The sequence below is a fragment of the Larus michahellis genome, chromosome 4, assembly GCF_964199755.1.
Source record: "Larus michahellis chromosome 4, bLarMic1.1, whole genome shotgun sequence".
In the NCBI taxonomy this organism is placed as follows: domain Eukaryota; kingdom Metazoa; phylum Chordata; class Aves; order Charadriiformes; family Laridae; genus Larus; species Larus michahellis.
Window position 1 is genome coordinate 84,723,893 of NC_133899.1, and position 506,978 is coordinate 85,230,870.

A 506,978-nucleotide genomic window follows, 5' to 3' on the forward strand; every position below is an offset into this window, starting at 1 on the left:
ATGCTATTGCTTAGCAGCTGTCAAAAATGTTCTATCGCTTCTTTTTGGGGTGGAACGGAGGAAGGAAAAAAAAAATTATTTTAAAATATGAAAAAGATTAAGCACAGAAAGCTTAAGGGGACTGAGCACAAATCTATCCAGAACTGTTAAGATTAGATACTAACCAAGTAACAGCTGTACTAAGTGTGAATGTAGTTGTCCAGAAATATTTGACAAGCTAACCACTTAGGAAGAAGGGGAATTGTTTAGTGTGATACCTAGGGCTATAACAGCAAACAATGGGATGAAATTAGGAGGGAAGATTTAGGCCAGATATCAGCAAAACATCTCAGCGGAGTTATTGTGCTGTGAAATAATCTCCCAAGGGATGGAGCTGAAACCCCATTGTATGGGAAATTGAAAACTAGCTCCAATTAGAGCTAAAAACTTCAATGCAGCAAACAATACTGCCTCAATGGAATGCTGGCCTGGATTGACTTAATAGCCTTTTTTTCCAATTTCTATTATATTCCATTGTGGAATGCACAATGTAAGACAGTTTTAGAGGAAGAATGTTTTTCTCAACAAAAGACATTGTTTTAGCTAAGTATGCTTAACAGTTTAAACATCTATCACTCCACCAGTCATTACTGTAGTATCTGAATATGCCATATGGACAAGGATATTCTTTAAAAAGTGATCCCGGCCTCCAAAATTCTGTTTGATCTCCCACTTTAATAGCTGAAGCAGCATAAGTTGAAATTCCATCTGAAGAGATGATTAGGAACATTCATAATACATAGCAGCTATCAAACACAGAACAATATTACTGCCAGTTTAAAAAAAACGGATGCACTGTTTATCACACAAAGCTAAAAACCCTTTAGAAAGATGTAAACTAATTGTAGCAGTCCTACACAAAATACACTTTTCAAACCTACGTGTGCACACACAGTTTGCACAAAACAGCTTGTATTTTGTTTGTATTTTCTTTCCCGTCGTCTACTTATGTTTTCTGCAATGCCTTGCTTTGTATCTGTGCGGAGGTCCTTGGGTGACACTATGAGTGATAAAGCCGTGTAGAAAACACTCCAGGGGACATGATCCTTCCACACAACACCCGCAAGTCACTGGTATGATTGTTGGATGTGCTTTTCCCTCAACAAGCTAAAACATCTCACTAAGCACGAAATGAGAAGCAGCAATAAGAAGACTCGCTACACATAGAATTTATCCTACATATCTATGTCTTTGTTAATAGAATGTTCTACTACTGTTCACATTTGCCTTCTCTTCGTTCATATTTTCTGCAGCACTGCCTCTGGTCAGACCCTGATGTGACTGCAACACGATGAGATACAGGCAAATTTCAGAAACGACTGATTATTTTACACTACGCACAAGCAACTGAAAAAATAAGAAAGCACACCAATTTCATCAAAATTATATGAACTACCTCACTTCCTTTTGCTTATGGATAACAGGACCTTTAGTCTGATCTACTGACTGATTCTGAGAACTGATAATAGCTGCGATACTAAGGAACTAAACTAAATCTCCCTGAGAACAGAAGACAGTCTCGTATCTTGACAGCTGGCCGTATTCAATAACTGGTATGGTTATCGCTTATAAGCGGTATCACAGAAAAGCTGAGATGGATTAATTTTTTTTTTTTAATAGGCACTTGAATTACTCTAGACACACATCTTCTCTTTTGACAGTACGTAGGGCAGTACGTAAGTGCATTGTGTGCATATTTCCAATTAAAATTCAGTGTAAAAAAATCAACCCTATAACATTTTCCTTTAATTTTAATTGATTTTCCCCTGCTTAAACCGCACATTGACCAGATTTCAAAATCCTTCAAGGGATACACTAACTTGCAAATTTTACACTTAGGGTATGATTTAATAGCTCCCTTATGACCTACAGGGTGCGATACTGTTACAGTGCCAGGGATGAAACTCTAAGCACATTTTCCGTGTGTGGCAGCCATTCAGCCTGGAACAGCATTAGAAGCCACAGAATATTATAACAACATCAAGACCTCAGCTCCCGTTAGCTGCTTGTTGAAAGGCCACAAAAGCTGTGTGGACTTGCACCCCTAGTTTCCTAGGAAACTTCTCTCTGTCACCCCGGCCGTTCCAATTTGTCTTGGAAGTATGCAGCTGCAGAAAGTGTTTTGAGCTGATGAGCTGTGACCGGCACTGTCAGCCTCCCCAGAATCCTCCCCACGTCTGGAAACGTTAGTGATTTCACAGGGCATGTTCATGACGTTCATCCCAAGTAGTTACTGCAGTCTACCAAACGCGTCTAAATTATCTATAGCAGAGCAAATATGTGGCATAATGGCTGGTACAAGGCTAATAGCTATTTCTTGAAATAAATCACTCACTCAGGAAAATCTTGCAGCTCTCTTGGGCTAAAGGTGAGTTTTCACCGTCTCCAGTAGCTATAGTTTGAGGATCCACAAAGAGCTGGCAGCAGCCTTGTAATATGGGAAGATGATGACATTCTCTTTGGCCTCTAGAAAGCGAATCTCATCATCTTCCCAGGAACAGAGGAAAGTTAAATCCATGGAAACTGCTGGCATTTGCAAGAATTTGCAGAGTTGTTTTCTGTTTTAAGTAGAAAACCACATAGGGAGTTTGAATCCAGCAGGTAAACAAAGAGTTTTCAGAGCAATGATGCTTTTGCATGTATGTAGCAGCTTTCACCCAAACAGAGCTCAAATTAACAATGTGTTTGCATAGATTTAACAAAGCTATGGTTTCAGGTGTTATTAACCAGAAACCTAGGAGTAGATTTCTAGTTGTATGAGAAAATTGCCAAGAAATTCTTGATGGGCACAAGCAGGAAGCATCTTGGTTTCACGGAACATCTGAAATGCAGGAACTGGTCCAGCAGAGCGGTCTACCACCACGCTCAAAAGATCCCCCTCACAGATCAAGGCTTCTTGCAGTGGATAGCTCTCAACTATTACTTTGAGCCAACTATTCTTCTGCCCTATCCCTCCTTAATAGGATTTGTGAAGAAAAATAGGACTATTTGTTTTAATTAGAAATTAATTAATTTAGTAGGATTTGAGGTAGTAGTAATGCAGACCAGTTTTGATAGCCATACATATATAAAAATGTGCAGCTTTATGTTGCTAAGACTATATATTTATCACATTTATTCCCAGTAAAGCCTTTGGGTTCCTATAGTAACAGCTGGATACTACCTTAGCACTTCGAAAGTTAATGAGGTACCTCAGTAGGAGCAAACCTCACCCTGCTTTTTCTGTCATTAAAATGTGGGGCCGCTTCAGCACAGGGTCTACATACCTTTATTCACAGAATCACAGGATGGTTGAGGTTGGAAGGGACCCCTGGAGGTCACCTGGTCCCACCCCCTGCTCAAGCAGGGCTACCTAGAGCCAGCTGCTAAGGTCTATGTCCAAATGGCTTTTGAATATCTTGAAGAAGGAAGACCCCACACCCTCTCTGGGCAACCTGTTTCAGCATCTAACCACCCTGACAGTTTGGTTTTTATAGCGCCTCTCATCCCATCACCGGGCACTGCTGGGACAAGTCTGGGTCAATAATTGATTTTTCATGGTTCAGTTCCTTCTGTGCCTCAGTTCTTATGTGAGGTTCACCTAAGACAACACATTGGCAGTGGGCATGAAAGCTAACAAATAAAAACTTGTATCAAATGAAATATTTGCTCTAAAACAAATATGTGCTTCAGTTTGGAGCGGTTTAACCCTTTAGAAAAAAAAAAAGCTAAATCAGAAAACAAAAAGCCTTTTACACAGGGGACCTCAGTGCTAGTTAAAAAAAGGTATCTATGAAAGACAGATACCTTCTCCTGCAACTGAGTGGCTAATGCCATTCCTGTTTGCTTTGTATTTGTTTCTCCCAGCTACGGCTCTGAAAGCCCGGGCCTACCCTGCGTCTTTCCTTTGGTTCCGCTCTCCAAGTCAGACGTGGCGAGTCAAAGAGAAGCTATGGAAGAGCAGGGCAAACAGGGAGTGTGAAAGAAGAGATCGGTTTTCCCATTCAGCGTAAGCCGTGTCTACTGCTAGTTTCATTAGTCTTAAACTCAGGGGTTTGGGCAAATTAATCAATCGCCAAGGTCTACTAAGGCACTTGTGAATAAGAAACTGTGCCCCTTTTTAAAAAATAAAAAAATAAATAAAAAAAAAAAATCATTCTTAATCCTTTCCTACCTTGGGGTTTTCTTTCTTTAAAATGGAGACACCACCACTTGGCCCTACCTGACAAGTGTGTTATGAAAAAGAATGACGTGCTCAAAACCTAATACAATAAAGGCCAGATAAGCACCTTAGAAAGACAATATGGTTTTAACTAATTTATCTAAACTAAATATTACCTTTGCTTCTTCCTTAGGAGAACTTCTCAAAATATAGCAGAAGTTGTAACAGACTGCAATTCTTTAGATACACCTCCACACACAGGAATCCGCATTCTAACCCACGCGAGTGCGAAGTATGCCAGCATACCTGCTCTTAGCATGAGGCCTTTGACACATCTGCTATCAGAGACATTTGATACCAGAAAAAAGAAAGAAGCTTGTCACACAATAGTGTCACAAAGTGATGGAGGGAAAGCATTATCCTGATGTTTGCCATAAGTATTTTTCCATCCCAATTAAACTTCCCTAAATACGCAGGGGAATTTCAAAGCAGTTTGCAGTGATTTAACTGTGCGGCTCGCACTGACATTTCTGGGCGTCAGGATGATAAATCCCTTCACATTGCTCAGAAAGTTCCTCAGCACGTTGGAGGCATGCGTCAAAGTCAGGAGAGTCCTCTTAATGAGCCCTGCTCCCTTTGATGTTTCCACTGGATAGCGTTTCTGGCACCGAATGAATATTTTAGATGTCTTATGCAAAAAAAGTCAAACAGTTTTCACCTTTGATAATCATACATCTTACTTTAAAGGCCTTAACTTCTAAGTGCTAGGGATGAAAGGTGATTCTTTTATGTCCTTTTTGCCATTGAGAAGTAATACTTTTGTTATTAAAAATGAATAATGTTTCACATTTTGTAACCTTAGTATACATTAGCCAACCAATGGCATTGAGGTTAGAAATCAATATGTGAAGTTAAGCAGTGTTAATGTAGTGGATAGCTCATTTCTCAGTCAAAAGTGTTCTAAATCTGAGTGCGTCCATTTTCATATAGTCATTTGAAAAAGTCTATGGAGAAAATATCTGGAATTTTAAAGAGATTCACCTGAAATTTTGCTGAGCCAGATTTCTGAATGCAGAGTTCAATTGACACGTCTGATTTCAGTGTCCTTAAGTACATTGTTTGCAGTTCACAGCAAACAGTAACGTTTAAAGAGAGAGAGAGAAAATCAGTGCCTAAGCGACTTCATCAGGATGAACTTGCAAAGATTAGAGAAGAAAATATTCTGCCTCTTTTATGCAATTAAGGAGACATCAGAAATTCACAGCAAGGGAAAAATGCTGCATATACATAAATTTAAAAGCCCTAAAGAGCAGGAAAATTATTTCTCCTATTGCTGTTTTTGCCCTGTATTTGCAAGCCTTCCCTTAGTTTTAGGAAAACCTTGAGGCTTCGAGATGGTCATTTAAAATCTATTTGCTGGTCTAAAAGGATCTATGATGTCTTTAGTCATTCAAGAAAGTTCCTAACTTGAAGAACTCATCAGATCAGAGTCAGCTTCAGAAAAATCTTAAGCAGCTTATGGGTATGTTCTAATGGGAAAGCAAAATCTAGGAAATGAGAAAGCACACGATAGAGCACGTCTGGGGAAGGTTTTCAGATAGGTTTTCAAAGTACAAAAAGCTGATTTAGCACTCTGATCCTCTCACTCTAAGGGCAAATCTCCTTGCATGGCTACAGAACCAGAGCCTCTGGAGACATGGCCATGCCAACGCCGAGCGGCACAACAGTGTAACAGCATTGGTAGCTTCCAACTTTGCCCAGGTACCTATGTCCTAATTCTACCTAATTCTGAGTCCTATTCAAGAAAGAGACTCTAAGGAAGATTTGATCAAATAGCACATGCAGGATCTGACCTGGTGCTTTGTAGTGGGATCTCCTGTAGACTCTACCAAAATCCCTGTAGCTACGACAGAGGCTGCCTAAGGAAATGGAAACCTATTATGATTTCTTTGCACTTTTTGTGCTGCTCCTGTCTAGGGCAGAGGTCTCAAAGAAGGTTTCTTTGCTCACATTTCATGGGCAGGTGTAAGGATAATCTCACTATGGTACATACATGAGAGTTTTTTTCCAGTCTTACGAATATCTCTCATGAGAGGGCTTCCACAGGTACAGCTGAACACAAGAAAACCTTGAAATCAGAGCTGTCCACGGGGTTTGTTGTTTTCAGCCCTGCTCTGAGCATCATGAGTCTCATCCCACCAGCTCACTGACAAGGGCCAAACTTCCCAAAAGCACTGCTGCAATAACAGTCAAGGACATGATCTGGCCACTGCTGCCCAGTCGCATGGCTCATTAAAAGCTACTGAGGCTCATTCATTCTTCCCGATTTTTATTTCAGATGTTACATTCACACACATACACCAAACACAGACTCTCCACCAAGTCTGGAAAGTACAGTAAAATGTCAGAAGATGATGGTTTTGATTTTCAATTATGAGGTGAATTTTTGAATGTCAAACTATCCACATTACTGAGATATTATGAAAGCTAGATTTCATAATGTGGTGTGCTGTGTATTCTCTGAGTATGTTTTGGGTCATATGCGACAGACAAGAAAATTGTTCTTCTCCATCACTCTGACAGATATTGCTAGACGTACCTTTCAATGTTTTAGGTACCATCTGAACTAGGTGTCGTTGCCTATATAAGCAACCTTCTGCTTTCCATTTTACATCCCTAAGCTCATGTTTCAAAGTGTCCCACTGCATCTGCCTACCTAACGAGGAGGAGGAAATGATCCAGAATGCATTTAACGTCTTCCTCTCATGCAGAACCAAGACTGCTTACAAATACCAACTATAAACTGCATTTACATTTGGCAAGTTCCCAGCGATACACAGTACTGCCAGCAAAGAAGAAAAAAAAAAAAAAAAAGCTGCACTCAGCAGAAACTATAAGGCTGTAAGGGAAAGTTAATGTAAAAACCAACTTAATATTATTATCCAAGCTGGAGTTTCACAAGGACACAGGAGTCCCAACTTAAACAGATTTTAAAAAAATAAAAATCTGTATCATCTGACATTCGAAACAAGAAGCTTTAGCCAGCACCAGTGCAGTTCAATCATGAGACTAAGGCACTGAGTAATAATGAACTTTAGTATTTCTGCAGTAACAAACACTTGAACAAATGTAAACAAACATAAGAGAGGAAGAACATAAAAAAAGAGAGGATACCTTCCCTGCAAGGTATCACAACTATTGCCTCGAATTCCAACACATTTCGGGGCATTAGAAACTGATGAAATTTAAATAGCCATCTTTCCCACGGCCCCATGCAAAGCCACATGTACATATTTGGGCATAATTCTTTGATGACAGATTTAGAAGAAGTTAGCTTTGAAGGAGAGTAACTGGGAATTCTTTACATCACGATAACTATAGCGGGAAGGTCCCCTTACCCTGGATGACCTTTAGTATTGTATCAAAAGCCTTGGCTTTCCTCAGTGTGCTTTATGCATAATACACACAGAAACTGTAAGAACATAAAGCTGGCGCAGCTAAACTCAAGAGCTACAAAATGAAAACACTATGATTTTCAGCGTACATGAAGGGAAAAAAACTATGATTGTCGGCATACATTTTATTTGCCGCTCATTCCCTCCTTTCAGCCATCCATTCTGATCCAGGCTATAAATACATGACCTGCTGTTTTTCCCCACAAGATTTTGATTCATTCAATACACAAACACCTGCTGAAGAAAAAATTCCGCCTGAGCAGTTAACATTTGGCAGCATTTTACACAACTGACAACAGGGTTAAGCTCAAAATAGAGCTGCAGTTCAACCTGAAATCCATTAAAATTATTGCACTTTAATTAGCAGCAAGAAGACAGTAAGCTTTTAAGAACGGTGTGAGACAAAGCTGCATATGCAACAGATAATATACATGAAGTTATACTGCTTATGACAAGGAAGACTTTTTCTACTAAAACCAACAACATTCGTTAAGGTGGCAACTATCATAGTTAAAAAAAGTGTGAGATTAGAAAAAATCTGAGAAACTACAGTAAACAGAAGTTAAACTGTTCTTGTCTGCCACCTGTAATCATTATGTCGGCCTGTGAGCAGACAACCAAGTGGACAGAAAACAAACAAGTCCAAGTTGGTTGTGTGAGTGTGGCTGTTGCTCTTGTGTCTACAGCAAAGGGTTTAGCTCGGTGGGCAAGAGGAGAGAGATGGATGTCGCCGACCAGCGGATCCTCACTGACAAATTGATGATGTACCAGATAAATAGCCATTGAGCTGGACTGGTAACTGGCCGGGGTGCGGGTTCAAAGGGTTATGACCAGGGGCACACAGTCCAGCTGGAGACCAGTCACTACTGGGGTACTCCATGGGATCAATTCTGGGGCTGGGGCTGTTTAACATCTTCATTAAAGACCCAGTCAGTACGTTTTGGCAAGTACTTTGCCCAGGGACAAAGTGGGTTTCTGCTATTCTCTTAAAAAAAAAAAAGAAAACAATAAAATAAAACAAAACAAACAACAACAAAAAAAACCAACACAAACAGACTGAATGGGTAAAAAGACTTTTAGAAGAAGGAAGCTCTGAACTCAGAAATGCTCTACTTACTAAAGCTCAGCTCCGCGTTACAAATTTCCTAACATTTTAAAGACTAAAAACATCTCCTGTCATTATTATATCATTTGCATCATTATTGTTTCCAGCAAAAAGTTTAAAACATCAAACGTATCTAAGTTTTCAGTTCTAGTTTACAGACATGTTTTACTGTAAATGAGTTTCTAAAACACTAGTTTTAGTTTTGCGTAAAAAGGTATAGCTAGATTTAAATTCTTAGTGAAGGCGCTTAGCTCAGGATAAATCACATTTCAACTAAACTCATATTTTTCCACTGGTTTAACTAAACTAATTTAAAAATGTACTATTTCTGAAACTGGAACAATTCTGGAATAATCTAGGTGCCCAAATCTCAGCGAAATCTAAGGGAAGGCAACCCCTAAGTGACTTTGCACCTTTGGCAATTTTATCTGCCCTCAGCTACACTTCCAGTACGTGCTCTCCGGATCAAGGCTGATCAAACGGACATGATACTGCTTGCATAGGCATATCTTTGTAGCCTGGTAAAAACTGTTATGCCTCCTAGACACAGGATTTAATCAGAGTTGTACCTTGGACACTCTTTGCCTCTAGGTAAGAACAGCTTTAAGGAAATAACCAAAACAGTATTTATTAAATCCCTTGCTAAAAGAAGCTATTCTCTTAGTTTACCTTGTTACAGATAAGGACAAGGTCACATGCTTTAGTCCTCAAATGTTTTTTTCACTCTGTTTATTTTGACACGGCACTTGCCAGGTTGGGTTTGGATTACAGGTTAGTTCATCTCTGCTGCACTAGAGCATGGGCTCCTCCCTCCTTCTCACTCCATCCTCCCAAACCCTACAGCAAAACCTTACCCTAGCAGACAGCTAAGTGCCTGCCATAGCGCATAGTGTTGGTCAGCTTCAACAAATCTCTAAAAATGCTAAATTTTAAGGGTTTTTTTAAAATTTAGTTTAATTTTAAATTTTTATTTTTTTTTTAAAATTAATTTGGTCAGCTTCGGCAAACCTGTAAAATTCAGCAGACCTCCCAAAAATTCCTCTTATAAGCCAAATGAAAGAATTTCATCTTTACATCATGTTTCTCTAATGCAGCCTGTTCTCAGTGTTTTCACGAAAGGCCACCTATGCCACTTTAAACAGAGAATATATTTTGGTGTGTGACTTACCTGAAGGGGAGATCTGAGTACAAGGCGTGAATATGCAAGGCATTAGCGGTTGCTCTTCTCAGTTTCTACCTTCTCAGTTTCTGACAGTTATTTTAGTTGTACTTAGAGCTCCTTCGGAAGCTGTCAAGGTCATGCAATTCCCTACTTTTACTGTATCCCATGTCTTCAGCGTTTTCCAAACTAGCATTGCCACATTTGGGGATAACACACACCAAGAGAAGGAAGACTGAAGTCAGGTTCGGAGGAGGACCCCCTAGTGCTACAGGGTGCGTGCTAAAGATATTAACCCTAAACATTCCACTCTGGTATCGCAGCTGATTATCACCTACACCTATTTTAATCAAACACAAAGACCTTTACAGCACCCGTTAGAACTAATGACGTAGGATAAATCTGAAAGAGCATAGTCTCACCGCTATCAAGACAGATGTCAGACACATGTTGAGAGTACCTGAAGGTAATACAAAAGTGGCTATTAGTTGTTATTTCAATAGCAAGACTGCTTTCTTGGCTGTGAAAAGCATGAGTTTGCACAGAATGCAACAATTTCCTATTGTAAATCTGATTTTTAAAAGTACTTTACAGCTCCTGCAGAGATAGATCATTAAGCTACAATGCCTTTAACAGATCGTGTAGTGATTAAAGCTTTAAAAGAACTTCCTTGCCATTTCAAGAAACTTCTTGAAAATTCAGAAACTTTCCTATCACCACTCAGACGAAATGGAGACGGCGTAAAATTTTCATGCACCAAAAAACCCAAAAGCACAAACGAAAACAACTTCCAAACAGAAAAAGATATATTATTCCTTTACAAGCAAAGGATATTTGCATGTGGTTGTGAGTGACCTGGTTCCTGTCCTTCCTGTGCCACTTTCATACATACACAAGAAAAGTGCCTTAGGTGCCAGACTCCACGTTACTTTAGGGATGATCTTCTTCTTCTCTTCTGCCTGTTTCCTTTTTGACTGCAAAATCTGGTCCAGAAATGTCTTTTTTGATTAATTCCGCCCCCCCCCCCCCCCCATAACTGGAACATTCCCAAGAAAAGGTCTGGTTTAGATAATTCAAACAGTTCTGACAAAGGAAGTTTCACAGAAAATAATAATTCCTGAGCAGGTCTAGTAATGTGTGATGTAAAAAGAAATATATAAACAGAGTGAAAACTTAATTACAGAATCTCCCAGAGAAAAAATTATTTCCTTCTTACAATGGGCAGGGGCCACGACTGGAAAACACAGGGGACTGCAGAGACAACTGCTGCCATAACGGATGGGGGTTTACAGGCACACAGAATAGCTACAATATATTTTTAAAACAGAACAAAAACATATGCAAAAAGAAAAAATATAAAAGCAAACTGCCTTAAAAAGGTTCTATTTGAAGTTGTTTCTAAAAAATTGTCAAAACTATGCAAAACCAAGGTTTTCTTAGGTCACTGTACAGGTAAAGAACTTGATTCAGATTAGTCTGTGGTATAAAGAGTGCATCAACCTGGGTCATGATTTGAACATCAGTAAAAGTAATTACTAAAATACGTAAAACCACATCTTTCATCAACTAATTTTTCAATGCTCCCACAGGACCTTTTTGGACTCTAATATTTTCTCCAGGACCTCGTTATGTGTGAGAGTTACCTGACTAGCGCTGGTCACAGGAAGATGCTTCTTCCAGCAGAACACCTGGCAACGCAAGGTCCCCACGATGGCCCCAGTTGCTCTTTGGCTACATCTGTACTAATAAATTAAAAATACTTCGAGCTGTTCTCTATCACTGGGACCAAATCCTCTGGAATGGTCCACTCAGAAATTCATAAATCTCCAGCACTGAGCTGGCCACGTCTAATCAGCCTATTGGGGATGCTCATGTAACTATCAAAATACACTCAGGAATTGTCCAGGAGGGTGTAGCCAAACCTATGCCAGGGACCAAGAGCACAATTTAACAGTACTTTTAAATAGCTGTGTTCCTGTACATGTGCCTGCAAGCTCCAACTGTTTAATTTAATAAATTATATACTATAGGGGCAGCTTTTGCCTATTCTTGAATTATTTGAAGTGCCATGTGAGTGGAGCGGTCTCACAGTTTAATGGGTTGCACACATATAGCGTTTTACAGTTTGACAGACTTCTATGGTTCAGCGTTATCGATAGGTAAAATTTAAATTAATGCATTTACGAAAATAGGACAAAGCTGCAATAGAACCAACATAGAATTAAAATTACTTTTTACATCAAAGATTGACTCCTCTTCTCAAATGGCTCCTAAGGCAGGACAAATATCTTCTACAATATACCCCTGACTATTCTGGGAGTTAAATACCGCTTGATCCTGCTGCGAAACACCCCGTGCTGTGACCTTCAACATCCTTATGCAATGATATATCGCAATCAGTCTACAGTTCCTAAGTATTCTCCAAATTCCCCCCCAAAAGCATCTCCTTTCCCATAACGAAGACACAAACAAGAGAGATAATGGGAAGAAATTGTACTCTTTCTCTTACACCAGATATACTTAACCGTGCTAGCAACGCAGAATTAGGAAACTTCTAACTTCTGCTGTTTCTAATACACCCGTTACATTAGGAAGACTGGATTTGCTCTGATATAACTTGTCTTGATACTTCTGCCCATACTTTTCCATTCCTTGCCTTGAATTATTTTTATATGTGCTCTGAGCTACAGGAAACCTAAATTCCTTTTCCCAGGAGCACCATGAGAGCTTGCAGAACTGTCACTTATTTCACAGAATTTGTTAATTGTTTGTTTAGTCTAGGGGGAAGAAGATTTTTATAACACTTTGGTTTAAAGAAGGCCTCCAGGAGCATGATTCCTTATTATGATAGTGGCTATATCATAGCTTATTGTATTTCTTATCACCTCCTTTGATAAAAGAAAATAGCTTATTTTAGAATAAACTTTCTGTGGCATTGAATAGAATGCCTAATCCCTGCTTCAGGGTTTGCAGGGGCTCTAGAGATCAGCAGGAATATTATTCATTGTCACAAACTGATATTAATACAGCATTTTGAGAATTTCAATGCCCAAAAGACAAAAGACATTCTTCGGTTCCCCAGGGAGGAGAAGGTTATGTGTTGGTGTCTATTCTACATTTAGCACTTCACAGTTTACATGGTTCTGTCAGGCTTGTTCAGAATAAAAGCAATCAAATGAGTACATCAAAACCTATGCTTGTAGTTGTACTTTGCGGTGAGAGAGGAACGAACTTTGCTGCAATATTACATTCATACCAGTTCAAAATATTTGTTCAGATTTTGCCCTGCCTTCATCCATCCTGGACAATGGAAGAGCCTAACTGGTGTCTTCCAGTTAGCGGAGACTTGTTCTTAGAGGAAGGTTTACTGAGCCCACGTACAAAACCAAACCCCAGTGGCAGGACAAAATGAAGAAAAAGTTCTCCACAGGGGAGAAATTCAACATCTGTGAGGATTGCTGCGCCCCTGCTGCTTTAATAACGCTCAGAGCTGACTTCACTGCTCTGCCCAGCCTATAAAAGGAAAATCCTCATTACCTGTTAAAGAGTCATTCTCTTATATAAACAGATTACTCAGGATGCATTTTGATAGCTGTATTTGTCCCTAGTGGAGAAGACAGTATGTTTAAATGTCCAGAAAATATATTCTACCCACCTGCCTTCTTGCAATCGTTAACAAAATAGAAATCACAGTAATTACCAGTGCAAGCGTCTCCACTGTTAGTTACCAATAGGCTTTTCAGACCTGGGGAAAAGTTTTACAACCTGTAAGGCAGGAGACAGCCGAACTCCACCAGTGGCTGAATTCAAAAAGATAATCACTTGCAAAATCCTCACAGTCAAAAAGATCATTCTTCTGTTTTTTCAATAAATTTCTAAGACATCTCTTTATCTACTTAATGCATCAGAAACACACTACTTCATCGCACGAGCAGTCGAATGCACAGGAAGCAGCAGCGCTTCACAACCACCACAAAGAAGAGCCAATGCTATTCCAAAAAAAAACATGGGCTTTGACTTTTATTGAATTCTGAAATCACCTTTATTCATTTTTAATTTTGAAATCGTACCAGGAACACATTAATCTAACTTTGGAAGCCAATAAAATTTGCTTGCGTGAGGGAAAAATCTGTTTAAGGGTTGTTATTTTTTCCTTAGAAAAAAAATAGAAACAAATAACATTGTTACAGACCAATTTAGGGTAGATGGGAATATTGGAATTCCTTGTATCCCCTCCCATGGGTTACATGGACTTCTAGTAAATTACATCATGTTCAGCACAGCCTCAGATCGGGAATTACAAACAATACACCAAAAGCCTCCAGCTATCAGGCTTATAATAGTAAATATGATTTGCAGTAGGTTACATTTTTCCAAAATTATATTATTTTTAGCTAAAGAATGATGGTGCAAAAATCTTTTTTTCATATTCCTTATTTTATAGAGTACGACAAAAGTAAAATAAATGCTTTACTGAACAAATGAAGTATATATAAAATGGCGACAAGTAATTATCTGCAACAGTGTCTTAAAGAAATAACACACTTGCTATTTTTGTCATTTCCTGCTGTATACAAACCGTCTCAATATTTAACTGTGATGTGTCAGCCACATTCACTGACCAGATATTTTCCAGACAGGTCCCTGAAAGGATAATTGTTCTTTTTCTTTTCTGTGGACTGCCAGACTGGAAATAATGTTTACGGGTTTTGACAGACACCTTACAAAATAAAATTAATGACTGCAGGGAATAGATAGAGCACAACTTACAAGTGACTGAGAAGCCTTGTTCTGTATCTGGTCTTCAAATTAGAGCCCAGACACCTAAGGAAGGTAGCTGTTACACGGCAGTTTAAGCAGTAAACTTTGAAAACTGATGAACATATTTACTTCTGTGATTAGGGAAAAATTTAAAAAAAAATATTTAAAAGGAAATTTTTGCCAGTAAAGAGTGTAAGAGTGATAGCATTTTTAATATCCAGAGGAGGTTACTATTTTCAGACACCAAATATTTCCCACCAGGTCCAATGCATCTGTTATAAATAATGAGGATCAAGAAAATAAGGCAAGGGTTGCAGTCCAGAACTAGTGCTTTAGCTGTCTGCTGTAATATTGGAAACGGACATGAAACATCTTCAATATCTTTTTTTAGATGTGATTGACAAGTTTAATTTATTTGATGTACTCCTTAGTCATAGGAATAGCAATAATGGAACGGAAGGATGCTGCACGGCAGAGTTGCCGTGGCAACAAAGCAGTCAAAGTTACGGCATGAAACATGAAGGGACTGGATAGAGGGAGCGAATTCTCTCTTGGCATGGAAGAATGAGAAGTTTTACAACAAAAGGCAAATTGTAGTAATATAACACGACACTTGCCTGTGACACTGGTAATATCTAGAGTACGTGACTTTAAGCATCCAAAGTTACAGTTCCGAACTTGTGAACACTGATAGGCAGTCTGCAAATCATGGCATTCATTTAGGAAAACAGGGAAGTTAACAGCCTACATCAATAGGAAAAACCCGGATAGCAGCGCCCAATCTTGTGTCTTCTTACGGCTACAAAAATGAAACCAGGACGAAAACAGATTTTACTTTTTTCCTGTTACACCTCTTGCTCCCACACTACGTGCTCTGGCACAGGTGAAGTTATCAAACCACCTGCTTGCTGCCAAGCTGCCCTGTATTCTTCCTAAGGTCATGACAGACACACACAATTCTCAATGCTCTCTTTCCGAAGCTAGTAATATCTTTGACAGATGGACGTAACAGCTTCCATTTTCATTAGCTTCATAATCACTGGAGAGCACCGGAAAAACATACTGTATTTGAGCAAGTAAAATTTCATGGCAAGATTTTGCCATGATGAGGGTGGTGAGACACTGGCACAGGTTGCCCAGAGGAGCTGTGGATGCCCCATCCCTGGAAGTGTTCAAGGCCAGGCTGGATGGGGCTTTGAGCAGCCTGGTCTAGTGGGAGGTGTCCCTGCCCATGGCAGGGGGGTTGGAACCAGATGATCTTTAAGGCCCTTTCCACCCCAAACCATTCTATGATTTTTAGGCACTACTTGTATTTCCTCGTAGCAGGCATTTCCTTTGCTTCCTTCGTTGGAAATCAAACGTTAATAAGAAATGCTAAGCTTTGCATACTAATGACTGAGAAATAATTGAAATACGGTACAGTTACAACAGCGTAAACTCTAAAGCACTCAGACAGCCTTCTGAGAATACTGAAACCCCCCCATGTTTCACTAGTTCGACAGTGATGTTGCGCGGCTGCACGGCAGGGACTCAAACCTCCCAGGAGCGCACATCCCGGCCAGGCTTCCCAAGGCACGGTGTCAACCCAGACACGGTGACACTGCGCAGGGGAAAAATGACACCATCTCAGGGAAAGAAAATGACTGACCTTTTCTAGCCCCCAGCGCTGCTCCACAGTGAGGCCAGACGTTGGCAGAGGATGAGAAGAAATGTCACATCAGGTGGCAGCCGCCTGACGCGGACCTTTGTAGGCCAGATGAAAAGGAAAGCAAAAAGGTTTTAATTCAATATTTCTTTTTGAGCTTTGTTATTTCTCATTGCACTTGCAATTTGCAACAGAACAACAGCTTGTTTTTTCTGTTTATGTCTTCTTTGGAAGTTTGGAATTACGTGCACCCAGTATAAAGGAAACAATCACAGCTGTGACTTACAATGTAATTATTTGTGCTGTAGAATTTGTTCTCATTATAAAACAGCTCCCCTGCTTTTAAGCGTAAATGTACCTTTGTTTTTGGAGCACTTTATATAGTTTATGTAATACTAAAGCTTAAGAGAACTGTTCACGTTGCACATGGCTTTACGATGAGCAATAGTAACACAATTAATATTTCCTCCATATATCTTTTTACCAGGACTGGATCAATAGTGTACACTTCAGCCTGCTGCATCTCTCAATTTAATGAGTACAACAAGCTGCATTAATCACTGCATGGTCAAATTGATAGCACCAGGCATCCTTGAAATGTCTCTTGATATTTAGCTACTACCACTTTGGCGAGCCATGGAGTTCATTCTATAGCAACCATGACAAAAAGTGTCTCTGCCAGGAGCCCCCCGAGCACAACAACTCACTAAAATCCAATAAGTCTATTGACTATGAACATTTTATACTCGCTTCCCATTCACGGGCTCTGTAGCAGCTTGGTATCATTAAGCTGAACAACAATTATTTAACTTGACCACTGTATCCTTTCCTGCACGTGAGAAGCTTGGGTACAGCACGCTAGAAATATCTTTACCCCAAAATCACTAAGCAATACACTTAAAACTAAAAATTTCACCTATGTAAAATGATAAGTGGACTACATGTTCTTGTGCACCATCAGAATCAAGAATAGAATCTCAGTACCAAGGTCTCAAACACCCTACCTCAAAGATCAAGCTCCTTAATCTAGCACATATTTAAGCACAAAAAAGTAATGTTCTGGAAACCAGCACCATTCTTAGCCATGACTGGCACACACAAGAGTGAAATGATACAGTATCAGTTTGCAAGAATGATTTTTTTACTTACATTTCATATTACCACACATTTATTCACCATACTAATAATCTGGAGGAAATTCTACGGTTACCATGGGATCATCAAAATATGTGCGTTAGAATTAGTTTTCTCCAATAGCATTATAAATCTGTAACTTTAAAAATATATCACTTATGTAAATAAATATCTTAAGTAAACTTAGAAGTTAAAGTACGTGCTGTTAACTCTACTGATCACCGAGGAAATCTACTTTTCAGTGACTTCAGGTAGGGAAACCATACTGCACTATATGTGCTCAGCCAATGGTTTGGTAAATCAACTTTACAAAACATAATTAGCACGAATCTGCAGCTGAAGACATTTCTGCCTATCGTGCCTTATCATTTTAAATCTCAGTCATGTCATGATGCTCTAGGTTTTGATACCCATTTTGCTATCTGTTCCAGGAGAATTTCTTGATAATTGGAAATTCAACTTCATTCTTTTGGCAATCACCAGTTAAACTACTTTAAAGAAACTAAAAAGTAACGTAGTATTGAAACTAGCTGTGTGCCATACAATGAGTATTTCTTTTTCTATCTTTCTGTTTTCATTAAAAGCTTGAAAAAATAATAGAAGCACGAATATTTGCAGTAAAGGTTTTAAAAAAAGAAAATCTGCTGGAAATTAAACTTGACATTTCAGCAACCGATGAAAAGACCTAAATGTATTAAGTTATGCTAAAATACTTATTAACAAAGCAAATTTATAAAGAATTAAAGGTACTGCTGTATAATTACAAGTAAAACTACAAGGCAAATATCTCTACTCATGTCAACACAACCATTACACGCTTTTCAGTGTTCCATACCTACACATACTGGTTTTCTTCTTTACAATGAAACAAATGTTAAGCTACCTCTTTTTTTTCAGCTGGTGGTAACTAGTTTCACTTGTTTAGAAAGTCTTTCCTTCGTTATGTTTGGTTTCAATTTAGACAGCAGGCGCTAGTATTCATTAAAAGTTAGAAATTCAGTGGGAATGTAAAAAGCAAGATAAATTATTTTTCCTTTCCAATCTATGTAATACAAACCAGGACATACACTTTTTTTAAACTTTGCAGTTTGGGTCAGTTTTTAAGATAATTACACACCTAAAATTAAAATTCACTGTCAAAGCACCTGCTTCTTACTTTGCAAATTTTGAGTGGGAACTTACCTTAAAAAGTAGCTTTAAGCATTGCGGGGACAGTCACCAGGAACATTTCATTCCCTAGCCTTGGTGAATTTCCTTTGTTCACGAAGTTTAAGTGAAAAATAAGTGCCAATTTTTTAAAAAACTGTTTCTATTTAATTAAAACCATTATACGATTAAAATACATTTAAATTGAATTTGCATTGTATGCGCACAGTTGGATGTGTGCAAGTAAATAAAATTGTAGTAAAACCAAAGTTGTCCACCTAATGAAAATACAAAAATGAAGGCTCTGGGTAAATGCACCCAAAGCTACCTAACTCGGCCATTCCCCTAAAACAAAGCATAACTTTGAGTTGAGTATTGGTCACCAATCAATTTTTAAAATTATATGCAGTGAGAAATAACCTTTACTCGGTGGAAAAAGTATAAAGCATATAGTTTTAACTAAGTTTTCCAACAAGCCTTTCAGGGGAGTAATACCTACGGCCTGTGTTCACGTCCGGCAGCGCAGAGCTCTGAAGCCGCGCAGCTACGCAAAGCCAGTGCAGAAAGTCTCTTTTTATCATTGCGATGTAGCAAACGCGGGAGGGTAATATTTTCTTCTCTTTCATTTGGTTTTGACTGAACCCATGACACTCCTGGCTCTGCTACATTTTCTCATTATTACAACGCTTCGGCTGCAGACACACAGGCAGAAGGTTATTCCTTTGAAAATATACAGTATTTTCCTGAAAATAAAACGAAAAAGGGGGGCGGGGAAATGTGGAGGGTGGACACACCATGTGAGGCCTCGGAAAACCTGGCTTTATAGAAAGCTTAAATTACAGCCAAACTGGGACTGAAGACATCGCTTTACCATTCCCACTCTCGGGAAAGTAACGCCAGCTCCCAGAAACGCGAGCTGAAGCATAAAGATAAATGAACTCCATCCTGCCAAGAGAAACCTGCAGCATTGTGTCCCTGCCTGCTGGGGCCAGCCCTGCCATCGCAGCTCCTCCAGCTGCCAAAATTTGCGACGAGCCCATGAGCCGAGCTGCCAGATAATGGAGGGATCCGGTCACGATTCCCCCACCTCGGCTCCACGCGAGAGGCATAATTGCACTGGAGTTGAAGTGTACGCAAGGTCCTTTCGTATCCACCGCTTGCTTAGCTTGGAAATTAAAAGCAGCTATCGATAGCAATTTATATGCACCGGGATGGCTGCGAGAGGAACCTGAGCATGCTAAATGGCAAGTAATAATTCACCGTTCTGTGACAACTGAAGAGAATGTCATCACAAAATTTAAAAAATAAGATTGGGAAAGGTGACAAGAGGACATCAAGTCCTTCTCTCTGCTCTTCTCACAGAGGTTACATTTATAAGCTCTCCAATAAAATCTCTGTTTGGGGAAGGGAATTTAAAAGTGCCTAAGACACTATGGTTACCTGCAACTTCTGCAGGCAGACATGAGCATTAAAAACAAATCTCTCTGCTTGTGTCAGTTTAATCCAAAACGTGTACATAAACCTAACATCCCTCTCATTTCCATACTAGAGAGAAAGCCACTTTGATAGAAATTACATGTACTCAGATGGATGAAAGACTAAATTTTGTTGACTGAACTTCACTTTCCTTATCTTTATGTTAAAGGACTTCTTTGTGCCAGTAAAAAGCCCCCACTTTTCATACATGTCCTTCCTGCAGAATATCAAGAGCTAAATACATATTTCCCGTTTGCTAGTGCTCCAAAAAGCCCATTATCTTAGGAAGGAGGTTTTCCTTCTTATCTTCAATTGCGATTTCAAAATATTTCTTGTTCATTTCTCTTATCTTTTCAGCTTTAAATCAATTTCAGCAGCTTGAGAGAAATGCGGATACTTGGTGCAAAGATGAAGGCATTGGCAAAAGGCTGAAAAATCATACTGGAGAGTCAAGTACCTGAAGAGAGGGAGGAAAAGGAAGGAGACCAAAGGCAGAAAGGAGAGAGGGACAAATGGGCACATACACTACACACAGTTCAGGTAAAGATAAAAACCATACCATATATAATAAGCTCTGTAGTATTTTGTGCTAAATGGAAACATGGCAAGCCGTGTTCAATGGAACAAATCCCCTTTGCAGGAGTAATACTAATCCTAAAACCTCAGACACCTGAAAGACTCCATACATCCCTGTTAAGCTACAACAGCAGAACAAACCGAGGCTTTTTAATTTTGTATGTCTCACCCTCTGTGAATAAACTCATTTAAATTGCTGATTCTCTCCCTCACCAACACATATTCACACACATTATTTATTGTGCTTAAATCATATCCTTCTCAGATGGCAAATTAAGGTTGAAAAGATTTCTCGCATTTGACTTCAATTCATCTCACTTTCCTGCTCAGTTCGTAAAACAAGAGGGAAAGAGACGTTTCACCTACCACCCCTTGCTTATTCCTTTTAAAATGACAAATGAAACAGACTTAAATACATTACGGATTACGGCGCAGAAGAGAATGCTTTTGCCACCAGCGCCCGAATGAGACAGAAAGTATCAACAGCAAATATATTCTTATACGAATTTTGGTATTAACCAGATGCTACCACTAGTCTGTAATTAATTTGAGTGAAATAAACCATATTTTTCCACAATCTTGAGATGGAAGAAATATCAGAGGGTAAAAATCTTATCTGTGGGGATTCTTTATGCTCCTACAGTGAGCAGCCACTATGTGTTTTCCCTCGTATAAAAGAGATTTTACCCACTCACTCTCCTCTGCCTTTATTTCCAACTTTCCTCACATAGCTGCTCCCTCACCTACCGTGATTCCAAGTGGTACCATAAAACAGTCTACCAAAGAACTTATATAGGGAAATTTATTGCCAAGGGCAACAACAACAGATACTTACCAATACTACAAGTGAAACTAATCACATTAACCCTTATAATTACTACTGACACTGAGTACAGCTGTGAGCCAAATTGATCACACAGGGGTGCCCGCAATGGCATTGTCACAGCTGGCACCTTGCGGAGCTCGGGAGGCAGGGGGGAGCGAGTGGCAAGTCACTTTGCATCCAAGTTAGCAAGATGAGGATAAAATACTGTCTCCCGAGTGATGTTTGTACAAATTGAAGGAAAAGCAAATCCTCAGTAAAAACCCTGAGACTTCCAGATCCAGTTGGTAAAGGAAGAGTCTGCCTAGCCTGGCTGCATGGGGTCAATAAACAGCGCTAAGCTCTTTTTCCATATCACTGGTAAGAATCTTGCCCAAAAACATTGTCTGACACAGAAGCCTGTATTTCATCACTTTCAACAGAAGTTGAAAGATACCCTATCTGGAGATGCGCTGTCTTCAGCCTCGACGCAACTGAATAAAACACATTTCTGCAGCAGTTATTCTTTTTTGCAATGGAGATATTGATTTGTGAAATTATCTTCGTGTCTTGCAGAACTGATTTTCCACGGGCTAAAGCTTTGCAGAAAGATTAGCACAGCACAAAGCGGAATTAGAGGGTGGATCTGCATTAGCATTTAATTTGGCTGAGGAGTAGACACTTGAAACGGACCTCCTGATGGCCTCCACTCAGAGCGCTCCGGCTGGCTTTGGAGAGCTGCTCCAGAGCAGAAGATATGAACTAAAATTAAACTAAATGAAACTAAAGTGGGAAGCGCACCCCAGCCATGAATCGGCAGTCAGACCAGAGCCAGCCTGAAGTAAAACCACCAAACAAGTATAGTGAGGATGCTGGATGCTCAGTTTTACTCTACGTCTGAGCCCACACGAGTGTCCACACCCCAGACTGCCTTTAACTGAATTTAATTTAATATAGGACCAGACTCAGTTTTGAGACGGGAGGTTCAGGCTTCCTCAGTAACTAAGCATCCACAGGATGTTCGCATGTTAGGAGCCTTAGTCTTCAATAGGGATAGCCATCGACAATTAACTCCTTAACGACAAAATGACCCCTGAAGGTCAAAGAGCCCTTTGCTAAGTAGTGTGAAAAGGAATGCTGTACTGCAGTCTACGTTACATTTACACTGAGACCAAAGGAAGATTTTCACCATCACAAATTTCAGCATGGCAACTTTCACAAGAAAAACTTTCCCAAGATACAGAGAAATATCGAATCAGAGTAATAATGTATATTTCAAGCCTTCCACATTAAGGGTTCTGGTATATGCTTGTTGCTGTTGCCTTTTTGCAGGTTTTCATTTAAGTAAACTCAGAAATACTAAAAATGACCTGTGAAGGAAGCATGTAATATATTCACTTGAACAAAAGGTCCTCTTCAGGTCAGTATTCCAATGAATTTTATTTTATTTCATTTTATAACTTCTTTACAATGGCACAGAAAGTGCACTGGTGGGTAGAAGAACGAATAATGAAAGAGCAGGTTCTGCAGAATTAATCCTTTCATAATCTTGGAACAGCAGGTCATAATAATATCTTAAGTACATTATAATGTATATTACCTTGTTATAAATTTGAAATGCGCATTTATCAAGGCAAGCTGCTATTTCAGCTGAAATTTTTTAGAAATCTTAATTTTATCAATAAATTGGAATAAAGAGTTCCTACAAAAGACCATTCCAAGGATAATCATTTCCAGTCTTCAAATCATCCCTACAGGAGATAGCTCGGACTGGAGGACACAGACTTCTTGTCTTCTGGAAGAGGTGAAGGGTAATAAGAAGAGAGACCCAAAAATGCAGTCGGGACAGAGGCAGATTATCAGCAGCAAGCTATAGAGGCAGAGGGGGTAACTCTGGAACTGATGAAAGATAACGCACTAGATGTTTTGTACAAGGACAGAAGAATGTGAACATACTTTTGCAGGGCAGAAAGGGTCTCTTTTCAGACTGCTTTTGCCACACTGGAAGTTTCCATGATGGAGAAGAAAATAGCACTGTAGCAGAAAATGATCGTGACCTCCTCAACGAACCTGACCTTTGCTAGAAAATGTGCCAGTGTGATGAGAGAAATGAAGAATCTTAATGAGGTAAGAGGAAAGCCAGTCATCCTAATGCAGTGGGCTCCTCCCAAGAGGTCAGCTAGAAAGCTGCAATCACTGTATTTTGTAACTTTGTTTGAACTCATCCTGGTTTATCTTTTAAAGAAAAAGCAAGAAAATTCAGGTAGTGACATAATCTATTTGTAAACTACTTTTTTCTCCTCACATTTTTCCTCTGAAGAATTAAGACGTACACGGAAATCCTGGCATCTGGAGTACGGTCCTGGGGCAGAGGGGTCTGAGAAGCCTGTGCAAAAGGCTGGGGAGAGGGAGGTGGCCATGAGTTCTGGCTTGCAGGAGGAAGACAGGTCAACAGATGGCTTTGGAAAGCGCCTTGACAGTCCAAGACACAACCGTGTCCCACAGATCCATTTCTGTGCTACAGACAACTCCTGGCAGTCTCACAGCTCTGCTTCCTAATAACCTGGAGAATTAGGTTAGACTGTGCTATAACAGGATCTTCCACCTTTCTCGCTCACCTCACACCACACAGGCCCAAGTGCAAAGCTTATGTCTATAGTACTAAATTCAACAGGCCTGCTCTCTGCCCCTGAGGGCATATGGCTCAGCATAGTTTGCATTCATGCATCTGTGTTGGTTTTATCCCCAAAACAGCTGTTGTCCATCCTGCTATAGGGACCTGTCCCTCTGCATTCACACAATCCCCCAAAATCATCCGTTTACATTGACGGGGAGTTGCAAGGCTCCCAACCCTGCCAGAGAGCACACAAACATTTAAATGTTATAGCCGATCACGTGCCAATTCTCAAACCTGTTCTCTAGCGCTGTTTAATTTATTGGTATAGACATGGCAATGGAAACCACACGGCATGGACATATGCCCCTTCTCAGAAAAATAACCAAAAAATTCCCACATGGACTGATTATCCCATACAGGGCTTGAGGGTGAATACAGACATTCTTGTCAACATTACCATCCATTTCTCTTTTATCTATTGTTTCCTTTTTCTATGTCTCTTTCACCGACAGGGAAGCAAATCTAAAAATAAAGCCCTTTTTTCCTTGAAAAAGTTCCTTGCTGGTAGCCCTTTTTAATCTTCTTTTGTTCCCAGTCAGCTGCTCTTCTAACACAACCTGGATTTGATAAAAGAAAGCTAAAGATGGAGGGAGGATGAAGCTTTGTTGTTTTGAGAAAGCATCTTCCACAGGAAAGCTACAAAAATTATTAGATTTCAGATGTTCCACCCAGTTGAAAAGCTGGAGATGGCTGTCCTGAACAACTGGTGCTTTTTAGGTTCCTGAACTTGCTGGGTTGTTTGGGTTTTTCATGGGTATTTTGTGGTGCTAGGGATTTTCACTTCAAGAAATGACAGTTAATAAAACCAAACGCCGTACCTAACCCTTTTACAAAACATGGTTCTAATCTGAGAATTTATGGTGTATCCGTTACTTAAATGGCATATTCACTTCATTCAGAGCCACATACCCCGACAATCTAGTCAGGCGAGTAATTTTAAAAGATATAAGGAAAGACTCTAGTGGTGTTTATATTAGCAAATTACTGTGCGAAAGTGTTCTTTTTGGTGCAGTTTGACCTCCACCTCTACTTGGAGCCTTGTGGTGTGTGCTGCAGGCAGCCCCGAGTGCTTCCCTGCTTAGTGGAACCTGGGTGGACTCAGCAGCAGATAACACGGGCACACTTCGTATGGTGTGCCAGGTCACACCATTCTGAATCAACTTACCAGGTAAAATACACACCGGGATCCAATGCAGCCTTAAGTGATGAGCCACTTGGAGCATAAACTCCACAGCTGTTTTTTAAGAATATTGGACACAAAGCAACACTGCCAAGCCTTTCCTGAATTCTGTACGCTCATTCCTGTTTTCCACCATTCCTTGCCTTCTTGAGCTTCTAAATATCAGATCAGGTACCAAACAGCACAGTTTAGGAATGGCAATGTCATCCTCAGAGTCTTTGAATACAACTAATCCCAAATCAGAGGGACTTGCCTCCAAACTTTTCAGATAACCAAGGACATCCCTGTCTAAACCCGGCAATCTCCATCGAAATGTTTTGTTTTCTCATTGTTAGTCCCCTTTTCTCCAATCACCAGATCCATGTCTCTGTGTATTAGTGCCAAGGAGCTGTCATCCCATGTGAATATAACATCTCCCCAGGATGACCCGCTCCAATCAACTCCAGCTTCTGCAGAGCCAACAGCTGTGAATGGTGTCGCCACTGCCATCAGCTGTGGAGCGTGGCCAGCCAGAACTGGCCCAGGTTGGGTGGAGAGAGAAGGAGAGTTTTCTGAGTAATCAGGACTCACAGGTGTGTACGGTAGTTGCCGGGGGATGGGTGCAGCACCCTGGCACTGACTAACAGCACATGGTTTCTGACAGATTTGGTCCATGTGGCACATGCTGTCACTGTGCTTGGCCCCGGCGTAGGAGCAGAGCTCCCAGACAGGGGCACCATCTCTGCGTGCTGCTACCATGCCAGTCCAGAGGAGTGCCAGCATTCGGCAGGTGAGGCCACCCCAGGTTCAAGCTCTGGGTCTGTGCGGTACCTGCTAAGCCAAGGCTGTCCTGGGACGCCCCCAATGCAACCCCCTCCCGGCTGGCGTCCTGCTGCTGCTGCTGGGTAACCAGCTCAGCTACACGCAAGGCCGAGCAGCTTCCCTCTATGCTTTTGAAGGAGGATGCTACGCACAGAGCACTAGAGACCTGGAGGAGAGAAGATGGTGCAGGCCATGCTACATGGTCCTGTGCACCATACAGTCACCTCGAGCAGCCACAGGCAGAAACAGACTCAGGTGCCCATGCAACTCAAAAACCTAAAGAGCAGGAACGGAATGAGTCCAAACAATTTTTCTTTAACATGCCAGCAGAGTGTTTTCAGCATCCCTCATCCATTACACCTTCCTAGGTGTGCTCCAAAGCCAACAGAGCGCGGACAGTCAGCAAATCCCATCACTCAGGTGTCACTTACAGCACTTCAACAGGATAGAATAAATCCAACCAACCTACATCAGTCTCGTGCAATTGCCGTTAATGTCAATCATAGCTACATCAGTTATTTGCATAATTGAAACTATGCCAGGGGCTGAAATCCCAAGGGAAACATGATCTGCGTCTCCCATTTACATATTGAAAATTACACCATTCTATTTTAATTCCATGTATCAAATTCTCACATAAGATCTAGAGCACACAATTCAAAGACCAAGAAAGTGGTTGGTGAATAACTGCAGACTACAAAATTTGAAGAAACTCTGTGCAAGAAAAATTTGCAAATATTAAATCCATCTCAGTTATTGAGATTCGCCAAAGTTCAGGTTGTTTTGACAACAGACAGACAGGAAAATCAAAACCATTAACCATAGAAAATAGGTCTTCAGTACAGAAGTCTTTAATCTCGTTGAATGACTTGAATTTCACCTGAAAAGCTCTTACACAAAATACTTCTCCATGATTAATAATTACCATACATTCTTGTCAATCTAGAATGTCTTATGATGCAGGGCATAGATGTATTAAGCTCACAGATAATGGAGTGAATCATTAAGTCCTTCTTTACACTGATTTTATGTGAACTATTGTTCCAGGTTCCTTTCAAAGAAATTGGTCATTCCTAGCATTGTGTTTCTTTTTCTTCCTTTGTTTTAATTGGAGAAAAGAGGCAGGAAAGAAACCATCCTAAAGACTAAAAATCAAATTCAGGTGAATTCATCCATTTGTTGTTTTGTTGTAATGAATTAAATTAGTCACAGTGAAACTACAGTGTCAGGGACATCCGAGTTGAAAAAGAGCCACTAAATTAATTGTCAAGAAACATTTAGTTGTATTAAAATACACAACCCTTACCCGTTCTTTTATTTTTCTCAATAATGCTCTTCTCATACCGTGTATTTAAAGAAATACCCATCACCTTGCAGATCTTCAAATGTGGGGGTTTTTTAGTGATGAAGCAGAACACCAAGAGCTGTGGTCTGCATTTTAATGGCTGCAGGAGGGCAGCCCAGGAACTGCATTCTGCTGGCAAAGTGCTTACTTCTATTTTTTCCACTTTTAAGCAACATCTAAATTATTAATGGCATATTTCTCTGGTGCTTGAATTTAACTACTTTTATTCTTGAGAATGGTGGAATTAGAAACGGGTGGATTCACTCAGTAAAAACCTTGCCTTTTAGTTCCCCAAAGCTTCAGTAATTCCAGAGCTGAATTACAAATCATCATTTTAATAGACAACCTCAGTAGTTCAGCTTAGACATAGCGATTACTGCAGCCAAAGTGAGTAGGTAAGATCAGAAAATCAGTTCTTCAGTCATCTGTAAGGGAAGTAAAAATGCTGTGCTTTAGCTGTGATATTCATGAATTTCCTTACCTTTCTGAGTTTGACTGGCTAGCATTTCCCTACATTTTGTTTTCTTTCAATAATTTATGTATTTCTGAGAACACCAAAAATATCCGGGCCTGTGATCAAGTCAAATCATGTCACACTCAATAAATTATGATTCAGAATTCTTGCCAATTCCTGAAATATCTTTAATTTGCAATTTAAGGTTAACATACAAAGAGAAACTATTGAAAAGGAGTGCTACTAAGAAAAGTATCAACCCCCCAAAGACAGAGATTTATTAGTGTCACACATAACTGATTTTAAAAAAAATCTTCAAAGTTAGATATGTAAGCAATACACAGAAATGTAGGTTTCTGAAAAAGGAGAAAAATAACTTTCAAAGCAAAGCAGAGATAAAGAGGTACTGATGTAGTGCAAACGTCTACCTGTGCAACAGCAGTATGTTACCTTTAAATAATATACAGAAACTGTGTAAATGCACTTTTTTTTTAGTATTTTAGAGGAGACTTTTTTCCTGTGGTTGAAATCACTTGTCATTATGTATTAGCATAATATTTTACAGAATTTTTTTTAAAATCGATGTTTAAATGTGGACATACAATTTTTTTGCATACACAAATATATAAAATAAACAACAGAAAGCTACATATTTTTTATTATGTTCTAAGTAATAAATGTAAAGCAAGTAAAGCAGTGTGTTCTTTCTTGACTTCCCCAAAACCTGCTGTGATCATCTCTACCTCAATTACATAAATACAATTACCTTCCTCTTTAAAGGGAGATACATGAAAAACCCTATCAAATTTTAAAATTCAGGAACAAATCACACTATGCTTACTCACAACAGTATGGTAGTTTACTATTTTGTTTCTTTCCCTGGAAGAAATTAATTACTTGGCACTAGATTGCAGAGTTAGGCCCTTTATTTATTTTGAGAACACTCCCAATTGGTCAAAGTCCTAGTTCACTTTAGGTAGTGCCCTATTGAGTTACTGCTCCATTGTTAATTAGAAATGCTTCTAGTTAAAACAATGCAATTAGAGAAGCATAAGGATGAACTAAGTGAAATCAGATGGAGCCATCCTCTCCAAACCCATCCTGTTAAACTGGGATAGAAATTGTACCAAAAATAGATTCTTTCATGAGAAATTTGCTCTTCTGCTTGTCAGAAGCATTGCTTTTTGGAGACCTCTTTTCCTTTGTTTTAATAGTTCTTTAAAACATGAAAGTAAATGTTGAGCCGTGGGAGTTAAATGAGCAATTCGGATCATAAAAAGGCATCAATCCGTTTTACTCTAGATCATAGGCACTGGACTGTGTTATTTCCCCGTGAGCATACGTACCCCTCTCTCTGTTTTGCCCAAGGCTGGATAAGTGAGGCGTATCACACACTCTTCCTCAGGAGGCGTGAGCTGGTGGGAGGCAAAAGATGAAAGTTTTGCACACAGCTCCCAGTTTCAGCAAATAGTCACAACTATGTGTCATTCCGCACCCAGCTATCGAGGAATTCCAGCATCCCTTATCTCACACGTGTATCAGGTTAATGCAGCCCCCTCGAGCGCTCTGGAGGCCCAAAGCAGAAAAGGACCCCAGCACATCCCACCTCACGGGATACAGCTCCGGAGGAAGATTCCCAGGACTAACCTCTTCCCTGGGTAAAATTACACATTTGAATGAGAGCTCCTTTAATTAGTGCTCAAATTAGAATATTTTTCCTTAATAGTAGTAGCACGGGGAAAACTTCTTGCTGACCCCCCAGCGTGAAGCAACTGGAACACACAGGGTACCCATAGCACAGCGGACAGACACCCAGTGCAAACCATCAACCCAGCGCTACAGACTCTGCCAAAAAGACAAGTGGCTGGAAAAATAATTCCTTGGCCAGAAGAAGTAGGAATGTTTCCTGTCTTTGACAAGGTGGGGGAGAGTAGCACTGAGCAACTTGCTGGCAGGCAGTATATACATGGCATAGATGGTTCAAAAAGGAAGGAGGGGGGGCGGGGGACAGGCATGTGTAAACAATTAATGCATCTGTGGCAAAGTCTCAAGTAAATGGGTTGGTCTGCCTTCTGGTACTTAATTAGTACGCTCTGTTCAGTACATACTGTGTCCCCAGTAAGCAATGCCTCCGAAGCAAATTAAAAAGAGCATAATAAATCTTGCTTTCTCTCCAGTCATACAGATCTCTCTCTACACATATGTACACAAATATTTATAAGTGGAGAGAGAGAGAAGATAAAAAAAATAAAGTTGCAAGAGGAAAAGAGAGCAACAGCCATCATACTCATTTCTTATCTTTCTGAGAAATTAGCTTCGTAGGGCTGTAGAGCTGATGGCAGCCCGCACAAGGACAGAGCTTGGTGAATAATTCAGACCCAGTAATTTTTAGATATATCTCGCAACTTCATCATTTTGCAGATCAGTTAAATGTCTGAGAAGAAAGCAGCAAAATGTAAACCAATTCACATAAAAGTTTGAACGCACATCCATGAAAATAAAGTATGTGGCGATATATCTATTTTCTCATGCCAACAATTTTATAACAAGCGTAACACATTTCACCCCTAAAGGTAAAACTTCTACCTACTAGTGTCTTGGGGTGGGTTTTTTTTCTGCATTCGACTCCATGGGAGCAGGCTGTCACACCTGAGCGCTTTCTCACAAGTCATCAATGCAATAACGAGAGGTTCGGGCTTCTCAGCATTAATAACCTTGTGCTTTTCAAAATGGCCAAGCTGTAAAAGGTGGTGCTCACCCGGCAAGGGGATTAAAAAATGATGCTGTATTAAGGCAGAATAGTTTACAAAAGCAATGAGAGACTTAAACTGATACAACACAGCTTGTGTTTATAAAAATTCATAAGCGCTTCAAGTGCGCTCCTAAAGGAATGGTGTAGATTCCTGCAACAAATTATTATAAAATATAATTAAACACAAAAAACTGCAATAGGAAAATAGCATTAAGGGACAGATTTTCACTGCTGTAGCAGTGGCAGATTGCAAGCAAAGATCCCATTAGAGGTAATGGGAGCTGAAGTTACAATCCACTGTGCACAATGTCAAAAATAATATCCCTGTGGCTTTGGCTTAAACTGGCAGAGTTAAGGCAGCAACCTGATTTCCAATTCTCCCCATGGTGTGCAGACAGCAACCCTCACAGTGCCCCTCTTTCCCTTCTCCCTCCCAAACACATTTTCAAGAAATCCACAGCATTTGAGCACGAGGGAGGGAGGGAGGGAGGGAGGGAGGATCAGGCATGCTATATATAATTGCGCATTTCCTTTCCTTTCGTTGGTTTAAATCCAGCTTTAACTTCGTTTTTTAGCATGCTACATGTTAGAGCAAAGGCTTATCACTAACACCTCCGATGTTTTTCACTTTGTAACCACGGGTAAATCACTTTTGGACTGGTGCAGCCAGGCTGTTAGCAAGGTGCAGTAAGCTGCTCTCCCTCTCTAAAATCACCCTTCACCTCTAACAAGAGCAAATTGCACCTGCTGTGGCCAGTACAAATCACTGGGGACTCCACAGTGCTACAGCTGGTAGCAGTGTTTCTTAAATACTTCCTCTGGAGTCATTTTGTACCCTCCAAGCCCTTGTTACCTGCTGTAACAGGTTTTACTTTGTCCCTTAAGTTCTTTCAGAGGACAGTCAGCTGTAAACAGTCCAGATGATACCCGAGAGCAAATGCTGCAGCCCAGCTCCAACCCAAACCCGTGGGCTGGGGCTGTCTCCCGTCCTTAAATTAGACCTGCCAAAGCGCTGGAATAAAAACAATGCCTGTATGTGCATAGGGGTTTTTTTTATTATTTTTCATAACTTCCAGGTGTTTGGGGTAATGTTTACATTACTGATGGAAAAAAAAAACCTTAGCCATGCCGAGAGAGGAGGTGGGCTTTCACACCTACATGTGGTCGATAGGGTGGACTCTGCTCTCTACAAGCTTGCAAACAACACCAAAGTGGGGGGAGTTGGAGGGCAGGGATACCACTCAGAGGGAACTCAACAAACGGGAGTTAAGACCATCAAAAACTTCATGAAGTCCAAAAAAGACAGATGCAAAGCCCTGAATGGACCAACCCTGGGAATCTCTATAAGAGGGGACTGACTAGCTGGGCAGCAGCTCTGCAGAAAATAACCTCAGGGTCCTGATAGATGAGTGGAAGACCTCTCGCTTGACACCCTCAGCCTAAATTTTTGTATCATTCTGCCTTCCAACAGCTCACAGCAAAGCCATCTCATACATATCATGTGTTATTTGCTCTTCTCCATCCAAACGTGGCAGAGAATTAATCCCAGGTTATGTCAAGGCAAACAGGCACTTACAGACATCTGCAAACTTGTGTCTGGATCAGCAGTAGCTCCGCTGGCAAAACCAGCCACTGAATCAGTGGCAGAAGCAGAATTAGAAAAACAAGAATTACTGGTTCCCATTTCTACCCGTTATCCGTTCAACCATAATGATTTTACATGAAAACCTTGTCATGCCTGGCACTGCTTTCATGATGTGTGTTAACAGCACTGAGCAAACAGCTTTCTGGACTATGACTGATAATTCTTGGCATTACTGTAATGCAGATTATGATAATTATTAATAATGCGCTGGGCTATGAATAAATTATGTGGAATATACAAAATTATTCCGGTGCGGAGCAGTGAGCTTTAACACAACAGAAAAAAATAACTCATGGCAGAGTACGTGTAATGATGTAGTAATTGTCACACAAGTGATAACCACTAGGACAATGGTTTTTTTGGAAAGAACTGGCTTTTTCCTCTATGTTTGCACAGCACTATCCAAAACCAGGCCTGCTACGTACCATTATGGTCCAAATAGTTTGGGGGTTTTTTTGTTTTTTTTTTAAAAAGACAGTAATACAAAATTTGAGACTTATGGAGATCTTGTCTCCAATAAGGAGAGAGGGGAAAGTGAATGAGAATTCATACAGTAGGAGAAAAAGTTTGCTACACCTACATCTTTTCCTCCTTTTTGATTGTCTTGACTGAAAAATTTAATTACTGAGTAATCATAAGAGAAGTTTCTGAACCAATATTCAATAAAACTAGTGAACTCAGTTTTCAATGCAAGGTATTTTTTGAGTTGGCACACTGTTCAAGCCATTTTATACTTCCCTTATCACAAACTAATGGCAAACATCAGTCTGAATTTGACTAGGACAATAAAAGGTTTTGAAAGTATTGTCCTGGCCTTAGCAATTCTGTCATTTCTAAAATTTCATAGACTGACCTTCTTGTCCAGCAGATTCAAAAGCTCACTCAAAACACAGATATCTGTGACCTAGGCTCGTTTCCCAGGGAGAATACTAGGAATCCATCAAACCTGTTAATCCTCTATAGTGAAAGGGTCAAGTACAAAGTAGTATTTTACTTGAAGGTTGTTCCCTCCTGGTAAAAAAAGGTTTTCAAATGGACTGAAAAAAGGAAGAAAAAAACCCCACAGTGTCATGTGTACTAAAGTCAGAGGCAAAGTCTATAAATATCACCCTGAAAGGATGAGAGAATTCTCTGATCTTTTCCAAGATACCTGGGATGATTATTCCACTTTCTGCATTGCTTCTGCCACTAACTGTCTGTTAATTGTTCAATTGTTCTCTGCTGTTGCCTTTTGAAATATCTCTTATTACATTCTCTGCTTAATAATGTAACACACAAACATGAATTACAGATGAAGCAGTAGAAAGAAGAGTTGATGGTGCGAGCTGAACAGAAATAATGTTTTTATAAATAACATTTAATACTTTTCGCAAAATCGAAGGTTCAAATCCTGACTCCAGTAAAGCTAACAGCAGAATGAGGCATTTCATCCCACTTTTTGGTTGGGTTTTGGTTGGACCCACAGGTCCGTCGGCGTGCTTCAGAAATGAGCAAGAAGGCGAGGTAATAAAACAGTATAAATCCAATGATCCTTTGGTTTTCTAGATGGCACCTGCTGAAACAGGTACGATAATTACTTATTACTGGGGCCTAAGTGCTTATGATCGCATGACAACAAGGATGACTCACGTTTCATTTCATATAGACAACTGGAAAGAAAATTATTTTCATCTCAACTCTATTTTAAGCATTTCTAAGGCATTATTCACCATAGTATCAGTGGAGAGGCTAGATTCTAAAATTGAAAGTCTTTATAGACAACCATTAATCCCTTGGGTCATTTATATAGAGGACAACATTTATCATATATCCTTTAGGGCATTCAAACAATATGGGCTCCAATCTCCATATTCAAATGTAGCTCTTAACACATATGAGTGCAGTCCATGCCCAGAAAGACCATTAAACTCTTGGGTCTTTAAAATGAAGAGCACTTTTCTAGCAATGATTTCGAACAGCTAAAGTCATGGAAACATGTTCATAATTGGTTTAAGTAACTAATTTGGGCACCAAATAAAATTGTTGTTTCATCTTTTAATTCAGCAGAGACCTGCTTCAAAATTAATAATTTAGTATCTATTAAACAGAAAGAACCCACATATATTGTACATTTTCATAAAGTCCTAACAATTGTACATCTAGAGCTACATCACTGGTATTGCAACAGTCCACTTGTTATCAAATTTATGTTTCAACAGATATCCACTTGGATATCTGAGAGGAAGTAAAACAGCATCTTTAAATAGAAGTTAAAAATTTGATTCTCATCCGTTATATTCTTGAATACGGTACTACTGTTAGCAATAATAAAGACTAGGGTCCTACTCTGATCTCACAGTCAAGTTGTGCTAGACAAAGCACAAACACACAGACTACAAGAATGGCCAGTCTGAACAGGCAAATTAGCAAATGCAGAAGGAAGTGCATAAGGCGGTTAGCAAAGCCTGCGGCAGACTTGATCTGCAGACTCCATTCAGTGGACCACATTGCCTCTTAAAGAAGACCCGGCACCCTCCGGTGTTGGACTTTTATCGCCTCAATGTAATTAAACTGTGACGCTGGCACTAGCCCATAAAGCAAATCCAGAGTACACTAGTAGTTCTGTGCCCTGAAATGGCAAGCACTTCCATGCAATAATTATCTATGTTACAGCAGCTACTGTGAACACTGTAGGAAAAACACAGACATTTGGTAAACCTCCACATAGAAAGGTTCACATTTACAATTTATTAGCATTTCCACTATCTAGAACCAAAAAAAATTTGAGGGTATGTGCCCTCCTTGACCCGACGTTACTTGAGTTTCAGCTAACAAAAATAAACCTGACAGTAGCAACCAATGCATCTCTAACACAGCCCAGTGCCCACCTTCCGTATATTGCTATTTTGAAAGCATCAAGCAGCAGAGGAAAAGACAAGAATATCAGTAGAGCTCATTGTTCTTAGCATCACCAAAGCAAAGGGAGACAGGCAGTCAGACAATAAATATTAAATAACAGCAGAGATTCATTCTCTACACTCAAAAGAGTTCCTTCTAAAAATGAAACTGTCAGCATTGACTACGTATGTTTGTTTATTATTGATCTTTGGGGACCTGCAGTTGTTAGGAAGTACTAGAGATTGCAAACTCTGTGTTTTGGAAATCAGGCATTGAGCATTTTGATAGAAGACGACAGGGGAAATAATTCATCTCTTAAAAAATATCCTTATTTCATAGCTCTCCTTTCATCAGAGCTTCATTTGAAGTTTTTAGCCTCTCTTGTATTAAAAAAGAGTTCTGATTCTGCAGGAAGCACTCTCAGTGGGAGGTATCTTATAAATTAATACACAAAATTGAAGACACCTCTTACAGTGCAAGAATATAATCTAGAATTAATTTATAGAAACCTAGATTAAAGACCAGGGTAAAAACTCAGTAATTTCTCAAAAGTGAAGAATAAGTTAAACATTGGAACAGGAAATGCTGGTTAAAGAGACTGTAATCATGCAAAACCCTGGTTACAGTCTCAACCCTAGACAGAACACAACCAAGCTGGCTTGCAACCCTCTCACTGAACTAGAACAAAGTATCTTCTTTAATGTTTCCAGAATTAGATCTTCCAAAATTTTTTTCAAGCTTTTGTTGTATAATTTCATCCAATTCCATCCAATTAAGTCTTCTGGCTATGTCTTGTCAGATGGGAAGAGAGGCAATTCCACCACCTTGGGTGCATCTACACTGCACTGGACCTCCCAGTTGGGAGACAGTTTATGCAGTTACTTGTTCCAAAGCACACGGAGGACTTTTAAAAGCCAGTGACGCACTATTCTAACATTACTATCATACATCATGCATGGAAAGTTGGAATGGAAAATTAGGTAGGTGCGTAACTTCATGAGTTCCAGCACAGCTCATAAACCTTACTGTGCTGAGCCGGAGTCAGTTTTTTAGGAGCTTCCTTGGCACCCAAAAGCTCTCCAGGGAAAGATAAACTTTGGCAAGGAGAGACCAGGATAGCACTGCTGGACGGAAACAAAGACTGCAGGGAGATGAGATGGGGTTGCTCTCCATGCTTACCAGAATCTTCCACCATGAATCAGAGACACTCCCTCTGCAAGGGGTGAATCACGCTGCAAAGCAGGCTGAAAACTGAAAACTGTTCTCCCATCACAAAGAGAGACTAGCAGCCCCCTCCTGAAAATGAGCTGGTAAATAAAGGCATGCATCCTCCTTGAATCCAAGGTGATCCTCACAAAATGCAAATGGAGTGGCCTCAGATCCCAGTGAGTCTGTAGAAATGCTGTTTGGGAAGGAAGTCAGACCAAGAGAGGCTGCAGATCATTCCCAACACTGGGACAGCATTTCAGCCTCCAGTGCTACAGATGGACCTGCTACCAGACGTGCAAGGACTTTGTGACCCTGGAGGTCATGCCCTAGGAAAGCACACAAAAGACATCTGTGGTCCACAGTCCGTTGGGTATAATACTCCTCAGGATGTCAATTGGAGCTCAGTTCTCCGCAGGAAGAAACGAGCCATGCTTGAAGGAAAGGAGGATCTTCGATAACAACGGCGGTATTCTGTATTTTGTCATACATTATTTCCATTCATCTGAAACAACAGCGTATGCAAAGGCTGCAGTAGAGTGAAAGGGAGAATATGTAGCACAGGGCAGGAATTTAGTCTCTTTCAGATTTTTTTTCATCTTTTTTTGCAGATTTACATGTAGTCTTTTTCAGACTGGAAGAAGGAGCTGATGAGGTCCCATCTTTTGCTTTTGATTCTTGTAAATTCCTATTAGGTAAAATTCTGATTTAGTAACTTGACGTACTGTGAAATGACTATAGATTCCAGCTCTAGCCAGGCAAGAAGCCAAGGTAACTGCATTGTGAGAGGGATGGGCCTTGGCTCTGCTTTGGAAAATTTAACACATTTTAACAATTGATTTTCTAATGAAATACACTTATGTCACATCTAAACAAAGCAGTATTAGGTTTCCTCCACTCTTTGTGCTGCTGAATTCTACTGCCTCATTTGATCTTAATTGCAGTAAGAAAAGACAAATGGCTGCTCACATTAATAATACTGTAAAAAAGGTAACTGCTTAAATTGCGTCTAGCAACAATCCGAGAGTCAGCACAAGCCCTACAAACTAACTGCGACGTATACAAAGCAACAGAGAGACAGAAATTTGTATCAGTTATCTCTGAAGATTTAAAGTCATCGCTAAGCGTAGTATTCCCAAGCACAACAGAAGTAAAATTTTGCTGGGACAAAGAGCAGCTACAGCGAAACCAGCCCAAGAAGCCTATAACAGCCCACAGTGGCATAAGAGAAAACAGAGCCCCTGCTCATCTCTAGATGTTCAGGAGCATCTCACAATAAAGCAGAACAATGAGCTCCAAATCCAAATCAAAATCCCTATGTTGCAACGCTATTCCTATCATCTCTTACTGCTGTTTTGAAAAAGCAAGACGACTACTTTCTTATCCTGGGCAGCTCTTTCTCATCCAGTCTCTGCCTGAAGGAACAGATCAAGCAGACAGGCCTGTCTCCCATCCACGTACCTTCAAAACACACAGCTCACGCTGCTTCTTCAGTGTTCCTTTAACGTTTTCAAACGTACATGGCTTTTGCCTTTGCCATGGACTGGATATTTCCAGAAAGGAAAACACAACATGTAACTATACACATTTCTTTTTTTCCTGTAAAGACTGAATTACAACTGCTATGTTCTTTCATACAAGAAGCAACAAGCTTAAAATATGTCTCCCTGTAGAATATCTAATTATAACTACAAAAATAACCAGCCTGTTTGCTTTGATCTTCATAATAGCTGTAAATTCTAAGTATTGCATTAATTGCATATTCAAGCACCACGAGCAATTGTGTTTATTTCAATCATTTTTCAATTACCAAATCAATTTTCGTAGTCACCTTAAAAAAAAAATCTTTCTAACAAGGAGCTTTGGGTATTTTAGCCTAAAATCACAAAGAAAGTTCAGATGAATAATTATGAACCTGGATAAACTGTGACTGCAATATATACTTATTACATTTTGCAGAAGGATTAAGGCAATAGTTACTGGAATACAGTCTCACATGAAGTTCATATATACTGACAAAAATCATATTAAAATAATATATTAGCAATAAAATACAGAACGATGAAGGTCAAAGAAATAATGTTCACTTTGGTTCATCTTAATGTGAATGAAACCTTGAATAATGGCACCTGTAGTTTGGAATTTCTTGACTCTTGTTCTTTGTGTACGCTTCTAGTATCATTTATGAATCAGATTATCAAATAATTCAAAGCAAAATTTTAGATACTGCATAAAAGAATTGACAAAATGTTATAAAAATTATTTCTATCTTTCTAATGACATCATTTATATAAAAAATACTAAAAGGCTTTTAAAATTATGCTTATTTTAACTTGATATTTTTCTTCATTGCTAAAATATATTGTGGTCTTAAAAATAATAAAAAAAGAAAGTGTTTATACCCAGATGCATATCTACTTCAACTTCATAAATGAAATAGAAAAAAAGAGTCATATGGTCAAAACCATATGATTTCTAATATCAATCAGTATTCATAACTTAAACTATCTTAAGTAGCTTTTAAAACTGATTTTATTAGACATTTCACATTATATGAAGTCTTTATACTATTTTCCAGCAGGGTTTTTTTTTTTCCTCTGAGAAAAAGGTAATTCTAGAGAAGGATTTATTTTTAAAGAGTGCAATTACATAAAAATTAAGAAAATTTTACTGTGTTTACAGGAAGTGAAAATTTAAAGTCTGACCTAACTCTTATTGCCGCCAATAAAAATATTCTCATTCACTTCAAAAGGTCCGTGTAATAGAATATTTGGACTGATTATCTAAGTTGTTTTTTAATTTTAAACTGTTAACAAATGAAATAGCAAAGGGCCACCAATGTTGCATAACTTGTTTGCACAGCTGTCATCACTAGAAATGGCACAGAAAGTTGCACTGCCTGCTCAGAGCAGGGTGCGGGGAGTAACAAGTGCATGCCTCAGATCAAACCTTTCCTCCAACCAATACCCAATGCCTCAGAAGAGGAAACAAAAGATTTATGTACGGTACCTGTTGTGCAGCACTATATAAAAGCTAAATAATTCCTTTTGCCAATTAAGAGGCAACCAGCAGAGATTCAGAGCGGTATTTGATTAACATTTTCTCCATCTTTGCAAACTGCACTGCTGTTAACAGTCATAAACTAACGGACCATCCATCTTTTAAAGCCCAGACATCACATCCTGCGTCTCAAAATCCACAGCAGTAGTGAACATGTGTTGATCTATATTCCTTCCATTCAGAGAGAGAGAGAAAAAAAAAATGCACTAATTCCAGAGACAGATTACTACTTAAAGTCAAACGACTTGCATTTCACAGTACATGGTGAAAGCAAGAAGTTTCTCCCTGCAGCACTTTCCAGTAAGGAATGATAATTCAGTAAATCAATGCGAATGCTACGATCAGCAATTTAACCAAATTCCTTATCAGCAATTACTTATCCTTTCCTATCAGCAAAGCCCACAGTCGGTATTTCATGCAATATTCGCTATATATGTACAACTGGAGTAAGGTCTGACCAGCTGTGCAGAAATACAGCTGCCAACAAATCAATTTGTGGTAATCTAGAGAGATACGTTCCACGTATACAGAATATACAGAGCAGCAGGATGCAGCAGGACGGCAGCCCTAAGCAGCCTCTCTTAAAGGTTAGATTCCTAAGGAAAACTCCACATCCGACATTTGCAAAGCCAGCCAGGAAAATGGACACCCATTTTACATTCATTTTGAAGATGATCTGCCATCCAGGTATTTTTATTCCTCCTGCATATCCAGAATTCTAGACTCATAAAATTGCAGCTTACAGGCTTGGAAATAAGAGTCTCTTTCCTCTTCTTTGTTGCAAAGTTATCAAGGGCCTCTTTGTTCCTACATTGTGTGGTTCATTAAAAAAGGAGAACTTTCATATCCTTATAATGGAAGTTGTGCCCTCAGAAACTACACATATCCCTGAAACAACCCTACGTGGAATCTGTTGATATCAGATACATATTTCCCACAGAAACACTCTCGCAGTGAAAGAGAAATAGCTTTTCATAAAAGAAACTAAAGGAACTCAAAAAGTAATACAAAACACAATAAAAGAATTTATTTCTAGCAGTGCATTTCTGAAGTGTCTATCATTTTGGAGATGTGTCACGGTTTCCTAAAGGTTTTGTATTAAAAAACATTTTAAAAATACTCAGCAGGTTTCTTTAGGGATTCTATCAGGCTTCATTGCTAACTGATTTTCCAGAAGTGTGTATTTTAACAGAAAAAAATCCTGCTACGCTAAATATTAATGTGAGGTAGCAGACGAGACCCTCCACTCTAGCACTCCACTCGCGTTGCACCTGAAGAGCATTCAGTGGGAAAAATTACTTGGCTTGACTGTTAGACAAATTAATCTCTGCCCTCACAGCCCTCCCCCCTCCACCCCTATCTAGCTCATTGTTAAGCAAGCTACATGTAAAATGTATTTGCACTTCAGTGACATGTATTTTTATATGCATCCTAATGCTGCACACACTTGCTTGGACACATGACCTCCATTTACATTCGGTATGTTAAAATTGGAACCTTTCCATTATCCCATTTTCACTGCTCAACAACCCCTTCTCTTTCTGCATTTTCTTATCCTACTTGTGAACCTTTACCTCAGAAGCAGGCTGAAGCACCAGGCTGTGCTAATAAGGAGAAAGTCCCCAGTGAATCCATGTCTGTTTTAATCCTCATTTTCAGACCACTTCTTCTGCAACATATACTAATTAATTAATTTCCACATTTACTTGCCAACTTCTATTCCATAACAAGTGAACCTCCACTGTGACTTCTCCCTCTTTCTCTGTGGGCTTCCATTGTATGCACCCACTCTTTTTCAGCGTGTCAAAGCTTCTGCTGCCCAACACAGCAGCTGACATTTCAACCACATTACATCTTTGACCTGTCCCTCTACTGATAAAAAGACACCTTAAGCCTTGCGTTCATCTTTTCAACACCTCATAAACACTCAGTTTCCTGCCCCCAAAATTCCACCAGTTTGTTCCCTACAGCAGCAGCTGCCCCTGTAAGACTTTCCCATTACTGTACACTGGACTTACTCTAATTTCACATGTTCGAACTTCTCCTCAAATTCTACCTTCTCATTCAAAATCTTACTTCAGTATTAGTAAGGGTAAAATATAAGAGGTTATACTATCTATTTGCCACCCCTTCTTAGACTACTTTCTTATTTCACCTCAGAACATGGATTGGGGAATAGGATCTAAAATGGCACGTGAGTAATTTCATGATTATACCAAAGACGTTTTCTCTAAACTTTAGGTAAGAGATTTTTTTTTCTGCTAGATTATTCAAGCCTTGTCTGAGCCCTGACTTTTTTGTAATATTCTTCACCAGCAAAATCAAACGAGGTATTTTTCAAATTGTCTTTCCTGCAGTGCATCATTCCATTACTATTTCTCATGGAACTGAAGCACATTTGGATGACATTTATGCATATTCACTCTTGGATACCATTAATTCAACACATTTCTAGACGTCTGTGTGGAAAGCTACCATTGCTGCCCAGAGCGGAAGAGAATTTCAGTTAATTGGGAACGAGCTAGAAAGAGGTACTTAACAGCTGTACGACCTACACATGGACCTTAAAACAGAGTTAAGATTATCAATTGTCATGCTATGCAATATTCAAGAGAGACATCTGCTGGCAATAAAAGGAAAGAGCAACGATCATGAACTATCATGAAAGCACTACACATTTAATTACACGGATATATACTTATCCATGAAAATGAACTATTCAGGGCTAATTAGAAATACCCAATCTGCTGAAATCATACATTTTCTTTCATTACACCATTTTCCTGTGCATCCTGTTCCATTTATGATGCATTTCATCTATTTATGTTGGATATGGTTTGCTACATTACACGGCTTCACAAATGTTGTCAGTGGGATGGACGCAGCTTAACACAAGAGGCATTTATTTTCTAAAAGGATCGTACATCCGGTTTAAAGTTTGAGTACGTGCTCTGAGTGCAAGATACTTTATAGGTATGAGCCCTGAAATTCTAACAAATCGATGACAGGATGCCATCCAATAACTAATTGATATGTATCAATTAATAGTAAATAATCGAGCTTTGATGACACTGTAACTAATGTCATCCGCAGCAATGGCACTGAGGCCAGAGGCAGTACGATCGCCAGCACAGCACCAGCGAGATGACTCCAGCCAGCCTCCCACTGCTGAAGCTATTTCACTATCACCGGGCCAAAGATTATTTTTAGACAACTTTCATGTGGGCTATAAAGGAAAAAACCTCCTTAGTCAACGTCTTAAAATGACGCTTAGCCACCGCCTTATTAGCTTGGTTTGTTTTACCTTATGCTTCAGTACTCATATTTTAAACTTTGTCAAGAGCCAAGGAGGAAAATGTGCCGCAGGTGTCAAAACATTTACGAGTGTCCAGCAGAGGACATTTCAAAGAAAGAGCGAGGCACAGAATTAGCCATTGCAAGTGCAATATTGCTGATGCAGCTGCCTCGTATTTTATTCCACCTACCGTTTAAATTTTCCAGCCTTCCTTTCCCAGCTATGAAGCAATTTCTTTCAGCCCTGCTGAGGAAGGAGCCCATTGTTGCACCACCCCGCTGCAAGATGGGAGAAGGTATCCGTAAACAACAGCCATGCTGTTCCCTCTCCAAGATTTATCCTTGGATGTTAGGAAAACACTTGTGACCAGACTTTCCATTTTCTTTTGGAAATCACAAGATCGCACATACTACTTTATTTTTAAAAAACAACACTCTGGAGGGGTATCTGCCACTCCTAACAGTGCACCCATTCACATGGTCCTCCTCCTTGCGCCCTTCCCCATCTTATTTCTTCATCTAGATCATTTTCAGAGACAATTGCCTCCTCTGATAGTTTTACGACAGGGTGGCAATACCCAGCAAGTCTTCACTGTATTTCCCACTCTTTTTGCATTCTTGCTACAATTTAGTCCTTAAAGTAAGAAAACAGCAGAGGTACCCCAGAATTAATTGAAAACTCGTCTTTCATTGCATGAGGGCATTGAACTATTGTTCAAATGAGTCAACTGAAGAGATGGGAAAACAATTTTCCAAGAGGAAGCGGAAAATGGACAGTAACAGACCTGCCTAAACATAAGAAACCCTAGAAAGAATACTAATGCTTCAGGGAAAATATATTTTAAACAAAGTTAAAGCAAGGGAAAAAAATAATCCCCAATCATTTCCCTTTAGGAGCTTTAAACTGTTTTCAAGTTGTTTTAATAATTTCAGCTACATAATAAAAAGATCACTTCTAAGCCTATGTAGGCTTAAAAGGAATCTAAGCCTAGATTCCTTCTAGGCTTCCTTTCTAATTCAGTCTTCTTATCCTAAAAAGCCCAGTCCTACTTCTCATCCTCTCTCTCCCAGGTTAGGAGATGCTTTAACTCCTAATTGGCTCCACTCTATTGATTTCCACAGCTTTACTCCAGTTCTTTCCATCCACTGTGATCCACGTCATCATCATAACTACAGCAACCAGGCTTATTTAAAAGTTGTCTGTCAGAAGTGACCATTTTACATGACAACAGACTATCCACCAGAATTAGTATTTCTGAGAGGAATACTCATCACTTTACATAATCTGTATTTTTGAGTGTGTCGATGCCTAGAGGCACAAGTATTGTCTGAAATGCACTAAGTTTAAACACATGGATGAGAATCTGCCCACTACTGAGAGACTGAAGCTTCACTCAAGTATATAGGTGGTGCCTGGGGAGCTAATGATTAATATGATCCTATGTCTGCACTTACAGACAGTGGTACTCAGTGATCTTTTCAAATTCTTATGTTTATTATCAGAATTTGCTTGATATGATGATGGATGAGCACTCCTTTAAAAAAAAAAAAGTTATTTTGTTATTGATTTAGTGTACTCTCTTTTCTCCTCCAGATTCTTTATACATAGGGTTAACCTCTCTGCTGGATCATTTGGTTTTTCATGATAAACTACAAAAAGAAATATACAGAAAGAGCTGCCAAAAGCACAGCTGCAGCAACCAGCTAGCCATAAAGTTATCTTCCAGTAGAGGGAATGAGGTCACAGCAGCTGAAGATGGAACTGCACAGAATCCATTTAAACCATGATATACTATCGATACAGTCCATAAGTCTTCCAAATACTTAAACTGATGGATCTTGCAAAGAAAAAAAGAAAGAAATTCAACGACAGATCATGATCCTCCCAAAAGCCTAAGAGATGGCTAAAACATAAGGTCATGATTTTTCCTGAGAAAAATAATGGCATAACTGTAAATCTGTTTACGATTCATCTAGTTTAAGCTGTTTAAAATAAAAGAGGAAAGTTAAACAATCAGTCAACACTCACCAGTTGCTTTCCTATTTATGAAATATGTATCTTGTTTGTACACTTAAACAAGTCAGCCTTAAGTAGCTTCAAAGAAAATGCTACCTTTATCATAAATTCTGTTCATCAATGCATTGCACTAGTAATGGTGAGCAAAGGCACACTGGCCTGAAATACCTGAATAACATCTCTGCTCTGAATCAGCCACGCTGTATGATGAAAATGCCTCTTAATGAAACTCAATGTACCATTATAACACAGTCGCACTGCAATCATTGTACTTTTGTGTTTGGCATGAGCCAGTCTCCATTATTCTAAGTAGTTAATGTAAGTAGCGCAGATTGTACTCGCTGATATGATTTCACGTTCCTTGATAGGATGGGCTGCAGGTCTGAAGAAAATTATTAGTGATTCAGAGACCACTCGCATTCCAATGCTGCTATAATTAGAAACTATCTACATCTCCAAACTGCGGCAGTCCTAATCCCATGGATAACTGGAGCCTATCTTTTACGGTAGCTATTAGCAAGTATGAACAAAAATTCACTTTATATGCCAATAATAGTTACGCAGTTCTGAAAATATAATCTTACACAATGCCAACCCTTAAAGACAGAACAGGATTTTAGCACTGTGCACAGCTCCTAAGTATAGCGTAAACTAATACAGAACAAATCTTCCAGATTCATACAAAGGTTTTCTTCTGTTAATGCCTATTTGAATTAAGTTAGGAGCGTATGCATATTCACAGTAAAATCCATCTGAATTTTAGAGGCTTTGCATAAAACCTCCCAAATGAATTTTGAGATCGACAGAATACATCATCATCTGAAAATGCACAGATTTATGACAGTGTCAACTCCCAACACACAAGGAAAAATATTTGAGTGACATGTAGATTCTCTTCCAACCTCTCCCATTTCAGAACAGGGAAAAAACCAAATATGCAACCCATTCCAGTGCTATTAAATAAACTTTATTATTGTCAAACCTATTAGTGTTTATTGATCTGAGATTAAATGGTTCTGCAACAGGAATTTTAACAGGAGTTTGGAGTACAGCACATGAACAGCCAGGAGCAAGGTGCAAGACTGCCTTCAGGATTATTCATGAGTTCTATTATTTCAAAGCTGGCATGGATTGGGCTCTCTTTAATTTTTTATGTGCTGAACTGCGCCTTTTTTGTGCAACCTCACCTGCCGCGATGACTCATTTCATATATGCATGAAGTAGCAGTGAACCCAGATCTCTAGCCTAATGCTCAGTGGAATTCCGCTTTCCGACTCCACAGGAGGTCTCATTCCTTCCTCTAGATTGCCAAGTACACTCCTAAGACAATATGATTTCCAGAAAATAACGTTTCAGAAATGAGGTCATCCTAGAGATATACTTGGTGGCAAGAAATAGGGTTCGACCAAGATTCATGTTTAAAGAAAAAGCACCCATCATTACCTGTGTTTGCATCTGAGTTAATCAAAGCACTTTGCTGAATTAACATGCAGACATTACTCTGCTCTATCAAAATAAGCTCACTCCTCCTCACCCTACACATACACAAGATACAATGCATAAGTCTGCAGGTAGATTGCTTTTTAATGCTGTTTTCATTCTATTTACACTTCCTTCACCCCTTTATGTCTTGTAAAAATGTAGCATCTAAGCCACTTCTGTAGCCACTGATTTCCCATTCCTGATATTCTATACAACAGGACATAATGGTAAAGAAGAGAAAAACCCCAAAACAGAGAAATGTCCCCCAGTTACCAGACTTGAATGCCTTTAAACAGGCAACTCTAAGTCTTCCAGACAATTGCTATCTTGTTTTTTCTTACCTTGTGTTGTGTTCTTGGAATAAGGCAGGCGTTCTGAACTCAGTAGCGCAGAAACCACCAGAGAGATGCAGAGAGACCTGGTCTCTCTGCCAAAATCTCCAACTTACTGTGGTTGAACACACCATAAACATGTATAAGACTGAAATGTCAACACTGAAACATACAGTTTTATCTATACTTTCTATCCAAAGCAGTGGATCTTCTGATCCTAGAGATTGGCAGAGACTTACCTGAAGAGAAAATTAAAAATTCATTTCTTACACAGCTAGTGCTTTTTGCATTTCTGCTAATCAGTCCAAATTTCCATTTCAGGCACTAAGTCTCTGGCTAATTTCATATTTCAATTGAAAACTCATCTCTTAAAAACTTTTTAATTAGCACTTCTTTCAAGTTGTATAATTGTTAATTAGTTGCTTAATGTTAATTTTAAGTTTGCTGGCACAGTGCTTTAAGACTTTATAAATAGCCCTCTGCATATTGGTTTGTATTGTTGTAACGTGACAAACCTAGCAGACCAGACACACGCGCCAGGGAAGGGAGTGGCATAGTTCGGAAATCAATTGCACTAATAAATCCTCCAGATTATAAACTGAAACCAGTATGAACTCAGTAAAAATAATCATACGTTAATAATAGCAAATAATATAGATTAATTTACTGCTGGGGATTGACCTTGGCTGGCTGCCAGGTGCCCACCAAGCAGCTGCTCTGTCACTCGCCCTCCTCAAGTGGTCAGGAGGTGGGGGGGATGTAACAAAAAGCTCATGGGTCAAGATAAGGAGAGGGAGATCGCTCAGCAATTACCATCACGGTCAAAACAGACTCAGCTTGGGGAAGTTAATTTAATTTATTGCCAATCTGAATCAGACCAGGATAATGAGAAATAAGAACAATCTTAAAACACCTTCCCCCCACCACTCCCTTCTTCCCGGGCTCAGCTTCACTCCCAATTCCTCTATCTCCTTCCCCCCTGAGCCTCGCAGGGGGACACAGAATGAGGGTGTCATGGTTTGGGCCAGGCTGGCCAATGACAAGACAACAAATGCTCTCCCACATCTCTCACTCTACAGAGAGGAAGAAGAAAGATAAAGAGATTTTCTGAGTTTAGAAAAAAACAAACTACCTTAATGAAATATTAATAATAAAATTTTTAAAAAAAGAAATAATGAAATAGATACAATATATACAGATATACACAAAACCGTCTCAAGCTCCCAGGGAGACGTCAGTGGCAGGCACTGGGGAAGTTCCAGATTGGACTCAGTGACAAACGGGAACTGGAACACACTGACCGGGATCAAAAGGCAGATGAGCTGACAGGGTCCTCCTCAGAAAGAGAGCCACTGAAGAAGCAGTCCATTGAAGAACAGCCTGTCAGAAAAGATCTGAAGAAGAAGAGCCCTTAGAAGAGAGCCCCTGGAGAGCAGCCAACCAGAGAGGAACCAACTTGACCTCTTTCATCCCTCAGCTTTTATACTGAGCATGGCAGATGGGATGGAATACCCTATTGGTCAGTTTGTGTCACAGGACCTGTCCCCTCCTCCCCACAGGTGCAACCCCTCCATGGGGTAAACACCCAAGTCAGCTGACCCTGGTGGCCACAGCAACAGGTGTGAGCAAGAGCCTCTCTCACTGAACAGAAGGTTGGCTCTGCTTCACCCCAAACCAGGACAGAGGGTTACAGTCAGTTCATCACACGCTGTCTCTGTTGCTTCTTCCTCCTCAAGGGGAGGACTTCTCACACTCTTGCCCTGCTCCAGCATGGGAGACAGTCCTTCACAAATTTCTCCAGCGTGGGTCCTTCCCACAGGCTGTGGTTCTTCATGAACTGCTCCAGCATGGGTCCCTTCCACAGGGTGCAGTCCTTCAGTAACAGACTGCTCCAGCGTGAGTCCCCCATGGGGTCACAGGTCCTACCAGCAAACCTGCTCCATTGTGTGCTGCTCTCCAGGGGGTGACAGGTCCTGCCAGGAGCCTGCTCCAGCACAGGCCTCCCACAGGGTCACAGCTTCCTTTGGGTGCATCTGCCTGCTCCAGCATGGGGTCCTCCACGGGCTGCAGGTGGATATCTGCTCCACCTTGGACCTCCACGGGTTGCAGAGGGACAGCCTGCCTCACCATGGTCTTCACCACGGGCTGCAGGGGGATCTCTGCTCCAGGGCCTGGCGCACCTCCTTCCCCTCCTTCTTCACTGATCTTGGCGTCTGCGGAGTGGTTCTCCCACATATTCTCACTCCTCTCTCTTAGCTGCTGTTGCACAGCAGTTTTTAACACTTCTTAAATATGCTATCATGGAGGCACTACCAGTGTCACTGTTTGGCTTGGCCTTGGCGGTCCACCTTAGAGCCGGCTGGCATTGGCTCTGTTGAACATCAGAGAAGCTTCTAGCATCTTCTCTCAGAAGCTTCCCCCGTAGCCCCCATTCTATCAAAACCTTACCACGCAAACCGAATACATTTATTCTAATTACTAAAATTTATACTAATACACTGTGGTAGTAGTCACATGTCTAAATCAGGATTGGGTCAAACAGCACCAACGTCTTCTCAAATACAGAGAAGAGAACCTTTCTGAAAGGGACTCCAAAGAAAGAAACAGAAACAAGAGACAAATTAGATGCAGTACAATAGTTCACAAACATAGTGGGACTCTTCTCATTAAGAAACAGCCATACAAAATCCATTGCAAAAGTGGAAGAGCTATAGCTTCTGTGGCTTTTACGGATTCTTAGAGCAATCCGTGTGAAAATATGAATTCACACACATGCCCACTTGACACTTCTGAGGATCAGTATTTAAATTGCTTATGTTGTCGGCAGCTGTAATTTTTCAAACTGTACATATCAAGCCAATAGAAGACACTCTCCTAGGTATCACTGAATGTAAGAATGAATAAATGTGCATAGAAAATGCAAAATAATTCTATATAGCTTATATGGTGACACAAGCAGTTAACAGTACAGTTTACCATTCCTACCATTTCAAATACCGATATTATCACTGACACTGCAGACTGCATTGCCTGCTGTCACTAACATGAGAATATTTTACCTGCCTCAGACTTCATAACTTTAATCAACTATCCTTAATTTCCCTCAACAGAAAAGCCTTTCAAAAAGTTTTTAGTACTGTAGAGGAGTGGTGGCTGGAATACTGTCACTATTGTCTCTGTTGGCTAGATAAGTAAAAGACTTGCTTCTCTAAAATTAACATTTTCATAAGCACTTCAAATATCAACACTTAACTGCACAAAGATGAATGTGCTAAATTTAGCAAATTATAACACGCTGCCAACTGTATGCATATTACTCCCTCTATTGGACCAAATCTGTATAGTTATTGTCCATACTGCAATTGCTGCCCTACAAAGTACACATATGTATTTTTTTATTTCAAAACGCTGATCTTTATATCGTTTCGAATCAGTTTAGCTACACAAAATTTCTGTTTGTATGATGTATTCATCTGCATAACCCCGCACTAAAGGATCCCAACTTTGGAAACAAATTTTGAACAGCAAAGATGAAGGCACATGTGTAACACTATAAATACGGCAAATCAACATGCTTTTCTTAAAAGCGGAGTTTTTCTCACATCTCGCAGCATGATGTCCCTGCCTTCCTGGCAGGTAGACAGGAGTCTTTCCTCTCCCTTCCCTGTCTCTTCCCAGATGTTTCACCTGCTCGCAGGAGGCAGCATCCAACATGCAATCCTGCTTTATCATACACTGGCTTTAGGTAGGAACTTTAGGTGAAACACTGGCACAGGTTGCCCAGAGAAGCTGTGGATGCCCCGTCCCTGGAAGCGTTCAAGGCCAGGCTGGATGGGGCTTTGAGCAGCCTGGTCTATGGCAGGGGGAATGAACTAGATGATCTTTAAGGTCCCTTCCTACTCAAACCATTCCATGATTACCTGTGTAGACATGTGAAAAGGACCTTATTCCTGAGGCCTAGAAAATAATATACTTCTAACTCTGATTAAGCAGAATGACAGTACTTTCTCCCATGGGAAGAATCCTACTGTAACTCATATAATTGATTCTTAAGTCCCGAAGACAGTTAATGTATATAGTGACTATTCTACTATAAAATTTACAAAAATCTTTTTGTTATTTAATGTGATCTTTGGGCTTATATTAATAGTAACACATCATCTCAAGATGCCTGTACAATTACAAAAATAAACTCCAAAATACCTTGACAGCATTCCCCTCAAAAAAGGTTAGACTGTTACTCTTAATTTCAAAATATCATTACCAAGAACATTATTTGCTTCACAGCAGAGAGGCTATCACTAGTTACACATTAAATGAAGGAGAAAACGTTAAGAGTTATGAGAACTGGAAATCTCTGAAACCCATGCTATAAGGATGTGCATTATAATCTGATGAAAACTCCCTGCTGCAGCCTTTGCGCTCCTGCTCATCATCTTTATTTAATCTCTGTATCTCTAATTTCTGATCCTTGAAGCAACCTCTTCTGTGCTCAGCACATACTTAACTGCATGACTAATGCAATCAGAAATAAAAAGCAGGCTGTAAAAACTCCACCAGATGGCACCTGAAGACAACATGACCCACTACTTCAGCATTAGTATCGCACACTTTCATTTGCTGTTAAGGACAAAATAAAGGAACTTTCAGGTTCATGATTTTAGCATCTAGCATATAAAACCATGTATTGCTGTGATTCACTAGTCCACATGTTTTAGGAAAATAGAATGTTTGTAAATTGTATCTTTGACTGATACCAAATGATGAAAGAGAAATGCTAGAAGTGTGAAATTACACCACTGGCAAAAATTCTCCTCTTTAGTGAATGCAGGTATCCTCCACTTACTTTTCAGCACATTTTTTCCCCTTTTTGCCCCCTTTAGCTGAAAATCTCCATTCTCTGTGTTCTGAAAGATTATTTTTCTCTTTTCACTAAGATCTATCTTCAGAAACTCAGAATAGCTGCAACGGATTAGGGCCAAGACCGACCTTGACATCTCTTGGCACCTCATCCCTGCTAGTTACAATAAATGAATAAAACTTCACAATATATATATACGTGTGTTAAGGAATATCCACATTTCTCTCCCAAATTAAGTACATATACTGGCTTTAACTCTGAATAATTGCATTAATAACCCTATCAAAATCTTTATCAATCAATCTTTATCAATCTTTAGCCTTGCTTTCCATACAAACATCCTGTAACAGTTGCATGACAGAAATCTTTGTGCATCGCCTATGTACTAAAACATTATTTAGAGTATTTCTAGGACACTCTGGGACAGTATGAAGCATGCCGCTACCAATGAACAAACAATGGCTAGGACTGTTAACGCCACTTTGCAAAAAATACATATGTCAGTCATAAGAGCTAGTTCATAGAACAGACACTTTTAGTAAAGACCTGATATTTTGTATTTCTCGATTCTTTTGAAAGAATTATTTATTTATTTTTCTTAATTCTTTTGAAAGCATATGCTCTTCCTTATCACACCCTATGGAAGGAATACACTGCACAAATTTAAGATTGGGCTTTAAAGTCATGAGAACCTCACTGGTTTTCTAGCACCCCTTCTCTTCCACCTACATATGTACTTACACACTTCTTGATATACTTACATTTTGGTTTTCCCTACTGAATACTAACTAATAATATTTTACCTGTTCTTTAATAGTTAAGAGATGGGGAAGCAAGGGTGTGCTTGACAGCGCAACAGCAAGACAGTAGTTACTCTGCTGTGGTGATAGAAAAGGCTCAGAGAAAAAAAGTCCAAATCCAGCTATTCAAAGTACTACTAATTAAAAGTATGTGAATATTACCCCAATGACAAAGTGAATTGTATCAATAAAAGGGAAGCTAGATCAGAGCATAAAGACAGATTGAATCAGATTCAAATAAAATAGCAATGTGTCTGTTTGTTTTGCATCTTCACAGATAAACAGATACTTCTTTTAGTAAAGATAAGTGGAAGCACTGGGCCTCCTGCTGGTCTCAAAAGTAGAGCTCCCTGCAAATTCTGCACAAGCACTGTTTTGCTTTCAAAAGAGACTCACGACAACCTTGGTATGGAAGGGTTATTGACTTTACTATATATTCACAAATTATCACAGAGGGGGAAAAAAAAAGGAGACACTTGCAGGTGCTGTGCCCACCTAATGCTTGGACTCTCTCCTCAGTCGTCACGTAGAATCAACTACAATGGTCATTCTTGTCTAATCCACTAAGAACTGGGAGGGGAAAAAAAGACATCTTATTATCAGAGTTCTTATCTGATCAGTGCCCATTTCAAATACATGTGTTCCATTCACAAAATATGCAACCTGTACTGGTATTACACTGGTACTATACTGGTATTTTAATAATGTAAGCACACTACATATACTGCAGTCGGTTTTGACTCTAAGTCAGAGCACGTTCCCTAAACAGTGCACAGGATAATAAAATACTGAAGGACTCCTGCCACTATGTCTCTGCTCCTACTGCTTTTCAGGGCACTGACTGTCGCTCTTGTCACAGTGAATGTATGTAGATCTGCTAAATTTAAAAAAAAAAACAACATTCATATCAGTATGGGCTCCCGGCACAGAGCACTACACCTAAGCACACAGAAGTCCACTCCTAGAAATAGGTAATACTAAACCTCTCATTTTATTCAAGGGAAAGCTTTAAAAATGGAATTTACTCCAGAGCACATAGCAGTCCCTTAGGGGCTGAATATTTTTGAAGTCTGTTCAAGCCTGCATTAGTACTGCAGTGGGCTTTTCACCTCATTTGAAGTGAATTTACTAATCGTAACTAACGTCCACAGCCACTGCAGTCATCAAACCTCCACCAACAGCACTGGTACAGCACCGCTCTAGGGTTGTTCAGAACACCTCAAATCACCTCAAAGCTAGCCTGGGCAGGAAGCCCAGGAGGGTTTTTTTGGCCTGTTTTGAACTCCACAGAAGTTATCAGCCATGGGTTTTTGTCATGTTTAATGGAAACGTGGCTAAAGCTAACCGAATGCTTTCCTACGATATAGCAACCAGTCAGTGTTAATGACAGGTCTCATCCCCAAATCCAAATAAATGATTAAAGGTTTAGGGGGGGGGGGGGGGGGGGAACTCAACAAAAACCCCCACCCTATAATCCTGGACATCAGCTACGCTGAGCGGTAGCTATCTGCGACCAAGCACCCCGAAGATTAATTCTTCCCTGTCACCAGCATCCTTCCATCCTCAATGTCTGGTTCCCTCGTTTCACATGTAGCCTGAGGATGAACTGCTAAAAAACAATGTTTGGACAATGCCGTCCTTGCTTCTTTTAACAAACACTCCTTCTAGAGCCCAACGTAGCCCTGAAACACCACGTCCCCGGCCCAGAAATAAAACCGCTGGGTGAAACGCCTGCCCTCTCGCAGGAAAACTCAGCCACGCTGGAAGCATCACCCACACTTTGGCTCCGCACTGATCCTGTTGGATGTTGGGAGATTCACTATTTATCCTCCGTCCAGCCCCGCGGGGAGGCCGCCGGGCCCGGGCCCGCTGAAGGGAGGCAGCGGCCCGGCCGCAGCCCCGGGGCGAGGTCGGGGCGCGGCGGCAGAAGGGGAGGAAGGGAGGGGGCCGGGCCCCGCCTGGGTTCCCCCGGCGCTGGGAGCGGGCCCGCAACGCCCGGTATGGAGAGCCCCGAGCCCGGCCCGTCTCCGGGACAACCGCCGTTGGCCCCGGGGTCTGGCGGGCGGCGCCATGGCCGAGCAGCGCCCCCCGCGGCCGCTCTACTTCCCTCACTTCCACGAACGCGCCGAGCCCCTCCCAGCCCAGAGCGGCGGCGTGAGGACGCCCTTCACAGCCCTGTGCGGGCCGCGGCAGGCCCCGCCGGCCGCCGCCGAGGCGCCCCGCTGGGCGGCTGCGCTGGCGCCCATCGCCTACGAGCCGCTGCGCTTTTTCTGCCCGGCGGCGGCCGCGGAGGAGGCGGGGTGCGCGGCGCGGCGGCCCGGGGAGCAGCTGGAGGGCGAGATCTGCGAGCTGGGCATCCGCCTGAAGGAGCTGGAGCTGCTGGCGCTCATCGGCGACGGCTTCGACGCCCAGCAGTGTGCGTGTCTTCCCCCGGGGCCAGCTACGGCTCTATCCACTCGCCTCGGGGCCGCCGGAGAGCGGGGTGGTGGCCTCCCTGCCACTTCGAGCACAGCCCGGTCTCAAAGGCAGCAGGTTCCTCCATCAATAACCCACTGAAGCACAATGTGCAGGGGCTGGCTTGTGGATCTCTGCACCCGTAAGCCAGCCTTGGGCACGCAGCAGTGCTCCTGTGGGGTCTGGCATGGGCCTCCCTGGGCTTGGTGGCCAGCATCTAACTGTGCCCCGCAGCAGGTGCTCTGGGAGCACATGGGGTGCGTGGAGCAAAGCCCTTGTTCCCCATCATCTAACCTGGTCACAGGCAACCAGCTAGGGACACAAATTAAAGGAGGCACAAGAATTAGGGATGTGGTTACTTTTGTTACTTTTGCACAAAGGAACGAAACCCCCAAAAGTCATAAAACCCCCATTAAGCACTAGCAAAAAAACCCAATTCAGATGCTCCTCAAATCAGAGGGAGTTTGTACATGCGAGATGTATCCACCACTAATGAGATCCTGCAGTTCTAAGGCAACATTGATGTAAAATAAAGGTCACTGATGGCCACAAACAGTTGGAGGTGTAAAAAAAAAATTAAATTAGTCCGACATTTTAATTTTAAAACCTACTGGCTATGATGGAAATACAGGAAATAAAATAGTTCAGGAGATAGTGGTTACTGAGAGTTCCCGGGGGGAGGCCAACAACCCTAAGGATGGGATGCTCATCATTTCCTTCAAGGCCACAGGCTGCCAGTCAGGAAACTTTCAGGAGTGCAAAGGTTACAAGAACACAGAAAAAACATCTATCAGATATACACATTCAAAGGAAAATCTCAAAGAAATTGTGATAGGTAGTTTGCATTACTTTTCAGAACAGGAAATTAATAGCTTCTTTCCTTTGTCATAGCAATAGATACCTTCTTCCATTTCAATACCTCTTATTTTCATAACGTGAGAAACTTTAGTTTTCAGCTATTGGCTAGACAAATTGCAAGGAATATTACTGGTTTGCTTAACCCATTATTTGATTTACTTTAAAGCATTATAAACTATTAATGACAAAATTAATGACAAATTATGTTTCATTCTGTTTAGATAAACTTCTGAAGGCACTGAAAGAAGAAAAGATGCAAGCCATGAAAGCAAGGCAGAAGCTGAAGAAATAGCCACACCAAAACACTAAGAGATTAACACCGCTGCTATCAGGATTCCTAGCAGTCCATTGACGATGTTCAAGATACAAATAGCAGGGAAACACGCAGTAATTCCAATACAAAATACAGTGGGTTTTTTGTTTTAATTCTCAGTATATTAAGTGCAACTGAGAATAAGTAGATATGGCCAAAAGCCCTATACCTCTAAGCAAGCTTTAGAAAACTACTTTCATGTTAGCATAAAAACTTTTGTTACAAACAATCACAGTGTATTCTTTTATTGTCTTTAGCGTACCACGAAATTACACAAGTTATGGCTTGAATTAGTTTTGAACAGAATAGTCATATGAATTGACTTACAACTAATATTTTACTATTATTTTAGGATTAGCAGCGCTTAGGCTAAAACCTGTGGCAGTTTTTGGAGTGACAACATCCGTATGTTTGGAAGGCATGTCCTTTCATGAGAAACAACGGACAGAAGCAGTGATGACAGATTGAAGACCTGGAGAATATCTGCCATTAAAAAAGCAATGCCATATATGGCACCGAGAATAACCTAACGAAGTAGTAAATAGGCTCATCAAACTGATAACAAGATACCAAGTACTTTTTCCTGTTCTAATTCAAGAGCAGTAGGTGGCAGCATGAAATAATAGTTACCAACCCTGAAGCTATCATATTTTGGCAAGCAGCTTTTTTTTAAAAAAGGTAAAATTTTAATCTGTGGGGTTTTTTTTAACCTGCTATTGAGTTGCTCAACTGCGAAGCATTTTAACACAATACGATATCAAAAATTTATTTCCTATTACAGCTTATTACAGCATTCACTCTTTTACTATCTTAATTTTCCCAGCCAGATTTCGATCTACCCTACACAGAGTTTCTATTAAAAAAATTTTGAGTTTATAACTCCCATTTGTCAATCAGCGAACTTAGTAATCACCTTTTTTCAGAGCAGCTAGGAGATCTTAAACAGGATCCTACCATCCACAACTGCCGTTGTCAGCTGGCTGTCTCCACCAATATGGCAAATCAAGGTCTCATCTGCTAATAAATATGTTTTTTTTTACTGAAACAAAGCCTGAGCAGGGCCGAGGGAAGCATGGTAAGGCCAGGTTTTGTCCAACACCCTGGTGCGCCTCGCAGAGGGCAAGGCCAGGGACCAGGCCCCAGGCCTGTCAAAGGCATTATTTACTCCATAATAAACACCCTCCACCTTCAGCTTTCTTAAATCTACTCTTTAGGCCCACCCTGGCACCACTCCATTGCTGATTAGCTCTTTAGAGCCTAATTAATGACACTGCACTTCTGCCTAAACCGTTGTTTTCACCAGTTAGTATATTTTAGGCTGTTTGAATCCAGACAGCATATCACAAGTAACTTCCAAAGTGGGCTTCTTAAACGAGGTATTTTTCACACCTGCTGGGGAAATTCTTACATTACCATGATGATTTATCTCCCTTTCCAACCACTTCTTAGAGGCTGAGGCAGTAAATACACAAAAGGTAGATCTAAGTGTCTAAAGAACCAAATTTTTACCTAAATACCTTAGAAATCTGGGCCTTGGTGTGTTAAAGCTCATTCTACGGAATGAGGTTAAAAAGTCTCTCACAAAGAGAGACTTTTTGAGGCTAAATCTATGAACAGATACTGTAATGGTTCATTACTGTGAAATTGAGAAATGTATTAGTGTTTAAACTAAATACCACAAGACAAACTTGGACAGGACAAAAAAAGGTCAATATACAGGGGCCTTCGAAGGCATTGTATAGTGTAGAAGTAAGAGCTTTTAAAGCAAGTTAGGTAGCAGAGGAACTATCCTCATTTTCCCAAATCTCCACAATAATTTCACTTCTAAACCACTCAAGTTTTCCATGGTTAATGGAAGAGCCTACACGGTTTTCCAATGCATATGATCGCCACTTCCTAACATACTTCCCCTCACCTTTTACCAACTCTTCCACTTGGCATTCAGTTCTCATCAGACATTGTTCACTCAGGTTTTCTTGGCTTAAACAGAGCTACTTTTCTCAGCACACAGTTTAAATCTTTCCATCTGTTGTTCAGTTTCTGTCATATGGCCTTTATGCTAAAACAACACTTCATGTTTAATTACCAGATGATAACGTGAGCAATAACATCAGTTAATATGTAATCTCAATTAAAGTTGCCTGAGGACACACATCTACTGTCAAAAAATAATTTGATTCATGTGCGAAAACAAGGCAGAATGGCTTCCCTTGGCCAGTGTCAGCCACGGCACTCTGCTATCAGGATGCTTTGGTCAAAGTCCTTTCACTGAAGCATCTCACCGTTCCAAGAAGATCATTAAAGGATGGTGGCTATCTTCACTGGAAAGCAAATTTGGCCTTCTGTGTGTGAAGTAGCACTACAAAAGTACCTTAGAGACTGTAGGGGAAACATGGGACATACACTGAAATATTTCTGCCTGGAAAGAATCACTGTTTGTACTTTCAGTGAGAAAAATTAACATATCCATGTGCATGAATTTGACAAGAGAATAATAAGCTTATATTAATAGCCTGGGGAAACAACCAGTTAAACATAATGCCACATATGTTGGTTCTCCTTTGCCCATGAACATTTTATTTACTTCATTTTTCTTCTCTGTTTCCACCTGACCTTGTTACCTCCAGTAATTTGCTCTGATCTCTGTAGGCTTATGGGTTTTTTTCCTTTCAAATCAGTGCATCTCAAAACTCTTCTGTTCATTGTTTCCTTCTTAAAAATTAAGGATATATTAAACAAAATAGATTGACCATTCTTACTGCATTACTTTTATTCACAAAGCACACATCATCCATTTTTCAATTTTTTCTGCTCTTTTACACTGCTTAGGGAAGGCTAAACCTGACATTTAGATCCTGGCACAGCTCAGATCCCTTTCATATAGCTCTCTTGTGACTCAACAACTCTATCATTCAAGAAGGAAAGATTTGGCTACAATTTTGATTCATGGGCAGAGATCTCAAAACATCAGTGGGTTGCTCCCATTTCCAATTCTTAACAAAGGCGGCTTCCCAAAAAGCCTCATGTCACGTCTTCTCAGCCAGCCTGAGGGCTGAGCAATGACAGCTGTCTCACTGAAAGCCATGTCTACACCTACAGTGATACTCATGTGCTCCCTAAGGATTGCCCTCAGGTCTTTCACTTCTGAAACCTGAAGCGGCCTTGGCTGCTTTATGATGGGAAAAATTAGATACGAAGCCATTTGGAAACAAGAATGCATTTAAGCTTTAAAGTATTTTATACCAAACAGTTGGGTCCATCAAATTTCAGACTGTTTTACTTTAGAGTTTGCTACGTTAAAATTCTCCCAATAGATACTCAGCCTTATTACAATGGATCATTAGAATGTAAATTAATCTTGAAGTAAAGCTGCCTTAATTAGCTCAGGGACAGATTAGAGAGGAAATCCAAATGCAATAACCTATCATAAAATGATTTTTCAGTTTTCAGCAGTGAATGCTACATGATAGATTCACCTGTCCTGAAAATTCAGAGCTAATATCTCAACATCAAGTAAGGAAATTAAGAGCAGCACTTAACTCTAGGAAACTTGTCCTCTTTCGTTTGTTTGGGAGACAGTGTTTTTTAAGATCACTGACATCTAGATACTGAATCAAGGAGGTGCCATAAGAGGTGCTAATCAAGAAACAGTCGATAAGTGGTGCTTTTTGTGGTTGGACTTGATGTTCTTAAAGGTCTTTTCCAACCTAAATGATTCTATGATTTGGCCTTTCTAAGGAAACACGATTATTAATAACACTAGTCAGTTGTTTAATGTTACATGCTAAAAACATACATTTGCAAACTAGGCTGAGATTTTGGTATATCTTGCGAAAAGCCAGGACAACCCCTTGAGACAATTTAAGCACTCACAGTCACAACTTTCTTATATATAACTGTATCTTAAGTATACCATCTGTCCAGAACTTTAGTAGTGATACATACACTAGGAAGCTCATTTATCCTCTATTTTGGGAAGATCCTTTCCTGCCTCTTTTTTTCTCTGAAACTGCAAACAGAGGGAGGAAGGGTTAGACATGTTCCTTGTAGTAAAATTAAATTTTATTCCAAATTTCTTGCATCACAAATTATATAAAAGCAGTACTGTCAAAAGCACGTAACTGCATTTTCCTTTTAATTTCACTTCAGACTGACAGCGGGAAACTTAGGCCTGAGTAAACACCAATAAAAACCACAGTAATTGACTTCAATAGGGGAAGGCATAGAGGACATTAAGGTGAGGAAAAAAAATTCACAAAGGCAACACAGGATCACAAGGTGTCCTCAAAACTCGCGGGCTTGTAGGTAACTGTCCTCACCTCTGCAAGGTAGGCAAACGCCTTTCTTCAGAGGAAACGCCACTGCTGAAAGACACAGTTTTAACTTGTGAAGTTCTTAAAACTCCTTTCCTGTCCTTTGCCAGGTTCCTCCTCAAGAGTATGATCAGCAGGACCCCTACACAGCCCTGGCAGCTCCAAGGGAAAGTCATGCTTATGCTTTAAAGCAGCTGATCTACAGAAAAGGACACAGCAGGAACCACCAATAAGTAGCAACATAGATTTTAAGACATATTTTATTTAATGTGCAAAATTGCCAAGGAAAAACATGTACAACTTCAACTAAGCTATAGCCACTAACAGAAAGAAACTATTCTATGTACTCGTAAGCTTCATTCTAGAATCACCCTATGGTTCAGAGTAAAAACACAGCCATTTGTAATGACCCAGAACATTTTAAATGCCTTCTTTTCAGTGATATGTAAAATTCCACCATTGGTATGGTTTCATGTTTGTAATTGCAAAAGGAACCAGTTCTTGGAGATTTCCCTTCTGATTGCATAGTATAAAATTTTGATTATTTTCTTCCTCTTTCAGTTTAATCCCTAAACTTGGCTTTACAAATCACTCTCAATTTTGCAGCTCTTACTGGCTTCAGAAAACTAATTTTCCCATTTACAGCTGAAACACAAATTTTGAGCAATTTTCAGAGACACGGCCATTACAGTTTAGTTGAGTCAAGCTGTGAACAGCAAAGATACATGGATATTTGTAATCATGCAGAGCTAGTCCTTTCCATAATTCAAAGACGTTAGAAAAGTTAATTTCATCAGAAAGTGAGATCTGTTGCATGGGAAGTGAGACAATTTATTGATATAACAACTCTGTAAAAAAGTGTAGAAGTTGTTATTGGAAAGGCTTCCTAGAACATACTGAAATAGCATCAAGAGGTTTGGTTTTGGGGTTTTTTTCTTGTAAATTTATGTATATTTAAATGCTACCAGAGGAACAGGCAATTTACCGTCTTGAACAATTACAAAGCTCCATGAAATAATAAATAGTGCTTTGTACTAAAGTATCCACTTCCACTCCAGGGTTTCAGTTTTTCTAACATTCTCAATTAGTTCAACTTCTCACCAGGGATGTGAGGAGAGGCGGACCCTTAATCCTGCTTTACGGACACAGGCACTGAGGCATAGTCAGAATAAGCGCCTTGCTCAGGACCAATCCGAAATTATGAAAAAGGGACAACCAACCTCTTATCTAATTTCCAGCTACCTGTAAGTAGACAGCATCCTTCCAATCTTTGCACAATTTAAAGATACTTGTGATAGTTAATTCACTGAGAGAATTCTGGATCAGTCCTGCTCTCCTTGAAGTGAGCAGACGTTTTTCCAATAATTTCAATGGAAGACGTTATCTATATTCACGTCGCCTTAATACTAATGTGACATCTGAAAGTATCACAAAGCAGAACACAGGCCAAAGCCACGCAGTGCCATAGCTAAATAAAAATTATATCACATATGTTGGTTACCGAGCTAAAAGAGCGCACCTCTTTCTGTACACCAATGTAAAAGTCAAATTCAAAATGCACAGCTATGGCAAGACAGATATTAAATGAAAATAAAAAGTCAAAAAACATAGGAATAACTGCACTGTACACATGTCCTTTCTAATGAAACCCAAAGAACTGCCCAGAACAGACCCTTTGTTGGGTCTGAGCTGTTTCTGCTGAGTTGCTAAATCCTAAACCAAAGCTCCAGCCTCAGTAAGATGGGTTCTATCTTATTTTCCAAAATTTTTGGCTTCACTGTCATTTTTTCTATCAAATATGACCTTGAATACAGTTTGAAGAACCCAACACCAACATGAAATGAAAAAAGCTTTCCCATAGAAAGAAATATTAAAATTAATTTGTTGGAGAGTAAAGTGGGTTTTTTTCCTATCTGCAGTGTTGAAAGTACTAGATAAAGGCAAGGGCAAAGAATAAACCTCAAGTTTATTTACATTCAAATCTCCCATGTTTATAACTCTGAAATAGAATACACTGTTAATGTTGCTATTTTCACACACTTTTAACACGTGAAGAAATCAAAAGCTAACCAAATATATGAAATTGATTCCAAGCAGTAAGCTTCAAGACTCTTTGACCTGCCAGAGTAATCAATTAATAATTACTTAGTGTCCATCTACTGCTGAAATAAAAGGTTTACCACCTATTCTTCTATTACAGTCCCTCGTTTTTTAGGTCCTGGTGAATCCCTGGCACAGGCTGCTGTGTTCTGCTGCATCACGTCTCAAAGTATCTATTGGTTAAGTTTGCTGGTGATGCAGGATGTAAAAGCCACTGATTACTTGCAAAAAGCCAGACTTAAGGACCCAGAAATTTCTGGTTTAATAGTTTAAAAAGTTAATCCTATACACAGGCACTCTTTACAAGGTCCCACTGGAAGCTGCAAAAGCCAGTGCTCTTCGCCAGATATTTTACACAAGAGTTTAACTGATGCCAGTGTCTGTTATGGTGTTCAGACACTGGATTACAAAGCATAAAAATGCACTGAGCTGCAGGGAAGAGGGACATACTTTGGAAGAAAAATTGCCTCCTCTCTAAATGTTGTACTCAGTGGAATCAACTTCCTGTGTAAGTTACAATCCTTTGGACCATTATTGCCTAGTATGTAAATATGTATTTATAAAGTTACAAAATTATTTACAGAACATAATATAGTTTCAAGCTGCTCCTTGGGAGTGAATTGAGCATGGACATTTCATGAAAAGTCAGGCACTTCTTAAAATAAGAATTATTTTTAACAAATGCAAAAAAATCAGATTCCTGAAACATCTCTTCAGGGTATTTGTAATTATTTTCCAGACATCTGCTATACATTAGACCACCTAACTATTTAAAACCCATTTCTCATCTTTCACAGAATCACCGAATGATCGGGGTTGGAAAAACCCTAGGAACCGACTCCTCATTACTGCTTCTGTGCACCTTGAGGAACCTGACATGGATGGGGACAAATGGGTGCATCAAAGAACTAGTTTTCAAAAAATATCTTTTACGTACATATATAGGAGTATGATACCAGCCTCCTATTAAAAATGCCTAAGGATTTTCAATGGTATCAAGGTGATTTTAGAAATATGAAATATTATATGATTTTGGGTCATCTCAATAGTTTTAAAAATCCGGACCTAAAACCACCTTTCTGTCATGCCACTTTGGTGGCTGTAGTTGTTACGTCTGTTGGTATCAAGGGCAACCCAAAGGGCAAACATGTTACACAGGGTAGCCTACCTACCTCGGAGCCCCACTGGAATCCCTGTCCTATCTCCCGTGTCTTGTATACAGCCCGTTCCTGGATAACAGGAATCCCCCAATGCAGTTTTCTGATTGCTTTTCACTCATTGGGCACGCCAAAACATTTTTGATGAAGGATGTGTGATGCAGTTATTCTCAGTAGAGATTCTGCAGGATTAACCAGTCTGCCTTTCTGACATGGCTATCTTGAAACTTTCTTTTAAAGAGCAAATCAGTACCCAATTCATTTACTGACCTATGTAAATCTCATTTCCCCAAGTCGAGTTTTACATTATTTATTTACAAGAGAAAGGCAAGAGTTCAAAAAAAGCATTCTAAATGAGTACTCTTATCCTCATTTTGCATGCCTACACTTTAAAATGGAAAAATAGAACTTTGAAATATTTTGATAAGCAAAAACCGTAAATAATCTTATTCAGTCCTAGAGTCATGGCCAAAAAATTAACCCATGAAAAGAAAGTCCAGCAGAGAAAGTGTAATTTACCACTTGGCATTCTGATTCCATATAGCACTGTTACAAAGTCTACAGTGCTATGTCTAAATAACATTATAGTAAACAAGCTTGAGCGGATTCTTTTCTCTTTGAACACACACTGCTTTGAAAAAATCGCTTAACAGACCAGTAATGCATCTGGAATGGTCACAGAGAACTATGTAGATGTTATTGCCCCATATACATATTACCCCATATAATTTATTATTAATTAATGTCTGTCTTACTGAAAAAAGCTGTGTGCTTGTACCCTTTCATGTAGGGGCAGTAAGTGGCGAGAGGAGAGATCTGCTCCATCAGCCACACCATACTGAGCAGTTGCCCTGCACACTTTGACTAGTAAGCAGTCTTGATCTTAGCAGACCACACTTTCCCTTTTTCAAAAAGCCTTTATTTAAAAAAAAAAAAAGGCTAATGGTATTAATACACTAACATACTGTATGATCATGTCTATTTTTTCCCCCCCAATGATGTAGTAAAATATATATAAGGTGCCCTACAACTTGGTGTTTTATGACAAGAGATTACTCTGAGTAAATGGAAACGACTCACGTTAATTATGCCACTGTCATGTGGAGCTATGCAGAGAATGCGTGTGGCTTACAGAAAGGAGTGGAAGTATGAACTGATACACTCTCCTGTGACAGGACCAGGTCTTGATTCATACATTTCGGTCATTGACAATGAAAGGAACGCACCTTGCTGAGGAAGCTGCCAAACACAACCATTTTCTAATAGGTATGAGTTAACCTGCAGCTCGAGATCCACGGCTTCCAGACAGTTAAGGCGGTCCTGACCTGTTAATATCCTTCATATTCTCTCACACTTGTTCTCTCCCTATCCCATTTCATGTCAACGAGGCAAGGGAAGCCACTGAGATTGGTTTATGTGCAAGAGATGCAAGTTCAGGACCGTAACTGATTTACAGCGTCCTTGGACACAGTTCTCGGAGCTGCTCAGACGTATACAGGATGAACAAGGTCAGCAAAACAAAGTGACTTCTCCTGCTAGCTCAGAAAGACTTGCTGCTTTCAAGCTCCCTAGACTTTTACATGGGCTACCGGCGATTCACAATGCAGGACTAAAAATGTGCATTAAAATGTTATTCATTCTTTACAGTCAAACATCTTGAAATACAATAAAACCAGTAGTTAGCTTTGTATGTGTCATCCCTTAAACAAGACAGAGACCTCACGTCAGTTCTGCCACTCAATTCTATGCTGCGTTTTCTACCTGCTTTGCATTTTTATCTTACATTTTCTTTCCTCCATGTCTCACCTTTTCGAAGTTAGTCTGAAAAAGAAATGATCATTACTAATGATAATTTTCACCATTTCTATATAGAGGATTTATGTGCACTTCTATCAAGTTCTATCCATTATATTATTAGATACAAATATTATGTATATTTCTACACTGAGCGATAAAGCTTCTGTCAAATCCAGATAATGTGTTTTTCTCAAAAAATGACTGTCCGAGTACCCTCTTGTCCTCTTAAAGCTACCGTTCTACTCATGTTAATAAATGTCACACATACTGTTCCTACTGAAACTGGTCATTACACACAGACCAAGTAATAATTTTATGTGCATTTCATTAGTAGATGTTTCTACTGATGATTTACAAATCTGAAGACAATATTGGTCAGAACATCAACACTTTTGTACACAGAAAACAATATTTTCACCTAAACATTTAACATCATTTTAAAGAAAATTGGGGCACTTAGTAGAAAAACCTTAATGACTAACTTTTTATCAGTAAAAATGGCATAAATATATTTTGATGAAGTTATAACTTTAAACAGGTATACTTTCTTCTTTCAAATCAATATTGAAAAACTATATTGTAATTGTAGCCATACAAAATGTTTATTATATTACAAATTCTTTGTACACTATATTTTCACTTTATCATTACTTTGTGCTCAGACAGTATAAATATTACAGCATGATTTTTCTTTCCCAGGAATGTCCTTACCATCTTGATATAATCTTACTTTGTACTTAAAAAAAAAAACCAAACCACCAACAACAAAAAAAATGAAAAACATATTACAAACAAGATAGAAAGCCATTATGAATGAAGAATGTAAAATGTCTTTGTGAATAAAGTGCACCACAATGGTTTCAGAGTGACGGTTAAGGGAATATTCAGTAGGCTGCACATCATCGATACAATACCAAACAAAATTAATTTTGAAAGTCTAACAGGTCTTCCTCGGTAGTATGAAGAGTACTTTGTTTAACTTTACTGAAATGGGTTTTCTTTCTAGAAGCCTATTTATATGTTCTTATTTGGTTTTTTTCTATTTGTTCATTTTGTTTTGCACGTAGGCATTCAAACCCTGTACATCTACACAACTCCCAAACTTTTTAATCGGCAAGATATATGCTTCATCATATACAAAGGCTTTACCCTCACATTTTTCAATAGAACTACTGAATTGCTTACATTTAAGAATGGGTACAGATTTACAAAGAGAGCTAGGTGTCCCAAAGATGCTGTTTAAATCTGGTACATCCTACCAGCTCTGACTCTTTCAGGAGTATATTGTAACATTACCCTTCCCAGCTGTTTGGCTTCAGCAATCCCATCCACACCATTGCCGCTGCTTCCATACTGGCAGCTTTAGGATAACTCTGCAAAACTGGAATCTAAGATACAGAAATTTATTTCACAGCACATTTCACTCCCGTTGCATAGAAGGGCCTATCTATCTGCAAAATTTTACTGGGCTTAAATAGAAGAATCATTTAAAGACTGAGGTAATAAAGCTGATGCAAAATGTGTCTGACATAATTTAGTGTAGATTTCACTTACCAAGTTAGCTTAAGCCAGTTACGAACCAGCTTGGTCTGAATAAAAATAATCCACTCTTAAATTATGTCTCCATTTATGTTAGAGGGATTTAAATAGCTGAAGAATAAGCAGAATATTGTTCTAGTGACTCTAGTGAAACTTGCAGGTATAGACGAAACCTACTACATAAGAAACTTATCCTTGCTGTCTGCAAGTAAAGCTCACACTGAAGCCAACCAGAACTAGTCTTTTTATAGCACGTTGAGTTTTGCCCAGTATTTTTAAGTTGTTATTTTTAAGTGTGATATTCTTAGACAGCTATTAATTCAACACAAAAAGACATTTGGATGTATTGTATTACACTGATAAGATCAGTATTATGAGACAGCAGTCTGTTTTTACTAGATTTATATTTATATGAAAGACTGAGTTTCTTTGGTTGTTTAGTATCCAAGTCACCCAAATGTATATTTGTGTACTCCAGACATAGCATGTTTATATTGATTATTAAAATTACTAGGTTGTGGGGTTTTTTCGGGGTTTTTTTTTTGCACTTGGTTTATGGAAATCTTCTGACTGTAGCAGACTAGTCACATATAAATATACAGCACATATATACATAGAAATTACAAAAATACATTTTATTTATATTTTATTTTTAAATAATAAAAATGAAATTTCATATTTGTTTAAAGATTAGCATTCCAAAAGCTTCTGCAATACTTACAGTATTGGAGCAGAAGGTATCTGTATATTCTAGGATAACTATGTATCACAATCTCAGTCAGGGTTTATAATATAATTATTTTGGGGAAAAAATAGCTCTGCTTTAAAATTTTGTGCTTCCTCAATTTCTTCTTCTATCCCCTATTCTAGTCTCCTCTCTCCTTCTCCTCTCATTTTACTGATGGCCAAAAAGCTAAACCAAGTTCCCTTTCTCACCTCAGTAAAGACCAAAGAAACTCAGGGAAATGAAATGATCAGACAAAATAGCACAAGCAATTGAGGAAAACTAAATAACTTACTGAAATGAAGCACATCATTACCTTTAATTCCAGTTGACATCAAACATGCCCCACACAACAAATTTTGCAACAACTTCGGTTCCCAAAGCTAATTGCCAAAGGAACTGAAAACAATTTTTCATGATCTCCAACTGTTTTGTACCACTGCAAAAGATGAACTACTGTCCCATTCAACTGGTTTGATTTTCTTTTGGGATTGGAATCATACGACAATGCAGTTTAACAATTAGTCACCTTTATCTTGCACAATATAAAGTCAGCATAATTTCTGGAAACGTTCTCTTTTTCACAAAACATTAGTATTTTTGTTAATTCATCTAACAGTTTACTTATTTACAGGTTAATATAATAATCAGGTCCTCTACATTCAGAACTTCCTGGGTGTGCATTCATGTTCCAGTGTAATCAAAATCAACTGCAGCTTCAAGTAGCACTTTCTGGCATCACTTTCGTAGATATCATTGTTTAAGAAAGAGAAAAAAGCACTGTGTTAAACAGAGGTTTTCTTGTCCAAGCAGGTATATTCATTATTCCAGGCTGGAAAGACTTGCTGAAAGGTCTCAAGTTTACCAGCTTCACATGCATTCAGAGTGAAAAGCCTGAACATAGAGCAAATGCGAATAACCTTTTTTCATTTCTCCTGGAAGCTTCTAGCACCAATATCCTCTGTTGGCTCTTCGTGCATTATATTCTCTCAAGCTGAAAAAAAACCTCCTCCATAACTCATCAGTGGCATTCAGGGACAAGGTAGCCACCGATTATCAAAATATCATTAACCTTCTTCACAGTCTTCTCTTCTTTCACTTCTTTGTACTGTTAATAGGATGAGGAGAATCGGGGCTATTTACAGGACATTTATTTGTATTACTTACTCATCTCGAATTCTTTTGGTTTGAATATGGTCTTTAGAATGAAAAGGCTGAATGACTCTGCATTGCTGAAATCAACATCCCTTATACAATGCCCTGCAGCAAACAATTAACATGGCCACCGCCACACCTCCCGTGGCCTTTAGCTAACCGTATTCTACTGTATTTTCTTCTTTAATCAAAGTTTTGACATGCAGAAGTTATTTTCAGCAGCTCTACCTTTGGGCCTGCAAATGAAACATCGTGTGGCGCAGACACGTCTAGCAGCATCTCTAGTGATGATGGGTCATAGCACGAGAGCTAAGTGACAAACAGTTGCGTATGATCAACCTTATCCATATTAAACAGTTACCCGGCAGCATTTCCTTAGCTGGCAAGCAGAATTATGTATCTTCAGAGTCCTGTGGCTCTACTTTAAGTCATTTCATAGCGTTGACTTTTCAGACAGAGAAAAATGCCATCACTGTGGCACGATTCACAGCAAGTTTGTAACTGAAAATTAAAGGAGTCGCTTCCTTTGCTACCCCAGGTTGCACGATACAAGTACTGTGCACAAAAGATATTAGACCTGGAACTCAAACATATCTGTTTGCTTCTTGGCCAGTTTAGCAACTTCTTCTCTTATTGCCTTTACGAGGGCAGCTGTAGAAATGTTGGTGAGAGGAGTGTCAGATGGGTCGTTTTCTGTCAGGCTCTGCTGAGAAGCTGCGGTGGACGGCAGAGGAGCTTGTTCCAGGCTGGGATGCATGCTCGCCTGCTGGCTGTATTGGCGAGGAAGTCGCGAAGGAGAATTATGTTGGTAGCGCGGCCTCGGATATGCCTCGATGTATCCAGGTAGTGGTACCTGTAGAGCATTGTAATTATAGAAAATTATGCAGAACAATTGATCCGTAGTGCCACCTGCCAGGAAACACAAACCTCCCTGGGGCAGAATAAGAAGTAACAGATAGGACCACATGAAGAGAACATAAACCTTATACTCCCAAGCATCCATATACAAATGTCTGTCTTGGCACGTGTCATTTATGCACACATGTCAATGTACCAATTCTCAACTCCTCAGACTGTGGCAGCAAAAACACCTTGCAGGGGAAACATTGCATGTCCTAATTTATCATCACTGCAAAAAGTCAAGGGAGAAGGCTTTTCTGGAAGTGTGTCCTCTGCTTACCAGCCCTAAACATTTCGGTTTTAACCAGACAGCACCACCACGTTTCAGGACACTGAAAAGCCTAGAATGGAAAAGTGGAGTTTGCTGATTTGCAGCCACTGTCTAATCCAAGTCATCCAAGTCTCTGGACTTACTGTTCCTAACAAAAACTCACCAGATCCAGACAACAGGCATAAGCTCAGGTATGCCAATCTGGAAACTCAGCACTGATTTCTCAAAAGTATCAGGATTTCTGGCTACATTTAACAGAATTACATGGTGCATTCACAATTTCACTCTGTTATTGTAACTTCACTGATTTCAGCCTCATGTTACACTGGCTAAAACTAAAATAATAACATAGGCCCTTTAGTCACTGTGAGATATTAAATTTCCTTCACAAATCCATGAAACACGATACCGGTCTTTATAGTCCTCAGAAGTTTTTTAATGCATCAAATAAAAATAGTATTAAATAATGTTTTGCAAAAGCCTATAAAACAGGAATCTATAGACCTTCATTTTGCAGAAGGCTTTATGTTGTTACAGAAGGCAACCCACAACATACTACTAGGACAAGACAATTTCTCCTTTAGAAAAAGCTTACCGGCTGATCGATCTCGTCCACGCCAATGACAAGTGAAATTCAGTGATACTTCTTTATGAACTGAGTAACTCAGAAAACTACATTTACCTACACTATACTCAGAATACTACACTTAGAAGTTAACCAATAAGTTTCCAAACTCCAAAAAGTTAACTTTGTAATTCTTTTTGCTTTAAATGGGAAAACCACTTTTTTTTACTTTACAAATACATTGTTGCTATATATATGCATATAATACCGGCGGCCAGGCAGATCTCTCAGCTAATTTTTTGTATTTGTCAGGCTGAGGTGTAAGGTGCATCACCCACCAGGGCTAAGGCTTTGGTGGGTATGCCAGAAGCAAAATTTCAGAATTATAGGTGTCTGCGAGCAGGCTGAAATGTCAATCTGTGAAACATCTGCCAATTTATATACCTTCTGGTAAACATGGGGCCTCAGCATGGACTTCAGAATGATAGTTTTGGAATTTCACTTAAATCCTATTTTGGCTTTGGCCCTGTGAGAGTTTAACAACCCCTTGGGTGCTTTTGAAAAACTTACCACCTCAGGCACCTAAGAACCTATGAAAATCCAACCCCTAGGATATCTTGGATATCCGACAAGCGATCAAGAGAATGTCAAACACATTCAATATGGTGTGATGAGACAAACATAGGAAGCAGGGGTGACATGAAAGTGATCATTAAATGCAGTTGCCTCTGTTTAGTTTACAATAGATTATTCAAAAGACAAACATTACAGTAGTACAAGATGTGAACACACCACTAGGGGCCACCAGGTTCCTACTTTCACTAATCAGCATCTAGCGATTTGGAAAATAAATGCTTTGTCGGACACGATTCCCTTCTGCCACAAAACTTAATGCTTCAATACTTACCATTTAACTGAGAAAAGCATACTTTACAGTAAATTAAGCTTATAAAATAACTCTTTGTTGTCAAATCTCCTGTTTTCTCTGTTCCCTCCTTTACAGTCCAGCCAGTGGAAATGCATGAATAATACAGAATTTCAATTTTCACCTTATAAATAGTAAGCCTCTGCTCTCACTAATTTTCAATAAAATCCTGGAAGCATGACTGAGCTATGATCCTGGGGCTCAGAAACCAGAAAGCATCCAAAAAACTCAAACCCTGAGTATTTAGATCTTTTTTTTTTTGCAGTTCCATTCAGGCTTTCTGATCATATTATGTTGCTAACACTATTACTAGTTTGTCTAGTAATAGTTTTCAAATAAAAACAATTTCTTGAAAGATTTGTAGTCATTGGGAGATAAAAATTCTTTGTAGAAACTGCAGTGGTTTGGGTTTACATTTTTTCATCTTCACCTGCAAGGTCAAAGGAGGGCTGAAAGTCTGAGTAACAAGAAGTTGTTACGGCTCTGTAGTGGGTAAGTCAAGTCAAAAGGAATATTTTTTTCCATTGGATTCCTTATTGTCACGTTTATTTTTCAGACAGCTTCTTGCGTCCCTCTCCATTCCTGTGTACATTCCACTGGCACTAACTGCTCTTCCCACCTCTTTCCCTGCAGACGGGGAAACCCACAGCAGGGTTACAAACTTCCAGAGGAAGGAACTGGTGGCTGGAGACTTGTGTTCCAGTTTTGTCCGGTTTGTTTTCAGTCTCCCCTTTTGACAAGTGATACCTGACTTTTTTTTTTTTTTTCATGGCACTGCAGCCAAGGAGTAGGGATACAAAAGGAAAAAAGAATGGAAGACAAGTAAAATACTTTTCCTGGTTTGTTTTGGGGTTTTTTTCCTCCTTTTTCTTAAAGAAGACATTTTAAGTGATTGCTTCAGACACAACAGGCCTCCTGGATTTAAAATGTCAGCAGGATTAAAAACAACCAACAAAAAACAAAAAAAACCAACCACCCAACAAATAAATAAAACAAGGAAAAGAAAAAGGGTTTCCATGCTTTAAAGGGAAACTCTGGGAAGGAATATGTGCAATGGCATCAAAACATCCAGGTGTCAGGTGCACATCAGCAGATGCGCTCAGCTTACAGCTGAACATACTTCTTTTTTCTTGACAGTTCAGCCTACAAATTCAGACTTGCATCTGACAGTCAAACTGAATTCTTTCCCTCGCAGGCATCAGGAGCAGTAATAAAGATTTGGCAACACATAGCTGCCCCCAGGAACATTTATATGACCGTGTTGTCTCTTACTTAGCTGCTCAAAGCCAACTATTAGACTCCAACTGCAATTCACTAAAATATTCTGTTGATGATATGCGCATGGAAATAGAATCCATCTCCCAGTTTGTTTAGCTGAATTGGTTCTGCATAAATACCAGATGTGAGCTCAAGCAGCAGAATTGATCTCTTTTTTTCCTAGTGGAAAAAAAGCCCTACATTTTAGAAATTGTTTCAAACATGATGAACTACTGCAATTCATTGTAGGATGTCTCAACTTTATTTCTTTGAAATATAGGTATACTTTGGGCTAAAAATTACATCTGTCCCAGACTAGGATTGTGCAATTAATTATTTAATTTATGATCTGTCAGCGCAGCCTGCAGGAAGACGAAACACTGCGCAGCGGGGCTGCGGCAGGGCCAGGAGCTAGGATTTGGGAGCCAGGCTGCCTTGAGAGAAGCCTCCAGGAGGGAAAGATGCTCCCCAGCTTCCAAACAGCACAAGGCCATCTTGAGAGGCAGCATCACCTACTCCTCCCCACAGGCCTATCCAAATATTTAACCTCTGTCTTGGGAGAGAAAAATGGTACCTAACCCACTGACTTTAAATAGGTGCCAGCCCCTAATCTGGTGAATGATTTAACTCTCTAGAAGACCTTACTTACAGTTCGTGGGATGGACAGCTAAAGTATCTATGCCCCCTCTCATAACTTTTCACTGCTAGAGATTATTTCCATACAAGGAAGAATTATCTTGCTCAGATTCTTTGCTGGTTTCCAAGCATTGCTTAAAACCCCTGCTGTGCAAATCACAGAAAATGTATGTAGTGAGAAAAGCAAGGAAGCTTACTGAGTCTGCCCACTGCCCTGGTAATTCATTCTCTCCAGCATAGGGCATCCAGGCTTGGTTCCTGTATGCGGTGGGTGGTGTTGGGATAAAATAGCCTGTGAAGCCAGGTCTGTTTGCTGCTGGTATGGCAAACACTGCTGGTACGGTATTTCCTATTAAGAAAGAGAGTAGATATAATTAATAGCTGACATTTTCAGTTATAAATTAGAAGGTAATGCTTATGAAGTAACTGGCCTCAGTCATTTTTTTAATCTTTTTCTTTTTGGTGCGAATGTGATCACCATTGGTTAGATGTAAGGCTCCCACCATCTGAGTAGAGCATCTCTATAATGCTGGGAAATACTGGAGAAGACAATTTTGCAGTTGTCTGTAATCATGCACAGCCTGCAGATAAAGATATAAGGCTGTAGTCCTTAGGACTTGGTCCTTGTAACAACTGATCTTCATCAAAACTTGGAATCATTAGGAAAAAGGCTTTTTTTCCTCTTACATTTGCTTCCTTGTATTCAATTTTTAGCTGTTTTACCATGGGTTTCAGAGTAGTGCACCTTTCTTTTCAACAGCAGGTTATAGAGCATTCAGTTTACACAGTAAAACTGTCTTAATATCTCTAGGCAGAAAACCTACAAAAATGAGTGAGTGATACATTTAAAAGGCTGTAATCTCAACAACCCCATCATAAAACTTCAGTGCTTCTAATAAAAAATACCAAGGCACTACCTGCTCAATTCCTTTCCCGGGAAGAGTCTATGACTGCAATAAATTATGCAGCTATGACTTAAATAAACATCTCCAAGGAAACTTATTGACACCAAATCTGTTTTATCACTTCTTGATCAAGTTGTATGCATAGGGATGTCCAGGAAGCCTTCCACTAAAATTCCACTATCATACTCCAAGTTGGGTGGGAGAAACCAGCCTTCCTAGTATGAGGTTCAGCCAAATCTCTGGGTATGGTTACATCTGCTCTTTCAGGTAGGGTTTATAACTGGGGCTCACAGAGATGCAGAGAACAACATTGTTCTTGCTGCAATTACTCAGATTATCCACAGGAAATAACTAGGCTGTCTAGAAGACCAGCATCTTCTCACACGCTCCCACTACTTCCCTTCAGAGAAGCCGTCATGACTCCATGTATTCGCCAAGTTTAGAGTAAAATACAAATAACTTTCTTGTCCGGTAAGACTTCCTTCCTCTAGTGTCTATTTACATGCAAAGACAGACACCAGCAGCGTACCACTGATACACTAATGCCCCCAAAACCTCATTCCTAAATCCTGGGTAGGAAAGCTCTGTATTGTATTTATCGGGTAGTAAACAAAGCATGTGGACGGTGTGCTTTGAGTATTCAGTTATAATATATGGATATGTATTTTACTTTTCAGATTCACTGAATATAGCAAAAATAACATCACTTTTCTGAAAGCAGAAGAGCAAGTAAGCCCATAAGACAACAACAAGGACAACTCAAGCATTTTCACTGAGGAATGGACACACCGTAATGTTGCGTAGATGGGCACCGGCTCTATACTATAGTCAATGCAGAGAACACAGAATTCCTCCCCCTTCTACTTGCACATCATTTGAATATTGCCACTAATTGTAGATAGTCGATATGATACCACTGCATAAGAGGTGCTGACAAAGTGACAAGACACGGGCATTCCTCTGAAATTCATACAAAGAATAATTGATAGAAATTAGCATCACTTACTGGCTGCTTCAAATAGCTGCCCCCCCAGGACGTCACTTACAGCCCTGACAAATCCTTGCCCCTGGACACCCTGCAAGAGGGTTATGCTGCCTACTCTGATAGATGCTGGGAATACTGCATGGGCACGTGCACAGAAGTAGAAAGACTCGAAGAGTTACACCCATCCCCAAAGTAGTTTCCACAAAAACAGTGATTTATAGGTTGTCAGTGACCTTCCATGCAGACCTAGGCCAGAAGGGCTATGGATGTAATCAGGGCATGCAAAGAGGATAAAAATATATTTTGTAGTATAATTCTCTCCAGAGCAGAAACATATAATCTGTTTCAACACGGTCCCAAAAGAAAAAAAAAAATCAGAAAAAAAAAAGGAAGAAAACTAAGGGATATGTCATCCAAAATACGGACTAAAAACTTTTATGTTATGCTTGACATTTACAGAATGTTTTCTACTGTTAGGGACTAAGTCCTAGCCTTCACTTTGCCATCAGGTTGTAGGTGAAAAGGCACTATGTCAGGGAGGATGCTGGAGTCACCCAGCCCTCAGAGAAGTAGTCTGTGTGGAATTGCTGTGGACCAGTGGGATCTAACGATGTACACCTGCATGGTAGGTAGCCACAGGATATATCTCACAGGATCCCTACTCCCAGTTGCTTTGGCCCCTTGGTTTGGAAGGAAGTGGGATAAGAGAAGAGGTGTGGGCAATCCTTGTTCTTCCCAGGTCACAGACAGCACAAGATTTGCTATTTTAAATGAGTCAGCAAGACACGTACAGAGAAGAAAGGACTGCTCCTGTAGACGACATATGGCTTCTACACCAAAACACTCTTAATTTAACCAGAGCAAAATAAGCTACCATTCAAAATGAGCACTCAATTAGCCGATGTAGTACCTTATCCCAAATTCTTACTGCAACATCGTTATTTTCGAGCTGATGTTGATGGGCTGCATGAGAGCGACATTAGGCCATTTCATGCCAAATCAGCACCTGCAGCAATGTTTCTTCATGTATTGAGGCAATAAAAATTATTTTCATATCAGAACATTGTGTTACGGTTGCAGGTTTCTCACAACTCTCCTTGTCTTTCCCCGCATTACAGCCTTTTTTCGAATCTATCATATACGAAAGTTTCCTCCAGCTACCCCCAGAATTATTCTGGCAAACTCCACAATGTACACAAAAATCACTTCGTCTCTTCTGAAATGCAGCCACTCTTCAATGGTAACACAACATACCTGTTTTTAACAGACAGCAATAAAATCTCCACATCACTGGAAATGATAAAAAAAGTGTATCACAGAGAACACATTACTGTAGACACAAAGAAAGAACTCTTGGTATTGTGGCATATTTTACAGCTTGAAATGCTTTTAAATGAAAGGGTGAGCATCTGCTCTTTTCAGATTCACATGCACAATTTGCAGAAGGTATGACAAGAAGTGAGAGTAGAATGGGTCCTTTCAAACCTACTATATTTAATTAATTGACAACAGATTTGCATATCCACATTATTATTCTCAGTAGAAGATGTTGAATACAATGGAGATAACTCTCTAGTACTTCTGAGGAAGCTAAGAAAGAAATTTTTCTGTCAGATTCACAGAGAAACGTCTAATAAACCTACTTATTTCAAAACCTTGAACTGACAATGTAAAATTTTTTTAATCATGTAAGCTCTTTTCTATAGCTCTTCAAGAAAGCATTTTTTGCCAATGAGAAGCTATTTCAAATATTTTCCCAGGTAAATGTTATCCAGATACCATCAAAACAATGTATCAGCTTGATCTCGTGATAAAATCAATTCATTCGTAAACAAAATTCATATCAAAAGGACCAGGAACTTACTGGGCCTTTAAAACTGGGACATTTAGACCCAAAACAAGTTCTGCGCTTGAGCAGGAACCACCTTCTCCAAAACAGGAGGGGAGATGAGCTAATGGATTACCTATGACTATGCCGAAAGCACCGCTGCCGAGTGTTTTGAAAGGAAAGGGACACGTGTCTTCAACTTACACCCCTCAGCAGACCACTCTTGTGACAAGACTAGGGCTTAAGTTTCTCAAGAGGAATTAGGGGAATCATAGAACAGTGAGGCTGGAGAATCCCAGTCTCGCACACGCTATTCTTCGTGTCCATTTGTTTTTCCTCCCTTTCCTTACAAACCAAGCAGAGCTGAATGCCATTAAGCTTCCTTCTGCAGTACTACTTATAGCCCCATTGTACATACTCTATTTCCAAGCGCTTGGCCTGATATTCTTGACTGATAAAACAATGGAAGGATCCGCCTCATTTCTCCGTGCCCCTCAGAACCCTGTTACCCATCTCTCCTGCTTTGGTTGTTTCTGTACATGGTGCAACACAACATGCGAGTAAGGCAGCAGTCCCAATACTACAACTTCTGCTTTTGCCAGCCAACACTCTCTGTACCAGCCCTAAAAATTCCACTGGATTTCATGGTACAAATGAACTGTTTTCCTGGGCTTTAATAATTCAGAGTCCTGATCAGTGAGCCAGCAGAATGCCATACTTGAACCATCTGGTACATTACTGCTGGATCTTACCTTCAGAAATTACCATTTCTTGGTGCTTCTGCAGGATAAGTGGTATTTTACAATGCAGCTGATGCTGCATTTACAAAGGAGCAATCCTTTGTAGATCTCCTTCAGTTGCACAGAAAAAAAACCACCTAATACAGTCTTTCTCCAAATAATCATCTGTATTTGCTATATCCCATACATTCATTTATACGCAAAATACATTGTGAGGCTCTCAAAGCTGCAAGTTGGGTCTGCACTATTTTTTCACCTGAGTGAAAAGCTGATTGATCAAGCGGACCAACAGACATCGGAGCTCTCGAACCAGGTGCAAAAGCCGCCTGATCATGATGCTGGGCCTGATCTGCCCCACTGGACTCAGGTATTCTCACTTTGCTGCCAATATCTGATGTAGACCTGTGCATTAAGAAAGGAAAAAATAGAAACTTTTGTCATTCTGACTGACAGATGAGATTCATAGCCACATACACACCTATCAGCTACAGTATGACAAGCCATCTGGGCACAAGCTATCTGATTTTGCTTTGGCATGACAGAAGTTTGAACAGTAAGTCTGGAGAAGTCTGAGAACAACTTCTTTAGCCTGGGCGCTACTTTGCCAAAGCAGGTTATTACCATTGCACAGAGCCTTTGCTTGCTGCTTCAAACAAATGCCTGTGACACGCAACACAAAACCCAGAGCTTTACCACAGCTCATCAACACAAGAGTGCAGACAATACCATATTACTGCAGTATATGTGACATGGTATCGTATAGTAGGAGACTACTATCATCAGTAATATTAACTGCACTTGGGAAGATGAACAAGAATAGGTCAACAGTGTCCGTATCCTGAATGTTTGGACACGGTTACGATATCATTAGCGGCCCCTCAGGAAAGTTTCATTTGGCCCGGGTGCTCCCCAGCAGCTCCCAGCAGGCCTGCAGTGCCCCCAATTGCAGTTTGCACCTGGCAGTACCCAGCAGCACAGCACAGAAGGCTACATGAGTTCATCCACCACAGAAGTGTAAAAATTCCTTGAAATGCATTTTGTAGAGTCCCATACTGCGAGGAAGAGCCAAAATGTATGCACTGGGCTAAGGCAGTCAGGCTTTTGCACGTGTTTGGCTCCAGAAACGCAGGTATGAGATATCCGAAAGCTAGGCAGAAATCCCCGGACCCGGGGTACTGAGAAACATCTTACAGTTCATCCATATCCTGTTGCAAGTCCTTACAATAGAGAAAAGCGGGGAAAACGACAGAGCGAATTACCTACCACCCATCTGCAATGCAATACGGCATTATGCGCGCTGAGGCAAAGCATATTTTGAAAAAAATCGGAGCCTGGATTTCCTAATTTTATTGAAACTGATTAGCTAAAAGAAGAGAAAATTCATTGTTATTCCTTTCCTTTTCATGTTAAAATGAAATAAAAACAACACGTTTCTAACTTCATGTGTGTGTCTCTATAAGTGCCTCGTAAGTGGCTTGTAAGTGCCCCTTCAGGGTTTGCCCCAGTTCTTATTACAACAGTGGGTTTTAGAGATGAAAATAAAATAAAATAACAGATAAATACCTCCTGAGAGAGGCAACAGCCACAGGACCTGTTCTGGGAGGGACTGGGGGAGGAGGAGAACCCATTACCATCTCAGGAAGCTGAGAAAATCTGTAAGCCTGTAAAGGAGAAAAACAAATATTTTCTGAAACACCAGTAGATCTCACTCAAATTAAAAACCAAAAGACCTCAGAAATTAAATACCTGCTTCGCGTGCCTGCCAACAGGAAGTTAGCTTTTTGTGGCATCAATAGTAATTGCATTTTATTTGAGAATTTACAGTGCTAGGGTGATTTTAGGATGTGGAAGAAAACATGAAGAAATTAGTTCAGAGCCAAGATGAAGTCTAATTAAAATAGAACACATTAAACACTATCTCTGAGACATTTGTAACCTTGCTGGCAAAGCAGATCTGTTGTGATTGCGTGAGACTCAACAGCTGCTTTGGACCCACAGGAAAAAGATCTCAGTATTTTCACTTCCACCAGAAAGAAAGTATTTTAAAGATTCAGAAAGCATCCTCAGAGCAGCATCTAGTGAAGTGAAGCTGCCTGTGAGCAATGCATATTTCAACCTCTTCCTTTCAGCCTCGAAGAGATGAAAAGAAAATTTTCACAAAAACCCCAAGCTCTGTAACTTTCTAAAGCAATAAGGAAGGTCTCAAACAGTTCTGAAAAAGCAGAGTGATTTGGAACGCAGGACCAACCCACTAAGTCACAAAATCAAGCATCTTGCCCCCATAGCAATTCTGGATTTCATCACTAATATATGTGAAGGACGACTAAAGATGTGCTTGAAACCCATGGCACCCAAGAAAGGGGTAGGACAAGAAATGGGTAAGACAAAATTTCTCTTCTAAATTCTTTGTACTGCTATGGATTAGAGGTCATAATTTTGCTAAATATACTTCAAGGCAGAGGGATGATATCTCTCCAGCACTTCATTGACACTTTTCTTCAACACACTGTGGTTTGGGCTTTGTTTTTTTTAATTACACTTTTATTAACAATGCTTCAGAGCAATGCACAGAATTTAAGATAAGATCACAGCTATAGCAAATAACAAATTATGGGAAGGCTGCCCAGGATCAAGACATAGGCATTTTGACAAAAACTAGAGTCCAAATTCCAGTGGTGGGGCTTTGGCCCCTTAAAAGAGAGATAACCTGTTTAGCCAGAGAAGCTCCCTCCACAAACAGCAGAGAAAGCTAAAACCAGGCTTCCGTGGGATGAGTCACTCTCTTATCTCCTGCCTGTAGAAAGAGCCTACAGGATTTACGTGATTAGCTCAGACTTAACACCTACATTTAGGTTTGAATTTGGCAATATAAATCCCACGCTAAATATCAGAAATCACTATCTTTCACTAACCTTCTTTAAAAATCAGACATTTAGACGGTGTTCCAATACCTTCTTTCTCAAATAGCTGTAAAACTGGGTTAACACAAAGGAAAGGTAACTTATCAAATACTGACTTTGATGTCAATGTCTCTAAGGGAAAAGCAATACAGACCAAGCATCTTCCTCCCGCCTCTCACTTCCACCCCTTTTAAAGCAGGGTAGAGTCCCTCAAAGGCATGTCTATGAAAATAATTTTTCCTTTCATGCCACCTACAAAGTCTCCTAATATTTACTTTCACCAGGCTACAATGGTATTTAAAGTATTTCTATATTTAGGTAGAAAAAATAATCTAAAAAGGCAATGGTACATTTCCTAGCCAGAGGTTGGAACTACTGATTTTTAATGAAAGAACTGTATAGAAAAAACAAATGCTATTCACATCAAAGAAAACCTCAATTAGATTTCTCCTAATAGCGCTGAACTTGAAATGGTCTGCAATGCCTCTTCTGCATCTGAAAATCTGGCTGTGCTCTCACAGGCTGAACCGAACGCTTCCTTCTGGCTCCACAAGCCTTTCATCCCACATCTTCCTCTCAGCATGCATTTGTACCAAGTATGAAATTCTTTTTTTTTCCCCATTTTAGAGGCACGGTACATGAGCTTATGTTTCAGAGCGGTCAGTGACTCCAGACACTATTTGAGTATAACAGGGTAGACAGAGACACAGAGGTAAATTTGGGGTTTCTCCTGTGTGTTAATGGACGTGCTTTGGCATACAGACAGAAAAGAGGGATCACAAAAAACATTTCACAAATGTGCCGCAACTTGCACTGAAAATTTTTGGGGAAAAAAAGGCAAAATGGAAAATCAAAGCACGTATTTTGCTGCTTACATATGAGATAGATAAACAGTTTTGAGTGAGTGGCAATATTTTGCTAATGGCTGGGCAGAGGGAATCCCGTTAAAGTGATAAATCCTGTTAGATCTGCTATGCCACAAGGAGGAACAGTCCATCCTGGGGTATGGCAGTCAGTCAGTCCTCTGCATGCTGAGTTTCCACAGACACCAAAACCACAATGAGAGGGGACCCCAATAAAATTTCTAGAATTTCTCCCATGGGTTGGGGCATTAGTGTTTTCCTACATGCAACACATAAATGGAAAAAAAACTGTTCAGAGGCTAAATTAAACCAAGGTTTCACTAGAGAGCCCTATCTGTTATAGACTTAGATGAGCCCTTAGCTTCAAGGCTAACTGGAATGATCGTAGAAATAAAGTCACTTCACTGAAATTTGTGCACTGCTGTAAATCCAATCAGAAAAAAAAAACAACCAACAGCTGATTTCACAGAAAATTTGCCTAGTTGTATTCTTCAAAATTAGCTTATCCTTTGAAAAAAAGTGTTGCATCACTTCTGTTGTTCACCAAAAAAACCTACCAAAACCAAAAACCACAACAACTTAAAAAGAGAAACATTCTGCACGGATTCCAATCTCTTATTCTGTTGAAAAACGAGGACTGTATAAAACAAAGGCTGTAACAATCACTGGCAGTAATCAAGTAATCAAATTTGAGGTTCAGGACAGATTGCACAGGTACCAGACCGCCGACCCCACATCACCCTTTCAGGAAGAAATGCCAATGAAGGAGTCTGTTGTGTCTAAAACAAACAATTTAAAAAGCAAACCAGTGAAGAATTTTAAAAAGTAATAAGTGCAGTTTAGCAGAGAAACTTCAGCCTCTGGGCCCAGGAGACATACAACACAACTCTCTGGAAGAAAATTCCAGCCACCAGCAGACACCGACACCAGCATCTTCTACAACCCACAAAAGTCTAAGGTACCACCTGTCCGGATGCAGGAAAGAAAAGTTAAATCGGCACACAATAACTAAAGTCTAAAGGAGAAACTGTGCAGTTAGCTTTAATCTACATTTCCCTCGTTGCAGTATTAAAATATTTTTACCACCTTCAACTTAGAGATGTATTTGTCTTGGGTGAAATTATTCAATGTTGCCTTCTAATTACAGAAGTATCCCATTTCCTTACATCTCACCATGGGAATTATAGGGGCAGCGTCTTTGTTTACTCGTTGAATGATTTAACTAATTTGATTATTACATTGCAATCCAGGAATAATGCAAACTTATTGATTTCAGCTGGGTTTGGTTTTGCTTTGCTAGCTGTCCTGTTTTATACTTAGTTCAGTAACTGTTATTGAAAGTGGCTGAGCTTTGGTAAAATACTCTCACTTTACCTCTGGTTAAATGAAGAGAAGCTCTGAGGACTTGGATACATTACCAGTCTCTCAGCCTGCAAGTCTGTCCATCAGTGCCTGTTGTACGGTGCTAGGTCTCACCTCGGGACCCAGAGCTCTGTTACTCTCACTCCTCTTTCCAGAGCACTGAAGAGGAGAGATGGGAACTGGCCCAGCCCTGTAACAAAGAGGGGTTTTTTATCCCTGGCTGCAGCTCTCTGCTCAACTAAGCTCTGCGAATTTCCAAAGCAGTAACGTGATCTGCGGAGGCCCAATGCTGGCGGTGGGGCTTGTGTTATACACTCGACGCTACAACTCCATCCTCCTGTCTGTAGTACACCAGCTGGATGACAAGGACCCAGCCAAGTGTTCTCATCCCGGTTTTGGAGGCTTCAGAACAACACTAAGAGCTTGCATTTTCCTAGCTTTTCTCTGCCAGGAGAGAGCCCCAAATGTATCACAGGTCATTCATGAGCAGTTTGACAGACAGACATTCCCTCACAAGAGCTACAGATAATTTAGGTATTAATGCTAACATGTAAAAAAAACCCACAGAAGGCTTCAAAATGGAAAAGAAAAAGGAAAAAGAAGAAAGATGGATGTTCTGGAGAGATACACAACTGTTTGATGGTGGGACTAGCCAAGAAGTTGGCTGCAAAAGATCGATGATCCATAACTTGGAGGAGACCTGAAGAAACATAGACCTGAGGAGTGGTTCTGGTCCCCTGAAAGAGTATGGCACAGAGGGAAACACTGAGATGGAGATTTGCATGCAGATTTTCACTGTTTTGCCTCAATCTATTTCAATTTGTGCTTTATAAAGTTAGAGAACATTTGTGCTAGAAATCTTATGCCGCACATGTATCACCTCTGAAATGCTTTTGCAATAATAAAACCTAGAGGTGCACTCAAGGTACTGTAAAGTTTGTGGGATCTTGTGCAAAGTTTCGAGTCTAGTGTAACTGGACTGCGAAGGGCCAGACCTCACACGAGTGACGGGCTGAAGATCTTTATACTTGCATTGTATCTAAAGACCCAACGGAAAAGCCAGTGTCTGCATTTGTTCCATCCAGGCAGGGAAAATGCTCTTGAATACAGATTTCAGAATACAGAAATTGTAATAGCATTGTTAATGTTGACTTTTAATTGCCACTAAGAACTGAATTTTAAGAAGGAGCAAAAATAAATGTTCTTGGTTTGAAGAGGTAACATCCTCCCCCATAAAACAAGCATCCCCGTACTCTCAGCCCCAAAAGCTGCCACAGGCTGCTCCCTCAACCCGGACACCTTCCCGGCCTGTCAGTCAACCCGCTCCTGAGCGCTCCCTTTTGCAGCATCTCCAGCAGAGATGCTCAGCAGGGATATCCCGCGCAGGCAAACCAGTGCTAAGATGCTGAGAGCAGTAATTCTTCCATTTTTTTCCTACCCACAGGTCACTTTCCACACACGTCTCAGCTGGAGATTTTTCAATTCCAGTCCTCCATCCTCATTTAAAAACTTGGTAAATGGCTTACCGTACTGCTCGTATTCGTGAAAATGATACACTGAAAACTATGAATTAACAGCCCTTATCCAAACTGCAGTAGCCTGTGACTATGCTAATCTGTGGCGACCAATTATCTTCAGGGAACTTTTTAACACTATCTTCAAGATGCCAGAAAGATAAGCAAATGCTTAATGGTCCTACACATGCAGATGATTTAGAAGAGTAATGAGTGTTAGAAAGAAAACAGCGAAGCATTCGCCAAAAAAGTGTGGCTATTACATTTTTCCGAAATCTGCCGCCATATAATATTTTAAATTTCATTTTAGAAAGACTCTCTCAAGTGTCAAAGTAATTTGACTACCCATTAGCTGTCTCTTAAGCTTGTAATCGAATTCTAACCATAAAATATGATTATATGCTGCATGAAGTTCATCGGACCGATTTCAAAGTGCCAGAAATAACCTTTAGCATGATTTAAAGAGCCCCAGCCTGAACTTTTGCAGGCAGTGCCATTGGCTTTCAAATATGTTCAGAATAGTTCAGAAGCAGCATCCCTTAATGCATTTTTTTATTGCCATGGAAGGAAGTCACAGCAATAGTTATTTTTGAACTGAGGACATTTTTCTGCATTATTCTCTTATTCTCATCAGAGTAAGGGACTCCATTTGAAGTGCATTCTTTCAAAAAATATTAATTTCCAACAGAAAGAACCCTTAAAATGAACAACTTTTCACACTGATATTGATAGATGAGCTATTTCTCATCTGAAAGCAATCATGTCTGGTTTAGATTTGTAGCTGACATACAAGGAGGAAAAGAATTTGTTAAGTTTCAGAATAGCATGTGTGGGAATTCAGGGGTAGTTTAACATGCCAAGGGTGCACGCAGTACTACTGCAACTCTAGATACCTACAAAATTCCATTCACAATTTCCATCTGTGGGTTTCATTTCTTAATTTATTTATTACTTTTGTGAGGTTAGGACATATTAGCCATGATTTGAGTCTAGAAAATGAGGGATAAGGAGGTCGACCAAGAAACCTGTGGAATGAAACCTAGAGTCCCAAGTCAATCGCTAAAACTGCAAGAGTGTCAATACCAGCCCACATTTCAGGTCACTGTGATTATTACACTTGGTTCCCTCTCTTGCAATCTCAGTGATGGACCTCATGCAGAAGTTTTGAATGCTTCACACCCAGCTGCCTATGTAGCTGTTCTAAAAAAAAGCAGATTGCTTTCTAATGTGCGTCCAGTGAATAGAAGGAGACATGCAAACAACTTCTTGATCTGTTGAACAGCCTGGAGCTTAGTGCAGCCCATTCTTTCAAGCACAATTTAGACAAGACAACCTTGCTGTTAAAATAGATACGAAGAGTCTTCATGCAGGAGACGGTATGGGTAAGCATACATACATACACCCCGCTAGCTGTACTTATTTACTCTTAGCATGACTTTACATCTGGTGTTAAGCATGTAAATGGGGCTCCATCTTTAAAAAATGTGTCCCAGAGTAGAAATATCTTTACGTTATTACTAAAGAGAAGTTTCACTTACTGGTCTCGGTAAACTGTACTGATACATTTCTGGTCTGTATGTGGGTACCCACTGTACGCCCCCTCTAGGTCGGGTCATGGTACCAGGAGCACTGGTCACAACCTCCGAGTAGGGCAAGTGTGGTGCTGAGCTGTACGCCTCCTGCCTGCTCTGTCCTCCGTGGCCCGCAGAGGCCAGGCTGAAAGCCTCTTCCAAGAGCATATGCATCTGCTGTCGAACCTCATCAATGGAGGGCTGAGAACTTAAAGTTGAGGTCTCCGAGTGGCCTTTGGCCTGACGGGACCTGGTGTAATTCCGAGGCTCGTTGACACGGTCAACATTTGTTTCTTCTATAATTTCGGGCTCAGTCTGTTGGATGGAATAAAAGCACGTATACGTAAAAAGCTTTACAAGACAGTATTTGTGCTGCTTCACACAAAACATTCTCAAACACAGATGTAACATTTACAAAGTCAGGAATTGTGACAATATAGACGCATGACAAATATTGGAAAGGAGTGATAAGATGCAGGCGAGTATAATAGCCTTTCATATCCTACATTGTTTGCTGCAAAAACTAGCAGGGACGCTCTGCAGCAGATTAAATTGTTAATGATTCACTTAAAAACAATTTGAATTAATGTGTAAATTCGTTTCTTAGTTGTTAGTATCAATGGGAGTACAACCGTGCCAGGAGGAGTATGGCTCCTTAAATAGTACCATCACCATAAAAGACCCCTTACAAGGGACCACTTGTTACAGCTACAGGGACTGAAATTCTTTTGTCCATTCTCACATGTTAAGATTTCAGAAGAATTAAAGTTTAGGAGTTTTCCTGAACTTTCTTACCCAGTCAGGAATGCTAGCAACAACGCCACAAACTAGGTCTTGTCCCTTGCAGAAAATATCCTGACCCAGCTCAGTCATCTTACCTAGCCGCCAAACAGTAGTTACAGAGAAATTTATCCAAAACTAATGTGGGAAAAGTGAACAAAGCACATACTCTAATGAGCAGACAGTACTTGTGCATCTTAACTTGAAGAGTTACTGCTGGGGTAATTCCTTCTGTACAGATAAGTACCAACAGAAATCACCCCCCCATTTTTTTGCCTGTAAATCCAAAACAGAAAAAAACCATCATATTATATGAAATTGACAGTGAAATACCTAACTTCATCTATCTTCTGTAAGATTAGGTTTCCAGGCTATGGTTTAAAAAATTAACAGGCAATCTGAAAAAGCAACCAATTTCTAATTCTTTAAATATCAGTAAAATGAATTCGAGACACTAGGATAACCGGAATGACGAATAGGATATGTACCTCCTCCTATATATAGCACGCAGTTAGAATTGTGTTAGCATTTAAAATAGCCACAAATGAAAGAATACAACAGGATGTTCTTATTAAAAATTCCAGCACTGCCCTGCTAATGTACTTGAGTGCTCTGCAGCTCCTGCTGTGGCATTTATTTTTTTTCCATGTAACAGTGCAATAACTTTCTATATACCTGCCTAGATAAGCAATTGTGTCCCCAATCTTTTGCAAGCTATGTGTGGTCATATATATCATAGGACTGTCATAGCACATATTTCTTTATCTGCAAAGTCAAGTATCAAACTGACCTTCTTTTATCAGCCATTCAGAGAAGAATTACATGTTTATTCTAAAGACTGACAATACATTTAAATAAAAGATCTTAATTTGTTTTCTCTCTTAGCTGTTATAGCTATATTTTGTACTTAATGAAAATACAGCAATAAAAAAAGGAAAATTAATTATTCAAAGGAATAAGTAATAATTTGAGTATTAGACTTTAACTGTAATTTATGCAGTTATATATATATGGTATATTAGCCAAATTCAAAACCACAAACCCCAGTTTTAGGCTTCCTAAGTGGTACACATATCAGACTCGGGGAGGAACAATGTAATGGCACAAAGTTACCTTAAACTGAAAAGCTTTGTAGGAAACATTCGACTAAAAAATTTCCCTGCATTTTGATTCCATTATCTGTTCATTACAAGGTAAGGTAACCAAAAATCAAGTACATTTTAGAAGCTTGACTATAAAAGTCAGGTAAATTTTAGAACCCTGACTGTAAAATGCAATGGTAGTTTGCACGTATAAGTGCAACCAAAGAGCCTCTGAAATCACACTGCCCCAACTGGATATTCCTAACCGTGGTTCTACTATTTCCTCACCGCTGTAAAACTGTCAGTGAATGGAATCCCGCAAGAGACCTACCAGTACCCAGCGCTGAAATAAATCAAGTCCTCTACTACAACCATGGTGAAGCCATTAGACCTCTATAGAATGTCTAAAATATATCATATGAATAAAGGATGCATATTAGTAGTCAACGTTAAGTCAGCTTTGATTTATCAATATAAAATTTGGCACGAAAAACTTGGAGGGGGCTGGTGAGCATTAGCTTTCCTCAAATTTTAAAATTTATTTCAATTCATCCTATCATTTTCTGATGTATGTCGTTTGATTTCATGCCAATTGAAACATGTAAGTATCATAAATAGATGCCATTATACATTAACTTTACCATTATAAAAATACAGATTTTTTCATACACAGTTATTATGTAATATTATATAATACAGGGAACTGGAATTACATGAAGAAAGAAGAGTCCTGCACTGAGAGTTTATACACTTCTGTTATAACACTGCTGCTGCAACTATATCAGTAAAATTCTTCCTGCAAACATTAACATGTAAGCTTTTTGAGGAGTTACATTAATTTAACTATATAAATAAAATTATGCCAGCAAATTCGTCTGCATATTGGTCTCTTAGATACATATAATAAGGTCGTTTTCTTCCTTTCACACCAAAAAGAGCATAAATATTTTCCGCCGTAGTATAAAGCTCGTTATCAGTCTAAAGGTTCTAGACTCCTTCAGTGTAGCATTCTCTCTACTCACAATGTTCTGTGAACGTGTTGGACATAATAAGCATGTTAATAAAGTCTCCTTAGTCTACTCGCTAGGTGGTGATAATATAACCCTCTTGGGATTATTTAAAATTGAAAGATAGGTACTGTTCAAAGATAATCCATTTATAAAAGATATTATAAAGGCAAATAATATACTCAGAACATCAAACAGTAGAATGTACGCTCAAAAATAATACAAAAAGCTACGTATTCTATATGGACAGGTATGTAACTATTGAACCTCATATCCTGACCAGGTTTTAGCTCTGAGAAACAGAACCATGATTCAGAGAAGTATCACCAAAAAAAAATCATTATAGGAAGGGAAATATTTTTAGAAAACCATAACTGAATGTTAAACCGTATTAAAAAAAAAAAAAAATCAATAGTATAGAATGGCAGATTTCTGAGCTCTTACTTCCCTCTCCTATTTAAAGCACGAGGCAAAATCAGGCAGATCATAAACTCTCAGGATTTGGTTGTGCTTATGAGTCTAGCAGCTCTTAAGGAGTTTTCTTGAAGCGTGTGGGGAATCTTAGTCTCTTTTTCTTGAAAAAAAAAAAATCATGGTTGAGAAGATAAACTCAACAAATAACTGGGCATACTGGTAACAGCTCAAAAAAAAAAAGTTACTTGTTAATTTGTAAAAAGAAAAATATGGGCTATTTGCTTCATTAATTTGATCATTATGAACTGCTTATGAAAGACAAATTTCACCATTCATCGGTAGGACTTGTTGCTAAATAATCTGGGAGGAAGAGGTTAGCAGTAATCTGAGAAAGCTGGAACTTTAGAACGACAAAGCGGGTGTCAAAAAACGGTACAAGAAGTTACTCGATAAAAAAGAAAGGACACAAGATTCGGCATACTAACAAGCCCTTTTTCACCCACTTTCAGAGGTCAGATTTACAAAGGTGTTTAGTTGCACCACTGGCGAGATCCACACAAATTCCATGCATAAATATAGATATAAGTGCCCGCCCGTGGGTATCCTGGGAGACGGAGCCTGTCAGACACGGCACAGCTCTGAGCAACCTCAAACGGGAGTGAGGGAAACCAGCCCACGCTGCACGCTGAGGCTTGGGAACTAAATTTCAACATCCTGTCCCATTTTCCCCCGGCATTCTTCTGCTTTCAGACAGGAAATACATTCAGAGTTAGAAGCGGTGCACTGCAGTGAATCGGCAGCACGTCGGGCACAAGGAATTTTACGTAACTTCTCAGTAAAAGACTGTGCCAGGGACAGCTCGCCCAACCGCAACCTTAAAAGAAAGGTAAAAGCAAACTCATGCGTGATGTGCACACATCTCAGAGTTTAGCATTGCTTTTAGGACCTTTCAGAATCTGCATAAGCTCATTAATCTGCTTTCAAGGTTTTAAACTATTTTTCATTAAAATATATTTTATGTATTGTATACACAGTATATTAAAATATATTTTAAAAATCTTTTGCTAACTACTTACAGCGTATTAATTTTGAACTAATAGCAGGAAGCCATGCCCATTCCCAGAATGTTTTCAACATTCATTTCAGGAAGAGACCACCTATGAAAAACTACCTTATATTAGCATATTAAAAAAAAAATTCTTGCTTTCTTGAAACGTATGTTTTTCAGGATACCGAAGGAGCCTGGCTTAACAATGTTTTTATTATCTAAGAAAACTCCAATAATAAAGGAAATATTTAAGCGGGGTAAAAAATATATATATAGATCTATCTTTTTGCAAAATGTAAAAGCTGTTTTATCAGGTTATACCATTCTTTTTCCAGGCTAGAGCGATGTATTCTAGTGCCTCAGAAAGCAGTGAAGCAGTCATCCCACTTACATGGCACAACATGACTCATGCAATCTGATGGGAAGTGTCCAAATGCAGGAAATCGTTTAAGAAATCTGACACCTACAACATGCCCTGAAGAATTCTTAAAAAGAATTGAGCTTCCCTGAACGCATCCCCTGACCTTGGTACATTCCTTCACCTTGCCAAAAACGCATCCCTGGCAGTTGAGAGAGTTGACAATTAAGTCCCACACAAAATGCTTGTCAACTACAGAGTTTAGAAGATGAACAACCACCGGATGAACTTCCTTATTTTCCAGAACGGATTAGACCTTTTCCAGGGACTGATCTTCAGGAATAGCTGAGCTACAGCATTTTGGCGAATGATTGAAAAATTCTACATAACCCTGGTGTGGGGACTATTTTTATCCTCATTCTGGGTGCACGCAGTGTCAACTGACACCCAGTGTGTGTGCAGACTGCAGAAGACAACTAGCCTTGTGTCTAGTCTAGCCTTGTGTTGGCCGTGCGTGTTCCTTGGACCATAAGCCAACATCTCCTCTGGCTGGTTTTGACATTTACCTATTCAAAACTCTCCCCTTTCCAATGTAGTAAAAGGACAATATCTGTTCCTAGGGGATTTCCACAAAACACTGACATCTGGGTTTAAGTGAAATTCCCAGAAATTGATCGTCCATTCTTCTGAATCAAGAGACCAGCACCAGGGGTACAGAAAAGAGGATTTTAATTGCAATAAAAATAAACTCAGTGTCATTTAAGTGGCTGCGTACTTAGAAGTATCTAAATTCAAAATGTAATACTTTGACAAATAATGAGTTTCAGTGCAAATGTTTTGTTTGCTTTTCAGACCGTGAAATGATGTAGAGCTATGAAGTACGTGAAAGAGTCTGTGCTCTGAGTATCCTGAGCCTTTTTCAGGACGCTGAGTGCACGTAACGTACTGTAACATTAAATACCCAGTGGCCCCCTGGCTTGCAGCTTATCAATAGTTTCCTGGTTTTAGGAGTAAGTTAAGACTTTGTTGAGCCAATTTCACTGCGTGTATCTGATAAACTTACGTCATATCCACTGTTACGGATTCCACGTCTAGGTCTTTCCCGAGTCACAAGAAGATCCATCTCAGTTTCTCCTGGGCTAGGACTGTTCAAAGACTGCCTGCTTCTGTATACAGAGTTCTTCATCGGTTGCCTGGAAAACAGGAAACAAGAAAACAGTAAAACAAAAACAAAACAAAAAAATGACAGGCAGCAGTTTTCAGCACTTACCTTTACTCTAAAATGATGACGTTCATAAAAATGCCACTTTATTATAGGGTATTCTTTTCTATTTCTATTATTCTTTCTATGTATATGAAGTGCTAGAAATCAATAATGTTATTAAGAGATCATTAATTTTATTTACTGTTAAAGAAAATAAAGCTAATAAAAGACACGGACATCATATATGGGAGCTTATCAGATGAAATACGTCCCAAGAAGATATCAGAACCCTTTCAACCTGAGCTGATATGATTCAAATTCATAAAAAAATTAATAGGTGCTATTATCAAAAAATAATACACACTCAGATGGGGAGCAGAGGCTTTGGTTGCTGGTCCTGAGCAACGAGAGGGAAGCGGAGCAACGCTCCACTGAAACAAACACCCAGCAAAGTGAACAGGAAGAGAGGCAGGAGTGGGAGGGAACTGCCTGCAAGATGCTGGTTTTAAATAGCCAGTTTGGTAACCAGCCACAAGTTTATCAGAGAGCTGTTCTCCCTGGGATTAAACCGCTTCCAGCATAGCTCTGAGCAGCACTGGGGCATCCCTAGGCACTGAGCTGTCACCGCGGTGTGCTCGGAGGCAAGGGGACAGCAAATGACCCAATACCCAAAATATCCTGTAATCTTTCCAACGCAACCATTTCTTTCCTTGTTATTGGTTATAGAAAAACAAACATAGCATTTCTCTGTAAGATATAGAACATAGCTGTACTACATAAACCCTTCAGGGGCGGTTGCCAAATCGTGATACAGGAACTTCATGCTTCGTCAAGCTGCATCTTTTAAGAAGGCTACATCTAAAGCAAGAAAGTTTAGGAAATGCTGTTCTCATAATATATCTGGCGGTTAGTCAGCTTGTCGAAGAGCTAAAAGCAGAAATTTGAAAGGGGACTACTGAAGGGAGAAGGCTTCAGTGACTTTTCCATCATTCTCATATGCTTGCCAGGTAAGGCGAGAGAAAACGCAATCCTGTGCTAATATTTGATCAAAGGGCAAAAAATGCTTGCATTAAAGTGAGTCTGTGGCCGAGAGCTCTATTTGAGTTATTAAGTGGGGTAAAAATGAGGACTCCAGAGTTTTAAATGTTTGGGACTGACTGAATTGATTACAAAGAGATCTACTACAATATTTGAGATATTTGAAAAGCCCAGGACCATTTCTGTAAGTGACATAAGAGGAAACTGTGTTAAGTAGCCTGTGTTCTGTTCAGCAATTACAAAGACTTCATGGTTTAACCTCTCAAGAACCACCAATGAAATGAAAAGACAACACAGTCCAAATAAACTCACTGATAAGAAGAACTAATTCTTCAGATGTCACAGATTTGGTTAACAGAACTTTTTACCTCGAGAGATTAGAGCCGCAGAAACCGGTTTGCGGAAATCCAGACAGACAGACATTTACATGATCAGATAGGGTAAAAGGTAGGACAAAAAAAAAATATCAATTTCACACTTCCGATTAAACCAGGTACTCAAGCATGTACTTAATTTTAAGGCAACTTTCAAAAACTTCTGTGTGACTTCTAATCACAAATCTCCATGTGTGTGGTTGAAAGTCCCAAATGCACTGCCAAAGCAGAGGACAAGCAGAGGTTTTGGAATAAATTTCCCCTATAAATATAATATCGAATAAATTAAAGTGCCTTATCTTGTTTCTTCCAAGACTATACGGTCGGTATCACCAGAAAACATGGGGAACTAGGTTATGCTAAGGCTAATCGGATCTGACAATCTTTATGATCCTACATTAAAGGTCTCTAAAATTTCATACGTGTTTTACAATAGGTCCATAAATACTTAGTTGATGCTGCTGTGATATATTTTCTAAGGGATTCAAATATACAGCTCTCTAATACGTGCAGATTCTTGACCTGATTACAAACTATTAAAGAAAACCCCAGAATAGTGCATAGCATCTGTAGGCTCTTAAAAATTGCCTTGAGATTGCCAATCAGCTCATTTAAGAAAGTTTTACTAATGAGAAAGGAGGTATGAATGCGAACAACTGGCATTCAAATGGGTTAGTGGGCGCCTTCTGGGAACACAACTGGAACATTTTGAAACATGAATTTTATGGTACAGAAGACTCAAAAGTACTAAGAACACAAGGCTGTTTGTTCTTGAACAAATCAAATCATTTAGTGGCGACGTTTTGTAAATCACTTTTAAGTGCAATTTAAAACAGATCCAAAATGTAAAGATGATCTTGAATAACGTAATCAACTGCATCTTTATTTTCTGCTATATTTTAGAAATGCTGTAATAATGTGATTTAAGTTAGTGGAATATACACAAAACAGAAAAGAGTGGAATAGACCTTTTCCCTAGAAACTTTGAAATCTTTGACTTACTTCTAAGTGATATTGTTTTTAAAAAAATGTATTATTTTTTTCAATTTTTAATTGCTGGAAATATAATGATACAAAAAATAATGATACAAAGCAGAAAAAGTTAAAAATCAAATCTTTTCAGCTTTATGCTAACCTAGGTTACTTTAAAAGCAATTTTATTTCATTACAGAAATGCAGTTGTATAGATTCACTTATCGATAACCAAAACACACATTGCGTTGCAGTATTATTCAAGGTTTTCCTCCAGGACTATGCCAATTTAGCCATCTTATTTTAGGTAGTAAAATGAAGGCAATAGTGCTGTCATGTGTGTTGCAAAATATCAAGTTCAGTTCCAGGTCTTAGTTTGGAAATTTTAGCATGGACTTTGGAATTGGTTTGTTTGGAAACATCTGCAACACCTGTGAAGTTCCCTAAATGCTTGTGTCCTTACAGAAAGTGCATCAGGAATGGTTCTTCTCTCTTCCTATGTAGGCATAGAGACTATATATTTAAAGAGCAAATCTAGCAGTCAGCCTTTTATGGTTCAGCTACAGAATGAAATCATTCCTCTACAGCAGTATACCTGCCTTCAAGCAGTTTACATCATGCCAGTGATCACTATCTCAAATAGACTATGACAGCTTTACACAACGCATTCGAAAGCACGCAGAAAAAATGCACTACGGGACCTTTCAGCACATTGGCACATGAACAAACAAACACCAGTATATTTAACAAAAAGCAGATGGTTCGCATTAAAGCTTCATGTGTAATGCTTTAAACATTTCCTACATGGCATGTGACACATAGTAAATATCCAAAGTAATGCCTCAGTCCATCACTATATGTACGACACACATATCAATGTTTCTCCTGTTTCATTTATGTCTTCTGGACAGGCTGTGCAGGCAGAGGAGGGCTCCTGGGTGCTGAGGGTTTAGTATCTTACCTTTTCTGTGCACTTGGAGGAATTTATTCCTCCTTCGCTGGAAAACTGCACAAGGAATGATGCCCCAGACCCTCCAGCAAGGACATAACACACAGTTAAGTTCAGCATCTTTTTTCTTCGTTGACCAGTGCAACCCTGGGAAACAGCGCATCAAGGGCAGTATCCCTCAGTCATTTAACTCTAGACCTGTAGAAGTTCATCTGACCACAGTTTTTGCCCAGGTTCGAAGCCAACGCTCCTTTTATAATTCCTATTACAGTCCTTTTCATCTCTGTGCCCCAACGGTAACCGCTAAAGTTGCACTGTGTGCAAAGACTGCGTCACCACCGATGCTTTGATTGCAGTCATGATTTATGCTCATTGGAAAACTTTGGTCTTGAACTTTCCGGGACACAGGATGCAAGACTGCACCTTCAGGCATAAGACCACTTCCAGAGGAACTGTACTTCAGTATCCCTTTTTCTCTCATGGATCAGCTGCTGCTGGTCCCTGATTACAGTAAGAACCAGAGCCCTCGTGGTGCGAGGTGCAATGGCAAACACACTCTCTTATAATCCTTCACACCTCCACCACCCCAAAGGAAGAGGAATCTGCATACTGTGCCATTCCTGGGGTAGGACTGGTTTGATCTCCTCTTTTCGTTTTCTCGACTTGTGCTTCAGAGAGCACCAGCAGCGGAGCAGGTCCACCCACCCACCCACAGCAGGCTCAGGCAGAACCAGCGTGTACGCTCCCCCTTGTTTCTAAAATGGGGAGATGAATACTACTGGTGTGCCAGCTTCAAGAGACAGCGAAGTGTTAATCAAACATTAGTCCTGTTATACAATATGCCAGCTTCACGTCACAGATGAGAAAATTTTTACTTTCTCTGTTAAAGGCACAGGAAGACCACCAGTAACAGGTACGTGCACATCCACACAGATACCAGCCCTGCAGGACTTACTGAAATACATGGACAACGTACTGGTTGTGTTATCTTATGCCTACTGCAATGGTTATATTCAGGTAAAAATAATGACAAAATAATAACACCGCTGAACTTCGGAAAAGAATGAATTCAGATGCTCACTTCCTGGGTTAAGTCCACTCTCAGTAAATTTACTGAGAAAAAAAAAAATTTACTACCACTTTTTCTATTTACCTTACTTGGAAAATGACTCACAAGACCTTGCAACACTCCCTTGCCTTATTTTATTTTTTTTTTGTCTTTCCATTTCTTTCTTTTTAACCACATTGCAGTTTTACCAGATAACATACTTTCATAAATAATCATGGGTTACATGAATTTTCTTCAAGAAGTAGGAGGGGCCAGCTGACCATACAGCAAACAGCTGTATGGCTCATTACGAACGGCCCCGTTGATTCCCTACAACCCCTGGACATCGACTTTCCTCCCAGATGAAGACCGGCATGTAAAAAGTCTCACCTGTTCTTAGGCTCAGCAAATGGAGACGAGACATCTGCATCTGGATCCAAAATGTGGTCAAATTCTTTCTGGTTTTTTTCATACATCCTTTTTCTCTCTGTCAGACCCTTGTTGCTATCAACCTGTGGGAAATCATAGTACCCCTTCCTCTTGGCTTTCAAGCGCAGCTTGTTGCGGTAATGTTCTATATCGGACTTCTGCTTCAAAGCCTTGTTCACCTAAAAGGCAAAAAGATGTTTCAAGGATGGTGCTGGGCTGGCTACTTCCAAACAGTATCGTCGGAGTGTGTTTGATGCGCTGCATGTGTCATTTTACAGAGCACTTTTTCTACCGCACCGTGCCATCTGTAAGCAGCGAGGAACTGCAAGTGAACAGAGTCGCTGCATTTTTATGGCTTGGCAGATGGTTAAATAATTTTAGCCTAAAAACTATGTACCATCACAACAGTGACTCAGATACACCCACTGAAGAAAAACACCGATGATGTTAGCCAATTGTCGTGACCCAACGCCGTGCTTGCTTTTGGGCACCACGGGGAGAACTCACTGATGAAAACTCTTCTAGGGTCCGGTAAATACAGAGACATCGCCCCTCACAAAACCTTCAATAAGTCATCACTGGTGGCTGGGGAAGAATTCTGGTGAAATATCATCATATGTTCCTCTTATTTATAAGCTTCCTTACAAATCTGTTACAGGCCTGTGTCAGAGACAGGATCCTTAAAAAAGTGGGTGTTTGGTCTGACCTGGTACAGCTCAGGTCCCATGGATGCTCCTAAGCATTGAGATAATTTCCCTCCTGCTTCAAATTGTCAGTTACATGGAAATGAGCAATTTACTTGGGTTTTGTTCTTCCGGAGTCAAACTCTAGTCTTCTCACAAATCTCAAGAAATGTATGTACAAGAGAGCACACAGCACCAGGAGTGCCATCCTGTTGACTTACAGGAGATAGATGCTGAAATCTAAGTAAGCCTTTCTCTGGGTTTGGAAACTACGTGGCACGTCAGGGCTTAAAATACAGGTACGAAATGGAGCACGGCAGACTGCTCTAACCCAGGCCCACACGGGAAGCCTGATGACACTGTCTTTTACTGTGTCTCCGGCAGCAGCCCTCCCTGTTGCTTTTAAATAGCATCAGGGAGATTCTGGCTGATCTTTAAATGACTGTTGCAGTGCGAGTCTGAAAACAAGACACCTCTCTGGCTTGTCCCCATCATGTTTAACAACTATATAAAGGCCTAGGTCCTTTCTAAATGGACCGGTCTTGATTAAATCTACATTAAAACATGAATAATCATATAAGTGTTGAAGGCAAAGCATTGTTTTTGGCCAGTGCCTGGATCAGACACTTGTGCCATCCCACTTTGTTCCCAGGAAACAACTGCGTGCTCTGTGCGCAGGCTGGAGCGCAGCCTAAGCAAAGCCACGGTCCTGTTCCACCCCTTCTTGCTCTGAATGAGATGTCTTGCTCATTATAGAAAGCAGCTTGGGACTCAGATGATCTATATGTATTTCCATGTTCAGCCACAGAATTCGCGTAGACAAAGATCTTATTCTGCTCTCTGCCTTCATCGCTCATCTTGTTAAAAGTAATATGACAGGAGAGAAGGATATTGAGAAGGTAGGAATACAGACAGTTTCCTCTTCCAAGGTCACAAGGTGCATTACAAAAAGAGCAGATCTTAAATTCTCACATCTCTGAGCCCACAACACTAATGGGACTTTATATAGCATCAGGGGGAAAAGCACCTACCAGTCCTCAACTCTAACAGGCTTACGATTGTTCCGCCTGTGGATGTAGCCAAGGAAACAGCTGGAGACATTATCAGACAGTCCTTACCTCTCCGTTAATGATGGCAGATTCCTGGCTCCTGTCTGATGGAGCATGAACAGCAGGCAGTGCCACGGGTTTGATAGCTATCAGCTGTACCGATCCAGAAGAGGTGTCGAAGGGGTCGATGGCAGATTTGGCGATGTTATCAAAGAGAATGCCTCCTTCCTCTTCATCACTTACGGGCACTAAAGCACATCAAACTTGTTCAGCATAAAGACACAGATACTTTTACTGCATGTTCAAGGTGAAATTCAGTGAGCACATGCTTCAGATTAATGATGTGCTCGGTACACTCAAGGAGCAGACCGGGGGGACCTTTACACTGGAAAATAATCCCAGTAGATTACAGATAATATCATGTATTCAAAGGATTATCTGGCATTGCCCCGAAGAAGGTTGATTTCCAATATGCACTGATAAGATGGGGAGAAGAAAAAAAGGAGAAAAAGAATGACACAGAAAATTGTATGGAAATGACAATGAAAGCCAAAGTACGTCTTTTCCTAGGTTTCACATGGACACAGCATGTGCGCACACACACACAAGTCTCCACAGGCCAAGGCATCTGTAGTTGCACCTGATCTAACCTGAGTGCTGTATTTTTTGTGTCTTATGCTGCAAGAGCACGGGCATTCTCAAAATCTGAAAAATAAACCTACTGATTCTAGCAAAAGTTATTAATGCTAAAAATGCCATCTGTTAAAATGAAAGCATTACTGTTGTGCGTTAAAACTTGCTTGAGAGACTGGTGGTGTCCAAGTTTATGTTATTTTTTTTTGCTTTGCAAAGCAGTACCTCAGGTGGCTGTAAAGTTAAACTCTTAAAATTTCTTAAGAGACAGGAGAAGGCTTCTGAAAATCTTTAAAATTAAATGGCACGGCGAAGCATCTTTAATTTTAGATTTCTATATCAATGGAAAACTCTTTCACATACAATTGGGCCCTTTCTCCTCCAAATTTTGTTTGTAAACCTGCATCACCTTGTCAGCTGTTGAATCTTAAACCTTTTATCCTCATTTTGGAATAAAAGAATGACTCTAAAGCGTGAGCACACATTCTATAAAGAAATTGTTGCAGACATTTTTGAATAATTATGCTATTAGAGGGAAGAATGTTTGCTCCGTCTCCTAACTGACAGGAGCAGAGATCCTCTGCTAAAGAACAAAGTGGTCTGCTCTAAATTTATTTCCTCTGAAAATACACTTTGTTTTAATATTTAATCACCGCACAAATTACAATGGACTTGTATAAACTCAGCAGTTTAGACAGCCAGTGATTTTGGTAAGAAAATATTTGACAGTGGTAACATAAAATATGAACCCACTGAGTAAGCTTATTATCGTTCTGTCGGTACTCGGCGTGGACGAGTTGACACTACTTGAGCTTTTGAGAAATAGATGGGTTAAATCATTCTGTCATTAAACACTGTCCCTCCGGCTCCACAGTGCTGTCCAAATACAACAGAGGAGTCTTTAGTGGCTCTGAAATCCCCTGGTCCCTCCCGGGGTTGTTCAAACACTCTGAATTTGTATGCTCACCGGAGCGAGCGGATCACAAGCCTGGCTCACTGAAATTAACTGCCGGACTCCCAGTGACGACCACGCCGCCAGGGCATCACACCAGCAAAATCAGATGAACAAAGAGATACTGGCCTGTCACAAACCGCACCTAAACAGGAGGGCATGTACCGTACAGTGAGGATAAAAGCAAAGCATGGACGCTCTTCCCTCGGGGCATTTTGAATCACTTCAGTTTTCATGTAAGTCACCAGACACAGTTCTGGAAGACGGGTCCTCCCTGTAATTCACCGCCAAAACTTCCACGCTACCCTAACAAAGTACCTCCATTGTGATATGACTGTCTCCAAGAGAGAAAAAGTTTGTCTGAACTGTATTTTTCCACCAACAAAGGTGGTCTCTCATGATGATTACAGCTCAGGTGAGCCTGAATAGTATCTCGTCAGAGGTCCAAGTACCAAGAAGTTGTGGAATCCCTTCCCTTGGCTGCCCGTCTCAGCATTTGTCTTAACCAGGCATGCCCGAAAATCCTGGCAAAACATGATTCTTTCTGAACATCCTCTGTGTACCCTACTTCAAGCCGAAAGCACCAAGAAGTGCAGCTGCGTTTCCACCCCAGCGTTTCGGAAGATCTGCTCTTGCTGAGACCTTGGCAGCGATCTCCAGGCACCCACAGAGAGCATGACTAGCTACAGATGCGTCGCTTGTCTCCTCAGACCTCATTTCAGGCTCAGAAACCAAGGGTTTTGCTTAATTAAACAGAATTCCTATGGTTCAAAGGCTCATTAAAGAAAAGAAAAATTAAGGGTAAAGAAACTCAGGAATCACAGATGCAGTTACTTCTGATGCGGTTGGTGCGTTAACACCAAAGAGCACCCTCACAATATCAGCCCTCTCATTGTGAGCACATCTCCCGCATCTACTGCAGTGCTATTGGCATGGAAATAATAGCCAAATGGGACTGGAAATTGGAATCTATTCCACCTTAGCTTAGCATTTGTTCATTAATTGGCATTTATACTACAAGAGTAGTGCCCCTTTTTCACCGATGAGTGATAAAGAGAGCCTGTGATCTGCAGTTAGTGGCACGCCATTATAGTTTGTATTGGCAGTAAACCTGTGGCAGCAAGTACTGTGGGAATTCTAATATTTGCTCCCGTCTGTCCCTTTTCAAGAGAATTTACAGCAAACGTTTGTAACACAATTGAACCACAGCAAGCTCTAAACTTTAAAAAACAAACCAAAAGGAGCTCAGAGAAAAGCGGGAGTCCTGCTGCGTGTCCCTGCCCCGGGCTGGCCCACCCATCCAAACACCTCAGCTGGGCAAGCCGCCGATGGGCACGGAAAACTTCAGAAAACTGCACAGTTGTTCTCTGTAATCAATCACAATAGGCACACCTGCTCATTTTAATTAGCAACACAGATTTAAAACGGTGCTTTTAATTTCTGTTTTTAAACAGATGCATACCAACATTTTTATGGATTCACTGTTCTTCTGCTCTTGCTTGCACTGTCTGCATGCACACATAGAGAGACTTAGAAGTTCAGTGGCAGAAAAGGACAAAAAAATGACTTAATCACCTACTTAACAGTAATTTCACATCTCTGAAACATCTTGTGCTAGATATCTCATGCCACACGATCCATTGAGATTGAATTACTCCTCCTAATCTTCCTGTGACTGAAGTACATGAAGATACATCCAAAGCAATCATTTATTCAGGTTGAGTGCCAATTGCAGTGAAGCATGGGGTTTTGGAAGAGCAGGACCATCGCTGAAGCTTTAGCTCCACGTCACCGCAGCTATTAGTATATCAGCTTTGCTAGAGGAAAGCTGTTTCAGGGGTGCTAGTCTCCAGGGTGGGTGCAGCTCCGCTCCGTTTCCAGCCGGCGATGCCAGCAGGTGGTGCTGCCCACTCGTGCCACTGCTCCTCTAGCCAGTGGAAAAGGGGCTGTGGGAACGTACCTCTGAACGGTTAAGAAACAGTTAGACAGGTGGAATATTCTATTTTTATCTAGTTATTAATTTATATTAAAAAAAAAAAGGAAAGTTATACTTTTGTCAGCCTAAGATTTCGACATGAAGGCCATGCAAGATTTCTTCTCTCCTCTCCCTGCCTCTACTTTGTCTTTCCTCCCCTCTCCCAAATCAAAATATGTTGGAAGAAAGAAAAAAAGGACTGAAACACTCACCTGTAAAAATAAATAAATAATTTTTTTAAAGAGTAAGGAAATCTAAATTACCTGCAGTTCAAGTAACCTTACAGCAAAATACTTGAAACAAGGGCCTGTTTGTTGTGCTGTCCTACTCAGAAGACACCATTTGGCTGATTTTGGAAGTCCTCAGAAAAAGAATGACACAGGTGGAAAAACACAGGTGAAGCCAAAACACGGGAAACACTCGCAAGCAGGTAGATGTGTTCTGCCTTCTCTTAAGTCATTCAACAAAGCATTAAAAATTTTAAAAGATTTATATTTAGTGTACAATGAATTCTCTGAGTAATGGAAGGGCTTAAAATAATAAGAAAGCATATAGATTACGTTAAATGAAAATCACAAGTTTGGCAAAGAGCAAACTAAGCCACAGATCTAAAAGACTGTCTCCTTAGGAAAGAGCCTGAGTGTGAGCATTTCAAACAAAAATCCTGACTCCTGAATGCAAATTAATAATGGGGAAATGATTTTCATTTTAAAGAAAATCTCTGTATATAGAAAAAAATTGGAAAATGTCTACATTATCTAAATCTCTCAATTTGCCAGCTGACTACCTCCAGGAAGGTATGAGCAAGAGCTCCTAGCAATAAAGAACCATATGCTTCTGAAGGAGGTTGTAAGCCTCTAAGTAAAACACAAGTTTCATAACATCAGCATCTGAACCTATTCGGGACTGAAATACCTCTCTGTAAGATACTGCAGTGTAACAGAAATCATACTTGTGTACAGACGCACACTCTTTCCAAAATACACACAACTGTGAGACAGTGCGATTCTAAGTCTTTCATGAACAGCACCAATATTATATTTTCAGAGAAGCAGACGGCTTACAGACTAGTGGAAACAGCTATTCCTCCTGGATAGTATTTTCTCATATGCAAAGTCTGCTAAATGCGAGGTCACCTGCCTGAGGTGTTGCAGTCCTGGGTTTGCCCGGGATCCTGAAATAGGAGTTACCTGAGCAGGTTGTTGGAAATCTCTAAACTGACATTTGCAGGGTTTTCTTATGAAATACACGGGTATTTCATAAAAGCTTGTTCCGTTCACTTTCTATGAAGGTTTCTTGTCCTTGTAAGCAGAAGCAAGGATCTCTCTCCCTCTCTGTGGTTACGTCTTCTCCTCCAACCACACCTGCCTCATCTATTTAAGTATCAAAGTCTTTCAAAAAGAGACCATGTTTTTCATCATGTTTGCAGAGAATGCAACAGCCCCTTCTCTTGGCTGGCACTTCAGTAATACCATCCTAGGCATATTCAATAATTTAAAAAAATTATTTAACTGACAAGGATGATGACTATACAGAGAGGATAGGGAAAGCACGAGAACCTACAACAGAAGCCACTTCTTTAAGAAAATAGTGCTCTGAGTTTTAAAAAGCTTTGCACAAATAGCTTTCTGTTTACACAGTGAAACCATGCATTCGTCGTCTTCAATACTGACACATTAGCGAAAGATGCCGACCATCCAGACTGCCACGGGATCTGACGGCATGAACATCAACACACTCTTCACACTGTTGCTTGGATGAGAACTGCTGTCAGACTCAATTAGTGGCAGAGTAAAGCTCATCCGGAGAGGAAGGCAGACGTGAATTAAGAAATACTTAATTGCAGGACCACCTGCAGATCCCAGTTCCTTCGGAGGTCTGCTGCAATAGGCACCTTAGCAGCATAGGATAAGAGATTTCCTTGCCATGAGAAAAGCAATCAAAAAGACCGTCTCAGAAAGAAAAAAAGACAAGCTGGGTTAGCTATGCTGACCTAAAAGAGGTCAAACAGAAGGTATTTTCCACTTATTTATACATGTTCTACCCCTTCTGTGCATACGGCACCTGGGTGGCCGCAGTCACGCCGTATGGACAACTCGGAGGTGCTGTTTGCTCTCCCACTCTTCCTCTGGGGAAAGAGGCGGTGGAGCAGTGGCACCTTTTGCTTTTGTAGGAGTGTGAAGAGGCTCAGAAACGTGGCTCGGAAGTTCACAGAAGAGGTTATAACCCTTGGCTGCCTCTTGCAAACCAAAACCAAGTGCAGAAAGCAGTGGAAAATGGTATTGGCTACGTCTGAAGAAACAAAGGGTTCACTGTCACCAGCAGGATGCTAGCAGGGTCACAGCACTTTCTATACTTAAGACAAACATACGCCAAAAAAAGAGAGCGGAAGAAATGGAAACAGTATGGGGAAATATTAGGCTAGTCACACAAGCTGAAATCTTTGGAGGGAAAAAAAAAAAGAATCAACGTGTAAAGCTTCTGGGAGGCTCAAGGAGAACAGTAACTGGTGCCAATACGAGGCATTTCAGCTGAACAAGTGGATTTTGTTCATTTTTATTTTTTTTATCTGCCTATGGTTAAATGTCAGGAAATTACTCCAGAAAATCCTCGGAGTTTACTGTGAGGGGGTGAAGAGTTAGATAAAGATCCCCACTAACACTCTTTCTGGGGCAAAATGAAGCTAATGCTTTGGGATGAGGGAATGAATGATGAAAAGAATAGACTTCTCTCTCTCCACCATAAATTCTTCCTAGCACTCTGATTTTTCAGCCTTTCAGAGACACAGGCATCATGAAAGGGAATCATCTCACTTCAAATCTGCACATATGCTCCAACGCGGTTGTCTGGGCTCCTTCCTCACTGGAAAGGGAAAGGTGAGTACCTCCAGAGCAGAGAGATGCGTCCCAATTAGCTGTGACCCTCTGGAGTCACTAGAGAGCCTACCCGGTTAGATTAGATTAGGAAGTCAACTCTAACGGGCCAAAATTTGTCATGATGAAGCCCTTTCCACTCGAACTTGTATTTCACCCCCTGCAGCCCAGAAAAGGCAGATGAAGGGTGCTGGGTGTTTGCAGGGATACACCAGATCCCCCAGAGAAGTCTCAGTCAAAGCAGACTGCTACATCGCTGCTACTGGATTCAATTCCTGTTGCCGTATTTCATTTTAATTTGAGTCACTACAGACAGCTGCTCAGAAATTCAGAAAAGCTGGCTCTGACGCTGAGATGCCACATCAGACAGTGTGAAAACTGGTGGCCCACACTTCTGTCAAATAAAGGAGGCAGTGTATCATAGCTTGGCTGAGTAACATCCAAAAAATCCCTTTGATTTTAGCTAAGCCAATAATACAGCCAAGATTTCCTCCCCAGTACTTTTTTCGTGCAGACACCTGATTTTCAGATATCCCTACAAAGAACAGAAGGAAAAGAGAATTAAAGATTAATATGACAGCTTCTGCCTGGACAGAGAAAATGATAGTCTTAGAGACTGATATTTTAAAAAGGAGTGAGGCTCTTGACTGAATGACTTCTGAAAAGTTACATCTATTTTTAAAGTCAACATCCAAATTCTTGGAAGATGAGAAGCAGCGTTCCAGCTGGGATTCCTAGGAGGAGGGAAGGAAGGTTTCTTACACACGGAAGTTTGGCTCTATGGGAATGCTGCCTGTGCATCTCCACCTGTGATGTCCTTTCCTGATGAGGAGGTTCAACTACAAAACTGGGCTCCACTATACAGTTTCTCAGCCCAAAAGGTACGGAGTCATATGCTTCATTAAGAACTGCTAGCAAACTAAAGCTTTTGTTTTTCTCAAAACAAACAAGCAATCACGCCCTCCCCAAGATACTAATGGGAAGGTTGCAAGATCAAGCACTTAAAGGTTGGAAAAACAACCTCTATAACTTTCACTGGCTTCATTTTGTGAGGAGCCGATGAAAGGTTTTACTGTAGGCTGCTATAGTTCTTTAAGTACATGCGGATTCAGACATTTGCTTCTCCCTGAACGACGTTTGGCCTGATAAAACGATAGGCAAAAGTGCTAATATCCTGTTGTTCTCTTCCACGGTCTCTTACAAACCCATCTCGGAAATTGCCAGTACCTCTGTTGGCTGATTCATTCATCTCTCAGTCCTCTAACATATGCAATTGGGCACTTCTTAAAAAAGGTTTTAATTCTTTTTTTTTTTTTCCTCTTTTTAAGTGCTCAAAGTAAATGAAAGCCCAACTTATCAACTTTTAGAAAGGAAATTTCCTATTAAAATATTAATAAATGTTGTCCAAGAAGAACAAAAGGAAAAATACACTGTTACCCTACCAAAAATTATCACTATTTTAATACAATTAGATATTTTGTATTTTCTGTAGAAATAAGGCTCAGCTAAAGAGTTCTCCTGATCCTCCAAAGCATCAGGTCCTTAAGCCAAGCCTGTCAGTCTGTGGCGGTTTCACATTGTTCACTCTCAGCCTTGACACACTCCATTTGGAGTCAATTTTGATACAAGCCATACAGAGTTTATGTACTGAGGTAACATCCAGTGCTGTCATTTTTCCATGTAACTAAATGTCAGCAAGAAATAGAATCTAAAATTGGTCTGTAACTATGGCAACTAATGAGCCATTCTAACTTGGAGTCCCCAGTTCAAACACGTGACCATCAAGGGATTCATTCCAGTTTTAAGATGCTGCTTTTCAGAGAAGAAAATATGCTGCTGCTCTTGCTGCCATGCGCAGTAGAGGCGTCAGCCTGCAACCAGGGTAGAGAGCTGGAGCAGGTTCGGGCAAACAACTCGGTGAAAAGCAGCTTCTTTCTTCAACTGGAAGGAAAACCAGCCAACACGTTCTACTGATGCTCGTCAGGCTGGATAAAGATAAAACCCCGCAAAAAGAACCAGATATCCGAGATGACAACAGCGTGTGTAATCATAGCACCGGGGAACAAAGCATAAGCTCCGTGATGAAAAGTAACGGGTGCCTTGATTTTTGCTTTTTAATTTCAACTTCAATAGGCGTTTGGGATCTCAAAAGTCAAAACCACATCTGCACATGCATATAAAAACAAATGTGGGGCCAGCTCCCTAATTCTGGTAACAGGGAGGCCATTATCATTTCCCATGGCCGCATCTTCCTTCTCAGAAGCTGTTCTAAAAGGGTTGTGTCAGGAAACTCTCTTAAACATAGCTTAAAAGATATGCCTACAGCTAAAAAATTCCCCATCTCTTTACTAGGGAACTACGTATTTATTCCACTTCATATCTGTGCCTGGAAGCTACCAGGCGACTCTTTACGGGGCCATGGCAATGGAGTGAAGGAAGTTCCTCTAGAAGTAGCTGAAGTCTCTACAGAAAAAGTGTTTCATGCGCAGGTTCCTTCAAAGCCAGAACAGGTCACATGGAAATAGCCTATCTCTCCGTTTCATATTTTGTATATATGCGGTACTATGACTTTTTAAACGGGCAAAGCCATCTTTTCCTTTCTGCCACAGAAGCTCAAGATCTTGCTGCCAGCATGTGGTAGGAACAAACAACAAGTAACCGTACTGTGAATGGATTGTACACTAAAGATGTTTTCCTAGAAATCATTCAGCTCCTTTGCTGCTCCAAACAAGAAGCACCTTTACCTTATTAAATAACAATGTTACTTAGGGTTTCTTTCAGAAGATAGAAGATACAATAAACATGTAAATAAAGCAGTTGTTAGTTTTCCACATAATTTGACAAATGCCTAGTTATTGTTATCAAATAAAGTTGAAGCTGGAATTATAATCAAATTAAGATTTTAAATAAAGGATAATTATTCCCTTTCACTACATTGAAAGGTTTCTTTAAGTAGCACGTGTATGTTCTAGAAACGCAGATCTACAGTGCAGATCAGAAGAGAGGATGTTAGGTGTTAGTCAGTTCTTTAACAAAGAAACTGGAAGTTCTTACCAATTTTCTTTGAAGATTTAAAACCTAACAAAACAAAAAAAATACCTTCACTAAGTTACGTGGCTTACATGTGTAAACATCACCTGACAATGTTTTTTAATTTTGGCTTTCCTGGGTAGGGAAGAGAAAAAATAAAACATCATAAATTACAGCTTTTAACACTGGAAACCATAAATGTTGTTGTCTCGTGAAATGACCTACATTTGAAATAGTGAAAAAATAATTACAGCCCTTGAAACTTAGAACCATGAAATATTGTTATGCTGTCTATGAAAAAAAAAAAAGACTTCTTTGAGAAAAACCAGTCAGAATACCTATTATTACAGGTCTAGAGTAATCAGTAAAGTCACAGAAGAAAGCAGTACAGGTGACAAACTCATAATGAGAAAATTAACAATTTCACTTCTCAGTGTGAACGTGCAAACATGCATAAATCTCAGTGAAGCTGATTTAAAAACAGCGTACAACAGTTACATCAATTATACGGTCCCCACAAGATGCAATGCGCTATCGTACATGAATGGAAAGAACAGAGGACACTGAAAAGGCACAGCACGATTTTGCTGTACAGAACAAAGGCCATCTCTGGTGCTTTGTATCTGTCTCTATATCACCCGGTATTCCTGCTAAAGCAGCAAAGCCTTTGTGTGATACTTTAGTATTAGACATAACGATCACCAAGGGATGATATGATGCGATACCAGGATTGCCATCAGAACGCTCCGCGCAGGTTACTCAGGTGATTTACTGGAGAAAGGAGATCTACACTAAGATTTTCTCTTTATCCAGCTCCTCCTTTACACACTTACACTTTTAACAAAGAAGAATTATGGACTTGTGCTCATGACAGAATCTGATGACACCACATCCAGTTTAATTCCTTCCCTTCAGCGGAAAACAATCAATTGGTTCAGCCACAGTGTTTTCTATTCATATAGAAAATCTAGCTATGGAAGCAAAGCTATAACTTGGGAGAAATAAGCAGAGACAGACAAAAGAAATGCAAGGAAGAACGGGGATCGAATTCCACTCTCATCAGGTGTTCCTGATACATCTCAAGTCACAAGGTCACCACCATCAACCAAGGCCTTGTAAAAAACATCCAGCATAACATCCTAGGTGCATCAGAAACAGCTGTCAGTAAGTGTTAATAACAAAAAGGTGTGATGAGAATGATAAGAGAGGGAAAGTTAAAGCTTTGGACATTTCACACTTTCTCCAATTAATTTTTACCTAATTAATTCATCTTCATCAGATCTGGGCCAGCTCAGCAAAAGCAGTAATGGAAATTAATATCTTAGGGCTCTAACACAGGGGAAAAAAAAAAGCTGTAAACCCTGTCCACCTTCTAAGCAGCATCATGTCTTCATTAGTTCACCGGTATTTTAAAACTAAGAAAATAATAAATAAAGGAAAAGAAAACTTGCAAAGGCACACACATGAAGAGTAAACACCATACTGTTTTGTGTGAGGCTGAGAAACAGTTAGAGCAGTAAAGGGGCGGAAGGGGGAGGAAGGACAAACAAACCAGCTGCAAAAAGAAAATGCCTAAGTACTGCTAAAGGTATGGGAAGATGCTTTTAACATCGCTAGCGCCTGCGTGGGTACCGCAATGGGGGCCACAGCGAGCTGCTTTTCATCAAGAAACACTTCTCACCGTTTCTTTTCCTTCCTTCCTCTTTTGTCACTTTTTGCGGTGCCATTACTTTCTGGAGCGAGCTCCGGCCGGAGCTGGGCTTTCCCGACCCGTTGCTGATGATGGAGCCGTTCTGACTCGGGGACCGGCTGCAAGTAACCATAGCAACAAGGGAGGCTGTGAGTTCTTCCTTGTAAACCTCCTTTCAAGGTTATTTCATTCGCATAGTTTGCATCACTGAGTTTTCAAGTCTGATTTTGTACCAAAAGGAGATAGAATATAAACTGCACACAGAAACACAGCAAAGGCAGGAACAGGGCAACGGTAGGAGAACACGACTTCCCAATTAGCTCACGGCTGACAGGCATCTTAGTGGCATCAAAAGCAAACAATTCTCATGCACAACCCCCCCCCCCAGCCAATGACAGACGCAGCACTGCAGAGGACAAAAAATCCTGTTATCAATTCAGTCTCATTTATACAGCTAAAATAAAGCAGACCTTTGTTTATATATAAATATATATATGCCTAAACTAATTCCTTTATTATTTAGCCTGCATTTACACTCAGCTATTTTATCGTCCACAACGCAAAATTCACTCGCTCGCTTTATGTGTACACACACGCAATGTGATAAGAAAATTCCCCTTTTTTTCCCCCCATGTAGCCAGCACCATTATTTACTGAAACTCCTAAGAAAACGCTGTTTTTTCTCGGCCACTGCATTCCCTTGCCCTGAGACCGGTCCTGGCACAGGGTGAGGAGGGGGGCAGCGCAGAACCACCGCGAGCGTTCAGTCCCGACGAGGAGCAAGAACAGAAACGAGCAGCGTCACCCTGGGAGCCAGCGCTTCTCTTTGGGGTGGGAAAATTACTCAAATCCTACTAACGCACAAGTTGGGAAAAGCAGGCCGAAGTAGAAAATGTTACGTTTGGTGCCATCCCACATCCAAACACGGTGTCGCATTGTTTCTACACGTGAGGCTTGCCACAGGGGGAATGAAAACAATGCACAGGGCCTGGGTGGTTTCTCATGCACCTATCCGCAATTAATCACACGGAATTGTCATGGCCAATGACAGGGTAATGTAAAGAGGTTGCACTGGAGAGAAAAAAATGGACTTATTTACAAGGACTTTCATTTACAGAGGGGAAAAAAAAAAAATCAAATTCTATTGCTGTCACAATGGCTTTATATCCAGAGAATGGCACTAGAGCAAAACAATTGTAAAAACCATCCTGTAAGTTATTGGCGATTCTATATATTGCCAGCTTGAAACATTCATTTACCTCCAGTTCTGACTGCCCTGTCTGGTGTAAGCAGAGAGCATTGACTGTGGTCAGAACAGGAAGGGACAAGTATGAGAAAAGCAATTCTTAGGGACTGTCTTTTGAAAACAGCCTGGGTGGAAATCTATATAATTTGAGACGGGCTCTTTCACAGCTGCGGGGCTGTAGGAGAGCTCAGCATGCAACCCAGCTCAGCTCAGCCCAGCCTGGGGATTTTCTGGTGAAATTCTATTGAGAATAAATACTCTTGAAAAGTAGCATTTCTCCCCTATAAACCTGTCTGGTCACTGCTAATGAATAATCCCAGCCCAGTAAGAAAATTCATCCAGGGACAAGCCAACACCTGAAGAAAATGTTCTCCACTTGGGAACAAGGAAAAGAAGTGAGCATGGATAGCTTGCACGATGATTGCTGCTGCCACTAAATATTCATCCTTTTTAAGTGGCCATCGTATTATTAACTGTGAGGTTTCCTTCAGTGGTACTATCAGAGAAGATACTCTGATCCGTTACCAGCCACTTCATGGCAATCTGATTTAAACTGACCTTTCCAGGCTGAAAAGTAGCCTGGATGAAAGAGCAAATACATAAAGGTCACGAAATATTTCTTCATTCTTCAGAAACCATTAAATTTCTTCCCCAGACACAGCTCCCAGGAACGAAAAAAGACTAAAATTCTGCATGATCTCACTCAAGTAATCACCCTGAAGGAGGCAAAACTCCTAGTTATTTGCTTAGAAAGGCACCAAGGTTCAAAACATTTTATAATGAGAATAACTTTCCCATGAATTCCTGGATCAACTTGCTTATCAACATTTGCTTAAAATTATGCAGATTAAGTAGAGGGGGATTTCTGTGCTCATTCAAAGGACTGTGTGAAGAGCTTAATCACCTTTGTTAGAGGATTAATTAATAAGGCCGGTTTACATTTTTTGTGTGTATTTACACACAGCTTTGGAGAGGCTTCAAAACATTTTAAAGAACAGTTCCTGCAAAGATTGACCTGTGGTGGCCCAGCAGCCACAGCCAGTGTCATGGTCATCTTCCATTTGTCACTTCGTCAGAGGATGGAAGACTTCAAAAGGGACAAATGCTGTTTCTTTCATTCGGACTATAAAACCTGACCCTCGTGGTTTAAGTGATTTATGGTGTGAACAACACATGGTTGACATTAAAGGGCAGAATAACAGTTAACACCCAAACCCAGTGAAGCAGTCGCAGGAACCAGGGGGTTCCTCAGCTGGCTTGCTCTTCTCTATTGGTGCTCCCTGCAGAGAGCTCTCGGTATTCCGGGTGATGCACTATACAACCAGAGGAGTATGCCAAACCAGACACCAGCTCAGGAACCTTCCGTTTCTGTTTTTCTGCAGGGAAAACCTCAGCTCATGACCAACGGAGAGGTCTACCCCCCACGAAGAGCAGCAGCGCCAGGCCCTCCAGCCCCACACCGAGCGTGCTGACGCCTTCCAGCGCGGCACCTGCTGCAACTGCAGGTGGCTCCAGCGTGTCCCTGCCACAGCGTACAGCAATACTGTGCTGAGTTTTTCACGCTTTTCCATTACTCCAAAGGAGCAAATATCATTGTGCCTTGACAAGTAAGAGACGAGGTGACTCAGCTATGAAGATGTGATTTTCTGTAGAATTTCCCTGCAGTAGCCAGGTACTCTTCTTTTATGTTATCAAGTCCTTTCAAGAGGCAAGGACTGCGTAGTGTAATGCCAGTGAACTAGACAACAACTCTTACCTGTATTCAGGTACCTAACAGGTTTATTTTCCCCTGTTCCCTTCAGTATCATTGTTCAGCAATAAAACGTGAATGATCCTCCTCTCTAAATTAATTTCAAGGAGAGAGGGTCAAGGAAAAATGGACTTGAAGCATGCAAAGCAGCTAGCAGGAAGGGATAATCTGCTTTTCTTGCCCAAGATGACCGAAAACAAGAAATAATGACCTTCAGCTATTCTGATGGTGATTGAGGGTAGACATGAGGTAAAACTTCCTAACCGGAAAGGTAATGACGAACAGATTGCTTGCAGAGGCTGTGATCATCCCACCACTCGAAGACTTTAAAAAAAGGTAGCTAAAGTTGAGTTAGGGGTGTATTTGACCCTGCAGCCAGATAGCTTCCTGGAGACCATCTAATCAGTGATCCTACAACCCTGTAGACACACTATGAAGAAACTGCAAACCTGGGACACTTTAGCCTAGACACTGGCATTATCTAGTCTATTCTTACACTCTCGGAAGTTTTGTCTTGCTGTAGGTGCTTTGGATCTAGAGGTTCTCCATAATTTAGTGGATGTTTAGGGTTTGCCCTTCTGCTAATGAAGACATTGGGTCCAATTCTGGAGTGACAGAGTTTCTCAGTGGAGCTACAGCAACTTAGAGTGGCTGAGGTCCTGTCTTTTGGTTCATTTGAGAAATGATTGGTGTTCATGCTCCAGATCCCATGTTTCATTCGGGTTCATCTCTTGTACAACACCAGCACGCACATGAGAGCCACTTCCCATTTACCTCCTCTATGTATGTACAGTCTGTGAAGACTTCACTGTATTTTATCTTGCATCTTGCGGCAATCTTACACATCCAGCACAAACCAGTGTTATGCCAAGAATATATCATGGAGGAACCATCTGCCACATGCAGAGCCTGGGTGCCAAACCTTATAAGTTTTTTCCTAAGCAGCCAGCAGCTTGTACCCCATTCCACCCCTCTGCGGAAACATGCCAGTCCATACCTTTTCCTGGTTTCATTGGATTTGGCAGTTTTGATGGTGCTCCCATCCTGAGTAATTTCTCTCTCCTGGGAGGCAGGAGCATCTCTAACTGGAAGTGGAAGTACGACAGTCTCCTGAGTTACAGGTAAAACCTCATCTTCAGCTCCCTGCTGACCTAAGTGTTGCTTGGCATAGTCAAAGCCTTGTACTGGCTGCAAACAAAAGCGAAAGAAAAAAGACATTTCAAGCCCGTGTCATATGTTAACATAAAATTTGCATTTCAATATAAAATTTTCCACTAACCCTTAACTTCTTTAATCGCATAAGTGACAAGTAAAAATATGTAGATAGCCGCATGAATGCCCGACAACAAAGCAGTTTTCTGATAAGATCTCCATTCCACATATTTTAAACATGGTCAGTTAAGAATAAAATTGATCTTGGCTAACCTTTCTTACCCTGCTGTAACACCCCCAGAAATTCCTTTATCGGACGATGGAAGAATGAACGTACACAAGAAAAAATTAGGAGGGAGAAAAATAAGCCCATACAGAAAAAGGAAAACTTTATGAAAAAAATCTTGTGTTTCTGAAGAGAGTGGGAGTAATTTATTCCAAATCAAGACAAAGTAAAAAAGGCACACATAAAAGTTTCATGGGCAATATTTCCCAGAAAAGGATCTTTTTCAGATCAGTGAAATTATATTTCCCCTGGCTTGCCAGTTGCCTACTGGGAAGGTTGTTATTGACTTCACTTGTTTCTCTCGGGAAGCAGGATTCGCAAGAGCCTTGCAGCAAGGCAGCGGAGGGCCGTGTCCCCAGCCTCTCCTGCCCCGAAGCCCAGCCGGGCTCTTCCCGCTACCTCTGCAAGGAACGAGCAGAACTGACACACGCCTTCTGGTCAAAGCAGCCACCGAAAGGTGGATTCTCTAAATGGAAAAATTAAAGCATTTAAGCAAGACTTAACTTTCCAAACTGCATTTTCTATTGGCGGGGGGGGGGGGCGGGGAGGGGAAGAGAAGGTGGGGAAGAAGAAAAAAAAAAAAAGGCACCCCAACCTGTATTTTCTATTGCAATAAAGAGAAGGAAAAAAGCTATGAGAAATAAATCACGCAAAGAAATTCCTGACCACCTCTGGGAAAATTATGAAACACATAAAAATGTTCTTGCTACAGTAAATTGAATTAATTTACCAAAAACTGGAAGGATGCTCTTCCTGAATTACAAAGACTATTGACAGAATGCTGAAAAAGCACCATAAAACACATCAAAGGTGAGCAATGGTGGTTTTAACCCTCAAACGTACTCTCGGAACCACATCAGAATTAGACAGTTAATAACCGAATAGTTTCTCTCAGGTTCCTGTCATGTTGTCATTGAATATTTTAGTTCTGGAAAAAAATCAGCTAGATGAAAAAAAATTGCTGATGGCACAGAAAAAGGATGAGCTCTGAGAAAACATTTTCTCTTGTTCTGTCCCTTACTAAATCCAGGCTATAGCTATAAATATAGATAAATTTCATAGGTGATCTCAGTCTGAAAAAAAACCAAAACAAACGACCAGGCTGTCTTCTATTTTATTTAAAAAACAAAATAAAACATGCTTTTTGTTTACAGAGATCTACATCACATTCCCAATCTCCTGTTTGAACCGAGGCTGATGATTTCTAATGTGCTTACATACTCCGGTATTCCTCTGATAAGTAGCTCCAGTGCATTAAGGAGACGCTAACTGGGCTACTGCTGATTTGGGAGAGCAGACGTCTCCGCACATTGCCACGATCGAACTTGCAACGTATCAGAGAAACTCCAATTCAGCATCACCACCCCATGGCAAGCCACGATGCTGCCATGACTGATGGAGCCTTCTGCTTGCCCTCCTCTGAAGGCAGGGTACCACAAAAGCAGACCCCAAATTAGCTACAAAGGGAGGAAACGAAGAAAGGGAAGGGGATGAAGAAAGAGGAAGCAGAAGCTGTGTGAAGGACAGCAAGGAAGAACTACTGCACAACATACTAGATAGTAATAATTTTAACTAAAATAATGCTTTCCAATATTGCTATCTATATTAAGTGCTAGTCAAGACCCTCCTAGATATTCTGCAAAAAAAGTAACAGAAGAGAAAAGCTGATTAAATTGGTCATTTCTCCCTCCATGCCTTTGAAAGAGTACAGGAAGTTACAACTTATACTTCATATCTTATTTAAATAAAAAAAATAACAAAACCAAACAAAATCAAACCAGAAGCAGCAGAACATGAGAATTTCTACAGAACTCTGCAGAGTCCCAGCTCAGATGTGCCAAAGGAAGAAAACACAGGATTATTTCAATCTGAGTTCTACTTACCACCATGTCTGGTAACAAACTGAAATAAAGGAAGAGCTGAAAAAGCCATCCTCATCAGCGGACATATTGCGTTAAATAAAATTTGATCTTGGAACCCTGCTCTGTAAAAGCCCACAGGAGCAGATGGCTTTACCACCCCTGAAGGGAACTGGCAAGACTAAATCACGATCAGGCACTGCAGAGATGTCCAATACAGCCATAATACTGAGAAAGACCCAAGGACTGGGATCTGAATATTGCTTTCGAAATATTAAATGAATGATGAGACCATTAAATTACATTGCCTGGCAAAGGGCAGACTGAATATAGGGGGTTGTTTCTGGGACTTTTTTCCATGTAACAATCATGAAAAACACACTGATATTCAAAAAAAAAAGAAAGACAAGAAGAAAAAAAAAAAGAAAAAAGCAAAACAGGATGATCAGCCCCTCCCCTCTACATATATACCCATGTACACAGTCAGTTTCTCTAATCTTTTTTTTTTCCATGCCCTTTATCAAATTGATAGTGCTTGTTTTCTCATGGCCTGCAGTATTTGCTTTTGCTTTCAGGTCTTAGACTGCAGATCTTATCTCTGTTTACCTGCAAGCTTATTCTTTCATGCTCTGAAAGAAAGGAAAGGTGACAAATCAGATTACAGCCTTTAAAAAAACATGACAGGGAAACTGCGAATTAGAAAGCAAGGGAGGTAAAAAACTAACATCTATTCAAAACCTCAAAGTAAAAACAGTTGCTCAAAATAAAAACAACATTAAAAGAACATTAAAAGTATACATTCAAATCAGTGACATTCTGATGGGAATTTATTTTAATTCTACAACTGGAGAGTCAAGTTGAAAATAATGGTGAGAGTCCCTTTTCCCTGCAACTTAGTCCAGACGTCCCTGACTGCTAAGGCAATTCAGAAAAGGAGCAGATTGCAACACAATTCCTAAAGAAGGTACTATAAACTACACTATGTATAAGAGGTCATTTTTTTCAACTTCATTTATTTAGCCTTCAGTCTGCTACAACAAAAAAAGAGCCATTCCTAAATTACCAGGCACAGGCAGCGATCCTGCCGTGATGTCACGTCACCCCCCCTGGCTACAGAAGGATATTTAAAAGGCTAAATGTTCCATTACCCCTCCGTGCTGTGTTGGTGCATCCCATCTCCCACCCTGCTGGCACGGGATGGGGGCTCTGGAGGGAGGTGGCAGCTCTGCTCCACGAGGACCCGCAGCCTCCCGCTGCTCCCAGCAGCGCTAGGACTGCAGCGATGAACAAGCAGCTCCGCTCTGCCCGTCCCCTTGGTACAGGACTTTTGGAATCCGAACACAGAAAATAGCACCACTGAAAGCAAAACCTGCCAAAATCCAAGGGTTTGGGGTATCCCATAATATCCTCTTTTCCTCTCCGTACTGCTTGCTGGGCATTCAAAAGGTATCCAAAAAAAATTGCTCCCGTGATTCAACAGCAAATCTCAGACACACAGAAACAAAATACTAAAGCTGCTTCTTAAACTAGAAATCACTCTGCTGTGACTCCACTTACAGCACGGATTCAGCATTAATCAAGCAGTCTCGGGCACTTTTCTAAGCCATGAAATATAATATATTCTTTTTAAATGTGATATAGATATGTGCTCATCGGCTATTTGTGTTGCCAAACTGCATGAAATGTGGCAATTGCAGTTCAAGTAATTACCACTATTCCTGATATCCCTAATGCTGGAATTAAAATTAAAATTAAAAATAAAACTGCTCTTTTCAAAATGACCTTATTGCATTATCTTCCCAAAATATGTTTCTTAGCCTTATTTTAAGTAAAGATGCTGAAATCAGGAATGACAAAACCAGCCCATTCCCAATCCCGCTGCGGAATCTATCTTCCACAGTCCATATACCGGCGTATACTCTAAACTAGACCCGGCTGAACCTTTTTGATGGAGCCATCACTGTGAAACTAAGGAGAAACCAATTTAGCTTTCATTGGAAATGCATCGCTTTTTATATAATTAATTAAATTAAATTTTATGAAGCCTCAAAATATACCCCAAAAGGGGAAATGCACTCTAGAAGTGGACAACTGCAATCCAGTCGCAAACGTGAGCAAGTCTGCGGGAAAATCTCCCGAGACGAGTGTAGCACGGATGCTGGGAGCTCAGCACCAATTGTTTTGTTCTGCAGATCCAACTCTTGTCTGACTACGTTGGCGATGATACAAACGTGACCTGACTGAAGAGGTTCTAACCTCACCATGTACCTTACAGCCTGTTTGAATCTGATTTCTCAGGAGAAGTAAACATTCAGCTTTCTCTTACTTTTTGGAATGACAACTATGGAATATGAAAATACTCTCAAGATTCTTCTGTGCTGTCGCTTGAACCAGAAGTCTTTTTTTTTTTTAAATAGCAACTTTCTTCAGCTGTAAAGCATCCTCTAATGATGTCCAGCTCAAAAGAAAGTACAAATTCTATGATTCTATGAAATTTAGTCTCACTTTGTCCCTTAGCTGGGACTAAGACTACATATAAGAAGAATCACGTGGTGCACAGTATTTACAACAGCCTCTGATAAAGCGTGATTTACATTTTAGAGGTTCCAATGGGACATGACGTGATATCACTGCAGTGCTATTAATTTGTTGGTTTTGTTTGTGATGTTGTTTGTCTCACTTCTGCAGATCTACTCTTAACACTAGTTTGGTAACACTAGATAAATAGATGAGCATACTGGAACTGAAATGGAAATGTCTTTTTTGTATCATTTTTGATACAAATGTCTTTTTTCCAACTGGCACCAGCTGCACCCATCTGCAACCAACCTAAGATGGGGAGAAAAGAGCTGTCATTTTCATCATGCCTTCCTTCAACTCTCCCCCGGATCTACATTTTTCAGCAGAAGCAACAGAGCTGAAATCACAATAATCCTGCTGTCCGTAGCGTGAAGAAACCAAAGAAAAAAATTATCATTTCAATCCCATGCCAATGGAGAAGAACAAAGCCAGCTAGAAGGGCAAAGGAACAGTATGACTCACACACACGCTTTGTAGGCTAAAAACTCTAAGCTTTGGGTGCCCCTGTTTAAAAGCCATTTAATAGCAGCATTGAGAAGGCAGACTTTTTTCACTACAGATACAAATCAGTATTCTGTGACATGTTTCTCTTGGAGACAGAAAATCAAACTGGAAAGACATTTGATTCTGAAAAAAAACCCATCTTGTAATTGATGCGGGTTAGTAAATTTAAGGAAAGTATTATTGTTTGAACCCACTCAACAACATCCACAAATAAATTAGAAAGTTCAAGAGATCTAGAAGAAAAATAGCAGCGGGAGAAATTTTCTCAAAAAAAAAAAAAAAATAAATTCATTGACTGCCTTTTCTACATTAGCAGTTGGATGGAGAACTTCTGCTCAGGACCGGGTCTGAACTGCTGCCGGAGCCCAGAGCTTCAGCCATTGCCACTCACAGGAGGCAGGAGCAGCCCAGGCCGTGGGTTTGAGAACGAGCTCCTGCGGGAGACGCTGCTAACAAGGCCTCGGGGTGATGGCCCATTTCCTCAACTTCATGAAAGAAGCAACTGCCCTGAGTGAAACCTGCTCGTCCCTAATGGCTGAGTGTCTTACATCAGTGCGCAATGGTTATTCTGTCACTGCTACCTATGGGGCAAGGGACGAGCTGCGAAGGAAGTTGATGAGTCCGGAGTAAAACAGAAGGGTAATTGCTGAGACCAGCTGTATCAAGGACTGAGAAATGCAAAGATCCAACTTATGAATAATGACCGTTACAATTCCAAACATCCTTCAGCTACATCTAGCAGAGAAACACCGTTAACAGCTCAGAAAGCAAACAGACGTCTTGGATGTGGAGATCGGTCACTCACTTTAGCTCTCTGAGGCAGGTTCATCATGGTGTCTGGTTTGAAGTCGTTCTTGTTCTTTCTGCACAGAACCGCTGTGATGATGATGATGATCACCGTAACCACAGCGATGGGAGCCAGCACCGCTGCAATGATCCACAGGTTGTTCGGGGGGTTCTTCACCACAGCTACAGGAAATCGCAAACCGACATTGGTAAGTTTTACTGGGCAAACGCAAGATTTAGTTGCTTCCAACACAGTCTGCAACTCTCTCCATTTAATAACTAGTATAAAAGGTTTGTCAGTAATCTAGCTATACCTTTGTGTTCGTTAAGTTAAAAAAAAAAAAAAAGAAAAAGAAAAAGAATCAGCAACACCGTTCAATGCACAAATCCCTGGGCTCTCTTCTCTTCCTTAGTTATAGCCAGCTGCAAAAGCAGACATCAATTCCCAAGTCAAATTAGGTGCCATGTTAGGTATTATTCCAATGGTTCATTTACAGAATAAACAAAAAAAAAAAAAAAAAAAGTGAGGCTCAGCAAGAGTAACCTGGGAGAGTTTTTTTCAAAAACAATGAAGCTGAGCACACCGATAGTTATTATTAATATCAATAGGGTAATAAGAAAATGCTTCTCTTGCGCTCTAGAAATACTTTATCATAGTTAAGGTCAAAATCAATCCATGATCTCTGAAGGAGGGAAAATAATGAGGTTGGAAAGAGCTGCTTGCAGATATATTAATAATGGCACCAGGAAAAGGGTACATTTCAGAAATGCAGTTGTGCTAAAACCTTTTAATTCCACTTTATCAGAATAAAGTCTCTTAGTATGAGCCTTCAACTTGTACACACATAAGAGATCCTCCTGTGACACATCCCTGGTCCTCTTATTTCATTTCTTTCTGGAAAAACACCAGATAATCTCCTTATGATGCTGAATTTCGGTTTAGTGAAACATCTGGTGGACTTCACCATGCTATCTCTATTTATTTTCCTGTGCCACTGGTTGCTGGCGTGGACAGGCAATTGCGAGAATAGCAGCGTTAACACAGCCTTTCCCATTTCCTAGGGGACCGTTGCTCTCAAATGTCATTGAGCTTATTAGCTGTCAGAGGCACTCAGCATCTTTCAGGATCAGACTTCAAATGCAAACCATCTTGTTCAGCAGCCATTATGAAAGCCAGCTGAAAGTCTGCCTGAAACTCGAGCCTGTCTTCTTTGTACATCTACCACTTTTTGCAAAGCCAATGTGGTTGGCTGGGTGATGTAGGAACTGCGCCATTAGGTACTGTAACAGGAACCACGTGCTTAAAGACTGTCCAAAAAGCCAGGTTGAAGCCTAAGACTGAGCTGCCTTTCGAGGTCCACTTTTCAATGGACTTGCATAATTCTAAATTACTGACTTTGAACATGTAGTGTGGGAGTGAAAGTGCTGTGGGAAAGTGAATCTGAATTTTATCAGATAACGGTAATTTTAATTAAAGACTGCTGTTGTGGAAGCAGCAAACAATTTTTGAAAAGTTATAATTATTCTTTCTAGGGAACAAAGAGGAAATGATGACCTTATGGCTAATAGGACAAACATTTAGGAATTCGGGTTTAAAACTTCAATTCAGTTATCAGCTTCCAATGTGACCTTGAGTAAGTCAATCCACGGTTTGTTCAACTCAATAAGACTGCAGTGGATTTTGAAGCAAGCCTTTCATTTTGCTATAACTCAGTCCTTCACTTATAAAACAGGAACATCCTTATTTTTTGTTATTATTCGTCTGTCTTGTCTAAGCAGACTGTGAGCTCCTGAGGGTAGATGTCTTTTCTTACTGCATTTTGGTACAGAACTTTTCATTCTGCTATAACAGAAATGAGTAAAAATGAAGTGCACACAAAGTATTTTCTTTGGGAATACAAAGACAGACTACAAATACCATGTCCAAAATGAAAGAAATGGATTTTTTTCGATAATAAGGTATAAAGATAGAACTCCCTCGTACATTTCAAATGCTTTTGCTACAGAATCTCAGTTACCTGGGGTCATAATTTCAATTTCTGTATATTCTCTTCCTGCGATATTCTGTGCATATTTAACTTGTATGAAAATCTACAGATGAACGAGGCTGCCTTACCAGATCATGGAAGTAAGAAGTTAAATCATGAGCAGTGGATGTCATATAATTACCGAAATACCCATACAAATCACAAAACTGCACAAAGAGCTAGGAAATTGCTATGTATTATTTATAGCTGCTTTAGTAAAAATTACATTATAGAAATATTCTCATGGAAAAAAAAAAAAGTCATTCAGAATTTAAATGCTAGACTGTATGGAAGCAGGAATGGAGATCCCCGGTTCCAGTCCAATTAAACTCAGTAAGAGACCATGATCAAATCAAGGATCAGGTACGGTATATAGTGCAGTCTCTGGAAATTATATCATACTTTAGTCTTTTAACTCAATCGTATGTTTATGGATGATACATCAATTATTTATTGCAGTGGTTCCTTCTTTTCCTATCACCATTACATGTAATTATTTCAATATCCTGGCTCCTTCAGGCAGAAATAATGTCGGCAGAAATAACGTCCCATTTTATATGCTGTTTAGCCAGTAAGGAGATCCAGTAGAGAAGTCCACTGTATAATTTTAATTCCATCTGGATAAATACCTTGGCAAAGTGAGGAGATTCAGTTAGCTAAAGGCATGATTGATTCATTAAGCTGTTATTGCACAAAAAACACTCCAAGCTCCACCACAGGTTTATGACTGTGGGTCAACAGTACAGGAATACCAAGACAAATTTTTTTTTAAGAAAAGACGTGTGCCCACAATCACTCAGTAATTGATGCAAGTCGTAAAAGAGAAATTTGAAAACACTTTGTTTTTCAAGAAGGGTTTACTTTTTTGGCCACGTTATTCTGAGTGATGCTAAGGTATCTTGAATCTGAAAGTCACACGTATACACAAGAAGCTCTGCTCAATTTCACTTTTCTAATTTGTGTCTAAACAACATCTTTTGCAATCATGTGGCGGACTTTAGAAAGTTCTTGATGAAAAAAATTATTTAAAAAAAAATATCACTTTCAGGTAGAAATAATCTACATTACTCTGAACAAGTAAAAAATAAGGGACATCTTGATAGCCCCCACATACAATTTCATTTTACTTTACGTCAAATTACTTCAACAGTAATTTAGCCCCAGCAGTCATTAGCCTATGGCATCATGGTTTTGTTAGCATCAAAATGAATTCTGACTTTACAGTTCCATAAAGCTCATGTAACTGTATATGTGTAAAATTAGTTGTACAGGAGAGTTTACAGTGATTGGCTAATTAACAGTCGGTATATAGCTTTGATTTACTACCACAAAAGATGCGCCTGCCTTACATATGAAAAAGAGCCACCTGACTTAAGCAGCTACTCAGAAGGGTGCAGCTGAAATTTCTCTCTCCCCACACCTACACTGGTGTTTTCACAAAGAAAGAAAGAAGATTAAAAAAAAAAAAAGAAGAAAAAAATGGACTAAAGCAGAGAATTTTTAAAAGAACTCTTACGATCAGCTTGAACTTGAATAACATAACCCAGTGTCAAGGCCATCCGCTGGGAGTCAACAGTACTCAAAATTTTGGCAGCTGCAGTGCCCAGCAAAGGTTTCCCGTTGTATAAAGTATAGTACGTCAGTTCAGCCGGCTCCTTGGGTCCTGGAATACGTTGGATTTTTACCATCTTTCAGGGGAAAAAAAAAGAAAACGAGAGAAAGAAATAAACTGCGTTTGTATTATACCATTGCAAAACCTGCCAGGAGCTACTCAAAGGCAATGCACAGAGGGAACTCCTTCAAGACCCCATATAAGCATAAGCTCCGTGCAAATATTCTCACAGGATCAGGGCTTCTCCCCTTCACAGCCGAGGCTATTAAGATTAGTGAGGACTGACTGCCGCCTTCAAATTTTTTAAACATAATCCCAAGGCAAAACCCTACACTAAGGAAATCATGTAGAAAAAGGAGGAAAGGATCAAATATTTGAACACTACGGTCCTCTGTAATGAGGGAATTCTTAAAATCTATGCTAATTTTAAAAATTATACTTTACTGACATGCTGCAGTTGAAAATTTCCCTCACATTTTACTTCTGTACTCATCATTTTTGGTCCCAGGCTGACAAAAAAGAGAACCATGCTTTTTCCATTTTATTCTGCAGAACGCCGGCAGAATTTTTACACTATACCTCTATCTTTCCTGCAAGTAGAAGTGTCAAACGCCTCTAATGATGAGAGGAAAAAGGAGTTTTGAGACTCTTCTCCGTCATGCTATTGACTAAAATATGTCACGTGTTCATGGAAAATTTTAAAAAGGCTCACACTTTTGGCAAGCAAAAGCGTGTTCCTTCTTTTAAATTCTTTCAATGGGAAAACACACAGAATTGTGGGCAAAGTAGTAATTTGGTTTTATATCTCACAAAAAGTAATTCTTGAAAATCATCATGTAATTAAAAAAAAAGCAATAACTTGTCATGCAATTTTTGAAGATAGATCCTCTTTGAATCTCCCACAACTAGCATAATTTGGCTAAATTAGTGAGAAATCAAAATATGATCATTTCAAAAAAAAATGAATGGGATTTGTTGCTGAATAAGAGAAAGATGATTAATAAATTACTCAGGACTGAAATCTGTACTTCATAATGTGATCTGCAGCCACATGATTTGATGACTAACCCTGTATAAAGACTGCTTCATACATATTTTTTAATGTTTTTCAACAAAAAGAAAGAAGTTGTTCTAGCTTTATTGAGTTACCGAGGAAAGGAAGACTTAAGAAACTTTTGTTAATTTAAGAACAAAAGCCTGGAACTCTTCATTATGCTAAATACAAGACTTCATGCTAAAGTAGGTACTTTGTACCAATCCTCGTAGCAACCAGAGAGAAAACATTTATTGACACTGATTAACTAATGACGATTTTGAGATGAGAGGCATGCAAACATGGCTGACTACAGAAAAAGAACCCCATTAGTAATGCCATGCGTTTTGCACTCTCTGCTTTGGTGTTCATGAAAAAAGACGGGAAATCTCAGCCTAGTTAAGCAGGGTGGGTTTTTTCACACAAATTGAGACAGGACACATGCAAACAAAGCTCTTTTTTTCCAACACATATCCAGGCGCAACCGATACCGCGTTGACCACCTGCACAGTGTAGCTGCCCACAGTAGTGGCACGTTTGAATCGTCTTCCTTGCTGATGGGACATCATAAACAGCGGGGCCAAACGCTGCTCCATTAATCTTGCGAAGCTCTGATTGTTCAGTCCCAGTAATGCAATATCAACCCCTTGAATAACTGTGGGAATGGAGAAAAATCACGTATCAGCATATTTTAGAGGGGCAGATAAAGTAACGGGTGGTCTGCAGGGCAATTTGGGACAGGGATGTGCTAACTAGCTTAGAAGAAAAATAACTGGACAGTTACACCCCCTCAGTAATTCCCAATGGGGATATAATGTGCTTCCATTTCAGCCCTTGCACTTTTCTTCTCAAATAATCGATGTTTCAGAGAATAAAATCCTTCAAAAACTTTCTTTGGCCTTCCGTTAACAAAATGGCTCCGGGAAGCACCTAATCTATGATCTTCAGGGTAAAAAGTAAGTGAAAACCTGTTTGAGAGCTACCTGGTTTTATGCTTGTCGCCAGTTGCTCCTGTTAACTAAACGACAGGGTTTTTTGTCCAGCAGTTCTGAAATCGTTAGAATTTTGTACAACTTGGTTTGAAACAAAACACTATATGCTTGAGAGCACTGAAAACGGAATAAACATTTCCTAAATAAAAATTAATGTAAAATTAAAAGACACTGAATTTACATAAAGTTCAAATAAGTGATATTGCATGCTAATTTAATTCATACAAATGTATGGGTTTTCGATATTATTTAAAAAAATCTTTTGGGACCTCCATGAGTTCTTTGAAAACACTGTTTCCATTGTAATATCAATCATACTCCACTACAGCACGGGCACAAAGGCAAGAAGTGGCATATTGGGTTCATGGGGTCCAAAGGGGGAGGAGCCATACCACTCCCTTCAGAGGATCGTAATCTCCGCATAAACTTATTTTTAATCTCAAAATCTCTCTCGCAGGTACCAAATCACACCGGCTTTTGGAAGCCGAATGTAGAATTTAATCTGTTTCATGTCAGGCTCCTTTTCTCTTGCTCTCCTGAGCATTAAACGATTCCAGGTACAGACACATCGATTAGAAAGGCTTTGGTATCTGCTCAAAGATGTCTGGGGAAAAGGGTCTCTTTCTTGCCGTTATCACTTATAAAGTCAAAATGATTGTGAATGAGAATGTGATACCAATGAAATGACTGTGGTAAAACCAGTATTTTGAAGCCCAATAGCACTGTCTGCACCTTCTTTTCCACCAAGAGAAGGTTATGTGCTTTATGCTTCAAGTGAAAGATGCAAAAATTCCTGGACCCAGCCAAAGTCAGCAAATCATAACAAACTTCCTCGGTTTAATAGATCACTTTTCTTCCCGGGTTATGTCTACAAGGCTCTTTGGATTTCAGATTTAAATCAAAGTCTCGGGGGGGGGGATGGGGGGGGTGGGGTGGGAATATGTGAAAGCAAGCCTATTTGTCTTTTAAAACTCTGAGAGGATAATGCAGCGCTCAGAAGTGCTTAAACCAAAGTAGCATAAATTCTGAGGTGAGTGTTGGCTGCAGGACACGTCTCTGCTTGGCAGGGCGAACCACAGTTATGCCCCAGAGTAACTTTAAATACATTTGCCCAGTTGAATGCGACAGGAAGGTTCAGTGGGCAGCCGCTTATTTTTGTGTAAAATTACCACACCAATGCGTTCATATAATGGAGCACTAAAAACTATCTGACATCCGTGGCGGAGAGAACGAGATTAAGAAGTACCTGTTATCACCCAGTAGTCTCTAGTTGACTCTGAGACATCAAGGTTTGGATACTCCAAAGCTTTAAAATAAAAGTTGAAATTATGTCATAACATTCCAACATCCTACACTTTATTTGTCCCAAAGCTATTTGGTTAACCAGACACTGATAAATAAAATTGAACCCTGGCCCAGGAGGAGATCTAGAGGCACACTTTTCAGGATTACAATTTCTCTTCAGTCTGAAAAAGGACATCAAGTGTAAACAGTGCAGGCGCTGACAAAGTAGAACATATATCTTCTGTTGCCAAAATATTGGCTGATACATCGCCTGGGGCAAAGCCAAGGATTGCCCATTACTAAAAATGATACGTAATACGCATGTGTCTGTTATATACGTTTCTGCTGCTTTCTCTCTGTGAATAATCCCCTGAGGGAAACAAAATGACATTGTATGGTGACTCTGTGATTCAATACTTACTTAGCCCAGACCACCATTTTAACCTGAAATAATACTAAAATAAACCAGGGTCGGATTCCAGCAATCACAGAGTGCAGTTCCACATGAATTACAAATGAGACTAACAAATCTGTGAGCACACCTTAGAGTGTGGCACTCTCACTCGGCACCATTTCAGGTATTACTACCATATGTGTTTACATCTGCGAGAAACTGATGTTTGCTGTTTTGATGCCTTTTGTTAGTTTTTCCATCTCCAAAGTGCATTAGGCTGTAAAGTTCAACATGCTGCTAATTCATTATACAGCTCAGCATTTTTACCAATAGATTTATGCAATGCGGAAAGCATTAATACTTGGAACTTAATTCAGAAAATGTCCATGCCTTGCATGTTGATATGCTGCTATTGAGTTACCTTGATTTTTTAAACCCCAAAGTGGCTTGAAATAGTAAACGTTGTAAAGCGCCTGATTACAGGCAGTAACTGCTTTTGAGGAGGGATTTCACGGCGTGTCCTGAGCTGTGCATTTCCATGACAGACTGCGAAGGCTCTGAAGGAGCCGCCGGAGTCTACAGGGAAATAATGCGCTCTGAAAACAGCAGCGGTATTTGAAACAACTGCGCTGCCACATGAATAAGCATCAAACACTTTTCAAAGTAAACATTTTCACAAGACACGCTACCAGTCTGAAGCCATAAATACTACGCGCACATTAAGTTCATGAGTTTGCAGTCTACCTGCTGCACTGGGAATAAAACCAAGAACTCCAAAATGAAATATAAGCTATTAGTTGTTAAAGGAGCACTAGCTACAGACTTTATCGGGTCAGTTCATCATGTGCGGGGATCAGCAGAGAATTGCAATACCACACGAGACTCTTACTGTGTGACAAATGTCTTCTACAGCTACTGACTACCAAGCGTACGCCTCTGTTGCCTTTGCAAGAAGCACCATAACCCTCTTCCTATGCAACAGGCCTATTTTGGAGGCTAAAAGCTTGAACCGAGCAAAACCATCATTAAAAGCACTTTCTCGGGGTTTCTCCTTGTGCTCCTGGATGCCTTGTGAAGGCAAGTCCTGCACACGGGGCACTCTTGTGACAGGCTCACCCGCCAGCCACGACCCTTCCTAGGTCCCCAAGCACACCCTGCGTCAACAGCCCCCCTCCACTTCCCCTTGCCTGCGGAAAGGCCTGATGAAAGCTGGAGCTCATCTTTGGGCAGTTTCACCCATTTGTTTGCAGATATCTGATTTAGATAGGTAGTGCCTCAAGAATAATATACCCTCCTCCCTTTTCAAGGATTTGCAGAATCCCCAGAGTTAGTTGTGATTCCTGACTGCCTTGCACCAGAGGGTGGCCACTTATCCCCCAGACAGTTCGTTGTGCAAGTAACTGATGAAGAATTGCATGAGATAATTACGCTGCTGTTGGGCTGTTTGCAAATAAAATGGACTGACAAAAAAGGTAACTTGGTGTTTTCCCCAGTGCTCACTTCCCACCAGCCTGGTTCTGCTTTTTCTTAGAATCGAAAAATGAACAAGCACCTTAATAATTTTACCTAAAGCTACGAATCCGCTCAGTTCAGTGTTCTGATCATAAAGGTATATTTGGCTCTGTCCTTACGTGCCCTATTATTTTGATACTTGCGAAATGAAAAAATTACAAACTACTCCATCACTGGTTTAGCCTTACCAGTGAGTTTGATAGCCACCAGAAGCTTAACCAGATCTTCACTGGTATTTGAGCACAGTATTTCAAATCTAATAAGCATCTCGGAAAGATTTATGCATGGTGAGATCAGCTGAAACCTGCCCTTCCTTGACCAGAGTCCATCACCACGCACTGACGTACCCAGCGTGTCCCTGTCTCCTCTCACTCCCAGTGACCGCTCATCTCCTCCAGTGAACGGATGACGCAGCTCTACAGCGACCTTAATTTCACATACCAAGTTTAACAAGCAGGTTAAACAGAAAACCCCATAATCAAACGTCTCATCCCTTTATTCATTTTAGAGAAATTAGCACGCAGAGTCAGAGAGCGTATCTGCCACACAGGCTGCCCAGACACACACCTGCCTCCCGCTCTCTGTAGTTCTGACGCTTCACAACAACTGAAACGCCAGCACCTTATTGATGCTAAAGTGCTTAGACCACGTTTTAAACTGAGGATGAAGTTCAGCAAATACACCACTGATTTTTTTTAACCAGAAAAGCGCAGATAGAGCTCACCCCGCACCCAAACACCCACTCAAAGCCTGCTACCCAGCCCTGCCGCTGGAGCAAGCGCTGGCGCTGAGCCTTCACTGCCGTAAAGGGCTATGCTGAACATGAACTTCATGTGCTGCGCTAAGTTTTCCTGAAATGGAGACTTGGGGAAATTCTGTGGTTTGTTTTATATAAAACTATAATTTTATTTTGTTTGGAACCTGGCACAAGCAATTCTTACTAATGACAGCATGTATGTGTTTTTCTTAATTATCTACCGGTGTTTCTAGTAGCTGAAGTAAACAATGAACCCAGAAAAACCCCACACAATCCCCCTCTTTTTTTTTTTTTCCCCCTTTTTTTTTTTTTAAGTTTAAAAAGCAGTCAGAAAAACTGGGCTTGACAACAAAGCTTATGGTACTTGCAAAGCAACAGCCCGACACTGGCTAATCTTAAGGAGCTGTGTGCCGGGAAGCACATACTTACATTCTGCAATGGTGAGAGGCGGGTAGGTTAGATAGAAACCCACCAGCTCAGCTGACAGCTGATTAAGAAGGTTGCTGGAAATAGTGCCATTTAGAGTTGTGCTTTGATTGTTCACTACATAAAACAGAGTGACAGCTTGGGAGACATTGGAGGTGTTCAAAATCTGAAACAGAGGTAAAGAAATAATGTGTATTTGTGTTTCAGCTCAGTTGAAAAAATAAAAAAACAACCAACATTCAACAAAAAACAAAACCCACACAACCAAAAAACCAAACCCCAAACTAGTGCAAATAAACTGGGAAGAAGTTAACTTGAACAATGGATTAGATACAGCTCGCTCAACATGGTTGTGTACACCAGTTTGTGGTACTTTAATTCCTGCTCCAGCACAGGCAGAGTTGCCGGAGGACAGCAGCAGGCAGAAAAGGTGTAGTCAGGACTGAAAATATTTTTCCCCATTTTTTACCAGGAAACGTAGGATGAGGTAAAGGATGCTTACCAGAAAATATGTTCATTATTTGATGCAGAGGAATTAGGCCTGTATGTCTTGCTCTCTCTGCTGCCTTCCTAGCACAGTTATCTAGACCTACACCTTTTCCGTATGAAATAAAGGGATATCATGTCTCTTCTGTTCCTAGCATCACGCAATTACTGGCTCTCCTCCCCACTTTAGCTCTGTGCCGCTCTTCCTGAGCCCAAATCTGATGACTGCGTTTAAGGACCAATTCTATTTAGTGAGTACTGGATCAGATCCTCAAACACCAGTTTTATGCAGGAAGCAGAGAGGCGAAGGCAGGGCAGGAATGGAAAAAACATTTTTTTTCAGAAAGATCATGCTGTAGGAAAAGAGGGATGATTTTTGGCTACTGGTATTGTAGGTAGGGCCGACAGCATTCAGCATTCATTAATATTATTTAAATACCCCATTTTTATGATTTGGATCACTAAGTAAAACATAAAACATGGTATAATAAAAGCACCAGAAGACGAGTTCGAGGTCAGGCCAGAGGTCTGCCCAGTCGACGTCCTCTTACAAATGGACGGGAGCAGATGGTTGGAGAATGAGCACAGGGCAAGAAGAGAGGGCTCTTTTTCGCAGTGTAAGGTTAGCCCACAGCTATAGTCTGCGCCATAAATCGTATGCTTGGGCTTAAAAAGGGTTGATGACTTCTTGTTCTGTAAGTTTGGCCAATTGCTTTTTGTAACTTCCATAGATTTTTCCAGTTACATCCAGCCATCTTGGGGAAGTGTGGCTGGAGAGCTGCCTGGCAGAAAAGGACCTGGGGGTTCTAATTGACAAGCGGCTGAACATGAGCCAGCAGTGTGCCCAGGTGGCCAAGAGGGCCAATGCCATCCTGGCTTGTATTAGAAATAGTGTGACCAGCAGAAGGAGGGAGGTGATTGTCCCCCTGTACTCAGCACTGGTGAGGCCACACCTTGAGCATTGTGTCCAGTTTTGGGCACCTCAAAACGAGAGAGATATTGAGGTGCTGGAGCGAGTGCAGAGGAGGGCAACGAAGCTGGTGAAGGGCCTGGAGAATAAATCTTATGAAGAGCGATTGAAGGAGCTGGGACTGTTTAGTTTGAGGAAGAGGAGGCTGAGGGGAGACCTCATCGCTCTCTACAACTACTTGAAAAGACATTGTAGAGAGGTTGGTGCTGGTCTCTTCTCACAGGTAATTAGCGATAGAACAAGAGGGAATGGGTTCAAGCTGCAGCAGGGTAGGTTTAGACTGGACATTAGGAAAAAATTCTTCACAGAAAGAGTGGTCAGACACTGGAATAGGCTGCCCAGGGAGGTGGTGGAGTCACCATCCCTGAATGTGTTTAAGACTCATTTAGATGCAGTGTTAAGGGATATGGTGTAAGGGAGAACTTTGTGGAGTGGAGTTGGTGGTTGGACTCGATGATCCCAAGGGTCTTTTCCAACCTAAATGATTCTATGATTCTATGATCTTCAGGAACTTATTACCCACTGTATTAAAGGATTCTTCTTTTTATTTAAACCTGAGTAATTCTGTTATGAAAAACTCCAAACGATCACTCTTGATTCACTACAGCACTCATGGTTGGAGAACCACGGGCGATTTCATTTCTCCTTGCATGGAAGTTGTTTCATGCCTTTTACGCATCTTGCTGCCCTTCCTTCTACCTTTGTAATGCAGTAAGGCCTTTTCTGAATCAGCCCTGTTCGCTCCAGAACTGCTCCTCAGTTTGTAATTAATCTAAAACCCTTGTTCTATTTTCTGTTGCACTGATTTAGTCCTTTGCATGGTACTGGAGTAATTTCAGACAAAGTTATCATGAAGGTCACACCCTTGAGCCTCTTACTTCCCAGTTTATATCTTGCCTCCGAGACCTGCATCCTACGACTTCCTAAATTTGCAATACCCACAAAACCCACAACTACTACCTTCTTCTAGGGCTCTTTACTAAATTGCCGAGGTGCTTTGTGAGATCTACCACTTCTGCTGCGAGCAAATTAGCCACTGCGAAGCCCCCCTCAGCACCACAGACCCAGCTATTGAAAACCTTGACAATGCCTTTACCTACTGCAGTAGGTCAGCTCTTGCCATGCACTTTTCTGCCTCTCTGAGCAACTCCAGTTTGAACACAAGCCCACAAGAGACAGTACCAAAGTAACTAAGCAGAGCTCTAATGACCAATTTTCTCCTTCTGGTAAGCTACATGCAAACTATTCCAAGGAGCACAAGTCCATACACAGAGTTTTATCTTAAGTCAAATACATGTCATAATATCACCCAGAGGATAATTTCTTTATGCCTGAAGTACAGCACATAGCATAAGGGTGATGGCTCACTATACATATAAAGGCCTGCAAAAATCAAGCCCTTAATAACGAATTTGGGTCTGCGAGTATTGAACTGGAATGCACACAGAAAAAGAAAGAAATATATTCCATCAGCTTAGACCTTACAAACAGCCACGCATGACATTATCTTTATACCTAAATAGCCTCACTAAAAGCAACTAAAATGTCAGAATAACATATTCGGTAAAAAAAATAAATTTGGAATAACATTTTTATATATTTGTTTTTATTTGAATTCCACTAAAATGATTTAACTGCAAACATTATAATTCAAATTCATGAAAATAACAGTAACCGTCTTCTATAAATCATGCATTTCTAAGTTTTCCTGCAATAAACAGAACAATCTTGTTTCAGAGGAAAGCATAAACCTACTTCCATCGTGGCTATCAAAGACATTCTGTTGAAATGCAAGCACACACAGAGGGAAGAATAACGCAGAGAGTCTGGCAACAGCCACTGGCAAAGCACGCAACGGTGTACCTGAACTGTTAAGTTGTTGCTGGTGTTTAAGACCTTTCTTTCAGCATCCTGAAACGCTCTCTGTAACCGTTGCTCCATGGTCTGAACAAATTTGCATGACTGTATGTTGTCTGTCTGACCCACAAACTGCAGCTCTGGAAAAGGAACAACGTATTTGTACGTGGACAAAATATTCTGGGTGGCATAATTCCTGTAATGTCTGACATCAGTTTACAAATGAAGCAGGTGAAAACAATGCCATATAAGATCAGTTTATGTCAATTCAAGCACTGCACTAAACTAGCCTCAATTAAGACAAATTGTAAGAATTAAATTGCACTATTAGAGCTGATACTCCGCACAAACAAATGGAGATTGTTTCTGCAGTGATACATAAGATGGCAGACCAGTTCACTGTACTTACTCAGAGCCAGGCAGTAAGAGAAATCATTCTAAAATGCAACTTATACTCTTAAATCTTGCAGGTCATTGGCTTTTACAAGACATAATCAATCATAATACTGATTCTCATTCTGTTTGTGCTAGGAAAAATACATTTAACTGGGTAATTGCAATAAGTATGTGTACATAAACATGTAAGCACACACATAAGAAATCTTTTTACAATCGAATACTTTTTTTCACACTATTCTCTGCCCTCTCGTAGCTTATACTGTTCTGCTGCAACTGCTCTGCACCGATGCTTGCTACAGTACAGAGCGGTTTAGCAATAGCAATGACCCTGGGTTAGACTGCCAGGGACTAGGTCAAATCCAATGGGTCCAGCCAGAACAATATATCAATAGACAGACAGATAGACAGACAGACAGGCAGGTAGGTAGGTAGGTAGGTAGGTAGATTTATATCTCTCATATAGTCATGTTTCTCATCTGATTGTCCTCAAAAGAAACACACAGGTTGTGGCACAACCCATCAATTAAAGTCCATTTTAATCAAACGCCAAGTCTTAGTCAAGGACATTGGCGCGACCCATCCCTAATGCGATGCCACTTCACTTCACAGCAGCGCCACCAGAGCACCACGCAGGAGGGGGATGCACACACCAGCTGTCCTGCTTGCCCCAGGAACATCAACACATGGAACCAAAGCAGAGCTTGTCCTGCTGCCGCACCGGAGAGCTGGGGTGGAGGCAGGACAGCAAAGGGGACCAGGAGCATTGTCCCCATGCACTGACCCATCAACACACACACTACCCCGGGCACGGGCGGGCAGGACCTCGCTCACCTGTTTTCAGCTGGAAGTGGTACGCGGGAAGGGGCTTCCACGGCAAGGCCAGGGCCGCCACAGACTGGAGATGTGGGACATGCTGCTTTATGTCCGCTGTGGCGTTGCTGATGCCATACGCAAGAAGCCTTTCAATTACAGCAGCTGGCATAAAAACCAGCCTGCCCCGTGTAACGTAGTAACCAACCGTTACATTATTTGACTGCTCCAGAATTTCAACCTATAAAACACACAGGGAAACATATTTTTTTAAATTTTGTTTGCAGTTCAACCACTATTTGATGGGACTTCTCACCCTGAATATGTCCCCGTTGCAGGGTTTTTACCCTGTAATCCCCTATAAACCCTGTAGGATCCAGTTAGTGTTACATCAAACGTGGTATTAGCAGAACTGCTCAGACAGCTTTATTTGGAAATTTGCCAAATTGCTCTGAATTGAAGCTCTGCAGTATTGCTACCACAGCTCGTGTACCTCTAATTGAGACTGGGGCTTCCTTCACATATAGGTACTGGGACTTTTTACTTATGAGTGTAAAAACATAGAGAATCCAGAGAACATCCAAAGTTCCCTGAGTTTGCGCATGTGTCTGTCGTTGCAGGTTTGGAGACAGATTTTTAAAAGACAAGAGTTTCCAATACTTAATTCTTCAGCCTCAACTGTCTTTTCTGTACTATTTTTCCTGTTCTGTCCCAGACGGTTAATTTACCACCTCTATGAGTAGAAGTGACAAACCACAAGAATGAACACACTGTGAGCCAAAGCACAAGTTGTTTTACCTCTCAATTCTGAATTTTCCAAAAAGTTTAAGCTCTGAAATTGGTCCTCCACGCTAATTTTTAGCTGGTTTCCTCCGTTAGAAAAAGGAAGCTTCTCTCAGGTTTACAAGAATGTGGGGGAATAAGTCTGATAGTTTTGATTGCTGCTGCTGAGACTCAGGAATACACAGTTCCCAAACCAACCGACATCATCTGAACATGCAGCAATACAGCATGGGGACAAAAGTCAACCTGATGCCCTCTATTTTGAGCAAAATTACTTTCTTCCTTCTCAGTGGCTTGGTGAGTATCACTAATAACAACCTGGGGCTCAGCACAAACCCCTGCCTACAGTGCACGGAAACCTGCGATGCAGAGAAGAGCGCCCCAGCCACCCGCCTAAGCCTGCTCCGACACCCAGCAATGTAGAGGTTCGTGCAATTTAGCTGCAAACCGATGAACGCGTCTCCCTCATTTATTTTCAATACAACGTGCTTTTTCCCTGCCCGGGATTTTCATCCCTGTGGAATTGCACTTGTCAGGTACCGTGTTTTCAAACCAGGGAGCGGACTGACAGCGGTGACACCCCATTTACCAGCCCTGCTCTTGCAATTGATCCAGGCTGAGCACAGCAGCACTTGGCTGACCAAGAGTCATTCCTGAGCCGCAGGGGAAGGAGGAAACTGCTGTCAGTAGTCATTTCCCAGAACATACCAAAACCAAAGTTGCATTTCTCCATTCTACTGCATCAAATAAAATGGCAAAAGCCTTGGAGTGGTCCCTACGCTTTTAGAGCCCAGAATGGGTGCCACCTATGCCTGCTTTCCATAGGAAAAGCCCGGTGCTCCCCTCCAAAAGGCTTCCTGCATCCAGAGATACCACTGGAGCCGCAGCCAGCTGAGATTCTCTTGGCTGGAGAGCTGTTTTGGCGCGATCACGCAGGCAAGCCAAGCATGCTTACCTGAGCGCTGACATTTTGGTTGAAAGCTTGTCTCAGCACTTGGTTGAGTCCTTTTCTCACACCCTCCTTGAAGGCATTGCTGATCAGCATCCTCCTTGTGTTCAGCAACAGAACTGTGGAACAACAAAAGCCACATGTTGGTTTGAGACATTACCATGCTACTGTTTGCTTTTTTTCAATTGTTTTGCCTTGCGCTAGCTGGGTGGAGATCAAAGCGGCGAGGATTTGCAGCGGCTCCAATGGCAGCGAGAACTGCAGGGGCTCAGCAGTGTCGCTGAGCTCCCTATTCATCCCATGGCAGTAGCCTATTGTTTCCAGAGTGAGGTCTAACAAATGCAATTTCTTTAGCAACACCACCAAGTCTTTGCCACGCTGCCTTTTCGAGGGAGGTCTGACGCCACCGGATCCCCTGCGGATGGGCTGGTGCAGCGTTCCCAGGGGACGGAGCTGGTGCTGCACAGGACGTGCGCTTCGTACCTTCATGGCCAAAGTTAAATAAACAAAGAAACGCGCTGCTCCACTGCTACAATTTTTTTTTTTCCGTGTAGGAAGTGTCTGTACACTTTATTTATTAATATTATCCCTGGCTTTTTCTTTTTCTCTTATAATTTGCAGAAAGATTTCTATAGCTGCGCTTAAATACTTTCAATGATACACTGTTATAAGCTACTTCTATCTTTAGAAATAGTTGTGGTACTCATCTTACTACTGATATAGATATTTAGCAGCTACTAAACACGCGTTAGGTCCAAAAGCTGCTTATTTTATTGTCCCCCAGTATCACTCAGTTCTACACAAGGTCATAAACCCTTTTATGTAGCTATTCTTCTTTGCTGAGGTCTCCAAGATACACGCATCTGGTGCTGCGCTGTGCTGCCATAAGGAGTCCGTATGAAGCCTGGGCAAGGGACCTCTCCAGACCCCTTTAGCTCAGAGTTAGAATCATAGAACGGTTCAGGTTGGAAGGGACATTAAAGATCATCTAGTTCCACCCCCCTGCCACGGGCAGGGACACTTCCCACTAGACCAGGCTGCTCAAAGCCCCATCCAGCCTGGCCTTGATGTTCTTACAGCTAAGGAAAAGCTGTCTGTAAAAAAACCAGCAAGAGCCAGAAGTGGTACTGTCCACACAGAGAGCTCAAAATCCTGCCATTTTGAAGCGTACAACTCTAAATACTGAACATCATTTTCAAATGAATCTTTAATGATAGAATTAGGTGTTCGTATAAAACCAGAATTAGGTATTCATATGCAAACGGGGCCAAAGACGGAGGCAGATTACCGCACCGTCGTTCAGTGACACGGACTCCTTCCTGCAAAGCAGAGACCAAACCATCGTGTCATACGGGGTCGTCACTCCACACAGGTGGTTCTGCTGGAGCCCTGCAGTGACCCACTGAACTTCAGAGCACCTGATCTCGCTCCTTCATTTGACCCATTCATTGTAAAATCCAAGCTACAAATAAAGCCAATTCCATTCCCATCATCCAGCGACCCTGCTTTCATCTGTCTGGTTTGTCAGCGCAGCAGCCTCATCCCCAGATTAATGCCCCACATTCTTTGACATTTGGGTGTATTTCCCACTCATCACCGGTTGCCCCTCGTAGACAAGCGAGGTCCTTTCAGCAAATTCAGTGGCCCCCACGTACCTGTTTTAACCATAAGGTTCCTGGAGAGCCGGCAATCCAGGGGAGGAGCTGCTGTCATGTTAGCGAAAGCGGCTGCTGCCGTGGTTTCGGGAGGAGCAGAGATGTTTTCCACTGGAGTAGGGGGAAGCCTAGTTGTTTTCGCTGATGCTGTAATAGATGTCAAAGCTGCTGTAATTGTCAGTGGATACGGGGTTGCCGTTTTGGTGATTTCTGAGCTTGGGAACTTCTGGGTGTCTGTTACTGTGGTTTCTATCTGCCTGGGTACGTGTGCTGTGGGTGCGAGTGGGGCAGCTGTGACCATGCTGCTCTTAGGGGTTACGAGCATAGCTGTCACGTCCACAGGTGATGCATTTGTGTTTCTTGTTGCAAAAGGAAAATCTGTATGTGTTTCTACTGAGCCTAGGTCCGAGGTCAATTTTGTGGCAGTGTTATTTTTTGTTAGTGTCAGTATCGGTGTGCTTAAAGCCATCACAGATGGCAAAGGTGTGTTTTCAGTGCCTAGAGAAAAGAAGGAAGAAGCTGGCACTGGTGAAGCTGGAGATGATTTTCTTGTTAGTGGTTTTGCTTCTGAAGTTCCTACTGTAGGTATTGCACCAGAAGATACTCCAGATAACACTGTAATGACAGAATGGGTAAAGTTGGTTGTTGACAAAAAAGGAGAAGTTAGTGGTGTTGGTGATGCATGGACAGAAGTTATGATGACTGACTGCAGAGCACTGGTGGTAGGGGTTTGCAATGGGATGCCCTTGGTAGCTTTATTAGATATATTACTGGGAACTAGACTAGGTCTTGTAGCACCTTTGTCCCACTCCTCCACACTGAACGTAGCTGGATTTTTATCAGCCGTAAACAAATAACCAGAGGACTCTAACCGGTTATCTGCAAATTCTGGCAAATTTCCAGACCCGATGTCTTCTTCTGTACTAAAACTATGCAAGAGAGTTGAGCTAGAGTGCTTGGTTATGGGAGAGGGGGACGGGGCTGGCAGTATGCTGTGGGTGGCACTGTTTTCATTGCTGGCTGAAAGAGTCAAGTTGTCAGTGAGCTGAAAAGCCAACATTGGTGTCGTGCCTAAGGTCTTTGTCAGTAAAGTAATCTTCCCAGCATGGGTTGTTTGTGATTCTAGAGAGCTAGGGAAAGCACCTGTACCATTGACAGAAGGCCCGTGTAAGCGGAGAGGTGCTTCGTAGTGTGTACTGGTATCGGGATCTCCAACAGTAAAGAAATTAGCAACGTTTTCAGCTGTGCTTCCATGCTTTTTTTGCAGGGGGTCAGGCACCATCAAAGTGGTAGCAAGGGATGAATACTGAACAGGAGATGTTTTCAGTGCAAACGTATCTACATCAAATTCTGGAAAACTATTCAACTTCACTCCAGCAAGGGGTGAATTTGAGATGTTTTGACTAGTGTTTGCACGTGTATAGTTTGCTGAAGGGTTGGAAGAGTGTGGCTGCTTCTTTGTATTCATTGTCTTTTGCAGACCTGAAACTACCGAATATGGTGCATGGTACTCAGTTTCCAACGGAAAAGTACTTGGAGGAACTTCTCTTATTGCCGTTTTGGCAGAAGTTTTTACAGAAGGAATACTAAAGCCAGCTGAAGACAGCAATGCTGTATTCGTCCACGTAGAACCCAAAGTCACGACTTCAGGAGGGCTGACAGGATCTAAATTGCTTTCAGAGTCCGCACTTGAAATCCCAAAAAGGCTGGAGCCGGGGCTGTCCATCACCGTTGTCATGGAAACCAGTGATGGCCACATACCCCATGCTGGAGGCACAACAGAGGCGAGATGCTTTCTATCAACTGAACGTGAAGTCTGACCAGAGGTAAAATGATTTAAAGCTCTTGGAGGTGAATATTCTGCACGTGGGGTCACAACAGTGGGTACTCTCATATTTCTGTCTCTATTTGCAGTTACGTCTGGACTTTCTGCAGCACCAGGTGGGAGATATGCAGTCACAAAGATGCTTGTAGCAGAAGTATTTGTGATAGTAGGTCCAGGTTTTGAAAGGCCTGTAGTGGAAGTAATCAACAGCACTGAAGCTAGATCAGGACTAGTCATGCCTGTTGCCAAAACTCCTTCAGGGAGTTTACTCATTTGGATATCTGGAGAAACTTCGGAAAGCTGAGATCCATAAGGCAGAACACCATTAGCATTAAAGTTCATGGACGTCTTTGCTGTCGCCCTTCTTGTCAAGGGCTGTTGAGCTGTTCTTGCCATGGGAAAGCCATCAGAAGTTGGGAGAGCACGTGCAGAAGCAGCTGGCAATCGCAAGTCATTTGCCTGATAAGCTCCATCAGCCAGGTCTTCTGCAAAAGTCTGATTTAGAACCACCACCGAGGAAACAGTCAAAGGGATTTGCAAAGTATCCTCATCAGCTGCTGCTGCGCTGGGACTGTCTGTGCGTGCTCTCCTAGTAAAGGTGTCATTTGTCTCAGTTAGCATGGGAGACCTTGCGCTTGTTGAAGAGTGTGTTGCATTTCTAAAGAGAAAATCTTTTTCACTTCTAAATGCTCGTACTGGCAGCACTGCATTGCGAGCGTGCTTTGCATCTGGAATGAGTGATTTTAGCAATGAGAGGGAAGACGTGCTCTCTGTTGAGCTGGAGACCTCAGCCAGGCTCTCGGAAGCTGATGACATGAAAGGTGCACTGGTAGAGCCTGTAGTGCAATTAGTCAGTGCTGTGGAAGACTGAGGATGACTCATCTGGGGTATTAGATGTGGAGTACCCACAGGATGAGAGACTGATATAGGAACCTCTGCTTTATCCTGAAAAACTGGTGATGACAGAGGAGTGATACCACTGTTTCTGTCAGTCAACGCTGCCTTAGATGGCTGACTGTTTTGTTTTACTCCAGTAGAAGATACATTATACACGCTCTCATTAGGAAACCATGAGAGGCTTCTGGAAGTTACTGGCAGGGAAGACTGATATGTTTTTGACACAGGAATATCAGAGTATGCAGACAAAAAAGAGGTCCTTTCTGAAGAAGACCCTTTTCCCACTATTTCTGTGAAATGCACTGTTGTCGATCCAAAGAGACTGAAAGGCACGGTACCCGCGAACAACTCGGGACTCTTTCTGTGATTCACCGTACTGGAATGCACTACAGTGACCGTGCTTAGAGGACTATTTCTGCTTTCACTAACCTGAGAGCTGGCTGAATCTGTGTTGAAGAAACCTTCAGGATCTGCAGACAAAGGCACTTTGATGGGCAGTACAGCTGGTTTAGAAAAGTTAATGGTATGAGGTGACTGAATTACCAATGAGGAGAATGATGGTGATGGAACAGCAGCAAGCATGTCTGATCCTGATGTGCTTTCTTTTGAAATGGAGGGTGTTTCTAATGGCATTAGCTGAAATGGCACAGCTGTACTCAAATGTGTCACTGGTGGTGTAGTGGACAGTGTGGCAAACATACCAAGTTGAGGCAAACCTGATACAGCAGCTGTTTCATCTGCGTCTTGAGGTGATGACCTCAGAGGCGACTCAGCTGAAACTTCAGCGGGTTCCTGGGGCGCACTGTTTCCACTGCCTTGATAAAGGGTGGGCGACAGATGAGTTTGATCCGAAGTTCTGGTACGCGTGCCAGTCAGTGTTGTTTTTATCATCTGAAGCAAGTTTGCGTTCTCCAAAGTCTGTCCCATAGAAATATCAGCTACTGAGGAAGTCTTAGTTTCTGTGGAAGGCCGTGTTGGTGATAGTATAGATCTCCAATTAGGAAAAGATCCCATAGAAGCAGCAACGTTGATATGCTGTTGCCCAATAACTGTAAAATAATAAGTAAAATGAGTATATTCTTCCCCAAAAGGAAGAGGAGTTGCTGACTTGTTGCAACAAATCACAACACAAAACGCCTTACGTTTAGTAAAATTAGCGAACTTCTTTTTATTGAAAGGGCATAAAAATTCAAGAAAGTTAAAAAAAAAATCAAACACCACCACAAAAAAAAAAACGGTGAAAGGTACAGTGTCACAGATTATAAACCCCTCAAGTCTTTTCATCTGACAGAAGAAAAAGAAAAACTTCCTAGACCACACTATTTCAAAACAGGACTTTTAACTGGGATGGTTCAACATACTGAAAGACACCTTCTTCAGCTTGGGACAATTCTTGGGGTCAGCCACCCTATGTCAAAAATATTTTGTGAGAAGATGGGTTTAGAAGCAGTGTAGAAAGGGAATAGATTTTGACAACCAAGCTTCACTGACTTGGCATGCAGTCTGACATGGGAATAGAGTCAGCATTGGCTGGGTTCCTGTAGGATGCATCTGGAGGTGCTCATCTTGCCAGTTCTAATAATGCATGCAATTATAGACACAAAAGGAAGAAAATAAAACAGGGATGAACATGAGGAAAGAGGGGTAAGATCCAAAACAAATTAGGAAATTAAACTCCTTTTTTGATACGTGCAGATGCACAACGCAGCATTTCAAACACCGGTTTACTCTACTTTCAACACTATAATGTTCCTAGGCTTTGTTTTCTTAAAATGATTATAGTTATTCTAAAATCATAGCATGGGAAATCTCACATTCCTACTAATTTAAAGATTAAGATTCACTCAAGAGTAAAATTTAAGGGTTTTTTTTCCCCTCCCCCCGCCAAGATAATAGATGAAAACTCAGTACTGGCGCTTGTTGCCATGCGAAGCTGTGCCCCTTGCATAGCTAAACAGAGGCACAACACAGAGCCAGTCCCTGCCCTCCAGAGCATCTGGATCAGACACAGAGGATGCCAACCTCCTCCATACCCCTAACAGCATGGAACAGCAAGGAGGCGCAGACCTTAAGATAGATGGTTATAAAACAGGCTGGACATTAGTTCCAGCCACCGATGAACCCAAGAGTCAACAGAGCCAACAGCACGGAAAGGGATCAGCCCGCACAAAACTCAGCGTCAGAACACCACACAGCGCCAGAGAGAAAAATGGGTCACACTGCACCTATTTAAAGCTAAGTTTCTTTCTTGTGATGCCCTTGTGCTACACCGCCCATCATCCATATGCACAGGCCAAAGCAGATGATTAGACTAGCTCCTTCAGGCTCCTGTGTGCATTCAACAGGAACGTGCTGGAATTACGTTCAGTGTGGCATTTTCACTCTATAAACAAAAAGAAACCACAAAAAAGGCCAACCAAAAAACCCACAGATCTTCCCTTTTATCCCTGCATTTAAGAGCTTCATTAAGCCATGGTGAAGAATCTTTCCTCCACTGAAATGCAAGAATGAATACAGAATCCAGAAACAAGTTGTTTTAGGGGAGCAACGAGAGACAAGCAGGCTAAGGGGAAACCCAATCAGCCTTTATGAAGCTGCACCAGATGATCACCAGGCTGGAGAGGAGGCTACAGAGTCCACCAGGGAATCTGACCCACCAGGAGAGGCCTGCAGCACAAAAGTAATGCTTTTGTGTTTGTGCCATGGCCGCTGATGTGTCATTGGGGGACCGGGGACCTAAATGACTGGTGTGACCTGATTTCCGATATTCTACATGCTCCACCATATTTTGGGAGGCACGTTGTGATTTATACTGTGTTTTGGTGTTTTTTCCTTCCCTGTTAGAGTCAGGCAGCTTTTTAACAGAAGGTAGAAAAGAAGACGATGTGTATTTTGCTCAACTAGAATGGCTTCAAACAGATACTCAAAACGAAGACTTAGATGATGTGCTTTGCAAAATCAGGCCTTAGGCAACCTACAGATTAAATTTCTGTGAGGTCATCTCAGCTGATGAAGTCATCATTACCCGATCTCTTACGCCCCAAACTGCCTTGTTTCACCTCTGAACTGAAAGGCCGTACTGAGCAGTGAATGCAAAGCCTTCTCATGGGATTTCATCTAGCACTTAGCGAACACGAGTCCTGAAGGGGAATTAAACAAGACAATGTTTTCTTGCTTTCTAAAATAGCAAAATCTGTTAACATCAATCCACACACAGTCTGCACCAGTCCTCACATATTTCTTCACACTTTGGTTTAATGAGAATGATTACAAGCAGAGAGACAATATAAACCTGAAAAAAGTGTTGAACTGATGTTACCACATTTTGACAAGAAGGAAAGCTCAAATAATGCAAAGCAGATAAAACATTGAATAAAAATGTCCTCTAACCACTGCTTAATTCTAGTCCTTCAGTTTTTGTTTTTTTCTGTTCCATACCAACTGGCAATTTTTCTGTTTATGTCCATTAATGAAGTCAAGCTCTTGAATTACGGAAGGTTTAAAAAAAAATTATACAATATTCTGCAACTGATACAAAATGCTGGCATTCCATGGCAGCCATTTTTTATTTTTTTTGAATTCTACCTTTATGGAAAGATACTGACTATCAGTATTTATTTCAAACTTCTGCCATAAATTCAACATCCTGGTAGTAACTGGACATAGCATGCAAAAGGCAAAATTATCTTCCCATTACATGGAGTTTAAACTGAGGTACATACTCTTTACTTGAGAATTGGTAGGATGATATCAACAACTAGAGATTCTTACCAAATGCTGTGCAAACCAAGAAAAAGGGCAGACATGAGAAAATATTTCACTTCTACATCTATCAACAGCCGAAAACACTGGATGGAAGGAGAAGACAACCAATTCAAATCCACATGAAAGACACAATGAGAACTCCACCCCACGTGCAACATGCACTGAGCTATTGCTTGTACATACCGGTAGCAGTTTCTCATATCTCAGGATTACCTCTTCTTCTTTCACACTTGGCTATTGACTAACCACCACCTCCAACAATCCTAAAACCCATTTAGCAGTAACCTCATTACAGCCACCACCACTGATTAGGGATCTTTCCATTTGCAAGAATGAGAAACATCAATATGCCACAGCAGGAAGTTAAAAATTGATCCAGTTTAGAGAAAATCGTGCCTTTATAATATCTGAGCCCTTTTGTGTACACCTAAAGGAGTTGCAGGGACCAAAGAAGGGCACAGAGGCAACCAAGAGGAAACCATCTCCCCTCACCCTCCCTCTAATAAAGTAAAAGGGATAGCATCAGCATACACACCCTGAGCCTGTCTGAAGGTTGAAGGTGATGCCTATGTCTAATTAATGTGTGACAGTAAAACAAGATGATGAATTATGCACCTCTGGAGCAAGAAGTCTCACTTATTGTCCAACTTCTGCCCCTGCTCCTGAGACATCACAGTCACATTATTCTTCGCACAGGTTTGGTTATTTCTATGAGACAACTAGTTGGTAAGCAAATCTTCCCTGGAAAAAGTAGAGGCTAATGAGAATGCCTGTCTATTTGCCATGCCCGTAAGATCTATATTTCATAGAATCATATAAAAACTCAAGTTGGAAGGGACCCATAAGGATCATCAAGTCCAACTCCCTGCTCCTCGCAGGACTACCTAAAACAAGCCCATAGACTCAGGGTGTTGTCCAGACGCTCCCTGGACTCTGACAGGCTTGCTGCTGTGACCACTTCCCGGGGGAGCCTGTTCCAGTGACTGACGACCCTTCGGTGAAGAACCTTTTCCTAATGTCCAATGTGGACTTCCTCTGATGCAGCTTCATTCCATTTCTCTCTGGTGACCAGTGATAGCACACAAGGAAGAGCTCAGCACCTCCCCCTCCACTGCCCCCTGTAAGGAAGTTCTAGACGGTGATGAGAGCATCCCCCAGCCTTCTCTTCTCCAAACTGAGCAAGACAAGTGATTTCAGCCGCTCCTCCTCATCAGTCTTGCCCTGAGGCCTTTCACCATCTCAGTGACCCTCCTCTGGAGACACTCTAACAGTTTGATATCCTTCTTATATTGAGATGTCCAAAACTGCAACAGTACTCAAGGTGGGGACACAACAGTGCAGTACATGGAGACAACAAATTGCTTATCTGTACTGCTGATATTTGAAGCCACACTCCTGTTTGCTTTATGCCATAATAAGGCAAAGATCTATAACTAGCAACGTAGCCAGAGCACGTACTCTCCTGTCTTGCCAGGCCGCCCATCGGCAGGACCCCAACAGCAGAGCTTCTCTCAGGACAGATGAGTATCTGTTTGTTAACATGCTCACAAAATTAATTCATCTCCAACTGAATTAAGAAAAAACAGTCAGGATTCAAACATTTCCCTCCACGGAAAAGCTTAAAAAAAAAAAGTTTGGGAACGTCAACTGAACGCCAACCTACAACTCTACCAAAGGAAACACAATGACTATCCAGAGCTCCCCTCACTGTTGTGGCAGCAGAGAAATAGTGTTTTGCTACTTCTGACCGTTACAAAATATCAACTCAGAGGTACCTTCAACAAGAGATTTTTGTTGTCTTGACTTCTGTTTCATTACTCACAGATCATCTGGATTAGTAACGTTTAAAAAGGAAGCTGATAAAAAGGACATAAGAGGATTTTATTGTATGACTGACCAAGACATCTTCCCATTATACGTCAGGTATATATTTTTTAATAACCTTCAGCAAATTGAAGACAGGATTTCAATTTTCAAATAAATTTGCTTTAGTTATTAATTTATGAGACAAAAAATAAGACTAAAAATAATTCCCAACTGCTCTTAACTATTGTAAAGGCTAAATTTTAATAATACAGTAGTATCTATGTAAGAGTAGCTGTAGCCATCTAAAGCATAGCAGAAATCCAAACATTAAATTACATAAGCAATTTGGATTTTATATAGGTCTAAATCACTCAGCCCTAAAGCAAAGTGCTTTCAAAGATAACTTAAAAAAATCAGTTTGTGAGAAACACATTACTTACAAAGTATTACTTACAAACATACATGAACATAACAATCTACTTACAAGATAAGTACTGTTGGGAGAGGCCGTTTACCACTTTACCCCAAACTACCCAGTAACAGATAGCATTATCCTAGGGCTGCATCACTCTTAAAAACAATGCCACTATTTTATCAAAAAATGCATTATTTTTTTCCCTTCTCACAAGTATGAAGTTACCCGCTTATTATTGTTTTACCATGAGAGACTGAGTGATGAAAGGTCAGATGTGACTAACATGGGACACGATAGGGAAATAAACAGAAGAAGAATCTCTGTTACACCAGTGGAAAAAGGCACCACCCTACTCACAGGGTTATGCAATTTACTCCTGTTGAAGAATATTAAGCCTACACAGTATGATGTTAGCATCAACATGCATGTTATCCGAGCCACTTCAGAGTTTCCTAAAATGATTATTTTACTTTTTTTATTCCGTAAGAGTTTGCAATTGGAAAAATGGCACAAGGAATGCAGATTTCACAGATTAAAGGATATAAAATACGCTACCACTAAGATACAAATACTCAACACAGCATATATAAAAATAGCTATGTGACATATCAGAATTTTACTCTTACTCACTGCACAGATTGGTAAAATTTAACTTTTTAATAAAGACCAAGTGCAAGGTCCTCCATCTGGGCCAGGGCAATCCCAAGCACCGATACAAGCTGCGCAGTGACTGGCTTGAGAGCGGCCCTGAAGAAAAGGACTTGGGGGTGCTGGTGGACGAGAGGCTCAACATGAGCCGTCAGTGTGCACTAGCAGCCCAGAAGGCCAATCGTATCCTGGGCCGCATCAGGAGAAGCGTGGCCAGCAGGTCGAGGGAGGTGATTCTCCCCCTCTACCCCACTGTCGTGAGACCCCACCTGGAGTACTGCGTCCAATTCTGGAGCCCCTACTGCAAGAGAGATATGGACGTGCTGGAACGTGTCCAGAGAAGGGCCATGAGGATGATCAGAGGGCTGGAGCACCCCTCCTATGAAGACAGACTGAGAGAGTTGGGGTTGTTCAGTCTGGAGAAAAGAAGGCTCCGAGGGGACCTTACAGTGGCCTACCAGTATCTTAAGGGGGCCTACAAGAAAGCTGGTGAGGGACTTTCTAGGGTGTCGGGTAATGGTAGGACTAGAGGGAATGGATTAAAACTAGAGATGGGACGATTCAGACTGGACAATAGGAAGAAGTTCTTCACCATGAGGGTGGTGAGACACTGGAACTGGTTGCCCAGAGAGGTGGTGGAAGCCCCATCCCTGGAGGTGTTCAAGGCCAGGCTGGATGGGGCTCTGAGCAACCTGGTCTAGTGGGAGGTGTCCCTGCCCATGGCAGGGGGCTTGGAACTAGGTGATCTTTAAGGTCCCTTCCAACCCTGACAATTCTATGATTCTATAATTATGCCTTCATAATACCTGTTATTCCAGCTGTACATTGATGAAATCATTACATCACAACCTATGCATCCCATACATCTCACTTTTTGCACCATTCCACAAAGTCATCTGCAGCTTAATTTCACACCCTTTGCATAACGTTTAACCTGTAAGTGATTTTTAGCCACGTCAAGAAGATGACCTACAAACACCTGTACTGAGCCCTGGATCACACAGCCTGAGCTGTGCCCATTTCTGTGGCCGGTGTGGTTTGGGTTCGCCCCCAGAGGAACCTGCCCAGAGGGACGAATGCATTGGAAGGGAGAACACACAAATACACACATTTTTTGGCAGCTGCCAACCCACAGCTACTACAGCAGGAAACTGCTTCCTTGGGACTGCACTAACTTTCTCAAAAGTGTGAAGGTAAACAAACCATCAAAATAAATCTTCTTCTGTCGCCTCCTTAATATCAGTTTCTTTAGGCAGATTCTGGGAAAAGTTTATAGTAATTCAATAGACTGATTCTCACATTTGTTTTGGTTGTAACTTTTCCCAAATTAGGTATTGGCCTTCCAAACTCAAAATTCTGACGTGTACAATTAAAACACAGATCTCCTTACCAGCGCCTGAGATCGTTCACATCCTAGCCTCTATTTACCTGTAATAGTCAACAGCTACAAGAGCCAGTCATTAAAAACAAGCACCATCTCCTATGCACCTCAAAAAAAAAAGCCCTCTTCCCAGTGATCTCAGAAAACAGTATCTGAAAACTATTATTAATTTATTTTTGACAACCAGGAAAAATATTTTGTCCCCATACCACCAGAATTCTGTTTAAGGAATTTTTCAGTGAGAAAAACTGTATGAGGAGGGACTATATTGCACAAAGTTTTCTTCTCAACAAAAAAAAAATCCCAACTTTGAACTCTATAATAAACAACAGAAAAATGTTTGGACACGATATTCAGTCACACAGCCATGGTTTTGTTCATGTGAAAAATCACAGAGTGATAGGGGTTGGAAGGGACCTCTGGAGATCATCTAGTCCAACCCCCTGCCAGAGCAGGGTCACCCAGAGCAGGTTGCACAGGAACGCGTCCAGGCGGGGTTTGAATGTCTCCAGAGATGGAGCCTCCACCACCTCTCTGGGCAGCCTGTTCCAGTGCTCTGCCACCCTCAAAGGAAAGAAGTTCCTCCTCATGTTGAGATGGAACTTCCTATGCTCAAGTTTGTGCCCATTACCTCTTGTTGTGTCGCTGGGCACCACTGAAAAGAGCCTGGCCCCATCCTCCCGACACCCACCCTTTAAGTATTTATAGGCATTGAAAAGATCCCCCCTCAGCCGTCTTTTTTCCAGACTAAAAAGACCCAAGCCCCTCAGCCTTTCTTCATAAGAGAGGTGTTCCAGTCCCCTAATCATCTTGGTAGCCCCTAATCATCTTCATAGCCTTTGTATTCTGTTAGGAACACTTGTGCACTTTCCCCTCTCCCACAGACCCATTTCCCTTTGGGTACCAAGGGAAACGCACCCGCGGCAAAGCTTTGGATCAAAGGCAACCTTTCAGCTACGAAACGAAAAACACAGGGCTGCAATCAAAACGTACTTGTCTCCCGCTTTCATCACGTCCTGCCTCCGTTGCTTACCCAGCCCAACCGTGAGCTGGCTGGGATTGGGGAGGGCAGAGCCCAGCCTGCAAACGCTCCACGGCTGTCATCAGCATTGCTGCAGGAGCCGACAGGCTGGTGGGACTCGTACCAAGCGCCAGCCTCGCCTGGGGGTGAAATGTGTCTCCTTGGCCACATGGGCCACTCTGCTGGAATACTTTAATCGCGCCCGGCAAGCGGGGACGGAGGTGAAGAGCAGTATGAGAAACAATAGATGATCCAGGCTAAAATAACACGCTCCCGGAGTCGAGGAAACAATTCTGCCGCTGGCAATTCCAGCTGCATCATCTGCATGTTGTATTCACAGAGCAGATGTTCAGCCGGATCATTAGGAAAGGCAGGAAAGAAGAGTGTGGCAGAGGAAGATTTCATCGCCACGCAGTGCTGCGGGATAATTGCACATAATCATAGAAGAAGCAGAATGTGCTATAGGGGCTATTGTCCCTGCTCCTACTGAATGTACCTGCTCCCATTTCTGCTTGAGTTTGTCAGATTATTCACAGAATTTAAGAGAATGAATGACATATATATTTTTTTTTATTTTAATTTTTATCGCTTATTCAGCAACACTTTAAGGATCGACGCTTTTGTGAGCCTGACAGCCGCCTTTAGCGCACTGCTTATCTATTTATTTGCAAATACACATTTATACAAACCTTTGTAGAGGAATTGTGTTTATTCAGGGAAGTTTCTATAGACACTTCTAGCATCAGCATAAATGATTTAATGAACAATGAAGCAAAAAAATTCAAGGTCATTTGGGAACATGCAACACCAAAGTTGCCTGTTCTCATGATTTTGCCTTGAGTCTTACGGTGTTTGAGGGGCTTTTTTTAGAGGGGGGAGGGAAAACCAAAAACAAAACCAAAAAAACCAACCAAACAGTGAAACAGACTGTACTAGTATTTCAGCTTTCATTCTTTACATGAAAATTCTGAATACTTGTGGTTGTGGGATAAAAGAAAAACTAAAACATTTTAAAAACCCGTGATTTTTAGGCAAATTACATTCTTAGAGGACTTTTTTTTTTTTTTTTAATTTCCAGAGCTAGGAAAGACTGTAAGGGTGGTACCAAATTCTGAATGGGCATGAGAAGAGTTTTATGGCCAGACTCCAATCTGCTTAGACTCTTTGGGAGTTCAGCAGCAAAGTACAGGAAATGTGGACTCTGTTTAGTTTTTTCCACTAGTAGTTACAAGTAAACAACAGTACAGCTTTCTTATTATATGCAATAAAAATGTATTTTCTTAACTAGAAGCTACTCCTTTAATAAAGCAAAGTCAAATTCAAGAGGAAACTGAAGAGAATCCCTGCTAAAAGCCATGTAAGATTATTCTACAAAGCCCAAAAAAAAAAATATTTGTCATCTCCAGAACTTTTTTAAAGAAATGACAGTGCTTTCAAAAGGTTGAGCTGTGCACCAAATTACATAACACAGGATATTTTGACATGCTGGTTGGGTAATTTTGAATGTTCCCTTGAGGCAAAAAGCTTTCCGCTCACCAAACCAAGCACATCTTTACGGGAATCTTTTTTTGCACGTAACATTTGAGGCCGTAACCCGTGAGCGGAGAAGACCCTCTGGACAATGTTCCACCTGCACTAGGACGGCGACTCACTTAACCCAGCGCAGCGGTGGTAACTTCTGCCAGCCTTGCCGAAACTCCGCTCCCCCCCTCCCCGCCGGAGGGGAGACACCCGCATCGGGGCTTCAGCAGAAATCTAAAGGCACCAAAACACCGGTGTGCAGATGGACATCCCTCTGCGGGGGCGAGAGCCTCCAGCAGAGAGACGGTAACAAACAGGTTGGCTGCACGAGCATCTAGCCACCGCTGCTGTTAACCAAGCGCCTCTAACTGCGAGCACTGCTCGTTTTACAGACGAGCAAGCCTAGCAGCAGAGAGCACGTGGAGTAATCCACGTTATAGACCAAAACTGTTTCAGAGCAGAAAACGAAATCCAAGTATTGCTGATTATCACAGCATCGGCTGTACCTGATACGTATGTGTGCTAGAAGCATCAGCTGTGAAAATTCTGAATACTTGTGGTTGTGAGATAAAAGAAAAACTAAAACATTTTAAAACCCCATGATTTTTAGGCAAATTATATGGCTGTGGCTGAGCAGCGTGCAACTCAAATGCCTGACACCGCATCCTTGCAACACTAAAACTGCTTAATTTCAACTTATTTCACCCATTTCAGAGCTTTGAAGTTACGGTTACTAGATGCAACACACAGGCAAGCGCCAAGGCCAGGTGAGGACGAGCTCTCTGTGTTTTCCGGTGACTATTTCAGGCCAAGACACGAAGGGCAGACAGGGAGGCTGCGCCCTGGGCATCCCCGTGCTTGTCCCGGAGGACATGGGTGCAGACCCATTTTGGGGTCTATCCCAGCAGGTTACCCAGGAGAGAGGTTTACCCTCTCCAAGGAGAGACATGGTCTCAGAGGTGCTATCTATACAGGATCAATACAAGGACAGAGGCTTCCACAATGTCTTTTGCTACTCTCAAGCTCTTTCCACTGCCTGTGGCTTCTGACTGTAGTGAAGGGTAAAGAGGTGAAGACCAGGAAAGAAATGCAGGTCACGCACAGGAGCATCCTGCTTTCTCTTTCTGCACAGAAAATGCTTTCAAAGTATGAAAGCCACCACTCTTCGGGGGGGGGCGGGACGGAAATCAATACCTTATTGATTTTTAGATTAGAAAAATTTCTGGTCGTGCTGAATAGAGTGTCTGAAAGAGACCACTCAACATCTGAAGTAAACAACATACCTTTTTTTTTTTTTAAAAAATGCAACAAAACATTAATCAAGTCCAAATTCTGTTCTCTCTTCAAGATTTGCACCAAATAACCGGTGTTTATCCATCCTGGTATAGAATGCAATTTCTGAAGCCAAAAAAAGCAAAGTCTATTACTTGTCCCGAGAACGCACGAAGGTTAAATCAGTGAATGTGTAAGATCCACTACCATGAATGAGCTAATAGACAAACACTGAGTTGAAATGGGGCACATCCTTCTTTGGAGGGAACTCCTCTTTAGCAGTGAATGAGACTACAAAAATAAGCTCTTGCTGAGAAAGAGTACACATCAAATGGATATTTTTTCTTAGATTAGAAAATTTTTCTTGAGCAGGCCTGACAGCACTGGAGGTAAGGGACAGAACGGAGAGCTGCTTTTTAAGGTTTTGGGGTTTTTCGTCTGTCTCTCCACTTAAAAGGACAGAAGCCAAGATGAAAACCCTATACACATTGACATGGTTTGCACTGGGATGGGGTTGACTTTCTTGCTGGCAGCTGGTGTAGTGCCGCATTTTGGATTTGGGATGAGAACATTGTTGGTAAAGAAATCAGGAGTAAAGTTAAACCCAGGATTTGAGTTGCATGATATGGGAATTACAATAGCAGGAACCTCTTGTTTCTAGGCAGGCGAGGAGCAAGGGGAGTACTTCATTGCAATGTTAAATCCTATAACCTGGCCCACAGGATGTACCCTCAGATTGTTGTAACCCATGATTTGAGTTGCATGTTATAGGAATGGCGAGCGAGCAGCTGTGTGGTCCTAGCTGCCAGGTGGGGTTAAAGGACACATCATCTTCATTTGATCTTTCTTATGTATTGACTTTTCAGAAGTTATCAATTTAAATGCAATCATTTGGGAAAAAAACCCCAAACTTTCAGCTTCCAGGGAGCTGTCAGAGTTTCCTGAGGTCACGTCAGGATGATGGAGCAGCAACTAAATTCCTCCGAACAAGAAATCAACCTGTAACTTTGCTATGACCTGCAGTTTATATTCAACGTGAAGTGCAATATACATTACAATTTGAAATTACACCTTAATGAACTCTGCAGATCAACTAGGTAATTAATTCTTAAGTTCCCTGTCTGCTCTGCAGTAGACAAGGACTCGGCTCAGGCTAGAAACTATCATACAAATGTTTAAAAATTATTTCCATTTTCTATGGCTTTCACTGTGCTTTGCACAGCTCATTAGCCTTTATTTTCAGGATCTTTTCTTTGCTGCATAAAAGTGGCAATAGCTCAAGTTTATAGCAATACGTCGCCTCATTTCACTTCCTCACCTCTTGGAAATCGCTGCAAATACTTGTCTGACAGGACAGCGTTACTGTCAGCAATTAAAAAAAAAAAAAAAAAGCAGCCACCCCCACTGACAGAGTACAAGAGGCTAAAAGCACAAAGGGGGAGTCCAGTTCCTGGTGATAGAAAGGTTAAATAACTGCCTGGTCAAATATACATTTTTAGTCATGAATTAAAATCCAGAAGAAGTGTTATACAAATGCAAGTATTGGTCCTATACAGGCTGTAGCCCTGCACTTCTCCAGCGCATTCAGATGCAAGTTATATCCCCTACAGCGGTTCGGTATTTAGTTTACAGGCATCAACACGTGAGTACTGGCATCAAACGTAGCAAACCCAAAGCTCACAAAGCCCCAAACACAGGGATAAAGCAGGCAGTTGTACTTACAGACTGGCACTCTGCTCTTGCATTGCCTGCCTAAACATAAAAAAAAGTCAGTCCTAATCAGTGATGTGGTATTAAGTGTCGGTTCTCTTCCCTAAGATAAAGGTATTGGCATTTTCTGTCAAGTAATTAGACATCATCTCCCCTGAGGAATAACAGAAGTCCTAAAAAAATACGCTACAAAAAAAAAGCAGGATCACTGCTACGGGCACAGTCATTTTTTAGTAATAGCTGAAGTCACTTTTAATTGTAAAACCAGTAAATAGTTAACGGTTACCACAGTGAGCAGCTGGTTTCTCAAAAATACGATGCACTGCCTGGAACAAAGGGTGTTATTAGAAAGAAAAGATGCTATTTCCAGATGGTGCCTCAACAGCGCTGCCCAAGTTGGTAGACCTCCTAATTTAAATCTCCAAAGTCCTATAGAAAGGTTTGGGACTCATGATAGCAAATGATTAAAATATTCCCTCTGAAAAGCTTAAAACAATCCAAATAAGATATATTTTGTCCTCCATAGCAGAATGGTTTGCTTGGCTGTCTTCTACCGTGCTTTAGTTCCCGGGACTCACGTGCTCCAGCACATTGCACCTTACAGAATGGTAAAAATGGTGCTGGCAGGAAAGCAATTGAAAATGCTTCCCCTTTGGATCCCCGACTGAAATATAGCTTTCTTACTTCTAATTTAACTCAGAACTAAACCCTGAAAAAGCCTGGCTCTGTGACCCACTTTGAGTACCGCCACGAAACTTCTTGTCACTTGATTGCCGCTTTTTTTTTTTTTGCTGAAGTTTCATGAGATTTTGTTCTCTAAAAATTTCTGGAAGTTATTTCCAAAAACAGCCTCCAACCAAACCAGACCCTAATTTCTTTCCAGCCACTCAGTTAATCTATAGAGACAGGCGTGGTCACTTTTAACAAAGAGAGAAAGACGATGCCCTACTCAGACAGGCTTTTCCTTTGTACGTACACTAGGCACATTTTGCATTTATATAACTGAATATCTGGATTTTAAAGCTAACCAGGATTTTAGGAGCATTACTGCTACACTGTCAAACACATGCACCGTATCGCATTTAAGAAGGTTTTCCATTAAACTGCTCTACGCTGGTATTGAAATGAGATAATTCAAATGAGATAGGGATAACTAGGGGAAACTAATGAATACAGATTTTTATTTTTTTCCTAATGAAAGAAAGATATAGGAAGAGAAAAGGCATGAAGGAAGAAGCTGCTAAAACCACCAGGTCATGCAGCCACTTACTACTCTTATTATCAATTAAGAGCTGCTCAGGTGTCAAAATACCAGTTTTAAGATCCGAGTCCCTGATGCTAAAAAAAGCAAATCCTGACCATCCAAGGCTTTGCTCCAGGTAAGGTCAGAAGCGTAAGGTCAAAGTTTCTTCCCATAACCTTCCTGACAGGTGACTTATTGCACAGATCAGGGCAGCGCTTAAGCAAATTCCTTAAGTCAGATTTATGCCACTTCCAGGTACTTGTAACATGCTCTTCCTCACTGTCAAGAACTACTGGCCTGGACACCAGGAAACAGAGAACCGTATGCACAAAGACAGCCATAGAGGTGACACGTCACACTTAGGAGAAGTAATCGTCATTCAAAGATTGCTGCTCGTCTTTCATCAAGCAGGACACCGCTACAGTAAACTGGTGACTTCATGGACGAACCACCATTCAGGAGAACTAAAATTGTGAGCACAGTAAAGAGTTAAAAGTGTGGATGCTTAACATACAAAAAAAAAAAAAAAATCCAGGAGAGGCTCAGGACACTCGCACAAGCTGAAAAAAGTTTGCAAATCATGATTTCAAATATCCATTTGTCTCAGATGCATCTACCTCGTGATTTTTCAAATCCTCTCAATGAATGGTTCTGTTTTGCCACCTTCTCCTCCAGGGTGCGTCCTTCCCTGCAAGCTGCTAGTGTGAGCTGTGGGACCTACCCTGCTCCCCACAACAGCTCTCACACTTCTCCCACTGCAGCTCGCTCTGCTCTCCTGCCCCGCTGTAATGCTGCGGCCCCTGCCCTTTAGCTGAGACACCAAGGCAAGGGGGTGTCTCGCGTGTCCCTCTCCTTATGGGGCCAGAGGAGTCCAGCGTTACAATGGGGCAGGGGCTATTTTGAATTACCTTAAACTGAAGGCAAATGCTTTATTTGCAGGAGAGGGCAGAAATGAGATTGTAAATTCTAGTCACAGTCCAAAGGTTTGCTTGTTGACTTTCACATTAATTTATTTTTCACAGTTTTAGTAAAACTGATTTGATTCTTAAATAAAGACTAATAGTTCAGTTCATTCTTCACTGACTACTGTTTTTTCATTAACAGGTGATACTTAAAATAGTACAAGGGATGGATCCAGAATTCCAATTAAAAAACTAAATTATAATTTTCTGCATGAATCAAAGATTTGTTATCTCAAAAATCGCAATTTCAAAGTGATAAATTCACATGCCGTTTTTGCAAACCACCAAGCACCATGTTTCTCATCCAAAAGCTTCTTTTATTGCAGCAATTATTTAAAACTCTGTCTAGACATATTAAAGTGTTGATAATAACAAAAATAAAATTCGACACCAGAAGATGGTATATTACGTGACTTAATAGCATCAATCACAGGATGTCAGTTTGCAAGTATCACAATGAGCCTGCATTGCTACAAAATAATATGGTTTGTTGGCAGCGCAAGATCTAGCTTGAAGCTAAGAAATTAACATTACACGTTTATCCCCATGATAAAGAAACAATGCTGTAGCATAGCAGTGGATTAAAAAGGGAGCCTACACTACAGGGTGAGCCAGGGTGTGCTTAAGCTGTCTCCCGGTGTGTGACTAGTTGTGTTCTACCATGAAAGCACAACTTTCTTATCATCTGATTAAGCTTTGCACAGCAGGAGAGGAAAACAAACAAACAAAAAAACCAAACCACCACGAGTTGATCCAAGCTGTCAATTCCATTTGTTTATGAGAACTATTTCAATCAAAACATGGCCTGCTTTCTTCTTACTCAACTTTTTTTTTTTTTAATTAATTACATGAATACATTCCAACCTGTTGTAAGCATAGTAAATCTAATCCCCGCTGCCCTGAACCTACTGTTATCATTTGTATTTTTGTAAAGTAAGCATAAAGCTCATTTAAAGTCAGATCACTTAATACCATCGCGTCTCAGGAGAGGGCTGGAAGTGCTAGATTATATCTTGACTCCTGTTTTAAAGCCTTTCTAAAACAGTTGCATACATCAGCCTTAATGTAAATAAGAATGAATACTTATCATTTGGTCCAACAGCATTTTGAACTTGCTTTGCGCAGCTGCAAAAACAGCAGGGCCGGAATGAACCAGCCCCACTGCAACTGTACATCCTTCACCAACTCACTGCATCTCAAACCCAGCAAGCAGCGAGACGAGCTCTTGAAAGTTTGTGTTATTTTTAAAAACCCCATTAAAATACTCCAGAAATCATCAATTATTTTCACTTTTTTTTTTTTTTTTTTTTTTTTTTTAAATTTTGGTCACCAGCTTTCCCAGGGACTTGAGGCTAACGAGAAATCTGAGAAATCACCCAGCAGTATACAGCCAGTCAGGCCAGGTGTAAAAGCAATCGGAAGTAGTGCATGGATACCACTACAGGCAAGTTATACGTTCTGGATACCAACAAAAAAATATTTTTTAAAATTAATTAAATTAATTTTTATTTATTTATCAAGTTGCTGGCTGCAGCCTCCCCTCCCCCACCCCCCAGAAGCTATTGTGTTAATCACCTTCATTCTCCAGGTGTCACCATCATCTGGAAAGAGATACGTTAAGAATCAGTAACAAAGTGTACTCTATATATGCAAGTAATCTAGGCAGAAAAAAAATCCCCAATGGAAACTTTATACTCAATAACTCAAAATACAGTATGTAAAAAAGTCTTGGGTAGATAACAGACCGCAGGTTAAAACGGGAGACGCTGCCCTTCTGCTCAGGCCAACTCCGGAAATCTAATTTCCCAAGAACAACATAACGGACGCAGTGTAATTACTGTTACTGTCAACATCAAAGTCTTTGAAATCTCTTGGCACTATCATATGAAAAAAAAAGAAATCTTCAGAAACTTTATTTAATTGCAGATGCACATTACTCATGCTGTCACACTGCGCCTGGTACCACGCAACGTGCCTAGAGGTATGCATTTTGATTAGCCGAGAAACACCATAGCGAGCTAAGTGAAAAAACAACATTTGGGAGGCAACAAATGTCATTCAGTGGATCCCCTCAGTGTGGCAGAGGCCTCCAAGATTAAAAATAAATTAGTATATTCAGTCTTCCGTAAGAGTTCAAGCCTTCTGTGCTGCGCTGATTCAACCCCTGAGCTGCCCGCAGCCAGGCCATGTTTGCTGTGGGGATTTAGAGAAACAGTCACCAGTGAGTTAACTCCAACTTTCCTCAGACTACAGCAAAATTAGTCCTTGCTGGCCTATGGTTTCTTCAGGAAAACGTGGTCTCTTTAAATGAAGACGAATAAATGCTGGACGTAAGGTTTGCACTGATGCTGAGAATAACATTGCTCCCTACTTACAAAATATCATGAACTAAAGAAAAAAAAAAAAGCACACCATTTAGACAAATATCTTGAAGATAATACCCTTCCCTTAGAAGAACAGGCAAAGGAGGAATCAGTGTTCAGCAATCAATAACCTCTGGTAAATGACCTGCTGCTTGGCTACCGGCTAGTCACAACTCAACAAGCAGGCTTGCCTGCAGACGAGCCATTTCTTTAAAAGAATAAAAAAAAAAAAAATTAATAAAACCCACCACTGCATTTTCAGGTAGATAATTGATAATGTCTCTTTCTAGATTTTATTATATATTGAATTATATATAATTGCTTAGGTAAACTGAAATACAACAGCCACTTCAACAACAAGGTGAGTCATAAAGCATCATCAAGAAATTTACTATCCAAAATATTGATTACCTAATTTCACTGAGCACTAATTAATTATCATTATTTTTTTTGGCTAAGAAACAAGTCAGTTACCCAAACTTTACTTTCCTCTGGTGTGCTGATTTCCCTTCTTCACCTTCTCTGCTGTCTCTAGAAGGGTTTCAGACCCAGCCTTGCGTGCCAGGCGTCCCAGACAAACCACCATTAACCACAGACCTCGCAAAGGCACCAGTTTGCAGCGGTGGTTTGGACCCTGCGGGCAGCCCACCATTACCAAACCCACTTTTGCTGGGAATCCTTTCCCTCCTGGAGCAAATCCCATCTCCACGCTCATCCACAGTTACCGGCTTGTGAACACGTTCGCTTTGAAAGGACAGGCTGAGCACAGACATGTAGATCCATGCAGTATTTTCCATGAAGGTATGTGTGGGATCCTGTGGGTAGAACGCGGTTATACAAAAGCATGACTGAATTCTGTGCTCAGCCAGCCTTCCCTCCATATTTCTAACACATGTCGGGACTAGCCTGGGAAACAGAATGATGTGTTGTGGTGGTGCAACACCCCCCTCCCTCTTCAGGCCGCTCTGTACTTGCTGTGATGTCCCTCCCAACCCGGGCCGCAGAACAACACAATGGGCCAGAACATAACATAATGTTCTAACATGAAAGAAAGAAAAGGTAGAGAGCGACAGACCAAGAACACAATAGTGTGCCTAGTCCCCATGGCTCCTACTGTTTGAAGGTAATAACTATAATTGATCACCCCGACACCATATGGATTGTGGCCACAGAACGGGGCATACTAGGACCCCAAGATCTAGCAAGCTCTGGGGTTGCGTACCCATCATCCAAGTCGGGCCGGACTGGAAAAGTATCTGACAAAAAAAAGTCAATTGTCTCGTATTCTATAAGTAGTGATTACAGTAAGGACCCTTTGAGATCTTCTGGATCGCAGCAGGCTGTGACCAGTATCTCCCCGGAGTCAACCTTTCAGGCTGACATCTCAAAGGCCAAGGCGAGAAAAGACCCTTCTCAAGCCTCAACTACCACCCGTTGAGGAACGCCGATGCACCGTTGAGTATTTACCCTAAATCCGAGAAAGGGAAATTTTAACTATAGGCTAGTCTCTCTTGCTCATCCACCTCTCCACCTGTATGTTGTGAGACACACATTAGCTTTATGGATGTGGATGCTCTTCTGTCCACCCGTGCACATGTAGGGCCTAAACCCAGCACCTTTCAGCTCGCTAGCATTGCCTGCTATTAAGAAATTCCCAATTGGAGACCTCTATTTGTGTGTGCACACGCGCTTATATGCTTTGCTTAGATATATACATATTAATCTGTGATTTGTACCTCCACTCATACGTATATGTATTGATTCAGGACGCCTTCTAGTAAGTTAGTGTGAATCTTGCCATCTTCAAATCTGTAATTAAATCGGTGTTCAATTATTTTGTTTACTCACTTTGTAAATCCCTAAACCGGTTAATGATTAAGGGCTGCTAAAATTCAACCTCTCATTCTACCTTACATCGTTAATACTTTTTGAATAGCTGCTAAATCATAACCATGTCAAATATTTTCATCCGTGACACACGTCAAACTGCCCAAAGCCTGCCCAGTCAGCAATATTATTTATTTACAGCAACATTTACAGACTTGGTGAACTAAATTCCAGACTCAGTCACCGAAACAGAGCAACCTGATTTCCCAAGCTGCTCACCCCTAGCAACGTCCAATGATTACGCAGTGGCCCGGGGATGCTCAGCGTTTGAAAGGTAAGCCATTTCTACAAAGATAGCTAAATGTGTAATTCCTGTCCCAAAATTAAGACCCAAAATATGTGCATTTTAGCTATATTAGAATAGCTATATTTCTAAGAAAATAAAAATATAAACAGAGGAACCCAGAATTAAGAATTTTCCATTCCTGTGGGATTTCTTCTCACCATCCCTCTACAATGAGGTCACTAAACAGTAACTTAAAATTTTATGCATGTACATAGCATTAAAGATTTATATGGTAGCTTGGTCTCCAGCTTCTGAAATACATAAATACATTAACACAATATGAAGGATTCTCTGAGATTTATCATAGCTCTAGGAGCTTTGAAGCGGGTTTTGGGGGTTCCTCCCCCCTCCCACCAGCTTCACAGAGCCCAGATGAAGAGCTGCACATCCCAGTTACTATCAAGGAGGTTGAAGCCCTCTGGTACTTGAGAGGGAGAGAGCAGGCAAACGCCGCCATGCCACGACTAAAGGCCAGGCGAGAAATACTGAAATACAGGTTCTGTGGAAGAGGGTTTGGGAGAGGACAGTTGGAAGGAGCAAGGTGGGAAAGGGAGCACCCAGCAGCATGGGCAGGGGATGGAGCACATGGGCGGCACAGGCCCATCACCCAAAGAAAGGGCAAAGGGCCCGGGGGGCATCCGGCAGCATAAAACTAGAAAGCTTTTAATTGTTTTAGACTACCTCGACTCACTCAAGTCGATCTTGGTGTCTCGAAGCCCGGCTCACTGATTTTGAAAGTGCAAGAACAGCAGTTAAGCGCATATACGTCGTATATTCTTCAAAAGAGAGGCTCAATTTGCAAGCTACTCATCAGGTGAGGTGCCTGAAAATAATTTTATAAACACCTAATAAGTACTTGGCATTTACAAGCTGCCAGGCACAGAGTGATCAGCGTTCTCATGCAGAGTATGGACATCTGTCCTCTGTGATCTGCCCTTTCAAAAATAATAATATGAAATTAAAAATAAACTTTAAAAAATTAAAAATAGTATATTCTTCTATTCTTTTCAAGGTTTGAGGGTTTTTTTTGTTTTGTTTTGTTTTGTTTTTTTTTTACCCTAAAACAAAGTTCTCAGTATCTTGCTCCTGTAAGTATCTCTGACAAAGGTGAAATTTAACCCTGAAGTAATATCAGATGGTGGAAATAAATACACTTGATTTCCAAGCATATGCTGGCCTAAATGCTGCTAGAATTAAAATAAGGGGATAAAAAAAAAAAAAAATAGGGTGTGATTCCAAACCAGCTGAAGACAATGGGGAATTATATTATTTTTTTTTTTAGTAGTTCAATTAAAAAGGCAGTTTTTAATTATTTAATCTATTGGAGCTGTTTGATTAAGCAAAAATACAAGGAAATATTTCAGAAAATAAAGTATATCAATTTTCATTTTTAAATGAAACATTCTTTATTTAGACATGCTTAGAAAGTAAGTACTCTGAAGGTAAGTAATATGAAGATTTAGTTAAATATTTTGTTGCATGTCATTCTGAAACACTTGTGAGAGGGCCCATTGACTCGAAACAGAGACATTGAGGAAGGTGATCTGAAGCAAAATACCTTTTTTCTGGTTTGGCCAGAGCAAAAAGAAAAGGACCTGTTACTTCTACAAGGCGCTCTGATTAGAGCGTTTGCTGTCCTGCAAAATGTTGTGTATTTCTCATTAGGTAAAGACAATTAAAATAATCAATCTCCGAGTGAAGATGCACGTTTTGCTGTAAACAGTATTTATTGAAAAGGTCGAACGTCGGACTGTCGTTGCTGTAGGCTCTCATCTGTAGCATCAGGAATACGGAAGAGAAGTACCAGCCAGGGAATAAAAGGCCACGTGCACTAGTCACACCTGCGGCCACACTTTCAAAGTGTCCTAGCTTAAAAACACTCAGTATTCGTAACCAAAGCCTTATCCTGCCCTTGGGCTTAGACCCCAGACTTTCCCTGTGGGCCACAGGGACCTGCAGGGCAACATCTCCTGGGAGGCTTCTCACCCTGTCCTCAGCCGAGGGGATGCACAGCTCCCCTGAGAGCCTGGCCCTTAAAGCACCCTCTGTCCTACAATGACTTTACGAAGGAGCTTTGTTTTTTCCACAATATTTGTCTGGCGCAGCGAGGGAAGATAAGGGCTTGTGATCGGTGTCTCGAGTCAGCCCCCAGATCCAACGCAGTCAGAAGAAACCAGACCACTCCCTAAGTGAATTTAAACTGCAGTGCCAGATGCTACACACGGTAGCAAATTTAAACAGCGATTAAAAAAAGGTACTAAATGTCGCTAATGGGGCAAGATATGCAGTTAATAGACCATTAGGTTAACTCCCTATTAAATATGAAGGTTTTGACCTTAATCTTTTCAAACACACCAAAATGCATCAGTCCAAGTTAAATGAATTAATAGCCCCACTACTGGGGCCATAATTAAACCACAGGCACCCAAAGACGTGACACAGGTACCATCGCGTACCTACCACCTAGCATAATGCAGCAGGCACAGCCTTGGGACCATCCCCTTCACACCCCCAAGGCCACCAGCAGCATTGGGTGCCCGTGGCCAAGCCCTCTCCAAGCAGCCCCTGGTGACGCCCCAGCCTGCGGGGGAAGGAAAGCGCCGCCCGACCCCTCCGTCGGAGAAAGCACTCGCTACGCTTGGCAGCGCCTGTCCACTGCAACACAAAACAAGCCCAACCTTTGATCCTCTCACAGCGACAGCTTCCAGCAAACAGCGTGTGAATCGCCTAATGGTTATAAATGGAGTTTATAGGCAGCTTGTTGACACCTAAACAGACTCACAGAAGGGCAATTACATATCGCTATACATAATCTCTCCGACTTGGATGCTCATCTTGCATACAATTTATTAAAAAAATCCACAAACTACCAGAACAGATGTGTTTGTACACCAGAAATAAAAGCAGATCACTTTTAGGAACGGGTTATGCTGAGAGAAAACAAATATTTTCTTACGACGGTAACGGAACAAAGTCACTGTATTTCCAATGAGACCGAGAACAACCTTTCCCGCACGCAGAGGGGCAAGATTTTACCAAGTACTCACCCAGAACTAATGTCACAGTACTAATTCCCAGTGGCTGCTCATTAAAATATTATAGCATTGAAAGACAGGGCATGGAATACACATTTCCTTAAGTTCTTCAAATGCCAGCAGATGAAGAAATGCCTCTCAGGATCTCACTCAAGAGAAAAACAGTTACAACTAGAAGACAAACAGGCTTGGGTTTCTTCAAATTGCTGAGCCCGTACAAGCTTGCATCAGCCTCACTCTTTAGTCTGATTTTGGTACCTGCACCAAGTCCTGAGCTAGATTTAAGCAGTCATGGACAAGCCTGTGGACCATGCAGCAGAGGAAAGGGGGACAATCTCCTTACTTGTCTATTCCCACACATATTTTTTCTAATTTAACCAGATAATTATTTTACCCAGAACCACAACAAGAAAAAAAAAAAAAAAAAAAAAAAAGAGTATCTTCTTTACATGACAAGGCAAGAGTCCGGCATGCATGCCCAGTCCTCTGAAATGTTGCCATGAAAGACGGGGCACGCATGCCTCTTCACACTGCGCCGCATCCCTCCAGAGATCAGCGCCGTAAATTCTGCCCAGGGTTCAACAGAGTTTATGCTGGTTTATCTGCAGCACGCTCTCATCCGCCTGCTCTCCTGGGCATATTTTCATTAGCGCTGAAGCCAATACCATGGCACGAGTGAAACCACAGCCAGACGACGCGCACGGCTCAGGAGAGGAACGTTTTGGTATTCTTTTCCTCTGTCCCCAGCTAAGCAATCCAGCCTCCTCACAGCATCCACTTCACGCCGCAATGACCATTTTTCTCCTGCTATTTCATGCTGCAAAACAAATCTCTCCTCTAGGACAGATACTTTTCCAGCCTGAAATGCTACATCTGCTCCCAAAGTACCAACATAAGTTAGTGAGCTGTCAGCTTGGCCAAAATCTATGGGTCCAACGCCCCCAGCAGGTATAAATCAGCCGGGAGCTTGAAGTGAAAAGAGGGAGGAAAATCAGGTCACACCAGTAAAACCAATACTTACCTTTACTTCAGATCTGGCCTATACAACCTGCTGTCTTCAGTCAAGCAGAAAATCCAGCCTTTACTGAAAGCAGGTCATTTCCTTCAGGGGTAGAAGTGGAGAGCTTGACACCAGGTAACTGGACAGAGAGGGGGTTTCTTTTTCAGACCATCCCTACGCCAGTCCCAGAGACCAGGCAGCCATGGGCAGTGCTGCTGTAACCTCGAAACGAGCATTTACAGACCACGGCACCTGCTTCTGCTGATTAACGGCCCTGCCCTCAACTAGTCAGTGGCAAACATTTACAACAAGGAAGCTAATTATGGGAGTGGTGAAAGAGGAGGCAAATCATCCTCAGGGGGCAACTGACCTTCTTGCCTTGATGAAGCTTACTAATAGGTTTAGTAGGTTATTATTAAAAAGATTTTCTATGTGAGGGATTTTCTTTATAATCCACAGTCCCAGGACACACAGAAAACACACTTTTCCAATTAGCTAATAACCATTTTATTTTTCAAACTGCATAAGTAGCCACAGGATGATAAAAATGTGTATTAAAAGATTCATTTATGCTCTCACACACCTGCTTCTACAGAACATCCCACAGCAGAGTCCTACAGAATGAGTACACCAAAATGACACGAAAGGGAACTTTAGGAGACAGAAGCCCAATTTTGCTCTGATTCAAAATGAAGAAAATTTACAGCTCAAACCTCTAGGCACTCAGAAGGTCAAGTACATTTATATTTATCCCCTCCCATCCCCTGTTTACTCACTGAAAGGTAGGTGTTGCTTTTATTGGTCCAAGAGCAAAAGTGATAAAATATAGGCTTAGCACATTTTCTTCTAAATGAAATTACAATTTTTTGTAACTTACTTCAAAACAATATATAATGCACACATTTCTTGCATGTATCGTTACTATGAATCCATAGACAATTGTGGATTGATAGGTCCTGAGAAAACACCTCAAATTACTCAAAAAAAAAAAAAAGTAAGTATGATGTGGAAGAAGAACGAGTAAAGAATATGACAAATAAAAACTCAAAAAATGATTACAATTTTGCTCTTCCTTTCCAGTTTACCAGGCATAATGCATGCCAATTCATTAGGCAGAAGTAGGCTTGTTTTCCCATTATCATTAATATGTCTGCATGATGCCTTAGCAAATTAAAGGTAATTAAAAAAAATTACCTGCCACTTGTATTGGAAAAACAATGCAAGAAAGCAGCAAATACTCTAGAAACTGTTCTTCTAGAGAGAAGTACTTTCATTTTGGACACACTGATTGTTGTGCGTATGCAACAACACAATGTGAAGCACAAATACATGTTGACGATGTTTTACGTTTTCGTTTTTCTTAAAATCTGCAGAAACTTAAGGAGAAACTCATCCACAAAACTCGGAGGTGAAGTGGTTACACAAATCTGAACCACCAGCATGACAAGACCATCCCCTCAGCCTTTTGCTTCTGGTGTCAGTTCATCCGTGTAACTCTGCACGGGGGCACTTATTTTTTTACGATGCCAGGTAGAGTTTTCACTATAAACAACACTACTAATTCAACCAAATCACGGGAAATTCGCATCTCTTCTCTCCTTCGACCAAAGACCCAGAGATGCTCAAATGTCATTAATTCAAAGTGTAGTAATATCACCCACGCTCCAGGCGGACAACCCGAAACCCTCAGCCACGGCATTAAACACACCTTGCTGCAGAGGTGGCACGTGTAATGCTTAATTGACTAAATATACAAAACCATGTTCTATTCTTTTAACTATTTCTTTACCTTTTCAATTAGTGGCCAGATCAATATATACAAACTTCAGAAAAAACATCTGAGATGGAACAGTGATTTGACTTGCAGGAAAACCATGCATTCCCTTTTATTCCCTAACTGCTAGTCACACAGCCCAGGTCTCCTCCCCATTATCTGGAGAGGGGAGGATTAAATGCCATAAAATGTCTATAATGATAAAATCCTGGAGTTTGCCCTAATTCTTCTCCCTTCAAAAGAGCCACAAGAGATGCATGGATCTCACCAGCTCTTTGCAGGCACTCCGGCCTGACTCTCAGGAGCCTGGAGAAACCAGAGCTTCATCTCTCAGCAGTTGCATCTCACGTTTCCATTTAATGGTTGGAGAGAGAAGGAAAAGATCACACAGGACTTTCTGAGCAGGCCAAAGAAATTGAAGACCTTTGGGGCTAATAAATGGTCACTGCCCTTCTCCACCCTACACAGACACCAGGCGGGTCCTACTCCCTAGACCATCAACTCTCCACAGCAGCTTAAAGAAGACCGGTGCTACCAAGGTGCACCCAGGGTTCATATTTATTTATCATAAAATGACAAAAGGTACAGTGTAAGGAATAAATGCTAAAAATACGTACCATGCTGGAAATGTGACTCATGGCCACCCCTGGTCTCCTGCCAAACATTTTAAATACTCCCTCTTCCCTCACATATCTGACCCAGTCCCATTAATTCTTTTCAGATGGCTACTTCTACAGGGCACAACCCCAAAGGTGAAAAACGCTGTGCTTTATTGGCCGTGCTACGCTGTCCCCATACGGACGCTGCAAGGTCACAGCACAACAATTACATTTGCCATGCTGTAGCCACAGCTTAACATGTCTCAACAGCGGGGTGATTTTAAGAGGGTTTTATTTTAAAAACAAAACTGATTTCACTCGCTCACCCCCTCAGACACCGAGACGAGCGTGCCCAGGCACACTGCCCTGTGGCCAGGCACTAAAGAGCATCACCGTGGCCACAATGTCTGGACCAGACTCCTCACAGCAACGCTGGGGAAAAGCCCCATCACGCCCCCGGCATCTTCCCAGGCATGCAACCCGCTGCTGGGTTTGGGTGTGCTTTTTGGAGCTGCTGCTGGGCTAAGATTTCTGTCTCTCCATGGGCTCCAGCCCTGCTCCTCATCTTTCTGCAATTACCCGCCGATGAAGAGCTCAGTGATTCCTCATTTGCAGTTTGTCCTTCATTTTAGTCTGGGCGCAGGCTCCTCTGATCAGCATGTCCTGACATGTGTTTTGATCCATGACCCCTTTTCTGCCACCGCTTCCATTGTTTCTGCACCCAGACGTCCCCACTGGCTCTCCGTGCACACCGTTCCCACCGAACCTCTCTGCAACCGAGTACCATGGAAACGTGTTCTCCCTGCTTTACGGCTTTAACTGTGACACCCATTACACAATATTCCATAACACATTTTGAGGGCTGTTTTGCTTGAGGTCACTTAATACTTTTTCCAACATAAATCCTAGAAAGCAAGGAAATGCCAAACAAGTGGAAGCATTCTAGTAGGTGTTTCACCTACCACAGTGATTTCTGTATGATTATAAAGAACTTCTTTTTACTCCCCCCACGTCATCAAAACACACATTATGCAATACACCGTCCTTACTAATAGTACGACATACTTTAATAATTACCCTGTCAGCAAGACCAGCGTGAACCCCAGTGAACAACTCGTTGAAGGCTGAAGTGATAAAAGCCTTACAAGTGGATTGGCAGCCAGGTCAAAACAAAATGGACTTTACAGATTTTCCTCAATTATCACTCATTTGATGTCCTGCCAGACTTACAGGCCATACGAAGGCAGGTTTGCTGTGAAGTAAAGGTGTTAGCAAGTCCGATTAGCTTCTCTCAAAGATGCATCTGATGTTACCTGGCAATCATTTTAGTATACAAGAAGCCTGAAGGATAACGAACCAGCCACTCGGTAGCAAAGAAACCCTCGCCGTCAAACACGAAATTTTTAATCCCAGCTTTAGTGCACAGAATATTATAAAGCAATAGATTTAGTTTAAATGTTCCAAAAAATATTTTCCTAAGATAAATATGATGAAAATATGCCGCGATCTTCACAGAGAACAAAAAATTGAATAGTGACATTTGAGGTAGGTGAAAAATTGAATGAAACGTCAATACCCTAATAGAAATGGTTCCGTAATTAGTACTTAAGTGTTCTTTAATTTTATGCATATCCTGTAATGATATTTCACAAAGAAAATCAAGAAATGGTAGATTCAATAATGATGTTGTATGCAAAATGAAGCACAGGTTAATTTAATAAGGTATTCATCCATATGCAGTACTAAGATGATCAATTTATAAACTGAAATTTTCTAATATAAAGTACCATTCCAAAATCCTGTTATTTAATGATGCATTATCCGCCCTGATTTGCAAAGTCAGAAGCCTTCACTCAGAGTCCTGGGTTCGAGAAGCTCAATACCATGTTCTCCCTTTCTGTTATTTTTACTGACATAACATAAAGATTTTGCGGAACAGTGCTGAATATCCCTGTTAATCAAAAACTGAAACCTGATGTTACAAATGTTACTCAAATTGGAAAGTCAAGTATTCCAAAATTAGAAAATGTTCCTCTACAACAGCCTTTGATTGCACACAGACATGCCACCCTTTCCTATGCATCCGTGCCGTATTCAGCAGAGGGACTGGATAGCAATCAGGAATTAAGATCCCTGTTCCCTTTTTTTTTTTAATCATCCTCTTCATACCGTAGTTAATAACACCATAAATTAAAAAAAAAGGATTAGTTTTCACATGAGGAATCTGAGGTACAGGAAAATTAACAACAAACTTCTCCTCACTGCTTTTGGATATAAACTTGAAATCCCAAGAACCTGATTTCTCCAAGTATATTGCACTTGGGATGCCAGAGTCCAAAACAGATATTAACGACTTCACTTTCTACCCTGTCTTTTGAGGGAAGCAAGTATATTTTGATAGACAGAAAAATATAAATAGAAAGATAACTGACATATCTGTAAGCACATGGCATCAGGAAACTGAAAGGACTCAAACTGTGTACAACTCCTACATTTTTCTCATCCTCACAAAGCAATCTACCTCCTTCTCTCTCTTCTCTGGTAACGTCCTCAAAGATATTTTAGTTCATGCTTCTCTGGCTATACTCTGAGCACCTGTATTCATGCATTTAGCTTTGAAAGGTGCTGTTTTTCTTTCAGATTTAAAAGATGAAGAGGGCTTGTGCATCTAAAACATGCGATTTTGCCAACTCTGCAAGTTGCTCCTAGTAAAACATCTCATCTCCTCCTATAAACGTTGCCCTGATTAGATTCCTAGACCAGTTACAGTAGTGCCATTAATAAGGGGAGTTGAAAAAGTACGAAGCTCGTTACATGGAAAAAATACGAATCTTGCAGTCACTTCTCTGCTGATGGTCTTCTCTTCAAGATGATCTTTTCTCACCCATCCCTGCCAGAGGTTTTATATGTGTGTTATGGACCAAAGCGTCAGCAGAACATGTACAAACACTAAACCTTAATAAGCCAAAGACAGCGGGAGTGGTATCTGAGCTCACGTTTATCCAGATCTGTAGATATGGCAAAGCCACCGACTCTTCATGCTGGGTTTATAAACTACAAAACATCAAAGTCTTATTGCAAAAATAATCCTAGGATTTGCATTCTTTAAAAAAAGTCTTACAATTATCAATATGGAGAGCAATATGGTTTACAGCTATTTCCTGTGGAGTTAGTGCTAGATGGGAAGGTGTAACCATTTCTGCTGAATTTGGAAAAAAAAAACAGCTATTGATTGCAAGGGGTTAAAAATAGCTGAATCAAGTCATTAAAAAATCATCAGGATTTGTATTTTCCTTTGTTCCTGTTGAATGCAACAAATATCTCATTTAGCAGAAATGCATGTGGTTAAGAGATGATTTCTCTGCAGAAGAAAATGAGACAAATGGTATATTTTTAACAAATGCTTTTCATTTACAGAGCGGGTTTTGATGTGCCTCAGATTATCTGTATTTCTGGCTTGCCCCTAGTTACAGAGAGATCAGTGCTTTTCTAGAGGAGGTTGCCTTGATACGTATGCTCCATTTTTTATACCATTCAGCATTAAATCGGGAGGCATGATTGTTATCCTTCTCTTCAAAAGACTTTCACACGTCCAAGCAATACATTCATTGAAATAATACTACAAAGTGTTTCTCAAGTAGTTTGCTTATAATGCAAGCCAACAGCTTATTTGGTAGTGTAAATTAAATTATATGTAGTTACCTCTGATTCACACACCGAAACCAAGAGGGTCAGGACCAGGGTCAATGCTGAGTGAAATATGTATTAATCACTTAGACTAAGTCAAATTGGTCAGATTTTTATCTGCTATAAATCAATGTAAATCCACTGATGTAACGGTCGAATCAGGCCAAGGAAAGATCTGTCCACCTTAATATCGTTTCATAATCACTAACGGAAGTGCATATCCTTAATGGAAGCAAGTGCATAATGTCCTCTTGCAATTATTTAGCATTTTAATGACTTTGTTATTTGTGATCAGCTCGCTTGGAAAGCACTATTCTAAGAGGGAACTTGTGATTTCTCTTTGGAACACATTTAAATGGTTAGAAAAAGAACAGCGATCTCCTCGGAGTAAACGCTGACTGTAGTAGTTGTGTAGCAGCGGCGATGTGCCCGGTGTGGTCATCGTCCCCTTTCTACTCTCAGAACAGAAAAGAGCTTCCACAAAAGGCAGGCAGAGACCGTGCCCAGCCGAAGGGAGCTTTCCTGAGCCAGAGCCGGGGGAAAGCGGGTAGGACGGGCAGGCCAGAAGGAGATGGGTAGAACGTAGGTGGTGTGTGCCAGCAGCAGAAGCATGAGAAAAGAACTGATGTGGCGGGATCGTAAAAGCGAAAATTATGCATCCACACGTTTTGTTGGAAACAATTTGTATAATTCCAAGCAATGCTTCATATTCGCCATGTGACAGTAGAGCCCTAAAAGCAATCTTACCGGGTGGACAAAGATGAAATATGAAGAAATTTTGAGACTTAAATTGGGAAGCTGAAAAAGGACTGTAGTGCTCTCTGACATCGGGAGACTTACACAGATTTATGATTAACTGAAAGGATCAAATGAATGCAACTTAAAAAAGCAGCTAACGGAGCACGTAGAGAAAGGCTAGGATATTTTTTTAAGACTATCTCAGAGGGAAGCAGACATTTTCACAAAATGTATAGACACGATATGAAAAAAATAAAACCACTAAAATATTGATTCCAGAAATATATCAGCAACAAGCTAAATCAGAATGTGAAGAGACTCTCTAAAAATGAGACTGTAAGATGAAGATTTTCAGGGCAGCAGCTTGGGTTGCATTTTGACAGTCAGAGCAGGCGGTGCTCGCAATTATATTCCCGTTAGAAAGGCGTTTTTTAAATGGGTGTCTTAGAAACTCACTTACCTACATCAAAGCCACAGAATGCTTCAGCATTGCAACAGTGTCTGCAAATATATATAATCTTGTCATGTTGTTATATCAGCTCCTACAAACCTTAGACTCATAAATCAAAATTCTGATATCTTTTCTACAAACAGCCTTTAATTAAGCATGTAATAGTTAGATCAGAGATCAAAGATACTTGCATTTTGTGTATGCTGTATATTCAGCACCCAAGGAAATCATGATGTGAGGCATTTCTGCAACTCTGAAATGGATTCGGGACTCCAGGGCTCGGCTTTTGACAATAATTCATCATGTGAGCCTCTGGAAGGTATTTAATCTCTGTGCTTTTGTGCCCCACTTGCAGTATGTGTAAAAAGTGATCATTTGAGAGGCAGTGGTTTCAGCTGAATTAATTTGTTGTTTACAGAAGTTCGGTGAAATTCTTGAATAAAGGGATGACAAGTAGGATAGGAAATGCTATTGCTGTTTCCCGTGTTAAGAAAACTGCAAGGGCGTCGGCATAAATCATCATAGAAAAGATTTACCTGAATAGGTAGAAAAACGAGGTATTTCCGATAGGAGAAGAGTGGTTTTTCATAAGGATAGTGAGTCTGCAACGAGGCCTTGTGAATTAGAGACCTTCCCAAGGAGGGTTGTGATAGTGCAACATGCCAAATAAGAAAGAGGTTAAAAAAAAAAAAAAATCCTAAATCTGTGAATAATTAGCTTTCAATGTTACTGTAGAAAACACTGACGCGTAAAAATTTCACCAGCACAAAACTTAGATCATGATTCAGTTATTCCAGAGGGTTTCTATTTACCAGAACAGCCCAGATGATCAGTTAGTATAGCAAACACCTCTGCAGTTCCCTGGAAAACAGCTCACGGTAATAAATAAGGCACGAAATAAACATCTCTTGTAGGAAATTCACTCGCATCATGGACAGTTTTAGAGCTGCTATTATAAATCCATTGCAAACAGTCAAAGCTCGCTTCAGCCAAAAAGAAACTGCCCAAAGCATCTGCAGTTTGTAGGAGGCTATAGGAGGTCTATCGTAATGGGATTAACAACCTGGGTCTTTTCTCTCTGATTTGTTTCTCAGAACATTTGTATCATCAAAAAATGTAAATTGGGTCTTTGAAGTGGTCTTCCTATAATGAACCTCACTGTTTTTTATCCAAAGGGTATAGAAACTGCAACACACAAAAATTTAAAAATCAGTGTTTAGTTGGACACTTAATGCTGTGACTGAGGCAACAGTATTCATTACTCCGGATAAGAGAAATAATTTAGTATTGGAGGGACCCATTTTACAGCATGCAGGATCTAAGCAAAACCACTATGATTTATTTTATTGCCTTAAACAATTAAATATTGAACAACTAAAGAAAGTAAGAGTTTTTAGATTTCATTTTCAAAGCAATTCCGAAGTAGCTATTCTTTGGGTTTGCCGTAATGTAATTGCTCCTGAATGAGAATGGCTGATGCTACTGACAAGAGGTGCACTCAAGATCCCTGTCAAGAAGATGCAGATCTTCATGTTTCCCTCCAATCCCACAGGTAAGAAAATAGTTCTATTGAGTCGGCTGTTCTGGGCAAAGGGCTCTGAATTTTCTCCCCTTCCAGCATGAGCCTTACAGATGGCAATGCAAAAAAATGAGCTACGAGTCTGGACCCCATCAACCACAAGCTGAGTTGTGCAGTGGGATTTGCCTGTTTGGACAGAGAAGGAACCCTAATTCATCCCTACCTTCAGCCATCCACTCACAATGCTCGTAAGACATTATTCCAAAGAAAGGAAATGAAGCCAGTGATTCCTTTCAAGCCTCTTGTAACTTACAGCTTGTTCAAAAGTAGTCCATGGACTAATGGAAGTCCTATAACACCACTGAAGTTTTTTTAGCTGCCTTTCTACTCATTAGGTTTCCCTATTGGTAAATATTGCCTGAAAATTACTGGTTGTATGTATGTACATCACAAAACAATACTACGTATGGTATAGATAGATTAAATTTGCATTTATCTATTCTGTGGAGGAAAAAAAAACCTACAGCAATAAAAGACATTAGAGACAAAAGGTGTGCTGGCATAGACTTACTAGTTCCCATGAGCGCAGGTTAGCACCAAGGGTAGCTGGTGGGTGGGAGGTTGCCTAATAGGCAACAGCAAGTTGGTAGCTGTTTCACAAGAGCTACCTCAGCAACTCTACAGTGAAAAGATTAGATATTGGTTACATTTTGTCACTATTTCCCAAAGGCCTTATGGCTCCTTTTCTGTCCCCAGGCTAGTACATAATTATCCTCCAGTCAGAAAACCTGCATTCTGTGGTGCACTGGATCGTGGCCACAGTGGGACAGCGAAACCTCTGTGCGTCATGCCACAGAAAACGCATCTGTAAGGTAAAAGTAAGTTGTGAAAGGACTCATGAATTAGGAGCAATAAATAAAATGGTCGTTCTGGTACATAACACTGATTCATTCTTCTAAACCTCTCTACATTATCAAAATGACTATTACAGGGAACAAGTGCAGAAGAAGCACTAGGTAATACCCTCTCAGGCACTGTAATAACTTGCCTTTCTCATCATAAGTTGGCAGTAGGAGAAGCTCTCAGTTTTTTTGTCCAGAGCAGTCTATTTGTTAGGCTATTTGAACAGAAATGTATCAGCAACTCTATATTTTTATTTACATCCCAGCTTTCTTACACCAGTTCCTTTGTCTCTCTTTCCATTATATTCAAATAATTTTTTAAACAAATTTTTCCCCACACACACCACCTCTGTTCTTCTCACGTTGTGAAGTGTTTGCAGGACTGATTTCATGGGCCGTGCCTACCGCAATCAGATGTGCTTTCCAGATAACTTCTGCGTAAGCCTCCAGAAGATGCACCGCTTCTCTCACTTCATAAGGTATGAGAACAGCAAGTCTAGGAGGTGGTTCTTCAGATGGCAATTTCTATTAAAAATTCCTAAAAAAAAAAAAAATCTAATTCCTTAAAAAAAATCCTAACTCCTTAAAAAAACAGCAGTAGGCAAGACACAGTAATATTTTTTTTTCCTACCTAGATAAAGCTTAGGGCTCAGTAAGTGCTTTGGAAGGATGCACTCGGTGTTTCCACTGACTCGGACACCCTTAGCATGATTGCACTGGAAACAAATACGAATATGTTTAAAATAAAATACAGAATGAGGCCAAGAAATTTAACAGCTAAGCTATTCCGTAGTACAATAAGTATTCAAATAGAAGCAAAAAGGCTATGTAAGATTATAGCAGACTATTTTATGGTCTCGTTTAATGGGATTACTAAACGCAGTTCAGCTTAATTGTGAAGGCCCAAGTTGTATACATTTTTGCTGTCCCATTTCCAGCACTGGATTTTATAAATTGACTTGCTTTTCTACAACTGAACTATCATTTATGTGCCATACTGTTCTATTTCTCACTTAAGTGCAACAGATTTCCGTGAAATTTATTTATAACAAAATCTGAAAATTTTTTACATAGTAAAGTATAAATGTACCTATAATAACTGGAAAGGATTCTCTATAGATGTTATGAGGGATGTCAAATGATCAAATTAGGACTTCTTTTGTCAATAAGCATTTTACAGTAGCATCTGCTACATCCCCTATGAATCTCTGACAGTAACTGGTACTCACTCAGATCTAGGGTAGAGGACATTTCACAAAACCAAAGTGAGAATCAGTCACCGCTTCTTGCATACACTGGAGAAGGAAGTTTGAGGTTCTGTACTGATTCACTCCCAACAGATGCCAACTCAAATACTCATAACTGCGGTTAAGAAAGATTTTCCACCACTAGGAAAGCACAGACAAGTACTGTCAAGGAATTCTCCAGCTCTAAGCAAGCTATACGATGTATACCGCTCATCTCCACCCTCACACTAACAAGTCAGCAAATGTTGTGGAACAGTAAATTAGCTGGCTAAAATGTAATTTTGGGTCGAGTGAAACAGTTAACAAGTTCAATCGGTCATTTCAGAGGACATTTTGTTAAGCGTATTGAAAGTTTCCATGTTTCTCCCCGCAACTGTGTTTGTTAGCTGAATTTTCCTGCTGGTAGCAGTTCATCTAAGAACACACCACTTTGGAACAAGTAAATAACAAGTGACAGGTGTGACTCAGCCAACTCTAACTAAAACTGAAGCGTTACAGTAACTATTGACAGATTGAGGCGGAAGATGGGAGAAAGCAGAGTTATGGTGATGGTCTCCACTAGAGATATTCACACGGTCAGCAGATTGACTGATACAGTCGGGTCTAATTCACCGTAGGACTACAGCAGCAAAGGAGTATGTTCATAAGAGACAGAGAATGACAAGACCATGTCACAATTTTTGCACTCTGCCTGACTGCGGTATAATCAGTCCTGGCCAGTAATAATACCATCAGCTGTCACTGGGAAATAGCTGTATTTTATTTCTAATGTGAAATTAGAACCTTTCAGATCTAGGTAATGAAAAACCCTGACAAATCTTCAGTATTAATGGAGTGCTTTCAAAAGAAGTCTAGCTGGAGAAACTCTTGGTGGAGCTCAAAAAAGACATCCTGATGAGGCTCCAGAATCATGTGTGCATGGTCGGCATCATCTCATGTTTTCTCTGTTGTCTACTGGAGTTCTTCTGATAGCTCTTGTAATTTTGTTCCTGTATACCAACTGATCCAATATTTCAGTTGATTTAATTACAACTGACATATCTCATCTTGTCAAAGAGCCCTGGCCTCTTGAGGAAAGTCAAAACCGGAAGCAAGGTACCAGAGGGAGATTATTCAGTGCCTCTGGAGCAGGGAGGCCTGCAGGGTGCAAAACCCTTGATAGCACTTGACATCCTAAGGACAACAGCGGGAGAGAAAGAGATACAGAAGCCATGAAAAATGCCAATAAAAATGTAGACCTTTAATCAGGTCCAGTGTGCCGTATCGGTAAAGAACAGATTTTGACCAAGCAAGCCACTGCTTGGAGCAGTGGAGCAGAGCTAAGCTACTAGCACAGACCTAAGAGTTTGTGGCACTGACAAACCATGTAAGATATCACTCACTGCTGCCACTGGAAATAATGGCTTCAGGAAACCGCAATACACCAAAAACCCCAAAAACGACAACAAAAAAACCACAGATGGTTTTCCTCCCAAGATTACTCACATTAGCAACACATTCCTGCGTTGTATTTACAACCAAACCTTTGGAGACCTTTCCGAGCAGGAGCCTGGAAGAGGCCGTGGGCTGGATCCTGTGAGCAGCATCACAAAACGCCTGAGCTGTGCAGAGACAATTTACTGCAAAGCATTTTGCTGCAAGGCAGCAACAACGTCTACCTGCCTCCCTCCCCCTCCCAGTTTTGCTGATAGTAGCTTTTATGAGCTACTAGATCACCCTCTGTAATGACCCGTGTGGAAATCATTAGGAAACAGTTCAGGTTTTTCTACATTAATGACTGACACAGTAAACTGTGTCTTACTTAACTGCTCCGTTGTCAGAGCTTATAAATGTGACTTTTCAGAGATGCCTTCATTTTTCACTACCTTTATTTCTAAAGGCCTTAGCCAGATCACATGGGGATACTTCCAGTGTGAGTTAGAAAGTTACTTCATTATTCTGTGGAATAATTCTTATACACATATGGATGTTAAAAATGAAGCTATAAGGCCAAATTTTACCTCTGTGTACCTGCATGGGATGCAAGGCAACTTGATTTAAACCACTAGGAGTGATGTTGAAGGGCTGAGTTTGAATGCATACACTCGTTATTTTTGGAGTTGTTCTATAAAATGCTACTTTCCTTTGAGCTAATCACATATAACAGCTGAATTCATAAAAATATAATCATATATGTCCAGTCTCAGACCTTCGTTTCACTCTAGCAGTTCTAATAACATACCTCCAATCTGCTCCACATTCAAAATACCCATCAGGGAGCCTTGGCTTTCGGGTTCAGATCCTGTGCCCTTCCATTGGTCCCCATGCATGAAGAAGGGAGTTGGAGGAAGAATGGGGTCAAGGACTCGCAGGGACAGCACTAATGACAACAAACAGTGCTATCCTCTCCAAAACAATACAGAAGAAAGAGCCAACAGCTTCCAGGGCTGCCTTAGGCAGCGCATTGTCAGCAGGTTGAGGGAGGTGATTCTTCCCCTGTGGTACCTGATGGGGGAGTCAAGAAGAGGGAGCCAAACTCTTCTCACTGGCGCCCAGTGATAGGATGAGAGGCTATGGGCACAAACTGAAATACAGGAAATTCCATTTAAATATAACAAAAAAAAGGTTTTTACTGTCAGGGTTGTCAAACAGTTTGCCCAGAGAGGCTTTGGATTCTCCATCAGTAAAGCAAGCTGTCCAACCTGGTGCACTAATACTTCAAGTATTTCCACTGTATTTAATTGCTAGATGTTCAGGTGCCAACTGAGGAGGAAGAGAGTTGGCCTCAAGGAGTTGTGAAAATGGAATAAACCTTTGAAAATATGCGTGCTCTCTGTTTGGCCACAAGCTGCTGGCCCTGTCTACGCCTCCTAGGAAAAGTCACCACAGGAATGGGGTGCTACAAAACTGCTGGCTAGAGAGTGGGCTTGCTTGACGAAGACGGTGGTTATTACTGTTATCCTACAAGTGAAGAAAAGAGAATGCCCTTCTGAAGTTATTTGCAAGAACAGGTTTGCCTAGCTCACATATCTCCCCTCACAAAGTTTGCCAAACCCTTGAACCCTCCACAGAGACCACCTGAGGGAGGCTTGCAGTGCCTGGTTAAGCATACCATGAAGTCCACCTACCCGTAACTCTGTGTCCATCCTTATCACCAACACAACTTGCCTTTCGGCAGGGAAGAGGCACGGGCAGCTCAGCCTCAAAAGTGTCCTCGCAGACTGTGAAACTGGAGAGGACCCAGTTTTGGATAGAAGATGACGCTGGTGAACATGAACATGTTTTCTTCCTGCATCATGGTCAAGGCAGTTCCCAGGAACAGGCAGTGAAGGAAGGTCAGCTGGCCTTCCTGGTCAGCTGGCGTCAGAAGGACGCAATGGCTGCTGGGCTAGCTGGGGGACCAGCTTCATCCCAGTCGTTTGTTTGCAGCCTCCTCGTTTAGGGATTTCAAACCCACCAAACTGAGATTAAGCACCACGCAAGAAACCTTACATTAACTTCTCTGATGTAGGACTGGAATACTGTCTTCTGGGAATGAAGCAAACCATAAACAGACATATTAAATATAACTTTGCTAATAATTTCACAAACTGCTAAGGAGGGATTCTTGTCTTTGCAGCGATTCTGTGATTTTAAGTTTCATACACTGTGTCATTTTATTTTGCTGGTGACCTCCGATTCTGCAAAGGCTTTTAGGTGTGTTGTTATAAATTTAAGTCTGAAACGAGCTGACCTGCTTAATTGGGATGTCTATAGAGTTTAATGAAACAATTTAGTGCTTCGTTTTTTTTAATCCAAAAGGACCCTGATTTCTCACAGCTACAACAGAGACATCTAAACTCAAATTGCAATTTATAATGCTGTTTAAAAAAACTGCTGCACACTTTTGGCCACATCTACAAAGCCTATTTCCCACAGTTCCATTCAGTTAGTGGAAACCTTGGGTTTTTATTTTTCTGATATCTTCCTGGAAATTCTGCAGTCTATCTCCCCACACGTTGCGGGGAAAAATGTATTTGGCAATCTCAGCTCTTCACAAAACGGTAGACTTTGGTTTTGCTGCAGAGCAGCACCTGTGGTGGCTGGTGCATCAATTGGAGAAGGCGTAACATTCACTTGTGTAGCGCAGGAGCTAGCTCCTGGCAGGGGAAGTAAAAATGAGTAGGTGGTCCATATGTTCCTGAACAATCTTTAGTTCAATTCTTTCTTTCTGGCAGATGCAACCTTCTGTAGAGAACACCATCTTGGACAAAAGCTTCCGTTATTAACATGCCAACTATTTTTTCCACCTCTGTCTCCTGCTATCTACAGATTTCCTAAGTCTTTCTGAAGCTGTTTCTTAGCTACTGCTTTCTTCCAAGCAAGGCAGCAGAAGTCACGGCTGTTGCGGCTGAGAACAGGTCCCGGTACCCCGCAGGGCGTTCATGGCTGAAACCATTGCTGATTCTCCTTCCTGAAGGGGTCTTGTAAATCATCGCCTCAGACTCTGCGCAATGTTGCAGCACAGAGTTATTGTGCAGGTTTGTTACCCTTGTCAATAGGAACGAAATAGGAAAAAGTACAGCTCATTTTCGGTTTAGTGCCTTTCAAAAAAACAAGTGTAAAAAGGTCATTATTAGCATGGCGAAGGCTCCCCTGAACTCACAAACAGATACAGTATTAACTGTGCCACTGTACATACAGGAATCATGACACAGGGGACACTCGTCTCTACCTGTTGGTCAGTAACCACGTGCCAGATCATGTCTATGAGACCTATGAGCAGTGGGTCACCTTCCACGCGTGGGTCTCGTGCATTGGAGCATGGTATGCTGGGATTCTAGTCTGTGTGATGGAGTTCCTTGCAGAAGGCTGGTATGGGGAATAGGCAGTCCTTGGTTCTGCATGGACAAGACCTGGAATACAATGACTCCATAGATCATCTACTTAAGTACGAATATTCATTCTTCGGAGCCCTTGGAAGAGGGGATTGCTGTTCAGGAGAATAAGGTCATAGACCAGATCTGTTCTGGTAAACGTAGGATTGTTATGAAGGCATTTGGGTCTGAGAGTAACCACAGGTCTCTGGAGATCCTACAGAACAGACCCTGGCACTTTATTCCTTTACTATGCTTCCACTTGTGTACCTCTGGGGTAACTGGAAGGGGAACACCTTAGAGAAAGTCATACAGAATGGATGAGGCTGACAGGCACCTCTGGAGGTCACCGAGTCCAGCACCACCCATTAAAGCAGGGTCAACCAGAGCAGATCGCTCAGGGCCACATCCAGTCAGATTTTAAACATCTTCAAGGATGGAGACTCCGTAGCTTCCATGGGCAAAGTTGGAGCGTTTCAACACCTTTACAGTAAAAAAGGCTTTTCTTCCAAAGAGAGTGATAATTTGGCACAATGAATAAGCTGAGGTTGTAAACTATTCTTTTATGGTAAGATACTATGAAATTCAACAGAGAATGATCTGTTTTCTACAGAACTCTTAAATGACCCCATAGGAACACAGAGTGCTCTCTGATGAGCTGTAGAGGTTTTTAAAATGAATTTAATTTCTGTAAAACCCACCGACTCCACCCTTCTGAAATTCTACAGGCCTATTCTCCTGGGGTTTGTTATCCCAGAAATCCAGGTCAAGTGCGGTGTTCATCTACCACTCACTCCGAACCTCAAAGCTAACTGGAATAGGTACCATTTAATGTCTGAAATCGCACGCTTCTCCAGAGCAAATTCTGCAGTTAAAGAGATGCCCTGATCAGCAGTAGCGCTACCGCTGCAAGCACTGCAGGTGATATTCGGATTTTTGTTTCCATAACGAACGAAAACAATCTAATCTGAGCATAGCAAACTGCCACTGTAGAAGTGTTCATGATGAACTAGACATTTTCATAAAGCTAAATACTACTTAATTTTTTGTTGCATATTAATAGCCTTTCAAAAATGGCTGATGCGAGCTCTTGATGCATCAGGAAGCTCGATGAGCCAGGGGCAGCCAAGATCGCAGCTGCATGTGTGGTGCTAACTAGTCACTCATGTCACAAAACCACAGGAGGAGCATTTTCCAAGCAGGGAAGGACAGTGTATTTGTTCCTCTGCTTCTTGCACCATTGGCTGAGTCATCACAGCATCAACAAATATTCTGTAATTAGAGTTGTTCATTTTAACAATACTAGAGAGCTCCAGAGAAATAGCTGTAAATATTTATTACCATTCCAAGATTGAAATACTTCTGCCACACCGCATCCTGCCAGGTAACCTCCTCGGCAGCTCATTTAGAAGGGAATGAAAATTTCCCCCTAAAAGGAGAGCTAACACTGTGAAGCCCTTTTTATAGAGCATCATGAATCGTAACCAATTGAAGACTTAAAGTGAAGGAAAGGCACGAAATGCCCCACCATGTATATACTGGACGGGGACTCAGGACATGTGAGTTCAACTCCCAGATCTCACCTACAGCTTTCATCTTGACACAGTCAACAGGAGAGGTGGTGCCGTACCAGAGGCATCACTGGTGGGGACTCCTGTAACTGAGATCGCCGAGTTCCTTCCATAATGCCCGATTTTCACTTCCTTGTGTGTCTGCTAAACTGGAATATTCAAGAGGAGGTTTTATACCTAGATGATTCTTAAATCTAACTTGGAGATATAGGGATGTGGGTTTTCAATAAAACAGACTATTTTTTTTTTAAGAAAATGAAATCAGGGAGGAAATGTGCTATTTTGTCCTCTCAAAAATTACCGCAGCTCGCTCTTTGAGGAATACAAGCATACGGATGCTTTTGAGCAGGGGTATGAAATACAGAAATGGAGCTATCTTACTGTAAGAAATGTGTCATTTACTGTCCCTATGACTACCCAGCCAAACCTACTCATTACAAGCCTCTGAAAAATGACAGTTCACTCATCTAAAGACCTGTTGGAATTTGGCAGCGTTGTCAAAACTCCCTCTTCTCAACACGTATTCAAAATTGGGCCTTAGAGTTCTCAAGCTAGACAGTCAGAAAAAGAGAAGCTTCAAATTTGATTTAAGTTATTTGCATTAGCATCATGAACGAACTCTCTTGGGTTCACTCTTTACATTCAAAAAGCACAAAGCCTATCTCCTCTGCCTTGTCCCGAGAGACCTTTCCCTTTCTGCAGTTCATTGTCCACAACAGAAAACATCTTCCAAATCCCACAGCTGAGGCAGTGGTCGCGCAGACAACAAACCCCGTTTCGCAACCCGGCTTCATTCCTTGATCCACTCTTTACTGAAATAGATAAAAGCTTTCAAGAGCTTAAAAAATAAATAAGAAAAGAGACTACGAAATACTGTAAGCATTCAAAAGGCAACGTTAGCCTATCTAGTTCCAGACTCCCATACCCTCTTTGCAATGTCATTGCTATGTCAGTGCCATTACTCCGGTTATAATCTAATAAAACAACAGCAACAACAGCTTCCCGCCGCCACCAAACGGTTCTCAAGTCTGAACATTGTACATTAAGGTAACAGTGTTTGTTCCTTCCAAATATATGACCAGAAAGGGGCAGGTGAATTATACAAGGGTAAAAATTAATAGTACAGTTGTAATGCATTAATACATCACTTTACATTTTACAACCCTACTGGTCAGGCCACTATAAATTTTATAGGAAATATACAGAATAAGCAATCTACTAAACAAATAAACCTATTTTAAACTACGAACTATAGAACAATCCTTATTTACTCCCACACATAACACGTCAAATGAAATACTAATTTCACATTAAATAAAACAGTAATTTCTAGGAGACAAAAAATTAAAACAACTAAGACAGATCTAGTCAAATGATTTTACTCCGGAATTTGAAATGTTGTCTGGTAATACCATGCAAGCAAGAAAAAAAATGAGTTATCCAAGCAACTATTAAAAACTCCTTACCTTGGCTATAATTAGCGCGGTTTAGTGTGAGCTGTAAATTGTCTGGTTACATTTGCAACTTAAAATCCAGTCACCTCACCACTTAATTATCAACATATATAGTTTAATAATAGTTCATCTAACAGGCAATTCTGCTAAATACGTAGAGAAGACAATAGTTAGTAAATCGCGATGCCTCATTGTAGCGCTAGGACCAAACTGGAGAGCTGTCAACAGCAAGTCAGTACAAACAGTAACGTGGAGGCTTCTCCTGCCTCGATCAGCAATATTTAGCAGTTTTCAGTAAACTAATAGCAAAGGAATTCTGCTTGCGGTGCAGACGCTCTCCAGGCTGGGCCACACATCAGCTGGTGAGAACCCAAGGGAAGGTGCTGCCCGTGTCTCGCCCCACCGACTCGCGCCACCCACTCAAGCCCATCCAGACGCTGCCACGAGAAACCAGCTGCCCCAGAGGTTCAAAGAAGCCAGCGCAAAAACAGGTATCAGATGTTAAGACAAAAAGAATTACCACGTGCGTATCAAGTTCAGATTTCCTAATGTAATAAACCGTTAGAAATCGTGTCACTATCAGCGTACACCTTGAGGCATGAGTGTAAACTATTCTTACCATAAACGACACTAATAACACAGTGAGTTCACTGAAGGTGAGAAAAATCAACACCGCCACAAAGTCCGTAAGAGATTTCATAGCTGTATTTAGAAATGAACTCATTAAAGATGCAAAAAATTTAATGATTAGTGCTACACTACCCATGATTTTCCATTTTCATATGAATGAGTTTATTATACTGCACTTACAATCCAAATATCTGCCATAGCAATTTAATATAATCATTCTTTCTGTTAATTTCATTAAATTACTTTCAGTGCTATAAGTAATAAAATGCTGACTCTGTTTCACTGCTGACAGACATTGCTCAATGTACCTTGTTCAGTATCAAGATTTAAGCTATGCTTATACAGTTTAAAAGCTCTGAAAGCCCTAATCCAGCAGAATTGAACACGTTTCCTGAGGATAAGTAGCAGCCTACCTTCATGTCATGTTTTGCAGTATCTATTCAGAATTCAGGAGTCTCCCAAGAATTAGGAATACCGTAGAAATAGAGTTTACAGAATATATTTGAAGAGATTTGATTAAAAAAAAATATTAGCTTGGCAGAACAGAAGGCATTTTTAGAGAACTTTCCTGTACTACCTCTCCTTAATGTTTGCACAACGATAACTAGAAAACAACCCGAAGCCACTGAGTTTAGTTCCCATGATCTCAATCATGTAATGCAATTTCAACATTTATGGAAAAGATTAATTAAAAAATGTCCCGTGCAGTTCCCTAAAATAAATTGGCTGTGCTTTCAGCTGGGAAAAGTGGGAGACAGACATTTTCTCACTTGCAAACGCTGTCATCGTCAAAGCAAGCATCGCTGGGGCAAGGGAGCAAAAATCAGTTTTGTGGTGCCAGAATTAAGGTGCTCACATTTTATTCCTGAACACCTGATTTAGGAAATACGTTAGCCGGATGGCACAAAATACCCATAGAGTCATTTGGGAATTTGAATGGAAAACTACTCCAGGCTGAAATTAAAGCAATGAGGAAGGCTTTGCACCAGCAGCAGCAGCCTGAGCGGGGCACAGAGGCGGTATGAGCTGTTGGGGAAGGACTGCCTTCTAGTCTGGCGCTTGTACAACAATTGGTGGTAAGAAGCCCAGTTTTAGAGAGATATAATTAATAAATACCAATAAATTAATACAGTTCGTAATGATTCTCTATTCACTGCCATGATATGGTTTAGTGATGGGTTTTGTCAGAGTTAGGTTGATGGTTGGACTAGATGATCCGAAAGGTCCCTTCCAACCTAGGCGATTCTATAATTCTGTGATAGCTTCCATGAATGACTTCAAAAATCTCCCTTCGCTCACCTTTTTTCAGGCTGAAGAATTTGAATACGTTTCTTCCTCATGAAGCAAAGGCCATCACCCAAGGATGATGGCGATGGTGATTAGCCAAGGTGACAACAGTGATGGAGACATACAGAGAACTGAGCAGACAGGATAAACAGAGGCGTTGATCCATCTCCTCTAACAAACACGTCACTGTCCCCATATTCCTGTCACATTAATTCCATTACGGAGCACCAAGGAAAGGGGTATTAGGAGGTGCAGGGAAGTACTGGGTGAACATATGCATCCCTTCTATGCCAATGCAGTGGTTAAAGCACACCTGCAAAGTGTGCGTGACACCTTTGGCATGAAATACGGCAGCATCCGCAGTACGTGGCCGCTTATTCCACACGCAGGAGCACCCCATCCTGAGAGCAACACCAGCTCGGGCTGCATGTGCGTGTCTGTGTGTCTGCGTGTCTGTGTGTCTGCGTGTCTGTGTGTGCGTGCAATGTGAGCTGCAGCTGGCAGGCAGGGAGCTGCGGCTGCAGCTGGAAGGTTTTCTCCGTTGTTACAAGTTTTGCAAAATAATTTTGTGAAAGGGCAAACCAACGTGATTATTTCCAGGTATTCCACCCAGTTCCCACTGGGCAGATGCCTAATGCAGCTGCGCGCGGAGGAAAGACAGGGTAGTTTGGAAGGAAGACAAAGTCTGGAAAAGCAAAGGAGCGCTATGAGATTAAATATCCTGACAACGTGAAGAAATCCTACAGACGGTTCAATTTAACATCCCGAATCGGTGTCCAGCAGAGGTGTAACCCTTTCAGCATCCACTGGCCAACCTGGGAGACCAGCCTGGCCACTCGTGGCAGGGCGAGAGGCAAACCTACATCCAGGCAGAGAGCGCAAGGAGGAAACCCTGCTCTGTGCGCAGCTGCTGCACAGTCACCCGCAGCTCCAGCGGCAATCTCGGTACAACCAGCCTGTGGGAAGCACTGTGGGTGGCTCTGAAGTCAAATGCAAATCATGAGTGAATACAAATTTGAGGAAATAAAGACGGGAAAGAGCTAGTTTCCATTTCTTTCATAGATTGTGAAATTGCAGTGATTGTTAATCCATTAACAGATAAATCACAGAGCTGGGCTCCCTACATCGGATGAAATATTCACGAAAACAACAACTTTAAAGCTACCACCTTCAGATAAACAGATGCTGGCCTTACAGAAACAGGGGAAAAAAAGGAGGGGCACAGAGAAATACGTACATTTGCATACAAGCAGCACATTTACATACAAACAAATACATGCATTTACTTAATATGCCAGTCTATCATAGCTACCAAAATATTTATTGCCATACGAAAGAGCACGAAATACACATGCACGGGGCAAAGATTCTTCTCACCTATAAAAGGGCACTTGTGCACCATCTCGAGAGCCGCAGGTCAGAGACAGAGAAGGGAGCAGCAGCCTTTGCCCGCAGGCAGTACTGAATAACCCAAGCATATTGTATCAACTCTGCTTAACTACTGCAAAATGAATGCTGGTTTGTGCCAACTATTTTTAATTCTTCTAGTATCAGCAACATGAAGGGCTGGTGCTTTCAGTATTTAACACTAAAGGCAGATATAGATACTCTGAGCTGAACAAAAGCTACCAAAAGAATAACCTGCAATGCATAACCTTGCAAACAAAGATCGGAGAAGCCAGTGCCCGCACGGGTGACAAAACAAACACGAAACTAATACAGGGCTTGGCACAATTCATCACGAGTGCCTCAGGGGCAGATTTACAAATGATGCATGTAAGTGCCTCGTAAGACTTGCGGGAGCCGCCAGCTCCGCGAGCTGCCGAACACCCACTCACTGGAGGAGCCACCAGCCCCTGGAAAAGGCAGTGCAATTTCTGTGCCTAAATTACTCTGGCGACCTTGCAGGCTCCCATCGGCAAATGTAGGCACCTAAACACCTTTGTAACTCTCACGAGTCAGGGCTCTGGTTTCCACTGTCTCCCTGAAAATCACTGAGCGCTGCCAGCTGAAGTACTTACGGCACTTTTAAAACCAAGCCTTAGGGATCCTCAGGTCCTTTTCAGTATTTTCTTTTTCCTTTGGCAAAGGGCCAAAAAGGACAAATGTGAGAAGAAACAGAATATTGTAAAACCTCAGCTTATGGCCCATGAAAGCTTTGATGTAAATCTCATTTGCAATATTATACCCACTAACTCCAATATCTAATATCAGGATACATTGTAGACAGGTTGGTGCTGGTCTCTTCTCACAGGTAATTAGCGATAGAACAAGAGGGAATGGGTTCAAGCTGCAGCAGGGTAGGTTTAGACTGGACATTAGGAAAAAATTCTTCACAGAAAGAGTGGTCAGACACTGGAATAGGCTGCCCAGGGAGGTGGTGGAGTCACCATCCCTGGATGTGTTTAAGACTCATTTAGATGCAGTGTTAAGGGATATGGTGTAAGGGAGAACTTTGTGGAGTGGAGATGATGGTTGGACTCGATGATCCCAAGGGTCTTTTCCAACCTGAATGATTCTATGATTCTATGACACAGGGAGTAACACTACGGGTTGTCGCATCGGTTTGACACACAAAGAGAATTACAGGGACGTTTCAACAAATCCAAAAGAGGCGTGATTTCTCACTGGCTTCCCTCTTGTAACCATGGGAGCACCTTCACAAGCCCTGACCAGGCAGCGATGAGCAGGTCCTAGTTTTGTTCCAGGAGGCAGCACCTGGGATGACCGAGGGAGAGGAGCTTCCAAGAGCCTGACTTGCTACTTACTTTTAAGCATTTTCTGCAAGTTCCAACTGGAACATATTGCTATTTTTGCACCAAAGTTTATGTTAATTTCATCTTGTTTTACCATAAAATCTGAAATCACACTTTGTTAAAATGTAAATCACTGATCTGAAAACTACACACTGGAATGTGTCCTCTTTTTTCCTCTCTCCAAAGAAAAGGCTGAGCACCAGAGATCTGCATCACCTCTTTATGGAATTAACCCATAAACTTGATACTAGTTAGCAATTTCTGAATAATCCCTCAGAGAAAAAAAACCCACCCTCATTTTCAGAAAGATGTTGAGTGTTTGACACTTGGTATCTACACTGCAAGATATCTTGGAACACAGAATATAAAATTTTATGTCTTCTCCAAAAATGTGTGCTGAGGGGTTTTTTGTGGATTTTTTTTGGTCAATAGCATTGTGGAAAACCGCTGACGAGTTCCAATTACTGCCGCAGAGGTACATACAGGACCTAGAGCTGCAAGTTGAGTACTCAGCAGGATAATGCCCATGGAATAAAAGAGGACTATTCCATGTGTATATGTGTTTGCGTAAATAAGACCGTGTGCTGACAGGATTTTTGTTTCAAATAAGAAAAGCCTGGAGAAATAGGTCAGACCTTTTAAGAGCTAATTTGTATTACTTGGTACCTTCTGTTGGTTGAATGAATCAACAACTGTGTTTATAATGCCTTTCCAGTTGCACTTACAGCAGCCGGTTCCGCTGTAAGTCGGTTGGTTCCGATGTTTGTCATTGCTTTCTGTCCCTAAGCCCAGAAGCGGCTCCTGGCTCCCTACCCAGCATCACGGCAGAGCTCAAGTTTGCTTGCCAGGGTCCGGGCCAGGACCCTCCTGCCGCAGTAACCCAGGAATTGCTGGGGAAGGCATCCTGCTAGCACAGTCGTCCCAGCTCCCCCCACACCCTCAGAAGCCCCATCCCTCCTCCTCAGCCGCCTCTCCCGCGCTGCCAGCTCCCGCCGCCCGCACCTCCGAGCCCCACAGTGCACCCCAGACACCCCAACCCTTCCCCTGTGTTCAGATGGTGGTTCCCTGCCTGCCCCCGAGACAGCTGGCTCCATCACACGCTTCTGCTGGTTGGGAGCATTGGGAAACGGCCGATAACGGCAGAGCGTTTTGTTATCGGCTCCCTTCCATCTCTGCAGGCACAGATTTCCGTGAAAGCAGGAAGAACCTGAGACGGCAGACGTCTCTATCTCTGGCAAACCTGATGGAAACTGGCCAAAGGATTAAGAAGAGGGCTGTACGTTTGTCGGTCTCTCAAATGGACTAAGAAAAAAAGGAAAAGTAAAATCCATTGCTTTTGTTTTGTTTCCCTAGGAAAGCAAGCAAAATATTACAAAATGTTAGCTAGTGTTCTTCTTGCATGTTACCTTTCAAATTGAATTGAAAATGGCTGCATTTACAAAATCCCATAGAAATCAGTAATATTTTTGTAAAAGATTTCTGCCAGCACCATCACTTAGTGAACTGACTAAGGGAAGATACCGGTGCATCAAAGGCTTGAGGCAGGCTCTGCAGTACATCCCCGGTGGTTTGGGCACGCCAGACTTCAGGGTCAGCGCTCCCACCCCTTTTCAGTGGGTTTTGCGCCAACAACTAAGCAGCAGAAACCAAATGCAACTCAAGAACAAACCGCTACATTTGTTTGGATCACATTAAAGTCAGAAGGAGCTATTAAAAGAAGTTGTAGCAGATGACTGGGTCCCGAAGAACCACAGGCAATAAATTCACGTGGCAGTTTTGTTTCATAACTTAAGTCCTACTTATTCTTCTTTTGCCTATTCTAATTACTCCCTGATATGGAATTAATGTAGAAATCAAATTAGATGCTCAGGAAAGTGTACGAATCAGCTAGTCTGGAAAAAAAAAACAAAAACCACAACTATTAATTAGGTAAATATGTCAATTTAGAAATGTGTGACTTGTTTCTGCCTGAGTGAATGTACAAACACAAAGCCGAAATGGAGACTGACGATCCCAAGAAAGGCGCAGCCTCTCTGGGTCTTACGGAGGAGTTCGATGTTACTGTGCTGGTGGCCAAGTCTTGGTGGCCCGCTGCCTTCACAGAGCATTGCTGTTTGCTGAAATACATTCAGATCCAGATTGCCTCTTTTCTGCAAAACCTCCCAAAAAGCGTTGTTAACACCGAGATGACTAACAATGTAAATCTGTAGCGGGGATATAGCACTGGGACTACACAGACTGTCTAAACCAAGTCATCCAAAGTTCACATAAAGTGGAGATGAAAAATTGATGTTTTACACTGAGATTAACTCAGCAAAAAACAATCATCGCAAGTAGAAAAATAAGTCACAGTAAAATGGATAGGTGCCTTCTCTCGCCTCTGGATTTACAGTGAGAACTGTCCCAGGATAACTGTTTCACTATAAATACATGAAGAACAGAAATGGTTTTCTATACAGCAAGAGCTATGAATGCATCACTAACTCAGCATTGGCGGTGCTCCTACACTTCAGGAAATTTTGGAAGCAAAATGTGCAATAACATGGATTTTAAAAGCAAGAGTTCATTGAATGTAAATAGTGCTGTCAACACAGCAGATACAAATGCTAGTTAAAGTAAATTAATTCTTTAAAGCTGCTGATCTGAATAAGTGTACATAATATTATCTCTTAGAGCCTCTGTAATCAGGAGCTGTGCATCAAAGCCCAAGCAGACACCAGAAGCCGTGTAACTAATACCTTTCAGACACTTGCACACTCCAGTAAGGACCATAAAGTATTTGGCATGTGCCGATACAGCACTTGGGGAACATTGAGCAGGACCTCAATGCAGAAAGCACTCATTATACAGAAGCCCCACAAAACTATACAGAAGCCCCACAAGCAGCACAACTTCATGGAAACATCACAGAAGAGCTGAATACTCCAGGTGAATGAACAAATCACTGCGCCGCAGCCAGTGACTGTTCCTGGGCTGCAGACCTGCCCTGGCCGCTGCCTGTGGGACCTCTGGCGCGTTGGCTTGGAGCCCAGCGGGCAGGGGACATGCTCGGCGCAGCCCCAAGGAGGTGAACCCTCCCACGGATGGTGCCTGCCCCTGCCGGGGCTTCACCTGGGACTTGCTGGTGCTTTAGCTGGGACTCGCTCCTTCGCCCCAGCTCTCTCCGCAGGGCTTTGCTCTGGCAGCAGGAATTACACCACATGTTAGCACCACACAAAGACAATTCAAGAAGGGAAGTGAGACCTGCAGGATTAAACACGAGGCCCAGTATAAAAAGGAGATGCTACCCTGCAGATTCGGCTTATGTTAATCTCTTTTCTTGCAAAATACTGATAGAATATTCACTATTTCTTCAAGAAGCTGAAGAACCCCCCGAGCTGAGAGAACACAAAACCCCCTCCGAGTGCTGGGGGAGCCACGGGAGACACCTGTAAAGCCATACCAGAACATTTAAGTCACTTCTCTGTCTCCTTTCTTGAACATTACGATGTTTTCTCAAGCAAAGACAGCTTAACCAGTGAGCCTAAAATACTCCAAAGAACAATTCTTACTACACAATGGGATATGTACATGTTGGCAAGTACTTAAAAATCATCCCTATTATAGTTCATTGACAAAAACATGCACCAGAAACCTCATTTAAATGCCAGTGTATCAACCGACAGCATACATTTTAAAGGAAAAAAAACAACAACAACAAAACAATTAATGCATAAAACTTCATTTAATCTAAGTTTTCCAAATCATATTTATTGCCACCTCAGTTAGAAGACTCCACTTGTATTAAAAAGGAAGCAAATGAAGTACATTCTTTGCTCCAAAGTGAGATTATGTTTCCCTTTTAGACATGGAAATTATCAAAGGTAGAGTGGTAATATTTGTAAAAAATAGTTTCCCTAAGGAGACTGTGGCATCAGCTAAAATGGCAATCCTTCGATTGTTTACAAGAATAAATGCCAGTATTATAATTGAGAGAAGTACTGATATAACAAAAGGGTTATAAGTGTTATTCTGGTGGGAATAAATCTTACTTCATCCAGGAAAACAGTAATAAAAGGGCATTAATTTTCATTATATAATTGCTATAATGGTTTTTTTCTATCAAAGCAAAGGAACAAGGGTAGAACATACACCAAACTTTTTATAAAGAGAGAAGTGTGAATCAATACACTTTATTGTCTTCACTCTCAACCAAAGCGTATTTGGATTTTTAAAAAAAAAAAAAAAAAACATGAGTGAGAAGACTAAAATGACTGCGTTTTTCCTCCTTCTTCTAGAAAGAGAAGTCAGCAATATGAAAACAACAATTGCGTGCCACTCTGAACTGAAATAAAGTTCATGGTATTCCTGAAAATGTCACATCCACATGGAGCAGAGGCACAGATATCTCAATATTTCATCAGTTTAACTAATATAGGTAATTTTTGTATTCTGCTCTCGAGCTAATGATCATAACTACTGAAACAACCCACCATTTATTTAAGGGGGAAAATTGATTTTAAGAAGGCATAGATAGCTCAAATATCACACTACACGTATTTAGCTTCCAGATTATTCCTTACCGTATTTTATTTACGTTGTCCTAGTCACTGAAGGGCTCAAGGGAATAACAGTACAACTTGTTGGGCACCTTAAAATGGCAACTTCAATTTGTTGAAGCATCTGGTTTAGGAGAGCATCGGTGTTATCTTATACATCTAATGCCCTCCATAAGGGTTTCACCTGTTTCCTGGGTCATTTCTGCAGAACAAGCAGGGAAAATCCCTGCTATTGAAAACACCTGCCCCAGGTTCTATAAACTGAGCGGTATTTCACAAGAGAAACAGCCCATCCTTCAGACCCAACTTGCAGACCAGGGACTTGGTCCACACCCACTGAGGTCCCTCTGATGCCTCCTTTTGCTTCCCACGTAAGCGGGACCAGAGCAGACCTGAAAGCTAAAATACCCATGGCTAGGCCTAATTAATCATGGAAATACCCAAATAGTTGAAACAATTCAACATCAATACAGTGAATTTAGGCTGGCTGCAACGATGTTAAGAAATTTTCTGTGTGCACAAGTGGATAGCATTGATTTCAGCAATAATTGCCTAGAAAGACAATTTTAGAATCAAATTAGCAGTCAAATAATTGTAGAAATTACGCAGAGAGATTTCTTTGATTGGACAGTTGTAATAATAGCTACAGAAATCTATCCCACATATACTCTCGTAATACGCTACGTTATTGTAGCCTACAGTTAATATTGTTGAAAACAAATCATGTTCCCAGAATATGCTCCTGTAAGATTATCTTTTTGGGCTGATTTTAATTATCTGCATTACACTGAAAATATTGGATATATTAAAATATCTGATAAACTTGGAATATTCCATACTTTATTATCTCAGTCCTGTTCTCATTATCTATTACTTTTAATTCACCACTGATTTTTCAAATGAGCTGTCGGCTTTCCAACAAAATACACACTGCCCAGTCATTTCATCTAACAGGGATCAGCGTTCTGCAGCGTGGTGAAGGAATATAGTCTCATTTCAGACAAGCATTATACGTGCTTCCCTACGAGCATTCCAAGAGTTTCATTAATTGCTGGCTTGGGGACGTTTAGAGGACAAAAAGGAGATAATTATTAAAAAGCCATTCCAGTCGCCTACCTAGGACACTGAGACCCACGCTGCAAAAAGAAGGAAGCCAAAGCCATCACGAAAGGAAAACGAAACAACTGAAATGTCGCCCACATGAAAACCAGCGATTGGGTTTCTGTGGGCTCCATCCCGGCCAGGATTTTCACAAGTGTATTTCCAACTCCCAAATAAATTTTTGCAAGAAGAACAAGAGCTCGAGCTCTATCTATTACCACGCTAATACCCCAACTCTTTAGATGCATTCGAGGAATAAAGTCTTAGCAGCGTTCACCTGGCATCCCTTTACCTCTGCCTGAAATACTTAACAAAGAAAAGAATATCAGACGGCTTGCAACTGGAAAGACTATTCAACTAGGTACGGTTGTCCTCTTCTCTTTATCTAATCCTTGATCCCCACCTCTCTTAAACTCATTCCTGTGCACAGCTCTCAGCACTTGCCTTGATAAACTGGTCTCAAATTTCGGCCGCAGCAGGAAGGGAGCACAGGCCTGAGCGCGGCTTGTGTACAGAGACACCAGGGACGCAGGATGACTTCCAGGTGTCTCCATGGTCACTCACGAAACACAAGTAAGGCATGGAGCCCTCAGGAGAAGTCTCCCCTATGCCCAAGTAGAGTTTGGTTTTCCAGGAGTTTATTTTCCACGCTTTTTTCCATTTCCAGTTTACGTTCTTTTAGTGCTAATTATTCAAATTTGGGATATTCTGTTTGTCCATACAGGAACATAGGAAATACCATCCTGAACCAAACAGGATCCGTCCAGTCTCTGTCAGTCAGTGCAGCCAGGCACTACCAAAGAGTGAGCCAGACCTACATTTTGGAGGTTCTTAAAGTACCATCTTTGTGGCAGTGAGTCCTACAGCTAGAGGAACCGTGAAGCGGCATTGACTGGTTTTGAATTAGACTTTTTTGTTTCTCAATTGCCGATTGTCCCCTTATTCCTAGTGCTAGGAAACAAAGCAAACAAAGAACAGTATTTATCTTTGTTCTATAATATTGTGACATTTAAACAGGGTAAATGGGAACTGTCAAATAGAGATTTTGATATTGCTGCTTCTGATGGACTGGATTAGCAGAGAAAGGATTTGATTAATGATGAACAAAAAGAGGACGGAATAATTAATGCTCAGGAATGAATTTTTACAGACAATGAATCACTTTAAATTCATTTTATATTTCTATCAGACTACAAATTTGATCTAATATTCTTAGATCTCAATGAGGCGCTTGACTTTATATATCACATTTTGATTAATAAAATATAAAATTAATATGGTGCATATGCAATGGATTTGAAATGATTAAATTGAGCAGCAACGCTTCTAATAGGTTCCCATGGGGACTGATTCTCAGCCTTGCTCTCAACGTTTTTATCAGTAACCTGGAGGAAGACAAAATTATCTTTGATACAAGTTCTCAGATGGTGACTGGGAAAGTTATGAGCAACGAAGCAGGTAGGCAGATGCAGTCAAGTATCAGATCTGGATATACATCTGGAAATAAAGACTGTAGACCAATTTCACGGGATAAGAGTGTCTATGGAGGGGAACAATGATGAAAGGTTACGTCTACCGAGCAGAGTGCGGCTTCTACAAGTAGGAGAAGCACTGTAGCTTCAGGGGTTGTTATTCTTGCTTCTCCCAATTATACCAACGTCTGCAGGGTAAATTTACTCTAAAAAAAAATAAATCTTAGCAACAGAGGTGAATAATCTGATAAATGGCAACTCCTACAGGAGTAATCTTAATTCAACTCTTAGGTACTGGGAGACCAGCACTACAACAAAAGATTATATTACATCTGATACTGACACTGATGCCCATTCCTGATGAACCAGGAATACCAGACCAGCTCCGGAGGCTGCAGCTCCAGAGGGACGTCAGACTGGAAAGACTTCAAAAAGGACTCACAAGAATGATGAAAGATGTGGAAAATATGCCTTTGATTGAACCATCTGAGAACTCAAAGCAAAAAGCATGAGTTGATCACAGTGTAGGAGTAGCTGTGCATGAAAAAGAGATTTCAGAGCTCTTCAGTCTGGTAGACAGGATGGCCGGAAGACACAGTGGGTCACATCCAGTTTGGGAATTATATAAATTTCCAAACACGATAGTAACACCCTTCACCAATACTTGTGTTCAACTGCCCAGCCCCTGAAAAAAATTAATTAGGACCACATAATCTTTTAAAGGTTATTTTTTATACCGAGCTGCCACACTTGTATCAGTCACTAATAAAGCAAAATCCTATGGTCCGCATTATGCAGAAGACAAATGTGATATCAGGGACTTCTTTGTGACCTAAATACTTACAAATTTTTTACCAACACATTTTTTTCAATGTTCTATACTCTCTCTTATGGCCAATCACTAGCCTTCTCCAACCTGGACTACTCTTTTGGGTATGAGATGACCAGAGGAAATGCTGCATGTGTTCGGGAGCGACCTAAGCTCATCAACAGGATTTTTGTATATGGCTTCCCAGTAAAACATAAAGGTGTCTCAGAGTTCTTTGTAGGTGACAACGTGGTAAAATTCCTTTTGAAAATAACTCAATAATTTCATATCAATTATGTGACAGGACTCCATAGTCTTTTTAGAGGTGTTTCATTAGCCAAAGAAAATAAAAGGTAGCTATAGAAAATAATGCTTTTTTTAATAGCAGTAGAGCCACAAACAGCACCCCATAAAATGCCTCATCAACACTCCCGCTTGATTTGCCTAGTGAAAGACCGCTGCCTGTAGCCAATTTAAAGCCCAAGCTCTAATTCTGCAATAAGTCAAACCTTTGTTTTTAAACAGCAATGAATTTTGGATACCAAAACCTGCACAGGGAAATACATTGATAAATTCAGCAGGTTGCAGCTTTGAAAACATCTCTGTTACCAACCACTCCAAGCAAAAGCTGGGCAATTTCAAGTATGTTTATAGACTGCCAGTCAACAATGGACAGTTTTTTCAAGTCTACTTTTATGTGAATATATAATTCAGCAGCTACACTCAGTAAAAAAAAAAAAAAAAAGGGGGGGTTGGGACTTTCAGAGTTGCTGAGCATCAAGAACTTCAGACAAACCTGGCTGAGAATACTGCTCTGCTACACCAATTCAAGCCCACGTTGGTCATAAAATCATTCAGCCAAGGTGATTTACCACAAGATCAGAGAAGCATTTTTAAAATTACAGTATCATGGAAGGCCAGACAAGAATATGCTAAATAAAACCAAAACCCATCAGTTTTAAGGATTTCTTAAAACTACCCCTAAAAATTTCAGCTTAAAGACCTCGCATAAAAGACATATTACAATGATAGAAAACTGTAAAAATGCATTCCCTTCCTTAACTAGCCATGACCTCTATTAAAAAACCCAATTTTTCATCGCTGATACATTCATCTGCAAAAGCTACTCATCAGATTAGAAGAAAACGACGCAAAGAAAGAACTAGGCAAGTCTGTAACGGTTTCTTTTAAATCAGCTTTTCATAACTTCAGTGACAAACAACATCACGTAATCTAAGTCATTTTTATTATTTTCAAAACAAAGAACAACTATTTGGTAGCAAACTGTTTCCGAGGATAAACTTCCATTTTTCAACTCTTTTCTTACCCTTTTCACATTGGTTGCCAACATATTTTGCTGGCCTCGGTTATTTCATTGCGTAAGAAATACCATGAAAAACTAATACATCTTTGTTTCCCATTCCTTTGGAATCTGTTTTTTGACATTTTAACTTCCATGCATTTAAATGTTTAGCCTTTCTTTTGACTTACTAACACTTAAAAACATCTCTCTCTTAGCATTGTTACACATATTTATGTAACAATCTTCTTGTGTTATCCAAGCTAGTGACTATATAAAGTTTAATATACAAAATCCATACCTTTCAAACACAGGGCAACAAGTTATTTAAAGAATTTCTACTTGCTTTCAGCTGAGGACACTGCAATGAGATCATCACATCACTGAACAGTAGAGTGATGCGGGATAATTCTGCTGCTTTTTTATCACCTGGCATACAGATGGATTTTAATTTATATTGGCTTGCTTCAGGAATTTTTTATCACCACCCATCTGCACGAGCACTTAGGAAAACACGCGAGCAGTAGGTATATCATGTACAAAGGCTTTCCTAGAGAGCAACCAAAATCCCTACATGCAACATACAGGCTTTTTAGTCATAATAAGAAAAACACGTACACATGAAGGCAATTCAGGAGAAATTTCAAAAGAAGAGCTACTGCTGCTTCCCCAGCTGATGCATTGAACCTGGTGACAATACCTGAAAATGCCCAGAACACTTACATTCTGTGTTTACAGTCTTGCATAGTTTTTCCTCTAATTTCTCCCATGTGTTCTTCCTATTCAAAGTCAGTAGGAATCAACTGAGGTATTATTTCCCTTAAAAGAGCAACACTGGTTAGGTATCACCTAACAGGTGATAAAATGATAGACAAGGTATTGCAGACAGTTTCAAATCTACAGCAATGTGTAGTGGAGAAAATGTGGAAAAAAGCACTGTCTTCTAAGTCTGGATTTTTTTTTTTCTATCTTTGAGTGTTCATTGATTCTTCCTTCCTTTCTCCTGCCCCCAGAATCCAGAAAGGAATTTTCCCTCATTTAACCTTAAGACCAAATAGAAATATTATGTGTGTTACATTTAACCATACACACTGTATATATCTCATATCTGCAAAAGTAATGGTTATGTAAACATTAATAACATAATTCCTTTTCACCCAAAGGGGGCCCATGGAACTGGTAGCTTCAGACTTTCCATTTTCAGCAATAACTCCTCTTTTTAAAAGGGAGTAGTCAAACTGAGTCACTCCTGGCTGCTGCTGAGAGGCCCTTAAAAGCATCACCTGTGTTCAAAGATGCACTTCAGACGCCTATCGGCACCGTATCGCCATTTCAGACTTTAAGAACATTGCTGGCCTTTCTTCTTGTGACAGCCATTCCGAGATGCAGATGTTCCATTTATAGCACGTGTGTAAGGGCTGACACTAAAATGTCAATTTAAAGCCCTCATGTGCTTCTTTTTCAATTCCAGATCTTCGGTCACAGACCTTTTCAAATCTAAAGCTATTGGAAGTTATGTTAATGAGGGAGAAGGGAAGACCCTGGTGGTTTTTTCAAAACATCATTTCATTACTCTCTTGATAAACTCTGAGGATTAATTTATGGAGTCCGAAAATCCTTGCTTCTTAGGCTTCACTAACCTTTGAAAGACACAAAGTTCACAGCAGTGGCCCGTCTTCTGCTCAGCTCCTCTTGGAGCTGCCACCCTAGCCTCAAACCGTGAATGAAGACGACACTGCGCGAGTGATCACGGGTGAGAACATTAACTGTAAAAATAAGGATAAGTCTTTCCTGTCTTATATGTATGTGATTCAGCAACGACTACAGCAGTCTCAAATGCTCTGGTGACAAGGGCCACTTGAATGAAGCTGTTTGTGGGAATGGTGGATAAAGGATAATTTTGCCTGGTGCGAGCCAGGGACAGCAGGACCCCGCAGTCTCAGAGGAGGCTGCGCGGAAAGGAGCTGTCTCACCCAGGCTACAGCAGTGGAAGCTCCTCACCTCTGGTCCTTTGTACAGCTGTGCTCTCACCTGCCCCAACACAGGCTCTGAACAAGCACTCCAGCAGATACAGTGCTATCTCCCGTGCTCTGTCACAACCTATTTGACCAGGATTTTTTTTCTGTTCTTCTTCTTTTGGTAGGAAAACTCCTGCACTCATTCAACTCAAGTATACAAGTGTTTTCTCCTTGAATTTTTTTTTTAAACTAATTTCTAGAAGACTTGTTTGCCTTTTCTTCATGAACCTGACCCTTCATATACAAGAGGCAATCTCAGGCACAAAGACCAACTGCACCATGGTACGAACTACTCTGTGTGAGATGTACAGAAATTGTTTTTCCTGTGTCCTGCACTTCCCCTAACTAAATACCCTCATTGGGAATGGTTTTCTGTGGGGTGTTTTAGCTGAGAAATGCCCTATGTCCAAAGCCCACCAGTGCTATCCCACCTTGCTCGTAGGAATGCAGTGTCTCACCCATGGCCCTCACTATTAGCAGTAAAATGCAGATGAATTTAGTAAGTGCACAAGTTCCTTCCTGGGACTCAGCAGAATGGAGTGAAAACAGTAAATAACCACTGAAATGCTCATTTTCTTTTAATGAAATGTTGACATGTTTGGACGTTGAAGCCTGAATTCATATGCAAATACCATTCAGTATTTCCTTCAGCAGAAACAACCATTCCCACATGGCTGAGAAAATGCCATAAACAGAAAATTACTCACAGTCCCCTTCCTCTTGTTCATCAACCTGACCTCAAGCAAGTGTAAAAGATTTCAGAAAATAGTACAGAGGATGCGAGCTATCCAATACACTACTGGGTGACTGAACACGACTGCAAATAAGATTTAAAAGTTCTTCTATAACCATAGGTCTCACGCAGCCAGTCAGCATTCCTTACAGGCAAAACATGGACACCCTTCAACCTCATCTGAGATACAAGTTCCTTACCTTAATCCGCAGAGAACAGTTTCATTTAAGTTGTTTCAGTACATATTAAATTCTACGAATTCTAAAACCAGATTATTTATTATCAGCTAATGGGAGGAGTAACTCAGATCCGGGAATGTAGTGGAAGAAGGTAGCTCTGGCAGGGGGTTGGACTAGATGATCTCCAGACGTCCCTTCCAACCCTACGATTCTGTGATTCTGTGACTCTGTGAACTCCTGACTGGTGGATCTATACCAAGCGTACCCATCAAATCTTCAAATCCACCCAAAGAAGCACCTTTTCGCGTGCTCCTGGTGGCCTAGTTCTTTCAGCCCATGCTGCAGATTCTCGTTTTGTTTTGAACAGAATGAGTCAGAATTTGAACTTTTCACTATTCTTTCAGAGGGTAGATATCTGCGCGTATTTTATTCTATTGAGATAATCAGACAGAAGATAAAAAAAGAGCAACATGACCAACCTGAAACTATTGATTTCCTAAAATGCTGGATTGGTAATCCTGGAGAGCAACCTCAGGAGGTGTAGAGACCCTTTCTCTACATCCTCACCAGTTTCCTCAACACGGAGCTGGATCTAGGGATTGACTCGCTCCTCGACACACTCCTGGCCCTCGCCTCTGCAGCAGCTCCTTTGGCAACGGGAACAGCGACACGTACACTTCCAGATGTGCCAATCCTGGCGCTTTTTGTGGAGTCTCAGGAGCTGAGGCATGGGGTCAGTGCTCAGGTAGCTGCCATCCATCGAGAGCCACGGTCTGTAGGAGGCGGGACTGGCAATTTAGCAGCTGGCACGGAGCTCTCTCCGAGTTGTTCAATCAAAGCTCCAGCTGCGAGAAGCAGCCACTGTGCTGGAGGTGTCGTTATTGTTTTTGAAACCGTTGTTAATTAAGGTGAGATCTCACTGTGCTGGTGTTCAGCAAACGCAGGAAGAAATGGACCTTTCCCTGACGAGTTTATCATTCAAACAGGGTACACAAACAAGCATAAAGGATGACAGAAAATGTAAAAGGTGTATTTTAACGTTTCTAAAAACTTTGTTTCCCCAGGCCCGCCACTGCAGCCTCTTGGACCAGTTGGTTAAGCTCACGGGCAGCACAACTGTGAGCATCGTGCCTTTTCCTCGGTTTTACTCAAACAATAGCGCCATGTGTATTTACCGGCTGAGAGATGGTCCGCTGAGACCAGATCAGCTTTCGACAGCTGCCTTTCGAAGTTCCATCCATTTCAGAAACCGCCTCTCTCTTCTTCCCCCAAGGAAAATGGTTGCCCGAGGTTCATGCCTCTGGTTCACGGGGGAGTTTTACCTGGCTGGAGCATGGTAGGACGCAACCCAAAACAACACGTTCCCTCATTCATTTTCTGGCTCATTACTTTTCCCTTTCCTGACAGATATATTCAGTTCAACTGCGTTTTGGCACTCGCTATTCTACAATCCATCAGAAATCACAGCTATGTACTGCTGATTATGGTGGACAACGTGATTTTATTTTTCAACCTGAACTCAAGCAGTGGTCCCGGGGATGACATACTGTTGAAATTAATGATTAACTCTGCATGTCACTGAGCAGTTTTGTATGTATCCAGCTAAAGAAGCATTAAAATACTTCTAAAATTAAAAATAAAGCTTCTTATCTGCTGTTTGGAACTGAATCACTCTGTACCGGACGGTGAGAGTGTCCTGAGGAGGCAGGGACCAGCACTGAGGTCTGGTTGTGAGCCCCTAACAGAGAGATGACCAATCTCTCTGCTCCCAACGCCCGGTTGCCCAACACCTCGTCCTGTCAGGATTTCTTTTCAGGGAGATCTCTTCCCTTCGTGTTGAATTTTTACTGAGGTCAAAGGAAATATTGTTACCACAGCTATTTAAAAACAACTCAGGGATCAGGAAACATCATGAGTTGTCTTCCAAAGCACTAGCACCAGAGTAAAACTTCTCTCTTTACCCTCCATGCCCTGAGTCCCCTGCTTCGTCTTCACACACAGCGGTGCCGCGTGTTGCACATAAACCCAGCAGAAGAGCCGGGCATTTATCTGTGAGTGTGCACGTACGTACAGACACAATCTTGCCAAAGACGCAAATATTCACCAGTGGAGAAAGCTGTAGTAAAAAAATGGTGCATGAAATGCTCTTCCCAGTGTGTAATGCTTCATGTAACGCCACTTGGACTTCGATGGCAGTAGACCTGCTCTATGAACCGCGTGCATTACAGTAATAATCACAGAAATGATCAGAAGCACATTTGCTTAACAGAAATCCAGAACTACATGAAGCCTGCCCTATGTAAACATACAGAAGTTAAACCTTCTTGGACAAAAACTCATGTTCTTGATTGAAAATCTGGCTCTACTATATGTTTTGCCCCTGACTTCAATGGGAGACGCATTTCATGTGTTCTATCTCACCGGAAGACAGAGCTTTTTAGGTTGATCCACATCCAATTTCTGCACCTTAGCAATCATAACTACTGATAAACACCGCATAGGACTAATAAAGTTTTATTTGCAATCTCAGCTGTAATCCTCAAAGCTATTAACTACAACATATTAAGTACCTTAACATAACTCCTTGATCGTCTAAAATTCCCAGGTAATGACTATCGGTGACAGTATTTTTCACCGTGCGCGCTATGCATACTATCATTATGTTCTTCAGCTTGGCACTATTCTAGCTTCTCACCGCTTTTTTTTCAAGCTGTAGGCTATGAGATACCTACAAATATATTTTTTAACTCTATTGGATTGCCTCACCTAAAATTGAGATAATGGCTGTGTCATAAAAACTTACAGACCACAAAGGAAGAAAGAGAATACTTTTCATCCTACTCTTGAATCAAGGGATCAAGGGTGAAGAGGTGTCTTGTTCCATTGTCAGAAATACACCAGCTTTTAAAATTCAGCTCGGGGAGACTGGCTACCTCCGAGTGAAGGTACATTTCATAATTTAGATGTGGCGCGAGAGTTCATGTGAAATCCAGACTGAATTGTCAAGCACAGGTAAAAAATCAGCCATCCCTCTGATCACGGGTCAATTTATCTTATAGAGATAAATCAAACTGCAGTGTTTACATGCCCAGAACAAGTAATGAAGTACGAGGCACTGCTCCACCAACCTACAACCTGCAAATGAGAACCCTTACTATATTATGGCTATAAAACCGACACCAATTGTATATGATTACTGTACATTTGTGTTAACAGCTTTGAAATGTGGATCCACATCCCTACTCTGCTCTGAAATCCACAGGATTAATCTAGGCATATATCAATTTTAGCCTCTTTCTATTATTTTAGCACAGCCTTAGAATTATATTTGGCATCTGTATCTGGCACATACAATAACTACTAGCAACAGCCATCCTTTCTGCATTGAGGTCACCGAGTATATCGACTGCCGTAAGAAGTAGGGAGAGTGCAGGATACCGCCTGACTCAAAGAGTCAAGGGAAACAGGAAAAATATAACCCAAAATCCTTGAAACTCCCAGCCGCATTTGAGATATGTAGCGCTCAGACCACAGCGGAGCTTGCCCTCTCCTAACCCCTCCTTATCTTCCCCGGCTCTCCGCCACACACACACACAGGATCGCTAGAAACGATCCTTCGGTTTAACAAAAGCCTCTGCCCGTCCCTCTTTCTCTGCAAGGAACAAGCCCTGATCCAACCAGCCTGTCCCATAGGAAAAGCTGCTATTTGTGCGTTAGCCGGGCGAGGCGAAGGCAGCGCAGGAGAAGGCAGAAACCCCGAGCATCCCCTGCTCGCAGATGAGCCTCTGCTCAAAGAGCGGGTAGAAATAAATAAATAAATACATACATACATAAATAAATAAATAAATAAATAAATAAAAGATGCGGAAGACAATGAGGAAGAGCCTGGCGTTTCCCCCGCTCGCGGTCTCACACGGCACAAGGTGGATTTCACGTTTGCAGTCCCTCGCCTTTGGAAGCGGGGCTCAGACGCGGGGCGGGGGGACCCTCTGCCATTGCAGCAGGTGAGGCTGCTCCGCAGGCGGCGGCACCTTCCGTGCAGAGAAGCCCGATCCTCCCCGCACAGCCGCCCTTCCTCCGCGGGCAGGGCGGCGACAGCGGCGCTCGGCGACAGCCGTGCCCGGCGACAGCGGCGCTCCCGGCCGCCCGCCCCCCGCGGCCCCGCGCCCCCTCCGCGCTCCTTACCCGGCTCGGCCCGGGCGCTGGGCAGGAGGGCGACGATCACCCCCAGCAGCACGACGGCCCCGGCCAGGCCTGTTCGGCCGCCCGACGGCGGAGGGCTGCGGGGGGGCGCGGTGCCGGGCGCTCCGCCGGGCCCGGCGGGGTTCGCCCCGCTCCGCCCGCCGCCCGCCGCCCGCCGCCACATCCCCGCAGCCTCGCAGGAGCCCCGCCGCGGCTCAGCGGGCAGCGCTGCCCATCGCCGCGCCGGGCTCTAGAGCAGCGGCTCCGCGGGGAGGAGGAGGAGGAGGAGGAGGAGGAAGAGCGGGGGGCGCCGCATGCTGCCGGCGGCTCTGCCCGGGCGCCGGTGCCCCTCAGCGGCGGCGGCGCGGCCCCGCCGGCTCCGGCGCGGAGATCGCGGCGAAAAGCAGCTTCATCCACAAAGGGCTCACTCACGGCGCCGCCAGTGCCGGCCCCCGCTCCCCGCCCTCCCAGCGCCGGGGAGGCGGGAGCGGAGGCGGCGCTGCCGGGGCCGCGGGGACCCCCCTCCGCCGCCCCGCGGGGTGCACGGTACCCCCCCCTCCCCGGACACCCCCGGCCGCCTGCTCCGCCCCGGTGCCCTTCCCGGTTTCCCCCGGGGAAGCGGGGAGAAGCCGGGCGGGCGGTGGCCACCGCGGGCCGGTGCCCCGGGGCCAGCGGCCGCCGCAGCCGGGGGGGACGGGTGGTGGGGGAAGGCTTCCCCCTCTGTGCCTTCCAGGGCACGTTGGACGCAGTAACAGCTCTTGGCCCGGATTCCCCCCCTAATTTTTTGAAGCAGTTGTGCCCAGCACTACCTTTTGGGTGTAAAGGAAGCTGCGCCCGCTCACAGCGGTCCTGTGACCTGGCCGGACTAAAAGTCCTTCTCTGCTCACCTTGGGAGCCATTTATTGCCGGCTGATGCTCCTGTGAGTCTCCGGGCCAGGGCATCTCCAAAGATGGCCCTCATTGTCTGAGGTAGGACCTCTAGAGCGAGGACCTCTTCTTGGGAGGCAGCCCAAGCCCTGCCACAGCGCAGAGCACCACTGGCAGCGTTTCTAGCGCAGAAAACTGCTCTGAGAATAAAGAAGCTGGAGCAGACCGCAGGGGTTGAACAAATGGGCAGCTACGACCTCAGCCGCCCAGGCTGCAAGCCCAGGAAAGGTCTTCTCCTGTCACCCCTCTCCTGCCTTCACTCACTCGGCCACCCCGTCCCTGCCCATGACCGAGCTCAGACCTTCAGGCTGAAATGGGAGCTTCGAAGGACAGAGGTTTGCCTCTGGGATGCTTAAAGGTACACCAGGAGACCAACCCACACGTAAAATGTATTATGGAGATCAGAGAAGGTGAGCCCCGGCAAAAGGCAGAAGCTGCCTCAGTCACAGTCAGATCAAACACCACAGCAAGTTGTTTAGGGTTTTCTGTAAATAGTATTTTCATCAGAGGTAATGTGAATTCTTTATTCTAATGTCATTCCCTTTCCTGGCACTGCATCCTTGAGTTCTTTTAGTTCCCAGATCATGTCTGTGGGCAACAGATGGTGGTGGTGGGAGAAGGAGCAAAGCAAAGGTGGGCTCAGGGCAGAACGTGCTCCAGGACATCGGGAGGTGATTCCGAAAGGGTGCAGCGTCGCTTACGTGCGGAAAAGCTGTCCTGGCCTCCCAGCAATTCCAGCAGAAAGCAAGAAGTCTTTCTGATAAATTCTTACAAGCCAGGTTCGAGGTAGAGCAAGCCCCAGCACGGGCTCTAGCCACAGCTTGACATCCTGCTGCCCAGCTACTCACAGCATCCCCAAAGTCATGATGACCCATAATTACATATTTATGTGACTAGTTTAGCGCACTCCGAATGTCACCAATACAATTACTCAGCCACTAACACCTCCCATTTGGGCCTTTTTACTCACTTTTTTCCTCAAATCACTAATTCATTCTATGCAAAATTAGTTTCCATATGATGACTGCTAATGACTATCCACAGAGAAAAGATGGCAGTTGTATGATTATTGTAGTAAAATGGATAGCTTACTCATCACTCCGGTTTATTTAGGGCCAACGTATTTAGTGCGGGGCCCTCTGGTGGTACCTTTTGTTAATTTTATGGAGTCCTGTCTAAAACCCATTTCATCATTTTGCTGTTTTTCTAGATTTTGTCATTACACAATCTTTGCAGTACATCCATCAATAAGCTAATTTTGACAGTGCTTTTTCCTGATCTAGCTCTCAACCATTACAGTCTTAATTTTTCATTATACAGTATATATGTGTGTGTAGGTATTATGTACAAAATACAAATTATTTCTTTTTCCTAGCAGATTTCGTTTTTATTTCAAAGGATTTTGAAAATACATCTTTTCCAGAATGACGACTGGGTAAGATCTCTTACAGCTAGTGAAAAAACACTGAAGTTTTACCAAGTAACTGTAGTTAACTACTTCCTAAACTTACCTTTCCCAATCCTATTTGTCTTTGTTTTCCAGAAAGGCAATCTCAGCCTCTGGGGGCACCTGAGCATCCAGGCCTGGTGCTGAGATTTTCTTTCCGACATACATGTTCTCCTAGAGTGTGCACATGCTCTGTATACTTGATATCAGGTACCTTTTTTTGTAAGCGTTACCTGTGTGTTGCCCATATGTTCCCTTCCAAGGTTACCCATCTGGAACGGGGAGGTGAAGTTTATGTACTTGTAACCTGGTTTCCTCTCAGCTATGGAATCCTTAATGCTAGAAAACAGCCCAGATCCTGGAAGAGGTGTCTCATTATGGATAAAGAATCAAGATGCTCCGTGCCAGTGAAGGTCTACTCTACTTGGCTGAGGAGATGTATTGAATATTCCTCCACAGGACCAGTATGCCTCTCGCTGGTGAAAAGTACTAATCTACCGGGCTATGTAACAATAAACCACACACACTGAGACCAAAATTCATGTTTGCATGAGGTAGGATCCTCCTGCCTTTGCCCAAGAGCAATAGGTTGACATCATCTGTATGACCTTGGTTGAAATGATAACTAAAATCTAGACCCAAAATTGCCTTGCTTGCAGTAGACTTACCACAATCATTTTGAGTCTTGCTTGTCTTTATGAAGGAACCCACAGATTAGAATCTCACCTATAGATGAGGAGAGACTAGTGGTCATGTAGCGACTTCTCCATGAAGCAGGTGGCAGGCCAGGCTCTGTCTTTGCAACAGAACAGTCAGCGTTTTTCATTTTGATGAATAAACAGGCCAAATTTATGAACATCTCAGTCCACAAATACAACCACAGATTGAGTCCAGTCTCCAGACACCTCTACCAACAGGGTGCCAGGTGCTCTCAACCCGCTACTTCAGGATTTAAGGAGAAGAATCCATTCAACTGTGTATTTTCAGCCTCCCAGCATGAAGCTTCATCATTCTAACAAGGAATATTCGGTGCTGTTCCCCAAGACAGGGGCATCTAGAATTACCTGAATCTGCTTAGAGCGTGTACCCAACTCTCCTGAGAGATAAAATGCACCTTCTCACAGGTGAAAGGCAGGAAGATATAATTAACATCAATCGCCGTCAAACCTTACCCACGATTTAATATGCCTTCCTGCACAGCGGGACGTCAGACTGACCAGTTCAGTCACCCCGTCACTCAGGGTGGGAGGAGAGGCAGGAAGGGCTACAGCATTTCGCCGGCGTTCCCCAGAGCTCTGGCTGCACGAGATGTGCATGCCAAACACGGCAGGCCTATCAGGAAGCTACAGCTCTTTAAGCGGGGAGCGATAGTATTTCACAACCCTACCGAAACTTTGACTCACGCTGCCTCCATTCATTACAGGCGCTGAAGTCACCGTACGTGCCAGTTGCAGTGATTCACGTGAATCTACCACGATGGTCAGGACTGTACTGCTTTGTGAGCGATACCAACAGTGGCTTCTCTGTCGCCTCCCAGAGACGGATCACCTCTCCAGCTGAAAACCCAAGCTAATTCATTCTGAGAACATAGCATCACCCTGAACCAGTTTGTCCCGCTACCCATCTGTAGCATGTGACAGCCCCATTGACTCTGAAGGCTTTTCCTTGAATGAATCTGCTCTCACAGCCGCGGTATAAATTTGTCCTTTGCCTTTAGTGACAGGGAAAACACTCAGCAGATTTTAAACCAGCGTTAGCCATCCTAAAGGCAGCTGAGAGGAAGGTTGCTTACTCTGTCCTAGTCCCAGCCTTCCACAGGACAGGAAAGGGCAGAGGGGACAGTTGGGCATTATCACTAATAGAAAGCAAGAACGGAAAGGACTTCACAGACTGTGACACAGGCTTCACAGCATTCCCTCTGAAAGGCTCAGGCAGCCTTTCCTTCTTTGTTAGATGTTGCCAAAACTGGGAGTACAAAATACATCAAGGCAGGGGCCCTAGTTTCTATGGGAAATGTGGGATATAGATACCAACATCCATTTAAAAGTCAACAAGACATGAGTCTAACTGTAAAGAATGAAAAGGAAGCAGCTTTCACGGCAGCAGAGGTGTCTGTAGAATTTAACAGATGCGTTTTCCCGTAGCCTAAGGTGTAGTGCTGCGGGAAAAGCTTTGCAACTGTAAAAGGTTTGTAACGGTAGCACCTCGTATTTAGCAAAGTAAAGCTTTCTGCCAATTCTGAAGTATTTTGGTATCACAGATATATTGCACCGTCATTTCAGTCTTTTAAATTTCATTTACGACAGCGCCTGAAAGGGGATGTCAAGCCCAGAAACCACGCTACGTCATAGATACGCGTACCCAAAAGCCTGCTTCGTGGCAGTTTCCAATCCACTAGGTTTCAGCGGGCACTGTAACCCCATGGCAGAAGGAGCATATTTGGCCGGCAGCAGCACCAGCAAACATGCCTTCCATGGACGTCTGGTCCGTACCAGGCTGGCCATCTGGAGTCGCTGACCATGCAGGGCCACCTGCAACAGCGGGACCACCCTCCTGCTGGCCAAGCAGCAGTTGCCACAGGCTGGGTACCAGCTGCAGCAGCAGCGACGTATCTGCTGGTATCTGGGCCAGATAACCTTTCCCTAAGGTCGTAAATGTGGGACATGCGGAACAAAGAACCTTCAAGGTTCGGCTACACTACAGGCAGATTCTCAAGATTCTCCTGAGCAAACCTTGAAAGTTAATGAAATTTTAAATTTCAGAAGGAAGAGCAGCTTAGTCGAACGATTATATCAGAATTTCAGAGCCCTCCCTGTGAATTTCCATCAGGAAATACCTTAATACCTTAATCCAGCCTTGATGTAACATAGCAAAAAATGAAAGCCACCGAAAGTCATCTGCTGCAATATATATTTTAATTCAAAGTGAATCTCGACAGTAATACACCATAAATTCTTATTTTGACACTCACCAAAATAGTCACCTGGAAAACCCGCTTTTTGTGACAAAGTACAGAAGGCTTGGTCACATTTAAATCACTGAGAACTAGAAAGAAATACTATCGCAAACTGTAAGAGACATTACATCCATAAAAAATTTTCCCAGTCCTCATATTGTAATATTGCACAGTGCAATTGCTACATGGCGAACTAGTGTAGCATAGAAATCCAAAGCAAAAAAAAAAAAAAAGCCACAAGTCTACAAATTGTTAAACAGTAACAGTTCAAACTTATTAATCAAGTCTCTATCACTGGGTATTTCTAGAACAAGTCTTCCTACAGCTTGCAGTGTGATTTAACTTTTACTTAACACAAACCAAGTTAATTAGCAGTAAAAACCGAAAATTTAAAAATTAAAACCAAAAAAAAGTTAATACAGTAGCATATTTGACCAATAAAACACCCTGAAGTAAAGTTAAAAACCAAACACAAGAAATTCATATAAAATCTTGCAAATTAAAGTAATATGCAGATATGCAATTCCGTAGTCATGCAGTGTTTTATTTAAAAAAGGCATTAAAACGGTAATGTGTATAAATGCTTCTCAGAGGATGACTTTTTTCACAGAAAAGGCCTTCACCCTGAAAGCTTTTATTTTTTTCTGCAGATGGGCCCCGGACACTTGCAGCGACAAGAGTCCGTTCTCTCCAAGCGTATTGCAGGATGGGGGAAAAGTCACCCGGTATATCGAATTTTAGCTGTGGCGGGATCCCAAATGTTTCATTCTTTGAAATGCAGACATTTCTAGAATTACAACACATCGAAAGAGCAGCGGATCTAATTTGGGGCGCATTTACAGCAACTTTTTCCTGCATACGATAGGATACTGTTGTGATATACAGATAACTGTGTCAATTTAACAAGCACGTTAGCTTAAAACCTTAAGCACAGTAAAAAGAAAGTACAGCAAATACATTAGACCAATGATGATCCCCATGGCCCCAGAAAAAAAAAATGCGGTATTTTTTTTTTTTTTTTGTTATCACGATACAAAATTCATTTCCTCCATTTGCATTGGTGATTCTTGGTGTGTCCATTGCCTGCAACGGAGTAAGCACCAAAAACCCATCGCTTCCCAACACAAGGGAGTGAACAGAAAACTATCTGCTGGACCATATAGCACGCGTTTGAAGTGGCGAGGTGGACATCCAATTTGAGCATTTTCTCGGCTCCCTACGTTTAGGCTTTATATGTGTTGATAGGATTTCAAATTCCTCAGGATACTTCTAGTTTCTAATGTATACTTTATATACACACGTTTGTACAAAATGCATAGAGTTGATTACTAAAAACACTGAAACTTTTGGGAAAAGTTAGGTTTCTTAATTTTCAGTGTGATTAAAAATGTACTGCTGGTATTTTTATTATTTTCTTTTATGATCTAATACTGTTGTATTTTAGTTATTACTTAAAAAATAAATCAAATGTAGGCACATTTATTTCATTCAGACATTCATTAAATAAAACACTGCTTGTGTTAGTGGAGTAAAGAAAAAGATTACCAGTTATTAGCTTATTGACAGAGTTAAACTCAAATGCTTCGCACTCTTATTCCAGTCAACATTGCAAGGATTGTATTCCAGATTTTGTTTTAAAAAAAAGTTAAGTCAAGCCTGCAAGATGCAGCTTCTTAAGTGTCTACACAATGCCAATATGAAAACATAAAAAAAATTAAATTACATCAATACATCCACTTATATGCAGTGATGAGCTCAAAGTTAATGGAGATAAAATACTGATGCAAATAACACACCCCAAAAAAACGTATGCAATCATCTTCCATCATTTACAGTATAGTAGTTACGACACTTCAAACATGAAAACAAAATAAAGTTTAAAAAAAAAAACAAAACAAAACAAACAAACAAACCCAAAACCCGGCTTCTATTTCATGTAATTAGACTTGTACAGAAATTAGAAGGCTAAGAAAGAACTAGTTAATCACCTAATTTCACAGCTATCTGAAGTGGCAATCATTATATAGCAGCTTATCTATGATACATTCAAGATAAATGATACAATTTATTACTTGCCCATAAGCTAAAACACAGCCTCAGCTTAATACCTTCTGTAAATCCCATCTCTACACTACAGTATACTTGAGGTCTATGAAAAAGTAGCTACCTTTTATAGGAAATGGATGATTAAGTCTTTGGTGCTGCAAAAGCAACTTCATTTGAACAAAACAAAACAAAACAAAAAAAAAAACCAAAACAAACGAAAAAGACACACTTCCTAAGGAAAAAAAAAATAAAATGCAAAAAGCATGTAGTTTACGTCCCTGACGGAATGTATTAAATAAGCAAACACCCGCAACAGGCTAAAACAAATACTATAATGTAAAAAGACTAAAATCTCTCCCATGCATAAATGAAAGATTGCACACAAAGAACTCACATCTTTTCAAGCTTCAATAGTAAATATTCTGCTACTAGTTATTAAATACTGCATGGTTTGCTCAAGCTAAGATGAAACCACACCACGGATCAATGAGCACTTGGCTTTTTCTTTCATTAGCTAGTCAGTCATGCCTACTGCACCTCTAAACATTTTATTATATCCAATTAGACAAACACTTTTAAAATAAACTACTTAGGTTGTATTGCAGTTCCATCGACCAGTATGAAATACTGTGTTGTGTGTCACTACTCAAGAGCTACTGAATCAACTTTTCTTATGCACTACTAAAGTCAAGTCTTGAAGCTAGATCATTCTGGGGGGAAAAAAAGACAGCAAAATTCGGCTACAGCAAAACATGCTGCCTTCTCAGTAAGGAAAACACACCCAATACTAAAATCATACCACACAAAACCCAAAATGAGCATTACGCTATCAAAAAATCAGCAGATCTGAATTTTTAAGTGCTGCAGTCCTCAACATTTATATATAAGTAATAACATTAACAACCTCAAATATTTAAGGCACTATGTGTGGGAACAGTTTACAATGCAGCTGAGATTATTAGGACAACAACATTTAAGAGCAATGTTTAGGCTTTTCTTTTTTTTTTTTGCCCATGCAAAAGACACATGCAATGTGAAGAACAACAGCTCAACTTTTAGATAAGTGACTCAACATTTAAACACCAAGATACGCAATACGAACAAGTTACTTCTACACTGTACTGCTGACATATGTGCATCTGTTGCTCTAGTTCTGTACACTGAATGGCTTCCCAAATGTAGACGTGTCTTGCACTAGTTAGAAGGCAATTTTATAAAAAATAGCAGGAGCAAAACCAGACTTCTGCTCCCATAAGTCACCTGTCTAAAGTTACTATATAAGAAGATAACATGACCAAAGACAAGTTATACCAAATGTGCAAAACACATTAAAAGTGAGTTTTTTTTTTTAAAGCTCAGAGTTGTTTAAATTGCACCCAAGTCTACATGAATCAAAAAAATAATTTTCCTGTTGTGCCATGGCTAATATTTAATAAATACCATGTTTCTTCTTAAATCAAACTTCTGTATCATTGAGCTTCCTCAATATACTGTGTTTGAGTTCTCACATAAACGGATACTGGCTGAGTTTGGTGGGACTCAATGGAAATCCTGTGTAAGCAGGTGATGCTGCAATGTACGAATGCGGTGGGAAAATTGGTTTGTACTGAGTCTGATGAATGGTTGGGGAAGGTAAGAGACGGGGATTTATGCCAACTGGAACTTGGTGTACTATACCACCGGGGTGAGAGATACTGTACGCTGGGTGTTGTAACAAGGGTCTTGAGGTACATGGCGAGGCAAGGAGGTGGGCGACGGGGGCAGCAGTACTAAGGGGTGCCGATGATGGGTACGGAAGAATAGCAGGCTGTCCTCCAAGGTGGGTACTTCCAGAGAGATGCGCGTGCACCGTGGTGGGATTTGGACTTCCTTGCGGAAGGGAGAAAGCGTGACCGGCAACGCTGGCCGGGATGTAAGCCTGCTGCCTCCGATGAGCATAGTTTCCGTTCCATTCCTGCGGCCCAGATCCAAAGTGCTGAACCTGTCCACACACAGAAACGGGCAGGGTCTTAACGTTTCCAAGTACGAAGAGAGTTTGAAAAATGGAATAATGCACTAAAACTAGTCAACTTAAAATCAAGAGTAATATAGAGACAGGAATAATTAAATGCTTAAAGAAACCAAAAAAAATCAGCTATTTAGATAGTAGCACAGACAGGAAATCTGACAATAAGAGATGGTAAACAGAACACAAGTTATTTTAATGCTCTTGCAAAAAAAAAAAAAAAAAGGATATAATGCCATGCTGGGCTGTTTTAACAGAAATACCATGTATCACATGAGCAAGGTGCTTATTCCACTCTACTCAGCACTGGCTTGGCATCAATTGGAAGTGCTGCATTCAGTTTGGGCACCATAATGAGGCACAAAGAGGACAAATAGGAGAGAAATTTTAGAGGAGAGCAGAAAAAATAAGAAACGGATTGAAAATATCTGAGACAACTAGGCAAACAGAAGTCTAGGGCTATGATCACAGGAAGATGTGGCAATCATTAACAGTTACAAAGAGAAAGACTAAAAATCAATTACTCCCATTACATGATGCAGACTTCAAACTACATAGGGCATCTACCAAAGAAGGAAGGATTAGCATAAATTTTTGTAATGAAAATAACGTTCTACGCTTTCTGCCAAGAGGCTGAGGAGCTGCAGTCATTAAAAAGATTAAAAATTAATACTATGCTGATCATATTAAGGTTTGCTTAGAATTAATTAAACCAATCCTTCTGCATAATCAGGCAGAAGGGGAGATTGTGTCACCCACCCAGATGTTTCTTTCAATCTGAACTATTCAAGTCATTATTGGGAAATCCTCTTATCTACGTATAGCATGCTTGCATTTAGTATTTAACTTACAATTTAATATTCACAGTTACTCCGCAAGACAAACAGGTACTGCTCTTATATTAAATGTACCTCCAGATATCTAACCAAAAGCTCAATGCACCTACAGCTCAGAATTAATTAATTAATTAAAAAGGGGCTTAAACTTGATGCCACGTGTCAACTTCAGTTCTCAGCCACAGCAGACACATTTACTATGTTGTTGGGTAACGACAAAAGTAGCTTTTAAATTAATTTTGGGTATCTTCCAACATTGGATTGAACTACAACCACAACCTCTCTCCCCACCAGCTTCACTACCTGGCAGCAAAGGTTGGGATTGCTGAGCTCTCTCACCTCTGGATGCTCAAACTACAAGCGGTTTCATGCACGCTACTAATATAACAAGACCGAAATATAGACGCAGTTTTTAACTGCGTGCTATGATTTGGATGTAGGAAAAAAAAATATGCTAAGATGTTTTTCATTTTGTCTCGTGCTTTTATTTTGGGTAGGCATTGATTAATTTTCCCAGTGTGGCTTTTCTATCACTTTTAAAAATAAAGTCATCTGCTTTAAGAAAATGACCAAAAGTGAAAGATACTTATGACTTGCCCAGTAAGTTGAAATCCATTTTTCAAGATTTGAACGCTTCTGTAATCAAGCTGTTGAAAACCTGCAGTTGCCATTGACAGCAATGGAAATTGTGAGCATTCAGCATGTTTGGAACCTCAAGACAGAAAAAGTACTTCTTAGATGTGAGTAAGCACACATACCTGACTGAAGTTTATATGTTGCTGATGGAATGCTGATGTCAGTTTTTGCTGACGGTTTCCTACAGTAGAAGACTGGTTTATTCTTCCCAGGACAGACCGACCCTTTTTCAGTGGCTGGCACGAAGCATCTTTCAAGAAAAAAAATGAACAATGTTATGTTTTTGTTGTCACTATTCTCTTGTAACAAAAGTTAGACAAAGTTTCATTTGCTTCAGCATACAGGGAGAAATAATAAAATAATACACTGACTAAAGTAAAAAATCAACACAAATTAGAAGCGTTTACTAGAGACTAGCAGATATATGAGTAGGTCGATACCTTCCTATGTATGGCTGCTGAAGAAATATTCAGATTTCTGTTCTTATCTACAGGTATAGAAGGAAAAAAAACCTAACTTACCTGTATTCACCATCTGTTCATCAAGATGTAACCTGTTTTCAAGTCTCATTGGCGGTACTACTACCGTGCAAAGAGCGGATTTGGTTTCAGGATTAACCGATGCTCTTGCGTCCTTATTTTTATTGGTATTGGCTACAAAGCCGTTTTCCACAAAAGGGCTGTCGTGTCCTGAAGAGTCTGAAGTTGGGGAACCATCCACCGTATCGCATCCACTTTCCTGTTCGTCATCTGACATACTATCGAAAAATAAAAGTACTGCATTGAAACAAATACATTTTCATAATATAGATGCATTTTATTAAATTAACACATAAAATTTATGGAAGTGAAACTACTCAAAGGTGGACAAAAACGTTAGATTTTAATTATACAAGCACAGACATTCAGATGGCATTCAATATTCAAACTCATTCTACCAATAAATTGCAAGGCTCAGAGAAAGGAGATCACTTCTACATAAAGACTTAGATGTGTAACCCAACTTGCGTGGACTTTGTAATTTATTTTGTAAATAATTTTGTACTTATAAACCACCCAAAGTTTAGATTTTTAGCCCAAATGAAAGGCTGAAGAAGATTATTTCGTTTCTTCCTGAATCAAAACATAAAGTTCTCCGGATGGTTATTACTAGCAAATGAGAACATACTGATCTAATTTCCTTCTAGAAATCAGCCACATCCCGGAGTCTGCGAAAAGCCGTCCCTGAGGATGGGATGCGAGCGCTGAGGAAGCAATCTGCACAGTGGCAGGCAGCTCCCTCTCATCTGCATATCAACCACCAGCAGCTACGCTAGACCTTATCTACTGAACAATTAGGTCTCTCCGAAGCTCCTCCAGAGAACACTGCCTGCGCGTAACCGATAGATTCTTCTTCACAGATTTAGATTAAGGAGACAAATGCAACCCTCTGTTTACATGGCGGTTATTTTAGCACTTGTGGTCTGTGAAATCCACGCTGGTCAAGTGGTGCAAACTCATTTATTCAACCACTGCTTTTACAAAAGGAGCTGGAAGGGGGAAGAGGTGGAGAAACCAACTCATAATAATAGCTAACATTTCTTGAAGCTCCATGCTTGTATCAGAAGAAGAAAGGGCTAAGAGGATGGTAAATACCAGCTGCCAGAAGCAAGACCACAGTTCAATCAGTGGAACCAGAACCAACTACCTTTTAGGCAGCAAGTAGTAAACAACCTGGGAAAGGAAACTAATTTACAATGAGGTATACTGCCAGACAAGATATTAATCCCATTTATGTATTATTTATTACACGAGCAAAAGATACGTCACAGATGCATCACTAACAACAAAATAAAAAGAAATTTGACTAGTCCTCAACTGGGACTATGCCGGGCATGGATTCTATAGACAGAAAGAGACATCATGCACTTAATGGAGGTAAAAAGAATGGTGTGGGGTGATGAATAAGTAAGTGTAGATGCTAACAAAGCTCCTGGTGAGACGGAATAGGCATGAGAATTAAGAATTTCTATAAACTAGAAAAACATGCAAACTCCAGTTTATATTACAAATTGGTGGCTTAACTTCAAACAATCAAGGAACAGCAGTGAATTCACTAACCCCTAACCATATGGTCAAGTCCTTAGATGATTTTATAGATAATGTAACAGGTTCTTATAGCATGGTGATTGAATTAAGACAATATGAATAAAATAATTTATAAAATTAATTTTTTATGAAAAGTACTTTGACTCTACGAGGGCCAGCACAAAAACCTGAAGTCTTAGTCAACAGAACTAGGTAATTCTGAATAGCTTTTTAAGTAACAAATAGTGATACTGTGACAACTAGTGAGCAATTAATTATATTTCTGTATTCTTTACTTTTGATTCAAGTTACTAATTATATGACTCACTGTAAGTCGAATGCTAATGAAACCAGAATCTGATGCATTCCTCTCTATTGACATAAAGTTGAATTACAGAGGGAACTCAAATTACAGGTCAGTTCCTTGCAATTCAAAGAAAACACTTTAAAATCAAGCAGGTCTTTATAAAAAAAAACTTGTCTGAAGTTTTGAATGTTTTGATATTATAGAATATCATAAGCAGGACTGACAATTATCAACCAGTAAGACTAACTGATGCCTCCCAGTACAAGACACGTCTTGTTACCTAAATCTTTATTAAAATTTAGCCATTTGAATGGAAATTCTTCAAATGCTTCTAGTTATTCTCTTGTTTCACAGTCAAAAATGACAAATGCTTGAACAAAGGACCAGGGAAATATACCTGGTTTAGTCAATCTGTATAACACTGGCAACTTTTATAGCAGTATCCCCAAAGTCCCAGAAATGGCAGAAATTTGTCTGGGATTATCTTTTACATCAAGTCACCCTAAAAAATTTAAAAATCTATCCACATGCTCCATTACTGTACTTTCGTTGTTGGATCCAGCATAATGTTGTTGTGTCTGCAGAACGAGCTGGCTCCCTTTAGTAACCTAACAGAAAACTAATCCACCCCAAACCCCCTGTGACCGGATTATGCATAACACAAAGCTGCATCTTGAGTAAAGAAAACCTTTCCCTAGTCCTGGCGCTCACCAGACGAAACACGTCACCTCCTTAGAACACGCCTTCACAGCCCTGGACAGTACAGACAGGAACAACTCTCTGCACCTTCCAGTGTATCCAGTGCCCAGTACTGCAGAGATTTGTTCACCAAAGATTTATATTATATTATATTATTATCAATTATATTATATTATAATTTATATTATCCATTATATTAGCCATAAATTATCCATTAAAAGCATCATTAAGTCTGGTTGTCCAAAACTTAAAACAAATAAAACTGCCTATACAGACTAGCAGTTCCATTTCCTTGTCAACACATGCTGTGATAGAGTATTTAATTACTTAAAAAAAACCCTTTTGTTTTCATTAAGACTCCAATCTTACCCATTTTGCACAACGAAACTGCTCCAAATTTGAATCACTCTTTTCTATACACCAAGCTATTCTACAGAAAATAGGAAGTGAACTGTGGAATAAAATTAAAAGAATCGGTTATGCTTATGGCAACCACGGGTTGCTTGAAAAAAACCGAATTGTATCCCTAGGCCACAGAATTTCTATGGGATATTGAGTAAATAATATTAAATCAAACTTTTCACCAATACCATCAACTACTTATCCCAAATATTTCTTGGTCCCCAAACTCATATCTAGAAATCTGATTTGTGGAAGTGCCATGTACTCATAGCCACAACTAAAGTTTCTACGTATTCGCACCTGAAGGGCAGAGACAGAAATAAGTGGAAAAGCCCCAACCAGAACATCTCAAGTCAGTGGGAACTTCTGACTGTGTCACAGGTCTGTGTCTTATGAGTATCACACAGGGAGATGCTTCAGCATCAAGCTTTCAGGTACTGTATCAAAAATGCCATTCATTTTCAGAGTTACGCTGAATGTTTTTCTAAGAGTGAATTTTGAATAATGTGCAAAAAATAAAGGCTGAAGTAGACATCAAGCAGTGAAGATAAAAATCTTCAAAAGCTGCTCATATGAACAGTGTTCACATGAGTGAAGTTTATGTTTGGCAGAAGAAAAAAGGCATCAATGTCATCAAAGATTACAATACAAGATATACAACAGGAGAACAAGAGGGTGCAAAAATTAAAGATGTTCTGGTAACTTCAAATCTGTCACATCCTACCTTGCCTTACTTAATTTTGCAACCTTGGAAAATTTTTGTTCTAAAGGAAGTTGCATGCAACACGTTTATATTTCCTGTGTAAACACCATTTATTCAGTATTCTGAAAATTTCCAATGTAGCAAGACGGGTGTGTTAGGCGCGATAAAAGCGCAGTCTACGCTGTGCAACTGTAGGCCAATAAATTAATTTTTAAATACATCATTTAGCCTCACCAGATGGCAACATAACAAAACGTTTGCATTTGTTATTATAAACCGAGCCTGCTGTACACTAGGATCTTTCTTTTTACAGAAAGGAGGACAGCTTTTTACCTGTTGGATCTCTTGCAAGGAGACGGACTCGACTGTCCCGAGGAGCTGGTACTCAGAGTGCTGTCCGGGCTGCTGAGAGAGCACACGCGGTCAATGTTCAGGGTGTTCTGGCAGGCTTCGCAGTCAAGGCTACCTTTACACCTACCACACAAAAAGAAAGTGAGCAGACATACCATCTCGCATTCCTTCTTTCCATACGCCACTGACTTCGGTGTAATTATGGAATAAAAAGGGGGCAAATAGTAGAAAAGGGCCCTTAAACGTAAATCAACACTGCTTCTTTTACACCCGAAACAGATTTTAAATCTTTTCAGAGTTCTTTTGTAAATTCTAGACTAAACGTTCATTTTTTTGAAACCTACTAAATGAATAATTTTTTTACTGAATCAATACTAAAACAAGTAGATGAGAGGTTTTAATACAACAGTTCAGAACCTTGAAACGTTTGACAAAGTTTATATTTAAAATACAAGTTCCTCCATTTCAGAATCGTTACAAGTAAAAATAAAGTCTAGCAACCATTAAAGTTTTAAGCCTTCATTTAAAGCAATGCATGCTTCTTTGATAGCTTGTTTTGGGGAAAAAAAAAACCCTCCTGTGGGGGGACCACACTCAGCATCTGCTTTTATACCCAAATGCACACCTTTCATACTGTTAGAGAAGTATTTTTTACCCATATATATGTAATGTTATCTACTGGATGTTACTGATAGAATGATAACATTGATGATACAAAGCCAGAAGACTGATCTTCAACAACAAAAAAAAAGGGTATGACAGTATTAAGCAAAAGAAAAAAAAAAAGTATGCTGGAGCTAAAAGTATACTGTTTTGACCACATCTGTTACAAAAGAATAACAAACTATTTGTTTCCTGTTGCAAATGCTTAACATTCATAGATTAATAAGGCAGACTTTCGAAAGTATTTTTCACTTTCAAATAATGTACTACTTACAGAGTTAACTTCATAGTGAAATTTTATTAGAAATGCATTGTTTGCCTTTTTCTAACTCAGATTCATTAGATCCAGTAGCTAGGCTAAAACGGCTATATTTAAGTAACACCTTAACAAAAGTAAACATCGACTCTTACTCTCTCAGCGAATGTGTTCGTCCTACGTCATCTTCATCTGTGTCGCTGCTGATGGTGATGACACTGACCGCTGGGCTGGGGGAACCGGCAATGAAGATAGCCTGCCGCTGTTTGCTTGAAAGAGATGAATCAGGGTCCAGCCTGACCGATGCTTCACAACAGTTACTTTCCCGTCCGTCTGAGTTATGATTGTCCTGTGCTTCTATACAACTTATTCTCTTCACAGCCTTCAGGTTAAGTATCTTTGGAGACAGGAAGGCTGAATTTTGGATATTGGTGTTTTGTAACGCATTGCTCCTGTGAAGAAAACACACCATTTGACATTTAGTGAATCTCTACCAACAGGCCTGAAAACTGTACTATTTTCAACAAAAAACAAAACAAGCAATGTAGGCGAAACCACCAATTTTCTAAACTAATATAAAGAAAAACACAAAAAAGGAAATGTAGTCATAAATACTTGGCATATATGATATCAGAGATTAATTAAAAAAAATAATCCAGAAACATGCTAATAAGAAGCTACGCTGCCACATCCAAACTAAGTAATATCTAAGACTGAAACTTGCAACGACACTGAATACGCTGCATTAAAAATACCGTTTTCCTATAAAGAAAAAAGGAAACTAAAATCCCGTTTGGGTGAAAAACGAGAAAACAAAACCTGGCCAGATTTGCTGCAAAGATTGTCCCTGAAAACAAAAGCTGGTAGCCTCTGGATGAAATTCTTGCTTAAAACAAGCCTGCTGACATTGCCCTCTGTAACCCACGCTTTCCCCTTCACTGAGCATCCCACACCTTTGCAAATACTTTGTGTGGTAGTGGGGCATATTTTCTTTAGAGGGCAGCTGGAGTATTTCTGGCCACCAGTGAAAGACAAACTATTCTTAAGACGATTATAAAGCATTTTGCAATGCTGTTATATAGTATCTCTTTATTTTTAGTTGTCTAAAGCTGATACATCCTCATGCACATAAGCTTAGGAATATCTCATTAGAGCTACCTCAATATATTTTTATACCTTCCTAAAAGCTACAAAGACAACTTTGCTATCATGACAGGCGCATACTAATCAACAGGAACTAAGACCTCTTACTATTCCAGGTATTTTTCCATGTAGTCTGTATGACCAAAATAACACTGGAAACTTAGGGCAAAAAGAACAGATTTTCCCAAAAGATTGTTTAAGCACAATTGTCACTAATAAACATGCTATTTTTACAGGCTATTCCCCTGCCCACTGAACAGCAACTACAGATACGCTGTCTCTGAATGTTAGAAATATTCTGCCAACCTGTTCTGACACAGTTTGTTCCTCTTGGTAGCTGCAGGCTGAGGCCAGACAACATGTGCGATGCCCACACTAATTGGCTGAGGGGCAGACAAGGTTATCTGATGTGTTAAAAGAGGCTGCGGTATCACCGAATTGTAATGGGTGCCCTGGGTAATCATCTTCCTGAGGAAAAATAAAGGCAGTTTTAAATTGCAAGTCATTTGCATCGCATCCGTAGATCTTTGTTAAGGCAAAGCCATTAAGGTGTTGCACAAAAATCCGCAGACTTACCCCCAGTCTCCAAGCCTCTGTGGGCCAGCCACAGGATCAGAGGCCAGAGATGTAGCAGGAGCTGCCACTGGCGCTACTTGCTGCCACGCAGGAACCAGTATTTGCTGGGTCTGATTCGACCACGTCTGTTGGGAAGCAGAGAAGATTTCACAATGCAAGGAACGACTGAATTTACAGTAGCTACTTGTAGTTCAGCACAAGGCAGACGAGAGACTGCAACACAGCTCTAACGGGCAAAAATATTTACCAACTAATAACAAAACAAGTAAGATTTTCATTTTAAAGCAAACCAACCTGAGAAAGTATTCCTGCTCGAATCTGTAGCGGCTGGATTGCGTGGGCTTGGGTCACCAACGGAACTGCATTATCCACCCGCAGGGAGAAGCTGGTGGGTTTACTATGGTTTGTAGGAATTCCTGTCAGGCAGAAAAACACACCCCCAAGCTTTAAGCAAAACAGCGGTCTTGCATGTTATTTTCTCAGCAGAATGCAAACATAAAGGCTAATTTTACCATTTTTTTTTCTCGGTGCGTTTATGATCTAACTCCATAATTTAGACTTTCAAACCAATTAAATCAACACCTAAAAGATTTTTCTGCCATTACGTATCTGCACAAATATTTGATGCTGTCATTTCCAGAAAGAACTGCCAATAACTACTATTTGGAAAGAGACTACTAGAAAGCCGAACGACTTTGGCAGAAAGTTCTGCAAAGCTAAGCATTTTACCCTTTATCACAAACTGCATTAAAAGAATTTGAAAGGAAGCAGACAAAAGTAAGCAGAACTGAATTTCAAAGCTTCTCACAGCTGACTCCTGCACATCTCATGCTCTGTATTTCCAGCCAGCTGAAACCCATCCCTCTTAGCTCTTATAGCTGTCAATGCCACATGCACAATGCCCATTTTTGTTACCAGTGCTTTTGTGGGAAACAACGCAAAATTTTCTATGTATGCCATCAAATACTTCCATAATCCTATTCCTCCCTTCATCAAAATAATGCAAACCGTAGCACTGTTGGAATATTACCACAAGGGCATAATAGGAAAAAGATGCATCTCATGCTCTCTATAGATTTCGTTATTGTCACAGGGAACTAACAGACATATAGCAACACTGCAATGTTTAATAATTTTTAAGATAAAAACGTTAAACTAAAATGAAAGAGGAATTTTCTTCAACCGATACTGCAACAGAACAGCTATGCTAGAAGAAAATACTGGCTAAGCAAATGTCGTAATTTCATCTTCTAACTGTACTTTGCGTCCTGCGCTTCAGTCAAAGACTAAGCAATGGGTGTTTGGAGGTACCTACTAAAGATCTACTAAACTAAGGATTAAAAGTGGGGCTTTTCAAAAAAATCTTTACAACAAAGGATGAAAGCAAATCTTCATCTGATGTAATTCTCTCATGTCGTAACACAATACTAAGTTATAACCGTGCACTCCAAAGCTTTTAATTTTGAAATGCTGTTGACTAATTTTTTCCATACAGCCATCTAGAACAGCAACATGCTAACTCTGCCAGAAGTAGCGAGCTTTAGCACTTCAGATATTCGACAGAGCAGCTGAGCAGGGAAACCTTGAAGGCCTGCCAGACACCATTAATATCCCTTTCCCTCCGCGCCAGCAACTCGTCACCTATGTGATGAAAACAATCTATTGCCTTCATTCAAGCTGTAGCAGAACTTAAATTTGGAAATTTATCGTCATACTAAGAATACAGTATACAGATCACAGATAAAGTATCTGCCTGTATTGTTTCCGTTTCTATAATCACTTTATTCATCTGGGTATAATCAAAACAGTAGGGGTTTTTAAATTATGGAATATCTCATTGTGTAAAGCATATATACAATTTAAATAGGAAATTACTTAGCAATACTAAGTGTTCAGGAGGAAATCTGTATGAAGCTATGCATTTGGCCCATACAGCCTCTGACACTCTGCATGGCGAGTACTCAGAGCTTTCATGAGCTTCTGGAACCCAAGATAGCCACAGTAGCCACAGAACCCAGTAGCCACAAACAACGTTACTGATAAAGTCTGCTGTATCTGTCTTTATCTAAAGAGATAAAGACTTCCCGGGCTCTAAGTTTAGGTTAAAAGTGTTTTGTGGTTTGGTTTGTTGTTTTTTTTTTCTCAGAGTGAATATAATGTGATTTCTGTAACTTCAAACTGTGGAGACAGATCTAAGGAGGAGTCTAAAAGTAATTCTTAAAAAAACACAACCACCCTACTTCCTGTGAACTCCATCATTTCAAGATCTGATCTCAACATAAAACTGAATGTCACCAAGACAAGTAAATGGCATCTTTAAGGATGAAGACTACAATCAAGCTAACTTAATAAGCAAACAACATAAGCCACCTTTCCCTCTCCATAAACCGCTATTACTAGGATAAGAAAGGCTGGTCTTCATCAGCTCCTCTCTGATCAGCCCATTATAAACAGAAAAAACAACTTTTGCTTGACATGTCCTGAGATCTAACTGAAGTTTTAAAGAGTTCTCCAAAAAACAGGACCTACGTTTGCACGATGCAAATGCATTTCTTTAGGGAAACTGAGATCAACTGCATTACCATGTGTCCTTTTAGAGATGCGTATCCCTATTTGGTCGTTTTCAACACTACGGAAATACTTCTGTGCTAGCATTTCTACCTCACAGTCTTCCAACTTTATCCTTTGTAATACGGAAGAGTTCAGCCAAGCTGCCCTTTCCTCTTCACAGCACGATGCAAACAACGTTCTCAAAGATTTAGTTATATCTTTTTCAGCCATCAGAAAGCTGGGGCAGTTCTATCGAGCACTATAACCATAGGACGGTAAATGTGACACTGTTCATGTAGGGCAGCTTAAATGAAGCCCCAAGTTTCCAGATGTTTTCTTAAACATTCATTTGGAAGTGCAATAAAAAGAAGAACAACTTTATTACCCAGACAGATTTATCACAAGAACGGTTGTATTTTCTTATCCTTATCCTTGGGATACTCCAGGGATGTAGTTCAGAAAAAAAAAAATCACCACCACAACAAAACAAGAAACCCAAACAAACCAAAATGCCCAAGCAAATCACCGCAACTGAACCAACAAACAAAAAAACCCCAACACACACAACGACCAAAAAAGAAACAAAGGAACCACACCACCAAAAAACCTACCACAACACTGATATTCCCCTCAACCTTCTTGTTTCCTCTCAAACTTTATTTCAGAATACCCTCCTTTCTTGCTTCAGCTTCCACATCGTGTCCCTCTGTTTTATTCAAGATATACACATATGTATGTGTACACATACCTATGTCGGGGGGAGGTATATGAAGATGGGCTCTGGATTTTCTGCAGATGCTGATTTGCTGTTTCTTTCAGAAAGGTGCAATTTATCTGACTCACATGCTCATTTTTTCACGACATAATTAAGTCCTATAAATATATAGCTTAAGTGGCTATAACGGAAAACTCAAATACTGCTAACAGACCGACAGTAACGCTCATATTTCAGGAGCTGCAAAATTAAACATACCTTGAATAGTTGGAGGGCATATAATTAATGCCTGTTGGAAAACGTCACTGCAACCAAACTGCGCAGTTCCTGCCTGCAGCGGTATCCCTTGGTGCAAAACTGAATGGGCAGACGCAGTCAGTGCCTACGGGAACAGATTCGACACAGCAAACATTACAGCTGTGACCCGAAAACCTCTCACGCACTTCTCCCCCCAGCCTACATCATAAGCAACTAAAATCACTGACACAAAGTAAAACGTCAAACACATTTCGGAGGCAGGCACGCGGCGTGGCCAGCGGAGGGCACTAGAACACCGCGCGGCTTTGCCGCGGCAACGCCAGGCGGGGGCTCGATTCGCAACACCCCGAATACGGCTGGTTCGGTTAAGAAAACGTGCGGGAAAAAACGAAAGTAAAAGACAGGAGATTTTGTCATGTACCGGATGTACTTTTTCAATTACGAAATTAATTACAGAAACTGCATTAACGGAATTTATACTTAAAAAACACCCAATGTTTCTACCTGACTTCTTACTGGACCAATTTTGGTAAAGCTGGCAGTCAGATTCGCTGCACCGCCCGAGGCAACTGGTCTCATGAGTGATGTTTTATTGCGATTACTTGAGTCATACAAATTTGATCTGCATTTGCAAACATCCATGATATGAAAACAGGACTTCACTCTGTCAAAACCAGAAAATAAGTTGCATTAATTAGAATTTCATGTTGTTAAATGTATAAAAAAATTCCCCTGAACGAGAAAAAAAAAATAGTTCAAAGCCCACGGTTCCCAGTTTCACAGAAAGGCATCATAGACAGAAGTAGAAAAAAAAAGAAACACTGCTATTACTATGTTCATGTCAAGCCTTGGTAATGTATATTTTAAAATCAAGAAAAATACCACTATTCCCTGCTCCTTCTATCTAACACCACTTTCTAACAACCGCATGCAAGCAGGAAGGATAGTTAACTAAATAGATGGAAAGCTCTTTCGTTCAGTGAAATACTTGCACTATAGGCAACCCACAGTGAAACACACAATTCCAGAACTGCCAAGAAAACTTTCAGTATATTCCATGTTAACCAATGCGTAAAAGAAGTTATCTGAGAGTTCCGTCTCAGGAGGAAACACCTACACTAGCTCTCAATGACTGACAGGAACTAAGGCTCTTCGTACTTCCAAAACTCAAGCCCAAGTTTCTGCAGTGCCGCAATTTTATCAGCCAGGCATATAAATGATAACTTAGAAATCTGTTGCTCTAAAATGTTACTTTTCAGGAAAAAAAACATAGTTATTCAGTTTCCTTGACCAAGTAGGTGTGCCTAATACTGCAGGCACTTGAAAGAATTCTCTATGACGTTACAAAAATGACAAAAGATTTTTCTTTCTGATAGCAGATGAAACAACACTATTATACACGTGAATCACAACAATGGAGATTTAAAAAAAATAATTTTTGTGTTACATACTGGTTGCTATGAGGAAAATCAAGGAGGTGCTTCATGGTAACAAAAGAATGGTTCAGGGTCTCAGCTGGAGTGATTCTTAAATCAGCATCGATCAGCAACATTTTCTTCAACAGACTGACAAATTCCCTCCTATCTGCCTTCTCTGCCAACAGGTCACTTCCTTCCAAATCCATCACCATGTTCACCTGGCGTTGAACAGAACAGTCAGATAGAAGACACGCATATTGGTTTAACTCTTTCTGCTACCACCTTCTGCTATAAAATACTAATATTTAATGATTTTATCACGCGGGCACAGCGAATTTGCTAGCTTATCCCAGTACAGTTGCCTTGGAATTGGTGCCTTTTTTCTGCACACGCACTGCTCCCCGTGCACCTTCCCCATCTAAAAACCCCCGAAGGCTTTGTTCCAGTGTGGGACTTGAAATTTCAAAAGGAAGATTTCGGATAAAGATCTTTACACGGTCTAACTTAAACTACAGAGCTAGTCTTCAAAAAAGAATTTCAAACATGTATTAAAGCCAATCTTGCAAAGAAATTTGACTCCTTTTTGAGGATATGGCAGAGAATGAATAATTTCCTTTTGTAATTGACTAGAGAGTTATAAAGCTAAAGAAAAGTGTGGAAACAGTTAAGTTTTTTTTAAAAAAGCAAAAAAATAATTACATTGATAATTATATCGTTAAGATAGAAGAATTATACTGGAAATTATACGGTTAAGATAGCAGGATCCATATACATTTGTGATGGCAGATCAGCTAGAAGAGAAAGTATGTATTATACATAAAATTAAAGGGTTCCCCCCACCACAAGGACAAGTACCATTGTTTAACACAAAGAAAAATCTTTAAAAAAAGCCCCAAAGACTGACATAGCCATAGACATTTTCCTCAGAGCAAAATATACAGAGAATAATGGATATGACTGATATACAATAAATACTGTAAAAGGTGTTTATTTCAAACTGGTGCAATGTTTTAAAATCATACATTCCTTTTGCAAAGGAAGAATGCTTTAATACTCACGTGCACTATATCATCCAAACTGTTGAAAATATACTTTCTGGCCTCTTTAGACTTCATACCTGTCTCTGCCTCATGCTCTTCCAATGTCTCAAAAAAGAAAAGGAAAAGTGAGTTTATAAGTTGACAATAAAGGACACATGGCTACAAAGTAACTTTACATATTTATTGATGTAATAAATCTGTTTTTTAAAAAAAATAATATTTTGATTGTATTATTGTATGCTGCTTTGCTGACTACTTTCATTTTCTAAATCGAAATACAAAAACTACTGAGTTTCATGTCTGAGTGATCACAGTACCGGACTACAATAGATGGTTTGGACATCACGCAGGAAGCACTGAAAGCCTTGGCAAAACACCATTTAATGAAGCTCTGTCATGTGCTTAGAATTTTATATACAACAGGTTTTCTATTACTTGGATTTTACACATTTCCTCAAACTCAGACTTTTAACTCCAAACAGCAGCAACATCGTATCACTGTAAAAAAAATAAAACAAAAACCAGGCAGGTTCTGTTCAATTTCTCTTTGCTTTCTCTTTTGTTATTTTTATACTTTTATTCCTTTGCATATACAACAGTTGGTGAAAGTATTTTAAATACTGAAGTATGAAACAAACAATCAAATCCCAGAGAATGAATGCGATCACCTAGCAGTGATTTATGAGCTGGAATACCACTTTCTGTTACAATTTTCCTCCCTCAACACAGACAGCACCAGGAGGCGGGTTTTGTTTTAAGAGTCCGTGTTGCAGGAGGTAAGGCAGGACTGCAGGGAAAAAGAATTTTTAACATACAGATTACAGAAAAGTTTCCAAAATTAACTTTGACAAAAACTGCAGGTAATGACCGATGGTCCATATCAAAACTCCTTTCCTCCCCCAAAACAGCGTTTAGTCTGCTGTGAGAGGTTTAACCTCGGAAAGGGAACGGCTTCGGAAAATGAGGAGGGCTGTTTGCATCAAGAACAGATGTAAACTGTCACCTAATGATCAACCGGCCAAAAAACTAGAAAACTGGAGTAACGAGGACGGTGTAATTGGAGAATCCTTACATAAGCGGAGGCGGTAGCGTTCCGGCTGGGCAGCACCGGCCCGGGCTGCTCGACCCAACGCACGCCAGGGATTTACCCAGTTACTGCGAGAAGTTACGCAACTTGTGCTCTGAGCTCCTCAGCTGTTTGTTACTGCAGAAGTTGTATGTCAACGGTAACCGTGTCCTGACTCCTCGAGTCCTCCGTAAATGTGGTGAAGCAGTGCCATGAAGTAGTACAATTTAAAAAAAAAAATAATATATAGATATATTTGCATAGGAAGTTAAAGCTCTGCTTTTGGACAGCGGGCAATAATATTGTTTAAAGTGTGAAAACCATAAAAGTACATTTTTTAAATTTTGTCTGCTTTCATTGTATTGCAGCTTTCAGCCAACAAAGACTGTGTTAGCGTGAGATCTGAAGAAAATGAGCTGTACAGAGTCATATTGTTTCTTAATCTCTTTTCTCCTATGAACTTCAGGTCCTGAGGCCAGTTTTGAACAAATTTTGACAGACCAGTTTGGGCCTCAGAGACAAATTCTGCAAAGTGGCGTGAAAAGCAGTGACCAAGCAAGAAGAAAAAATAAAAAAATTATTTAGGAGTTCTGGAGATACGAGGTTTAATTTGAATTCAATGCTCGCTCCCCACCTGGCAGCCGCACACTGGCCGGCCAGCACCAGACCAGACCTGGCTCCGGGCCAGCCGGCGAGTAGGAATGGTGGGAATGAGCTCGGAGCCCTGGTTTGGGGAACGGGAAAAATGGAAGGGAGACAGAGCAAGGACTGATAAAAATCACAGGAGATGTGGAAAGGAGCTAAGAGTATCACAGCGAATCTTGGCCCCTCCGGCTTCTCTGCTTACAAAGTAATAAACTGTTTTCTACTATGTTATACTGTTTACCTTTAATCTCCAACTAGAATATGGTGCATCCGTTTCTCTACAGAAAAATCTTGCAGTTTTCGTTCCCATGCTTAACAACTGCTCTCCTGGCAAACCTTGAGTCTGTGAAATGTAACGAATCTGAGGAAGGAAAAAAAAACAACAAAACCAAAAACATGGGAAATAATTGACCTCTGATTTTCAAAATCTGACCCACACAGTTAAAAACTTGTCATTTTGTTGAAAAAATGGCAAAACGAATCACTCTCAGAGCATGGTAGCTCATCAACTACATCTTACGAAGGAGAGAAACCTAACACTGAGCGCTTGATACTGCTCTCTCCGGCTCTCAAGAGAAAGCCATACATAAACAAACCTCTGAAGTGACCTATATAAGCAAGCTTTTAAAGTTTGGTCACAGAAATGAGGAGCTGGGGAGAGTGGCTGTCAGTACCTCCTCAAACCTTTCAAATCCTAAATGTAATATTTTCATTCTAAACAGGAAAATCAGTAGGAATTCTTTGCTCGTGTACAGAAGTTTGATGATGATATTTTTTGGCGTGCTCTCATTATACAATGCTATAAAAATCCTTCCCGCCTGCTGTTTCCAGTGCATCAGTCTTTTACCTGTCTGACACACCTGCATTTCAAGCAAATGTTCCACTGGAAAGGGAGTGCACATACATCTCTAGGCATCCAGCAAAAGATACTGTCCTCGTCTCAGAAAATCTGCTACTGAATGCAATGGGAATGGACTGGCTTTATGGCTGAAGTGGTCAGTTGCTCTTTTCCACTTAAATGATTAACGTGCGTTTATTTTAGAATATAATTTACTATGCATTTTTCATTACCTTTCTTATAGTTGATGATACAGAGCATTACCTAAAGTAGTTAAAATTCAAGGCTTTGACAGAAATCTGTTGAAAGAACACACTATCATGTGTTTTTAATTACTGTGCATGCAATGTTAACTCACTGTACAAGGTGGGAGCTATCCCAAGAGTATTATTTCTTTAAAAATTAAAAAAAACACCTTCAAGAAAGATGAACTGGGAGAAAAATTAGCACTAAAACTGAGCTTGTTGCAGGTGAGGATGGAGGGAGTATGGATTCCATCAGCCAGGGCTGAAGGTCTGAGGGAGTGAGGATTGAAGGACCCGGGCAGGGTCCCATGCCACACACCTCCACGGAGGGGCTGCTGGTGTGGGCCAGCCCCTCGAAAAGGTGGAGCAGCCAGGGAATAAGAGAACGGAAGAAAGGAAAAAAATCAAAAGGAGAGAGCAGTGAAATACACCAAAAAAAACAAACTGGGAGATAAGACGAATTCAATGGAAGATGGAGGACTAGAGAGCTAGGAGCACCTGAGAAGGGACAAACTGATGGGCAGTAGAGAGGCAAGGTCCAGGCAAGGCTTCTGCCGAAATATAAGTGACACACCAAAGTGGGGAGGAACTAAACGCAATGCTGCCCATTTTTGGTATTTGGTATCCTGCATAATTCCTTACATCAGAGACTAAAGAGAATCCCACTCTGACCAGAACTCTTTCTAGATCATTTAGTTGTTTTCAAAGCACACTATAAAATCTTAGAAATTAGGGGGGGGAAGACAATGCATTTATTCAAAAATTTAGCAGTTAGGCACCTGTGCCTGCTTTTAATGTGCATTAAAGCTCAGAAGACATGGCTACTTTGCACTGAGAAGTACAGCTGTTACTGGATATAATCACAAACGAATATAATAACTAAGAGCTTCCTTTCAATGGCTAGCGTGTTGGTTGCCACATGCCAGGGGGGCAGGGGGAAAGGCAGCACAAAGCCCCTGCCTGTTCGTTTACTCGGTTGCACACACCATGTAGCAGGAGAAAAGGAATTTCCTTGGGAGCCATCTCCTATGACTGCTGTACTCATGTACGCTGAGGAAAACCCTGAATCAAGTATCTCTGAAGCAAGTTTTGCAGACCTGCTTGAGCACAATGACAAGGCTGACTGAAGTAAGGTAATTCCTGCTGGTGCGGAGGAGGTTATGGCTCCTCTTCCACCATGACTTCTCCGACACGAAGACCAGACAAGTTGCTAGATGAGTTATTAACTGACGCTTCCAGCAAACTTGAGTGATGTGTTTGTCTTTAACTAAATGTCTTTTAAACTCAGTATTCACTTGTAAAGCAAGCAGAAAATCTTATGGGCATCAAGATTAACCCCTAACCCGTGTAGACCTTTGCATGAAGCACCTTGGAAGGTGGCTGCCATTGGTGACAATGCTGTTTACTTGCACTGTCCAGCAGTATCTAGAGGTCAAGCCTTGTTGGCCTTGGGCCTACAACGGCAAGAAACAAGTGCCAGGAATATGCTGTCGTAAGGACCTGGCTGTCTAAAACTGAGAAAAGATGAGCCAACGAGCACTATGAAGGTAGGTCCTCTGCGCACCATTCTAAACTGCCTTCCTCTGCCTGGGTTTCGTACACAAGATGGCTGCGGTGCAGTGGGGGAAAGAGGGCCTTTTCTTTTCAAATGAGACTCTGTATTATCCTGAAAAAAACATCCTCATAATCATGAGATTGAGCTTTACCCTGTTCCGGCTCTCTGCACAAAAGTCAGAGGCTCACAGCTATGTAAGCCTGCTGGCACACATTAACAGTCTGGGCTGCTGCCATCATGACAAATCACAAATTAATTTGAGGAAAGAATCGGGACATGGGCAGTATTCTCCACCATTCAAATCCCTACTGCATTGTGAGTGAGTGAAGACGTGGTCCAAAGCCACATTCCACATCCAGAAGCAGCATCTGCCTATACGTGAGACCAGGACCAGAAGACCATAAACTGGGCTTACAGGTCCTTCCTCACCCCCAGTAACATCCCTTTAACAGCGACTTAACAGCAGTATGGGGTCAAAGTGAAAGTAATTCCAGAAGTGACGTATTTTGGCACTTTTTCTGAAAGTCCCTATCTTCTCCTGTAGTTTCTTTCAAAATAAAAGGTAAATAAATTTGCCAAGTTCTTGGAAATTTTTGAGACAGCATTACAGATTATTTCCAAAAACAAATGCCTTCACTTTTTCCTTAAAGAACACAGTTAATTATACAGTTGCTAGTTGTTCCCTCTTTTGTTCGTCATTTTAACAGCAATACCCTGCACAAAGGTCTTCTAAATGCATCAAGGCCTCAACACACGTTCCACTCACAGCTTACTTCCTACCCATGAAACACTCAATTTTGTGTAAATGAAGGAAACTGAAATAAGAACTATTACCAAAATCAACACAAAAATCAATATATCCCCTGACGGTGGTTTTAACAAAAGGATTTTTAGAAAAGCAGGTCTGATGCGTAAGCACAGGGCGCCAAAAGCCCACTGCATGAAGATCAGGATTTGAATAAGGTAAACAACATGCTGGAGAAACTGCCCCTAAACTGAATGGTGAATCAAAAAGGTTTAAGTTAGTAACAAGCCAGTGCTGTTACATCTGGGATTTTCAGGAGATTTCTTCACTTTCGAAGTCCAAAACCAGGCGGGGATAGTGAGAATGCTGATTACATTCCTTCCAAATTTCCACATTATGCTAGAAAATTAAAGGCTTCTCTCGGAGTGTTTTAAATAGAAAATGTTCTACATCTTTCATTAGAAACAACTTTTTTTTAAGTTACCTCAGCTCACTAATGCCAATAGTGTCAATAGTTGAAAACTCCAACAAAGCAAAGGCACAGCTTCAACAGCTTTAAGCTTTACCATTGCATATAGACAGTATTAGTGCGACAGTTGATCCTTGCTCCTCCTGAAGTATAGGCTCTCAAATCTTTGAGCTATGCTGGGTTTGCAGAAAACATAAGGAAATATTCAGAAGGCAACTAATCCTGACATCTGAGCAGACATTCCAGAGTCAATCCCGTTTGTGGCAAGCGAATGAGAGATTACAATGCAATGACGGTGGCCACAAACTTTGGCTTCCATCAGAAAAAGCAGCTTCAATACTAACATTTAATTTGCAAGATAGAAAAAGAAAAAAAAAAAGAAAAAATAAAGAAGACAAATTGAACTTTAATTCAGAAAAACAGCACAATATACAGTTTGGTGTAGAAACAGGATCTATGTTTCCAGGACAATCAGTAAGACTAAATTAAAAGCAATGAATAGACTTGAAGAATAGGGGATGCTCTTAACATTTGAAATCCTAGATTTAATGACCTGAAATTCTTAAATTGCAGGAAGTGTGCATATGCTTGTGAAATTCATTCTACTACCTGGTCATATTCCAGTGCTCCTGGGTACAGTGGCCATCCAAGAAACAGCTCTGCAATCACACACCCTAACGACCACATGTCTATGGCTTCACAAAACGGCAATCCCAGTATGATCTCTGGTGCTCTGCAAATTAAACATGGTTACTGAATTTTTTCCTTAGGAAAAAAAAAAAGGTAATTCAACAATCCAACATGACAAAAAAACTCCCAAAATCTGTTATTTGAAAACACAGGCTAATTATTTCAATAAAATCATAACATCATAAATTGCATTTTTCTTTCTCTAGATAATCCATAGTAAATTTTTGCAGCTCTGAGATGTTTTTTTCCCTACAAGTATCAGTTTGCTACGTACATCAAAATAATTGATATGCCTGAAAAACAGAATGTCACTGATTCAACATTTTTGCCTTTCCTCGAGTATGTCCCCCAAATGATTCGTCCACTGAGCGTCATATGCCTGTAACTACATTCTAAACTCAATACAGTCATTTATCTCAAAAGCAAACAAACAGTTTTTTCTGAAAACACACTGGTACACTTCCCAACTGGACAGTACGCTTAAAGCTATTTAAAATATCAATTTAATTACATAACTGCAAATCCCTTAATGCACTCAAATCAGTTCAATGTGATCAATTTTTAAATCACTTTAAATAAAACCATTGCACTCGCTAAAGAGACCAGGTCTCATTTTTCACCTAAACCAAATGTGAATTATTTAATCAACAGCATTTTAATTTATTTCTGTACTCAAGAACCAGAAAAATTGGTATTGACACAGCTGCTAAAGGAGCTTTTAACATTTCTGTTCACGTGGAACGAAACTCAAGTATTCCACATATAACCATTTTAATTGCATTTGTTCTTTTTAAACCTTCCCTCCCAGATCATTGAAGCTATTAACAAAAGGAAAAATAATTAAAATATATCTACTTGCGAATACACAAAGAGGCCCAGAGATGTAAAGAAATGCATCATACTATGAAGTGATTTACTTTTAAAACAGACAATCTGTTGTCAGCTTAATCTGCCGCAGAATGGTAGGATGTCGGTTAAAACGAAGAGGGTAATTCCCATTGCAGCTGGGCAGAAAAGCAGCATTCAGCTGACCAGGTAACACGCTGGTGGGCAAAATCGCCGTTTCTTACCTGTGTAAAAGCTTAAAAGCCTCATACTTCAGCACATGCTGCTGTGTCCTACTGACATTCCACATACCAAACAGACTCTCTGACCACAGTAAATGCCTGCATATCTCATTTCTCTTCTCTGACATTTAACTTTATCAAAATAATCTTTAATTCACCAAAATGTACTGGATTGGGAACAAAGTCCTATGTTCATGCTACATTGGGACAGAGAAGCTGTTTTGTAGTATAGAGCAGAACCAAGAGCTGAAGCACCTCCATCCCTTTTCACACAGAGTAGCTGGCAGAAGCTGTATGTAGACATGCTCCAAGCTCCAAGGACGCTTGTTCACCTCTGGGGAAGGACTCCCGACCCTTTGCCCCATCATCCCTGACCAGTGAAACCACCTGGGCTTCTGCTACAGGGAAAATCTGAGACTTTCCACAGATAAGAAAGTCTATGGGGCAGGATATTCTCTTAAATATTTATGCACTTTCCATTCATGCCAGCGCTTCAATTCTTCCCATCCTTGTCACAAACTGTTTCGGATGCGTTTATATGAAGGATAAATCTTGCCACACTGGCGGTGAAACCGGAGAGGCTCAGTTTTCCACTGCCTTCAGAGATTTGATTACAATAAACTTCTAGAGATGAAACTTTATGTATTTTTGTAATGCAGGATCATGACATTGCAGTAAGCGTTAGCTAGTTTTGTTATCCGAGAAATAAATTTAATATATCTGGATGCCACAAGACTAAAAATAGCCGTAAGAAACGTCTGCCTTCAGCCGCTGGCTGGGTGCCAGCCTGCGTACGGTTGTTACACATCTCTGTTAAAATACGCTTCCTTTTGTTGTATTATATTACAGCTCTGAATAGTTAATGAATATACACGCAGCCTATGGATATAGGGGCTTTAACAAATGCTTCTGCTAAAATAAGCTCTTTAAAATCTCATACATTTACTCAACGGTTAATATGTGCACCATGTAAAAATAGCCGCAGTCGGTCGGTCTGTCGCTTGTCTCTTTTGAGGGACGGGGTTGCAATTACAAGAATGATAAAGGTAGATACGATGATCAAAAAAAAGAACGTATACTGTGTTTCACGATATAGTAATCTGTTAGTTTTTCATGGGTATCAAGTAGTTCTGCAATACCAACAGAAGTGCTGAGAAGTCTAAGGAAAAGGGATGTATTTAAGGAGAGGCAAGACCGGTGCTCCTCACTTCCCAACACCTGACCTACCATCCAGAAAGGAAGAGGAAATAAATGTGCTCCCAAACAAGGCTACCTGCACCTTACCACAGTACAGTGAACAAAAATCCTTTTTAGGCTATCTTGAAGTGAGGAAGATGAAGAGCTGCTGCTCCACAGAGATGTCAAATTCCCTGTTTTTCAGGTTCAATGTCTCCTACCATGCATGGTCCTTAAAATCGAGCAACTCTCCCACAGCAGACGAAGTTACAAGAGAACTTGTACTGGCTTTGATTATGTTTAGAATGGTGTTAATGAGTTCAAATATTCTTGATAAAGGAAAACAGTTTGTTAATGGTGTGCTCAAAAGAACCTTTTGTTTTCCTCTCTACTTCTTTTAAACTTCCAGTTAAAAACCTATTTGGACAATTGTGGAGGAAAGGGTTAAAGAGGAGGGAGTCATTCTTCAACTTTTATTTTTTTAAGATAAGCCACAGCTCTTTTTTCATGTAAGAAATATTTTTACACACAGCTTAAAAGGAAGGTATTCACTTTCCTAACTACAACCATAGACACTAAATTAAGTGGTAGGAATTCCAGATGTCCCAACACAGTCTCTTCAACATCAGATTTCTCAAAAAAGACTGTAAGTTAGTACTTCTCTCTCTCAAAACACCACCACGCGCACATACACACGCTACTGCTTGGCATCTACTGCAGATGACAAGATGCTCAGCACACCAGAAGCTACTGTAGTCCCCAACTTAGTAAATACCATCTGATTTCCCATACCCAGACATCACCAAGGAGAATTTTCTAAACTTCTTAAGGATACCAAATCTTACTTAAATGTACTTAAATTAAATTAAAAGCAAGATTTTACAGAGAGAGCATCTATTTCCTTCTTATCAATGTTAATTCCTCATTGATGTTAATTAAACACTGATTTCTTATCAATGTTAATTGAACATTTATTAAAAATATTAAGAGAAAAATTCATTTAGAAATTCAAATGCAATATTACTACACTGGAAAGATTCACTTTATTAAGCAATTATTCCTAGGTTAACACATCTGAAATCCTCCTTTCTCGCTTGACACAGCACAGCTCAATTCAACTCTCTTGAATCAGACTTATCAGTTGGAAATATCTAAAAAGATGAAAGACATGAATGTTTACTTCAGCTGCTTGTTTGGATAGTCACATTTCTATTTATTACATCACAGACTGTGATTATACCTATTATTCCATAGGTTTTTGTAAGCTTATTAGGAAAGAAACCACACAATTGGTTCTGTTAACTTGCTTGAAGACCAGAATATTTCATAAAATAATTTAGGTTCAGCATGTTAGCCAGCTTAGAATGAAGCAACAAAATAAGACGGTTTGAAGAAAAGTGAAATAATTTCTTGAGGGAGGGTTAAAAAAACAAACAAACAAGCAAAAACTACACAAAAATCAAAAACTTAGCGTAGCAACAGAAAAATTCTTCCAATCTTTAGACTGGGGGAATGAAGAATAAAGAGAGAGAATTAGCCATATTAAAAAAATAACTCATGACAAAAAGCGTAAGAAGTCAAGCCATTTCAAATGATTGCTACCTAGAAGCCTTCATTCAGAAATTCAATTTAGAACATAACTTAAATGAAAAAGCTAAAATCCAACAGTTAATGTACATAACAACAACTGAAGACAGCATAGAACAATAAAACCAGCAGCTTTCTGGAACTGCTAACTTTATGAAAAATTCTGTTGAATGCATGAATAATTTTGCAAATATGTTCCCACTGGAGGTCCTGTAACAATTATATGCACCCCCTCACATATCAAGGAAATGAGATTAAAGACTGCGCAATTTTTATTTCTATTTCTCCTCTGGCAGTATGAAAGGGTCAATGTATCTACTGCCTACCACATGCCATTGTTTTATTTATTGACCACCAGGTTGTCACTCTCCAGATGAGAGAAGAGTATATAAATAGCCTTCCTCCCACTCCTTTCAACTCGTCCACGTGATTTCTCTCCAAGACCAAAACCTTTAGCCACCACCTGTACCAACTTCCATGCCAGAAGCTGAAGGTAACGGTGCCATATGAGGAACATGGAGCTACTTCCTCTCCCCAGGTGCTACTGTCTACTCTAAAGATGCTGGACACCGGGAATGCTGGTATATCCTTGGCAGCATTACCTCTTCATTACAAGTTTTGCAGTAGAATTCCTTCCAAACAGGCATATAAACCTTATCAAGCCACTTCAACTTCGCAATTCAAAATACACAGAGTAAGAATTTTAATACTGTCTCACCGTAATTTTTGACTTCTGTATATTCATATAGTTGGAGGTAAATGCAGACAGCATTTCAAATATGAGCACGCAACACAAAATTTATACTCCTCTCATATAAGCCAAACGTTACTACTCCTAATTACCACTGTTCATTGCAACAAGGCCTTCTACTTCATCTGCTCAGGATACAGCACACTGTCATCATTATAATGAATATTTAGGCAAAGAAGTTATCAAACATTTATCTTTTTCAGTAATGACTTGTTCAAAGCCATCCTATGGATCAAAAGAACTCACGTATAAACGAATCCAATTTGCAAGAGTTATAGTCAAAACGGATTACAAACCCAAGAATAACACTTTTTCCCCCCACTACCATTACTAGCATAACAGAAGCATCTACTTTACAAAAGGAATAACCAGATATGGTTTGTGAGATGTGCAATTCTTCTTCTAAAGAAAGGAGGTCTAAAAGAAAGATCAGATGCAGTGAAGAAGTTAATGAGAGATGGTCATGGGCATTCTAACAAGCATTCTCATGTACAATTAATTTTCTTCACTACCAGTTTTCATGATGAGCATGTTGGATTGCAAACATTTCTGAGATCTGCAAGAACACAGGAAAGACCCTAAGCTAGAGGGAACCAAACCAAGGTTGGCAATACTCAGAAAAAAACCCCACAAGCAAGTACCCTTCTGAAGGATGCAATGGGAATGAACTGTGTAACGACAAAATCTGGCTGATGAAGGATATCAAGAACAGCTGGTTCTCTAGCCCATTTGTGATGGACTTCAGAAGGAATTTCAAATATGCAATTAGATCAACACAACGACAGGCAGTAGAGTATACACGGTGTATAGTAAACAATAGTGAAAATTAATGTACATTATTCATTCATTAATTAAATTATCCATAAGAATTAACAGGTTATAAATTAACCAACATTCCAATGGAAAAAAAAAAAAAGGTAGACAACTTCACAGATTACTCAAGAAAAATATCTTACAGTTGAGAGCAAAAATAATCAGGATGTCAGTACTTATTTTTAAAGGACAAAGACATATCAAAAATTATTATGCCTTATATATTCCCTCACCTTGAATAGTGTGTGTTCACTTTTGAATTCTGTGTTCAGTTTTGGTCACCCCCATCTGAAAAAGGATACATCAAATAGAACAGACGCAAAGAAGGACAATATAAATTAAAGACTTGAAGAGACAGGTACAAGAAGCAGCCCTGGTTAGAACTATAAAGCTTCAGGAAAGAATGAAAGATCAGCAACATTACTCAAATTATGTATAAAATAATGGAAGAGAAGCAGCCAGGTGTTTCTAATGCCCTACATCACTACAGAAAACCAAGGAATCCCCCACTCCATTTGAGATTAAAGACTGATGTAAATATAAAAGTGGGGTTTTTTTTAAAGCCAGAATACAATTAGCCTTTGAACCATGGGCCACTGTTGAGGTAAAAATATTAAGAGTATTTAAGAAAGGATCAACAGAAAAACTATCCAACAAGGGCTCCAGATTAAACAGTGAGGTTCATATCAAACTACAATAAAAACCGCCACCAGCCGTGTAGAGCTGGAAGAAACTTGCACCAGAACACACTGAAGTGCAACCTTCTGCTATGGTAAATTTCCTCCAGTGACAAAATACCAGAAAACATAGACCATGGATCTAATAGCATATGTATCTCTTTTCCTACATATTAAAATCACTATTGTTGCACAAAGATAAGAGCTACTCAAGCAAATCCCTTGATCCAAACTAAAAAGTCTACAATCTTCTCCGTGGTCAGAATAATTTTTATTCGTAATGCCATTTCATTAGAATAAGAATTATATCAATGAAATTTATAGAAGTCTTAAAAAGTTGTGTTACAAGTAAGATGTTCGTTTGAGTTATTTTTTTCTGAAGAACATTTCAGAGCTGAATTGCCTCTTGCTTTTAAGGCCATTGAGATGTTAGAATACAGATTGGTAGTGTCACGTGTTAATGTACATTTGGTCTTTGAAATGGAAGTATGGTCCTGGTACTATGCCAGACAATGAGCTTTCCTCCCAATCCTTTGAAAGGATTGTTGCTGTAAATCTGTAATGCAGTTTTGCATTATAGATTTACATTCACAATCCTGGCTTTTCTTGTACAGTTTCCTAGTGTTCTTTTAACTCTGCTACGGTTAGGCATTAGAAAGTACATAACTAGTAAATGCTGATTTCTTGGGTTTGTTTTTTGGCTTTTTTAAAAACTCTAAGAAGGTAAGAGGATTTAAACTGAAAGTAAAAATGCAAGTGCTCAGAAACAGATTCTGGCAACATCAGTTCAGCTGGATAGGGGCATCTGTGTCTCTGAGGTGGCAGGAAAGAATCAAAAATATCACTTTGCAATTTAGGGCTATGTCACCATATATCACAAAACACAGGGAGAACAAATATGTTCAAGAAGATACGAGAGGTTATCCCCTCATTCATAATTTCACTCGTCCTTTGAAAGAGTTTGGTGCGCTATCAGACCCTCATGTGGCAACTGATAGTGAAGACAGGAGGAAATGAGTCACCGTATCTCCCGCAAACTTCTAAGGCTGCGGTATTGCTGTGGTGGTGTCCACGGCGCTGGGTAAAAGGAATTCTCATTTCCTGGTATGAAAAAACCCCTTCATTTTAATGTAATAAAACTTTTTCATAGAACTATGCAATGTCCAATGACTAGAAAAGCCCTACTTAACATCACAGCCTTCCACTATACGTACAAGACTGACATGCAGCTGCCACTTTAACTTTGAACTCTGATCTGACCTTCAGAAAGAGACAGGATTTAAAAACCTCATATAGAGAGTAGCCCAAATATGTAGCTACTTACAAAAAGAAGCAATCACTGCAGAAAGAGTTAATTTGAACACAGGGCTCACAACTGAAGGGGGAGGAAAAAAGACAACAGGAAATCAAACCAGACAAATAACAAATAAATCTTAGGTAATTTCATCAAATAAAACAAAATTACACGCAAACTATCCTAGCACTCTTTCCTGATACTGAAAAAGAGTTTTGTTTTGAAAGGGCCACCACAAATTTTAACCTAATACACCTTCTCTTACCGCTTATAAGAAGTAGTAAAGACATTTAGTTATTTCTTGTTGATTTCTTTCAGCTGAGAATAATAAAATAAGTGATTTCAACAGATTCTTTTCCACTTATTCACTATCTCTAGTGAAATGAGATGTTCATTTTATTAAAACCAGAAGATGTTTATGCTTCTGCCTTTTCATGATTTTATTTTTCCTTAGAAAGACTGCGATTTACCAAGTGATTTATTTATGTACTTGATATCATAAGCAGTTTTTGAATTACATGAAAATTAAGCAAAGTAGATATTGATGTAGCAATATAACGAAGAGAGCTGTGTACAGAGAAACTCTTCAGATGCTTTATTGGTGATAAAATCTGCAATTTAATACATTTTATTTACATTTTGGATAGCAAAATGTCAATACTCAAAGCACCACATCAGGCTACTTACCCATAACTGAATTTTAACAATATTCTTTGTGCACTGGCGCTTGTGTGCTTTACGCTTATAACTGTGAAACCACCTTGCAGCCCTTTATCCCCGAGAGCCGGCGGTCACAAGAGATGCTCGCACAGACGCTGCCTCTGCCCTCCCTGCAGCAGGGAGCACGCTCTGCCCAAACGCCGCGCTCTGCTCCCACCGACAACCTCAAGGTGGGGAATGAGGCGGGCAGTCGGGATGGCACACCAAAGTCACCCGTGACAGGTAACACCCTTCTCCTCCAACAGGTGAGTTTCCTCATGTCTTGCCTTCCTACGCGTATGCAGTTGTGTGTGCAGCCTCCCACACCCTGCCCCAGAGTACAGGGGACTATAGGGGTCTATATACAGGTGTGTGTGTATGCATATGAATGTCTAAGTTCTTGTTCTGCACATCTCTTACTAGAAAGACCTAGACACTCTTTCTTCTGCGGTTTTGCAAGCAGTCATACTAACTTCCCACGCTGCAATAACAGCCTACACATCTAATTTAATGAGACTGTCTCTATCATATAGTGTATTGTTCCTGACATGCCCCCCTATATGCTATAACCACCTTTGGGTTGCTTTTTTTCTCCCCTCTCTTCTCTTCTTTTCTTTCTTTTTTTTGGGGCGGGGGGAAGACGCCATGGGGGAAAAAAAAAAGAAACAACATCTAGAAAATGAAGCCATTCAAAATTTTGTGCCAAAACAAAACTCCAAGCTGAGATAGTGAACTGTCCAGATTATTTTTGAAGAAAACCTATCTTGAAACTATCTTGCTTGCAATAGAGATAGAAGTTAGGGCAAGCACAGGTAACTGTGGAAGACCACGCAGTGGGGCAGTTGGCAACCACAAACTGGCCTGCACCCAAGGAGAGATCAAACACTAGCAACGATTTCCAGCTCTGAACAAGCATAAGAGAAAAATAAGAACAGCACAGTGTAGATTTCAAGGCCTCACAAATCAGAGATACCAGATCTTAATTCCACCCTACTTTGCTTTGTTAGTGTTGATTTTGTGGGAATATCAACTTCTACCTCTATAAGGGTCTTCATGGACTTGCACTGACCCAACACACCAGCTGAAGAACAGGTAGAGAGTTTCTACAAAAGAGTAATATGCAGGGCAGCATTTGCTTGTAGCATCCTCGTCAAGAATAGCAAGACCTTGTGAGTGAGTTCTGTGTGAAGGTTTCTTGTGCTTTCACCCCTGCTGACGATGCTCCTGCATCTGGACTGAGGGTACAAAGTCATGGTGGTCCTAAAGAAGCAAGCAGCCTGATCCTGCTGTAAAAACCCTACCGAGGGACACCCACCAGACACAAGGGAACGGAAAGAGGTATCGGTTTCTGATATGACTGATTAGCATTATATTTAGATGGATTCTCGCTTTGGCATAGTTCAGGTAAAATACCAAAGAACACATGGAAATCGCTGTTATGTCAAGAATCATGCGAAACATAATATATTACTTTATACTAATTAGCTATTTAAAAAAAAAAAAAAAAAAAAAAAAAAACAAGACCAAAGAAAAATCTACCCTGAAGACACAAAGGGAATTTCCTTTCATTCTGCAGCAACACTTGCAAAAGACTTTTGCCCTCCACCACAGGGCACCCACACGCCTGCCTGCTGCAGGTCTTCAGCTCAGCCGCAAGAGCTCCAGAAACCACAGAACTATTTGAAATCATTTTCTAGCACACATCTGTTGCACAACAGTTCATCAGGTAGGGATACTGCACTGGAAATGAACACACCCTATAAATACCTGGGAAGGCAAGAAAATCTGCTCACATCCTCTTCCATCATGAAAAGATTTATTTTTTTTTTTTTACTGCTGATGTCTGCCCACCTGGATGATGCAAAGTGATATTCTGGTGCAATTCTGCAACTCAGACTGATAAATTTTGACTTAAAATTGCATTGTTTGAATTATAAGAAGCTCACCAAAAATAAACACAATTGTTTCTGAACAGGTGGAGCGATGTCATGTCATTCATCTCGCTCAGACCTCCAGATCATTCTGTATTCATATGAACTAGTATGTTTATATTATTTACCTTCCTAAAAATGTTCTACATAGTATTGGAATACGGCTTTCACAGTCTACTATCCTGACATGTAGACTTAAGGTTGCTGCCCATGACAAAATCCTGCCCTCAAAAAAAAATTCGTCAGAAGCAAAGAAAAGAAAAGAATTTGTAATTTTAGAAGAATGTCAGTATTTTTATTATAGAAAATTTATGTAGTGATACTGGATTATAAAACATTGCCAAATCAAGAATCAAACACCAACAACACAACATCAGGATAGAGGCAGTATGCTTGTTAAAGTTGTTTCATCTTAAAAAGAGAAACAAGCAAAAGACTCGTAGGGGACAGTAACATTTAGAAAGAATCATATCGGATTAACAGTGACATTTGATCACTTAAAATTTAAATATTCAAAGCATACACCATTTAAAAAAAAAAAAAGTAGCATCTAGCAAAAAGTCAAGTACTGATGCCACAGCTCCACAAAGGAGATTCATGTCATGTTCACTAAATAAATGTAACATCACAAAATGTTTCACTTTGGACATTCCCGTATATAAAGTATTATCTAATCACTTAATAGCTATGTCAGCTGCTGAATGGAAAAAATAATAGAAACTTTATAAGAAATTTATGACAGAATACATACAGAGCAGCAACTGGGGCAGGTGCGTTAACATACATGAAATTAAATCTGCTTTCTCAAGGTTACACTAGTAGAGACGTTTTGGTGAATAAATAAGTCTTAAATACTTTTATATTTGAAATCTACGGCTAGATTCATACCCAACAGACACATGCCTGGCACAATGTTTTATTGGGATCTGTTGCTTCCATACAACAATGCAGAAAAATAAATCCAACATACAGTACGAACCGAGGTTCAACAACCTTAATTTTGATTTGTATGCTGCTGTAGTAATTTATGATGTTCTGGCAAGTGAACTGACTGGCTGACCTGCTGAGTTTTTCCCATACAGATTTCTATGATTAGATCCCTGGTGTAAATACGACACCACCAGAACAAGTGACATCCTCACCCCGAGTTTAGTGATCGCACTAACATAATCATGGGGAAATACTGAAGAGCCTAAACTTCGGGGCACTGTGGAAAATAATTTGCCTACGTTCGGAAAAAAATAAGAAATTACATCAGAAAATTTAAAAGGTTATTTTTTTCCCTTCCCTGATGAATTAAACCTATGAACTGCTAGCGAGGAAAATTACACAAGTCTATTTTGGTAGGCTGGACTGTAAGACTTCATCCTTCTAGTATGTCACATCACCTGCTTGCCACTGCACTGCAGTCTGCTGAAAGAATCCATACGCAATGGTCCCTCCACGTCTTTCACCCCAGCCTTGAACCCCACCAGTACCAGTCTGCTGGTTTTCCCCTTTTTTGTTCTCCTTAGATACTTCTTCCTCTCCGTTTTTTCCTGATTTTCCTTCCCTGGTATCCCGTTTTAATTTATTTGTCCTTTCCTGTTGAAAGGAGAGCCTGCCTATTCTTAGAAGAGTTTCGGATCCTAAAATAAACTGCTTAACTATGTATCTATTACATCTAGATTGATGTCACATCAGACCCTGACAACATGCTGCAACAGGAATGTGACTACAGCAAAGAACCCCAACGCTTCTGCAAGCTCCGCTTCTAAAGATTTTTAAAGTAATATTACAAAACTGTAACACACTACTCAAACATTAAAACATGGGATTGGGTTTTTTTCCCCCATTTATTCTTCCCACTACATAAATGTTGGTATCCTTTTTAAAGCAGTTCTTGCTTGATATCTAATCCTAAAAACCAGACCCTCCTCTACCATCACACTAATGAGAAGGAAATCGAGGTAACCAGATTACACTGGGAATTCTTTTTAGTTAAGCGGAATGTTATAATTTTGCTGTCAGAGCAAATAAAAGTTAAAAACAGGTAGCGCCGTTTAAAGAAAAAAAAGATAATAATGGGATCTAGACAATAATTGGATAATAATGGGAGCCTTTCGTCTGAGTAAACCCTTTGAGTCCTGTCCAGGACACTAATAATTGCGAGTGGCTCGTTATTTACGGCTAAAAACTTCATTCTGTTCCCAAAGACGGGCACTCACATTAGGAAAAGGCGCAGTTGTTGACAATATGAACAGAAGCAGCAAGGACCAAATAGACGGGGACCTTTCCCTGGTTTGCAGAAGTGCTGCTGCTCAGAGCGGGCTGCAGCGCGCTGACTGCTCACTGCCCTGAGCTGCTGTTCTCTAACAATTTTTATCTCCAAGAGAAAAAAGGGAAGGTAAGCTCTCTTCACTGCCCGCTCTTCTCCACGTACAGAGAACACATCACACAGAATTCTGCAAGACTCTGCGAGAAACTCTGCTGGCAAAGTGCGAGGAGTGATAAATATTTCCTGAACTTGAAAAAAAGGTTTTTGAAAACACAACTGTCCTTTCATTTGAACTATTAAAAAATGCATGATTATAATACCAATAAGGATTGTGAAGCATTCTTAAGTAGGTCCTAAACTGAAAATTGACATATATACCAAATAATATACATAATCCACTAAATACCATACTATGTCAGGGAGACAGTCTAGTTTCAACTTCCGAATGACTCGCACCAAAATACAAAACAAAAACATGCCTACTAAAACTTGATTCAAAATGCCAACTACTAACAAAAGTTGCAAAAATAAAACCATTTGGAATTCTGACTACTTTGCATGTAACTTAACCTTTGGCCAAACCCTGAACACTGCTCTAAAGGCAAACCTATTATGAGAATCTACACAGTAGGAGTATTTACTGGGAACTGCTGCTCTTTGAAAAGATGAAAGCTAAAGTTCACTTAACAAATCTCTTCTAAAAAGGTATTTGTGATTTCCTTGGAGATGTGGGGAATTAACACTTGTTTCCAGCATATATGAATTTTCCAAGGAAAAAAAAAAAAACATCAAATCAAAGTGCTATGTTTTCTTAGTCCCAGGAACTATTTTTGGATTATGTTGTCAAACCACAAATTGACAGGACAAACTTTCAAAGGCCAGCCCTACGTTATGTCATACTTTTTGCAAGGCTCCCAACACTGGCCTTGCTGCGTATTCACTAACAGAGTTAATATTTCCTTTCGAGCCAACTTCATTAAGTTTTCTGGGATTTTTACATTGCGTTTTTCGCTTTTAGGAAGAAGTCAATCTAAAAACCTAAGTGTAACCTGCATATGTTAAAATTGGGAGGAAAAAAAAGACCAAAAGCAGCCCAGTACTGCTGTTTCAGCAATGTCCTGAGTTTGCTAACTGTAACCTGAAGAGTCCCTACACACACACACGCTTCTATCAGTGGGGGAAATCTTTGCGTTTTTCTTCAATTCATATTCATGAAGTTCCTGTAGTTCTTTTTGGTCACCGAAATTGGCCAAAGACTATAGCTAAAATCAGACAGGATCATTATCATCAGCTCAGTGGGATTTTTGTATAACATTAATTTCCCCCAAATCAGTTTGTATGAATGTTTTCTTTGTGAAATATTGATTTTAAGTTTGACAGCAGTACAGAGTCAACTTTTTATTGGCTAGATATGATTAAAAAGTTGGATTATCCATGAATAGGGTAGTATAAACTATCACACGCAGAGAAATTTACTTAAAGAAATCCTTGACAGTAATCCCACTGCCAAGACAGACTTATAAATTTGTTTAGAATTACCCAGGAAGAACTGCTGTCAACCAGCCTCGAAAAGGCTCTATGAACAACATATACATTAATGATGCTGCTGAGACATGAGCAGCAAAACTATCCATTATCAAACAATTGCCGAGATGCTGGAATACTTGAAGCCTTATACAGAAATAACCTCTTGAGAATAAATAGTTGGAAACGAAAACAGCATCAGATCTACATCAAAATCAAAATAGGAGAGACTTAGAGGCTAGTAACATAACCTTATGAGGAAAAGAGTCCATTAAAGCATAATGATAAATAAGAATATTTTCATTAGTCATTTGAGAACTAGACTAGATGACAGTGACAAACTTTTTATTATTATTATTTTCTGGCTCTGATGCTGCAAATGCCTTTAAGCAAATCAGCTTGTACCATGATTCAAGATTACAGATTTTTTAAAAAACATAAATAACTAAAAATAACCAACCGGGAAAGACATAAAACCCAGCAGAAAACCAAAAAATCCCCAAAGCTGCATTTTTTGGAAAGAAATATTAATCTGAAGAGAAAAATCACTATAGTCTACAAAAAGTTTGTCAATGACTTATCAAGTCTTAGTACAGTACTATGTACTAAGTACTACAGTACTATGACCCAAAGTCAAAAAGGCTGCTTTGGTGATGTACCAGGGAAAGAGATCTTTACCCACACTTCGAGACCTCAAGCAACTGTCTTCTGAAATAAAAGGCAAGATGGTCCTGTCCCAAACCAGAGTTCATTACATCCTTATGTTCTCCAGGGATGGTCAATGTAATATTACAGTGTTAACTTTAAGGCTTATTAAGCATCAGGTAGAGATAAACTGCATTATGATACTAAATTTTCTCCCAAAGGTTGTTACAATTCCCTGGACTAAGTGATCATATACATTTTTGCAACTTATAACCCTAACGTAGGAGGTTACGTGGAGGATATTTACGGACCCGCTGCAGTTAGATCTGATGTAAGCAGCTTTACGCGATTTATAAAACTACAGGTGTGAAGGTTTCCCAAAGACATAGAGCTGTTTCCAAATCTATTTTATTACTTTAAACATGACAAAAACAGACTCACTAACAATTTAAGTTCTCATGCAGTCCATACAAATGGTGGCAGACAGTTGCCACTCACTTGCTTCCATTACCTTTGCAAGGTCAAAGCAGCATGGTGAGCTATCAGGAACACTAACTAACCAGCCTAACAAGCACCATCAGATTTTATCTGCCCAGGTCAGGGGGGAGGGGGGTGTTTAACTTTGGTTGAGTAGTTTCATCAGGGGATAAAGGGGAAAAAAAAAAACCACCCAAAACCCTACAGTCAGCCTCAAACATCTGAAACCAAAAGACTGTGCTCGTATGCTTTACATCGGGACGGTTTAAGTACTCTATAGCAGCATCTTTTAAGAAAGAATGGTACGGCAATCTTAATAAGGCACACCGTTACCAGCTCTACCAACCGCAAGAGTGCTACCAAAAATAGGCTTCGTTCTACAGAATAAGCACATACCTCACTCTGTAGTGCATTTCTTATCCCCCACTGGTGCCAGTATACCCACTGAAATGAGAGACAAGTGAAATCATAGAGTTTCTTTGTTCCACCGTTCAGCGTAGAAAAAAAAATAATATCAAAAATCTATGAATTGAGAGATTGAAGTTATAATAGGAGTTAAGTGAAGGAAGTTATCATGCATTTAACTGGTTATCTTCTAGTTGATTTGAACTGCTGCTTAAGTGCCAAACCACTGCCTGTACCCCCAGGAGGTGAAGAGGAGGAGGACGGAAGCTGAACTGTGTCCAGGGGAACTCTATGGTGAAAACAGATCCCTGGGGACACCTACTTATTGGGCAGGTAAAAGTACCAAGCACTGGCTTCATAAACTTCTCCAAATGCTCAGTGTGTCTCAATGCAAGCTTGCCATGATTTAAAAAGTGGTGTATAAACGAGTACTTTATTACAAGTATTTACAATATATTGTATATTACAATATACTTTATTACAATTATTACAAGAGTACTTACAATTATCACAACGTTTTGTATTTTCTAAAGAGTAAACAGGAAAACGCAAAAACTAGCTGACGAAGTCAATGCTTACACATAGCAACACAGCTTTAGATAAGAATGCTCTGAAATAAACACCACCCAAAGCCACCGCATGCGCTACCGCTTCAATAAGAAGTTATTGCTGTGTCATAACCGTGTCAAAAAAAAGAAATCCCCAAAATATCAAGGCAATGTTTACAAGTTGCATGATTACTTTAAAGGTAATTATTTAGCTCGAACACATGACTCGTATTTCCCTATGAAAGGCTCTCTACTTAACTGGATTAACACACTATTGATAGCTAAATTCCACTGCCAGAGGCTACTGTCAAGTCATCATTTCCAGAACAAACCTATAAGCTATTTTCTTTATCCTGTGCGAGACTATTACAACAAGCTCATCATGAATTTGCTACCAAAGTGCTCTGAAAAAAACTGCTGCAAAGAACATTCAGGAGATGCATGACACAGGATTACCTGTTCTAATGAAATTAGACCGTACATCAGTCACAGGTTGGAAGGCTAAATACATTTTGCAGCCAACCAAGAAATTAACATCTGATTTTTCAATATTGCTTTTTTTTTTTTTATTTTAAAGACAATTCCATTTTGATGCTGTAAAAATTTATTGTCGCCCAGAACTCAACCCGGAGATGTTTTCTAGGGAAAGCAAACCCAGCTCTGCATTCTCAGCAAACATTTCTCATGAAAATGTTTATGTTTTTCCTATCAAAACCAACACTGACAGATATCTACACCCACTTTCTCCACCCACTTCTTAATAAACACGCAATACATAGGAGAGTTATTAATACATGGAGAAGTTAGCTAGGAGAGAACAGAAGTAACCTACCTCAAAAATAACATTTCCTGCACAAGCATGGACTTGGGGTAACGCTACTGGAAAACAGGCCCTGTCCTGCGCTGATCGCCTTTGCAGAGCCCTCCCTCACCCTTCCATTTCTGCAGGACGGTAACGCAGAGGTAGGGCAAGGAAGAGGAACTCCTGAGCCCTCCGTGTCCATGCAGTCACCCAGAGCCACGTCAATACAAGCACCGACCTCATTTCTCTTTGTTACCTCCTTCCCATTCTTAGCATCTAGCTAAAATCAGAAAGAAGCAAACTTAAAAGTGGAGTTATAGCTTGTTCCTACTGTGCTTCTCACAAAACAGAATCGATTTTAAAATTAGGTTTAGTAGCAGGAACAACAAGACGCAAAAAAAAAAACCCTCAACTGGTTCCAAACTGGGGAATTTTGAAATCTAACTTCCTTCCTCCTCTCCCAGCAACACACTTTTGTTTCCTGATGTTAATAACGCCGGGTGGGAGACAGAGCACAGGCCTTCCTAACGAAGGGCCCCAAAACACCCTTACGACGGGCCAAAGGGGAATAACCAAAAAGGTTAAAGTACACAAGGAACACAATCCAAAGAAAACATTTTCGTTAGGCACAGGACAGGCTGATGCGCCGGCTGCAGACAAAGGACTCGGAAAACAAGCTACAGTTCCCTCATTCTGTACTGGCAAAAAGTACTACCCTACTGTACTCCAACAGAGCCGCTCGGAAAATTTTATGAGACCATCTTTCCAACACAATTTACTCTATTTTCCTGGGCTCTTGCCTGGCTCAGCAACATCAGCAGCCAACGATCTCATTTCAAAGCGCTGGTCACTCACGCAATAAAATTGTCTGTTGCACCAGAGAGCAGTGCCTCAGCTGGACCTCTTTGTACAACAAATACAAAATCCATTTCATAAAACAGAACTGGACTGTGAAGCTCCACTGCTGGATTTGGCCATGCCAGAAGTGTAGGTCTTTCAAAAAAAAAAAAAGGGGGGGGGGGGGGGGAGGGCAAAAAAAAGCTACCTCTAATGTGCTCCTGGACACAAAAGGTCCAACCTAAGGAAGTTAATGAGCTCAGGCTGGCAGCAGCTAGGACAATATAGTAGGAACTATCAATATAAATGTACCTTCTTCGCTGCTTTGTCTTTGCTTAGGCTTTTGCTATTGGTCACTATCAGAGACCGGATACCGACGGGATCTTAGATCATTCAGAGGTGGTTTTATAATTCTTCAGAAGGTTACTGGAGGCTCACAAACGTATTCTGCAGCCCTTTGCCTCATCCCGCCTTTTACTGAATGGGGTATGTTTGATAAAGGAGAAATAATGAGATTAAGCACAGGAAGAATCCCCCTTTACAAAGGAAAGGGTATTGTACTGGCATGTAGATCTACTTGAAATAACATGTGGTTTCACAGGAATGTGGGTCTAATAGTTATTTTTATTTTTGTAAAATGTATCAAAAACATTACCCCTAAGCACGCATTTGTCAGTTGTGCAAATTCCTCAAGTCAGGTTTCACAGCATGACAAAGTTTTCACATTTTTCTTAGGCAAGTCACATGCGAGCGCAATGAATTAAAAAAAGACTACGGCTAATGAAAAAACAACATTGGAAATTTAGTTTGACTATAAACGGAAAGTGCAAAGATTAAAATACTTGCTTTAAAATCCAGTTTAAATTAAAAGTTAAGTTTCACAAAATAAAGAGAGACTGTGTTTAACCACATCACAGATTAATACCCAGGGAAATAGGTACTAATGCCTTTCAGCTACCAGTTCTTCAGTAACATGCAACAGTCCATTCAATGCAAGGGAAAAAAAAAAAGCTGTAATGGACATACAAAAAGAGTAATGGACATACAATAGATTTAGGAAAAAGGGGGAAAAAAATAAAGAAATTTTGACTTCCAAAAGAAAAATATTATTAATTGCACGTACTCACTTTTCAACAACTCCCTTTGCATTCCTACCTCTTTTGCACACTAAAAATGTTACTGTACCACGTCACCTTGAGCCAGCAAGGAGCGTGGGAAGGGTTCAATTGCGTAAGATGTTATTAAGGCAGCAAAGCTGGCTACTTAACTGAAGATACTTAAATACTCAAAATAATTACAGAGATTAGCCAGCGGACTGTCAGACCGGAGAGCTGCCCACCTGTAGCGTCATAAGGAGTTGTTCAAACACACCCTCCCCATGTGCATTCTGCATTAGGTATCCGTGCCCCAAGGGCTGACGGTGGGAGATGCTGAGCTTTGCGTGTTTACCATGTTTACTACAAGGCAGAATAGGACTCACCACTATTCCCAGTACACCCACACGCTTCCAAGTAATGGAAGGATTCCCTAACCACAGAACTAGCCATGGTATATCAATAAGGTAAATATATCCCCCAAAAAAAGTTAATTTAGAGGCACCAAGTATTTTTTCTTCGGAGCAGAACAGCAGAAACTTGAACTCCTAAGGATACTTAGCAGTACTAATATCCCTAAAGAGGCATCTGCTCGACATGCTGCGGTTAAAGGACAGTGCGCAGTGGAAATATGTGAAGAATCCCACATGGCAGTCCTTTAGATGTCAAGCACCACAGCGTATTTTAGAACAATCTGGGCTAATTTTAATTTTTCAGATACTTTCTCATAGGCTCAGACCTACAGAAGTTTGGCACAAAATACTATATGCTAGTTAAAGCAAGTAAGGCATTATAAAATATTTGTTTCTACAAGGGAAGGTAAAAAGAAACCAAACAAACCACACACCAGGAGAAAAATCAAATACAGCAATGCAATGCTCTGAGAAGACAGTCCTGTAAGTACAGGTATACACAGCTAGAGTTAGCTTGACATGGTTCTGATCGTGCACTCTCTTCCCATTCTCCAATACTTTTTTGGGTGGCGACATCTTTTGCTTTTGAGGGGTCTGGGCTTTTTGTTTTGGTTGTTGGGTGGAGGTTTTTTTGTTTGGATTTTTGTTTGAGATGGTGGGGGGTGCGTTATGGGTGTTTTGTCTTGCTTGGGTTTTGTTGATTTTTTTTTTAAATAAAGTTCCCTGCCCTGTCTGCATGTTTTTCTGTTCTTGCAGCGGCAGTGCCAGTCATGAGAGAAGTGAGCATTGAGCAATGCGCTGGAGAGAGAACTAAGAACAGAGGCTCTTAGTAAACATCAGGAAATGATTTCCATTTTAGAAGTCAGGAAGCTTTTCACACATTTCTCCACAGCTCTTTGTGTGAGATTCTGCTGAAGAAGAGAATCTGCTGTCATGCCACACAAATGTGAAGAAGCTTATCAACAACCACTGGACTTAATTATACTTTGCTGTTGCTGTTTTTCAGATTTGCATGACTACTCTCCCCAGATGAGAATGAACAACCCGAGATCTCTATTTTGCCTTCTATAATACATGCTTGTTGTCCTTGCACGTTATTTAGTTAGTCCAGAGCTGACTAGCCAGATGGCTACTGCAAAACAGCAAGGATAGCCACCAACTTCTTCCTTTTCACCTTGCAGGAATCACTACTTTGAATCTTCCCTCAGCAGCTGGTGTTGGTACTGCTGGTATTGGCACCTTCAGGACTTCCATCTGCTGTCAGATGTGGTTTGAAGTACATGAAACTTTCAATGGTATTTGGACAAATGCACACTTATGCACATTAAGAAGTCAACCAAAAAAGCTCAGAAGTTTCTCCAAAAATCCTCACTAGATTAGACCCACACAGCAACCACCTTATTTCTTATCACAGGAGTTCCCTGCATTACCCATTTCAGAGCTGCAACTGCAGGCAACCAAATGTCCCCACCACCCAGCTGGTCACGGTCCATCTTCAAAATAGGCGCTTTTGCTTGTCCTCACAGCTCACCACTGGAAAGTTACAGATGCAACATATGCAGAGAAACCTCAGAGATTCATCTATTTCATTAAGCTTTAGAGAATATGTAAAGTCAAACAAAACATTCAAGGAATCTTAAAGAGGAACTACACTGACACAGTCCTGCGCAGAAGAAGAATTAAGCTACATCACTATAACTTAAGAATTGAAGAATGAATCCACTCCAATGACCGCCATTAAGCTGCCACGGAATACTTGTACTTTTTGATTTGCTAATACACACTAGCCTGTGTACTGCCTTTCATTTTTGCTCTCACCTCAAACCCTGTAAGTCAGCTGCTTGACAAAATGTTACGTCTGTCCCACAAAAGAGAGAGAGCTTTCGTAAGGCACAGCCCCAGAAAAACAATTAAGATAAGGGGAAAATGTCTGAAAATATCTTTATAAACTTCCGAAGCAAAGCTGAAATCAAAGCAGAGCAGCAAGGGGAAACGAGTTGTTGCATCCGATTTTATACATGCTTAAGACAAACAAGCGATGCAATTCATGAACACCAAAGACCAGAGGCACGTGTGTGATACATGGAGGGGGGATGTATAAATGAAACACAACCACACCACCATATCTAGCAGCCTTTCACTATATTTAAGCAACTAGAAATCAACAGACTAACTTTCTAACAGGTTGTCATGGTTTGAAGAAACCACAACAATTTATTGTTGTTTAGACGATTATTCTATTACCTGATGACCCCTCCCCAACCAGGAAGGGGAACTGGGGAAAAAACAAGGAAGCCCAAGGGTTGAAATAGAAACAGATTTAATGGAAGACGACTAAATAATTAACATTGATAATACTAAAGAACCAACATTGATCCTGATACCAATATAAAATATATGAGGATTATGCTCAGCCCATTCTCTCAGCAGGAAGCTGTGCACTCCCAGCCACGGACAGCAAATGTGGGACACTACAAGTGCTGTGGCTTTGGGAGGAAGGGATGGGCTCAGTGGTCCAGCACCGGGGCAAGGAGTTCTCAGGGTGACAGCCATCATGGAAGAGAGAAACTCCTCAGCAAACTTTCTATTTATATTGAACGTGGGGTTCATAGTGTGGAATAATCCTGTTGGGCAGCCTGGGTCAAGTGCCCGGTCTCACTCCTCCTCGTCCCTGTACCCGGCAAGGCTCAAAAACACTGAGACGTTGAAACCAGCACACCACAGCTGGCTAGAAAGTAAATATTTTCACAAATTCAGACACTACAGTCTTCTAAAAATACAGTTCTTCCAAGCGTTAGAAGAGACCTTACTGAAAAGTAAAATTACTGAAAAATAAATTGATCTTGTGTCGCTCAAACCAAAAGGTACGCATTTTGTTAGGTAGTCCCTAGCTCCCCAAATGGAGTGCACTAGCCCCACTGCTGTGGAACAGCACTGGAAGCCACCAGGAGGTCCAGCCCTGCAGCAGCCCGTGGCTCCAGTGTAGGCAGGCAGGTCTCCGGTTCCTCCTCCCGCTCCAGCACCATGCCGGTCCCCGTTCACTTCTGCGCCAAGCGGAGGGACTCGGCTCTTCGGGAGCCATCCTGGCGAGCTGCTTCCCGGCGCAGATTTGAGCGTGCCGGCGGCAGAGCGCATCCCCAGCCTCCCAAGCGGCAGGAACGCCACTCCTTCACGGCACTCGCCCCTGCCGTGACTCAACACGCCTCCCGCTCAGAAACACAGAGTAACCCAAACCAAGCCCCATACACAAACTAGGAAATTGCAGTTCTCCTGGGTCAGGAGGCGGAACAGCACTAATTACAAAGTAATTAACTTTTAGTACAAGTTTCATTGTCAGTAAAGGGAGAGGAAGGGCTGAGGTTACTGGTCTGTATTTGATATTCCTAATTCATACAACATTGTCTTCTGTGAAATGGTTAAAGGTGATACAGATGATTTATTTTGAGGGAATATGACCTATATACGCTGGTTACCTAAATGATTTAATGGGTATTACGCCAGCATTATTTCATACAAGCCTGCAAGAGTCAGCCAGTGGTCTCACGTAAGCTGGATCCTCCGTGCACACAGAATGAAAATGCTGAAGTGTCAAAAAACAGCTACAAAACAGGAAACCACAGACAGGCACGATTTCCATCCAATCTAGTAAATCTGCATTAAATATCAGATTAAGTTTTGGGGCATCTCTTTTAATTTTACACCGGATACCTCTACATTACAATAGGTGGGGGGAAGAGTCATTTGACATCATTTGTACGTAGGCTAATAATGACGCTACAGATAGAAATACAAAGAAAAAGGTGTTTCCCATGTGAATGTTTAATAATCATAGCCAATGTAACCTCAGCACAGACAGAGATGAAGCGAAATAAAATTAGTGCTAATTAGGTTTCGGCAGTCCTGAAGTTGTTCTTTCAGGAAAGCAACTGCATGGCTACCAACTGACTATCCCAAACGGCACATGGCACCGCTCCATCAGCAACCTCCCCTGTGGGACGGTAATTCAGAGGGCAGGGTGGAGTACTCGGGCACTAATGACACATGCTAATTCCTCATTATCCTTCTATCTAATACCCTACAGTGTCACTGTTTTTTTTCCCTTGTTAAACATCTGTCAATTTCCTCACTTTTTTTGGTAGGTTTTTAACAGCTAAACAACTGCTGCCTGTATTAAACACTGTGTTAAATAGGAAAAATCACAAAGAGCAAGGCAACACTAGGGAGGTCAAGCGGTATTGGTGATGAAAAAACAGGTCTCCGTCAACTCAGTGAGAGAAGAGACTCGCTCCGTTCATCTACCGGTAAGGCAGTGAGACCAGTAAAGAAACAGCAGGAGATAAAACTTCAGTATCAATTAAGCACTTGACCTTTGTTAGAGCCTCTCTCTACAGAAATTACACAGCATAATCAGACGGATACCAACTTTAACTACAGAGCTTGCTCGGGTACTTTGCATATACAGGAAAGCGAATACTTTCTTAGTGGAAGTCGTTGAAATAATTCAAGGTTAGATGAAAACCAAAGCACAGTCATAAGCCAAACCATATGATCTACAAATTACCTCCTCTTGTTCTACTTTCTAGGGCTCGTGTTGCCAAAAATGCTGAGGCCCTCTGCTCCACTTCTAGCTACTCTTCTGGAGAGGTGAAGTGTCCAAAACTGGCTGCATCTCCACAAAACACAGTGCCCAGTGGGATTGTCTCATGATGGGAACAGCAACTGCATTGGTGCACAGGCACCATCCCGCGATCTCTTGTACTACTGCCACAAACAGAGCAGCAGCTGGAGGTGTCTCTAACCCTGCTCTCACCCACTGCTAGCAGCCAACGCAGAATTCATGCACCAGGTAGCTCTCTAGAGAAGCCAAAAACTGATGGTATAGCCTCTGGATTTACCGTAAGAAAGTCTTATGAACTTATGAACCCCATGAACTACAGCTACTTCACTGAACTCAGAAACTTGGCCACATAGAAGATGCAGAACATGTTTTAAATGCACCTCAGAAACCATTCTTATGGTGGGGCGGAGGGGCAGTGTGTGGAAATGCTGATGAAAACGTCAAAGCGTTAAAAACATTCTTAACAGAATACGCAGAGACAAATAGCATATTTTATATAGAGAAATACACACTAGAGCTTGAACTAAAACAGTACTGGATAGCAAGAAGCAACAGATTAATTATCAAGAGTGAGAAAATTAACAGCTCAAAAATTTAAACATTACTGGAGTTCAGATAAAGGCACTCAGCACAACAGCCAGCGCTATTACTGTGAACAACGCTTTTGACTTTAGACCTTTTTGACGAGTATCATTAAACGCTACCACCAATTTGTGACCTACAGCATACCCTAACAACTCAAACCAATTGTAAAAATTATGAAATTTTTTCAGTTGACAGAGCTACAGTAATACGCACCTTAAAAGCTTCATATGGTGTGACATTTACATAAAAGCCTTGTACATAAGCAATGTAATGCGTGCGGTTTTTCAAAGAAGTCATGAAACGCGCACATCCAAAAGTTATCGGGGAAGTAGTTTTTATTGCAAGTAATAAAAATAATGAAAAAAAAACCATTCCAATTCAATTCCTAGAATCAATTTTGGACAATTAAAAGACATTTTAAATTTACACTAATTTTGAACCTGCAACATCAAAAAAAAAGACAGTTCAGTTGTGTTGTAGATGTTTTCATACACACACACACAACCTGAATACTGATACTGTTGCTAAAGGAACAGCTCTTTTTCCAAGATTACCTGTATGTACTACACTTGAAACAATAAAGCATGCTCTCGTGAAAGATTTCATTGTGAAGTATCTGGTGTTTTTAAATATTTTGAACACTTAGTATTGAATGATTGACTATAAGGGTGAGAATCTATCGTTCCCAAAAATATCCAATAAGGTATTCAAAACACTGATCAAAAATTCAACTCTGGAACTACGGTGCAATTCTGAATTAAGGGACCCACGTAAAGAGATAATATTTTGCGAGAGATTGCTGTGCTGTCTTGGGACAACAGAGACGTCCTTGGTATCTATAAAGGGGAAAATGGCAACATTTACAATAGTCCTTCGAGTGCAGAACAAAACTTCACAAACATTTGAATTTTTAGCACCAAGAAAGTGTCCTGTGCAAGAGAAACTCACTGGCTACATCTCAGCTGCACACAAACAGCACGACTGGCAAATTGCTCTGTTTCGCTGTTTCAGGTAGTTTTAAGTATGGCAGGCCCAGCACGACACACACCATGAAGGTACAAGTGAGAAATCCTGAATCCCGTGGAGCATTTAACATGAGTTTAAGAGAAAGGCGAACAGGCTTGACTTGCCTGCTCTAAAGATGCACTGTGACTATCTTTTTTCCCCGCTCTCTCGCAGAGTAAGGGCTTCATAGCCAGGCTCCCACGCTGCTGCAATCCAGATAATGTGGAGCATTTTGCAGGATACATAATAATTCACATTTGATCAAAATTCCAGATACCATGCATTACCAAATAAACTATTTTTAGTAATTTATCCTTGAAGTACATATTGTGCACTGAGAAAGATATTCTGGTTATAATCCTGACTTCATCTCTATGCTGGTAAGCAAAGCTTAGACTTTTGGAAGCACAAGTAAATGAAGTGAACCCCAATGTATTCTGAATTTACTACCATTTAATTGTGCCTTCACTAAGAAGCATGAATGCAGCTTTTTTTCCATTACTTAGCAGGTTAATGGTCAGATTTTGATGTTAAGACACGGGAGCTGAAGTTCGCTTGCAGTCGTACCGTGCCATACAACAAGCTGGACAACACCGCACGGACAGAAGACAATGTTTCCCACCATCCATCCTCTGTGGAGGCTTAGTGCCACTACCTTGTGCTTCTGCCCACTTCCAACAACGAGCACGTGGGACGGAGGCCACACCATTGCCCCCTCTTCCATGTACTTCACACCTACGCCTGCAGGCAGATTCGGAGTTTTATGAAAAACGCTTAATAAGGATAAAAACAATTTTTGCCTCACCAGCACAATCTTGTCTGCATAAAGACTCACCTACTCACACGCAAGTACTACTGGTTTAAATTACATTATGCCTGCCCTTTAATCAACTGTTGCTGTGCAATTACCAACAAACCAAGATTTTTAAGCACAATGACACTTCACACTTCTTAAGGTAACATCATAGTTTCAAAATGCAACTGCTTGAAGATCTTATCTGTGAAATGCTTATGGCCTGCTTCCTCCAGCGCCCTAATCCAATTTTACTTTTTAGAAGGTATTTTATTAACAGTCCAAACAAAAATCCCTCCAAAAATATTAGCTAGCACCATAGAATCAAGGACCTTCAAACATACAGTATAAAATTTGACAACATGGACATTTAAGGCAACTTATTTTCATACAAATTTTAATTTTATTTTACATCCCAAATACTTATTTTTATGTCAGCCACCCCTAGCACTTTCCAATTAATGCCAGAATTCACAAAAGGTTTGGTTTTTTTTTTCTTGTCGCTGCGTTGTTTTTTAATCATGATAGTATTTTATTGCTGGTTTTGGTCTGAACCTGCCCAAGTGTTAAATGTTCTACAGGTGCCCACATTCTCTATTTGTACTTGTTCAACCTGAGGCGGTTTGCCTCCTGCGGCTGACGGGATGAGCTGATGGGATGAGCCCCCAGCCGTTCACAGGTTGTGTCAGCAGAGTAGAAGCTCGGACAATCTTTGTGTACTCAACCGCGCAGAAGACTTCTTCCCCCACACGTCCTTTGCTTGTGTCGGATGCCACAAGCCGATGCAGAAGGCAGCCTTCACGAACAAAACAGCTTGCCCTCCTTCGCAGACAGGAATGCCAGATGGACGAGACGGGGGCTCACGTATACAGGCTTTGCTTTCAAATCATGTTGATTTAGATCTAGTACTACCTGCTCTTACAACAGAAACACACAGCCGTATTTTCAAAATAGGCACAGTGGGAGCAGCAAGACACAATATTTACAAATAGAGCACTGTAGCTACCACTGATATTTTCTGCAATTAAGATACCCGATATATCCACACTCACGTACGCACAGATGTATGACGAACAAATCTTTGTGACATAAATATCAGTGCAATGAGAAAAAAGGATCACATTTCAGTAGATCTATTTTAATGTGTGAAAAATAAAAGCTATTTCCCAAAATTTCAGCCATGACAAACTTAGGTCTGTCGTTCAATCTCTAAAAAACTGAAATACAGCAAGAACCAAGAGCTCTTTTGCCTTCAAGATTAGAAAGAATTTCCCGTCTGTTCAAACTGAAGCAATCTAAAGACCAAGAGAACCATCACCTGAACTCCGATTTAAGTTGTTGCTCCTACCATCACTAGTAATTTGAAATCAGGCTGACATTACTAGAGTCTCCAGCAGGTACCTTTGAATGCTTCATGTGTTATCCCAGCTTACGTTACTTGGAAGACCTCTAGCTCAGAAAAATGACCAACTAGAAGGCTGGCCACCATTTCATCCATTCCCATCCCCACGGTACTCCTCTGGGCCTTAGAGAGGATTAAAAAAAGAAAAAGAAATAAAAAAGTTCCAAATTTACAGTAACCCTGACATTCTTTTCCACAGCATGCAAAAGAAAATAAATTACCAAACATGAAAAACCCAACAAAACCAAAAAAAACCACACCATTACCAAAAACCTTCTCTTACTTTCTGCTTCTATGAACAAAGAATAATAAGGTATTAGAGACCATGTTATGTTGATTAGAAAGTAATAATTGAAACTACGTTTGTTATCAAATAGCTATATAAACAAGAAGTTATGATGAGCTAAGATTACCACTCCCAGAGGATACTTATAATGTTTTTTGTTTGGGTCCTAGCAACTGTGAAACAGAACTTTAAAATAGGAAGTCAATTAAACAATTAATGAACACTATGCAAAAAAATGCAAACAAGATCTTGCCAAATCAATAAAGCAACTTGTTCGCAGTCACAGCCCACAAAAGCTTATCTTGACATTAAGTTCTGTTTGCTCAGATAAGAAAACAAACCAGCAATCACAGCCCAGCAACTTTCGCCGAGGGGGGGTAGGGGGGGTGGTCGAAATTATTAAGTGTCCCAATTCACTTGTAATAGCAGTTCCTTACATTACCAGGACTCTTTTCTTATATATACTACTGACAGTAACCACGCTCGCAAGTCATAGCAGCTGACTTTGAACATGCTGACCTTGAGCAAGCAAATGACCTTAGCAGCGTGTACTTCTGGCTTATTTCATTGCAACAGCGAAACAGCCTCACCATCTATAGTAGTCTAGAGTCTCTGGCCACCACCCCTGACTATTTTAAGATATCCCAATACACTTCAGTGATGCACAGTTCAAAGTGATAGAATAACATCTGCTAGCATGTTGAAGTGCAAGTTGTTTACAGAGGCATTTTTAGCTTGTTCTCGTACTGTGCTTCCCTAACTGACAGAAAACTCAATTTATTAACAGAGCTTTGCTGCTTGTTTAAACACCCAAAACAAAAACAAAACAAAAAAACAACCAAACAAAAAAAAAAACAACAAAAAACCCAAAAAACTTTGGGCAAGAATTTCAGGCATTGTGAAAGGAGAAAAACCAAGACATCCCACTCTAGATAAAGTTTATTTAGAAACTTCAAGTATGTGACAGCAACGGGCAGACTTGAAAAAGCAGTTGCTTCCCGAGATGTCAGTTTTGCATGACTTCTTCCCTTGGTCATGCCTATAAAGGAAATCTGTATTCAGATAAGTATTTATTTGAATACATGTTTTTAACTGATGTTTTAAACATATGTAAGTTGTATGTTGATCTGATGTTAGGAGAAAATAATCGACAAGTTACTTGGATGCAACTGATGCGTCACTGAGTCATAGTTACCCATCAGGACGACAATCCTAACCTACGAAAAGAAAACATTCAATTTAACAAAAACACTCTAGGGAGGTAATGTCAGCCTGCGTTCTCCGGAGTCCCTGGAGTGACAAGGACTACACCTAATCAGGTTAAAGGCCAGTGAGAAAACAAGCCTCTCCAGGAATTCATGGCCACGAAAAATTTTTCTCTGATTTTCAAGGAATGTGCACAAGAAAGTGGGAGAACAACAGATCAAACAGATGTCATAAATTTGAGGGGAAAAAAAAAACAGCATAAGCTGTTGGTGGTTTATTCTGAAACTAAGTATAAAGCAGAAAAAGTTGTAAATAAAAAGCTGTCCTAGTACAACAGCCTCAGAGCACACACATAGCCCTCGCTACAGCCCAGCCCACGGGCGGTAATTAAGCTGCAGAACTCAACTACTTCATTGTTTTTCCAAAACCGTTTAAACAAGATCAAATCACCCCTCCAAGCTGCAGCAGAACTGACTGGGCGAGTGAAAGCAATGTCAGGACCACAGGACACGATGATTATCACTCTTCCTCCATCCTCTCTCATCCTTCATGGGAGAGGAGGGTGAAAGGAGGAGAGGGGGAAAAGCCTGCTCTTGTCCAACGGGAATACATCCAACAGCGATTTTTCCATCTCTCTGAGCTCCACTGCAACACTAGTGACATTTGGCATTTTGTCTGGAACAAGTCTGTTGATTAGCAGCTATCCTTAGTTGGAAGGCTGGAGGGAGGATATCACTGTCCGATTCAGGAATGAGTTGACTCCACTGAGGGCATCTACTCACATCGTTTGCTTTTTCTTATGGGCAAATCGCTGAATAACGAGGATCAGATTTTACTTCTGTCACCAGTGGAGCAGAAAAACATTTCCAAGCCATGAGTGTCCCTTAATAACCAGACAGCTTCCATTCTGCCAGCATCACTCAAGTTGTCCATCAGCCTGCCCTGTTTTGTATGGAGATCAATTATATTGCTTCCCATTCACTTCATCTTCCCAATGAATTTGACTATGCTAAACGACAGTTCGCATACAGACGCTGGATGCCAAGAGGAGCGTCCTTCCGTCAGGAAACTGAGTGCTTGTTCTCAAAAGATATTTCAGTAAAATTTCCAGCTGGACTCTAACAGCAGTATAGTCTGCCACAGTATGATGAAGCAGATGTTTTCTTTGGAGAAAGGAGGCAAAAGATAGGAAATGTAACTGTCAGGGCAGCTACACAGGGAACGGGAGCAGCGACTGTTCCGCTCCCTTCAGAGGCTGCGCATAAGGAACGCGCAATGAAGGAACACCCTCGCTCCTACACCTGCAATGGCTACTGTCAAGTGCATGATATTAGAAGGATTTTGTGAATTATAAGTTTTGTGGGGTTTACCAAAATCTCATTTTCAAAATCCTGTCTTTTAGGAAGACAACCCCAAATTAAATCAACATGAAGGTGATTCCCCTTGAAAAACAATTAAGCAGTAACTCCTCCCAACCAACAGCAAGCCCTAGCACACACAAACACTGCTATAGCTCTCCCTTCGAGCTATACTCGATTTCACATCTACACTCGATGGTAAATGCCAACATGGTGATACGTTTTATGAGTTCAGCTGGTGTTACAGCCAAGCAGTAAGTGGGAGAACAAAAGTATCAGAGAAGGAAGAGGCTTCATCATTACCAAACCCTGCCACATAGATGTTACCATTAGATGGAACTGTGCATCCTCTTAATAAAATTTTAACCACTCTGAACAATGGCTGAATGGTGCAGCCGACAGCGAGGTGCAGCCAGCATCGCTAACTGTCAGTTAGATACTAGCTAACAAGTAAAACAGATCTCCTTAAACGGTGGTGTTGCACACAGCTGATTCAAAGAGGGGAAGTTATACACGGATTTCAACAGAAGTTTCTCTGGAAAAAAACTCCTGGAGGGAGTACCAGAAGAAAGAAGAGGTCTGCTGTGAAACCAGACCTAGAGAGTTATTTCTGAACGCAAAATGCTGAGAAGGCCATTGCTTCTCACAGCAACAGAAAGGAAAGATAAGCAGGACCACCTTGACTGTTTCAGATCACCTGACTCTTCTTGCAGGTTACAGCTCCTTGGAGCCTGACATTTCGAAGCCCCTCTTCTCATACCCACTTCCCTAAATACATTCAGCCTCAGGAGAGAGGCAAAGCAAAGGAAAACGCCTTTGAGGGAAACACTATGCCCTGGGAAAACTTTCTGCCTCACCAGATGAGTGCAAGACACCAGACTTAGAAATAAAAGAAATGTGCTGATTCCCCTCCTCTGCAGCCTGCGCCCTGGGACAAGGGGAAAAGCAGCTTTTGATTCTGGATGCAACGCTCCCCTTTTCGTGATTTGGGGCACAGCTGACCAAAAGGACAGCAACATACTTATCATACCATTTCCATATATGACAAAAGCTGGATCACCTACGTTGGATGTAAGGGTTTTTTTCTTTTCAAAATGTATACACTGCATAGTTATTTACCTACTTAGATCATTCATAAAAGGTCAACAGGCTTAATGTGTGAGGCCAGCAGCACAGAAAAGGCTTCAAATACCAGATCTCTCTAGCCCACAGCTATTAAAATCCAGACCAGCATAAAACCAGCATGTAAGCATAGCCACTGTCTTTTAGGGAACAAGTATTCAAAATATTATTTCATCTTTAAAACAAAGAAAAAAAAAATAATCTGTGACTTAAGACAGGATACTGTGGTTAATATTTATTCATATCAGTACTCTGATTTCTAGCAAGACATAATAACGAGGAGTTTCCAAAGGTAACAAACTGTCAAAAAGTATTTTTATACTTGTTTTAACTATTTTCTTACTTTCTCTTTGTTTGACAAAGCTGAACCAGAAACAGAAAACATAAAATCGTTATCATACCATCCAGTTTGTCTCCATTTTTCTGTTTGTCTACACTCTTAAATTTAAATTAGTCTTACTTTTTTCAGGATTTCTCCTCATACAAAAGCACAGTAGTGTCTGCAATAGTCATCATTATGTCACCTCTTTTTGTGCTACAGACTAACGTAAGTGAGGTAAGTCAGCTCATTATCCATTCACCTGGCTGTATAATGTTCCCTGCCTTAAGTCCTAATCCTCTACTTATTTTTCCAATTCATTACTCACTTCCTCTTACAGATGTAAAATACTGATAATACCATTCAAAATAAACACCATAACTGTAGACTTTATGGCGTTCTCCATTCTCGCAATAATTACCTAATGACAGTCCCGTAAATGAGGGGAAAAAAAAAAAAAAGTAGTGACAAGATCTAGAAGAAAAAAAAAAAAAAAACACAACTGCACACAAACAACATAACCTCTTTCTCTTTATTCACTTTTACAAAACTTCTTTATGGGTTTCTCTTGAACATTCAACATACACTTCTACAGACACTGGTGGATGGACATTTCCATAGAGAAAGGGCAAATCCTTTTCTTGAAAATGACCGTGCCATAAATTAGCAGCGCTGCCGGAAATAACTGTTCTCCCATTCTCCCCAGGCCACCTCCCTCCGGGAGATGTGGGGTGAGCAGAAGGAGGGACAGGGATGGGGTGAGCATCACCCCGGAGCAGGACGACACAGGCACCACAGGGCTGAGAAGCAGCATCTCAATGCCGCAGGGATGCAGCCCCGCTTCCTCTCAACATACGTCATTGTTTAAGGGCACTTCGCTCCATACTTTCCTAAAACCTCAGATCCTAAAATAGTCATTTAAAAACAAAATGCTTCCTCTTAATAACTTCTTCTTTAAATTCTTGGCTGAGCACATTTGCATATCAGAACAGGCCAGTTTCACATCAACTGACATTTATATGGATATTTCCAAGGTAAAAGCAGCATGTTGTGCCTGTCACTTGGTGAAGCAAAGTCTCAAGCACTGTCATCTCTGACCGTGCAGGGATCCCCGCTGGTAAGAATTACGGGTAAAGCTCATGATAATACACATACAGTTTAGCACAGAAACAATTTTCAAAGATTGTACACAAGAACACAGATGAGATCACACTAATAAAAGAGGTGCTGCAGGGCACAAGCATTTTAAAAAAAAACGTTTCCAATCTGACTAATTGCATTAATTTAGTCTGAAGCTTTAAATAGCAAGAAAACATTTGTTTAAATAGATCTTTAAATAACCCGAACAAACATGTAGCACCACTGAGTGCAAGGGGACCAAAAAAAGAAAAAAAAAAAAAAAAAAGAGAGATTTCAATGTCCCAACTGCTGCTTGATTTTCTTAAAGAGTTTGTTTCAACATGTCATAGTCAAACAAGTCAAACCTGCACTATCACTCCCACCCTTTCCTAATACAAAAAACACTTAAGTACAGTTATATTTTATGAAGTAGCTCCTTATTTGATCAACAAGAAGCACAATCTCTTGCAAAATAAATTCCATCTCGATACATCTCTGAAGGCTCTTCTCATTCCTCTTTAAGGCTTTTCTCTTCAAATTTCCCTGGCATCATTTATTTTGAGACCTTTTGGATCAAATCCCTATTTTCTTATATTATTTACACTAGTCAGGTGCTTCCAAAGCAACACAAAGAACGTTTGAGGAACTGCATGCCAAGCCACACCAAGTTAATTTGAATCACTCAGCTGGTAGAATCCCATGCATCCATGATGAAATCCAGCATGCTAAAAACCTTTTCAGAAGTAAATCTTTGCAGAGGTAAACTTTCTGCTGAAAATAATTTTGTAGTTTGGTTGTTGGGTTTTTTTTCCAAAACTAAGTCAGTTTCAAAATTATCTCAACCAGTATTTAACTTAAATATGTCATCAAAACTATTCCAGTAGATAGACCCTAATCTTTTTTCTTTTTGCAAGTCCTTTTTACTTTCAAAAAAATACTGGCTTAAATGCCACTTTATAGAAGGATTATAAAAGTATACCAGATAAAAGAATATGATCTTCTACTGAACAGCCTGAATATTTACAAAGCACTTAAGTGCAGCTTAGTATCTAGGGAATTTTAGATGCATATGTTATATGAGTCTATATGAGTATCATTCAACATCACTGAGCCAAGACAAGCATATACACTCACAAGTCTTATGCTTGGGATGGGAGGGGAGAATATTTTTGGATGTACATTCACAACAAACCCCCGCTTACTCACGCTTCAGTGCATGTGATACAATACAAGTATTCAAAATGCACACAGAGTGCCCGGGAGTTGCACATTGATCTTGCCAGCATACAGACCTGCTCAACCTTGGAAGCATGTCATAGGTCACAATTCTATGTAAAGTATAGGTGCAAAAGAACATCAGGCCAAGTAAAACGTAACTACAGCTAAAATTTGTATGTAGGCAACTGAATAAGCACACCACCACTATGCCTAATGAGCCATCTGAAGTAGAAAAAACAATCTGAAACTAGTTAGTTGAGAACGAAGTACTACAACAGGGCCACCCAGCCTGGCTGTCTACAGCCTCTCCCCCTTTGCCAGTTCTTGGGGAGGCAGGAGGCAGAAGTGGCAATAGCTCAGAATAATCTGTAACTGTTTCAATAAATGAACAGCCAAAATACATAAGGAAGTATTCTCAGACCATGCATCTTGAGTAGCTGCTGAATTATGGATTTGTACAGAACAGCTGATGTTAAGACATTTGCATTGGTCAAGAACCTCACAAAATTCATGCTGACTTTTCAAGACTTGCATGTTTTTGTCCTGATGGGCTTGAAAATACTGTATCTTGAGCGGTGTACACCTATTACATCAAAACGAACTCTCAACTCACTTAATTTCATATTTCCTCTTGCACACATTTTTGTATAATGTGGGTTTGCATCAATTCATAGGGTTTCCAAATTTAGTTTTCTGTTGACGAACTTTGTGTAGTTTTTAAACCTTTAGCTGCAGTTTGTAATTAAGTAATGAGGAAATGCAGGTGAATTAGAATACTTTAAATGAGCACTACACATGAAACGTTCTTGTTTACAAGCTACAGTCAAAGAGTAATTAGATTTTTCTGGCATGAAGTCCAATCACTAATTTCATCAAGTCTACACTGCACAAGTTTTCACTTCCAACACGAATAGCTGTAAAATACTTAAAATTTTCTTCAAATTACTCATTGTCCTAGTTTACTAGTTTTTTACTGAATTTGCAGAGACAGGCAATACCCAGGACATACTATTGCCAACCATGAAAAAGCAGAACTGAAAAAGGTCTTCGATCAAGACAAGTTCAACTTATGAAGAAAACAAAAGGACCTCAGATGCTAAATACGAACAGCTTTCACATGTCATACAGGTTGGATAACTATACAAAGAAAGGATTAAAAAACAAAACAATAAATATACCTCCACTGTGAGGCCTATGCAAAATGCAACCATGTACCAAAATCACTTTAAATACCTGCCTGCTATCACCTTAAACATTTTAAACACCCTATCACTCACTAACTTCAGAAGTTCACTGAAGTCCACAGCTGTTGAAGGCACTCAATCAGAACTCAGTTTATAAGACCTAGGCAAAATATTTACAAGTGCTGGAGAAAAACAGAGGCGTTTACATAATCTTTGGCAATAGGATATAAAAATATGGCACTTCTAGTACACTGTCCAGCTGCTCACAGAAAAAAACCCATCATGTTAGGAAGGCAGGAAAGGCACCCTAATCCAGCAAGTGAAAGCTAATTTTTTTTCCAATTTTCCTTTTAAAAAGTCTCATCAGAGGTCTCAAAATAACAGCAACTGATGACTTCAGAGTGCAACACAAAACACACGTCTAGAAAAAAATAACAATATAAAAACATTCAAAGCAATTATTCACATTTAAAATGGTAACCAGCCACTTAATCTTAGTATGGCCTTCCTTCTTAGATGGCCCTTATGTTTTCCACATTATTTCTATTAGCTATCTGGAAGAGTAATTATCTAAGCCATTAACTTTAATAAGTGCTAAAACCTTGTTCCATTAAAAGTTAAAAACAAAGTAAAAGACACCTACCTGTAATACCGAGATTGTAAATAGGTTGAACAAATAGTCTTTGATACATGGCTGGCAGACCCAAAATCTATTACTTTAACCCGGTAAGGCTGCCGAACAGGATCCACCAACATAATGTTCTCTGGTTTGAGGTCAGCATGGATTAAACCCAGACTTTTTAGTTTTTTCAGTGCAGTGGCCACCTGTTGCAGAATAGGCCGTATTACTTTCAGTTGCAGAGGGCTGAATTTGTTTTGTTTCAGGAAGTCATATAAGTTCTGTTCCAACATCTCAAAAACCAGACAAGTATGGTTACGATGCTGAAAGCATTCGTAGGCTCTCACAAAGTTAAATTCATCAGCATTTTCAGTACTCAGTCTCGCTAATATGCTCACTTCTATTTGTCCTTGGCGTGCATACGAAGGATGATTCTTCAAGATTTTGATTGCCACAATCTCATTTGTCCCCCTTTTCCAGCACTTCACTACTTGTCCAAAGGTCCCTCGCCCAAGGAAATCAAGAACCTCGTAAGTGTTTTTCACAGAGCACAATACCTCGTGCTGTACCAACTGGTAATCTCCATCTCCGCTTGTACCACTTTGTTTTGAAGTCGCAGCCGTTGTCACAACCGTCACTGGGTTTCCTACGTTGGTTTGCAACATTGCAGGCAGGATGGACAGTTCATCAACAATCTGCATCGTGCTGTTTTGATTATCCAGCTCTTCACTCTTACGCTTCAATCCACATCGCTGGGGTCCTTCCAGGATCTCTGATCGGCTTCCTTGCGTCCCAGTCCGAGGTGCCTCTAACTGAGCTCGCTGCGCCCGCGCTGCTAATGCTTTTGTAGCACCTCCGATATTTTTTAAAGCGACAGCATTTGACTGCAACAAAAAGTTCTGTCCTCGAGGTCTGTCAAATGGGTTTTTAGTCTGAAAGTACGTACTAACCCTGTGGGGAGAAATGCCAAAGTTTTTACCATTCACATAGATTTGCGGGTAGGTTCTTTCGTGGTACACGCAACTGCTTGGTTCTAGTTTGAGTTTCTTCACACTACAAAAGGCACTTGACTGGGTTTGATAAACATATGGTGGATAGACCAAGACTTGTGAGGCCATACCTATGGAGGAAGAGAAAAAACAAAAAGCGAGTGAGAATCCTGCATTCATATTTCCAAGCTTTCCTGCAGATCCCTCTCCTAAAAAGATCAGGACACGAGTACATTTTCCAAACAAGCTAGCCTAAAGTTATTTCGTATTTAGCTTCTTACGGCCAATAGCAAGGTCCTCGTGCCTTACCAGTGCACACACTTTGGCACACAAGGACTGCGGCAGCAGCAGGGTACAGCAGAAAGTGCTTCTGCTGGTTGCACAGGGCAGGAGCGAGCCTGTGGCAGGACACGACTCCTAAAGTTTTCAAGTGGGGGAACTACCTTTGTGCTATTAAAAACTCAGCTTTCATTTAAAAAACCCCAGCATTTCTACATACAAAACTACTATAGTGTTCAGTAACATAAGTTAAACAACCAATTCAAGTATTTATCGATGATGATTTAAAATAACTTAAAAGCTCTTAATTGCAAGCCAGTGCTACCTGTTACACAAGGCGTCTGACCTACTCATCGTAAACACCATCGGGCTCCTGAGAGCAGACGGACAAGTGACACGACTGCCGCTGCTCCAACAATTTCACCATGATCAAAGTGAAAGGCATCGGGCTGCGCGATGGGGCCCAAAATACTTTAGGGGCAAGTGTATGTTCACATAAACAATTGCAGCTTTCTGGGTAAATTAAGATGTACAATAATCTAATCCATTCATGAAAGGTAAGTGCTTTCTCTAAGTTATATACCATCCCATTGCAGAAGTTTGTGTATCAGTGACAGCTGCAGGGGGCAGGGGCAACAATTTCCACCACCCCCCCCCGCCCCGTTCCGCTCCACTTCAGACTTGGAAACTAAGTACTAGCCTCATACTATCAGATATGCCAATTTCATGAGTCAGGCCATAGAAAACTTGCACTCTACGGCAACCTGTTAAATTAACTAAGTAAACATTTTACAGATCTACCAAATATGTCCCTGATCGAGTTCATTTCTGACAACTGCACCGATAATTGTACGCAGAGAACTTACAAGGACAGATTTCTCACAAAAAGTTTATTTTCAAGTGAATGTGAAAGGATGAAAAATAATATATTTTTCTAGATATGCTTTCTATATTCTGTAAATATTTTTCATATATTTTTTTTCTGCCAGCACAATTACTTCCTTGCTAAGAGAGAAGTGAAAGTTAAAATTATCCATCGTCTTTTGTTCTAACTGTTGAATTCCCAGTAAGGCTGGGATCAAAATTTCAACTTGAGTGACTCCACTTTCCTTGAGGTCATCACATTTTCGAAAGGCTGTACAGCCTCTCAGAAAGAACACTCGCAGGTTGGAAATCAGGAACGAAGAGCAGTTCTGTGCAAGAGGAGGCAGTTTGCCAGCCCGGGAAGCCACCCGAGCAGAGCAGTTCCATTTTGCACAGCACGTGTGATGGCGCAGGCTTAGTCCCGCTGCCTCCCTGAATCTGTCCCCGACTCGGGACACTAGCTGTATGGAAAGCAGGGCCACAAGACCACCCAGGGTCACACTCCACACAGTACCTCCCTTTCACAGACACAAAGCAGAGTTCTGCCAGCAGTGTCAGAAGGAGGAGAACAACGGCAGTGGTACCTGGCCCGCATGTAGGATGAGGAATCTCAGTTCCACTTTAAAGTGCATGGACCTCACCTCTCTTGGATGCTGTACCTTCCAGCTCTCGTCTCTGCACCGACCCTGCTGTGTCCCCTTCTAGACCTGCCAACACCAGCCTTACAATCACAGAATAGTTTGGGTTGGAAGGGACCTTTAAAGGTCATTGAGTCCAACCCCCTTGCAATAAGCAGGGACATCTTCAATGAGATCAGGTTGTTCAGAGCCCCATCCAACCTGACCTTGAATGTTTCCAGGGATGGGAACCACCTCTCTGGGCAAACTGTTCCAGTGTTTCACCACCCTCATCGTAAAAAATTTCTTCCTTACATTTAGTCTGAATCTACCCTCTTCTATTTAAAACCATTACCCCTTGTCCTATCACAACAAGCCCTACTAAAAAGTCTGTCCCTATCTTTCCTGTAGGCCCCCTTTAAGTACTGAAAGGCCACAATTAGGTCTCCCCAGAGCCTTCTCTTCTCCAGGCTAACCAACCCCAACTCTCAGTCCATCCTTTTAGGAGATGTGTTCCATCCCTCTGATCATTTTTGTGGCCCTTCTTTGGACCTGCTCCAACAGGTCCATGTCTTTTCTGTACTGAGGACCCCAGAGCTAGATGCAGTACTCCAGGTGGGGTCTCACCAGAGCAGAGTAGAGGAGCAGAATCACCTCCCCTGACCTGCTGGCCACGCTTCTTTTGATGAAGCCCAGAATACAGTTGGCCTTCTGGACTGCAAGCACACATTGTCAGCTCACGTCCAGTTTTTCATCCACCAGAACCCGCCAAGTCCTTCTCCTCAGGGCTGCTCTCAATCCCTTCATCCCCCAGCCTGTATTGATAACCAGGGTTGGCCCAACCCAGGTGCAGGACCTTACACTTGGCCTTGTTGAACCTCATGAGGTTCACATCGGTCCACTTCTCAAACTTGTCCAGATCCCTCTGGATGGTACCCCATCCCTCAGCCGCACCACTCAGCTTGGTGTCATCCGCAAACTTGCTCAGGGTGCACTCGATCCCACTGTCTATGTTACTGTTGAAGATATTAAACAGTACTGGTCCCAATATGAACCCCTGAGAGACGCCACTTGTCACCGATCTCCATGTGGACATTGAGACCTTGACCACTCACTATCCTCTGGATGAGACAATCCAACCAATTCCTCATTCAGCAAACAGCCCACCCATCAAATCCATCTCTCTCCAACTTTTATGTCACATAACACTAAACACTAAGAAAAAGGCACTGGGTGGACCCCAGTGTAAATTACTACAAGGCTTATACCATTCCAATCAGCTCTCAGAGACAGATTCAATACCAATAATACTTTAATTAAATCACTTTTTCATACCAAGCACATGAAGATTCTGGCAATGGGTATTTAAATTGCAGATGAGTCATATAAAACTTGAGCCAGACATTGCAATGACTCTGATCAAACGAAAACTAACCAAATGCATGGCATAATTATTCTGAAGCTGTGATATGATTTATGCAAATTAACACTTAAACATCTTAAGAGCAATTAAAATCATCATACCATCACCTCAGTTTAGCATCCTATAATGGTTTTTCCCCCAGCAATAGAAGAAAACTTCAAAGCCCTTTCCTTTCCAAAGCTGTTTGCCCAGAGACAGACGATGTAGAAAGCTGGAGATCACCAGCAGCCAGGCCCTCTTGCCACCAAACATTATGGGACTGACACTGGCTCCCTGCTCCATGCCAAGGATTTAGGACTTACTCTCAATCTCAAAACACAGGCAAAAATTCTCAAAGTTCTTGAATCTCCTCCTAAACAACATACCCCATCACAAAGTGCCTGGTGCACAGGATAAGCATGCTATTGACTATGAGACTTACCTTGTTTGCCATAATACTTAAATGAATCATTTAACCTGATCACATTACTTAGAGCTCCAGATTCAACCCTCATTGGCTGCCCCGGAGCACACATACGTCCAAGCCTACTTGGAGCTTCCAGTCCCACCTGCACAGCTCAGGCCAAGCTGTTTGCCTCCCGGGCAGACACAGGTCCAGCACAAGCAGCCAAAGCTGTGCTGCCCGATGGGAAGAAGCCTGGACGCCTGACCTGTGGGCAAAAGGCTTACTAAGCTGCAGCAACCCCAGCAGGTCCATTCACCCTGGATCTGCCGTTACCAAACAGCTAACGTCTTGCTTGGTTTAACTTCTGGAGAAGGTATTTGCCCATGTAAGTGTGCTGACAAAGCTGATGGCATGAAATTAAGACCATTACTTTGAAAAAAGCAGTGATAAACCTACACTGCAATTAAGGAGGTTTTCTGAAGACAACCCAGTGGGGTGAGAATGGGGGGGGGCGGATTATCCTCTAGCATGGCCAGAGGACCACTTAAATCCTTACCTGAGCCTGTTGAGACCACTGGCATTCAAAAATGTGTAAGTTTTCTACAGCTCATATTATTCCAAGCAGTCCAGGAGGACTGGAAGTACATAGTCCCAGCTCTCTATTTAAGATTAATATCAGTTGGATGAGAAAAACTATGCTACCATCTTCTGGGCTTTGTGTGTTTCTTACAGACTTAACTCCACGACCCTGAACTCTGACCGCAGCAACAGCTCTGTTCTCAGATAAGAAGTGTTTATTCAGTTATTATGAGAATATTTTTAGCAACTCCAAGAAAAAAATAATAATGAAGTACTAAATAAAAGAGATGACATATCCTGGGAGAACAACCTTTGATGCAATCATGACAGACTGAACTAAAAAAGTCAAATTTTACTCCAGGAAAGTGAAAATGTGCTTAGAAGTTCTTGTACGAGCATCTTATTTCTTACCTTCCCCTACGTACCTCCCCTTTACCCCAAATATTTTGTCATCTTTTAAACGTATACCTCAAGACGCAATCTCATTTGGAAAAGCTACAGTATCTTCATATAATCAATGAATAAGGTGTTCCTGTGAAACAGGCACAGTAAAATCCTGCAGCATCCTACACCTGAGACATCTTAAAGACCTCTGCCATGCACTCACACATGGTGGTCAGAAGACATTTCAGACAGAATCACACTCTTTACTACACATTATCATATATACAATGAAATACACCAGAACAGCATGAAACTGTCCAATACAACCAGCTGCCGGAGGCCTTTGCCTTGAGAAGCTAAGTTTATTAGTAGGATTGATTTCCCCCCACGCAGATAAAACCCATCCCCACAGCCAGAGAGCAGAGCTGCACAACAAACCTTGAAGGGAAAGGGAAAGGCAGGAGGGGGGGGCCTGTTGGTTTGATTTTGTTGGGTTTTGGGGGGGTTTTTGTTTGTTTGTTTTTTGTTTGGTTGGGTTTTTTTGCAGGTCTTCCAGTAAAAGAAAATAATTTACTGCACATTTTCACCCACCACAGAGTGGATCTTTCTTTTCCCCACATCACCGAGCTTATAGATCTTTCTGCACGTTTCTTATTGAGACTACTCCTGCCTCCTCATACAAACTGAAGTTTGTCAGACTGTATCTACATGAACAAGTTCAGCAGCACAATAAGAAAGGGATGTGTAGAGCAAATCAGCTGGTGTTAAAGGAAAGAAAAACCTCATTCCGTGTTTGTTTCAGGGAAGTTACTTGAGCCTGAACACTCATGAGCAACTGACACACATCTTCCAGTTAAAATTAATTTAAAATAAAAACTAAATGTGTGTGCTACAAGGCCACTCTGAGATGCAAACCAAAGCACAGTAAACAAAACTATCAGAAGATGGCCTGAAAAGCGGAATCCCTAGGTGACATACCCTGGGCAGCCTGCGGCTACTCGAGCAGCTTCAGACTCAAATTTCAGTTTTAGTCTCAGAAAAATCTGTCCATTCCCCCTACATGCAGTTTGAAGGCCCTTTTCTCCTTCCCCAAGTGCAAAATGACCATCGTAACTTCACCCCAGCACAGTGACCACTCCCAGGCAGTGGCACACACAAGCTGAAGTTGGCTCCCAAGTTCTCCGATACCAAGGTTGCTGCATCCCAACTCACGTGCCAGCTGCTGCTAGTGAATACTGCAGGGGATATGGAAAAGAAAGCCTGTTACTACCTCTAAATAGGGTCCCTTCGAAGGAAATGAGTCTTCTTGGCTTCAAGTCCGAAGCAGAGAACTTGGAAGTCTGCAATTAACTTATTAAACATTAAACCATACGAAATGTGTGAATTTTGATCAGAGTTAAGACTGTGAATTCTGTGCTTCTGAAGAAAGTCAAACAAAGTAACGAGGTAAACACATTTTAAATAAGTAAATTCATTGTTTATTCATTTAAATAAATGAATAAATACATTTTCACAACGTAATGACAATAAACAGGAGGCACTTCACAGTTTGCCATCCCAGTCAAGCTTCTCTCTACAAAAACTGAACAGAGAAAACCAGGCAGACATTGCTCAGGGAACTGGAGCATCTCTGGTAACGTCTTGCTAATGTTCACCTAACTGTAACAATGCTCTTTACTAGATTCTTTAAAATTATGTCTCCAGCCTTCTCGAGCAGTTCTAGGCAAATTCATAAACATGACCGATGGGGCAGGCTGTAACAACCTGGAGAAGCACAGGCTGTTCCAGGCCTGACCACCATTAATTATTAACTATACATTGACATTTCCTCATGGCGGAGTAAGGGGGAGGGTGGGGCAGCAGAGTAACTAGTTACTGAGACCCCTGCAGAAGAGTTGAAGAGAAAACTGCCTCACTACATCCTTAATTTTTCTACAAAATAAACAGGCCCTTTTAACTGCCCCGAGAAGTGCAATCACTATGTTGTTGCTGTTGTAATAAAATCCCCAGCAGGCAAAGCCTGGCCCATGGCAGCCACCTAATACTATAGTTACAATTTAACTCAAGAAAACTTGTTTTCCAACTTCTTTCAAGCCTCCATTGGTGAGAACCGGTTCCAACACACTTGGACCCTTCTCGCTGCGCAGCTGGGCACCAAGGGAGCTTTTCTAGCTTTTCTAAAAGCTTTTCTAAAAGCTCAGTAACTCCCAGCAAATGCCTAATCTGAGCAGCAGCACTTCTTAAGTATTTTATTCACATTACGCATCACCTTGATAAGACCGTAAAGATACTAAGTGTCATTTTTCCCAGGTTAAAAAGAAAAAAGTGTTTATTTTTTATATTAGGTGCCACACAACTTTTCAAGTTAGCAAGTACAAAGCTGAATTAGTTGCTCTCTCTTTCCCCGCAGAAGAAACTCTATTGCTGGTAGTAGCAGCACCTCTGTGTTATTGTTTATTTTGGACATGTAGCCGAACAAGCTGTACTGATGTGAGTACTTTCATACCCATGAACTGTTCACCCTGAGGAATTCCCTTATTCCAGCTGTATGATTCATAACAAAGCACTGGCAATTGAGGCTTCTTGCAATTTATAAAGGAAAACACATCTACAGAAAGTACAAAGAGTTAAGAGACAAAACGCAGGGAATCCCACCCCCTGGTCGCCTCAAAACCAGCTCTGCCAAGAGATCTCTGACCCATGGAAGGGAGGGAGCAGAGCAAAGGAGAAAGCACGAGGTGTTTCAAGTAACACGTGCCATACGAATTGTTTCCTCACATAGACACGGAGGCAATTCTGGATATGAACCACAGAGAACAGCGATGCAGAGGCGGCCCTGATGCTAGCTCACCAAAAAAGCCAACACCCACTTCTAGGGGTAGCAACCAGAGACCCAAAAGTTTAACAACAAAAGCAACGATTACATTCTTTGACTAAAATAGGAATTTTGGCCCGTGACACACCAACAAAACTAAGCTGAGCTGATGGTAGGCTTCACCTCACACAAAACCTCAGTCCTGCACAGATCAGTGGCAAAGGCTGAGGCTGGAAGGCCAGAGGTTGGTTCCAAGCTTGGAGAGCCTTAGTGAGAAGTAAACAATAAAAGGATCCAATTTTGCAGTTGCATAATGCAGTTACTACCTACCTAATAGAAATGTTACAAGGCTGACTTTAGATTCATGCAACATTTGAGATTTATTTATTTTTTAAATCAGACATTACCGCTGTTGCATTGATACCAGAAATTGAAAATATAAGTTCATTTAAGTGTGACGCGAACCAGTCTCAATTGCGCTATTGTCTCAATACTTGGAAAAAGAACTAACGCCATACACTGAACACAAACTTATTTAACATAAAATATCAGAGTGAACTCCTATGACTCATTTGTACCAGTAGCAGCACAGAAGAATACAATCGCTATATTCATATGTTCCACAGATATCAAAAGCTAAATCTTGTGATGCCAATATGACTGCAATCATAGTTAAAAAGACAAATGGAACAATACTTCAAGCATTTATTTTTCTGCTGGGCAAGAAGTTGTTACGCAACCGAAAAGAAAGCACAAGCAGCAGAGTGCGGGCCACCAGCCCCAAAAGAGACCGCGTTCTCCAAATCAGAATGTGCCACCATCAACACAAACGGCGCATTTCAACCAGCCAGGGCTTTGCCAGCCTAATCTCTTCTTTTAAAAGATTAATTCTTTTCGAACCTGAAAACAGTGGGCACACTGAAATAAAAGTCCCCAACGGCAGTGTTTAGGAGAGCCCACACCTTCGGGTTCTGCACAACAGCCCAGTGCTGAAGGATGGATTCAAACTGCTGCTACTGGCTGTCGCTCTTCAACACAGTAAGGATCAAGGCGTGGAGAGGTAGGACATAAAGCCACGCTTTCTTCATTGCTATGAGTATTTCCAAAAGATTTTGCCATCTTCCTTAAGTAGAAACAAAATTTAATAAGAGGGCTTCAGCTCAAACTGCCTGTTGGTAAACCACCTGTTCAAATACTGCCTTAAAAAACAAACAAACAAACAAAAACTTCCCTAACTTCCCTAAACAAATACATATGCCATTTTTCCTTCTTATTCCCAGCCATTTTATTTTCATTGTTTCATTTTGCATTCTTAGTCTGCTGAGTTTCTGTTAGAATTAACAGCAGCCCAACCCAGCTAAGACATTTATTTAGAACTTTCACTTTAGAATAGCTCTAGACAATACCAAATGCAGCTCCTATAAGAATATAAATCTAGATGGCTGCTAGTTACTACTTCATCTTCACAGAATGGCTGCTATGCCAGAACATCTGCATGCCCATGAAGGGATCCTACTTACACAAAGTCGATTCTTCATCAGGTCCTCTAAAGTACTCAAGGTGGAGGAGATTCATTCAAAATTATCTTTCTCCCTCTTATTAGAAAAGATTTTCATCCGGACAGAGCAAGCATCAGTACAGCAATGCAAAATTACTACTTCTCCCCACAGGACTTGCACATTAGGGTTTGCATCAGCGCACACACAAATAACATCCAGCTTATCAAGCCTGACATGTGATGCAAAAAATTTGCAAATCAGGGTCTACTGTACCAAGAGAGCACAGTTCGGGAGGTGTATAAAATTTTTTTCTTACACATTGAGAATCAGACAGCAGTAAGTAACATTTGGGTTAAAACCTTCCCCAAACACATGAAAAATCATAATCACTCTTCCAATAGGACCAACAAGAACTTAGTTATCAAGCAGTTACTGAGTTGCCAAGACAGCACACCTAGACCATATTAAATTCCTTCTGCAACAAAAATATTACAGTAAATAAGAACCTTAGCTTTTTTTTTTTGTTTGTTTAAAGTCTGACTTAACTACAAAAGAATTGGGACACCTAAACCCAACACACTTCTCTTGATTTATCTTTTTCTGCTACAATTTTCAGGTCAGTCACTTCAGCTACACCCAGTAACAACTTTCAAACATATACTGACTGAGGAATACGCACACAAACATATATATACACACACACAGAGTAAGTATATGTTTGAAAGGTTTTTTTTATATACACACACACACTGAATGAAAACTCTTCAAAGATCTATTATTTTGTTCAGAATACAAATTCCTTACTTAAAACCATTGCTTTCATAAGACAGGTGTTTTTCTTTCATTGTAAGCAACAACATTGTGAAGAAATCATTGGTTGCTTACTGCAAACAGCTATATAAATTAGACATGGCATATGTAGAACAAAAAAGAAAGAACAGAGGGAAAATAGGTGTTTACCACTTCTTTCAGATTTCTAGAGACCTGGAGGAAGCAGTTTCCTATGGGCAAAAATCAGTGCATTAGAAATGCATATTCTCTCACAGAAGGCGCAGCCTTTTGCCTCCTAACGAATCAATAACAATAATAACCCATATTATAATGTTTCCCAAAGCCACCACCGCAAGAAATTTCTCCCTCTCTCCTACACAGAGGAGCCTATTGATTTAACTATACAAAAAGGTATGCAAAAAGAAAGGCACGATTACATGCAGCATATGACCCCCTAGCTAGAGCATAATACTGTATAAACGTGCTTCAGTTTTTCCTCTGTTGTGTTCCCTTCCATATTTAATGATCTTTCCATTTGTAGCATAAATAAACTTTTAACATTCACTCTTGTTTTAATCTTTAAAACAAAGTTCAGACGTATCTTCAGCTGAGTTTTAAAAACACATTTAGTCTCAAAAAGCACTTGTTGCAAAAAGCTCTCAAAATATTTCTTGAGAAAAACTCCCACAACGTCCTCTTGCAGGGCTCAGAGCTGACACAAAGAAGTTAGCCCATAGCATCATTTCAAAAGCCATAAGAACACGTATTTAAAAAAAACCCTTTAGAATCCCATATAGCAATCCCTTCCTATCAGGCTGAATACCAATTAATTTCTTGCATCACAAAATAAGTTGGTATTAACAGATAAGGAAAGAGGGGACAGAGAGCTTTTTTCCTTCTCTTCGGAACAAAGCCTGTTCCTTCCAAAGGGCTTCACAAGTAAGATCCTGAAAACCAAAATTCCCATATTAAACAGATTCAAGTGCTGAAAAATAATGATCTTGTGAGGACCTCCTCTACCCCTATAAATAGTCTGAATCTTCAAAAACAAGCTGTGGAAAAAACTTCTCAACTAGAACAGACAGATTTTAGACAAGCAAGCAATTCTAACCCTGAAAGAAAAAAAAAAAAAAGAAAACACAGAAAAATTGAAAGGAAAAGGGTAAGAAGCAGCAGATGACCAAAGTCTCTAGAAAAACACAGGAAGGAAGAGGTTTACAAGGCAATGATGCACATTAAGAGCTTTTCAGTCAGAAAGGCAGAAAGACATCTTTCAAGAAACAAAAAGCCTTCTGGAAATTGCAAGTTCCACCAATTGTTGTGTACCAACACAGACAAAATCTGCACCATATGGAAAGGGGTGAAAAAATGAGTACATATTACTCAAACGAGTGGAATAAGGTAAAGGTTAACACACTGGTTTTGTAAAGACTGAGGAAGGACCAAAACAAAGTAGTAAACAACAGAGACTGGGGAAACATAAGAAAAGAAATGTGTTTCTGTATCCACATACAAAACAGTAAATTACTTTTCAAAACTAAATTACTATGGTTTCAGATAAAATTGTGCATATTTTATGAGTACCAGATGCTAGTGGTTACTCTTACCTTCCAGAGGAAGCTTAAATCACTAGTTAAAAAAAAAGTTTCTTTGCTTCCTTTATAACAAGCTTCGTATCAATTATCAGTTTGCTTCCTCTCTGCACTTTTGTATTTATATGACAACCTTCTTATGCAGACCTTGAGCCTGTGCTAGCTCCTCTCTGTGGACAGGCACTTGTTTCAGTTGATAACAGTAGGACTGGAGAAAGGTTCAGATGTCAGTTCACATCCAAAGACCCTAGGGAGCCAGCCTGGAGGGATTTGGTCACACTAATAAAAGCAGCAAACATCTTTGCAATGAAAGACACTCCAGCCCCACACAAAGCACAGCTGCACCAGTTATCATAGTCCCAGCTGAAGTTGTTCTAACCAGCAGTTTTCCTGCCCAGAGACCAGTTTTGCTATCTCACTTTTTCAGGCTTTAAGACAAGGTGAGCACAAGGTGAGGTGACCCACTTCCATCTTACAGTTCACCAAGAGTCAACTAAAACTCATAAAATAACCCAAAGCAAGTTTTCTCAGGTACTGGACACCACCTGCCCCAAGGCAAGGCAACAGCCAAGCTTCAGCTTTGTGATAAAAATCTTGTCTCGCCCAGCAATTTAAGTTCTCGATAATCTCATGCCTTGGAAGCTAAGAGTCTCGGTCACATAAGAACAGGTGCAGGACAATACAGTGTAGTAACCTAAAGGTGCGCAGCCTCCAGGGCAGAGAAGGGTAAGAAACGCTCCTGTTTGGAATTACAGAGAGTGGTTTCCGACAGGCGTGGGAAGTGGCTGCGAGCACCTCCAATCCGCACCCACACCCTCCTCCTTTAGCGAGGATGCTAATGGGACTCTGCGCAGCTACGAGGATGGGAGCTTTCTTGTCCTTACGTCTTCCACCACTTATTCTGAATAGGTAGTTACTGCAGTGCCATACTTATATGACAAGTAATGTTTATACAAATATGAAAGGATTTCATTTGATAATAACTGACTTTTTACATGAAAAACATTAATTGTATTTAATTTGTAACGTTCTAAAAAGCACTAAAAGTTTTCTAGAACTGTTATTTTAGCAAGAATGGGAAAAGTCACATGAGTTTAAGATTACTGTTTGTAAAAATAGGGCTTTTTGATGGGAGTCTCATTTATAACATGCAATAATAATTATCTGTACATAAGAATCCAATTACTTTTTTTAATATTGAGATATTTGCTGTAGCTTTGATCATACTAAAAATATATGAAAATATTTCTTATATCTGCTTTGTCTTTGGATATTGCAATGGGTCTTCTTTTATTGCTGTTTTTTAGAACTTGAACTTAACATTTTTCTAGGCTTCATCCTGTTATACCCCAATACTGTAGGGCACAATAAAGCTGGAGCAAAGGCCATACTTCCAAAAAGGAATATTTTTTTAATTTTTTCCCGAAAACACAAGGTGAAAAAAGACTGTATAAGAAATTTACATAATGCTGTGACTATTAAATATGTAAAGTTAGTAACACAGGGCAAGATTTTTAAACTAAACTGATTCCAAGTCACTGAATAAGAAAAAACAAACAAACAAACAAAACTAAACTATTTGAACTGACTTGCTTGCAAAACACTCCAGTTATTTGGCTCTTCTTCCATTTTCAAGTAAAATTGCTAAGCTAGAGATTAACCCCATTTCATTAGAAAGTTACCCACTCTCAAAATTGAAGTGGAATATTAAGACACTATATTAAATAAAAGTGACACTGTGAAAAAAATGCTACAAAACTGTACAAAGATTATCCCCAAACTGCATCTAAAAACAAGACTCATGCCAATTCTTGCCATCTTTCCCAACATTCATTATATTGACATAAAACAACTGAAGAATTCAGGGACAGGGACAGGACCTACCCTGTAGGAAATACTGGACTATCAAATAAAGTCACAGACTAAAACTCACTTTCACAATTACATGTTGTTCCTCTGCTCATCTGTCACTCAAAAGTTAGTTCCTCTGCAGAGAAACAGAGCTTCAATTTCTCTAGAAACCTGTAAAAGAGACAGAGGCTCTAAATTAAAATAGTCTGTAGAGGCGGGGCAGGGGAAGCCAAGAACAGGTAACAGGATTTTCCAGGCTTTATGCTTCATTATAGGTTATTTCAGGTCAAAGAGAGGGTGTTCGCTGCCTGTAAAAGTCAGAAAAGGTAACCCATTGGTAACCCATTTCACAGCACTAGCCGTTGAAAGCTGCTTTAAATATAGTTGACATCGTCATTTAAGGTGCACTGCACGCTCATCAGCCACCTCTAACAGGCTCAGCACTCATCCTTGCTCATTTCTTCGTATTTGGTTTCACACACAACCCAACCAGAGTTCTGAAATACAGTTTCAGGTACCTAGAGAGATCCATCTCATACTTCAGCCGAAGAATAAGCTTTTCTTCCAAGACCTGGATTGAAAGTAAAACACTATTTTCCTCTCCATCTCCGATTTTCAGTCAAGAGAGCTGAAGAACAATAATATTTTGGTGACTTAGGAACAGAGACACTAACTTAGTAAAAGCTCCCCATCATTGAGCTCAACTCTTACTTCCCCTATCGTCAAAGGCAAGAAGATTTAATAGTTAGACCAGCTGAAAATAAGTATTTGACCAGCTGTGAGTTTACATAACCCATCTACAGGATCTTCATAGTTTCAATGAAGAAGCGTTAAGGATGTTTTCTTCATCAAAGTAACCCTATGCCAAGCCTTCTGAAATTCTCCTGTAACTGCACTGTAACATCGGCAGGAAATTGAAGAAACTCAGAAAACACAAAAAGGTACAAATGAGCTTTTTCAAGGTATGAAAGGTGGATACTATTTCACAAAATTCAACAACGAACATGTAACTGAGGAGTGCTGGTATCACCATAAGGACATCCAACTTCCACATTTCTGCTTCCCTTGATTGAATATCACCAGTTGATTCTCAGACCTGCTCTGCCCGACTCATACTTACAGTTGATAGAGTTACTATTAGTTGATAGAGCAGTTCACCTCAGCTGTAATGCTGCTGCATGAGCAATGAAATAACTATATAGTCAGTGAAGCTAAGGCTTGTCTAATTAAAAAAAAAAATAAAATAAAAAGCATAGATGTTCTCCGCTTTTTTCCACAAAGTTCTGTAGAGAAAGCAATACTGCCTACAGTAACTATTCTGTATACACACAGCAGTTGTATCCCACAATACCTCAAATCCTCACATTGCAATAGTGAAATTTAGCTCAACTAAAAGAAGTTCTCCTTCTGTATTTAACATTCCTCTGAAACACATGTTCAGCCTCAAATGACAGCGCTGTGCCCGTTCCCAATGCTTTTCTTCCCCGCACACATATAAGAAAGCCAACTACAAAATTCCTGTTTCGAAACGCACCGTTTTGTCAAAGGATCATTGTTGCCATAATTAGCGTACTGGCAGGATGGAAAATACAAGAGAATATATACTGTTGAAAAGAAAACTATTCGAAAACCAGGAGCAGTGCAAACCCTTAAAATGGTACAGAGGGGTACATCCCTAAACATACGAGCTTGGGGAAGCACAGCCTGACATTCCTACATGTTTAAGTTGGCATTTTCATGAGAATTAAGCATAGTTAATTCTGTTCTACCCAGGAGCTGGTAGGCTAACACTCTGCCTCTAAAAAGTGTTGCTCAGCCTCCCATCCCCTTTAATGGAGGCAATGAATCCCATAGATGCTTTCTGGAAAAAAAAAAAAATCACCTCCAAAACAACATCTGTTTTGAAGCAACTGCTATAACATTGAAGCACACAACAGGAAAAGCAGCACACACAAATTCTAATATTTCTATCGGTTGTTTCAACTTTTGTAAGGCGATTTGAAAGCTCGCTCTTCCTCCCCACACCCTGTCTTTGTCTCTGGTTATGCAGGAGCCGGTCTCATTTCCCTGTTGCTGTAGGTGGTTGTTTGAAAGATAGGAGGGAGGAAACATGCAAACACAAAAAATCTGAAACAAAGAAAAATCACACGCACCGGCAGAGACCTCAGGTCAGGGGCAGCTTCCCATACAATTTTTTAATGAAGCTTTATTCCAGCTGATGGAATCTCTCCGATTACAAAGTGTCCTCAAACCCGGAGAGCCACACACCACCACCACCCGAATTAGAGCATCTAGATGAACATATCTATGAAAAAATAATTCACAAGCACAACTGATGCCACACCCTGAGCAAGCAGCAGAACTCGCACTACAACACAAGTCCCCAGTAATAAGCGCATTAAATGAAAACTCTATCTAATTCCTGTTTTACACGATTATAAACACCATCTCACCGTGCGCTACCATAAATGGTTCGTGGCAGCACAGATAAAGCAGTCGCTACTGTTATATCAGTATCAGTTTTCTCCCAGTAAGTCCACGTTAACACTTTGCTCTATTTATTTGCGATCTCACCATGCTACTTCGTAATACAGTCTTGACCTATTTTCCAGGTGCTTAATTAATCTCTTTGCCGGCTGCCACGCTTATTAGACAGTTACTGTGTGAATTTTAAACTTAGTTCACAGAAACCTTTAGCAATTTAACTCTGTTATGGAATTATTTTTTTGTCAGAAAGTAAGTCCCCACAGTCCAGCCAAGCTTTTCTACTTTGTGTGAAATCAATCAGAGCATAAACTTTTTGCAAATGATGTAATGGGAAGTAATACTTGGGGGGAATAATCACAGAAATATGCATTGTTATCAACAACCGCCACTTTACTTAATGTAATTGACTCTCATGTTAATAACACGTTTTCCCACAATTTAAAGATGCTAAAGTAACTGAAATAAACAAGGTTATACTCAAGCAGAAAGATGCAAAAACATCGGAGCACTGCATAATTTCTGGGCAGGCAAGCCTGGCAGTCTCAAAACAACTTACCAAGTTAACAAAAAAGGAAACCATCGCAGTTTTTGGCACTGACGTTTTAAAGTCAGACGCAACAGTTAGTAACAGAAGTATAGCCTCAAAAAAAAGATATTTGTATATAAATAAGCACAAAGCACTGACAACTGAGGACTTAACGTAAATAAAACTAAAATCACTATCTCCTACAGCATTAAAACACATGCAAACACATCTGCCAGTTTTATAATCGATACCACGACGAACCAAGAACCAGACCAAACGCGGCACAGCCCTTGCTGCAGTCATTACGCTGGAGCCACCAGCAACAACCCGCTCTGTTTTTACAGAGCTCGTTCTTGGGAACTGACCAAATTTCAAAGCGTCAACTTCCTTTCCAGTCGTTTTTATTTATACCGGCCCCCTCGGCACCGTTTGCTGCCCCCGCCCCAGCCTCCCCCGCAGGGCAGGGCAGGGCAGGGCAGGGGGTCCCGCGGGTCTCGTCTAGGGGCTACCAGGAGCCGCCGCGGCGGAGGCGGCCGGGAGCCAGGACCCGTAACGGGAGGAGCCGCCGCGCCCGGGCGCCACCCGCGGGACCCCCCGCACCGCGCGGGGGAAGCGGCCGCCGCCGGCCGGGCGGCACCGTACGAGGAGACGGCGGCGGGGCCGGGCGGGCTCCGGCGGTGCTCCGCTCCCCTCCCGGCCCCACCGCCGCCCCGCGGCCGGTAACGGGCGAGGCGGGCGGCCACGCCTCCCCCCCCGCCGGGCAGCGGCCTCGCCCGGCAGCCGGGGAAGGGGAAACTTCGGGGACGCGGCGGGAGCGGGCGCCGTCGAGGGCGACGGGAAGGGGAAGCGGTGCTGCCCGCCCGCTTCCCGCCGGGCTCCGGCAAGGACGGCGGGGGAAGGTCTGCCCCGGTCCCTCGCCCCGCAGCCCCCCGCGGGAAGGAGGCGAGAGCCGCCAGCGGAGGCAGCGCCCCTCTCCGCCCGCCGGGGACGGCCCCACTCCTCTCCCGGCCGCTCACCTTCACGGATCGGGCCGCACTGGCGTCCGAGCTGGAGCTGTCGCCGCCGCCCTGGGCATGTCCGGGAGCGCCACGGGGAAGCGCCGCTCCGGCCGGGCTCAGCCCCTCACCCCCGCCGCTCCTGCCGCCGCCGCCTCGGCCGCTGCCATCTTGTCCTGGCGGCTGGGAGGGAAGAGCCCCAGCTCAGCCCGCTCGGCAGCCCGGGCCTCCGCCTCATCTTCCCGGGGAGGGACCCAGCCCGCCCCCGGCCGCCGCCTCCTCCGCCTCCCGCCTCCTCCCGCCTCCGCCGCTGCCCTGCCCGCGGCGGCCTAGCGGCGCCCGCCGCCGCCCATCGCCCCGGAGCAGCGGGAGGCGGCCCCGCCGAGCGCTGCGGAGGGGGCCCGCGGGCCGCGCCGCACCGAGGCCCCGCTCCGGCGTGCCCCGGCCCCGCGCCCAGCCTGCGGGGCCCAGCCTGCGGGGCCCTCCGGCCGCCCGCCCGCCCGCTCCGCCGCCCGGCGCCTCAGCGGCAGCGCCCTCGCCCGGCCCCGCCGTGCGGCGCCCGCCGCAGCCAGGAGCCGCCCCGCGCCGCCGCCCCCCGCTGTCCCCCCATCTCCCGAGCGCGGCGGGCCCGCAGCCGGCGCTCTCCAGCCCCCAAGGGCGAAAACGCAGCTCTCCCGCCGGTCACTGCCCCCCGGGCTCGGCCGAAGCCGGGCGCCTGGCGCTCATCCTGCCCCTTGGCCCCGTGAGGCGAGACCGGTGAGTGGCCACCATCTCCCCCAGCTGCAGGTTGGTGGCAGAGCCGAGGCAGGACCTTGTGCCACTTCAGCAGTCCCCGCGGGGAAGCTGTGTGAGGACAACTTGAGATGCACTCGCCTCCACCCACCCGCTGTCGCTCCCTAGAGGAAGACAACCTCATGCTGAGAACTCCCCGAGGAGCACCTGCAAGACCCCTAATAGTCCTCCATCGACGGCCATCCTCATCATCAAACACCAAATGGCAAGCTCTTCTTGCCTATCTCATTAGCTGCCAACTCCCATAACATTCCCATCCTTCCATAGATGTGGAAACTGGCATCAGGGAAAAGACCTGACGCTCCAGACCTGCAACTTTGAAGATGACAACGTGCAAATTAACTCCAAATTTGCTTAAATTAGTGCTCTTCCTTTATAAGATGAAGAGACTCCCCTACCCAGCCCTGAAAAATAACTGTGAAGCACCAACCTTCTAGAGCCAGTCTGCCATCTTTCCCCGACGAGTAGTCCCTGCCACATTAGCTAGAATACCACCAAACACACCGCTTGCTATACAAGTAACAGGATAGAGCAAACATAATGACCATTTTGTGCCCCACTTTACAGTTCAGCATTTTGCCTTGCTCAACTCTTGACAAAATAACAGGATACACCCTCAGTAACAACATGCCCCTAATATTAAACATCACTTAAATATTAGTGGTTGGTTGTAGGACTGGTCAACTCCTGCAAACAGCATTCTTGACCCTAAATAGTATTCAGCTGATGTGGGGCAAAAAAGGAATTACTGTTTGCCTATAAAGTTGTTAGCCCCAAGATAAATCCTTGGCTACAGCTACAACTGGACATCACATGCTTCTCTACCTCTTACCAAAAATAACCAACCATTTCTTTATTTACTTGCACAACTACACGTACTCTCCTATTTTTCTCCCACTACTTGTTCCGGTATTTTCAACGCATGTCTGCTTGATTTAAACCTTTATTTAAGTCCAATCCTTGTAATAAAGATGGCCAGCATGCTAAGTCAGAATTTGAATTAATTAATTGGAGAAGACAGAGTTATTGTATGGAAGTACTAAAACCTAACATTGGAGTTACTACTGTAACGCCACCAATACTCAGTCTTGTAAGTAATGAGACATATAATTTAGGGGTAGGGAAATATAGGCGGGTGTCAATGTTAGTAAATTATAGCTCTCAAGAGCCACTCATCGCATCTTTTGCTTCCTAATTTTATAAATATTAATCAAGCTTCTCTTCACTCATCTCCTAAAAAATAACATCCTACAGAATTATTCAGATACGCATTTTATTAACATATAATCTGGTTGATTACTTAACCATACAAACTCTAAAATGACTTAACAAAATAAAGCATTAAGTATATGCTGATTCAATCTGGAAGTGTATTTCATCCGCAAACATCAATTGGCATACGTGTCACCCCAAATTAAACGCTTGTGGTCTACTGGAAAAAAAAATCCTCCTTCTCAGCTACTAACTAGTCTCAACATAGTTTTTACGGCTGGTTTTTTGCAACTATTTCTAGCAATTTTCTTATTTTTCACCATGCAACATCTTATAGTTTGGTAACCAAAATGATCCAAATATGCTTGTAAACTTGAATGATACTGATCCTGTAAAAAATAGACAAAATTATGAATCCAATGCTCCACTGACACATTTGCACAATTTTCATCAACTTTCAGAAATGGATTTTAATTTAGGTTTAGAAAAGAAGGGGATGATTTTGAGATGATTCACACTGGTCTCCCTTTGGAGTTTTGAGTTGCTGAAGTTTGCTAAATTGTAGAGCCTCCCAAAACATCTCACCACTGCCAGTTTTGTCCTCGTGTTCCAGTTTTTTGCTAATTAGATCAAGCTAGACTTCCACTCAGCCTGCAACGGGAGTATCACCAGCCTGTAATCAAACTCTCAAATCTCTTCGAAACTCCTTTAGTTGCTTTTGCGGAGCATAGCATCTCTCTGCAGATCCATTATTGGTCCTTACTTGGGGGCTGTTTCTATTAAGAGCTTCCTTGTGTTTAGTGCAAATTTCATCCTACTTAGGACTAAAGGGCCCAAAGGACGGACAAGAAAGGCTGGGCTAGTGCCATTGCAAGCTGGAGCGCTCAATCTCCTCCTTCAGCCACTACTCGTAAGGCTTACTTTGGCTGCAGAAGAGTTTTTAACTACCTACAACATGCAGTAAGACTACATATCAGCAAGTTTTAAACACTCTGATGAACATTTCTACCAAAGGTTAAATGCGACAGTGTCTGAGAAGCCCTCACATGATTTTTTTTCTCATAAGAAAACCTGTAAACATTTCCCTGTCCTAATTTTCTCTTGGCAGGTACATTGTGCTGGTAAGCGACTGAGGGGTTAACAGGCAAACTCCTGTTACACCTGTAAGTAATGTGGACTACTGATACCATTTGGAGGAGGGGTGTTTTGTTTCAAAGTACTTAAGTAACTCAGCAGAAGGAGGCCTGTGTCATTTAGATTCATTTATAAACTTCAGCATTGAAACACACACCTCCATAGGCTCTTTGTTCCTCCTCGTTTCTATACCTTTGCAGAGGATAAGCAGTAGTTAGGTGTGAGTCCTCAGAGTGGAAAGAAGGAACAAAAGTTATAGAAGAGGATACTTCCAATAGATGTAATCTATTATGCAGCAAAGAGAGATGATCTGAGGACAAACACAGGCCAGAAGCTTTTGGCAGCACACCTACCAATGACATTCTGTGCTATTTTTGTTATCAAAATCCCAAGCGTAGACACAGACAGAAAATGCTTTGGCTAGAACAATTTGTTTTACTCATCAAACTGGTATAAGCTCTATCATCAAAACACTTCTTACGGCCACTATAAGTTGTTTATATCAGCTTAGGTGTTGTTTATATCAGCTGGACTCTTAATTCTTGAACGAACTTGAGTCCTGAACAAGGCTGTGCTATTAGAGCTGCCCAGAGGAGCAAAACCACAGAGATAAGGACGGGAGAAAGCAAGACCGTAGGGCTGTAATTCCATCCACCAGGCCCTTCACTCGGTCACTAGTAACACAGCATGCAATCGCATGAAACAGCAAGCCATGCTCAAAGTTCATCCCCATGAAAAGGGAGAGAACTGGTCTCTTCCATTTTGCTTGACCTGCTCCCCACACATCCAGTTGAATTCTGCCAGTGAGAACTCTCCGCTGCCGTTGGACCTCCCATTTAGCAGACTCAACTTGTCCAGCAAAAAAAGGGTTTTCTTGTGTGAGTTGCATCAGCTCAGGAAAACACTCAATGGATGTCAGATCTAACATGAAGAGGAAGGTAGAGCTTTTCCTTGTCAGCTAGGCGGTAGAGCTGCGCAGACTTCAGTTTAGTTTTCTGGGTATAAATGATGAAATCCAAACAAACCAGAAGAGCACTGGTTGGCAACACGTTGTTGTGACCACTGAAGGTACCCAGGCTGCAGTCACCTAACCTGAAGATTACAAGCGGCAAGTACAGATCAACACAAGGAGGGTGGAATAGGGGCAAATTCCACTTAAATTTTTCTTTTTTCTTTTTTTTTTTTTTTTTAACTTTCAGGCCATAGTCTTCAGCCTTTCCCACAGCATTTAACAGTATCTGTGAAGCAGGGAATTAATTTGTGGTAGGATTTCAAATTATACCATTACTTTACTGTTTTTCACATTGTCTGAAATATTTTATGTTTACAATATTTATCCTTCCAAAACAGAGATAAGACTGGACAAAGTCAACTATTTTTTTATCCTCGCAATTCCTTAACTAAAGTATTTTTTTTAACTGATGTTAACTGCCACTGAAGTATGACTTGTATTATGAGAAACAAGCACTCAATGTGATGCATTTGGATTAAAACTTTTCAAGATCCAAATTTGTGCTGAAACCTGTAAAGGGATCAGAGTTAAACTGACAAAAAGCACTTTTTAAAAACATCAAAATTGAAATTCACACTTTCCGCTGATTACCATCATCTTCAGATAAACATAGTTCAAAGTTCCCCAGACCCCTTCCCCATAGATTTGTTTGCTAGACACATCAAAAATCCAACCTTCTGTTGCTGGGCATAAATGGAAAATTACTTTCAAACTGAAAGCAAATATACACTTTGCTCTTTTTGCAACAACTGGAAGGTCAGTTAAGAAGCCCTGTATTTCCTCAATTCAAAACCTCACACAGGTTTCTCTATGCAGTTTACATTAGTTAAGTCATTTGCTAAAATAAGCACGCATATTCAAACACAAAGTTCAGCTTTTATTTCCACTTCATTTTTTTTTTCATCAAAATACTACTTTCTTTACTAAAACAGCTTTAATATAGAACTTTTAAAAAAAAGGCGGGGGAGGAAGGCACTTTGTTTATTGCTTGCTGTTTAACTTGCAAGTTAAAAGCCTGGCTCCTTCATCAGATTTAAAAGCTGCAAAGGACAGAAGACACCTTCCATGGGCTAGTGGCGGTTTCTGGGGCTTTGTGCTAGGGGCATGCTCGTGCAGATGTTCATTTCATGAAGACATCACCATTCTTGTGGATCTCCTAAGGTATGGATGAGGAGCAATCAAAAAATCAGACTGAAAATATCCTTCCACTTGTCTGTCTTTCTGCTTATTTCTTCCTCAGCCCTTAAAACGCAGTTCTAAGGAACCTCACACACCATCCTGACATTGCTCTTTCAAATTCTACCAAGTGTTAATGGTAACTCTTAGGAAATTAACTAGTCTTGCATACAAAGATAATGACAGGGTGACTAAAATGGTCTTAGGAAATGTAGAAAGAATCTTTAAAATCTTTTTGGTTATCACGCAGATAAAAGCTGGATGACTCAAGACGAACTGCCTCTTCTCGCTTTGTAATGAATGCTTTCCTTAAGAAAAATAATTAATTTTGTGCAAGGACTTACAGCTTTCAAAAAAAGTGCTCACTAAAGAAAAAAACAGCCTTGAAGAATTGTTAGGTTATGCTTCTTCATTGAAAAATTAAAACAGCAGGAAACCTCTGATGTTTCCTCCGATGCAACCCAACAGAAGTGGACTTGAAAGAGTGGGTGCTGAGGACCTGCTATCCACACTGAATGAATACTACCGCCCAGCTCATGGTTGGACCACCTCTTCTGGTTTAGTCTCACCCCAAAAGAATAAAGTTTGCTCATTCCCAGGTTTCTCTGCGATGTTACCAACGCATGGTAAATTAGGATTAACAAGAAGATCTCTTCAGAAACGCACACCTCATCCAAATTAAAACAATAATCACCTTGTTTTTCACATCACAGAAAGGCAGTACGACTAGACCTACGTATCAAGCAGCAGAATAAAGACAGAAGTGGAAAAACATCAAGGCTTCATCTTGAAATAACATAAATAATTACTACTTCAATTTAGGATTTGCACAACTTTTTTTCTTTTTTTTTTTTTTTAATAATTGTTTGTTTCCAACCTTATTCTTTTAAGTGCCACAATTGTTGAAACAACCAACTGGGAAACTATATTTAAAAAAATATGGCACCTTGCCAATTGTCACAGCTGATTTTGTTTAGGGATACTGTGAAATGTTTATTTCTCTGCTTGTGCTTGTACTACATCAATAGGTGTAGATTTGACAGATGCTTCGTCACTGTGCCTTAAACTATACTAAGTTCTTGTTCATATTTACCGTATGAGGACAATAAAGAGTTAGAATAATGCAATATTCTGCAGGGTAGTTTAAACATCTTTACTGGATCATGTAAACGATAATGTATCATGATATTTTATTTTTCAGTCTATATTTTCATTTTCAGTCTGTTTTTCCTCTTTCTAAGAGCTACAGAAGTAGATCATTCCTCACACATACACCTTAGGAGAACCACAAGGAAAGGGTATATCTTCATGAAATGTATCATGATAATGTACATTTCTAAATTTTCTTGCAAGAGTCTTTCTAACTAGGTATTTTCATGTAGTTATTAGCCTTTGTGGTGTCTGAGTGTCTTTCACATAAGTATACTTAATATTCATATAAATATATATCCCTCTGCAGCAGTAAAATAATTTGAAGTGATTGTTAGGATTAACAAATGTTAAATGTGTACAAAGATCCAGTGTGCTTCTACTTTTGAGGCACCTGGCAAGGACAAATATTTTAAAATATCAGAATACTACACAAAAAGATCTGTCGGAATCTGATATAATCTGAGAAAGATAACATACAAGACAATGAAAAGTAAGAATTATAACACAGAATCACACTGACAGATTAAAAAAAATGCAACTTTAAAACTGCTGGCATTAAAAGCTACGCTTAATTTTGGGGCCAAGTAGTGAGAGTAATCCTTTACCAAATTAATGATATCAAAACATTGGAAAAAATTATTTTTGCTCAACATAAAAAGTTAAAAACATATTGAAACACTTTTTCTATGGAGGAAAAAAATGACTTTTTAAAATAAAAAACTTATTTCAAACTAAAATTCCAATAATATAGTGCTAATTTGTAAAATCTTTAATAGAAAATATTGTACTTTTTACTGTTGTTTTGAAATGAGCATCATTTTTGCACCCCACACTTGAGAATATTCATAGGGTACCATCCACTAATATTACCAACCATTTAATTTTTACAGTTGAGTAATCATTTCTTTTTTTAGTGACTGATACATTGCAAGATCAAGGGTTGCAGACAGATGAACACCACAAATGTTCCAGCTGACCTCACTTTCCAAAATGCATCATTCCTACAAATAAACGTCATTAAACATAAGCGGGCAGTCAAATTACAGAATTAAAACATAATCCTGCATTACTCAAGTGAGTAGTTGCTTATTAGCAGGTTGACTGACTGCAGGAAAACTATTTACTAGAATAAATGTTTCTGGGGTTGTGCTTTTGGGACATACTCCGAAGCCTTTTAAAGTAAATAGTCTGATTAACTGACTCCTAGTTTAGGCTGATGTATTATCATGGCAAAGATAAGAAGTTTTATCTTAATGGAGAATATATCACTCTCCCCCACAAACCAGAGCAGACAGGAGTGAAGCTTAGTTAGACTCTGGCAGGCACTGAATCACATCCAAGCCTGTTTTAGATTTAAATGGAAGAAGACCTTGTTACCTGGGTCCCTCCAACCTCCCTGTGAAAGCACTTGGGGACTGAGCCAGGGCTTTGCTATCAGCAGCCAGAGTCCAACCACACCAAAAATAAAACCCAAACCAAACAAAAAAAAAACCCTTTTGTTGCACTGGTGTAAGGTCCTGTTACTAATCCATCTGTGGCACAAATCCTTCCTGAGAAGCAGTTTTACCCGAGTCAATTTGCACATGGCTTGCAAATGTTCACCTACACCCTCCCTTAATAGTTCAATACATCAGGAACTTACCCATATGTTTCCCTACTTTTTAAAAGCAGATATCTTAATGTCTTCCTTATTTTCCCCCTGTGAGACATCATTAATGAAATACCAGTTAAAAATATCTTCTAAAGATTTAAATTACCACATTAGAGACTCTCCTCCTAGAATGAAAAACAGAAAAGGCACGTTTTAATTACATGAGTTATGAAACCAGATCAAACCATTATAAGGAAAAAAAACATTTCCTTCTTTAGCAAAGAACATATTCCCATATAAATGTGTTTATTCTGAGATACAAATATTCTAATGAATTTTTCCAAATGTTCCAAAACTAACTTGTGCTTCTTTTTTCTTATTTTTCTGTTCCAAACCAGTAAAAGCCCAAATCTGTTCCAAAGGCAAGCGTGATGCTCAGCAGTAGTTTAATGAATTGTTTTGACCCAGTGAAATACACCATGTCCACTCCAAGTAATGAGACACTTGGCAGAAAGTATCACATCACAAGAACAATAGCAGCAGCCCGTCACTATGGTCCACAAAATACTGTAACCTCTGAGCAATCTCTCTCCAAACAATGGAGGGGAAGATAAGGTAACATTTCTACTCGGCTAACTGCGTGTGCAGTTGCTTTGGCCTGTAACATTTTATCAGCATTTTAACCATAGGAAAAGGTTTATAAATGTTTTCATTTCCCGATTTTCTTAACATAGTGTTATTAGCAAGACTTAGCTCACGCTGACTTAAGATTACAGAGACTTTTGATTAAACAACAAACATGTAAAATACACTAAAATATCACCACAACATCAGTTTTTGAAGATGACATGTCTACCCATATAACATGTTAATTAGATTTGGGGTGAAGGCAGACAGGAAATCGGTTTGTTTTTCTGGCTTTATCATCTTTTGATATAATTACCACTCTCTGTTATTGGAACAGAGAGTACAACCCTACACATACATGATCTGAAGTTTAAAAGAAGATGACAAAGCAGAAGTGGAAAGGAAAATGGCAAATCTGTATCCATAAATAAAAACACGGCCAGAGACGTCATGTTATGCTCAACACTAAAATGAACAGCGATAAAACAGGTGAGAAAATGAAGGAACAGAGACTGCAAAGCATGAAACGCTATTGCTACACCAGGAAGACTGAGCCTTGCTAGATCATGATGAGATTTTACTGAACGTGTGCATGCAAAAGTTTGAATGTTATCTTCAGAGTTTTGCAACAATAAAATTATCTTGCTGGAGCTTCTCTTGGAGGTGATGACAAGTAATGGAAGAACCGCCATCAGGACACAGGCACAAGAAAAGGCCCACAGCATCAGTCTCAGATGCTATTCAAAACAGACTGAAGGTCTCTAGAAAACCAAAAATTGGCAATCCTTCTACAAATATGTTATTTTTGTCAACACTGTACTTGTGACTTAGAAGACACAATTTCTACAGTTCTGGTGTGTGCACTGAACCTCAAGACCATTTTCAGACTTTTATTTCTTTTTTAAATACAAAATACATCTCAGAATAAAACAATGAACTGGCATGTGTTACACGAATAGTACATCTACCAGGGATTAAAGTACTTCCATTCATACATCTTGTGCCATATTTTAAAAAGGAAAAGGTGTACAGCTATTCCAGACAAATACAATTTAATAGGTGTAAATTAATTTATCCTTTTCCTACTTCAGTGACAAAAGGCACCTTTGTATTTAAAAATAAAAAATAAAAATCTGAGTAGCCAGATATTTTAATTAAAAATATGCTTTGTTACTCAATTGAATTTGTTGTTCAATTTCATAAATATTAAACACTGTAATCTATAGTTCTTATTCTGGATAATACCTCAAAATGTGTTAAAAGTGCATCCTGTGAGGTCAGCTATCACCTATCACTCATGTTTCACAAAAATACCTAAAAGCAGCTCAAGGTCATAGCTAAAAGGGCAAGTGTTAGGGCACAGACTGAAATACCCCAAAATTGAGGCATAAAAAAAGCAGAAAAAAAGCACTACTTAATCAACAGGTATGGACTTTTCAACCAACCTTTCTATATAGTAAAAGCAACACCGTTTAATTCACTCAACATGTTTAAAGGTGTTTATTTTTGAGACATAAGTACTTAGTGTAGATGTGTATAGCCCATTTTATATCTGGTTTTATTCACTTGTTTATCATTTATACTTAAGCAGGGATGACAAACAAGGGCAAGGACAGGTTTTGAATGAAACGCACGGGTCTTAGGAAGCGGCGTCCCAGATCGCGGAAGAGGAGTCATTACTCGGAGAGAAATCCTGCGGGTTTCCCAGAGGACAGAGGTCCCAGGCGGACGGAAGGTCTGTGTTCAGCACAGTCTCCATGGCAACAGTGGTGGGCATCGCACACAGGGTACCACATCCTACACTGCAGTCAACATGCAAAAAAGCAGACCTGGTATTAGTGTTGCTCTCCTCCTTACACTTCACAGACTTTCCTTTTATACCCAGTATTCTGCTTCTAGGTGGTTGTTACTCACACAGTATGATTATTACCACCACCAGCACTACTAGCCATTAATCATCATATATTCAGAAACAGGCCAGGGGATCAGCAGCATCAGGGTCTGAATCGGGGTTAGGCATAAACTTTCTAATATCTGACTGTAGAAAGGAAGCTAATGGACAGTTATGCACAACGCTGGCTAAATGAATTCCTGGTGTAAATCCATTATGGTCAGTAAAATTATTTCTAGGATGAATATGGCTCCGGATGCTTATTGATTACTGAAGAAAATTTGCACACTGAATATTTTATTTATCAAGTTTCTTACGTATACAGCTATTAAGATCAACGCTGGAATAATAGTAAAAGTTCCATTTTTATTCAAATAGCTCCTGGTGCTTTCTGTGTTATAACTACTACATAAAACTCAATCAAAATCACATGATGCTTGAATTAAATTACTAATTATCAGGAAATACACAGAACACTCATATTAATTTTAATAGACATAGAACAATAATATTAGCAGAGCAGCCCAAATGATGGGCCAGAATTTCATGGTCAGGAGTAACCTAGAATATAAACCAAAACGATGGCTTCTGAATTAAATCTTACAGAGCTTGCTCTCTAAGTATCAGACAAGAGACAATAGATGGATTCGAAAAGGAAAGGGGGTATACAAGGGAAAAGGAGACAATGTTGGCCAGCACTATAGGCAGAGTCATCTCAGCGCACCAGCTGCCCGCCTGCCTCAGGAGTCCTTATTTCCTGAAGGAAGAAAGTTTGCCAGTGCCAGTGTTACTCATTATTGTAGGGCTGCCAACATTTTCCCTCTCCTGAAAGAGAAAAATGTGTATACCATGTAAAGCCCAAGAAATATAGTACCAATCTCTCTGAAACCTTCAAATAGTACTTCACTGACATGGGTGGGATCAAGATTTTACTCGGGTATTTTACCGTTTCTTCAAGCACTGATTACACGTGTGTCAACATACCCTCAAAAGCCAGTACTTGGGAGATCAAAATTTACTGAGAAAAGTAAAAAAAATAAACAAAACAAAACGAAACATGAACTGGATTGTTAGCGTGGTTCCATTCAACATTACATGCCAGAAAGACATGGAAATCAGCTTTTTATAGCCTGGCGTGATGACAGCTATTTACTTGTGAATTTAAAAGCGGTATAAATATTTTTGTTTTAATGCATGAAATTTAACTATCAGTCATCAAACATTCTTTACCATTTAAATGCACTTCTTTAGCAGATGCAAATTCATGTATTACTCTAGAAACTAATAACTGTTTCACAGCAGGGTATGAGTAGCTCTTCATTCATTTTTTATTAAATAGTTGTATCTATTACACGTGTGAAAGATTGCTTTAGCTGTTTATGTGAGGCTTTTAAGCCAGAATAGCGTTCCACTCAGCAGATGATACTGAAAAGCACTAGTTTAATTCAATAATTACTTCTTTAACTTTCTCACGTTTCAATTCCAAGCTCAAAATATTATCTTTAATTAAAAATACAATACGGAATTGCCTAGTTATCTAGTTCTTTGACAGTGTACTTCTTAGTACAAGGCACTCTAATCACCGTCTGTAGCCTTTGCAGTAAGGGGTGCTTAAAAATGAACTGGTTACTCATGTCTCTTAACTGATTTGCTTTAAATACCTAAGAAAAAAAATCAGCTCCTAGCTGTATTTCTGATCAGGGATGGAGTATCTTGATTGCAGCAACCTGGTCATTTATCCTTTTCCCCTTTCATTTCAGTAAGCGTGTCTTTCAACAGCAGCCTCAGAAATGCCTTCTGGTCTAGCAGACTCTGTTCTCTCATTTCTAGCATCAATTGCGTTTACATTATTTACAATGATTTTATATTGCCTTTTGTACCTTATTACTCTCACTAAGCAACTGTGGAATCAAACTTATTCATTAAAACATCTTTGGCAAAGCTCCTTTCTGAATAACTCTTTTCATTTAGTTTCTTTTAGAGTATAATTTTTAAGGCTTGACATTTATTAGACAAACAATAATGAAGTTGTGAGGCTTCTAAAGTGATTTATTTTTGAGATCTCTTTCTAACCTCTTAATTTAAATCTTAATTTGGAATTAGTTTAACATGAGAAAGTGAAATCTATTTTTCACTCTAATCCTAAATCAATATTAGCTTAGAGAATTTTTTTTCTGAGCTAGAGAGCATATATTTTACCATTAAAAGTAAACTGTGGCAGGGAATGTATCTAATGCTGCTTAAAAGTAATTAATTTCAGTCCACGGAAAACTCACAACCCCTTATTTCCACAAATCACAATGAGAATTCCACTTGCTTTTTTTCCCAGGCACCTTAAAATAATTTTTTTTGTCTCTCTGTAGTCCTTCTCTGTATATTGATCTTGCTTAGTTGGTGCTACCGGGTACTTAGAAAAGAGGTAGTTAGCACACCCCCTAAAAGGTTTGCTTTAGACATCTGTAGAAAGATTGTTCTACCTAAGACACATCAAGCCGGCCCTCAGAACCGATTGAGCTGAAGTATACTGGAAAAAAATCATTATTTAAATGCAATGGTTTGATTACATTCCAACATGTTGACATTATTTATTACAAATATCTACAAAATGACCACACTTTCATGAATCGTTCCCATTTAGTTGAATCAGTCTTTCTTAGTAGAAAACCAGGTTTAATTGGTATTTCACAGAAAAGAATAGTAAATGTTGCAAACTTGAACTTAAGCTATGTGCTAATCAAAATAAAAGCTCTCCTAATATTTTATTCTGTAAGAGAACTTTACAAATATAATCCCATCCCTGGCACTGGGTATGTGCAAATATTGCAAATTGTGTGTTTTGGTTTATGGTTTTGGTGACATTGTGGGTTGTTTTTTTTTAAAAAAAGGAGTAAAAAAAAGGACTACCTTCCATTGAGTCACTCCCCTATTACTGAAGTTCTTGAAATGAGTTTGTCTCACTGGTACCTCCCATCCCACAGCAGGGAGTGCTGACTGACAATGCCTCAATCCCCCTTTCTGACCAAGCAATGGCTTGGGAAAACCGTGGTTGCTGCCAATCATGTATTCCTCAATTTGCTCAATTATCTGAAATGCTTCTTATCAGGCTGGGAATGACACCCACCAACGACAGTGGATGTGGGGAGTTGCATCCCACCATCATCTAGAAGACAAACAGAAAGGGAAATACTCATGATCCGGAGGCTTAAGCTCATCTTTCTCTTCCTAGCAGCAAGCTGGTGGGTAGTAATTGTACCACTTTGCCAAAGACTTTTCAATGTTTTTCAAACAGTCCCCTTTGGTCGTGGAATGAGAGGCATACGGTGACAGATTTTGCAGTCACCTGCAGCGTTTCCTCTCACCGATGCCGTTTCAATGCAGAGCTCAACCACCCAGGGATGTGTCCTCAGTAGCTGTGGTGTTGCTTTATGTCCCTGATGGTCCAGCAACACAGCAGGACTGAAAACCAGCCGAGGAATCAAAGAGAAGCAATGGAAAAATCGTGCCATTTTTTTTTCTACCACAAAGCTTTATAGTAAATTCACTTTCCAGTTAAGGGAAAGTGAATTTTCCATAGTGCTCTGTAGTGGTCTGTCAGGAAGCACAAAATTAGCTGTAGTATCAGCAAAGTTCTGATTTTCTTTGAATGAGACAATATTAAACTTTACAGTTAGCTCAGCCAACACTGTAGAAATTTAAGATTGTTAAACTTAATCACATTTAATCATTTTTTATCCTGTATTAAGAACACACTTCTCCTGGGCTGCATGATTATTTTTCCACTTCCAGAGCTCTCCCTCCCACACACTGAAAGGTTAAGACCCTTCCCTTTCTCCCAGCGTGCCGTAATTCTGATTGACTCTGGGAAGTGAGGCTTCTACAGCGCAGTTTTGAGCCACCGCCATCACAGCCTCCGGCACAGAGGTGTGCCAGGGCACACGCTGTACTCCAAGTCCACGGAGCTGCCGGAATGGTCCCCGAGGGGACTGTCAGAGAGAAGCCGACTGGAATCATTCTCATCTTTCACAGACACCAACCCGGCTCCTGCTTTAGCTTTAGGAATGGGAAGGCTGTAAAGGTACCATTTAATCATCTGCATTCCCCACTTTTCTCTTTCAACTAGCATTCTGGTTTGTCTTTTCCTGCAGGTTTTAGAAACAACTATGATATTCAATTGATTTTCTACTAAAGGGCATTGTATTCTCAGAGTTAAATTTCTATTATAATTACGTTTTATTTTGGTTTGGTCTGGGGACATAACAGTGGCTAACCCAATTCGCTTTTATAGATCATATTAGATGAATCATAGTCGAAGATGCTAAGTTTCCTAGGTCATTCAAGGTGAAACAGAATTTCAGATGTAATACTTTCTTATAGAAGAAACAATACTTAGATGAATATTGAACAAATATTTGCAATAAATTCTAACTAACAAATTGCACTGCAGGAGTAGTGAAAACAGAGACGCTCTTCTTCCAAATTTTGTGCTACATGTATCATATCCAACCTGAAGCCTTGCCCTGACATGCACAAAGCATTGTATAACAGTATGAAATCCCAGCGCTGTTGAAACGCTGATTACCACCCACTGAAATGCCCAATTCCTCCCATGCCTTTTTGCATATTTTCCCCCCTAGTTGGTTGAGCCATCTTGTTATAGTCCTGAAGTGTCTGTTTGTTAGTTTCTGTGTCGTTTTTTTGGGGTAAAAATTTTTATTTCTAGTAAGAATTTTTATTTGTCCTGTCTTTTTTTTTCTTATTCCTGAAAAATGGCACATTCCCTAGCTAAAAAAAAAAAAAGTTTAAGATAGAGTGTGAAATAAGGAACACTAATTAGTGAAACAACTTGAACATATGTACTTTAAATTTTTCAAGTTTATGGCTTGAACATATGTACTTTAAATTTTCCAAGTTTACACGATACATAATCAAAAAAAATCTAGAGTAGAGCAATCGCCTGGGTTATTTTCTACTCATGGTACTACAAAAAACTCATTTTGCAGAAATAAAATCACAGTTTCACCATGTAATGAAAAAGAAGTAGAAAATGAAAGGCTGGCCAGAAATACCAATAACATACGCTCTGTATGAAGCATACTGCAGGAACTATCTCATCTGCATGAATAAGCATTTACTCATCCTTGTTAGCAGATATATATGCCTACTTGTCCTGTAACTTAACATTGAAGGACAAATTAAAAAGATGTAATACATTATGTGCTGAACAAAACAGGAATTATCCATATAAAACGCTTATTATTAAAAAGACTCTTAAGAGAACGCCAACATTGATTTGAATTGACTCCAGGTGTTACTCTGCTTATTATTTGTAAAGTTGTAAGTTAATTCAGTGGCACTTCACTTTGACACAGAAAAGGTATGATGCAAAACTGAAAACAGAGTAATAAACTTTGACAGAAAGAAGACATTAATAAGAGCAACCAATGACAAAATAAACTGTGGATCTAAGCAATGGCTAATCAAACCTAAGAGGATTTACCTAATTAATCCTGTGTTGCGCAGCTATCCAGATTGCTTTTCTGTCCAATCCATATTGTAACTACTCATTACTTACTCTTAGCTTTCTAGAAACAAGTGACATATCACGTAACAAGCTAAACAGTATTACCTATTTTTGAACTGGTTTACTGCACTACTGTGTAAGCAGTTGGCTAATGCACTGCAAAAATAGTTCCAGAGCTCCAAACAGTTTGGAATTAGTTTCTTTTTTAAATCACAAACCAAGCGGTGACAGTAAACATTCATTATTTGGACAGCAACATTTGCCTTTAGAAGGGAACCTCTTTTTTAAAAGAAACTGTGGAAAAAGAACTTTATGTCTGCGTACTTCATGTTGGGTTTTGAGTTCACCAAAGAAAACGTACAGGCTAACAAGAAGTGTATTGTCAAAGAAACCCAAATGGTTACAGTTTAAAGGCTGCTCTAATTGATAAATTTAAAATCTCTGACAAAGAAGCTTCAGAATGTGGCAGGTGTGTGTCATGTATAGTTTTACTGTCTAAGTAAAGCAAACATATGAAGAGATTAAAAAAATAGATTAAGTGTTTTATAAGCTACTGCTAGCCTACACTAGCCAGCTGAAGGCTTTAAATAATTTAATCCCTTCAGCAACTGCCAGTCCCAACTGCAATACTGAAACAAGGTCTGAATTCAGTTTGAAACCCAACAGGTGCAGTCTAATACTGCTTCCTTAATTCAGCTACTGATCTATGTTTATGCTTGTAGAGGACAGCATATTCTTAAATTCACCATGGCATTAATTAAATTAGTCTAAGTGCCTCTTGTTTTATCCCATCTTCTACTATCAAATTTACCTCAGACTGTACTCTGTTTCTTTCCCCTCCCCTCTAGAAATGCTCTTCGTGCCAGATGGAAGACAAAGAGTTCTCAAAAAGCTTTTAAAATAGATTTTTCTTTATATATAACTTTTATAAAAATACAAAATAAGCCAGGGAAACTGACCAATATAAAACATTTAATACTGATTTTATTAGCTTGAATTTTAATATTTAGAAGTGGAAGGAGGTATATAAAGTTAATGGCAAGAAAGTCTCTAATGGCATATCACCACTTATACTCTGACTTTTCTTTGAATAAACAAGGCAATTTAAGTTACACCTGACACAAATAAGCTACTTCTCATTTTTATATGCTAGTTATTTTTACCAACATTTGCTAGCAGCACAAACTAATGCATATTGCCAAAAATAATAATTCACCAGAAATAAAGTCAAAGTAGAAAAGCAGCACTAGTATGAAGCTTCTACCAACAGTAACAGGGATGGGGGTTTCCCCCCTTCTCTTTCAAGTCAGGGACAGCTTAAAGCACAGGGAAATCCTGCTCAGTATCCTACTTCCCACTGAAGTTTAAAGGCTAACCTATATTTTCCTCCAGTCACAGGACAAGAGAAGAGGAAGCTTCCCACCACCTTACTTCTTTCACTCTGCCAACAGAGCTGGAAGATGAGACAATTCAAGGCACGACTTTGCCTTTCTTGCAGCCTGGAGCATGCTCGTACTTGGGATGCGTACGGAGAATTTTATCTCTCAAGCAACTAAGCACCATGTCTGGCATATGCAAATGAGAGGATAGCATTACCTTTTAATGCAAACTTAATTCAAAAATTTTGCATGCCAAAGTAGTAAGGCAGTGGAGTAATGAAGCCAGCTCAGATAGCAGATCATAATTCAATATTATTCGATCAATCCTATAACATGCCGTGCAAGCGACATGCAGGTTTATGAAAATGAAAACAGATTAAATGTACACTAAACCAAAACATTTTCTTAAATCCCAAGCTGCTCAAGATAGTAATACCTAGGTAAAAAGCGCTAAGATTGTCATCCATAAAAAAATGTCTTGCAACTACAACAAAAAGTGAACTCTGGTGCACCAGCACAGATTTGAATTTCCAATAATTCTATCAGCATGTGGACAAACGATACTCTTAAGCATATTAAGAATATCTTTGAAATCACAGAGAACATAATTATTTCCACAGTTTTGTATATATGGAATGCAACCTACAACTATTAACCAACAACTATTACTTTGATTATGTGAAATGATACAGGCACCATCCGTTCTCTATTTTAAAACTGAATGTATTGAATTGCACATTTTTGTTTCATAATTCATCTTAATGTTCATGCAATACAGTTTTATTAACATTTACAACGTGTTCACTGATCACACTTGTACTTCAAAGCACTAAATGAATGAATTTTTGGAGCGCAGAGCAACGCAAAGTGAATTCAGATCTAGTGATATGGCTCTACCGCTTAGTTTACACAAACCTGAAATTTAAAATTCAGGTTCAAAATTACAGGATTATGACTTTGGAAAGGATAAGTCAAGAGGGGAAAAAATCTACAAAAGACAGATTGTACAAAGGCTCAGTCAGTGATACTATCTGTATTCTATTAACAAAGCCTAGTTTTAATTCAGAAATCCCTATATATCAAGTAACTTACAATATATACGGTATATAATTTTATCCCTTTCAAAATGTATTTATGTGAACAACTTTTAGTTACATGAATAATCACTGCCTAAGAATTCCCAGTGTGTTCTTCTGGGATTAAGAGTTTGCAGAATCAGGCCTTTGTTAAGTATTTAATAAACATGATGCTAACTGCTCAAAAAAACCCCAACAAAACGATCCCAATCCAAAAAACCATAGCATTGCAGTGGTAAAATACTATACTACTCCATAGAGTTTTGGTGGAAAAGTACTGCTTTTATGAAGACACTCACTCCCAGAGATAGCTGGGATGGGGAGGTGTATGAAAGCTACCATGATATAGACCTAGAAACTAAAGCAGTTAGCCAGACATCCAAAAGATCTCAAAATAATAATAAATAGTGGGTTAGTTTAAATTCCATTCTGTGTTCATAAAGTTCACTTCTTTGTTCTCTTTTCTAAAACAGTTGCTCAATAAAAAACCCAACACCCAATTAAACTAAACTTATAACGTATTTTTCAAGAAGAGCAAGATTTAGAAAAAAAACACCAGCTGCTGTGAAACTGAGAAGAGACTCCTAAGGCTTGCCAATTCTGATCAGAAGGCACTGCAGCCTTTCCCTTCTGTGTCCTGTAGAGACTGAAATGGGGGATAGAGTCATCTTAGTCCTCTTGCCTATCCCCTTTCTGGCAACATTCGTCCCCAGGTGTACACACGTAAAAGGAGAAATTAATACACTTTTTCTTGCCTACTTGTTGTGTGAAGGGTACACGAAGCTCCTGGTAGCTCTTATACCTCCTGATGCACAAAAGCTGGGCAAAGTCTGGCCTCTCATCGAAAGCAGCATTCCAAATCCATTTTTCTTTCTGTTAAGTTACTTCTGCTTTATTTTGTTGTTGATTTGTCTGCCGAAGAGTACTGATAGAACACAGAAAACAGTACTACTTGCTAGAGGCAAGGACGATCCCGAAAGACACAGTCTAACTTTTCCTCAAAGTTCCATCAAGGAATTACTGACTTGCAATGTTTCTGCTGATTCTGGGAAAACTCAGAGAGGCTGCCAAGCTATCATGATACAGCAATGCGGACGTACATCCAAAACATCTCCCATGCATGCTGCTTTGCTATATTGCATAATAATGTAAGTATCCTTTTATCGTATCAGCATTATTTCATGACAGCCATTGTCTTATTACCTAATCTGGAATTGTTTAGTGGCAATAAGGTCCTCTGGCCCTCATCGTTCCTTGGCTGAGTAACAATTGGTCTCTCTTCAGTCTTTACCTGGAAGGCAACACAGCCTAAGAAGAGTTAGAGCAAGTTAAGGTTACACTGGTGGGAATGCCCTGCGCACTGTTGTACTCCGTCTCTCTTGGACCCATTTCTCAGTATTTTGGACTGTAAAATTTCTACGGGAGCAGACAAGACTTTAGAGATTCCCAATCTCATGACAGATTTTTGCCACAAACCAAAGGGCAGCTCCAAATTGCCAAATAACGTTTGCCTTTGTACAGCATCTTTCTTCAAAGCCTGCAAATAATGTTTCAAACGCACACTCATGTATTTTAGTGGACAGAATTTGGCAGAGAAGCACAGTGTAGAGAAATCTAGCCCTGCCCTGCTTGTGCCAATGTGAACTTGATCACTAGTTCTTTGAAGTGAAGTCTCAAGTGTCCACTATACCCCTGTAAAAAATGTACTTATTATACAGGTTAATTAATAGCCTTGGTTTATGGACACTGGAAATAAGATTAGTAACTCACTTATTCTGTTTGGGTTCCATCCTATGCCCAGTCACCTCAGCATGACTGTCTGCATCTACTCACGTAAATGATAGGACTAACATCTGTCAGCTGCAGTTTCTTTTTCCACCCCCTCCAGAGGAGGAAAAGTTAATGTTAAAAGAATACCTCTTGCGCTTGGGAAAGAAAGTGGTTAGCTTTGTGTTAGTTCTTCGTTACAGTGAGAGCTAATTCCAGTGGCAAGTAGTAGCCCCTCTGTTGTCAAGTGACTGTAAGTGATACATAGTAAGTGATACACAGAATGTAAGCAGTGGTCTACATCTACTGCATTACTGCAACAAAAGGTATTACACCAAAGATTAACCTAAGCTGTGCAACTTTGCATGTTGGCGTGGGTCTGGAGCTTATAACTCTTAGTCACGATTGATAGATGGATGATGCAGTACACGCAGGATGTGTATTTGCTCATTAGACTTTCTTCGGGAATGAAGTATTGATTCTGTGAGCTAACCCTCCCCACAAAAACCCTTACAGTTTCCTCTCATCATGACAGACCTCACCAGACAGTTACTACATATGTAATTTTCAGCAGCTGACCAGTATAGAACACACTCCATACGAACACATGTGTGACCACTCTGAATCTCTCCTGAGACCCACCACAAAGCGGCCACATGGCTTTTGTGAGCACTTTCCTCTCAGTCCAGCCAAGCCCACCTACCATGCAGCAAGCAGCGCAGTCCTGCTAAGAAACTAGCACAGAGAGAAGATTTTTCTAGAAGAAGTCTTGGTCACTTGCAAAGTGTGGCAGGGTAAGGTAAACTTCCAATGCTTCAAACGTAACTTCACAAGTATCCTTACTATTATTAGTACTTAAGAGTATTATTTTCCTCCCCCTCTCCCCAGTTTTTCCTTCAAGCTCATTTTCTAATTTTTCCTCTTCAGCATTTGTACTCAATTCTATTTCAAGTTGAGTGTGTAGGGTTTTAATTATCTTCTATTTTGGGGCATTAAAAGATTGTGAATCATCCCACCTTCTGGGAGATTAGTAAATCCAGCGATTACCAACAAAAATGCTGCTCAATACCTATTATCCATGTTAATTATTCAATTAAAAAGTATGCTGGAGCCATCAGCAGGACACTTCCATTTCACGGCTGAATAGAAGAAAAAAAATCTTTCAAAATTGCTCTAAAGCAATTACTTCAAAACTTGTTTTTCAGAGCTAATCTTTCTCCTGTACCTACATGCTGGTACAATAAAAGCTGCGCATGGAGGTCAATGGATGAAGCAGCCCATGCAGAAATCATTCAGTAGATACAGAGGCTTTTCTTGGACACCCCCCTAAGACGAAGCCCTCATTCGCACCCATTTTTTTTTCCCTTTCTGCATGTGTTTTGAGTAGATTACCTTTTGTTTCTGCCTAACCTTTTTAGACACAAGGATGCTGCCATATCCGTTAGTATCCTGGGACCCTTCCTAATCAAGCTTAGGACCATCAAGTAATTCAGAGTCTTTAGAGTGACTTCTCTTTCTAGCACTTCCTGTGCTTCAAACTTTATTTTTCTTCCATTTTTTAATCTTGATTTTGCATTCATAGTGCCTATGTGCCATCTTATCATCTGGCTACAAGCCTGAAATGAGTTGACTGACTAAGCTGGCGAGGAAACCGGACAGCAGGTGGAAGAGCAGCCTGGGATGGAGCCCTTTCCTAACTGGTATTTACACCACAGCCAAAGCACTCACTGAAATATGGTTCCTCCCAGGTCTTTCAAGCTGGTCTTAAATTCATATATGCCCTCATACTTCATCACCATGGCAAATTAAGCTACTCCAAAACTCCTCCAAATCCTACTAACAAAAACCTGGGTGCATTTCAAAGGAACCTTTCATTTCTGGGATCTGTTTGTGGCACCTGTGGAACAAGTGTTAGGCAACATACAGTAATTTGCTAAAACAAGTAATTTTGAAATTAGCTAACCCAACAAGCACCACTACATGAAGATCTCACATTACCTGTCTGAGGTTGCCATTATCAGAACATTTAGCCACTATAAATAAAGATGCTCCAGAAATCAGAATTTGAGCAGAAAATACACCTGGATGTATACCTGTGTCAGGCAACAACTTGCAAGGCTCACCTGCCTTTTATACTTTCAGAAGGATTTTCAAGAGGACTTTCAAATGGAGGCCACCATAGAACAGTATCTACACATACCCTGCTTCATGGAAAGATAGGTGCAAATAGGCTTTTTCCAAGAGATGGTGTATGCAGGAAGCCCGTCAGTGCCTTGTAATTCCAGTTACGGTCTCCGTCCATCCTACCAGCGAAAGCAACATGGATGTTAACATACAAAACTGACTCTGGGGAACAAAGCAGATAAATGGTAGTCAGCTGTGCATGATGCAAATGAATGGGTCAGGGATTACTGTTAAAGGGGCCCATCATACATATTTGTACATATATTTTTATACATACATATATAAATACACACATGCTTTAAAATGTGAAACAAGGGTGAATACATAAGCTTCAGACTTTCTATTTTCAGGTGCATTAACATCTGCTGTACAGACACAAAAAGCCAAAAAGGTTAGACAAACAACTATATGCAACTTATGACTTAATATGAGAGAACTGTGTCTGCTGCCTGTCTCTAGGGACTGTTCTTTCATTTGGGGCTAACTGAAAAGTTTTCTGCTTCCTGTCTATTTCTAGCTAAATGTAAAAGCTGTGACTTCAGCAGACCACTTCAACTATCACAACGGTGCTTGTTGAGAACAACATAGTCGTATCCTTCGTTGGGCTGCTCCACACCTTCATGCAGCTAGCACGGACAAAATACTAGTGCTCCATGGAGAAATTTCTGCATATAAAGTAGAGAAATTACTCTTCCCAGTCCAACCTGGGAATGATTCTGCTCAACCTTCAGTACCAGACTTGACAGGTGAGAAGATTGCCATTTGGTAAAGCCACTCGCCCATCAGCTTCATGCAGGCACAGGTCAGCTGATGAGCAGCATTTCTATTCTCTCCTACTCAAACCAGGGCAGAGGAAAGTAACATAAAATCCAAATAAATATTTAAAAAAAACCTTTAAGCATTCTTTTTACATTACAATTCCCATCACCATTTGCTTTTCTCAGTTGCTTAACTTAAAATAAAATTTGTAAAAAGGCAATTTTCAATCCAGAGTCACTGTGTATGTAGACGCCTGACACACCCCAGTGACTTGTTTTTGCGGGAGTTGCACAGTAGTCCTTGTGTTGCCTCAGTAACAACTCCTACACTAGGATACTTGAGGAAACCAGGGCACAATTTAATGAGTACCGTGGCACGTACTCTGTAGTCCTAAAGCTACTTCAGTGGTGTCTGGGAGGAGACTGTTTACTTCTTACCTTGACATTAACACAGAGAATATGAAATAGACTCTGTCACTGATGACACATGCAAATCCCAGTGCTTTGCAGAACGATGTGACACAGCTACTGACACAAATGATACCAGAGAAATGACCAAAGTACATGTATTAGGTTTGGAGTTTGTTCCGAAAAACCTCCTTTTTAAAAAAAAAAAAAATTCTGTCTGAATGAAATTTGTTAAATCAGATGTTCTGTAAGGAAGAAAAGACAGATAAAATTAAATAAAGGGGAAAAAAAAAAAAGAAAAAAAAAGAAAAGAAAGTCCTATGAGCCTGTAGAGAGAATAGGGAAGATCCTGCAAGGAAAGTAGCCAAGCTCAGCATCAACTAGACTAGTGAAGTTTTACAGTTCTCAAACTACATTCTGGATTTCCTATGCTGATTTGCTAATGGAGCTAGCCTAGAGTAAAGAAGAACTGGTGAGCTGCAAGCGTACTGTTGGTACTAAAGACAGCCGTGAAAAAAGCAGGACGGGTGCTTCATGAATAGCAGAGATGGATATGACAGGATTCGCAAAAGCTGGTTAGGAAAGTTTAAGAAGCAAGCAAGTAAACAAGTTAAAATGTCTTTTTCTGGTTTTACCTTTTTGCTCTTTGTAATTGGAACCTTGTTTATAAAAGCAGTTTACTTCTCCCCCTACTCAAACAGCCTAGAGGTGCCATACCATCGGGATGGAATGCCTTCCCCCCGCCTTTTTCTTTTCTGGTCAGAAAACAGGCAGAGGATGCAGGCCAGGGAGACAATTCAATAATGATTTAGTGATTTTTTTTCAAATATAGCCAGTTCCTAAAAGGATTTGAAGGGTCAATAGGTGTCAAAAATACAATTTTCTCTGGAACAACTACAGCACCTCTTCACATTTTTATAGTAATTGTTAGGGACAACAAGACATTTTTCTTGCAATTATGGGACACGTGCAACAGTCTATAGGATCTGACAGATCTGATGTGCAGAAAAGAGCATTGCTCTCAGAACATGATGGTTACCTCAAATATTCTATAACCCCATATTGCAGCCAAAGCTCTGCAAATTACCACAAGTGATTCTCTAAAGCAGTCCAGTAGTAAGATCTTTGTGAGCTTTACAGTTAACTTCTCTAGGATCAGAATTTAATCCAAAAATAAGGACAATCTGAGAAGAAAGAAGGATCCAACAGTCAATATGAAATAATAGCCTTGTGGAGCACAGACTCTCCAGATGGTGGGTTTGGACTTTTTCTGCCTTTGGTTATGGCGACCTCAGGTCTGGCTGTTGTTTATTTTTATAGTATTTTTCAAATTACACTCCAATTTTAAGCATTCATTACTCTTTAATTAGAAATGGATTTGACTGTAAATGTCAGTGCTGGTTCAAGAGGGCCTCCAGCTTGAAAGAGGGAATTCCTTACATACAGAGAGACAGGCTTTGACACATTGAATATTTTATTATTTATTTATTACTTTTGGAGCTTTGTATTTACAAGTTTTTATTTACAAAACTGGATAAAGGGGTGTGTGTGATTACTCTTTCCTACAGAAATAACTTTGTGAACTGGTAATGCTCCCTCAAGCATTTGGTATCTGCTTTAGCCTGTGGCAGGTTTCGTTCATACACATTTTGACGCTGCATTCTAAACATTCTTTCAGACATTTTTTTCAGTATGTGCCCTTTTTTAATAGAAACAAACTGCATTAGTCCCTAAAAAGAACTACTCAGGTGGCCAACTAATGAGATTACCTCTTTACCCCTAGTAAAAAAATCTGGGCAACTCCTCTAAAGGATAGTCTATAGTTATTTAAAAGTACTGACTACAGAAAAGTAACATAAACTTTCCCTGCTTTTCATCATTTTACAAGTGCCTAAGTATTTCTTTACCATTTTATTCTCGGAATAATGGGAAAAGGTATTTACTTTCTGAAATACAAAAGGAATTGCTTTAATTGTATCCTACATATTAAAATAATCATTTGTGTATTCAGAAAAAATATTATTCCTAATGTAAAAGGTAAAATAGTTTCCCTTAAAATAGTGTTTTATTCCTCCTTCTTACATTATTGGAATTTCACAGTCATTTGCTGTTCACTGTCACTCAAATGTTTTACTGAAATAGATGGCAATGCTACCAGAAAGCTGTCAGATGGCTCTGAAACAACATGCCATATCACCTTAGATCTATGTGACTTATGTCGCACGTTTGGTAACAGTTCCATTGATTTTCTATAACCCTAAGACAAATACCCAAAATATTAGAAAAATGTACAAGCAATGCCCTGAGTACACAGCAACAACAGCACCAGCCCACACAGCTCCTAAGGCCTGTCTGAACTAAAATGTATTTTAACATTATGAAATATTTTAAACAGATTTAGAAAAAAAAAATATTCAGGGCTGAAATTCCCTTTTCACCCAGACGCCTTATATCTGGGGTTTATAAATGCCTTTGTTTATGTTGTTACCATCATGCACTATATGGCCTCCCTTTTAATACAAGTTAAATACAAAAATCAGTACGAATGAAATACAGCTGGGAAAGAGAAAGGGCAGTTGTTTCCTCAATTTTATATATGCATGTCTTTCAGCTTTTCTAAAGCTGCTGTCTTTCAGCTTTTCTAAACACAATTACAGCCTTTGATGAGCAAATAATGTACGAGACACTACTACATGTCAGCCTTCAGTCTAATCACATATGCACACTGTCATCAGTTACTCCCTAAATGTTTGTCTTAGAATCATAGAACCATAGGGTTGGAAGGGACCTCTGGAGATCATCTAGTCCAACCCCCCTGCCAGAGCAGGGTCACCCAGAGCAGGCTGCACAGGAACGCATCCAGGCGGGTTTTGAATGTCTCCAAAGATGGAGACTCCACCACCTCTCTGGGCAGCCTGTTCCAGTGCTCTGCCACCCTCAAAGGAAAGAAGTTCCTCCTCATGTTGAGGTGGAACTTCCTATGCTCAGGTTTGTACCCATTACCTCTTGGCCTGTTGCCGGGCACCACTGAAAAGAGCCTGGCCCCATCCTCTCGACACCCACCCTTTAAGTATTTATAAGCGTTGATAAGGTCCCCCCTCAGCAGTCTTTTTTCCAGACTGAAGAGACCCAAATCCCTCAGCCTTTCTTCATCAGAGAGATGTTCCAGTCCCCTAATCATCTTGGTAGCCCTTTGCTATACCCTCCCCAGCAGTTCCCTTCCCTTGAACCGGGGAGCCCAGAACCGGACACAGTACTCCAGGTGCGGCCTCACCAAGGCAGAGTAGAGGGGGAGGATGACCTCCCTCGACCTGCTGGCCACACTCTTCTTGATGCAGCCCAGGATGCTATTGGCCTTCGTGGCCACAAGGGCACATTGCTGGCTCATGGTCATCCTGTTGTCCACCAGGACTCCCAGGTCTCTTTCAGCTGAGCTGCTCTCCAGCAGGTCAGCCCCCAACCTGTACTGGTGCATGGGGTTACTCCTCCCCAGGGGCAGCACCCTACACTTGCCCTTGTTGAATTTCATAAGGTTCCTCTTTGCCCAACTCTCCAACTTGTCCAGATCTCTCTGTATGGCGGCACAGCCTTCCGGTGTGTCAGCCACCCCCCCAGCTTTGTGTCATCAGCAAACTTGCTGAGGGTGCACTCTATCCCCTCGTCCAGGTCATTGATGAATATATTAAAGAGGACTGGACCCCGTACTGACCCCTGGGGAACACCACTCTTCACTGACCTCCAACTAGACTCTGTGCCCCTAATCACTACCCTCTGAGCTCTGTCTTTCAACCAGTTATCTATCCACCTTACTGTCCATTCATCTAACCCACACTTCCTAAGCTTCCCTATGAGGATGCTGTGGGAGACCGTGTCGATCGCCTTGCTTAAGTCAAGGTAGACCACATCTGCCGGCCTCCCCTCATCTATCCATCCAGTCATGCCATCGTAGAAGGCTATCAGATTAGTCAGACATGTGTCTTCAGTGTGGGAACCAAGCAGCAAGTTATCACACGCTTTTCAACAAGTTTTGTCTATCCCTCCATAATACCACACCATTGCTGATAAGTTTCCACGCTGCTTCCATGCCCTCGCTCCCACCAGCCTCAAATAGAGCTGCCTGGCTCTGTATGCCAAGACATGCAGGACCACAGCATACCACCTTATTTCTTGCTTGCACCCAAAAGAAATTAAGGATAACTTCTGTGTTAATCTCCAGGATCATGGGATAAAGGAGGCCCCTGAAATTAATTTCTTAGTTGTAACAAAGTTAACGTAGGGGTAATCTGTTACAGGACATAGAAATGGATTCTGTTTTCTGTAATTACTAAGATAGAGCCCTGTTGCTCTTTAGGCATGCAACATTTCTGCAAGAAGATAGCAATGGGAGTTTCAGAAGCTGTTTTAGAAATGAAGTCCACAAAAGCATTAGCAGCAACTTTGTCAGACTGCATTGACACAGATCCATGGGCTGAACTGGTTCTGTTCTGACAGACCAGTGATTCTTAAATAGGTTGTATTTCGCTCAGGAACAGAGAACATACTGCAGAAAGCACATTTTGACGTTTAAGCCACAGTAGGTCCAGAGCTTTTCATATGCATACAGCTTTCTGAGAAAGTTCCCTGGTACTTCCAGCATCCAAATGATAGCCCAAAGGCACGTTTCTACCATTCCGTGAAAACAACTACTGCTAAATCATTTCAGATCTGCTGGCAATATGCTTAAAACTGGGAAAGCTACAGTTGTTGCAATGGGTGCTTGTATTTACAAAGTAATTAGCATTGACAATATTCCCAATCCTAGTGTCACGTTTGAGTGGACGGCATTCCCAAACTGTGCTGAGATACAATATGTGCATCCTTCTGTGCTCATAATTTCTAATGATTTACAGAAATAAAAAGGAAAGTTGTGGGATTCATTCATTTTGGATCAAATTTGCATTGCAATTCTGGTTTTCATACAGTGTAACGATGTGTACTTCTGACACACAGCAGCTCTTTCACCATTGCTTCAAGGAACAAAACCAGGATAAATGACTGCACAAAGACTGGAAATGGAAAGAATGAATGACAAGAAATAAAGGCAGATCATTTCTAGACAAGGAGCAAACAAATACAATAAAAAAAAAAATAGTATACTGATTTTTGTGTTAAATCATCGCAGCATTATTATGTTTTGGGTAATTTTACATATACATACACATGTATGCATCTACAATTTTAGTAATATACAATAAGAACTTCTTCATGGCCTGTCTTGTAGCTCACCATTGAGGGTTTTAACTGCTTCGCTGTATAGCAATAGCAACTCACAAACAGTATGTGACAACGTGTACCATAATCAGGGAGGAATTTTCCCCACGAATTGTCCCCAGACAGTCTTTGGAAAGTTACTACTTGGAACAAGAACTAATACATAAGCATGACATTCCCTTTTCTGCCTCATTGACCTGGGTAAGCTAATAAAATGAAATGACTGTTCCAGAATAAACGCTCATCCATGTATTATTATTTAAAAACTGACAAAATAACACAAGGAAAAAAAATAACAAATGCATGAATGCAATATGAAATTAACCGTAATGTAAGCTTTAAGTATAATCAATATGTAATTAGAGCTGTATGGAAGAGGCAATACTTTTCAGACTGTTGACCTGAAGGGTATCTTTTCTTATATTTAGGCTGAGACATTTCTTTTAACTGAGATTTCAAAGTGCAGTGTTATGCTATTTTAGAAATACAAAACCAAAGCAAATTCTGCTATAGCGTGTGGTGGTTGAGCTGAGGTATCATGACTGAGGTTCAAATGAAATAACTTCACTGCTAACTACAAGCTAATAAAGAGAATGCAAAAGCACTTCCTTACCTTTGTGTCCCAATTAATTTACTAAAAAATACCACATGCTAACACTTGGAATCACTGTTTTACTAGAGAACACAGCTCTGTTAACATGAAGTCCAACTTCTCGTGGAAAAGGACCCCGGCATCGTAAATTAACATTAAATGCAAATTTAACTGCCTGCTTGTCTGATCTGATCACCATGGTACCCAGATGCTTTATAGATAAATACAGGAACATAATCCTTAATTCAAAGAGCGCACAATCTGCCAAGGTAAATTTACACAGGGGTAAACTCAAAGGGAGCTGTTATTTCAAGTGCAGCTTGCAGGTCTAATCTGGAGTAGGTAACATCACCAGTATAGGAGATTTGCACTGAGGTCAGAAACATTAGTTATTTCTTCAAAATAAACTTTGATAACCATAAACTCTGACAATAGCTGCATAAAAGACAGAAATGTAGCTTAAGGTGGGACACACAGGACAGTCCCAATAGGTTTTGAAGGTGAACTGAGGCAAAGAAAATTTTGTGGATCAAGCTGTACATCATGAATGCAGAAGGAGAGGGTGACTGCTATTCCAGGACCATGAGAGTACTGGCATTTCCAAGATTTGTAACTCAAGCTTGCCTAAAATAAGGAGATTAAAACAACCCTAAACTTTGGTTTCTTTCACATTGCTTCTAGGTTTCTGAGAGTTTGCGATGTACTGGGATCATACAAACAAGCTTTGTTTCGTAACAGAAGGCAACTAACTTAGAAGAAAGAAAGATTGATTGATTCTTATGTAAACCCTTGTTTCCTGGAGCTGAGCTTTCAAGTAAAACATCAAATACTATAGTTGCATAGCAACCTCCCCACCCCCATTACAGGTGGACTGGTTGGCCAGTTCCACCTTTCCTGTTTCTCTAGGCTGCACAAACACAGCGCTTGAATAGGTAGGATTTATGTCAGCAGGGTGAACTTCCTCATTTGTGGACAACTTGTATTAAAGAAAACAAGAGTTCTACCCAAAACAGCCTGAGGTGGAAACCTGTGATGTTCTGAGTTTATGTATTCCAATATATTATGAAAATGAATAGCATCTAATGTCTTATATAAACTTACTTTTACACCCTCATCTTACATTGATTGGATTATTCAGATAGGTAGAGGGCATTTTCAGTGCAAGCAACACTATGCTTAGTAGTCAATTTTTATTTGCTGTTAATCACTAACATTTTTGGAAGCATTCCAGTATTATATCAGATAATCACCATTAACACTAAATTTTGTATCACTGATCGTGAGAAATAACTGCAATCAACACTTTTAAAAGCTTTGTCTGCGTATTTACAACCAGAGTAAGCATATACTAGAAAAAAAACAAGAGGAATACTGGTATGCAAAAGCATGCAACCCCAATTACAAATGAGTATGTTCCGCCCCACCTCACTTTGTTCTCTTTTTTTGTTTGTTGATGACTGCTATGCTAAATACTGGCAAGTTCGCCCTTTGATTTCCAATCATCCTTTGATGCCTCTATTTTTCTTCCGTATGTTTCTACTTTCTGCCCTTATTATTACCTTCGAGTATTAATACCCTTAAAACCAGGATGCGCGTGACTTTTTCTAAAATAAAGTTAAAATACTTTAAAAATGATTAATTGTTGCAAGCTGTGACTCATAGTAAGATTCATAGAAAGCTACTTCTGATGTCAAACAGTAATGTGGCAGGAAAAAGTCCTGTAATCTAGACATAAAAAAAACCGAAATTACTGCCATGCCATTTTCTCTGTTGGGTGGCCGCCAGGTACGTGCTGCTTGTCCCCTCGCTGGGCTTCCAGCCGAGCCAGAGTGGTGTTTGTCTGCCACCTCCCGGGTGAGTCACAGTGCGGGGGACACAGAGTGGTGACAGGCAACAGGGACGGGCCGCAAGAAGAGATCTAGCCAGGGTAGTGATCATGAAACGCATTTTAACTACTTCAAAAATACTTAGGTTACGAAGTCAAACACTCAAAAATTTGAGAACACTGCATTAGTGAACTGTGCTGCTGTATTTGTATACATTATTTCATCTTTATCCCTCTAGCTGCAAGGCTTGTTTTGGACTCCACTTTAATTCAGTACACAAATAGCCTTATTCAGTTGGAGGGTTTTTTTGTTGGTTTGGTTTTTCATTTGGTTGGTTGTTTTTTGGGTTGGTTGGTTTGGGTTTGGTTGTTTTGGGTTTTTTTTAAACTTTGTTCTGCAATTTCAGTTTTTTTAGATTTCTTCTGTTTTTCTGCCTGGAAATTTTGTCCAGGCAGCACTGAAGGATGTCAGTCTCTCTCTGATTTTCAGACACTTGGACACTGTTGCAGCCTGGTGGCAGGCATGCAGGAATGCCATAGAAATGTCTGCTGGACATGCGAGACTGGCTGTGCACGTACTGGAGACCTGATCTGCACACTTACTATACACCCAAAGCATTCAGGACATATTGGACTCACTGTATGTAGACTATAAACGGTACACCCATAAATATCTGTCCACAAATCTTAAGAAAAAAACAATGCAACCCCACCTCTAAGGCTATCCAGCTGTTGGCTTAAACAACTTTCAGCGCTATTTTCACTGCTTAATGTTTCATTATTAAAATACAGTTTTAAACAGAGAGAGACATCCATCTTCAGATTTCATTTCATTATGGTAAATTTTCCAAAGAATCCACAAGGTAATATAAATAAATGTTGATGAATACTAATACTGATCTGCAGCAGCAAGTAGTGTTATAGAAAGAAAAGAGAACAACTACTGACACTGGGAAAGAACACTAGCAAGACTTTAAAAAGCTTGTTCAGTATAAATGTGGATTATTTACACTTTTCTTGGAAAGCTGAAAAGCTGCTTACAAAAAATAAACTCGGCAATACTGTGTTAAATAGCATTAAATTATAGCCAATTCAAGCAAATTAATTGACGTTGAGGAGGCTAGAATTCAATTCATAATTTTAACATCTTATTACGCTATTAAAATACATTACTGCAACTATGCAGTCTGCTACAATTATTTTCCATTATTCACCCCAGTTATTCACTAATCCATTCACCTTTGTTTTCTGCTCATATACTACATTTCTAAATTGGTTTCACTCCTTAAATAAACTAATTTTAAAATCTGTCAAATTTATCTCAATTCTCCAAAAAAGAAACTTCTTTTGATTGCATTTACCTCTGCATGTCACTGATTCCCTTTTTAATTTCATAGCAGACTGTGATCATGAAGCCTGATTCACTGGGTAACAAGGGACACGGAATTTCATCCTTTGCTATTGCCGACATAACCTACTTTTCTGCACCTGTAATCTAAACACCTTTCATGACATGTGACCCTCTCTCCACTTTCCATATCGTAGACCTCTACTGGGAAGATAATCATGAGCATCTCAGATACTGGTGCCTGGAATAACACATGCACAGTGTATGCCTCCCATGCCTTTCTTGTGCAGACTGCCTACAGTAGTCAAATGGGAAAGATGACAACAAAAGCCGTGAACTAGAAAAAAAAGCAGAATTAGAACAAAATAAGACATCTCCTCAACTACCGATGATAAACAAGACCACTACCGTATCTGGCAATATAGAAGCAGCAACAGATTCAATACCTGGGCTGCATCATTTTGACACATTAAGGTCTTCCGTATTCCAAATCCCACAGAACATATATCAGTCTGACTGAGTCTCACGTAATAAGCAAGTGGCTCACTGCTCCAATATCCTACTTCAGCATCTGTACATCATGTATTTAGAGCAAAGAAAGGCTCTCTATAGGGCTGTGCTGCACCTGACATGGGGATCAGAGTTAGAAAATACCCAGAATGAAACCTATTTCAGAGAATATTACTCAGGCAACAGATCTGATGCCACAGCTCCTACCAGTCACATACCAATGCAAATAGTTTCACACGATGACATTCCTGTCAGCTGAAGGGTGCTTACAGGATACCACTGCCCTCTCCTCCTCACCGCCTAAATCCCTGCAGCTGCTTCCTTCATTCTTCACAACAAACCCAGCAGTACCAATGCAGAGCACAAGAAAACAAACCCAGCAAAGCATGTTAGCTTGGGTTTTGCTTTCTTCCTCATCTTTGCCATTGATGCAACCAATTAATGAGACACACCTCACTCTAAACCATCAAGTGGGGAGCAAAACCAGTTTGGCACAAAGATGAATTTCATTCTTAATTATGGCCTATGGGAATATAAATTTAGACTACCTTCTTATTTTAGTGCACAGAATTCCCATGCTGTTGTCAATTTAGAAATGTAAAAGGACAGATTATGAGCTCTATAGGGGTACTGAAGTACTCCAGAACTCTCAGATGAGGAAACGACAGGGCCCACCATCATCCTTGCCAATAGTAAGACAGGGTCTGTCAGTTTTCAGGTCAACATGTCTTCACTCTATGTATGCTGAAATCCAACTTAGAGGAGGGGTGACAGAGCCCACAGCCTCCAATAATATTATGAATGAGTGGGGAGGACAATCCCCAGCATCACCTGTGTTCACGTAGCTTGTGATTCAGCATTAACATATAGAAATTAATAGGGCAGTTCAAATCCAAGAGCTGTAAACATTCTCTCTAGCATTGAATAGACGTAATTATATCTGCGAGTGAATCCTTTTTAAAAGAAGTTTCTGAACAATGCTTTTATGGTTATAGAGTTGCACAAAACCTGTGATTTCACAAGTAGTATTAAAAAATAATCTGCTGTGGCAGCTAAAATTACATGGAAGACATGTAAGTCAGCTCTATTTGATAACCACTGCCCCAACTCTGTGAACGCCATTTCCTTTCAAGTTTGCTCCACTTTATGGTTTGCCAAGATCTTGGCCTGGCAACCTTTAAGGTTCAACATCTATTTGTTTTAAGATCTCATTTTTTTCTAGTTGTTTTTCCCTAAGTGACACATAATTTTTGTATATTTTTTCCAAGAAAAATATTTAAGTACCACTGAACTGTAGGTATAGGTCTTCAATTCATGTTCAGTTTCAGATTCATTTTCAATTTCTGCAACACTCACAGAGCACTATAATCCACAATAGCTTACTTGTTAACTCATAGCTTGCCATTAAATTTCGTGTCAATTACGGAACTAAGCATGAATCACTACAGCATAATACATATTAGCAATGTCCTGTTGCTTTGATATCACAAACCATCTGAAAATTAAAGTGCAGCCATCCCAAGCAGACAGGCCTGTAATCATGTCTTCACTGCTCTAGTTACCTTGGGCTAGAAGCCTTGAGCTACTCCACTCGAGATGACGCAGCTTGAGAAGGAAGGGAAGAAACAGCCACGTTTTAAAACATTACAGCTATGCAGAAGAAATTAGCAGCTAAGTAGTTGTAAGCTTAACTGCTGCATCCCCATTATTTGCCCTCTCACCGTCAGCCAGAAAGCTACAAATCAGCCTGTTAAATGGGTCAACCAACACAAACTCACACTACTGAACTCAACCCAGTAGACTTTTATGAGGCCCAAATTTAAATTACAGTGAGGCAAAACTTGGGTTAACACTGTTACATCTAAACTCTAAATTTAAGAGAAGGAAACATCTTCAAAGTTACTTTGAAACATAACCTATCATTTACACACAGGTTTTGTACATAATACTGCCTCATGTGAGATTCATGCTAAAATATAAACATCTTCATTATCACACAGTTGTGACGAAGTTCACATTTAACTGCAAAACAAGTCGAACTATTAGGGCTTAACTGGTAAGATACAAGATATCAATACGAACTTAAAATTTAATTTTCTTTCCATATATTACCTTTTAATTTTCTCCAACTAACACGTTACAGAGTTAATACCATGTATTAGAGCTGCAGTTCATGCAAACTATCACAGCAACACTTGACAGAAAGGGAATTTTGCCTGACAGCTGGGATTTTGCCTGAGGTCTGTTCTATGCATGGAATTAGAGAAATCAAAAGCAACACCAGTTTAAGAGATAGTACGTTATTTTATTATGTGGGGTGAGGGGCTGTAGGAGAGAAAGAGCAAAAGTCTAAATGACATTAGGCATTCCTCATTTTGCTCTTTACTGACTTGTTCTATGAGACAAGCAAGATGTCCTAGGTCTCGTCATCATTCAAAAACACCTTTATCATTTTATGAAACTGAATAAGGCAATCCCAAAACCACAAACAGCTAAAACTACATACTTGAAAAAAAAACACAAAGAACTAAAACAGGTCCTGTAGACCTAAGAATAACTCATATTACTAATTGGAAGTTTCACCAGCATTGTTTTAAGCGGTTAATTATAAAGAATTGATTCATACATGGGAAATGGAAAAACATTACATTGATGAATTTGAAATGCAATTTTTTTTTAAATAAACTGTATTTATGTATTAAATGTTTTCAAAATTAAATCTGTTGTGACATGGAAGAAATAGCCTACAAGAAACAACAAATTAGTCTGGTATCATAAAATCACTATTCTCTAAGAAATCGGAGGACAGCTTATTTATCAAGACAGATTGATAGGCATGTCTGTATTTCACTTCTGAAGAGTAACAGAATCAAAATTCTTCAATACTGAGAAGAAAAATGTTATTCCACAGATGGTCAAATAAGCATTTATGACTGGCTCCCTCTTTTTTTGTAGGAGTCAAGCTTAAGAAGGTTATGTATTGTGTTTTTCTAATGTCTTCTTTATACACAGTACTGTGGTTTACGAATGTGACTTCTGGAAGATGAAGCGTAAAGGAACCCATGGAGTGCTGGTATCAAGTTACTTTAAGTATTTCTGCATAAATATGACTGTATTATACAATTTTAAGAACACTTACGCTGCTGTTGTGAAGGCAGCTAAGTCAGCTTTTGCCTTGGTATCTGCCAAGCCTCCTTCAATGAGTTTGTTTCATATAGGAGTTTCTCTGCAGTAGCCGATTCAAAGCCCTTCTCCTGCAGACAGACTGGTGATTACTTCGCAAATAAAATTAGGTAGCTTTAGGGGAAGCTGCTTCCTGTGTCCTTGAGGTCTTTTGAGACAAGGACCTCTTAGCCTGTCTTTTGAACTTGCCTCCTTGATCAACAACAGCTCTCGTGAGGTGAAAGAGATAGATGCACTCCTAGCAGACATTGCTGATGCTACTGTAGATGGCTTACTGCAAAAAAGTGACTGTTCAAGAGGCAACGCTTCAGTAATGTAACAGCCCATGACGAGCCCACAGGGCCAGGGCTAGAAGTCACCAAAAACCTTCTACTTTCTGCCCAACGTCCTTCAGAGCCTCAACAACAAGCAGTCGGCCGGGACACAGCGACCGGCCAAAGGGAAAAAACGCCCACACTGCGACCCTTACGGGCGCCATGACCACAACTATTGTGGCGCCCGGGGCCCCACGCGCCCGTCCTCCAGGGAGCGCCCCACTGGCAGCGTCGCCGTGGCCCTGTGCGGCGGCAGTAGCCGGTGGGAGACGGGCCTGCCCCCTACAACGCCAGGAAAGGGGGCCCGGGCCCCGCCGTCGTCTCCCTCAGGCTCTTCCCGTGGGGACGCGCGCAGTGACCGCTTCCGCCCCGCGCGCTGCCGTGACGCACTTCCTGCCGCTCTCTCCCCCACGCCACACAGCGGCCGCTCAAAGCACCGCCCCCGCCTTTTCCCGGCATCCCTCGCGCGGCGCGCGCAGCTCCTCCCCCGCCCTCGCGGAAAGCCGGGCCGCAGCCGCTGCGCCGCCATTTTGTTGGTAACGCTGCTGGAGCTCCGGCTGGTGCGGCCGGGGGAGCTGCCCGCGGCGGCGGCAGCGCCAGCGCCGGGCGCTTTTTAAAAAGGGTTGTTTTTTTTTTTTTTTAATCTGTCCAGGGGCTCTGTGCCCTAGCCCTGTTTTAACACGCCATGTCTGGAGAGGGAGCTGCCGGCGACCAGGTGAGCGGGAGGAGGGGGGTGAGGTCGCAGGCCTGAGGGGAATAGTGGGGGGGCTAGAGATGGTGGGGTGGGCCCGATGTTGGCTTAGTGTGGCCGCGTGGTGTAGGCCTCGGCGGGAGGAGCGGGGTATGGGGCCGGCCGGCGCCTGCAGCCGCCGTTGGGCTATCGGCCGCGGCGCGGGCCGGCCTGGGGGTGCTAAGGGGAGCCCGGCCGGGGTGCGGGAGCGCGGCCTTCGCCTCTTCCCGTGCCCCTCGTACGCCTTACCGGTCTCCTCGGCGGCGCGGTCGGCGAAGGGCTCCCCTCCCCCACCGCACACACCCATTTTGAGGAACTCGGGTTTGTTCCGTCAGCGAGGCGTTGCGCCGGGGTAAGGGGGTGCGCGGAGCCGCTCCCAGCGCCCGCCTTCGGTCAAACCGGTAATGCTCCGAAAAATATGCCTTTCTCGGCCTTCGCGTTTCTGGTAAGCAAACTTTAATTCAGGTCGAGGCGGACAATAGACGGTTCAGTGAGTTTCGCTTTCCCGATCTCATTTACTCGTGGTCGTTGAGTACACGCACTCCAGAAGAAAACTGAAATCTGGATAAGCTGTTTACATTGATATATTTCCAGTGTTTTGTGTGAACGTGTGCGCTTAATGTATAAGATTGTGTCCCTCCGGAATAGGACATTATTAAAACACCTTTAAATTAGAAACAATAAAAATATGTTTATTTAATAAAGAATCTTAGAATCTTTATGATACAGCATTCTTGCTGTTGGGGGGGAATAACTACTGTTTCAGTTAGTTTTGGCTTGGGTTTCTTTAATTATACTAAAATACATATTTATCATAACTTATTATTTTCTAGGCAGGTGCAATCAGTGTTGTATGTCACCTTTTAAAATCTGCTATTACCATGAGCTATCTTGCACTTACTGACATGATTTCTCTAAACAGGTCTTTTTAATAGTTAGGGCTATGTTTAAAATCGGTATCAATTGGAGCAGTGACAGTGAAAGTTCGTGACTGAGGGAGGAGTGATTGATAACATTGTGGTATGCCTTAGTGGCCAGTGTAGCCTTCAAAAATGCTTAAAATTAAACTTATGACTTAGTGCTCCCTTAAGAAGCTTTTCTTTGTAGAATGTCATTATCTTTACAAAACAGGTTATGTTTCTGTGTGTCTGGGCCTGTACTCTGAAAGGGTGGTGTATAAACTCTTTGTAAGATCACTAATTCTGGGGGTGTAGGAAAGACAAGTGCTCAGAGTGTTAAATACCCAGTTTCTGTCTCATTAGGAAAATATTCTATGAATTACCAGCCTGTATGCTCAAAGCTGGTCAGGTTAATAAGTATATTTGTAGTACATTTTATCAAGAGATTCTAAAGAATATTTACTTTATCGCTAGGTAGGTGGCTAAAAAGAAGTAGGAATATGCTACAATAAAATTTTTATAATCCTGGTGTGTAATATATCTCACATTTAAGCTTACCCAGTCCATGTATTTTTTAAAAGATTACATTGATGTTTAATTGCATAATTAAACTGCTAGTTAAAGTAGTGTGTTTGTTTCTATAGCTTGGAATATGTTACTATTTAACTTAAAAACTCTTTTAACAAGGTTGTATTTTCTTTTGTAAGGGAGAATTTAATATGCAAAAGGTGGAGTTATTGTCTGTATACTGAAATAAAAGCTGTTCTGGAAAGTAACAACTTTAATATCGTGATACCATATCACAGAGAGTTTTAGCATTCAAAAAACTGCAAATCATTATTTGTTGCCTGTATAAAGCATGTAGTTTAACGTATGGCTTGGTTTTGTTTTTTTGATCCATATTAAGGTTCATCCTTTTTACCCATTGTGATTACTGTTTTCATGTTGTGTGCAGTTAAAATAAAAATATTAAAAAACACAACTGTTTTATAGGTTGGGTTGGATTATTTTTTTTCCTACTCCATCTTTATGAAGGCCTCTGGATTCTGATTTCCTAGAAGACTCTAATTTTGCTATGGTCAGTTACCTCTGTTCCATCAGTTTGCTTCAGTTTCAGTGACTTATCATTTACAAATTTTTTTTCTTACCTTGGCAGACTTCTGTTTCTTAGTCCTAATGTTAAGGCAGGCCATAATTTGATAGCAATGTCTTTAGCAATACTACCATGAAGTTTTCTGCACTGTAGGCTACCACTCACCCAGTTGCGTAGTGAGGGAGGTGTACCTTAACTATGTGTTAATGCCAGTTTCAGTGTGGTCTTACAGAACATGGTATACCTAAATTCACTGTGTCTCTGTGGAAGAAGGAACAACAGAGCATTGTGAATGGGGCAGTTGTGGCTTGCTCCCTTCCCCACACTGCAGCTGCTATATATTGTAATCTAGTGCTATTTGAAGGGCTCTCTGACTTTGCATGTGCTATATTCTTATGGCTATAAATGTTCCTTTCTGTAGGAAGCTGAAGCTTGGGTTGTGTCTGGCTTTCCTGTTTCAGGTTTCATCTACTGCTTCCATGACCAGCTTCTGAGTTTTTGGGTGCCATTTTCATTGACAGTCACAGAGATCAATATAAAGGTGTGACTGTACAGTTAATTTGCATCTACATTGTGCATAAGATGTGTACATGGTAGTGTATGATGCAGATGTTAAAGATCTTTGACAAATCAAAATTGGTAGCTCTGACTGACACTGAGAGGCGTCTGCATCTTGCTTCCCAGATCTGAGAGTTTGGAGGGGACTTCCAAAAGCAACCAGGTGAATAACAAATTGCCATTCTGTCTCTAGCAAGTATGAAATTGTGGTAGCGCGGGAAGGAGGAACAGAGAGTGGAATGCTGATGTGGGGAGGGTAGGAGAGTAAAGGTATTGTAAGGTTAAAGACTCAGCTGGGGTTTAGGAGGCTTTATTCTATCAGGTGCAGTGCAACTGAAATGTGGCTTTTCTGCCTTTAGACTGAGCTTAGTTTCAGGCATTGTTAGGGTGCTTTAGTGTGTATAGCAGGAGCCTAAAGTATGTTATGTAGATTGTCTCCTCCTTGCATCGTTATTGTAGAACGGACTGGGGCAGAGGGGCACAGAAATGTGATGTTGCCACCACTATTGCAGTATATTTAAAATTCTTACACTGTGTTAACTATGCTGGACCCAAATTAATTTCTGCAGAACCATTTTAGTGATGTCAGGAATTAAAATCTGTTAGGTCTCTGCCATACTCCTGGCAAAGCATACACGATGTTAAACAAACCAGAATTTCCAAGGTCATTTTTTAGAATACCAAACACTTAGCCCAGTCGATATCATAGAAATCCACATTTGTAGACCGAAAGGCTACATCTGCCAGGGTTTGCCAGAAAATTCCCTGACCAGCTCATCCCAGTCTCTTCATGTGTCAGTTACAGAGCATACACAATTGCACCTATGTATGTCTTCACATTTTTCTGTACCTTAATGTACACATCTAGTTTCATTTCAGTTGTGTGGTTGTTGTTTCATGTACTCTCTAGCAAGACCTAAATTAGTTGTGCTCTCTGCCTCTTTCTACCATGGCAGAACCACTTTTTCTTATCCACTTAGTAAGTATGTAATTGCCAGGCATCAATTTTGTCTGAAGACTTGATGCAAATTTTGTTCTACTCCTGCATTAGTTGCCTTCTAATCTTTTAGCAGTCATTTCTGGTTTCTTACTTTTTTTTTTTTGCCCCTTCCTACTCCTTCCTCTCATTCATGCCATGTGCCTGTTTGATATAGTACATGGTGTAAGTTTCTGAATTCTAAATGCAATAGTAAATGCTATTGTAGTTAACTGTAGTTTAAGAAAGTGCAAGGATTGATAAGGTATAACTATAGTGTAGTGAAGGCATGTGTTACGGAAGAAAGGATTTTAAAACTTGTTCTGTGCGCATACAACTATAACTAAACTTTAAGAAAAAAACCCTAGGCTAGTTAAACCTGTAAATTAACCTAGCTGAACAACTAACAATGCTTGTTAAGTTGCATGTTAATATATTTGAAATTACATTCGTTGGGTCCATTACAGTCCAGGCTATGCTAAACTGTGCAACAGCCAGCCAAAACCACCAAACAGTAGCTTGTGTCTTAATGGACATAAAACTCCTTTTGGATGTTGAACAAATTTGACTGAGCTAGCCATTAAAATGACTGTCTTTTTGTGTATAACTCTCTATATGTCTTGTTTGTAGAAGTTCTCATTTCATAATTAGTGGTGGTTTTAAAGCATCTTAAACTGGCCACTTCACAGGTGGAACAGCTGTTTAAATACATTTCATTTTCACTGCAGAAGATCCTTTTGTGGAAACAGGAGGATGCTTTAAGCAATTGGATGCATTAGGTGGTGCAAATAGTTGAAAGAGGTGTTTGGCTAGGTATTTTCTTACACGCTTGGAGTATCTGTGAAACTAAAAACCTATTGCTATTTATCTGTGTATAAATAATAAAAGGGAAGCTGTGAATCAGACTAGGTGGTAGTAATACAGATACTTGTGGTCGTGGAACCTTAAGTGCTAAAATAATTCTGTGACCTTCAGAGGATTGTTTGTGGGACAGGAGCCCAATTACGTGGGTATACTGAGGTATACTGAGAACAATTATCAAAAGCAGAGGGGGAAAAAGTATTTTTCAGATTTGTATGCAACAGTTCTTTGCAGAATTTATTTCTTTTTCAGGCATTAAAGAAAAATGAAAAGCCGATATCTGTATGATTGGCTGCAGTTTTATGGTAGTTTAAGCTGATCTAACTTGGGACCGCTGAAGTCCTGTATGGTTTTGCATTGTTTATTCTGCATCACATCCGATCCTGAAATCAGGGAACTGAACCATTAGAAGGTTACTCCCTTTTCTAATACAATTACTTTTGTGCTGATTTAACTCCCTGAACTGGGTTGTTACAGGATGAGATTGACTCAAGTGCCTCTCTTAACCAGGGGGAAGGACTGAAAATGCTTAACTAGGGATAGGATCATGGCAGCAAACAAACACCCAAGAATTAAGTATTCACAGTTTTGGATATTGGCAGTTGTACAAGCAGTACAATGAAAAATACAGAATCAAAAGCCACATGCCATTGATAATGGCAGATCTAAGCACAGAGTGCAGTTAATGTGCAGTTTTCATAACTGGGATCAAATATCTTTCTGGCTATAGTTGAGCTAGGTTAAAAGTCAAGCTCCTTGTTCCCTTTCACTGTGTGCTTGCGTTAGATGTTAGTCCTCACAGATTTGATGTGTAATTGAAGGCATCTTTGCGTACACACCTAATTCTGGCAAAATGGTCCAGACTGGAAATCCTAAGTGTGGATTTCTCCAAGTTATTAGGAGCGATTATTTGTAAAGGTGCAAGGTAATGAAGCATTATTTTCACTCAGATAGAACCAGGACACTGATTTGCCTGCAGTGTCATGTGCCTCTCTGAAATGTGGATGGCTTTTATCCATCCTGGAGATGGGTAGGGACAGGAGAGGGAGTACTCACTGGCCTTAAGAGGTTGAGTGTTTTCTTACATATGCCATAAGAAATTCCAAGCAGTCCTGTTTAAAACCCTGATGATATAGTTATTTTCAAATCTGTAGAGCTTCTGTAATTTTTGTCTCATATAACTGCATGGAGAACTTTATCTGCTGCTGCTAAGTGAATATTTGCTAATTTAGGAAATCAGTCTTTCATTTTTTTCAATAAAAGAATGAACATTTTATTATGCATCATACACAGATTAGGAGTCCTGTATCAAACATACAAAATTCATGTAGGATTGCTATGTTTATGCATCTTATCAGCATCTGGTTTTTCCATCAGCTTAACTTATATCAACCTTTGAGTTTATTGCCCTGTTATCTGTAAAGGTGAAATCAAATTCCTGGAAGCCTTAACTGTTTCACTGCAATGTCAGCTGAGTTTTGTGTGTCATGTGGAAAGGTTTGAGATAACACAACTGAACTACTACTAAAATAGTTGAGGTGTGTTTCAGTGGCCCAGTCTTTTTCTTCCTGTTTGAAAGTCACTACTAACAGTGCAGGACTCTGTGCTTCAGTAAATGCTTCAGTTGTTTTTGTAGGGTGGGGTTGGTTTTTTTCATTGTAGCTGACATTAATAGTACTCCTGATAGGCATTTCTATCTAACTGAATGCAGAATAATTATATGCTTGATTGAATATTTGAGACAAGTAGATTTCACTGAGATGGAATATAAAGAGAAACAATGCTTACCACTGATTTGGGCAAATTTGAAGTAGTGCTTTATTGAATAAAAACATTTCAACTTTGGGTGATCTGTAGAGAAAACTTACATAAATAGTCTTTAAACTTTGGAAATTTCAGCTTCGGTGCTGTCTTCTATAAGCTGAAATATGTTTATGCATGTCATTTTGGAAGAAATAAAACCACTAGTTCATTTCATACTGTGTTTTGCATGTTAACCATCTATCAGTTGAACTATAATATGCAGTATTATACAGTCAGAAATTTCATGGATTTAGTGATGAAAAAATATTCATATGTAAATTTATAAATTTACTACTTCTGAGTTGACAACTTTGAGCTACTAATTTTTTTTTTAATCAAATTACTTTTATAATTTAATTTGCTGTAGGACATGGTACTTGCCTTTTGAGCTACGCTGTTTTGCACTGAGAAATGCATGTTAAGAATGACTCAGACTGAATCAAAAAGAATAATGGTCTTTAAACTTCTATAAAGCCCCTCCTACAGATTTTTTTTTCCTTTTCCCTTTCATGCATGGCTGCTATTATATGTCAGTTTAACAGTTCTGCAACATTTTTGATCATTTGTCCATTTTATAAGTAAATTTAATTTTAAAATCTTTTAAGGGATATGCCTTGAATTATATCCTGCTAGTAGGACTGACGCAAAAACTGGTAGTGCTGAAAAATATTCAACAATATTGTAGCTTTAAGTGATCAAGTTGAATTGCAATGCATAACATAAGCAACAAAAGCAGGAGGGCAACAAAAGCAAAGGAGCAGAGCACTCCTGAAAATATGGTTAGTGGTCCTAAGTAACTCAGGCTTGCTGCATTTCCTAGCCCCAGCTTTTTCTTTTCTTTTTTTAAGTCACTGTTTTGTGCAGTACTTCACTGTCAGCTTGTCTTCATATAATGCCATTGTAAATGGTCTTCCAGCAAAATCAATTAATAATACCTTGGATTTGTATTCTTGCAATATCTGCTTTCCTTCAGGAGCGATGTGCAATAGTGATGTGCAATAGTGATGCACAATAGTGCTGCCTGTTAATTTTACTGGAAGTCATACCTCTGTAGTGTCTAGTTACTTTCTGTTTCCCTTTGTAAGTGTGTGATGGCACCTTTGATAGACAGGAGTATCGGTTCTCTCTGTCCTGTTTACTGTCTTTCATCTTCAGAGCTATGTATTGACCTAGATCTAATATTAAGAATTAGTATTACTTCCTTGAAATACTCTTGTAGCAATTGACAGGGTTTTATAGAGTTTTCTGTACAGTAAATCAGTCACACTGCGCTATACAATATAGAAACATGTATTTTAACAGTAATTATGTAGATAATTGTAAAATTTCACAAGAAAGGTCTTGTAGTAATAATTTACAGGTAATTATCGTTACATCTCATGAAGGCAAGAATTTACTTGATCGTGTGATTTGGAACTGCTAACATCTGCCTGAAAATGAGTCAAGTTTGGAAAGTTAGTAAATAAGTTGTTTGGAGTACAGGTCAGAACAATATTTCATGCTTAATAAAGAGCTTCATATCATTTAGGGTTGTAACAAGCATGTATTTTAAGGCTTGTCTGATATGATCATCAGATTGTAATTTTTTTTCATCTACTTTGCTAACAGTGTTAAATCTAGGAAAAGAAATTGTGGACACCGTGAAGTAAGGTATTTCCACAAGTCTTTAAAAGAACACTTAAAGCTATACTATAATAGTGACTGTTAACAAGTTAATGTTCAATTTAGTAAAGCTTTTAGTATCAAAAAAAGTTTTTAAACTCCAATATGAATATCTGAGTGTAAAAAAGAAAAAAAAAAAAGGCAATTTAAGGTATTTAGTGCCAAAGCTACAGGAAGGCAACTGTAAGAATATACTAATAAAATATACTAACTGACAGATTAGATTGATTAATTGTGTTTGGATAACATGTATATGTTGCTGCTAGAACTGTCATCTTCTAGCTTTCTTGTTGAATCTGTAACTTCTAATACGAAATACTTACTGTCTTGGAAATGCGTATACAGAATGACTCATGCAGTGACCTGGATTTGTTTGGCTGAAATCTATCTGTAATAGAAAAATCGGTCTGAATTTACTTTTTACATCTTAAAAGTTTCAGGTTAGTAACACTGTTTAAAATTCACAGTGCAATAAATTTTGTGACAAACTCAAATTTGTTGTAGTGTTTCAGAAGCAGTCAATTTTGTCTTGCTTTTTGCTGGATCATCAAATATGTAGAACTTGTTGTGGTGAGAGTGCATTATCTTACTGGGACAACTTGTTTTCCAGATGAAACTACAGTGTAGTAACTCCAGCACAAAAACCGAGATCTGGAATGTTACATTGTCAGAATGTTGTCTTTGGTGTGACTTTGTAGCTGGGACAGAACTTTTCAAACTCTACTTGTGATTTCTTATGTCTTATTTTTAATTTTTCCAGGCTGCTGAATATGTCCCAGAAAAAGTGAAGAAAGCTGAAAAGAAACTAGAAGAAAATCCATATGACCTTGACGCTTGGAGCATTCTCATTCGAGAGGCACAGGTTTAGTGACATAGGATTACATTTCCTTATCTATGGTCCACTCACACTATTTGGTTCTGGAGTAAAATCAGCATATTCATTTACATAAATCATAATATTGTAAATGCTGTTTTGATTTTCAATTTTTAGAATCAACCTATAGACAAAGCACGGAAGACCTATGAACGCCTTGTTGCCCAGTTCCCCAGTTCTGGCAGATTCTGGAAACTGTACATTGAAGCAGAGGTTAATATTTTTACATTTTTTCTTATATAACATTTAATAGGAGTTTAAGTTTACACTTTCATAAGCATAAATAAGATAGGCACATAATATCTAGGGAAAGGGGGATTTTAAATATGCCTTGCCTTTATTTTGTAAAATAGGTGCAAAGGAGTGATTAAAATGAATTCTAAAGTATTGGGTCTTTTATGACTTGATGATTGTTGCATTATGGAATTGCAACAACATTAAAACCGTTTCAATGGTATTGGAGTGCTTTAGCCTTTTATTTACTTGTCGTGTCAATTTATTGCCTCCCGTGTCATTTATTTAGAGGACTTTTTTTTTTATTTATACGTGCAAACTTACTTGAATGACTTTCTGTGAATGTTTGAATCTTAATTTTTTTGCTTTCTTAGGGAATTGAGTGTTTCTGTGAACAGGGTTTTCAGGGAGGGTGTGGGATGGAAGCTGATTTCTGGAATGAAAATGCTGGGAAAATGCATTAGCACAACTCATTAGCTTCTAAAAATCCTGACAAATTTGTGATTGTTTACACATAACTATATAAAACTTCCTGCTAAGTGCATTGATCGTTTAAACAGTCTTTAATGACATGCACTGTATAATCTGAGTTTTGGTGTGGTGTTTTTTTTTAATTTTCTTTAGCTGATATTTAATACTAATACACATACTTTTTGTGGGCATTTTCTAGCTGCACATTTTCCTTGAGACAAATCTTCTACATGTTAAACTATAGGGGTGGGGACCTGTGTTCTGTAGGTGAGAAATGAGATAGCTAAATTTTTTTTTCCATTTTATGTGAAAATTGCTAAGCAACAATCTGAGTGGCAAAACTGCATTATATATTTACTATATCTTATTTTACATTAAATTACGTATCCAAATGTGTTCTGGCAGTAAATTTTGAAGATTATTAAATAAAATTGGGATCATGGGAATCTAACAGAAAATTTTATATTGCAGTTTATAGTAAGATGTTATAGTGCAAAATACTGCAACCGAAATTTAGTATTACCTAATCAAATATTGTAGAATTTTCACTGTTTTCTTTCCAGTAGTTTGTAGTAGTAGTTGGAATGTTGGTGAATGGACATATGTGGGAGATTGTGAATGCACTAACACATACAGATGCGTATTTTTCCTTTTGGGAAAAGGAGCCAAATCCATTAGCCCCTTGTACCCCGTAATGTTTCCTACGTGATCTAGCCTTTAGAATTTAATCTAGCTTGATGATCACATTAAGTTAGCTGATTTCTGTCGTTATTTAAAACCCATATCTTTCCCATGCCTCAGATTTAAGAGTTGAATAAGACCACCTCAGCCTGTACTACATTATAGATCTTTCAGCAGAAAGTAGTATTATCAGTGTAAAGCCTCTTGTCTGAGGCTTCTTGTCTTGAACCACGTTCAGAGATGAACTGACAAACATTACCTCCCTTAATACCTTTTAACTAATTTGTAATCTAATAGTATTTAGCAACATTAACAGTGGTCAAGCTTAAAACAATCTAGGGTATAATTTTTTACATGCTTCTTCAAGGAAGGAAGATCAGCTTCTACCCAGCAGGTATGGTAACCAGGTAACACAAGGTAAATTCGAGAAGGAAAGAATTGGCATAAAGATCACTAGTTCTTCACGTGTGTGTGTGTGTGTGCGTCTGCCTATAACTATTCTTCAAATATAAGAGAAATGGAAATACGATTCTGTTATTCTAAACAATGGAAAAACATGAACTGTAGAGTTCTGGTAGAGGTTACACTTGAAAAGGGTTATATTTGAAAGAAACATGAGGAGTTACTTTTTAGAAATTTATCTCTCATTTTAATAGGCAAATTTTAAAAATCCCAGTTATGACTTAAATTTTCAACTTTTCTTTCCTGGTTCCAGTACCTTCACTCAAAACATAGTGACCAATTAACTAAAAAGCAACATGCTTATCTCTGCCCTTTTTTTTTTTTTTTAATATATGTAAACATTTATAGCTATCAGCTGAAATAACTTCTTATTTCCAAATTTATCTCTAAAAAATATATTCACACAATTGGGCACTGTTGTCAGTGTTGTTTTAAGTTGGATATCATATGTATAGTCCCATCCGGAAGTAAATTAAAAGTGAAATGTTTTCTCAAATGATCTTTTATCAGTGTGTTTGAATATAAGTTAAGATTTCAATTATTTTTGAAGGCTACTGAGATAGAGGAATTGTTTTGAGGCTTCTTTTATTGCAGCCTTAAGATGTACAAGGAATATAGGGAAGGTATTTTCCAAAATCTTTTTTCCTTGGAAATCCTTGTAGTCTCCTCCTGTTAGAAAGTTTCTCTTGGATAGTTCAGAAGTATAGATCTTTCCAGCCTTGAGTTGGGAAAGTAAACCTGTGGTGAATCTTTGTTTAGCATTGCTTTTGATCCACTTGCACTGCCTCAGTATTTAAATGTGAAAATTGCTGAATCTTCAGTCATCTGTCAGCTGTGTTTTTCCTGATGTCAAAACAAGCATATTACTTTCCTCTTTAACATGGTAACATTTTCTCTTGGCATCACAGAAAGACAAAAAGGGAGAGGAAAGTGGGGGTTGTTTTCTGGCAGGTTGTCTTTCACTAGAGAATTTTGTCCTCTGAACGACATAAATTGGAGCTGAATATTATTACATAGTGGTGGTCTATTATTGGAAGATGAGCTAGGGTGAGGGTTACGATTACGGCCTTACAAAAAAGGAATGAGCCCTTTAACAGCTGTATTCTTTGTAAAATTGTTAGAAATCCTTAAATTTCCCTTTCCCTAACTTGAGAAATGTGTTCTTCTTAGTCACTTCCAATCTTCAAGTAGAAATCATTGTTTATATGAACAAAAACTGTTTCCCTGCATATGCCGGTTCAGTTTATAATGTATAACTTTTAAGTGCAGGCCTTACTGCTGTGATTACCTCTTGTTTTTACGACAGCATTTGTTCAGCTCACTGACTGTTTTCCTTTTCGTGTATGACTTCGTTCCCTATTGGAAGATAGTCCAAAGCAGTGCGCAGCGCTTAGTGTATCATCTAACTTACTGCTATTGATACACAGACTGTGCTGAAGTAACTGGATACTTCACGTTTCCATGTGCCAAGCACTGATTTTGTATGCTCTGGTCTCCCTGTTATGACTGATTTGGTAGCCGGTAGAACATGGAGATTAACTGGGAAGAGCTTTGACAGTTTGTTAATGGGAACTCTGCTATTAAAGTTTGAATTGGTCAAAACATTTTCATTCTCACACTGGTTCTTATTTCTTCCGACATTCAAAGAAGCAGTTGCAGGACATAGAAATAATAGAATTGGATGAAACAACTCCCAGCTCACATTGTTTTTGCGTCATAACATTTGAATGCTTGAGACTTGTGAGAACAGAGTTTCATTTAGTGAATTTGACAGACTGTGTAGTCTATTTTTGATACATATTTTAACAAGTAAAATAGTTAACTTGCTTTTCTGCATCTACAAAATTTAGGAAGTGGTACAGTAATGCCACTCTTCTTACTCAGACTCTTGTTTCCTGTAGTTGCTTCAAGCACATTTTTGTCTTGATACCTTTCCCATAAAAATCTACATCCAGAAAACTTGAATCCATTCACGTCAGTGCCTCTTTCACAGTTTTAAAAAGGAGCATATAAGTCTTGGTCCCCCATGTGCCATAATGTTAAATTCATAGATCACATGATCTGGATTCTAGCCTGTTCTGCTGATTTGCCGAGTCCTCTTGGGTAAGTTATTTAACCTGTTTTGCCATTATTAAAACAGATACCTACCTACCTACCTCACAGGGTTGTTGTGAGGCTCACTTTAGTGATTAAAGTGCTTTTGGCATCTGGCTAAAGGAGTTACAGAAATGTAAAAATAAATTCTGCTGTAATACCCTATGATCCCATAGGCCCAGCTGTCTTTTACTATTTCCTTTATCTCTTTGACTGTTTGAACCATCTTTTAGGTACAGAAAGACTTGATAATGCTTTTCATGCACTTGAAAGAACTTTTACTTTACCAGTGTTGTAAATATTTCAGTAGTTCCGAAGCAAGCATTTGAAGTTGTCACCTTTTTTTCTGCTAGTTTCCTTTTGAGAAATCACCAGCTTTAAAATCCTCTTAAGCACATTTATTAAACCGTGTTCATGTATTTGCAACATTTTTTTAATGATCTAAAGAATTTTTAGTTCCAGTTGCTCTAAGTGGAAACCTTAATCTGTAATTGTCCTGAATGTTTCAGGCCAGTTCACACCACACCTTTTTACCTTTTTTATTGTTGAGTATGTTGCATTATATCCTGGTCACTTTGAATTCTCGTTAGTAGGAGATGAAAGGTTGCCATAATTAAAGATTTAAAAATCATAAGCACAAGACAGTTGCAACAAATACCCCAAGTCTAGAAACAATAAATACAAAGCTAGTAATGTGCGTGTAAAGTGTTTGGCTGTTAATATGTACTTTTTGTCTTGCGAATTTTGCAAGTGAGACTCCTGTGTTATTGCGTGTTCTAAAGAAATTAAACTAGATATGTTTGTTCAGATAACTTCTATTTGATATGAACACCTCGAATTTTAGATGTCTCAGTAACAAACCAGATGCTGTATGAGGATTCAGAGGGTGGGACCAAAGCTTAGGGTTGATTGTTTTGCATTTCATCATATGCAATACATCAGTATCTTTAATTTATGTAATTCACACTGGTGTGGATACTAGTCAGAATGTATCATTTAACATATTTGTATATGAAAAATGTAAATAAAACCATTTAGAAAAATGATTGTTTTTGTTTAAAATGTTTGTGTTTCTTCAAAGCATTTTCTTCCCCTGTTTTACTTCAATCTAGTTCTGAGTTCAGAAAAAAATCGTTATACGTACCACCAAAATTCTTCTGCGTGGGGAAAAATGAGAACTGACTTCTGTCAGGATGAAGTTGGAGTGATCAGAAGTCAAAGTAGTGTAGACTTCTTGGCTGAGATTCTGTTTAGTGGTACTCTCAACTGAAAATATTGTATATATCACTAGCCGATCTTTGTTAATTTCTTAATGAAAGGCATACCCATTATAATCCATGGCCACTCTGCTAGTCCATCACATTTCTCATAGTAAACTTCAGCTTTTGAGAAAGTGCTGTACAGCTGCTCTGTACAAATGTCCATATTGCACATTCTTGACTGCCTCAGTCTGAGATTTTTTTAATCTTTTTTTTACAACTGTATTATTTATGATCTTTCTTACTCATGTGTGGACTTGTTCCATTCCTGTTAATAAATGTTGTTCTGTCTGTGTGATTATTGTAGACTTGCACTAGAAAGTGAATGCAACTTCTTTCCTGTCTTTTCTACTCAATATGTAAATACAGGCATGTACATCTTGCATAGTTGCCATGGTTCTACAAGTTGTATAATATCAGAAAGTTATCCACGTGATTGACATTTGTAGTTTCAGAAGATGCGCGGTACAACACTAGTGGGTTTCTTTGAAATTCTATTTTCTGTATTTGATCATAAAAAGTATCATGGGAAAGTTAGGAATTTTAATTTTTGAAGTGGGAGTGATGCCTAATGAAGAGATTACTATGAACCTTCTTCTATAGTGTGTTGCTGTTTTTACATGAATAAACATGAACTGCTTCCTGTTCTGTTGTATTCTTTCCATATGGGGTGACAGAAACATCCCTATTAGAAGTGTTAGTTACATAAAACTCTTGTTCACAACACTTTTGAAATCTCATTTTCAAACGTAATGAAGACAGTGAAAACTTTTCTCGTTGTGTGCTTTCTTTTGTTGTGATGTTTTGAGGGGGAAATATGTGTGCTAACAGGCACAAACTTGAGCTTCTTTCTCATGTCTGAACCAGAAGTAAAGCAAAAATATAGAGCTTTCTTGTGTACTCTGTACTAGCTACAGATTGGTTATCTTCATCTGCATGGGTGAGGGAACTGTAATCGTAATTTCTCATTCACTTCTACATCTCTTCCAGTTGTCAGCTGGTTGAGTTACCAAACACTCTTTATTCAGATTTTGAGAAGCCTGATGACCGAGAGAACACTTCCCGTTAAATCCGACCTCCTAGTGCTACTGCCTAAAATAATGCTTGACTTTATTTGCTACACAATCTCTTTGCAGACTGTGGAAAAGGCTTTGAGTCACTGCTGTGATGAAATATAATGGCTTCTCTTAGCTAGAGACTCTGTGAAGGCAAGCCGTTCATTCTGGCACTCTTGTGTACTGTTAGTACAAATGTTCTTCATTTAAGAGTGTGCATTGTTTTTTCCCCTTGTTAGCGTATGCTTTTTCTCACTGATGGCTTCAATGTGACAGGTGCTCTACATCCAGTAACAGTTTTGGACTTCTGCAGTGAAGTGTTGTGTACCTAATACCGTAAGCTTTGATAATTTTCCTTTCTTACATAAAGCCATTCAAAGTGAGAAGAAATTATATGCATTGATGCATAACTGTACCATTGCACAGGCAGCTTTCATGTTTTTTGTGGTGGATTGTATACGTGCAGTTAACTACACGAGAAGATCTTCCGTGATTTTAATCTGATCCATAGTGGGGTTTAACTAGTTTGGTAGTGACAAATGTTCATTGTGTAGAAGGATGGGAAGATTTCCAGAGTTCATTGGAGTTGTGGCATCAGAAGTGTTTTCATTTGGAAGGACAGGCATTAGAAGCAGTAAGATGTTCTTTTTAAATTCAGTTAGACAATTTTCAGTAATACTGCTATAGAGCAGAGTGAGTCCTATTGCAACTTGAGACAAGACAGTTGAATAGAACTCACTTCTAACCTAAGCATGGACATTTTTGAACATTTTGTCTGGGTTTGTTCCCTTAGAGGCAGATTATACTCAGCCATGTGACAGGGTCCATATACTAATCTCAGTTTTCAGAGTTCCAGGGAGCACACGTTGCTGATCTCTTAGTGGATCCTGTAACTAAAGGTCTTGTAGACTGATTGCTGGGTTAAAGGCTTTCAGAGCTTTAACAACTTTGACTTTCTCCAAAAGGAAGAGGGTTAGGATTGTTGGTGTGCCGAGTATTTTTGGTAATTTTACTAATACTTTCACACTTGCACTGTTTCAGCAAAACAGTTATGGAGCTTGTGCATATATCTAAATTATATAGGCTTTATTTCTCTGAATTAACTAATTTGAAAAGTTCAGTAGTGTGATAGAGGGTCGACTGTCTTACTTCGTTTGATTCCTGTAATATGACTGTATAAAACTTAAGACTTTCCAATGAGGACAGCTTACTCTCTCCAGTTCCCCATGGTTTGCATTAGTGCATGAAATAGAAATAAGAAAAAAACAAATAACCAGTGTGTGAAACTGGAAAGAGAAATGACTGTACATGCTTTGAAGTGTTAACTCATGACCAAAGCAGAACGAGCTCTTACTATAAACAGTCTGATACTTCCATATTGGTTTATGTAAGAATGAATATCAAACGTATTTTAAAAAATACTTTGCAAGTCATGCCCTTGGGCTGGAAAGCTAACTTGCAAAATGATGCCTGATTGTTTGATTTAGTGTTTTCTATGTCCAGACTGCAGCAAAGCCGTCAACTTCCTTCAGATACCATCCCTCCTGGAAGTACAGGTTTTCAAACACCATTTTTACTGTTTAAACAAAATAAAAATAAATTCTCGGAGATTAAAATGGATTAGATTTACAAAAATGAGGTGGCAGGTATGTAATGTATGTCCTATCCTGCAGATAAATCAGTGGAACTACATTTATACATGAAACTAAGTATTTTTAAAATGTTCATAGTGTGACCGAATAGGAAAAAGGGCAACTCAGTTGCAGCTGGGTCTTTGTGTTCCTTAGGAAAGGGGGAAGATGCCTTGTCAAAGAACACAAAGTTGCAACTTAGTTGCAAAGTTCTCTTAATTTAGGAGCTAGTTTAGCATATTTTCAAAAAAGTTAGTTTCAAAGTGGAATTTGAACTATGAAATGACTTGTTCTATTTTAATACTGATACCATTCATCTCAAATCTGCTTTCAGACTATATGAAGGGGAAGAAACAGATGTTGTATTTTACTTCTGTCAAAGTCTGTCCCTGCAGCTTCCGTTAAGGGCTTGTTCCCCAGTATATACACACATCTGTGTATTACTTAACCAAGTGATGGATCGGAAGCATAAAAAAGAAAAAGTATACGTAGTATTTCCAAAGTTAAAAAGGAACCATTTAAAATTCACTGACAGCATTTTTATTATTTTAGTTTTTATGGTTAAATGAAAACATGCTGTGGTTCCATGTCTGTGGATTGCTGAGGAACCTCAACCTATGTATGTGTATAATGTTCATTGATGTGTATATACATCTTAATGTAATAAGGTCACACAGAATAATTAATGTTCTTTTAAAACAGTACTAAATAGAAATCTGTGTATGAGCATATCAGTGCAAATTGTCTACAGAAAATTTACTTAAATTACTTACGTTTATAGGTACTTATAACTTAAAAAATAATTTGTGCATAATCTTGAATTGGAATATATTTAGAATAACAATTAATGGATTTTTTTTTTCTACATTATATACAGCTTCAGTCTGAGTGCAGAAACCTGACTTGATGCACTGTGTAAATGATGAGAAAAGTAGAACTAGATTTTCTGCTTAACTTCTGTACTCTTGAACCCGGTATTGGCCTGCCTTGTCTCCATTCCTCCCTATCCATCAAAAGATTATTTTATATGTTTTTATGGGCAGAATTAGAATTGTATTTGACATAAGAATTGTGGACTTTATCAGGTATTGCTGTGGGCTGTATCTTTCAATGTGCCCTTGCAGTTCATCTTTCAGATGACAAGGTCCCAAGAGTCCTTGTCAGGAAGCTGTCTTTGGACAGTTCAGACATGTTCTTTGAATTTAAGAAGCATGATTCTACTTAACATTTTGATGGGGCAGAAAGCCGGGGGGGTGGGGTGGGTGGTGGAATTGTCTAGTACTGAAATAATATTTGTAACTTTTTCCCACTGTTCTGTAACTTTCCTGATTCTGTTTTTAAAAAATCTAAAACTAATCCCATGACAAACCTTTTTATTTCCTAATTGTCACAGAAGAAATATGGTGATCTTAACATCTCTTAATTATGCTAATGCAACTGTATGGCTGCTGGTGAGATTGTAATGGTATTGCATTTATAAAGCACATAAAACACATTTAGCAGCCTAGGATGTGCAGTATGTTGTAGGAACAGATCTGATTTGAGTTTCATTTAAACTTTCCCTGAAATTTGCTTAGTTAAGTTCTTCAGTTTACTCTTTTGTACTGTATCACAGATACGTAGAAGATAAAATAGTAATTACATTGTATCGTGCAGGAGCTTGAGGTGTAAGAAGCCCTCTCATTGATGTTACTATTGTGGAAAATAGAATGACGGTAACTTAATACGTGTAGGCTTTCATCTACTTAAAGGTCTTAAGCACTTTTACTAACATCCAATTAATATAAGTTGAAGATAACTGACAGTGAATAAGTTTACAAAAAATTGCTTTATTAACACATATTGCTGGTGGAAGTTTAGCTTGCAGTTTTCCTTCCCTCGGCTACGTCAATTGACCTCTCTCCCCAGATTTTCTGTAGATGTTGCAGTAATTAGTATTTTTAGTACAAGCAATACACTTTGAAAGTCTACCTACATAACCTGATAGTGCCGACAAGTTCATACATGAAGAAACGTTTCCTTTATACTAAATTAGAATGGGAAGCCTTACACCGAGAGCCTTAGTCTGGCAGTTTTAATGTCATTAGGGGAATTTCATCATTCTAGTACTGACTGTGGCTTTGGGAATTGTAAATTCTGTCTAATTGTAAAATTGTGCTAGAAATGCTTACTCTGTGGTGATGATGACTGATCGTTGTATAAAAAGTAACTGAAAGAAAGTACAGTTCATTTATAATGAAGAATGTAATTTCAAGTGGACTGGTCTTAAATAGACTGGAAGAAATGTTTAAAAGTACAAATAGGTGCCCTGGCAACCCTACTAGCTACTTAAGGTTTTCTGTGTAAAAATTCACTCTAAAATAGCCCCCGGTGCATGACTTTTTGGTTCCGAGCTACCTGAAAAAATGCTGTGGATGCAAGCTAAAATGTTTAGTATAAAGGAGTGTCCTCATCCCTACTCCACCCCCTAAGAAAAGGAATTGCTGCCCTGGAAAGTGTATGTTATTTGCTCATTATTGTTGCCTGCTAGCTAGCATTCCTCAGGGAAGTGTTATCAATGTATTGTCACCTGAAATTCTGCACAGGAGTACTGGAGCAGTAAGCCTGAGCAGGAAACTGACGATACAATTTATTGTTAAAGAATAAAACATCAATTTCTCCAACATAAGATGTGACTAAACATAATTCAGGCTTTGACCTTCCCCCCTCCCCTGTAAATTCAATTTAAGATTGATACTTAAGAATTATATACCACATGCTTATTTGTATGTGTTGAAGATGGGTATTAAAAGGGAAGAACTATGGAACTTTAAAATTAGCTGACAGACTGTAATTCAGCAGAAATATTTTTCTGGCACTAATCAGATGGAGGTAAGTCTCTCTTTTTCATAATGCCACGAAGTTTCTGCTGTTCTTTCTACTAGTCTTAGCTGTTAAAAAAGTACTGTTCCATAAGAAATCTCACCTATTTACCAAAAAAAGGCGCAAAGTTAGATATTACATGTTTATTTGTCATTTTACTTATGTTCCAAAAATTGTTTTACCCCCAGAAAAGTTCGGTGATTTATTTTTTTCCTCATTTGCAGAAATTTTAAAACTAAGGTCATTCTGTGGGTTTTTTTAATTTAATAATGAGAAAAGTATAGGTTTTCTAAATAAGTCTGATAATTCTTGTTAATCTTTGATTTGAATCAAATTAAGATACTGCACTGATGAGATGTTATCGATAGCCTGCATTGGACGTACAGCGGTCTGTCATTTCTACAAAAGCTTCACAGTCAAACATTTTTCATTGCTCTTAGAGTGTACTTTTGTGCCTCCAATGCAGAGAAATCTTGACCCAGTTGTTAAGTTGCAGTGACTGCTTGAAGTCAGTAGCATTATCTCCGTTTTGCCTTTCTCCCAGGCTGGCGGAGTTGCTACAAACTGTCTAGATCATGATGTTTGTCACCTGTGTGAGCAGAGTTTTCTGTTACAATCTATATTCACAGTCAGTTCTCTGCTCAGGCGCTGGCTCATTCAGGGAATCACAGAGGTTTTGTAGCGATGCTTTACCATGTTGCTAAATCTTCAGACTGGATTTTTTAAAGATGCTGCATCACCGTGATGACGTACACCAAAAACAAGTCAAGCACCGTCGTCTTCCAACCCTAGGCTAAAGTTTGAATGTGGGGAAATTCACGCCTTTTCTTGTGAACCTTGTCTGCCTTGCCGTGAGCTGCTGCTTCTCAGTTTATGTAGTTTATGTTACATTTTAGTAGCAGTTCTTTGTTTTATACTTAACCAAATATTTTCTGCTGGTAATACAAACTATCAGTTGGGCTACTACGTTAGTTACATGTCGCTTTTACAGATTATGGTGGTTTAGTATTGTGTGTTTGGTGTCTTTACATCAGACCAAGTGCTGCTCTTGACATCCTAGCTTAAAGAAGCCAAATATAACAACAGAGAATTGTCATAGTATTTCTGAAATCCCTTGTGTGCTTCTGTACAAATTACATGGAAGAAATGAGCTGAGAGCCTGCATACTATTTTTTAATGCGATGCTTGACGCTGGCAGGCATTTTGGAACATTCTTTAATGCAAATGCTATCTGAAAGTATTCTGTATTTTTCTGTCCAGTCTTTGTCTGTGTAACAATGCATCTATCCTAGCATTTAAAGTACAGCCCTCAGTCCAAATCAAATACTTCCTAGCTGTCCATCTACTGAAGAGGCTCTTTTTTGCGGAAAGTTATAGAACACTTTACTTGGGATTTCTGAACCATCAATTAGAGCAGAAAAGCCACAACATGCTTGAGGGGTGGAGGGAAGAAGTATCAAAGTGACTGGATCTCTGCTGTATCAAACAGCAGTTTCCTAGAATGTGTCTAATTCTACATGGGCAGCACGTGCCGGTGTCAGGGTGTAGAAGCAAACACATTTTTCATTACGAAAAGCAACAAAGAAATGAGATGATCAGTACCAAACAGGCCTTTACTGAAAGGAAACTAATTGTTCAGACTGCTCTCTAGCAAGGGGCACGGAACTAGCAGCTGTATTTGTTTGGTCTGTACAGGTGTACATAAAAGTAGCGCTTCCATTTCTGGGCAGTAAGCAGGGTTTTCTTTCTACCGTATGGGTCAAGGCTAGCCTTTCTTTGGCAAGTCTAGGGGTTTACCTGTGCCAGTGTCCTTACATTACTCCAAAGTAAGTGTCCTTACATTACTCAGAGGCTCCAGCTTAAATACCTGACCCTAACTTCTGGTATTTCTTCTCTATATACTGAGATGGGGAGAGGTGGGAGGAGACTGCGATGTCAGTTGTATTGCATCTCTCTTGCTAGGCTACATAGGCTTGGAGTTTCTGTCCTGCTTTTGTGACAGGCTGTTGCATTTCATCTTTGTCATAAGATGTGAAATAAACTGTAAATGCACCTACCTAGGCGCATGTGAAACGAATGTTAGCACGTGACATTTCTGTTATATTGAAATCTGAAGTCAGAGGAGCTCTTCTCTGCTAATCTGACACCGGTGAATTTCAAATAGGAACAATGTAATGAATTGTCCTTACAAGTCTTTTGTCTTACAAAAAGTACAGTTGACTTAAATGTGTTTTAAACTTAAACACGTCTTAATTATTAGATTTATAAGTGTAATTGCATGCAGTGTGTACGAACAAACAAAAAATAACCAACCCAAACTCCCCAAACCTATCTCACATAAAGTGTAAGCTATTTTGACTTGACCTGTAAAATTAAAGACCTCAGCGTAGAGCTAATGCCTCTGCCCTTTCAGTGGAAATGTTACCTATGTAGCTTTCATTTCTAAAGCATGGGAATGTGTAATCTGTTTTTGTTTTCCATCTTCAGTGCATCTCTACATAGCCAATTATTGAAATGTAAGGTAACTTAATAAATGATCTTAGCACTAATATCAGCTCTCATAGATTTAAAAGTAGCTGCGTGTATATTTTTGTCTTAATCCTGTTTTATGAATAGTGGGACTATTCCCATAGGTGGAAGCCCAGCCAGTTGAGCTTTAACCTTTGAAGGCATCAGGCTGAAGTTTAAACGGGAAGGAGAAGGGCAAGCGACTTAAACACTGTACAAGTGCAGTTTTTAAAGTGGGGAAAGCAGTATAGCATTTAAATATTCTGGAAACCTGCTCTTTAATGTACGAAGCAGTCTGATTAGTTGGGATAGTAATTACACTCAAATTCAGGTATTCTGGAAACAGATCCCAGAATAGTCGTGTAGAGTCTACCCACTTAAATGGTTTTGGATCAGGTCTTTAACCAAAAAGATCTGTATTGTTCATGTTGTTTCGACTTGGGATGTGACCAGTCCAGACTTGGTAACTAGAAGACCCTGCAGTAAAACTTATATGTTGAAGGAAACCATTAATTCTTACCACTGAATGTTACTTTTATAGTGAATTGTTTTTCCTCTTCATATGGATGTTTAATTCTGTAATCAGCTTCTAAAATACAGTCTTTCCTTTTTTAACGTTATAGATGAGACTTTTCAGTAACTATAATTAAGAATATGCATTCTCAGAAAGGAAACAGTAGACATTTCCTTGATTTCTGACAGACTTTTAAGATGGAAAGATTTTTAATTAGGGCAGCTGCCTGTATTAGAAAAATAGGATATTTCCCTGAACTTCAGCTGGAATATCTCATTGCTGTAGAACAAAGACAGCTCAGTCATTAGGTTAATCATATGTTTCTGAGGCAGATTATTTTCCCAGTTTAGTAAATGACTGACATAATAGATGTTTCTTCATGATTTTGTAGGAAATTCATGGCAAAGCTAGGACACGCATCCCTTCCTTAGAAAATTATTTTTGTAGCATTGCAGTTCAAGTACACTTGGTTTGGGTTTAGTAAGGTTTATTTTGTGATGCAGTATACATCCTGTCAACGGCAAATTGATGCTGCGAGCAGTTGAAGAGAATTACTTCTGCCTGAGCATTATTCTCCACTATTAACTTTGAGATTTCTGATTCTTGTTTTCCTGTGCTGAGACAACTGTCTAATGTGGTCAAACATTAAGGCCCTCGGCACCTTCGGAGACTTAGGTCCAATCTAACGGTTTTGAGAACCATTCTTTGGACCATTTTTGCAACAAATTATTGGAGAATTACTCTTTACGTTCCAGCCATGGAGAAGAAATATTAAGAACAATTTGTCCTCTGCTGACTGGCCGAGCTAGTGTTGTGCTAATGTTGTAACAGTAAGAGGATTATGCTGTATGATACAATTACAATCTTCTAGTACCATTTTTTACTCTTTGAGAAGCTCGTGTTCTTTTTCTTCAGGAGAATTGCTTGTTTGGGTGTCTTTTTTGGCGGGGACAGCCTTTATTAGACCAGTTCATGCTAGAAAATGCAAGAAATTAATGCACAGTCTCTGAATGAATTTGACCGCTCAAAAGGGCAGCAGTTCTTTCTGGTACTAAGATGTTTTTGGGCTGTTTAAGGGACCTTTGCTGACTTCTAGATGTGTTAATTCTTTTTTTTAAATAGATATTCAAGGTTCCCTTTAAAAAGTAAGATCTTTCTGAAATTCTAGTTTGTTCGAGTGTAGTATTAACATATAATCTTGGTTAGTGAGTGGAGAATTCTTAAAACCTTCCATGCAAAAATTATTATTATTTGATAACTTTATTCTACAGAAGGAGATTCTCTGAAATATCATAATCCAGTGTGAAACAATTACAGATATCAGACTTCTCCTTTTCTGCGCTTTTATGCAAGCATATTTGAAAAGAATACATCAAAAGTGTAGGCATGTGATGAGCGTAGTGAGAAATCACGGAACTATAAACCTAATGGGGAACTTAATGCCCCCTAAAATGTCCCATTTTCCTCAGCTATGTCATCAAATCACCATTTGCTTACAAACTTTGCTTTCTTACTTTCTCTGAGATATCTTGAAGATACCAAAATCAAAGGAATTATTTTTTTTAGAGCAGGGTGTTACTGTAATGAACACTGATTTCTGATAGAAGTGAAAAGCAACTAGATTATTTTAAATTAAGGGTCTTAAGTTTGATCTTAAGTTAGAGCATTGTAAGGTGCAAGATCTGTGTGATGAAACAATTGGCTTTTATTTTTCCTAGGTAGTGATGCCCCACGTACCTCTTACGACATGTAATCTGTTGCAGCGGTGTGGTCCCTGCCTTGTTTTTAAAGTCAGTATTGCCAGGAGTTTTACGAGCTTAGTGCCTCACTAGTGGTGATGGCAGACTGCAATTTGTCTGTGTTCCTCAGTTAGGCAACCTTGTGTAAGATACTGGCACCTCTTATCTTACTAAACTAGCTGAAAAAAAGCATTAGAGGAGTGCATATGTCCAATTCCATTGCACCTGCTGAGGGACTGTTTGCTTACGATACACATTTGAGGTAGACGACCGATGTAATTCATCTGAGTTTATAAATTAGGGATCTGTAGCCCAATGACATGGGCCAGATACCATGCTTTTAGGTTTCCCTCTTAATTTAACATTTTAACGTTGATGATCTGGACAATAGATAAGACGGCAAGTCTTTATCTCATTGCGTTTTGTCATGTTAACAGATTATCTTGCAATCCACGGGTGCTGTATGTGCTTTTGAGTCCTATAAATTTGTTCCTCTGAGAGTTAAACCAATATAAAATTAATTCTAGGCAAAAAAGCACTGCTTCTTTGTGAAATGGCATACTTCCTAATAACTGCAAAGGGTATCAGTAGATCTGTTAATGTTAGCTATATGAAAACGCATTTTAAAACTTCCCACTGCTTCTGTAAAATACAAAAGACATGGAGAAACAGGAATGAGGAGCGAAAGAGAACTGAAATACATAGGAAGAACCAAAATGGCTAAGTCGGGAAGGAAGCAAGGTCGTTTGCAGGAGTGTGAATATGGGGTGATGTTTTCTGCTGTGGCTTAAAGTGAGTGTGAAATTGAAGAGGAAATTACAAGCCACAGGGCACGTTGAAAATTGACTTTTTATTAAAATGAGATTTGCAGGCAAATTGAGAATCTAGGCATGAAGTTGAATCTGGCTAGAAAGGAGTGGAAAACGGAAGGATGCTTAGCATTTGTAAATTAGTGCAGTTAATATTACATTAAATTTGATAATGGGTAAATTGCCTAAATGAAAATGGTGACGATTTTCCTGATTTGGAGAAAATATTAAAGAGTGGGTAGCACAGATAAAGATGTGTCATACAGTAAAACGCAATAAATACTGAAGGAACAAAGAACATTGGATCGTCTCCCATTATTTGGAAAAATTATTGGAGTAGGTAACTCATACTTCCCCAATTAGAAGCATAAAGCGAGACACTGTTACAGAAAATATGCTTGTACATGGCAAGACCTAAACACCTAAGACAAGTTCTTGTTTCCTTGAATAGTGCTGAGGAAGGGGCAGGAGAGACATCTTCCTGATGTTGGGTAGGAGGTCTTGGTGCTTTAAGTCAGATGTGTTTCGCAGTAGGCTGCTGGAGTGTTACAGGCACGTTTCGGAGCAGGGAGAGTGAAGGGGATGGTGCAGTTCAGTCAGGTGAAATCAGTGAACAGTATCTCAGAATGACCGTGTGAAGCTGGTAGATGCAAAAAGTGAGCAAAAGTTAGTATAGGGGCCAAAATTGACTAAACAGAAAAGAATGGATCAAGATTTTTCTATTAAAAAATATTTAAGAAAAGTAACTGTAGTGATAATGTCGTCCTGCCTTTCTCTAATCAGGAAATACTGATTTCCATCTACTAAATATGGTATGACCACAAACAAGGTGTTCATTAAAGAGGTCTTACCGTCTATTGATTTTTAAATTGGTGTATAAGAACTGCTTATGCTAAGAGCAGGTATATGAAGACTGATTTGTGGGGGAAAGTGTAACTATTGATTATATACTTAATATGAAATTTTTGTTGGGGACAGTTGTCTCACAACATTAGTAAGGGGAACTTCTGAATTATTTTGCACAAAAGAGTTTGAGGAGATAGAACAAGCAAGAAAAGCTGGCAGTGCTGCTGCTTGACATGAGCCATATATACATGAACTTTACCCATACAGCAAAGTCAGTTCAGTAGACTGAGGCCGTACTCACAGGTAAAAGAGAGAGGAAAATAGCAGTGCAAAAGATTAACATGAGGTGGGTTTGGTGTTTCAAGATAACCGCAAACCTGAAGTGTTCTTTTCTGAAAACTTGTTCTGGTCTGGAAGAAGGAATGAGAAATGTTCTGGAAAGGAAGTAAAACACAAAGAAGCAAAATAAGAAAAAACAGCAGCAGAATGAAATAGATAGGAAGAAAGGGGAAATAAGCTTGAGAAATTGCTTCTTCATTTTTGTAATCCACATTGGGGGAAAAAAGGAAGAAATATTAGAAGTATATGTGACATCAGAAATATATGAGATAGTGAATCAGTGATCACAATTCAGTACCATTCCCCAACTAGCGAAATCATTTAACAGTTTTGTCACCACAAAACTTTTTTTTTAAGGCTGAAATATTTCTCTGTACAGCCTCTGGCTAGTCTCTTGACAGTGGTGCCTGAGATTTATGCTTGCTTTTCCAAGTATTAACATGAATAAAGTGCCTCGCTGCAGGACCAAGAGGCCAGCATCTTCTGTAAGGGAGTAGAGGCAGGTGCTAGTCCTAAAGATTTGTCTGGACGTGGAAATTAATTCAAATTGCACTAAGATGTAAATTAAAGCACAGTAGCTATTTTTTTAGTAACTCGACCTCTGATCTCTGTTATTTACTAAGTCCTTGTTCTTCTTTACGCTGGAGTAGATATTTAGGAATTAAGTGGGGGAGGTAGTTCTGTAATATTCCAAACTATTAAGTAGCAAAGTTAAGTTTCTTTACTGGGATGCATTAATCTTTATTCACTTCTAGATCAGTCCATTTACTGTAAGTTTGTTCAGCAAGGTTGTCCAGATTCTCAGTCCCTGTATTACTGCACCTACAGAATGCAAACAGCTTGCTGATACCTAAGGATGTTGGATTCATGTATTCTTCTGGATTGATTTCTTTCCTGGTGCATCTGAAAATTAAAGGTATTGGGTTTTTTAGTCTAATAGATTAAACAAAAAGACATCTTCCGCTTGCAGATATTTTTTTTTAATTGGTAATTACTTGTTTATGTAGGTTTTTTGATTAAGAATGCTTTAACTCTGTTTTAGCTGGGGCATACATTACTCTGGCTTCAGAGTAACATTTCACAATTTCTTCGTTTGCACTTTTTTCTGAAGACTTCTGCTCTGAGCTGCTCCCTCACTGCCCTTCAGCAGGCGCAGCTGGGTTCCTCCCTTTCCTGAGCTTCCAGATAAATCTAGTTTTATGTTCACAGACGTGGAAATAGACTTTTCAGGTCTTCAGTCATGCCTATTTTTTTTTTACGTTTAGTCAGATGGTGGAGATGCTCATGTAGAGCTCTCTCTAGGCTGCTGCCTCCGAGAGGAGAAAGGTTGGTCAAGTGTGTTAACCTAATGTGCTTTGGTTAATTGTTCCTGAAGGCTATTAAAAGCTTGAGGTCATGAGGCTGTAATAACAATTTTCAAGAAGTTAGAGAGTGAGGAGCAACCTTGCATATTCACGCATTATTCACGCAGCAGCTCTCTCCAGCTTTGCCACTGTTCTGTCCCAGTCTCCCGCTGCAACTTGGCTCCTTACGAAAAATGCTGCCCATCATTTACTATTGATCGCTTTTCCTGTAGGCAGGGCTGCCTTTTGCGGGTTTTTTGTCTCTAACAGAGAACGGGGACGTGGCCCTTAATTTTGCTATAGAAAGTTAACATTTTCACTAGCTGCCCAGTAGGTGCCTGTTGTCATTTATATGTGTAGGATACTAACTGGTAATTGGGTTCACGGAATTACAGGTCCTGTTCATTAGCTTAAACAATAGTCTTAATTACTGAAAAGTTGATTTATTCTTAAATACCGTGAGCAAATTCAAAGTATGTCTAAATATAAATAAAAATACATGATAGTGTATATGATAGGCTGCTATTTTGTTAATCAGGAAACAGCCGTGAAACCTAAAGGATGGTTGCGATCAGGAAGCGGAATGCAAAATGGTGCTTTTTTCGGGTCTGTGTTGTGGCTGCCTGTATGGCAGCTGGGACCGCATCCTGTAAGGAGGCTGTTGTTTCGAGTGATGACATATCTAGTAGAAACAACATGATTTTTAAATTTTAATGTAATGTCATGGTTGTGGAAGCTCTAGAAATAATACATGTGATAGTAGTTGGAGACATTTCATTTAGAATAATTTTAAGGAACTTTTCAAATCTCATTTTATGGCAGACTGAAATTGAGACACAGCCATGTGAAAAAATACACCATGCTGAATGAAGATACTTAGAATGTCGTTTTATTACATTTTGAGAAAATTAGTTTTCCCATACTCGGTGTACTATAGCTCTTCCTTGCAGTCTTCACTAATAGCAAGATAAAAGCTGTATCTTCACAAGGAATATTAAAACTCCGAATGATGACTGCAGAAACACCGAATCATTCAATCCTTACCTGGTACAAATTGCAGTAAAATTCTATATTGCAGAAATTACACCTGCAATTGTATGCTAATGTTTTTAAATAAAGGATTTCACTGGTTTAGCCTTGGAATATCTTGCACGAATGGAATATGTGCTTTGTTCATCATACATAAGATATGTTTTACACCAAGTTATCTAGGCAGTTATAATCCAGCCTCCTTGGGTTAATGACCACATGTGAGTGCAATGTTAGTCCTGCATTTCACCTGCATTTCATGTACTTGAACAGAGCTTGGTTTGCTATTTGCAAAGGTAATTGCTGTTACTTGACCTGTAGGAAAACAAATTTGTCGTGTTAAGCGCTCATGCAATTAGTCAGTGGCTGGAAGCCTCAGCAAATAGCAAAAGGCTGAATGTGCTAAAGATAGAAGAATGAATTAGTGTGTTGCACTCTCCTCATCCTTTCAAAGATTACATTTTGTTGAGGCAGTCTGAAAAGTTTGAACTGCTATGGTCCAAGCAGTATTTATCCTGCAAATATAGTGGAAACATCTCTCCAGCCAACCCTAGCCTATATTTTGGAAACGGGTGGAGAAATGTGAATGTTTTTTATTATACCTACAGTTCTCTACTAGTAGAGACCCGAATTACATCCCACTGGGCTTGACAGTGGCTAGTTGAGGATTTACCTTAGCAGTCAAGATGAAAAAAAAAAAAAACAAACCAAAACATAAAAAGGCAAATGATCAACACAAATGGATTCAGTGATAATAGATTTTTTGTAGTCTGATTTTATTTTTAAAATTTAACTTTTTAATTATCTAATACCTAGTCATCTAACTGTTTGAATAAATATAGGTCTTTAACTGTGAGCTCCCTTCAGTTAATAAGCAAAAGCAATGCTTCCAAATACATACATGTATGCTCTGGTTGTCATTTTGTACTCTGAAACATATGTTGTGTGTATGTTTTTAAAAAAAAAAAATTAAAGATGTAGCATACATGGCAGTATTTATGACAAAACCAGATTTTAGGAAATAGTAATTCTAAAAATACCAGCCACTACGGACTAAATCCTTGGAAAGTTAACACTGCTGTGGTGGTTTCTCCTCTCCCAGCCTGTCCCTCACCAGCGGTGTATGGTGTTTCTCTTCAGGTCTCTCTTCCAAATAAAGTTCAAAAAAAATGTTGAAGAGCAGTGCAGGGGCGGTGAGTAGAGGAGAGGGCAAGAGAATCTCTAGATTAATAAAATCACTTGCTTTGTATAATCATAAATGACACCTGTGTCTTTTAATAAGTCTATTAAAAAGGGTGAAGGGCAGTGTAATTTATGGATTAAATTTTGCCCTTGAATGTTTGTGAAGCTCGTTATTGGGAAGACCCTGTTGTTATAAATTCGTCTTGTACAAAACCAATACAGTAGTGACTTAAATTTCCTATTGAAGCATCAAATTTAAAGTTACTCTTTCAGCAAAACAGGCAGGGGAAGGCAAGGTCAGGTGTGTTTTACTACAGGAGTGTCTAAGTAAGGTCAGGCTAGGTGGCTTTTGTATAGGCTTCAAGGACAGAGGGGAGATACTCATATATACCAATTTTACCTTAGAATAACAATATGCCTAAGCTCATTCTGTAGGTGGTGGATTCATGGTGGAGACACCCCTGTATGTTAGCCTCCATGAGGGTAACACCTACCTCTTGAATTAAAGCAATCTGAATAGGAATACAGGCAGTGTTAGAAATTGAAGGATAATCATCTGTAAAGATCTATAGTTGACTTTATGTTTGTCTTTAAGGACAAAAATACAGTATTAATGACAATTCTTTAATGCTTGTCCACGTCTAATCACCGCCTGTTCCTGTGTCTGTAATAGGAAAAACAAGAAATGTCACAGAAATGTGTGACAGTGGGTCGTGGAGGCAATGTGTGCCCTCTCTGGTGATGGGCTTTCCCCATCCCTGTGGCATTCCTGAGCCAGGGCTCCAGGATGTTTGCCTGGCAGTGGTGAGCCAAGAAATGCAAACAAATTCCTGCAGGAGAAAGCTGCTCTTCCCTCTGGCTCTGCTTGGTAAAATCTCTCCAGTGAGAGACACCCAGTAAGCATTGACCAATATTGCTTTTTCTTTTCCCGTTTTTTTAACAAATCCTGCCCATCCCCAACCTCCTAACTTCATGGGTAACAACATTTCTGAATTCTCGGATATCAATATCAAACCACTTGTGTGGATTTAACAAATATATAACGCTGACTTGAAGTCCTGATGTGGTCAGCTTTTCAAATATCTGATAATTCATGTAGAAAGTATTTTCTTCTTTGAGTCATAACACATGCAAATAAAGAAAATAGCTTTTTTTCCTAGAAAAATATTTTACTTTTAAAGGTGTTTGGTTATTGGAAGCGCATGTAGTCTAACTGATAAGTACTCCTTGTGCTCCGTCTTTTGGTGTTGCTTGGCGACAGTGCTGCCAGGTGCTAATAAAGTTGCTCTAGTAAACAATTAAGTGGGATTACTGTGCACTTACCTGGTGCTGTGAACAATGGCTGAGGTTGGTCTGGGTCACTTACGCTGAGTAATAGCGGTCACTGGGCGTTTGGGTGACAAGGGGCAGGGAGACATGCTAAGCAGGCGGAGAGCATTCGCAGCCCCATGAGCTACGTCTAGGAATTCTCTGTGGCATAGTATTTCAAGGCAGACACACAAAACACATTTTACGTGGCTAAACCAGGAGGGCACACTGATTTTTGTCCTGCCTGCTTACAGCTTTTCATTCTGAGCTTTTAAAAATTATTTTTTGTCTTGTTCTTGAATAAGTACAAGGTGATGCCTTTTGTCAGTGGCAAAGCCATGGATTAATTTTGTTTAATTTTCACCAAAAAAGGGATTTATACTATTTCCTGGGGATTTACTATTTTTTTTTTTTTTTAAAAAAAAAGCTTCTGCTCATCTTATTGAAGATTTTACTTGACTAAGTACAATGGAAAAAGCAGTGCAGGCAGCTGTTGTCTGTGCTAGACACGCAAACCAGGATTAATTTGTTCTTTTCCACCCAGTGAAGAAGAATAAAAGGAGTTTGCAGGGGGCGGGAGGTGTAGACTGCAAGCTCATATTCTTTAGTGAGAGTTGCATCTTTTTTGTCATATCCTAAGAGGTACTGAGGAATCTGAAAAGTTACTGGCAAAAAAGGAGGAAGTAAAAATGGGAGATGTCTTTTTTGGACTTTACAATGGACGAGAAATTTAAAATACAAAAACTTACTTTCCCTCAACTAGAAATAGGACAGGATCAGACTCCTTAATTTGTGTCCACAAAAGTTCTAAACAGCCTTACAATTATTATAAGTGCTTTTTAAAGGTTGAAAAATTGTGCTTTGCCCAAAAAAAGCTATGAGAAAGTAGGGGTGGGGATACATACCCGTACCTGAGGGTGTGCTGGGTCAGCGTGTCTTTCCACAGGGGTTGGAGGTGTTCCCCGTAGCATGGACCCGCCACCTCCTGATTTTAGTTAAGTGTTACTTCAGAGCATTGTTATTTCTGTAATCAGTCGTTTCTCTGGTCATCTAATTTTTAACTGAATAGTTTGCAGAAACACTGTGTGAAAATCGCGTGTGCAGGACGTAATTAGGCTTAACTTTCTGCAAACTGGAGTTTTGTGAAATCCTTTCAACCAGGGCAGGATACTACTCCGGTTCGAAAGTGGTACAGACACAAGGATCCAGTCTGCCATGTGTACCATTAAAATTTTTCTGCAAAACTTGTTTGAATTCTGTTATTCTTAATTGATCTTGTTGAGGAGTGAAAGAAATGGGGGTGCTCTGTTAGGGCTCTGGAAGGCCAGGCTGTTGCTGGAGTATGAAAACTCGGGAAACAAGAACAGCAGTGCATGGTGCAGTACAGGACGTACTTATTTTAAGGCCTCCTGCAGATGGGTTGGTGTCTCCTAATGCTCCCGTTAAAAATTCTCTTGTGCTTTAGAATGGGAATGGTATAATTAATACCTGGTGCAAAAGGGTGCTGTTTGCTGCCCACCGCCGAGCTCCTTGGGGAAAAGGAAAGGCTTTCAGAGCTGCTCCTGTGGTTCTTGTGTTTCACACTAAAATGAAAGCTGTGAATCCCTGAAGTAGGCAAAGAGCAATGAGATTTAAAAGGGGGTTTTGATGCTTTAAAAAAATGCAATACAGCGTAACAAATCCTTATTTTGTTAAAGGCTCTTTATTTCAATGCAGGTAAGCATCTTCTAGAGGCATTGTAGATTTTCCTTGTTTCTTCAGGATATGTCTCTACAGATTGCCTGCTATGTTAACGTAACCGGAGCTAATAAATACATGAAGGGTGCCAGTCTGCCCTCTGCATCTGTCTCGTGCTTTTCTTTGTCCTGTCCGAAAGGCAACCTGTTACTTCGAGACTAGGTTTCACCCTCTGCCCTTGCGGTGTGCGTGCTGTCTGAATGAAACGAGTGCCGAGGTGTGAGCGTGGTTTGGTCCCTCCTGGAAGGGAGCACCAGGGCTGGGGGGCACCTGTCCAAAACCAGGTTCTCTATGGTTTATTATTCCCTTATTCAGCATCAGCATATTATAGCAAAGTGTACTTTGAGAAATAAATATTCAAATATAATACATTTATTAGCCTGTTAGTTTTGTAAATGTGATATTTTACCCTTAATTTACTAAATCCTGATCTACAGGCTTTGGTACCTAAGTCAATATATGCACTTAAGGCAACAGAGTACCTTGAAATAAGAGGCTAAGTCTGGGTCTCCAAATCAGACTTAAGGAAATAACTTTACCTACCGATACCTAAGTTTTGGCCCTAGTGGAAGTGAAAAATTTAAAAAAAAAAAATATTAAAAATGCTAATTTTGAGAAAACTAAGCAAAGTACATGATTTTTGTGTGTTTAATTATATTTTTGCAACATTATGTGGTGGTACAATGTAATTAGTTTAGGCAGCCGAAGTACAAACTGAAATGTTATAGTACTGTATGAAGAATATATTCCTACTATTCTAAAATAGTTTCTTAAGTGATTTGTTTTTTTCTGCTTCCCTATAGATTAAAGCAAAAAATTATGACAAAGTGGAAAAGGTGAGTCCTATCAATATATGTAATATATCTCTATAGCAAGAACAAGTATCTTGTGATTGGGCTAAAGCAGGTTGAAAAGAACTATAGTTGTCATTGAATGCGCTATTCAAAAACACAGATAAGAAGTATCGCTAAAGTCGATTTGTTGTTGCAACCAAGCTGTAACCACTGAAGTGCGCGGAGGAATTTCTCTGCTTAATTCTCTCCGGCTCGCTTGCACAGCATGGAGATGCTTTAGTCAAAAAGACGAGTAGTTTAACTTACTCTTTCTTACAAATCTCAATCATAATTACAAAGGTTATTTTAATTCATACTGTATAGCTTTACAAGTAGAAACCTACTTCCTGTATCTGGAATCCTGATCACGTCTTCTTGATGTATTAAACAGTTATTTCAGCGATGCCTTATGAAGGTTTTACACATTGATTTATGGAAATGTTACCTTTCCTATGTACGAGAAACCAAGGGGAAGCTACCTAGTTACAAGTAAGTTAACAGAGTCGCTCTGAATTTATCCTAGTTTACGGTGAATTTCTTCTTGATTTTTGACTAAGAGGTGGGGAGGAACCTGGGTGGCAAACCTGGCTGGGGTAGAGTGTTGGGGGGATAACATATAATCTGCACTTAGAAACATTTTCTTTAAAGTTTCTTTAATTGACCTTGTTGGGTAAAATTGCTTCCTTAGTCCGGATCCGTATAGCAGGGTGGGACGAGAGCAGGGAGCAGCTGGAGTATCCGTGCTGGTTCCCTGCAGGTGAGGTTGGTGCTTGAGCCAAACTGAAACACTCACCTGCAGCCAGGACCTTTTGCTGTCCCCCCCTTAGGGCCCTGTTTAGAGTCAAGATTCAGCATTGATTCCAGCTGAGGTACTGTATTTGACTAGCACTAGTAAATAGTTCAGTAATTAGAGAAAGTTTCTGAAGGCATAAAAAAGCATAAAAGTCAGGGTATCATAATTTTGGGATGCAGTAATCTTCATCCCTTTTCATTTACTACGTTTTGCTTGTTTATAATCCTGCAGACTGAGTCTAATGTTTTTTTCTTCCTGATTGAGGTTTCAAAAAATATCAGTACCTTTTGCCATCTATAAACTGTTTCTTTCCCAGCCCACCATAATTTATTTGTATTATAACTGGCAAGATAACTAACGCATTAACAGAAACAAGAAGATTTTTAATTTATTTTTTTACAAGACTGTTTTGAAACAATTTTAAAACATATCAGCACCCACCCCCCCCTTTTTATCTAATTTAACATTCCTCTTTTTTTCCTGCTAATATAGTCAAGGAATTAGTAAGTTACTGAAAGATGCTTGAGTAAAGGAAACTGGGAGAAAAGTGGGAGAGAGGAAAAGCTGTTTTCTTTGAAACTTTGACCAAGGAAGTACTGTGTTAACGTTTTAAATTTGGGGGGAAATACTTTGAATCTAAGGGATAAGAAATCATGTGAAAGATTTTGGTGAGTTTCCGTGCAGGGGAGCTACTCCTAATTGCTCCAGCCTTTTGGTGTTCCTGGAGAACTACAGCAAGGTTTGGGTGAGGGGAATAAAAAAGAAACCACAGGCACATCTGTCAGCTAAGAAGATGTAGAGAGCAGTTGTTCTCTGTCTTCTCAATTTCCAGTGCGCATAGTACGTCTGGATTTCTACTTACTTAAGGAAGGGGGTGTCTCAGGAGCCGTTAGTGCGCTAGATCACCACCGATAGATTTAAATAATTTTCTTAAAACATGAAACAAACAACCAAACCCCTAAATGCAGAATTTAAACCTATCTGAATGCCAGTTTCTACTCTCAACTGTTGAATGATACTTTTCATACCTCAATACTTGTTTAGAATTTGCTGCACAAAAGAATGCTCTTAAATAAAGAATTTTTTTAATACTAAAGACTTGCTCTATGGTCTTTGTGGTTTGTTTTTTTCCTCAGAGAAAAAATGGCTCAGGCATATGATTTTGCTCTGGATAAGATTGGCATGGAAATCATGTCATACCAGGTATGTTTTTTTTATCAAAAAAAACCATTTTATTTCTTACTTTATAAGAATTAAAACTAAACATTGGTTTCATTAAATGTAATATTTTTTCTCACATAGATCTGGGTGGATTACATCAATTTTTTGAAGGGCGTGTAAGTACCTTAAAAGAATTTTTTTTAAACTCAGTTAATGTAACGTTGATGTTCATACGAGTTATAATCTGTAATAGCTGACGTTAATCTCTCTCCCCACTATTTAGAGAAGCAGTAGGATCTTATGCAGAAAACCAGAGGATAACAGCTGTCCGTAGGGTTTACCAGCGTGGTTGCGTGAATCCAATGATAAACATAGAACAGCTCTGGAGAGATTATAACAAATACGAAGAGGTAATCAAGAACATGACATTTGTTTGTGACATTTAAAAAAAAAAAAAAGTATATATAATTAAGTATGGTGCCCAAACTGTATCCACTAAATAATTAACGTGTGAAAGAGATGACCAGCATTATAAACACATTTTGCGTATGCAGTATGTACCAAGACCCATGGCAAAACTGTACAGGTACCTGAGTGTTAATTATTTTAAAGACATTCTATAGGATACATTGAACTCTCCCATTTCCTAGTTGGCCCAGTAGAGTTGCTGGTGAATTAGAAATCAGTGGTATCAATGAAAGAGAATATATTTAACAGAAGCTAGAGCAGATCGGCTGGTAATGAGGGCTTGCTTCCCCAAGGAGGCACTCCCCTCCTTTCAGTTATAGTTGAACAGGGTAAAATGGCATTCAGCTGCGATGGTTTGGACTTCCTTCACAGTATTAAGTTATATGGTCTCAAGTACATGTAAAATGTTCCTCACCATCCTTCACCTGAAGCCATTACAGCATCAATTCAGGTGAGTCTGCTACCACACTGTCTTCAGCAAGCCTAATCTCAGCTCGTTGACCTTGCACGCTAATTTGTAGCTGCAACTTTATAGTGTATTTGTAAACACATTTGGTAACAGCATATTAACCTCTCCCCATGAGCAGAGGTGGGAATGCAGAACTGAGGGCAGATGCCCTCGTGCTCGGCACCGTCAAGCAGGGATGCTCATACAGCCCTCCCCCTTGTCCCGCAGATTGTTCCTGGGGTTGCAGATGCCGGCATGCTGCGGGTCAGCCGCACGCTGAGCGGGAAAGAAGGGACAATTTCTCTTTCCTTGTTGCTAATTGTGCAAGTTGTAGGGTTGGTGACCCGACACTAATAAGGCCACTGTGCTTAGCCAGTGGGAGTACCCGCTGGCATCCACGGCCACAGCATGTGCTGTAGCAGCTCATCACCACGTTGATATTCAGGGGTACCACAGAGAGCCTGCTGGCCGCCAGGGCAGATACCCAGCGACATGCCTTCTCCTGCCTAGAAAAATCCCTGCTACAACTTCCCTGTAAACCTCCTCTTCCCCTCCCACATAGCAAATGGAGGCCTTCACTGCGGGTTCTTACTACTTTCATTAATACGTAGGGAGACTGTCCAAACAGTAGCTGAGAAATGTCCTACGTTCGATCTGTATCTCCTACTAGTTGAGGCAGCTTTGGCTGACACCTGTAACACAAACCAGTTCCTCGGGCTGTTCGGAGCTGCTGGAAGCCAAGGGCCAGTGCTCTGCTTGGACATGGGTTTCTGCATGCCCTGTTGTGGCTGGGCTGGCCTCAAGGGAAAGGGCTGCTACCTGCAGGTGTCCTGGCACAGGGACGGACGTGCTGCTCACCAGAAGGGTTCTTTGAGGGGGAAGCGATTCCCCACATCAGTAGCCCAACAATTCGGAGATCACGTGCAGGTCTCGGTGCAAAAGGTTACCGGCTATTTGCTGCAACTAAAATACACTCAGACTTCCCTTTAGCTCAGTCAGTAGCCGCTGGGTAGCAATATCGGCCTGTCAGTCAGCAGTATCTTTAATTCAACACAGAGTCAAAAGTGGTAACCCCCCTAGTGAATGGAGAAGTGACAATTTTTGTTCACAAAGCTGCACCTCACGAGGCTGGGAGTGCATCCTGGGAGAACACTGCTGCGTCCTCAGCCTGCTCCTGGTTTATATGGAACGTTGCTGGTTTTGTGTGCCAAGTGGCCCAGATAGCTACCCCAGACAGCACTCGGTGCGAGTCCGGGCAGTACATTTTCTGTGATGAGTCGGTAGCCTGCCCGGGTGCCTGTATGGAATAGGACTGAAAGCTTTGCTCGCCTTCCTCGAACTCCTGGCAGGCCACGCCACCAAAATCCCCCCTGGCACAGGCGTGAACAAAAGGGCGGCTGCTTATTCTGCCATAAGAGCGATTCTTGGAGGTTTTGTTCGTGCCTGGGACCCCGTGACCGGGCCTGTGTTGCTGATGTTGAGGTGTGGGTTGTACCTGGGGGCCTGGCTGCCCCAGATCCCCTGCTGCTCTTGCTCAGCAGCACGGTGTGCGCTCCTGGAGGGGGTCACTCTCTGCCGTGACGGGTCTCAAGTGTCTCTCAGCTGATGTGTATGGCTGGGTGTGTGTTGAATATAACCTCCTTTGGAAGCTGTCAGCTGCTTCAGGAACAGAGGAGAAGGCAGAGCTTTGAGGTCAATCTCTGTTATTAGTTGTCCAAGGAAACTGCATTGCTCGTGTGCTGTCTCAGTCTCCGCCTGGTGAGCGGCAGGCAGCAGTGAGGCAGGGAGCTGTCGCTCTGAGCGGGCACTGGCCAGGATTTAAAAGAAAAAATGTAAATCTCTAAATCACAAATAGATCCTTTCCACTTTCTCCTCCAGCAGGTTGATGCGAAGTTCATTGTATTTTTAAAAGCTGTAAGAGATTAAAAATATATTGAGGTGCTTCAGGTCAGTTGATTTTTGGTAGTGAGTTTATACCCTGGTAAATAAATTCTTGCCCATATACTTATTAGGAGAAACACAGTACCTTTCGAGATCAGTCTTTTAAAATAACTGTCCTTTTTGCTCACTTTTGCATCCCCTTTCAGGCTGTTTTCTGTATGAAATGAGATTCAGTATTTCCAAAGTGAAATTGCACATTCCCGATTCCTTTTTTCACCCTTCTCCAGGGCATCAATATTCACTTAGCTAAGAAGATGATTGAAGACAGGAGTAGAGATTATATGAATGCACGACGTGTAGCAAAGGTACAACCTTCTGTTGACTTTTCTTTGTTCTATTTATTTCTCCAAACTAGCATTAAACTTGGTTGTTATTTTCAATTACGTGTTAGACTAATAAGGTTGATGTGCTAAAGTGTTTGTATGGGTATTTTAAAGCCTAACCTCAAATAAGTGTTTAATGTGTTTAAATCTGCTGTTCAAAACGTTGCTTCTGTTTCAGGAGTATGAGACAGTGATGAAAGGGCTGGACCGCAATGCTCCCTCCGTCCCCCCACAAAATACCCCCCAGGAGGCTCAGCAGGTAGACATGTGGAAGAAATACATCCAGTGGGAAAAGAGCAATCCCCTGCGCACGGAAGATCAAACTCTCATAACAAAAAGAGGTAATTAGATACTGTGCTAGTACATGTACAATTGTATTTCTTAGCTCCATTAATGGCCTCCAGCGTAGTTATGATGTGGTTTACTGTTCAATGATCATGCTGGAGCAGAAGTTAATCAAGTTTCTTGAATTGTGGGGGCATTTCATTTAAACTGCTTTTTCGTTTTTGCTCAAGCCAAGCTGAAAGTGAGACGTGGGATTTGGGGGCCAGTGCTATAGTCCTGTGCCACTGAATTTTCACTGGAGGTCAGGAAACGGTGGATCACAGCCTAATTTCATGGCTGGTGTTCTTGAATGAGTTCTGCTGCCTCCTCTGTGGAGGAGGCAGGTTTTAGCTGCTGGTTATGATTCATGAAGTCCCTGGCAATATAAAAGAACTGCAGTTGTAATCATTGTATTCAAAGCCAATTAGTGTTAATATTGCCCAATTTATTTGCTGGGTTTTGTATTTCCTACCTCCGTTGTGCAAGGTGGTACCATTTCTGGGATAATATATGAGGCGTATTTCTTGCGTTTTTCCCCCCAGTTATGTTTGCCTATGAGCAATGCCTTTTGGTTCTGGGACATCACCCAGATATCTGGTATGAAGCTGCACAGTACCTCGAGCAATCTAGTAAACTGCTAGCTGAAAAGGGGGTAAGCAGATTGCCGTTGCTTTTCTTTCTTGTTTGATTGCTTTGACATGGTGTACTGTTAATTTTTCCTCAAATACTTAAGAACCAGGGTGGGGAAGGGTGAAAAATATTTAGCACCGCAAGTTCTGTCATGTTCAGATTTTTAAAATTGGAGCTATTTTAAGAAATAAAAATAATTGCATTTGAGATAAGAATTATGAAAAACTTATTTCAACGTTGGCCAGTTTTAGGTCTGGGGTGGTTTATTTGGCCTGATCTTGCGATTCCTTAAGTACTGGGGAGATGATTATCTCTATTGGAGCACTGCATGGAAGTTTGCGGGGACTTTTCACAGACAGAAGATATTCCATAGATCGGCCTTCATTGTCACCAATGCTGAACAATTATATTGTCGTACTTATTTTGTAACAGGACATGAACAATGCTAAACTTTTCAGTGATGAGGCTGCTAATATTTATGAAAGAGCGATCAGCACTTTATTAAAGAAGAATATGCTTCTTTATTTTGCATATGCAGATTATGAAGAGGTGAGCAAAAATAATGATGTACTGACGTTAAAACCTGAGGACATGTCCCATGAATAATGTTATTTATTTGAAACATACCGAATACACAGAGTTCTGTAGAATTAATGCACTGATTCTTCTAGCCTTAACTTCATTCAGTGTTTCGGAGACTGAGTTGACAAAATGGAGGGGAAAAGCCCATAACATGAGTTACAAATTTTCTTAAAATCTACTATCTTTCCACTTACATATTGACTATGTTTTTCAAATTACCGTGAAGCTGAAAGGCTGATAGGTTTACATTTACCGGAGCATCGGCTTCTTTACATTTAAAATGGTGCTAAAGAACACCTTTCCTGTTTAATTCTTGGGAGCTTAGTGTTTGTATTTGCACGGCCGTGAGGGAGGATGGGAGGCACCCTGTACTGCCGCTTTCTTGGGGCATCTCTTTGCCCAGGCTACCACCTTATTGCACAGCCTCCGCAATGAGTTGGTTTTCCTTAACCATCAGGAATAAGGGCTGTCTCCCGCTGACCAGATGAGGACAATGGAGTTCTCTGCAGGATATATTTTGCCAACTTACCATGATATGGAAGAGTCTTTGCAGGAAGATCTTGAGGACAACAGCAAAAAAAAAAAACCAACCTTTGCCCTTAACAGAAAAACGCTTCCTTGGCTTTCAGTGCAGCCTCTTGTATCCTAAGTGTGTTGCCTGTTTAAATTTTTTAACATTCCACAATACAACTTGGAGGGCTGCAGCTGGCAGGGAGTGGAATGGCTTATTTGCAATGCGTAGGTTGGAGAGTGATGAAGGTGGTTTCCTGAGCTGGCTGCACGTTACTTTTAGACAGAGGTAAAGGAAACAGTCGTTTTATCCCAAACACCTACAATGGCAGCTCTGCCGCAGTATTACTAAATCAGAAAAAGACTTCAGAGACTCTCGAAAAGCATGTACGTAAGCTATTACTGAGAAATTAATGTGGGAAGTAAAGAAATGACTGCACAAGACAAAAAATGCATCTGATTAAAGAGACTGACATACATAGTGTTCAACTGAGGGGAAAAAAGGAAACAAAAATTTTAGGTTTTCTCTCCGGACTGATTTTTGCATTCTTACAGGTGATTTGTAGTAGTATTACCAAGCAGTCTGTACTTCCTTTTTGTTTACTTAGAGTCGAATGAAGTATGAGAAAGTACACAGCATATATAACCGACTCCTGGCTATCGAAGACATTGATCCCACTCTGGTAAGATGATCCTTAGTATCGAGTTCTTCCACATGTGGCTGGATAGTCACCTGGGTACACCCGAAGAATGGGGAAGTGCCCAGAGGAGTTCATTGGGTCACAGGATGATTGAGCAGGTGGAGTACTGAGATGACAGAGTGAGATTAAAATTTCAGCAAGGTTGATAATTATAGCCTTTAGTCCACTCAGATACACCGAGTCATGTGCACTTTTCCCCTCTGTCTCTCTTGGAAAATCTCTTAAAAGAAGCGATGAAGATGTAAGATATTAAAGATTTCATGACGCAGCTCATAAGAATCGGTGTATGTTTTGTTGGCTCGACTAAAATTTCACTTTGCCTGCCCTTAACTGATGAGAAGCACGTTGCTTTTGCCCGTTGTTCTCCCCACATAGAAATACACCGTCCCGCATACATGTCGTTTGCAAATAACTTTGTAATGCAGCATGTAGTATCAAAGAGTACTGCTGTACATCTGCTTAAGTTATACAGTGAACAACATTGTCTGTAGTGCCAGCGGTACTGAACAAATGGTGTAAGATGTCACCTGCCCTCAAAAAGTTATTTAGTTTATAAATAGACACAACAAAGCATGAAGAGGAAGAAGGTGGTCCCGGGTCTAAAATTAAACAACAGGTCAGTGTCAGAGGACAGGTATCCATTTACTGACATGCTCGATTTGTGAAAGGCGGATCATAATGCTTCCCAAATACACGTTTTCTGAGAAGCCACCTACCATTTTTCCCTGTTTGCGGAATGCTGTTATTTGTGATCTGATTCAGAGTGGAGGGAAGTCAAATCCCAAAGAAATGCAAATCACAAATTGGCCGCTGCATTTAATAGCACATTCATTTTTTCCTTGATTGGGTATAAATATTCGCAGACAGGACGATTTGTATCTTGGATTGTATAATGTACAGTGAAATGCTTCATCAGGCCTTTTGGCTGTTCTTTCAGCCTTATGGATGTCTTAACTTTATTGGAAAGTTACCATTTTTACAGTAAGCCTCTAATTCTCTGAAGGCACCAGCTTATGTAAATGACATTCATCTACTTACCTCCCCTTCCTTGAAAAATCTGTATATTAACTGTTGTCATTTCAGGGGATCAGGCTTAGGTATATTCCGGTTTTTTAAAAAAGTATATAAAAAGCCTTGCCTCTGTATTTCCAGCAAAACCATATGGAAGCACAACGCAGTCTGGTTTCTGTTATGACTTATTAGCTGTATTTGTGAGTAAAGGTTATTTCAGATGTAGTAAAAAACTTTATTATATCTTAGCATTCTTTGTTAGCACTGATACTATATAAACATTAATGTGCACCTTAGGTTTATATCCAATATATGAAATTTGCAAGGCGAGCAGAAGGCATAAAATCTGGAAGAATGATATTTAAGAAAGCAAGAGAGGATGCCCGGACCCGCCACCACGTCTATGTCACAGCAGCTTTAATGGAGTATTATTGTAGTAAGGTAATCGGAGATGCTCAATTTGATATTAGTGTCAGGAGGGCATGTAGCTCACTGAAGCTAAATAACTTTTTTCTTTTAAATGTTTGCAGGATAAATCTGTGGCCTTCAAGATTTTTGAGCTAGGGCTGAAAAAATACGGGGACATTCCAGAATACGTACTGGCATATATCGACTACCTTTCTCACCTTAATGGTAAGCTTTAAGCTTTGAGAGGTCTAATGAAGCGTTAATTTGCCTTCTCTGTGAGTTCAGGTTCAGGCCTAGTTCTTTGTATTTTAGTTTTAATTATTCTTGGAGAGCAATCAAACCTCTTCATAAAACTCAGCTGGGGAACCCCGGGCCAGGAGGCGGTGGTGTCGGAAGGTCTCTGTGTGTGATTCCTTAATGGAGGAGTTAAGATATCAAAAGAAACCCGAGCTGCTGTGGGGAGCAGGGGCCGACAGAGAGCTTTCTGTGGAACTCTCCTGGTCCGTGTTTCATGGGGAATTAGAGACATGGGAGAAGAGCGGTTCATCCCAGGCTCTTCCCCTGCACAGTCCTGTCTGCCAGGTACTCATTAGATTTTCACATTTCTTCAGCTCTTTTGTCACGTGTTCAGCAGTCTGGCTCACTATTTGTAGCATAACAACGCAGAGGTGTAACACAATCTGGTTTTTATTGCAAATCGCCAGCTCAGTTTTGTGAGGCGGCCTCCACGCCGCTGGGGTGAGCGGTGGCTGCAGGTAACTGTGCTGCTGCATCTTCTGAACCTCCCAGCACATTCTGTAGGCACCAGGCACGTGAATCTCTCCTGTCAGTACCTTTTTCGCAGGCTCTGAAAGTCTCAACAGATTTAGAGGTTTTTTTCCCCTCCTGTGAGCTGTAAACAGAGAGATTTTTTCAAATCAAAATATATTTAATTTTGCAAGAAATGGTGTTAAGCTTACATGAATATTTGCAACGCCTTTGCATAGATTGCCATCTGAAAACATTATCTCAAAACTTGCCAGTGTATTGCTCTGCAACACCCAGCAGACTTTACTGAAAAACAAGAAAATTGATCACTAAACTTTCGTAAATGTAAGCTACGGTAAAATACACGGCGCGAGAGACGGGGCAGAAGTGGGAGTTCTTAGGACAAAACCACCACCTTCTCCTTTCCCCCAGCTGGCCACGTACAAAGGCTGACTGCTCGTTGGGAACCAGCTCTAGTAACTTTGGGAGGACTTCTGAGGAATATGTTAATACTGCCCTAATTTAGAAGGGAAGTAATGGATTGGAATGCCAAATGTAAAATTACCGAGATACGCTGTCGTGATAATTAATGGGAAAAAATAGAGATCCTGAAGAGATGCCAAGCAATAGCTGTGCTGTCATAAAAGAACCCGTATTAGGATTGGTTTGTTGCTATCAACAAAAACAGACTTTCAAATAAAAAATTCACAGTAGAATTTACCGTTGGTAAAGTTTTATGCAGGTGTTCAGGTTTTTTTTCTTCTTTACTGAAATTCAAATGCAGGTATCAGAATATCGGCCTCATATTTAATTCAATGTACGCATTTATTTGAATGGAAATGATTTTAAAATTGTCTTTAATGTATTTTACTCAGTGTCATTTTTCTTTTTTCTTTCTATTTTTAAAGAGGACAATAATACAAGAGTTTTGTTTGAACGTGTTTTAACTTCAGGGAGCCTTCCACCTGAGAAATCTGGGTACGTCTGCGAAAGCAGTTTCACTACACTAAAAAAAATACCCTTTCAGCTACAAACATCCCAAAGAAATTAGAAAAATAAACAGCAGGACAAAATTAGGTACAGATGTTCCTTCCCTTCTTCATGCTGTCTAAAATAGCAACGACTGTGACAGATTTGTGAAAGTCCCTATCCCACTTGCGGTGAAATTCATTAATTTATTGACTTTAAAACCTTGTTGACGCAGGATTGTTGAGGATAGAGCGCAAAATCCTCCTGCGCAGTGAAGGATTGGAGGGTTTGAGCAGGTGGCAGGGCTAATGGCATGTGTCACTCACCAGGCAGACGGTAGGTGGGGAGAGGAGAAGGTTTTTTAGGAGGATTATACGAGAGCAGGTGAGTCAGGAATTTATTGAGGGGAATGCTGAGCAGCTCCCAGCCAACTGAAAATGAAACAGTGAAAGAACCAGAAAAGACTTGGATTAACCACTCACCGCCGCATTTTCATTACTAGTTTTTAAAGTTGTTTCTCTGAAAAAATGCTTACTAAAACCCTTTGCGGTCCAAGCGTTCACCGTTATTATTCTGGCAGACAAAAGGCGTCAAACCTACGAAATCAAACATCGCGCTGCTGTGCACATTCATCCTGCGCTTCAGCTCTCATCTTTCGCGAGAAATGTTTTTCTGTCCATTTGAAAAGTGAGAAAACCCAAGAATTTAAAAGCTGAACCTTCTTCGAAGGTGAACTCCAAAGCTAAACTGAAAGCTGAATCAAGTCCAGAAACATGGTCAGATGTTGCTTGAGTTATATGTGAGATTTTCTGCAGAGAAATAAGCAGTAACTCTCTCTATATTGGGCTATGTAAAATCCTGCAGTGCTGCCTGTTGTGTTGTAGGGTGTTGCTCTTGCCTGCTAGAATATGCTGGTCTAGGCAGATGAACTAAATCGTAATCTATGTTGAAAAGTCCTTCACGTATCAGGATCAGAGGGAAATTCTGTGCAGCAGGCTGAGTAGAGTCTATTTGTGCATCTTACATTGGCGATAAAAGCTTGCCGCAAACGCTGAAGTCATTTACTCCAGTAATCCTTTCCTTTTCGCAACAAAGTCCTTTACAATCCGCTAGATTGAAAGCTTTTACGGAAATATGTAAGGCGCTGGGAAGGTAATGCACGTTATAGACGCGTCTGAAATAAATAACAGAAATGGTCACCTGTTCCCAGATTCCCTTTGAATCCCTCCTCTGGTGTGTTTTTTGGTTGGGTCGTGAGCAGTAATTCTTCCTCCTTCAGCAACTGTCTCTTTATCTGTTCTTTTACAGGGAAATCTGGGCTCGGTTTTTAGCTTTTGAAAGTAACATTGGTGATCTAGCTAGTATACTGAAAGTTGAAAAACGGAGGTTTACGGCGTTCAAGGAAGAATATGAGGGTAAAGAAACAGCTCTGCTGGTAGACAGGTATAAGTTCATGGATTTGTACCCTTGCTCTGCTAGCGAACTGAAGGCTCTTGGTTATAAGGTAAGTGGGTAAGAACGCTTAATTTCACTGATATTCTTTTAATTCCTAGCAAACTTAAGCAATTCCTTGTTTAGGACTTGCATTACGCTTTTCTCCCTTGGTAGAGAAGCAGGTAAAACAGGCCTGGTGTGCCGCCTCCTTGTCGGGTTTGGCAGCAAAGTGCCAGGCGTTGTGGGCCGAGGGCAGAACGGGGCGAGGAACGTGACGCGGGTGCAGCTTCACACGTTCATGTTTGCCTCGCATCAGCCCACGGAAAGGGCGATGTGTTAATGCCGTCGCCACTCAGCTACAGCTTTTACAAAACCCACAATTCTTTCAGAAGTTTGTAGCATCAGGGCACCCGTGTGCAGCATCGCTGGCTGCCCTTGCGCCCCAGCTGGCAAAGCTCCGCTCGCTTCCTTGGGAGCCGTATTAAAACCAACACCTACAGTCCCAATGAGTGCTGCAAACAGCCGGCTGAGGAAGATGATCTGTAGGGATCAGTGGCTGCCTGCTTTTTTTTCAGGTGTTTATTATGGTTCAAGTGCTCTGGTGCCGTGATTTGGAATTTAAAGTCTAGGCCAGACACCCGTCTCTGGTGGTCTCCCATCTCATTTCTGACCACATCTATCTTAACTACTGCTTTAGTCGTGTGGAAGGCCATAACGCTTTGGCAAACAATTAGAACAGAATAAAGCGTTGATTTTATTATTTTTGTTAAGCATGACGTAAAATAGGCTGCCAGAGAAGCAGGAACAGCTCTGTTGGAGGAACTGCTGTTTCCCATTTGCATGAACCGTTAATTCATGTCTCAAAAATAGTGCCTCAGCTGCCTTTATTTCTTACAGAGACAAGGAATTTTTGAAAAATACAGAAGTCGTCAGAGTTAGCAAAGCAGACGGATTACTGGTCTTCACGCAGTTGTAAAATAATCGGATGGGGGGAAATAAGAGTCCCGTTGAGCCACTGAATACTTTAAATGTGGTCGGGACAAAGTTAGTGTGAAGTTACAGGTGTGCTTACAAGAGTAACGTCTTGATAAATGCAGGCGAGGTGGCGTGTGCCCGAGATGATTCAGCCCTTGGGCTGGTTTCTATTGCTCGCAACATGCCAAAATAGAATCCTGTTTGAACCGGTGCTTTGCATGCCTGCTGACTGCCTTATGCTTGCTTTCTTTTCCAGCTAAAGCAATCTAGGGAATGAAATGAGGGAGAAATGATAGTTGTGAAGGCCTAGTGCTCTGCACCTGTTCACCTAAATCTTTTCAACCTACACAAAGGGGCCACTCAAAAATGACAAATACCGTCCCATTCGGTAACAAAAACAAGCGTTTCCGCTCCCAGCTGGGACACTGTAGGACTAAAATGTTTGATGAGAACACGCAAGTTTTGCCCAGATGGTCTTCTAGGAGGACATCTGAAATTATAATGATGACAAAATGAGAATAAGCGACCGGTCTAGAGAGATGTTTTGTTCTGTAATTTAAACAAGCGGTGCGATCCTGCCGGGTTCAGTGCTCTCTAACTGGCTTTCGCAGGATGTCTCCCGGGCCAAGCTGGCAGCTATAATTCCCGACCCTGTGGTTGCACCTTCCATCGTGCCTGTTCTCAAAGACGAGGTAGACAGAAAACCTGAATATCCCAAACCGGACACTCAACAAATGATTCCATTTCAGCCAAGACACTTAGCACGTAAGTCAGATGTTCTCTTGGAAGTGGTTATATTTCACCTGGCGGCAAGTCATTAACCTGTGCGTTTAGCAAAGCTAATCACAGAGACTTCCCTACTCTTCAGTCATCTAAACATGTACTTAAATGTTAGGCTGTTATTTAATTGGATCGCTAAAGGCATATGTATTTTACTTACTAAGGTCACATGGAAATAAGTACAAGTAGTTTGGAGTCTGGTAAATGGTAATAAGCTGTTATACTGCTTATAGACTTCAGATCACTGACTAAACAATATGTAATTAGAGGCAAAAGTGACAGGGTAGTAATTATTTGCATCAAATAATAACGCTGCCAAAGCAATTGAAGTCTAGCTGTCTTGCACTGGCATCACAGTGTCTTTCTTCCCACAGCTCCAGGTTTACATCCCGTCCCGGGTGGTGTATTTCCTGTTCCACCAGCAGCTGTAGTTCTCATGAAGCTCCTGCCACCTCCTGTTTGTTTTCAGGTGTGTTTTAATGAACGCTGAAAGCTTCAAAAAGTTGTGGAAGAGGTTCTGTTTGGACAGAACCGCGGTATGTATCACTCCATTGAAAATAATCCTTTAAACTTTTTTTTCCTTTTTTTAACACATCAGGGTCCCTTTGTCCAAGTGGATGAGCTCATGGAGATATTCAGGAGATGCAAACTGCCAGACAGTAAGTTATTTGTTTGCTCTGGAGTCTGTGATAGTGCTGCCTGTGACTTTGTTTTACCTATGGATGTTACTGTCTAAAACCCAGACCTCATTTACAGATGTGTAATTATTATTTAAGAGTGTACTGTTGAATCGGCTGCGTTCGTAGGTTGGAGTCTACATAGAGATGTTTGCGCATTTCACTGTGGGGAGATCAACAAAAAGCTGAAAATCACCAGCTGCTGCTTTAATAACATTTTGGTGGTAACCGTTAAATAAATTAAAATTTTTGGAATAGCCTTTAAAAGCAGCAAGGCATTATTTCTAGCAGCGTTGCAGCTGTAAAATGAAATTACGAATTTGCAGTACGGTAGGTTCATTGGGAGGCGTAACTGGGAATGCACATTGTTGCAGTGCTTCAGAACAGCGTTCTGGGAGCTCCTCCAAGGAAGGCAGAGTTCTGAACTCTAAAAAGAGGACAGATCCATGCTCCAGGCTTCACGTAAACTACAGCACATGATAATATGCTACTTTTCACCCCCTCTGTTAGTTTAAGGAGGAAATGATCAGAGAGAAAGGTAGGATTTAATTTCTTTTAGAGTGAAAATAAAACATCTATGTAAATTATACATGGTATTTTTAAAGCTTTCTCTGCTCATAAGCAGAAACTGACTTGCTCTGCGTACTTTCGGATGAATCATGAACTAGCTATACAGTTTCCCCAACAGGCTCTCCTGTTTTATTAAGCTTGCAAATGACCTAAATACTTGTATAAAGGGAGGTCTCGAGCCGAAGCGGCGGCATTTGCTTTATAATTAGTGTTTGCCATAGCTCAGAGTTTTTGACAGTCGAGACTTCATTCTTAACATTTGTAGAAGAGGGCAGGAAAATGTCTCATGTTCCAGAAATCTCCACAACGTATCTATTATCTCAGTGTCCCCGTCTGCATGCTTATTTCTAATCAGGGAGTTTAGTTTCCCAAATTAAATGAATCTTTTTCTCCTTCCGAAGCTGTTGATGAAGCTGTACGAATAATTACCGGAGGCCTGCCTGAAATAGCTGTGGAGGGCAACGGACCTGTGGAAAATAACGCTATGCTCAACAAGGCTGTTAAGAGACCACATGAAGATTCTGACGACGATGAGGAGAAAGGATCCGTAGTTCCCCCTGTACATGACATTTACAGAGCACGACAGCAGAAGAGAATCCGGTGAAACAAGCTTGGATTCTGCTGTGATAGACAAAGACTTGCATCGAGTCCGTCAGTCTCTTAACGTCAACCATCTAAAAGGGACAGCTGCAAACAGAAAAATCTGGAAAATGGTTTTGTTACTGTGGTGCCTCTTCTCCCATATGGTTCTTGATCCGAAAACAGCCAGAACAACCTTAGAATGTGCTCTGAACAAAACTAGGTTTTCAAAACCAAAAGTGCAAAATGGCAAAACTGCATTTTGTTCTTCAAGGGTGTTCGCATCTACCACTTGAAATCTTGTGGGTTTTCAACAGTTTTATTTTAAAAACTGGATGGCTTATACTTGTGAAGCATTTTTAATTCACATTTTCTGGAAAACAGTTGTTCTCAGTTTGTTCATGTAGTGTCCTGCCTTATTGTTCATTTTTATTTATGGCAGAATGTATGGAATCTGTTTTGTAGTTGAAAATGGAAAAAAACATTCCTTTAAAATAAAAGGATATCCATAACGTCATGCCTCATTCCGGTTTTATTCAAACACAACAAGTTACTTCTTAAATATTACTCAGCCACTTCAAAAGCGATGTTAATAAGACCATCACAGGAAATTGATCAGAGCATACATATTAGAATTAGCTTTTTCCCCATTTTTCTAGAGGATACAGTATACTTTTGCTTTGAATTCCATGACTGTTTAAAGAAAACAGCATCGTAAGACAAACTCGGTACATATTTCTAATGGGGATTGTCTGGGAGGATGCGCTAACGCAGTCTGGTCCTGGATAACTGCATTGGTCTTCCGCTTACTATACAAAGCTAAATGCTATAGATTAGCTACGTAGTTTCACCTGTTATTTTCAAACAAGCTAACAAAAACACTATATGAACTTACTTTCAAAGCGGTTTCTATGCATACTGGAGATTGTAACTTGTAATTGACTCCTCAGAATTGCACTCTGGTGAGACCCCAAGAACCCCTGGGGACTACAGGAAGGTCAGATACTCGGACAAGTTGCAAGACATTCCTGCCCCCGGCAGTGTAGGTGACTGCAGGTCAGCGCTCCTGTCTACCTAAAAGGTGAAAGAGCGTACGGATAACCATATAAATGTTCACAGGGAGGAGGGTCTGGCCTTATCAACCCTAGAATTTCTGGTTTGCTTTGCCACTGAGTCGTATCTCCCCCTTTCTTTTAAAGAGAATGTAGAGAAAGTATTTGTCAACCACTACCGTTAAAAAAGAAAACAACCTGGGAAAAAGTCACAAATGTGATTTGCGCTCATGGATGTTTATGACAGTCTCTTCACATCTTTACCGTTGAAAGGCCTCCGGCACCTCCCCACGGAGGCACGCGTTCCCACTGCGTGCACCCCCAAAGGTCAGACTGGAGCCAGATGTGGGGGGGTGCTCTTTTTTTTCTACGTCTTTTTCTAAGCCTTGGGCTCGAAGCCTTAGGATCGAACCCCTTCGGCGAGGAGAGATGGGACTTACTGTACTGACCCTGCGAGCAATACACACGCACAAGTGGCAGCACAATCCATGCTTCGATGTCAGCGTAAGCAGGAATCGGTCGTCGTGGACATCTGGACCCTGAGTTCCAGGACTGGGAGCAGCCATCGCCGAGATTAAGCACGTACAATTTCATCTCTTGCTGCCGGAGTGCCATTCATTTGGGCATCAGTCACACACTTTTCAAAGCCTTTTCTATGTACGTTGTTTCAGCACGATGTTGTTCCTCCCCACACCCTTGAGCTCACCCCCTGCAGCATCTACAATTTTGCAGCACGCATAATTCACAGGGGCCTTTAAAGGCAGCTTTCTAGGCAATACTGAAGTATAAAATAACACTGGCGGTTTATAACTTCTGCCACCGTCATTTAACAAAAATGAAAAATAGCTTTGTCCTGATTGTTTATTTTTTTTATATCTCTAGCAATAATGTTTCTGGTAGCAATTTTGTTATGCGGACTACTGAATGAATTTTTTGGCGCGGCAGCGCTATAGGCTGTGTTCTGAGGTGGATCCTGCACTAAGAGCAAAGCAGAGCAGGCAGATGCAGCAGTCTTGAAGACCTCTGTAGTATCCTTTGCTGATTCCAACCGTGAAATAGGCCACCCCAAAAACCTACTCAGAACTCTGTTTTTCTGGCTAACCAACCTACTCATTTTTGAGTTACCAAAGAAAGATTCAAAGACAAACGGCCATTTTACTATCCGAGTACATTTAGCCAAGAGAAAAATCACTTGTCTGAGCTGGTGATCTCTTATGGGGTTTGGGTAGTTTTTTTCCTTGGGGAAGGGGGTTTGTAATGAATGAGAGAAGATTTGTTTTATAGTTGGACAGGCTAATATGGAATAAAAGGTCTTACTTACCCCACTTTCCTCCAAACTCATCGTTTGTGTAGCTATATACATGCTGACATTTAAAGGAAAACTGGGAAGGGAAGCATCGACACTGATTCATAATCACGTGCTTCCTTCTGGAAGTTCTATTGTTTCAGTTGGCTGGTTGATGAATAAAATGAACCTGGATGTTAGCAATAAAAGGGGCCTTTTATTTATTTTACTTTTTTTTAAATTAAAAATTATGTAAAAGAAGACAACGTTCTATTTTGGATAGTCTAGTACTTGGGACACTTAACTGTTTATAACTATGAACTTTGCTTTCATAAAATCATCAAATTTTGATTACTGTAATACAGCATCGTGCTCAACTAGAGGAAAATTTCAAATGTACTTACCTCCTAGCTGGGCCTGAAATTGCAATAAGGCTGTAAGATCATCAAATCATAAACCACTTTGGGTCGGAAGGGACCTTAAAGATCATCTAGTTCCACCCTGCTGCCCTGGGCAGGGACACCTCCACCTCCCACCAGACCAGGCTGCTCAAAGCCCCGTCCAGCCTGGCTTTGGACCCCTCCAGGGATGGGGCTTCCACAGCTTCTCTGGGCAACCTGTGCCAGTGCCTCACCACCCTCACAGGAAAGAATTCCTTACTAATACGTAATCTAAACCTACCCTCTATTCAGTATAAAACTGGTACCCCTCGTCCTATCACGCCACTCCCTGATAAAGAGTCCCTCCCCAGCTTTCCTGTAGGCCCCCTTTAGGTACTGGAAGGGGCTATAAGTTCTACCCGAAGCTTTCTCTTCTCCAGGCTCAACAACCCCGATTCTCTCAGCCTGTCCTCATAGGAGAGGTGCTCCAGCTCTGATCATCTCTGTGGACCTCCTCTGGACCTTCTCCAACAGGTCCACATCCTTCCTGTGCTGAGGACTCCAGAGCTGGATGCAGCACTCCAGGTGGGGTCTCACCAGAGTGGAGTAGAGGGGCAGAACCACCTCTCTCGACCTGCTGGCCATGCTTCTTGTGATGCAGCCCAGGATGTGGTTGATCATTGAACTCTTCTGTGAACGGTCATCTATACAACATGTAGCTAATTAAATTCAAGACCTATAAATATTTTAAGTTTCAAGAACATTTCTACAAAGCAGAAAGAAATCTATTGAAAATATTCCCTGTGTGTTCAAACGAACATTAAACCGTTCACTTCTCACAGGACATTAAAATCACTTACACTTTCAATAGTGCTCTGCACTTCCTGGATATTTTTGAAGACATGATTGAATATGCAACCATCTCTAGGTGTAGTTTTAAAAAACAAGTAAAATTTTCAGCCTAATGTTTCACACACTTTAAATCCACCTTCTGAAAATGACAAAGATTTACTTTAAAATTAGTATTTCACATAAAAAGGAGAAAACGACTAGCAAAAAAAGGTAAGAAATGCCACTTTATCAAAACATTTTAGCTCTGCCCTTCTGAAGTCTTTACAAGAGATAAATACAGCTGCAATCTATAAGATTGCCACCTTTGTAAGTACTGTACATAGCAGAGGACAGTTACCCAATAACCAGAAAATTTGCTACAAAAATATATTATGTGTTTTGTAACATCTGCAGGTAAACAGCAAAAAAATGCTATTAAAAATGCAGTAAAATGCAGAAAAAACTAGTAGACTACCATACTAACCATAATGTTACAATAAAGTGCTGTTTGACTTTGTATTTTGCCTGTTAAAGTTTCTCTTATCTAGAATTTTAGCTTACTTCTGAAGTCTTTAAAGTAAGATTTCTTTAAAGCCAAATCACCCCTTCTGGGAAGAACCATTGCTAATCTGCTCTGGATTAATTAAACTAAACTCACAGTAAATTAGAGTAAAACGCCCTAAAATGAGCCACTTACTTAAATACAAAGTTTGGTTCTTAATCTTGTCCTACCTGGCATCAGCTCAAAAATCTAAAAATCGCAGCCAGAAAACTACCAAGACACCCCCCCAGGTTGCATACTTACATTAAAAATGCATCTCTCTCTCACCATTTACTTGCAAACCCCTTTTCCATCTCATGGATTTTCCTCATCAAACACCACTAGTGAATTAAAAGGAACCGATATTTACACGGAAAGCTGTTTTCCTAGACAAATATTGGTGCAATTTTTTAAAATAGCCGACAAAGTTAATACCGTATTGGCAGCATACAAACTGGTTTTATGATTCTTCTGGCTTCCCTACAAGTCGGGATTCCTCCTGAGTCAGTATTTTGCCAAGGACTGCATCATAGTAAGGGCTGAAGACCATTTTGTTGTAGTTGACGAGACGAACGTACTTCACAGCAATTTCTTCCAGCTCTCTTTGAATAGGGCCTAATCCTCCAGGAACGGCAGGTGATGATTTCTGCTGACTAGATGCAAGATGATTCTCCAGAAACTTTTGAATTCGAGAATCTGGAAAAATTGGACCAAGGGTTTTGGTTTGTTTTCAAAAAAAGACAGTCAATTAGAAATAGTGTAATCTCATGTAAAATACAGAAAGCCCGAACATAGTAAACAAGTATTTGAAACAGATTAAATAAGAAACCATGCACGAAATGCCACCAACAGTTTTACAAAGACAGACGAGCGGTCACTTGAGACGAGAGCGGTTGTGCCACAGCATACCTATTAGCTTGCATATGGTGTTATCTGGGTTGGCCACTGCTTGGATTTGTCCTTTAAGTACAGTCTCTCTCTCGGCTGAGAACGGTGTAAAGCCATGCTGGGACAGGCAGCTGTTAACTTCCGCACACACCTTTTCACCGATGGTAGCCAAAGATTCCTTCAGGTTAAAGGAGCTAGAGAATGCGGAGTGGAACATTACTCAGCTATTTCAGTTATTCACTTTTTTTCCCCACTTTTTAAAAAGAAACTATCCAATTACAGTTGCCTGATTTATCAAATGTAACGGAAGAAGTGTAATCCACATAAAGGCCAGAACTATAAAGAATAACACATTTTTTATATATGAAAAATAAAGTTGGGATATAAAACAAGGAGGTGGGATAGCATTCAAGTTTTCCATCCTGAACAACCCATGCAAGTAAGAGCTGACTTTCCTACTACACAGACAGCTCTGCCTAATGCAAAAACCAGTTATCACCCCAGACCGTGTACAGCCGTCATTCTAAACCCGCAAGCAGCTTGCTGTACCACACTCAAATCCTCGAGAGAGCCTGGCCCAAACCGTGAGCGTGGTTGGCTGCTCGCACTCTCCTGTGCCAACCAGGCATCCTGAAAAACACAGGCTGAAAAAAAGCGCATGTACATAACAGAAAAGAACAGAGCAAGAAAAGACTGTTCTGTCCAAGTAAGCTGGGTGAAAATTGTCAGCCTGGGCTCATCAAAAGTCTTCGTCACTTCCTCTACATACTCTGGGTCCTCTACATACTCCTCCAGAGAGAGGCTTAAACTGATTATTTACTAGGGTGAAAATGGACCTACACCTGCCTCTGCGTGACAAGGGTTATTCAACACTCACGGAAGATGCATTCCCGTCAGCAGCACCTTCACAATGGTTTTGATTTTCTCAGCAAATCCAGGCATATCGACGAGCGCCGAGCCTGCTGCACTGAACGTGACCAGGAGGACTGTCCCAACCAAGAGGAGCTGCTCCAGCTCCAGCTGTATTTCCTGAAAGCGGGTCTGGTCCATCAGCACTGTCTGCAAAGAACGAGGAAGCCAGCACAGAATAAAGTCAGAATTCTGGGCTGTGAAGTGACACGGCGGTGCCTACCTGTTCACAGCAGTGAGGGTAAGACAAAGACACGGAAAAAAGCAACACACGGTCAGCAGGAGAGTAACAGAAACAAAATGAAAGAATTAACTCCTCTTTTCCAGCTTAAGTAGGTTTCCATACTGAACAAGAAGTACCTCATAGAAGAGGTACAAGAGCTCTCAATCAAGAGATAAATGTTTCAGTATTGTACTTGTTGCAAGGCTACAAATCGAAACAGCTTCTGTTACATCCCAGAAATAGAAAAGTAGAACAAGCACAGAAATCCATTTTTCTGTTAAATACCTACTTCCGGAAAAGGCCTGTTTACATGATCCCACTTTAGGAGCTTCAGGTAGGCCTGGTTTTGTACAGCAGTGGAGCACAGGGCGGAAGCTCCACCAGTGGCACCATCACTACTACAGTGGGGAGGCAACATTTTACACCTCAGCTTTGCAAGATCATCTGCTGCTTCTTGCAACCACCTTGTGACAAGGTCTAAAGAATCTGGAAGAAGAGCAGGGGAAAAAAAGAAAATCTTGTTAGGAAAATTCCTTTTCAAAGTTAGGTTTTTCCACCAATCGTTTCCAAATAATCCCATTAGTTACTATTACTAATACCCATTATATTAGTTTTTGACATGCATTTCATTTATTGCATTAAGCAGAACATCTAAAACAAAATTAAAACCATACAGCTACAGGAAATTGGAGGTGAGCTGATGCCAGCTAATTACGCCCTACACTGTATTGAAATGAAAGTAAACTCCAGTGTACTAAGCGCAGAACTATTGTTCTGGCAGACTTTTTTCAAACCACAGTTTTGGGGCACAAGCTGTCATTTACCAGATGAATTCTAGAACTTACAAGAAAATCTAATTTCTTTTCATGATATACAAGCAAAGACACGCAGTTTACTGGGAGACCAGAGGGGAAGAAAGAAAGGAACAAAGTCATACTTGGCTGTTTCTCAAGAAACTCCTGAAACTTCTTTCTTTCATATTCAGCAGACTGCTGCATTAATTTTGGCCTAATACTACTGACAGCGAAGTTTGCCATATCCATTTTCATTAGGTCTAATACAGAGAAAATTGCTCTAAACAAACAAACAGAAACAGTTATTCAAGGCTGCAGATGTTTCAGAGGTACTATATACAAGATTTATTACAGATTGTCTAAGGAAAGAGCAAAAACATGCATGGGAAACATTAACAGGGGGCTTAACACCTTAAGAGCACGAGACAGAGAGAAAGCTTGAGCAAGCACGTACACACATGCATGTGCCTCTTCCAACTAGGAAATAAAACCTGCTCTCCTGTAAAAAAGCCTCCATGGAATTAACTTTACTAGCTCCACAGATTATATATCCCAGGATGTGCAATATTGTATGCTGAATACATAAGAAGACATCTGGATTTCCAAGCTTGCGTACTATCTCTCTTGGCCATATATTTTTTATATATTGTATATGTCTATAAAGCCAACCTCAGTGGGAAGTGAATAATCAGACCCAAGCGGAAAAAAAAGGAAAAAAAAAAAACCCAAACAAAGAAAACCACCTTAATTTCAAAGTAACCTAATTCCTGCTGGCAATATTTCTGCCAAGTCAATCCTGAACTCCTAGAAGCTTATCAAATTAGAAAACAACAAAGTTAATGAAATTTCTTCTAACTGTTGAGACCTTGAGCTGTTCAATCAGTGACAAAGCAGAAGCCTCTGAGCTCCCAGATGTGGTATCTACACTCCCTTTAGAGCTGAAAGGGTATTATACAGGGAGTGAGGTAGAGGGTAGAGAGCGCTCAAACTGGGGGGGAAAGGAAAAACAATAATAACTTTTTCCTATGCTCCTGCTTGCTTTTTTTCCCATTCTGCTGTCGATATTAAATTCTGATACAAACTGACTGTTCACCTGCTATCTTAAGCCTTACATGCATTTGGTATTTAAGAAAATGTCCTTCAGTGACATGCAGGAGCCAGACAAACACTCCAATTCACCAGAACAAAGAGGGTCCTTGTTAAAGGCTTCTGGAACATCTCTCCCCTTCACAACTACATCCCTTTCCCTATCACTCTTTTTTTCTACGAAGATTTGCAGGTTGCCCTGCTGGAACCCCCTCCCCACATCTAAAAGTATTTAACAGATTCTCAACATGACTAATAAATACCATTTCAGTACCTGAACAGAGGAACTATTTCATTAATATCTTTCAGTTTCTTAATTTCTTCATCTCGAGCTGGAGCACAGAGAGTTCCCATCATGCCAATAACAAATTCGACCAACTTAGAAATGTCAAGGGCCCCATTCTCTGCCTCCTGTTTTATCAAATCCAGATCAAGAACTTCTGTAATCTGGCTCCTCAGTCTAGTATGACCAGGCAACAAGAAAGACAGGAGATTCTGAAATGGAAAGTTTTTAACAGTCCATTAGTTCTACATATCAAAGACTACAAGGATCAAAACAGTTACTGAACCACTTTTTATTTAAACTAATTGCCCTTTACAAGTGGAACCTCTTTTTTTTTTCTTTTTTTTTTTTTTTAACCAATTGTTCACCAACTCCAAGTGTTTCACCTCATTCTGAAAGACAGTGAAATGACTAAGCGGTGAATATTCTGTAGTACAGGTCGCACTTAAGACTACTGTACTTGGTTTTGTCAGCCCAGCATTGGCGCATCTCATTGATTCCGTAATTAATACCACTATCGTAACATGAAGGAAGCTTGGAATTATAAAACTAGTATGGCTTACCTTTTATTCATCTTACATGGTTTTGCATTTGTTTTTACATTCAAATTTCTCCTCTGGGGTTATGCAAATTATATATGTTCACAGCTAATGTTATAGTAATGAAAAAGATCAAGAGAGTCCTTTATGAAAAGCCCAACTTCAACCACTTTTGCCCATTCATATCAATGCAGCTACACAAATTCACTAAGTTACCTTGATATCACATCATCTTACCTCTTTAATTTCTCCCAATAGTTTAATTGCATGGTCATACGTTGGTGGATCTTCCTTTAGCTGAGCTTCCAGACAATCCCAGAAAGCTTTATGAACAATATCTCTTACTTTTTTTTCTAAGCTGTGGGTAAATATGACCAGTTAAAAAGAACGATACTTGTCTCTGCACCACCTTACATAGATAACCTGCAGCTCCTGAAGAACAGCATGTAATAATATGAACATAACGTAGTAATGAATATATGACGATTAACAGAGATCTGTCATTTTAAGTTTCTCAGAAAAGCAAGAAAAACTGGACATGGGATTTGGAATGGCTTATATCCTAATAAAGGGTTACACACAAGCAAAGGCAGCTACAAATTACAATCCTTGAAAGTATCTATTATATGCTACCTCTAGAGAAAACAACTGGAAGAAAAAAAAAAAAGGAAATCACAAAAATTATAGCTTGTCTTCAAAAGACAAGTATTCATATTCTTTTCAAAAGCCTTACTAAGGAAATGCAATTCTACTAAGTAATATTCATTAAGTAAACCTAACAGACATGAAGTAACTTCCCTGACACACAAACTTCTGCATTTCAATGCATAAATATTGCAACAACTCTGAGATAAAGGCCAATTTCAGTTTGTGTAAGAAAATAAACGAATTCCAGTGCTTCAATACAAATTCCTAATTCAAAATACTGGAATTTACTCCTCTTCAGCAGGCAGGCTCCTGTTCACACCAGGTTTAACTTCAACACCAAAGTAAAATGCTCACACGTACAGGCACGCACACAAAGAATGCCCACAACAAACACCAGATTCCCAAAGCTCTGACTCCATGTGCAGCTGAGGTTCAGGCAGCGCCCAGAGGCCCTTATGCCCTGTGGCCCTCTAAGAGGGGCCAATACATGCTCTACTGACAGTGCCTACAACTGCAAATACAGCCACAACTGCTTCCTCCTCCAACCACTTGTCTACACATACGCTAAAGCTGCAGGGGACTCTATACTCACACAAAACATTTAATCCAAGGAAGATTCCAGAGTGTCTCTTCAAGCAAAATCTGAAGGACTGCTCTTTCTTTTCTAGGTGGTAAAGTGCTGTACACAAAATCCTCACCAAAGCCAAATACAGGGATCTCGTACTAAGGCAGGCCCAGCCCATCACAAAACCTCCTGAGCAAGGTGACCTCTGCAGTACATTTGTTTCTGTGATCAAGTGAAGAGATGCAAATCACCTGCTCTGGTGAACATCTACAGCCACTGCTCCGCATCAGTGAGCAAAAGCATCCAACTTTCCAAAGTACAGTGTAGGTCTCCAGCTCTTTTCCTCCTTTTTCTTTTTTTTTTTTTTTTTTAAAAGGGGATGGAAAAAAGAAAATATGCTAAAATTCTTCTTCCCTGAAAAATGCTGAGATCAATTTTATGGCACTGAGGCATACCAGAAAACTCATCCATTATCACAGCACGTTTTCACTTGAGAAGTCCATGTGAAGGAACATGCAGACACTGAACAGAACAGCACTCTCTTAACTGTGGGACTTTAGATGAAGTATTTATTCTCAGCCATCAACTGCCGAGCAGAAAATACCTCATGGAAGTTCCCCCAAAAGATGCTGGGACAGAGAAGATAACGTTGAATGAGGAGAACGAGCTTTGCATGTCTCAGACGTACTTCCCAAATGCTTGCTTCTAGAGGCAGCATTTGTGCAGGCTAGAGACAGGTTCCAGCTCATGGGACCACACATGAATTGCACACAACCTGCACGTAAGGCAACAAAGTAGGACTGGACCACCCTGCCCAGGTCCATCTAACAGACAAGGCAGACACTGGAAGAAGGTGCTGAGAAGACAGATCAAATCATTGCTTGAGCCCTAGAGTACATGAGTCTTGCTGGACAACAGAGAAATTTATTGTCATGTGCTAGCTCAGTTAAATGTTGTTTGTCCTCAGCATTTAAGGGGGCCACAATTCTGTTTCCTACCTCAGAGGCTGAGACAGGTGAACAAAGTATAGCAAAGACCCTCATCTGCTCCATTCAACCCCTACTCAAAGGCAATTCCTGCTGAGACCATGAGGTTCAGTGCATTTAATAGCACGAGCATATTTTCAGTCCACGGCCATTAATGAAACACCACTGGTATAATATGCTGGTGTCAGAGCTGGAAAGACAGTAATAGTCCAGGTGTGAAGGCAAGATGAGACTTCCCATTACTGCCTTTTCACTCAGGGACAATTCTAATTCCAAGCAACATCCTCTCATTACTAACCGGAACCACCACCACCTTGATTTGGTGGAGATTGGCACCAGACCTTTTGTCTCAGTATGACCACTTTCTATAGAGGACAACCAATGCCAGTCTTCTAAGAGCCACCCAAAGCATATTCTCCTGCAGCACCCGTGAAGGTAATGTGCTCTGGGGTCTCTCTCTCAAATGTTGACACCTTCAGACAACACTGGGTCCAATGTGGACCAAGTTTCTTCTATGAAATATGCACACAACTTTCACAAATTAACCCAAGAAACACACTGTCAGCCACATGTCTGTGTCTGAAAGAAAAAGCAACAGCAGATGAAGCATCTGTCGACAGGACTGGGGCAGCTATGCAGGCCAATATGCGACCAGACATCAAGGTCTCTTCTGTTCTCCCTCTCCCCTCTCAGCAGGGGAAAGAACTACTGTAGGTCAGAAAGAGAAGGAAAGACTTCAAAAGTTAAAAGGAGGACTAACTTAATAAAATATGTGAGTCTCTTCCCAAAAAGATCCCTGCCGAAACAGACATTAGTCTCAGAAAAAGCTAAAATGATCAGTTTCATCTTACTCCCGCGGGCAGTGAAATCTTAAAAGATGCTAAGAGCAGTACCTGCATCTGCAGCTACACTTGGCTGTTCAGAAGACTGCAGACAAGGGGACACTGACAAAAACCACACCACACGTACACAAACAATTACTCCAAGAGGTTCAACTTTCACACACACACATTTCTGAAGAAGCAGAACTGCATGCTTACGTTCTTCTGCTTATGCTCTTTCCTATCTCTTGTCAGGCACTGCCAGACAAGATACTAGGCAGAGCCTTCGCCTGATCCACTAGAGCTGTTATGCACTTCTGCAAATGCACGTTTAATTTATGTACTTGTTTGATAACAATCTTACCTGTGCTCTGGCAATTCAGCTGGTTTTATCTGGAAGTCTCCATTAACAACAATTTCGTGTGCTAATGCCATGTTGGTTACTCCCTTAGCTGTTTCCATGAGCTCTTCTATTGACACAGGCCGAGGAGGGCTAGCTGCAACATAAATTAAACTGTCAGACAGCTATATATAAAATTCTGTGGAAAAGAGTGTCCTAATACTTTTGGACCCTTTCCACCTTCTCGACAGTACAAAGGGCCAAAAGACAGTATAATCTGAAGATTCTCCTCTTTTCCTTCTCTGCCTCTTCCCAGCTGGCAGATGATGCAGGTTTGGAGTTTTACAGGAAACAAAGGAGTGAACCCAAGTGGATATTCTGGGCTCAGTATGCCAATTGCTTCCAAGTTCCATCAAGCTCTTTTAAAAAGCAAAAATAAACCTCATACACAAACCCCCACTTCTTAAGGGTTGCTTAATGTCATCTTTCTCCATACAGTAGGAAGAAATCATTAAAAATACTAGTATTTTCACTGCACTAATTTCTCCAATTGTTGTGCAGATGTTGCCATTTCAATTTTATATTTTTCAAGGAAGTGACTTCATCTCTAAAGCAGTCAGCAAATAAACCACCATTAACATTAAGCAATAACGTACTAGTAGCTAATTATTCTCAATACTTCCAGTGCAACTGGCACCTCTCCAAACTTTTTCCCCAGAGGCCATCGTCCAAGTGACAAAGGACGTCAAGACCTAGTTCCAGCACCAATGCCTAAGACTTCTTCCTCTGGAAGGCATTTGGGACTGACAAGGATGAATAAGCAGCTTCAAATTGGGCCCTGGGGCACACAAGCGAGTAAGAGGAAGCACCAAACCTGAAAAAACAGGCCAGTTTTCATTAGGCAGGAGACAAAGGTAGTGAATGACTGTAGAAATCTAGAAGGTAGAAGAGGGACAGGGACAATCTCAGCTTCCTGGATGAAGTGGGAATTACAGCTCCTTATTGTTCTGGACTACATAACATACTCCTGGGATTCTACTGGCATTGCTGCAGTGCAGGAAGCATCACAGCCCTAAAAACAAGGCAACATAAAGACAGAGAAGGCACCATGGGTGTAGACCATGCTGGTGAGGGGAGTAATCCCATCCCCACCGAAGTCAACTGCAATCTGTTGCCACGGATTCTTTGTGGTGAAGATTCCTCCTAGCTGTGCCAGCATCAGTGCAAGCAGTGCGTGTGGGTGCCCTGAAATGCCTTGACAAAAGCTAGAAGCACCACAGCTCTTCTCTGGTCCGGGTATTTGAGTTAAAAGGAGAAGGCTAGGTCAATTAGTGTCCTCAGGTGAGGCAGACAGGAATGGCAAGGTTCATCTTGGCTCCTCCAGAAAACATCTAGCGGAGCACAACAGGGGGAAAAGAGCCGCAACAGAATTGCCCTAACGGATTGATTCCTCTCTGTAGTTCGTTCACTTCAACTACAGTCTGGGCATAGAAAAGACATACTAATTCTCAAAATGAAAGCAACCAACCAGGGACCTTCATAGGCTGGGTTCACTGAGATATGTTTTAGGCAAACCGTCACGTCTGCCTCATTTGATAATCCAGTTTGACTGGACTTAAACTAGTAACATAGAAAAGGTCCTTCAAAAGTAACTGTCCGTCACTTGTCTGCCATTCAAAGCTGTTCCAAGTGCACACAGTATGGTTCCAATGTGCTAATGTTTCATTAATATCTTGCTCTTTTCGTGCAGCGCTCTTAAACCCTACTTCCTTCTGCTTGGAGTTTAATCTTGCACCGTGGCTCCAGGAACACAGCAAGGATTGATATTCTGAGAAGAACTAGCAGGACAACAAAGTTCACAGCTGAATGAGAGTGCTCTTGTCCGACTGCCAAATGACTTCACTCCAGCAGTGGATGCACTAAAAGCTAAGACTCTTTCATTTACCAAAGAATGCTCTTAAATCATGTTACTTCATCCTCATATTATATCTGCTCCCTTACAAGAGGAGAGGGTTTGAGATCAACGACTTCTTTGTGGTACAATGCAGCGCAAGACTGTGGTATGCATTTTACTTTCACATGTTTGTAGCCTCTCTCCATACATACACCGCTTTTCCTATCAGGCAACCAGCAAGACAAAACAACATAAACTCCCTCAGAACGTCTCCTTTGTGTAACGTGACACTAAAACCAACATTAAATTTCAAGTAATCATGAACACTATTAAAAAATAAAAAGAATGCAACATGCTGAGAATGTTGCACGCTGAGACACTCTCTACAGAAATTTGGAACTAGTTATCTGAGCAATTCTGCCTCTTTGAATTGAACCCCTGTGACCAGACAACTTCCCCCTGGTTTTATCTTTAGATTTGCCAGAAATAATTGGCAGCCATATTGCACCCAGCTTCTCATTTTAAAAGCAGAATGACAAAGAAAAATACGCCCTAGGAAGAAACGTAAAATATGCAGTCCTGCTTGACACTAGAAGTACTATTAAGATTAAATATACAGCTTTCCATCTGTATTGGGGGGTGTGTGTGGTGTGACAGGACATTACTTTGTTGATAACAGCCTCCCTTGCCCTGCAGGTAGAAGCAGGAGCTGCAACAATCCAGAAGGTTCAGCTGATAATGCAAAGAGCAGCAACAGCTAGAATTTAGCTAGAATATACTGGAGTAGTGCCTGTCCTCTCCCTGGGTGCAGACACACAAAGGTATCTGGCTCAGAGCAACATGGTTATTGTGAGCAATTAAGTACTAAAACAAAATGGAGAGAAAGGTGTTACACACAGTTTCAAAGCAAATGATCAGGAGTCATACGACATTTATTTGCAAAACAGTCAAACTCGCACAGATGCTATAAAATGCCATGATTGTCTCCGCCAACAAAATTCTAGAATTTACTTTTTTTTTTTTTAATAAAGCAGTTTTGCTTACACTTCGGTGTATCATCTCTGTGTGACCCTGGAGCACTCTGTCGTATTCTTTTTCTGATAGATGGATCTGGGTTGTCCAAGCTCTCCTCTTGACCATCCTCCAAACCACTCAACTGTTCTTCACTTGAATGTGGCTTGTCAGGATTCTGAGACATTTTCAGTTGGTTCTTTTCAAAAAAAAAAAAAAAAAAAAAAAGAAAAAAGATGAAAAAGGGAATGAATAAGCATTTTCTGACAGGGCTGAGTGGGAAAACATCACCAGGAGCTCTCCTGATTAAGAAAAAAATAAGAATAAAAAGAATCTTATGAGGAATTATATGATGTCATTCCCATAATGGTAGGGGACCTGGACTCCATGACTCACTTCCCATCTTACACAGAACAGGATGCTTTCAACACAGCTTCCGTTTACTTAATCTGCATTCCCAGTAAATTCTCAAAAATCTGAAACTGTTCCCTCACCGCAATGCATACAGATGAGAAAGAAAAATATGTTTTATTTTCTTTCTTAGCATTGCTTATGAAAAACACCTTCAGAATAGTATTACAAACATGGTTTACAAAAAAATTGTGCCAAACAAGACATTTCCCCACTACATAACAATAAAGCTTTCTGAACATAACACACTCCTGAATTATGATCTTCCCCAACTGCTCAGAACTTAAGTTTTCACTCTGAGCCATCCAAATGCGTTAAGAAGCAGGAAAAGGACTAGAGAGAAATTAATATAAAATACTACTCCCTTATTTTCATTCCATGCAAGAGTCATGATTTCTGCATAAAATGTCAGGATTATTTAAAAAACCCCAAAACATTAAGACAGTAAAGAACATAGTTATAGTATTTAAAATATTTGTTTATTAAACAGTAGATATTAAATAATATTTATATTACATCACAGATACCTGCAGTGTACCCAAAATTACACTGAAAAAATGACTGCTAGAAAAGCATGTCTCACCATTCATTATCTTCACTTATTTCACATACAGATTTCCCTCCAAATAACGTAATTTGCACGTCTTACCACTGAAAACTCTCTGTCATACAGAAGGCTACTGTTCACACTTCAATTTTACAAAAATCTATTAGAGAGCATGTGATGTCTCTACTTGATTAAATAACCTGGATGTTCTGTGAAGTGGGAAGTCAGGAAGCCTTTCAAAAAAAGAATAAAAGTGGACCATGTATCCCACCATCCCCACTCCAACAAGTGATACAGCCTCCGGAGACGCCTCACAGCTCCTAGGAAAAAATACTTGCAGCATCAAAGACTACACCGAGGAGGATGCAGCATAAGCAAGCAACAGTGTAGAAATATAAAACACAGCACTGAGTTTGTTTTTTTTATTTTCATAGAACAGCTGTAATAACTAACCCTACTCCATCAGTGCTTAAATTGATTGCGCCAATGTGATTCTCCAGGACAGATGGAAAGTTCAGTGCCTGTAAGAAATGGTTTTGTTCTACAGCAATGACTCAGGATCATCATGTTGCTAGATGCATGAGATACACAACAGCACGCAACACTTGTCCCCAGCACTGTGTGATCTCTATTTTAGAAAAGAAAACAAAGCATGGGATAAACTACACAGGAAAACTAAGACATCAGCACGGGTGTTGTTAGACCCCTTATATTAGCCCCCATCTCTAGCTGGAAGAGAGACACTCATGTCCCTGCCCCAAATTCTTGATCGTCTCCCACTGCACACACACAGACAGTCCCAGCCGGGACAAGAAAGTGGTAGTCTGTGCAAAGCTGGAGTCATATTGCCACCCATTTGACTAAGGCAGAGATAGCCTCCAGCTAGGTGTAACGCAAGGCACCCAAACCAGCATGCAAGCGGGAGACCGGTGACGTGCTCCAGGAGAAGTGAATCTCCTGTCTAGCAGAGAAAAGGTCTGTTACTGCAAACAGTCTATCAGTAAGAGGATGAGTAGCTCTGTTAATAAAGAAGCAGTTAGTAGAGAAGATCATAGCAACAATTGCAGTAGAAATTATAAGATAGGACTGGTTAAAGACAGGAGGGAAATGTGTTGTTGAATTTGGCTAGAATAAAAGCATGATCATAAAGGCTTCCACATTCATCCAACCAGACTAGACAGTGGTTCTTCCTATCTGTTCTCTACCACAAAGCATCCTCCTAAAGTGAAAATCTGAAGCATAAAGATGACTCAACTAAGACTCACTTAGGTCTTTAATGCACATGACACTTCATAATGCCTTGCAATCTCTCGCTGTGCTTTATCCTCACTACCCTTAGAAAAGCAGAGAAATACTATATCTTACTTACAGAAAGGAAACTGAGGTGTCAGTTAAACTGCTTGAGGACTCACAGAAGATAAATGACAGGGCCAAGGTGATTATCAGTCTCATGATTACCAGCCCCAGCTTTGCCCACCAGGCCATCATTCCTACCATGCAGACTACATCCTAAAGTATTGCCTTCCATAAAATGGCAGATCAAGAGCTACAGTCTCAAAATGAACAATTTCATTTAAATACCATTTGTTAAAAAAAAATTTCCTATTTCAGCTGCATAAAGTGGGAACAAGAACTCCTGGGCCATTCTACCAAATGACTGTTCAGCAGATGAGGTAAACAGGCACACTTGTTGGTTTAGTTGTTTAGTTTGCAATAGTCTACTCTTTTCTGCTGGATTACTGCTATTATTTGCCAGAATACATCTAGAACAAATCCTCTTTCCACTGGGTAAGTAAGCTTGACAATACCTCTTCCAGAAATGTGATCATCATCTTTCTTTTCACAGAAACGATTCTGACTCTTAATAGAACAGAATCTGTTTCTTCACGCTTTCCTCCGACTTACTTTTAGTAAAAACCGAAGTGCAAGAGAAAACCCCACAAATTAAAACAAAAAGATTTCCACGGGTTGTTTCCATCTAAGGTCCTCAAATCATTTGATGCACACACCAGCATTAAGTAAGCTCCATTGCGCTTCTGTGGAGCATGCACAAGACTGAAGCGGATCCTCCTCGCTTCACACGCGACCCCACTGGTCTGTGTGAGATAAGACTCGACAATTCCCCTTACCTGCAGGCCAAACACACAGGCCCTGAAGGCCACCTTTCTCCAAGCTCCGTTCCAACGCTGAACTGTCTCCTCTTCCCTCCCTTCGCCTGCCACACCAAAACCTGGTAACCCACTAGAAGGCAAGCAGCACCTCAGCTCTGCGTGGTGCAGCTGCAGCCAGTCCTCTGTCCCCTCTTCCAAATTAAAAGGGATGCCTGTGAACTTCTACTGTTCTCTCTACCTGCTACCTGTTCTGTGTAAGGCCCTGAAAGTCCTGGTCCATCAGCAGGGTCTGCCAAAATACAAGGTATAACAACAGAAACACCGTATCACATAGCAGTAATCTTACCATTCCACCCCCTGACCCTCGCTGAGCGCTGATTTCCCTGCAATACGCATTTCACACGGGTCGGGAAGTTTCGGGGCGCTCTCCCTGCGTCGCCCAGCCGGGCTGGTGGCAGCAGCTCCAGGCACAGATGCCACAGGGGCTCATAAACGGGCCACACGGAAAACGAGCCCCGGCGCGGCGCGGCCGGGTGTGTGTGGGGGTGTGTGTGTGTGGTGCGTGTTTCCAGACGCCAAACGGGCGAGGCAGGGAGAGAACAGAAAAGGGGATGTCACAGCAGCGAATCCCAGCCGCCTTCCCCAGCAAACAGGGCCCGGGCCCAGTCCCGCCGGCGGGCCCGGGGCCCTCCACGCCGCCCCAGGCCCACGGAGGCCCGGCGGCCTCCCAGCCCCGCACCCCGCCGCCGCCGTCCCTCCGCCTCAGGCCCCCGCCGCCTTACCGCCGCTGGGAGAAGGAGCCGCGGCCACCAGCTCTAACGGTGCTCCCTGCCCCGGCTCCCCGCTGCTGCCGGCCGGCGGTGCGAGGCTGGGCCAGAGGCGCAGCCCGAGCGCAGGGCGGGCCCAGCGCCTGCCGGCGGCCCGCCCCGCACCGGGCCCTGCCCCCTCCCCGCGCCGGGGCGGGGCGAGGAACTCCGCCCCGCGCCTCTCCGAGTATTTATTGGGGGTTTTTTTCATCAGAAAGCGGGCCCACAGGGGAGGCGATGGGGCACCGCTCTCCTCCGTTCCAAGGGTGCGAGTATAATCCTCAATATTATGGGTCACCGGTGCTTTTTTTTGGGGGGGCTTTGCCACCATGTAGGCAAGGGGCACTCAAGAGAGCTGCACCACAACAGCCTCCACCTGGACTCTTAACACATACCACACTCTGCTCATTTAGACTAAATCCACCCAGCAACCAGGGAAAGCAGCTGTGGCTTTTCCTTGCTGTCCCCCTGGGATGTGTTCACTCACTGACACTGCGACCATCAGTCCCTTCAGCCAAACTTAAATCTTAGCTACTGTCAGACAAGCTGTATCACACCCAAGTAGAGGAAAGGCCATGCTGGCCCTGCCTCGTACCTATCAGCGAAGGCTCCCAAACATCTCTCCTGCCCGGTTCTTCTCTGCAGACTGCTTTTGGGGAGCCTGAAAGCAAAGTTGGCACCGAAGCCAGGCGGTGACTCACACCACACAGTGGTGTCTGTAATTCAGAACTCGTTCTCCAGCTGGCAATGCCCATAGGCAGGAGCTCATTGTCAAGATTGAAATCTCATCCTCTTCCCAGTGAGGTCAGCCCAGACAGCACACAGAATCAGCAGGCAGAGAAGGAATATAATTCTGCTGACGCAACAGCACAAGTAACTTAAAAATACGATCAGAGATTCTAAGAACAAGAAACTGCCTTTCCACCCTCACATTTTAAAGCGTGGATTAAGCCACTTTTTCTGAGAAAGTGCATTTATAATCAAAAGCTTTCAGTTAAAACTAAGAACCACAAAAAAAACCCCAAAACTGCTAAAAAGGGTTACGCTTCCCCCCTACTATTAGTTTTCAAGAACTGATTATCTTTTAGAAGTCCTTTCTAACTGACTAGAATAAGCCTCTTGTACGTTTGTCTTCCATCCCCCCTCAGAATACAGTAACACATTGTCCTGTTACACACCACGTCTGCATCTCACTTTCAGAGAAAGTGCTCTGGAGAAGAAATAACCAGTGGCAACAGATGCCACTAATGACTGAAGAGTTACTTAGCGATACCTTACAGGGTAGTGTCTCAAATAGGACTGTGGTTTTCTCTGTAACAGTTACTACCACTTTGCTTTCATGATTAAGTTACTTTTGATCCCAATTAAACTATCCTTTTCCCCCCTCAAATGAAAGAACAGAGCTCTACCAACACTGGGTATGGGAACAAAATTTGTGAGTTCTTGCAACAGTAACTCTAATGAAGTTTTGCTGGCATCATCCCAAAGATAGCTCCACAGAAGTCAAAATTAGATCTCTGATTGTGTTATATATTTTCCTGCTTGCAATTGCCTGTGTTGGCACAGCTTGGGATTTCCACTGTAGACTAGACACAGATAAAATATACAGCCATAAGAAGACCCAAAGGCCTTTCATTTGTTCTAGCTCTTTTCTAATTACAGCTGGTGACATCAATAAGACTTACAGACAGAGCAAAACACTGCAGGGATGAAGATAACTAGCCATAAACAGTACATTCTGTGGCAGCCAAAGCCAGACTGACTTAAAAATCCAGAATATCTTCACCATCCCAGGAGACTCAACAGTTCAGGGTACAGAGCAGGATTCAGCTGGGAAAGAGCCATCTTCCCTGGCAATTCCTCAATATGGTGCCACTTCACCTTAAAACAGCATAGTAATTTGTCCTATACATACACAGTACAGTTAGCTGGCAAGCTTGAAGAAAAGCAGTGGAATATCAAGCAGAAGATGCTACTCAGCTCTGTCCATTACACAGCAAGTCATAGATCAATGCTACATGAGGGAGTCACATAACGCAAGGGGAATTAGGAAAAAAACCAAAACATGTTCAACAAAATTCAGTGCTGGTACAAAAGAAGGCAGAGAGATCTCATTCTTGGAGAGGCATCTCCCATCCTCAGTAATTTCAATACTTGAATAGAGGGAGTCAATAGACTTGGCTTTAGGTGAGGAAAAGAAAGGATCATTTTGGCCCTACGGCAATTAAGAATGAGCAAAGCTAAACTGTAAGTACAGGCTAAACTTGGGTACTGTTGGCTTTGGTAATAACTGTATAAATTCCATCCATTTCCACAAAATAATTTTATTAGATACATGAATACAAAAGATTTACAAATATATTAGTGTTTTCAATGCTGGAGTATAGAAAGTAATCGATATTTAAAGTCACACACACATATTAGTAACTCTGTCTCCAAAATACTGCATAAAAATACTTGGATTACTACTATGAAACTGACCTAGCAGTCTCTTTCTCTCTTTGTCAGAAAGCTTTGAATCTTCATCAATAGCTTTCAATAGAGATAATAGCTCTTCTTTTGTGGTCTTCTCTGTACTGGAACGATACTCTCTTTCATCGAGTTTTTGGCAAAAGGTATAGCCTAAAAGGAAACACGAGACATTCAGATAATTACCACCACAGTCAACCACCTTCAAGATTTTACAGACTCATCTTCCTTTTGAGGCAAATTAGGTCTTGTTTCAGCAAGTCTTTTTGCATCATCTCAGCCCCTTCCATTTCTTATCTGGGTGCATGACAAGAATAAAAGGTTCAGTTTAAACTGTTACCTGTTATCTTACTAGGATCTTGGCCTTTCTGCAAAGCCACCAGTTTATTGCTGACCATTTTATGCAGTGTCCCTGGGATCTTGAATAGAAAGAAAAGACAGTCAAACAGCAGCTCAGAAAAAGGCAATTCTGCATAAGCATACAAGGTCACAAAAACCTGGTCATTTTCTAGTACTTACCTTTAACACATCTTTTTGGTGATCCACAAGGAACAAGATCAGGAGGTCAGTTTTCCCTCTGCATAAGGTTTTATTGTTGATAATAGCTTTAGAAAATGTTCTTTTCACAACCATCCTGTTGTCACTCTAAAGAATAGTGTGAAATAATGACCAGAAGAGGAGAATTAGTCTGCCCCTTTAAGAAGGGCATGGCCTTTGTTCTTTTCGAGTCATAGCTTTTCTTGTAGTCACATATTTAAGCTACAAATATGTTTTCTGACCAGTACCCAGGACTTCTAGATTTCAGTAAGCGTAAAGCAACAAGTTCAGTATGCACATTTACCTCCCTCTGTAGTTTGAGCTCAGAATTATGTGCTGCAACAGCCATGAAGTACAGTAGCCTTCTGAACTCCTCCCTGACTTGGCTGTCTAGAAGTTTCAAATAGAGTTGAACAGCTTCTAAAGATTGTTCCATCTTCCCATTCACTGGGGAGAGATAAAGATATCTATTGCCGTATTTATTTACAGAAGTGTTACAATAAACCACATAAATTAGCCACTGAAGAGACATTCATCTCTCTAAACAGAGCTGGTCAAACAGAGCAATCCATTCTCACGAAAATTTCTCACAGGCTGACGAGAGCTGTTTGCTTACAGTCTGAGAACAGCCCACACCCAGGCTTTTAGCCTGATATTTAAGAAAACTCACTTTCAATTAAGTTCAATTACAGTTCAGCCATCTTGAATGGAATGTGAAATACTGAAAAGAAGAAAACAGTTCTGATAACAAAATGAATGACGACTTGTTGTAGAAATAGAGATCTCTCAAGAGATGAGGAATATGTCCTGGATAAATGGGTTAGCTTGATGAATTAATTGCAAGCCATTTTGTAGAGCTTCACTAAGTTTTATTTAGTTTGCCTTACTATGCAGTGAAGGAATCTTTTTCCCATTTTAGATGCATGAATTATTTACACAAAGTAGGTTATACTGATAGCCCCCCCTTTATCATGTAGGAAGGAGGAATGAGATATAAATGCAAAACATTCCTACCAACATGGAATAAGAAGAACAATCAAGCCAGAGGAGGATGAAAAATAAGGAGAACAGGGATGAGTAGATGTTAATTGATGACTAAAACATCAAGAGTTTTCTAAAATGCCATCAAAACATAAGTTTTAAGAAATGCACATTTCTATGGACAAGAGGGGAAGAGTTGCGAATGGGATACAAAGCATCCACGCAGCTTTTTAACTTTAGATCTTATTGCCTAAATATTTATTATTAGGCTGTATTTATATTTAATTTCACAGAGACATTTAATTTCCATGGATACCAACTACTCCCAGATTCTAGCACACCAGTTTCAGAGCCATCCTACACAGATCTGGAGACAAACTACAGAAACGCATACAGTCAGGACCAATAATTTCAAACCACAGTCTTTATGACTAGAAATTAAAAAAAACCCCAACCAACCAAACAACAGAAACTTGCAGAAGTTAACCTTTAAGCTTGGCTGCTGTAGTAAATACTCAGTTTGTCAGAACATCTCTCACATAAGCTTAGGAGCTTTGTTTTACTTACCTAATAGTTCTGCAATTCCCGAATGAATTTCAGATGCGTGGCTTAACAGCGGCTCCTTTTTTTGGCCGTAATATGTACCAATACTTTCAAACAGCAGCAGTTTCCATGTGTCTGCTTTATCTGGTTGATCAGGCAAGTTCCTGCTAATATCTACCACCATATGATCTGGAAGATATTCCAAGCAATCTATTGCTGCTGAGAGCCATTCATCCGTTCTAGAAGAGAGAGTGGTTTAAAGTTTGTAGCATTACTGATGCCTTTCAGAGTTGTTTGTGTTGTTTTTCACGGAAAGTAAATAGACTGGTTTCCCACTGCTTGTGTAGGTCCTTAAATACATTAGAAATTGACACACAAACTAAAAATACACTTTTCCTGACACTCAGGTAGATCACCACCATATACCTCTTTGTTATGTATTTAATCAAGATGAAGAATTAGTAACCCGCACAGGTAAATAGTCACAAGCAGTTACACCTAAAGATAGTGATGTCCTCTGCTGTTAGACAAGGACATAATTATCACTAGATAAACAGAAACATGAACCTTGATCTGATTCTATGTTTTTAACTGTATTTATACATGGTTTCAGGCTCAGCATTCTTGGCTTTTTTAATATAGTAGGAGAAATTAAACTATTCCCTCTTGGTAATTTTTAAGGAAGAAATTTCAAGGTAATAGCAAAATGCTCTTTTCTTCCCTCAATGCAGCAAAAATTTCCCCTCTGAATACTATCAAATACTACCATTGCATTCAACAACTCTTCCACTGTTCAGCAGAAATTGTCTCAGCTACTTCTGATTTAGAGCTTAGCAGTTGCTATTTACCAATTAATCCAGTAAAGTCTAGCGGAGAAAAGTGCCTACTTGCATCCTTTCTGCAGTACTGAAAGCAGAAAGTTTTTCAGAGTTGCGATGAATACTTACTGTGAGTCACTGAAAGCCTTGAGAATCTCTCTGTCTAGGTAGTTACTTGTGATGACATATCCAGTTCCCTTCCGTGGTTGTGGAAGCTGAGGTCTGACCTCTTGGTGCTCAAGTAAAGACTCAAGGAGTGGAAGGTCTACAAGCTGCAGCAGACGAGCAATTGTTTGTTCTCGCCATACTTCATTAATAACTAGGAAGGATGGAACACACAAAGCACACAGAGATTCAGCATGTGCAAAAAGAGAGATTATGAAAAGGACAACTCCCCATCCTCCCATCAGTCCTAATCTAACAGATTTTACCAAAATAAAGATATACAGTAGCAAAGAGTGAGGCCTTTATCAGCTTTAAGTGCATTTTATCACCAAAAAAGGAAATAATTAGCCATTTGTTTTAGTTAACTACAAGCGTCAGAGAACTGCTTTTTGGGTAAGTCTGAAGTGCCTTACAGTCTTTGTGCTCTAATTTGCAAGCAATCTTTGTTCTAGATAAAGGATTAAAAAAAGTGTAACAGCGACACTATCCTTAGTCCACAGCGTCCACAATTATGATCTGGCTCGAGTTTTGAGTTTCAAGTTTCTAGGATGTATTAGCATTTTTAACCAAATGAAAAAACGCATTAGATCATAGTTTAGTCTGAGAGAAGACATGAATTGTCAATAACAGTTTTATGTAATACTGAAGGAACACTGGACGCTACAGATACACAGTTAAAAAGCTAGGGAAGAGTTTTAGCTAACAGTAGACCATTGTCCGTGATTAAGTCAAGCACAGATGAAATGCAGGTAGTTAAATATTACAAAGAATGCTCCTAACACAAATCAAGCTCTAAACAATTGTGTATTCTTCTCCACAAAATTCAACACTGATTTATTTCAACTAGAGATAACGGGTCCTTGTCTGATGAAACGAAAAGGTAAAAAGCAAGCCTGCAACAAATATAATTGGCCTTTGTTAAACATGGTGCTCAACACAAAATATTATGAGAGTCAGTTTGACTCCCTCTCCAGTCTGACAGGTATAAGCCTCTCCAGTCATTATCTTCCTTCTCCCACATATAAATGACTGAGACATCATTTGGCTTACCTTGACGGGACAAACTATCCAAGATATTTACTTGAGGGGTATTTGCAGGCTTTAAACTCAGGTTTTCCCAGAGATCCTCCAAGCTTTCTGGTTTGACAGGAGTAGAGTGAAACAACATGCTCTTCTCATGCCTGAGATTAAAAAACAGTTTTTATATATATTTATATACATACATATGGATAACCAAACGTATCATGTAACATACAGATGCGGATAACTGTCTGAGATTTAAAAAAATGTTTTCTCTATATAAATATTTACATAATTTTCTCCCCCCGACACTTTTTTTGTCCAAGTCACACAGGAGAGAATGTATGATACCTTAAAGAATTACCGGCATGCAGCTGTCGCATGCAAGTGCATAGTTCCTCTCTTGGAACTTGTCACAGCCAGCATTGGCAAAATACTTCAATTACCACAGGGAAAAAAAATTAAAAAATCTAAGAGAGGAAACAGTTAAGGAGGAGAAATTATTTAAGAAAAAAAAAACAACAAACAACCCCCTCTCAAAACCTCCTGAGTTTTGAAACATTATTCCTGATGGTCAAGTGAGGACAAAAATTAAGAGCTGTTCTTGAAAAACCCAGAAGGTGGTTGTTCTGTAGCATCACCACTCCTAAAGTTATGAGGGTTTTTTATGCCATCAACTAGTGGAAGGCTTCGGAAACCCGTCACCCATTCCTGTGTTTTGGCTGGTTCTTCTCATAACTGCTTTCATATATTCTCAGGTAGCTACAAAATGACTACTTCTCCAAGCATATTTGTTTAATTTCAATTTCTATAGCTTCTTTGTTTTAGGGCACTGTAAAATCCTTTTGATGTCCACTATCTTTGCTATGTATGTGACAAGCTGTATGTATCAACAGATCTGTTCCTTTCACTAAACGGAGAAGTGCAATTCAACGTATCTGTGCCCTGCCCAGAAGAAAAACACCTTCGTTCTACACTAATAGAACATGAATAACCTTGTTTCATGACTGTTTGTCCAATATATTCTAGGTCTTGCTTTAACAGCCCTTGTGATGAATATATTTGAAAATATCACATTTGATTAAAGTGTTTTTTATTCCTCACAAATCCTCCCCTTTCCATATAAAGGCATGGGACTGTTTGCTTTAGCACAGAAAAAAAGCTAGTTGGGGGAAAGAGGGGGGAGAAACAGGACGAAGGAACTATCAATTTTTAATCTCTGCTTCTAGAATTTTCTGATCAGTTAGGTTGATGCACTTGAGTTCGCATTTGCTACTCATGAACACATCAATCATTTAAGGTATTTTCTTCTTAGGTCAATACTATTCGCAATTTTCAAAAGTGTGCATTGCTAAAACTATTGCAATAGCTACACAAATGTAGTTTCTTGTAACAGTATGTTCGGAGACAAACACTTGACAAAAACCGTTTAAGGGAAGTTATTTGGCAAAGTCTCATCTACACAGCAGTGTGTTCTGTTTTGTGATTGTTCAGTTAGTACAGGGGTTTTCTTTGCCCACTCCTAAAGAGACAGGGAAACAAAACCACACCATTGCACTTCCCTCTGGTTCTACAATGGCATGCAATAGCATAACAGCCTGCTACCTAGCCTGTGAACAACTCATACACACATGAAGAAACAGCTGAAAACATTTCAAAAAGCTAAATTTGAAGCATAGTGAAATTAAGATGACAAAAGAAAAAAAACCTATTTTTTACCTGTTCTTTTCCTTATGCCAGAGCTAGGTGTGCAATGACTAAAGATTGTTCCCTTGCCTTAGCCCGATGCACCTGAATTCCAGTTCGTTATACTGGTTTAGAGCCCAACAGATCAGTATCTGTAATGCACTTAATTTCTACCCTCCTTCCCTAAGGCAATGTGATAACAGACACAGAAAACCAGTAACTATGCAGGCTGAATGATTTACTCGCTTCAAATTGCTGTTTCCTACCTATCTTCCACCCACAAACATCTGTATCTACTTTTCCCCCCACCCACGTCCTGTAATTGTATGACAGTTTTGTCTTCTCTCCCCCAGAACATTCTCTTATTGCAAAAATTTTCTTATCTTCATGTTCCATTATGTACTAACCTTTGTGGTGTACACTGCTGGTAATCTTTATCGAGTTCTGTTTGGTTTGAGACATTTGTGAATCTGTAGAGGCTACTGCTACTGTCTTCAAATACAGAGCGTTTGTCTTTTCCAAAGACCCTAGTTGAAACAGCCTCGAATACTTTGTAATCCATCAGGGCTTGACATACGCGCACTATTTTAGCACGGGAAATATCAACATCCCCAAAATACTTGTTCTGTAGAAGATGGGCAAAGACAACATCCACTGCGTCCGAACCAATAAAACAGTCATGGTAGCACTTCAGGTTCTGGCGACGCTTTTTCACTTCCACTTGAGTTTGAAGTGCATTGATAATGCTGCTCCAGACATATGTTGCCCCAAATGGTTTCTGCGCCAAACTAAAGCCTAAGAACAGAGAAAGCATAAAGATTGAATTCATGCTGCAACTAGAAGAGAACTGCCCCCTTTCTGGCTACTAGCTTTCACAAATCTTGTAAGGATTTAAAAATCTTTGAGATTTCCAGTTTGGCTTGAGTCGCTCATGTATTAACATTTTGTTACTTCCTCAGGAAGTCTGCCAAAGTACCAATGTACCTCACTCTGGTGATTGCTCTCACCAATTAGCCTGAAGCTTTGTAACCAGGACTTTCTACTTTTTCAGCCTGTCACTTTGTGGCACTATGCTTTTCCATGTTCCTCCATCACCTAATTGTTACTCTTACAGAACCTCCTCCTAAGCACACATGTTCGCACAAGGAAAAGCTAGCTGCATGTACTTGTAACTCCCTAGTTCCTCTACTGACACTGACAAAACTATTCACGTGGGCAGGGAAGAGGGAAGCAGGGATGAAGAGACACATCAGAACCTTGTTTACTACAGGACTGTGCATACACATAAGCTACCTAGTACCAGTGCTTAGCATAACACTAATAAGATCAAGAATTCTCTTGAGACACCACTCACTCAACACTTATCCCACAGAACAGCCTTCTACCACCTCTGCTCCGACTAAGACTTAAGCTCTGTGTACTCAGTACCACTTCCCTGAGCCAACCAGTCTTCCCTCCCACAATAAAACCACTGAACTATTACTCATTTACCAGTCTGATTAAGAATAGCATGCTAACAACTAAGTTTGACCAGAGGCTAGACCCAGCCTCCACAAGGACTTAAAAATACAGGATACACTTACAAAGTTTGCAGGTGGCACCCAACTGGGAAGAGTTGCAGCCACCAGAGAGGCTAGAATTAGCTTATATGTTTCTCAGTAAATCAAATGAATAATTTATTAAGACAGAAAGCAGAAGAAGAGGAGCGAAATCAAAAGCTGAAGGGCAAAATATGGAATGAGGAGTTGGCAGCAATCCTACAGAAAGCCATCTGGGGTTATGACAGACCTCAAACCAAATGAATTAACAGTGTGATGCAGTGTTTAAAAAAAACAACATGAAACTCATTCTGGAACATATTACCATGAACATTTTCCACAGAGATGCAGGAGGTATTTTTTTTCTGTTCAGTCTGAAGTGGCATTAGAGAACTGTATTCCAATTTTAGGCACCAGAACTTCCAGCTGATCTCCATCTACCAGAGAGCCCAGAAATTAGCAAGTTGGCAGGGGGAGGAGGAGCAGGGGGAAAGCTAGGGCATGCAGTAAAGATTGTGTGTGTGGGGGGAAGACAGAGAACTCAATAGCATTTGAGCACACCAACACTGTCATAAAGGAAAGCAACAGACAGCTTCAGAGACATTATCAAGTAAACACCTACTTTCTGAAAAGACTTGTATCAGGAAAAAAAAAGCTTTTTAATACAAGGCATTGAACCAGACTAGGTAGAAGCCTTCCAGAACCTCCAGTTTCTAAAGCTACAGAAGTACAAGAGAGACAAAGCACGCACTTGCTGATACTTTAACGCGATGACACCTTCAGATAGGCAGAACAAACAAAACAGGATACAGCATTTCCTTCCAGTCCTACATTTTGCTGCTGAAAAAAAAAAAAACACCAAACCAACCCAAACCCAACACCACCAAGCATACACCAACGTTGGTTTCTGCTGCTAAAATAAATATCAACACATACTACCTGCAATAATTCTATTATTAACCACTACTTTATCACCTCTTCCTTCCAAACACACACCCCAAACCTTTTAGGGAATGTGGTATTAAGTGTGGCATTAAGCACTAAGGTGCTCAAGGTGGAGAAAAAAAAGCAAAAACTGTTCTCAACAAGCGACCTTTAGCCTTTTACATCACATTAACGACCCACCTGCTTTTTTACCCGCTTTTAGGACAGAAACAGCTGCTCGAGTCTCCCCGTTACTCACCGCCGCCCCGTGGGCACCTGACAGACATCGCGTTCTCGCCACCGCCCCCTCGCCCGGGCCCACCGCGACGGCCGAGCTCGGGCCGGCGGCGGCGGGGCAGGCGCGAAGCCCGGACGGGGCCTCCCGAGCGGAAACACCCCCCTTCACCGGCGGAGAGCGGCCAACTTTTGAACTTCTGTACAGCCGGGAAAGGCGCCGGGTACGGAGCTCCCGGCGGGCAGGGGCCCGGCGCGGAGCGGGACAGACCCGTCTCGCCTCGCCTCGCCTCGCCTCACCTTACCTCACCTCACCAGCCGCCCCCACCAAGCCCGAGCTGAGGGCAGCCTGTTCCCCGCGCCCCCCCCACCCCGGCCCCTCTCAGGCGTCCCGCCCCGTACCCGGTGGCCGAGCGGCGGGGCTGCAGACACCGCTGAGGCTGAGAGCCGCCGCCTTCTCCCGCACCGTCGCCATGACCGACGGCTGCTCCGCGCACTGCCGCGCCGCGCGCCGCCCGCGCGGAGAAGTAGCCCGCCGAGGGGCGGGACCGTCTCGCGCCCGTGCCCGCCCCTATTGGTCGGTCCCGGGCGAGAGGGCGGGGCGGGGCGCGCGCGGCGGCGGCGGTTGAACGGCTGCCCGCATGCCTGCCGCGAGGCCGGAGCGCCTCAGAGGAGCCGGCCGCGAAGATGGCGGCTCGGGGGGCGGGGGTGCGCTGAGGAGAAATCCAGCCCCGCCGCCCTTCTCACAAGGGCCTGCGGCGGCAGAAAGAGCAGCGAAAGGCCCTCTAGCCGCCCCGCCCCGGAGCCGCGCCGAGGGGCCATCTGCCAACCGGGCACTGCCTGACTCGCAGCCGGACAGGTTGACGTGATTTTGTTGCTGTGAATGCGAACACCATCAAGATCCATAAACGGTGACTGTCCCTGGGGAGAAAATGCGGCAAAGAGTCTGTGTGTGTTTACTAACGCTATTGTTCTGGTGCGAGAGGGTACAGCTGGATAACAACACTGCACCGAAACACCCGAGCTGTGAAATCCCCAATGCCTCCCACAAGGATACAAACGCTACCCTGCATTCCTAGCAACGGGGCACATGACCCTGTTGGTAAAGCACTTTTCCCTGAATGTACTCTGTAATTTAAAAAAAATCAAGCCGGTCATCTCAATTTCTTTAAGTTAACCCAAGAATAGGCCTCGTACGTGACCATTCAATAGTGTTCTTGCTTGTTACCACAACATATGGCTTTAACAATCACATATGGTTGAAATTTCCCTCTGATGTATTATATTAGCTGTTTATTATAGCAGTAGGCATTTTTTTATTAGAATGAAATAATAAATTCACTTTCAGGGTAATAAAAGTTTTTTCTACTGTCTGCAGGAAACAGCTGAGAGATCCAACATCACTTTCTGCTAAGTAGGGGATATTTTGATGATTCCTTACTCAATGATAGTGTTATTAGGGACAACATGAATTGAATCTGTTTTCGAACTGATTTCAATAGGAGCAGGCACAAAGCCAAATTGATCTCCATGATAAACAAACTCAAAAACTCTATAATGCACATTAAAACCCAAATAATATAGATATCACAAGTGACACAAAAATTCATTTTGAGTTCTCAGATTATTGAAATGTTGATGCTAGTTCTGCAAAACAAAATCTCCCGTGAAACTTTAGCCTGTTCTACGATGAGTTCCATGCAAGCAGGTGTGAAGAGCAGGACATCTGCTATCCCCTGAAGCTCAAGTTAGCCTTCTTTTATCCTTATTTGTCACGCTTAAAGGTAGGGCACTCCAAGTTTTTTCATCGTATACAAATGAATAAACAATGGACTTCATTTTAGGCTGTGAAAAATTGGTACAGGGAACTAGAAACCACAAACTTACAGCAAACAAACATTTCTTCATGTTTCACTGACACAGCAATAAAGTACTTAATAATGGAGTTCCAAGAGTGGAAGTTCTTGTTAAGTTTTTCCCATAAAGAAGTCTTAAGTCTCTGGGCTTAAGCCCAGAGAGAAAGGAATCTATTCAAACTGTAACAGAATGCCAGCCTTTGAAAATGAAAGTTCATATTGTTGTTCAACAATAGGAAGTGACAAACAGAGATTTCTTTCTTGGTGGACAAGGGAAAGATGTCTAAAAAAACCCCAGTTCCGACTCACAGGTGTCTGTTTTGACAGTTGCCTTTCAGAACCTAATAAAAAATCTATAACGCACGGGTCAATGGGGATTTCTATGATACATTATTTTATTATTCCCTGCTTTTGGAATAGTTTGATGCTAGAGTTTTTTGATGCACTGCCAAAACATATTAACTGCAAATCAGCAAATGCCTGAGTTCATTTTTAAAAATAATTTATTTTTGCATAGTTGTTGAAATAAAGTGACACAGTCAATAATCCTGCAATGGTTCAACATAATCTTGAGAGAGGTTAGAATTACAAACATTTTCAGATAGGAGGTGTACCAGCTAACAAGAACATTACACCTTACAAAATATTGCTTGCAGGGAACAGAGTGAACCATGGCTAATGCACTGTGACCTGCTAATAAGGTTTTTTATTCTTGTATTTTATGATAAGTGATAAGCAGCCTACCTCGGATTTCTGCCTTTGCCTCCGCATTTTCCCACAGTGACCACAACCACAACACACCAGTTCCTCCATGGGCTGGTGGGCAGCTACTGGCTGGTCAGCCAGCTGCTCTTGAACAGTATCTGGTATCAAAGGATGTTGAAAAACGCGATACAACTTTTAGTAATTCTTACATTACATTATTATAAAATGCTTTCCTAAAGCACAGATGTACTTTTATGTAATTATTAATATATACGCAATTAATTTATTTATACTTTTATATAGTACTTTTAAAGAATGCAATCTTGTGCAGCCATTATGGTCATTCTTAGCTGCTTAATTCCTTAGACTGCAGTGGAAAGATCTGAGAATGAGATGGCAAGGCATCGTATTTGGCTTCACCTTCCACAGTGTTTTTCCCAAATTAACCTCCATGAAGTTGAACACAGGATGCATAAGAGAATGCTAATTACAAAGACATAATTAACATAATTAATTCAACAAAACACTTAGGACCAACTTAGTGGCATTCCTACGTGCACATGGAACAGTAACCTTGCTCCAAAAGCAGTTCTACTGAAAAAAAATACAGGACTGCATACAGAGACAGATACTACTGGAGGCAAATATATCAAAACCCGGTCTGCAGGGTGTAGGTGTGCAAGGGAGATTATAAACAGCACCAATGAAGGAAGTTTGATAATATGGAAAGCTTTACTGCTGGCTCCCTGTCTAATAATGTTATGTGAAGTTGCATGTGATCTAGTCATGGTGACTAAAATGCATTTTTAACAAATTATGCAGCCGAGTCCTAATTCGTACAGTTGTGTCAAATTCTTTGAAACTGTTACAAAGAACATTTACAGTGAGGGCCGGCAAAAGAAAAATCTATTTTGATTTATTTCTAGGTCATCTAGGAACTCTCTCACCAACTACAAGAGGATCGAGAGAGCGGCCTACATTTTGAAGAATTTACAAACTTAGTTTTCAAGAATTTCTGTGAGTCTTTTGTAAGAACTGTAGGGTTTAATCAGAAGCATAGAGCAGAAAGAGTATTTAAACTCAACAGCCATAATTTCAGGCAAGTCTGCTGCTCAGGTTCCGATTCACTTACTCATGTCAATTAAGTGTTTGCTTGAGGATAAAGATGATGATGAAGGATAACGTGGGCTCTCATCCACATTCAGGTCTTCTCTGATTATGAGGAGAGAGAAGGCAAAATGGAAACTTGTATCATCACAAAGTGAGAAAGTGATGAATACCTTTATGTAAAGCGCTGTCTAGCTGTTTCCATAATGAAGTTGGAAGTTGGACAGCCAACCAGTATTTGGACGTGAGAGCACCTGTAATTTCCAGGTATTCTGGGCACAAATGAAGGAGATGCAATTGAATACAAGACGTTACAAACTATAAAAATGACTGTGTGATTAAGCCTTTCGATATCATTACCGAAAAGACAAAAGTTGGAGGATGTGTTGCCTATAAAGATGGAGGCATATTAATTGAAAAGATGGGGTCCTGCTGTTTTATCTATGGCAGATCAATGCTTGGTTAAGTGACTGGAAAATGTTATGTGTTCTTGAAAGAAACAAAGGAAAAAGGCTGTTTCAATTTCAAAAGTTTTAGAAAAACTGAAAGGACCCCAAACCTAGAAAATAAAATGTTCTACACCCAAGAAGTATTCAATGTTCCAATTATTACTCACATTTTCAGTGACAAAAGAATAGGAAAAAAATATTGATGTCACTGAAAACTGACTATGAAATAAAGTCATTCTTGCAGAAGAGTACTATCCAATTTATTTTCAAAAGAATTTAGATTCCACTTTTCTGAAGGATTAACATAGACTCTCCATTTTAAATGCTAATCTTACATCTCATAAACACGTCAGAATATAGAAGACTATATGTTTTATACCAAGCTTTTTTTTTTTTAGATTTAAAATGCCTTCCCATAACAACATAAGCTTTAAAGATTAAGTGTATGTCAACACAGCTTAAATTTATGTATACATACAATTTTATTGCCATAATCGCAATGATCTATTGAGCCCAATCTTTATGGCTGTTTCTGAAAAAGCATAGCAATTAATAATTACCATAAAAATTCAGAAAAATATTCCAGTTATTTAGAACAGTTACTCTTTTGTTTTTTCCCCACTTAAATATCAACAATGCCTGTATTCACTGCAGTGCTGAAGTTGATGAAAGGAGAACATTTTAAACAGTAACCCTTAAAATGTTGCTCCCTTCCATTCACAAATGATGAGACAAATGAAATTTTGACATATGGTTCACTGTCACATAAAGATACTCATCTAAGGGAAAATCAACAGCTTCAGTTACAGAAACTACTATTTTTTTAAGTCACAGTTATCATAACATTATCAAATCCCCTCTATTTCATTGCATCAATATACAAACTCCAGTATGTGTTTAATACTGAAACTGTCCTGTAAAAACCAGAAAACTTTCTCTTCCACCTTTATTAGTATCACATTTAAGAAAATGAACATCTATACATACAATATTGGATTGCAAAAGGCTTTTTGATATGCTAGACAGATATGAAGGAAGCTGAAAGAACTCCCACGGTGATTCTGCCTTATTACTAAGTAACATGTTCTGCTATTCGTACTAAAGAGCTCGAGAGGTCTGCCTGGGGCTGAACTCCATGGGTTACAGAGGACTGACACTCTCCCTCAAGATGCAGAGCAGGTTATTCACAAATTCACTCTGCATAGTCCCCATTTCCCATCTACATTTGAATTAAAAAAGATCATGCAGTAGTAGGTTCTGTGGGACATAGTGATGCCATCCTGCAAAATTCAACCCATACCAACCACATCTGCCCCACCGCAGAGAGGATACTTGCAGGTGCACTCTTGCTTGGGCAAGAGTACAATGTATTCCCAAAATGCAATCTCCAGTATTTTATACCGATGCGAAATCTGTAAGGATTCCACCCTTGCATTTTTGAAGAGACTGGAACAATAAACAAGTTCCCAGGACAGAAGCTTCTGGATGACTGACTGAATTGACAAAGGGTGCATTGTTGAGGAGTGCAGTCCTTCCATTCCTGGGCTGGAATACCAATGTGGCTGCGGGACCAAGTCAAGCAGGGCAATGGCAAGTGAAGGGCAGGGAGGCAACGTGCCGAGCCTGCGCTGGTGCACACTGACCTCCGGTGGAACACACTGCACTCCGAGTAGGAATCCACACACAGCGGCTGGAAAGGGAGTGAATTGGAGACAGAACAGAATTACTTGACACGGCCTACTGTATGGAAGCGTACAGGGATCAAAGACTATTATCGATGTCACCAAAAACACAGGGACAGGCCTCTGCTTCTCAATCTTAATAAACAGTAAGGCATTTTGTCTTAAATGGATTTTTCAACTTTTCCTCTTGTGGAAGTTCTCTGTGACTTCCAAGAATTATTATATATTACGACCAGGGATGGATTACAGCAGGCCTAAATGTGCGCAGGATGGCATGATCCTAGCAACACTGTTTGGTCAAAGACTCCTCACAGAACAGTACGGACTCACTGTCATCTACACACCAGAAACCTGTTCAACCAGAATGAGCAAGTACAATCAGACACAAATAATTGAAAGTTACCATCTGCCCAGCTGGGAGAGCATTTCTCAGGTGAGCTGCAGTAACTGACTGAATGTGAACTTCTATATATTGCAACACAAAACCAAACTCACTAACTTGTATTACTACCGAAAGAGGCTTTAGGTAGGTCATTAGGGGAGCAGCTCTCACTGTCTCATACAACTGTGTCAGCCTGTGGGGCTCCAGCTGAATGAGCAGTGATTTCCAGCTGAAGCATGGTGAGGTAGTAACTTACACTGATCTACTGGGGACAAGTTTCATGTCTCTGCTCCCAAAGTAAACAGCCACTAGTGGCACCAGCTTAATGGGATAGGAGCTGATAGATAAAAGGGGAGAACTCTAAATGGATTTGCCAAGCTTAACTGATTCCCTGATTTTGACCATTTGTTTTGGCTTCTTTAGAAAACAGCTACATGCCCATTATACTTACGCTGAGTGTAAGGCTTGTGTTCTAGGGCAGAGGATCAGGCTTATTGTTCATGTACGGTACAAGCAGGAATCTGTAATTCACCTTTTATATTACTGTACAATGTGCTGGTGCCACCAAACTCAATTATGCCATGTTTTGCCAAGCCCACAGTTTAGGATGGGAAAACAGCCCCAGAAGCACCCTGCAGAGAGCCTTGTTACCCCAACTAAAACCAAAAGAGAACTTGCAGAGTTCACATAAAAAAGAAAATAACAATCCCTGGCCAAGCACAAGCACGTCTTACTACTTTTTTTTTTACCAGCTGGTTCCAGAATTGCGACACTTGAATTCTCACACAACACGCCAGCTTTCTCTTCAACTCCTTTAGTGCAAAGTCCATTGCCTGTGGTCAAACTACCTCTCTGGCTGTTTAAACAAAGTTGCTGGACCTTGCACTAAAGCAAATAAAAAGCATTCACTTACTCTGTGCTGTTACCAAAGCTGTAGGGATGGTAATTTCTACATGCTGACCAACAACAAAAATCTGGGAGGTTTCAGAACCCACCAAAGCTGCTTTACTTAGAGAACAGATCCAAGACCTTATTCACCCAGAGCTTTGAACAAGTTACCAATTTGACGTAACCACATGATAAAACATTGATGCTTCAGCTTTCATTCAATTATCATACCATTTACCTTCTGTTGCCGCAGGAAAAATACATGATACAAATAATACACAGACAAATCACACTAGCAGCCACCACAGTTAGAAAGGAGAGGATGATAACAAAAAACGTAATTTTACTTAAAATGTCTTGCTATCACAAGCCCTGGAAGTCTTAGAAGGCTACAGCCTGTACTACCAATGACATAGTTTAAAATCAAGTAACACATGTAGAATAAAGAGAGACTTAATTTAATCATAATTTGAACCAAAAACACCTATGAAAAAATAGTAACTGGAGCCAAGAGCAGCTGCTACCATCTATAACCTTTATCACACACAGGATCAGATACACAATTCGAATTCTCCTGTGTGTAGACATTCCAGCGTGTCTAGAAGATGATAAATACTTTGATTTTGAAGCTTTTACACAAACTACATGATTAATAGTTAACTGCTCAGCATGTTCCATGAGGACTCAGTTATAGTATTTTGAAGTTAATATATTAATTGTACACTGGATGGAAATTTTAACAGTTTAGTTTACTGCTAGCATTTCTCACATTTTCATATTACTCCTATTCTTGCTAACGTGCACTTACTTGAATGCCCCCCTTCTAATGGCCAGTTCAGTGTACACTCACCATACACACATTTCTCTACATCAAGGTAAAAGACCTGACTGGATTAATTAAAATATTAGCAACTTGTTGCCAAAAAATTTCCTTATCTATGTCAAAGTCACAATTTGCACAGGGCTGTAGCATTTTTTGGTTTTATTTGGAATAATCATAATTCAAACACTCTACACTCAGAGAAAAATCCACTCATGCTACGACACAGTCGTAGGGGGTTTTTTTTAACCCTTCACATGGACATCTGAAGTAAGTGCCAAACTTGTAATGATATACCTGCATTTGCAAAGATAAAATAAAAATTCTTGTCTCGGGTGACTGCAACACAAATACTTATTGAAAGGGCTTTTACTCTCCTCGTACTTGTTGGAGCACTGACAATACAGGACGACCCGAGTAGGAACCACAGTCCATTAATACACACGCTCAAAAAAGGATTGTAGTAAGAGGCACTGAAAAACCACTGCTTGTCTGCAGCGATATACTGGCACCCCCGCTTTCCAAAACTGAAGAAACCTCCTTTTTACAGCAAAACAAAAGGCAGAATTAGGACTAGACTGAATTAATCTTTTAAAGCCATCGTGTGTGGCAAAAATGCTAACAGCCCTCTGGTGGGACCCTCTGCTAGGAATATCCACCTGCCACCAGATCACTTTGCTGGCTTGTCATCGCTTTTCATCCAGTGTATCCATTGCAGCGTGCCTAATTGAAGCTATTCCCTAACTTGGACCACTCCTGACTCCTACACCCTCTGCTCCTCAACTACCTACACTCCAGAAGCTCCTTGAGCCTTAGCCTTTCCAAAGTCCTCCCACATCTGACCCACTTTTCTGCCAACTTCCCACTCCTCCCTCACAGTCCTCCTATGTGATCCGTCACATACACAGGAGCCTTCCCACCTTATTCAGTCTGTTTCTCCTAAAGGGCCTTAGCTGCTCCTTCAGTCCTGCTCATGGGCACTGCTGTTATTGCCACTTCCATTGCGCATCGGGTAGCTAAAAAAAACCAAAACGAAAACACAACAACAAAACCCAACCAAAACTAAACACGCACACAAAAGAAGTAGCCCAGTGGAACTGGGCAGAAATGTAAGACATACCCAGGAAAAATGACAAATTTTTGTAGGGCTGTACTCTTTGTTTGCTGTTTTCCTTGACTCACCTTTTATTTTTCTCCATTATAAATAGCTTGTTCTCTGTATTTATTGCAGTGTTCTTATAAGAGACCAAATTAAAAGAATTTTAAGATAGTTTTCTGTTCTTTAGTTTCTGGAAATGAAACGAAGATTTGTTAGGTTTTCTATAGGAAAGGCTAATGCAGAACAAGTTATTCAGACTGCCTACGATACTTACCAACAAATTGCTGATAATAGGAACTGCTGTTCTCATTTGAAAAGCTGCATACATCCAGCTTCTTACTTTTTTGCCTTTCTTTTTTAAAAAAATCCTTAATACATTATAACCTATATCTGGAACGCAGTATCAAAAGCTTCAGCCTCCACACCGCAATGGGACATTCTCTGTGCCTACCCACTTCCCAAGGTGTTTTTTGGAGACAACAACAATCAACTCCATAGGCAAATGTCGCATTTTAGACACATCTTGGTTTGGGAAGCAGCTCTTATACAGGACCACTAAAAACCAAATATTCCAGCCTTTCAGATTCACCTTTTTCTGCAAATAAGTGGCTCAAAGGCGGCCTTCCATGTATCTAATGGCCAATATCCACAGCATGGGACTTCAGCTCTCTGCGTGCTGCAAAAATATTTGTAAGAATATCTAGAGTAATTCATCATAATTGGGGAGGAGGAAAAAAAAAAAAAAGAAAAAAATACTAAAACCCTCTACAGCACCATTTTTTCCCATAGGTACCTAGAGATGATATTCTAGTTTAGCAAGAAAGAGAACAAAAGAAAACAGTATAGCTGAAAACCACCTGAATCACAGCAATAGTCTCTCTCTCACCCCAGTTATCTGTCTCCTCACTTATCACATCAGTTTAAGATCTGGCAGATACATTGTGAAAACTGATTCAGAACATTTAGAATCCATAAACGTAAAAAACAAGATAAACCAGACATGTTCAACCCATGCAATATAATGAAAAAATCCCAACCTCTAGAACTGTGTTTCTTCATATTGAGATCAGAAAATGTAGTTTAAATTGCCAATTTTTTTCCAACAATCTAACTTTCCAAGACTTAATATTTTAATAATAAATGACTAAACATTATAAGGCTTTTGTTTAAAAAGTGTTTTCACTTTAATGGGTTTAGTTAATAACATCATGAATGGTACAAAACCGTCCTTTTTCACATTTCCATACATTGTATTTACGGACCACCTGAAAATCTGGACTAAGAATGCATAAAGTGTCTCTTAATTAGCCCTAGCTTCATTTTGCCATATGTAGAGGAGTTCCGCAGAAAAACATGCATTTGTTAACAATGACATGTTAATATTAGCTTAAACAATAAGATATGGCAGAACGTGCATTGTGTAATGCACAGATATGTAACAGGGTAAGGGAGACCAAATGTCAAGTGTTGGCAACAAAATAAGAAACGGTTGATGACACACTGACATTTTGTGACCATAGTTTTAGCTTTTCTGTTTTAAAATTGTTTTAAATAGTAGTAAATATTTAAATAATATTTAAAATATATTTCCCTATGGAAATCATTTACTTGGAAGACAGCCTGTAAGATTTGACTTTTTAAAAAGTAGCATATCATTTTGACAATATATGAATACAATACGCGTCACAGAACTTCAAAGACCCTAAAGTCGTTAGCCATTTGCAGAAACAGTTTTTCAATCCAATTTTGTCTCTGATTTTTTGCTAGCAAAACTTTGGAAAGTAGCATCTCAAAGAAAACCTGCCTTTAAGAGAAATACTGTATTTCAATAAAAACAAGCCTAATATAAATGCGGATGCCATACAGAAGGAAAAAAATAGTGGAATTAAAAACCCAAATAATTCATCATGCAATTGTTTTAATTTCTGTTTCACTAATTCATAGTCTAAGGAGGGTTTTGCTCCTTCCTAGTGCATCTTCTCTCGCAGTCAAATGAGTGCTCAATTTCCACTGTCAGAATGGTAAGGGATGAAGACCTTACTGTTACTTCAAGGGAAAAAAAAAAAGAAAAAAAGATTGAGGTGTGGGTGCAGAATTAATTATCTAAAATGCAACAAAACAAAGCAAAGTATTTGTGCAAAAAAGTAATTTGTACATTTTCTTTTTTCTAAGTTTGCTTCAGTATAAAAAATCTCTTCAATCCCACTAACAAAACTTTATTTTGATTTATGATCCTTCAACACACTTGAGAGTTCCATGTTTTACTTATTCTAATTTGGTAAATCAGTAATCCAGCCACCATTTTTGCAGCCCAAGACAAAGATGGAAGCTCCATTATATTCATCTTTAATAGTCTGGGGTAGTTATTTTTATTCAAGACAGTTTTTTCCTGTCTTCTACAGGCACAGTGCTTCTTTAACTGGCCTTGGAAATAAACCAGCCAAAAATAAGCCAGGTCACCTTCTATGGCAGTGCAGAGCATCCTGGCCAGTTGTCTGTTGTTTGGATTTTTTTTAAGTGGTTGTTGCTAACACTAACATTACCTTATTTTAAATATGGACAAGCTACTCCAAAAGCCTCTCATTTCTTTTTTCAGCTTCTAAGGACTCGGATTAAACCAAGTAGCTTCCCAAAGCTACTTCTAGACTCAAAAATCCAGAGTAAGTATACAATAGCAGTATAGAAATAATTTAGAAAGCACAGAGACCTCTCTCAATTAGTTGCTTCATAGTCATATTAGGAAGGTATGTGAGAGACACAAAGTCCGACAAGTTCTTCGCTATACCACCAGGGAGCCAACTTTATTGTTCCTTCAGTCTGCATCCTAATCATTTTTAAAAGTACAGATTAGGAATTCCCAAACTGTGCTGTGCATATCACTGTAACGCAACAACAGAACTCTGTAATGCGGGCATGTAAACACCCCTCATGAATCTACACACACTGCCAACCACCCCCACCAATAAAGGAATACACTAAGTAAATTTGGGAACCCCCACTATCAATTAAAGAGTATACCAGGCACATTTCTACTTGTATCTCCAGTGTGCATATTTACATTAAAATAATCTCCACTGATTGCTACCGACGTTGGTAACTTCGTTTGGTTTCACCATATAAACTCTAGCTCCTACCAGATTCAACACAGTAGGACTGAAACAATAGCAACTCTTCAACCCTGCGCCTACCCTTCCTTTCACTCTGAAAATTAATTAGCTTGATGATTGCTCCAACAATCTGCACATTCTTCCTAAGCCAAAACCCATCTCCTCTCCTTGATTATAGTAAACATGGCGGTAGCACAATGCATCTATTGACATGAGAGTTACCTCCCTTTTTAAAGCAAAACTACTATGAAGAGGCTTTAAAAAAGGCACGGGCACGTACCCCTTTCTGTTCGCTGTAGTCTGCATACAAACTGTAAAGGAGAATTATTGCTTTTAAAAGATGAAAAGCTTTGGAAATATGGTAAACATCCTACAAGGTTCTAAAACTAATCAGCTAAAATTCTGTACATACTTTAATATTCAAACATCTATTTGATTAGTCAAGATCAAATCATTTCATTTTCACGTCTATTCATTAAACTCTTTATAGTTCTAAGGTCTAATGAATATTTAACAACTAAATAGGATCAAAACAGGTAACGGGGGAAAAAAAGGTCACATGGCAATGAACATTATTTCATTTGGCCAATGAATAGTGAACCCTGCTTTCTTGGCTGAAATTAAGGCACTCAGTGGCAGTGAAAGGATAAAGGAATGAATTTTTTTTTCTGCATTATCTGAAAGAAGACCAACATGACTATTTTTTTAGGACGCCAGTAGAGTACATATCCATTCTGAAAGACTCAGTAAGGCATTCTGTTGGCAAATTTAAAGAAAATGCTCTCCTGATTAGAGCCCATTACATTCATTGTCTGAGTGTGACTAGTGGCACTACTAACTGTTAACAAACTGGAGGGGGAAAAAAGCTACAAAGATGTCTGAAGACTTGAAAGGCACCAAAAAGAGAACAGCTCTGCAACTGCCAGTTCTACAAACAAATATGTAAGCTGTGTTTAACACTGCATATAGTCTATTCAATCATCAATCTTTGTTGACGAAGATAAAGTGTAGTAGCTCTTCATTTAAACTCTCAGTTAATCAAGTGCTAGTTTAGTAAGAAATTTATTTTCACGTATCAGAAAATAATTGCAGTGTCTAACACAACTACACTTAAAGCAAAACTAGTCTAGTATGCATTATTCTGGTTAACACTGAAGCAAACCTGTATAAACAAAAGGGTTACCTCGAGATACATAGTTTACAATATGAAATCAACATATAAATGAATAGGATTTACTGAAAACAATGGAAAGTGTATTACAAAGATACATGAAACAATTTTAACCACAATATTTTCTCTGTGAAAAATACAACTATTAGTGAGATAAAATGTACAATTGAATTTTTTTTTCCAAAAGAAAAAAAAAACACAGTATAAAGGAAAATATTCTTTTTCTTCAAAACAGGGAAAATAGTTAAGGTCATTGTCTTTCATTACAATATAATTTGACAAAAAAAGCAGTCATAGGATTGCACCAACTCCATGTTCAGTCTCCTGAACATGACAATAGTAAAAGGAGTCCATAAAGCATAATGACATTTCTGGATTTTATGATGGCAATATACGTATGCAGAAGCTGATGTCACTCCGGCTCTGTTCACAAAATGTACAAACTCTAAATTTGGTGGCCAGACATGTAAAAATTAGTTCACCCCAACACTGACTTTTCTGTTGCTTAGTCAGGGATGGAAAAATCTGTAGTATTTTAAGTGTTGCTATCTTTTTAGCAATAAAGAAAAAAGTATATGTAGTGCATGCTTTATCACTTGTCAAAAACATTTCTGAAAATAAAGCTAAGTTATCCAATAGTTTACAAAATAGAAAATAACTCTTCAGGTTAAAAATGTGGTTAGGTTTACATTTAGTTCCATCTCCAAAGGACTGATCTCCTTGGCAGCATCACTTTTCCTTAGCAAGAGCCAAGGCACAAAGTTCCATAAAGAGAAATAAAAATGGCTACGAACAAGAACGCAGTCTGGCATTGTAAAAGAAATCAGAGCCTCTCTCTGAGCCTTCTGTTCCACCAGGTTAGTGCCGTAGAAAAATGTGAGATTTGGGATACATTTTTGTTATGAGCATTTCTGCTGGACACGATTCAAGAGTTCGCCAAACTTTTCAAAAAGATCCTCCACCCATTTTATATTTTTCATGCACAGCTGCACAATCTCTTCCTGTCCTAGATCTGTGCTCTTCTTCTGAACAGAAGAAATCTATTTGAAAAAGAGAAGGGGGCAGAAAGAGAAAGATGCATACACGTACAAATGTTAGGCTGTCAGCATTTCAGAATTTTCATTTTTATAATATTCTGCAGTTAAGTAAGACCCTTTTTTGGAAGAAAACCTTTACACTTTAAAAACAAGGAAAAATGTCCCCAGAAATACATTTCTTAGCAATTGAGACAGAGCTCAACTCTCATGTTTGTGCTACCTGGAGTATTTCCACCAAGGATTTGCAGAAAAAATAAAGCTGACATTCTAAGACAAATGCTAGCTCCTAGATTTGAGGAGTCAGACACACTGATAAAGTCTGTGTAGTTTATTTTGGAACAGTGAAGAATGCTTGCCTATCCTGAGGGAAACTAATTTCACACAGATCTTGCAAGCCTCCTACCTGAATGATCTGGGCAGCAGGGCCCATTAGGGGCAACATATGTGCTCAGCATACCCTTTTGTGTGCCATGAAGAATTAATTAAAATAGGAGGCTACAATCCATATTCATTTACCATGAAGAGGAGAACAGTCCCTTCAGTTTGACTCAGTTCCCTCAATAAATTTCCTCAATGAATGTAAAAGTATTTCAAAGTGAATAATACTTACCTCTTCTTTACATGTTAGATATATGTGATATTTGTAATGATGGAGTGAGTGATACAAAGAATACAACTGTATTTTTTCTGGATCTACCGTAAACTCCTGCAGAAAGAACAGTTATTTTAGGTAAATTCATGTTATTTCCAAGACAGAGATATGATAGACATTTTCTTCTGGAAACAATTTTTTTTTTCAACTGTTCAGAAATGGAGTACTTCATTCAAGTAACTGCTTTGACATATTTTAGTACACTATAATTTATATGACATCATAATTATCTCCTATCTCCACTTTCCCTACCACGTTATTTTATCAAAACTAGGTTTGAGAATGCTTTTAATCCTCCTGAATGCACTGCAAGTATAAAACAGGCAAAACACCCCCCTTCTCAAAAACTAATGCAAGAATTACCAAACCTTAACTATTTTTCTACCAGATTAATGGGTATCAGTGTGAAAAAGCATAGTTTGTGCTTCAGAAGAGCTGATCTATGCTTATCTGACACTTACGTTGCTTTGGCAAGAAACACAAGCGTGGGCTGTATTTACAGGTCGTTTGGCTAGCCACTATTTACTGCTGGGAGGTAAGCCTGGGTGAGCCAGTACCGAGCAAAATCAAGTTATAGTCTTCCCTAGGAATACTAAGGAAATTAACAATGTGTACATCTCAAGCTTTACAACCTTACTTTTTAAAGCTTTTTTTTTTTTTTTAATTTAAGACACACAGCTTCATTCTGTCATTGGAAATGAGGAAATGAGCAATATAGAACTAAATTTTTAAAAAGCGTCATCTAATCTCAGTCTTTACAGTGCTAACACTAATTTTTCATTTTTGATCTAGAAGCCATTGTATCATTCACTTCAGAGATTTTGCAGCAAGTTTAAGAAACGGTTATGATTACGAGCTACACAGTGATTTTACCACAACTGCAATGTAGAAGGCAAAACGTGGCTGCTTCGGCAACAGCGCAGGAGGGCCGACTGCTCCACAGAAACGGGCTCCGACGTTCAGGGCAGCAGAGCGGGCTGCAGCAGGGCTCTGCTGCCTGGCTACAACAGGTGAGAGGCACAGCCACAGCCGAGCTCAGCTCTCCCTTCCCATCCACCTACACCTACCAACTGCTGCCTGCATCAGGGAAGCAGCACGCTACCCCTTCATCTTCCCGCAACCTTGAATACTTGCTGCAGAAAACTTAGAGCATTTGGGTCTAAACGTAGAATTTAAATAGGGGAGTACTTATGAAATTATTTATTATATTTTGTCTCCCTACTGGAATACGTTTCACAGATGAGTTAAAAAATGATTTAATATACTGCTTTAAGTGTTGTTTCCCTTGTTACAGAAAAAGCACCCCAGTCAAAGATTTTATATTTTGATAAATCTACCAAAAAACCTAATACATGAAGCGGTATTGTATATAAATGTGTTTATCATATTAGAAGTCAGATGGTGTCAGCAATAAACCCTCTGAACACTCACCTGTGCTAATTTAGTGGTTGATTTAGAAGCCCTCAGTGTTTTCTTGTTGTAAGCTTTACCATTCATTTTGATCTTAGACACAGACGTTCCTCCACTTTTTGTCTTAGAATCTCGAGTGATCACTGTCAGTTCAGGAAAGTTTTCCAAAGCGTTCTTTAAACAAAGCATATAAGGAGAAAGGATTATGAAAAAGTCAAGAATGGCCATCCTGCCACCCAGACTGCTGATAAATTGGCCATTTTTCTTTGAAAAGTTAAGAGTGTGGCCTATTATAAACTATTTGTTCTTCCAAAAAGACCTGATAAAAGGTATTTATCAGATCAAGCAACCATATACAGTTAGAAAAGCATGACCACCAGCCACTACTATAATTTTTCAAGACAAGAAGATCTCCAATTATCATCTGTGATTCTTTCATTAGAAAAAGCAAAAAAAGGCTCCACTAGGCAATTTTTACCTTTTAAAATGCTTTCCATTCCATTGCTACCCAAGAATCTCCAAGGCCAAGTTACTTGGAGTTGAGTAAGTACTTAATGCCTAGTCAGGCAGGGGAAGTCTGCCAACTGTAACAGGGATCGGATGCCTAAATATCTTCATAGGTTTTGTCCCAGCTTTTGCAAAATACAAATTAATTGCGTCTTATCGTATCTGTAAGGTAGAAAAGCTTATGCACAGTGAAGTACGTGGCTGGTTCAAAAAAACACAACTTTTTAAGACATATTAACTCATGGGAGTCAACTGCATTTCTACCAGCTTCAGTTTGACATTATTTGCATGAGTATATTTGAATACAACTTTGTTGAATAAGTGCAGCATTATGTTAGTAGCTGCTTTAGAATAGTTGTTATGCTAATGATCTGGTCTGGAAAAAAATATTTCGAGTTAGATGAACATACATATCTTTGTATTATACTCCAGTATGATGGAAAAAATCAGGCATACAGAAAAATGTATCAACGCCGCAGCTTAAGGACCTAATTTGGACTATTGGGTTAAAATACGAAGATGACTAAATTTTTTTATTTTCTTTTAACAAGGAGTACTAGAATTCAGCAACCTCCCCTGCCTATAATTTCTTAGTACTTTATATACATCAGCCATTTTTCTTTTTTATAGAAAAAAAAATTTAGTAAAAAGCTATAAAATCTACTGCACAGAGATAATTGCATAGTGGTAGCAGTAACCTCGACTAGCTAACCTGTCCGTATACAATATTCATTGCAACGCTTTCAAACTGGAACAACTTCAGTAGGTTTAAATTATTTAGTTTTTCTATCCACTGTAATAGCCTTCCTGAAGGTTGACTCTGAGTGTCAATGGGCTTTGGCCACTTCTGCCTTCCTCTGGAGAATTCCTATCAACCAGAACAGTTTACATGGCCGGACCACTGACCTAAAACAGACAAATTTGAATTGGAATGAAGAAGAAAATACTACCAATTTCCACATCTTTGAGAGTACAAGACATAAAATGGTGATAATTATTTCCCAAATTAAATCTACACAATTCAGCTAAGATGCTTCATTTACCAAGCTTCAATTAAAGCAACAGTAATATTTTCTAATTTTGTTTATAAAGAACTGTAACCCAAAGGACGCGATTAACACTTAAAACTATAAAGACTGTTACAGGCAAAACTACCAAACACTGACTTAATGCTAACTTCAGTGTCTGATTTGATTTGTAATACTGTGCTAAAATATCCCATATTGACTGTACTCAGTGAAAAAAAATTATCTTAAATTCATCCATGCTTACCAATGCAGAATAGTAAAACTATTCAAACTGAATGATACTCATGAACAATAATGATATTTTTCACTTATTGCTTGCTTCAGTGCCTCATTCAGCTCTAATATCTGAACTAGTCAATTGATCAAAGCTGAACAGAAGCAGACTTTCCTGTATTAATCATCAGATTAACCTGAATCTTAGTATCAAACACATTTTCCTAACTAATGCAAACACTTATGATAACAAATAGGTGTTTCATTTTTAGCCAAAATACTGACCCAAGGACAGCACAAGTTGATACCTTCACACCAGAAGGCAAACATAAAAGGCTTTTTATCTCCCAGTTTACATCACAAGCAGATCCCTTCCCTACATCCGTAACTCCGTTAACTTCTTGCAGATCATACTATGAAATACAGGCTAAAGCTAACTTTAGAGACAGGATACATAATCTGCTTTTAAGTCAACACACAGCAAAGCTATTGTATTAGTTACGAACTCCAACTGAATAAGCAGCTGTAATTACGTATTAGTATTACAAAAGATTATATTAGGGGGTTTTTCCCCTTAAAGCGAGGAAAACACAAAATAAGCTACCTCTCTCTTTGTGTGTACTATGAATGTAACCAGAGCTCTACAAATTTGTATCCTACCTTAGCGTGGCCTATCTTCTCTGCAAAACTCTTTACCATGAAAGAAAACCAGAAATGGAGGGTTAATACATGCTACCTCTCTGAGGCTCTGCATACGGTTTGCAAGCACACAGCCCTCCCCAGGCCTTCCTACTGTAAGGAGGAAGCCACAAGAAATTCTGTTCACGCAGGTACAAGTTGTACAGCTGTTGGGGAAAACAGCGTAACTAACAATAAAAAAGTCCAAGAATCATGTGAATTAAAGCTTCACTGGTTAATGATGTTCTCATCCATGAAACAGGGTCACTTAAGTGTCCCGCAAGACTTACCGGGAACGTGCTGTGGGAAGAAAAGATCTTTTAAAGATTTCATGATGAAAAAGGAGAACTGTCAAGTCTGCTATTATCTCCCTCCTCACCTCGCTCTCAAAAATAAGCACACAGCAGTACAGAGACAACTAATTCCCCAAGTGTCTCTGTACCGTGGACATAAGGGGACGGGAGAGAGACAGGCGAAAGAGCAAGTTTGGTCTGATGGTGTTTATAGACAGGTCTGCTTTACTGTTGTTGGCCTCAAAATTGCCACAGGATGAAATAATCAGTCTGATTATAGACATTGACAACTAAGGGTGAAAATAACCTTAATTCACTTTACTGCACTTTTGAAATCTGTATTGTTGCTTGGAGGCTGGGTGGGAACGGTAAAAACTGCAGTGATTATCTTCCCGTTTACCTTCTCTCTACTTAGATGGTACGGCTGCTCTCTTCCCTCTCCACATCCAGACCTGTTTTTATTACCATGTCAAAGCTGCTGTAATATGGGCTTGTTATTCACACTCTTCCCAACCTTCCATACTGAAGAGACACGAAAGAGCACACAAATGAGCTGTTCTCGAGTCCCTCTGTCCTGGGTAGTTTTAAACTACTCTGATCATGTTCTGTACTTCAACGAAGTTCAGACATCTGCTCCACAGCATAGCTATTTCATGTAAAAGTTTATTAAGGTTTTTAGGCAATACAGTCACAAGGTTTTTAGGCAATACAATCAATCTCTAGAAGCACAGCAAACAGATTTTCTTCTGGCAAACTTGAGAAGCTTAAAAGAAAAAAAATGCTTGAAAATGAACCAGAAAGCATGGGGAGTAAAACTAGAACTTTACCTTTGCAGTATAAACTCCTCCATCACAAAATGTTCTCCAAATGCCACATACAAGCATTGAATTTATAGCATCTCTTTCAAATCCATATTCACTTCTGTTACAAATTTGCCTTCTGGGTTTTAAGTTGTGCCTGCATGGTACGCATCAAATGACTTATTTATAATATTACTTTAAAAATCCTAGAATTTAAAAGAGAATACCTTGAAAGTATGATCCAAGCGTAATTTGGAAAGCAGCCTTTTCCTATTGTCATTCAGCATACCATCAATTTTTCTCATGTGAGGCAAAAGTAGCTCATCTAAAAGACACGTAAAAAAACCACAGCAGCTGATTATTAAGAGACAAACAGTAATGAAATACCTATTCAATCTATATTTCTACCCATTAACATAAAATGTGGAAGTAAAAAATAATGCAATTTGCACATAAACTAACTTCAAACGTGAGAGAAAAATCTCCCTTTCTGCATCAGCCTGCTAAGCTGATCTAGATGTTATGCAGTTTAATTGCTGACTGCAATCCCGCTCCTTCTCTGACTTTTCTTTGTTGAAAGGAAAAAATTAAGATAGAGCAATATAGTTCATAAATCTTAAGAGACAATTTCAAACCATTTCCTAGACAATCCTCTTCTGTGCAATACAACTGGCAGGTTTATGAAGACGAGTATGTGGTTTTGACATTCTCTGTTCCATATTACAAGAGATGACCCTGTTGGCATTTATAACATATATAAAGAAGTTGAGGAAAGTGCTTACTGATAAAAGTTATCTGCTGAACCACTGTAAATTGCACAATATACATTTGAGCATAGGCATGCGGCCACAAACGAAAATTTACAGCTCAGTACGGAGACTTCTATTTATAAAGTAAATTTCTTTGCTTTTAGTGGGACTACTGACATAATGTATGGGTATGAAACCTTGCGGTAAGTGTGCATTGACGGACAAGCAGAGCAAACCAGGAGAGGAGAGTCTAAAAAAACAGCATATAGTACAAAACCAACAGCCTGCAACTAAATAATATGTGAAATGATTGCTCTTTTGGGACCTTAATCTTTACACATGAGTGTTTCACTGAATTTTAAGAAATAGAACAGTTTTGACTTGTATCCTGGAGTCCACTATAGCAAATAAGTCCAGACATTTTCTCCTCAAAGAAAAAGTGGAATACAATTGTCTTTGGTCAAGAATTTTAAGATTTCAGAGTTTGAAAAGCAGGATTTTTAATATTAGCAAGAATCAAAACTACTTATAGTTATAAAGGTATTTCTTCACAAGACTGTAAACACACTCTTGAAACACTGTAACTTGAAATAAGTGTTTGCTAAGATTTTAAGAGATAGTAACAGCAGAAAAAAAGAGCTCAGTTCTGACATTCACAGTACAAGCTTAATATAACAAAGCAGACAAAAACATTATGTCCAAATTACTTTGATTGTTCAAAGAGACAGTGCAAATATACATATAAATACATGCACACACATATAAGTAATTTACATAAAGCATTCTTCAGATGTGGGTATGTAGCTCAAAATTTGTTGGTTTTTTTTTTTTTTAATTTCTTTTTTTTAAAAAGATACATTGCCTTACTGATTAATAACCTTAAAATCTAATAAAAACATACAAATGTTAAACATACTGTACCATTGCTCTTTTCCAAGGCTTGCATTGTGTCTGGATCCAAGGCAATGCTAACAAGCAACTCCATGTAGCTCTTAAAAGTCTCTTTCATAGCTCTTGTATTCAAAAAGCGAGTAACAAGGGGAGCTGGAGGTACAAGCTCTGGAAAAAAAAAAATCAGAATATTGTTATTTTTTTCCTTCAATATCCTGCATATACTTGTGGTTTTCAAAACTAAAGGCTTTCTCTCTTAAAACACAAGTGACCTCTGCTGGTATCCCAAGAGATTAAGACTCTGTACAATCAGAAATAACACTCAAACTACTTACATGCCTAAAACATGTACAAACACCAAATCTGGTACAAATAGTACAATTTTTTGTAGAAACACTTACAATTACTTATAACTATCAGCATTTAGATTACTGTATTTTAGGGATTTTAAACGTTTTTCTATTATTGTACATGAAAGTCTAGAGAAAAGGGATAATGAATAACTTCAGCCAAGCAAAGTGCCCTAAATGCAGGTTTCATGCCAACGCAAGTACCTCCTAAAACCGCAAACCTCAAAGTCGCCAGACAGAGAAACATTCAAAAGCACCAATGTCACTTCGGAGCCTCCGTACCATCAAAGCTAATCCCACCTAATTGTCCAACTCACAAAAAACAAGTAAACCAAATTTTACCAGCAAAGCAACGTAGGCATATTTGTACTTATTCTGAGGAAGCTTTTATTTTTTCACAGACAGCAATTTTAAACACGCACACGGAGCAGCCATCAGTACTAGTAAGCATTCTGGAGCTTTTTATAGGCTCCATGTACGATACCACTATTTTGCAGTAAATTTAGCTAGCAAGGCTGTTCAACTTTCTCAGATACCCACATTTCTATGGGTGACAATCACCACCAGGTTACTTCAAATTTTAAATATGGGCAGTTGTACATATTAATGGTTATTTGGGTAAGTTTGCTTGAAAAAAACGTTATTTTAAAGGTGCTACCTTCAGCAGAGGTACTGCTCCAGTCCAGCAGCCCCCAGCTCACCTATAGTTAAAGTCACCGAGGCCAAAATGCTTTGGAAATACAGCAATACAAAGCATGGGAACTACACAGTTTAACTTTAAACATACAGGAAATAAATAAAAAACTGCAGAAAACACTGTACATCTGCTACCACAGGTAATCTCTATCAACATAGTACACTTCAAAAATTCCTTTCTGTTCTGGAGAATTACTGCAAACGTCGTATCTCAAGACATTCCAAGACACCGTGAATGTCTTAACAGCAAATCTGCTCAGCAGGCTGCATTTGAACAGCTGGCATCGAGACAAGAAATGAAGCAGCCAAAAAGTCAACTGCTTTTTTCTCCTTGGGTTTTGAAAAAACAAAAGTAACATCTGAATTTTGCCCACATCTGCACGCAGACAGGCATCGCAGGAATGTTATTTTAGACATGACATGGGGTCGCAATGGAAAATTAAAGAAGAATCCAATTCTTGAGACGTAGCTGAAAAATCAAATCAGCTCCTTCTCCTGCAATTGCACCCATCTTTAAAAGCAAGTAGTAGAAATATATTTATGTAATTGATAGACTACATTTGCAGTAGCTTCAGTTGAATACATTTGCTCACACAAAAACAAGAAGTAAAAAAGTTTTAAGAAATCAATTTTGTGTGGCACTGACAGATGAGTTTTTTTTGCCTGATGCTAGTAAAGAAAAATTTGCAAGACCAAGCAACGTATTTTTTATAATACTAATTGCAGTTAAGGTCAAAACAGACCTAGGTGCTAACAATAGTATCTTGCTTACCATCCTCATCACTCTGGGCCTCAGGTGAAGAATCAGACTGGGAAGATGAAAACTCTTCTTTCCACTTTTTCCTTTTCTTTGGTGGTGGTTCAGCCTTTACCTTCGGCTGTTTCGCTTTGGGTTTCACAGAAGAGACTTTTGTTGCTGTTGGTTTTGGTGTTGGTGGATCAGGGGTTTTGTTGTTGCTACTACTAGGTTTGCAATGAATAGTCCTGCAATATTTACAGAGATGATCTTTATGAAAATAATTACCACAGAAGTTTTGGCATTAATAAAATTGGAATAGTCTTATTTAACCAGAATATATTCCCCACAGATTATATATACTTATTTCATTGTCACATCTAACTGGGAATTAGGTCATACACACTATAGTACTGTATTTGTGATATAAATGCTTACTTATCCTCAACTACCTAAAACTAAATAGTATTCCAATTTTATAACTAGATTGCCAGGCACAGAAAGTTTAAATTGCTTAATGTTAGTAAAATATATGAGCTACAGGAGATTGGAGCAAATATTAAAATTGATTATTTAATTAAAAAAAAAAATCAGACTTGACAGACTTAAGTACTAGTAATCAATGAGATTCACTGACAAAGTGAATTTGGGATATTGTATCCATACAAAGATGGGAGAGAATATCCAGGTAAAAATGCCAGAAATGCAGGGTCTGGAGGACTGGAATAAGAAAACAGAGAACTCCTCTCCTTTCTCTTCCCACCACTCAAAACAGGAAAGCAAACAGGAAACTTAGCACCATAAATACAAAGTTATGTATTTTAGGACTAGTAACGCACTACAGCTTTGAGAACACGGCGGGGAATACAATTCTGGGAAGTACCAGGAAGGTTTATTTTTTGGCCAAATGGTAAAGTTCAAATGGGAAAGCAGCTAAATGTACAGTGGAAACATTGCTAGTATCTTCTGGAACACTGAGAAGAATTCTAGTCATCTGTCAGAGACAAAGATTCCACACCAAAATGGATGGAGACAATAGACACTAGGATGAGCAGAGGACTGGAAAGCCTGCCTTAAGATGAGGAAGCTGGAAGCCCTTGATTAATCCAGCTTAGTGAAATGAAGACAGAGGTGGAATCTGACTGCTCTCCAGAAATACATCATGCAGTAAAAACACCAGGGAAAGACAGAAATAAAAGCCAAAAACAGTACTGAGAGAAGAACATATGGATACAAGCTAATCACGATCATGTTTTGGCTAAAAGACAGGACTGTTTCAGAGCACTGGAGGAACAGGTTCTGGAACAGTCTTCTGTAGCCCAAGAAGAAAAGAGCATCAAAATCCTAGCCAGTTTCAAGTAGATCATGATTATTTTATAAAATTATCTGATAGCATTGCTTTCTTTGACAGCAAACTAGACAAAACCCCAGTTATTTCTTGAATGAAGAGCACTGTAACACTTTTCGTTACTGTTTACCAATATCTGATAAAGAAAACATGTCTGCATTAAATTATAATTATTGAAAATCCATAGAGAGATAAAACCTTCAGATATTATCTGAAGTTGTGAGAAGATAAAATAAGCTGAGCATTAAAGCATGACAGTTTGTACAATAAAAAAATCTGCATTCTTTTCCAAAAGCACAATCGAAGTTGAACACAAAATGCAATAGCAAAACCCTTAGCAAGTGAATGACAGTGAAAACCTTGTCAGAAGGAAGGCGACAGAGGAAACCTCAGAGATAGCCAAAGTACCTGTGGGAGAGACTCTTATGGTCATAACACTTTGCAGGATGAGCAGTATATTTACTAGAATAATCAAAACCATACTATGTTTGCCCTGCATTTTTTACATGGCTTGTGAGAGTGACAGACTTGTTTGGGTTTTATTTAGCCTTGGCAACGGTTTAAAAGCAATACCACTGGAATTATTGATTTTAAGGCACGGATAGGTTACATGGGATGACTAAAAGCTATATGGCTTTTTGCAGTGAGGTGAGTGGGACAGGGCAGGTACAATAAGTAAAATACCCTCAGTGTGCAAGGACATACGCAAGAAGGAAAAACATTCTTGTAACAACCAACTTCAATCATCAACTTTTGGTTTTAAATTAACTTGCCAGGATTGAGAAGAAAGCATGGTACTTCTAGTATACTGGGACAGGATGGTCATTAAAGCCATCTGGCAAAACATACCAAATTTGCAAAGTCCACAGGATAGCAGAAAACAACACACAAAAATTTAAACTCATTACACCTGTAGGCTGCTATCCTTACATTGAGTAACAGGGCAAAAGACGACAGAAAGAAAATAGTGTGTGCAGCCCTAACATCTCTGAAATCAAGGATTATTGCAATCCATGGACTCAAGGTAGAGAAGTCTTGATACGGCAGAAATTTTTATCGCATTTCTTAAAGCAAAACACATAGTTCTCAGTTTCCAACTTAAAGACGACTTAAACTTGAGTTACAATTCTTGTTTATTAAAACAGGTTTGTTCTTAATATTAAAACAATATGGCAAAATGAAAAACAAATTGAAATAAAATACCTTGCTGACTGTACAGGCTTGCTTCGTGGTTTTTTTGAACATACTCTGACATATTCCTTTTTGTTTGCATTTTCAATGAACTTCACATACACTCGTTTGTATTTTGTTTTTGCATCCCCAAAATACCCAAGATACTAAAAAAAAAAAAAAAAAAAATTACACAAGTGTTTCTGTTAGGTAAAATTATTCAGTTTAACAATTTAAAAAAATTTAAATACTAAAGAAAAAAAGTAGGTTTAAAAAACAACCTGTTCACATACAAAGATGAGCCATCTAACAGCATTTATAATTTAAGAGAAATTCTCCACATATCATTAAAAATAAGAAAATAAGGCAAGAGGTACTTTAGGCTTCATTTTCTCCCTTTACTTAATCCTCCCCATGTGTTATCCCAAAAGAATTATCTGCCTGGCAAAGGGCTGCCTGTTGAAATTGTGTTCTATCTGTATCCCTCCCATTGTGCAAAGCAGTTGGTTCCCAAGCCTGCTTCCACTGACTTTATTCTGGTTGTGAAAACTTGTTCCTTTACACAGCCTGAATGATACCAAAGAACCCATGCTGGAAAGCCAAGAATCTGCCCATGAATATATTTAGAGAGAATTTTAGAGTAGGAGGAAATCCAAGGATTCCCCCAAGGATGCTCGCTAGGAATGTATGTCAGAATGACATTTTATTTTGTTTCCTAGACTCCCATTAAGGAAATCAGTTCCCATGAAGCTTTACAAGGAATTTTTAAGACTCACACTATTAGTAGCAGCAAACTCTCTCTGTCCATCTCGCACTTCAGGAACAAACTTTTGCAATAAAGCCTTCTGTACTTTCCAAATGGCTGGAGGCTCTTTTCCTGTTTGCAAAGCAACCTGTAAGAACATAAAATTATTTGCTAAAAACAGTGCTTATTTTTCTCCAAGGAGTATGTTTGTGCATTATATTTTTTTAAGCAAGTTACCCAGGAATAAAATGGAAATAAGTCATTCAAAATTCCAAACCCTTAGTTATTACAAGCCATTTGTATCAAGACAGTATGACATGAACGACAAGAAGTATAATGCAACCCACAAATTTTACTTTCATGGTGATGAAGTTGTGACAACCAGCTTTGCCTGTGGTGTGATGCCTTAACTCGTGTACCATGCAACTGAGCCACAGAACTTTGTTTTTTAAAACAATATAACATTTTTCCCATTTTTTATTCTTTTGCCCTGTGAAATATTTATTAAAACAAAAATGCAAGAACCACAACAAGCAGCAAAAAGCTTGCAGAAACCCAGGTACATTACAGCATGATGTTTGCACCAATGTGAAAAGAGATAGTTCAGTATGAATTAGTGATCCAGATTTTACACTTTCAGTTCAACTTAACCACGAAAAAAAAAAAAGAGTTTGAGTTTATTTTCTTCTTCATGTAAACTATGTCAAAACAAATTTGTAATTATTAACTCTAATGAGAATTCTCTATAAATCCTACACACAAACTACTAACTGAAAAGCTCGCTTTTTGGAAAACATAAAGTCAAGTACTGGTTCTTTTCATGACTGTTTAAATAACTAAAGAAATAAACACCACAAAGATTAAAGTTCAAAATATCCCATAAGAAAACAATTAGTTTTATAAGTGACATGGGAATATTTTAAAACTGGTAACGCTTGTCTTATGTGACAAACCTACATGAATTCATTTGAAACTTAAACTCAAGAAGATAAACACACAGACAAGTAATCAAAAGAATTAGAAATTAACGGTAAGAATATGGTTGGCTATGATAGCAAGAAAAGGAAAGGCAACCATGCAGAAGAACTTAAAATGGAGAAACAACAAAAACAAAACAAGAAATCAAAACCAAGGAACATTTCTATACTCATGTGTAGAGCTGTCCTGGTTGCTTATGGAAGCCATTTTTTCTTGGAATAGAAAAGCAGAACCCCTTCCAAAAAAGACAATTCCAAGATCTTTTGCAAAAGCCATTTCACATGTGAAAGCCTACTACTATCTTAAAGAAAAAAAAAAAAAAAGGTAGTGAAAAATTTCTGCCTTTTAGTATTAATAAAAGATAATTCCAAGTTCTCACAGAGGTTACCAGCACGAGATTTACTTTATTATGTACGTAGCATAAAATGGATTATGTACATACAAAATATATTCATAACCTGCACTAGAAAGGCACCTTTAAGGCATCTTGGCAGCATCCAGGGAATATTAAAATAGAAATAGAAAACTAATCTGCAGCATTTCCCCCTTTGGTGGTTTGTTGAGGCTAAATTCCTATGCAGGACTTTTCATTATTTATTTTTTTTTTCCCCACAGCAAGTATTCAGATTACCTTTAGTGTCTCTATATCTTCAATCTTCACTACAAATTCATCACGTTCTCTGTACATGCCCTCTCCTCCGCTGTCCATATTCTCCTCGTCGGTACATCCTTCTATTGCAACAGTTGCCTGTATCTTTGCCAACTGGTCTGAAGTCACAGCATCCTGTTGAGCTACTTTTAAGGCGTCAGCTGGATTCATTTTCTCCTGCACGTTGACCACAGGAGCAGTTGTCTGTGGAGATTCCTGCTTTATTACAGCAGTAGTGGCGGCGGCAGCAGCAGTAACAACTGCCATTTTTTCAGCTTCTGAAGAAAAAACCCAAATTTTACTTAAACAAATTATCAAGGATTAGCAACGTAAAATGGGAACTAGGTTTATTTTTCTTCTTTTCTGTTACAATACATATTAAACAACTATTCTAGGAAAAACAACTCTTCTAGGAGTTAAAATCGAAGCATTATCTTGATCACAACTAAACCTTAAACAAAACCAAAATATTGTAGCTAGTATACCTCTATTTGTATTAAACTGCTGCATCTATTAGCATCTAGAAATAACAAAGGTGAACATTTTAGAAAAACTATTTGATAGTTACAGACATAATCAACAGGAAATACTGTTGTACTTTGTGCGAATAAGCAAATACAATAGTAAAGGTAGTAAGTAAAGTCTTTTTAAATCGGATTTAGGAAAGGGAAATACGCATGAAACATTAACATCTTTGCTGTATGACTTTTGGACATTTATATCGTATAATAATGTAACTGGAAGTTCCAGATTAAAACTTTGGCAATATCCTAATAATTTTTAATATTAGCAAAGGTGAGCAATGAGAAATGATGATCAAAACAAAGAAGGGAAAGAACGTTGTTCTTCTCCTCAATGCCACGGAGCCAAAGGATACCCCCACCTTTCAAAATTACTGTTCTTTCACAACTGAAAAAAAAATTAGAATCCTTTTAAGGTATTACTTTATACTCTTTTATACATATTAGTTTTAACACTTACTTGCTGATCTAAAAGAAATCTAGTTATATTAGCTATAGCATAATTAGTATTACCACTTAGAAAACTGGCCTGAAGCTTGAGAAGATAACCATTTCACAGTTTTGTTACAATCACTGTTATTGGTTGACTTTTTCACTTGAAAAAAAAATAGAAAAAGATAACATGACATATATTTTAACAAAATTGATCCAAACCAAATTATTTAAAAATCAAATTAATCTGTTGATACAAAAGCTATATACCAGATACATGAAGATTCATTAAATCAATTCTGTAAAATTGCTAAGCCATGAAATATGTTCTTCTGGGATACATCATATCACATTATTGCAAATACGTTGTATTTCTTTGTTCAGGGAAAGCTACGTCAGCTTTAGACACAGCATTATTAGTACCCCAAGCATATTTACGCATTCTTCACAACAGCAGATAAGTGTACAAACACTACTTAACGCTACCAACAAAATACTATCTTTTAATATTTGACTTCCCATACTTAAGAACAAAAACAGACAGAAGGAGGAATTATATGAAAATCTGCAAAATAGCAGCAAGTAGGAAAGAAGTCATTACTAAGCACCTTGTGCGATTTACAGTCTTGTATACAACAGAACAGGAAGGTGAATTCAAGGAGTTATTGGTATAAATATTACAACCTTATGAATAATAAAGAAGATACAGTAATACTGTAAAAGAAATCACTGCAAATAAAGCACTAACGGAAATGCCCATCCAACAAAAAAGCTTATTAAAGCTAACAAAGTTCAGCAAGAGGCTCAAACTGTAACGTTGTCCACATTTTGGAATTTGGGGCGGGGGGGAGGGGGGGAAAGGTCAACGCTTTCTTGTTTAAAATACATAGTCAACTGAAAGAAACATGAGGAACTTCATCTTCTGTAACAGACTTTCCAAAATGCATGAACTTAACAGAATCTAAATAGAAATATCCACAGAAGAAAACAGAACAGTAATTAGGATGACAGATTGTTTAGTGTAGAGTGGATTCTGCAACCTTTTTCTGGTATTTTAGGTCTGATTATTACAATTTAAGTTCAGTTGTTCTATTTGTTTTTCAGTAAATCACATCACCTCCCGAGAAAAAAATTCTCCCTCTTTCTTTTAATCTAAAAAGAGAAAAAATTACTTCATAAAAATTACTTCATTCTACTTTGTTAAGAACCAGCCTATGGTTCATGGATCCTGAGAAGAGTTTAAGAAATGTTTCATTTTCTCCCTGTGATTATTTTGGAAGGCAATGGTATTTCTCTTGAATTAGTGTACAGTTTTGTGATTGGCTGGATAGTTTTTAATTGCTTACCAGAGAAAACAAACTTTACTGACAAGGTCTATCTAGGCAAAAATATGCTATATGTTGAAAATACTTCAAAACAAAGCAGCATCAGTTAAAAGCTGTGAACACTGACGTACAGCATAGACATAAACAAAGTGAAAATGAAAAGCGTGTGGAGAATTAATTAGTGATCAGTGGTTGCTGCTTGCCCCTCCCTGCCCAACACAACCCTTCCTGGATTTCATTCCTTTGTATCAACACGAAGGTACAACACTGATTAATACGGCTGAAATCAAAGTCAAACGACTCCCATCTTGCACAAGACCAGCTAAACCAGTGCTTAGTTTACAAGTGCAAAAATTGTTTTCATAAACATATTCTGTGCAACTCCGTCATCACAGAAAGTGGATGTTTAACTCCACCTACGAAGAACTTAACCTCTGCTGATGGCAATTAATAATATGTTCTTTTGCTAGATTTGTTTTAAAAAAGATTTAAAACCTCTGACATGATGGTTTGTTAAGGTTTTCAGATGAAAATCTTATTTATCATTCTAAGCCAGAGAAGAAGAGAACAGACACATTATTCCAAATTCTGGGCTAAAATAACTTTTCAGCATTAGAAGAGTCCTACTTAAGTGGATTGAAAAAGTTTATCTACATATTATCTAGCTGTGAAAAACACTAGTTCATAGTCAACACACCTTTTGAACAGAACTCTTAATTATGGGTGCAATTAAAACCAAAACCTTTACCTGAACTCAAGATAGCTAAAATTATTTTTTGTTTTTTCCCATCAGCTACAGAAACCTCCTTCAACATACGCACTTGTAGTAACTGTTTTACCTGATTTATTCTTTCTGTCAGATGTATCATCCAGGGCGGACAATGCAGTGGAGATGCTCTTCTGAAGATCATGGTTACCCCCCACGGAATCATCTTCATCAGAAGAAAATGAAGGCAACGTTTCTAAATTTTTCTTAAGTTCTTCATCAACTTTTTTGGTTGGACTTTCTCCGCTAACCTCAGCAGCAACAGGTGCTGCTGCTGCTGGCTGAGGCTTCGCAGAGGACTGCAGGCAAGGGGCACGAACTATTTGGGTAACCGGCCGCCTAGTCCTGTTTGGCATTCGTACAGCTGGAGCTGAAAACTGTTGCCTAGGCCCAGACTTTAGAAAGTCTAAAAAAGATGCGATAAATCCCGTTTTGACTTCAGGCTGTTTTTCTTCAACTTCTTTAATTTTTTGCCTCATTCTTTCCTGATGCTGGTAAGTATCATAACAACTTTCAGAAACAGGAGACGAGTATGTCAAGCATGAGTCGTTTCCTCTTGAATTTTGTCGTTTACACTGTCCACTTCTTTTAACTTGTTTCTGAATTGCACTGTCATCTTCTGTAGCATTTTTGTTTTGGCTTTTTCCTTTGCTTTTTTTCTTCTGAGGGTTCCCTTGAGTTAAATCGTGGCATTCTTCTTCAGTTCTACTAATGGTTCCATCTCCACTTTGGGGCACAGACAGTGGCTGCAATGGACCCTTTGACTGGTTACCTGCTACTGTACCATCATCACCACCCATATTAAAATCATTCTCTGAAGCAGCACTTTCTTCACTTAAACTCTTACCGCTTGAAACAAATTCTGTGTCTCTCACATTCAGTGTACCATCAGCAGAAGCATCATTATCTTCTTCAGATTCATGACTGATGCTAGATTGTTTCTTAACCGGAACAGACCCTTGTTCTTTCTCCTCTTGACCAAGGCCAAGGGTGGGAGAGGTTATTCTCGTTGCTACGTTTTGATCGGGTGTTTCAATGTGTTGTTGATCAAGGTTCACAGTTTTTGTCTGTATTGTTGACACTGGTGTAAGATTTATAGTAATTTGGCCTCCGTTCAGAGAAATATTACTTATGCTCGCTGGCTTTCCAACTACAGTAGGTGAGGCACTGAAACCAGAAGACACGTGTCTTACATCCATTGATCGGAACTGTGTTTTAGACTCCTCACTGTTTTCAACAGACTGGATTTCCTCTTCGTTAGAAGCTGACTTGGCAAAGTCAGATGGTGTCACTCCACAGGCTGCTGCTGCTAAGATGTCATCTACGTTGGATAATATATTCCTCTCATCGCTGAGAAGTATAGATTCTGGGAAACATATTGAACTAAGAGAAACAAACTGATTTTTTGAATCATGTTGATTTGTCTGAGTAAAATGATCTTTTGTTGTCAAGTGTTGCTGTAGTGGTTTTGAGGGCTCAGAAATGTCCATTTTCATTACTTCTGAATTCTGAGTATGAAGCTGTTGCTGAGAATGGCCCCCATTACTTTGAATAATATGACCATCTATCTGAAGGAATGGATGCGTCACCTGTTGAGGACTCTGTATTCTCTGCACTTGCGGTGATGCCTTTGCCTGTCCTAAACCCGACTGCAGTATCGACTGATGAAGAATCTGCAAGTCACAGGCTGACTCCAGAAGTACCTGTGCACTGGGCAAACACAGCTGATGACTGTGTCTTAAAGCATGAGGTTGAACCTGTGATGGTGTACTAATGACTTGGCCTTGCTGTTCTTGAGCTTTACTTTCATGTACCTTATGCATAAGAGGATGTTGCTGGTTTAGTTCTTTAGCACTCACAGTTACTTGTGTGGTTTGCATTAAATTAGTTGTCTTTTTTATATCATGGCTTAGGCTAGTGATAAGGCCAATATGTTGGGAAAGCTGTTCCACAGAACTGACCATTCTTTCATCTTTTTTTGTTCCTTGAAGAGTAAGTCCAACAACTTGATCTTCAAGACGAGAGTTACTTCTGATGACACTTTGAGAGTATCTGTCATCTGCTTTTGAGGCCCTATAGGATGCATCCTGAGCGTTGATCTCCTCATCGGTTAGCCTCTGAGTGGAAGATTCAAGAGTAGCTTGTTGCTGCAATGACTGCATATCCTGCATTGATAATTCTTCCTCCTGTTTTGATGAGGCATACAAATTAGAGTCCGACTTCCTTTTAACATATGACTTCGTTTCTGAGGAAGGCCTGTTGTTCTGCAGTGTCTGTGAATGAGCTGGGGATGCAAATGGAGGAGACTGGACAGATGGCAAAAACTTTTGAGACTGCGGAGAGGAGGATTCTTGTGACTGAGAATTCTGCGAAGAATGTAAAGAAATGTAGCTCTGATTAGGACTCGAGGCTGGAAGAGTTTGAATCCGGGGAGAGGCATTAAAGGAAAGAGAAGGCGATGTTAATGTTAAAGACTGCCCTGAAGAATAGCTTTCGGAAGGACTAACAGCGGATAAAACTTGTGATTGAGATGAAAAACTAACTTGGGATTGGCTAACTGGAGATAAACCCTGAGAGTGACTAGAAGAATAGCTCTGAGATTGGCTGACTGAAGAATGTTCCCTCGTTTGCCCAGAGTAGTTCTCATTTGGAACTGAAGTCAATACCTGTTCCTCCGAGGAATAACTTAGAGTTTGACTATCAGAAGTAATAGTTTGCGATTGCCCAGAAAAAGTCAACGTTTTATACAGTGAGGGCAGCTTCTCAACCTTGCTGGATGAGAAATCCTGTGAGTGACTGACAGGTGGCACATTCTGAGCCTGGGATGAAATATAGTTTTGGGACTGGCTGACCGACAAGAGGCTTGGGAGCTGTGCTGTAGAATAGATCTGTGCTTGGCCTGTAATGACTGAACTCTGGTTTTGTGCAGTTTTGGCATAGCTTTGTGTCTGCACAGTGGGAGCTACACTTTGAGGTTTGGGGGTCTTCGTTGACCTTGGAGGCTGTTTCACAGAACAGTTTTTCACTTTTGCTGTAGAAGCAGATGGAAAACCAGGTGACGGAATTGCAGACGTGTATGACTGAGCAAGTTCCACTGTGACTTGGGAAGTCTTCTGCTGTGGTCCTCCATTGCTCACCTGAGTAACATCTCCAACTGGGCTGCAGGATAATGCTGAGTGCCTAGATGTATCCTGAAAATTAACTCCACTTGTACTCGTTAAATAGCTGTGTAAGGAATGCTGTGAAACAGTCAGTTGAGCCTGAACAGACTGAGTACTTGAAGGCCGCTGATGGTGTTTAATAACACTACATTCTCGCTGAAGTGCTCTATCGATAGAAGCGGTAGAACCAGTAAAGACAGATGTGCTATATGCCTGAGAAACCTGCTGAGCTCCTCCAAGGGTTGAAGGCAACAAACTAAACTGAGGTTGCAAAAGATGGGGTGCAGATTCTTGAGCAGAACGATACGTTGATGACTGGGGTGGTATGCTGGTACTTAAAACAGAACTGCCTAGGCGCTCAAATGTCAAAGCAGTTGGAACAGTGCTTTGTGATGTTTTAATCTGTAATAAAGGATCATGGGTACTTAAGAGACCATTTGATGTAGCACTGAAAGTAGTATCTTGAAGAGTAAGAGAAGGGGTAGTAGCAAAGTTTCTACTGCTGAAAGTGTTGGGATGCTGATATGCTGATAAAGCAGATGTTGGTGGAAATGTTCCAGAGGTTGGCAAAGCTCCAGTAACAAACAGTTCTGTGGCTGTTGAGGAATGCATACCTGGAAAAAAACAAAAATAAAACAAGAAGGGAAAAAGAGCATAAGGGAGCTTTACAAGTTACAAAACTCTGCATTTCTGTAACTAATTTAATTTTAAAATCTTACAGTGTTTACAAATATAATCTTCTTTAGAATCACCATCACCCTTTTCAACAAAAACATAAAAAAAAAAAGGAGGCACTTATTGTGGGCAATTTTCAAACTGGAAGTACAGGGTTTTCTTAAGAATTCTAAATTCTGTATCTACAGTGAATTGCCAAGGGAAAAAAAACCTCATATCCTTAAGATGCTAATTGTGGATAAAAAAAATTGTACAAGATTAATTCTGCTTTAAGCCTGAAAGTTCTTTATTATTTTTTATTTTGTTTTAAAAAGAAGTTCATAGTAGAGGACAACAGATCAAAAACCCTGGACACCTTTAATATACCATAAAAAGACAAAATTACACCATAGCAATTGTAATACATACACAGTTAAAGGACAAATCCCATCTCCTCCATCCACCCTCACCAATACTTTTATAACTCGCTTCATGTGAAATACTTCATAGCTTAAAAGTGAAATAGCTAATGGCCTATGCACTCTGTAATGTAAGTTTCTTAAAGGAGGGATTTGACTTTCAATACAAAGAATAAATATGATTCGTATGCTTTCTAAAGTAAAACACTGGAGTCCAAAATATCCATAGACAGCAACTGTCTGCACAGTGCAACAGCCACTATCCAACTGAAAGGTATAACATTACTTATTTGCATCCGGATATTGGTATGACATCCTGGCTTAAACAAGATTTCTCAACAGAATATACTACTCCAACTGAAATAGGAGCGCGAAATTCCCTTGCAAGCTTTGGGGCTTACAGCAGCAATCCATATCATTCAGTGCTTTTCACCTTGTAACTTGTAGGTGCTGGTGATGTTTGCGTACTATTTCTGAAGTCCATGAAAGAAAGTGAAGGCAAGTTTATTCTCAGAGAGGCTTAAAATTCTTGTAAAGGAATCTGTAAAGGAATCAATTTCCACTGGGAAATTTACAAGTGTATGCAAATCAGAAAAAAATAAAATTACTGGTATAATTCGAACTTTGTCAGTTCTTCTCAGATACTTACACAGCTTTAGCTTCAGATCGTTTAAGAATAAACAAAAAACCTCTCAGTAAATAAAGCTTGCTTTGAGACAAATACTTAAGTTAAAAAAAAAATCCATTTTCATTTTAAAATATATTAAGTCCCCTTAAACTGATTGCAACTTAATCACAAAATTGCTTTGGAAGTTTCAGATGAAGCTGCAAAAGAAAGTCTTTGTTTCTCTATTTGAGTTCAAGACAAACTGATATGAAGAGATGTGATACTGAAGGAATGCCAAGGTATTTTTTATGAGTCAACAATAAGGTCTTTCTGAGTAAGAAGCATAAGCAGTGTTTTAATGCTTTGGTTTTTTCCTATTCTAAAAATCTGCAACACCGTGTACAACTAGGTTCTCTTTTACTGATCCTTACCACTAATGCACAAAGGTAGGGGCATGTGGGATGTGTAGGGAAGTGATCGTGCCTCTGTACTGGGCACTGGTGAGGTGTCACCTCAAGTACTGCGTTCAGTTCTGGGCCCCTCTGTACAAGAGGGACATTGAGCTGCTGGAGCGTGTCCAGAGGAGAGCTACCAGGCTGGTGAGGGGTCTGGAGACCAGGTCATGTGAGGAGAGGCTGAGGGAGCTGGGCATGTTTAGCTTGGAGAAGAGGAGGCTGAGGGGAGACCTCATTGCCCTCTACAACTCCCTGAAAGGAGGCTGGAGAGAGGTGGGTGTTGGCCTCTTCTCCCAGTGAATAATGACAGGACCAGAGGAAATGGTGTGAAGTTGCGGCAGGGGAGGTTTAGATTAGATATTAGGAAGAATTACTTTATTGAAAGAGTGGTCAGGCACTGGAACAGCCTGCCCAGGGAGGGGGTTGAGTCACCATCCCTAGAGGTGTTTAAGAAACATCTAGATGTGGCACTTCAGGGCATGCTCTAGTGGCAGAGATTGAAGGGGTTTTTTTTTGTGTGTATGGTTGGACTCGATGATCTCAAATGTCCTTTCCAACCATGAAGATTCTATTATTTCTCATCTGACCTGTATTTTTCCCTTCTCTTCCACAAATTAAAGCCTTTCCTACTATGCAGGTAATTTCTTAAACCAGACAAGAGCCATTCACAGAAGCACTATTATGGCAGAACTGCTGTGTTTTATGTTTTACTTTTCTAGAGGAGCAGACAAAAGGTATGGCAAAGGTAGTAAGTTGTGCGCACAGACAGCCCTCACTACCCTAAGAAATCAAACCACTGATAATACATCCCACATATCAAAGGAAGACTTGGTAGGACAATACAAGAAACACACTGTTCCTCTTTCCCCCCCTCCCCTCCATGCCCCAAATCGGCAGTTGTAGGGTTTGGAGTAATACCCATAGTAAAAGAACCCTTCTAAAGAAAGGTCACCTTGAAGAGTAAAGAGCACTTGGTTTCCCTCATCAAAAAAGTCTGCGGAAGACAAAGCTCTCAAATGACACTTGGGAGGATTGAGGGATACAGAAAAGCAGCAAAAGTATTAAAGGACAACAGAAAGCTCAGAGAACTGGTAATATTGAAAATAGGCTTACTGATGAGTTCTTAGTAATGAGTACTGAGAAGTCTCTCAATCACTGGTATCAACATCAAACCCGACCCACAGCATGTCTCCCCATTCTTCACAATTCACTGTTAGGCAGGCTGCAATGGAGAAAATGCTAGGACGAAGAGAAAAAAAGATTTCTTCCCAGCTGACAATCTGATGTGAAGATGGGTCAATCACAACTCTAAACACCACTGATTTATATTATGATTTTTTAACAGACTTGCAGCATTTGTCTTCATCTGTGCTCTCACACACCTGCTTTTGTCCATGGTAAATAAAAAGCCACATTCTCTCCTGAATTTTTTGAGTGGCTCTTCATGGAATGCACCTGCACATTACACTTAACACACCAAGTGCAAACTGTCAATGAAAGGCTTGTTTGACTCTTCCCTCTTCCTACCTTATGCCTCCTCCCCAAAATCAGAACCAGTGATCACACAGCTGCACTGATCAGTTTGCTGATACAGTGGAAAACCATCCCACCAAAGGAAAAAAAAAAAAACCACCCAAACTTTTTCTGTCAGATCAGTGAATAGATCTGATTCACTGTACAGCTGCATAATCACCACAGGAGATTAAGCAAAACTCAAAGCTACCCACAGATGCAGCAGCAACACTTATCTTGGTGTGGCTGTCTACAGCAAGCTCCAAATATGCAAAGTTTCCTGCTCTGCACAGAAGGCTTGACAGATGGGGGAGGTTTATAGAAGGCAGTCCGTCTGCCGAAAAAGACGGCATGTTTGTTTATTTGTAAATTAGATGACTTATTTCTATGCGACATGCACCTCAGACCTCTTTTTGAGAGCACCTTGCTCATTACTTCTGCATACAAAGGGGCTGAAGTTGTTTATTGACTTTTAGTAGTAATACCACAGTAGAACCACCATGAGAGGGAACAGAGTTTGAGAATGAAAGATCTGCTAGGGTGTACAAGCAGTCTACCTGAATATGCTTATGGTGTTAGTGAGACTAATTCCACACAAACTTAGAGAATAAATTCGACTCACTGGACAAAATAATATCCTATACATCTAAATTCCCTCTAAACAATTAGAACTTCTGCTCATGTAATTCTTCTTCTAATATAATTCTTCTGCTAATTGTAATTTCATTGATTTTGAGATTTTTAAATACCGAGACAGAAGAGAGGTAGAAGACATGTAGCCTTTTCAGCTGGTCAAGATATTTTTGTTTCAAATCCTCTCAAGCATGCAATATAATCGTGACAGAATTTTATTTCAAGAGAAATTTTTCACCTGTCTGCCAAGAAGGAGCCCTGAATTGTGGTAAAAGGGTAGATCCTGAAGAGACCGTTTGAGCGGTACGAGACTCAATAGCAGAGAGAAAATTCATAACTGAAGAAGTTTCCTTAGTGTTGCTTCCAGCACTGTGCATACAGGTATCAAATATTCCTGAAAGACCTAGACAGGGGTGGAGAGAAATGGCACAAAACAGACAATTCAGGTGAACTTGTAAAAAGCTCAATCAAGTAACAAGGATATACAGTCATAGTTAACTAAAAATAACCTATGAAACATTAGTGATGTTATTAAAGTACATTGATTTTTCAGTGTTTAACTGTTTTAGTATTGCAACTGTAAACTGGAACTTAGGTATATTAAATTTATGTTCAATATGATGCTTAAAAGCAATATTTAGTGAATCAATCAAATTCGTCCTTCATCTGTTCCACTCTTTACATGAAGTGTTTAAACACTCGTAATTCCTTCTTAAATGGATTCAACTTCTCTGTATCGACCTTTTCCCACTTTGGGCAGCTTGTAGCAGTTTGGACTTTTCTGTAGGACTGGCACAAGGAAAGTTGTTTTGGTTGCATTCCCTGTTTCAAGAAACACCTTTGTGTGTTCCTGTTGCTCGCATCTTTCAATGGCTTAGGGCTAGATGGGAAGCACTGGAGAGATCCACTTTTGAGTAACTGAGATTATGTCAAGACTGCAAGGTCTACACCCTGCAGTGTTCTGTGCAGTTCTGACCCTCCATCGTCCTGATTGAGGACCTGGCCAAGAGACTGCAGATTCCAGCCAGCACATGAGCTCAAGTAGCTTTCCTTAGAAACTGCGTTGCAAAGTGAGCATGAAGAGGTCATGCCCTGTCTTCTTCTGACATGGAAACAGGATACCATCAGAATCACAGACAGATCCTGATGCAGATGTAAATTCTAAATTTTCCCCCAGCACTATGTCTTATTTTGCGCATGTAAGTACTAGCAACAGTGTGTTCCAACTTGCATTAGTTTTTCTATTTGCTTTAGTCTAAAAGAACTGGCACGATTTCTGCAGTTGGCTTTGAGGCATACTTAACATTTGGCCCTTATGCATAGGCCAAATCTTGAAAAGCTGTATTTTAAAGAATAAATGCAGTTTCTTTAAGAGCCAACAATGTTATTGAGCATAACCTCGCCCTTATACTTTCCTTTCAACTTACAACATTTTGATAAAACCTAACCACCAATTGTTAACTTTGTACTAAAAACTCAGCTGTTCTAATACGACTTACCACCACCTGCATGACAAACTCGCTCCGATTATAAAATTCATCAACTTGAATCAAAATTATGTAACAGTCTGGGGTATTTTTCTTTAGCTATTTAAGTTGTAACCTCATGATATGGACAGTTACCAGTAGGATGGTGTGTAGTAGAGTATCCAGAAAGCTGATGAGAAGCTGTGTATGTCTGTCTGTGAAGAAGATCTGTTTCTGAATGCGATGAATGTCCTCCTCCATAGCTTAAGCTAAGGAAGAAACGAAACATTATTAACAAAAATACACAGCTATAGATACAAAGTACAACTATGAAATCTCAAGGACAAGCTAAAAAGCTGCAGAAATAAACCAGAACATAAGGCCAAGATCTGACAGATGTGGCTGTGCTAGGACATCACTAAAAATGTTAAGCAGATTTTAAAAAAAGTACAAAACCCAATGAGACAAAGGTGGGGGTGGGGCGGTAAATCCTTACAAAAATCAAAGTTCATCATGAAAAAGTCTACAACGGACTATCAGAAAGACAGAGGTCTTCCTAGTTCAACTGTAAGAAACACTGGATGGACACTTCTTGTAATGATTTACTGACACAAAGTCTGCAAAGCAGATGACTACAAATACATGCCCAATTTAACAATTCAATTTCTGATTCCATTAAAACTTACAGAACTACATTTTCTACAAAGGCCGGAACGCCAAAGGCTGCAGGAGCAATGGTTTTTAAAGATTTTGTTAAGTTTTGGTACGATTCTAACAAAACTGACAGTGAGCGCAATAGTAAGTCACAAATCTCAGTCTTCAGACCTCCTAGCATTAAATATAAGCTAATGACCCAAAGTTTTTATTTAACGTTTTGAAATGAGTCATCTAAATTAACATAATGTTTTAATCGGGCTTAATGGAAGCAAACTGAAAATATACAATGTCTGGGCACATGCAAAAGCAACAAAGCAGAAGATAAAGAAAAGCGATCTAAACATCAGGCAACATTAGGAACCTGCCCAAAGTGCTAATGATTTCCAACTTAAAAGGCAGAAAAAGGAGGGAGAGGCAAAACAAAATCCCCAAGGCTTTCAAGCTCCCACGGATTCAGCTCTGTACAGCACCCGTCAAATGGAAAAAATGAAAGCCAGCATGACCGAGTAACCATTTATCTTCTCCTGTTCTTGCCTTGCCGACGTTAAGTTTATAGGTAGCTGCTACTTACTCCTGTGCACATGTGAGACTGCTTTAAGTTCAAAATTCAATTGTAAACAGATGCCAAAAAACCCCAAACAGAGAAACCCACAGCCCTCCCTGCTCACTGCTATAAGGGAGACTTCCCTTACCCTCCTTCATCCCCTGGGATGAGGGGGCAGTCCCTCTGCATAAGGGAAAAATCGAACACTTGGTGCCAGGAATCATGACATCATGGGAAACTTTTATAGAAGTCACCAAATAATACAAAATATTGGCAACACTACTGGATTTGCTTCGTTTTCATTAAGGTGACAAGAGGAGGCGGTGGAGATTTGATGAGCCTGTAAGAGCACTGTGACCTCCACACATTACGAACCAGCAAGAGCCTATGTGTAAGGGACACAACATTTTTGACTTCTAAATTAACTTCTATGCCCAAGAGGTACTAACAGGGGATATATTTTCCATTTCAGCTGCTTATAGCATAGCAGTGCTCCTACAGACTAAGGCACAAACCTAAAGAATGAATTAAAATCCTCCGAAAAAGCAAAGAACCTCAGCTACAGCTTTTCACAGTTGCAATCCCTGTCTAGAACTTTAACACCTATCACAGCAATAATTACCTTTTAGAGAATCACCAAACCACAATTCAGAGTCAGCGTGCTTCTTTCGTAGACAGACCTTTGTGCAGTTCAACACTATGAATCAGCAACTGATTTCTGTTATATGCTGACTGAAATCTAATGATTTGCATCATCACTATGGACAACTGGCAGGCATAATTGCATGATGCTGTGGGTTATTTTTTGATTTACAGCATTAAAAAATGTTAATATTTCCAAACAAAAAAAAAAATTACAATAGCATTCTGCACATAAAACATTATGCAACTAATAAAGCTAATTTAAATGCAAATATTTTTACAAGACAAATTTTAAAATTAAGGTGGTTTGGTTTTTTTTTTGAACAAACTTGCATAGCTAGGAAAAAAACCATACAACTTAGGACACGATGTTTTCTTCAGCTTTTTTAAAAACAAAAATGTGCTACATGAGAAAACACGCTTCTAAACTGAGTCACGGTAATGCACACATTGTCAGCAAGAGTTATCTTCACCGACACAAATGCTGATCACGTGAAAACTTTCCATGTGTAAAAGGTTTTACCTAGTTTTACTTTCAGGTTTTCTTAAAACATTTACCTACATAAAAGTATGTGATGCTGACTTTGTTTTCATATACATTTTAAAGGGCAAACTATGAAGTCACAGTACGTATATTGGTCATACAGCGGAACACCTTCCTTTTCCCATTTCAGGCGTTTTTGGGCGGAGAGGCGTGTCTGGAGTTGTAGGGGTCTTCTAGGAAAGCCGGCCTACACTTTGCAGCAAACATCCTTCCAAGCGAGGGGAGACCCACAAAAACTGGTACAGATTGCATCAAGTAATACTGCATCATTCCTCCTCATACATTGTCACAGAAGAAGGTCATGAGCAAAAAGTGGATGAACTTTACTTTAAATTCACCACCAGAAAATTTGGGAAATTGAAAAATTAGTTTGCTGGGGGGGGGTTGTTGTTGGTTTAAGGTTTTTTTTAAGTTTGATATTTCTACTTATTCTGGTTGTTTGGTGAAGATTGTGATTCATTTCCCCCTCTTCACTCCCTTGCAATAAACACCTTTTTTGTAAAGGAAAGGAACACTATATGCAAAGACTAAAAGACAGCCTAACACACAAGCTTGTAGACAAGGCACGATGTGCTGAATGACAAAAGCAACTTGTAAAAGAAACTTAGACAAAGACTTTGTAACACTGAGGAAGCTAGAATTAACACTGGGATGCAAAATAACCTCTAGACTTAGTATCTCAAAAGCCTTGTTAATTACTAGAATCTCAAAATTCTAGTAATTATGAGCATCATAAGAACACTCGAAGTATATGATGCCTTTTTTTTTTAATTTATTTTTTAATACAAACACTCAAGTCATAGTTAATGAAACCGCAACCTCAAAAATGAATCTGTCTTTCAATAAAAACATTGTATTTATTAGAACAGTTAATTGTTTATTGTATAATTACTAGTTGCTGGAATGTAGATTCTTATCTCAAAAAAACCCTGCATATATGCCTTCAGTTTACATAAGCTTATCCTAAACACAAGCACAGCAATCTGAAAGAACATTACTGCCTCAGGGTTTCCTTGTATAAAATTTAGCTTTTAAACAGACAAACTTATACAGCATGTAATTCGCATATCAAAAACACAAATTTAGCGTGGCAAATAACATTATGGCTATCTAGCCTTTTGCACTCGAGTTTCAAAGTTTGTTAAAATTGCACGAGTTCTCACTTGTACTGAAATGTCAGATTAGTTACTGAAGAGACACATTCACATAGCTCAGTACTTTGTTATTTGTTATCATTAGTTGCTACACAGCGTTCCAAAAACACTTCCCCCTTATCACTGATATATCACAGAGATTTCTCTCTTCTACTGGCACAGTTAACTGCACAGTGGAGTGATTACTGCCAGAAAGTAATACAAATTTGACATACGAATTTGGAAAATAGTTCCCCCTGAAGTATTTTTCATTGAAATGGTCCATTCCATTTTAATATTTAAGTGTCCTTTTAGAGATGTCCTATAAAGAGCCATCATTATTTGTCATTGCTGTAAAGATGCAATCAAAAAATCCTTATGACATTGAAACGACTCAAAAATTAATCTGTTTTTTTTCAGCTACGTCAGTTGGGCCAACAGAAGATTATTACCTCTCCAGTAAAATTTCCGGAAGAAAACATATAGCCATTGCACTTAGTTACTAAAATTCCTCAACCTTGATTAACAACTCCTTTTTGTTAGCCCATACTGTCTTTCCAGAATCAACTCTTCAGATATCTGTTTCTATTGCTATTCTTATGATAATTCATTTTCACAGCATTCTTCAATCTAGTAGTTTCAGATGAATTTAGGTCTCCAACTGCAAAATGTTTTTGGGTTACCTTGTACTTGCCACCCTCCTCACCTGCTCACACCATGATCTGGTTTGCACTTTACACAAATGATAGATGCATTTCTCAACTTCAAACACAAATAGAAGGGTTACAAGGAAAAAAAATTTAGTTGCAATAAGCACTGTACATACAAATAGATCTTTATTTGTAATTCTCTCATTTTCTTCAAATAACCTTGCTCTCCTAGGCATCCGTACAGAATGAAATACAGAAACAAAACCACTTTAAACAAGCATCTTAGTTTACTTAATACTCAATACAAAAAGTATCATTGCATGGAAAGAGGGCATTTTCATCTTTCTATTTTATTCCCTAGACCAATTTTCATTAGAGCTTAGCAACTTTAAAGATTTTTTTTTTTATTTTTTTTAAAGTTTAGTAACAGCAATTATTCAAGCTCTAGGGAAACGTTTAATGCCTACAGGAAAAACAGACCTGGACTTTTAAGCAGCAAAGGATACTCCTGGGTGCAATACCTTGTTCTTAGGCACTTTCAACTCCTGCCTCTGACAAAGGGAAATTGCTGAAAAACCACATTAAAATCACAGAGCATTTTCTAAGTATTCAAACCGTGCAGGCCGCACTCGAAGCGAAATGAGACACCTACAAGACCAGTAGTTGCACAGGAAACCCCCAAACAGAGGAGAACGGGGATGGCCAGTGGAGGGGAAGCCTCAGCAGCACAACCCCAGGCTCCGGCGCAGGCTGACCAGTCTGAGGTCCACACCAACCAAACCCAGCGAAACACAAGGAAGGAACCCAGCATGCACCACACAGGTGATCACATTTGAGATGGACCAGGGAAGCAGTATGATCTCATTTGTGGGCAGCCTCTTCCGCCTTACTTAAAACAAGAGGAGCTTCCTGACTCCAGTGGGAAAATGACCAGGCATACGGTCCATTTCTAAATAAGTCAAAAAGGAGATTAGGAATACAGTGATAACCTCATACTAACAAGGAAATACCTTAAAACTCACACTTTGCATTTTATTTGACTTGAGATACATGCAAAATAGGGGAAATGTTACTCAAATTGTCCCCTCTATCCCAAGGCTCTGGCACTTGGCAAAGGAGTCTCTCCTCAACCAGCTCTTTCGCCATGCAATAGCAAGCACGAGTTAGAGGCTGAAAGCAAAGCCGCTTAAGATCTAAACACCACAAAAATGACAAACGCCTTTCTAAATATTAAAAATATTATTCTAAATATAAGATATACAAACTAATACGCAGCTTCCACCTCTTTTTGCCCACAATATTTGATTTTAAACATGTAAAATACAGTTCCAGGTTGCATCACCTGCTTGCAGGTTCATATTTAGAATTGTTTTAATATTAGATACAGTATTTAATATTTTGCTTAAATATTTATATTTGTTAATTTGCCTTTATTGACAGCATCCCATGGAGACAGAATGGAAGAATATTACTTGGAAACAATATTTGAATTTAGTACAGATAAAAAGGAGGCCTTTTAGCCAGCACGCACTTCAGCTGCCCACTTCAGCTCACCACCATTTGCTACAGCCTAACCAGAATGTCATTCAGCACCTAGGCTTTATCTATCTGCAGCTCAGAATAGAATTAAAATTTAAAAGCAATGTATATGTATAGATATAGGTAGATATATTTAATCCAAAAATGGGTTTGATTTTTTTTTTAAAAAAGCAATGACTCTAAGGGAGCAGGATCATAAAGGACAGAGGTATTTGCCTAGAAAGAAAGTTGCTACTTAAATGAGTTTAATACTTTTAATAACATCAAATCACTCCTGTCCAACAGACAGGCCAATGCACTGCTGGAAGCTTAAAAGCAAGCCCTTACAGACAACAGAAAATGTTTCAGTAATTAATTCCAATAGAAAACAAAGGAAAATAAACTCCTGCTCAGCCCAGAGACTCACTTCAGTGCAAAATATTTATTTAGAAATGTATGCAATATGTGATTTTTCACTTCTATTTCCCAGCCACAAACAAACAGAAAAAAAAAAAAAAAGACACTGCAAGAACAAAGTTGTTTCAAAGCTTGCAAATGTTGGCAGGTTCAGGAAAAAATGGAAACCAGCCTACTCCCTGCATCTAATTCCCCTGATCCTCTCATAAAATGATACAAGACAAGAGAATCTTTAACATTTGATGATTCAACCAACCTTTGCACAAAAAGAACAAATATTTAACACTCTGGAACACAACACAAAAGAAAAAGTCTGCTATTTGAAAAATAAAGTCCAACACCGAGAAATTAGAAGAAAAGCATCTCTAAAGTTAACACATCTTAAAAAGGTACATAAAGCATTCCTTTGGGAATGGCACACATCTTTAGCATTTGCCTGACTTGGTTTTGAATTATCCATAAAAAATAAATAGATGTCAATATTTTAAAGAATTATTACTATATAATAATATTATTATTCAAGATAGAAGATAACTTTTTAAAAGGTGGAAAATACAAAATCTGACTCCAGTACTATGGTATTTCCATTAAACACAGAAGAGTAGTATCTTATCGACAATCTCAACTGTCTGTTGGTTATGTCACATTCTTCCCTTTTAATGTAATTACAGACTACATATTCAATGTAGAATATAACAAATTGTAACAAACCAGAGGCAATCACCCTTCACTCTTTCATTAAAGATGAAGTTGATGTGTTAATTCCCCACTTCAATTCCTATGCAGAGCCACTGAGCGCATGGCTGAGACCACCATGACATGGATGGAGCTGAAGACTGCCTCGAGGTGCTTGTGAGAGGAAACACTCACTGCTTCCTTGCTTTCTAGAAGCTGAGATATAGGAACTTCTAAGAAATAGAAACTTCTAAGAAATAGATTTTGAGGCAGAAAATTATGTGCCAGGAACTGCCTGAATGAGTAAAAGTTCATGCTGTTCCTGTGATTCTCTACCTGGATACATGTTGTATCTTAAGAGAAAAAGATTTTACAGCAAAAAAGGGCCTTGTTAATGTGTCTGAACTCTTTATGCTTGATCCTTTTAAAAATAAAAGGCCCAAAACTGCTTCAGGAAAGCCAAAATAGTCTTACTGGTACTTCAATACATGAGTGCAAGTGCTGGCTTGTCTGATTAAGTAACCTGTGGAGTTCTTAATAACAAAGACAATTATAATTCTGTTTTCATAAAAATCAGTTAAACTATGTCTTAAAACTATGTACATGAAAACTAATATTCTGATAGAAATGAGCTATTTATAAATTTCAACTTCAGTTACTATGGAGGGACTGGACAAACTATCTCATGTTCTTATTTTTTAACACATACTATGTAAATTACCTCTTTGCTGAGGTTATCTGTGGTTGAAATACAGTACATTTAACAAAAAGTCTTTTTTTTTTTGCAAATATTAGCTAACACTTCTCTTGCCAAAAAAGGGTGAAAGTGTTTTAAATTTAGAATTAAAATTCTAAATATGAACTACTTAAAATTTCTTTAATGAGAAACTCCAAAACTCCTGCTCACAGGAACCCAGAAGCCAGAGGAGCACCCAGGGCTCTCAGACCCCTGCCACATGCCCAGGAGCGGGGCTGCAGGGCTGGGGGTGACAGCTTGACCATAGCAGCCCCACATCACTGTGGACCCCCCAGCCGTCACCCCATAGGGTGAGCGGGGCTGGCAGCACCAAGGCAGGTTTCAGCTGGAAACCCTTCTGTGTCCTATCAGGAATTTCCAAGGAATTCATTAAAATCAATTACACAAAACACCCCACAGTAAAAAATATGTCAACTGTGTTTAGATCTGAACATTGCAAATAAAGCTGAGCATAAAGTGCTATATTAGTTAAGAAACTCTTTACAGCTTACCCACTTTTTCTCCATTCTTTTCTACCTTAACAGGACTATGGCCTGCCAAAACTATTTGAGCTCCTGATTTGCTTTTTAAGAATTCAATGTCCGGAGAGGAGCTTTCAGCATTTCCTACTCCAAGTATTGACGCCTAACTTTGATGTCCTCGCTAACTCAGTATCATCAGTCCCCACATCTAAACAGACACTGATATACCCACATTTACCACCCAATTTATATTATGATGCAGCGTCAGAAACAATTTTAAGGCTTTTAGTTGTCAAGCAATGTTTTGGGGGTTCACACATCTTCCCTGTCACCTTCTACTCTACTGGTCCCTGCAGAAAAATGAGTACCCACCATGGTCTGCGTAGCTTACAACACTAAGAACTACAATCTTCTTTTCTCACCTTTTGAGGCACTGGACTATTTTGTCGCCACATTTATTTATCCTTTTCTCTTACCTTTTCTCTATGAAAGAGCTTTCTCTTTACCCAGCATGGAAATAATAGCTGTGATTTTTTTAATTAGCAATACTTCTGTCCTACAGAGCTTTACTCACAATTTCAAAGATTTTTTGTAACAGACAGTAATGGAAATTTAGCACTTTTTAAGGGTACCTGGAGATATTTGAAACTCTTCTCGAGATCATCACAGGCTTAATGGTTGAGCACAGAGCATAATCCTCTATTATACTTGACCAAGATATGCACAAAAAGATTTCATTACTTTTAATAATAGAATTTTATCTCAAAATATAAAAATCAGCAGAGCATTATCTCAAGATGTGGCTCAGCCACATCACTGCATTATTAAAAATACAATTCATCTCAGCTATTGAAATACTTCTCAACCTTTATCCTCTCACAGTTATTACAGTGCCATACATTGTGACAAGCTTGAGTATTACCTTTGGGATGCTATAGAAATGCTTGATATCTCATTTCTTAATAAGCCCATTATTTTCCAATTATATGGAAAAGACAATGCTGAAGTTCAGATATTAATCACAAAAGCAGAAAGAGGTGCAAATACATATATGCCCTATCAACTGACACAGCCATCTTAGGCAATGCCTCTTTTCAACCATTCTCCAAGCACTTCACAGTTTCATAACCCATTAAATATATTCTCTTTTAATCTAGGAAAACTAAGGCCCAAACACTAACACACTCAGATTTACAAAAGAGGTCCCTCACAATCCAGTTGCAAACACCCACTACTGAAATAAGTTAGTTTCTCAAGGTTTCACAAAGTTAAAATGTCTTAAGAGCTCAGTATGTAACACACTAAACCACTGAGAAGACCAGTGGCTTCCCAACTCACAGCCACAGAACTTGCACAGAATCGAGGCATCTACTGACTGCCTACACCTGAGACCACAAACCTTACTAACCTTGGTCATCTGTACAGCCTAGAATTCAAGGCCATTAAACACTCTTTAAGCCTTCTAGCATGCCCACGTGTTTGGTACCGTGTTTTACCCATCCCACAACATACTACAAAGGGCTAAGCAGCTCATATAAGCTCCTTTAGACTCAATAAAGAGGCATCCCTATGACTAACGCCACTTCCATCCCAATTTAAGAGGCGTGCCCAGGAAAGATCTAACATATTACCAAAACACAGTTCATCGTAAAATGCAGCAGCAAGAGTCCTTTACATTAAAGGAAACATCACAGGGTGTTACTCCCTACCTCTATAGGAAAAATTAGCACAGTCCTTACACCTCTTTCTTGGTGCTCTCTTCATCCTAAAACAGATCTAAATTTACGTTTCTAACCTTGCAAAGAGGACCCTGGCTACCACATTGTCACCAGTTACTGTTTAGCTGAAAATATCATATGAACCCAGTTGCTTGTGAATGCTTCAACTAGAAAATGTGCACTGTTCAAAACTGTAGAAAAATAGTTACAGCTACATGACATTTATTTTGAGATGGGAAAAACTTCACTATATAAAACAAATTCCTTAAATATGCCCCAGGTATTGATTTAAGATTTGCTGATGTTCAGGCAGATGTCTAAACAAAAACAAGTATTAATGGAGATCAAAACGGCACACACACACTAAAAAATTCCCGTAATTGGTGAAAAACCTGAATTCTCTTTTAAAGAGAACAACAAAAGGGAGTTTTTTTAGAGGAGGAAAAGAAGAAAATCCCAGTTCTCTTCAGTGGTACTGAGCATCAGCAACCTCTAGGTCACCAGCTCCAGCAACAACTGAAGGCAGTTAACTAACAGTTGCTGCTGAGAGTCCTAAGGAGTTAGTTTTCTAGGATCACTCTTTGTACAGCAAATGAGCAAATGTTCACAATGAAGAGAAACCTAGTAGAAATACTATCCTTGGCAGACTGGGTAGAGAATAATGAAATGGGAGGAACATAGGAATGGAAGGATTATTCACTATCTAGCACTGGAATTTTTGACACGAAGAGGAGAGAAAGTAAACAGGATGTGGTGTGAAACACAAAGTTGCCGAATTTCTAAAAGGGATTTCCTGGTCAGAAAAAGTACAACAAGGAACATGCAGCACACGCTGGTACATTCAGTATCACCACGAAGCACCAACCCGATCACGCAGGCACAGCAGCCACTTGTCTGGCATGTTCGGGATGTCCAAAAGCACTCAGAGCTACTTGCCAGACATCTGGAAACACTAGACAAAGGGCCAGAGCCCTCAAACTCTTCCCACACAACACTACCAGGTGAAAAAGAGGGTTATCTCCAATGAAATCTAAATGTATGAGAGCCCCAAGTATAATTCATGCAGGGTTATTAAGGAATAAATGTTGCTTAGTATCCTCCAATGTAAATAGTATTACTCTAAGATAAGGATGCCTAAGGGTGCCTTCTTCCTGCTGAGCGTAATTGGTTACACTTATACAAGTCCTAAGCAAGCACCAGAAGTAGGCATGTAGAAGGAAGATGAAAAACGAGAAAAGCAATATGGGCAAACAAAAGCTTGTCTAAACATATATAGGTTCTTGCTGAATTGTTTTGTAATAAGAAAGTCCAAGTGTGCAGGGATTCAGGAATAAAAGCTCCTTGCCCCTATCTATTGTAACCCGTGCTCAGAGAGGTTCTGAGCACACTCCAACTGTAAGTGTCCATTCATCCTCAACAGTCCCTTCAGAGGAATAAAGCAAGGAAGTAATAATGTAAGAAGAGGTGACAGAAAGAGTAGCAGAAGTAAAAACAAAAACTATGGAATCTGCCCAGTGAGGTAAGTAAATCTAGTAATCTTAGTAACGAAGAGCTCTGTCCTCTCTGAGCACATTTTTTCTCTTTGCTTAAAAATTCAAAGAATTTTTCTTTCTCTGTCATTTGCATGGTACAACAAAAAATGCCGTGCTGGAAAGGTTAAACCCTGCATGGTGCTCAAAGTTATTTTTGTCACACTTAAGGTCGCTAAGGAAGGCCTGAAGTAAGACTATTGATGTGCTGCCTTTTAACTGGTTTTTGTTTGGGGATTTTTTTTGTTTCATTTTTTTAATGTATGGAATAGGGATCATACAAAATAACTTTCTGACATGCAACTTCATGAATACTTTGACTAAATACAAGAAATAAAAAAATCCAAGGAAAATACACCCACTAAGAGCTCTAGTACTGTTTAGAATGAATATAATCCAGTCATAGGTGCCTTTATCCTGACAGGAACAAAGATTTTTTTTCTAAAAAAACCCAACCTCTTCCCTGTGACAGCATCATGCCAGAATCAACAGCATCTCCAAGAACAAATAAAAGGTGGGCAAAAGTACAGAAGAAACAAAGGGAAAAGGTTGTTCTCTGGCAGTATAAAGGCCTACAACAAAGTTAACAGGATGAAAGGTAAGACACACGTATGGGACTGAAAGACTTTTTGCATAAGTGGAAGAATGCGAAAACCCCTTCTTTCAGAACAACATATTCGGTAACCTGTGTTGAAGTTGTTGGCTCCGTGGGAAAGAGTTCACATCTGAAATATTCTAGGTGACCTCATGAGAGGTCAAGCACTCAACGAACATGGACATGTACTAAGTGCTCCTGGTAGGGAAGTGGGCAGTACAACTTGGGTGCAACACTCACTGAGGACAGTGACAGAGCAAGGCTGAGTCCATCTAAAAGCTGCCCAGGACCATGGGGCATAGTGCCACTGAGGACACACAGCTCACTCCTTACAGCTCTGCTCCCTGCTCGTGCCCTGGTGCCACCCCTAGATTCCTGTCTGACAGCACAGGTACACCAGCACAGAGAAAGCCACTCACCTCCTGGGTCAGGTTAGTTTTCTCATGGATTAACAAATCAGACCAGCTCCCTGTGCAGTTGCACAAACACCAGAGCCAACGCAAGGGAGGAGGAAGGGAGCCCCTTTCAGCAGCGGTGAGCCTGAGCAGGGAGTTCAGCCATCTCATGTAACTGCACCCTCAGACTGAGTTTCAACTCGTTCCTTCTGCAGGGTGCTCTATGTCACCATTTCTCACTGCACCAAAGCAACATAAAATGCTTAAAATGCTCCACGTAAAGTTGTCTTTAAAATCTTAAGACAGGTAAGCGGCACGTGATTCCAAACATGCCTATCTGGCTCCTTTTGAAACTTTAGCAAAGATTTTACAAGATGATCACACATCTGCATCTGTGAAAAGCTGAGGGGCGCACAGCAAGAATGTGTTCAGCCTCTGCTCAGTCAATCTTTGACCTTGTCACAGCTGTTATTCAGTGTGTACTCAATGCAGGTTAAAACAAGAAAGTCTAAAAAAAAAAAAAAAGAAAAGACAACCAACAAAAGCTAGCAAGTCCCTGTAAGGTATCTGTGCTACACACTACCTGTGTGTTATTTTGTGCGTATAAACGTTTTACATATAAACTATGACAGAAAGTTTGGAAAGATTTTAAAATCACCTACCTTTTTATATGTTTATAAAGTTTATTTAATCCCTCTGTGCCTTTTCTTTTAATAGCAAACGTTCTAAATATATTCACAGTTTATGAGCTCCTTTCAACATTTGAAATACTAAGCCATAGGGAACTTTTTGTAAGAAACGTGTTTAACAACAAACATTGTTTATACCTCTCAGAACAATTTCATTTGATGAAAGAAAACGTTGTATGCTTTTCTAAAACACACTATCCACACTTTTAGAGTTTCAATAGCTACGCAAAAATTCATTAGAACTTAATATTGAGCCTTAACTAAATCACGATCATCATACAGTTGTTACAATAAGCATTGTTTGACAGCTCTGCAAAAATACAGGTTTAAAAAAATCATCATAACCATTTATCTTAGAAGTTTGTCTCCCACTTATGTAACTCTGCATATGAACTATCTCTGTGAACTCATTCTATTTGAATAGCTGGTATAAATATAGGTTGCACTAACTAAATGTCAGTGTTGTCTATCGTAAAGAACCATCTTAAATTAAATTACATAAAAATCCATATGTTTGGGTAGGATAGAGATTGACAAAGACTACCAGGCATGAAGAATCATCAGACACCCCTGCAGTCGCCATAAAATTTAAAACAACAACAAAATAATCATAACTGACACTCAATCACATATAGCAGAAGATTTGGGTCTCAAAGCTGTGGTAAAAACCAAACAAGAATAGTGAGCTCCCTCCGCTACTAAAAATCCTCCTCTGAATGAAACTCTACAAGTATCCACAAGTCAGACAAACTCAACGAGAAGACTCATCCGTTATCACCTATCTTCATTTCTCTTTCCAAGCAATTATGATGGTCTCAAACTATTACACATTCACCTGTTTTCTGAAGACCACGTTTTTCTAGAGCAAGTAACAAGTAAGGATGACATACATGATCCGCTCTTCAATATGTCAAGCTTTAGATGCTGCCACAAAAAGAGACAGTTTCAGCACAGAAGCAAGGTTTTATAACAGCAACAGAAAAAGGTCAAGAGTGGCAGTGTGCCCATACAACCATCAGAAATTCCTTCAAGATGCTGACAGCCTACGTAAGAGACTGGGGTGGGGGGAACATGAAGGATGGGAGCACCCTTTTCACCTCCCTGCTACAGGGCTGCCATGCCTGCACTGTCCAAGTACACTCTTCAGTGGGAGCAATCTCTGTTTGGTTAACGCAGTGATTCAAGTGATTTTCACCAGCTCCTGTCCCGTTTCACTATCTTCTCTCATTCCATGGGAAAAGTTATGTCACAGCAGGCCTGGTAGCAATGTCCTTATAATACTTCACCACACATTTCCTTTCAGTCGATAGGAATAGTGCCATTGCACAGACAAAACAGTGCCTGCAAGAAATAAGGAGCAGGATAAAAACCAGATGGCTGAAGTTAAGCACAGGAAGACAGGAGCAACGCTTGCAGGGAGGAGAAATCATTTTGATGAGCTGAGACTGTGAACATGGCTCTCCGCACAAAGGGAACATAGCCTGCCACAACACGGCCTGCAACAGCATAAATATGAAATGAAATTTGAATGAAACACTGTTATCTGTATCACCTAAAGGCTGAATTCTTTTCAGGCAAGTACCAGATGAATGTGACACACATTTTTTTAATTTAACATCAGGCTAATGCAGCTTCAGCTGTTTAGACGACTACCTGTCAACCACAATCAGAAACACCATTTTGAAAAATGTGAAGTGATCTGTAACGCAAGTCAAGACCATTGACAGCATATTCCCTCACAGTACATCTACACCTTCACAATTTACTTCCAGGCTGGTACAAGCCTTGGCAATGAGCGGCATGACTCTTGCATCCCAATTCCCCAGCAACTGGCTCCATCCATACAAAGACAAATGTTATCAGTGACAGAGGAACCAGAAACACCTATGCAAGCCCAGACAGCATTTAACATTGTGTCCAACATGGTTCCAATCTTTAAATCTTGCTGAAGACAGGGTATTTTAATTCTTACTAAAATGACGTGAACTCTAAGCAGCCAGTACAGGAGAACTACAAGCACAAAATATGATTCACAGTATTTTCCCTGCCCTTGCTACGGTAAAAAAAAAAAAAAAAGTTAAAACATTTCAGTCAATGCATTTAAAATGCATCATTCATCACCATCTACACAGCCTCCAGATGAAACTTTTAAGAAGTGAAAGCAAGGTCTTCTTGACTTTGCTTCCTAAAGTATAGCATAAATATTGTCATATCAAGAATGGATTCAGTAATACTAATTTGATTTTTTTGATTAACAATTTGATTGGTGAAGGTAGCAGGCATTGATCCAATGAGTTTCTGCACAGTACTTGTCTTGGGACTGTTCTTCATGCTGTTTCAATTAAGCAATTCCCAAAATATATAATTAATATTGCATTAATATAGCAGCTATTAAAAAGATTAAAGTTATGTTTTGCAACAAGGGACTTTTTTTTTAATATAGAAAATAATCATCAAACACTTGTGTTTCTTCTGAGATCCCAAAGGGATCTTGCTCCTGCACTACATAGTCTTAAATACCCTGGAAAATCCAAACCTTCCCCATGGAATAGATGGCAAAACCCTCAATAGATGATGAGAATTGGTAAAAGCAATTTAGAAAGGACATGTCACTGACTTCCACTGAAGCCAACATAGCAACATGACCAAAAGTGGTTCAACAATTAGGAAGAAAGAACAGCAGGAGACCTTACTTTGCCTTTTAGGCAACTCTGCAGAGAACTCGGCTAAACATAGATTCATAGGGCAAGGTTTTGGCCAAAAAAACTAACCATCCTTGCAATTCTCTGTGAAACAAGGAATCTGGAGCCTCACACCCCAGGGAGGTCCTATTATCTTCATACTTAACATTGACTTAATTGCTTCTAAACTGCAACGTCCATAATTCAGGAAGGGTGGCAATAAATTGGAGGAGATCCAAGAGAAAACCGAGAGAATAACTGAAGTAAAAATAATAATAAAGAAAGAATGTCTGGTAACAAGCTTCAGAAGGTTATTTATTTTTCTTAATAAAGAGAACATAAGAAGCAAGAAATTAATCTAAATTCATAAGAATTCATACTTGGAAAAACATGAGTTATAATGGGACTTTCAGCATCAGTGGGGCGATAGCAAGATTCATTAGGTAGAAACTAAAGGTAGTCCTCTTCACATCAGAAATTAGAAATAAAATACTAATCAGCCACTTACATACTTCACCAAGAACTGTGCTGAATTTTACCTCATTGGAAATTTTTAACTGCACCTCCTAAAACATAAACTCTAGTTTCAAACACGGATTGAAAGAAAAAAGAAAAAAAAAAGTCCTATGGCCTGCATTACGAAGAGGTCAGACTAAATGATTGCCACAGTCCTTCTGACTTGATAATCTATTAATTTTATCAGACAGATCAGAATACACCCCTAACCGCTTTCAGGACCGAATGCGAAGTCATCCATAGATGCACCTATTTTGACGGTATATTTTTAGCCTGAGACTATATTTTACCTTTAAGCGTCGTCGAGATTGGAACTGCAGATACATCAAGCAGGCGATAACAAAAAACTAACCACCTAGAAAATACTCATTTTCTGGCAGAATTACACCATCTAAAAAAAAAAAAAAGCAATCCGAAGCCAATAAGATATCCTGTATTTTTTCCGCACTTCCCGGAACTTTACAGAACTCTCCGTGGGACTGAGTTGTTCCAGACAAGTTTGAGCTGAGAGGAGGCTCCACCGCACGCCCGAGGAAAGAGGTTAACCGGCCTCAGCAGAGCGAAAAAACAACGAAGCGGAGAAATAAAAGGGCGAAAGGAGAAGGGGGGAGGATGCTAGCGCGGCGCCTGCCGCCCGCCCGGGGGCTGCCGTCTGCCGGCGCGGGGTGAGGTGGGCCCGGTGCCCCGGCATTGTGCCCGCGGGCTCGGGGCAAGGCGGAGCGCTCCCCCCGCCGCCCCGGAGCCCCGCTTCCCTCCCGGAGAGCCGGGCAGGGACGCGTGAACTCTTGAACCCGCGCCGCAGCCCAACGCCAGTCTCCGGGGCGGAGAGCGGCGGCGCGCCCTACGCGGGGAGACCGCCCCGCCGCCGCCGCTGGGGCCGCCGGTGCCGGGGGAGCCCCGCTCTGGCCGCCCCCAGCCCGCCCGGCTCGACTCGGCGGCCGTGCCCCCCAGACACGGAGGCCCGGCAGGACGCGGCCCGCCCGGCCTCACCCGCCGCTGGGCCCCGCTCGCCCCCCGGCCGCGCCGCGGGGACGCCCCCCGCCGCCCTGCCTCGCCCCGCCGGAGGGGGACCCTCACCCGCCCCCTCTCGCCAGCCCCGCCGGCCAGGCCCCGGCCCAGACCCCGGCCTTTCCTGCCGCAGCCCCCCGGCAGACCCTCCTCACCTGGGCTTCAGGCTGCCGGCGCCCCGCTCGTAGGCCCAGGAGGCGGCGGGCTGCGCGGCGGCCGGGGCCAGGGGGTCGGCGAAGCTGGGGGTCGTCGGGTAGTTCCTGTCCATCATCGGGGCAGGGCGCGGGGCCGGGGCGGCGGGGGCTCCGCTGGGGCCCTGCGCGGAGGGCGGCGGCGGCGGGGACCGAGCGGGGCGGGTGGGAGCGGCCCCCCCCTGCCTCATGCGGGGCGGGCAGCGCCGCGGCCCCCTCCCCGGCGCGGGCCAGGCCGCCGCGTCCCGGCCCCCCTGCCCGGCCCTGCCTCCACTCCCCTCCCCTCCCGCTCAGCTGCAGGCGGCGGCGGGCGGGCGGCTGAGGGGAGCTGCGCAGGGCGGCGGGGGCTGCGCGGCAGCCAGGCGGAGACCCATGTCGGGCTGCTCTTTCCCAGGATGCACCTCCCCCGCCAGCCCGCACTGGGGCTCACGGGGCTCCGGCTTCGGTGGCCGGGGGGCAGGGAGGCCGCGGCGGAGGGGGGCCGCCGCCGGAGCCCGGCGGGGGGAGAAGGAGGAGGTGTGTGACTGGGGAAGCGCGGCCTGGCGGGGAAGCGCGGCGGCTGCAGGGGAGCGTGGCGGGGGGCGGTAGCCGCCACCGGGGCGGGGTGGGGGGGCTGAAGGCGGGGACGGCCGGTGAGGCGGGGAGGGAAGAGGCCGGTTTCTCGGCGGGGCCGCGTCAAGTGAAGCGCTGGCGCTTTGTTGGAGGGGCCGGGGCGGGGCCATCTTGTTTCCCGCTGAGGGGAAGCGGCGTCAGCGCTCGCGGGCCCACGGTCCCCGCGGGGCGGCCGCGCCACCGACAAGATGGAGGCCGACGGGCCGCCTCAGCCCCGCTGCCGCCCCGAGGCGGCGGGTTGTCTCACGGAGTGGAGGAGCGCATTGTAAAGCAATTTGTAGGGCGGCTCTCCCGCCCTGCCCCGCCGCGGGAGGAGGCGCCCGGGCGGGCGGGAGGGAGCGGCGTCAGCGGAGGGTGACGCCGCTCCCGCCCGCCTCCTCCTGTCCTCCTTACAGAAAAATTAAACTTCTGAGGGACATACCAAATAAAAGAACCCGGTGGTGGGCGCGGGAATTCGGTGGGGCTGGGGCTCACCGGGGGAAAGCTCATGGCCGCGTTTCCCCTCAGGGCAGCCCAGAGCCGCGTTAAGCTCCGGCGTGCCCCTGCTTGGCGGTTTGGGGCTATCGTCACTCTTCATAGAGGTTAAATAATATAAAAGCACAGCCTTTTGGCTACTTTTGGTTTTCTTTTTACAAGCTAAAAGCCTCTAATGTAGATATATCAATATATAGCAGAGCTTTCCAAATCGTTCCCCATCAATAAGTTATTGCAGGCCTGGAGCCTGCAATAGGCCAGAAGTCAAACAGCGAGAGGCTGAAGAGAGGAATGGGCGGAAAGAATGTTTAAGTATTTAGACCGATCTAAGCCACCTGCTGCACAGACAGCAAATTCCTATATCTTTATGTGCTTGTTAAAACAAAGTATAAAGGAAACGGGCACAGAATAGGGTAGGAACAAAGGGGGCGTCTGCGTGAGGCAAGGGGGATGGTGGGTTGAACTATGGTGTCTTGCCTTCCCTGCAGGTTGAAGGTATACAGGCTGAGCTGAGTAGGAGGAATGTGCCTCAGAGGTAAACATGAGGAATATGCACTTGAAAAGAAGGTGACTGTACCTGAAGGCAACGCTCAGAAGAGGAAGGTGTATGCATGCTAATGAGTAAGTCTTTTGAAGATTCAGTTTGTAGTACCCCGGGCAATAGCGAACCACAAAGTGAAATGAATTCTGTAGTGAAATGCAGAGTTTAGAAACTTGACTACAGCCGGCCAGATTAGATGCTAAGAAAAAAACCCAAAATCTCAACACTTGAATAAGAAAAGTGGATTGGTCAATATTAAATGACAAAGCAGGAAGGTAAGAGACTTTAGGAGGAGAAGCTGAGGCTCTGCTTTTCTCATGCCTAGTTTTAAGAAGCAGTAGAGCCCACTGTAGGAAGAAATGCAGCCTTGGATCAGGAGGGAAAGGTAAGTGTGAAAGTCATCAGCACCGGCGAGACTGAGTGAAGTCACCCAGAGGCCAGGGTAGAGGGAAAAGAAGCGTGCTAAAGCCAGAAACCAGCAGAGTGAGTTTTCCTTGTGTTTGCATAAGTTAGCACCTGTATTGCTTGCAGCTGGAGGAGAGTATGTGGGGGTGGGGGATCCTCTTTCCCTGGGAAACACGAGGATTGCTGTTTTACATATGAACGAGGCCTGATGACAGAAAATGACTCCAGTTTTATGCTAATGATGAAGCACTTACGCTGCTGATACTATTGAAAGTAGCGTTTCCAGCGGGGAAGGACCTACAGTTTTTGATTTCCCTGCAGGATCTCCGCTAATCTACATTATCATTTACACTTAGAGTGCATTGTTTCCCTCGAGTGGGCCTGAGGGAAGGGCGATACATGGACCTAAGTGACTCTAAATGCCTTTTCCACCTAGCTGTAGTGTTTGGTTATCTGGAGCGAATGTTTTGGTGTGGAGCTACCTTAAAAGTTTCTTGCCACAAATTTGGGACGACATATTAATAATGTCAACATGAACTTTAAAGAGCTGTGTATTTTCATTACAGGATATTTGTCTAAAGAAAAGGGGGGAAGTGTTAATATTGTTAGATATGTGGCTGTAAAATCGTGTTACATGATAAATCACAAACAAGAAGCAACAGGCCAGATTTACAGGTACGGAGACATACACACTTAGTTTAGACCACTAAATGAACTAATTGTCGATCTACCACAGACGCAGGGTTTCCCTAAACGTTGTTGGAATAGATCCTCTTTCTTGTAATCAAATAGCGAAGTTGAGTGAAACAGAAGTTGTGACAGCTGTTGTTAAGTTTAATTTATTTTATATGGCTTTAATAGAGGTGGAGTAGACTGAAAACTTAATCGCTGAGGTCCATAACCACCAAATAAAGTCGGTTTCTCTAGTAGTTTGCGTTTTCTGTGTGTGAGAGAAATCTACTTGTTCTGAGACCAGCCCATGAGACTTCTGCAGTTTTCTCATTAAAAGCGATCCCTGCTGCTTGTTGCCGTCCTCTGTCTAGGAAAGCTACCCTCAAGTTTGTGCATTTTATCTTTTTCTAACTAAAGGACATTTTGTAACACCATTCTCTAAGACAACAAAAGAGTCTGTTCAGAGTAAGTGCTTTTACAGTATCTTGATATTTGTGATACATATAAACAGCTTTTCTGAAAGATGTCAGGGATAGAAAAAATCATTTGATTGATCCTCTTAATTATATGTGTTGTTTCAATGTGTAGATTAAAGTGTAAAGATTAAGATGCATATTTAGAGGTCATATTACACATGTTCATCATTCTGAATATTGAAAATAGTATGATTTTTGTGTTAGTAAGGTATGCTTTTGTTTCAAATGCAGCAATTACTTTCCGTTTAGGACCTGAGCTTTGGTGGGCTTTAACACCTTCCGAACTGTAGCTCATAAGTGAGTGCCTATAGCCAGCAATGATATTGTATGAGCTTATCTCTCAAGTCAATAATTGAGTATAATAAATACATTTTGCTGAAACACAAGCTAATGTATTTTTTCAGTCTATTTAAGAACAAAATCTTAAATTACAGCACTGTAACACAATCTGTACAGCATACTAGCCTGGGGCAGTACTGAATTTTTGTTGCTCATTTCTTTCCCTAGATGAACAGTCTCTGCTTGGAAAAATAACATAACAAATCCTTTACAGAGTCGAAAATGTCGTAGGATGGCTAGGAGACAGATTTAACTACTTAAGGTAACACTTTAATTGGAATCCTCTGCCTAAGGTCCAAGGAGTGATCTTCAAAGCTGCAGCATGCACTGCTGCCTCCAGGTGTGGTGGTGTGGCAGCAGGGCTGCGCTGGGCTGCCTCATATGCTTGCTGACACCCAAAGGAGAAGGCTTTATTCACCCTTCCTCCTTCCCTGCTCCACCCTCCCACTCCTAGCAATATGCTCTGGCCATAAGGTGAGCAGTAAATTCCCTCTGCTGACAAAAGAACGCTTACTTTTTTGCCAGAGGTCATTTTTCTGTAATTTTGCTGAGCTGAGTCAGCTTGCTTTGCATCAGATGGGTGCTGGCTCAGGGCAAGCAGTGGTAGCGTGTGGCCAGAAGCAGCTGGGAAGGGAACGAGATGACAAGAAGGAGCAGGGAGCTTTTACTTTTGATGATGAGATGTTGACTTGGCTTGTGGTATATTCAATATAGAAATCTCTATAGAGTCTAGGAGTGCTTGAGGATATACCTCTGTGGACAGTAACGGGCTTCTCTGCCCATATGCTGGTTCAGCCAGAATCAAGCCAGCTCTGTTCCAGAACTGTGTTAGCTAATACGCACTGCCCCTTAGGGAAACTTTCCTATTTTCCTCTTTCTGTTTAAATAATTTAATGTTGCACAATGCTGAATGGCAGTATTGCTTTTTGAAGTCTAGTTTTATGTTTAAAGTAACTATGCCAAATGAAAGGCAGGATCAAGCTAATGGGCAGTTGGCAGTTTTCTGTGATTTGATCATAATTAAAACCAATATATCAATCACAAATACAGGGCCAGAGTAATGCTCCAATTCATGCTTGGCATTATTTACTTGTAACTGAATTATTTATTTAATTAGTAACTTTGTTCCTTACTGTGCTATTATTATTACTCACGTTAACAGAAAAATGTCAGCCAGTGTTTGAGTGTGGGTATTTTGTATGTTTTATATGTACAGGACTGGCCAGGAAGAAGACTTAAGAGTACCACAGATGTTACATACCAGGATGGCACCCCTAAGGGTCCTTGTGAGTGCGGCAGGAGATATTACTGAATGGGGTGATTCTTCTTAGGGCCAGCAGTTGCTGCCTGTGCTTTTGACATCCTTTTTATTGCAGGTAAAACAACCCTGGCTCTACAAGGTTTTTCCCATTTCTCTCTATCCCCATATGCCCTCTTCTCCCACAGTAGGCATTGTTTCTGCCTTTCCGTGACACGTGGTGCCTGGTTTTGGTCATGTCTTGGCTCTTCCCTCATGTTTAAGTGCCAGAATATTATTGTTTTTTTCTTGCATTAAGAGGCTTTCAGCTAAATCTGTAAACTGTTGGTTTTGCAGCAAAATTCCTGGGATGCTTCAGGGCAATTTTTGATGGGCTGAAAAGAATCATGGAAGAATAGTCAGATGCACATGCTGGATCAGCAGCTTCAGCTGTTGTTGATTGAAGAAAGTGGTTAAAGACATGGCATGCGGTTAACGCTGCAATTCTGAGATTACAGCTTGGTTGTTGAAAGTGGACAAAAAGGATTGTATTTCAGTTCATAATAGTACTTTATTTTGGAACTATCACAGTATCATAAATAGTTCACTAACATACACAAACATCTTAGTGGTTAGCTTTCAGTGGCTAGCCATTTGTCAACAAAAGCTCTAGAAATGCTTAACAGTTAGCCTTGTGCTGAGAGAATTAATCTTCACAATTGTTTGAAAATAATGTTTCAGAGACTTGAGGATGTTCTTTTTTGAAAACTAATGTTTCAAAGATAAAACATTCAAATAATTTGAATGTGTCTGATCAGACGAAGTTTGAAGAAGTTCAGGCCAAAGCTGAGCTGTGTGTGACTTACTAACAAATTCTAAAAAGAGTGCAAAATAAAATTTGTGTATTGTCTTTCTCTTTTGAACGCTGATGGACAGTAGGTGTCTGCTTACACATTATGCATGCAGCACCTTAGTGCAGGCTTTCTATGTGTGCTGTCAGGCTGTGGTATCTTTCATGAGCAGCAATGGGTAAGTACATCAGATATTATGTGGTAATAACATGAGTCTTGGTCAGGCCTACTGTTAATCACCGACTGGTTTGCATCGTGTCCTTTGTAATTGTGACTCTCACCGAAGAAGAAAATTGCAGTTGCTTAACAGATTAGATTTTGCATTTAATTTGGCACATGGCCTCTTTAAACATAAAGCTAGACATTAAGAAATGTGTAAATAGGGAAGAAAGTGCTGCCTTTCAAAGAACGCACACTTGATCTTGAAGCCTCACAGCAAATGCTCTTTCTTTGCATTTATTTACATATACTACTCTGTGCATTTATTTGATAATAAGCTTAAGTATATGTACACACAAATGAAGCAAAATCTTCACAATTCATTCTATTGAACTAAAGTTGCTCTGCTAAGCCACGGTACTTCTCCTGACATGACAAGAGATGACTGAGCTGGTAAAAGGCTGGCTGCAGCAATGAGATGGAAGGCCTTGTTTCCTTCACTTTCCCAGTCCTCCTTTTGGTCATGTGGTCCCACACCTTCCAAGGTGCCACCGCCGGCACTCGTGTTGATTCAGTTCACCCACTCATGAGAAAGCTGTCTACGTTTTTGCTGGATGATTTATGAAGGGTTTTAGTAAGCACCAGAACAGGTATAAGGTAAGTGTGAGAAATGTGCAATGACACGTAGGAAAAAGAAAACTTGAATAAAACCTTTGCTCTTGACCAAACTAACAGTTTTAACAGGAAGTATTTTATTTTAACCCTTACTAGATATTTTAGTTTGTATCATATCTATGCTGGGTATTTAACATTAAATACTGGATGTTTAAATATTCAGTACTTAGTAGTTGCTGATCTTCAGAGAAGTCAAACTGAAGCTGCTTGAGCACCTTGAGTGATCACAGGTGTTTCCTATTTCCTAAATGAAGTCAGCACTGCATCAGAAATTTAAAACCTGTTATAAGGCCTTTTCAAAACCTGTGTTTGTGTACTGATTTCTAGACTGAAATATTTTTCCTGATCCTTTGAAATCTGGCTGCTACCTATAAAATGTGGGCTTTGAGAGGCTCCCAGAATGTAAGCAGCAAGATGCCTGCATCTGGTGACCCGTTTTGTTTCAGTGTTTCTGTAGTCTAGGTGCTGTGCAGAGAGCCCCAAGGACTCTGAAAGCAGGAGGGAAAGGAGCAGCTAAAGGCCTTGGTGTCACTATGAGGAAACACGGGAAGCTGTGCAAGAAGAGTGGTTTTCAGACAGTGGGAGGGGACTAAGTACTTGGGAACCATGTCCAGGAAAGAAAATAAAAAAAAAAAAAAAAGGCAGAAAACAGGTGAGTGTGTGGCATAACAGGTTATGAATAGATACAGAAAAAGGAAACAGAGAAGTAAAAAAAATTGTAGGTAGAATAATAATTAAAAAAAAGAAGGAAATGAAAAGTTAAATGTTAAGCAAAAGTAGTTAATGTAGTTATATGTATTTTCAACATGGACAAAATTTACTGTATCAAAAATAGGCAAAATACATTTGATATTGTTCTGTTATTTTACATATAAGCAATTAGTATAGTTGCCATTGTGAAGTTACTGTAAGAGATAATATATTTTTATGGTAAAATAGAGGAATGCTGTCCACTTGGTGAAAATTTGGGGAGGCTGCTTCCACAGGGGGCGACAGCAAACTAAACAGTAATTTAAACATTAATGGAAGTACTATTGCTTCCCTTGTTGGTACATCCTAGAACCCGCTGTTCCCAGCTGGAGCTAGTCCTTTGCTGACATTTCAGTATTTTGCCAAATGAGTCAGGGCAGTTTTGCAGTAATTGTTTTTGACATTTCAAAGTGAATGGGCTGGCTTTCTGTTAAATGGACACCAAGATTAAAAGTTAGATGTGAAATTTGATTAATCTGAGTTTTGGCTAGTTGTTTGTTTGTGTTTTTATAAAAAATAAGTAGTGTCGAAATGCTGTAAATTTGCTCAGTTTCCACGTAATTTTTCAGAATTGATGAAATCCACTAGGTACAAACTCCTCATTTTTTTGTAGCTGGGAACTGTATAGCTAAAGTCGTAATACAGTAGACAGGTGACATGAAAGACACTTTACAAAGAACTGGGATCCTATGTTTCCAAGACATTTAATGAGAATGAATCATTTATACCCTACCAGCTCTATTTCAAGTCTCAGTTCAATTGACTGATTAAAAAGCTTCATTGGGTGTTCAAATACAGGAGGAGGATCTGGTATTCTTTGTGGAGTTTTAACCAGCTAGTTCAGCTCATCTTGCATGGTTGGGAGAAGAAGCACAAATCTGACTATTGTCTTCTAGTGGGCAAAACAAGAGCGGTTTAGTTTCATGTCATTTGCTGTGCTACAGTATTCGCTCTACCTAGGTGCACTCATCTGTCCGTCCTGCCTCCTGCAGACGATTATTCTCATTGCATGATGTGTACCTTTACTTCACATTGAAATCACCATTACCATTGAGGAAGTCCTGCTTCCTGCATTGCTTTTGCATGCCTGTTCTGGTCCTCGCTGGACTGATCTTCCTCACTTCACTAACCCTAAGAAAGTGGATATTTTTCAGCCACATTATTGTGTTAAATCATCTCGCCAAAGGTCTGGTGACAGTCAAGGAAGATGGAAGGGTACAACACCTGGTTCAGTTGGCTTGTTTGTCTTGAAGACTTTATCTTCAGTGACTGCAGTTCATCATTCAGAACCTCAGATGCTTAAGTGAACTAGAGCATTGAAGTAGGAAGCTTCTGTCCAGAGCAGAAATTGCCAATGTTAACAAACCATGACCCTTCTTCCCTGCTATATATGTGCCATGTGGCATGAAGAAGAGTGCATGCTGTTACCAAATTAATTTAAAAAAAATAGGGTTGTCAAAGGTTTTTTAACTTTTTATCATAGGCTGAGTTAGCATTTTCTCTTTTGCCGTGATTAACCTGCGTAAATGTTTATTTGGAAATTGTTTTACAAAATAATACAGACTATCAGAGTTTAAAATATTGCTACCCCTCCCCCAACAAAATTGACAGCACTTAACATCAAAGTTAGAATTAAACTATAACCAGTGACAAGTGCATTTCAAAGGCCCTGTCAGATGATTAGAAGGAAATAAGAAGATTAAGTAACAAGAACTGTTTACACAGTTCAGAAATGACTGGAAACAGTCAAAAGTTACCACCTGAGTAAAGATGTGGGAACACGTGCTTAAAGTTTTTGAGAGGAAAACACGTGCAAGTTCTTGATTGTGGAAATGATAATAGTGATAAATATCCATATGCTAGGAATTAATGGAAAGACGGTATTTACAGCATAGGAGGAACAAGCTTGAAGTGTTCAAAAGATGGCTTTTAAACCTGAGGTTTCCTTCCTGTTCTCTACAACACACAGAACAGGTGAGGATAGCAGCAATAAAACTTTTGTTGGTAGATGAGACTGTGGATAGAAAATTTTGTTGGTTTTGTTGTGGTTTTTTTTAAGCTTTAAATGAACCTGTCCTATTGATCAAAGTAATAAAAAAATGTTGCTAATAACCTGCAGGTAATTAATGCAGCTTATTCACAGCTGGTAATCTGAGGAAAGACAAGGCATTTTCCTATGCTCTCCAAATTTCAAATATATTTTTAAGGGCAGATCAGCCTCAAATATTCTAGTTAGTGTAAGTAGGCATCATTAAAACAATAGAATACTCTAAATTAGGATTGGCAACAGCATTGTGGTAAATAATTTGGCAAAGCGTTATAGTCTTTGTTACCTGAAGTGATCAGTTATTTCATTTTTGGTGCCAATCCCAGTTCAGTTGAAGCCAATAAAAAGCTCCCATAGGCTTTGACAGGACCAGAATCAAATGCTTCATAACTCACATTTTCATGAGCTGTGGTGAGGAAGTGTACTTCCATGTGACACTTTGGTTTTTCTCTTCTAACCAGAAGAGGAAAAAACCCCAATAAAAAAAACCCCAAAACCTAGAAATACATAATGCTTATAATAGTATTCATCAGATGATTTGATAAATCAAATAGTTGCTTTCTTATTTCACTGTAGCAAGAAACGGGTTAAGTTATTTATTTTTCAGTTTACAGAGCAGGAGACCACCTTTCTGACCCTTGGTTATTTGCTCTAACTAATAAACTGTCCTGAGTTATAAAAAGTTGAATGCTGTAAGCTTCTCTGATGCTGAAAGGGCAACACAAAAAGTTTTTTTGCAAAATGGTTAAAGGCAATGGCTAGCAGCATTTAGTGTGACATGTTTAAACCTGTCCTGAGAGAAACAGACTTTAAGTACTATGCAGTTTTTTACAGTGTTTTGTTTAGACACTTCTGTTTTCAACTATCACAGTAGATCTCTGTTAATTCACTTAAAATCCACTGCCTTTCCTACAGGCCTTTGAAAGAAAGTCTGGAAGTCAAAATGCTGATGATTTAGATTAAACTTGTTGCTGCTTTGCTCCTCAAAAACTACCTCCTCCTACCACCTAAGGACACTTATATTTGCTGTCTTCTATATTCTAATAGCAACCGCATTTTCAAAAGAGACTACTTGTAAAATTCGGACATGCGGCAAACACTTCTGAATTCACAAGTCACCTTAGTCGACGTTTTGTTGACGTTTCCTCTGCTAACCCTGATGAATCTAAAAAGAAATTCTAAATGAAGTTCCCAAAAGAGACAAGATACAACGTAAGAGTGTCTTGGGCCAGGAGTCAACGCAGGAAAGAAGAAAAACTCACTCAACCCAAACAACTGCCATTCAAGGGAATTTTCTCCCTTTACAAGGAGAGGTAAGTTCATGTTGTGTTCAACTAAATTTTAAACTTATTTATTTATAAAGAGCAGAATGTGTGTTGCAAATTGTCGTGTTAAATGCAAACAGTATTTGAATGTTGGTCACTGCATATTTTGAGTATCTTCAGGGTGTAAAGTGCAGATTCTTTGAGTAAATTTGAAGTGTTAAACCCTACAGAAGGTGCAGTTTACTGCCTAAAGAGCTACGGCATTGATGTTTAACAGTTACACCATCTAAAGGTTTCATTTTTAATCATGAAGGTCAAGATTTGTGCTCGCATTGCATGGAATCATTTGCAAATGATTTGTAGGAATAGTAGAAGAATCAAATCTCAAGTGATTAAATAGGTTTCTGTACAATTTCTGTAGTTTATTTAAAATGTGACTTTGCCAGATGCATACATCACTGTAGTAATGTTAAAGAATCTCTGAACTCTCTCATGACTGTGTGAAATCCCTTTCCTTGAAAGTGCTCCTGTCAGTCCCATTAAATTAGTCATTTTTGAGTCCCAGGAAAAATCTAGAGAAAAGTGTGCTCTGTATCTCAAGATGCACATTAACAAATCTAAATTTTGTTAGCTAAATGAAAAGGAAATATGGGAGAAATGTTTTTGCAAGCTTTTAATTCCATAGCTTCATCATAACTGTGTATTTTGGTTATCAACAGTTATCTCGCACAATTCACTTACTTCCGTCTTACAGAATAGTAACCTCCAAGAACTTCAGAATGCTTTTACAAGTAGAGCAAAAGTGAATTGAAGCTGTCCAAACAAGGGCATTTCCCCATCTCTCCCAAAGAAAGAAGCTGCAAAGAAGTTTGTGACTTGTCAAAAGCCAAGTCTGATGCTGAAACTTTAGGAATTAAAGAACACAGTCCAGTGTCCACTGATACTAGCTGGGTTGCGTGTATTTTTCAAAGGGCAAGACCTCCTTGTGTAGCATTTTCAATGTACCCTCTTTATATTCCAAGATTTGGAGCATTTTCTTCTTTGCAAAAGCATTTACAGATTAGAAGTCTCATAGCAATCCTCTGCACTGTAGGTTCTAGTATGTTAAAAAACATAAAATTAAGTGAAATGTTACACATAAATATTCAACATTTATAATATAAAGTGCATTTTGGGCACCAAATTAAAATACCATTGGCTGCTGTCAGCATTGGTCAAATGGGAGTGCGTGTGTGTAAATCTGTTGCTTAAAAAACTTTATTGCATCTGTCCAACTATATAGGTACCGTGATACAAGAAAACACCAGCCCGACGTGTTACCTGTGAGACGCTGCAATATGGCTTCCTGCGCCTCTGGGAAGCCTTTTCCACTACGGTGCCAAATATTTAACTAGGAGGTAAAAGGACAGCAATGTTGGCCTGTGACTTGCTCAGCAAGATCTGCAGGCCACATAATGCTGGCTGTTGATACTTTAACAAGATGTAAAATTAAGGGTGGCTACAATTGGAGATACAGAAATTGTGTTGATACAGTTAACCAAGAACTCCCTGAAATTCTTGACTATTGCTCTGTAGATACTGGTTATTTATCTAATATGATGTTTCATTCTGCTCAAAGTTACCATTTTGTCCTCCCAGCAGGGCAATACACACTTACGCAAAGTGTTTCTGTGGGGTAGTTTGGTCTTTGATTTGACAAGAGAAATGTCTTTTTCAGCATTTACATTTTTAACTTGCAAGAGAAACAGTATCAGTGAAACCTGCGTAGTTTTTAACAAGGGACAAACCTCTAGCCATTTGCTTAGCGTTCCCAACCCATGGTATTCTACTTCTTCAGCACTAACTGCCAGGTCAAAGTGAGTATCAAAATAATTTGATAGAACTATAGTTTGTCTGAATGGATAATGTGGCACACAATTAATTAATGGTTTCTTTTCATCCAAAATTATAATCAAAAAAATACAATAAATTGAGTAGTGTGTCTAACGTCTAGACACAGCAATGTCTAAAACAAACCAGTGTAATCCAGAAGCAGTAATTTATATACATTTGAAAGATGAAATCATGAAATAATTTTCATACTCAAATCTATTACTAGAATGAATAGAAAATTCACACAGCAATGAAGCGAATATCTCAACAAACTAGAATTCTTACGTAATAGTCAAAAGATCGTTAGTTTCAATAAAACCAATTAAAACACACTTCCTTCTAAGGAAAAAAGAACCCATGAAACTATTAATGAAACATCAATAGTAGGATGGGATGGCTCAAAGTGCTTATGGAAGAGGGTGGCAGTACAAGATGTAATCTTCATGCAGTCCCTCCTCAGCGAAATAACCTTGTGCAAAGAATAGTCCTGCAGCCTTTGCAACAGATCACCTCCTTTCCCAAGTGGGATTTTCACTTGTTCCTAGTTGTGCTAAAGATCTTTCACATTTTTGTAAACTGTCTTGCAATATGCAAGGTAGCACACACTTTTAAAAAAAGTATGTTATGTTTCAGCATTCCCCCCGCCCCTTGCCACATCACCCCAGAAGGAGGTTTGTGACTAGGGGGCAGGAAGTGACATAGATCTTTTAATCACCAGTGCCCCTTTTGGTGGCCCTGGATAAGGGGGTGGTGGCACGTTGTGTTGTCCATCTGAAGTAACTGCTTGCTCATAAGTTGGTAGTTCTGAATCATCAGTTCTGAGAGGAAGTGGGTTTAAAGAAAATTCTTCGTGCCTTCTGAAGATGCTAGATGAATTACGTCTTCTACTTCTTCCATAATCCAAATACCTAAACAAAGTTAACAGCATTATAAGTGTCAACTTCTGTTTTAAAGGGAAGAATATAAAGTCCTAGTTGTAAAACCAACAAACAAACCTGAAAAACCAACCACACCAAAAAAAAGAAAAAATGCAAACAAAAATCCCCCACCAAAACAAAACAAAAAACTACCCACCACAACCCACTTGCCTTCAATGATCATAAAGACCAGAAACCAAATACTGTCTTCAAACTACAGGGTAAGAATAGCTCAGTAACATGAAATTTATAGGGAAGAAGCAGCACGGAATCCTCTCGTGTTCCTTTCACATTTAGGATCAAGGAACAAGCAGGGCTGGAGAACTGGTAGAGAAGAATTTCCTCCAACCTACTCCATCTCGCATCTGAGGTAGGCTACATGCCATGAAAAGCATACACCCTACTTTAAAGAGCAAACAGAACATGTTAGACTTTCTATTGCATGCCCCAACGTATTAAAATGATTCCATTGTTTTAGTAAGAATATTTTGGAACCAAGAACATACGCACACAAAAAATAATCCAAAGATACATCAGCCATGCAAGTGTTGTTTTATGTTTTTGTGTTACTAATTTCAGCATAACTGCTGCTAGTGCTCACCTAACTTTGCTTCCAGGAAAGTAAGACCTAAAACATCCATTGGATTCTCTGAGAATACAGTTAGACCAACCCAAGTAAGTTTTGAATTCCACTCTTAAGCAAGGGTTTGTTTTGGTGGTTGTGGGTTTTTTTAAGCAGTGATCTTCCTTACCTTGGTGGTTGCCTTGATTTGCATCTACTTTTGCAGCAGTAGAAGATAAGAAGTGCAATTATAACTAACAGCACTCCAGCAGCAACTAGGCTGATGAGAAGTCCTGTAACGTTAATCTTTTGTAGTGTCTCATCACCTGAATATAAAACATTGGTTATTTTCATTATGAGTTCTTTCCATCCACATAGAATACAGTATACACTGTGAGATATTAACTTTACTGTGCCTGTAAGGCTGTTCCTTTCCACAAATGTCTAGTTTGCTGCGAGAAGCCGTATCTCTGCGACACAACCCAAGAGTATCATTCGCATTCAGCTCAAAGCAAAAATGAGTAGATATTTCTTTTCTGTACATAAAACTGTTGAGATGTCTGTCTTCTAATGCCTTCCAAATACTATTACATGTACTTGTGCCCTTGATCAGGCTGTAGATCTGTCCTCAAGTCATACTGACCATTTTTTTAATAAAACATCTGGCGTAAGACTGAACATGAATCAGACTGTTATATTACTATTAAAGAGATTGGGGGCGGAGGGGGTGGAATGGGCAGGGCAGGACAAACAAAACAAAACCACAGAAAGCAGCCACACAATTACTGTAAAGTTTACCGATTGTGTAATAAAACAAAGAAATGGGCAACAAAATTCATATTGTTTTTTACCTACAGACTTATAATGGATCCCACTGTAAGACACTTCAGTGAGTGTTTTATTGTATCAGATAATGCAATAGACTCGCACAGTTCACAGTGAATTTCACTAAAAAGATCAATTCTGATTTTGACAGCTGAATGCATAGTATATTTTTAAGAATGTACTATCATAACAAACACAAAATGCAATATAAGAAAAGAATAAAAGAATAAAAAGATGACTTACCTATTTTTATTTTAGGGCCTTTAATTGAATAGTCTTTCCAAAAATCCATCTATAAAAACACAAAGGATCAGATTTATGTGAGATACATAATTGGCAGGCTTATTGACATTTTTTTTTCATATGGTGCTGAGGGCAGAATTTACCAAGGGCATAAATAGAAGCAACTCCCACTGAAGGATTTGTACTTGCTTATCCCTCCATATTTTTCTCATACATTGAAGTTTGCATAAAAATTACAATTTCACAAAGAAGAAAATGCTAGCTGGTGAAAGAGAAAGTGCATGTAACTGTCTTATATTTCTACCTGATGACAGTAGAAGTTAGCATATATTCTTACACTAAAAAAAATGCTTGCAATTAATCTTTGTAAACCTCTACAGAAGAGCATTAATGAGGCAAAGTCAAGTTCTTAAGAATCAGACATTTGCACAAACAGTATTTGAATTCATATCAGCTAGGAAAAATAATGGGACTCGTTTAAGAGAAAAACCTTTATGTTGCATGACTGTTACACCTTAAACGTGTTTAGCCATAATTTCCACTTTTGCTACGCAGCAAAAGACTCCATCAAGATTCTGATTTAACACTTTCACCTTTTTCTTCGGAAAATGCTACCAATGGCAAACTAACGTTCCCCCCTTCAGAAAAAGAGTGTATTCCTTGCTCTTTCTGCAGGTTAGTGCAGAGCACACCTAGAATCATGAAGAGATTCTTGCTGCGTGCAGCAAGAGCCAGTCTTCAGACAATCATCATGTTCCATTATTGGGCTGAAAGGTTTCTTACGTATTTTTCTCTTTTTTTGTAACAGGTTTCTTCTAAGCTGCATATAGGTAGTGATTTAGAAGATAACGCTATAGGAATACTCAGCAATAGCTGAACCGCGGATTTGCTCTGTACTCCTTTCTTCTAAAACACTTCTTTGGCATGACACAAGGACATGATCAGCCAATTAATACATAGAGCATGTGGAACACATTCAAATTGGATGCTGAGAAGTTACTAAAAAAAAAAGTGAAGTTGTGAAAACACATATAGGTATATCCGCAAGCGGTACATCTGAAGTTTCATTTATATTTGTTAGCAGAAATGGAGCTCTTATCTAAAATCTTGAAGACAGTAGTACATATTCAGATGTATTCACTGTGTATCTAAAGCAATAACCCCATCTAATTGAGGCCCCTACTTTTACAGTAGATAAGCAATCATCTTATATTAAATGCTGTTTTCAGAAGGGCTACAGTATTTAGATACAGTAATGATTTAGTCAATAACCTCCTTCAGTATATTAAATTCAGTTTGAACAGCTACCGTTTTATCAGGGTCTTCAAAAATTTCTCTCGCTTCTTCATAATTGCACAGCTCTTCAAAGCATTCTCTTTCCAGGTTATCTGCTGTGAATGCTTCAAAATCAAATCTGTTATTTAGAAGATGCCGTCCAGTGAATAAATTGGCCTCCTTTTCTGATGTGAACACTAATAAAAAAAAAATCAAGTTGATTTAAAACAAGTAAGGAAAGCTAAGTTTGGTATTTTTAAAGGATAGTTAATAATCCTACCGGAGCGCACTGAGACCCCTTCGTCCCCTAGCATCTCTCAACTACATACAGGAAAAAACTTCAAGGGCTCCTCCTAAAACATCGTCTTCACTGCTAACTTTTCTAACTCTGCAATATAAAATAAACATATCTTCCTTTCTCATAAAGCATTTCAGCTATTCTGTATACGGGCCAAGAGCATTTGATTCTCATGACAGCTGTTGTTTAAGTTTTGGTATTGCCGCTCTGGGATGTGGGCATCGGGTTTTTACTGGAGCTCTTAAGAACAAAAGTATTAGTCGCGTAAAGCAGAAATTCAGTCAGATGCAAACACAGCAAGACACTGACCTACTGGAGGGAGGAGGCAAGGCGGGGCGGGGGGGAACCAACCAACCAACCAACCAAAAAACTCTTCCTTCTAAAAAATCCTCAATATACATTGATCAATATTCTGGTATCTGTGAGTTCCAAATTCCGTTTATGGAATTCGGATTTTACATCATGGCAGCAGAGTCCTCTTCATTTTACATTTCTTCTCTTTTCATAATTGTGGCAGCAAGTTTTATGTAAACGTTGGCATATTGCCAAGTTTATTTGTTTTAAATTAGTCCATGATAGGGGTTTTACTGACAACAGGCACTTCTGAAGACATTTCTTGTCTTCTTTTGTGCTTATTACAGGCTCCATGAGGCCTCATGGAGTCTGTTGTGAGGTGAGATTCCAGAAGAGTTAGTGAAATTATAGAAGGCTTTGGAATACAGGAATGCATTTTCTCACCAGGCATTTTCCATAGTCAAGTTTTAGCCTGCTCTTGCTACAGCTTCTTTAAAAAAAAAAAAAGAAAAGAAAAATCTTTCTATGACAGAACTAGTTTTCTGGCTTGGTTTTCAGTGAAAGCCTAATCTGTACTCCAAGAAATTCAGACTATTTCTTTAAGCAAAATGACTGGAGGATTATTTTTGCAAGTGTAATGCAGAAACAGCATTGTTACATACCAAGCCAGACAGCTAAAAAAGGAGATGAGGTTCAGAATAATGTTATTCAGCTACAAATTAGTTCTGTGTTCTTGTTAGCTTGTTTGGTGAGATTATCACATCATTCAGGAATTTTTACCCATATAGTTACTGTTAAATCTTGCAATAGTATCTCAAAATAGTTTGCTCTCTGAAAACTGCAAAATAACTTGCATACTGATTGTTAATGTCTTTAATATTATAGTATATTGAAGGAGTATTACAGTATATATTTATATAATTTATATAATATTACAGTATATATTGAAGAAGCCACACGTGTGCGCACACATTTCCATAGGAAGGGAAATCTGTTATTCTAAAGTAATTGCAAGAAAATGTAAGCTTAAAGTATTTATGCTACATATAAGAGTAACCAGAGAGAAGGACTTCATCCAAAGGGATCCCCCAAACCCACAAGTGGAAAGGGAAAAGAATTGCATGGAGAAAAATACTATCAACATCTTGGTTGAGTACAAATCGCATGAATAACTTCATTCTTCTGAAACCAAGATCTTCAGTGTTGCTCAGTAGCGTTTCATTCCTTACCATGCCAAATAGTATTCGCTATACTTCTGAATTAATTTAGATAAGATAATTGATGCATTTTTATTACTATGGAATGCACAGGCAAGCTGCCTGGAGCCTAGGACCCCTAATTCCCAGTGATAGATGCTCCATTTCTCTTTTGAAGAGTCTTTATGCATTTATTCGCACTTTCTTCATTTTGTAGGACATAGTCAAAGCACACCCATCTCCATCTCCAAATTATCTACAACCTGGTGATTAAGATAGTATTTGGAAGAATGAAACAGACGGATTTGAATTCTCTCCTATACGTGAGGGAACTGAATGCAGTCCTTAGGCCATGTTTCAACAGAATGGTAAATCCAATTTGCCTAGCATTCAATTAAAAATGCATCCACATGATGTGCTGAATAAGGTAACTCTGCTGGTAAAAGATGTTCAGAAAATGCTGAAGGGTAAACTCTCCATGCAGGTACCCCAGACTCGTGGCAACTGTTCTACTTGCTAAATTATTTGATAAAGAGTTGGTCCCCTCTCTTTCCAACTCCGTCTTTAAAGGAGGAATGATCTGGGCTGGTTGTCAGGAGGGGGTTCTCCGCCATGAACTCACAGGAAAGAGGCAGTCTGGCAGCCTGATGTTTTATGCCCCAGGGCAATATGGATTTTAATGAATAACCCGCTCAATTTTCTGCTCAATACGCTCCCCTGAAGGAGCCTCCTGCTCAATGTGACAACTTTTTAAAGTCTGTCTTAAGGTTTCAGCACTCCCTACCCACTAGAGGAGACCAGACAGCTAAGTTACAAATTCCTTTTTGAAGTCCTGATGCTTAAATGTTAAGTATCACACAGCTTAGCATCGTAGTGCTTGAGTCCTTTTGGGCAACTTAATTTGTTTTTACCTCAATTCCTCTCCCCTTCCCTCCCTCCCAAGTGAAGAGCTGTAATAGCAGCACTATGTTTATCTCAAAAAAACAAGCAAATAAACCCTTTCAAATACAGAGCAATTTTAGATACACAAATAAAACTGTGATGTGCTCAAATAGTGCCAAAACAGTACTGCCTTAATACAGATTTCAAACTTTTGGAATGTTGATGTTACTTAAAGGATTCTGTTTATATCAATGACAGTAATCCTACAGACCTAGAGAAAGCTCAGTTGTCCCAGTCCGCACTTACTACTGGATCTGATAAGTACTTAATATCGACACCCCAGTCAATTAATCATTTCAGCAAAAGATATTCAAATATTCTAAAATTAAGCATGAAACACCTTATTTTTTGTAATGAAGTAAAAAAACCAAAACTAAACCCAAAACTATTTACATACATAAGAAGATTTCTCAGTAAAAGCAAAATTAGATACAGTTTTATTTTGGAAAGCATAAAATCATGTTAAAAGTAAGTTACCGTCTTTCCATTCAGGTAGCTTCAAGTTATTTAATCTCCCTGTGCAGTGAGGAAATGCAAACACCATCACGTGTAGTTGACACAGCAGTACCAGAAACACAAACATGGCGTGGTATCTGTCAGACAGAAACTAACCTCAGTTAGAAAAAAAATAAATGACAATGCAATCTCCTGAAGTGTCCGTGATGAACCCTGAGTGAATCCTATAAATGAAGTCACCCAACGCAAGCGCCTACATGCAGTTGAGGGTAATGGATCCCTAGAAGAAAGTCACCGATCCAAACTGGTCCTGCGTGTCTCTCGTTAATTCTCCGTTGCGCAAGCCCCGCAGATGCCAGCGGGCCGCTCTCCCCTCCGCAGGCTGGCCCTTCCCGGGGAAAGACCACACGCAAGGTGCTGCCGGTACGCTCCAAAACTTCCCACTGCCACGGTTTTACTGCCAGAGCGACCACGGGAGGTTACAAAAGGTACCCGACATAAACAGACGTACAGCAATGGTTTCGTGGGGAGAAGGCTCTTGCCAACCTCACACCAAACGCTCCCGAGGAGAGTCCGCGCTCTCCCGCCCGTATGACTGTAGAAAATAAGAACGAAGTAAGACCTGAATTATTCCGAGAGACGCCCAACACCGACAAAAACGCCATCGCCGCCTGAAGCGGAGGCCTGTGGCGGCCACCCGAGGGCATCTGCGAGGCCCGGGGAAGAGCCGCCCCGCGGCCCTGCCGCATGCTCCCCCGACGGCTGCCCCGCGCCCGCCGTGGCGATGGAAGGCCGCTCTGCCGCCCCCGGCACCGGCCCCGGCTCCAGTCAGGGGAGCGGGAGGCGTCGGCCGGGGAGCTCCCCACGTCCCACCCGGCAGGGAGAAGGGCCACCCCGTCCCGCTTCCCGCCCCGCGGCCCTACCTGCTCCAGCGGAGACCTGAGGAAAACGGCCGGCGGGGCACCGTCTCTCGGGGCGGCTGCCGCTGCCGCTGCCGCCGCCGCACTTCCTGGAAAGGGCGCGGCGAAGTCACAGGGCCATACCTGGGCCGCCACCGGCCCCGCCCGCCCTGCCCAGGGTCCGCGCCCCCGCGGGCGGCACCGGCACCGGCACCGGCAGGCTGGGGCCGCCCCGGAGCGGGAGGCGGAAACGCCCCTGGAGCCTGAGGGAAAAGGGGGTCGACGGGGAGGGAGTCGGGCAGGGCTGGGGCTCTCCGGTGGGTTTCGGCTCCGTTTTCAGAAACGCGGCTATCTCCTCAGCGCAGCCCCGGGATCCCTCTGAGGACAAAGTAGCAGTCCTTTCGTCTTCCGTGAACACTTTTTACTCTTAAAACTGACTTTCCTTCCCCGCCTCCCCCGGGGTTAATCATGATGCTGATAACCTGTTCTGGCTTTTTACTACCCAGAAGTGAAGCCCTTGGCCTGATGGCAGGGCGTCTGCTGAGGAGAAGCTGTGGAGAGGGGCTGCCTCCCTGACAGTCTGCCTTTGAACTTATCCGCAACTAATTATTTATCTAACAGCAAACTCAAGTGTTTAGCCTCCGCCAAGCTCTTCTAGCCAGGCAGGTAGCCACAGGGAAAAGGACCAGCATAAGTTTTGCACATGTAAAAATAACTGGTGGGTTTGTTGGGGTTTTTGTTTGTTTGTTTGTTTTGGGTTTGGTTTGGTTTAATCATTGGAGCAAGCCTTAATGTATTTCTAAAAGGCTGGAGAGGGGCAGAGGTGGTTCCCTGAAGTACATGAAGCTGGTCACCACTCTCAGACACCTGGTTTGGGGCCTTCCTTCGCTCTCCTTCCCTGGGCAGAGGAGCAGCCCAGCATGGAGGCCAGGTTCAAACACATCCATCTGTGGCTGCTTTGGCTTCTCCAAGGGACAAGAGAGAAGTAGTCAAGCACTTCATGGTTGTTTTAAGAGTATTTTCCCAAACCATTCATAGTGCTCAGCAAGGACAAGAAGTGGTACTTGAAAAGTCTTTTAAAAGGTAAGGTTGAGAATGCATTTAACACAGTGTGCTGGTAACGTTAAATATGTCAAGAATTTTGGGATGGGTTGGGTTAAAAAACTGCACACCAAAGAAACTCTTGAAACACACGAGTGGAATGCTTTTGCTACCAGGAAATCCAAGGACTGAGAGTGATTTGTGTTTGTGCTAGCAGATCTCCTGTAGTGACTCTGGATTGTGTTATTTATTTAAGTGCTGGAGTGACTTGTATATACGGAAGTAGGAAAGACTAGAATAAGGGTATTGGATAACGCTTGTGGAAGTGATCAGATATTCCCAGGAGAAAAACAGAAACTTCTGATGCGTGAAATAAGGAGGAATGATGACTGTAGTTAAATATTTACTTTATGATGTCAACACACTGCAGTTAAGAGATGCTTGATGAATATGTAACAGAAGCTGGGGTGGCACTAATGCTTTTTAGGTAGTGAAGATCTCGACAGAAATGTTTGTACTATGATTGCGTATATGCTTGTAACACAGAGGAGGACTAAGGGAACAATATTGTATAAGAAAAGAGCAGTGTAGATTGTTATCCAGATAATGCTCAGGAGATAGGAACACTTAGTTGCTACATGTTGGAAAACAGGAGAAACTGCGGTTGCTTTGTAAAGTTCCTACACGACTATCTCTGAGGATGGCATCAACCAGCAAAATCCCTGCAGAGAGCTACAGTGCAAGGGCATGAATGCAGAACTCCGTGGAGCGTTCAAGTGTAAAATACCTGCATGAGTATATGGAAACTTTTTATGTGTCATAACAACAGCTTTGTATGAGGAACCTCTGTTGTACAAGCAACAAGTAAATCTCCATTGCGTTATGCCACTATTGCATATCATTATTAAAAGAGAAGGAAAGAGATTTTAGAATTGCTTATGTATGGCGCCTGGGGAGTGCAGGGGAAACCTGCTGTCCTCAAGGCAAGAGTGACCCCCGGGCCCAGCCCTGCCTGCATCACAGGAGAAGGCTCCATGTTCCTGGTGTGGACTGAAACACCTCAGGCCCGTCCGAACTCTCTGCTGGACCTCACCCCTGTCCTGAAGGTGAAGGAGCAATGCAGGTGAACTCCGGTGGGAAAGGCCCTCAGATCTTTAATGCTCAGCAATGGTTACTCAAATGTTTTTGCCTATGTGGATCTTAGCAGAAAATTTGTAAGAGTCTTCCGTCTGTGTGTGCGTGGGTGCTGGGGCGTGTGTAGCGGAGATTTTTCAAAACCATACTGTACAAAACATAAACAGTATATGTTGTTTATTATTTTTTAACAAGAAAAGTTGTTATAAAACAGGAAAGGGTGGTCTTTACGTTGGAAAAGACTCTAACTTTTTCCTGTGTGCCCCTCTCTGAGCTCAGTCTGCGATCCCACGTGCCCATCTTTGTGACCTTAAGCTGTGAAACCCTCACTGAGGGCTACTACACAGGTACACAGATGCGTGAAGAACCTTCAACATGTTTATGTGTTAGTCTCTACAGAAAAATGAGTGAGAAGCTGGTAATGGCAAACATTACAACAAGTGTACATCTCTAGTTCTTTTTTGTATTAATGAGGTAAACCTTTCTTGTGTTATGTTGTCATTACATATCCTTATTAAGACAGAAGACCAAAGAAAGACTCAGCAAGGTTTCCCCCCCCACCATCAGGTGAGGCTCAGCTCCATTATCCTCAAGGTAGGAGTCACCCCTGTCTGAACTACACCTGAATTTTTGCTGTTGCAACCCAAAGACTCAAGTTTGCTGTTTAAAGCAGCATTACAGCAGCAGGTGCAAAGATGACAACACTGTACACAGCTTAAGGTAATTATTGTATAAGAAAATTATTCAAATTTTAGGGTTATGCTATAGATAATGACTAGAAGTGTGCTTAAATTCTGGTTTGTTACACAGAACATAGAAAAGATAAATATAAGGGGGGGAAAAAAAGGGTGCAGCAAGTGCTTAGAATAAATGCAACATCTCCTGTGTATATGCAGATTTCAGCATGGCAGAACAATGAGTAGCTTTTACATGTTACTTCCCTACTTAAGAAGTAATTTTTCAGGTAAAATAGCCTTGATTAGCAAGCTATGTGATGAAGCAGCTCAGAAAGGAGGAGCCAGCAATAAGGATTTTATTCTCCTCAACCTCTTCAGATAAATATCTGTAAGCAACAGAGTAGATACATAATTAGAGGTAAAGACCTGTAAACAACGTAGTAGATATACAATTAGAGGTAAATACTTGTAAACAATGTAGTAGATATGTAATTAGAGGTAAATACCTGTAAACAATATAGTAGATACATAATTTGAGATATTCTGAGAGCTGAAAAATAGGGAATTAATTTAAATCACTTATATTTAACGGGATGAATATAAATTCACATTTCTAAAAATAGTTCTAATTTATTGGCTGTACCAGCTAGTATGCTTATTAACTTGTATTTTAAATCTTCGCTCATTACAGTGATGTTTGGTAGAATATTGTTGGAGAAAATAAGTATGATGCTGTTGAAGTTACATATCTCCTCACAAGAGGAGGGTGATACAGTCTAAGATGTTTATGTAGCAGTTATTTCTTTCTGCATCTATTGATTACTTTGCTGCAAATTAATAGTGGTGTATTCATTTTATTATAACAAAGGGTAATATGCATAACTGATGTCTGATTCGGAGGACTTTGGGTAAGGAATGCATCTAGTTCCCTGTTAGCAGTGACCCCTTCAGATTGTGCTATCAAGGATTTTCTTGTCATTGTTTTTACAAAATCATGAAAAGTAACGCCCTTTATCTCACCCCAATATGCAAATATATCCTATCATAATTTGAGTATTAAATTTCTTGTAGCTACTTTTCAGTTTCTCACGTAATATTTCTCAATTGATAAGATAAACTTGGGATAGAACTTTCAAGCATTTGAGTAATGAAAATCACGCAAATGTATAATTGAGAACGACCCCTCTCATGGACTTTGGAAGTGTGTGCATCTGGTTTGCTCTTTGTAATGGTTTATTTGATGTCCTGAATCATATGGTACAGATTTGTCCTTTGTACAAAACTATTCAAAGTTCTCATGTTTGTTAATTAAATTTCTGGTCAGGTAGCTTTGATTTAGAAGTAATGCTTTTTTACTAAGGGTAATCTGACATAACTTAGGTTTTAATTATTGGTTTTGTACAGTTAGCGTCAAAAGGCTTTGACCATTGCATAAAGTAATAAGAGCTTCAACAAATGAGTGAACAATATCAGAATCTTGGATAATCCTGTTATCCTGTTCCACATAGTATGTGCTGTAGGGAAGGATTGTTTTAGACTGCCTTCTATTTGGAGAAGGCAGATACTTTTTTGGGGTACCCCTAGTGTCCCTTATGCCTTCCTGTAGAAATGCCTCGTTGTCCACCTATATTGATTGGTTTAATAAAAGACATGATAAACGATATCATGTTGTTTGGCAAACCATTGCCAATCAAATCTTTACTTGGAATCAAGACTACTATTGTAATGATGCTTTAATGTAATTTTAAGTGTATTATAAATGTGCTTAAATTTCTAATATACTCATCACTTTGTGTTTTCAGTTAAGGCTATCACTTCATCCCACAAGACATGATGAAGTCTTTTAAGTGTTGGTCATGAGATTCTTTGGCATTAAGAGGTTGAATTTAGCTGATAAACTAATTTCAGCTGAGGTTATTGCTTCTCTCCTTCAGAGGAATATTAGTGATTTTTTTTTCTAATTGAAAATAATGCTGGCACAAATATCCTATGGCAGTGTAGGGGGAAAAGCAAGAAACACATGTGAGAAAAATTAGGTTTTTAATAGCAAAATAGATAGTATTTTAAGGACAGATTATAGATCTGTGTCAGTTCAGTTTCAGAATGAGGCAGGTTTTTTCCTAAAGATTTTTTTTTCAAGAAAAACCAAACCTACACCTAATTTGAATATTTAGTAATTAAGCACTAAGCTGTTGAGTAATTTTTACTGCTCAGAAATAATGGTAGACGTTTGTAATAGCACATAAATAACAAAAGTAATTATACATCCAATTAACAAAGTTTGTTATTGTCAGCATACTAATTTTTATGGTGAAGTTACTCAACTAAAAATGCTTACAGAGGGACAGTAAAAGCCTTGCAGGGCTGAATTTCACATATGCTTGTCTCTGTATTCAATATTTGAAAGGGGATGGAAATGTTACCCGTGCTGATGGGGAAGCAAACACCCGCTCTGGTTTTAGAATGGGCCTGATGCTCCCAGCTGGCGAGTGCTGTCGGCTCCCGCTGAAGGCACCGAGAAGCTGCTGCTCTAATAGGATTAAAATTCTGCATTGTCAGTTGCTCAAAACTTTTTTGGATGCAGCAAGTTTAATAAGGCCGAACACTTTTGTCATTGGGAAGACCAGTATGTTGTGAGACTTGTATGTACGTGTCCTGACGTGAGAATTCCATGAAATTTTCTGTGGAAAACCATCAGTGTAAATTGGCTCATTTAAAGCAATGTGCTCCCAAATACACACAAGGTAAAAAAAAAAAAAAAAAAAAAATTAATGTGAAAACCTTCTAGCAGGGTGATGAAAACCTGCTTCTGGCTTTTCGTGCTACAGTTTTGACTTGTTTTGGTGAGATACTTTGACGAGCAAAATCATCCTGTTTGGTTTTGGTATTTAAGGTCCAAAAGCCTTGGTGTCAAGGGGTGATAGCTGGATTCTCATCAATGTGTACAAATATTTGAAGGGAGGGTGTAAAGATGATGGAGCCAGATTCTCTTCAGTGGTGCCCAGTGACAGGACAAGAGGCAACAGGCACAAACTGAACCACAGGAGGTTCCTCCTGAACATAAGGAAATACTCTTTTACTGTGGGGGTGACTGAACACTGGCACAGGTTGCCCGGGGAGGTTGTGGAGTCTCCGTCCTTGGAGGTATTCAAAAGCCATCTGGACATGGTTGGTGCAACTGGCTGTAGGAGGACCTGCTTGGGAGGTGGGGGACCTCCAGACGTCCCTTCCAACCTCAACCATCCTGTGGTTCTGTGATACTGTCTGCCAGTAGAGCAAAAGCCCTGATGTTTCCAACTCCCCTCAACTTTTTAAGATCTGGGGTTAATATTTAGGTCCTTAACTTTTTCTGTTGCATTATCTTTTTTAAAAGTCTCAGTAACACATTTCTCTGTAGAGTTGACATCTTGGACTTCAATTATTTCCTTTTTTGTTGACACTAGAGGGAGCTGTCTGGTGGCGTTTCAGCTTACTCTTACAGCTCTGTTTTTGCTTACAATTCCTTATGTTCCTGCTTGGAATCTTTTATCAAAGTATACAAGACAAAGCTGTATAAATTGTGCCTTGAAAATGTTTCCTTCTCTAACAAAACTGAGCTTTCAAGTTATTTGTAATTTAAGTAATAAGTTTTGGCTGTGTTTTAATTTTGCTGAGCTGCAGCGGCAATGGAGGCTTTTGATGTGCATAAATGCAATAGATATGATGTTTCTGTTATGTTTGGCATGTATTTTTGGTAGCTGTAGAGATACATTTGTAAACTTGGTATTTGTTGCTGTGATACAATCAGTTTGTATTTGGTGTGTGTTTGATCCACAAGGATCTTGTTTGTGATTGTGGAAGGGTTGCTTGAGGACTTAAGGTGAGAAGGGGATTTTTAAGAAGTTTTCTTTAGACACGTGATCTTAAAAATTCAGTTTATTTCCACTGGTGAGTGAAGCCAGCTTTAATTGGGTGAGGTGCTTATTTTAGGTGCTTTTATCCAAGCAGATGTAATTGTTGTTAGGGTTGATAATAAATATTGACTGGTTTTCATGATTACCAATATTACAGACAGGGGTGTTAACCTGTGTTTTTTACCTGCATATTTTAATTTGCTGTTCTTTTATGTTTATTACATTTTCTAGAAAATGGTCTAGGACATCACAGCCAGATAAAGAGCAAAGTGAATTTTATTGAGTTTGAGGAAGCAATCATTGAGAGTTTCCAGGTTTTTAGTCCAAATGAGAGAAATTCTTTGCTGTGGTCTAAAAGCTGATTCTACAAATATTTGTAGACTAGACAGAAGCAAAGATTTTTCTGAAAGTCTTAAGATCAGTGATGACAAGCTGCTAAAATAGTCTTTCTGCCTAAGAAAATATGCAGAAAATTTAGGTAAGCAGTCTCTCGACAAGGAGAGGTCCAGTGAGGAGGACTGGTACGAATTCTTTTTGCTCTTTTTGCTTTGCGGACCGCAAAACACCACTTTGCTTCCAACAGGCTAGTTTTAGTGACTGCATCTCAGGTGTCCATACAACTCTTGACCATTTGGAACAAAGGCAAAATATTTCACACAGGATGCCGAACTCTTTAGTGCTTGACAAGCGTTCGTTCTCAGGGACTTAATCTATATTAGCTGAGGCAGGTAAGCAAGCAATTACCTGACTTCTGCATTAGCTCAGGAAAAAGAACATGGGTGAATGATTTGGCTGCGGAGAAACTGTTGGATAAATTATATTGTGGATTCCTTAGATCATTGAAGAGGGTTATGAAGATCAGGTAGTATGCTGCGTGGCTGTTGTGGCACCTGCTGCCATTACTGAAGGAGAAACTCATGACTCTGAAGGAAATAGATGAGTTTAGGTCAGAAGTCTGGATATTGGTCTTATATTCTAAATATTCACAGTGTTCTTATGATGCCATTCTCACCTGACTTACGGGCGTGCAGGCTAATAATGTGTACAGTGGCAAGGATGGTAAGCAGTGTTATGTTGCCCCATTCACACAGAGTTTTTGTTGTATATTGGAAAAGGCTACTGAGTCTTGGCTCAAGATGGTTTGAGGGTGCTTTCTATAAATTATTTTTTTTTTCCTTTTTTATCTGGAGATTGTATAGTTGTATGTGAAATCTTCTGGAGTTTCCTTGCTGCTTGATCTTGGGGAGTGTTTTTGTTTTAATTTAAAAAAAGTCCTGGGAGAGGGGAATAATGTGGTGTTTTCATTGGAGCTGTGATAGGAGTTTGTGGGACAAAGAGGATTGCAGGACCCTCAACAACCTCCTCCATGAATGCACAAGGCAATTTAAACAGCAATACTGGTAAAAGTCTATAAAACTTTAAATTTTGATAAATACGACGCCATTGGAAGGGACTCCACTCTGTATTGGTTTCATTATAGGGTGGATCATAGATTTTTTTTCTTTCCTAAGGAAGAGAATTTTTGGTGGTGGTTTCCATTCCAATGGTTTTCACCATTGACTCATTTCCTCGGGCAGTTGAGATCTTGTCTGCTACTTACTTTTCATCCAGACTTCCTCTTTAAATTCCCCTAATAGGGGGAGATAGACTTGAAGTTTGTCTTAACTTCTCTATGCATTAATCGTTAATGTTAAATTGTTTCTCTGGGCAAAGAATGAATCTTATTTTGTCTTTGCAAATTATGTTTAACGTGTTAACAAAGATGCTATGTGGACTCAGACTTTTTAAGAAGCTACTACTCAAGCAATAAATTGTCTAAACATGTGAAGAACAACTTCTGCTTCTTCCTCTTGGTTGCATTTTGCAATTTTATTGTTGGCATTTTTGAAAGAAGAACTTTTCTAGTGGAATGGATTAAACAGGTTGGTCAAATCATGATGTGTGAATACTTTTGAGACAGTCTTGCTTTTGTTCAATATAAACTTTGCCTATTTAATTCCTATATTCTGTATGTCTAGAATTAAGATGTTATTTGTTTGACCAACCAAATGAGAACTTCCTAGTAAGATCAGCTGTAACTTCCCACCATTGTTTAATTACTTGTATTCCACTTTGTCGTCTTCTCTTATGATGAGAATAATCTCATTATAAGAATTCACCAGAATTCTATTAACATAAATTAAGGTGGAGCCCATGAAAAGGAGGTGACTTGAGAAACTTCTGCAGAGATGAATTGACATTAACCGTGTAGGGCTTTTTCTGCCTTTAGTGTGTAACTTGGGGAATAATTTTCTGTTTGGACTTTTTTGAACCTAGAAAACGAATGTAAAAAATACACCAAGCTTTTAAGGAAATAATATTTTTAGGTTGAAATAATTTGTAAGCCTAAAGGTCATTGATTTTTGAGGATTACAAAGGCAGTTTGGCCCTCTGCATTCATGGATTTTAATTTTATTAAATTTTATACAACAAGGCATTTATTTAGTAATCAAGACTATCAAACAGTTACAGATCTTACTAAATAGAGAAATTGGTGGCTTTCACTTGGGAATTAGTGGCAGAGGTTAGAGTTTGAGTGTGAGTTTACAGTAAGTGCAGTGCAATTTCAGAAATAATTGTCTTCTGATTTATTTCTTAGATTTTTCTTTAAGAAAAGAATAATACAGTAACTCATGCAAAAGACGGTAGAAGTTGCAAAGTTGGCCGCTTAAGTTTAAAAAAATAAAAAGATGAAATTAAAATAAACTGTTTCTATATTGATATAGTTTTAGACAGAATTACTTATTTGTACAGGGAGACAGAGACCCCACAAAATAGGACGGACTTTTAGTTGTCTTTGAATGAGGGATGAGAAATTATATTCCCTGTTTAATGCATTTGAGGTATTTGAGGAAAATTAAGTTGTAGGAGGAAAAAATCTTATGATTTTTTATTTGTCTTTTGAGCCTTTAGGCCAAAAGTGCACAAAGGACTTGACACTCCTAAAGGACTAAGCTCTTGGGTTCCACTATGGTATTCCTATATTCAGTCCAGAGCTTATGTTTGGCTGAAGCACGCTGTTTGATAAGGCATCTAGTCTTCATCCGAAGATACCAGGAGATGGAAAAGTTACTGTTGCCATTGGTAGCCTTTTTCCACTGTTTAAACATCAAAGTTCTCTAGAAAAATGTTTATGACTTATTTCTTGAGTAAGAAAGATGTTAGAGGAAATTATTATCCTATTTAAGCAACAGAAGGCTAAATAAATGAGCTTATGCCAACAGTATTTTTAAGTAGTTGACTTTGCATAAAAGAGTGATAAATAATGTAAATAAGAGAATATAGTGATGCAATGATAGAAGTACACCATATGAAATACAATTAAAATACAAACAGATATAAAAACATTCAGTGCTTAAGAAGTAAAGTGAGTAACTTTGAGATGCTTTGTAAATTCCTCTAAATACCTATACACACATGAAGATATCTAGATACCTCAAAGTACTTTGCCTCATTCTTCAAACTAAGTGGATGATACTTTTAAAAACTACAGTTTCTTGTTAGAGCAATCAAAACCCCCACTTTTTTGATGCATATACCTGTATGTATGAAAGCATGGACACTCGGGTACATGTCACAAGCTGTAAAACACAGGTACAAAAATTATACAGTCAGAGTAGGAAGAAATGAAGACTAAACAATATGCTAGTTAATACTACAAAAATTACTCTAGAAAAATTGTTTTCAGATACTTTTGTCTATAGAAATCTTTATTGTACTGCGGTTATATGATCCATTTTTTCAGTATTTTTATAACATTATAAAAGGAAACAAACAAACAAAACCCCCATGTGCTACCAAACTGCTTTAAAAATGTCTGTTTAGGATTAATTTAGAGAATTCTTTCAACCAAAAAGTATGTGTATATATTTATCACTTTAATAAAGATATATTCAATTAATTTTGAAATCCAGAGTAGAAAATTAATTTCCCTCCCACAGTCTTAATGAAGAAATAAAGAAACTAATTTCCCATTGCTGTTAGAGGGGTAATCCACTCCTTCACATATTAAGAAATTAATGTAACACATCCAGCCAGCCAAAGAGTCTCTGATTCTTCCCCTCCCCCCCAATCTCTTACACCAGCTTTTTTTTGTATAATACAATTAGGAAAAACAAAACTGAAAGAGACTTAAGTCTTTCTATGTCTTTCAGTTGTCAGTACGTGCTAATTTTGGGCCTGATGCTGTTCCCAGTAAAATCATCTGCTGAATTTGATAGTGCTTCCTAGTTTGGGTTTTCTTTTAACAACAAGAAAAAACCCTGTGTGTTTAAAAAAAAAAAAACAAAAGAACAACAAACCCCAGACAAACAAACATAAAAAACCCACCCCAAACAACTGAACACCCCACACCCTTTATAAAAAATGCCAGAAAAATGTTAAGGAAGAATTGTGACTGCCTTTATATACTTTTGTAGCAATTGTGGGGGTTTGTGTGCTCCAAAGGTTGACTTTTTTATTTGAGCTAAATATAGAAGAAAGATATTTTCTTACTTTTATTTTAAAATTGTTCTGAATACGATAGCATTTTTTCATGCTAGGAACATATTTGAGCAGATTTTTATAATTGAAAAACTAGGTCAACAGGTTATTTTAAGGTATTAGAAATGGATATTTGAGAGATGCTCAGAATTACAGTACTAGAAATTATTTTCTTGTCTTAAGACAGACTTTATTTTACATACATAAGCAACTTGGTTTTTTTACTTTTTTTTTTTAAATGGCACTCCCTGCATGAGTGATACACTAGCTGACAGTACATTCAGTGTGAGTGCAGTTTGTCCTTAATATAAGGAAGAAAACCATGAGTTTGTGTTAGTGTTCCTTTAATGAGGCAGTTCAGATTTAAAAAAAAAAAAAAAAAAGAGGGGGGGGGAATCTCTGATTTAAGGCTTTGAAACTCTTACTTGTAGCAGACGTTTTTTGGGTTTAATCTTTTCTTGATGCTGAGTGTTCAGCAAAGCAGGTTCTTGTGTACTTAGCTTAACTTGAGAATAGTGTCTTTGATAGCAAAAAGCTAAAAGGTAAGTATACATTTAATTGATTTCTTGATCAGGACAGCTTCTGCAATGGAAGGAACAGCTGAGCTTTCTTAGCCATCACTGGTTGGTTGGCTTGTGTGAATGTGGCATAATTCAGAAAACTGGGAGATAGCCCGAGCAAGAAACAATGAAAATACAGCTGCTCTAAGGACAAGGGAGATGTAACACCTAAAGCTTTTTGGAAAGGCTTGAGACCATAGAAGTTGAAAGGATTTAAAAATCAAAGATAGGAGGCCAAAACCATGTTTTGGTATGCAGGGATGATGGAAAGAAATGCATTTCCCTCCTTCACGTCCCTCTTCCCACCCCCTGGTTTGAGCAAAAGTAAGAAAAATAGCATAGGAAGACCTGCAGACCTATTTAACGTGAGAGGAAGAGAAGGAGGACTCTGGTGCTGGCAGAGCTTGGCAGAAAGGAGGAGTCCCACGTTCCTGCGAGTCAGGAGCCCCAGCCCCACGTGAGGTCTGGCTCAGAGCAAGCCAGGGTGTCCCCTCTCCCAGGGCAAGGTGCTGCTGCCTGAGGGGCAGCATCTCTGTGTGCTCCCCTCCACCTCCGCCCTGTGCCCAACCTCTGCAGGGCGTTATGTCCAGCAACCCCTGCCACCAGGGGCAAGACCTTGTGCAGCAGCAGGAGCTTGCAGCCGTGAGAGGTGGCAGCTTCTGAGGAACCCTCTTGATTTAGGGTGACTGGCTGTAGGTTCCACTGAACTCCTTCAGGGGTCCCAAATAGCCTGTTTTCCCATCCTGGTGTTGTGCCATGCCAATAAGAGTCAGTCTGGCTGCAAAATGAATTAGCCATGGTGAAAGAGTTAGCAGAGGGAAGACACCTACATGAAGGTCCATTACACCAGACAGAGGTGTGCCTAGGCTGTGATATATTAATTTTATTCATCTGGACTCTCTTGGGCATGAGGGGGTACTGCAGGCAGAGTAACTGCGCTACCTGGACGCACAGTCTCAGTTTTGCAAAGGAAAAAATAAACACAGAGGCTAAATTCAGCTCCCTTCGGTAAATTTGGAGAAAATAATTCCTTCCTTGTATGCCAAACCAAAGGAAGGCGTGACTTTTTGACTCTTACTTTCTTCTTCAATGATAAATATTTATTCTCTGTGTTAAGTGAATATTTTCTTTTATTTTTGCTTCCATACCACGTGCAACATAATGGCTCAGTAGTTATGATTTATCATCTATAAGAACCATTGATTCCAACAGGAGCACTCTATAAGAGCAGTGTGTCTTTTGGGACTGTATTCCTGGGTTTGCTCTGTTATTGTTTTGATATTTATATGCAGCTGTATTGCTTATTTTCAAAAATGAATCCCAGTGGTTAGTTCTTTTAATGTCTCTGGTATGTCTCGTTCGCAGTATTTCAGTCTGTTGTGGGGTTTGTTTTTTTTGTTTCAACATTTCCTTCTATAGATACATTTCTTGTAAACTCATTTTACTTGGTTGAAAACAATCGCAAAAAGACTGATGCTGAATTAAAAAGCAGCAGTCTAACTGCAGTAATTAATAACATGGAAGAACATACCACAAATGTTTGGGGACAGATGTTCTGTTGTGGTTTTGAGAGCTTGACACCAAAAACGTGAAAGGCTGAAGAACAGTCCACTTGCTGTAGTCCATCTGAAAGGGAATATTCCTTCCAGGTGCATTTGTCTGATCACATTAAAGATTTATACAAAAATTATTATGAATGGAACCACCAAATAAAGCTTTGTAAACACAAGCCAAATCAGAGGACTGTCCCCATTTTCCCTCTTGGACATCCTCACCATATCTAAATTACTCATAGAACGCACTAAAGCAAGCTGTAGTCCAGATTATTTTATGATGCTTCCGTACTGGGAATATGAGTCTTCAATCTCAGCATTAAATAAAATCTCATTATATTCTTTAGTTATATGGGGAAACTCCTATGGGAGCATAATTTAAAGAATGTGGAAATATTATTTAATATATAAAGTTCGGAAGCATATCTGGTCATTACCTATCTTTAATCCTAAAAGTCATTGACATTTTCCTTTCAAATTGAATTTGTCAGATTAGCGAGGATATCCTACTGTTAGAACAGCAACTGAGACTGTGAATTTAATATAATCCCTGAATCATCATAGCTATATAATTCAAATTGATAATTGAATTTGCGGTTCCATGCTCTACTTTTAAAATTACATAAAGTGAAAACACCAAGTGAATGTTTTCACTTCGGTGCACTATATTCAAATTACCTCAGAGGTATAGCGATAATGTACCTAAGAAACTACAAACAAACAAAAAAAACCCCCAAAACAAAAACACAACAAACCCCACAATACAAACTGATGTAACTGCAAATATTACTTCCTAGAATATGATTTGATGGATTCCAAAATTGCTAAATACGTGTCACATTACTATTTTATTAAATATCTCAAGTTAACAGTAATATGTTCTAAGTATAAATTCAATGAATTTGGGTTAAGTCTAGCAACAGCATGAGCTGAGAGAGAAAAGGAAGCAGCGTTTGGCATGTTTCATTATGAAGTATACTTTGTATTTAAAAAGTATGCACATCATCTAAAGCAAATAGTTACAATAAAGATGGATGTAGATTTGAGATGATATCCAAATATATTAGTTATGTAGAGTCTTCATTAGAAGTATTTTAAAAATAGACTTTTCTTCAAAAAGGTATTTTTTTTAAGTACAAATTTATAAGATTAACACTATCAGAATTCCTAGTGAAAACCATTAGAGGAATGATAAAGGTTTGCTTATCTCTGCTTTGCTTTAAAGGTATGTTAATCAGACTGCCAAATGTATTTCAAAGGTTGGAGTGCTGTCCTGAATTGCCAACATCATGGTTTCCAACAGCTGCCACAGCCGATATATGCTAATCTAGTGTTCATTTGTAGCACTGTCTATAAACGTCAGTATGAAGGTCAGCCCTCCGCTCTATTCATTTTTTGGCTTCCAACTGTGGCCTTGACAGGAATAAATTTCATGTTACTGGTGACATTCCAAATTATGCCCCCGTCTAGTAGATCTAGATTACATATTTCAAAACTTCTGCAAAAGAATGTTTTCTGAATTGTACCTTGGAAAATATTACATTTCCAGGTATCGTTGTTTCAAATAAATACTTTATTTTTGCCAAGTAAATCACAGGATTTCAGGAGGGGGAAAAAAGCAACTCATTCCACAGTGACTATTTTATCTTTCCATAAAATGCGATTTATATGTAACATTAAATATACAGAACTACTTGCTATGAACTTTATTCAAAGACACTTGCACTATACAATTTACAGAAATGATGCTTTCGTGGAAGTTCATGCTGTTGTTGAAGACAGTAATCCAGGTGAAATGCAAACAATCTTGAGTCAAAACCAAAGTATTTTTTGTACATTTATATTTGAATTTTAGCATGGAGATGAAAATAAGTAAAAAGAGTTCCTGTATTACCTTCAAATTTGTGTTTTGTTTTCTTTTAAAGATAGGACACTTATTCCTGCAAGTCGCTTAGATCGTTCTATTCCCTTGTCCAGGAAATTAAATAGTTACTGGAAACATATTTATTTCTCATGTTCATTATGCCATTTCTTTTTGCCTCTTTCAAGTTTGATCAAACAAAAGTAATGGACCCTAATAGCCAGTTATTAGATGACTTCAGCTCACATTCCATGTTAAATGTAGAACCTTGATAAATAAATTCCTGCATACCTTTTCATTACAGTGCTCCTTTTTACATTACATTCCTATGCTTTGCCTGAGTAGTATGACTGTGTATCCCCTTTCTTGCTCTTATATCTAGTTCTTCTTCCATGCAGTAGTTCAGCATTGATTTATTAATAATATGAAGAAATTATAAAAAAGAATGTTAAGTTTTGCAGAGAACTAAGTTGGTAAAGTCATAAACTGACGTGAAAGTTACTGCATAAGTAATGAATAACAGCATACAATTTTGAAGCTGTTCTTAATGAATCTTTAAAATGTTGTGGTGGTTCTTTATATAGGGGTATTATAAAAAAATTGCTGGATAGTATTTTTGGTTTTAATTCTCTTACCATTTTCTACGAAAATTTCAAAGGAGAGTTGGACAAACCATTTTGCATTATCTGAACTTTAATTAATCCAACTGCATTTAACATGCTATGCTTGTTGTGTTATCTAGCTCTTTTTATCTTGAAGTCAGCAGGAGTGAGAGCAGGATTGAGTTCTAAATACAGAACTGCAGTTGAAGGTCAAAGTAAGTATTTGTGTAAATAAAAGGTCAATTTCATTGAAAAGTGAAAATCCCATGGCAGATCTTCCTGAACAGATAGAACATTCCAGTTGTATATTTTCACTAGGCATTCAGTAATACTCAAAACAGCCATGAAGACCTATGGGGACAATAGAATCTCAACCAACACACAGCTCTGCTGCTTCACTAGCCTAAGCCTTGTTAGCTGAGGATTTTTGTTGTAATACATCTGTAAAGATCCATTTGTGACACACAGAAGCCCCATCACTCTGTCTCATGAGCATGACCGTGATGGTACCTGGTAAGGTTAATGAGGACGAACTTGATTGTGTATTAGAAAAGAGATTCACTGTTTCATAGGCACAGGAAGCATTCAGGAGGGTCGGTGTCACTGCAGGTTTCCAGTGTTACTGGAATCAGCCTTCCTAAGAACGTTCCTTTGGGACTCTGTGCCCATGGAGCCTCATAGCCGAGAAAACAAAGTTTTCGATGAGAAATTATTTGGGCTAAGGGTGTAGTTCTGAGTGTCGTCATTCTGCTTATCTCTAATACCAAGCATGTATTATTTCAGGTATCCCATTTTAAAAATATATATTTTTTAACTTGAGTGTTTTGCAAATGTTGATTTTGATATAGAGTATTTTCTTTTTCATTTGTGTTTCAACAAAGTTGGGCTGTATACCTCCCAAAAGTCAAATCACCTTCTCCTTAGGGTTACGTGCGCTTTAACTAGCCCTTAAATCAAATAATATTGTTATAGTTTAAATAACATCAAATTGACAAATCTAAGCCATTGTGCCAAAAAACCTCTGAGAAAGAGTAGTACAGATCTGGGGCAAAGCAGACATCCACTTCAGAACGACATAGCGGGATGTATGAGGTGAGGGGAAAAAAAGGTGTCATAAATGCCTTTGAAAAACGAATTATTTTCTGGGTCCCGTTCCCTTTAAAAATGAACTTACGCGTGGTGTCGCTAGAGGGCAGAGTAAAGGCCGTGGGGGTGCATTAACTGCATTTCCGTACTTTGGTGTGTGAGAAGTGTGCTCACCGTAAAGGCATTTCTGCGCTGAGGGCGTCTGCTCCTCTCCAGCTTCCCCTCAGGGCGAGCTTGGTCTGAGGGCGGCGGGGCCTTGGAAGCACCGCTCCCGGGGAGGTTTACATTTCAGACTGGAAAGGGTTACGTGTCCTACTCTTATATATTGCTAATAAAGTAAAATTTAACTGTTTCATCAATGTGTGTTGCCTTTCCCCGTGCCCGCCCCCCCCCCAGCGGCGGGGGCGGCTCAGGCCCCCTGAGGAGAGCCCCACCGTCGGGTGCGAGGGCGGCCGTTGGCGGGAAGGTGGCGCCGGTGGTGGTGGGGTGTTTGTGAAGGGGCACCGCGGGGCCGCGGCTCCATGCCCCGAGGACGGGTAAGCTGAGCGGGGGGTCTTGGTGCTGCTGTTCCTGCTGGAGAATAACCTGCCTCCTCTCCGCTAGAATTGGGGGAAAACAATGTTTTTGTTTTGGTTTTTTTTTTTTTTAAAAAGCAGTTTTCCAGTGGAGCCTAGGAGGCCGCAGTGCTGTTAATAACCTTGGGCCTGTCCCGACCCAATGTCTTTCCTCATTTTTATTATGTAGGGCCTAGTCTCCCACTTTTCATATGGATCTGTTTATGCAACACCCCATCCAAATTCTGGAAATCCTTATTTAAACTCGCAGCCAGGCTGCTTGCCTGTCAGTGTAAGAACAGTTCCACTGTGCTACAGCTCTGTGAGGAATATATGTTAATGCCTGGTGCATCTTTTCCATCAGTGCTGCCTTTTCCAAGTCTGTTCTGAATCCAAATGGACAAAAGAAGTACAAGAGAGTTTCTTCTCCTTTTCCTGTGCGTCTCCTTGCGTTTCCACTTGTTCATACACCATCGCTTTGTTTCTTTGATGCTTATTGCATTGTTTGTGTCTGACTTCCAGTGCCTTTCAGCCTATAGGTAACTACAGAGGAACATTCCCGGTTTGAACCTGGGGTGTCTTTCCTGGTTTAGTTTCTTCTGATGCCTCAGTGCTAGTTATGTGTTTCTGTAGCCATGGTAATAATTTTTAGCTGAAAAAAATAACTAAATGTGTAGCCAACAGTAGAGTGCTTCAAGTTGCAAAATTTATCCTCAGTAGGAAAGTTTTAAATCTTGCCTTTCACTTAGGAATCTGAACAAATATGTAAAGCATCCATACTTACTATTTCTAGTAAGATCTCAGTCATGTTGTCTTTCATGTTCATGGTAAAGGCTAAGATGCAAAAAGCTCTAATAATATTTATTATATTATAGTATATTTATGTGCCCTCCTAAAGTGTTGCTGTTTTGGTTTCTTATGCCTTTTGCATTCAAGTTTTTATCACTATGCCATGGTCTTCTAATGGGCCTTTAGAGAAACATCATGCATCCTGTCTTCTGTCCTGCAAAGCTGCTGTACCTGTTGATCATGTATTAGACTGGGTACCAAAAGAGAGGGAACATCTGCCTGGTCTCTGCAGCTCTGGAGTTTTGGGGATGCTGTGACATGGGAAGGAGACCTAAAACTCTGCGTCCTGGGACAAGGCTGCTCCTTCCCTTCTCCTGCCGTTCCTGTGGGAGCTGTTCCAAACCTGGTGCTGCAGAGACATCCTTACACTTAATCTATAGCAGGACGCATGTATATACACTTAGGAAGTTGTTCTGATGATGAAACACGATATTTTTTTTCACTGATACCGACATGATCTATGACGCTCAGGCAGAAAAGAAACAATTTTCTTGTCATATTATGTCCCGTCGAGATAATAATTCCTTTCCTTTTGAAGCTTTGCCATAGGGATCCCAAAATATTTAATAGGATTGTTAGTGTAAATTGTGTTGAGGAATGGTTTGTAGAGGGAAAAAGTAGTACTTCTTGTCAGGCACATTTAAAAGAAGAGAGAAGGAAGAAAAAAAAAAAAACAAAACAACACAAACCTTCAGGCAAATCAGTTCTTTCTGAGTATAAAGTAGGTATTTCCGAAATGTTGGAAATAAAGTTAAATATTAGTAGTCCCTGAACTTGGTGACACAGGAGATCGCGTTTCCTCCTCCTGCTGCCATGTTCCTAATCTTTTGGATTAGATCTAGCCAAGAGAGCAATTTATTCCCCTTAATGAGACTGTCATGTAAGAAACGCTCCACAGCTCAACATGGTTCTGAATGATGCTTTTATAGCAGACAGCCTTCTTGAATTGATAAAACTAAATTTCACAGATCTTTAGATTTCTCACGTATGGGTATGGTTTTCTTCAATATGTTCGTCAGTGTAAATCTGTTTAATGTTGATATTCTGTTATTTTGGACTGATCACTTACTTGATGGTACCGAGTCTAATTATTTCCTTGTTTTACACTTGCTATAGTTATTTCACAATTATAACTACAAACAAGTAGCAGCTGCCACATCGGAATGCTAGTTGAGTACATCCGCCCTCTTTGCAGCGAGTGACATGCTGCAAATGAGTTGTGAGAACTGCAGTTGCTGCTTATTTTGTGCTGCCAGAGTACTTCAACTGGACGGGGAAGTTAGTTGGAGCTCTCATTGCTTCTGATACCTTAGTCTTTGCACAAACGCGTTTTTAGGAAACAATTTAATTTTTATTCCATGGCTTTAGCTGTAATTGCCGTGCATCAAGTACGAAGACAGCAATAGTTCATTATGTTGTCGACTAGGTGGCAGTATGGTGTTTAAAACGAAGGTAAACTGCTTTTTAACTCAAAGACGTCTAGATTTTTCTGTGCCTGTAAAATTGTAGTAAATCTGTGTTCTGTTAATCCCTTGAACAGTTAATGTCTCTATACTAATAGGTAAAAGGACGCTGACTAAATCTTGAAAAATATTAGGATTGAAAGGTTAGGGAGAAGGAGAATTTAATCCCCAAGACAAACATGTTGTAAGAAGGTACACATTTTTACAGTCCTAACTAGAGTGCAACTGTCTTACATTTTCCTCTTTTCTTAATTTGAGCTGAAATGAGTTAAGATTTTTTTTTCCTGCTAATTTTTTAATAATCTTTTTTACTTGTGGTTGAAAAAAATCTGTCATTGTCTATGGTCTTACCATAGTATTGTCCTATAAAAGACAGATACAACATACTATGTATTTAATTTTGATTACAGAAGGCAGGGATCCTGAAAATGTATTTCTGTGTTTGTTAGACCGACTGGCCAACTTATGTGATATGGAAATTTTAAATCACCTGGTTTTGAAAAATGCATGGGCTGGCTAGCTTGTGAAAGATTGCATATTTTCATCAAAAGAATTCAAATTACTGAAGGGAACCTCTTGTAATGGGGGAAAAATGCAGATCCCAAGCGATGCAGTACTTGGACAAGCAGTTCCAATTTCTTAAATTTCATCCAGAATTCAACATGTAGCTAATACAGACTTCAGACTAACTGACAAAACCTGCTTAAATAAATCCTTTGCTCTTCAAGTTACATTTACTATAGCTCTGTATTTGATGGGAGCAATCTTTACTGGTTTAGGATCTAAAAAGCTGAATTGGAGCACTGTGATAATTGCTATTATCTCATAAAAATCGAGTATTGGCAGATTGAATAAAAAAAGGCTTTCAGAGGGACTTTCCCATATACTTTCTGGGTCATCAGTTTGGTCTTCTCAGGAATGTGTTGTTCAGCTTTCCTTCGTGTTTTTTTGTTGTCATGTGATGAGTATACACATATAGTGTGCTTAGCTGTTATATTTATATGGGTTTGAAACACAGATAAAGATGTTAACCATATCACCATTTTTTATAATAACTCGCTTATCTGTACTCCCTAACTTCATTAACTCCCTAGCTTCATTAACATTTTGAAACAGAGTTGGATAAAACACCCAAACTTTTAGGGAAATGAGAAAAATGACAAACAACCCAGACCAGTTACTTCTTGACCAAGCAAACCTCACAATTCTAACAGCTGAGTTCTTTGTCCAATATTTTTTCCACAATTTTATCAAAACCTGTAACTTTGAAAAGAGAGAGAACGCCAACCAGATTGTCTCAGATTACTAGTATCTAATGATGGCTTTGTCAGAAAAGATTCTAAGGCATGTTTTTAAGGACAACTGTTGCGCTCTATTAAGGAGGTAATGTTGGTCTCCCTCCTGCACAGGACACAATACTTTCCTGGGTTTTGACAAAAGCAACTTAAGAAGTGTATAGATTCCAGAATGAAAAATCTTTACACTTATCTTGAACTTAAACAAATGCCATTGAATTTAGTCCAGAAGCTTCTAATATCATAGATAAGGGCAACTTGATGTGACTAGGAATATTTTTTGTTTGGAAAATAAGAAATAATAGCAGGTTCACAAATCTGTTCCTTGGATAAAATGTGCTGAATTGTGGGATATTCCATATTCTATGGAATTTTAGTATAAATCAGTATTTATTTAGAATTAATATCAGTATAAAGTGGTCCGTTAAAATAAGTCCTTTGCATTGACAGTACTACCTGATTTATGGTAAAATTGCAATAAATCATACAATCTTCTGCATTTAAAAACCACAAGTCTGCCCCATCACTCCTCTAAATGATTTTTGATTTAAGATGACGTGACTACAAAACCACAAATATTAGATTTTTATTTATTTTCTGGTTTTGAGTCTTTTTAAAGAGTCCAGGTCTTGATACTATATTTTGAAGAAGAATGTAATTCCTTGTAAATGAAAACCAATATACTGGTATATTAATCTTAGCGATTTTTTTTTTTAATTCTTATAAGGTTGGCAATACACTTTTGAAAACTGAAAAGTTTGGTATTTTTTGAAAATTGATTAGTTTCTAAACTTTTAGAAGACTGAAGGAAATACCATTTTTGTATGACTTTTAGATCATCATGATAACAGATGATGATGGGTAGATAGAGTAGTATTTTTAACAAAACTGTAGAGGAGCATCTTTAAAATATGAGTTGCATGGTGGATTCCCTTCTAGGAAGGAAATATATCTGTTAATAGCAGTCTGTTGGATACAGATAGAAATTAAACAAAACAAATACCTAAACACTTCACAAAAGAGGGCACTACCTCTAGCAATTACAGAAATTATGTATGTGTGAATGGAGCCATTCTCAGCTACAAAACAAAGCAATTTCCAAAGGACACACAACCTAAAAGGAAACAAAATAGAGAATTAAACCAACACATCTCATTCAAGAGTGTGTGTTACATCCTGTATCCACCATGTGTTCCTCATGGGCAGTATACACCACTATCAGCACCTGAAAGGAGCTCCCGGTGTAGTCCTAACCTGCCAGCAGAGCTTTTTCAAAGCTCAAATGAGTTGCGTCTTCTGGACCTGTACAGATGAATTGTGGGTGGGAAAATCCAGTGTGTTGGTTGGCTGCGGGTGATGTCTGGTGTATTGAAAGGTAGCTGTTTTTCCTAAAAGGTAATATAGGATGGTATATATTCTTGTTGGAGAAGTATTATAACCTTCTATTGAAAATGAAAAATAATTTAATTTTCTATACATCCCTAAATTGAAAAATGATTTAAGAGAACATCAAACATAACTGTGTATAAATTTTTTTCAGCCTGTAAAAGTTTAAAAATAAATAACCTTACCTACCAAAAATCTCTGAATCTAAAATGGTGGTGGGGGGGAAGCACCGATTGTGATAGGGAGAGTGCTGTCTTCAAATTTTTTCTTTATCCAAGTGAGCCCAAGAACTTTAAGATGCTGTAACTCTCTTGATCCACTAAAATAGGTGTTAACCCACTTAAATATTTACATGATGGATTCTTAACAAGTTAGTGGTTCTTACATGACGTTGCTTCTTTTAGATTTCTTGTCTGTTGTTGTCTCTACATAGGCAATGTACCAAGTTGTCTTATAGTCCAAATTTTATGGCACTGTGTGCCAGTAGGTTATCTTATCATGGAGGAATCCCATCTGGCTTATGCAACCAAGGTGTGAGACAGACATGATGGTTGGAATCTGGAAAATGATGAACACCTACCTTCCCCCCCCGCCCCCAGTGCTTTTTGATGAGCTCTTCCTAGCATAATCGTGTAGTCTAGGCTGTTATGCTCCTTTGGTACAGCTGAAGGCTTGTTTTCTAATTTCTGAACTTATATGTAAGTTATAACTTTATCAACTTATACTAGAACTTAAGGATTTATCCCTTTTTTAAAAATTAAGATAAGAATGGATTCAAGTAAAATCTGGTTTTAGTTCTCCCCAAAAATGCAGGTATTTGAACAGTATCAAAATGATACTTCCTTGGAAAGTGAAAATGTATACGTGAGACTTATTATCTTGAATTTTATGAACCAGACAGTGCTTTAAATGTATTTTGGTCTTTAATAATAATAAAAGTAACCTTATCCTGTGTGGTGTGATTACATATTTATTTTTAATACTGATAACATCTTGTATAAAACTCAGTCATACTATGCCATTTCTGCATATAAATATTTTTTAAAAGAATTTGATTTAAAAGTGGACAGTATTCTGTACTGTTAAGTTTAATATAACAAAAATCTGGAGTGTACTTGTTTAAACTGTAATCTGATTTGTTGGTTCTGCAGCATCATTAACATCTCAAAAATACAGTAGTAACATATTCAGTTTTAAATTTTAGCCCTTGACTAGACGTAACTATATGAATGTGAATGTATTATGTACCTGGAT

At 40.2% G+C, this 506,978-nt stretch overlaps 8 protein-coding genes and 1 long non-coding RNA gene across 23 annotated transcripts; 3 read left to right on the forward strand and 6 right to left on the reverse strand.

The window, feature by feature from the left end:
• Nucleotides 1-54,292: 54,292 nt before the first annotated feature.
• Nucleotides 54,293-55,826, forward strand: C4H11orf91 (chromosome 4 C11orf91 homolog). Its single transcript, XM_074586849.1, has 2 exons — nucleotides 54,293-54,638; nucleotides 55,756-55,826. Exons 1-2 carry the CDS (start codon nucleotides 54,293-54,295, stop codon nucleotides 55,824-55,826), a joined length of 417 nt encoding a protein of 138 aa, XP_074442950.1.
• An 11,942-nt stretch (nucleotides 55,827-67,768) lies between these two features.
• KIAA1549L (KIAA1549 like) lies at nucleotides 67,769-204,702 on the reverse strand. Of its 9 annotated transcripts, none has more exons than XM_074586184.1 (21): nucleotides 204,373-204,702; nucleotides 140,990-141,322; nucleotides 137,552-137,698; nucleotides 135,903-136,015; nucleotides 134,186-134,405; nucleotides 132,962-133,095; nucleotides 129,646-129,808; nucleotides 126,516-126,575; nucleotides 124,781-124,932; nucleotides 123,149-123,320; nucleotides 119,625-119,788; nucleotides 113,436-113,626; nucleotides 109,434-109,561; nucleotides 98,359-98,537; nucleotides 96,519-96,736; nucleotides 91,607-91,736; nucleotides 85,822-86,169; nucleotides 79,208-79,305; nucleotides 77,901-78,046; nucleotides 73,384-73,535; nucleotides 67,769-69,485 (listed from the first exon to the last, which is right to left on the reverse strand). In XM_074586184.1, exons 1-21 carry the CDS (start codon nucleotides 204,551-204,553, stop codon nucleotides 69,204-69,206), a joined length of 3,711 nt encoding a protein of 1,236 aa, XP_074442285.1. In that variant the 5' UTR covers nucleotides 204,554-204,702; the 3' UTR covers nucleotides 67,769-69,203. The 9 variants fall into 9 exon arrangements, with proteins under 9 accessions (XP_074442285.1, XP_074442280.1, XP_074442279.1 ...); XM_074586179.1 differs by having other exon boundaries at nucleotides 137,552-138,166; XM_074586178.1 differs by having other exon boundaries at nucleotides 137,552-138,166; nucleotides 140,975-141,322.
• A 6,021-nt stretch (nucleotides 204,703-210,723) lies between these two features.
• On the reverse strand, nucleotides 210,724-325,571 carry HIPK3 (homeodomain interacting protein kinase 3). 3 transcript variants are annotated; one of them, XM_074586186.1, is made up of 18 exons: nucleotides 324,854-325,571; nucleotides 298,840-299,007; nucleotides 296,630-296,763; nucleotides 270,478-271,573; nucleotides 234,542-234,665; nucleotides 230,322-230,441; nucleotides 228,388-228,474; nucleotides 227,363-227,547; nucleotides 226,416-226,575; nucleotides 225,912-226,035; nucleotides 222,683-222,804; nucleotides 222,389-222,513; nucleotides 222,119-222,280; nucleotides 220,825-221,121; nucleotides 219,733-219,873; nucleotides 215,744-215,979; nucleotides 215,345-215,472; nucleotides 210,724-213,726 (listed from the first exon to the last, which is right to left on the reverse strand). In XM_074586186.1, the coding sequence occupies exons 3-18, from the start codon at nucleotides 296,631-296,633 to the stop codon at nucleotides 213,250-213,252; spliced, it is 3,588 nt and encodes a 1,195-aa protein (XP_074442287.1). In that variant the 5' UTR covers nucleotides 296,634-296,763; nucleotides 298,840-299,007; nucleotides 324,854-325,571; the 3' UTR covers nucleotides 210,724-213,249. The 3 variants fall into 3 exon arrangements, with proteins under 3 accessions (XP_074442287.1, XP_074442289.1, XP_074442286.1); XM_074586188.1 differs by lacking the exons at nucleotides 296,630-296,763; nucleotides 298,840-299,007; nucleotides 324,854-325,571 and adding an exon at nucleotides 288,531-288,753; XM_074586185.1 differs by lacking the exons at nucleotides 296,630-296,763; nucleotides 298,840-299,007; nucleotides 324,854-325,571 and adding an exon at nucleotides 284,584-284,672.
• Nucleotides 325,572-325,696: 125 nt separating this feature from the next.
• CSTF3 (cleavage stimulation factor subunit 3) lies at nucleotides 325,697-376,146 on the forward strand. The gene is made up of 21 exons (XM_074586189.1): nucleotides 325,697-325,926; nucleotides 334,554-334,655; nucleotides 334,785-334,880; nucleotides 359,574-359,606; nucleotides 359,995-360,092; nucleotides 361,533-361,599; nucleotides 361,699-361,733; nucleotides 361,841-361,967; nucleotides 364,642-364,719; nucleotides 364,916-365,078; nucleotides 365,604-365,713; nucleotides 366,124-366,240; nucleotides 367,392-367,466; nucleotides 368,793-368,936; nucleotides 369,026-369,128; nucleotides 370,559-370,628; nucleotides 371,928-372,123; nucleotides 373,640-373,793; nucleotides 374,183-374,277; nucleotides 374,407-374,467; nucleotides 375,457-376,146. Exons 1-21 carry the CDS (start codon nucleotides 325,897-325,899, stop codon nucleotides 375,657-375,659), a joined length of 2,157 nt encoding a protein of 718 aa, XP_074442290.1. The 5' UTR covers nucleotides 325,697-325,896; the 3' UTR covers nucleotides 375,660-376,146.
• Nucleotides 376,147-376,148: 2 nt separating this feature from the next.
• On the reverse strand, nucleotides 376,149-394,732 carry TCP11L1 (t-complex 11 like 1). 3 transcript variants are annotated; one of them, XM_074586191.1, is made up of 10 exons: nucleotides 394,562-394,732; nucleotides 390,744-390,909; nucleotides 387,830-387,962; nucleotides 384,683-384,803; nucleotides 383,898-384,118; nucleotides 382,681-382,817; nucleotides 382,033-382,229; nucleotides 381,489-381,670; nucleotides 380,633-380,805; nucleotides 376,149-380,419 (listed from the first exon to the last, which is right to left on the reverse strand). In XM_074586191.1, the coding sequence occupies exons 2-10, from the start codon at nucleotides 390,895-390,897 to the stop codon at nucleotides 380,184-380,186; spliced, it is 1,554 nt and encodes a 517-aa protein (XP_074442292.1). In that variant the 5' UTR covers nucleotides 390,898-390,909; nucleotides 394,562-394,732; the 3' UTR covers nucleotides 376,149-380,183. The 3 variants fall into 3 exon arrangements, with proteins under 3 accessions (XP_074442292.1, XP_074442291.1, XP_074442293.1); XM_074586190.1 differs by lacking the exon at nucleotides 394,562-394,732 and adding an exon at nucleotides 394,126-394,179 and having other exon boundaries at nucleotides 379,120-380,419; XM_074586192.1 differs by lacking the exon at nucleotides 394,562-394,732 and adding an exon at nucleotides 393,798-393,813 and having other exon boundaries at nucleotides 379,120-380,419.
• Nucleotides 394,733-396,889: 2,157 nt separating this feature from the next.
• On the reverse strand, nucleotides 396,890-406,197 carry DEPDC7 (DEP domain containing 7). Of its 2 annotated transcripts, none has more exons than XM_074586193.1 (9): nucleotides 405,903-406,197; nucleotides 403,212-403,599; nucleotides 401,149-401,279; nucleotides 400,063-400,252; nucleotides 399,140-399,354; nucleotides 397,896-398,038; nucleotides 397,574-397,699; nucleotides 397,395-397,473; nucleotides 396,890-397,207 (listed from the first exon to the last, which is right to left on the reverse strand). In XM_074586193.1, exons 1-9 carry the CDS (start codon nucleotides 405,973-405,975, stop codon nucleotides 396,993-396,995), a joined length of 1,560 nt encoding a protein of 519 aa, XP_074442294.1. In that variant the 5' UTR covers nucleotides 405,976-406,197; the 3' UTR covers nucleotides 396,890-396,992. The 2 variants fall into 2 exon arrangements, with proteins under 2 accessions (XP_074442294.1, XP_074442295.1); XM_074586194.1 differs by lacking the exon at nucleotides 405,903-406,197 and adding an exon at nucleotides 404,668-404,878.
• An 11,068-nt stretch (nucleotides 406,198-417,265) lies between these two features.
• Nucleotides 417,266-463,286, reverse strand: QSER1 (glutamine and serine rich 1). 2 transcript variants are annotated; one of them, XM_074586195.1, is made up of 13 exons: nucleotides 462,932-463,286; nucleotides 445,804-445,916; nucleotides 444,420-444,584; nucleotides 436,814-440,515; nucleotides 433,679-433,974; nucleotides 432,101-432,217; nucleotides 431,358-431,491; nucleotides 428,843-429,054; nucleotides 427,055-427,192; nucleotides 425,612-425,709; nucleotides 421,887-422,039; nucleotides 420,414-420,509; nucleotides 417,266-419,806 (listed from the first exon to the last, which is right to left on the reverse strand). In XM_074586195.1, the coding sequence occupies exons 1-13, from the start codon at nucleotides 463,156-463,158 to the stop codon at nucleotides 419,666-419,668; spliced, it is 5,592 nt and encodes a 1,863-aa protein (XP_074442296.1). In that variant the 5' UTR covers nucleotides 463,159-463,286; the 3' UTR covers nucleotides 417,266-419,665. The 2 variants fall into 2 exon arrangements, with proteins under 2 accessions (XP_074442296.1, XP_074442298.1); XM_074586197.1 differs by lacking the exon at nucleotides 462,932-463,286 and adding an exon at nucleotides 462,059-462,073.
• Nucleotides 463,287-463,373: 87 nt separating this feature from the next.
• Nucleotides 463,374-475,691, forward strand: LOC141742830 (uncharacterized). Its single transcript, XR_012586890.1, has 6 exons — nucleotides 463,374-463,483; nucleotides 464,542-464,674; nucleotides 466,655-466,748; nucleotides 467,703-467,862; nucleotides 473,253-473,518; nucleotides 474,753-475,691. It is a non-coding gene; the product is annotated as an uncharacterized LOC141742830 (long non-coding RNA).
• PRRG4 (proline rich and Gla domain 4) lies at nucleotides 475,141-482,535 on the reverse strand. The gene is made up of 5 exons (XM_074586198.1): nucleotides 482,372-482,535; nucleotides 479,198-479,361; nucleotides 477,890-477,938; nucleotides 477,012-477,147; nucleotides 475,141-476,250 (listed from the first exon to the last, which is right to left on the reverse strand). The coding sequence occupies exons 1-5, from the start codon at nucleotides 482,475-482,477 to the stop codon at nucleotides 476,022-476,024; spliced, it is 684 nt and encodes a 227-aa protein (XP_074442299.1). The 5' UTR covers nucleotides 482,478-482,535; the 3' UTR covers nucleotides 475,141-476,021.
• Between the last annotated feature and the right edge of the window lie 24,443 nt (nucleotides 482,536-506,978).

Coding starts and splice junctions, on each gene's coding strand:
- TCP11L1 (XM_074586190.1), bottom strand. Junction 387,963..390,743: donor CAGAGATGATACACCGAAGT/GTAAGCAAAACT, acceptor TTTATGTTGCAG/CTAGCCCTCCTCGGCCTGTG. Junction 380,420..380,632: donor CACCATATGCAAGCTAATAG/GTATGCTGTGGC, acceptor CAATTTTTCCAG/ATTCTCGAATTCAAAAGTTT.
- QSER1 (XM_074586195.1), bottom strand. CDS start 463,158: ATGAGGCAGGGGGGGGCCGCTCCCACCCGCCCCGCTCGGTCCCCGCCG. Junction 444,585..445,803: donor TACTACACACCATCCTACTG/GTAACTGTCCAT, acceptor ACCCCTGTCTAG/GTCTTTCAGGAATATTTGAT. Junction 419,807..420,413: donor ATCTAACATGTAAAGAAGAG/GTAAGTATTATT, acceptor TTTTTCAAATAG/ATTTCTTCTGTTCAGAAGAA.
- KIAA1549L (XM_074586175.1), bottom strand. CDS start 141,557: ATGAAAAGACTTGAGGGGTTTATAATCTGTGACACTGTACCTTTCACC. Junction 98,538..109,433: donor GGAAGGAAGGAAAAGAAACG/GTGAGAAGTGTT, acceptor GATGTGCTTTAG/TGCCCGTAAGTGATGAAGAG. Junction 73,536..77,900: donor TCAATCAGCTTTTCACTCAG/GTGAAAAAATAG, acceptor CTTTCTTAATAG/GAAATACCGTACCAGCAGTG.
- CSTF3 (XM_074586189.1), top strand. CDS start 325,897: ATGTCTGGAGAGGGAGCTGCCGGCGACCAG. Junction 361,968..364,641: donor ATTATAACAAATACGAAGAG/GTAATCAAGAAC, acceptor ACCCTTCTCCAG/GGCATCAATATTCACTTAGC. Junction 366,241..367,391: donor CATATGCAGATTATGAAGAG/GTGAGCAAAAAT, acceptor TTGTTTACTTAG/AGTCGAATGAAGTATGAGAA.
- HIPK3 (XM_074586185.1), bottom strand. CDS start 284,614: ATGAGCAGAGGAACAACATGTAATTGTGAAA. Junction 230,442..234,541: donor GAGCACTGGAATATGACCAG/GTAGTAGAATGA, acceptor TTCCTTCCTCAG/ATTCGTTACATTTCACAGAC. Junction 215,980..219,732: donor CCTTGCAAGAGATCCAACAG/GTAAAAAGCTGT, acceptor ATTTTTCGATAG/TATGTCAGATGACGAACAGG.
- DEPDC7 (XM_074586194.1), bottom strand. CDS start 404,779: ATGGAGATCAGCTGGAAGTTCTGGTGCCTAAAATTGGAATACAGTTCT. Junction 401,280..403,211: donor CAGCAGTGTACACCACAAAG/GTTAGTACATAA, acceptor TTTTAATCTCAG/GCATGAGAAGAGCATGTTGT. Junction 398,039..399,139: donor GGGAATTGCAGAACTATTAG/GTAAGTAAAACA, acceptor ATCTCTCCCCAG/TGAATGGGAAGATGGAACAA.
- PRRG4 (XM_074586198.1), bottom strand. CDS start 482,477: ATGTTTGTGTTTCTGGTACTGCTGTGTCAACTACACGTGATGGTGTTT. Junction 479,362..482,371: donor GCTACCTGAATGGAAAGACG/GTAACTTACTTT, acceptor TTTTTTTATTAG/TGTTCACATCAGAAAAGGAG. Junction 477,148..477,889: donor AGGCCCTAAAATAAAAATAG/GTAAGTCATCTT, acceptor TTTTATATTCAG/GTGATGAGACACTACAAAAG.
- C4H11orf91 (XM_074586849.1), top strand. CDS start 54,293: ATGGCCGAGCAGCGCCCCCCGCGGCCGCTCTACTTCCCTCACTTCCAC. Junction 54,639..55,755: donor CGGCTTCGACGCCCAGCAGT/GTGCGTGTCTTC, acceptor CATTCTGTTTAG/ATAAACTTCTGAAGGCACTG.